This window comes from Scyliorhinus canicula, chromosome 5 (assembly GCF_902713615.1).
Source record: "Scyliorhinus canicula chromosome 5, sScyCan1.1, whole genome shotgun sequence".
Classification (NCBI taxonomy): domain Eukaryota; kingdom Metazoa; phylum Chordata; class Chondrichthyes; order Carcharhiniformes; family Scyliorhinidae; genus Scyliorhinus; species Scyliorhinus canicula.
In genome coordinates this window covers 130297789-130874504 of record NC_052150.1, presented here as the reverse complement: position 1 = coordinate 130874504, position 576716 = coordinate 130297789, and the positions used below count along the sequence as shown (strand labels likewise).

General features: G+C 46.9%; 3 protein-coding genes and 1 long non-coding RNA gene across 14 annotated transcripts in view; 3 read left to right on the top strand and 1 right to left on the bottom strand.

The window, feature by feature from the left end:
* Positions 1-60615, top strand: part of tmem245 (transmembrane protein 245) — a 241383-nt gene extending 180768 nt beyond the window's left edge. For 3 of the 4 annotated variants that reach the window (XM_038797672.1, XM_038797671.1, XM_038797670.1), the window contains 4 exons: positions 9290-9390; positions 16131-16305; positions 50058-50252; positions 59548-60615. In XM_038797672.1, the coding sequence (XP_038653600.1) occupies positions 9290-9390; positions 16131-16305; positions 50058-50252; positions 59548-59593 (517 nt within the window). In that variant the 3' untranslated portion in view covers positions 59594-60615. Of the gene's footprint in view, positions 1-9289; positions 9391-16130; positions 16306-39162; positions 39494-50057; positions 50253-59547 lie in introns of those variants that run through there. The other variant, XM_038797673.1, reaches the window with a different exon arrangement.
* Positions 60616-83516: 22901 nt separating this feature from the next.
* Positions 83517-85809, top strand: LOC119966268. Its single transcript, XR_005460713.1, has 2 exons — positions 83517-83590; positions 83621-85809. It is a non-coding gene; the product is annotated as an uncharacterized LOC119966268 (long non-coding RNA).
* Positions 85810-119180: 33371 nt separating this feature from the next.
* Positions 119181-161236, bottom strand: ino80c (INO80 complex subunit C). 6 transcript variants are annotated; one of them, XR_005460712.1, is made up of 7 exons: positions 154060-154252; positions 146923-147033; positions 139498-139609; positions 137478-137545; positions 131564-131618; positions 125166-125329; positions 119181-119705 (listed from the first exon to the last, which is right to left on the bottom strand). XR_005460712.1 is itself a non-coding variant. In XM_038797667.1 (6 exons), the coding sequence occupies exons 1-5, from the start codon at positions 154183-154185 to the stop codon at positions 131592-131594; spliced, it is 444 nt and encodes a 147-aa protein (XP_038653595.1). In that variant the 5' UTR covers positions 154186-154252; the 3' UTR covers positions 119615-119705; positions 131564-131591. The 6 variants fall into 6 exon arrangements, 5 of the variants coding, with proteins under 5 accessions (XP_038653593.1, XP_038653594.1, XP_038653592.1 ...); XM_038797667.1 differs by lacking the exon at positions 125166-125329 and having other exon boundaries at positions 119615-119705; XM_038797665.1 differs by lacking the exons at positions 125166-125329; positions 131564-131618; positions 154060-154252 and adding an exon at positions 161039-161236.
* A 191-nt stretch (positions 161237-161427) lies between these two features.
* On the top strand, positions 161428-388182 carry galnt1 (UDP-N-acetyl-alpha-D-galactosamine:polypeptide N-acetylgalactosaminyltransferase 1). Of its 3 annotated transcripts, none has more exons than XM_038797662.1 (12): positions 161428-161941; positions 229256-229458; positions 265011-265179; positions 283339-283505; positions 325058-325265; positions 332534-332704; positions 336474-336591; positions 345471-345651; positions 347195-347334; positions 349295-349393; positions 352910-353044; positions 386707-388182. In XM_038797662.1, exons 2-12 carry the CDS (start codon positions 229320-229322, stop codon positions 386851-386853), a joined length of 1674 nt encoding a protein of 557 aa, XP_038653590.1. In that variant the 5' UTR covers positions 161428-161941; positions 229256-229319; the 3' UTR covers positions 386854-388182. The 3 variants fall into 3 exon arrangements, with proteins under 3 accessions (XP_038653590.1, XP_038653589.1, XP_038653591.1); XM_038797661.1 differs by having other exon boundaries at positions 161432-161941; positions 229253-229458; XM_038797663.1 differs by lacking the exon at positions 161428-161941 and adding an exon at positions 162016-162036 and having other exon boundaries at positions 229253-229458.
* Positions 388183-576716: the final 188534 nt, after the last annotated feature.

The following is a 576716-nucleotide window of genomic DNA, read 5'->3' as shown; positions in this document are numbered from 1 at the left end:
ACAACCCAAAAATGTGCCGAATGGGTGAATTGGCCACGCTAAATTGAACCTTAATTGGAAAAAAAAGTATTGGGTACTCTAAATGTATATTTTTTTTAAAACTACTCATCCTTGTCCGAGTCATGTGCCCTGTGCACCACCTTCAAACTCATCTTTGTGCAGGAGGGGGGTTGAGTTCACCCTCCGCATCGCCTCACACCAGAGTCCCCACCCTATCCCCCTCCCCAACTTCTCCCACTTTTGCTTTATCCTCACCACCAGTGCCTTGCCCTGCTCACCCAACCACTCGTATATGTCCCCAATATTACATTCCCCCAAGTGACCAGGAAGCAGCAGTTGATCTAATAATGTGTATTCTGGTAGCTGGGGAATGCCAGCCATTCCTTTCGTGTGAAGTCCCACATCTGCATATACCTCAACACGCTAGCTCAAACCTCTCCCACAGCTCGTCCAGCCTCGCAAACTTTCTCCTCCAAGAACATATCCTTAGCTCGCTGCAGCATTGCCTCACTCCACAGCCCATCCAACTCTTCTTCTTCCCCTTACCTCCTCCCAGCTTAAACTTATGGTTCTCACACAGTGAGTAACCACTGACATTTCATCCAACTTGTTCTATACCCTGATAGTCGACTGCACCACCGGACTCCCTGTATACATTGCGGGGCTAACGACAGCGGGCCGTTACCGGGGCCCTCAAACTAGAATCCCTGCAGGGCTCCTCCTCCAACCTAATTCACTCCGCGCACCCCCCCCCCCCCCCCCCCCCAAACTACCAACGCCTCACCGTCTCCACATTCGCAGCTCGGTACTAATGCACCAGGTTCGGGAGTGCTAACCCCCCTTTCTGCATCTGCCTTTTTAGCAGACTTCTCTTCACCCTTGGTACCTTCTCCGCTCACACAAACTCCGAAATCAGTGCTTCCACCCTCTGCAAGAAGGTATTAGGATGAAAGATCAGGAGAGTCTGAAAGACAGACAGGAACCTTGGCAGCACATTCATCTTTACCACCTGTACCCTCCCTGCCAATGCCAAGTGCAAAGTATCCCACCTTTTGAAATCCCCCTTAACCTCTTCCACTAATGCTGTTAAGTTCCACCCATGAATCGTGGCCCACTTATGCATCATCTGGATCCCAAATACCTGAACCTCTCGCCACTTTAAATGGTAGTACCCCCAAATTAGACCCATGCCCTGCCGGAAACACCTCACTCTTCCCTATGTTCGACTCGTACCAGGAGAAAGCCCCAAATCTGAAATTGCAGAGCCGTTGGCAATGATCTTTTCGTCCTCGCTGTCAACAGGGGTGGTACCAGAGGATTGGAGAGTGGCGAATGTCGTGCCCCTGTTCAAAAAAGGGAATAGGGATAACCCTGGGAATTACAGGCCAGTTAGTCTTACTTCGGTGGTAGGCAAAGTAATGGAAAGGGTACTGAGGGATAGGATTTCTGAGCATCTGGAAAGGCATTGCTTGATTAGGGATAGTCAGCACGGATTTGTGAGGGGTAGGTCTTGCCTTACAAGTCTTATTGACTTCTTTGAGGAGGTGACCAAGCATGTGGATGAAGGTAAAGCAGTGGATGTAGTGTACATGGATTTTAGTAAGGCATTTGATAAGGTTCTCCATGGTAGGCTTATGCAGAAAGTAAGGAGGCATGGGATAGTGGGAAATTTGGCCAGTTGGATAACAAACTGGTTAACCGATAGAAGACAGAGAGTGGTGGTGGATGGCAAATATTCAGCCTGGAGCCTAGTTATCAGTGGCGTACCGCAGGGATCAGTTCTGGGTCCTCTGCTGTTTGTGATTTTCATTAACGACTTGGATAAGGGAGTTGAAGGGTGGGTCAGTAAATTTGCAGATGATACGAAGATTGGTGGAGTTGTGGATAGTGAGGAGGGCTGTTGTCGGCTTCAAAGAGACATAGATAGAATGCAGAGCTGGGCTGAGAAGTGGCAGATGGAGTTTAACCCTGACAAGTGTGAGGTTGTCCATTTTGGAAGGACAAATATGAATGCGGAATACAGGGTTAACGGTAGGGTTCTTGGCAATGTGGAGGAGCAGAGAGATCTTGGGGTCTATGTTCATAGATCTTTGAAAGTTGCCACTCAAGTGGATAGAGCTGTGAAGAAGGCCTATGGTGTGCTAGCGTTCATTAGCAGAGGGATTGAATTTAAGAGCCGTGAGGTGATGATGCAGCTGTACAAAACCTTGGTCAGGCCACATTTGGAGTAGTGTGTGCAGTTCTGGTCACCTCATTTTAGGAAGGATGTGGAAGCTTTGGAAAAGGTGCAAAGGAGATTTACCAGGATGTTGCCTGGAATGGAGAGTAGGTCATACGAGGAAAGGTTGAGGGTGCTAGGCCTTTTCTCATTAGAACGGAGAAGGATGAGGGGCGACTTGATAGAGGTTTATAAGATGATTAGGGGAATAGATAGAGTAGACAGTCAGAGACTTTTTCCCCGGGTGGAACTCACCATTACAAGGGGACATAAATTTAAGATAAATGGTGGAAGATATAGAGGGGATGTCAGAGGTAGGTTCTTTACCTAGAGAGTAGTGGGGGCATGGAATGCACTGCCTGTGGAAGTAGTTGAGTCGGAAAAGTTAGGGACCTTCAAGCGGCTATTGGATAGGTACATGGATTAGGGTAGAATAATGGAGTGTAGGTTAACTTCTTAAGGGCAGCACGGTAGCATTATGGATAGCACAATTGCTTCACAGCTCCAGGGTCCCAAGTTCGATTTCGACTTGGGTCGCTGTCTCTGTGGAGTCTGCACATCCTCCTGGTGACTGCGTGGGTTTCCTCCAGGTACTCCGGTTTCCTCCCACAGGCCAAAGATGTGCAGGTTGGGTGGATTGGCCATGAAAAATTGTCCAAAATTCTATGATTAACATAGGACAAAAGTTCGGCGCAACATCGTGGGCCGAAGGGCCTGTTCTGTGCTGTATTTCTCTATCTATCTATCTATCTCTCCAGCAGGCCCATAATTCTGCCCATAGTCTTCATGCAGTTCCGACACACACAACCACAGGTCACCTGCATCCAGCAACAGCTGGTGCTCCCTATACACCCCCTCCCCCTCCCCCCATACAATCCCTCGCCACTCGGCCGACCCCCGAAGGGCCATTGCCAGGTACTCAATCGGCAACGCAAATAACAATGGTAACAGCGGGCACCCTTGCCTCATTTCCCCATGTAACCCGAAATACCCTGAACTTGTCTCATTCTTATGCATACTAGCCACAGCGGACGAATACAAAAGACAAACCCATGCCACAAACTTCAGCCCAAACCCAAACCTTTAAAAAAAAATTTAGAGTAGCTAATTATTTACCAAATCGGTGGCAATTTAGCATGGCCAATCCACCTAACCTGTACATCTTTGGGTTGTGGGGTGAAACCCACGCAGACACGTGGCGAATGTGCAAACTCCACACGGACAGTGACCCGGGTCTGGGATCGAACCCAGGTCCTCAGCGCTGTAGGAGCAGTGCTGACCACTGCGCCACCATGTCACCTGCCCAAACCCAAATCTACCCAGAATTTCAAATCGATACCTCCACTCTAGCTGGTCAAAGGCCTTCTATGCGTCCATGGATACAATAACCTCCAGTGTCTGCTGCGCTGACAGAGTCATAACTACATTCAACAACCTTCTAATGTTACAGTAAGAAGTCTTACAACACCAGGTTAAAGTTCAACAGGTTTATTTGGAATCACTACCTTTCGGAGCTGTGCTGACCTTCATAAAACCGTTTGATCCTCAGAGACCACTTCTGGCACACACCCCTCCCACCTACTCGCAATACCTTCGCCAATACTTTCACGTCCATGTTCAATGAAGAAATGTGCCTGTAGGACCCACACTCTGGTGGGTCCTTTCCCTTTTTCGAAACAACAAGATTGATGCCTCTGATAACGTTGTTGGGTTAGTAACCCCTCTCCTCCGCCTCAATGAACATCTCCAACAAGTGGGATGCCAACTCTGTCGCAAACTGCTTGTAAAACTCTGCCGGAAAGCTGGCTGGCCCCAAGGTGCCTTCCCTGACTGCATTCCACTGATACGGTCCTTCACCTCCTACGGCCCCAATGGCTGCTCCAGTCCCTGCCTCTTCCCCTCCAGCTCTGGGAACTCCAACCCATATCCCCCACCTCGCCAACTGGCTCAGCCTTATACAACTTCTCATAGAACCCCCTGAACTTTATCTTTTCCGCCTCCAACACCTGCTCCCACTTCTCTGCCCTGACCTGCAAAATATCCCTAGGCATGACCTGACGCCGCAACTGGTGGGCCAACATATGACTCGCCTTCTCCTGAATTCTCCCTCAGTGTACCCAAACAGGCGGCACAACATGGCGACTAGGGGCTTTTCACAATAACTTCATTGCAGTGTTAATGTAAGCCTACTTGTGACAATAATAAAAGATTATTATTATTGTTGCACTTCCTCCGCATCTGCTCATTGTCTTGCCTGTCGTCAACTAATCAAACTGCCTCTGCAACTTCTTCCTCTCTGCAAACAACTCCTGGGGATCGCTGAATATCGACCTCAACTATCAGTACAGCGGTTTGCACTGCTATCTCACAGCTCCAGGGCCCCGAGTTCAATTCCAGCCTCAGGTGACTGTCTGTGTGGAGTTTGCACTTTCTCCCCGTCTCTGCGTGGGTTTCCTCCGGTTGCTCAATTTCCTTCCACAATCCAAAGATGTGTAGGTTAGGTGGATTGGCCATGCTAAATTGCCCATTAGTATCCAAAAGGTTAGGTGGGGTTACTGCGTTACGGGGATAGGGTGGAGGCGTGGGCTTAAGTATGGTCCCTTTCCAAGGGCCGGTGCAGACGCGATGTGCCGAATGGTCTCCTGCACTGTAAATTCTATGATCTATGACCTCGTCTAATAGCCGCTGATGCTCCTCCCTCATCCTATCCCTATGAGCCTTAAACAAAATGATCTCACCTTAGACCACTGCCTTCAAAGCTTCCGAAAACATGGCCATGGACACCTCCTTATTCCGATTAACCTTCCTAATCGCCAGTCCCACCTTCTCACAAAATGCCTTGTCTGCTAGGAATCCCAAATCCAACCTCCACCCCGGCCTTTGCACCTGTCCCGAATTACGATTCACATCCAGCCAGTGCAGCGTTTGATCCAAGGTCACAATTCTCTCAGCACCGCCAGACTTAACACAAAATCATCAATCCTAGAGTAAACCATATACATATGCGAGGAGAAGGAGTACTCCCTCCCTCCCAGGTTCCTGAACCTCCATGGATCTACCATTCCCATCCTTTCCATAAACCCTCCCAGCTCTTTCGTAATCCTCAACCTTCTCATCGACTTGGGGCTCGACCTGTCCATCTTAGGTGGGCAGCACGGTAGCACAGTGGTTAGCACAATTGCTTCACAGCTCCAGGGTCCCAGGTTCGATTCCCGGCTTGGGTCACTGTCTGTGTGGAGTCTGCACGTTCTCTCCGTGTGTGCGTGGGTTTCCTCCGGGTGCTCCGGTTTCCTCACACAGTCCAAAGATGTGCAGGTTAGGTGGATTGGCCATGCTAAAATTGCCCTTCATGTCCAAAATTGCCCTTAGTGTTGGGTGGGGTTACTGGCTTATGGGGATAGGGTGGGGGTGCGGGCTTGGGTAGGGTGCTCTTTCAAAGAGCCGGTGCAGACTCGATGGGCCGAATGGCCTCCTTCTGCACTGTAGATTCTATGAAATCTTCGGCTCCATCTCAAATTAAAATCCCCTCCCATAATCAGCTGGTGCGATTCTAAGTCCGGAATCCAACCTCTCCTCCAGTAAGCTCTTCACAAACCCAGCATCGTCCCAGTTAGATGCAAACACGCTGACTAACTGTAGCGGCATCCCCTCTAACACCGCACTCACTATCACAAACCTCACCCTGGTTCTCGCACCTCCCTGGCTCCCACAAACCCTGTTTTCTTGCTCAATTAAATGCCCCCCCCATAACCTGATCCTTCAACCAGAGATGCGTCTCTTGCAAGAAAATCACCTCCGTTCTCAAACTCTTCAGGTGGGCAAATACCCATGACCTCTTGACCGGTCCGTTTAACCCTCGATGTGACAATTCTTATCGGAGGCGTACGCCTGCACCCCCCTCTATCGTCTGCCATCGCCTCCCCTTTGGCTCTGCCTCGCCCAAACCCACTCTGAACCAGGCCCATCCAAGATGGCCACCCACCCTGCCCATGATCACGTTCATTCTCCATACCTGCCATGTTGCATTCCACCCCCACCCCACCCCAAACTGGCCAACCCTTGTGGCCTCCTCCTCCACCCCACTCACATTCACTAACATTGCTTGCTAGTGTGGCGACTCCTGTCCGAAGGCCCTCTTGTACACTTCCCCAACCTCACCTTAGCCTGCGCAACAGGCCCCCAGAATCCCTAAAAAAACATCAAAACCATCAACACAACCCAAAGTCCCAATCAAACACACCCCTTCACGTAAAAACACCAAAATACTTGGCAACCCAGAATAGCAGCATTGGCATTCCAGAATAACAGCAAGTACCAACTTTCGCAGACTTAACTCCTCCATCCCATACCACTCCTCAGCACTACCCCAGCTTGTGGTCCCCGATAAAGTCATTTGCCTCCTCCCGACAATATTCCAGGCCGTCGTGAATTACCCAGAGTCTGGTCGGGTACAGCACTCCGAACCGATCTGACGTCTGTGCAGCACCGCCTTGGCCTTGTTGAAACCTGCTCGCCTTTTCGCCAGCTCTGTGCCAATGTCCTGGTAGATCCGGATTCTATTGCCCTCCCATTCACAGATTTGCTTCGCCCTGGTCCACATCAGGATCTTCTTGTCCAAAAACGTGTGCATCTGCAAAAACACCACCTGCGGCAGCTCCTCTGTTCTCGGCTTCTGTCTCAAAGAACTATGAGCCTGGTCCACCTCTGGGGCTTTGGCCAACACCTCCCCCACCAATCTGGCCAACATTCTCAAAATGTACTTTGTGGCGCTCGTTCCCTCCACCCTCCGGCAGACCCACAATCCGCAAGTTCTGTCGCCTGGACCTGTTCTGTTCCGCCACCTTCGACCGCAGCGACTTGCATAGATTCCCCCAGGAGCCCCACCTCCGTCTCCAAAGATACAGTCCTGTCACTCTGGTTGGGCACTACCTTTTCCACCTCCCAGATCGTCACCCCTTGCGCTTCGAGGCAATTTTCCACCTGATACAGAGACCTGCGAAGAGATGCCACTGCTTCCTCAATCGCCTTCGACCAGTTACTATGCATTTCCTTCCTCTGCTGCCGAAATTCCTCCCTGATGAAGCTCATCAATTGGTCCATCTGAGGCTTTCCCGCCGCAGCCAGTCCCCCCCACTATTTCATAATTGGTGCTGCGCCACGAGTCTCCTCCTTGGTCAGGTCCCGCACTGTCTTCTGCTGGGTCTGACAGCCAGCAAACATGCCAATCCAGGGGAGAACTTCTTCCCCTATACATTCCACTCCACTTTTCTGCCGAATCTATCCAAACACGGGTGAAAATGGAAAACCAACATCTCCAAGCTGGAGCTGCAGTGTGCAACAACTCACTCTATGGCCGCCACCGAAGTCCCCATTTCAGAATGGTACAGTTATCTTTATCCATAGAATCCCAACCGTGCAGAAGGAAGCCATTTGGCCTATCGAGTCTGTACCAACCCTCCGAAAGAGCACTCTTGCCAATTCCCTGTCCTTTCGCTTTAAACCAACCTAACCTGCATGTCTTTGGACACTAAGAGGCAATTTAGCGTGGCCAATTAACCTAACTTGCACTGTTTGGAGGAAACCAGAGCACCTGGAGGAAGACCATGCAGACAGGGGGAGAATGTGCAAACTCCACACAGTCAGTCACTCAAGGCCAGAACTGAACAAGGGTCCTTGGCGCTGAGGCAGTAGTGCTAATCTCTCTGCCACCATGCTGGCCATACTGGTATTCTGAACTTTTGCAATCTTCTCTTTTAAAAATATCTCAGAATATTATCTCTTCCACTCCTAAAGGAAAATCAGGTTCTGTAACATGATTAAAACATAGGTGGTTCAATGAGATTGCACAATGGTCACGGTGCCTGGTAAAAAGGACGGGCCGTCTGGAATCTAGATCCCAACTATTTTACAGAACTATTGGTGATCAAATGGAACAAAATATAACAACTGGAGAGACAGTGGAGCCAGATTGTATGAAACCATATTCCAAAGTAGGAGCCAATTATTTGAAGAAGAAAATAATTGAAGGCCGATTAATTTTTGAGTGATCAGATCGACTGTAGAATCTTTTCCATCCCTTTACTTTATATCTGGGATTTAGCAAGGGGACATTTATGGGATTTTTTGGGTGCCTTTCTTTAGTTCTGTTTCCTCCTTGAGTCCCTAATTCTTTGTTCTGTTACTTGTGTCGCCTCTAGTAGATGAACATTACTTTTATTCTATTGGCTAATGCATTTTTATCACAATATTATTTTCAACGTTCATTTTTCTATGGTGGATAGATTTAGTGGATTGTGCAGATCTAAAGGGTGCAATCAGTAAATTTACCAGCAGTTGAAGGTAGTTGATAGGAACCAAAAGAAAATTTGAAGATAGGGAAATAGATGTGAAAAAGAGCTGTCAGTAGTTAAATATTACTTGACAATTGATTGACCATGGATAGTTACAGAAGCCATTTTTGGCTGTGGTTCCATCCCACTCCATTCCTCTGGTGATGACTTAACCGGAAAAAACTTATTTGTGATGGTCAACTACTCGGAAAATTTTAATTTGTATTTGGTAATTTGAATCTTTTTGTATGGTATAGTTGTTTTGGAAAAATGGATTAAAAATGTAATACAGCTTTCAGTTTTTCAGATGTTGTAACACAGCGGCTCATGTGTGGCATCAATTATAGATATTAGCACATAAGTAATGGGCGGCATGGTAGCATAGTGGTTAGCACTGTTGTTTCACAGCACCAGGAGCCGGAATCAAATCCTGGCTTGGGTCATTGTCTGTGCGGAGTCAGCACGTTCTCCCGTGTCTGCATGGGTTTCCTTCGGGACCTCCGGTTTCCTCCCACAAGTCCCAAAAGATGTGCTTGTTAGGTGAATTGGACATTCTGAATTCTCCCTCAGTGTACCCGAACAGGCGCCGGAGTGTGGCAACTAGGGAATTTTCACAGTAACTTCATTGCAGTGTTAATGTAAGCCTACTTGTGACACAAATAAAGGTTATTTATTTATTTTATTTATTTACAATGCCATATAATAAAATTAATGACATGTAATGTATTTGTATCTTCACCAGTGGAGTATTTGATGCTTCCCTCAAGATGGCTGCTTTCTATGGACTTTACACCTGGTTGACTCACACTATGTTTGGAATCAATATTGTCTTCATTCCTTCAGGTAATTAATTACTGGTTTTATTTATTTTGCAGATGTAAACTATGCTTTCAAATACCGATTACTACTTGTGTTGTAATTCAGCCATAAACTTTTGTCATTCTTGTTCTTGACATTTGCCAGTTGCTTTAAAAACTAACGAAGCAAAATCATAAGGTGGGAATAGTTGTCATAATATACACATCAGTATATGATGGTGCAGAGACACACAGTGACTGACACACTGCAAGACCAATCAACACACACAACACAGCAGCCAATCACCAGTTAGGGCACGCTCACTATAAAGCCAGAGGGCACTGGTTTTCCCGCTCATTCGGGATGCAGCCTCTGAGACGGACAGAGCTCGCAACTAGTAGCACAAACCTTCACCATGTGCTAACAGTTTAGACTGGTCAGGACAGGCACCGGTCTTCAGTTAATCTAACATAGTGTAGACCCACAGTGCATGTATGTTCAACAGTTCTTAGCTTAATTAGCTCCATGAGGGCCACCTGGGAGTGGAGAAGTGCCGCCGACAGGCCCGTGAGGCAGTGTACTGCACCCCCCCCCCCCCCCCCCCCCCCCCCAGTTCATTCTTGGTTCGTCTACCGGATGGCTCTCTTCTGCGTCGAAATAGGCGGGCACTGCGACTCCTTCCACGCTTGCCACGTGATCTTCAGGTCCTGTCTCGCCATCACGACGACCCCATCATGGACTTTACAGATCTCCCTGTCACTCTGCCACCCTCCGTGTCTGACACAGTCCAGCCCGTTCCAGAAACGACGGCTCTTGACCCACCCTTGAGGCAGTCAACCAGAATTCTTCACGCACCTCAGAGACTAAATTTGTGAACTGTCTGAATTCATGAACTCTCTGAATTGTTTTGTTGCTCTGTTTAATCAACCCACTGGTTTGTACATTGTTGTTCTAGTTACTATTTTGTTGCATACTGTCCATCTGCACTCGACACCTTCCAATGTAAATAGCTTAGTGTTTATGTACATAGTCTTGTAAATATGCTTGCACATGCTACACGTAGTTAGGAACACTCTCATCGTACATTATTTATTACCATGAACACGCATTTTTTTATAAAAGGGGGGGATGTCATAATATACACATCAGTATATGATGGTACAGAGACACATACTGACTGACACACTGCAAGACCGATCAACACACACAACACAGCAGCCAATCACAGGTTAGGGCACGCTCACTATAAAACCAGAGGGCACTAGTTTTCCCGCTCATTCGGGATGCAGCCTCTGAGACGGACAGAGCTCGCAACTAGTAGCACAAACCTTCACCATGTGCTAACAGTTTAGACTGGTCAGGGTAGGCACAGGTCTTCAGTTAATCTTACATAGTGTTGACAAACAGTGCAAGTATGTTCAACAGTTCTTAGCTTAATAAAATAGTGTTGTACTATTACAAGTGTTGGTAGCCTGTATGTGTTACTGCCAAGGTAAACGCAGTCCCCACAGATCCAGAGTACCCAACACATCATGTAACCAGTACGTGATGTTAGAATTTATCAGACCTACCTTCAAGTGATCTGCCTTCGACCAGCAATCAGCCATCCTGCAATATGGACAGCATCCGCCCCCCACCGCAGCTCCGCATCACCGGCAACCTCGGTGCCAACTGGAAAATCTTTAAACAGCGATTCCAGCTTTACCTTGAAGCCACAGACCTGGAAGCTGCTTCAGACGTTAGGAAGATCGCTCTCTTCCTCTCCACGGCCGGGGACCACGCCATTCATATCTTCAACTCTCTCACTTTCGCCGAAGGTGAAGGCAAGTCCAAATTCAAGACGGTCCTCCTCAAATTTGACAGTCACTGTGACAACGAGGTAAATGAAAGTTTTGAGCGCTATGTCTTCCAACAGTAAGGATGAACCTTTTCAATCTTTTCTCACCCACCTCCGCATCCTTGCGCAATCCTGTAATTACGGATCCACCTCCGACTCCATGATACGCGACCAGATCGTTTTCCGTGTTCAGTCAGACCCCCTACGCCAGCAGCTTCTCAAGGTTAAACAGCTCACCCTTGCGATTTCCATCGAGACCTGCGTTCTGCATGAACACGCCACTAACCGATACTCGCACATTCAAGCGGCTGAAACGGCCAGGGCCTCAGCCTGGATGAGGGCGGCCATTTTGCATGCTTTTCAAGGCCTCCCGCGCATGCGCGTACTGAACGAGGGGACGGCGACGCCGAAGATCGCACTGCGCAGGTGCGCACCACGTACAACCGCACCGTGCATGCGCGGTGGCGCACCAAACGTTCTGATGTCACGACGTGCAGCTACTGTGGCTCCGCCCACTTAAAGCGGCAATGTCCTGCAAAATCCCGATGCTGCTTACAATGTGGCAAGCTTGGCCACAATGCTGCTTTATGCAGGTCTGCTCAGCCTGCCAACTCTCGCCGCTCCAACCAGCTACGCAGGGATGTCCGCGCCATCCAGCCCACGGTCACCAAGTCCAATTCTGACCTGATGCTGGACCTTGACACCGAGGACCCTAAAGCACCATTTCGGATGGGCATCATTACCAAATACAAGATGCCCCCGAAGACAAACATCAAGCCTCTCCCTATATTCAGCATTGATCTGGACAACGAGTGGTGTGCCACCCTCCCGGTCAACCGATCCTGAATCCGATTCCGCCTGGACACTGCCGCTTCAGCCAATCTTATTGCGCGGTCTGACCTCGAAAGCCTCCGTGTCAAGCCTACCATCCTGCCATCAGCCTGCCAGCTATTGGACTATAATGGTAATGCCATTGCTGCCAGTGGCTCTTGCCAGCTTGAAGTAGCGCACCGGTCACTAAAGGCTAACCTGCCATTTGAAATAGTGGGATCCTCCAAAGCCTCCCTGCTTGGTGCGCAAGCATGCAAACCCCTGAACCTTGTCCAAAGGGTTCACTCCCTGTCACCTGCTGACGCGTCTGCATCTCAGGACACTGACTTTAGGACGCAGCTGGACGCCATCACCAACTGATCCCACGGTGTATTCGAGGGCATGGGCACACTCCCATACACTTATAAGATCTTGTTGAAACCAAATGCCACACCTGTGGTGCACGCACCTCGCAGGGTCCAGCACCCCTCAAGGACCGCCTCAAGCAGCAGCTGCAGGACCTCCAGGACCAGGGAGTAATTTCAAAAGTGACGGAACCGACTGACTGGGTAAGCTCCATGGTATGCGTGAAAAAACCTTCCTGCGAATATGTATTGATCCCAAGGACCTCAACCGCAATATTGAGAGAGAGCACTATCCCATTCCAAAGCACGAAGAACTCACCTGTGAGATGGCTCGTGCCAAATTCTTCACCAAGCGAGACGCCTCGAAGAGGTTCTGGCAGATCCAACTCGACGCATCCAGTCGGAAGCTCTGCACCTTTAACACCCCTTTGGCCGGTATTGTTACAACCGGATACCGTTTGGCATCATCTCTGCATCGGAAGTGTTCCACAGGGTTATGGAACAGATGATGGAATGTATTGAAGGGGTTCACGTTTATGTGGACGACATAATCGTCTGGTCTACCACCCCACAGGAGCACATTGATCGCCTCCAACGTGTCTTCCGAAGGATCCATGAGCATAGCCTCCGCCTCAACAGGGCCAAATGCTCCTTTGGTCAAACAGAAATTAGGTTCCTCGGAGACCACATCTCACAGTTTGGCATGCAGCCGGATGCAGACAAGGTAGCTGCCATTAAGGCCATGAAGACAGCGGAGGACAAGAAGGCGGTCCTCCGCTTCCTGGGCATGGTCAACTTTCCAGGGAAATTCATCTCTAACCTCGCCTCTCACACCACGGCTCTCAGGAACCTGGTCAAGAAGACGACGGAGTTCCAATGGCTCCCCGCCTATGAACACGAATGGCGGGAACTCAGGGCGAAGCTGACCACGGGCCCGGTGCTGGCATTTTTTGATCCGGCCAAAGAAACAAAGGTTTCCACTGATGCCAGTCAATCCGGCATTGGAGCAGTGCTCCTTCAGCGTGATTATGCCTCAACATGGGCTCCTGTTGCATACGCGTCACATGCAATGACGCCCACCGAACAGCGCTATGCGCAAATTGAAAAAGAGTGCCTGGGCCTTCTTACCGGAGTCGTTAAATTCCATGGCTATGTCTATGGACTCCCAAAGTTCACAGTCGAGACAAACCACAGACCGCTCGTCAATATCATTCAAAAAGAACTTAACGACACGATGCCTCGCCTGCAGCGCATTCTCCTTAAGCTCAGGTGTTACAACTTCGAGCTTGTCTACACCCCGGGCAAGGAGCTCATCGTCGCTGACGCCCTCTCCCGGCCTGTCACCACACCCTGCGACCCAGCGGGATTCGTTTGCCAGGTTGATGCTCATGTGGCATTCGCTGCATCCAATCTGCCCGCCACGGATGAACGACTCATCCAGATTTGTCGTGAGAAGGCCGACGATCCCTTGCTCCAGCGTGTCATGCGCCACCTGACAGATGGGTGGCTCAAGGGCCAATGCCCTCAATTCTATAATGTTAAACAGGTAGTGGTGGTAGACAGGTAGTGGTGGCGGTGGTAGACAGGATTCTTCTCGAGCTGGACCGCATTGTCATCCTGCATAGCATGCGCAACCTTGTCCTCGAGCAGCTCCATGAGGGCCACCTGGGAGTGGAGAAGTGCCGCCGACAGGCCCGTGAGGCAGTGTACTGCACCCCCCCCCCCCCCCCCCCAGTTCATTCTTGGTTCGTCTACCGGATGGCTCTCTTCTGCGTCGAAATAGGCGGGCACTGCGACTCCTTCCACGCTTGCCACGTGATCTTCAGGTCCTGTCTCGCCATCACGACGACCCCATCATGGACTTTGCAGATCTCCCTGTCACTCTGCCACCCTCCGTGTCTGACACAGTCCAGCCCGTTCCAGAACCGACGGCTCTTGACCCACCCTTGAGGCAGTCAACCAGAATTCTTCACGCACCTCAGAGACTAAATTTGTGAACTGTCTGAATTCATGAACTCTCTGAATTGTTTTGTTGCTCTGTTTAATCAACCCACTGGTTTGTACATTGTTGTTCTAGTTACTATTTTGTTGCATACTGTCCATCTGCACTCGACACCTTCCAATGTAAATAGCTTAGTGTTTATGTACATAGTCTTGTAAATATGCTTGCACATGCTACACGTAGTTAGGAACACTCTCATCGTACATTATTTATTACCATGAACACGCATTTTTTTATAAAAGGGGGGATGTCATAATATACACATCAGTATATGATGGTGCAGGGACACATACTGACTGACACACTGCAAGACCAATCAACACACACAACACAGCAGCCAATCACAGGTTAGAGCACACTCACTATAAAACCAGAGGGCACTAGTTTTCCCGCTCATTCGGGATGCAGCCTCTGAGACGGACAGAGCTCGCAACTAGTAGCACAAACCTTCACCATGTGCTAACAGTTTAGACTGGTCAGGGTAGGCACAGGTCTTCAGTTAATCTTACATAGTGTTGACAAACAGTGCAAGTATGTTCAACAGTTCTTAGCTTAATAAAATAGTGTTGTACTATTACAAGTGTTGGTAGCCTGTCTATGTTACTGCTAAGGTAAACGCAGTCTCCACAGATCCAGAGTACCCAACTCATCAGTAGTATGGCATTTTTCAGTGTTCTCAAGCTTTAGTATTAATTGAAGACTCATTTAATAATGTCATCATTATTGGGGATGTGATTGGTCAAAGTATCAGAGGGGATGACAGGAAAATCTTTTCAATCAGAGGGTGGTTGGTGGTAGGTGTCTGCAATTTGCTGCTCAGATTTGTGGTTGAGGCAGAAATCCTCAACTCAAGTTACCTGGATCTACACTTGTAACCTGCAAGACTATGCACCAGTTGCCAGAAGGTGGGATTAGAAAGGGTGGCTAATTTTCTATCCCCCAGCTTGTGCAGACACAATGGCCTCTTTCTATGTTGTTATTTTTGTGACTGAATTTAATTTCACAACTTTCCATATTTCCATAAAGGGAACCACAGCGTTCCCTTTAAAAATGAGCTGTTTCATGGCGTGTTCATTTTCAGTATGTGGATCGTTTTAATTTGTTTGCCGCCACTGTGCATGCTTTATATATCACAGAATAAAGCATGCACGATTCCCTTACAGGTTGTTGTGTGGGCTATGCAACTTTGTGGTAATATTAGTTACTAGTCCAATATTATAGGTACATTAGGTTACATTGCTCATTTCGTTTCTGTTAATTAGGAGATATTTTATGGGTGGGATCCCAACCTAGAAAAGATGGAAAATTATCCAGAGGACTTCTTTTAAATCTGAATGATGTGTCTCTTTAAAAATAAGCAAATATTGAAAACAGCTGAATCTTAGTTTGTAAACTGAAATTGACGGTATGTCCCTTGGCAACCTGAATAGTTCAAATGCTATGCCCATGTTTCAAGAATGATGGAAAATGGTTAATATGTGCATAGCATTTATGTCATTATGCTCGGCATCTGTTAGGTAGAAATTCAACTGGCTTCAAATTTCAGTGAGATAGCCAGTTATTAACTTGTCTCTTGAAAAGGTTGGGAAATCATGTTTTCGGCCAAGCTGAAGGTAAATCCCAAGTTGTGTTTTAGCTTTGTTGTAAAGAACATGGCTTTGAGGGAAAACGGTTGGCTGCTGCAAAGCAAATGTAACAACGAACCTAAAGGTGAGAATTTGTTTAGGTAGCGACTTAAAAGCCTTGTAGTACTGTTTGGTTTTTTTTTCAGCTCTAGCAGCCACCCTTGGAGCTGTCCCATTTCTGGGAACTTACTGGGCTGCCATGCCAGCAGTGATAGACCTCTGGTTGACACAAGGAGAGAACTTTATGGCCATCCTCCTCCTTGTTTGTCATCTGTTGCCAACCTACTTTGTGGATACAGCTATTTATTCTGATATTTCTGGGTGAGTATCATTGTCAATTTCTATTGTTTTGTCTTTGAACTTTTGAAATTCATTATACAAAGCAAAATTCTGTTAGACTGTAATCTTCTCGATGAGAAATATTAGTCTTTTATAAAACCTAAAATTCAGATTTTGTTTCTGTAAATATTAATATGAAAATTTTATTATCCAATGAATTGAGATGTTCCATTCCCCAGAATGGACCATTTCCCTCATTAAATGATACATTTGACAGCTAGTATTCAGTGCTCCAGACTCCACGTAGGTTCAGCTTACAACTTCATGGGCGGGATTCTCCGATCCCCCGACGGGTCGGAGAATCGCTGGGGAGGTGGGGACGGCGTGAATCCTCCCCGTCGCTCTGACGGCGGCTACCACATTCTCTGGCGCTGTTTTTTTGGCAGGGGCGGGGATTGCGCCGTGCCGGTCGGGGGCCGTTGGCAGTGCCCCCCCCCCCCCCCCCGGCGATTCTCCGGGCCCCGGTGGGCAGTGCGGCCGCCATTTTCGGCCAGTCCCGCCGGCGTCCCAGTCTGTACTGGCGGAACCTGGCTCTGAGGGCGGCCAGCGGAGTCCTCCGGGGGGGGGGGGGGGGGGGGGGGGTGATCCAAGGTGGCCTGGCCCGCGATCGGGGACCATCGATCTGCGGGCGGGCCTGTGCTGTGAGGGCACTCTTTCCCTCCGCGCCGGCCTGTGTAAGGCTCCGCCATGGCCGGTGTGGAGTATCACACCAGCAATTCTGGTAATACACTTGCGCTCCTGCGCATGTGCCAACTCGTGGCGGCATCCGGAGGGCCTTCGCTGCCGGTTGGCGCAATGCCAACCGCTCCAGTGCCTGCCTAGCCCCCGAAGCTGTGGAGGATTCCGCACCTTCCGGGCGGCCTGACACCAGAATGGTTCACGTCGCTCTTTGACGCCGGTACGGCCCGTCCGCCGGATACAGGAGAATCCCGGCCCATAAATTTATCTTAACCCAATCTCAGCGCCATTGAGACATTGATTCTTTTTCTGTAACGTTTGAGCAAGATGTTCATAAGGTAGTTGGTTCATTGTACCTCAACCAATATTGGGTTTGATTTTGCAGGCAGTGGCGAAGCAATAATGTTTGCCGCTGACCTCAAAGAAAGCTGTCACAAGGATCTGGTGACCACTTTCCCAAGAACTGTTATAAAGTCTGGCATTGAGACATGATTTCAAGGCATCCAACAACAGTGATATCATGAGGGTTAGAAGCCAATCACATTCATCTCATAGACAGCAAACCAGAACATTAAAAGCATTGTATTATCTTTCACTTTAAATTTAAATTTCCGAGTGCAATAAATGATTGCTTGGAGTAAGATAAAGTATCTATAAATAAACCTTAAAGATCTTTTATCTCAAAAAATGTTTTTTTAATCATAATTGAGAAATTTGAAATTCCGAAAATACAAGTGGCTATCAGAAACCAGTGAGTGTTTGCCAATAATTATGAACTTAGTATATCATAAATTCACCATATAACTCTTATGAGTGGACTGTCAGTGTGAAGGTGAATTCTTGTTAATTCACTGATTGCTTCGGGATTGCACTTTGGGGAAAAGCATCAAAAGTGCGCCCTTTGGAAAATCAGGGAATCACTGACAGAAACTTTGGATTTCCATGTTGTTCTAATGTGTGTGCGGATTTCCAAAGTTGCTATCAGTTTCAGTTGAGTACTGATGGCAAGCGCTCACAGTTTTGCAATTGTAATAATTACAAAATCTTGGCCCTGTTACAGCCAAAGGTTATGTTACTGCCTAAGGCTTACTATCTAATTACATAGAAACTCATTCCTACAGCATTAGGCTGGATTGGAACATAAACTTAATTCGTGGAAGAATGTTGTGCCTTGTAACTGCCTTCCCTCAGCCAACATTCAAGTTTACTTGAGTCACTGAAGGCTAGCATGCAGCTGCAGCAAGCTATTTAGGAAGGTTGATGGAGACTTCTGGTGGCGGCATGGAATAGGAGGTCACGCATCTGGAAGCTCCAGCTCATGACTGACCTTTTGGACCTTTTCTCCCGATTTTTTTCGGAATTTTATGAGAAAAATCGGTGGAGAGTGAGTCAGTGAGGAGAAATCCCCCACCAGTATATGGAGCCGTGGTCATGTAAGAAGAATTTGTTGAGTAACGAAGGCGACTGTAGAACTGGCAGCACGGGAAAGCATGGCGGAGGTGCAGGATCCTGGTTTGGTGGCACAGTGGTCAATGGTACAGCTGGTGGAGTTCATTCAGGAGAGCTTCACCAAGCAAAAGAAAGAACGGCTGGACCCGATTTAAGGCAACAATTGATTGGTTGGAACAGGGGCTGGAAACCCATGGACTGGTGATTCAGAAGATGGAGGAGAAGGTGCCTGAGCAAGAGGACCATTTAACCACATTGGAGGCGGAGGTGGGGCTGATGAACGACCACCAGAAGAGGCTGCAGGAGAATGCGGAGGACCTGGAGAACAGGTCCCGGAGACAAAACTTGAGGATTGTCGGCCTCCCGGAGGGCAGTGAGGGACCGGACGCAAGAGCACATGTGGCAAGTATGCTGGAAAAGTTGATGGGAGATGGTGCGTTTACTCAACCCTTGGAAATGGACAGAGTGCATAGAGTGCTTGCGAGGAAACCGCCGAGGGCGATGGTGGTGCGAATGCACCGGTTCCTGGACAAGGAACAGATTTTGCGGTGGGCCAAGCAGACACGGAGCTGCAAGTGGGAGAACTGCGAGCTGCGCATCTACCAGGACCTGGGCGCGGAACTGGCCAAAAGACTTGCCGGATTCTAAAGGGTAAACTCGGCCCTCTTCAAGAAGGGGGTGAAGTTTGGGGTGTTATACCAAGCGCGTCTGTGGGTCACTTATGAGGGCCAGGAACTTTACTTTGAATCGCCGGACGAAGCGATGGACTTTATCAAAGACAAAAGGCTGGCAGCGATTTGAGGGCATTGAACCTTGGGGAGGATATTGCGGTATCAATTCTATTAAAGTTATTTTAGTTTTGAATTGTATATGCAGTGCCCTTTCTAACACGCTTTTGGGCCGTTGCTCAGATCTATGTGTTAACTTGTTTCAGTGGGTGGAGGGGGGCGGGGGGCTCCCGACTAGGCTGATCACATGGAACATTTGAGGGCTAAATGGGCCTGTAAAGGGGGCTCGAATTTTCGCATCTGAGGGGATTGAAGGCGGACGTGGCAATGTTACACACCTGAGGGCAATAGATCAGACCAGATTGAGGAAGGGGTGGGCCGGTCAAGTATTTCATTCAGAACCGGGATGATGTGGAATTTGTGAGGCGGGTGTTAGGGAAGATCCCAGACCTAGAGTCACATAAGCTGATCATGCGGGGGGGGGGGGGCTGTCAGGGACCGGGAGGGTGCCAGCTGTAGCAAAGGAACAAAGGGATTCATGGAGCAGATGGGGGAGTAGACCTTTTTTCCTTTTTTCTCCCATGTGCACAAAGCATACTCTCGGTTTGATTTTTTTTATCCTTAGCTGGACTTGGCTGGCAGGGGTGGTTGATACTGAGTATTCGGCGATTGCTGTGTCGGACCATGCCCCACATTGGGTGGCCTTCTGGATGAGTAAGGAGAGGGGGCAACGCCCACAATGGAGGTTGGATGTGGGACTGTTATCGGATGAGGGGCTGTGCGGGCAGGTGAGGGAGTCCATCCAGGCTATCTGGAAATAATTACACGGGCGAAGTCTTGGCAACAACGGTCTGGGAAGCGCTGAAGGCAGTGGTTAGCTGTGGGAGCTAATCTCAATACAGGCCCATAAGGAAAAGGTGGAGCGAGCAGATATAGATAGGCTGGTTGGGGAAATACTCCAGGTGAACAGGAGACCTTCGGAGGCCCCGGAGGCAGGGTTACTGAAGGAGCGGCAGAGGCTATATATGGGGTTTGGCTTGTTATCTGCAGGGAAGGCGGTGCAGCATTTCAGGAAGGCGTGGGGGGGGTGATATACGAGTATGGAGAGAAGGCCAGCAGGATGCTTGCACACCAGCTGAGGAAAATGGAGACGGCCAGGGAGATGGGAAGAGTGAAGGACAGAGGTGGGAATGTGGTCTTGGACCCAGCTGGAGTGAACGGGGTGTTTAAGAAGTTTTGTAGCAGGCTATATGAGTCGGAACCCCCAGCTGGGGTAGAGAGGATGAGGCAGTTCCTAGGTGAGTTGAAGTTTCCGAAGGTGGAGGAAGGATTGGTGGAGGGGTTGGAAGCCCCGATTGGAATTGAAGAAATAGTAGAGTGGCTAGAGGCCATGCAGAAGGCCCCGGGGCCGGACGGCTATCCAGTGGAATTCTACAAGAAGTTCTCTGAGGTGCTGGGTCCATTGCTGGTGAGAGCATTTAATGAGGCAAGGGAGTCGGGTTTCCTTCCCCCAACAATGTCATAGGCCTCTGTCTCACTGATCCTGAAGCGGGGGAAGGAACCAGAGTTATGTGGATCACTTAGACCAATTCCCCTATTGAATGTGGATGCTAAACTGTTGGCTAAAATATTGGCATCAAGGATACAGGAAAGTGTTCCTGAGGTGATAGGGGAAGACCAGGCGGGGTTTGTTAAGGGCAGGCAGCAGACTGCCAATGTTAGAAGGCTCTTAAATGTTATCGTGATGCCCTCAGAGGGGGTGGAGATGGAGGTGCGATAGACGCTGAAAAGGCCTTTGACCGGGTGGAGTGGAATTATTTGAGGGAGGTGTTAGGATGGTTTGGATTTGGGAAGGGCTTCATTGATTGGGTTAGATTGTTGTACCTGGCACCGGTGGTGAGTGCATGAACGAATCGGCTAACGTTGGGCTATTTTAAGCTGCACAGAGGGACAAGGCAAGGGTGTCTCCTCTCACCGCTGTTGTTTGTTCTGGCCATAGAGCCATTGCCGATGGCTTTAAGAGCATCTACAGACTGGAAGGGGTTGGTTTGGTGGAGGGGTGGAACACGGTCTCCCTTTACGCCGACGACCAGCTCCTGCATATTTCTGACCCGTTAGGGGGGATGGGGAGATTATGCGGATCTCGGGAATTTGGCCGGTTTTCGGAGTATAAATTGAATATGCGGAAAAGTGAGATGTTCGCGATCCAGATGAGATGGCAGGAGAGGAGACTGGGAGAGCTGCTGTGGGAGGGAGCTTTTGCTATCTGGGAATCCAGCTGGCACGGGAATGGGAGACACTGCACAAGTTAAATCTGACCTGTCTAGTAGAGCAAACAAAGGATGACTTTGAAAGGTGGGATATGGTCCCGCTGTCACTGGCGGGGTGGATACAGACCGTGAAAATGACGGTCCTCCCCAGATTTCTGTTCGTTTTTCAGTGCCTCACCATCTTTATCCAAAGGGCCTTTTTTAAACGGTTAAACAAAGTGATTTTTGGCTTTGTATGGGTGGGTAAAACCCCGCGAGTGAAGAAAATGTTGCTGGAGCGTAGTTGAGCAGAGAGTGGGTTGGCACTGCCGAACTTTAGCAACTATTACTGGGTGGGAAATGTAGCCATGATTAGGAAGTGGGGGGGGGGGGGGGGGGGGGGGGGGTGGGTCGGTGTGGGAGTGAGTGGAGGTAGCACCATGTAAGGACACAAGCTGGGGGCATTGATAACGACACCTCTGCCGTTCTCGCCGACCCGGTACTCCAGCCCGGTGGTAGTGTCGGCCCTGAGAGTCTGGGGGCAGTGGAGGAAATATATGAGAGTGGAGGGAGCATCGGTCTGGGCCCTGATTTGCAATAACCATCTGTTTGTATCGGGAAGGCTGGATGGGAGGTTTCGGAGATGGCAGAGAGCAGGGACTGAGAGGATGGGGGATCTATTCATAGATGGGAGCTTCCCTTGTTTGAAGAATTTAGAGGAGAAGTTTGAACTGCCAGCAGGAAATGGATTCCGGTATCTGCAGGTGCGGGATTTCTTGCAAAGGCAGGTTCCGACCTTTCCGCTCCTACCGCCATGGGGGGTACAGGACAGGGTAGTTTCCAGAATGGGGGTGGGAGGGGAGGAAGGTATCAGACATCTACAAAAAGCTTATGGAGTCAGAAGAAACTCAGATAGAGGAGTTAAAGGGCAAGTGGGAAGATAAGCTGGGGGAGAGATAGAGGTGGGTCTGTGGGCGGATGCTTTGAGCAGAGTTAACACATCCTCATCATGTGCCAGGCTTAGCCTGATACAATTTAAGGTAGTTCACCGGGCACACATGATGGTGACCCGGATGAGCAGGTTTTTTGGGGTAGATGACAGGTGTGCGAGGTGTACGCGGGGCCTAGCAAATCATGTCCATATAGGGCAGCACGGTGGCGCAAGTGGTTAGCCTGGTTGCCTCATGGCGCCGAGGTCCCAGGTTCGATCCCGGCTCTGGGTCACTGTCGGTGTGGAGTTTGCACATTTCCCCCCCCCCCCCCCCCCGTGTTTTTTTTTTACATAGAATTTACAGTGCAGAAGGAGGCCATTCGGCCCATCGAGTCTGCACCGGCTCTTGGAAAGAGCACCCTACCCCCTACACAAGGTGAACACCTCCACCCTAGCCCCATAACTCAGTAACTCCACCCAACACAAAGGGCAATTTTGGACACTAAGGGCAATTTATCATGGCCAATCCACCTAACCCGCACATCTTTGGACTGTGGGAGGAAACCGGAGCACCCGGAGGAAACCCACGCACACACGGGGAGGATGTGCAGACTCCGCACAGACAGTGACCCAAGCCGGAATCGAACCTGGGACCCTGGAGCTGTGAAGCGATTGTGCTATTTTTGCCCCCACAACCCAAAAGATGTGCAGGATAGGTGGACTGGCCATGCTAAATTGCCTCTTAATTGGAAAAAATGAATTGGATACCCTAAATTTATAAAAGAAAAATCATGTCCATATGTTTTGGGCCTGCCCGAAGCTTAGGGGATCCTGGCAGGCTTTTGCAGATGTCATGTCCACGGTACTAAAAATACGGGTGGTGCCGAGTCCAGAGGTGGCGATCTTTGGAGTGTCGGAAGATACGGGAGTCCGGGGGGCGAGAGAGGCTGACGTTTTGGCCTTTGCCTCCCTGTAGCCCGGAGATGGATATTGCTAGCGTGGAGGGACTCAAAACCCCCAAAATCAGAGACCTGGGTTCGCGACATGGCTGGGTTTCTCAGTCTTGAGAAAATCAAGTTCGCCCTAAGAGGGTCAACGATAGGGTTCGTCCAAAGGTTTATCGACTTCTTTGGGGAAAATTAACTGTCAGCAGAGGCAATAATCTAAAGAGAGGAGGGGGGAGTTAGGTTATTTTCTGTTAAGGGTAGGAAGGGCTTGTTCGGGTTGGAAATGATGTATAAACGTTTATATTTGGATTTGCTTTCTTTTCTGTTGTTATTATAAAATTACAAATACCTTAATAAAATGTTTTTTTTAAGAAAAGGAAGGTTGATGTAATATTAGCCTTTATCGCAAGATGATTTGAGTACAGGAGTATTGAGGTCTTGCATCAGTTGTATAGGAGCTTGGTTAGATCAAACCTGGAATACTGTGCAGTTTTGGTTCCCCCTACATAAAAACATACAAAGAAAATAGAAGCAGAGGAGGCAATTCAGCCCTTTGAGCCTGCTCCACCATTCATTATGATCATGGCTGATCATCAAGTTCAATACCCTGATCCCGCCATCCCCCATATCCCTTGATCCCGTTAGCCCAAAGAGCTATATCTCATTCCTTCATGAAATTACACAACAATTTGGCCTCAACTACTTTCTGTAGTAGTGAAATTTCTCCTCACCTCAGTCCTAAAAGGTTTATCCCTTATTCCCTAGTTATTGATTTTTTATCTCCCCCCATCACCACCACCACCATCGGGATCATTCTTTCTGAATCTACCCTGTCTAATCATGTTAGACTTTGTAAGTTTCAATGAAATCCCCTCTCACTCTCCTAAACTCCAATGAATATGATCCTAACCGACTTAGTCTCTCCTCATATGACAGTCCCGCCACCCAGGAATCAGTTTGGTAAACCTTCACTGCACTACCTCCTACATCAGAAAGGATATTTTGCCATAGAGGGAGTTCAACGAACATTCACCATGATGGCGGGACTCTCTTATGAAGAGAAATTGGGCAAACTGGACTTGTATTCTCTAGAATTTCGAAGAATGAGAGGGGATCTCATTGAAACCTACAAAATACTTAAAGGAATAGACGTAGTAGATGCAGATAAGTTCTTTCCCTTGGTTGGGGAGTCTCGAACCAGGGGTCACAATTTCAAAATAAGGAGGATGCCAATTAGGACTGAGATGAGGAGAAATTTTGTTACACCTCCAGATGATTGAGAGGACTGTGAATCTTCAGAATTCTCTAACTAGAGGACTATACAAACTCTGTCATTGTGTATGTTTAAAGCAAAGATTGATAGATTTCTGATTAACAATAATGTAAAGAGTTTGGGGAATAGTGGGTGTAAAAGCATTGAAGGTTCCGATTAGCCAAGTTCATATTCAATAGCAGAACAGGTTTTGACTTCCGATGGCCTAATGTAGAAGAAGGTTGCACATTGGGTAGCTCCCGCTAGAGACCTCGTTTGTTGGCACTTTTCACCTGGTTTTTGGGGAGAATTTGTATGCAAACTCGTCCCAGTTGAAACGTGGTTATTAAATTATGGGCTTGAGAGTGAAGCTTGAGGACCTGGAGAATAGGTCACGACAGCAGAACCTTAGGATTGTGGGGCTGCCTGAGAGGGTGTAGGGCCCGATGTCGATTTTTCGATTATGTTCACAAATCTGCTGAGGGAGGAGAACAATGATCCAGTTAACACAGTGGGGGACAGAATGGGGTTGTTGAATGTTTTGGGGTTTACTCAAGATATAAATTGAAATTGGAGAAAAGTGAGTGTTTTTCGGACACACAAGGGATGGGAGGTAATCTGGGGGTGCTGCTGTTCCATTTAGCGGGCACTCACTTTGATTATTATGGGGTGCAGGTGGCTCGGGATTGGGCTCGGCTTTGTGAATTGCACTTTGCGAGCCCAGTGAGTTGGGTTGAGGCCAATTTACAGAGGCAGGACAGCCTTCACCTTTCATTGGCAGGCCGAGTTCATTCGGTGAAGATGAACATTCTACCGCGGTTTCTGTTTGTATCCCAATGTCTACCGTTTATTCTACGAAAGGTGTTCTTTGTGGGGGTGGAGAGATTGATTGTGTCCTTCATTTGGGTGGGCAAGGTAGCCAAGATTTGTAAAACGGTTCTCCAGACGGACCGGCAGGCAGGGGCTTGGCGTTGCCGAGCCTGATTTACTATTATTGGGCAGCGAATGTGGAGACGGTGTTGCGCTGGTGTGCGGATCAGGAGGCAGTTTGGATAAAGATGGAGTAAAGTTCATGCAGGAGGTCGGGGCTGCGGGCTTTGGTGATGGTCTCACTTCCGTTCAGGGGCGGTGTCGAAGTTGGTGCTGATTTGTGCAAACCAAATGTTCCAACCAGCATGATTACATGCTAAGTTTAGGGGCTGGGAGGACAAAGGTGTGGAAGGAATGAGAGATTTGTTTTTGGAAGGGCGGTTTACGAGCTTTGTCAGGGAAGTTGGGCTCTCGCAGTCAGGAACCTTTAGGTATTTGCAGGTTTGTGACTTTGCACGGAAGATTTTTCTGAAGTTTCCAGTAGTTCTGCCATCGTCGATGCTGGAAGGGGTTCTGTTGCTTGCAGGGATGGAGGAGAGGAGTTCTTCGGGAATTTACGGGATGATCCGGGAGGAGGCTACTGTCGCTGGAGGGGGTCGAGTGGGAGCGATTGGAGGAAGGGGTGTGGTGTGAAGCGCTGTGTGCCAAGACTTGGGCTTATACAGTTAAAGGTGGTACAAAGGGTGCACCTAACGAGGTGTAGGATGAGACGGCTGTTTAAGGGAGTAGAGGACTGGGAGGGGCCTGACCAACCATGTACATATGTTCTGGTCATGCCCTGAGCTGGTGAAATTTTTGGTCTCTTTCTTCAGCACCATGTTCATGATTCTACGAATAGATTTGGAGCTCAGTCCCTTAGGGGCCATATTTAGATTTTAATTTATTGTCACTTGTGCCGAGGTACAGTGAAAGTATTGTTCTGCGTACAGTCCAGATATATCGTTCCACAATGAAAAACATAGGATATACGATAAATACACAATGTAAATCTTGACATAGACATCTGGAGAAGCATACAAAGTGTGCTTTGTACAAAGTGTAGAGGAGATGCGTGGAGACATCAGTTTAGTCCAGTATTTTTCAAACTTTTATTCCCGGGACCCACTTTTACCAAACAGCAGACCTTTGGGACCCACACTGGCCGACATTCGCAACCCATGGCGGCCGACCTTGGAGACCTACGCCGCCAACTTTCACAACGCACCACTATTGCTTACCTTTTATGCGGCAGGTGAGCCTGTTTGGTCCTCATGATCTCATTTGCTTAGTCGTTACATTTCCGAAAATGACTTCAGCTGATGATTTAAGTTCTCGCTGCATCCTTTGAAAAAAGTCAGCAGGTTTGTCCTCAAATTCGCCATGCTTAGTCTTCAAATGCCTTTGAAGATTTGAGGGTTTTAAACTTTAATTTGCAGGACTTCCCTGAATGTAACACACATGGACTTTGCATCCTGATTTGCATTGGCACAATGAACACAATACCTCAAGAAATCATCTTTATACTGCTTTGTTCCTAATTTCCGTTTCTTCTTAATTGTTTCTTCACCAGAGGCCCTGGAGCCCTGGATACAGTTCACACCAGCAATGTTTTGTCCTGTCGTGGACTCTCCTGAGAACCTCGCTCCAGCAGATTCAGTTGTGAGACCCTTGTCTGTTTGTGTCTCTGGCCCCTCTTCCTTATAAAATAATCTATTTTCAGTTCTTCACAAAGTCTTGTTGTTTGCTTGCTGGCAGCTACAAAATGGAAGAATCTCCATGAATTTGCATCCAAAACACGGATGTACAGGACGCGTGACATTAGTGTACGTGCTGGGCGTGTGACCTCTGCCGATGCCTCTGGCGGAAAGACTCGATTGTTCATATTTAAAGGCCGGTCGCGGCCAGCATTCTTTTTCTTTAATTTGAAACTTTATTTCCAATACTTGATTTTTTCCAAGTTTGTGACTTTTTATTACTTAAAATTAAAAGAATTTCAGTAGAACATGCGGATTCTTACATTTACACACAAACTTTGTTTTAAATATGTTCCCATTTCTTTAGAAATGTAAACAAGTGTAGGAAGTTCAATCTTGTTTTTACTTTACAAACATTGACTTTAAACGAGATGAAATGACTTGTCAAAAGATGAAATGTCACAATGACAAACCTGGCCTGGGTTCCCTCGCACTGTCCAGTAGCCGCATCCACCCCAGTCAAAGATTGATGACCACTTCCTCACCAGTACTTCATGTCATGGGCGTGCAATTGGACGTTGTGCCGGCCGTTGAACAGCTTGACCACGGAAAAGGGCTTGGTCTTTTTTTTGTTGAAGCATCGTATGCTTGGTAATGATGCCCACTCGGAATGGGGATTTGAGATCCTCGGTGTCAGGGTCTAGAACCATGTCGGAGTCGGAATCTGTGACCGGTTGTTGTACGGTCTGGACGTTCCTGCGCTGCTGCTGGGAGCGAAGGGAGGCAGGTGTTTGAGCAGACCTGCACAGGGCTGCGTAGTGGCCAAGCTTGCCACACTGGAGACAGCATCGAGATTTCGCAGGACATTGCCGCTTTAAGTGGGAGGAGTTGAAACTTCTGCTTAAATATCTCCCAGTTGGCACTGAGGTTGCCGGTGACGCGGAGCGGCGGGGGAGGGTGGACGTTGTCTATACTACCGGATGGCTGATCACTGGTCGAAGGCAGATTATCTCAGGGTCCATCAAACTCTAACATCACGCACTGGTACCATGATGTGTTGGGTATGCTGGGTCTATGAGGACTGCGTTTACCATAGCAGTGAGAGAGACAGGCTTCCAACACTTGTAGAAGTATAACTCTATTTTATTGAACTGTGAGCTGTTAAACATACTTGCACTATGGGTTGACACCATGTTAAGTTGACTGGAGACCTGAGGCTAACCTGACCAGACTATACTGCTAGCACATGGTAGATGTTCGTGTTGCTGATCACGGGCTCTGGCTGTCTCAGAGGCTGCATCCCGAGAGAGCGGGAAAACTAGTGCCCTCTGACTTTATAGTGTCCTGTCTGGTGATTGGCTGCTGTGTCCTGTGTGTTGATTGGTCATTCAGTGTGTCAGCAGGGTCTATCTATGCACCATCAAATACTTGTGTGTATATTATGACAGGGTATTCTTCCCGCGATCAGGAACGCCATGACCGATTGCTCCATGACCCTTCGACACCCGCCCGTGACCCACTAGCGGGTTGCGACCCTGAGTTTGAAAAACGCGTCTTAAGTGTTGACGCCAGCATAAACACCGGAGTGTTTCACGCCAGCGTCAATGGGCCTTTTGGCCCAGCGATTCTGTAACCCATGGGGCCAGCATGCTGCTGGAGTGCTCCGCGCTGCTCCAGCTGCTTTACGCAGTCCTGCACTGTTTGCCGCGGGTCCGCACATGCATGCGGCGGCTGCTTCTGCGCCGGTGCCGCGCAACATGGCGGAGCCACACAACGGGCTGGCGTGGAAGAAGGTAGCCACCACCATATCGCGCGCGCCCGCCGATCGGTGGCCCCCGATCGTGGGCCTAGCTGTCATGGAGGGCCCCCGGAGATCCCCCGCCCCGCCCGCAAGGACAGCCACCGCAGCCGCGCTGCTGAGCTCCCGCCGGATGGAACCATACGTAAACCACGCCGGCGGGAACTCGACCGGTCGACCGCGGAGAATTGCTGCAGGGGCCTCTTTCAATGGCCCCCGACAGGCGCCCCGGCGACCACTTGTGTGCGACTGGCACCGAATTTCCAGTTGCCGGAGAATCTCGTCCCGGCATCGGACTCGATCGCGCGTCTGTGGCTCCATTCTCTGCCACCCCCCCCGAGCGCCATTTCGGCGAGGAGGCTTGGCGAGTCCCGGCCCCTGTTTTAGTCCATAAGAGGGTCATTCAGGAGTCCGGTAACAGTAGGTAAGAAGCTATTTTTGAATCTGTTTCTGCGTATTCTCAGCCTTTTGTATCTCCTGCCCGATGGAAGAGGTTGTCAGAGAGAATATCCCGAGTGGGAGGGTCTTTGATTATGCTGCCCACTTTCCCAAGGTAGCTGGAGGTGTAGACAGAGTCATTGGATGGGAGGCAGGTTCGCGTGATTGACTGGGCTGTGTTCACGACTCTCTGAATTTTCTCATGGTCTTGGGCCGAGCAGTTGCCTTACCAAGCTGTGATGTAGCCAGAGAGGTTTATTTCTTTGGTGCATGTATAAAAATTGGTAAGAGTGAACGTGGACATGCCGACTTTCCTTAGTTTCCTGGCTCCACCTCGGCACCATTGATGCAGACAGGGTGTACGATATGTTGCTTTCTGAAGTCAATGACGAGCTCCTTAGTTTTGCTGACATTGAGGGAGACGTTGTTGTTACATCATGCCACTGGGTTCTCTACCTCTCTTCTGTACTCTGAATCATCGTTGTTTGAAATCTGACCCACTATGGTCGTGTCATCAGCAAGCATTTGGAACTAAATTTTGCCACACAGTTGTGTGTGTATAGGGAGTATAGTAGGTGCTAAGTACGCAGTGTTGCGAGGTCCTTGTATTGAGGACTATCAATGGGAAGGTTTTGTTGTTTATCCTCACTGATTTTGGTCTATGGGTCAGAATATCGAGGATCCAGTTGTCGAGAGAGGAGACAAGTCCTAGGTTTTGGAGTTTTGAAATGAGCATGGCTGGGATTATAGTGTTGAAGGAAGTGCTGTTGTCAATGAATAGGAATCTGACTTATGATTCCTTGTTGTCGAGATGCTTCAGGGCTGAATGTAGGGACAGGGGGATGGTGTTTGCTGTGGACTGGTTGTGGCGGTATACGAATTGCAGTGGATCAAGGCATTCTGGGAGTATGGAGTTGATGTGACTCATGATCAACCTCTGTCAGCACTTCATAATGATAGATGTCAAGGCTACTGGATGATAGTTGTTGAGGCACATTGCCTGTTTCTTCTTTGGCACCGGTATGATGGTGGTCTTCTTCAATCAGGTGGAAACCTTGGAACGGAGTAGGGAGAGGTTCAGGATGTCCCTGAACACAGCCGCCAGTTAGTCCACACAGGATCTGACTCCATGACCAGGGATTCCATCAGGGCACGTTGTTTTCCATAGGTTTACTTCCAAGAAGGCCAATCTGACTTCTGATGTTGTGACAGTAGGTATGGGTGTGTCCGAGGCTGTCAGGGCAATTGACAACGGTTTGTTGGCTTTCCGCTCAGAACGAGCATATAATGCATTTGAGTTGATCAGGGAGGGGTACTCTGTTGCCAGAGATTATACTCGGCTTAGCTTTGTAGCCCGTTATATTGTTTAAGCTTTGCCACAACCAACGAGAATCTGTCATTAGTCTGTGATTCTAGCTTAGTCTGGTATTGTCTCTTGGCATCCCTGATGGCTTTGTGAAGCTCGTACCTAGATTTCTTGTACAGGTCAGGGTCACCTGTTTTGAACTCCTCAGACCTGGCCTTCCGTGGGGAGTGAATCTCCTGGTAAACCATGGTTTCTGGTTGTGGAATGCATGTCCTACCTTCTTTGGCACACAATCTTCTACAAGCTTACTGATGAAGTCTGATGGTGGAGTCTCATACTCGTTTAGATTGGTTGCTGAGTTCGTGAATATGGACCAGTCCACTGACGGCAAGCAGTTATGTAGGGGCTTTTCCATTGCCTTAGACCAGCATTGCACAACCCTCTTGACCGGATTCTCCTGCTTAAGTTTCTGCTTGTATGCCGGGAGAAGGAGCACTGTCTTCTGGTCCGATTTTCCAAAATGTGGTCGGGGGAATGGATCGGTAGGCACCTTTTGACGTTTTGTGTAGCAGTGGTCAAGAATGTTGGACCCCTAGTGGGACAAGGTTGTGCTGGTCAAATTTTGGTAGCACACTCTTGAGGTTGACCTGGTTGAAGTACCCGGCCACGATGAACAAGGCCTACGGGTGTTCTGTTTCATTGTTATTTAAAGCGGTATACACTTCATCAAGCGCCTTCTTCACTTCCGCCTCGGATGGGATCTAGACCGCAGAAGTGAACTCCCGTGGAAGGTAGTATGGGCGGCACTTCATAGTCCGATATTCCAGGTCCTGGGAGCAGTAGTTCACCAGGGTCGCCGCATCCAAGCACCAGGAGGAGTTGATGAGGAGGCAAACCCCTCCATCCTTCGCTGTGCCCAATGACACCATGCAGTCCATCTGTTGTATTGAGAAGCTGTCAGATTGTAAGGCACAGTCCAGTGAGGCAGGAGTGAGCCATGTCTCTTCAAACAGAGCACACTTACTTCCTTCTGAGAGCAAGTCTAGCGTTAAGCTCATCCAGTTTGTTTTTGATCGCTTGGACGTTTGCCGTGGGTAAGCTGAGGAAAGGAGACTTTAAACCGCCTTGTTTTAGTCTCACCTGCAGACCACCGCGTTTCCCTCGCTTCCTCAGTTTGTAGCTTCTACTGGATGGTCCCAGGTTCCGATGGGAGAAGTCCGATCTTGTGGAGGTTAAGTGGTTGTGTCTGGTGCTGGCTGTGATTTCTGGGTTGGGGGTGGGGGGGATTCGATTAGGCCCCAGGGTTCCATGAAGACGGGTCTACCTTTCAGGGTGTTTGGGTCCTCGTCTGGGGTCTTCACTGTTTTGGAGGTGTTTGGTTTGGGCCAACTGGCAGGATCTTCCTCGGTCAGGTTGGACGGGTCACGTGTTCGGTTCCAGCGTAGGTGGTCTGGTCGGGCATTTCTGGAATCGGGCTTGGAGTCGGTCTGGTCGGGCCTCCACATTGATTCTCCTCTTCTCAATCTGCCGGTAGGTCAGGGTGCTAAGCAGGCCCCTCCGGGTCGGGTCGAGTCTCGTGGTCGGAGGCCGGGTCATGCGCTTTGGGGGTCTGGGGCGTTTCCTGGGGCAGGTCGGGCGCTCAGGGAGCCGAATCGTTTTCCATGCGAGGTCGGGGTCGGGATTCCGCATCAGGACTCTTCCACTTCCAGGGCGAGATCGGGGTCGAGTCGCCAGAGGAGTCATAGAATCATAGAATTTGCAGTGCAGAAGGGGGCCGCTCGGCACATCAAGTCCACACCGGCCCTTGGAAAGCGCACTTCACTTAAGCCCACACATCCATCCTATCCCTGTTACCCAGTAACCCCGCCTAACCTTTTTGGACACTAAGGGCAATTTAGCATGGTCAATCCACCAAACCTGCACATCTTTGGACTGTGGGAGGAAACCTACGCAGACACTGGGAGAACGTGCAGACTCCGCACAGACAGTGACCCAAGCCAGGAATTGAACCTCGGAATCCTGGAGCTGTAAAGCAATAGTGCTAACTTCGTGCTACGGTGCCGCAAATTGAAAGTTGCCACAAGCAGCTGCCATCTGACTCCAGGCATGGTACCGATGATATGGCAGGGGACCAATCATCCATAAATCTCCGTGGGCAGGCGAGAGAGGGTTTGGGAGGAATCGTTTATAAATCATTTCTTACTGGCATATTTTTGTTGAATGTTGACCATCGCATCGTAAGACTACCTGCTTTCCTTCAAATAATGGAAGGCAATACTTAAGTTTCACATAAATGGATGAAACAAAATTTCATTCAAAGCTCAGTATTGTAGGGTGCTGATGTCATCAGTACGGCTTAGTAAACTCTTTGTGCTTTAAGTAGGTTAATAGTGTCAATTTAGTAATCACAAGAGCTCTGTGTACGGTAATGTGTTCGAGCTTGGAGCTGCCACCATGCTTGCTTGTGTAGACAGCTTTGTCCAACACCAAACTGACCCCTAGGTGTGGGTCATTTGTTCTTTTACATTACTGTGGGCGGTACTGTACTCAATCCAACGTTATGGGAGGCACAGTTGCACAGTGGACAGTGGTTAGCACTGTTGCTTCACAGTGCCAGGGTCCCAGGTTGGATTCCCGGCTTGGGTCACAGTGTTTGCGGAGTTTGCACATTCTCTCTGTGTCTGCGTGGGTTTCCTCCGGGTGCTCCGGTTTCCTCCCACAAGTCCCGAAAGACGTGCTGTTTGGTAATTTGGACATTCTGAACTCTCCTTCAGTGTATCTAAACAGGTGCCCGAATGTGGCGACTAGGGGCTTTTTACAGTAATTTCATTGCAGTGAAAAGACTACTTGTGACAATAAAGATTATTATTACTATTAACCCTATATGTGCTGGACCCTTGTACTGTAGTCAATACATGCTCCATGTCAACCTAGTTTGAGCTTAATCCTCGCTATGTGGATGCTTTTATTTGTAAGTGGAATATGGGCAGCACTGAAGTTGTTTGTTGATTATCCCTATTTCCCCAAAGGTGGTAGTGGTGGGCTTTCTTCTTGAGTAACAGTTTGTATTCTAAAGGACGTTAGTGAACCAGCTGTTTTTTTAAATAATAAATTGGCAGCTTTCATGCCATTATCTTCAAGTTATGTTCTGGTCGCAGATGATAATACTGGAGAAATCCAATCTCAGGATGGAACTCAGCATGGTAGATTATAGCTTTTATATTTCGTTCTACAGATTTGCAGAACTATGAATTAACTTTCAACAAAAGAATAAAATATTTAATATAAAATAAAATACATAAAATATAATTAACTACTTCACCCTCGCTGTACCTTTACTGATATTTACAGAGTTGTAAGCATAACACAAGTTACAAACTTTATCTAATACTCTCATGTTCTCAGTAAGTGCAGTTCATGTAAACTAATAGGTAAAATGCGGTCAGACACACTATACTCTGAAACCAAGTGACAGATTCCGGCCTCTGGTGACTGTCTGTGTGGAGTTTGCACTTTACATAGCATACATAGAACATACAGTGCAGAAGGAGGCCATTCGGCCCATCGAGTCTGCACTGACCCACTTAAGCCCTCACCTCCACCCTATCCCCGTAACCCAATAACCCCATCTAACCTTTTTGGTCATTAAAGGCAATTTATCATGGCCAATCTACCTACCCTGCACATCTTTGGACTGTGGGAGGAAACCGGAGCACCCGGAGGAAACCCACGTAGACACAGGGGGAACGTGCAGACTCAACACAGACAATGACCCAGAGGGAATCGAACCTGGGACCCTGGTGCTGTGAAGCCATAGTGCTAGCCACTTGTTCTAACGTACTGCCCAATAATAATTGCTTATTGTCACAAGTAGGCTTCAATGAAGTTACTGTAAAAAGCCTCTAGTCGCCACATTCCGGCGCCTGTCCAGGGAGGCCGGTATGGGAATTGAACCCACTCTGCTGGCATTGTTTTGCGTTGCAAGCCAGCTATTTAGCCCACTGTGCTCAACTTTCACCCCGTATCTATGTAGGCTTCCTCCGGGTGCTCCGGTTTCCTCCCACAATCCAAAGATGTGCAGGTTAGGTGGATTGGCCATGATAAATTGCCCCTTAGTGTCCAAAAGATTAGCGGGATAGGCATGGGATTAAGTGGGGTGCTCGTTCTAAGGGCCGGCATAGAACCGATGGACCAAATTGCCTCCTCCTGCACTGTAACTTATATGATTTGAGTTTCTCACAGGGGTTCCCAAACTTCGCTCTTGAAGAATATGCTTGGAATCGTCTCCCCAAATGACACTTTTTGTCTTGGATGCCTTCACCAAGGATCCACATCCAGAATTTTAGCTCCTCCTTTTAGTATTCCTCTGCCCTGTAACACCCTGTGCATTCCAGCTTCCACACAATCTCTCTGGTGCTCAGCCATGCCAACAGAACACCATTGCTTCACAGGCTGTATTCAGGTGTCACCAGCTTGAAGATCACCACGGATGTCTGGCTTCTTGCTAGCTGACTTTAAAGCTGCTTTGTGTAGCTGTCTCTTTAATTCAGAGCCCTTTCTGTACCCTTTGCTTTAACTTCAAACAGGACCTTGACCAGATTCCTACTCATTGTTCCTTTGACTCACCTGTCTTCCTGGGACACTTTTTGTCCCCACTCCCTAGTCTCTGGGGACTTGCTCCTTCGGTCTCTGGGGACTTGCTCCTTCGGTCTCTGGGGACTTGCTTTCTGTCCCTCCGTATTGTCCTGCCTATACAGTAAAGTTTCAGTGGATTGCTACTTGCATCTGGGTTACCTGGTTCAAACTGACTCTTAACTGCTTCTGCTTTTAATGTGTGCGGCTGGTTGCTGAGAAACAGCTTAGTTTTTTAAAAACCATATGATAGCTTTTGCAACGTAAAACCTTCATTACAATGCAGGCAAGGTCTGTAGTGAAACTAAATCTATAGATTGCAGGCATCTTTGTTTAACATGAAGCTAAACTGAAGTTTTAAGTTTTCCTTAGCATATACATATAGAAGCACAAAAACGAAACTTAAACTTATACCGTATCGCTAACACACACATTTATAAATATAAATTAAACTACCTGCATTTCTTAACAGCTGCCAGCCCACAATTTCATTTTATTTATTTATTACAATTTGCCACAATAGAATTTGACCTCAACTTCCATCTAGCTAGTCCAGCACTATAATACCATATTCCATATAATTTGCAACCTGCTGAGCCAGAGGAGATAGTGTTACTAAAGAAGCCAAGATAGTACATAATGCGTGACACCATAGATTTACAACTTGATTGTTTTTGGCATTAAACTATAATTCAGAGTGTGATATGTTGTCAAGCTCCATGATAACTTCCTTACTGCTGGAGCGATATTGACAGCAGTGTTCTGGCAGAGTACATCCCCTCCCCCAAGCCCTGACAAATGGAAGAAGCCGTGTGTATTTAATTGATCTTTAATTTGAGGAAGGAGAGAATGCAACAGTATTATGTAATTTATTAAAATTTACTTGAATATAAAAATATAATTGGTGCTACCTGTTTTTCATGTATAGAAATGAACAGTTTCTTCAGTCATTGTTGCTGATTTCATTTGACAAAGATACAGTTTTTTTTTGTACTGCCATATATTTATTGTTGATCATGGCAAAACATTTTTAAAATTTGGTTGTTTTCAAAATACACTGGACTTAATCCATTGTCAAGTGGACAAAATGTGAAACAATTAAAAGAGAAATTTTGGGAGGGGGAGGATCCAGTATTGTGTGGGAAGCCTTGGAAGTAATCATGGCTGTCTGTGGTTTTTAATATGGCTGCCTCATTATCACTTTGGGTTCTGGGTTTGGCATTGTTTGTCTGACAGCGGGCATGCTGAAGAGTCCGTATGGTGCATTGTAAACTCCAGTATTTAAAGAGCCAAAGTAGAAATTGAATTTTCAGGAATTCTGAGGTGGAAGCAGAGGTAGGACTTTCGGCATTGAATGAGGCCAATCAAAGGCTGATCTCCACTTTAGTGACCCTCACTTGCTGTACTGTTGGAGGCTGAGAGGAACTGGAAGAAGATGCTCTTCCCCAGTAATGGGAGGAAGAAATCAGCTGCTGTCATAAAGGAGGAGTCGTTGCAGCACCCAGTCATGTTCATATAAATTATGATCATTTACTGAATAAGATGCAAATTTCTTATCTTGCCAGTGTTAATTTCCTGTCTTCGCTCTCTCTCCACCATAGCCTTCAAATGTACAACAGGTATCCATTGACGTCATGGGTGACAAATCCTCAAACGCTTAAAATCTTCCCAGGGTGCCACATCAATAATATGTACTATGCACCAGCTTAGACTCTTAAAGTTTAATTGGATGAATATGGCAAATAGTTGGGTTTTTAGCTTGTGATTCACACTGCAAGTAATCAAGAGCAGATGGTGTCAGCAGGGAGAACACTGGAGAGTCCATTTCGCCTAGCTCAGTCATTCCCAAGCTCTGCTCAGCTTGACACATGCATACCCTCCTTGGGGCTGTTAGTGAAAAGGATAACCATTGAGCAGAGAATGTATGTTATACCAGCAGACTTTTCAAGTATACTGACTATGATCGCAGAGAGAATGGAGAGGTTGCCCTCAATCTTGAATGTATTGACTTTGCATTTTGCAATGATGTGTTTGTGCAGGGAGAGTGACCAACTTTGTGGATCATCAATGTGGCATTCACAAGATTTAATTACAGCACTGCAGACTCTGGATGCCAGCAAGTCTGCACGTTCTCCCCGTGTGTGCGTGGGTTTCCTCCGGGTGCTCCGGTATCCTCCCACAGGATAGGTGGATTGGCCATGCTAAATTGCCCTTAGTGTCCAAAATTGCCCTTAGTGTTGGGTGGGGTTACTGGGTTATGGGGATAGGGTGGAGATGTGGGCCTGGGTAGGGTGCTCTTTCCAAGAGCCAGTGCAAACTCGATGGGCCGAATGGCCTCCTTCTGTACTGTAAATTCTATGATAGCTGATGTTTTCAATAGGCAGACAGATACCTTAGCTTTGGCCTTACACCATCACACTGCTCTGCACCACAGTGCTCTCCAGTAGAGTGATGGCAGTGAAGTTATCTGGCAACCACTGACTCTTGTCCCAGTGGCCAAATATACAGATGGAACAATCTTTGGTAAGGCACTCATGGACTTCAAAATCTAGAGGACTCAAACCAATTGGAGCAGGAGATCTGGAGCAGCTTATCTGCACCTTTGCTAAGCCACAGGGGTGCATCAAAAAGCAAGATTAAAGATGTGTCATTGCACAAGGGCATGGATGGATGAGAAAATGTAATGTGAAATTTCTGTTCGTCAGATCAATTGTAATCACTTTCCTACCTTGCAGATTCTTGGTTGCTGGGTAGTAGAAGCTCCTTTGTCATCTGTCGGTCCCTCTGAAGCTTTAGGAAAGGAAGGTACCCAAGCTGGCAGATTCACCACATGGGAGGAGGTTGTCCTAACTCTAGTAAAATTCAGGGGATCATAAAATAACATTAACAGGCCAATTGATTTCTCTAATTGTGCTGTTCACGCATTTGGTATTATCCTGTGGTTGTAGGAATATCTTCTCCCACCACCTCTTCTGCCTCCTAGCCTGTCTCCAAGGGACTGGTCAAATTTGGCCCAATATCCTGCAGTTAATTTCCAGAAGAAAAAGTCTGCATCCTATTTTTCTGCTCTGAGCTAGTTTTCTGTTTTTAGTGGCTCAAACTGCTGTTTCGTGGCAACATTTCTATGTCAGATGAACATGTTTTAATCCAATTTAACTTCAGTAATTGAGCATCATTAAATCTGTTTTCTAGATGAATTGATACTCTTCTTCAGTCATGTCAGTTAGATCCTGGGATATCTGGCATTGACAGGTGGCTGCTTAGATTAGCATCACGCACTATCTGCATAATATGGGGGCATGATAGCACAATGCTTGGCACAGTTGCTTCACAGCTCCAGGGTCCCAGGTTCAATTCTCGGCTTGGGGCACTGTCTGTGCGGAGTTTGCACTTTCTCCCCATGTCTGCGTGGGTTTCCTCTGGGTGCTCCAGTTTCCTCCCACAGTCCAAAGATGTGCAGGTTAGGTGAATTGGTCATGCTAATTTGCCCCTTAGTGTACAAAGATATGCAGGGAGGTGGGGTTACAGGGATAGGGCACCGAGTGGGACTAGGTAGAGACTCGGTAGACCTTCAGAGGGTCGATGCAGACTCGATGGGCTGAATGACCTCCTGCATTGTAGGATTCTATGATTTCAAGTGGGCCCTTGGTTACTGGGTTACAGGGATAGGTTGGAGGTATGGACTTAGGTAGGGTGCTCTTTCTAAGGGCCGGTGCAACCTCAATGGGCTGAATAGCCTCCTGCAATGTAAATTCTATGATTCCTGTGATCTATTATAAGGAAAGTCAAATTTTTCTACTTTTATATGGTGCAGCTTGGCCTGATGGAGCCTCCTTGTACTGTCTGCATCAAATAAGCCTGTACTTGGTTTCTATACACCCTTTCTAGTATCCATGTTACCTGTCTCTGCCAGTGGAATCTTATGATCCCGCCGATGACTCCAGCATTTTGCATGGCTCGCCCGTCACTGCCTGGGAAACCATCGCGGCGGGGAACACCTTTGGCAGGATCAGAAAATCCTGCCAGCAGGAAGGGCTGAACAATTCTGCTCATTGACTACTTCTATTGTGACTTTAGTGTATTTCTTTCAGTTCCTGAACAAGTGAAGTAGCTTTGTGACTTCTTCAAACGTTTCTTAGAACAGTGTCTTGGTCATAAAACGCACCTGTCCATTTGTAGACACACATTCTAATTTTAAAATTATGAAAATGCCACCGATTATTTGTTCTGTTTGAATTAAAACTTTTGTTGAAACCTTGTGAGTGAAGCTTTATTATACTGACTCTGAAAAATCTTATTTTGTCCATTGGGTAGCCCTAATATTTCCTATTTATCTAGGGACATGGCCATGTTTAGCAAAGCTGTTATTTTTATTCCACATCCATAGTTGTCCTGAGGTGGTGTTGGCTGGCTATTTGAATAGCCACATGGAACAGTTTGATAAAACTGAGTGGTCTGCAAGTTGATGATTAACCACCTTGATGTGAGATTAGCATCACATTTAGACCACATGAGGCAAAGAAGGCAGATTTCTTTCCCTGAAGGTCATTAGTGAAAGAGTTGGGTTTTTACAGCAATCAACAGCTTCGTGGTCACCTTTACTGACACCACACTTTAAACTGAACTAAAATTCTCAAGCTGCCATGGCTGTAATTTCCTCTGATATCGACAAAGGCCATGTCGGGCGGGAAAATTGGCGTTAAAATCACCAATGGCAGTTTTCTCAGCTGTATAGTGCAATACTTCGAAAACAGAAGTTGAAGTCACAGGTTCCAGGATGTATCACTGGCGGGGCAATGTCTGATTCACATGCCCTGCCAGCAACATCGGCAGCCTAGAATCGGGGCGTCATTTATAAAGGTTGCCCCAGCCCAGAGTGAGCAAACCATCTCACCCTGGACACCACCCCTGTGCCAGGGGGGTGCCAAGGTACTACCTGAGAAGTGCACAGGCATGACCCTCCCCCTGAGCACTGCAGTCATCAGAATTCACTTGGGAGGTCTGCTCACCAGGTGCACTCCTTCGGACACCAGTTATGATTTCACACTATTCTGCCGTCACGCCACTGTGGATGAATTTTCTGATGGAAATGGGGGTATGATTCTGGCCTGATAATAGTATGGTAATTTATTATAATTATGTCCCCATGTTGAACATCGGGAGATGAGCCCAGTCACTGACGGAAGGGGCCAATCGTGTCATGTGTTGTAAATCGCAACTTTGCAGTTCTCACTCCCATCGCCAAAACCACCCGACGTGAAGGGGAGCGAAAATCCCGATCTTTGTTTCTGGATTATTTGTCCAAAACCAACACATTACAGTACCCTAGAGGCAGCTAGTTTGTTACTGCTGCAATATTTATTACTCCTAAATCCATGCAGACTACCCGTATGGTTTTATCTGCTTACTTGATGAACATTCATATAATACTTATAAAAATTTCTTCCTGCAGCTGTTGGGTAAAATTATTTATAATCTCCAAGTTCCTGTTGAGCTACCTTTTTTGGAATGTTGGAATTATATTCTATTGTGCCTTTGGCATGTTACTATTTAAAAATAAATTTAGATTGCCCTATTCATTTTTTTCCAATTAAGGGATAATTCAGTGTGGCCAAACCACCTACACTGCACAACTTTGGGCTGTGAGGGTGAGACCCGCCCAGACACGGGGAGAATGTGCAAACTCTACACGGAGAGTGACCCGGGGCCGGGATGGAATCCGGGTCCTCAGTGCCGTGAGGCAGCAGTGCTACCACTGCGCCACCGTGCCGCCCCTTTTGCATGTTACTTATGGAGCTATAAAAATATCTCTCTTTGGGCTTGCACTTGCATCGTTTAAATATATAATCCATTTTGAAAATTGTCACTTTGGAATAAATTAGTGCTTATATATGGCTCAATATCAGTGTACAGTTTGTTATTTTCTAATCTAAATGTGCTCCTAAAACCACCTTCATATTGATTGTTCTGCAGACATTATATTATTTTCATAATATATAATCATTTTCAAAGTCAGGGTCGCGACCCACAGGTGGGTGTCAGGAGGGTGGCGGAACGATCGGTCACAGCGGTCCTCATCGCGGGAAGAAGTGCCCAACAGCCGTGACTGGCTTTTAAAAATGCCAGCCACAATTGGTTTTCACGAATGCCTGCCATGCATGCATGCTCCCGGAGCCTAGCCGGGCAGATCCTGTCCTCCTGACGTCAGTGTGCTGTCCCAGGACCTGTGTTTTTAAAAGAATTGATGGAATCTTCCCGCCAGAAGCGGCGGCAGAGAGCAGGTCACTCGCCCCATACATTGATGTCACGTGCTCTAGATGCAAAATCATGGAGGAGAGATTCCTCCATTTTTTGTTGCCAGCAAGCAAGGCAACAGGACTGTGTGAAGAACTGAAGATGGATCATTTTGGAATAAGGCAGAGAAGGCCAGAGAGACACAAATAGACTAGGATCTCACAACTGAATCTGCTGGAGAGAGTTTATCAGGGCAGTTCACAGCAGGACAAAGCAGTGCAGGTGTGAGCTCCAGGACCTCTGATGAACAACCTATTAAGAAGTTGAAATTGGCAACAAAGCAGTATAAAGATAATTTCTTGAGGTATGGCTTTATTAATTGTGCCAATGCAAATCGAGATGTAAAGCCCATGTGTGTTATATGCAGGGAAGTACTGGCAAATGAAAGATTAAAACCCTCAAAAACTTCAAAGACATTTGAAGACTAAACATGGCGAGTCCGAGGTCAAGCCTCGTGATTGTTTTCAAAGAAAGTCGCAAGAACTTAAATCATTAGCTGAAGTTCTTCTCGGAAATATAACATTGAATGACAAAGCAAGGGAGATCGTGAAGACCTGTCGCATTAAAGGTAATTAAAAATGGTGGGTCACAAATAGTCGGCTGGCGTGGGTCCTGAAGGACGACCGGTTGGTCCTGGGAAAAAGTTTGAAAAACACTAATAAAACATGTGAAAACTGTTCCTTATTATCCCCAACTTTAAGATGTGTGTTTAAACATGTGAGTGTTTTCACTGTGTTTACATTCTGGGTGTTCTGTGAATAAATGTTTATCTTTTCTTCTGGTTTAAACTTAACCAGAAAGTCTGTTTTCTGTTTATTATTAAAAATAAAAACATCCTCGAAGAAAGAACCTTGTTGAAAACAACCGAGAATTGAGGGTAAAGTCATCTCACCACATCTCCCTGTGCGCAACAATATGAACATTAAATAGAAGATGTACTATATCATCATACCATGCTGTAGGAACTTTGAAAGGATCTTTTGAGAAATTGATCTAATGTTGCCCAGGTTTGTCTATCAACTAAACCAACATCCCGATGGATTGCTAAGATGATTTGAAGGAAAGCAAAGTATCGTAAAATAATGAAACGGATAAGAAGGGAACATTGTCATTTGTTTAATAATGAGAAAAATGAGAAAGTTTGAGCTGAGTTACACAAATTTAGGGATAATATGTAAATTTGCACAACAGTTAAAACCTTAGTAGCAACACCATTAACAAAGGGCAGAAAGAGCTAATTAGTTGACACCTTTTTAAATTTGATATTGCGTTGACATAATTCCATCTACGAGACATGATGGACGTGCAACAAACAATTATTTCGGTGGGGATCTTCATTTGGGTTTGAAGGGCAATCCTTGAGAGGCAGGTTCTGCCACACGTACTACATGAAGCTGCCAAGTTGCGTTGAAGATTGTTTCCAGCATTGGTGCCCATTGCCAAACTACATTAGCCACTGGTCGTCATGGTGGTACAGGCCATCCCAAAGGAGGTGTTGCCATTTCTCCCTTTTCACCAACTGGTAAGTCCGAAGTGTGAGAATCAATGTTTCAGACCTTAACGTCACCTTGTCAAGCATCCTTGGGCGCCTCACTGGTTACCTGACTCCAGCTATCTCAACATGCAGAAAGTTCTTGGGCATGCAACCGTCTTCCAGTCTTTGGATGTGCCCAATCAACATCAACTAAAGCTGTCTCTGATTAATGCGAGCACACATGGGAGCCGTGCCTTTGAGAAGGCTAACACATTTGTGATTTTTCCTGCCAGGAATCAGTAGTGATGGAAATTATTCAGCTGCTTTGCAGTTGTAAGTCACCCATGTTTCACCGCCACAGGAAGTTACACAGAACACAGGCTCTTCAAACTATTAGCTTTGGCCTAAGTGTCAGTTTAGTATTATCCCATGCACATTTTACGAATTGGCCAACGGCTGTAGCTGCTTCCCCTATACCTGCATGGAGCTCTGCATCAAAGGACACATTGTTTGGCAGTGTGAATCTAAAGTAGCAGAATTTTGTGACCAATTCCAGTGGGGTGTTATTTAGTGCGGTCAAGGGTGGAGACGCAGCACCTTTTCTCGTGACCACAGTTTTCTTGACATTTTGCTCTTCGAGACTACAAGTTACAGGTATGAGTAGAGTCCACAAATCTTTGTAGCTGAGTTTCTCTGTGGGCGGCTAGTGCAGCATCATCAGCAGAGAGGAGTTCTCTGATAGGACGCAATATGTTTTTATTTTTCTTTCAGTATTGGCAGATTGTGACTTAGTGTGCTCGTAGATTCCTTCCATATTGGCAAGACAAGTGAAGGTCAGGAGCATGGAGAACAAATGACCAAACAGAGTGGGGGCTGGGGCACTTCTGTTTCAATCCAGTCATCACTCTGATACTGTCAGAAGTGGTGCCATCAAGCTATAGTGCAGTGCATGTCGTAATCGAAGAAGTAGATGAAACTAGGGAGTAGCTCAGTCAGTTTTGTCCTGCTCTTCTGTTGTTTCAAAGTAAGATAAAGGGGTATACCTTGTTTCATAAAGTTCTCTTGTAACTGCCATATGGAGAAGAATCATGTCCACAGTAGATTTGCTGGCATGGAAATTACACCATGCTTCCAGGGGCACCCAGTCTGCAAGTTGGTGCAGCTTTTCTCTTTGTATGGCACTACAACATTCAGTTGGAAGGTGAATATTATTTATTTTTGTCACCATAACAAAAGGTACAGTAGTAGGGAAATTATCTTGAGTCCACGATTGTCAGCCATGTTCAAGAGGTCAGTACTGTAAATGGGAGATCAGTACTGTAAATGGGAGATCGGAACTGTAAATGGGAGATCGGTACTGTAAATGGGAGTTTCTAAGAAAGATCGACCAAATGGCCACTTTGGTTCGCAAAATATCACGGCACCTTGTGCTAATAACTCCTGCAAAATATATTTTGCTTAGTTCTTCTGATCTATATAGCTTAGTTGTTCTGATCTACAATTTCAATGCAATTTGTTTTCTCCCACACGTGGTTTATTCTTCAAATAAAATTGCCCGTACGCCCTTGAATCCAGCTTGTCTGTAGAGTTTTTGGGGTTAATAGAATTTCAAAATTTGCAGATGACTTTAAATTGGGAAAATAATGACGCAAGTGCAAGACAACATGAATAAATTTGCAGAATGGGTGTTTAATTGGCAGTAAGGAAGAGCAAGAGTCTACTGACAGGCCTATTCAAAAGACACAGCAAGTCTCTTAGACCTGGAGAAGATGTTTCCACTTATAAGGGATTCACAAATTAACACTCATAAATATAAAATGAACACAAATAGATTCAAAAGGAGATTTTTACCCAAAGAGTGCTAAGAATGTGGAACACAGTGTGGTGATCACAAGTTAACTAGATGCAATACAACTGAGCAAACACTAGAGGGGGCACGGGAGAGCCATATAAATAGACGGGGACAGGAAGTGAGGACACACTTCACAGAGGGCAGAACTTGGAGCAGGACACACACACACGCCAGCTAGGAGCACTTGAGGTAGCCGTAGGTAACAGCTCTGAAGACAGAACGAATTCACAATAAAGCATCTTCTCCACATTTGAGACTACGAGCTTTATTAAGACATGAGTAACAACACACACAGTACAACAGGCAATTTTATGGCATAAAGATGCATTTAAGAGGAAATAGATAAGCACAAGGGAGAAAAGTCTAGAATAGTATGCCGATCGAGTTAGATGAACAGTGACAGGAACAGGTTTTTGTGGAGTATAAATGCCAATATAGGCAGGCTTGGCAGCCCATTTCTGTGCTGTAGACTCTGTAGGCGGCATTTACGTGCCCTTAGTGGCATGCTTCATGTGGGACTGGTATGGGGAGGGTGTAAAATGAGGTGGGTGCCCATTCTACCACCTTCCCTTCCACCTCCGAGCATTCCCCCATAATACAGGGAGTGGGTGAGTGCTGAAATCGTCAGCCCGCCTACCATATTTAAATGTATAATTAAGGGTCAGTTATGATTTTTTTATGAAGCCAATGGAACCTTTAAACTTAAAGCAAATTACTGCGGATACTGGAATCTGAAACAATAACAGAAAATGCTGGACATTCTCAGCAGATCTGGCAGCATCTGTGGAGAGAGAAGGGAGCTAATATTTTGAGTCTGGATGGCTGTTTGTCAAAGCTTTAGCAAAGAGTCATCCAGACTTGAAAAGTTAGCTCCCTTCTCTCCACAGATGCTGTCAGGTCTGCTGAGAATGTCCAATATTTTCTGTTTTTGTTTTCTTTTTTATAAATGTTTTTATTCTCCATTTTCGCATTTTCCTCCAAAATTTACACCCCACCCACAAACAGTAAACGGTAACAAATAGAAAATCAATCCCCTTAACAATAACAACGATCCCATCCTCCCACCACCCCAAACAACGGCCCACCTGTCAATATATGCATCCAATAAAACAAATCCTCCCACGGTGGAAACAAAAAGCAAAGGAGAAAAAGAAAAAAGGAGTCCGGGTTGCCCATGGTCACCACAGAGTCCAGTCTCTCTCTCTCTCTCCCCCCCCCCCCCCCCCCCCCCCCCCCACACACACTCAACGCCGTCCAACTTCTGAAAGAGTGCTGTACATGATACCCAAGAGTTGTAAACCCCCCCCCCCCCCCCCCCCCCCCCACGCCTTCCCAACTCCTCCCGTCCACTATCTCTTGTAAAACTCCTTCCCCCAACCTCGGTTCCTTCCCCTCCAACTTTCCACCCCGACTAGACCACTCGGACCCTGTTCTGCCAGGCTCCGATGGCCGTAGCCCCTCCCCCCACCTCGCTCCCGTTCACTGGCCGGCATAGACCGGCCAGCGTGGAGGCCCCCGGCGGCCAGGTCCCATTACCCCTTGCCCAACCCTAGGAAAGCCCAAAACCCCCCTTTTAGCGCATAAACCCCGCATATCCACCTACACCCCAAAGAGCCCTCACTTCGAGTGAAAGTCCCATCACTTCCCATATCCAAATATATACAACATTGGCTCCAGTAGCCCATACACCCGCACGCAGTGAATCAAACAAACAAAAAATACAGTCATGAGGTTACATCGGCACATGGTCATTTCTCAATTTCTCAGTTCTGCCACAGTCCTTCTACCTTCGCAAACTCCCCCGCTGCGTCCGCCATTCCAAAATAAAAGTCCTTGAGCTTGTAAGCCACCCTCAGCTTCGCTGGATATACAATGCCACACTGCACCTTGCTAATGTACAGTGCCCTCTTCACCCGGTTGAAAGCAGCCCGCCTCCTCGCCAGCTCCACCGTAAAGTCCTGGTATACACGTATACCAGCTCCAGCCCACTGCACCACCTGCTTCTGCTTGGCATAGCACAGGACCTTCTCCTTCACACTGTACCTACAGAAGCACAGAGTCACTACCCTTGGCGGCTCACTCGCCTTTGATACAGGCCTCCACGACCGATGAGCCCGATCCAGTTCATATCAGGAGGGATCCTCCCCCTCCCCCAATAGTTCCGCCAGCATCGCAGCAAAATACTGCTTCGGTCTCGGCCCTTCAACTCTTTCGGGCAGCCCCACAATCCTCAAATTCTGTCGCCTGGAACTGTTTTCCAGGTCTTCAATTTTCCCTCGCAGATCCATATTAATCTCCAAAACCTTCCGCATCGACATAAGTTGATCACCATGCTGCAATAATGTCTCCTCCACTTCCTTCAGCGCCTCCCCTTGCTCCCGCACCTCCGCCACTGCACTCGCCACCGCCGTCGTCACCGGGGAAATCGCCTCCTCCACCAGCACACTCAAAACCTCCCTCATCTCCTTCCTCATTGTCTCCATGTATTTTGTAAACTGCCTTTTGAATTCCGCAGCCATTACTGTAGTTATTTCTTCAGCCGTAAGCAATGCGGCCTCCCCTGATGCTCCAGCCTCCATTTTCCTCAGTGACCCCGCGGTGACCTTTCCACTCCCCGACGAACTTTCAGCTGTTTTCACAGCCGTTTTCTTACTGGACCTCGACATATCCCTTCCCTGTACTTTCTCCTGGCCTTCACCACCTTCGCTGCCCCTAGGACCAGGCGTCAATCCCCGACAATGCCGTTCCCGAACGGGAGCCCTCCAATGCGCGGCTGCCTCCTGCCCGCCGTCACCGGAAGTCAGCCGTCACCGCTTCTTCAATGGCCTTGGTGAGATCTTTTCACAGTTGTTCCCTCTGCTGCTACAATTCAGCTTTCATAAAGGCCCTCAAGTCAGCTTGAGGCCTTTAAGCTCGCCCTTGTCCCGCTTGCATGCTGGAAGAGGCTTTTGTCTCTGCTGTAGCTTCAGCCAAATCTTTCACTGTTTCTGCGGGTCTTGTAACCAAGAAACATACCATTCCTGGGGGAAAGTACTCCTCCAACATTCACCTACGTCTTTTCATCAAAACTCCACCCGTATTGCTTAAAAAAGAGCCCTTTTCTGTAACCTTGGGCAGGAGCTGCCTTTTGTGTGACCACTTACTCCATGGTGCACACCGGAAGCCCTTTCTGTTTTTGTTTTTAAAGTTTTCTTTGTAAGCCTTCCAATACATCGCCCATGCCAAATTTTGGCACCAGGAGCAAGATGTTTTAAAGCTTCAATATTTAAAGGATCGTAAGGAAGACGAGATCGCTCTTTGAGGCTACCCTAGGCTGATCATGGATGACCACCCCACCCCTCTCCTCCCTATCTGCTCCCTCCCGTAATAATAATAATAATCGACTATTGTCACAAGTCGTTCCAATTGGGCGTGGACACCAGGACTACCAGTGCCCCGTTCAGGACACCACTGACCATGACGTACCATTCCCCTTGATCTGTAATCGTCCTTGTCGCCATAATCACCATGCTCTTACTAATCAATATGGCTACTCCCCTAGCTTTCGTTCCGTAACATGAGTGATACGGCTGTCCCACCCAGCCCTTCCTTATCCCCAGTCGGTCCTTCTCCCTCGGGTGTGTCTCTTGCAGGAAGACTATATCAGCTTTCAAACTTCTCAAATGAACAAAGACTCTGGATCTTTTCACTGGGCATTAAGTCCCCTGACATTCCAGGTGATAAAACCCCCCCCCCCTTCCTACGGGATCAACCGTACTCAGCTGGTCGACACGCCCCTGCATCCGGTGTCTCCCTTTGTTAGGGGGCCGTCCAAAATGGCTGCAGTCATCGTTCTCACCACGAGGCCGGGCCCCTGCGCTCTGGTTTTTCCCTTTATCCAGAGGGCACCCAGAATGGCCGGCAACTGTGTGTACGCCACGTGGGTGCTCACCTGCACTCTGGGGTCTCCCTTGTTTAGAGACCCTCCAAAGTGGCTGCTTGCGGCACCATCTTGTTCCTTCAGCCGCACCTTACCTGCCGAAGCCAAACTGAAAACCAACCCTTTCTTCCCATCGTGTTCCTTTTGTGTTCTTCCCCCCCCCCCCCCCCCCCCCACCCTCCCTGCGTCACCACCCTCCCCGTCCCTCCTTATGCGTTCCCTTCCCTGTATCTCCACACCCCACCCCCTGCAGCCAGATGCTCCCTCTGGGAGGTGTGCTGCCATCCCCCTTGCTGTCTGTGTTCCTGTGCTAACTATCCCTGCTAGTGGATTTGGATTTGTTTATTATCACGTGTACCGAGGTACCGTGAAACGTTTTTCTGCGTGCAGCTCAAACAGATAATTTTGTACATGAAAAGAAAAGAAAATGCATACTAGGGAACATAAGGTACACAATATAAATACGTAGACACCGGCTTCAAACCTGCAAGGGAAGATAAAAGAGTGATAATGTTAGTGTTAAAATTACATTTTAAGAGATTAGTACGGTTATAATTAATGTAAAAAGAGGATCTGTTTGGGAGAGCTCGCAGAGAGTTGCCGCACTCTGGCGTTATGTTGGACAGGGCCCACCACCGTAGTGTGTGGCCGCCTTCCTAAGGCTGATCTTACCCCTGACTTATGCCCGCTGACTGTCCGCTCTTTCCCTCCCTTAACTTAAGGCCTTTTACTTAACCTACCCAAACCCTCCTGATCCCACATCCTGGATTTACTTGCTCCAGGGATCCATGGGCCTTGATCTTAGTCATTTTCTTTAGTCACAGAAGCTGCCAATGATGCCCACCAGGTTCTGCTGGGACTGATGGAGCTTCCAGCTAATCTGATTGGCTGGCAGCTCCAGAGTCTGCGGCATCGGCCCTACTGACGGGCAGAAGCCCCCACTTGGCCTAGTTAATCAGCCATGTAATGCTTTATGGCTGCGGGGTGAGTCAACTTGGAGCATATTGACTCCATACCAATGTGGTTTCTGGGAGGGGGAAGCCGCCAGCACCATCACCATAACTGCCCCCTTATTATTCTAATTATGTGAAGTCAATGTAATGGAACTGTATTCTGAATGGATGCTGCTGCAGGCTTTAAAAATAGCTCATACAGAATTAACACACTGTCCCAAATTCTCAAATAAAATAATGTGTTTATAAAATTAAATGATGTAATTTAATATTCTACACTTTTTTTTACAGAGGTGGTCATCCATATCTCACTGGTTTGGCAGTAGCTGGAGGGGCTTATTACCTTGGACTAGAAGGCGCGATCATTGGACCCATCTTATTATGCATCCTCGTCGTTGCCTCCAACATTTACAGTGCTATGTTGATGAGTCCTTCAACTGCATTACCAACTCCTTCGCAGACTCCTTGGCCTTTGCAAATACATCGGTAAGTTTCAATAAGACCTTCCACTACATTTGTCTCCCTGCATCTGTTTCATACAAGACTAGAATTTAGACAATGTAGGACCATTATTAAAACCTGTTACTTAAAACTGGTAACTATTAAACATTTAAAAAAAAATATTTGGACAAATTATTTTGATGGCAACAGCAATGAATGTGCACCTAGGGAATCTGCCTAAGTCCTGACCTGCACCCATTCAGGGTGTCTCTAACAGTGGCCTTAGTATTGGACACTTGGCCTTGATGTCCTATACTGACATGGCAAGCTTTCCAGCTGTTAATCTCATGCATAGGGCATTGAATCAGGATGCACTGAAAAATGCTCACCAGCATCGGCACACTCAGTAATACTCAACTCCCCCACGCCGAAGACACTGGCTAAACACCAACACCTGTTAATGCTGAATCCAATCTTGATAATCTCTCCTCTATACTGCTGACAATGCTCACCCATCCCTGCACCTAGGACGGTGCTCACACACCTGCCCTCTGCTTTTACAAGAAGGCTCACCATCTCCCCCCACCAACACCCCAAACATACATTTTCAAGCGTATGGCTGGAGGGGAGTTGTGAGGATTGCATAGGGTGGGTTAATATTATTGTTGGAGACGTGTGTAGTGTCATAGAGGTTTACAGGACAGAAAAGACCCTTCGGCCCATTGCATTTGCACTGTCAAAAACAACCACCTAATTGTTCTAATTCCATTTCCTAGCACTTGGCTCATAGCCTTATATGCCTTTGAATCTGTGCTCCTTGGCGTTCAGAAGAATGAGAGGTGATATGATTGAAACATGCAAGGTTATTAGGGGGTTAGACAGGGTATATATTAGGAGGATGTTTCCACTCATGGGAGAGTGTCGGCCCAAAGGGCATAGTCACAGAATAAGGGGGTGCTCATTTAAGAATGATTTGAGGAAGAATTTCTTCTCTGAGTGGTGGATTTCTTTACCCCAGCAAGCTGTGGAGGGAAAGTCCTTGAACATTTTCAAGGCTGAGATCAATAGTTTTTTAATCAGTGGGGGAATTAAGGGTTACAGAAAGTGGGAAGGAAAGTGGACTTAGTGAGCATTAAATCAACCATAATGTTAAAAGGCAGAGCATACTTGAAAGGCTGAATGGCTTACTCCTATTCCTATTTCTTATGGTCATATGTGTTTATCATTAATCCATGCCATCCTTACAATTCTGGCATTTAACTCGCATGAGAATGATCCAGAATGGTATTCGAATCCTGAAAGGGAAGTGATTGGTTTGACATGTGTAGCACTGGGATAAGACTTGGGAGGGAAAAAATTATACTTTCTTGCATGAATGAAGTGGAGATGTTCATTGTCCTGCAAATCTCAATCATCTGATCATCATTCCTGGATTCTGTCAAAGCAAAAATCTTACCTTTTATTTACCCAAGATGATAATTTGAACGTACAATTTTAAAGTTTTCTCTCAGTAGTAGTAATGAATAAAAAGAGTCACTCGGGATCTATCATTCATGTTCCTAAAGTGTTGCATCCATGTGTGTATGTCGTGCCTCACATTTCTTCAGGTGTTACTTCCTACACAGTGCTGTGGGATCACCGTTGATTTCCAGGTGTCAGTCCAAACCCTCCTTTACTGTCTTTTGACAGAAGTCTTGTGTAACCTCCCAAATTCTTTCATTTTCTACCTCCTCCACTTCCACACCTAGAGCCCACATGAACCCATATAAAGCACAAATTTGCTAACGAAGAATAATGGTTGTTTGGAAATGTAATTAAATATGTATTAAAGCAGCTGTGCATATTTATACTGTTTGTTTCTTAAACTATTTCAGACTTTATCAGTAAGCATTTCCTTTTCTGTTTCCTCCATTGCCTTTGCTTGGGTAGGTTGGACTGGCTACTCGAACTGCTACTCCTGCTCCTTTCTGTATTCCTCATCTCATAAGCTTCCTTAGAACTCCTTTTACTATTGTCTGGTTCCCTGGATTTCACTTCTCCTGGTCCTTTGTATTCAACTATTTTTCACTCTTCTGCTGATAATGTAGAATCTGCTGCAAACTAACCTTTATGGGTTTGACTTGTTTCCGATCGACCTCTGGTTCCGCCAGTATTGGCTCATGGTTGACTCTGTAGACTTGCATAGCTCTATTTTCCAGCAGTGCTTTCAATAATACTCTGACTCACAAACAATTCTTTCATTCACTTCCTCTTCAAAATTGTCTCCAGATCTCAACATTTGACTTCACCCAAGCTAAAGTCAACTTCTTTCCAGTCCTGGATCTCTGAGATTAACTTTAGATTCTCTAATATTGACCCCTTTCTACTCTCTATTCCCAGCTATAGTATATTTCTCCTATTCTTTTGCTGTGTCTTTGTAACCTGAATTCCCCTCATGAACATTTGTGTGCGCATTTTGGCTATTTCTGTGGACATGCTTCTTTTGGCCTTCTCTCCCGCTCTTCATGCCACCCAAGAATGCCACCCTTCATTTTGCTCCTCATACGTACTTTAGCCCTGCCCCCAACCTGTTTCCAATAACAACCATTCTGAGGCCTTTGAGTAAAATTGCCAATTTTTTGCCAAATTAGATGAATTTTATTTTTATTATGGACCATATGGATTGACTAAGATTTATTTTATTTATTTATTTTTTAAAATACTTTTATTCTCCTCCTTTTCACATTTTCAACTAAGATTTATTTTAAGCAGGGCTCTTGCATTCAGCAAGAACTTGATCTATGTCTAGAAGTGTGATTTGTCAGATATCCTGCCATTTAAGAGCAGCATTTATTACTGCATTTTTTAACCTTATTTTTGCATCTGCCTTCTTACTTAGTGACCAGTGTACCAGAGAGGAAAATAATTTAATGTAGGCAAGACGCAAAATGAAGTTAACTTAAGATAGAATCACAGAATCATAGAATTTACAGTGCAAAAGGAGGCCATTCAGTCCATCAAGTCTGCACGGGCTCTTTGGAAGAACATCCTACTTAAGCCCACACCTCCACCCTATCCCAGTAACCCCACCTAATCTTTTGGACACTAGGGGGCAATTTAGCATGGCCTAGCCACCTAACCAATACATCTTTGGAATGTGGGAGGAAACCGGAGAACCCGGAGGAAACCCACGCAGACCAGGGGAGTATGTACAAACTCCACAGTCAACCGAGGCCGGAATTGAACTTGGGTCCCTGGAGCTGTGATGCAGCAGTGCTAACCACTGTGCCACCGTGCCACCATGATCATAAATAATCAGTATTATGCATTCTGGAGCATTAAAAAAAAACATTCCTTAAACCAAATAGAGCGTTACCAGAGTTATTGATGTGTGTGATACCATTGTAACTGATTCATAGGAACAGGAGTAGGCCATTCAACCCCTCGAGTCTGTCCTGCCATTTAATGAGATCATGGATATCTGTGATCTGCCTTTGGCCCATATCCCTGAATATCTTTGCTTGACAAAAATCTTGCCTACCTCTGATTTAAAGTTCACAACTGATCTAGCTTTAACTGCCGTTTGTGGGAAAGAGTACCAAACCTCTACCCCCTTTTGAGTGAAGGAGTTCTTCCTATCATCTCTCCCGAATGGTCTGGACCAAAATTTTAGACTATGCCTCCTAGATTTAGAATCTCCAACCAGTGGAAATAGTTTATCTTTATCTATCTTGTCCTTCCCTGTTAATGTCTTGAATACTTCGATCAGATCACCCTTTAACTATCTAAATTCTAGCAAAAACAGGTCTCACTTGAGCAATCTCTCCTCGTAACTCAACCAGGTATAATTTTTGTAAACCTACGTTGCACTCCCTCCCAAGGCCACAATATCCTTCCTAAGGTGTGGTGCCCAAGTGGGGTCTAACCAAGGCTTTATATAGCTGCAGCTCTGGGGGTCTGACCAGGGTTTTGTATAGCTGCAGCATATATTTCAGTCCTCTATTAGCCTTTTTGATTATTTTCTGCACTTGTTCCTTGCATTTTAAGGATCCATGCACTGAACCCCCAAGTTTCTTTGGAAATCCACTGTACCTAACCTCTTTCCATTTAGAAAGTACAAATAGATAACTTCACACTTGCTTACATTGAATTCCACCTGCCACAATTTTGTCCATTCAACTAGTCTGTCAATATCTCCGTGCCATTTTATGCTATCATGTGTGCTGTCTACAATGCCACCTAACTTTGTATCATCTGCAAATTTAGATATATGACTTTCTATGCCATCATCCAAGTCATTAATGAATAGTGTGAATAATTGAAGCCCCAACACCGATTCCTGTGGTACACCATTAGTCACCCTCTGCCAATTAGAGTAATTACCCATTATCCCCACTCTCTATACCCTGCCCGTCAACCAATTTGCTAACCATGTCAATAATTTGCCCTCAACTCCGTGGGCTTCCACTTTAGTTAAGTCTGTTGTGTGGGACTTTATCAAATGCCTCCTGACAGTCCATATAAATGACATCCATAGATATTCCTCTGTCCAGTGCCTTAGGCAACTCTTCAAAGAATACAGTAAGATTAGCCAGGCATGACCTTCCCTTCAGGAATCCATGCTGATCGACCAAACTTTTTTGAGGTGTTCCGTTACCCATTTCTGAGTATAGACTCCAGCAATTTCCCCACCACAGATGTTAGATTAGCTTGTCTGTAATTCCCTGGCTTCCCCCTTTCACCCTTCCTTCTTAAAAAGCAGAACGACATCTACAATTTTCCAATCAGTTCAATAATCATTGTAATTTCTAGGTCATTGCATTCAAAGAGCTTCTATAACACACCGATCCAGTGTCTGCCTTGCACTGCTTCATAAAACACATGGAAGGTTACAAATAGTGTAATTTTTGGTTAAAAGATTTAGAATTTGTTTTAAATTTATGTGGAAAGTTATATCCGCTTTAACATAAGAACATAAGAACTAGGAGCAGGAGTAGGCCATCTGGCCCCTCGAGCCTGCTCCGCCATTCAATTAGATCATGGCTGATCTTTTGTGGACTCAGCTCCACTTTCCGGCCCGAACACCATAACCCTTAATCCCTTTATTCTTCAAAAAACTATCTATCTTTACCTTAAAAACATGTAATGAAGGAGCCTCAACTGCTTCACTGGGCAAGGAATTCCATAGATTCACAACCCTTTGGGTGAAGAAGTTCCTCCTAAACTTAGTCCTAAATCTACTTCCCCTTATTTTGAGGCTATGCCCCCTAGTTCTGCTGTCACCCGCCAGTGGAAACAACCTGCCCGCATCTATCCTATCTATTCCCTTCATAATTTTAAATGTTTCTATAAGATCCCCCCTCATCCTTCTAAATTCCAACGAGTACAGTCCCAGTCTACTCAACCTCTCCTCATAATCCAACCCCTTCAGCTCTGGGATTAACCTAGTGAATCTCCTCTGCACACCCTCCAGCGCCAGTACGTCCTTTCTCAAGTAAGGAGACCAAAACTGAACACAATACTCCAGGTGTGGCCGCACTAACACCTTATACAATTGCAACATAACCTCCCTAGTCTTAAACTCCATCCCTCTAGCAATGAAGGACAAAATTCCATTTGCCTTCTTAATCACCTGTTGCACTTGTAAACCAACCTTCTGTGACTCATGCACTAGCACACCCAAGTCTCTCTGAACAGCGGCATGCTTTAATATTTTATCGTTTAAATAATAATCCCGTTTGCTGTTATTCCTACCAAAATGGATAACCTCACATTTGTCAACATTGTATTCCATCTGCCAGACCCGAGCCCATTCACTTAACCTATCCAAATCCCTCTGCAGACTTCCAGTATCCTCTGCACTTTTCGCTTACCACTCATCTTAGTGTCATCTGCAAACTTGGACACATTGCCCTTGGTCCCCAACTCCAAATCATCAATGTAAATTGTGAACAATTGTGGGCCCAACACGGATCCCTGAGGGACACCACTAGCTACTGATTGCCAACCAGAGAAACACCCATTTATCCCAACTCTTTGCTTTCTATTAATTAACCAATCCTCTAACCATTCTACTACTTTACCCTTAATGCCATGCATCTTTATCTTATGCAGCAACCTTTTGTGTGGCACCTTGTCAAAGGCTTTCTGGAAATCCAGATATACCACATCCATCGGCTCCCCGTTATCTACTGCACTGGTAATGTCCTCAAAAAATTCCACTAAATTAGTTAGGCATGACCTGCCTTTTACGAACCCATGCTGCGTCTGCCCAATGGGACAATTTCTATCCAGATGCCTCGCAATTTCTTCCTTGATGATAGATTCCAGCATCTTCCCTATTACCGAAGTTAAACTCACTGGCCTATAATTTCCTGCTTTCTGCCTACCTCCTTTTTTAAACAGTGGCGTCACGTTTGCTAATTTCCAATCCACCGGGACCACCCCAGAGTCTAGTGAATTTCGGTAAATTATCACTAGTGCATCTGCAATTTCCCTAGCCATCTCTTTTAGCACTCTGGGATGCATTCCATCAGGGCCAGGAGACTTGTCTACCTTTAGCTCCATTAGCTTGCCCATCACTACATCCTTAGTGATAACAATCCTCTCAAGGTCCTCACCTGTCATAGCCTCATTTCTAACAGTCGCTGGCATGTTATTTGTGTCTTCCACTGTGAAGACCGACCCAAAGAACCTGTTCAGTTCCTCAGCCATTTCCTCATTTCCCATTATTAAAACTCCCTTCTCATCCTCTAAAGGACCAATATTTACCTTAGCCACTCTTTTTTGTCTTATATATTTGTAAAAACTTTTACTGTCTGTTTTTATATTCTGAGCAAGTTTACTCTCATACTCTATCTTACTCTTCTTTATAGCTTTTTTAGTAGCTTTCTGTTGCCCACTAAAGATTTCCCAGTCCTCTAATCTCCCAGCAATCTTTGCCGCTTTATATGCTTTTTCCTTCAATTTGATACTCTCCCTTATTTCCTTAGATATCCACGGTCGATTTTCCCTCTTTCTTCCGTCCTTCCTTTTTGTTGGTATAAACCTTTGCTGAGCACTGTGAAAAATCGCTTGGAAGGTTCTCCACTGTTCCTCAACTGTTCCACCATAAAGTCTTAGCTCCCAGTCTACCTTAGCTAGTTCTTCTCTCATCCCCTTGTAATCTCCTTTGTTTAAACACAAAACACTAGTATTTGATTTTACTTTCTCACCCTCCATCTGTATTTTAAATTCCACCATATTGTGATCGCTCCTTCCGAGAGGATCCCTAACTATGAGATCATGAATCAATCCTGTCTCATTACACAGGACAAGATCTAGGACCGCTTGTTCCCTCGTAGGTTCCATTACATACTGTTCTAGGAAACTATCGCGGATACATTCTATAAACTCCTCCTCACGGTTGCCTTGACCGACCTGGTTAAACCAATCGACATGTAGATTAAAATCCCCCATGATAACTGCTGTACCATTTCTACATGCATCAGTTATTTCTTTGTTTATTGCCTGCCCCACCATCTCATTACTATTTGGTGGCCGATAGACTACTCCTATCAGTGACTTTTTCGCCTTACTATTCCTGATTTCCACCCAAATGGATTCAACCTTATCCTCCATAGCACCAATGTCATCCCTTACTATTGCCCGGATGTCATCCTTAAATAACAGAGCAACACCACCTCCCTTACCATCCACTCTATCCTTCCGAATAGTTTGATACCCTCGGATATTTAACTCCCAGTCGTGACCATCCTTTAACCATGTTTCAGTAATGGCCACTAAATCATAGTCATTTACGATGATTTGTGCCACCAACTCATTTACTTTATTCCGAATACTACGAGCATTCAGGTAAAGTACACTTATGTTGGTTTTTTTACCTCTGTTTTGAATCTTAACATCTCCAGTTTTATTCCTTTTGTTATTACTGGGCCTATTCACTGTGCTCCCCTCAGTCACTGTACCTTGTACTGTCGCCCTTATGGATTTCTGACTATGTCTTCTCTGCCTTGCACTTTTCCCCTTACTTCCTTTTGTTTCTGTCCCTGTTTTACTACCTTCCAACTTCCAGCATTGGTTCCCATCCCCCTGCCACATTAGTTTAAACCTTCCCCAACAGCTCTAGAAAACACTCTAGGACATCGGTTCCAGTCCTGCCCAAGTGCAGACCGTCCGGTTTGTACTGGTCCCACCTCCCCCAGAACCGGTCCCAATGCCCCAGGAATTTGAATCCCTCCCTCTTGCACCATCTCTCAAGCCACGCATTCATCCTATCTATCCTGACATTCCTACTCTGACTAGCTCGTGGCACTGGTAGCAATCCTGAGATTACTACCTTTGAGGTCCTACTTTTTAGTTTAACTCCTAACTCCCTGAATTCCGCTTGTAGGACCTCATCCGGTTTTCTACCTATATTGTTGGTGCCTATGTGCATCACGACAGCTGGCTGTTCACCCTCCCCCCCCCCCCCCCCCCCCCCCCCAGAATGTCCTGCAGCCGCTCCGAGACATCCTTGACCCTTGCACCAGGGAGGCAACATACCATCCTGGAGTCTCGATTGCGTCCACAGAACCGCCTGTCTATTCCCCTTACGATCGAGTCCCCTATCACTATAGCCCTGCCATTTTTCTTCCTGCCCTGCTGTGCAGCAGAGCCAGCCACGGTGCCATGAACCTGGCTGCTGCTGCCTTCCCCTGGTGAGCCATCTTCCTCAACAGTATCCAAAGCGGTATATCTGTTTTGCAGGGAGATGACCGCAGGGGACACCTGCACTGCCTTCCTACTCTTGCTCTTTCTTTTGGTCACCCATTTTCTATCTCCCTCAGTAACCTTCACCTGCGGTGTGACCAACTCGCTAAACGTGCTATCCACGACCTCCTCAGCATCGCGGATGCTCCAAAGTGAGTCCATCCGCAGCTCCAGAGCCGTCAAGCGGTCTAACAAGAGCAGCAACTGAACACACTTCTTGCACGTGAAGGAGCCAGGGACAGTGGACGTGTCCCTGAGCTCCCACATCGCACACGAGGAGCATGACACGGGTCTGGGATCTCCTGCCATGTCTTAAACCCTTGGTAAACTTAAACAACTAGAATTTCAAAATAAAAATAAATAAATTAGACAATGAAAAGAAAAAGAGAGACTACTTACCAATCATTTACCAGGGTTAAAAAGCACCTCCTCACACTCTGCACCGAATTACCTCACTGCACCAAATTACCAAGTTTAAATCTCTCACTCTGTATGAGTCTCACTCCGGATGTGTCTCCTGGAAAAGTGCTCGCTTTTCCAGCTGGAGAATATTGGTCAGCACACTTTATATTTTGATAGTTATTGTGTTTCTTGTTTGTTTCTCTTTCAGGCCTTTTGGGGATAGTCCTGAGGAAGCCAAACCTGGTACTGAGTGACCGAATGTGTTTCCCATATTAGAACATGTTGGTTCATCTACCTGCTGCTTCCTGCACTGAATTTCACAGTTGTGGCCTTCCTGTATACTCCAAAGATGAATGTTGCATTAGCCAATGCCTTGTAGGAAAATAACTTTTCACTTGCACTTGTGTGGGCAGAAGGAATGTGCTTCATCACATTACTTTGCACATTAATGTAACACCCAAGGGTATAGCCCTGCGTTTGGGAGATAGAAGGTTTGTAACTTCTGGAACTAAGCTCAATTATAAATGATCAGTAGTTGCAGTTCAGTATGTGACAGCAGAGACATTTGAATTGGTGTTTTCTTTTATTTTGTGTTCTGAGGGTGTGTTTCAGATTACTTTCATTTGAAATCCGAATATTGTGCAGGTTGCTAAAATATTAAGAACAATTTAAATGGCTCTGTTTTACTCTTGTTTTAATGCTCTGGCAGAGCACGAATTTAGTCTATTTTAAGATAATCTAATTGGGTCTTGAGTATTACACAGCTAAACTGTCTTTAATCTCCCCACCACATTGAAAATAATGGAAACCAGAAAATGCCCAAATTGGAAAATCACATCTGAGATGGGAGTGTATCCTTCATGTAATGGGCTAAGTGCATCATTTACGGATGAAATTTACAAAATCATTTTCTATTTTTTTGGGAGGTATTTTAGTTCTCTCCTCATATATTCCTTCTTGGGCTGCAAGCTTCCTGTCATGGTATATTCCCTCTTGGGCTGCAAGCTTCCTGTCATGGTAAACTTGGTGTAGGTGCCTTACACTCAAATTCCTGCTGATGTCATTCTTGACTGGCTGGCAGGAGATCAGCAAGACCGATTTAGTGAAAACCCCTGAACACATTATGCTACCATTTATCCAAGGTGACTTATTACCTACTTGAAATAACTGTATTTATGTGAAATCCAGTATTAACATAAATTTATAGTGTCTAACATTACACAATTTTGCCACAAAGACTGCCTTATGACTCAAATATAACTACTGCCTTGTATGCTAATTGAAAGTTTTTTTCCTTATTCTTTTGTGGGATGTAGGCATCGCTGGTAAGGCCAGCATTTGTTGCCCATCCTGAATTGCCCTTGAACTGAGTAGCAGTTAAGTGTCAAGCACATGTAGGCCAGACCAGGTAAGAACAGCAAATTTCCTTTGTGAACCAGATGGATTTTAACAACAATCGCAATGATTTCATGGTCATCATTAGACTTTTAATTTCAGATTTTTATTCAATTCAAATTTCATCACCTGCTGTGGTGGGATTCGATCCTGGATCCCCAAAGCAGTACCATGGGTATCTGGAGTACTAGTCCAATGACAATACCATGACACCACCTCGTCGATAGCAGAAAGAATCTTTGCTTTTTTACTCCTTTGTTTGGTGGAGAAATTAATTAATCTAGATAATTATAATGGATCGGGATCTCCCCAGGAGAATTTTAAGCCAACCTGTGCGTTCAAAGCAAAACATTCAGGGCAGTGGGCGCACCATAAATCGCGCTCACAAAATAATTAAGGTAGTCATTAGGGACTGACAGGTTAAAAGACTTTCACCTCCAAAAGTGTTTTTGGGTGGGGTTTCTGTTTGCTCTATCCCTAATTCCACAAAAGCCTAGGGACAACTAGGACACTCAACTGATAGAACCAGTAGGATTTCAGCATGTTGTCCTTGCTGCTTGGGGAAAGGGTATTGTGGAGACTGGGATCTTGCCTTAATTCCCACAGAGCATATATAAAAAAACTGCCTGCTGCTTCCCAAACAGCAATCACTCTCTCAGATCAACAGCCACTTGGATATGACACTATGGGAGCTACAAAAAGCATGTGTATGACAAGTATGCCTGCTTCATAGATCTGTACTCCTTTCTGTCTGCTGTGCAGAATTGAAAAGCTTGCCCAGCATTTCACCAGTGCCAGTCAGTGACATTGCAATGATGATGAGAAAGGGGTGGGGTGTGACAGAATTAGCAGCTGGCGCCCACCCCATTTGGAATTTCTGAGAGGCCAAAAAGGAAAGAAAGCCTTTTGGAAATCGGTTGTACCTGGACTTGCACTTCCCATAAGCTCACTGACATTAATTCCATGCAGGAGCAGTGCCAGATTTCTGGTACATAGCCTTTAATTAATTTTAAGTAAGAGCTGTAGCACTGTATATTTATGATTAGCTATTAAATAAATATTGAGGCCTAAGATCATTGCAGCAAATCAAGAATTAGCTACTGAGTTTTGAATCTGTCTTATTTTTAAAGCATATTTTAGGCTTTGGGGAAAGATGTACATTTTAAATTGAAGATTTGCACATTAGCTTTGATCCTTTTGTAAAAGACCATAAAGGATAGTTTCCTTGAATTTGGTATGGAGAGTAGGTGGATTGGCCACACTAAATTGCCCCTTAATTGGAAAAAATAATTGGCTAATCTAAATTTTTAAATAATAAAAAAAAAATAATAAAATAATAAAAAAAAAAAAAAAGAATTTGGTATGGAACCAACAAACACATTTTAGTCCACAAAGACAATGATGTAATTATAGGTGTGTATGCTAATTTCTTTTCATCACAATTCTTCAATAGAGGCCCAGATTGCAAAATGGGTGCGGAAGAAAGCAAGCTTCATTTTCAAAGAATTGAAAGTGCAATTTAAAGATCTTTTAAAATCCCTTTTGATTTGAGGGCAAAATCAAATAGCAAAACAAATACATTGGTCACTTTCATTTGGTTTTGTTTACAAATGCTGATAGTTGAATACATAGTCATTTTGTGCAATATTTAACTGAATGCAGAGCAATTTTCTTCCTTATATGGTATTTAATCTTGATGGAATATAAGTAGAAAATTATTTTAAGTAGTTTTAATGAGATGAACAGATTATTATGCAATTAAATCTAATTTATAAAATGTTGCCTTTTCACCGGGCATTTAGTGATCACTAAGTACTGGCAAAATAGTTTCATTCATTGACACAAATGACTATTTTTGGAAGGGGGAATAGGGAAATCGTACCTGTATTTCTTATATTTTTAAAATATTACAGCACGTGAGTCAGGAATGTTTAATTGACACATTTAAAAAAAATTTTTTTTGCTTTTACAAATCTCCTAAAGTCATGGTAATTTTGCTCAAATTTATTTAGGTTATGTTACTCCAGCTTCTTTTAGCAACATGTTGTATAAATTTAGATTATTGAGACTTCTGCTAAATTTCTAAAATGGTGGTATAGCAATGCTGCTTATTTATAGTAGAGGTAAAATATACTCATTTATGAGTCATTTTATCAGTCACCACTTATCCCAACTTTAATGGATTTTACTTTGTATACAATCTCACTAAATAGTGACTTAATTTACAGCAACATATTTAGATGTAACAAGCTTCAGCTGTATCTCCTGAGTTGCTCTGTTGATTGAAATTACTCTAGTTCTCAGTGTTCGTACAGGTTCCCTTGGGCACATTAAAAGCAACTGTATCCCAAATGAAATATAGAAGCTGTAGTACCTGACGGATCCTGATTAAAGAATTCCAAGTATGTGTAAAGTACTAACTTTGACAGTGTACACATTTTATTTTTGCTTGTAAAGTTAATATTTGGTCCAAAGCTGTGAATGTGTTTGTTGTAAAGTTTAGGTTAGGAGAAATTGGTATTATACTTGTTTCGTAGTACAGAACTTGAGTATTGCACAAAACGGGACATTTTTGGCAAAGCTTTTTGTTGTGCACTTATCAGGACATTGCAAAAATACAATGTAAGAGAAATAAACCATTTATACTGTATAAGAAAAGAATGCTGATTTGGTGTTATTAAAGTGTTGCCATAGAGAATGTACCAGGTGATGGTGACTGACCGTTAACTATCAAGCACTGTTTGATATTTAAACCAGGCAACTTGTCACTGATTGGTCAGGGCATTGCCCTGAGGAATGAAATACTGAATGGCTGTCACTTATTTTATTTAGCTGAAATGGGCGCAATGTGTGTACATGTTCTTTCTGTCTGCAAAGAGCAAGGCCCTATGTATTAATAAATGTGGCTTCCAGTACATGCAGATGTGCCACACTGCGAGCCCGACTGACAATCTTAAATTGGTTGTCAGCATATTCCCTAGCATGGAGGATTATTTGGCAAATGTTGTCCATGTGGAATCATATCAAATGTTGGTCGCTCTGTTTTGAGTTTTGCAAGCACAGCTGATTGGGTACGATCTGCCCCTTGATTGTTGCAAACAGCGGAAGGGACATGCTGTTTGACATGATCCGCCAGTCTTTGGGACGTATAGCCTACATACCTAGCATCACACTGGCACTGAACTTCATATAGCAGTAATGTGGTATATGAATTTAAGTGCCAGTGTGATGCTAGGTATTTAGGCCGTACATCCTAATGATTGGTGGCAGATTGTATCAAACAGCGTGTTCATTCCACTGTTGCAATTGGCAAGGTACAGACCATGCCTAGTTTAAATTTCAAACAGTTCTTGGCATTTAACAATCAGCCACCATCATCTGATGCATTCTGTGTGGCAATGCCTCTTATCAGTCAGAGTCCACTTGCCAACCAAGCAGCACATTCTTCTCATACAGCAAATTTGTGGATTTCCCTTGCATTGTATATTTGCAATGTCCTGATAAGTGCAAGGCAAAAAGCTTTGACAAAAAAGTATATTTTTTCAGCAATACTCAAATGAGCAATATTTCCACATATTGTTTTTACTATAAAATAAACGTTTGAAATAGGAAAAAAATGCCCAACAAGTTATGCTTTGCAAAACATTTCAAAACACAAATTTAGTTTTTAAAATAAATTGTAGAAGCATTTACTGTATTTGTTCATGTTTGAGTATATTTCAGACTCCGACATGCTCAGTGACTTGCACAACAAACAGCATGCACTGAAGAAGTACCACCAGCGCTACCTTCGCAAGATCCTCCAAATCCGGTGGCAAGAGAGGTGATCCAACAGCATCCACTCCCAACATCGAGGTGCTAATCACTTAAAATCAGCTTCACTGAGCAGTTGTTCATAGGCCTGACACCAGAGTGCTGGAGCAACTGTTCTACTCTGAACTGGGTAACTGCAGAAGATTCCCAGGAGGACAGCAGAAATGCTTTAGGAATATCTTCAAAGTATATGATTATAGATCCCGCTAACATGTGGTCTGTCGCAGGTTAGGGTCTCCGAAATGGGGCAGGTTACTTCAAGAGGGCACCAACATACTGGGAAAACGCAGAGACAAAGTTGAAGTATTGGAGCGTGTGGATAAACTTGAAAACAACTCTCAACCCGACATTTCAAGTACAGCCTTCCTCACATGTGGCCGAGTCTACAGATCACACCATTGGACTTATCAGTCAACTTAGAACCCATCGAATAATAGTGGAAGCAAGTCATCAATCCTGCCCACAAAATTGATTTTCAAGTTTACTGGTCATTGGTACTTCAATGTGTGTCACAAGGTTAATAAGCTAATATCACCCTTCATCTCTCAAGCACTGATATAGGAAATGCTTGATAATTCATGAAATGGACCAAAACACATTTAGGCTATATCATCCGTAGTAACCTTTTGTTCCTACTTGCAGAAATCTTAGATGATTTTTTTTTTCCCCCTTCACTGATTATGTATTGTCACAGGAGGAGAGGGTGAAGTGAACGATTGGAAAAGCAAAATATAGCAGATGCTGGAAATCTGAAATGAAATTTCAGTATGTAGATTGCCCGACCAGAGGGGAGGCCATATTGGATTTAGTACTTGGTAATGAACCAGGGCAGGTGATAGATTTGTTAGTGGGGGAGCATTTTGGAGGTAATGACCACAATTCTGTGACTTTCACTTTAGTAATGGAGAGGGATAGGTGCGAGCAACAGGGCAAGGTTTATAATTGGGGGAAGGGTAAATACAATGCTGTCAGACAAGAATTGAAGTGCAGAAGTTGGGAACATAGGCTGTCAGGGAAGGACACAAGTGAAATGTGGAACTTGTTCAAGGAACAGGTACTGCGTGTCTTTGATATGTATGTCCCTGTCAGGCAGGGAAGAGATGGTCGAGTGAGGGAACCATGATTGACAAGAGAGGTTGAATGTCTTGTTAAGAGGAAGAAGGAGACTTATATAAGGCTGAAGAAACAAGGTTCAGACAGGGTGCTGGAGGGATACAAGATAGCCAGGAGGGAACTGAAGAAAGGGATTAGGAGAGCTAAGAGAGGGCATGAAAAATCTTTGGCGGGTAGGATCAAGGAAAACCCCAAGGCCTTTTACACATATGTGAGAAATATGAGAATGACTAGAGCGAGGGTAGGTCCGATTAAGGACAGTAGCGGGAGATTGTGTATTGAGTCTGAAGAGATAGGAGAGGTCTTGAACAAGTATTTTTCTTCAGTATTTACAAACGAGAGGGGCCATATTGTTGGAGAGGACAGCGTGAAGCAGACTGATAAGCTTGAGGAGATACTTGTCAGGAAGGAAGATGTGTTGCGCGTTTTGAAAAACTTGAGGATAGACAAGTCCCCCGGGCCTGACGGGATATATCCAAGGATTCTATGGGAAGCAAGAAATGAAATTGCAGAGCCGTTGGCAATGATCTTTTCGTCCTCGCTGTCAACAGGGGTGGTACCAGAGGATTGGAGAGTGGCGAATGTCGTGCCCCTGTTCAAAAAAGGGATAAGGATAACCCTGGGAATTACAGGCCAGTTAGTCTTACTTCGGTGGTAGGCAAAGTAATGGAAAGGGTACTGAGCGATAGGATTTCTGAGCATCTGGAAAGGCATTGCTTGATTAGGGATAGTCAGCACGGATTTGTGAGGGGTAGGTCTTGCCTTACAAGTCTTATTGAATTCTTTGAGGAGGTGACCAAGCATGTGGATGAAGGTAAAGCAGTGGATGTAGTGTACATGGATTTTAGTAAGGCATTTGATAAGGTTCCCCATGGTAGGCTTATGCAGAAAGTAAGGAGGCATGGGATAGTGGGAAATTTGGCCAGTTGGATAACAAACTGGCTAACCGATAGAAGACAGAGAGTTGTGGTGGATGGCAAATATTCAGCCTGGAGCCCAGTTATCAGTGGCGTACCGCAGGGATCAGTTCTGGGTCCTCTGCTGTTTGTGATTTTCATTAACGACTTGGATGAGGGAGTTGAAGGGTGGGTCAGTAAATTTGCAGATGATACGAAGATTGGTGGAGTTGTGGATAGTGAGGAGGGCTGTTGTCGGCTTCAAAGAGACATAGATAGAATGCAGAGCTGGGCTGAGAAGTGGCAGATGGAGTTTAACCCTGACAAGTGTGAGGTTGTCCATTTTGGAAGGACAAATATGAATGCGGAATACAGGGTTAACGGTAGGGTTCTTGGCAATGTAGAGGAGCAGAGAGATCTTGGGATCTATGTTCATAGATCTTTGAAAGTTGCCACTCAAGTGGATAGAGCTGTGAAGAAGGCCTATGGTGTGCTAGCGTTCATTAGCAGAGGGATTGAATTTAAGAGCCGTGAGGTGATGATGCAGCTGTCCAAAACCTTGGTCAGGCCACATTTGGAGTACTGTGTGCAGTTCTGGTCACCTCATTTTAGGAAGGATGTGGAAGCTTTGGAAAAGGTGCAAAGGAGATTTACCAGGATGTTGCCTGGAATGGAGAGTAGGTCATACGAGGAAAGGTTGAGGGTGCTAGGCCTTTTCTCATTAGAACGGAGAAGGATGAGGGGCGACTTGATAGAGGTTTATAAGATGATATGGGGAATAGATAGAGTAGACAGTCAGAGACTTTTTCCCCGGGTGGAACACACCATTACAAGGGGACATAAATTTAAGATAAATGGTGGAAGATATAGAGGGGATGTCAGAGGTAGGTTCTTTACCCAGAGAGTAGTGGGGGCATGGAATGCACTGCCTGTGGTAGTAGTTGAGTCGGAAAATTTATGGACCTTCAAGCGGCTATTGGATAGGTACTTGGATTAGGGTAGAATAAGGGAGTGTAGGTTAACTACTTAAGGGCAGCACGGTAGCATTGTGGTAGCACAATTGCTTCACAGCTCCAGGGTCCCAAGTTCGATTTCGACTTGGGTCACTGTCTGTGTGGAGTCTGCACATCCTCCCCGTGACTGCGTGGGTTTCCTCCGGGTACTCCGGTTTCCTCCCACAGTCCAAAGATGTGCAGGTTGGGTGGATTGGCCATGAAAAATTGTCCAAAATTCTATGATTAACCTAGGACAAAAGTTCGGCGCAACATCGTGGGCTGAAGGGCCTGTTCTGTGCTGTATTTCTCTATATCTCTATAAATTAGAAAATGCTGGAAATACTCAGGTCACATAGCATCTGTAGAAAGAAACTGAGTTAATATTTCAGGTCGCAATGTCCCTTCATTATGTTCTGATAATGGGTTATGGACCTGGACATTAATTCTGTTTCTCACCACATATGCTGCTGAGTATTTCCAGCATTTTCTGTTCTTATTAGAAAGTGATGATAATTTACACATGCAGTGGAGAAAATGGGAGTGTGGTACATCTAGTGGCCAGGGATGTGGGCTCAGTGCTTTGAATGATTTGAAGTTTACTGAAAGGTGAGGTAATGAGGTAGATATTCAAAAGATTCCACTTCAAGAAAATGAAGAAATGGACTTATGGTTAGGCTTATGGAGGTGAGTAATGTTGCAGAGGTGGTAAAAAGCCACTTAGTAATTGGGTGGCTGCAGAAGAGGAGGCTGATGATTGAACAATCTGCCAAGGCTATGTAAGTACCAATGAAGCTTGAGGTTGCTGCAAGGTAATGCAGTTGAAGCCAGAGGCACATGGGTGCTGGTGACATTAAGTCAGATACATGTAAAGTAACATGATATGCCATTCAGTCAATTTTCTGTTATTTTTGTCCATTTAGCATAGTGTAATTTGGTTGCTAAAGTGATGTGCTCCATTTGAAAGACACTAAAGATTTAAATTGCAACATTGGTCACTGAAAACTTTGTTTTTGTTTTTATCCTGTTCCCACTGTGGTCTTACTGTGCCTTTGTGGCATGTGCTGTTGTGGTTTGAGGGAGGTTGTTGAGAGACATTCTGCTGTATGGTCCTGCTAAGTTCTCAAATAACATTGGTTATTCTGGTGCATAACTTCACCTAAGAGGATGCAGAACGTACCCAGGTGCAACGGTGGAAGTAGCCAGAGAAGAATAAGTCGTCTTAGTAAAGTAAGGTTCATGAAGCTCTTATGCAAGTGACCTCATACTATGGAATTGTGTCGTACTGCATTAATACTGTTGTCTGATTTGACTCAATACTCGCAACACACATGGCTTTACATGCAGTACCTTTCCTTTTAAATGAAATTAAAAGGATGAAACCTATTCCCGGCGTTTTCAAGAACACTCTGTACAAACAACTTTAGTGCCAGCGTGTTTTTAATAAGAAAACACTGTGCATGTTCCAAATGTTTTCCATTGCAGGGCTGCCTTCTTGGTGAAACTGAATTGAGATTGGTTTTCTGAAGCCTAATCCATATGACCTCAATCTCAGGAAAATATAGACTGGCTAGTTGGCACAATCACTAATGCTTGATAGAGTGAAAGAATCCTTCATCTGGAAGCACTTGGGAGACCTAATTACTCTAGCTCATCAGCTGAGAAACTTATAAACTAATGCTTCAGGTAGCATGTTCCTCCGTTTTATGTTCCTCTGAATATATCTATGCTGATGGCTTGAAGATAAAAATAAATTATCCTGTATAGTCCTGGCTTGGAATGGGTATCCCGTGCTCTACATTTTCTTCCTCTTTCTCCAGATAAGTCTGCTGATGACATTTTACTATGGTCCTGCTGAGCAGCCATTATATTATAGTATAGGATTTGCTGGCCATTCGTAAATGAGAGAAAGGGTAAGACAGGAGCTGCTCCCAAATCCTTAGCCGGATCTGCCTCCTCACCACTATCCTTGATGACCTTTCTTAAGGTTTTGAAGGCTTCTTCCTCATTCAAGGTTAGTGCTTAAAAGTCATTGACGTGTTACAGCCTGAACTTCCTGGATATCTCTATTAGGAGGAGATCCATGTCTGCCTCCTTGAAGTTTACTTCTCTTTTGTGCCTGAACAGACCTAAGCAGTGCAGAAATATTTTTTGAGTTTGCTGATGGTACCAAAAGAAGCTTTCACAAACTAGAAGGAAGAGTTTTCAGGAGAACAGAGAAAGATTAGTGGAAACAGTATATAGATAATAAATACAGAGAAATGTTAGTATAGTTTGTTTGGTCAAAGAGGGGATATAATAGGAGTTTTCAAAATAATTTATGGTTTTTGGATGCTAAATAATGAAACATTGATTCACCAACCAGTGAAAACAATAATAAAGATGAGAAGCATCACTGGAAGAATGAAGGGGGACGTTCACCCAATTGTTAAAACATGGGAGGGGGGATAGTTTGTGAGTGGGATGTTAGAAGGGATGCCGGTAGTGTTAGTCAATGCATATGCGCCTACCTGGGACGATGCAGGATTTGTAAAGAAGCTATTGGGGGCGATTCTGGACTTAAACACGCACTAGTTGATTATGGGAAGGGAATTTAATTATAATGGAGCCGAAGGTGGACAGTAGAGCCCCAAGTCGATGGGAACGTCGAGGATGGCGAAGGAGCTGGGAGGGTTTATGGGTAGCATGGAGATGGTGGATCCGTGGAAGTTTAGGAACCGGGGGGAGGGCGGGGGGAGCAATTCTTTTGCACAATTATTTACTTAACTTTTTTATAAATATTTTTATTGAATTTTATATTTATACATTGGTAAGAGATGATTGAAACAGTCATTATTTACAATTTACACACTGTTCCTTTTTTGGCACCCCCGCCCCTTTCCTACTACTTTCAGGCCCTGTCTTAAGCCCTTTCCTCCTACATAGAGGAATCATTTATCGCTCATTTTGCTCTTATGTCTTTAGGGCCCCCTCGCCGGTCTCTCCCTGGCTACCTTTTCGGTGTTTCCTTGGGTCTCTCCCCTATTTCCTTCCCACCCCTGTTCCTCTCTGCTTTATGTGGCCTTGGTGGTTCCTGTATGCCCCCGCCCCCTCCCTTTCTATCCGTTATTGGCTTCAAACAGGTCTTGGGAGGGCTAATGAATTGCCCCCATGCTTTGTGGAAGCCATCGTCCGACCCTCGGATAGTATATTTGATCTTCTCCAGATGGTTAAATTCCATCAGGTCTGTCAGCCAGTCTGCAGCTGTGGGATGATGCTGCTGATTGCCAGCCGAGCAGGCTTCTTCGGTGAGCAATTAAGGAAGGGCGTCACACCTCTTCCCCATATGAAGTTCTGGCTGGTCCAATACCCCGAAATCTGCCACTCTCGGGCACAGCTCCACCCTCAATCCCACAGCCTTGGACATCGTCTCGAAGAAGCCTGTCCAAAACCCGACAAGCCTGGAGCATACACAGAACATGTGGGTGTGGTCGGCAGGGCCTCCCTGGCACCGTTCACACTTGTCCCCTGCTCGTTCGGTTTCTGGTTAGGTGAGGTCTGTGCACCACTTTGAACTGAATGAGGCTTAGCCTTGCACAGGAAGTGATGGAGTTGGCCCGACTTAGTGCTTCACTCCAGATCCCCACATTACTTCTGTCCCTGGTTCATCCTCCAACTTTTGTTTTGCTCCGTCCAGTGGGGCTCTCGCCCTTTGTAAAAGTCGTCAGTATATCTCCCCGCAGTTCGTTTCTCCATACTGTTTGTGTCCAGTGGCTCCTCCAAATTTGTGTCTCTCGAGGCTCTAGGGTACCTCGCCGTCTCCTTGCGGAGAAGATTTTTGACTTGTAAATGTCGTAGTTTATGTCTGTTCAGTCGTTCCAGTCTCTCCATCAACTCTTCTAAGGTTGCAAGTCTGTCCCCCGTGTAGAAGTCCCTGATCGCTAGCATCCCCCCGCCCTGTCTCCACCTCTTAAAGGTGGCATCTAGCACAGCTGGTAGGAACCTGTGGTTACCGCAGATGGGAGCCATGGTGGGCACCTCGGTTAAGCCAAAGTGTTGTGTCATCTGGTTCCAGGTTCTTAGTGTTGCTACCACCACTGGGCTGGAAGTGTGTTTTGCCAGCGGGGATGGGAGCGCTGTTGTGACGAGGGTTCAGAGGGTCATTCCGGCAGGAGGAGGACTCCAACCTCACCCGTTCCGTGTTCGGTTCCCATATCCATCCTCTCACTCTCTCGGCTGTGACTGCCCAGTGGTAGTATTGCAAGTTCGGGAGGGCCAGGCAGCCCATGCTTCTTCTCCTCTGCAGTGCTGTCTCAGGGATTCTTGTGTTCTCTTTCCCCCCACTCCATACAAACGGCATAGTAATTTTATAAATTGTTTGGAAAAAGGGTTTGCGGATGAAGATCAATATGTTTCTGAACGTTCATTTTGATCATCTGCATCCTCCCTGCCAGGTAAAGTGGGAGCGCATCCCATCTCTGCAGGTCCTTTTTAACTTTCTCTGTCAGACTGGTCAGATTCCACTTGTGGATCCGTGTCCAGTCATGGGCCATCTGGATCCCCAGGTAGCGGAATTTGTTTTGGGCTGTTTTATGGGAGACCTTCCAGCTCTATCCCTCCCCCGTTCGGTTTCACCAGGAAGACCTCACTTTTGCCCAGGTTGAGTTTGTAGCTCGAGAAGGTTCCAAACTCTTCCAGGAGCTTGATGGTTTTTAAAAAATCTTTATTATTGGCACAAGTAGGCTTACATTAGCAATTAAGTTACTGTGAAAGGACCTGAGTCGCCACACTCCGGCGCCTATTCGGGTACACGGAGGGAGAATTCAGAATTCACCTCACAAGCACGTCCTTCGGGACTTGTGGGAGGAAGCTGGAGCACCCGGAGGAAACCAACGCAGACACGGAGAGAACGTGCAGACTCCGCACAGTGACCCAATCCGGGAATTGAACCCGGGTCCCTGGTGCTGTGAAGCAACAGTGATAACCACTGCGCCACCGTGCCAATTTCAAGCTGTTCCGCAGATGCGAGATGTAGAGGAGCAGGTCATCCATATAAAGAGAGTGAGACTATGTGCTCTGCCTCCTCTTCAGATGCCCTTCCAGCCTTTTGCATCTTGTAGAGCGATCGCCAGGGATTCAGTTGCCAGGTCGAACAGGAGCGGGGAAAGTGGGCATCCCTGCCTGGTACCTCTGTGCAACTGGAAGTATTCAGAGCTGATGGTGTTGGTCCGAACACTCGATTGGGGCGTTGTACAGGAATTTCACCCACGAGGTGAACCCTGTCCCCAGCCCAAACTGCTCCAGAACCTCAATGAGGTATTTCCGTTCGACTTTGTCGAAGGCCTTTTCTGCGTCATAGGAGATGATCACCTCTGGTGTTCTCTTCCTGGATGGGATCAGTATCACATTCAGCAGCTGTCTGATGTTCGCAGTTAGCTGTCTACTCTTGATCAAAGCCCGTCTGGTTCTCTGCAACCACCTCTAGTATGTAGTTCTCCAGTCTCTGGACTTTAGCAAGTATTTTTGCATCTATGTTAAGTAGCAAAATGGGTCTATATGATTTGCATTCCGTTGGGTCTTTGTCTTTTTTGGGTATCAGTGATATGGTGGCCTGTGTTAGGGCTGGAAACAAGGTGCTCCTCGCTAGCGAGTCCGCGAACATTTCCTCTAGATGCGGGGTGAGAGCTAGTGCGAATTGTTTGTAGAAGTCCGCCGGGAACCCTTCGGGTCCCAGTGCCTTCCCCGCCAGTGTGGAGTTGATATTCTCCATGACCTTTGTTGGACACCGGATGTAAAAGTATTGGCGAAGGTGCTGGTGTGTAGGTTGGAGGGATGTATGCCAGAGGTGGTCTCCAAGGATCAAACCGGTTTTCTCAAGGGTAGGCAGCTCTCCAGCAACATTAGGAGGCCGTTAAATGTAGTAATGCTCAGGTACTGAGGACCCGGGTGCGATCCTGGCCCCAGGTCACTGTCCGTGTGGAGTTTGCACATTCTCCTCGTGTTTGCGTGGGTCTCATCCCACAACCAAAAGTTGTGCAGGGTAGGTGGATTAGCCATGCTAAATTGCTCCCTAATTGTGAAAAAAAAGAATTTGGTATTTAAAATTTTTTTTAAAGATAATTACTTCTTCTGGTGCGGTGGGGGTGGGCAGCACCGGTGGTTATTGTATCCATGGATGCGGAGAAGGTCTTTGACTGGGTAGAGTGGAGGTCTCTGAAATTCTGGGTAGGTTTGGGCTGAAGTTTGTACCATGGGTTCATCTTTTGTATGCATCCCCGGTGGCAAGTGTGCATACGAACAGAATGGGATCTGGGTACTTTGGGCTACACGGGAACGAGGCAGTGGTGCCTGCTGTCGCCATTATTTGTGTTGGCGATTGAGCCCCTGGCAATGGCTCTTCGGCGGTCGGCCGAGTGGTGAGTGATTGTGAGGGGGTGGGCAGGGAGCCCCAGGTGGGTGTCTGTACGCCGACGACCTGCTGTTTTTATGTACGATCCATTGCAGAGTATGGGCAGAATCATGGGCCTACTTGAGAGGGTTGGGGCCTTCTCCGGGTGTAAGCTAAATGCCAGGAAGAGCGAGATATTTCCGGTGAATCTGGCAGGGTGGGGGGCCAATTTGAGGGCGTTATCGTTTGTGAGAAGAGAACGGGTTAGATACTGCTGCGGGTGGGGCGGACAGGGCAGAGTGGATCAAGTTGGAGGAGGTGTCCTGCAGAGGACCCTGGTGACTGCCCCATTGCCGTTAGCCCTGGGGAAGTATTCAGGAAGTCCGGTGATGCAGTCGGCGGTTAGGATATGGAATCAGTTGAGGCGTTTCAAGTTGGATAAAATGTTGCTGTTGATGCAACTGTGAGGGAACCACAGGCTTAAGCCGGGTGAGATGGATGGGATGCACGGGAAGTGGAGGGAGGCTGGAGTGGGTTAGGGATATGTTCTCAGAGGGGAAGTTTGTGGGGCTGGAAGAGCTGTGCGAGAGGTTTGAGCTGCCGAGGGGTAGCGAGTTTAGGTATATGCAGAAAGGATAGGCAGACGTTCCACCAGCTACTGGCGTACATGGTATTGGAGCAACTGTTGTTCCTGATGATTTGGGGGACAGCAGGATTGGGGACATATATGGGTGGTTGGGGAAGCAGGGCATTGCACAGGTGGGGAGGATAAAGCGCAAGTGGCAGGAGAAGTTGGGGAGGGAGATAGGATGGGGACTCTGGTGTGAAGCGATGAGATGGGTGAACTCAACCTCCTCCTGCATGAGGATATGCTTGATTCAGTTCCAGGTGTGGTGCACAAGATACACATAACTCTGGCAAGGATGAGTGGGTTCTTCCAGAGGCAACAGATGGGTGTGAGAAATGTGGGCAGGGACCGGCGAATTATGCGCACATGTTCTGAGGATGTGAGAAGTTGGAGAGCGTTTGGGAGGCAGTGTTCGTGATGTTATCCAGGATTGTGGGGACTGAGGTCAGACAGGACCCTGTGGTGGCAATCTTTGGGGTTTCGGAGGAGCCGGGGCTGCTGCATGGGAAGAGGGCCGATATCGTGGCCTTCATCTCTCTGATTGTCCAACTAAATATCCTCTTGAATTAGAGGTCAGAGACGCCGCTGGGGGTGGCGGTCTGGCTGGGAGATGTGCACGACTTTCTCCAGCTGGATAAAATTAAGTTTGAGTTGAGGGGGTCAGAAGACGGTTTTGAGTTGAGGTGGAGGTCGTTCATGACCATATTTGAGGAACTGTTCGACGCGGGAGAAGAGATTAAAAGGGGAAGATCTGTACAAACTGTTAACTGTGGACACGATCTTTCGGTCTTGTTACACTCGTGCTCAAGTGTAATCTGACCGGTGAATCATCATGGAATCATAGATTTTACAGTGCAGAAGGAGGCCATTTGGCCCATCGAGTCTGCACTGGCCCCTGGAAAGAGCCCACATCGCCACCATATCCCTGTAACCCAGTAACCCCACTTAACTATTTTGGACACTAAGGGCAATTTAGCATGGCCAATCCACCTAACCCACAATCTTTGGGCTGTGGGAGGAAACCGACACAGACACGGGGAGAACGTACAGACTCTGCTGTACGTACGGACCCTGTAGCTGTGCTAGCCACTGTGCTACTGTGCAGTCCGAGAGGCCAAAAATAGTAACCACAGCAGGCGCCAGTTTGCGATGCAACCGGCCTGCTCCCGCAGGCGAATTCAGAATCTCGCCGTAGCATGGTGAGAAACCAATTATCACCACTTAAGCCCCATTTCCATACAATTAACGAGAGCCACCTGCCATCGAATGGCCTCCCGCCATTTACCGGCCTCCCCAGCAAGTGGTCATGCTGGCGCCAATTAGTACTCCTTTAAAAAAAACGTGAACCTGACGGAAGGGCTTCTGTGGGGAACCGAGGAAGGGAGCAGCAATCTTTGCTCACAAGCAAAGAGACCGGGGGCGCTGGCCTTGCCACCCCAGTGCTCGGCGGGGGATGGGATCCTCCACAGGTGTAGACTGCCATTGGAGGGGGGAGGGGGGGGGCAATTGCTCACGGCTCCACCATGCCAACCCTTGGACCCCCAACTCCATTCCAGGGCAACCCCTGTCCCTGCCCGTCTGCCTCACTGATCACCTATAACTCCCACCGACTGCTGAGGCCTCTGGCTGCGCGTCTGAAGGCATTCGCTTAGGGAATCGGCAATCATGGTTAAGTGAGCACTTGACATATGCAAAGTGGGTTTGGGTTCCTGTGGGTGGGCGGGCCATGTGGGAGTCATTGCCTAGCATTCCAATCCAACCTTGATGCCTGGGCACTGTGTGGGAGTCAGCCAACATCCAAACACCCAGAGGATGGGACATAGCTCCCGGGACATGTCCGCGGCCGGAGGATGGGTGGGTGCTGTGGGGAGGGAGGGGTTGCCTGGAGAGACATGTAAAGGGTCCGGGGGTCAGCCCACATTGTGGAAGAAAGTGACAGAGGCATCATAATGGTTGTGCAAAAGGTTGTTTAATGTGCTGTACAATACCCCATTTCCGAGAGTGCTGCCCCCCCCCACCCCCCAACTCCACCCCCTCCCCAACCCTACCCCTCTCCTACCGCAGTGCTCTCAGTGATGCTCAATGTGCTTGGCCCTCCACTACGTCTTGGTGTTTCCCAGGATGCATGTCTGAGGTGGAGGGAGCCAGCTGCTTAACTCGTCCCGTGGCCTTCGATGCCCCCGGCATATGCCTTGTTGAAGGCACATGCACAGTCACCCTGTCCCGTGGGCTGACTCTGAGATGTGACCTCATCAGGGGGATGGAACAAGGGAGTGCTGGTAGCCACTGTCGCCGCCTCATAGGATGGATCTGAGTTGGCACTCAGTGCCCTCTCATCCCGGTCGGTGCCCATAGAGCCCTGGGGTTCACCTTAGGACGGAGGGCAGCTGGTTCGGGCCCTGGCTGCCTCTGCATCATCTGGCTCTGCCAGCTCTGGTGGTTCCCCATGGTCCGCACCATCATGTCGATACCCTTGGCGAAGCTCCTCAATGACTGGGACACATCCCGCAGTGACCAGGCCATGCTTTGCTGTGTGTCAGCCATGCCTACCTGTGACTGGGACAAGCTCCGTAGCGCCTCGGCCATTCCCATCTGAGACCGGGACGCAGAACCCCATCAAGGTCGGTCTAGTACTGGGTGACGTCCCTCAGCGAGGCAGACATGCTGCCGAGACCCTCAGCCATGACAATCACCAACTTATTGTGATGCCTTGGACACCTTCATTCATAGTGTCGACGTCGTGCACCAGGCTTTCCACTGCGGTCGCCACCCTAGCAGTGTTGGCTTTGGTGCCACCTCCTGCACTCGTAGCCTCTGGGACTTCTCCAATCGGCTATGCATCTGCTGGAGTGACGCTGGCATCTCCCTCTGAACGGCCCGGCCGCTCCCTATCGTCTCCATCAGCTCCGGATAACTCTGTCCAGAGGCTCAGCCTCAGGCTGGGACCCAGCTGGGTGCTGTGTTCCAGCAGACCTCCGACTACTGTCTTGCCTGGGGGTTCCTGCCTCCACCAGATGTACATCAGCAGTTGTGTGGTGCTCACCAGATTGTGCCCAGAAGCCTGACCACTAACGTCCCACTGAGTTGTGTGTATCTGTGCTGGTGAAGGGTGGGGATGACATGCTGTGCCGTGACTATAAAAGTTGCATCCTCCGAGCTCTCCTCCGAGGTGTTCTCCCCAGATACAGGGGTGGGGCTGCCCGGGATGGGCCAAAGCCGTTGGCTGCTGCTGGACCTGCGGGAGAATGGACATGTGGTCAGTGGGAGGGATAGGTCAGTCAGTAAGGCAATCACTACTCATGTTTGACAGGTCCTCCGGGTGGAGCCTCACCTCTGTAGCATCTGCCAGCCTCCGCGTTGTTGACCGCCCTGTCCTCGGCTACACCGGTAACCTCCAGGGCCTGTCCCTTGAAGGAGGTGAGGATTCTCAAGTCTGACACCTCATCACCAGTCTGAGCCCTCTCCCACTGATTATGGGAGTGCTTTTCCTGAGGGGACACAAAGAGGGCATCATTTGTCACACGTGTGGTTCATAGTTGTGGGGGGAGGGGTGGTGAAGGGAATGCTGGGTTGAAGGGGTGGGTGGAGGGAGTGCTGAAGGGGGAAGGAATGGAGGGAGGGTTGGGGCTCGCTTGGCGGGATGCTCCCATGGGGAGGTGGGACGTTGGTGTCTACTCTGGCTGCCCGGTGTAGGTTGTTGACCGTTCGACACTGGAGGCCAGTTCTCCTCGTCACATTGCCCGAGTTGACTGCTGCTGCCACCTCGTCCCAGGCAGCACTGGCCACCCTATGACTCACCCTCCAGGACCCTCGGGGACACAGGACATTCCTTCTGGTCTCCACCGTGTCCCGGATCCTCCCCAGGTCAGCATCCCTGAATCCTGGGGACGGCCTCCTCGACGCCATTGTTGCGAGCTGGCTGGGGTTGGCTGAGCAAGTGCAGCCTAAGTGCTGTTTGCTGTTGTTAGTGGGGGTCTGGCGAGCGTAGTCCCTGCAAATCATCTGGTGAGCCAGCATTTGGGGTGGGAAGCCCGTGAGGCTTCGTTCAGTGGACCTCACGGACAGTGACCCAGGGCTGGGATTGAACCCGGATCCATTGCGCCACTGTGCTGCCCTCGGAATGTCAGAATCAAGGGGTTGCCATAGGGTATGGAAGGCCCAACTCGCACAGAATACTTTTCTAAGATAGTTGGGAAGATGGTGGGGAGGCTGGATTAGGTCCCCTCTGGAGCTGAATCGAGCCAATCGGACACTCCGGCAGAAGCCCTGTCCCAACGAACCACCATGGGCTGTTGTATAAATGGGAAAGCCACGCAACCAGACTTTACCAAGACATTGGAGTAGAGCTGGCAAGGAAGCAGGCGGTGTTTAACGAGGCCAATGTCGCCCTGTATAAGAATGGAGTTTGGTTTGGCGTGCTGTACCCGGTGAGGCTTAGAGTGACATTTGAGACAAAGGCTATTTTTTCAATGTGCTGGAGGATGCCTTTGTTAAAAAATGGGCTTGGGTCTAATTGATTGTGTTTTACGAGGTTTTTGATTGTTGGGGATGGAGAGTTGGGATTTCATGTATATGTTTGTATTTCATTGTACTTTGGTGGGATGATTGTTTCATATATTGGATATGGGTGGGGGCTCAATGTTACAGATGGGTGTTATTGGGACTATATAGCTCCAGGTTGGAATATGATGTTTGAAGGGGTTGTGTTCTACTTTGTGTCTTCGGTCTCAGCGATGGTTTTTTTTTCACCCTGGGGGGGCGCCCTTCTAGCCAAAGACTTAGCTAGCTAACAGGAGCGAAGTGGTGGGGGTCGCTGCCGTTCATTATGCTAATTTGTTTTCGGATAATGAACTTAGTGTTTGCATTTTGTTTGAGGTTAGAGATAGTAGAAAGAGGATTTGTTCACTTTGTTGTTATTGGTATGCACATTTGGATATGGTTTTGTATGGGGGCAGGGAAGTAGGATAGGGTCAGTTTGCCGAAGGTGACGACAGACTTCTCTTTGTTTTGACTTGCTGGCGGGTTTAGTGGCCATCTTGGGTGGACCTTGTGCCTGTATCTCTCTCATTGTTGGATAACCCCTTTTGGTGGAAATGGCTGACCGTCCGGATCAAGGGGGATGTGGTGGGAGGCCCCCAGTAGGATGGTCACCTGGAAAGTAAAGGCGTTGGGTGACACAGTGTAAAGGTGTAGATTATTTGCTCACCTGAAAAGTTTGAATGCTAATGTAGTGTTTCTGCAGGAGCCTCATTTGTGGGTAAGGAACCAGACTAGATTGCGTTAGGGGTGGGTGAGTCAAGAATTTCATTCGGGCTTCGACGATTGGGCCCGGGAGCAGCAATTTTGATTTTTAAAAAAGGGTTCCATTTTCACCGCTAAGATTGTGATGGATCCTAATGGTAGATTTATGATTGTAAGTGGGTCTTTGGCAGGCACTTTGGTGGTCCTGGTCAATGTCTGTGTGGCAAATTGAGATGATACGGGATTTGTTTTTTTATATATAAAACGAGACTATGCAATTATTTTCTTCCAATTAAGGGGCAATTTAGCATGGCCAATCCACCTAACCTGCACATCTTTAGGTTGTGGGGGTGAAACCCACGCAGAATCGAGAAGAATGTGCAAACTCCACACAGTGACCCGGGGCCGGGATCGAACGGGGTATGTTACCAGAATGCTGGCCTCATTTCCAGACTTGGATTCGCACCAGTCAATCGGGGGGTACTTAAACTGTGTTCTAGATCCGAAATTAGAGCGATATAGGCCCAAATCGCTTGCTCCATGAGAGGTGGCAAAGGTGTTGTCTTTTATGGAGCAGATGGGGGGGGGGGGGGGGGGGGGGGTCGGGGGCAACTGTGGCATTTTTGCACCCGAGGGATAAGGATTCTTCCTTTTTTTCCCCCATGTCCATCATGTCCTCTGTTTTTTCATGTATGGAATAATCTGGCTGGACTGTACGCAGAACTGTACCTCCTTACACGTGACAAATCAAATTCAATTCAAATCTACTCATGGATTGAGCATTTTCTGGTGGATACGTCTCCTCCCCTGGGTGAAGTGCGTGGGGTATTTGGTGATTGTGATTTCGGACCATTCTCCACACTTTGTGGACTTGGTCTTAGAGTCAGGTCCCTCTCAGCACCCGCCATGGAGGGGTTGAATTCACCATTGTTAGCAGAACATATATCCTCCGCCGTTGAGGAATATATCAACCTAACAAGAACGAGTCTCTCACATCTTCAAGACTGTTGGAAGCTTTTAAGATGGTTACGAGGGAGGAAATAATTTCCTACAAAGCACATGTGGAAAGGATTGTGGGGTGAAGCAGCAGAGTCTGGTGGACTCCATCCTTTGAGGTGGACCATCGGTACTCGCGTGACCCTCCCCCGGAATTGCTTGCGAGCAGGAAAAAGCTGCAGACGCAAATTGATTTGTTATCAACGTGTAAAGTGCTGAGTCAGCTGCGGTGTTCAAAGAGAGGACTCTGTGAATATGGAGAAAAGGCCAGTCGCCTTTTAGTTCATCAACTCAGGTGGCTGGTGGCTTCCCAGGAGGATAATTCAGATAAGGGACTTTGGTGGCAGTTTAAGTTTAGGTTTCGCCCCAGCTTTCAAAATATTCGACAGGGATCTTTATAGATGGGAGCCCCCCTGAAGAAAGTTCAGTCATGGCAGAGTTTTTAGATGGGTTGGCCTTTCCATTGGTGGAGAGAGAAAGGTGGGAAGAGTTGGAATCCCCATTGGGCCTGAGGAGTTTTGGGCTAAAGCTTCCTGTCTTGATGGATTCCCCATTTAATTCTACAATATGTTTGGGTGTCAGTTGATCCTGTTAATATTAGACATGTTCAATGATTCCTTATCTCGGGGTTCGTTGCCCATACACTTATACAGGCTTCTATTTCCCCGATCCTGAAGAAGAACAATATTGAATGTGGGTTGATTCGACCCATTTCGCTTTTGAACGCGGACGCTAAACTAATTGCAACGGTGTTGCCGCTGTGGTTGGAGCCATGCCTCCCAGCGGTGATCACGGAAGACCAGACAGGCCTCGTTAAGGTTCAGCAATTGTCGGCCAATATATGTCAGCTGTGAAATATTGTTCTTTCCCCCCTCTCTTGTGCCTGAACCAGAGGTGATTGCGTCCTTGGACGCTGTAAAAGTTTTGGATAAGGTGGAGTGGGGTTATCTCTTTGAGATCCTTGGGAGGTTTGGGTTTGGGCAAAAGTTCATATCTTGGGTTTGGGTCTTGTATAGGGCTCTTTGGCTAGTGCGGATACGCAATGCCTTGAGCACGGGGTATTTTTTTGTTGAATAGGGATATGAGACAGGGATGTCTTACATCTCCACTTCTATTTGCTTTAGCAATTGAACCACTGGCCATAGTGTTGAGATCTTGCAATAGGTGGAAGGGGATAAGTTGGGGAGGGAGGGAGCATAGGGTGTCCTTGGAAGCAGATGATCTGCTTCTTTATATTAAGGACCCAGTCTCCACTATGGATGAGATAATGCAGCTTCTGAGGAATTCTGGCTCCTTATCTGGGTATAAGGTGAACCTGGATAAGAGTGAATACTTCTCGGTTAATCCCTAGGGGAGGATGTTACCCCTTGTCAGATCTAGCTTTCGTTATCTGGGTATCCGGGTGGGTCACGATTGGGCCTCGCTTCATAAATTAAATTATAGATGTCTGGGGAATGTGTCAAATATAACTTGCAGAAGTGGGATAACATCCCGTGTCCCTGGCGGGCAGATTCAGACTATTAAAATGAATGTCCTCCCAAGATTCTTATTCCTTTTTCAGTGCCGCCCCACTTTTCTCCCAAAATCCTTTTTTATTAGAGTTAACAAACTAGTGTCCTCTTTTATTTGGGGGGCGGGGTTTGGCGATAGCTGTGAGCGGTGTTTTCAGGAAGCCGGCTAATCGGACTTGTGTGTTCTGGTCGTGCTCCAAGTTGTTAAGCTTTTGGATCTCCTCCTTTAACACCATGTCAGAGATCCTTTACGTTGAACTGGAACCTTGTCTGCTGGTGACCATTTTCGGGGTATTGGACTTGCCGGAGTGAAGGCGATGTCCTCACCTTTGCCTCGTTAATAGCCCGGAGACGAGTTCTGCTTGGGTAGATACTAAAACCTACTCCGTTCAATGCCTTGGCCTGGTTGGGTAACCTTGTGAAATGTTTACATTTGGAGAAGGTCAAATACATCATTAGGGAGTCTGTAGAGGGGTTCTACCTGAGATGGCAACCATTCATTTACGTTTTCAAAGAGTTAATCACTGTCAGTTGATTGTTTTTTAGTTTATTGTTGGGGGGGTTAGGCTTGACTGGGTTATTTTTAAACTGTAACTTTAAGCATCCGTTTTACATCATATTGTTGTACTATTTTGTCGAAATGAAAAAGTTTTCAATAAAAGTTTATTAAAAAGAAATGATTGTATCAACCAATATATGTGGCAATCTGAGATTACAAGACAAAGAAAAAACCTTCAGAAGAGAGGAAGGGTGTGGGATTGTTGTGGGCCAGGGTTTAGAGAACCCCAAAGTGTATCATGGAGTTCACCTGACCCACAACTTTTAATAGATTGTGGTATGGGGAGCACACGGCCCACTCTATAGGAGTGGTACAGCAGAAATGGAAAAGTATTTTTAAAAGTAAAACAATGTTTATTCTAGGAACTCTAGTTAACCTTTTAAAACATACAGTGAACATCTTAGCAACCATCAATTCAAATACAACCCCCAAAGAATACAACACTAAGTAAACCTTTAAGCTTTCCTTTTTTAACATCCATACGACTTAAAACACCTTTTACCAGAAGCACATCAAGTTAAAGTCACTACTGTTATTAGTTTTAAATCACCAGGATCGATTTACAGTCTTTAGCTTACAGAGAGAGATTCATACACCTGCCCGTGACTGCAGCTATCCAGCTCTAAAACGAAACTAAAACATATCCTGCAGCAAACAGCTAAAACAAAAGTAAAAAGCTGACAAGACAGCCCAGCTCCACCCACACTCTGACATCACTGATAAACACCCATTTCTTAAAGGTACATTTCTTCAACACCCATTTCTTAAAGGTACTCTCACATGGCAGAATCAAATAATTATTGATTTTTAGATAGTAATGTAATAATATGACAGTTTGGTCACTATTTTTATCTTCTGAAAATCTAACTAGGTTTTATTAGCTGAATAAAGGATTAGACCCGGTAAATACCTACATTTCTGTCTGCATTGTTGGTGACTACCTACACAGACATAAACATAATTTAATGGTACTTCAATCATCTTAAATTTTTTTAATGTAGTACTAAAAGCTACAATTGCTTTTTTATAATTTAGTAATGCATTTTTGTTAAATTGTTACATTTGCAATGCAATGAGAACCTCCAGCTTTGAACACTAAATATCCTTCACAAGTGTACATTCTGACTTTATTGTACTTTAACAGTAATTATCTAAAATTGATTCCATCTATCAAAGTCACTATGCATTTCTTCCTGTTCCTGATCACATGTAATTGGAATCAATATCCTTCACTTCTGCAATTATTTTTTTGGCTTCTACTCATTTATCCCCGATTCTGTCTTCACACAAATAAGAGAATTGGACAGACCTTTCTGCATTTGACTCACCTTTCGAAGTGAGGAAAGTGATTCTGAAGTGAAACAATAAAAATCTGATAAAATGGAAATAAATCTTGATATAACCGTTTCCAATGTTAATATAGGGTTCATTAATCTCTCAGATAAGGCAGCGGCAGGTGCATTTCATGCTTGGAAAAGGTTTGATTTTGCTTCACTCACAAAAATCAGCCCAGTCAGGGAGTGACCAAAGTTCTGTATACAGAAATCCCTGCAGCTGAACTTTGTTTGCTGTTGGTCTGTGCTGAATAAGGTGTGGGCGCATAACACAGGTGGGGAAAGGAGCTTGGCCAAAAAAGTAAAAATAAAGTTACAATATGAATGAAATGAAAATTGCTTATTGTCACGAGTAGGCTTCAATGAAGTTACTGTGAAAAGCCCCTAGTCGCCACATTCCGGCGCCTGTTCGGGGAGGCTGGTACAGGAATTGAACCGGGCTGCTGGCCTGCCTTGGTCTGCTTTCAAAGGCAGCGAATTAGCCCTGTGCTAAATGCAGTAATAGCTACCCATAATCTGAGAGAAATCTTTCACCTGTTGCACTGACAGCCTTGTCAGCCATAAAAATGCTGTTGTTGCGCGACGTACATTTCTGAGAAAGAACATTCTTATCTCACATTTGTATTTATTAGACAAATACACGTAACTAGTAGTTTCTCTATAGTGATGAACCAGTAGGCCCTCTACTGCATACCTGTTTTAAACCATCTCTGGAAGAAATTCAAGTAACTTGACCATTAAAACCCCATCCCTTAATATTGTAATCACTGGGAACCACATGAAGCATATTATAAGGGTTTTCTTTTCACTAACCTAGGTTCTCTAAAAGAAATGGAGTTGTTAAAATGGCATTTTGGTTATATTCTCGTATCACTACAGATTCAAGCCTAATAGTGCTTTTACTAGGTTTAGTGCTGCACTAAAACTCTACAGACACTGTAATATTGTGGGATTTCTGTGGGTTGGTGTTTTTTTTTATTTTGCCATCCTCTTTTTCTATTCAATATAGGATTTCAAAATTCCACTGGTAGTTCTTTTTGAAAATTGAACATTAAATAAAGGCACATGTGCACCCCTCACCCTTAACTTGATGTATCTGATTAGGTCATAAAGCACAATAAAACTAAACAATGTGTGTATTCAGAGCATAAGTTTTCCTCTTGCACAAAATCAATCATCTCTGCAAAAATTTAAATATAAATTTTGTTGAAGATTGTGCCCTTAGCTTTTCTTCAAATAAGTCTGAAAACAATTTGAACAAAAACTGCTCAAGAAAAATGGATCTAAACTGAGATATTGTGGGAAATGAAGCAAACAGAACATGCTCAGACCATACAATTCAAATCCAAAGACACAATCCGTATTGGCTTTAAGCCCAGTTTTGGGGGAGGCAGAGGTATGTCTTCAAGTAAAAATGCAATACAAGCATTAAATGAAAGAAAATTCAATGCTCTGAATAAATCTAACCATGTTATTGTAAAATATGTATTTTTTACTTTTAAAATGGTTTAAAGCATTATTTTGATATTTGAATAACTGGAAAAATATGTGAAAATAATTTTTTTAAGTTTTGAGCAATGTTTTGAGAATAAAATTACCAGAATGTTTTAAACGCTCTCTAAAAATAATAGTTTTGTGTGACATCTTGAGCATTATTCATCATAGTGCCATTGTCTGTGTAATGGGTACACGGGTTTACACTGAAATGTAGCCTCAAGTATGAAAATGAAAACCGCTTATTGTCACGAGTAGGCTTCAATGAAGTTACTGTGAAAAGCCCCTAGTCGCCACATTCCGGCGCCTGTCCGGGGAGACTGGTAAGGGAATTGAACCGTGCTGCTGGCTTGCTTGGTCTGCTTTAAAAGGCAGGGATTTAGCCGAGTGAGCTAAAGTATAAGATATACTATAGATGTACAAAGTTTAAAATACATCCCCTCCCAGGACTTAAATGGGGTAAGATTTCAACAGGTGCTGATGCCCCATAATTAGGGACAGGATCCAAATATCAATAAATATGAAGCTGGTAACTGGTTATACATTACTTCAGATTTAAAAAATGAAAGCAAGCAAACAGTTTAATTATGTAAATTAATATCCCATGACATTGCACGCTGAAAATCAAGACTAGGGGTAGTCCTCAAGTAAAAACAGGGTTAGAGCTGATTGGAACAAGATACATAAACATAATTTAATCTTATTTTGATGTTGTAACATTTTTATATACATTGAATAACATTGATTCAATATTACTTGCAGAGCAATGGCAAGATAGACTAAAATTTGAGAAGTGGAGTTGGTTCAAGCATTGGAGTTTCTGCAGAATAGGTTGTGGAGCTTGTGTTGTTCCTCGAGTCTTAATAAAGCTCGTAGTCTCGAATGTGGGCAAGATGCTTTATTGTGAATTCGTTCTCTCTTCAGAGCTTAACCTACGGCTACCTCAAATGTTACTAGCTGGTGTGTCTGTGTCCTGCTACCAGTTCTGCCTTCCGTGAAGTGTGTCCTCACTTCCTGTCCCGGTCTATTTATATGGCTCTCCCGTGCTCCCTCTAGTGTTTGCTCAGTTGTATTGCATCTAGTTAACTTGTGATCACCACATCCCCCTTTTTCTCTTTACATATTTTCTGTACATCGTTAAAGAAAATTGTACATCCTGTCCCGGTGTATTTATAGCTCTCCCTCTAGTGTTTGCTCAGTTGTATTGTATCTAGTCAATCTACGATCACCACATCCCCCTTTTTCTCTTTACATATTTTCTGTACATCGTTAAAGAAAATTGTACAAAACAGTTACTTATGATATGCGTATCTATACAAGTGATGGTGCTATTGCATATTTTACAAAGCCAATGTATTTATGTGTCCAATCTTAATAAAAACATTTATGAGTCCAAACTTGATGAATTTGTTCAGTTTTTTTTTTCTTTTTGTTGTTGATGACGTGGTGATATTGATATTGCAACTCCGTTGTGAATGTTGTTGGTGTTCCTTGTTATTTTAAGTAACCAATGCGTCATCCCGAGGTGTTTGCATGGTCGAACCACTGATCTTGACTGACATGGACTTTTTTCTGTGCTTGTGGTATCGATATATTATCTCATCTGCCTTGAAAGCTGGTGTGCTTGCTTGTTCTAGAGCAGATGTGAGTTTGTGCGATTCGTTGTCATCCCATAGCATGTTTGTAGTCTTGTCATTGTTTTGCAGTGTGCTGTGGCATTGTCCTTCATGTGCCGAGTAGTACCATTGTGTACAAGTCGTTGTTTCATTGCTGTTGTTCCTGTCTTTGTTGTTTTCGTTGCTGTTCTTGTCGTTTCTGTCTTTGTTGTTGTCGCTATCATTGTTATGCTTCTTGTCGGTTTTGTTGTTCTTCTTGCAGTTTTCATCGTTGTTGTTGTAGTTTTTGTTGGTGCTGTTGTTCTTGTTTCTGCAGTGCTTCTTGCGATTTTTGTTCTTGTCGCGCTTCATGTTGCTTTTGTTCTTGCTGTTGTTGTTCTCGTTTCTGCTGTGTTTCTTGCTATTGTTGTTGTTCTTGTCGCGCTTCATGTTGCTTTTGTTCTTGCTGTTGTTGTTCTCATTTCTGCGGTGCTTCTTTTGGCTTTTGTTTTTCTTGTTATGCTCTATGAGTGTCCCGTGTGGAGAATTTGAGTCATTGAACATTTCGTCTCGAGAATGGTGAGAATGATCTGATGTTGCATCGGTGCTGGTGACATCAATCATTTGTGGAGGATTTGATTCCTCATCTTTGCTTTCATGGTGCTCCTCTTCTGGAGTCAACTTCTTCTCGATTTCATTTGACGCGGTCTCTCTGGATTCTTGGCGCTCCTCTTCTGGAGTCAAAAACTTCATGATTACAATTGACGTGGTGTCTGTGGACTCTTGGCGCTCCTCTTCTGGAGTCAAAATCTGCATGGTTTCAGTTGACGTGGTGTCTCTGGACTCTTGGCGCTCCTCTTCTGGAGTCCAAATCTGCATGATTTCACTTGACGTGGTCTCTCTGGACTCTTGGTGCTCCTCTTCTGGAGTTAAAATCTTCATGATTTCTGTTGATGTTGTCTCACTGGACTCTTGGGTGGCCCGACTCTGTGCTTCTGTACAGACAAGCTGAGAACTGTCAGTCTCGCTGTGATCCTGTACGTCGAGTGTGATCACCTTGTCACTGTTTTCGCATGCAGTGGGTAGAGGTACATTGTCTTCTTCTTGTTCATGTGAGCTTGGTAGACTTTCATAGTCTGCTTGTGGTTGCTCAGATACGGCGGGTTGACCTTCATGGTCTTGTTCATGCATGGTGTCAGTGGTTAGATGTACGTTGTCTTCTTCTTGTTCATGTGAGCTTGGTAGACTTTCATAGTCTGTGGTTGCTCAGATACGGCGGGTTGACCTTCATGGTCTTGTTCATGCACGGTGTTCGCCAGGGAGTGTTTGCTTGCATCCCTGTTGGAGTCTTTCATCACTCGCACTGTGGAGCCTGTCATCGCTCGCTCTGTGGAGTCTTTCATCGCTCGCTCTGTGGAGTCTTTCTGTGCTCTCTGTGTGGCGTCGTCTTTGTCTTGGGTATTGCTGTCATCCAATGTATCGACGAGCTGCCATATCATCATGGTGTTGGATTCATCTACCATGAGTAGATTCGTGTTGAGCTTTGCAACCGTGTCGCTGATGCTGTGATCAGCATATCCAAATAACTCAGCCATCTCTGAGTAGTATTCTTTGAAAACCAAATCATCTTGGTTGGATTCTTCTACCACGAGTTGATTCGTGTTGAACTTTGCGACCGTGTCGCTGATGCTGTGATTAGCATATCCGACTGACTCAGCTATGTCTGAGTAGTATTCTTCGAAAACCAAATCATCTTTTGTTGTTTCGGAATTCTTTTTGTTCTCTTCACTTTGGGTGGTGCAGACTGCTTTTTCCAGGGTGTTGTGCGAGTTATTTTTAACTGCTGGTTTAAGTTCAGGCGTTTTTCTGTGTTCTGAGGCAAGAAAATTTGCTTTTACCACTTTAAGTGTCTTGTTTTCAATTTTCGGGCATTTCCCTTTTAAGTAGGCGTGGTCGGGATGCTCAGACGTCATGACGTCACGCGTAGGAATGAATTGCGCACGCGCAAATTGGCCTTCCTCCTTCACTGTGCGGTTTTGTGTCCATTGCGCATGCGCGGCTTGCGCATGCGCATAACGATCCGCGACCAAAACTTTTTGAGACTGCGCATGCGCGGCTTGCGCATGCGCATAACGATCGGCACCGCGACCTTTTTTAAACTGCGCATGCGCGGCTTCCGGTTCCGGCACATGCGCAGACGCAATTTGTAGTTTTTTGCTTGCCCGAGACTGCAAAATGTGCTCCGACGCCATTTTATCGCGGATTTCAGCGTTTTTTCTTTCTAAAAGTTGTAAGTTACCTTTTCTTTCCGATCTGGACTGGATTTCAGCGTTTTGGCTTTGTGAAAAATTCATGTTATTTCTTCTTTTTGATCTGTACTTTTCATTCGCGATTTCTTGTTCTTTTCGTGATTTTTTAAGTTTTGCATCACTCAGTCTCTGTGCAGTTTGGCCTCTGAGCATGCCTTGCTGTTCAAATTCCTTACAGTACTCTTCAAATTTGTTTAGTATTGTTTGTAAGCTGTTTCTGTCTTCACCTTTTGAGTATTTAAATCCATTATAAACTTTCCTAGCTTCATGTCCTTCGATGAGTATTGCTATTTTAATTTCGTCTGAGGCTGCTGCTGCATCATTTGCTATGATACCGAAATCGAACCATTGTTTAAACCTTTTCCAGACATTTCTTACATTGCCAGTCGTGTCCAGCTGAAGTGGGAATCCAAGGCACATCCTCCCATCAGCAATGTCTTCCCAAGTCGAATGTCCAGTAGGAGATTTCCATGCCATTTTGTTCTTTCTGTGTCTGCAGCTGAGTTGTCCTGTAGTAAGCGTCTGAAGCCACTGCTGGTACCATGTGTTGTTCCTCGAGTCTTAATAAAGCTCGTAGTCTCGAATGTGGAGAAGATGCTTTATTGTGAATTTGTTCTCTCTTCAGAGCTTAACCTACGGCTACCTCAAATGTTAGTAGCTGGTGTGTCTGTGTCCTGCTACCAGTTCTGCCTTCCGTGAAGTGTGTCCTCACTTCCTGTCCCGGTCTATTTATATGGCTCTCCCATGCTCCCTCTAGTGTTTGCTCAGTTGTATTGCATCTAGTTAACTTGTGATCACCACAGAGCTAAAAGGTGCAAAACTGAGACAGTATAACAAGACTGGCCAGAGGGCATAATTACATTGCTCTATGTTTACATGTGTAGTTTTCATTATAAATTCTTTTGTTCTCATATAATGAAAACATTTGAAAAAAATGCATGCAGATTTTTTAAATGTATATTATTTTCTGGAGGTGGCAGGGTGGCACAATGGTTAGCACAGTTGTTTCACAACTCCAGGATCCCAGGTTCAATTCCCGGCTTGGGCCACTGTCTGTGGGGAGTCTGCACGTACTCCCCGTGCCTGCGTGGGTTTCCTTCGGGTGCTCCGGTTTCCTCCCACAGTCCAAAGATGTGTAGGTTAGGTGGATTGGCCATGATAAATTGCCCGTAGTGTCCAAAAAGGTTAGGTGGGGTTACTGGGTTACAGGGATAGGGTGAAGGTGTGGGCTTAAGTTGAGTGCTCTTTCCAAGAGCTGGTGCAGACTCGATGGGCTGAATGGCCTCCTTCTGCACTTTAAATTCTATGATCTGTGGCGCCATGGTATGACAGCATGGAGGCTATTTATGGGTGATCAAAGTGATTTTCAAAGCTAGCTAGTTATTACAATGGTGTCTTTTCTCAGTGCCTAGATTCAGCCTTGCCCACTAGGTGTCTGTTGTTTCCTAGTTTTCCTCACCCTCCCACCTATGAGGGAACAAGCGATCCTAGATCTGGTCCTGTGTAATGGGACAGGATTGATTAATGATCTCATAGTTAGGGATCCTCTCAGAAGGAGTGATCATAATATGGTGGAATTTAAAATACAGATGGAGGGCGAGAAGGTAAAATCAAACACTAGTGTTTTGTGCTTAAACAAAGGAGATTACAATGGGATGAGAGAAGAGTTAGCTAAGGTAGACTGAGAGCAAAGACTTTATGGTGAAACAGTTGAGGAACAGTGGAGAACCTTCCAAGTGATTTTTCACAGTGCTCAGCAAAGGTTTATACCAACAAAAAGGTAGGGCCCTAGAAAGAGGGAAAATCGACCTTGGATATCTAAGGAAATAAGGGAGAGTATCAAATTGAAGGAAAAAGCATACACAGTGGCAAAGATTAGTGAGAGACTAGAGTACTGGGAAATCTTTCGGGGGCAACAGAAAGCTACTAAAAAAGCTATAAAGAAGAGTAAGATAGATTGAGAGTAAACTTGCTCAGAATATAAAAACAGACAGTAAAAGTTTCTACAAATATATAAAACAAAAAAGAGTGGCTAAGGTAAATATTGGTCCTTTAGAGGATTTGAAGGGAGTTTTAATAATGGGAGATGAGGAAATGGCTGAGGAACTGAACAGGTTTTTTGGGTCGGTCTTCACAGTGGAAGACACAAATAACATGCCAGTGACTGATCAAAATGAGGGTATGACAGGTGAGGACCTTGAGACGATTGTTATCACTAAGGAGGTAGTGATGGGCAAGCTAATGGGGCTAAAGGTAATCAAGTCTCCTGGCCCTGATGGAATGCATCCCAGAGTGCTAAAAGAGATGGCGAGGGAAATTGCAAATGCACTAGTGATAATTTACCAAAATTCACTAGACTCTGGGGTGGTCCCGGCGGATTGGATATTAGCAAACGTGACACCACTGTTTGAAAAAGGTGTAGGCAGAGAGCAGGAAATTATAGGCCAGTGAGCTTAACTTCGGTAGCAGGGAAGATGCTGGAATCTATCAACAAAGAAGAAATAGCGAGGCATCTGGATGGAAATTGTCCCACTGGGCAGACGCAGCATGGGTTCATAAAGGGCAGGTCGTGCCTAATTTAGTGGAATTTTTTGAGGACATTGCCAGTGCAGTACAAAACGGGGAGCCAATGGATGTGGTATATCTGGATTTCCAGAAAGCTTTTGACAAGGTGCCACACAAAAGATTGCTGCATAAGATAAAGATGCATGGCATTAAGGGTAAAGTAGTAGCATGGGTAAAGGATTGGTTAATTAATAGAAAGCAAAGAGTGGACTGGACTTCCGGTTGCGGCTATGCGGAGCTAAGCCGCACGTTCGGCAGCTCCCACTACTTAAGGACTTTTGGGCGGATTTGAGGGCCCCAGACGGCGCTGTTTCGACGAATCCCGGTGGGGGAAGGTGTCTGGAGGAGCATTCCCCATAATTTATGGTGCTCACCCGGAGTGGGGCAAAGGAAAAAGCTGCAGCAGCTCCCCAAGAAAAGCGGGGGAAGAAGGACAAAATGGCGGCCGGCGGAACACCCGAGGACTGGTTGAAGTGGGCGCAGGAGCAGCAGGCCTCTCTTCTGCGCTGTTTTGCGGAGCTGAAGGCTGAGCTGCTGAACTCCCTGAATGCAACTACGAACAAGCTGCTTGGGACCCAGGCGGCCCAGGAGGCGTCCATTCGGGAGTTGCAGCAGCCTGGGTGGGGGGGGGATACCGGGTTGCTGCTGGAATGGCCAGGAAGGAGCTGGTGTGGGCCGGGGGGGTGGAGGAGAGGCGTTATCGCCATGGGGAACGGTTCGGGCGGGGCGAGCTGGCCTGGGGCGAGCAGTCGATAAGCTATGGCTATCCGGCGGGGGAGGGGGGCAGGTTGCCCTCTGATCCGGCTGATTGCCTGGAACGTGAGAGGGCTGAATGGGCCGGTTAAGAGAACTAGGGTATTTTCTCATCTGAAGGGGTTGAAGGTGGACGTGGCTATGCTCCAGGAGACCCACTTGAAGGTGTCGGACCAGGTTCGTCTGAGGAAGGGGTGGGTGGGGCAGGTTTTTCACTCAGGATTGGACGCGAAGAACCGGGGGGTGGCGATTCTGGTGGGGAAGAGGGTGGCGTTCGAGGCGGCTGAGGTGGTGTCGGACAAGGAGGGCAGATATATTATGGTGAAGGGTAGGCTGCAGGGAGAGAAGGTGGTGCTGGTTAATGTATATGCCCCGAATTGGGATGATGCCGGCTTCATGAGGCGCTTGTTGGGCCGCATTCCGGACCTGGAGGCAGGGGCCTTGATCATGGGGGGAGACTTTAACACAGTGCTGGATCCCCCACTGGACCGGTCCAGTTCAAGGATGGGTAGGAGACCGGCGGCGGCCAAAGTGCTGAGGGGATTCATGGACCAGATGGGAGGGATGGATCCCTGGAGGTTTGTGAGACCGAGAGCGCGGGAGTATTCCTTTTTCTCTCATGTCCATAGGGTTTATTCCCGAATAGATTTTTTCGTCCTGAGCAGGGGATTGGTCCCGAGGGTGCAGGATGCCGAGTATTCGGCCATAGCGATCTCAGACCGTGCTCCGCACTGGGTTGATCTGGAGATGGGGGAGGCACGGGACCAGCGCCCGCTCTGGTGCCTGGATGTGGGGATGCTGGCTGATGAGGAGGTGTGTAGGAGGGTCCGGGGAAGTATTGAGGGGTATCTTGATACCAATGACACGGGGGAGGTCACACGGAGACAATGTGGAGGAGGGCGCAGGGCGCGGTATATGAGTATGGGGAGAAGGCGAGCAGGATGTTGGCGCATCAGCTCCGTAGGCGAGATGCGGCTAGGGAAATTGGTGGAGTGACGGATAAGGGTGGGAATATAGTGTAGAAAGGGACAGAAGGAAATGGGGTCTTTAGGGACTTCTACGAGGAACTACCGGTCGGAACTTCCGATGGGGAGAGGGGGAATGGAGAGCTTCATGAACAGGCTATGTTTCCCAAGGGTTCAAGAGGAGCTGGTAGAGGGGCTGGGGGCGCCGATAGAGTTGGAGGAGCTAGTCAGGGGGATTGGACAAATGCAGTCAGGTAAGGCCCCGGGGAATTCCTGGTGGAATTTTATAAAAAGTATGCGGATCTGGTGGGCCCCCTGTTGGTGCGAGCCTTCAATGAGGCATGGGGGGGGGGGGCTTTGCCCCCGACGATGTCGCGGGCACTGATCTCTCTGATCCTGAAGCGGGATAAGGACCCCTTGCAGTGTGGATCATACAGGCCTATCTCGCTCCTCAATGTTGACGCTAAGTTGCTGGCGAAGATCCTGGCCACCAGGATAGAGCACAGTAAGAAGTCTTACTCTCACCTGAGGAAGGAGCTGCGCTCCGAAAGCTCGTGTTTTAATCAAACCTGTTGGACTTTAACCTGGTGTTGTAAGACTTCTTACTGTGCTCACCCCAGTCCAACGCCGGCATCTCCACATCATGGCTACCAGGATAGAGGACTGTGTGCCGGGGTGATACACGAAGACCAGACAGGATTTGTCAAGGGACGGCAGCTCAACACGAATATGCGGAGACTGCTAAATGTTATCATGATGCCGGCAGTCGAGGGGGAGGCGGAGATAGTGGTGGCGCTGGATGCAGAGAAAGCGTTTGATAGAGTTGAGTGGGGGTACCTGTGGGAGGTGCTGGAGCGGTTCGGATTTGGGGAGGGATTCATCAAATGGGTGAGGCTGCTCTACACGGCTCCGATGGCGAGTGTAGTTACCAATGGAAGGAGATCGGAGTACTTTAGGCTCTACCGTGGGACCAGGCAGGGGTGCCCCCTGTCCCCCTTGCTCTTTGCACTGGCGATTGAACCTTTGGCTATGGCGTTGAGGGAGTCGGAGATGGAGGGGTCTGGTGCGGGGTGGGGAGGAACATCGGGTATCGCTGTATGTGGACAACCTGCTGTTGTATGTGGCGGACCCAGAAGGGGGAATGCCGGGGGTGATGGAGCTGTTAGCGGAATTTGGGGGCTTCTCGGGCTATAAGTTAAATTTAGGCAAGAGTGAGGTATTTGTTGTACACCCGGGTGATCAGGAGGAGGGAATTGGGAGGCTCCCGTTTAAGAGGGCAGTGAAGAGTTTCAGATACCTGGGGGTGCAGGTGGCCAGGAGTTGGGGGCCTCTCCATAAGCTTAATTCTACCAGGCTGGTGGAGCAGATGGAGGAGGAATTTAAAAGGTGGGACATGGTGCCGCTATCGTTGGCGGGTAGAGTGCAGTCCGTCAAAATGACGGTTCTCCCGAGGTTCTTGTTCCTCTTCCAGTGTTTGCCCATCTTTATCCCTAGGGCCTTTTTTAGAAGGGTGACCAGCAGCATCATGAGCTTTGTTTGGGCGCATGGGACCCTGAGGGTGAAGAGGGTCTTCTTGGAGTGGGGTAGAGATGGGGGGGGGCTGGCGTTACCCAATCTCTCGGGATATTATTGGGCGGCCAATGTGTCGATGGTGCGCAAGTGGGTGATGGAGGGGGAGGGGGCAGCATGGAAACGGATGGAGAGGGCGTCCTGTGGAGATACATGCCTGGGGGCCCTGGTAACCGCGCAGTGGCCGCTCCTTCCTATGAGGTATACCACGAGTCTGGTGGTGGCGGCTACCCTCAAGATTTGGGGGCAGTGGAGGCGAAATAGGGGAGAAGTGGGGGGCTCGATGGAAGCTCCGTTAAGGGGGAACCATAGGTTCGTCCCGGGGAACATTGATGGGGTATTTCAGGGTTGGCACAGAGCGGGCATCAGACAGCTGAGGGACCTGTTTATTGATGGGAGGTTTGCGAGCTTGGGGGAGTTGGAGGAGAAATTTGGGCTCCCCCGGGAAACATGTTCAGGTATCTGCAGGTAAAGGCATTTGCTAGACGGCAGGTGGAGGGATTTCCTTCGCTTCCCGCGAGGGGGGTGAGTGACAGGGTGCTTTCGGGGGTCTGGGTCGGAGAGGGGAAGATATCTGATATCTACAAGGTTATGCAGGAGGTGGACGAGGTGTCAGTAGAGGAGCTGAAAGCTAAGTGGGAGGGGGAACTGGGGGAACAGATCGAAGACGGGACATGGGCTGATGCCCTGGAGAGAGTTAATTCTTCCTCCTCGTGTGCGCGGCTTAGCCTCATCCAGTTCAAGGTGCTGCACCGGGCCCACATGACTGGGACGAGGATGAGTAGGTTCTTTGGGGGTGAAGACAGATGTGTCAGGTGCTCGGGGAGTCCAGCGAACCATGCCCATATGTTCTGGGCATGCCCGCCACTGGAGGAGATCTGGAAGGGGGTGGCGAGGACGGTGTCGAGGGTGGTGGGATCCAGGGTCAAGCCAGGATGGGGACTCGCGATTTTTGGGGTGCGGGGTGGAGCCGGGAGTGCAGGAGGCGAAAGAGGCCGGTGTGCTGGCCTTTGCGTCCCTAGTAGTCCGGAGAAGGATCTTGCTACAATGGAAGGATGCGAGGCCCCCAAGCGTGGAGACCTGGATCAATGACATGGCGGGTTTCATTAAGCTAGAGAAGGTCAAATTCGCCCTGAGAGGGTCGGTACAAGGGTTCTTTAGGCGGTGGCAACCTTTCCTCGACTTTCTAGCTCAACAATAGGGTATGGGGACAGTAGCAGCAGCAACCCGGGGGGGAGGGGGAGGAAAAAGAGGGAGGGGGAGGGAAAAGAGGGAGGGGGAGGGAAAGAGGGAGGGGGAGGGAAAGAGGGAGGGGGAGGGAAAGAGGGAGGGGGAGGGAAAGAGGGAGGGGGAGGGAAAGAGGGAGGGGGAGGGAAAGAGGGAGGGGGAGGGAAAGAGGGAGGGGGAGGGGGAGGGAAAAGAGGGAGGGGGAGGGGGAGGGAAAAGAGGGAGGGGGAGGGGGAGGGAAAAGAGGGAGGGGGAGGGAAAAGAGGGAGGGGGAGGGAAAAGAGGGGGAGGGAAAAGAGGGGGAGGGGGAGGGAAAAGAGGGGGAGGGGGAGGGAAAAGAGGGGGAGGGGGAGGGAAAAGAGGGGGGAGGGGGAAGGAAAAGAGGGGGGGAAAGGGGAGGAAGGAAAAGGGGGGGGAGGGAAAGAGGAGGGGGGAGGGGACGAGGGGAGGGGGGGGACGATGACTGTTTGGTTATTTAATTTTAATTTATTCTTAAGTTCTCTTGTTTATTGGGGGTGGGGGGGATGCGATACATGCGTTGATACGGTCTGGGGGGTGTTACAGTTATTATGGGTTATTTTGTTGCATTTCATTGTTTGTCGTTATATTTTATATTTTCTGTAAAAAATTCCAATAAAAATTATTTTTTTAAAAAAGAAAGCAAAGAGTGGGGATTAATGGGTGTTTCTCTGGTTGGCAATCAGTAGCTAGTGATATCCCTCAAGGTTCAGTGTTGGACCCACAATTGTTCACAATTTACATAGATGATTTGGAGTTGGGAACCAAGTGCAATGTGTCCAAGTTTGCCGATGACACTAAGATGAGTGGTAAAGGGAAAAGTGCAGAGGATACTGGAAGTCTGCAGAGGGATTTGGCTAGGTTAAGTGAATGGGCTAGGGTCTGGCAGATGGAATACAACGTTGACAAATGTGAGGTTATCCATTTTGGTAGGAATAATAGCAAAAGGGATTATTATTTAAATGATAAAATATTAAAACATGCTGCTGTGCAGAGAGACCTGGGTGTGCTAGTGCATGAGTCGCAAAAAATTGGTTTTCAGGTGCAACAGGTGATTAAGAAGGCAAATGGAGTTTTGTTCTTCATTGCTCGAGGGATGGAGTTTAAGAGTAGGGAGGTTATGCTGCCATTGTATAAGGTGTTAGTGAGGCCACACCTGGAGTATTGTGTTCAGTTTTGGTCTCCTTACCTGACAAATGACGTACTGGTGCTGGAGGGTGTGCAGAGGAGATTCATTGGGTTAATCCCAGAGCTGAAGGGGTTGGATTACGAGGAGAGGTTGAGTAGACTGGGACTGTACTCGTTGGAATTTATAAGGATGTGGGGGGATCTTAAAGAAACGTCTAAAATTATGAAGGAAATAGATAGGATAGATGCGGGCAGGTTGTTTCCACTGGCGGGTGAAAGTAGAACTAGGGGGCATAGCCTCAAAATAAGGGGAAGTAGATTTAGGACTGAGTTTAGGAGGAACTTCTTCACCCAAAGGGTTGTGAATCTATGGAATTCCCTGCCCAGTGAAGCAGTTGAGGCTCCTTCATTAAATGTTTTTAAGATAAAGGTAGATAGTTTTTTGAAGAATTAAGGGTTATGGTGTTCGGGCCTGAAAGTGGAGCTGAGTCCAAAAAAGATCAGCCATGATCTCATTGAATGGCGGAGCAGGCTCGAGGGGCCAGATGGCCTACTTCTGCTTCTAGTTCTTATGTCCTTTTCTGTAGGTGTATCCCCAGGATGCACAGCTGAGGTTGAGGCTGCCTCCTGACTTCCATGCCGTTGCCTGAGATGACCTTGGAAGGCATCCTTTGGGGTGTCCCGTCCTGCTTTCAGGCAGCACGGGGTGTTGCAGTGTTGCCCTCGTTGGTGTGTGGGGGCTGGAGGTGTTACGCTCACAGGAAGAGAGGGTGTCAGATGTGCTGGACATCCTCAGGGTCTCCTGGGTGGAAGGTCCTGGGCTCAACTCCTGTTGATCCTCTTCCATTCGGTTCCTGGGGAACCCTGAGCTCCTTGGGCAGCAGGGTAGCATGGTGGTTAGCATAAATGCTTCACAGCTCCAGGGTCCCAGGTTCGATTCCCGGCTGGGTCACTGTCTGTGTGGAGTCTGCACGTCCTCCCCCTGTGTGCGTGGGTTTCCTCCGGGTGCTCCGGTTTCCTCCCACAGTCCAAAGATGTGCGGGTTAGGTGGATTGGCCATGCTAAATTGCCCGTAGTGTCCTAATAAAAAAAAAAGTAAGGTTAAGGAGGGGGGGTTGTTGGGTTACGGGTATAGGGTGGATACGTGGGTTTGAGTAGGGTGATCATGGCTCAGCACAACATTGAGGGCCGAAGGGCCTGTTCTGTACTGTACTGTTCTATGTTCTATGTTCATAGGATCGAGGGACAGTTGGAGTGAGCTCTGTGTTGTTCCTCGTGTCTTAATAAAGCTCGTAGTCTCAAGTGTGGAGAAGATGCTTTATTGTGAGTTCGTTCAGTTTCCAGAGCTCGACCTAGAACTACCTTCCAGTGCTAACTACCAGCTTTGCTTGCTGTGTATCCTGCTTACCAGCCCCCCTGCTGTGAAGAGTGTGTCCTCACTTCCTGTCCTGATCTATTTATATGGCTCTCCCGTGCTCCCTCTAGTGGTCGCTCAGTTGTGTTGCATCTGGTTAACTTGTGATCACCACATCCCCCTTTTTCTCTTAACATATTTTCTGAACATCGTTAAAGAAAATTGTACATCCTGTCCCAGTGTATTTATAGCTCTCCCGCTCGTGTTTGCTCTGTTGTTTTTGTATCTGGTCAATCTACGATCACCACATCCCCCTCTTTCTCATTACATAGTTTCTGTACATCATTAAGGAAAATTATACAAAACAGTAACTTATGATATGCGTATCTATACAAGTGATGATGCTATTGCCTTAGTTAACAAAGCCAATGTATTTATATGGGCAGAGGTGCATTGTCTTCTTCTTGTTCCTGTGAGCGTGTTGGACTTTCATAGTCCGCTCTTTCTTCTTGTTCCTGTGAGCGTGTTGGACTTTCATAGTCTGCTCTTTCTTCTTGTTCCTGTGAGCGTGTTGGACTTTCATAGTCTGCTTTTTCTTCTTGTTCCTGTGAGCGTGTTGGACTTTCATAGTCCGCTCTTTCTTCTTGTTCCTGTGAGCTTGGTAGACTTTCATAGTCTGCTTGCGGTTGCTCAGGTACAGCGGGTTTACCTTCATGGTCTTGTTCATGCTTGGTGTCCGCCCGGGAGTGTTTGCTTGCATCCCTGTTGGCGTCTTTCATCACTCGCACTGTGGAGCCTGTCATCGCTCGCTCCGTGGAGTCTTCCTGTGCTCTCTGTGTGGCGTCGTCTTCGTCTTGGGTATTGCTGTCATCCAATGTATCGACGAGCTGCCATGGCACCATGGTGTTGGATTCATCCACCATGAGTAGAGTCGTGTTGAGCTTTGCAACGGTGTCGCTGATGCTGTGATCAGCATGTCCAAATAACTCCTCCATGTCTGAGTAGTATTCTTTGAAACCCATTTCATCTTCGTTGGCTTCTTCTACCACGAGTTGATTCGTGTTGAACTTTGCGACCGTGTCGCTGATGCTGTGATAAGCATATCCGACTGACTCAGCCATGTCTGAGTAGTATTCTTTGAAAACAAAATCATCTTGGTTGGATTCATCTACCACGAGTTGGTTCGTGTTGTGCTTTGCGACTGTGTCGCTGATGCTGTGATAAGCATATCCGACTGACCCAGTCAGGTCTGAGAGGTAATCGTCGAAAAACAAATCATCTTTTGTTGTTTCGGAATTCTTTTTGTTCGCTTCACTGTGTGTGGTGAAGGCAGCTTTTTCCAAGGTTTTGTGCAAGTTGTTTTTCACTGTTGGTTTAAGTTCAGGCGTTTTTTTGTGTTCTAAGGCAAGAAAATGTGGTTTTACCACTTTAAGTGTCTTGTTTTCGATTTTCGGGCATTTCCCTTTTAAGTGGGCGTGGTCAGGATTCTCAGACGTCATGACGTCACGCGTAGGAACGACTTGCACATGCGCAAATCGGCTTTCTTTCCTTGTGCGGTTCGGTGTCCATTGCGCATGCGCGTCTTGCGCATGCGCATGACGGTCCGCGACGAAGACTTTTTTTGACTGCGCATGCGCGGCTTGCGCATGCGCATAACGATCGGCGCCGCGATCTTTTGTAAACTGCGCATGCGCGACTTCCGGTTCGGGCGCATGCGCGACTTCCGGTTCCGGCGCATGCGCAGACGCGATTTGTAGTTCTTTGCTTACCAGAGACTGCAAAATGTGCTCCGACGCCATTTTATCGCGGATTTCAGCGTTTTTTTTTCTAAAAGTTGTAAGTTACCTTTTCTTTCCGATCTGGACTGGATTTCAGCGTTTTGGCTTTGTGAAAAATTCATGTTATTTCTTCTTTTTGATCTGTACTATGCATTCGCGATTTCCTGATCTTTTTGTGATTTTTTAAGTCTTGCATCACTCAGTCTCTGTGCAGGTTGGACTGTGAGCATGCCTTGCTGTTCAAATTTCTCACAGTACTCTTCAAATTTGTTTAGTAACGTTTGTAAGCTGTTCCTGTCTTCACCTTTTGAGTGTTTAAATCCATTATACACTTTCCTATTGACAGGCCCTTCGATGAGAATTGCTATTTTAATTTTGTCTGAGGCTTCTGCAACATCATTAGCTATGAGATAAAAATCGAACATTTGTTTAAACCTTTTCCAGACATTTCTTACATTACCAGTCGTGTCCAGCTGAGGTGGGTATCCATGCCACATCCTCGAATTAGCGATGTCTTCCCCAGTCAAATGTCCAGTAGGAGATTTCCATGCCATTTTGTGCTTTCTGTATCTGCAGCTGAGTTGTCCTGTCGTAAGCGTCTGAAATCACTGCTGGTACCATGTGTTGTTCCTCGTGTCTTAATAAAGCTCGTAGTCTCAAGTGTGGAGAAGATGCTTTATTGTGAGTTCGTTCAGTTTCCAGAGCTCGACCTAGAACTACCTTCCAGTGCTAACTACCAGCTTTCCTTGCTGTGTGTCCTGCTTACCAGCCCCCCTGCTGTGAAGAGTGTGTCCTCACTTCCTGTCCTGATCTATTTATATGGCTCTCCCGTGCTCCCTCTAGTGGTCGCTCAGTTGTGTTGCATCTGGTTAACTTGTGATCACCACAAGCTCCAGAAGCCCATCATTCTCTGGCCTAGACATTCATTCCGCTCACACTTGTGCTCAAGTTTGTCCTGCAATGAGACAGATGGGAAGAGTGTCGCCACTAGTCGTGCCACATTAAGGGAATAAAATGTGGCATGCGAGGGAGGTGAGTGGGCATTTGAGGGGCACTGGAACAACTGGGGGAATTATAGGAGGGGGGGGGTTGCACAACAAGTGCTATGACCCCGTGAGTTGGGTGGGGGTGTGAGATCACTGAAGGTGTGAGGGCTGTGTTAAGGGCTGCTGAGGTAGATGTGAGGAGGAGAACTTACCCTGGCTGCACAAAGCTGTTAATTCATCTTCTTATGACACTCCTCTTTTGGTGTGATCTGGCCCTGATAATCGTTGCCGCAGCCTCTTTGGTGGGGTTGATCACTTTCTTGGATTGGGGGTGGGTAGAGGGTTTCCTGCCTCTGATCGACCTCATCGCTGAGGGACCCTCTGTAAAAACATGGTGCAGTCTTTCTGGCAGCCAGTACTTGGGAATGTTGGGAAGGCTTTAAATGATGAGCCCCACTGATTGCAGTGATTACGTTTTCCTGGGGGGCGAGCATTTCAGAGGCAAGCCGCCATGAGCGTGGCGTGATTCTTGTGGAGAAAACAAATTTGGTTAAAGAAGCTGAATATATGGTGAATTTTCACCTCATCTGGATGTGTCTGTTTTCTCACCTGAACTGACGCTTTGAAAAGAAATTGCAAGGTTCTGCCAAATAGACGGAACTTTCCGATAGTTTATGCTGGCGGAATCTTCAGAACCCACCGACATTACACCACTGCCATACAGACACAGGGAGAACGTGCAAACTCCACAGTCACTCGAGGTTGGAATTGAACTTGGGTCCCAGGCTCTGTGAGACAGCAGTGCTAACCACTATGTCACCGTGCCGCCACAAATATTGTGCAATAAATCCTGCCTGATATGTCGGTATGAAATTAAGACATTTCATTGATGGGAAGTGCAGTTATTGATCCTGTCTGGGGCTCGCTGGTGAATAATCTTCAATGGTTAATAAGCAGGAGGAAGAATTGGTAAATTAAGTGCAATCTGCTGGGGCACTCAGTTGTTTGCTTCTTTGTGCATCTGTATCAATCATCGTTGTGCTGGATAATGGTGAAGGAATATTTCCCTTTTATTCCTTGACTACTAAATATATTAGACGTACCTGATGAGTATAATCAGTGGATAAGTCATGAAAAGTTTCCAATGCCTCAATGTGCAAAAAACGCTTAACCTCAAACATCTTGCAATTACTCTTGTGTAAAAAAGTTATTATTCCACATAATCTTTATTCCGATGAGAAATAATTTGGTGCTAGATTAACAGTATAATTGTATGGACTTGCAGCTGTTGAGAAAGGAACTGAAACAGGTCAAACAGTTTTCACTGCAGTTCATTTGAATGAAAAATTTGCAAAACATATTATGTAAATTTACCACTCTTGCTGGCTGTAGCCTGACTTAAAAATGGAAAAAGAAAATCACTTCCTCTAACTTAAATGGGCTGCATTAGTTGTTATTTGGGCTAACTGAAACCAGCCTTAATAATGTTATGGTCAGATTCGCCAATACCAATCAGCTCAAGCCACTGTTCTTTCCAGCTGTAGTTTCAGATCATTTGCGCAAAAACTCCATTCAGTTTAAACTCTATCAAATAACCTTCAGGTGAGTTGAGGCAAACTATTTGCCTTGAAACTATGAATTTTCTGGGATAATTTATATTTTATCCAATGCAGGAAAATGGTCAGGGACGTATAAGTAAAATATGGAGCAAGCTAAATGCATGATCCTCTTTGATTAATAATCACATCTGGAAAGTCCACTTTTTCTTACTCTATTGTTTTTGTGCAAGAGTTGTAGAGTCTCGCACAACTGGATTAATTTCACACTCTGTGAATTGGCAATGTGGTGGATGGATTGGTCAGATCACATAATTCATGGAATCCAATTAGGACAAGTGGTCAGAAGCTGCAGAATGGCATGGTTTTCTGGAGAACAGTCATGCAGATTGATTGCTCAGGTCCAAGAAAATCAGTGGTCATGGTAGTTTGGCACACAGTCCTTGAAAATGAGCTGTGTTGGGCTTAGGTGAAGGACAATTCATTTTGTGATTTTTGTTTTCTTTTCCCCTCTTAACAGAAATTGTGTGTGAATGGGTTCTGTTTAAACATTATATTTTAATACAAGAGAAATGTGCACAAAGAAGCTGCATGCATTGAAAGGTTCAAAGAGAAGCTGCATGCATGACCCGGAGGGAGAGGGACATTCCCGGGCACTGTCAACCCGTCAGTGCCAACCTGTGCCATGAGGCAGTGCTGGGACAGACCCTCCGGGGAGCCCATTGGGACACAAGGTTTGCATTATGTTTGTTTGGAGGGAGGAGCCCCGATGCTGATTCTTGTTGGGTGGGGAGGGGGGTTGGAGGGAGTGGAGGAGCCTCTGATGCTGATTCTTGTGGGAGAGGGGAAGAGGAGGAGGAGCCCCTGATGCTGATTCTTGTGGGAGAGGGGAAGAGGAGGAGGAGCCCCTGATGCTGATTCTTGTGGAGGGGGGGGGGGGGGGGGGGGGGGGAAGAAGAGGAGCTCCTGAAGCTAATTCTTGGGACGGGGGGTATTTTTTATGCTGATCAGGGTGCCTCGGCAGCTCTATCGGACCCTGCCCGCCATAGTGACAATGTAAATGTATGTTTCGAGTAGCTCACAATGTGGGTAAAAACTCAGATGTGCAGCTGGAGAGCTACACATAGGGTTTCAGCCAAAGCCCGAAGCTGAACAAATCTGGGAAAATTCTGCCCAAAGTCTGTCCCTGCCACTCTTTTCCTGAATGAAGCCTGTTTCTCTTTTTTTAACTGAACTGGGATCTCCTTCTGTCTCCTCTCTGGGATTCTTCTTTCGGTACCTCCCCCAGTCCTTGTCCCCAGTCTGGGGCATTATGCTTCCATGGCACTCCGCCACTGGTCACCTGGTATTTGCACTGTTTTTCCTTGCACAGGCCCAAATCCAAAGTCCTGAAAGATGTGCTCGTTAGGTGACTTAGACATTCTGAATTCTCCTTCAATGTGCCCGAACAGGTGCAGGAGTGTGGCGACTAGGGGGGTTTTCACAGTAATATCATTGCGGTGTTAATGTAAGCATACCTGTGACATGAATAAAGATTATTATTAGAATGCAAAAATGCTGACCTATGCATTTGCAGCCCACTCCTGGTCAATGCATGCACAAAAGCTCCAAGGTCCATTGGGAGTTGAAATTCTCAACCTCAGCTCTCAACTTCAAGGCAAGTCTAGTTTTTGTAACACATATGGAAATGTATGAAAGGCACAATATTCAGTTTAGATCATGAAGAGTTGCTATTGCAACTCCTAAGTTATTTATCATTTGATATTAGACATAATCCTGAAGGAAAGATATCCAAACTGCCTGCACAGTAATGACCAGCACCACTATACATAGGCAGATGTGAAAAGTATATCATCTGATTATGTAAATTAATTTTACTGAAAATTCATGTTCCACAATATTAATTTATTTTGCATCTACTAGTAATTAAAATTTTAATCTTTCTACTTAATTGCCTTTATGACATTTTTCATCCAAGCTGAAGTAGAAATCATAACTACAATCTCTCCAACTCCTTAATTTGAATGAACCTCTGAGGTTTTATAGCAAATCAGAAGTGAATACAGCCCTAGCTCTCAAATATAAAGGCAAACGTTTGAAAGGTAAGACCAGTCAGTCAGTTGGGTCCCTGTGTGCCTCTTCATTGTAAATACAACATACATCACTGTGAGCGCATCAAGAACCCCAATTTCAACTAATCTTCCAACCAAAATCATTAGGTCTTTCTTGGCCATACAATGGTTACTTGTAAACCCTCCCATGATATATTTTGTAAGATGTCTCTATCATTCTCAACACCTATTATATCATACTTCCATTGAGAAATAAAGATTTATTTTAAGATGTTAACTTTAAGTTATAATTCAGCTTGGCATTGGACACTTCAGGCAAATTAGTTTCCCATTTTGAATCTTGTGTGATGCAATTCTCTGGTAATGGCAAGTATATACATTGGCTCCTGAATGATCTTATGAACCCAGCAAAAGATGGTTTTAAAACTTATCGCATGACAAAATTCTCTCAAAACTGTAGGAGTGTACTTTTAGTATGATTCCTGTTTGAGCTCCTTGTTCTTTCACATACACATTTTGAGTTGGCATTAAGCCAACAATATTATCAGTCCAGATAAATTATTATTTGAACCACTACCAACAAATGAAACCTGTTGCAAACGGCCAGGGTTAAATCCCAGACTAATATTCCTTTGCAAGATGCTGTTGAGGAGCCACGGTGAGTTGCAGCAGTGCATCATGTATATGGCACACATTGCTGCCACTGGGAATATATGCTTAACATTGTGAATGAGATGCTAGTGAAGTGGGCTGCTTTGTCCTGGCTTGTGTTGAGCTTCTGGAGTGTTGTAGGAACCACACCTATCCAAACAAGTGGAGAGCATTCTATCACACTTCTGACTTGTACCTTGTAGTTGGTGGACAAGCTTTGGTGAATCAGGAGATGTGTTACTCATCGCAGATGTTACTCACTGCAGTAGTTACAGCCTATGACCTGTACTTGTAGTCACAGTATTTATATGATAGTTCCAGTTCAGCTTATGGTCAATGGTGACCCCCCAGGATGTGAATGTTGGGATTCAGTGATGGGAAATGGGGTTGAAAGTCAAGAAGAGATGATTAGATTGTCTCTTGTTAAATATGGCCTTTGCATCTAAATTAAAAATGTTTACACCATTGGTAAATGCCCAAGAAATATGAAAGTAAGTACAAGTGAAACATCATTGTCGACTGTCACTCATCGCTGCTGAGCACTCATCCAGACACACTGCCTGCTCAATGTCAGCTAATCAATTCTGTCGAAAGGCCATCTTCTATCACTTTTTAAATGGGAAGCTTTCAAGCTGAAAGTACTACAAAAAGTGAACAAGTCACTGAAAACATATGATCACGCTTTCTGTGTAATATGACTGTGAGTGATTCATACAGAAAGAAATTTCCTTCTGTATTAGTTTGTTAGTTTAAACTTCCAACAACACTTTGCGAAAGTGAGTTCTTCAAACTTTGCCATTTTTAAAAGTGAAATAAATCTTTTGAAGGTTATCTGCGGAAACAAGTTGTTACAAAGTTATGAATAACCTAACAGGAAATCTTTTAAAGGTCAGGAGGACAAATGAGAGTTGAACATAATTTTGTTTCCTGAACGGACTATTCATACTCATGTATAGAAATAACTTCTTCTTTTTGTAAGGAGAGGAAATCAGAAAGGCATATTACCTTCTGTGGAAAAATAAATGTATCTAGTGCTGAATATGAAAACATTGAAAATTGTGTGGCATGGTGGTGGCGGTGGTTAGCACTGCTGCCGCACAGCACCGAGGACCCGGGTTCGATCCCAGCACCGGGTCACTGTGTGTGGAGTTTGCACATTCTCACCGTGTCTGCGTGGATCTCACCCCCACAACCCAAAGATGTGCAGGGTAGGTGGATTGGCCATACTAAATTGTCCAATATCAAAAATATATTACTTTTCTGTTGCTATGATTCATATTATTGAATATAAATAATGACTAACAACTTGGTTTCTGGGGTATAGATTTAACTTTGTATGGCAGAAAATATGCACAATATCAGGCTCTTTGAAGAAATACTATTATTTTGAAATAACCGATGAGTAACGTTTATCACCAGAATAACCTTGTACTGCAGCAGATATTACATTCAGCTACTCATATTTGAATAAATGTTTGAACAGCTCTTTGGTTGAATGAGTAGAGTTAATGAATGACTGCACACACCTGTTTCACTGTTTTCAACAGTGTTTTATGTTGACTATATTTTTTGTTTACTGAAACACTTTCCCAGGCTCAACCTGAACAAATCTTCTGAAGGACTATCTACCCTGGCTAAATTCTGCTTTAATTTGTCTTTGGTTAAGACCTGGCATCCTGAAGTAATAGTCACCTTGGTTTCTTCTTACAGCACACTGCCAAATGTCTGAATAGATTTTACAGCTGCAAATCACCGACAGGCAAATATAAAATAGGGCATGATGATGTTGGGCCAGCAATACAATATCAACACACCAGGCTCAGAAATTATGGAAGGTGAGCTGGCATTGAAATCGGAAGCCTGCCTTCCATTTTGAAATTACTAAGCAGGAAATTGAATTTGTTAAAGAGTTCACTTCTATGCATTTTTTGTTGCTGCATTTTTCGGGCATCCGACGGGAAAATGTTTGCGAGTATTTTAAAGTACATATCAAAAGCATTGCCACAGGGACCATGACTGCATATAGCAGCAGATTCTATTGGTGAAGGTGGCAATGTCTGTATGATTTCTATTTAATTTATTGACTTTTTTGAGCCTGCCGTATGAAATAAAGAGATTGTAAGAGCATGGGAGCTTTTCACTTTGTAGCTATGGGCACCTCTTGTGTAGCATTATCTCTCTGCCGCATGACACCCCGGCCTAGACTCCCCATTGGGAACGGAGCTCCCCTTTGCACTGTTAATTGGCCACCTTCCAGACCATCCGATGCTTGATCTTCTGTGCTGAGACGGTAGAGACAGGAGCAAGCGAATCACTCGCTTTCTGTGATATACAGGTGAGAACACTTTACTGATCTGAATGAGACAAACAGATGCATGAAGAAGCTGATATCCACAGCTGGAACTGAGTCTTATCTATTTGCTAATACCAGTCCTCTCATTCTTTCTTCACAGATCGGCCAAGATCTCAGGAATCTCTTCATATTCTAGGCAAGGGCTGGAAATGGCAATTTCTGCTGTTTTCTTCAGTCGTCTTGAGCTTATCAAGTTGTTAGGCTGGTCCACATTGAGAATCCGTGTCAAGCTTCTTGATTATTGTTGGAGCTGCACTCATGCAAGGATAACACTCCAGCCTTGTAGATTATAGACAGGCTTTATGGAGTCAGGAGACGAGATGCTCGCTACAGGATTCCTAGTCTCTGACAGTCCAGTTCAGTTTCTTGTCAATAGTAAACCCTAGGATGTTGCTGGGAAGTTTCTGCAATGGTAATGCCATTGAATGTCAAGAGGTGATGGCTAGATTCTCTCTTGTGGGAAGTGATCATTGCCTGCCACTTGTATGACATAAATGTTACTTGCCATTTGTCAGCCCAAGCCTGGATATTATCCAGGTCTTGCTGTATTTGTACGTGGACAAATTACCAATTGATTGGAAAAAGTTCATTTTTGACCAATAAGCAAAAGCTGCACAACGTTGAGGAAAATATTTGTTTCTCAACATAATATTTATTAGTGTCACAAATAGGCTTACATTAACACAATGAAGTTACTATGAACATCCCCTAGTCGCCACACTATGGCACCTGTTTGGGTACACAGAGGGAGAATTCAGAATGTTCAATTCGCCTAACAAGAACATCTTTCAGGACTTGTGGGAGGAATGCGGAGCACCTGGAGGAAACGCACGCAGACATGGAGAAAACTTGCACAAACCGTGACCCAAGCCGGGAATCGAACATGGGTCCCTGGACCTGTGAAGCAATCGTGTTAACCACCGTTACTGTGCCCCCCCCCCCCCCCCCCCAATTAATCAAAGAATGGCAGAAAAGTTATTATAGGTAGCTGCCAAATATTGCTTACGGAGAAGAGGTTGAAAATAGTGGATTTCCTTAAAGCATGCACTCCTTGAAAGGGGATGATTGTCCTTCAAGTTACAATGCCTCCTAGGTCACAGTATATTAATAGATGTGAAATGAAATGAAAATCGCTTATTGTCCCAAGTAGGCTTCAAATGAAGTTACTGTGAAAAGCCCCTAGTCGCCACATTCCGGCACCTGTTCGGGGAGGCTGGTGGATACGGAACTTCCTTTCATGATGATTTTTTAAATTAAAGACCGTTATTCTGTGATATCTATCCTGTACACCATAAGACATAGGAGTAGAATTAGGCCACTCGTCCCATCAAGTCTGCTCCACCATTCAATCATGGCTGATATTTTTTTCATCCCCATTGTCCTGCCTTCTCCCCATAACACCTGATCCCCTTATTAATCAAGAACCTATCTATCTCTGTCTTAAAGACACTCTGATTTGACCTTCACAGCCTTCTGTGGCAAAGAGTTCCACAGATTCATCACCCTCTGGCTGAAGAAATTCCTCCTCATCTCTGTTTTAAAGGATTGTCCCTTAGTCTGAGATTGTGCCCTCTTGTTCTAGTTTTTCCTACAAGTGGAACATCCTCTCCACCTCCGCTCTATCCAGGCCTCGCAGTATCCTGTAAGTTTAAATAAGATCCCCCCCTCATCCTTCTAAACTCCACCGAGTACAGACCCAGAGTCCTCAACCATTCATCATACAACAAGCTATTCATTCCAGGGATCATTCTGGTGACCCTTCTCTGGACCCTTTCCAAGGCCAGCACATCCTTCCTTAGATACGGGGCCCAAAACCCCTCACAATACTCCAAATGGGGTCTGACCAGAGCCTTATACAGACACAGAAGTACATCCCTGCTCTTGTATTGTAGCCCTCTCAACATGAATGCTAACATTGCATTTGCCTTCCTAACTGCCGACTGAACCAGTATGTTAACCGTCCCCTCGTGCTTCTGATTTCCTAAACATTTACCCATTTAGAAAATACTCCAAGCCTCCATTCCTTCTTCCAAAGTGCACAACACCTCACTTTTCCACATTGTATTCCATCTGCCACTTCTTTGCCCACTCTCCTAGCCTGTCCAAGTACTTCTGCAGCCCCTTGCTTCCTCAATACTACCTGTCCCTCTACAGATCTTTGCAAAACATTTCCTGATTAGGTTTTTACAACTAAGAGGCAAAATATTCCTGCAATTTTCAGGGGGAAATTTAATCTAAGACAAAGGCTGGAATTCTCCAGCCATTAAGATTCTCTTTTCCCACTGGCAGCACCCCCCCCCCCCCCCACCCCACCACCTGTAGGTTTCCTGGTGGCTTAGGGCAGCAGGGTAGCATGGTGGTTAGCATCAATGCTTCACAGCTCCAGGGTCCCAGGTTCGATTCCCGGCTGGGTCACTGTCTGTGTGGAGTCTGCACGTCCTCCCCCTGTGTGCGTGGGTTTCCTCCGGGTGCTCCGGTTTCCTCCCACAGCCCAAAGATGTGCGGGTTAGGTTAGGTGGATTGGCCATGCTAAATTGCCCGTAGTGTCCTAATAAAAGTAAGGTTAAGGGGGGGTTGTTGGGTTACGGGTATAGGGTGGATACATGGGTTTGAGTAGGGTGATCATGGCTCGGCACAACATCGAGGGCCGAAGGGCCTGTTCTGTGCTGTACTGTTCTATGTCTATGTCTATGTTCTATGCTTGGGGTGGCTTCAATGGGAAATCCCAAGATAAGCGGCAAGATGAGAGAATCTATGCCATGCCACGTCAAAACATGTGGCTGGGGGAACCAGAGAATTCCACTCAAAGTCTTTGAAGGCTTTACTGTTACAATCCTGTAGTATTTTAGCAAGGATATCAGGCACTAGATGCAGCGCAGAAAAGGTAGTGATTGACAAACCAGAGAATTTTCTGTTGAATATTATTCAACACCTTTAAGGGAATAGATAAATTGAAGCCACTATTTTTAGATTGCCATAAACTGTGGAAACAGAAACAGGAAATCAGGTGCAGTCCATTTAAAATGTAAAGTATATGACAAAATGGAACAGACTTGCAGCCAGATAATATGGAAACATTGAAGGGAGAATTGGTTGGATATGTGAAGGGTATTAATTTTTGGGACAAGCCACATCAGCTAGACAGTTTTTCTGCCACTGTACTTTCCTATGGACCACAACATGAAGGCTCTTACACACACGGTATTCAAATTCAAGTTTTAAAATCAGATCGGTATGACATCTTGTGACAATATTTAATGCATCTTCTGTTAACCCAAAAGGAACAGCTGACTGTTGATAATTTTAAACATTTTACATTCATTTATATAAAAGCAGGAAATCAGCAGGTCAATAAATTGGAATGCATAATATCCTAATGCTTCATTGAGTATGGCATCAGGATTTTCTTAAAAGGAACATTTATGGTTGCTAAATGTTTTTTAAAAAGCAATGCAATAAATAAATAAAACAAATTGCACTATGAGGTATATAACACTTGTTAGAAACATTTCAGACTCTGGCCGATTATCTTCAAATAGCAACTTCAACTGGATTGTTTCAAATCTCTTCCTTGATTACACGGCTTTAAAATAGTATCATTTTTAAAAACTATCCTACTTGGAAAAAATTATGGACTCGAGTCAGGCAGATCAGAACTCAGTTCCCCTTTCTCACTCAAATTCACTCTCTCTCAGCTCTGACATCATCTTCCCAAGCTAAAAAAACAAATTAACTTTCCCAGGGACTGCAAGCACATTAAATCCCAAGGGACCTCCCCAGGCAAACACTATGCATTCCTTGGTCAATTTCACATGCTGGCTGCTAAAACTGCCCAAGCCCTGAACAGAACTCTCATTTTTAACAAAACAAACATGACCATTGCAATAAAATAAACTCCAACCCCAGCCTTTTAACCCTTAAATTGTCTCAATACTTAGAAGTCAATATTCCTAAAATGTTCCAATGGTCACAATTCCACCCTTCACTTTTAGTCCATTCTCCCAACTCATGAAGCTCTCTTTTAATTATATTTCTTATTTTGATATAATTGATATCACTGCCTCTAATCCTAGGCAAAATAATATAGATGCTGGAAATCCTCAGCAAGTCAGGCAACATCTGTGGAGAGCAGAGAGTTAACATTTCAGATCAATAACTCCCATCATCCAGCTGAAACATTCCTGCAATTGTTTCTCTCTACAAATAGGGCCTGAACTGCTGAGTATTTCAGCATTTTCTCTGTTTATTCCAAATAACAATAACTGATGCACAATGAACAAAAGTGCGAGCAGAACTTGTGGAACACCACGATACACAAACCCTTTAGACTAACTAGTTTCAACTCCTAATTTAAAAGTAAAATATTGCAGATACCGGAATCTGAAACAAAAATCAGAAAATGTTGGTTAAAAACCCAGCTGGTTTGGCAGCATCTGTGGAAAGAGAAAATAGAATTAATGTTTTCCCAGCATTTTCTGCTTTTTCTTTCAACTCCCATGGTTTTCTGCCTTCAAACCAATTTGACATCCTTCCACTCATTACATCTGACTCAACCTGCTCTAGTAACATACACATTTGCCCTGATTTTCCACATCTGCTAAATCTGTTACCAAGTCATGCTAATTAAGCTTCAAAAAAGCTTAAATTCCACCTGAATAGACAGTCTATTCAAAAAAAATAAAGTAACATTGTGTGAATAAAAATTCATGTAACATATAAAAAGCTATTTTTAAAAGCCAAGAGCATAATTTATGCTAATGATTGCCATTCAATTTCATGGTGCAAAAATTACAAGAAAAAAGCTGGTGTGATAACAATATACTTACCTGTCTAATTTAGTCAACATTTTGCGAAGTAATTGCAGATTAAAGAAAAATGCAGCGAACATTGTGTAAGCAACAATTAACATTTCAGAAAACGTTACACCAATACATTAATCAAAGTTGAACTAACATATTACTTCAGGTTCACTCCCTAAATTAGTTAATTAATAAAAGCTGATTAATATCGGGAAAGTGTTTTTAAAATGCAACTTTTCTCCATTGTTTCCCTTGCTTGGATTGACTCTAAGTACTGTAAACAATCTTTTAATTACCAACAAGAAATGGGGAACAGATGCCAACTGGAACTTTAATTTTACGCTCAGCTGAGGGGCGATTACATATTCAAATTAGAAACTCTTGGGAACAGTCTTTTAAGATTTAAGGAGCTCTTCTAATCCAGTGCTTGATCTCTGACCGCACACATGAAACTGAGGGAACATACATGTTTGTGTCTCATGTACAGCAGTCGTAAGGGAGATGGTAATGAGATTGCCTGGTGGAGAATAAAGATGTAAATATTCAGAGTGTTGCCAAATTAAGGAAGGAAACACTCCGCTAACAAGAGACTATTCAGAAATAGGCCTTTTAATGAGAATGTTCATTCTGCTATTCCAGTTATTTAACTGACAATTTAGAAATCTCAAAAACATTTGTATTTTATTACATTATCCACTTCAGGTTTGATTTAACTTTAGTCCACAGAGTCTGTAATACAGGCAGACAAACCTCTGGGCTTTTCTCCAACTTGGAAGCTCGAGGGTAACACTCAATAATGGGACTTTTACCATTGTAAATGCCAATCAAAACTTTGGTGATGGTGATGTGCTGAGCGGACGCACATCAGGTGGCTCTCCTCCAAACCAGAGCCAAAAAGGGCACACTTTTAGTCGCATTTTGCTGAAAATTCGAAGACCAAACTACCTCAACATCAAGAAGAAAGCAACCACGAGAGTATGCTGGCAAACGGGAGCTCGAGGGGCTGAGTGGTGGGAAAAGCCACAAGCAGCAGGTGGGCGAGGCGGCAGACTCACGAGGTGAAGGAGACCAACGACCCGAGCATCAGTCTGCCCCCCCCCCCCCTTGAGAGGCCGACTCTGATCTTGAGGGGGCAACTGTGTACAGGACCGATTGAACCTCAGATCGGTGAAAAGGACGGGCATGGCTAGGGACCTGGGAAAATTCATGGAGCATATGGGAGCGGAGACCCTTGGCAGTTCCTACACCCTGGTGAGAAACAATTCTCGTTCTTTTCACCAGTCCACAAAGCATACTCAAGAATAGTGTTCTTGAAAATACAGAAAAATGTGTCATTTGAAACATGGAAGTCTGGCAATATCTGGTTTGAGAGGATACAGGGAAAGATCCCACAAAAGTTTAATAGCAGCTTCAAAGAGCAGGGTTATAAAATGCAGATTCTTGCTCACAAGCAGGTTTCGCAGACACACAGGTTTCATGTGGTAAGCTAAAACAATGGCTCACACCTTCATGGAATGTAACTATCTCAGGAAGCATCTGAAAAAGCAGGGATGAGAGTTTCAATTGCATTAAGTGACGAATGTTTAAAACAGGCAAGTCTTTCAAGTCATAACCAAGTTAAATTTTAGCATACAGCTAAAAGCAAAGTTTCACACCTTAATTGAAATAAACTCTCTTAGTAAACAGCTGGAAAGGATCGATGATGCTCAGTTGAATTTGGTGTCAATTCTAAAGTGTAAACTTCTATGAACATCAAGACAATTAAAAGAAAATTGGAGACGACCTGTCTACGAGAAACATAATTTAAGTCAAAATCAAAGGCAAAGTTATGAGCTGGGGACAATTGGAAAATTAAACGATTTGAAATCACACCTATTGAAACCAAAGCATTGTTTAATCAGATCTGAGAGGTGACTTTATGCCCAAATTGAATAATTAGTTGTATTAGAATGTTTACATCAAAGATACTTTTAACAATCAAAGGGAAATAAGTTAATTTACAATAAGGCTCTAAAAACTTAATAATTATTAGAAAGAGAATATAAACCCAGGGAGCAGAAGCAGAAGAGCAACAGGAGAGAAGGGGAGGAGCACAGAGAGAGAGAGAGAGAGAGAGAGCGAGAGAGAGAGAGCGAGAGAGCGAGAGAGCGAGAGAGCGAGAGAGCGAGAGCGAGAGCGAGAGAGAGAGAGAGAGAGAGAGAAGGTCTGTACAACCAACCAGCAGCAGCCAGAAGCAAGATCTTTTTTCCTTTCTGTAAAGAAAGTGTTTGCAGCTTTTAAAAGAAAAAATATAATAATAAAAATAACTTAACCTGAAAAAGTGGTTATTAGCTTACTTCACTTCCTTAATAATGCAGGACCCAGGACATCGATGCTATTAAGGGGTAAGTAGGTAAAATTCTTCAGTGAAGGTATGGGTTATACCTGGGGATAACTTGAAAAGATAGTTTGACCTGAATAGCACCCACAGAAGCCTGCATCGGAGTCAGGGAGTGAGAATCCATGTTCACCATTTAGAATATCGACCTTTGTTTTGGTATAGGGGGAATTCTAAGAATAGTGGTGAGTTTTAACTTCAATAGACTTATTTGCAGTGGGAAAAGCAGTGCTTCCAGGAATAGTAAGAGGGGAATATTCTGTAAATTATCTCAGACCATTCTCTACATGACATGGACATGAAGCTGGAGACAGGTCGTGCCCAACGCCCCACATGGAGGTTGAACACGGACCTACTGGCTGATAAGGGCTTCTGCCAGATAATATCATAGACCAGAGGTGAGTACATCACAAAAACTAGTGCGAGGAGGTCTCACCTGCCATGCTATGGGAGGCACTGAAGGCAGTGATTAGGGGAGAGATTATAGCCTACAAGGCACGTAGAGATAGGGAAGAAAGAGCAGCCAGGCAACAACTGATCAACTCCATCCTGGAGGTCGACAAAAAGTACTGAGGTCTCGACTAGAGCTTCTGACGGAGAGGAAAAAGCTCCAAATGGACTTTAACCTGCTATCTACCAGGAAAGCAATGCACCAACTCTGCCAGACACAGACCTTCTACGAACATGGGGAAAAGGCTGGCCACCTATTGGCTCACCAGCTGAGAAAGCAGGCAGCCACGAGAGAGATCGCTCAGGTGAGGAACAGCAGCAGAGGCTGGTAACTGAGCAAAAAGTCAACCTCGAACGTTCGAGACCTTTTATCGAGGACTGTACACCTTTGAACCACCCCCACACATCGGAATGCAGGGATGAAACTGTTCCTTGATGGCCTGGATATGGCAGTCATGGGAGAACGGTCAATGGGGGAAGTTGGAAGCAGCAATAGGACTGGAAGAGATCATGGAGAGTTTCAGCTCCATGCAGGCGGGGAAGGTACCGGGACCTGACAGGTTCCCGACAGACTTCTATAAGAGATTCGCACCAGTCCTGGCCCCACACTGATGGACGTGTTCGCAGACTCACTAGCGAAGGGCAATGTGCCTCCTACGCTAACACAGGCCACGATATCGCTGATACTCAAACAAAGACAAGGGTCCGATGGAATGCGGCTCATACAGGCCCATTTTGCTACTCAATGTAGATGCGAAGATGCTCGCAAAGTCCCTGGCCAAGAGATTGGAGAACTGCGTACCAGAGGTGCTTACAAAGGACCAGACAGGCTTTGTCAAGGGTTGACAGCTAACTGCGAATATCAGGCGGCTGGCTGCTCAATGTAATAATGATCCCATCCGGGGAGGGTGATCATCACGATGGATGCAGAAAAGGCCAGTCGGAAGGAAGTACTGGAGAGGTTTGGGCTGGGGACAGGGTTCATCACTTGAGTGAAATGTTCACTATCCCCGCTTCTGTTCACCCATGCAATTGAATCCCTGACAATCGCCCTATGAAATGTGAAAAGCTGGAAGGGCATCTGAAGAGGGGGCAGAGAGCATTGAGTATCGCTCAATGCAGACGACCTGCTCCTCTATATCTCTGACCCCACACCTGCCTGAAAGCAATCATGCAACTGCTGAAAGAGTTTGGAGCCTTTTCGGGCTACAGACTCAGCCTGGGCAAGTGCGAGGCATTCCCCGCAAATCCTAATGGGGAGGGATAGAGCTGGAGGGACTACCATTCAAACTAGCCCAAAACAAATTCCGCTACCTGGGGATCCAGATAGCCCATGACTGGATACGGATTCATAAGTGGAATCTGGCCAGCCTGGCAGAGGAAGTTAAAAAGGACCTACAGATATGGGATGCGCTTCTGCTTTCTCTGGCAGAGACATTGCAGATGTTGAACATACTTCCGAGGTGCCCCTTCCTGTTTAGATCTATACCGATCTTCATCCCCTGGGCCTATTTCCACAAAGTGGGCAAAGTTATCATGGTGTCTGTGGTGGTGGTGGTGGGGGGGGGGGGGGGGGGGGGGGCAGGAACCCAAGATTCCCCAAGACCACACTGCAAAGAAGGAAAAATATGGACGGTCTGGCCCTGCCTAACCGACAGTATTACCACCCTGCAGCCACAGCCGGACGGGTGAGAGGATGGTTGTGAGAGCCAAACATGTGAATGGGTAAGGCTGGAGTCCTCCTCCTGCAAGGGAACAACCCTCTGAGCCCTCGCCATGGCAGTGCTCCCAACCCTCACACCAAAGTACACATCCTGCCCAGTGGTGGCGGCCACTCTGAAAACGTAGTACCAAATGAGACAGCATTTCAGATTAACCGGGATGTGCCCCATCTGCGGCAACCACAGATTCCCAACAGTCATGCTTAATGCCATATTTTAAAAATGGAGACAAATTGGAATGACCTTGGATGAACTGATTGAGTTCCTGTCCTGTCGGCAGGCCCTCCAATTAAAAACTTTCTCCGCGAGGAGACGCCACAATACACCAGGGCCCCAGAGAGAGACTACTCGAGAAACTAAAACAAGAAGGGGGAAACTGCAGGAACATATACGGATGGTTACTGGATTAGGGCAAGACTACCATTGGACGAGGCCAGATGGAAATAGGAGGACTAATTGGGGGCAGAAGTGGATTGGAGATTTTGGAGCGAAGCACTGAGTAGGGCCTACTCCACCTGCTCCTGTCCTAATTTCTGCTAACCCTCATGCAGTTTAAAGTAGTGCACAGAGCTCACATAACCAGAACCCGAAATTCTTCCCGGAGGTGAGGGACAAAAGGGAGGTCCGGCCAACCACGGCAACATGTTCTGGGCATGCCCCAGACTTGTCGGGTTCTGGACAGCCTTCTTCGAAGTGATGTCTAAGGTTGTTGGGGCGAGGGTGGAGCCATCCCCGAGAGTGGCAGTCATTGGGGTATCAAACCTGCCAGAACTGCATATGGAGAGGAGGGTGGTCTTTCTAGCTTTTGCTTCCCTAATCGCAAGCCGGAAAATCCTGTTTGGCTGCGATCAACAGCACCAGACTGGCTGGCAGACCTCTCGGAACTCTTCAACCTGGAAAAGATGAAGTATACCATCCGAGGGTTGGACGAGGGCTTCAACAAAGCATGGGGGTCATTCATCAGCCTGTTCCAAGACCAGTTCAAGGCCAACAGTGACTAGGCAAGGGAGGAGGGAGGAAGACAAGGGAAGATACACGCAAAAGAGAAAAAGGTGGACAGGAAGGGGAGAAGAGAACCCAAGGGTCAAAGGAGGAGGAGGAGCCACGAGCCTCCCCCCCCCCTCAAAAACAGCCAACGACAAACAAGACCCCAACAGAAAGAAATGGAACGCAGTGTGTGGCACCAAAGGCAGAAGGCATCAAGAGGGATACTAAGCCACCAATAAAGTAAGGAGAGGGGGGGGGGGGGGGACAGAGGGGAACCACATGTAAAAAGCTGTGTAAATAAGAAATGACTTTATTTGTAAATATCAGATACACTTGAGCTGTTACTCTGTTAAAAAGTGGAAAATACCAATCAAAAATACACCTGTAGGTCTTCTTGTGGTAAGAATTTAAGACACAGCATACTTTGGAAAAATACAAGAGCTGTATAACAATATATTAGCAATACATGCAACATGTTCTGTACACCCTGAAGTTTCAATTTTTACATTGCAGTATTTTTACATTTTCCATTAACGATTTACTTAATTTTGTTGCCAAAGCTGTAGTCGCTGAAAATTTCTGTGAGATGCCCAGGAACTCCAAAATGTCGTAAGTCACCATGTGTGGCTTTGCGTAACAGAAAATTTATCTTCAGGCACTTCGCAGGCAATTGTGTCCTGCTTCATGGGACAATGCTTGTTGCTTTCCTTAAAGCCAAATAACCAGTCACAATGTCTGAAGGAAGCATGCGGATGTATGAGAATTCTTCTGTGCTGCTATATCGTAGCTTGCTTTGTGGGTCTGTATAATTGGCCTGTAAGAAAAAGCAGTACTCCTGAATAAGTGAGTCATCTAACGAGAATGCACTTTAGGACCTGCAGCGTGACCAGCAAGCCCAGCTGTCTAGCAATTAGTTTTAATAGACCGAAATTTGTGTGATCACAAATTGAATATGTCGACTTTCACAGCTTCACACCTAAATCACATTCTCATAGTAGTGTGTGCGTTGGGAGTACCAAAGTGCAAATTTTATCACAGCAGCCAAATTATAGTAATAGTAACAAAAATAAAAATGAACTAGTTATGTGAGCTAAGACACCAAAACAGGCAATGTTTCATTGTAAAATCATCCTGTCTGTTGAAACATAACATTAAACAACCTTTACTCAGAACTTGAGATAATCGATTTTTCCTTTTAAAAAATTCTGAATGTAATGCCATATGATTACTACAAATTGGGATGATTAATCAACCAAAGTAATTCTATTTTAATATAATCTTACCATAGTGGGATGATAGTACTAGTCTCATAACTCAGCACAGCCACACCAGAGTTCTATGGATCAATTTCAAGTTTGATGAATATGATATTAAATCCACTCCCTAATTCCTGTTAAGTATTTTATTTAAACCCCACATCAAAAATCTGTGGAGTTTTTGCCATCCACATTATTTATATTTATAATTGGGAACTAAACTGCACCATATAAATGGAGCCTATTTAGAATGGACAAAATCAAGCTTTTTGCAAATTAGTTTACATCATCCATGATTTCATCCTGGAGCTTGCTGAAGTTAGGCTCTCAGATGGTGATTCTGTTTCCCTGCAGAGATCAACTATTGCACCGCATTCCCCTTAGTGGTGTTTTAGCCTTTACTGTTGAGCTTCTTTATTCATCAGGCACTTCCTCCTCCTCCAGCCCTCTTATTCTAAGTTGAAATATACCCTCTCCGTCACTGCTCATACTCAAGTTCCTATTTAAGGAATTATAAAACCACATGTCTTTCATTGATCTGAACAAAAAACAAGATGTGACCAATGAGATCAAGTTCAATTACTTAGCATGCATCATAACTAATTAATTGTAGCTTGGCTCTCTCTTTTATTATGAAGGTTATTATTTTCACCAGTGGCTCTACCAGGAGACTAATGGGGTCCTTCAGGGATCAACTTTGTTTTCCCATGTTCACTCCATATCCCTCAGTCTTATTTAACAAAATCAGTCTTAAAAAGCACCCACAACTTTTTGGAGAAGAGTTAAAAATTTGTTCTACCCTTCATGTGAAAAAGTATTTTTTGATTTCACTCCTAAATGATCAAGTTCTAACTGCAAGATTATCTTTCCAGTTCCTGATTTCTCACCAGTTAATATTTTGTCTGCTTATCTACCCTATCAAATCCTAAGATTTTTAAAGGCGTTGATCAGATCACTCAATATTCTATATCCAAGGGAATATAAAGACAAATGTATCCAACTTGTTCACAATTTAACCCTTTAGCCTTGGCATTATTCTGCTGATACTGCATTGCACCCCCTCCAAGACCGCATATCCTTCCGGAGGTGTGGTTCCAAAAACTGAATGCAGTATTGCAGACTGGGCCTGATCAATGCTTTATGCAACTGGGCACAACTTCTGCCCCTATATATTCCAGTCTTTGAGATAAAAGTCAACATTCCATTAGGCAATTCTTCTTGCCTATCTACTAGGTTTTAATGGTTTGTCTACATCTAAACCTCCAGTCACTGCCAGAAAGTCACCCGCAATGACTTCTCTTTTTGATCCTGCTCTGGAATCCCTAAGGATTCTCCTTGGCTGCTTCCTAATTCTTATCAACCTCATACAAATGCTGCATATCTGAAACAAAATTACAAAATGCTGGAAATACTCAGCAGATTAGACAACATCTCTTGAGAGAGAAACAGAGCCAACCTTTCAGGTCAATGTTCTTGCATCAGATCTGGAAAAAGTTGGAGATGTAACAGGTTTTAAATAAGAACAAAGGCAGTGAAAGGGGTGGGGCAGAACACAGAAAAAGATCGGTGATAAAGGTAGTGTTGACTTCTTTATTTCTATGTGAACCACAAGCTGTTTCTTATACTGACTGAATGACCACACAACCAGTATATTAGTTCAAAAGACAGTTTATTAAGAAACACAAGACTTATTTCTATATGCAATGGTACACGCGGCTACGCACTAAACTAGACCTAATAACCAAGTTGACCTTTACTTAACTTCGGGGTGACTGGCTCTGTGCGGGAGAAAAGGCCTTTATCCACGTGGGTCGGTTGGAAGTAGTCAGGGCTCATCCTTCAGGTAGCAATCGTGGGTCCTTGAACTTGGCTGGTTGATATGCTGCAATTGGTTGCACACAGGCCGGTCCAAAAGAGGCTGATCCCGAGTTGCGCAGGGTTTTTATCCTGCTCCCCTTTCGCGCCCTTTTGGGTGGTGCTATCTCAGGATCCAATGAATCAATAGTATCTTGATCACCCTAATCGATTCTGGCCAATTAGGGGCAGGTACCTCGATGGCTGGGTGGGTCCTACCTATCATTGCCCCAGGCACGTATGCCTTTCCAAATAAGGGGTAGTGGCGCCAGTTAGTCTGCTGCTGTTGCCGTTCCTCAATTCGAGTTCTAGTGTCCTGGGGAAAATGGTGATTGACCTTTAATAGGTGCAGGTTTCTGTCAGGTCTGTCTTCTTTGCCCAATACAATGGCTGTGTACTTGCCTGTGCCCCAAGTTGACCACAATTCCCATGATCCTTTGCAGGTGGCCATTTTAGATGGCTACAGTAGAAAACAGGAAATATTAAATTGCAAAAGAGATGACGATGCAGCAGAGCAAAAGAGATGGTAATGGCATGATCAAAGAAACAAAAAGTGGGTCTAGTTGCAGCATAATTGGGAATAGCAGAATCATCACGAGCAGATGTCCTCTATCAAAAATGTTTACCTCAATATTAAGTATCAAGAAGTTTGGAAAGCATTTAATTGAAAAATTATTTGTTATTCCTTGAACCTAAATTCAGCCTCATTGGAACGGTGTAGGAATCCTAGGACCAGTCTCCATCCCAACCTCAGCTCATCTTCCATTGAAATCTTCACCCATGCTTTTACTATTGAGGCTCAACATTTTTACAATCCTTTACTGTTTGGCCTCACCTTTGGCCCTCTCAAAACCCATCCAAAACTCAGCTGCCTTTTTCCTATTTTAACCCCAATCCAATTCACACATCACCTTTGTGATTGATGGCCCACATTTGGTCCGGCAACTCTGATTTTAAAATGCTGATCCTGGTTTAGCAATCCTTCCATGTCATCGTGTCATTCTATCACTATACCCTCCTGAAGCCTACAGCCCCAAGGTTCTTGAGCTCTTCCAATATTTGCCCCATCCAATTCTGATCTCTCGTGCATCCCTGATTTTCTTTGTTCCAATATTTAGGTTGTCACAAATGTGTAATTACGATATTAAAGTTTTAAAGGCACATTTTAAAAGTACATTAATGTTCTCGAACCTTTACATTTTCAAGATGGAGGTATGGACAAACAATACGGCACCCTTTCCTGTTTAATCAACCTTGATGTGGAGATGCCGGCGTTGGACTGGGGCGAGCACAGTAAGAAGTCTTACAACACCAGGTTAAAGTCCAACAGGTTTGTTTCGAATCACTAGCTTTCACAGCACTGCTCCTTCCTCAGGTGAATGAAGAGGTAGGTTCCAGAAACATATATATATATATATATATATATATATATATATATAAAGTCAAAGATGCATGACGATACTTAGATTGCAAGTATTTGCAGGTAATTAAGTCTTTACAGGTCGAGATGGAGCAACTGGAGATAGGGATAATCACAGGTTAAAGAGGTGCGAATTGTCTCAAGCCAGGACAGTTGGTAGGATTTCGCAAGCCCAGGCCAGATGGTGAGGGGTGAATGTAATGCGACATGAATCCCCCGGTTGAGGACGTACTCATGTGTGCGGAACCGGCTATAAGTTTCTGCTTGGCGACTCTGCATTGTTGCGCGTCCTGAAGGCTGCCTTGAAGAACGCTTACCCGAAGATCAGAGATTGAATGCCCTTGACTGCTGAAGTGTTCCCCGGCTAGAAGGGAACATTCCTGCCTGACGATTGTCGCACGATGTCTGTTCATCCGTTGTTGCAGTGTCTGCATGCTCTCACCAATGTACCAAGCTTAGGGACATCCTTTTGTGCAGCGTATGAGGTAGACAACGTTGGCCGAGTCGCACGAATATGTACCATGTATCTGGTGGCTGTTGTTCTCGCGTGTAATGGTTGTACCCACATTGATGATCTGCCACGTCTTGCAGAGATTACCGTGGCAGGGTTGTGTGGTGTCGTGGTCGCTGTTCTGAAGGCTGAGTAGTTTGCTACAAACAATGGTTTGTTCAAGGTTGCGCGGTTGTTTGAAGGCAAGTAATGGGGGTGTGAGGATGACCTTGGCAAGATGTTTGTCTTCATCGATGACGTGTTGAAGGCTGCGAAGATATCGTAGTTTCTCCACTCCGGGAAAGTACTGGACGACAAAGGGTACTCTGTCAGTTGTGTCCCGTGTTCGTCTTCTGAGGAAGTTGGTGCGATGTTTTGCTGTGGCGTGTTGGAACTGTCAATAAATGAGTTGAACGCCATATCCCATTCGTACAATGGCGTCTTTCAGTGTCTGTAGATGCCTGTTACGCTCCTCCTCGTCTGAGCAGATCCAGGCAGGGCTTGTGAAATCCTACCAACTGTCCTGGCTTGAGACAATTCACACCTCTTTAATCTGTGATTATCCCCATCTCCAGTTGCTCCGTCTGGACCTGTAAAGACTTAAATACCTGCAAAGACTCACATTCAAAGTATCGTCTTGCATCTTTGACTTTGTCAATATATGTGTTTTTGAAACCTACCTCTTCATTCACCCGAGGAAGGAACAGTGCTTTGAAAGCTAGTGATTCGAAACAAACCTGTTGGACTCTAACCTCTTGACTTCTTACTGTAATCCAACCTGGTCAGACTTGGATCTCTACAGCTGGCTACAAAGAATTACTAAAATGCAAAAGACTTCCAGGGATGAACAGTTTATCCTTTAAAAAGGGGTTAAATCTTTTTGACTTCTGAGACATCAGGAGGTAGGAAGGGACTTCTAAAGGACCATGATGCACGCTGAGAACAGACAGTTTTTGTGAAGAAACTCCAGGAAGAACTCTGAGAATCATCATCAGATGGTTTTTCTCTGTCACCAGGAGTCAAAAATGAAATTAACTGCTGTTCTGCCAAAAGAGTACAGGCAATCTTCAAGACTGGTAACCGCAGACTACTGGTGGCGACCATACTGTAGATGTTCGTGAACTTGGTGGCTCCTGCACGGGGAAGTATATTTTTGACCTGTTAAATGCGATTTGACGGCCAAACGCACCTAGATTGCGTTGCAAACTTTAAACGCCGAAAGTTGCTCTGTTTTAAAATATATCCGGCACTCACCCTCCAAGATCAGCAGAACAAATAGCGACTGCAGGCGGACCGCGAGGCCTTTGACAGCGCCATTGAAAGCACGATGGCGGTGGGCTTCCCAGTGCTCCAATTTAAAAAGCAGAGGCTGGAAACCTCGGAAGACCTAATCAGAATTACAGACCCGATCTAGGCGGCTGTGGAAAGAATGGAGAAGAAACTTGAAGTCCAGGGTGTGTCACTGCTGAAAATGGAGGAGTCCGTATCCTATAACGAAGACCGGCTGAAAGCCATAACACCACAATCTTCTGACTAATGGGGTTAGCTCTAAGTATTTTGCCTTCGCAGTGAGAGACGAGGCAGGAGTTCCCACTCTGTCCATTACTCTTTGCCCTTGCAATTGAGCCATTGGCGATGGCTCTCAGGACTTCTAGGGAATGGAGTGGTATTGAGTGGGGGGTTGACACCAGGTTTCCCTATATGTGGATGTCCAACTACTGTATATTTCAAACCCTGCTGAGTGTCTTGCTAGAATAATGGAGATTCTGAAAGAGTTTGGCACCTTCTCTGGTTATAAGCTCAACATGACAAAGATTGAGGTATACCCGTTTAACACCGGAGGGCAAAAGGGTAATTTGAATGAGTTTCCGTTCCATTTGGTAAAATCGAGTTGCCGGTATCTGGGCATACATGTGGCGTGTGAATGGGCCCCAATTCCATAAGCTAAATTTGGCAAGAATTGTGGAGAACATGTGGGTGGATTTCAAGAGATGGGACGTATTCCCACTGTCCTTGACTGGGCGAGTGAAGACAGTAAAAATGGTGATTCTGCCGAAATTCTTGTTTATATTCCAGAGTCTCTGAATCTTCTGCCCAAATCATGCTTTAAGAAGATTAAAAGCTGATCCTGAGTTTTGTGTGGGTGGGGAAGATTCCTCGAACCAAGAGAGCTTTCCTGGTGAGAGATAGAGGAGGGATGGCCTGGTGCTCCTGAACTTAGAATTATTACTGGGATGCAAACATCGTCATGGTAAGGAAGTGGATGGAAGACCAAAGGTCGGTTATGGAGCAGGGTAGAGGAAGCCACATTTAAGGGGACCACCTTGAGGGCACTGGTTTCGGCATCTCTGCCGTTCTTGCCAAATAGATACTCATCAAACCCGGTAATAATCTCTGCACTGAAGGTGCGGAACCAGTGCCCGGCAGCACTTTAGGATGGAGGCATGTATATGAGGGCTCCAATTTGTGATAACTATAAATTTCTACCAGCGAGGCTAGATGCTCGGTTTTCGGACTATGACCGGCTGGGGATTAGATGCTTTGAGGACTTGTTCTTGGGAAGGAAACTTGCAGACTTGTCTGAGCTGGCGGAGGTTTACCAGCTACCTAACTGAAATGGGTTCAGGTACCTCCAAATTAGGGCCTTTCTGAAAAGGAGGTGGGTTTGTTCCCAATGTTGCCATCCTCTGGGCTACAGGAGAGGCTCCTATTGGAGGACGAGATTGGGAAAGGCAAGATCTTCAACATCTATGCAGAACTGACCAAGAAGGAGAAAGCATCAATGGAGGTTACGTAGCTAAAATGGGAGGAGGAACTTGGGGGGGGGGGGGGGGGAGAGAAAGAGCGGGATTTGGAAAGAGGTGATGCGCAGGATAAACGCTTCCTTATCCAATTCAAAGAGGTAGGTGAGTTTGCATATGTGGTGGGTTTGCCATTTTATTATAGAGCTATAAGGGCAGCACAGTGGCGCAGTGGTTAACACAGCTGCCTCACGGCACCCAGGTCCCAGGTTCAATCCCGGCTCTGGGTCACTGTCCGTGTGGAGTTTGCACATTCTCCCCGTGTTTGTACAACACAAAGATGTGCAGGGTAGGTGGATTGACCACGCTAAATTGCCCCTTAATTGAAAAAAATGAATTGGGTACTCTAAATTTATTTTTTAAAAATTATAGTACTATATATGTTACTGCTTCATGATTTGTTTGTTATGGTTCTTTGGTTGTTCTGGTCTCTGTACTTAGTTTATTGGAGGTATATCAAATATATTTTAAAAGTGGTAACCGCAGACCCAGTGGGGAACAAGAAATCTTCTCCTTCTCCCAGCATCTGTTTGACCTGCTGAGTCCATCTAAAAAGGCAAACACGGACTAGTCAATTGCAGAAACCATAGCAGCTGCTAAACTGAACATCGAGTTTCAATTCCTTCACTTCAGAAAGAAGGAATTCAAGCAATGATATCTCAGACTGATTTGAAGTTTCATCTTTACGTATGTTTTTAACTGTTTTTAATCTCATCTGTATTTTAGTTAATGACTTTATCACTTTTGAAAATGAAAAATGAAAATCGCTTATTGTCACGAGTAGGCTTCAATGAAGTTACTGTGAAAAGCCCCTAGTCGCCACATTCCGGCGCCTGTTCGGGAAGGCTGTTACGGGAATCGGACCGTGCTGCTGGCCTGCCTTGGTCTGCTTTCAAAGCCAGCGATTTAGCCCTGTGCTAAACAGCCCCCTTTTACCCAAGTAACTTCAGCAATAGTTTTTGTAATAAGACTAAAGTTGCTCTGCTGGATTATTTTCAAAGATGTGCAGGTTAGGTGGATTGGCCATGCTAAAATTTCTCATGTCCAAAGATATGCAGGTTAGGTGGATTGGCCAAGCTACAATTTCTCATGTCCAAAGATGTGCAGGTTAGGTAGGTCATAGGGATAGGGAGGGGGTGTGGACCCAAGATAGGGTGCTCTTTCAGAGAGTTGGTGTAGATTCAATGGCCGGACGGCATGCTTCTGCACTGTAGGGATTCTATTAAAAAGAAAAATTGAACTACTCAATTTAAAAGGAGGCTACATCCATACACAAATTCTTGGCTCAGTGACCACTTTTAAGTGGTTGTGACAAGGTTTTACGTTTTGGAATCCCCTCTCGAAACCCCATCTCTCTTCTTTCTAAGATATTTCTTAAAACTTACCTTCATGACCAAGTTTTTGGCCATTGCCTGAATATTTCCTTATAGGGTTTGGAAAAATATGGGCGGGATTCTCCATTTTGCCGGCGCCCGGGGGTTTCCCGACAGCGTGGGGCTGCCCCACAATGGGAAACCCCATTAACCGGCCGGCATAACGGAGAATCCCGTCGGCGGGTTGGGGCAGAAAGGTAGCGCGGCGGGGCGGAGAATCCAGCCCCATGGCTGTGAAACTGACCATGGGACACTAACTAGCCAACATACAGAAATAAATGTTGCTGTTGTTGCTGGTAGTCTATAATTCCAAGTTTCTCAACATTTAGAAAATACTCTGATTTATCTTTCTTGGGTTCATGTAGGATAATTGCACTTGCTGACATTGAACTTAATCATACTTTTGCTCACTTACTTAATCTGCTATCTGCACCACTTGGTGTACCTTCTAACTTAGTCATCTACAAATTCAGACATACAACTCTTTCTTTTATTTAAATCATTGATAAGTAAGCTAAATATCTGAGAACTCTGAACTGATTTCACCACTTGTCACCCCACCTGAATAGCTGCCCTTTATCTCCACTCTGCCTCCTACCTCCCAAACAATTTCCAAACCAAGTCAAAAACCACCTCCAATTCAGTGTGCTCTCATTCCTGCCATCACTCTTGTGCGGAACATTATTGAATGCTGTCTGGAAGTTCATATAGATAATACTCAAAAGTTGCCTAGCCACCTCATCAGTCACCTTCAAAAAAAGAGGGCCTAGATTAAAGACATGACCATAAAACCATGCTGGCACTCTGATCAGCTCATGGGGTGATTCAGAGTCTCTAAAAGTTCAAGACTCAAGGTTGTACCAATTTGAATCCGACAGGATACGGGGAAAAGGGGGCCTGCATAAAAGTCAAATTAGCAAAACACTCAAGATGTTGGAAGATTTCTCTTTTCGCAGGGGGTCAATGACCTTTGGAAGAATACAAAAGTTCAAAATATTGGGTGATGCAACTCCTATTTACTACGATGCCCTGGAACTCTTTTTAATTGTCTTTAAGGGATCAGTGAGGAACTTTCCAGAATTGTATTTTCCCTAAATTGGCCCAGACTTGTTTTTTTTCCCCTCTAAAAGCGACTACATGGTCATTGTTGGGTAGGAGCATTGAGACTTCTGATAACTCCAATAGAGCAGCTTGCCTTTTCCTGTCCAATGTTTGCAAAACAATTTGGACTTTAAAAAATAAACATTCTCCTCCATTTCAAAACCAAATGAATAGAGATGTTTCTCTTTTCCAACTTCTGATTTTACTTCTCCAAACCAAGTACTGGTGACCAAGCTATTTGCAACTAGATTTTACTTGATCACACTACTGATGCTTCCTTCTGTAACATTACTGGCGATTGTGAGGAAGCTGATAGGGTAGTAATTGGCCAGGTCAAATTTATCATGTTTTGTGCAGATAGGGCATAATTAGATACATTTTCAAACTTGAGATAGAAGGCAGTGTACTGGAGTAGCTTGGCTAGGTAAGTAGTTAGCTCAGAGTTGCAACAGGCTGCTGATGGGGCCATAGCCATCACAGTATCCAATGCATTCAGCTGCTTAATGTGTCATTGAATAGATCAAAATAGCTGGAAATTGCCACCCACAATGATTGGGGCCTCAGGAGGTGGCCTTGTAGGACCATTCACTCAGCATATTTCTACCATGTGTCTTGCACATGCTCTACAATAGTCAACGTGGGATGTTCATGAAGCCCCTTCCTATTAGTTCCTTGGTTGCCCAATACCATTTTCAACTTGATGTAGTTGCTCTGATCTAGAGGTGATGAAATTGTCCAGCTCAGCCTACAACCTGTGGATTTTAAACTCAGTTTACATATCTCACTGTGATAGTTTATTAACTTGATTCTAATCATAACTTTAATATGAAAATGAAAAAATGAAAATCGCTTATTGTCACGAGTAGGCTTCAATGAAGTTACTGTGAAAAGCCCCTAGTCGCCACATTCCGGCGCCTGTCCGGGGAGGCTGATACGGGAATCGAACCGTGCTGCTGGGCTGCTTTAAAAGCCAGCGATTTAGCCCAGTGAGCTAAATCAGCCCCTGACTAATAACTTCATAACTTATCTTTATTCGCCACTTTTTAAGGGGCTATTGTCATATGATAGGTTTAGCAGGTTTGGGGAAGGAGATGATGTAAGGTGGAAAAAGATTGGCTGATGTTTGGGTATGCTACGTATTTCCTGCATTTATTTTTATTTTTTGAACAAAAGGCTCATCTGTCAACTTGTAGTTAGCAAGCAGAGTGAACCTTAATTTAGATGAAATCCAATTAAAGCTTTAGAGGATTTAATTTTCTGCTCTATTTTGAGGTGTCATATAACCTAGTTAATTTTTGTAAAATAAGATGTACAGTTTTGAATAGCTTTTGAATTATGGTCCAGAATTATGACAATCCCAGTCTGAATTAATTTCCCTCTTGTACACATTGCTGTCAAATCAGGGGTGGCACTGGGCAGCATGTGGCGCAGTGGATAGTACTGGCACTGAGGACCCGGGTTCGAATCCCGGCCCTGGGTCACTGTCCGTGTGGAGTTTGCACATTTCCCCATGTCTGCGTGGGTTTCACCCCCACAACCCAAAGATGTGCTGGTTAAGTGGATTGGCCACGCTAAATTGCCCCTTAATTGGAAAATAAAAATAATTGGCAGCTCTAAATTTATAAAAAAAAGAAATCAGGGGCGGCAGAGTGACAAAGTGGTTAGCACTGCTGCCTCATAGCTCCAGGGACCCGAGTTCGATTCCCATCTTGGGTGACTGTGTGGAGTTTGCTCATTCTCCCAGTGTTTGCGTGGTTTACTCCGGGTGCTTCTGTTTCCTCCCACAGTCCAAAGATATGCAGGTTAGGTGGATTGACCATGCTAAATTGTTCCTAAGTGGGGTTACGTGCAGACTCGATGGGCCGAATAGCCCCCTTCTGCACCATGGAGATTCTATGAAATGGGAAAAAAAAATCACTGGTTGTAGCTGCTAAGAAACTGACACTGACTCTAAAATATCCATGTCACCAGCAGTAGCTTGGATAATATCTGTAATATAATAATGCAAAGTTAGGGCAGCACGGTGGCCTAGTGGTTAGCACAACTGCCTCACGGCGCTGAGGTCCCAGGTTCGATCCCAGCTCTGGGTCACTGTCCGTGTGGAGTTTGCACATTCTCCCCGTGTCTGCGTGGGTTTCGCCCCCACAACCCAAAAATGTGCAGAGTAGGTGGATTGGCCATGCTAAATTGCCCCTTAATTAGAAAAAATAATTGGCTAATCTAAATTTTGAAAAAAAAAAATAAATAATAATAATGCAAAGCTGAAGGAACCATTACATACTCTTGGCGGACTTCATAGCTATCCAGATTAAATGCAAAGCAGCTGATCCCTTATTCTCGCTAGAGTACAGCTCCAAAGGCATATAAATACCCTTACCAAGTGACCACTGATTTTGTGTATACTGTTACAATCTCCATAGAGACCGATAAAGCTAAAAAAAAATCAAACTTCCAGTTAGTTCACAGAATAGCAAATTTAAAAAAATACAATTTGTTACTTATTTTTCTGGCTGAATTTTTTAAATCAATAACTAATTCTATTAAGAGAATAGAGGACTGCCGGCCATCCACAATATAAATCTTGTATTCCATCCCAAGTGGAATGGAAAGGATACAGGCACCCAAACCCCCCCTAAAGAGTGTGAAAGACCATGGGCTGGATTCTCCGTTCCTGAGTCTAAGTACCGGTAGAAAAGGAGAATCCGAGCGGATTTCACGGCAGGAACATCAGTGCGAACTTCTCACCGATTCCGGTACTGGTGAGAGGCTAGCACCGGCACCATGGGAAATGGCTGCGGATCGCGTCGCAAACGGCCAGAGAATCGCCGAGTCGCGGCGCGGGGCTGATGACCTACACTGGTCGCGCCATAAAACGCCACGACGGCTGTGCTCGAACCCTAACCCAGTAACCGGCCTCAAAGCCCACCAGTAACCCCCCCGACCCCCAGCCCCAGCAGAGGCCCGCCCCACCAGTGGCACGGATTCCGGACGAGTGTGGCACGCCGGGTTCCCGACCACTGGGATCACACGTGGCCCGCGCCATTGGGATCTTGGCCCATCGGAGGCGGAGCATCACGGGTGTGCCGGCCGATGACTCACCAACTGTGTTGCAATGGCGCGTGGCCCGATGACGTTTTGAGGAGGCGGAGCATAACGGACCGGCGTCAAACTGCCACTTGCCCTGTTTCCGGCGTCAGAATCCATTCTCTGCCCGATCGCTGATCACGATTGCGATGTCGGGCTACCGAGTATCCAGCCCCATTTTATTAATTCATTCATGGGATATGGGCATCGCTGGGTTGACCAGCATTTATTGCGCATTCCTAATTGCACTCGAGAAGGTAATGGTGAGCTGCTGCCTTGAACCACAGCAAATCATGTGGTGAAGGTACTTCCTCAGGTGATGTTAGGGAGGGAGTTATAGGATTTTAAACTCAGCGACAGTGAAGGAATATTTCCAAGTCAGGATCGTGGAGAGGATCTTCCAGGTGGTTGTATACCTATGTGTCTGTTGACCTATCCTTTTGAATGTAGCGGTTGTGGATGTGGAGGTGCTATCTAAGGAGCCCTGGCGAATTCCTCAAGTGCATCTTACAGATGGTACACACTGATGCCACAGTGTGTCGGTGGTAGAGGGAGTGAATATTTGTGGATGGGGCTAGTCCAATTCAGTTTCTGGTCAATGGTAACCCCTAGTATGTTGATAATAGTAATAATCTTTATTAGTGTCACAAGTAGGCTTACATTAACATTGCAATGAAGTTACTGTGAAAATCCTCTAGTCGCCATTACAGCGCCTGTTTGGGTACACTGAGGGAGAATTCAAAATATCCATATCATCTAACGGGACTACTGGGAGGAAACTGGAGGAAAGTGCAGACTCCGCAGTCAGGTGACCCAAGCGGGGAATTGAACCCGGGTCCCTGCCGCTGTGAAGCAACAGTGCTAACCACTGTGCTACCGTGCTGGCCATATGCTGGTGGGGGATTCAACAAAAATAATGCCACTGAATGTCAAGGGACGATGGTTAGATCCTCTCTTGTTGGAGATGGTCATTGCCTAGCATTTCTGTGGTGCAAATGTTACTTGCTGCTTGTCAGCCCAAACCTGGACACTGTCCAGGTCTTGCTGCATTTGAACCTGGCCTGCTTCATTATCCGAGGAGTCGTGAATAGTACTGAACATTGTTCAATAATCAGCGAATCATAGAATTTAGTGCAGAAGGAAGCCATTCGACCTATCGAGTCTGCACCAGCCCTTGGAAACAGCACCCTACCCAAGCCCACACCATCACTCAGTAACCCTACCCAACCTTTGTTTTGGACACCAAGGGCAATTTAGCATGGCCAATCCACCTACCTGCAAGTCTTCGGAGTGTGGGAGGAAACCGGAGCACCCGGAGGAAAGCCACGCACACACGGGGAGAATGTGCAGACTCCACACAGACGGTGACCCAAGCCGGGAATCGAACCTGGGACCCTGGAGCTGTGAAGCAACTGTGCTAACCACAATGCTACCGTGCTGCCCATATCCCCACTTCAGACACCATGGAAGTTCAGTGATGAACAGCTGAAGATGATTAAGGCTAAGACACTATCCTGAGGAACTCCTGCAGTGGTGTCCTAGAACTAAGATGATTGACCTCCAACAAACACAACCCTATTCCTTTGTGCTAAATATGACTCTAACCAGAGGAGTGGTTCCCTGATTTCCATTGACTCTAGTTTTATTAGGACTGCTTGATGCCACACTCGGTCAAATGCTACCACTCATCTCAGAAATCTTTATGTCCTCATTGGCCACAGGTGAGATCCCAGAGGATTGGAAGATAGCCAATGTTGTACTGTTATTCTAGAAGGGTTGCAAGGATAATCCGGGTAATTATAGGCCAGTGAGCTTGACGTCAGTGATAGTGAAATTGTTGGAAAAGATTCTGAGATCACATTTGGAAGTGAATGGTCTTATTAGTGACAAACAGCATAGTTTTGCACGAGGGAGGTCATGTCTCACTAATTTGATTGAATTTTTTGAGGTGACAACAAAAATGATTGACAAGGGAAGGGCTGTGGATGTCTACATGGACTTTAGTAAAGCATTTGATAAGGTCCCTCATGGCAGGCTGGTGCAAAAGATTAAATCACATGGGGTCAGGGGTAAACTAGTTGGATGGTTCCAGAACAGGCTTGGCAAGAGGGTAGCAGTGGAAGGGTGTTTTTCCAAATGGAGGTCTGTAACTAGAGTTCCGCAAGGATCAGTTCTGGGACCTCTGCTCTTTGCATTATGTATAAATGACTTGGAAGAAAACGTAGTGGGTCTGATTAGCAAGTTTGCGTATGATACCAAGATTGTAAGAGTTGCAGATAGTGATGAAGATTGTCAGAGAATACAACAGGATATAGATAGGTTGCAAACTTGGGCAGAGAAATGGCAGGTGGAATTCTGTATCCAATTCTGGTCACCGCACTACCAGAAGGATGTGGAGGCTTTGGAGAGAGTACAGAAAAGGTTTACCAGGATGTTGCCTGGTATGGAGGGTATTAGCTATGAGGAGAGATTAAATTGTTCTCCCTAGAGAGACGGAGGCTGAGGGGCGACCAGATACAAGTTTATAAAATTATTAGGGGTCTCGATAGGATGAACAGCTGGACACTTTTTCCCAGGGCAGAAATGACAATTACAAGGGGGCACAAGTTCAAGGTGAGGGGGGAAAGGTTCAGTGGAGATGGGCTGGGGAAGTTTTTTTTTAATAAACGCAGTGGGTGGTGGTGGCCTGGAATGCACTGCCAAGTGAGGTGGTTGAGGCAGATACGTTAGCAACCTTTAAGACTTATCTGGATAGGCACATGAACAGACAGGATATAGAATACAGGCGTTTGGTCTAGATAGGACAGGTGATCGGTGCAGGCTTGGAGGGCCGAAGGGCCTGTTCCTGTGCTGTATTGTTCTTTGTTCTGGAGTTCAACTCTCTTGTCCATGTTTAAAACAAGGTTGTAATGAGGTCAGGAGCAGAGTGTCAGTGAGCAGGTTATTGAACAAAGAACAATACAGCACTGGAACAGATCTTTCGGCCCTCCAAGCCTGTACCGGTCATGAAACCACCCTTGGCCAAAACCCGAAGTGCCACTTGATAACACTATCGATGGCCCCTTCTATCACTTTACTGATGGTCAAAAGTAGACTGATAAGGAGGTAATTGACTGGGTCGGATTCATCCTGCTTCGTGTGTACAGGATATACCGGGGCAATTTTCCATATTGCTGGGTTGACACTAGTGTTATAGTTCTACTGGAACAGCTTGGCTAGGGGTGCATTTCTGGAGCACAAGTCTTCAGTACTATTGCTGGAATATTTTCAGAGCTCATAGCTTTTGCAGTATCCAGTGCCTTCAGCCTATTTTTTATATCATGTGGAGTGAATAGAATTGGCTGAAGACTGGCATCTATAATGCTGGGGACCACCAAAGGAGACCAAGATAGCCACTCGGCACCTCTGCTTGAAGATTGTTGCACATTCTTCAGCCTTATTTTTAGTACTGATGTGCTGGGCAACCCCATCCGGATGGGGATAATTGTGGAGCTTCCTCCTCCAGTGAGTTCTTTAATTGTCCACTATCATTCACAAATGGGATGTGGCAGAACTGCAGAGTTTAGACCTGATCCGTTGGTTATAGGATAGCTTGACTCTGTACAATACTTGCTGCTAATGCTGTTTGGCATGCAAATAGTCCTGTGTTGAGCTTCACCAGATTGACACCACATTTTTAAGTATGCCTGGTGCAGTTCCTGACATGCCCTCCTGCACTCTTCATTGAACCAGGGTTGACCAGACTTGGTGGTAATGTCAGAGTGGAGAATATGTCAGGCGATGAGTTTACATGTTACGGTTGAGTACAATTCTGCCACTATTGGTGGCCCACAGCACCTCATGGATGTCCAGCAGTTACTGGATCTGTTCAAAATCTATCCTATAATTATCCAGGTCCTTTTAAAATGCTAATCAACACTGTTTCAGCTATTTGATTAAAGTTTAGGTTCCATCAGTCAATTACTTGATTTTGTGCTGGGGTGGAAAAAATAGTTTTTTCTAATTTATGTACTTACTTACAAGAATGATTTTATGGCTATGACTACTTAAAGTAGGCGAAGATTGACAGTTCAACATTCCTTGTTACCAGGATTCCAATTGGGAAATAGAGGGGTTAAAAAACATTGTTAAAGAATCAATCACACCTTGAGGAGGGATGATATGCAAGAAGAATCATCAAATTAGCCCATAAATATTTTTTTTATTAATTCACGAGGTATTGACATCACTGGCTAGGCCAGCATTTATTGATCATTCCTAGCTTGTTGACCTTAGGTGTGGTAGCAGCTGGAGAACCACAATTGTACTTATTGCTCCAGGGCTAGTGAGTGAAAAATCAGTCAGAGTCTCACTCACTATACAATCCAGTTATTCCTGCTGGTGTATGACAGAATTAAATTTAGTTGTGATAGCACAGTCACTCTACAAATACACAATGGTCACTTGATATTGAGGAGGAATGTCAACAGCAGTGAAACAGGATCACAGATGGAACTATGCTTCAGGACAGGATGCAGCCAAATTAGAATTTTAAAAGTCTTCAGATTAGGATAAAGAACGTAATCTGCTTCCACTACACAATGCACTACAGAATTAGGATTCAAGCAAAGTCCTTCACGAAAGGTCACTCCATGGGATTTTTTTTGTAATCTCTTCACATTGCTACAAATTGCTGTCCTATGCAGTAAATTATGTACTGCAAAGAAATATGATGGAATACAATTTATGTTTTATGTTGAGTCACGCATGGATTAAGTGGATTCATTTAAGCATGTTTCAATCCTTCCATGGCTTTGTTCCTCCCCAGCTCTGTAACCACCTCAAGTTCTACAACTCTCAAATTCTTCATTCCTTTGTTGCTGGACTCCTGCGTCTTCCTTACCATCAAGTATTTCCCCCACCTTCTTTAAGAATATCCTTCAATCAAGTCTTTCGTCATCACTAATATTTATTTCTTTTGTTCAGAATTCATCTTTTCCTATACCTTTAAAGTACTTTCTGACCTTTTATTTTTAGGGCACTACTGAATTAAATATTGCTGCGGTATAATTCAGATCAAACAAAAATCAGGTTTCTAGATTAATATGGTAAATAGCAAACGAGGAGTATGAGAACAATGTTCAAAAGGTAACTGTGATTAAACTTTCTAGAATTTATTATTTGCACAAAATCAACTCAATGCAATGAAAACAATGTATTCTACTTACAGGAAGTCCTGAAATGTCAGAGTATTTTTTGGCCGGTTTAAAGGAAGGAAGAGCATCAATGCTGGAATCTGAAGATTTAAAAAAAAAACAATTGATTGTTGCTGAGATCTTCATCTGACTAGGCAAACATGGATAATCTTTCAGCAGACAGAAAAATCAAAACATGAATGTAATCTGTATATTTACAATTTAAATCAAATTAATTAACGGTAGAATGCCAACAAAGTCAGCAGATTCCTTTCTGACATAAAAAATAAAACATAATTATCAAGATCACTTTTTCATTAACAAATACTATAATCATATTAAGTAACAAACGTCACAAACTTTAATTTGTTATTTCACGAAAGCATAATTACGCTTCTTATGCCTTTGCAGTAAAACAATGCAAGAAACTTATTCTCACAATTACAAAGTGGCAATACATTTTGTTCCAATCGATTTTCGTGTAGCGAATGTTAAATTCAAGTGAGAAATTTTAGTGCTAGTGCAATTATGTTACAGTTGTAAATTGAACATTTAATCCTCAGATTTTCAAAGCAAATGTATTACATTACATGGCAGCATTGGTCCAAACATTGAGAAAAGAATTGCATTGAAGATGTGAGGTGAGAGTGACTGCCCTTGACATCAAGGCAGCGTTTGACTGAGTGTGGAATCACAAAGCCCGAGCAAAACTGAGGTCTTTAGGAACTGGGGGGTGGGGGGTGGAAAGAGAAAGAGAGGCACATCACTGTAGAAGTTCCTCAGGGCAGTATTCTAGGCCAAACTACCTTCAGCTACTTCGTCAACCACTTTCCCTTTTTCAGAAGGTCAGAAGTGGGGATGTACGCTGCCAATTGGACAGTGTTCAGTATAATTTGGAACTCCTCAGATACTAAAGCAGTCTGTAACGTATGGAGCAAGACCTAAACAACATTCAGGCTTGGATTGATAAGTAGCAAGTAAGATTCATTCCACACAAGTGCTAAGCAATGGCCAACTTCAACAGGAGAGAATCCCCGGCATTACCACTGCTGACGCCCCACCATAAACATTCTGAGTTACCATTAATCAGAAACTTAATTGAACCAGCCATATAATACTTCGCTCCAAAAGCAGGTCGGAAGCTGAGAATTCTGCAATGAATAAATTATCTCCTGACTCTCCAAAGACTGTCCATCATCTGCAAGGCAGAGGTTAGGAGTGTCCAGCGCCGGCCCTAGGGTTGCTGGCGCCCCGGGCAAGCTGAACTTCGGCACCCTTCGGGGGGGGGCTGGAGGGCTGGGGGTGCCGGAGGGGGCCCATGGGGGGGCCGGAGTGAGCCCAAGGGGGGGGGGGGGGGGGGCCGGAGTGACCACCGGCGAGCCTGGATTCATCCGCCATGTTTGTGCGGGGGGCGGCCTGAGGGAGGGCGGCCACCGCGCATGCGCTGGTTGGCACCGGCCCAACTGCGCATGCGCGGGACCCGAGTCTTTTACGCGGCGCCCCTAGCATATGGCGCCCCGGGCGACTGCCCGAGTTGCCGGTACCTTGAGCCGGCCCTGGGAGTGTCATGAAGTGTTCTACATTTGCCTTGGTGTGCACTGTAGCAACTCGCCATGGCCACTTCAACAGCACCTTGCAAACTCAACCTCTACCACCTAGAAGGACAGAACACGCAACCTGCCAGTTCCCCATAAAGTCACATTCTCATTTGGAACTGTGTTGTGGTAGACTGTTGTTGGGTCAAAATTCTGGAACTCCCTCCCTAGCAGTGCAGTGTACCTACAACACATGAGCTGCAGTACTTCAAGAAGGTCGGCCTCGCCAGTAATGCTCACATCCCAGGAACAGATCAGAAAAATAATTTTTCTCAAACATAAAACTGTTATAAGTAGTGAAGAAAAGCAATTTTCTCCTTTAGATTTCTCACCAAATTGCACGAGGAAATAATGCAAAGTTTACTTTGCTATAGAGGTTGAATTTTATGGTATGAACTATGCAAATTTTGGATATATTTAAAAAACGTAAAAAGGTAGCAAGTATCACTGAAGCTCACAGTTAGGATCATTCAGTTTCCATGGTAACATCCTCTCTGTAGCAAGTATTTGTTTCAGATTTTTCCAAACACGGCTTTTCTTCCCAGCACCTGCGCCCCCGATGCCAGAATGCTGAAAATTAAGATTCCAAAGACATGCAATAGAAGTTAGATAGTTCATTACTAAAGGAATACTCGCGACATATAGCTTTTCTAATCTGTTTGTGCAATCAATGAGCTAATATTACTTGGACTTCTAGATCCAACATAAATCACTTGGAATCTGCTCAGCTTTCTCACATGATATAAATGGAGAACGGATAGTTTCTTTTTTTTTAAAATATATTTTATTACAAACATGTATCAAAACAGGTTACAGCGAATAAACACCCCGGGAAACATACTTCCCAACAATCAACTATACAGTCTGTACAGATTTTCCCCCATTTTTACCTCCCCTTCCCCCGCGACGAACAGCCCCTCAAACACGGTCTCAAACATTCCCCATCTTTCCTCAAACCCCCCTGAAGAGCCCCTTAACTCATACTTTATCTTCTCTAATCGCAGGAAGTCACACAGGTCACCCAAACAAGACGTTACCCCCCCCCCCCGGTGGCGATGCCAACCGCCACTCCAGCAAAATTTGCCATTGTGCAATCAGAGATGCGAAGGCCAAGACATCGGCGCCCCCTTTCCATGAGCTCCGCTTCTCTGAAACCCCAAATATCGCCACCAAATATCTTCTCCTCCACTAACCTGGCTAAGACCGCAAACACTCCCACCCACAATCTTCCCCAGTTATCGCAACTCCAAAACATGTGCGCATGATTCACTGGCCCCCACCCACACCTCTCACACTCATCTGCTACCCACTGAAAGAACCCACTCATTCTCGCCCGAGTCATATGCACCCTGTGCACCACTTTAAACTGTATCAAGCTCATCCTTGCACAAGAGGAGGTCTCGTTTAACCTACACAGTGCCTCACTCCATACTCCCCAATTGATCTCCCCTCCCAACTTCGCTTCCATTTCTCCTTGATATTCACCACCCGCACTCCTCCCTGCTCCCCCAGCCACTTGTGTATATATACACCCAAATTCTTCCCTCCCCTTCCACATCAGGAAACAGCAGTCGCTCCAGCAGGATGTATCTCGGCAACCTAGGGAACCCCCTCCAGACCTTTCCCCAAAGTCCCTAACCTGCAGATTCCTGAGCTCACTCCCCCTCGGCAGCTCTACCCTCTCCCTTAGCTCCTTCAGACTGGAAAACCCTTCCTCCAAAGATCCGTAACTGGCTGGACAGCTGGTTCATGATGCAGAGCGAGGCCAACAGCACAGGTTCAATTCCCCTACCAGCTGATGTTATTCATGAAGGCCCGCCTGCTCAACTTTACCCCTCACCTGAGATGTGGTGATTCTCAGGTTAAATCACCACCAGTCATCTTTCCCCCCCTATGGTCAACTTGGACTGTGGCAACTTTATCTTGATATCACTGGATCCCCATGGATTAGATCTGTAAATTTATCTTTTCACATTACAGAATGGCTTGGGTTATAGGCCATAGCTATCAATAGCATTACTATTCAAGCAGCGGTTAGCCAGCGTTCACCAATAACGTCAAGTCACGTTTTTGAAATCAAACATCATTTTAAATAGTTCATTTAAGACTTTATTTGGGGACAGCGGTGGTTAGCACTGCTGCCTCACGGCGCCGGGACCTGGGTATCGACCCCAGGTCACTGGCTGTGTGGAGTTTGCACATCTCCCCGTGTCTGTGTGGGTCTCACCGCCGCAACCCAAAAAGATGTGCAGGGTAGGTGAATTGGCCATGCAAAATTGCCCCTAATTAAAAAGCAAAGTAGGGTACTCTAAATTTATGGGGGGAAAAAAAGACAATTTGAATTATTTTGCCTTCAGGAAGGTGAAGGATTATACTGAAAAATGTAACTTTTGTTCCCACTTCAATCAGTGTCAGTGTCAAGCACTCATGAGGGACTGTACAGCAAAATCAGATGCACTTTGACCAAAGGAATGCCTTCAACCTAACATCAAGAGAAAATGTACATGCACATACCATTTGTTCTTTAGGCACATTAACAATTGTACAATATACAAAACTACTCAGTTGCTAGCATCCTTTTCCAGCACCTGAGCAACTTCCCTCACTAAAACAAATTAATTTATCAGATCTACCATTCCTGTTACCAGACGTCGGCCAGGGGGGTGGCAATACTGATCAATAAGAGGACGATATTTAAGGCGACGAAGACGGTTACAAGCCCAGGGGGACGGTACGTCATGGTCAGCGGGGCCCTAGACCGGGCACCGGTAGTACTTGTTAACGTGTACGCTCCCAATTGAGACTACACAAAATTCATTTAAAAGACCACGGCGGAAATCCCCAAAATAGTGACACACTGACTGATCATGAGGGTGGACTTTAACTGTGTACAGGACCCACGGACAGACAGGTCAAACCCCAAAACAGTGCGAATGAACCCGATCAGTTTATGGAGCAGATGGGGGCGGTGGACCCTTGAAGGTTCACCCATCCAGGGAAGAAACTTCTTTGTGGTGGGGATATCGGTACTTCCAGGCTGGTCAAAGCGGAATACTCCGCAATCATAATCTCCGACCACGCTCCACATTACATGGATGTGAGGTTGGATACTGGCAGGGCCCAACGCCCCGCATGGAGGTTGGACTCTGCCCTACTAGCCGATTCGGCTTTCAGCGAAAGGCTATCACAGGCCATAGCGGAGTATACGGAAAACAACCAAAACGGGGAGGTCTCGCCCTCCACGTTCTGGGAGGCACTAAAGGCAGTGGATCAGAGGAGAAGTTATTGCCTTCAAAGCACGAAGAGACAGGAAGGAAAGGATGGCTAGGCGACCCCGACCGGAGAGGAAAAAGCTACAAATGGACTTTGACTTGCTCTCAACAAGGAAAGCAGTGCACCAACTCCGCCAAGTACGGGTGACCCTATATGAACACGGAGACAAAGCCAGCCGTCTGTTGGCGCACCAGCTGAGAAAGCAGGCAGCTACTAGAGAGATTGCGCAAATTAGAGACAACAGAGGCACATTAGAAACAGACCCAGAAAGGGTCAACAAAACCTGTGAGGCCTTTCACCGAGGGCTGTACTACTCTGAATCCCCAGCAGGGGAATCTGGGATAAAACGGTTCCTCGACAGACTGAACATGCCAGTTGTGGGGGAGGTAGAAAACAGGGCTTGGAACTGGGAGAGATCAGAGACAGCATTAGCTCCATACAGTCGGGGAAGGCACCCGGACTAGACAAGTTCCCGGCGGACTTCTACAAAATATTTGTGACAGCACTGGCCCGGCACCTGTGGGAAATGTTTACAGACTCGCTGGCTACGGGCACACTGCCACCTACACTAGCACAGGCCTCAATCTCACTAATACCGAAGAAAGACAAAGACCCAACGGAACGCGGGTTATACTGACACATCTCGCAAAATGGAGACGCCAAAATACGGGCCAAAATCCTAGCCAAAAGGCTGAAGAACTGCGTTCCAGAGGTGGTCGCAGAGGACCAGACAGGCTTCGTCAAAGCTAGACAGCCAACATTGAACATTAGGCACCTGCTCAACGGGATCATGACCCCATCAGGGGAGAGAACATCAGAGGTGATCGTCCCCCTGGACGCAGAAAAGGCCTTCGACAAAGTCGAGTAGAAGTATCTCAGAGGTACTGGAGCGGTTCGGGCTCGGATCAGTGTTCACCTCCTGGGTGAAGCTCCTGTACAACGTTCCCATGGCGAGCGTACGGACAAAGAACACCAGCTCCCAGTACATCCAGCTTCACAGGGACACCAGGCAGGGATGTCTGCTGTCTCCACAGCTGTTCGCCCTAGCGATCGAACCAGTAGCAATCACTCTCAGAACAGCAAAAAACTGGAGGCGGATCCAAATTGGCTGGTTTAGTACAGTGGGCTAAATCGCTGGCTTGTAATACAGAACAATGCCAGCAGCGCGGGTTCAATTCCTGTACCAGCCTCCCTGAACAGGTGACGAAATGTGGCGACTGGGGGCTTTTCACAGTATCTTCATTGAAGCCTACTCATGACAAAAAGCAATTATTATTATTATTATTAAGGGGAGGCAGAGAGCGCAGAGTCTCGCTCTATGCAGATGACCTGCTCCTAGGCAGGGTGCTCTTTTGGCACATCAATGGGCCTAATGGTCTCTGACTGTACTGTAGAAATTCTATGGTTCTTGTACCTTTAAAATGTCTTACTTAGCTTTGACAGCATTCGACCGGCAGAACAGAATTAAAATGGCTTTCACCCTTATGTACTTACACAATTTGCTTCAATTTACAAAAATCAGCATGAGCAGGTTTCCTTGTACACAAAAAAGTTTACTTAATGGAAATCATCTGTTAAATTTTAATAACAGTATGAGGTTACTCTAAAAACAGACCAGGTACAATCATAGAATCCCTACAATGCAGATGGAGACCATTCGGCCCATTGAACCTACACCGGTCGTCTGAAAGAGCACCCTACTCAGGCTCAATCCTCCACCCTATCCTGGTAACTCTACCCAGGGGGCAATTTAGCATAGCCAATCCACCTAACCTGCACATCTATGGACTGTGAAAGGAAACCGATCACCCGGAGGAAATCCACAACAGATGAAGAATATTTACTGGATTGGATTTGTGAAATGAAACACCTGATGTGCAACTGGAGCTCATGTCTCCAGAAAGACTGCAAAATGCTTACTATTGCAGGATCACAAAGTAATCCAATAATATAAAGTAATATCTTCCACACAAATAATTAGGTGGGGCCTTCAAAAGATAGAGTCCATTGTCATAGAACATTGCGCAATGTGTGGGACAGTGCCGACAAAGCTCCAAAACCTATGACTTGGCACCGCACTCTGCAACTGCATCCTTGACTTTCTAACCCACAGACCACAATCAGCAAGAATAAACAACACCTCCTCCATAATAGTCCTCAATACTGGGGCCCCGCAAGGCTGTGTACTTAGCCCCCTACTATACTCCCTGTACACACACGACTGCGTGGCAAAATTTGGCTCCAACTCCATCTACAAGTTTGATGGTACGGCCACAGTGGGCCGGATCCTGAATAACGACGAGTCAGAAGACATGAGGGAGATTGAAAACCGAGTGGTGCAGTGACAACAATCTACCCCTCAATGCCAGCAAAACAAAAGAGCTGGTCATTGACTTCAGGAAGCAAAGTACTGTACACACCCCTGGCAGCATCAACAGGGTCAAGGTGGAGATGGTTAGCAGTTTCAAATTCCTAGGGGTACTCATCTCCAGATATCATGTCCTGGTCTACCGACGTCGACGCTACCACCAAGAAAGCCCACAGCGCCTATACTTCCTCAGGAAACTAAGGAAATTCGGCATGTCCACATTAACCCTTACCAACTTTTACAGGTGCACCATAGAAAGAATCCTCTGGCTGCATCACAGCCTGGTATGACAACTGCTCAGCCCAAGACCGCAATAAACTTCAGAGAGTCGCAAACACAGTCCAGTCCATCACACAAACCTGCCTCCCATCCATTGACTCCATCTACACCTCCCATTGCCTGGGGAAAGCAGGCAGCATAATCAAAGATCCCTCCCACCCGGCTTATTCACTCTTCCAACTTCTTCTATCGGGCAGGAGATACAAAAGTCTGAGAACATGCACGAATAGACTCAAAAACAGCTACTTCCCCACTGTTACCAGGCTCCTAAATGACCCTCTTATGGACTGACCTCATTAACACTACACCCCTATATGCTTCACCCGATGCCGGTGTTATCTAGTTACATTGTGTACCTTGTGTTGCCCTATTATGTATTTTCTTTTATTTCCTTTTCTTTTCATGTACTTAATGATCTGTTGAGCAGCTTGCAGAAAAATACTTTTCACTGTACCTCGGTACACGTGACAATAAAACAAACAAACGTGCTCCGATGCTTTGTTCACGTTAATACCTGTAGCAACCTGTCAAAATGTTTTCATGTTATTAAATAGGAGTTTTAATATGGTTACCAAAGGAAGCTATCAAAATGTTGCAAAAGTATAAAGGTGTATTTGAAATATAACAATTATCCATTGTATCACACAGTTTTGATTTTCCTGATTGGTCAACCATATGACAGAAGCTATGTTACTGTTTTTTTCAGCAAAAGGCAACAAATAGGCAGAAGTTGCAGGATAATGATTAATACACAGGAGATCTTATTTGCCTGTGCATGCAATTAGTCCTTTCTAATGAAATACATAGAAATTATAACACAAAGTGGACATGGAGGACAAACATTTTCAAATACCAAATTCCCATCTCCTTTCAATCTTTTTTCTTCATTCACCTATCTATATTAACCTTGCATGTTCACAGTTTTTCCTCAATCAATCACTAACTCTGGAAGTGACTTCCACAACCAAGTCTAATATGTTTATTATGTCAGCATTTCAAAAGGTTGTTTCTATGACCCTTTATTCAACTACTTGAAATAATCACTTTTTATTTACCAACCCTTTAGAATTTTAAATACTTCAATTAGATCATAATGATCATTACTATAATATGTTTTAATGAAATAGACACAGTTTTAATGAAAAAGGGTTTTCAAGTTTTTATTTCTTGTTGATTAATTCTGTCCGATTCTACAGGTGTTATGCCTTGGTGTCAACTTCTGACTTTCCCAAAACAGTAAATCAAACTGCCTCATTCTCCCAACCAATTAATTATCTAGGAATTAACTTGCCTAATCATTCTGTACTACCATCAACCATGTTTCAACCCCTCAGCTAATCTCCAACTCCCAACCATTTCTGCACCACCCTCTAAGAATGTCATTTCCTTGACAACAGGATTTTCTTCATCCTTGGCCTCAATGGATGTTGAATCACTGATGTGACCACTTTCCCATATCAAACCCTCCTCCAACTCCTACCTGACTACGCGTTCTACCATAATTTCACTTAGCCATCTCTCCCATTTCTCTGCCACCTACTCATTTGAACGTCTTTTTTTATCCCCCACATCTGTTTTACAGCCCTCATTGTCCATCACTCTCTCAAATCCAAAAGTAACTTCCTTGTTGAGATCTCCTCCTGTTCTGAGTGGAATCTCATAGTGAAATACTGTTCTCAAATAACATGTATTTGGGTATGAAACCGGCCTAAAACTGGAATCCATTGAACTCTGCCCCAGTAAAAGAAAACAACACAAACAAAAGAATAAAGTAAAAGGAAAAAACTAGAAATAAAGTATTTTTGTGTTTTTTTTCTTCTAGTGCCACTGATGAGTTCACTCAGCTTGATACTATTCAGCTGACATCTGTCATCGAGCAAATACTATAATCATTATTAAATATGCTCAGGGTAAATGTTCACTATGGAAGTTACCACATCTAGTAAAAGGTAAAAGTACTTACAATAAAATTTGGATCCTTAAATACCAAAGGTTTTACAGCGGGATCACCATGTCCTGGACTAGAATCTGCAGCCAAACTTTTATTCTCACCAATGGTATCCAGTACAATATTCTATTAAAAAAAATTAAACTGTAACTTAAAAACATTTTACATTGATTATCCAGTTGTAAAGAAAAAATGAGGAGCGCATCATTTAACTAAGCCGAAATGTCAACCTCTTTGCCCGGTTTGCACAGAGCTAGTTTGACTTCCCCCACTGGAGGCAAAGGAAAGGCTCCATGCAAATGGAATATTTTCCAGACAAGGAGCACCCCTGATACACCAAAGCGAAGGGGTGACTTCAAAGATCTGATAACCTTAATCCAACACCTTTTGGCAGCAAAAGTGAGATCTGGGCAACAAAATACATCCGAACTAGAATGCCATCACAGTCTTAAATAAGTATGCATGATTCATTCTGTTGAGCATCTGTGAATGGTGAACCAGATCAAAGACCAGCTGAATGATCTGGCCTGGGACTAGTTAGGGTAGATCATGTTTGTAGCAGGGTGCCAATGGCAGCAGGCATGGCCCTGAATACCATCTTTTTTAAAAAAACTTAGAGTACCCAATTCATTTTTCCAAATAATGGGCAATTTACCGTGTCCAATCCACCTTTCCTGCACATCTTTGGGTTGTGGGGGCGAAACCCACGCAAGAACGTGAAACTCCACACGGCCAGTGACCCAGAGCCAGGATCGAACCTGGAACCTTGGCACCGTGAGACAACTGGTATAACCCACTGTGCCACTGTGCCATCTTGTTGCTTGCGCTGGGGAGGGCGGCCATGCAGCAGTTTTTATGCAGGTGGAGATTGCTTGGGCAGCAGGAAAATGGCAATCCTTCCAAGGGATGGGCATCTTCCCAGTTGCAGTCTTTCACCCAGGGCCCATGCAGGTCAACCCCCCACCCCCATCACCCTCTCCCCCCCCCCCCATCACCCTCTCCCCCCCCCATCACCCTCTACCCCCCCCCCTCATCACCCTCTACCCCCCCCATCACCCTCTACCCCCCCCCCATCACCCTCTACCCCCCCCCCCATCACCCTCTACCCCCCCCCCATCACCCTCTACCCCCCCCCCATCACCCTCTACCCCCCCCCATCACCCTCTACCCCCCCCATCACCCTCTCCCCCCCCCATCACCCTCTACCCCCCCCATCACCCTCTACCCCCCCCCCATCACCCCCCCCACCCATCACCCTCTCCCCCCCCCCCCCCCCCATCACCCTCTCCCCCCCCCCCCATCACCCTCTACCCCCCACCCCACCCCATCACCCTCTCCCCCCCACCCCCCCATCACCCTCCAGGATGTCCCAGAGTTCCCAGGTCATGCAGGCCCAGGACATGCCCCTCAGCAGCCAGTCGAGGGCACCTGTCAATTCTTCCTGACTGCACAGAGCTTCTTACTGCTCAACACACATCAGGCCGATAATCCCCTAGAACATAAAAGAGTGCATATGCCCGTGAGATGGAAAGGCAGTTGATTATGGAATATCCTCCACCAGGCCTCATGCAAGTGAAACCGCTCGGGTTGAGTATAGAATTTACCAGAATTTTACCAAGTCATAGGATCTAACCAGGTCCCTCATTTTCTCCATTGCAGCTCTGCCAGGCTGGATACCAGAGCCACCCCTCGCTTTGAGGATACAGCTGAATGATGCTCTCGCTGGCATCAACAGAGCCAAAATGAGTGGGCACTTCTTCACTAAACAAAGCGGCACATCGCTCAGCTGATGAAATAAAGTAAGCGGCCTGATACAGATTCCTTGACCCTCAATATTTCTAGATCAAAATGTGGAGCCAAGGTAGCCACCTTGTGCTCCTTGCCACTCTAGTTGCTATGTAACCTTGTCTCTGGGAATGGTGTGGGATTCATGCAGGAAGTACACCACATACTTACCTTCCTTAAGGAGCTAGGTGCTAAATCTACATGTCTCTTTGAAATTGAGACTGGTTATGATTGTCTTCATGGCTAGAATATTGTGCTACCACCACACACACCCTATCATGGGGAGGGATTGGAGTTACATTTAGGGTGCCTTGTGCTAATGCAGCTTGAGTTTGTTCACATCCTTGTTCAACCCACAATCTTTACAGCAGAGTGGATGGAACAATGTCAATGCCGACCATTGGCCAAGGGCCAGCTAGACCTCGACATGGCAATCCAAGCTATTGGCAGATGCCTGGCAAAGGGAAACTGAGTAAGAAGCACATGGGCATCCACTGCCCGTAGCGATGGTCTCCAAATCCTTGATACCCATTTTTAAGCCATCCCCATCCTCGAGGGAGGCACAAAGCAATCAACCTGCCCACAACTCGCGTTGGTGCGAGTGGCTCATCTGCACCAACAGGCTCCATCACTGGGACCCCAGAATCAACAGCATAGGGTCAAATGGGGGCAACAGCTTATAGGCCTGCTTCATCTCAGGCACTGGCCATATGGTGACACAGGGAAAAGCTCCTCAATGCCAGTACACTAATGCAAAAACCCCAAGTTTGTAGTTCCTTTTTATTTGAATCCTCAAGGTTGGGGAGGTCCTGGGGGTGTCAGCATCCAGCTGGACAGGCTCAGCTGCATCAATTTATGCCCATGCCTTGGGCATGGTTTCTCTCCCAACCCCAAGAGGTGCAGGACTGACCAAGGTATGGGTGAACCCCTCCAACAATGCATGGAAATGGAAAGGGGGCTGTGTGGTCATGAAGTGTACCGACTCCAGTTCCTGGGATTCCATGGAGGATTGTTACTTGTCTGAACTTGGTTATTCAAGGTTAAAGGGAGTGGGTCCAGGTTTTCACACCTGTAAAAATGACCAGGGCAACTGTACTGACGGTGGATAAGCTGTTAGTCTCCAAGTCACAGGGAGGTGGTAGGAATGTCAGGATTTGTAAACAGTTATACTTTAAACTGTCTATTTTATTCCAAGATATAGTGGAGTTGGAGGTCTATAGCTAATTAGCATTTCTACCAGGATACAGGGCCCATGTGATTCACGTATCCACAGAGATGAAGCCATTGTACTTTCAAATTACAGGGTGTTTAAGATAATGCCTGAACCTCACAAATTAACCAGTCTGCAAGAATGTGTGTGTGAGTGAGAGGGAGAGAAATAGAGGCAGTCAGCCTCTATTGTTCACCACACAGAATGAAGGTTGGAGCTTGGATTGAAGGAACCAAGCTCATGAAGATTTAAATTAGGCTGTAAGATTCACCTAGCTTTGGCTAAAGAGAAATCTGGAGGAATAACCAACAACGGGAAAGTCATTTGGGAATTAGAAGTTCAAATGTATGCAGGTTAGTTGGGTTGGCGATGATAAACTTGTCCCTTAGTGTCCAGGGATGGGGTTACAATGTTACGGAAATAGGGCGGGGAAGTGGGGTTGGGTGCTCATTCAGAGGGTAGGTGCAGACTCAATAGGACGAATGGCCTCCTCCTGCACTTTAGGGGTTCTATGGATTCTATGAAGTTATCTATGAAGGGAAGCAAGCCATCAGAAGCTGAAAATAGCTTTGGACTGGTTCCTGGAGAATGAAGTGTCCGTTTAAGGATATGCATGGAGGGGCATTCTCAAACATTTTACAAGTTAACTGGGGGACCTTTTCTGCACTGTAGAAAATAAGTTGCCTACGAATAATATTTGTAAAATATTGCTTCAAGTTTGTGGATCACAGTAAAAGTCTTATAATTTGAAATACTTTGAGCGTTTGAGCTGGGGGTTTACTACAGGCCTCCCACCAGCCAGTGGGAGATAGAGGAGCAGGTTTTTGAAAGATCTAAAAACAACAGTGCTACTGTGGTGGTTGATTTTTTTAAAGATTTTTTTTTAAATTTCCAATTGAGGGGCAATTTAGTATGGCCAATCCACCTACCCTGCACATCTTTGGGTTGTGGGGGTGAGATCCACGCAGACACGGGGAAAATATGCAAACTCCACACGGACAGTGACCTGGGGCTGTGATCGAACCCAGGTCCTCAGCACCCTGAGGCAGCAATGCTAAACACTGCACCACCGTGACACCCCGTGGTGGGTGATTGTAACTTCCCCTATGTTGACTGAGACTCACTTAGTGCTAGAGGCTTGGATGAGGCAGAATTTGTAAGGAGCACCAAGGAGAGTTTCTTGAAACAAAATGTAAATTGTCCAACTGGGGAAGGGGCTATACTGGACCCCATTGGGGAATGAGCCCAGCAGGTGGTCAAAGTTTCATTGGGGAGCATCTTAGGAACAGTGACCATAATTCTGTAAGTTTTAAGGTACTCATGAATAAGGATAAAAGTAGTTCTCAGGTGAAGGTGCTAATTACAACAATATTAGGCAGGAACTGGAGAATTTAGCTTCAGGACAGGTGTTTGATGGTACATCAACATCTGACATGCGGGAGTTCTTTCAAACGTCCGTTGATTAGAATACAGGACCGGCATGTTCCTTTGAAGATGAAGGGGAAGTACGGTAAGTTTCGGCAACCTTGGGTATCGAGGGATATTGTGGGCCTGGTCAAAAAGAAAAAGGAAGCATTCGCAAGATCTAGAAGGCCGAGAACAGACAAAGCCCTTGAAGAATATGAACAAAGTAGGAAGGAACTAAAGAGCCAAGAGGGCTAAAAGGGGTCAAGAAAAGTCCAGGCAAACAAGATTAAGGGGAATCCCAAGGCATTTTATATGTATATAAAGAGCAAAAGGGAGCCAGGGAAAGGGTTGGCTCATTCAAGGTCAGAGGAGGGAATCTGCGTGGAGCCAGAGGAAATGGGTGAGATACCAAATGAGTACTTAGCATCAGTATTTACCAAAGAGAAGGACTTGGTGGATGGTGAGTCTAGGTAAGGGTGTGTAGATAGTCTGGGTCACGTTGATATCAAAAAGGAGGTGGTATTGGGCGTCTTAAAAAGCATTCACGTAGATAGGTCCCCAGGGCCTGATGGGATCTACCCCAGAATACTGAAGGAGGCAAGGGAGGAAATTGCTGGGGCTTTGAATGGCCATAGGTGAGATCCCAGATGACTGGAGAATAGCCAATGCTATTCCTTTGTTCAAGAAGAGTAGCAGGGATAATCCAGGAAATCATAGGCTGGTGAGTCTTATGTCAGTGGTAGGGAAATTATTGGCGAAGATTCTTAGGGGCAGGATTTACTCACATTTGAAAACAAATAGACTTACTGGCAATAGGCAGCATGGTATTGTGAAGTGGAGGTCATGTTTCACAAACTAGATCTAGTTTTTCAAGAAAGTGATTAAGGTGACTAATGAAGGAAGGGCAGTGGATTGTGTCTACATGGACTTCTGTAAAGCCTTTGACAAGGTCCCTCATGGCTCACTTTTACAAAAGGCGAAGGGGCTGGTTTAGCACAATGAGCTAAACAGCTGGCTTGTAACGCAGAACAAGGCCAGCAGCGCGGGTTCCATTCCCGTACCGGCCTCCCAAAACAGGCGTCGGAATGTGGTGACTAGGGGCTTTTCACCGTAACTTCATTGAAGCCTACTTGTGACAATAAGCAATTATTATTATTAAGTCATACAGGATCAGAGGTGAACTGGCAAGATGGATACAGAACTGGCTTGGTCATAGAAGAGAGTAGCGCTGGAAGGGTATTTTTCTTAATGGAGCGCTGTGATAAGTGGTTTCAGCAGGGATTGTATATTTTTTTTGGAGGAAAAAGTAGTTGGTGTGATTGGTAAGTTTGCGGACGATACAAAGATTGGTGGCGTTGTGAATAGCGAACAGGATTGTCAAAGGATACACATCAGTAGGAGACTTAGATGGAGAAATGGCAGATTGAGTTTAATCCGGAAAAATGTGAGGTAATGCATTTTGGAAGGTCGAATGCAGGTGGGAATTATACAATAAATGGTAGAACCCTTTGAAGTATTGACAGGCAAAGAGATCTGGGAGCACAAATCCACAAATCATTGAAAGTGACAACGCAGGTGGATAAGGTAGTCAAGAAGGCACATGGCATGCTTGCCTTCATCGGTCAAGGTATTGAGTATAAAAATTAGCAAGTTATGCTGCAGCTGTACAGAATCTTAGTTAGGCTAAACTTGAAATATTGCAAACAATTCTGGTTGCCACACTACCAGAAGGATGTGGATGCTTTAGCGAGGGTTCAGAAGGTTTACCAGGATGTTGCCTGGTCTGGAGGGTATTAGCCATGAGGAGAGGTTGGATAAACTCGGATTGTTTTCACTGGAACGATGGAGGTTGAGAGGTGACCTGACAGAGTTTTACAAAATTGAGTGGCATGGACAGAGTGGATAGTCAGAAGCTTTTTCCCCAGGATGGAAAAGTCAATTACTGGGTGACATAGATTTGAGATGTGAGGGGTAAAGTTTGAGATGCGCAAGGCAAGTTTTGTTTTTACACTGAGGCTGGTGAGTGCCTGGAACGTACTGCTGGGGAAGGTGGTGGAATTAGATACGATAGCAACACTTAAGAGCCATCTCAACGAATACATGAATAGGATGGGAATAGAGGGATACGGACCCCAGAAGTGCAGACAATTTTAGTTTAGACAGGCATCAATAATGGCCCAGGCCTGCAGGGCCGAAGGGCCTGTTCCTGTACTGTACTGTTTTTGTTCTTTAAATGACCAGCTAAACTAGCAAAGAGCAGACATACATTAAACCTAACCACCCAGTGCCTCAGTCACACCACAACAGTCACAATGCAGTGGATGAGGAGGCGCAAGTCCATGGAGGGACTTAAAAACTAGGATAAGGATTTTAAATGAAGACATCGCTAAACCAGGATCGAATATTTGTAAACAAGCTGGGGGGCGGGGGTGATAGGTTCAAGTTCTAACTTGACAACCCCGACTCAACATATCTATCAACACGAATCGCGGACAGATGATGCAAATACAAAAAGGAAAGTTAATGGGATCGTCTTTCAACCCTTTCCATAACATAATTGTTACTTGACCTCTTGAAGCTTACATTCTTTGCTCATATTATGAAGGCATCCTTTTGCTGATAGGCTTACCATCGTCACGATACAGCAGTGTTGCTATTTGGTTTAACCAGTCTGCTCACATGTCCGGCCGCTCCCTTTAACACATTCAGTTCCGCGGTTAATGTTACCCGCACTCACTTTCTGTAATTACCTGCCCTATTTTCTTTTTCTTTGCAGTTGCACCGCCACTATTGGCCGGACTTGTCGGTCTTTTCTTATGACGGTGTTTGGTGGGAGTCGCTGTCACCGGTGTCACAGGCGAGGCCAAGGCCGCCATTCTTTCCACGTTTCCGGGAAACCAAGGCAACGGAACCGGTGCGCAATTACGTCAAACGTAAAATGGTGATGTGGGCATGCGCACTACCTCGTTTCAAATGGTTCAGAGGAAGTATATTCTTAAAGGTATAAAGTCGAATTGTGTGTCACATGGCACATGATATCAGCTACAAATAATGTAGAGCTTAAACACTTTCTTGTTCAATTGATAATTAGGTTACAGAAGTGATACCAGAATTGAGTTGGTAGAAACATGTGTTGGATTATATCACAGTATCGTCGCCACGCAGGAGGCCATTCAGCCCATCGTTTCTGCACCTGCTCTCCCAATTAGCAATACCCTTCCCTTTGTGCCATTTCCCCGTAACCTTGCACTCTTCTTTTTCAAATAACAATCGAATTCTCTTTTGAATGCCTTGATTGAACACAGACAGTGACCCAAGCTGGGAATCGAACCTAGGTCCCTGCCACTGTGAAGCAACAGTGCTAACCACTGTGCTGCCGATGCAGTATAATGTGCTAATGTGAGGTTAGCACTTCAGTCGCAAAAATAGGAAGGTAGATTATTATTTGAAACGGTGTAAATTGAGAGAGGTGGATACTCAGTGAGACCTTGGTGCCCTCATGCATCAGTTGTTGAAAGTAAGCGTGCAGGTACAGCAGGCAGTAAAAGCAAATGTGATATTGGTCTCCAGAGCGAGAGGATTTGAGTACAGGAATAGGGATGTTTTATTGCAATTGTATAGGGCATTGGTAAGGCCACACCTGAAGTATTGTGAGCAGTTTTTGTGTCCTTATCTGAGGAAGGACGTTCTTGCTATGGAGGGAGTGCAGCGATGGTTTACCAGGTTGTTTCTTGGGATGGCAGGGCTGTCATATGAGGGAAGACTAAATTGGTCAGGATTATAATAATAATAATCTTTTTATTGTCACAAGTAGACCTACATTAACACTGCAATGAAGTTACTGTGAAAAGCCCTAGTCGCCACATTCTGGCGCCTGTTCAGGTACACAGAGGGAGAATTCAGAATTCTCAGCTGGTACGGGAATTGAACCCACACTAATGGCCTTGTTCTGCATTATAACCAGCTGTCTAGCCCACTGAGTTTAGAAGAGTGAGAAGGGATCCTATAGAAACTTATAAAATTCTAACAGGATTAGACAGGGTAGATTCAGAAATAATGTTCCCGTTGGTGGGGTAGTCCAGAACTAGAGGTCATAGTTTGAGGATAAGGGATAAACCTTTTAGGACTGAGGTGAGGAGAAATTTCTTCACAGAGAGTGGTGAATCTGTGGAAAACACAGACAGTAGTTAAGGCCAAAATGTTGTGTAATTTTAAAAAGGAATTAGATGTAGCTCTCGGGGCTAAAGGAATACAGGGATATGGAGGGGGAAAGCGGGATCAGGGCATCGAACTTGATAATCAGCCCTGAACATGATGAATGGTGGAGCAGCTCGAAGTGCCAAATTGCCTCCTCCTACTATTTACTATGTATTAAATGACAAAGAGTTGGTGGTGAAAGGCGACTGGGAGAATAGAACTAGGCAGCAGGGTAGCATGGTGGTTAGCATAAATGCTTCACAGCTCCAGGGTCCCAGGTTCGATTCCCGGCTGGGTCACTGTCTGTGTGGAGTCTGCACGTCCTCCCCCTGTGTGCGTGGGTTTCCTCCGGGTGCTCCGGTTTCCTCCCACAGTCCAAAGATGTGCGGGTTAGGTGGATTGGCCATGGTAAATTGCCCGTAGTGTCCTAATTAAAGTAAGGTTGTTGGGTTACGGGTATAGGGTGGATACGTGGGTTTGAGTAGGGTGATCATGGCTCGGCACAACATTGAGGGCCGAAGGGCCTGTTCTGTGCTGTACTGTTCTATGTTCTAGAAGCCTTGACTGGAAATAGGATATGAGGAATTAAGCTGACGGAGTCATTGGGTTATTGGTTAACAGCCGATCTCCAGAAATGGAGCAGAGAAGTTGAGAAAGGTACAGGATTGGTGATGGACCTCTCCAGAAACATCCTTTGTTTCTTATTTATTCCATTATCACTCCCTTTGGCCGTGCAGCACAAACTGCTTTGTCATTTAACCCCTCCTGTTTTCTGTCCTACAAGAGATTTTCTTTTCTTTTTCCAAGCCTCTCCCTTTAAAATGTATTACATCTCTAACTTTCCCAGTTCTGAAGGCTATCAGCCTGAAACATCAGCTCTGTTTCTCCAAAAATGTTGCCTGTCATGCTGAGTATTTCCAGTATTTTCTATTTTGATTTGCCCCGGAGTGCCCAGGGATGTGGAGGTTGGGTTCCGGTAATAGGGCAGGGTGGATTGGGGAGTGCACTTGGGTAGTATGTCCTGGTGCAGATTCGATGGACCAAATGGTCTTCTTCTGCACCGTAGGGATTCTATGATTTCAGATCCCCAGCATCCACAATATTTTGCGTTTGTACACAAACTGAGATTGTGTTCCTTGGGATTTAGAACATCAAGAAATAATTTTTAATATATTGAGGAAATCTGGTACCATAGAGAGGAACTATTTCCATTGGTTGGGGAATAAAGAATTAGGCCCAAAATGTTGGATTGCCACTCCAATGTTTTGGAGCTCTGCATTTCTGGCTTAGATTTCCAAACTGGGCCGAAATGGGGAGGGTACCTGTTCTGGGAATCCTTTTTCAAAGGGCAGATTCATCAGATGAGGTCAAGCCACCCCTACCCCCGTTTTACAGCACCAGTTGCTGTATTTTGGTAAGTTTTCATTCAGAGCACAGTGAAATGTTTTGGGACATTTAAATAGAACAAAGAACAAAGAGAACAAAGAAAAGTACAGCACAAGAACAGGCCCTTTGGTCCTCCAAGCCGGCGCCGAACATGCTGCCCGTCCAAACTAAAATCTTCTACACTTCAAAGAACAAAGAAAAGTACATAATAGCTTTTCACTGTGTTAGTGAAAGAGTTTGAGTGAGGTAAGTGGATAGCGTGGAAGGATAGCAGGGTGGGTAAGGTGCCAACTGGCTAGGGTGACAGGGTGGGTTGGGTGGTGAAGTTGGGTCACTGGGGAGTCAGAGGATCATATCGAGTTGGTGGGTTGGGGAGAAGTCAGAGGGTTGGGAGAAAGTTGGCAGGTAGGGCAGTGGTCAGGGGATAGATGGGCCTGCGGGAGGTGGCAGTGGGTAGTCAGCTGTTAGCCTGGTGTTAGATATGATTTTCCCCTGTCTAACATTTCCCGGGAAACTCTCCAGGGTAAGTCAATAAGAACTGTCTAAAGTCTCTGATGAGACCATCAATTCACGCGACACGTAGTTAGAAGCGAACAGTGGTTTTAATCGTCTTACACCAGAGCCTGCCTGTGACAAGATGGACTCCTGATGAACTGGCAGGCAGGCTCACAACAGCAACCTTTATATTTCTGGTTAGGGGAGGAGCCATGGGCGGAGCCAAGGGTGGAGTCCAGTACAAGCTCCTCATCTCCCCCTATGGGTAGAGCCACGCAACTACACATGATCTATACAAGGTACAGGCTCAACACATGTTGTACAATACAGTGTGGATTATTAGTGTTTATAATTCACCACATTCACCCCCTGTGAAAAAATCAAGTCCGGTGGGGGTAATGGCTTACAAATTGAGTCTGTCCGGTGGTTGAGTTGTCCGTTGTGATCGGTGGAGCACCGGGGTTGCAGCCTCTTCTGGTGGCTGGACGATCACGGTTGGTTAGGGTACGATGGGGGACTCTGGGGGTGATTCTGTCCGAGCTTCGTACCCGTCTGGTTCGACTGGGGACTCTGGAAGCTTGTGGGCGCGGGTGTGCGGAACATGTGTAGTGACCCGGTAGGTACGGGGGCGTGACGAGTTGGGTGGGGTGTAGTGTGAGGGGTACCTTGGCGGTGGTAGTGGTGGGATTCAATCCTGCCAGTGCTAGGTCCCGGAGGGATACAGTGTCCTGACGGCCGTCAGGGTACTCTATGAAGGCGTACTGGGGGTTTGAGTGGAGTAGGAGCACTCTTTCTATGAGTGGGTCAGTTTTGTGTGCCCTGACGTGCTTCTGGAGGAGTACCGGACCCGGTGTCTTCAACCATATTGGGAGCGAGGCCCCCGTGGTAGCACCTCTGGAAAAAACAAAGAGCCGCTCGTGAGGTGTCTGGTTGGTGGCAGTACATAGGAGGGACCTAATAGTGTGGAGCGTGTCGGGGGGGGGGGGGACTTCCTGCCAATGGGAAACCGGAAGATTCCTGGACCGGAGGGTCAGTAGGATGGTCTTCCAGATCGTCGCATTCTCCCTCTCCACCTGCCCGTTCCCCCTGGGGTTATAGCTGGTAGTCCTGCTCGAGGCGATGCCCTTGTCAAGCAGGTACTGACGCAGCTTGTCGCTCATGAAGGACGAACCCCGGTCGCTGTGTACGTAGCTGGGGAAACCGAACAGGGTGAAGATACTATGCAGGGCCCTAATGACTGTGTGGGAGGTCATATCGGGGCACGGAATAGCAAAAGGGAAGCGGGAGAACTCGTCGATGACATTCAGGAAGTACACATTCCGATTAGTCGAGGGGAGTGGCCCTTTGAAATCGATAGCGAGGCGTTCAAAGGGCCGAGAAGCCTTGACCAGGTGGGCCCTGTCTGGTCTATAGAAGTGCGGTTTGCACTCCGCATAGATCGTGCAATCCCTGGTGATGGCTTTTACCTCCTCAGTGGAGAATGGTAGATAGATAGATAGAGAAATACAGCACAGAACAAGCCCTTCGGCCCACGTTGTTGCGCCGAACTTTTGTCCTAGGTTAATCATAGAATTTTGGACACTAAGGGCAATTTTTCATGGCCAATCCACCCAACCTGTACATCTTTGGACTGTGGGAGGAAACTGGAGTACCCGGAGGAAACCCACGCAGTCACAGGGAGGATGTGCAGACTCCACACAGACAGCGACCCAAGTCGAAATCAAACTTGGGACCCTGGAGCTGTGAAGCAATTGTGCTATCCACCATGCTACCGTGCTGCCCTTAAGAAGTTAACCTACACTCCATTATTCTACCCTAATCCATGTACCTATCCAATAGCCGCTTGAAGGTCCCTAACTTTTCTGACTCAACTACTTCTACAGGCAGTGCATTCCATGCCCCCACTACTCTCTGGGTAAAGAACCTACCTCTGACATCCCCTCTATATTTTCCACCATTTATCTTAAATTTATGTCCCCTTGTAATGGTGTGTTCCACCCGGGGAAAAAGTCTCTGTCTACTCTATCTATTCCCCTAATCATCTTATAAACCTCTATCAAGTCGCCCCTCATCCTTCTCCGTTCATGAGAAAATGCCTAGCACCCTCAACCTTTCCTCGTATGACCTACTCTCCATTCCAGGCAACATCCTGGTAAATCTCCTTTGCACCTTTTCCAAAGCTTCCACATCCTTCCTAAAATGAGGTGACCAGAACTGCACACAGTACTCCAAATGTGGCCTGACCAAGGTTTTGTACAGCTGCATCATCACCTCACGGCTCTTAAATTTAATCCCTCTGCTAATGAACGCTAGCACACCATAGGCCTTCTTCACAGCTCTATCCACTTGAGTGGCAACTTTCAAAGATCTATAAACATAGACCCCAAGATCTCTCTGCTCCTCCACATTGCCAAGAACCCTACCATTAACCCTGTATTCCGCATTCATATTTGTCCTTCCAAAATGGACAACCTCACACTATAGAATAGAACAGTACAGCACAGAACAGGCCCTTCGGCCCTCGATGTTGTGCCGAGCAATGCTCACCCTACTCAAACCCACGTATCTCAACCCCAACAACCCCCCCCCCCCCTAACCTTACTTTTTAGGACACTACGGGCAATTTAGCATGGCTAATCCACCTAACCCGCACATCTTTGGACTGTGGGAGGAAACCGGAGCACCTGGAGGAAACCCACGCACACACGGGGAGGACGTGCAGACTCCGCACAGACAGTGACCCAGACATACAACAGACATGTTGTACAATACAGTGTGGATTATTAGTGTTTATAATTCACCACAGTCTCCAACTTTAAATCAGAGTTGTAGGCATTATGGGAGGATTCCAGACGCAGAGGAATTTCCAATCAGAGATTGAATTTCACAGGCAATTGCCAGAGTCATTGCATTAGAACTTCCGAGTGGTCTCTAAACCCATCTTCTGGAGGACCTCTGAGAGACAACCATCTGAAGATCTGTGCCATTGAGTTAGGTCACAGATCATAAATTCTCATCAAATGCTGGAACAGGCTCTGGGGCAGTGATGGGCAACTTAGGCTAGTGAGTGGGCAACATGAGTAGGCCTCCTTCATCTCAATGGATCGCAAGATTGAAATCAGCCTTGTTCACTAACCATCACTCCTTGAATAAGATTAAATACATTTTATACATGCCAAATATTTCATAGCAAGTTTCAAAAATGCTTAATCATTTATATATTCATAGAACTTCAAACGTCAAATGGTAAATAAAAGAAATATTTAGACTTTGGACGGAGAGGGAGCACATGGCTCTCACAGTCAACGTGTGCAATCAGCATACACCTCATTTCACTTTCCCTTGCCTTACCTGCTATCACTTCAAGTCATACCGGTAGGAAAAAAACTATGTGGATGGAAATCACCACAGTGTGGCAACCCTGTGTGTGGGTAACGGGCAACAAAATATCTCATGGGTTGCACACAGAACCCAGATGGGCCGCAAGTGGCCCAGCAGGTTGCCACCACTGCTGATTCTTATTCCTAAGTTCCTATACTAAGCAGCTCGAGGGTCAGTCAGTGCATTAACCTCATCGTCAAAACGTAATTTCCCCCTTTGCTTCTCACGCGCGAACACCCTGCTTATTTCTCAGGGTCACATTATACTCACAGACACAGACAAGCTCTGATGTTTATTCCCAGCATTTCCTGTTTTAATTTTAGGTTTCCAGCACTTTCGGCTTTTGAAGTAGGTGCTGTCACTTTTTTTATTTGAATTGACAGCTCTGTGCATGGCGAGCTGCTTGCAGTTTCGCACATCCACGACGAACGTGTGCAGCGTGGGTAGATTGGAATCGGTACCCTCTTACCGTTGCGAAAGGGGGGGGGGGGGGGGGGGGAGACGGAGGCATAACTGGTGATCTGGGAGGAGGAAATGCAGAATGAATCCCTGAGACACCATGAAGGGTGGTGTTGGGCAATAGAAAGACACCAAGCTTTGAGCAGGACTCTGCAGTGACGTGGATGGTTCCGCTGCGCTTTTCATTTCCGGGTGGCGCTGCTTGTGTTTCCCAATCGGAGCGCGAGGAGCGGGGCAGGGCAGCGCGAGAACTAACGGTAAACGGCTCGGCGGCGAGGCTCAATCGAGGCCGCGTCACAAAGGGACGCGCGGCGTCACCCCGGCGGCCCGGCTCATGTCACGGCGGTGATCAGGCCGGCGGCGGGATGGTGTGTGCTTGCGCTCTTCGCACCGTTTCTCCGTCGTGTGGAGCCAATTCCCCACCGAGAGTGATCTGCGAGCGGAGTGATCGAGACTCATACCTGCCCGGCTCTGACCTGCCGCCTCTCGCACGGACATTGCCCACAGTCCGAGCCCGCGGCGGCCTCTGAGGGAGGGGGAAGACAACCGTAACTGGCGGCGGCTGGCCGCCTCCCACAAGGGCATTCACTCACCAACTCCTGACCGTTTTCAACTCTTCCTGCGGAGTGAGGTCTCAATGAAGATGTGTCATTAAACAGGAAGGAGAGAGAGAGAGAGTCAAGTCCACCCACCCATCCACACCCAGTGAAGACGGTAAGTGTCATACTGAGTCCCGGCTAAAGCATAGAGTTGTCGAAAGGAAGTAGGACGGCTTTTTAATCCCGCAGAAAATCGGCCAAGCTTGTACGGTACTAACCAGCAACTTGTGTTCTAATTTCGCAATAAATTGTGTATAAAATACTGTATTTTAAAAAATAAATTTACTCTGGGCGCGGTGGTCAGAACATGGTCCTTAAACTCAATTAAGTGAGGTGAATTAATTGACTTGCTGTCTGTTTATGTAATATATAATTTCCCCTTTCTCCTGACCTTACTTTGTGACTAACACGCAGACTGCAGATTGAGCAATGAGGTTTAGCGTCCACTGTTAGAACAAGAAGACTTTATTTTGATAGGTGTGCACCTGGGTTTAATTTATCATTTACACTTCATTGAATTGCCAATTGAAACTTTCACATTCCCTTTGCTCAAATATTGCCGATGGATAAGTGCGAAGTTGCTGCATGTGTCGCCTCGGCTTCCTCTAGCTTTATTAATTCCGTGTTTTCGTTGACGCCGTTGTGCAGTACATTAAAATAGAAGTTAACAAAATACAGTGGGTGTTGCTCACTGTAAAAATTAAACTCCTCACCGCCCCGGAAAATAATCACAATTTAACAATTTATTTCATTGTAATTTATTTTTTGTGTAAAAAGCTTAAATTAAAATCATAATGTTGGTTTAATTTTAGCACTAAATTGTAATGTTTAGAACGAAGCTTTATAATTAAAGGGAATGTTGCTACTGTCTTGAACATTTAGGACAGGCTAAACACACAAGATAGATTTTGAAAATGGCCACTAGGGGTAATTGGTACAACATTTCTAAAGTGGTAGATGCTGCACTTGTGTGAACTTTTGTAGTGTGCCCTTTTTAATTGTTATTATGACATTGCACTATTTATGATACAAGTTTGAGGTTATTGATACCAATGTATGAATCTATTTATTAACAGTTAATGTGTTAGCTGTCCCTTTAACATACTTTAGTGCTTCCAGCTTTTTTTCTTCATTATTAATTTGTTTCTATTTACTCCAATCATTGTAATTTTTTTGTTTTTTGTATTAAATTTGACTACAATTGAGCAGATATTGTTCTGGGTAACACAAATTATACTGAGGATCATGAAGAACAGTCAACTTGCAGCTTGAATTCTGCTTCTATGTTGAGTACTTAGGTTTGTGTTTTCCTGAATGCAATTCAATTCTGCTGATCCATTATAGGATGAATATATCAATACACGAGTCTAACCTGTAACGTTCTAAATTAACTGAAAAAAGTATTTACTGGCTTCACCAGAAAGCTGATAATGTGAAGTGAAAGTCGCCTAAGTCACAGAAGCCTGCTGTCCCCTTTATCATTGAATGCCGACAATGCACAAAGAGGCCATTTGGCCCATTGAGCCTGCACCCACTCCCCTGCCTGATTCCCATAACCCTATCTAACCTGCACATCTTTGGACTGTGGCAGGAAACTGGAGCATCTGAAGAAACCCCACTAAGACATGGGGAGAAAATGTAAACTCCGGAGAGCCACCCAAGGCCTGCATTGAACTTGGGTCCCTGCTGCTGTGAGGCAAGAGTGCTAACGACTGTACCACCCTGCCGACTGGTGGTGATTTAACCTGAGGGTCCCCCGACCTTGGGCAAGGGGCATGGTTGAGAAGGCCTTCATGGATAACCTCGATTCGATTACCTTTTTGTTGTCAAGTTGCCACATCTGAGGATAAAATTTGAATTTCAGCACATTCAGTCAATGACTTTGTGGAAGAGGACTGGACTGAATATGTGGAACGGTTAGAACACTTTTTTTCTTAGCAAATTAGATCGCAGACAAGCCTAGAGAGCTCAACTCTCCTGAGTGTGTGTGGGGCGAAGACTTACATGCTAGTGAGAAATGTAACAATACCAGGGAAACCGGGGTACATTTAATTTGAGGAATTTTTATGCTCATTCAGAATCACCACAATCCTAAGCCCTCAGTAATTGTGCAATGTTTTAAATTCCATAATCATTTTCTGAAGACGGGACAGTCTAACCTTTTGCTGAATTGTACCTCTTTTTAAAAAAAAAAAAAAAATTGGGGGCAGTTTTGGAAGACATCATTTGGAACAGACCCATTTGTGGCATTAATGAGCATAGCATTCAGCAGTGGTTTCTGGGAGAAGCTACACTTGCTTTTAAGAAGGCTCTAGAAATTTATCAGGGCATGGAAATGGCTGCCAATAATGCAAAAGATATTCAGAAGGCCAATATAGCACACAGGCAGGTGCACTGCATCAAGTAAAGAAATGAGCTGCAAATAAAAAGATGAAGATAGTGAGTGTTTTGGTTTTGGAGGGTCACACTATACAAATCATTGTAAGTTTATGGACGCTGTTTGTCACCAGTGCAACAAGAAGGGGAATTTGGTGACGAAGTGCCGGGGTGCTAAGAGCAAGTCGAAAGCTGAGTAGGGAACTTCAAATGTAACAAAGCCTCGTTCGTGTGCTTGGAAAGCTCAAATCGGGCAGAAGAGCACTACTGCATCTTTAATATGAGTGAAGGGCATGTAGTACCTATTTATGCTACAGTGGCGGTCGATGGACAGTGGATATAGACACGGGTGCCTTTGCATTGGCAATCAGTGAGGAGACCGTCGGGAAGATTTGGCGCTCTAAGCAGGGACCAGCCCTCACTTGGGCAGGAATCAACCTTCGGATGTACAATGAGACTATAACCATTGCTTGGAGTGTTTGAGGTTGTCATTGCATACAATAGCCAACAAGCAAGAGTATTGCTCCAAGTAGTAAAAAAGGATGGGCCTAGTGACTGACTCAGGAACCTTCAGTTGAACTGGGGTGAGATAAAGCACACCAAAGTGACACAGAGGAAGTCATTCAGAGCTATCCTGAGGTTTACTAAGATACCTGAAACATTGTGGGGCACCATAGTTAAATTGTTCATAGATCCTCAGGCTGTTTCTTGCTTTTAAGGACAGTGTCCTATGCCATGAAAGGCAAACTGTAGCTAGGGGTTGGAGCAGCTGTAAAGTCTAGGAGTCGTTGAGCACATTCAGTTTTCACATTGGGCAACTCCAATTGTTTCTGTTACGCGATGGTACTTAGCACATACGTGGGGATTACAAACTTACCATTAATCAGGTTTTCAAGCAGGATGCTTGCCCGTTGCCGAGGTAGAACTGTTTTAACCCTTGCAGGAGATAAGACATTTTCAAAACTGGATATGAGCCAGGTTGGTCAGCAACTCTTGCAAGAGGAAGATTCAAAGCAGTACATGACCATCGACACGCATAAAGGATTGTTCAAGTATAATCATTTGGTTTTTGGCATATCCTTCAGTCTGGCGATCTTCCAAAGGATGATGGACAACTTGTTATGTCATTCGTCGTATTGTCGTCGACTTAAATGAAATTTCAATTTTTAAAAATCTTTTATTGTCACAGGTAGGCTTACATTAAAACTGCTATGAAGTTATTGTGAAAAGCCCCTAGTTGCCACATTCCGGCGCCTGTTCAGGTACACAAAGGGAGAATTCAGAATGTCCAAATTACCTAACAGCAGGTCTTTAGGGACTTGTGGGAGGGAACCTGAGCATCCGGAGGAAACCCATGCAGGCACAGGAAGACTCCAGGAAGACGGTGCAGACTCCACAGACAGTGATCCAAGCCAGGAATCGAACCTGGGACCCTGCTGCTGTGCAGCAACAGTGCTAACCACTGTGCAACCAGGTAAGACTGAGGAGGCGCACCTCTGCAATCTGTATCGAGTTTTAGGTTTTCAGAGGCAGGATGGGCGGAGCAAGTCATTTTTCAGACATCGAGCTTGGAGTTTCTAAGCTACAAAATCACCCCCAAGGCCTATCTCCTGTGGAAAGGAATGTTTGAGTGTAGCTCTGGAGCCCAGGAATGTGGCAAAGCTCAGCTCGGGACATTTGTAGGTTTGATAAACTATACTGGGAAGTTTTTGCCAGACCTTTTGACTGTATTGGCTCCACTGTACCTACTACTGCACAAAAAAACCAAAGAGAAATGGGTGCCTGCACAGAAGAACGCTTTCAAAGATCTGAAAGTGTTGCTGCAATCAACAAAGCTGCTGGTCCATTGTGATCCAGACAGGGAACTGATTCTGTTGTGCAATGCCTTGCCTTATGGTGTGAGGCCAGTATTGTCTCATGTAATGGAGGATGGGTCAAAAAAATGCTTTGGTTTGCATCTGAAAGGCTGAAAAGGGGTATTTGCAGTTGGACAACTAAGCCTACCTATCATTTTTGGGACAAAAAAATTCCATCAGTATCTTGTTCACCTCGTGTACTGACTACAAGCTGTTGGTGAGTCAAAATGTATTCCTCCCATGGCCTCGGGAATAATACAGCACTGGTTGGATACATTGTCAGTGTATTGTTACAGCATTGTTTACAGGGCAGGGAGGGACAATGCTAATGCGGACACATTAAGTCACCTCCCTTGACTGGATATGACAACCCAGGTTTTGTGTCCTCCCAAGACAATTTTATTACCAGAGAGATTTGCCCAATCTCCAATGGGTGCTAAGCAAATTAAGCAGTGGACAGGCAGAGGTCCTATTCAGTCACAAGTTAAAAGATTTCTGATGCAAGGATGGCCATCAATCATAGAAGATGGTGGGTTGAAGCCTTGTGAGGCGCAAAGATGAGTCCAGTATGCAGAGTGGTTGCATACTGTGGGGGTCGAGAGTAGCTGTGCCACCCTCCGGTCGATCGCAAGTAATGGATGAAATTCATGACTCATCCTGGTGCCACTCAAATGAACGTTCTAGCCAGGTCAAATGTTTGGTGACCTCATATGAACCAGAATTTGGAGAATGAAGTGAAAGTCTGTTCTGCGTGCCAATCTGACCACTAGCACCAGTACTTCCTTGGGAGTGGCCTAATCATCCTTGGTCGAGACTGCATGGATTTTGTTGGTCCCTTCATGGGTCACCTGTTTTTAGTCATTGTGGATGCACATTCCATGTGGTTAGAAGTATACATTATGAGCAACATTACAACTCCCAATGCTATAGAGAAGCTAGGCCAAGTCTTTGAAACTTGTGGGTTACTGGATTCTCTTGTGTCTGATGATGGAACACCTCAATTGTAAGTGTTGCACCAAGAGTTTTTGTGCAAAGGAAAGGAATGTAATATGCCATGTACATACCATGCCTTTTCATCCTGCTTCAAATGGTCTGGTGGAGTCTTGGCAGGGGGAGCCACCCGCACTAGCTCGCTAAAGTCAGTCAGCTAGTGAGAGGAGAGGAGGGCTGCGGACATTGGAGCCTGGATAGCAGGCTTCAATGGGCCTATGGGGCGAGCGAGAGGAGGGGAGGAAGGGTTGGATTCTGGGGGACGTTATTTCTGGGGGAAAGGTAGGGGGGGTTTTCGGGAAGGGGGGAAGGGGTTCGATGTTAACAATGGACAGGGGGGGGTCAGGCTTATGGTGCAGGGCCCGGCGGTATGTTGATGGTGGATAAGAAAGGTGGGGGTGAGAGACTCCCAGTAAAGATAGTTATGTGGAACGTGAGGGGGCTAGGAGGTCCGGTCAAGAGGTCAAGGGCGCTTGCGCATCTTAAAAGTCTGAAAACCGATGTGGCAATGCTGCAGGAGACTCACTTGAGGGTGAAGGACCAGGTGAGACTTAAAAAGGGTTGGGTTAGCCAAGTGTTTCACTCTGGATTTGATGGAAGGGCTCGATGGGTAGCAGTGTTGGTCAGCAAAAGGGTATGCTTCCAGGTGGAGAAGGTAGTGGCAGATCAGGGGGGCAGATATGTGATTGTGGCCGGGGCGCTGGACGGGAGATTAGTGGCGCTGGTAAGTGTATACGGTCCCAACTGGGACGATGCGGGATTTGCGAGGAAAGTGTTTGGAGCCATTCCTGACTTAGACACACACGAGCTGATTGTGGGGGGAACTGGAACCTGGTGCAGGAGCAACGGTTGGACAGATCACGGCCGTGCTTGCTGGTCCCATCAGGGGGGGGCAAAGGTGCTAGCTGGGCTACTGGTGGAAATGGGAGGGGTGGACCCTTGGAGGTTACTGCACCCAGGGGAACGGGAGTACTCGTTTTTCTCAGCAGTCCATAGGGTATACTCGCGGATTGACTTTTTTGTGGTGGGAAAGGCTTTGCTGGCTGGAGTCAAGGGGTCGGAATACTCTGCAATTGCTGTGTCAGATCACGCGCCACATTGGGTGGATATAGTGCTGGAGAAGGGGGTAGTGCAGAGGCCGGGGTGGAAACTGGATGTGGGGCTTTTGGGGAACCAAGTATTCTGTGAAGGTAATTAAGGAATATGTAAGATGCAACTGTATGTGTGAGGTGTCAATGGCAGTCGTCTGGGAGGCTCTAAAGGCGGTGGTGAGGTAATTTTGTTTAAGGCCAGGGTGGACAAAGAGGAGAGGTTGGAGCGGCAGAGGCTAATAGATGAGATGTTGGAGGCAGATAGGAGTTATGCGGAGGATGGGGACCCAGCGATGCTGGGAAAGTGCAAGGGACTACAGGCGAGCTTCGACCGACTATTCACCAGGAAGGCGGTGCGCCAACTGAGGCGAGTGAGGGGTGCAGTTTATGAACATGGAGACATGGCTGTTAGCAGGTCAGCTCCGGAGGGAGGCAACAGCAAGGGAAATTCTTCAGGTAACGGGTAGGGCCGGGAAGTTGGTGGTGGCTCTGGAACTGATTAACAAGGTTTTTGAGGAATCCTACGAGAGGTTGTACAGATCAGAGCCACCCGGGGGAGACCGTGAGATGCTGGAATTTCTGGATGGGTTGGAGTACCCGAGGCTAGGGGAGTGAGACAAGGCTACATTAAAAGGAGTAATACTGGAGCAGGAGATAAAAGACGCGATTGGGAGGATGCAGTCGGGGAAGGTGGCAGTTATTATATAAGGAGCCGAAGGCGAGTGTCCGTACGAACAATATCAGTTCGAGATACTTCTTTCTCCACCGTGGGACGAGGCAGGGATTTCTTATGTTCCCCCTGCTGTTTTGCGCTTGCGATTGAGCCATTGGCCATCGCATTAAGAAGTTCGGGAGCATGGAAAGGAATAGTGAGGTGGGGGTATAGAGGTGTCCTTGTATGCCGACGACTTGCTGCTGTATGTGTCGGAGCCGAGTGCGTCGATAGAAGGAATATTGGAGTTGCTGCAGGTATTTGGGTCTTTCTCTGGGTACAAGCTGAACTTGGACAAGAACTTGGACTTGAACTTGGCCTCACGGTAGCATGGTGGTTAGCATCAATGCTTCACAGCTCCAGGGTCCCAGGTTCGATTCCCGGCTGGGTCACTGTCTGTGTGGAGTCTGCACGTCCTCCCCGTGTGTGCGTGGGTTTCCTCCGGGTGCTCCGGTTTCCTCCCACAGTCCAAAGATGTGCGGGTTAGGTGGATTGGCCATGCTAAATTGCCCGTAGTGTAAGGTTAATGGGGGAATTGTTGGGTTATGGGTATACGGGTTACGTGGGTTTAAGTAGGGTGATCATTGTTCGGCACAACATCGAGGGCCGAAGGGCCTGTTCTGTGCTGTACTGTTCTATGTTCTAAGAGTGAGTATTTTGTGGTGTCTCAACCGGGGGTGGGGGCAGGGGTGGTGGGGGTGGCATTCCGTAGGGCAGGGACTCACTTTAGGTATTGGGGGTGCAGGTTGCCGGGAGTGGGGAAGGCTTCGCAGATACAACATCACTAGTTTGGTGGGGAGAGTGAAAGCCGATCTGGCGAGGTTGGATGGTCTCCCTCTGCCACTGGTGGGTCGGGTGCAGGCGGTTAAAATGACTGTGTTGCCGCGATTTCTGTTTATTTTTCAATGCCTACCGATTTTCCTGCCAAAGACTTTCTTCAGGGAGATTGAGGGGAGGGTTACCTCGTTTATATGGGGAGGGAAGGTGGCCTGAGTGAGGAAGGTGCTGCTACAGAGGGGAAGGCAGGCAGGGGGTTTGGGTCTCCCGAACCTGATGTACTACTACTGGGCGGTGAATATGGAGAAGTGCGGAGCTGGGTCAGAGGGGTTGATTCTCAGTGGGTCCGAATGGAGGTGAGTTCGTGCAAGGGGTCGGGGCTGAAGGCACTAGCAACGGCCCCGCTCCCGATAGCTCCGGGGAAATACTCTGGGAGTCCAGTAGTAATAGCTTCATTGAAAATCTGGGGGCAGGGTCGAGGGAAATGCCGATCCGGGAGAACCACAGATTTGAGCCAGGGAGATAGGACGGAAGCTTTTGGAAATGGGAAGAGAAGGAGATTAAGACTCTAAAAGATTTGTTTCCTCGGGGTCGATTTGCAGGATTGGGGAAGCTGGAAGCGAAGTATGGGCTGGAGCAGGGAGAAGTGTTTAGGTATATGCAGGTTCGGGACTTTGCCAGGAAGGAGATACAGAGCTTCCCGGAGGAACCGGCCTCCTCGTTGTTGGATGAGGTGCTGGTGGCAAGCGGACTGGAGAAGGGGACAGTGTCAGCGGTATACGGAGCTATGTTGGAAAAGGATAAGGCACCACTGGAGGGGATCACAGCGAAGTGGGAGGAAGAATTGGGAGAGGTTGTAGAGGGGGGGGTCTGGTGTGAAGTGCTCCGGAGAGTGAATGCCTCCACCTCGTGTGCGAGGCTGGGGCTGATGCAGCTGAAGATGGTGTACAGGGCACACCTCACGAGGGCAAGGATGAGCCAATTCTTTGAAGGGGTAGAAGATGTGTGTGAACATTGCCGGGTTTTGGGGGGGGGGGGGATTGGGGGGGACGCGCGCTAATCACCTTCATATGTTTTGGTCCTGTCCAAAGCTAGAGGATTACTGGAAGGAGGTGTTTAGGGTAATTTCCAAGGTGGTGCGTGTGAAACTGGACCTGGGTCCCCGGGAGGCCATATTCGGGGTGTCGGATCAGCCTGGGTTGGAAACGGGTGCGGAGGCAGATATCATAGCCTTCGCCTCGTTGATCGCCTGAAGGCGGATCCTGCTGGGATGGAGAGCGGCCTCTCCACTCTGTGCCTTGGCGTGACGAGGGGACCTGTTGGAATACTTGACCCTTGAGAAGGTTAAGTTTGAACTGAGGGGAAGCTCGGAGGGGTTCTACAAGTCATGGGCACTATTTATTATGCACTTTCAAGAACTGGATAACATTGAACATTAGTTGGAGGGTGGGTGGGGTGCGGGGGGAGGGGGGCTGTGTATGTTGAAGATAGCTATGGGTAATCCCTGATTCCTTTTTTTTTCTTTGTCATTTGTTTATGTTAACATGCGGGCTGATGTCTGGGCACGGTGGGAGGATGGGATCATTGTTACTGCTATGGGGTTTGAGATATTTGTTGTTGGTTATTGATTGTTGTTGGGTGTAAATTCGGGAGGAAAATTGTGAAAAAGGAGAATAAAAATATATATTTTTTTTTAAAAATAGTCTGGTGGAGCAAACTGTTCAGACATTAAGGAAAGATTGAAGAGGATGGCAGGTGGAACTTTAATGTCCAAGCTCTCTGGTTCTTATTTCAATATCTTATCACACTACAAACAGCTACTGGACTTTCATCAAAGTCTCACCTTGATCTGCTGCATCCAGATGTCAAACCAAAAGTTGGAAGGAGATGAGAAAAGCAGAAGGAGAGACATAATTATCCTGCCAAGGAGAGATGTTTTAACCCAAATGATTGGGTTTATATCAAGAATTTTGGCAGTAATCAGTGATTGCTACCTGGAGTTTAAGTCATGATATTAAACAATCGAAGAATTGTTTGCAGGCACCAGGATCATATTTATCTCTGTCATGACTTGGAGACAGCAAAAGTTCCAGATAACACAACAGAAGGCAATGCTGCTATGGAAATTCAACAAGAATCCAGTGGACTCTACTTCAGAGAGGGACACTCTGCAGCAGATGCTCAACCGACTGCTGCGCCCACAAGTTCAGTTGAATAAGTCAAGCATCACCAGAGTTGGTGGAGCCGTCAATGGTACTGCGCAGATCACAGTATCTTCACAAAGCTCCTGAAAGACTGACATAATTAAGTTAAGACATTAGTTCATTATAGCTAAGGGGTGGAGAAGTGTTATATAAGAGTGTTGTTATTCATCTTATTTATTCATTGTGAAAGTGCTGTGCCGTCAATAGTTATTACCTGTGTACATTTATATTTAATGGTCGTTAGTTCTACTATTCTGTTAATGTTACTTTATTTAGGTAGTTTCCCCCATGTTTGAGTCCATGCTGTATTTCAACCTTCGTAATTCTTATACATTAAAAAAGATTAACTTTTACCACATTGTTTCGACTACCCTTTTGTGGTAAATTACCGCAAATATTACACATTATAAAATATTTTGCCCTGGAAATATATTTGGGTTTTTGCTACTTTATTTTCAATCATTAAGGCATGGAGTTTCGAATATAGAAATATATTTGTGATTTGTTTTTTAAAAAAACTTTCAGTGTTTAGTTCAGAATCAGATTAAATTGTGACGGTGATTAAAATGCTCAATTATTCTGTAATGATTCCCCGAGATGACAACAGTTTACGGCAGTGATGCTGTCACCTTTGTTCATGGGTGTTACAATGAGTGATTATGACCTGACTGCAATGTTTGCAGAAGAAAGTAGGGCGAGTCTCGAGTATGAGTCATTGCAACTAATATTTTATGAAAATAAATTTTCACTAAATTGGTGTATTTAGGACTAATAACTTCAGTTATGTTTGATCAAATAAGCTGTACTTGACTTTTCAATTAATGTCCCCAGTTGTCCCTAATATGCTAAAGAAATAGGAGAATTAATAGGAGAAAAGGATGCGAAGTAGACTTATTACAAGTTCATGTCTGCAGTAACAAATGGCATATTTTTGTCCTGTTATTAGTGGGTGTTCCATGACTACAAAGTAGCCAGCACAGTTCTGAAACGTATCAAATTTGCAAGATTAATTCTACCTACAGTAGGTCAGCAGAAACAATGTTAGATTTTGAAAGTATGGTTAGAAGCTCTTGGCTCCAGATATAAAATCACTGAATAAGTTTTCTGTTTTTAATCACCCAATTGCAGTTGATGCGTGTCATGTGTGTCTCATTTCCCACCACCTTATGCAATAATCTGTGAAATGGCATACTCTTACTTCTGCTCTCCCTTTTGGTCTTGCTGAGGATACTGATGATCTTTCCCAAAAGGAGGTTCGGGAGGAAACATTGGATTATTTTTATAAATGGGGGGGGGGGGGGGGGGGCCTCTAAAAGTAGATGAGAAAATAAATGATGGGGCAAATGAGGTAAATTCAATGAACATCTAAATTTAAAGAAATTAAAGCAAGTTACTTTTTTAAACCTAGGTTAACGCCAAGGACCGCAGTCATGCACACGACTGTTATAAAAGCTATTTAGCTTGGCTGTAGTTCACAAAGACTACTTGCATTTATATCTACACTATCTACCTTTGGACACCAACAGACTCAGAATCACAATTGTTGTAGCAGAGAGGGAGGCCATTTGGCCTGTTGTATCTGCACATTCTTCCTTTCAGATAATCCAATGCCCTCTTCAATGCCTCAAGTATAATACCAGTACCAAAGAAGAACAAGGTAGCGTGCCTCAAACCAAGGCTGGTTTAGCACAGGGCTAAATTGCTGGCTTTGAAAGCAGACCAAAGCAGGCCAGCAGCACAATTCAATTCTCGTACCAACCTCCCCAAACAGGCGGCGGAATGTGGCGACTTGTGACAGTAAGCGATTTTCATTTCATTTCAACGACTACCGACTGGGGGCCCTGATATCTGTTATCATGAAATGCTTCGAGTGGCTAGTCATGAGATGGATCAACGCCAGCCTCCCAGGTGGTCTTGCAGTTCGCCTACCGCGGCAATCGATCCACAGCAGATGCTATCTCTCTGGCCCGACAATCAACACTTGAACATCTCGACAACAAGGCCACCTATGTCCGATTGCTGTTCATAGACTACAGCTCTGCCTTCCAACACCATTATCCCGACAAGACTAATAACCAAACTCTACAACCTTGGACTTGACCCTTCCCTGTGCAGCTGGATCCTTAACTTCCTCACCAACAGACTGCAATCTGTCAGGATAGGTAATAGCACCTCCTCCACAATAGTCCTCAACACCGGCCTCCCCGCCCCAAGGATGTGTGCTCAGTCCTCTACTGTACTCCCTATACACTCCCTGTGTGGCAAGTTTCCACTCCAATTCAATTTATAAGTTTGCAGGTGATATGACTGGGGTGGGTCGTATCTTAAACAACGACGAATCAGACTACAAAAGGGAGATAGATCGCTTGGTTACATGGTGTACCGAAAACAACCTCTCACTAAATGTTGGAAAGATATTTACCAATGTCTTTACCTGACAGATGCCTGCATGTAGTCTGCTAATTTAAGTTTGTCCACATTTTGTGTTTTCGAGATTGTCAGGTTAACCCTTTCCAGGCATTCCCTACCCTGCTGTACTTCAGAGTCTCCATTTTCCCTCCTACAAAGCACAACCAAGATTGTTAATGGAAAACATCCAAAATTTGGATACTAAATAGATTCCTCCTTGGTTATCATATTGCAGAGATTTATAGAATTTCTTGGAATTTACAGTGCAGAAGGCGGACATTCAGCCAATCGAGTCTGCACCTGCCCTTGGAAAAAGCACCCTACTTAAGCCCACACCTCCACCCTATCCCCTTTATGCCCATAACCCAACCTAACATTTTTGGACACTAAGGGCAATTTAGAATGGCCAATCCACCTGACCTGCACATCTTTGGACTGTGGGAGGAAACCGGAGCACCCGGAGGAAACCCACGCACACATGGGAGGAACGTGCAGACTCCACACAGACAGTGACCCAAGCCGGGAATTGAACTGGGACCCTGGAGCTGTGAAGCAACTGTTCTAACCACTATGCTACCGTGGTGCCCATAATTTTTTTTAAATGAGTACCCGATTTTTTTTTCCAATTAAAGGGCAATTTGGTGTGGCCAATCCACCTTCCCTGCACATCTTTGGGTTGTGGGGGTGAAGCCCACACAAACACGGGGAGAATGTGCAAACTCCTCACAACAGTGACCCAGAGCCGGGACCGAACCAGGGTCCTCGGCGCCGTGAGGCAGCAATGCTACGTGCTGCCCATCATGAATGACCACTTGTATTTCAAAGTTGTACACTGCTCAACCAGTCACCCAGATTGCTTCATCAGATTAAGTTTCTGATCTCAGTTCTGCTATGAGAAAAGGGTGAATGATTTCCTACAAGGAGGGGGAGAATCATCTTTGCACCTTCCTTCTTACCTATCATAGAATTTATAGTGCAGAAGGAGGCCATTCGGCCCATCGAGTCTGCACCGGCTCTTGGAAAGAGCACCCTACCAAAGGTCAACACCTCCACCCTATCTCCATAGCCCAGTAACCCCACCCAACACTAAGGGCAATCTTGGTCACTAAGGGGCAATTTATCATGGCCATTCCACCTAACCTGCACATCTTTGGACTGTGGGAGGAAACCGGAGCACCCGGAGGAAACCCACGCACACACTGGGAGGATGTGCAGACTCCGCACAGACAGTGACCCAAGCCGGAATTGAACCTGGGACCCTGGAGCTGTGAAGCAATTGTGCTATCCGCAATGCTACCGTGCTGCCCACTCCTCCCAGCATTGTTGGATATTTTGGAGTAGGATACCTGAAAATATGTACAAGAACCTGTGAAGTGAGAAAAATGTTTTGAAAGACAATTGATTCATTGCTGTAGCCTAGTTCAGTGATGGCTCTAGTCATATTTTGAAAATTAAGTTTTAAAGAGTTGAGCACATTTTCTAAATTGACACCAGTATGGCGCTAATGATGGGGTAGGTGAGGCCCTGGAAAATCTGTAAATATGGATTTTGAATTTGATGCATTGGCAATATGGAAAAATGGAAACCAGTGAGGAAAGGATGCAAATGGCAGGGTTTTGGATGAGATGTGTCATTTGTAGGATTGAGGTTAGAAGTAAAGTGAGGGGAAGAGATTGGAAAAGTTGACTCTGAAGATAAAAGCATTGGGGAAACAACAGTGGGAGTTGTTTGGAAGCTGATGATCTCAATGAACTGCTCACAACACAAAGAATGAATAAGGAAATTATGGATGATTTGAAGACATTTTGCACTTGTCTTCACTGTTGAGGATACAAACGACATTCCAGAAATAACTGTGAATCAAGGTGAAAGGGAAGGAAGGGGGTGGGGGTACATTAGAATTTTGGTACATTATCATGGGCCCCATACCTGTTTTGGCATAAAATTATCTTGCCACCTTAAAAAATACTTGCATAATGTGAAGAGGAAAGCCTTGTGGGCATCAACAAGGGAGGTGAAGTAAGGTGTCATCTCCATTGTTGCAATGTGGAGCACTGCTGAAAGGTGGTCATCACTGGTGGATCTGTTCTTTGATTTATTGAATTTCATAACAGAAAAGGTCTGTTTGCAGGCGCATGTTGACCCCAACAGAACAAGTATATTTTGGGCATGACCCCTGAAATTTGCACAGTGCTGTTTGCTGAGAGGTGTGTAAACCTTGGAAGTAACACTGATTTGAATTACTCCGCAAGCAATTAATCAGACTGCAAGTCAAGAAGCAAAATTTGAAGGCCACTTGGAGCATTGTCTACATTGCATGTGAAAAGGCAAGGAGATCAAAGCAATGTCATCTTCAATCATCTTAAAATCCTCGAAGCAGTGGGAAAGCTCAAACATGCAAAGCAAGCAGTGGCGATCCTTTCTGGTTCTGATCCAATATTGTAATCTGTTGCAAAGTAAGTATGTAAATTTCTTGTCTTCAATTGACAGGAAAAGGAGCAACTTTGTCACAAAGGCGTTGACAAAGGAGTACATACCATAAGCAAAAAGCTCCCTTGTCATTTAGAATTCAGTTCATTGATGTGATTCATGACATCAATGGCAAATGTGAAATCAGCCAGTTCACATTTAATTGAGAAAATCGATATCTTTATCTTTCATTTGCAAAGCAAATCAACCTCTGTTTTCAGATCCCAGACTCCTTTCAGAACTTTCCCCAAACTGAGCCATCTTATATTTGTATGGTAGAGAACATCCATGCATTCTGCCTCCGACTTCTCTAACAAATAAACAAATTGCCTGTGGTTTAATGCTCTTTCTCTAATAAAGTTCACAAGATTTGTCCATGGCATTGCTTAGTTTGAGATCAATTTTGCATAGAACCTCTTGTGTGAATAATGCATGACAGAAAAACTTATTTTCTGCTCTGGGTTTGTTCCTTTCATTTGGTCCTGAATTTTTTTCAACAGTCCCAACATTTTTATTGATCAAGTTGGTGCTTATTTGATGGTCACACTTGTTATTTGCTTCCAATTCAGTCCACATTTTGAGACATTTATTTACTGCTTCCAATAAATCTTTTCAGTACTGGTGTTTGTCATTGAAGCCAGTTTCTCGACAAACTCAAAATTTGTGGTAAAGCCTCATATGAAAAACAACAATTTGGCTGTTTTTTTACGTCACAGCTGTCTTGAGTGCTGGAGTGAAATAAGAAAAATCATTGCTTTCCAACTGTTGGTCCAGGTTCTCTGAGATATCTACACATCTACTTCACCTTGACGGTGAAATATTTTCAAACTGCGTTTCTTGTCTGGGCAATTATTGCAGCAGTCATCCACGCATTCCTTGATGAATTCTCTGAGAATGACTTGCTGTTTTGGGTGATTTTAGTGCAATCACTTAGCTTGCTCTGGTAATTCCATCTTGTGTATATATTCTGGTTAAAAAAATTTGTGCTCTTTTCATTTGAGCAACCATCTTATGCGATTGTCTTGCTCTTCGTCAGACATATTCTTTTGCTCTTGAAGTGTCAGTTCAAGTTGCATTCTTCGAATATGGTGACACTTTATTTGCAAACAGCTTTCTGTGCTACATCTGTAAAGAAGTATTTGGAAGTCCACTCCTTGTTAAACACTCAGCGTCTGATTCTCTCTTCAACAAACCTGTGTTTGTATTATATCCCTCCACTGAAGTGGGGCAAATGTGAATCCATGAAAAACAAGTGTATAACTATAACTGTGATGATTAACACCATGATCATAGCAACCAATCAGAGGCCCGTGCCTTGCAAGCAGACATTGCATTGCTGCTATGGAACAAATTTTGATCAAAATGCAATGATTTTTTTGGGGTCTGATCTTGGAGCCACTGCAGGCTGGATCCAGCACGTTGGTTGTGTTTGTCCACCCCTGATCTAGGAGGACAAAGGCAGCAGATACATGGGATCACTACCAGCTGGAAGCTCCCATCTAAGCCACTTTCCATCCTGACTTGGAAATATATCACTGGTGCTTCACTGTGGCTTGTTTACAATCCTGGAACTACCTCCCTAACAGCACTGTGGGTGTACCTACACACAGGGACTGTCGCGATTGAAGAAGGCAGCTCACCATCACCTTCTCGAGGGCAATTAAAGCTGTGTTATAAATTCTGGCCTAGCCAGCAACACTCACATCCAGTATGAAGATTTTTTTTTAAGTTCCTAAAAGCTTTTGGAAAGGTTCCTTCAGATTTAAAAAAAAAAGGAGCGAGGCAAAAAGTGGGAAAATATGGGCCAGTTAGCTTAACATCTGTCATGGGGATGTTGCGCGTTCTGGTGAGTGTGCTTAACACTCGATTGGCTCTGTTTTATTCCTTAGCTCTAGAGTCACCAGGTAGCCTTATGATACCGTCATGAGGTTCAAGTTCAGATCAATGACTCAATACACCAGTTAGTAAGGTTCAATCAAACACATTATTACACAGTAAATTGATACTCATGCAACTAATACTAACGGACTAAACTATTCCTACCACTATAAGCCAATACTTATCTTCGATAAGGGAACACACTGGATCAGGGAATAATGGCCTCTTGTTCTGTCCTGAGACTGCATGCTTCCCAGTTGGTACAGGCTAAGGGGTCAGGAGTGTCTACTCTCGTAGCGAGCATTGGTTGGACACTTACTTGTCGGTGTAGCTGTTGGCCAGGCCTCTCCTCACGTTCAAATTCTTAGAGAGCTGGTGCAAAGGTGTTCTGCTGGGAAGGCCGGCTAAGAGAGAGAGCAAACTTGGGATCTGTCCTTTATAGGTCACAGGGCTTCGCGCCCATCTGGGCGGACCCTATACCTGCTTGCAATCGATTGGACCTCATACCAATCGATTGGTTTGAATTCCCCAATACTGGGGCTGTTTCCCGATCGCTGGGCGGTTCTTGGGGCTGTTTGTAACTTATTGTCCGGGACTCCTGCTGGCGCCTAAGAGTCTGGCTTGACCTTTGTTATTCTCGATTGTGTCCATTGTGCCCGGGAATCGCTCAATTAATATGAGCAACTGTTAGTTTCAGTGCTGTCTGGTTTCTTTGCAGACAGAATACACAGGGAGACTCTGCAGCCTGCCTGTTTTCCTTACATTATCCTGTTTTCCCTGCATGCATTTCAATTCTCCATGTTGTGTTGGGCAGTGGCCAACTTCGGTGGCTACAGGGGAAATGCTGGAATCTATTATTAGTAAGAAGGTTGCAGCAGGGCACTCAGAAAATCAAATGTAATCAGAGTCAATATGGCAAAAAGTTTATATTATTTGACTAATTTATTGGCGTTCTGTGACAAAGTAACAAGCAATGAGGATATGGGGGAACCAGTAGACGTGGTGTCTTATATTTCCAGAAGACATTTGGCAAGGTGTGTTACATCAAATTTTACAATACAGAATAAGAGCTGATGGTGTAGGGGGTAGCAGACGAGCATGGATAGAGGATTGATGAGCTCAGTGGAGTGCCACAGTGCTTGGGTCTCAATTATTGCAATCATGGCAATGATTTGAACGAAGGGACCAAATGACTGGTGTTGAATTTGCAGTACAGGAAAGTAAGTTGTAAAGAGAACAGAAGGAGTCTGCAAAGGGGTAAGATAGGTTCAGTGAATGAGCAACAGTTTGGCAGATAAGAGCATAATGTGGGAAAGTGTGAACTCACAAGAAGAATAAAAAAGTATATATATATTATTTAAATGGAGATGGAGGAACTCATTACGATACACAGATCTGGGTGACCTGGTGCACATCACAAAAAATTAGTATGCTGGTATAGTTTCCAGCGTTGCTATCTCGGACATGGACAAGCATCTCTTTGGCAGGACAAGGTCACCAACTTTGGAGCATTCTAATGCCATTAGTATACAACTATTGCTAAGCCAAGATTTTGCTACATTCATTAGATGGATGACAGCTTTGTATCTAAAGATTTTCTGTACCGTGAATTAGCCATTGGGCCACTACCTCTTGGATATACATATCACATCTACAAATACAACATGAAAATGGCGGATATTGCCACTGACCACTTGGGGATACATAGAACATAGTACATACAGTGCAGAAGGAGGCCATTCGGCCCATCGAGTCTGCACCGACCCACTTAAGACCTCACTTCCACCCTATCCCCGTAACCCAATAACTCCTAACCTTTTTAGGCCAATCCACCTAACCTGCACATCTTTGGACTGTGGGAGGAAAAAGGAGCACCCGGAGGAAACCCACGCAGACACTGGGAGAACGTGCAGACTCCGCACAGACAGTGACCCAGTGGGTATCGAACCTGGGACCCTGGCGCTGTGAAGCCGCAGTGGTAGTCACTTGTGCTACCGTGCTGCCCGATGGTTGCTGATGGCCATGACCTCTGGAGGCTGGTCATTTGCAAGATAATTGGAAGAAGCAAGTATAAACTAAAAGCGGAATAGGCTGAGAAGATGGCCCAGAAAAAACAGAAGTCAGCGAATCGTGCACTTTTTCAGCCCACTGCCTTTGTTTGCAGCAAATGCAACAAAGACTGCTGTGCCAGAGACAAAAGGCTGCCGTTATACTTTTAAAAAAAAAGTCATTTTCACAAATTTACTCGCAGGTGCTGGAATGGATATTTGGTCCAAAAGTTTTTGTTTTTCTTAAATTGTTTTTCAGCCCCGTTAATAAAACTGCACAAGTTTACCATTCATAAATATAGCTTTCTAAAACCCTGCTCTGTTGTAGTGGCTCTTGGAAAATCTTTGCATTTTATACGTAAATGAGTTTGAGTGGACATTTGGGCAAAAGCATAAAATTCATAAAATGTGTTATTTTCAGTGATTGCACCCAGGGCAGTATAAGCTATAATCATTGTTTTGATGTGCTATAGTGACTGATTTGGTAGTGTTGGATCACCTGGAGGAATGTTTTCCAGCTGCTTGAGCTTTGAAAGTGTTCCAATAAACATCTCAAATCTGCTGTAACCCACACAACAAAGGCTTTAAATCTCAGAAAACCGACTATGTCTCAGCAGTTGTCTTCTAACATCAAATTAGCGTCAGCAGTCATAGGTCAGTAAGCAGAAGTTATTCATGCCTGACTGTGATGCAAGTTATTTCTAGCGCTCCAAATATGATATGAGAAATGAGTTAGCACCTTCAGTTATCAGTCATGGGGAGAGTGGAGGTCTTATCCATTCTTAGCAGTTGCTCTTCTTGGGGATTACTGCAGGCTAAAGTTTCATTTAAAAAAAAAAACTTGTCTCTTCCTGGAACTCCTTTTTAAAAAAAAAAGTCTTTGTTTCCTCTTTGACTTCTTGTTTTGATTGTGTTTTTCTCTTTCTGTGTTTCATATATTTTCCTTCATGGATTCACTCAGTTTGTACCTATTACTAAAGTCATGCCTTCTTCAGGATGACCGTCAAAATGCACTTGGCCAGAAGTGAGGGCTACCCGTTGGGTGGCATGGCTGTACAGTGGTTAGCACTGCTGCCTCTCGCCGCCGAGGACCCTGGTTCAATCCTGGCCTTGGGTCACTGTCTGTGTGGAGTTAGCACATTCTCCCCGTGTCTGCATGGATCTCACCCCCACAACCCAAAGATGTGCAGGATAGGTGGATTGCCACGCTAAATTGCCCATTATTTGGGGAGAAAAGAATTGCACACTTTAAATTTTAAAAAGAAATGGTGGAGGGAAAGCAGATTTACTGTGCACATATAAAATTAATTACTCCATAGGAAGGTATGGCACATGTTTATATTTGTCACGTGTAGTTGTGATGCAACAGATTTTATAAAAAAAAACTAATCCTTTAAATGAACACAGGAAGCCTTAAAGATGGTTGCCAAACGTCCCTTGGCCTGCAATGTGGTCAAACTTCCAAGAAATCCAAGTGGATTGCAATAAACATATCCAGTCATGTGAAGACATTTGAAATTCAATTTGCATTTCCATCGGGGTAAACAGCAATTCACAAAGGAAAAGGGGCGACATAAACACACAAATTCCTGGCTGACAGACCACTTTTAAGGAAACCCATTTTACCTGGTTGTAATGTATTGGTTGTTGAATTTGGTTGTTCTAAGAGCAGTGAAGTTGGATAGTGAAAATAACCAGAATACGCTTCTTTCAATTGCATTTGTGGAAGTAGACGGTGGGACGGTGGGATGGTGGGCGTGGGTCGCAGGGGAATGCAGCTTGGTTTGAGTGGAATGAATTACTCACTACTAGAACAAAATACTTGGGCCAGGTAATGTTTGAGGAGAGAGTAAAAAAGTTCAGATCCATGACCTTCCATCAGAACTCGGAAAAGTTGCAAATGTAATCTTAAGCAAGTGGAGGGGAGGAAATAATGAAAGGGATGGTCAGTGATGGGGTGGAAGGAGGCGGCGGGGAGGGGGCGGGGGGGAGGCTGTGGGATCAGCCATAAAAAGTGATGGTGCAAGGCAAATGGGGATGGTAATGAAACAATGGCGTTTAAAGGAGCTGGAAATGACTGAAGCCCCACAACTGCTCGCTGAAAATTGGGAAATGATCTGAGTGGCCTGGATACTCTCTCTATTGGTTTAGTTTCCCCCGCAGAAAAGTCATGATTGGACTAATGTTGATTTTTTTGCAACAGAGCTTTGTATATCATGGGCATTTTATTGTTTTAATTGAATATGGGGTTTTACCAGTTTAATTAAAACACTGATTACCTACTTTAATTGACACAAAACCATGTATATTTGATTTCTTATTAAAGCAAGCTGGTGTTATTGGACATAATGCTGTGGAAATAAGAGCTCTAAATCGGATTTGCGATTGACACTCGGGAGGATGTCAAGCTGCAGCCAGAACTACACATTCACTCCCCACACATGCCATCCCAGCCAACAAGATGGCAGCAAGGAGAGCAGCTCCAAAATTTACCGATGACGAGCTGGAGACCCTTCTGGATGCAGTGAAGGAGAGATGGTTGACCCTGTACCTTGGCCTGGGAAGGAAGCTGCCAGCCACTGCCATTTCAAAGATGTGCAGGTCAGGTGGATCGGCCATGCTAAAATTGCCCCTTAATGTCCAAAAAAGGTTAGGTTGTGTTATGGGGATAGGGAGTGTCCAGAAAAAGGTTAGGCGGGGTTACTGGGTTACGGGGATAGGATGGAGGCATGGGCTTAAGTAGGTTGCACTTTTCAAGGGCTGGTGCAGACCTGTTGGGCCAAAAGGCTTCCTTCTGCACTGTAAATCCTGTGATTCGATGAAATCCAGTAATTGTGCTACTAACTGGAAAAACCCACTTGTTACCTCTTCCTTCTTCATATTTCCCAAATAATTTTCCCCTCCTGTTGATGAGTGACAGTTGGAAGTTAAGTTTATTTGGAGAACAAAAGCTTCTGAATTAATTACTAATGAATGTAGTTGCATTAAATGATTAGAAACTATCAAAATAGGCAAATTTGGGAAAATTCTTATCACTGAGTATTTATTATGGTAGAGAATTGTGAAAATTATTTCTGTTTGTTTTAGTGTCAGACTGTTCTGTTACCACCATATTAATTAGGAGTTGTGGAAGTTTCAGAAGTACTGGTTTTATAGTTTTTGATGTGGCGTTTGATTGTATTGTTAAACTGACTATTGTTAAGTTATGGTGCTAACATATTATTAATGGAGAGCCTTTGTTCATCCAGTTTCAATTGGGAAATTAACTTTCAACTGCTGATGTGCACACTTCTTCCCATTGACACATAGTGCAATGGATTTTATGGTAAAGGTCCAGAGTTTATTTTTTCTTTTTGTATTCCTGTTTGTTTTTTTTCATGACTGTTAACATTTTATGGGCCTTCATAGTCTGTTCGCTGTGGAAGTGTGAACAGATTGTCGGCACTGCAATTTGGGTACATTTGGTTGCATATATACTAAATGATCCCATTTCTCTTACTACTTTCTCTCCCCCCACCCCCCAATAAAAATACAACAAACAAGTTTTTAAAAATAAATTTAAAGTACCCAATTCTTCTTTTTTCCAATTAAGGGGCACTTTAACGTGGCCAATCCACCTATTCGGCACATCTCTGGGTTGTGGGGATGAGACCCACACAGACATGGGGAGAATGTGCAAATTCCACCAGAACCGTGATCCGGGGCGGGATCGAACCCAGGTCCCCGGCGACAAACAAATTAACTGGATTAAACCTTTCCCAATCTTGGCTACACACATGCTTCTCACTGGATTTCTTATTTTTTGTTTGCCCTTTTTTACTTTCACTTTTTTCTTTCCCCTCATTTGTTTCACTCTATACTTCAGTTACTTATGGTTTGCCTACTCATAGGACGTGTTAATTTTATACATGTTGCATGAGTAGCATCGGGCGATAAAGGTTATCCACCTTTCCCCTCTTTGCTTTCCCCCTCTCCCCTCCCCCCACATCTACAGTTCATCCTCTGATAGTTTCTCTGCTGTTTGGCCTTTCACATCTCTTGTTCTCTCTGGGGACTGCCATTAGCACTCTTTTCCCCCTCGTTTCTGTGGCCATTAGCACCCGGTTTCCCTCGGTTTCTGTGGCTATGACTCATCTTTCATTCTCACTCCACAGTATAAATATTTCCCACTTTCTCTGTCTGAAAACTTTGACAAAGAGTCATCGGACTCGAAACATTAGCTCTTTTCTCTCCCTACAGATGCTGTCAGACCTGCTGAGATTTTCCAGCATTTTCTCTTTCATGTTTATTTTAAGGTCCAGCAGTTGAAAAGCTTTTACATTTCAACTTGTGGATTCTTAAGGGCACAAAATCAGAACAACAGGTTGGACATGAACCTAATTTTTTACACCACTTGTGCTATAACAGCAAATGCATACTTTAAAAAGGAGTAATTCCTTATGATCCCTGGTTGCTGATTGTTGTAGCGCCCAAGAGGACTATGGGGAAACCATTGTTGATTTCCCTGTAGGATGAACTTCTCAGATGGGGGACAGAGACCACAAATCTGGGGCTCATTAAGAACGAACATGTAAGCTGGCCTAGAGCAGATGTGGTTAGCTCTCCCAGCAAGGACTGTACTGGGAGTGAAATGAAATGAAATGAAAATCGCTTGTCACAAGTAGGCTTCAAATGAAGTTACTGTGAAAAGCCCCTAGTCGCCACATTCCGGCGCCTGTTCAGGGAGGCTGTTACGGGAATCGAACCATGCTGCTGAGATGCTGCCTTGAGCAGAATATTACATATAGTTAATTAAACCTCTGTTCTCATGATGCTGGCTTCCTCGAGATAATAAACTAACGTATCATAATTTCACACTTTCCTTAATTGGTAGAGTTTCCTAATGTTTTATTCAACATTATATTTCCCTGCCTTATGGTATATTCATGTACTCATCATTTTTAGTACTGATTTTATTATGATTGATGCTTGTACTTTATCTGTGCATTTTACAATTTGTAAGCCCCATTGCTGATTTATATTTTACACTTTTTCAATTTAAACTAATTAGCGTTATATTGTATGTTTTGCTATCTTTTTCAGTTGATAGTAGTTATGCTGCAGAGTCATAAATTTTGGATTCAAGCTAATGGGCGGCATGGTAGCACTGTTGCTTCACAGAGCCAGGGTCCCAGGTTCGATTCCCATCTTGGGTCTTTGCGGAGTCGGCACGTTCTCCCTGTGTCTGTGTGTTTTTCCTCTGGGTGCTCTGGTTTCCTCCCACAAGTCCCAAAAGACATGCTGTTATGTAATTTGGACATTCTGAATTCTCCCTCTGATGTACCTGAACAATTGCTGGAATGTAGCGACCAGGGGATTTTCACAGTAACTTCATTGCAGTGTTAATGTAAGCCTATTTGTGACAATAAAGATTATTATCAATATAACTACAGATTCTGGAGCACACAATTAAGGCTGAAACCAGCCGTGGTCTGAGGTTGAACTGGGCAGAACTGACTGACACGGAGCTGATCGACTGATCCATACGATTCTCCATTACAAAGTCTGCATACACGTCAATTTCACCCTATTGTACATTTCTGTTCCTGCTTCAGCTCTTCTGTTGCTAAAACTGTTTATCTGTTCATTTTTATCTCTGGATTCTCTCATGCTACCGAGCCTCAAATATTCTACCATTCTCCTGGCAGACTTCCCATCTTCTATCCCTTGTAAATTTGAGATCACCTAAAACTCTGCTAGCGATGTAATAGCTTGCATTATTTCAGTTGCTCTTCATCCCTATGCCTCCTGACCAACATTGGTTTCTTATCCAGCAATGCCTGATTTTTTTTTTTACCGTTGAATTCAAATCCCAGTCCAGTCTTGCCCCTCCCTATATCGGTAACTTCCTCCAACTCGGCAACCCTACAAGATCTTTCTAGTCTCTAATACTTAAAATTTTCATCACCTACACCATTTGTCTTCAGCTGCCAAAACCCCAAGCTCTTTGATTTTGTCCCTGATCCGCTTTTCCTTTTTCCTCTCCTTTTAAGATACTTCTTAAAATCTATCTCTATGGTAATCTGTCTGAATGGCTCTGTGGCTCAGTGTCAAGCTTGTCTAGTAATTCTTCTGTGACGTTCCACGGGACATTGTTACTATGTTAAAGATGTTGTGCAAATTCAGGATATTTTTGTATCCTAAATCTCAAGGAACAATTTGCATGTTCAGGTGGTTACGGTAGATTTCTCAGTGCTGTTCAAAGAAGAACACAGTATTAGCTGCTGCCATGAATAATGTCCCTCCCTCAACCAACTCCAGACAAATAGGCCATTCACCTCACTGTTTTTGGAGATTTGTTTATGGAAATTTGCTGTCTGCAGCATAGTTTCCATGTTTGTCAGGATAGCAACTACACTTCATAGTAATTCACTGAGTACTTTGGACCATTAAAGAAATGTGGTATAAGGTTTTATACGGTCAAGTATGTTCTTCATTGTCTTCTGTCACTAGTAAGCCTGCCTTTGAAAATTTGAAGTATTTTTTGATAAATGTGCAATCATCATAAAGCATGTTTTTACATTTGAATGCCATTGTCTATTAAGGGTAGAATGTGGACTGGCTAGCATTTGAAGTGAAAGTCAGTGTTGACATAACCTACAGATTTCACAATGTATATCCAAGTTTCCTGAGGAGATTACAGAAGATGACATATGATTTGGTCTATAATGATAACATTCTTCTAGTATAACATGTTAAGTGTTTGAACTGTGTCAAATAAATCACAAGAGAACATTCTTCTAGTATAACACTCGGATGAAGATGGCATGAGGGTTTTTACTCTTTTGGGGTGTGGCTAGACCAGCATTTATTCCCTGTACCTAATTGCCTTTGAGAAGATGGGTGGTGAGCTGTAATGTATTTTGTATATGGTGCACATAACTGCCACTCATTTTGTGGTGGAAGGAATTAATGGTTAAGGTGATGGATGGAGAGCCAATCACACAGACTGCTTTGTTCTGGATGTCAAGTGCCTTATTGGAGCTGCACTTACTGAGGCAAGTAGAGAGTATTCCATTACACGCCTGACTTGTGCCTTGTAGGTGATGGACTGATTTTGGGGAGTCAGGGGATGAATAATTCTCTGTAGAATTGCCAGCCTCTGATCTGCTCTTGTACCGCAGTATTTATATGGCCGGTCCAGTTCAGTTTCTGATCACTGGTTACCTCCAGGATGTTGATTGGGAATTTAGCAATGGTAATGTCATTAAATGCCAAAGGAAGATAATTTAAATTCTCTCTTGTTGGAGATGGTCGTTGCTTGCTTGGCACTTGTGTGACACAAAGGTTTCTTGCCACTTTTCTGTCCAAGCCTGAATGCTGCCCAGGGGGTTGGTGTTGAGGGTAGCATATTGGCATGGATGGGGATTGACTAACTAAAAGAAGACAAAAGAGTTGGGTAAAAGGGGCATTTTCAAGATGGCATTTTCAAGTTGGCAACATGTACTATTGGCGTGCCACAGGGATCAGTGCTGGGGCCACAATCATTTACAATATATATTAATGACTTGGATGGGGGAAGTGAATTTGCTATTACTTGAGGATAACACAAAAATAGGTGGAAGGCAAGTTTTGAGGATGAAGTACAAATTCTACAAGGGGATATAGACCAGTTAGGTGAGTGGTCAAAACTTGGCAGATGGACTATAATGTAAGAAAATGTGAAGTTATACGCTTTGGTAGGAAGAATAAAGGAGCTGAATATTATTTAACTAGAGGAAGATGTAGGAAGTAGTAGCACAAGAGGGATTTGGGGTTTGTAAGTTCAGCAGGTAATAGGGAAAGCAAATGGAATGTTGGTCTTTATTTCCATGGGAATGGAGTATGAAAATAGGGAAATCTTGCTCAAACAATACAAGGTACTACTAGTTGGACCACACCTGGAATACTGTGAACAGTTTTATTCCCCTTGTCTAAAGAAATATATACTGGCATTGGAAGCAGTCCAGATAAGGTTCACTAGATTGATGTCGGGTATGGAGGGATTTTCTTATGAGGCGAGGTTGAGTAGGTTGGGCTTTACCCGTCAGTGTTTAGAAGAATGAGAGGTGACCTTATTGAGATATATAGGACTCTTTGGGAGCTTGACGGGATAGATATTGAGAGGTTGCTTCTCCTTGTGGGAGAGTCTAGGACCAGAGGGCATAATCTCAGAGTAAGGGGTTGCCCATTTAAAGCAGAGATGGTGGAGGAATTTCATCTCTGAGGGTAGTGAATCTGTGGCATTCTTTACTGTAGACCGCTGTAGGGTTTGTGTTGTTAATTATGTCCAAGGTTGAGAGTCTGATTTTTAATCAGTAAAAGAATCCAGGGTTATGGGGATATGGCAGGGAAGTGGAGTTGAGGATTAGCATATGAGATCAGTCATGACCTCACTGGATTGGATTTGTTTATTGTTATGTGTACCGAGGTACAGTGAAAAGTATTTTTCTACGAGCAGCTCAAACAGATAATTTAGTATAAGAAAAGAAAATACATAATAGGGCAATACAAGGTACACAATGCAAATACATAGACACCGGCATCTGGTGAAGCATACAGGAGTGTAGTATTTATGGGGGTCATTTAGGAGTCTGGTAACAGCAGCGAAGAAGCTGTTTTTGAATCTGTCCGTGCGTGATCTCTAACTTTTGTATCTCCTGCCCGATGGAAGAAGTTGGAACAGTGAGTAAGCCGGGTGGGAGGGGTCTTTGATTATGCTGCCCGCTTTCCCAAGGCAGCGGGAGGTGTAGATAGAGTCAATGGATGGGAGGCAGGTTTGTGTGATGGACTGGGCTGTGTTCACGACACTCTGATTAGGATTGTTTCTCGTTGGAAAGACGGAGGTTGAGGGGGGACCTGATTGAGGTCTACAAAATTATGAGAGGTGTGGACAGGGTGGATAGCAACAAGCTTTTTCCAAGAGTGGGGGTATCAATTACAAGGGGTCACGATTTCAAGGTAAGAGGGGGAAAGTTTAAGGGAGATGTGCATGGAAAGTTTTTTACGCAGAGGGTGGTGGGTGCCTGGAACGCTTTGCCAGTGGAGGTGGTAGAGGCGGCACGATAGCATCATTTAAGATTAATCTGGACAGATATATGAACAGGCGGGGAACAGAGGGAAGTAGATCCTTGGAAAATAGGCGACAGGTTTAGATAAAGGATCTGGGTCGGCGCAGGCTGGGAGGGCCGAAGGGCCTGTTCCTGTGCTGTAATTGTCTTTGTTCTTTCTCTGAAGTTTCTTGCAGTCTTGGGTCACTTAGTTGCCATACCAGGCTGTGATGCAGCCAAATAGGATGCTTTCAATGGTGCATCTGTAAACGTTGGTAAGTCATGGAAATGAAGTGGACATGCAAATTTCCTTAGTTTCCTGAGGAAGTATAGGCGCTGTAATGCTTTCTTGGTGGTAGCGCTGACGTGGGTGGACCAGGACAGATTTCCGGTGATGGATTTCATGTCAGGCAGCAGCTTTCAAGTAGCAGTACATTTTTCTAACTTGCTATCGAACTTGATGCACCCTGGTGTATTTTTAAGTGTGATCATCCTGATTTGTATTTGCTGTAACTATTTTCAGTTATTCTTTAAATCCAGTTATAATTTCTTATTCATCAGGTGTCCTATTAACCTGTAACACATCTCTACATACTCTTTATCCTTGTTTCTGTAATAACTTGTGAATTCCTGTTTGCTGTGGTGAATTCAGTTGAAGGCCTATAGTCAATATTAAGTGCCTCCTCAACTGGAATTTGGGTCATGATAAGTCTACAAACAACAGCAGGATAGCCAAACGCCCTGGATTTTATGGGTCCATCATTCATTGAGGCCTTCATCGTTCTGTGTTCCTGATTGCTTTGAAGTGGATTATAACTCTTAATACCTTTTTTGGAGCCATCTAAATTAGGAGCTCTCCCTTATCAAACTTTAAAATAGCAGCTTCCTGCAGATGCTTGTTTTGGGTCTAAGCAATGGAAGAAGATCACTAAATGATGATATTACCCTCTTTCAGATAGTTTTTAAAGAATTATTAGCCATGTTATAATTACCCGGATATTATGAAGGTCTGGGGCTGTCTCTTCAAAAATTCTATCCCTCTAGTTTTAAAACCCCTCTCTTGTATACTGTAAGGGTTATATACAGAATAATGTGTGAGCAATGTTAGCTTTACTAACTTATTTATAAATGTATTGAAGATCCATAAAATACCTACAGTGCAGAAGGAGGCTCATCAAAGTCTGTACCCAGCTTAGGCCCACTCCCCATCTAACCTGCAGCTCTTTGGATACTAAGGGGCAGGTAAATCTACCTAAGCTGCACATATTTGGACTGAGAGGGGAAACCGGAGCACCCAATGTATTCTCCCATGAATACATTGGGAGAAAGTGCAAACTCCACACAGACACCCAAGGCCGCAATTGAACCCAGGTCCCTGGTGCTGTGAAGCAGCAGTGCTAACCACTGTGTCACTGGGCCTCACCAGAACATGCAATACAATTTGCATGGATAAATACAACGTTGCCATCTTCAGAAAGATGGAAAACATAATCTTCTAATATGGCATCAGTATTAAAAAATATTATTTTGATGCTGCAGACTTGAGATGTCCCAGAGCTGAGAAATACCAAGGGGCAAAAAAGCATGAGTGGGGTTTGTATAAAGACCCCCAAACTGTAATGGTGATGTTGGGAATGGTATTAAATAGGGAATTAGAGAAACATACAATAAAGGAACATCTGTATGTATGGGTGATTTTAATCTACATATATATTGGGCAAATAGAATTGGTAACAATACCATAGGGGAGGAATTTTTGGAGTGTGTACGGGATGATTTTCTGGACCAATACGTTGAGGAACCAAATGGAGAACGGGCCATCCTAGACTGGGTGCTGTGTAATGAGAAAAGAATAATTGACAATCTAGTTGTGCGAGACCCCTTGGGGATGAGCAACCATAATATGGTAGAATTCTTCATCAGGATGAGGACTGACATTGTTCATTCTGAGACTAGGGTCCTGAATCTAAATTAAGGAAACTATGATGGCATGCAACGCGAGTTGGCTATGATGGATTGGGGAATATTAGTTAAACAATGATGGTGGATAGACAATGGCAAATATTCGAGCGCATGGGTGAACTGCAACAATTGTTCCTGTCTGGTGCAAACCATGCTTACAAGGGAAATTAGGAATAGTATTAGATCCAAGGGTGAGGCATACAAATTGACCAGAAAAAAACAGCAGATCCGAGGATTGGGAGCAGTTTGGAATTGGCAAACATGGACAAAGGGATTGATTAAGAAGGGGAAAGTAGAGTACGAGAGTAAGCTTGCAGGGAATGTAAAAACAGAATGTAAAAGCTTCTATAGGTTTGTGAAGCGAAAAAGATTGGTGAAGACAAATGTCCCGTACACTCAGAAACAGGGGTATTTATAATGGGGAACAATTAAATGGCTGACCAACTATTTGCCCTGTCTTCACAAAGGTGGACACAAATAATGTACCGAAAATGTTGGGGAACTCCGGGTTTAGTGAGAGAGGGGAACTGAAGGAAATCGGTATTAATAGGGAAATGGTGTTGGGGAAATTGATGGGATTGAAGGCAAATAAATTGGCATGATAATCTGCATCTCAAAGTACGTCAGGGAGTGTCCCTGGAAATACTGGATGCATTGGTGGTCATCTTCCAAGATTCTATGAACTCTGGGGCAGTCCCAATGGATTGGAGGGTAGCTAATGTAACCCCACTATTCAAAAAGAGAGGTAAAGAGAAAATGGAATTAGAGACCAGTCAGCCTGATATTGGTAGGAAAATGCTGGAGTCAATTATGAAAGATTTGTAAGCAGAGCACTTGGAAAACAGTGGCAGGGTCAGACAAAGTCAGCATAGATTTACGAAACCACTACAATTCTTCAAGGATGTAACTAGTAGAGTTGATGAGGGGAAGCTCGTAGATTTGGTTTATTTGGACTTTCAGAAGCCTTTTGACAAAATTCCCACACAACAGATTAACGTGTAAAATTACAGCTCATGGGAGTGGGTAGTGTATTGATGTATTGATGGATAGTAAAGTGGTTGGCAGACATGAAACAAAGAGCAGGAATAAATGGGTATTTTTCCAAGTGGTAGGCCGTGACTAGTGGGGTACTGCAGGGGCAGTGCTAGGACCCCAGCTATTCACAATATATATTAATGGTTTTGATGGAGGAACTAATTGTAATATCTCCAAATTTGAAGATGGCACAAAGCTGAGTGGGAGGGTGAACTGTGAGGAGGATGTAGAAATCCTTCAGTGTGATTTGGATAAGTTGAGTGAATGGACACATGAATGGCAGATGCGGTACAATGTGGATAATTGTGAGGTTATCCACTTTTGGTAGCAAAAACAGGAAGGCAGATTATTATCTGAATCGTTATGGATTGAAAGAGAGGATGTGCAATAAGACCTGGATGTCCTTGTACACCAGTCAATGCAAGTAATCATGCAGGTGCAGCAGACAGTGAAGAAGGCAAATAATACATTGGCATTCATAGCGAGAGGATTCAATTACAGGAGCTGGGATGTCTTGCTGCTATTATACAAGGCCTTGGTGAGATCACACCTGAAATATTGTGGGCAGTTTTGGTCTCATTATCTGAGGAAGGATGTTCTTGCTGTAGAGCGAGTGCAGCGAAGGCTTACCAGCCACATTCTTGAGATGACAGGACTGATTTATGAGGCGTGATTGAGTCAGTTAGGATTAAATTCACGGAGTTTAGAAGAATGAGAGGGGATCTCGTAGAAACCTATGAAATTCTAACAGGACTTGACAGGCCCAGATGCGGGAAGAAGTTCCAGACGGTGGTGAGTCCAGAAGCAGGGATCATTAAGAATACGGGATAAGCCATTTAGGACAGAGATGAGGAGAAATCTCTCCACCCAGAGAGTGGTAAGCCTGTTGAATTCACTACCACTGAAATAAGCTGAGGCCAAAACATTGTATGTTTTCAAAAATGAGTTGGATATAGTTGTTCGGGCTAAAGGGATCAAAGGATATGGGGTAAGTGGGAACAGGTTACCGAGTTGGATGATCAGCCATGATAATGGGTGGCGGAGCAGGCTTGAAGGGCCAAATGCCCTACTCCTATTTTCTATGTTTATAATATCGATCAAATGTTTCAAGAAAAGTGTTACCTTAAACCCCCAGATGTTTTAGCTGGACACTCCAGAGCTAGAATTGTTAAGCTTGGGAATCATGTGATGTGGCTGTTTTGCAAGCTCCGGCTCTGCTCCTCTTTCAATCTTTATTTTTTATCGTTGCGCATCACATCTCATTTTGCCTTGGTCTGCATGGTTAATGCAATGTACCAAGAGCTGTTGGTATGAGGGGCTGGTTTAGCACAGTGGGCTAAACAGCTGGCTTGTAATGCAGAACAAGGCCAGCTCCGTGATGCGAGACGTCGAAGCCCACTTCAGGAGTTGCGAGGTGTATTTATAGAGGAGTGTTCTTTATCCGCCAGTGGAGTGTTCTTTATCCGCCAGTGGAGTGTTCTTTATCCGCCAGTGGAGTGTTCTTTATCCGCCAGTGGAGTGTTCTTTATCCGCCAGTGGAGTGTTCTTTATCCGCCAGTGGAGTGTTCTTTATCCGCCAGTGGAGTGTTCTTTATCCGCCAGTGGAGTGTTCTTTATCCGCCAGTGGAGTGTTCTTTATCCGCCAGTGGAGTGTTCTTTATCCGCCAGTGGAGTGTTTTTATCCGCCAGTGGAGTGTTCTTTATCCTGATGACTACCTCGCTCCTCGGGTGCGATCCTGGACTTCATGATAATCATTATGTTGTTTGTTAATGTTGTCATTTTATCCTAGGGGCCATGTCTTTTTTTTGTGGCGGCGCTGGGCTAGGCCAGGCCCAGTGTCGCAGTCATTATCCTGTTGCTCCATGGGCAGTGGCACCATCTTGGGGGTGGGATGGGAGGAGGTAGAGATGTGGAATTTGGGTATGTCTGAAGGTAGAGCCTAGTCTTCATCCTTGTTAATTTTTCCTGCGTGTCGGACTGACCCACGGGGCGGTTGGTTGGCGGGTCTTTGTTTTTCTGTGATATGGTGGGTCCAAGAGGTTTGTTCTGACAAATCTTGTTCTTCATCTTGTTCTTCTTCCTCACTTTTCTTCAGACTTGGCAATGTGTTTCTCTCTGTGTCTCTCTCTGTCTCTCTCTCTTCCTCCTGGTATTGTATTGCCCTTGGGACTGGGAGATGGGTTATGGGGGCTTGGTTTCTTGCTCTTGACTGGTGTTTTTGATATCATGTGTCTGGTTGTGCCCGACCCCCTCTTTGAATTTGTCTTTAGGTTCGCTTCACATTCCAGTCTCGATCTGCAGAAGAGTTAAAATTGTACTGGAAGAGTTGGCTAATTTCCCCTCTGTACTGGGGTATTGTTTTCTTCTGTCATTTTTTTTAAAGCTGTGGGTGTGATGCAAGTCTAAATTGTTGCCTGTATCCTGTTCGGCTGCAGAATGTCATTCATATGTGGAGGGAATCTGTTGAGGATTTTGTACCTGATTTATCTGGTCCTGTTAACACTATTTGGACTGTACTTATTGTACATTTACACCTGTAGTTGTACTTTTTGCTTTTGTTTGTTTTGTGCAAATTTATGTAAAAATTGTAAAATTCCAATAAACATTTATTTTATAAAGAAAGGAAATGTCGAGCTCTTCAGCCTGAGAAGTATTGACCTAAAGGTATCTGTTCAACATCGTTCTCTTAACTGCCAAAGGGCTTTTATCTTGGAGTCTATTGAATCAAATAACATCATAGCAGCTGTGGGTGTTGATGTGTTATATATGTTGGATTAGCATGGACTGCAACCCGATGCAGTATCACATGAAAACAGGCTTCCAACGCTGTAGATGGTTCAACACTGCTTTATTGAACTTGCCGTGTAATATACACAGTTCGCTGTGGGTTGACACTCTATTAATCTAAGCTTGCTAACCTTGGTCTGGCTTGCCCAGACTTCCTCTGCGCCATCTGTAGTAGGTGCTGACTGTACATTGCACCCTGACTGTTGCTTCAGCTATCACTAGCACGAAGAAGCCAAGCCTTCCTGACTCATGTGTTTTATACTGGTAATGTACCCTGTAGTGTCCTGCCTGGTGATTGGTTGTTCTGTATTCTGTGTGGTGATTGGTTCCTGTGTGTGTCCATCACTGCCTGTCTGTATCTCATTATGAACATTAGTGCATATTATGACATCTCCCCTTTGTAAATAAATTTTGGATGCTTGTGGCTGTGCTTGTATTTACATGTGTGACTACGTGCAAAATGGTGAGTGAGTGAATATATATACATGGGAAGGTGTCTATCGTGCATATACAGAACAAGGTGAACAAAATTTACACAGTTGAAGTCTATAAGTCCAGTCTTTGTGGTGGGCGACGGATTCTTGTCGACCGTCTCAGAGGTGGCCGGGGGGGGTCTCAACACGCGGGATTGCTGCCAGATTGGCGGGCTCGTGGTTTGAAATGTCCTGAAGAGGCATCTCGACATATGGAGCGGTGTGGTCAGGTGGTGGTGGGCAGGCAACTTTGCGCAGTGCCCTTCTGTTGCGCCTGAGAATGGAGCCATCAGCCATGCGAACAATGAAAGACCTGGAGGCAGCCTGTCGTACAACAACAGCTGGGATGACCAGCCTCTCTCAGGCAGCTTGATGCGAACAACATCTTCTGGAGCCAGCACAGGCAAATCAGTGGCATGAGCATCATACGTGATCTTCTGCTGGTCCCTGAGTCGCTGCACTTTTCTTAGCACCGTGAGGTGATCAAGGTCTGGAACGTGGAAGGCTGGAACAGAATGCAGGTTACGATTCATGAGTAGTTGAGCCGGAGACAGACCAGTCGACAGAGGGGTTGCCCTGTATGCCTACAGTGTAAGGTTAAAATCAGATGCAGAGTCTGCAGCCTTGCAGAGCAGCTGCTTGCAATGTTGACCCCTTTTTCCACTTTCTCGTTTGACTGTGGGTAATGGGGACGGGATGTGACATGAAAAAATGAAAATCACTTATTGTCACGAGTAGGCTTCAATGAAGTTACTGTGAAGACATGTTTGAAGTGGTAGGATTGTGCAAAGTCGGACCACTCTTGGCTGTGGAAACATGGACCGTTGTCGCTCATCAATGTGAGTGGTATACCGTGCCTGGCAAACGTCTCCTTGCAGACCTTGATAACTGATTTTGACGTGAGGTCCGACAGCTTCACAACTTCTGGGTGGTTCGAAAAGTAATCGATCAGAAGAACATTGTCACGCCCATTTGCATGAAAGAGGTCTATTCCTACCTTGGACCACGGAGAAGTCACGAGCTCATGTGGTTGGAGTGTCTCCTTGGGCTGATGGTTGGAATCTCTGGCATGTGGTGCAATTGAGGACCATGTTGGAGATGTCCTGGCTTAACCCAGGCCTGTAAACTGCCTGTCGAGCTCTGCGTCGGCATTTCTCGACACCAACGTGACCCTCCTGGATCTGCTTGAGCACCATGGCCTGCATGCTGTGGGGGATAACAATTTGATCCAGTTTCAGAATGATCCCTTCAACAACTGTCAAATCATCCTTGACATTAAAAAACTGGGGGCATTGCCCCTTGCGCCTCCCATTTGCGAGGTGGTGCATTACCTTTTGCAGCAGAGGGTCTTTGGCAGTTTCTGCTCGTATCTGGACGACGCGTTCATCAGTGGCCAGGAAGTTGCTGGCGCACATCTGCACCTGTGCCTCAATTTGGTGAATGAAGTCTACATGTTTGCGGGGCGTGGTGATGGATGTGGATAGGGCATCCGCGATTATCAGCTCCTTGCCCAGTGTGTGGACAAGGTCGAAATCATATCGGCGGAGTCACAGAAGAATGCGCTGTAGCTAGGGCGTCATGACTTTTAAATCCTTCTGGATGATGGGACCACGGGTCTGTGGTCTGTTTCCACCGTGAACTTTGGCAGACCGTACACGTAATCGTGGAATTTAAAGATTCCTGTTAGGAGGCCCAGGCACTCCTTTTCAATCTGTGCATACCTTTGCTCGGTCGGAGTCATGGCCCTGGATGCGTATGCCACTGGAGCCCAGTACAAGGAGTCATCTTTCTGGAGGAGCACCGCACCAATGCCATCCTGGCTTGCGTCTGTGGATATTTTTGTTTCCTTGGTTGGGTTAAAGAATGCCAGGACTGGGGCCGTGGTGAGCTTTGCCTTGAGCTCCATCCACTCCGCTTGATGTGTTGGTGGAATACTGTGGTCTTTTTTACGAGGTGCCGGAGGGCTGTGGTGTGGGATGCCATGTTAAGAATGAGTTTTCCCAGAAAATTCACCATCCCCAGGAAGTGTAGTACCGCCTTTTTGTCCTCTGGGGCCTTCATGGCATTGATTGCCATTACTTTGTCGGAATCGGGTTACACACCCTGCTTGGATATTTGGTCACCCAGAAATTTGATTGATGACAGACCAAATGAGCATTTGGTCCTGTTTAGCTTGAGGCCATTCTCGTGGACCCTAAGACCTGTTTGAGCCGATCTATGTGCTCCTCGGGGTCGTGGACCAGATTATCACGTCATCCACATAGACTCGCACATCCTCGATGCCCTCTATCATTTGCTCCATTATGCGGTGAAAGACACCGAAGGCTGAAATGATACCGAAAGCCATGCGGTTGTAACAGTACCTGCCGAACGGAGTGTTAAACGTGCAGAGCTTCCTGCTGGAGTCGTCCAGTTGTATCTGCCAGAAACCACGTGAGGCGTCCAGCTTGGTAAAGAATTTGGCGTGTGCCATCTCTGAGGTTAATTCTTCCCGCTTTGGGATCGGGAAGTGCTCCCTTATGATGTTGCGATTGAAGTCTTTAGAATCGATACAGATTTGTATTTCACCTGAGGGCTTCTTCACGCAGACCATGGAGCTGACCCAGTCTGTTGGTTCCGCGACCCTTGAAATGATGCCCTGGCTTTGGAGCTCTTGCAGCTGCGCTTTTAAATACTTTAGAGGAGCTGGCACCCGGCATGGTGCATGAATAACTGGGGTGGCATCCGGCTTGAGTAGTATTTTGTAGCGATACGGGAGCGTGCCCGTATTGCTACAAAATACGGGCTTTGTCAAAGGTAGACAGCTAACCGAATATCAGGCACCTGCTGAATGTGGTCATGACCCCATCTGGCGACAGAGCACCCGAGGTGATCGTCTCCCTGGATGCAGCAAAGGCCTCAACAGAGTCGAGTGGAAGTACCTCATAGAAGTGCTGGAGCGGTTCGGGCTTGGAAAAGGATTCACCTCCTGGGTGAAACCCCTGTTCAATGCTCCCATGGCAAGTGTACGGACAAACAACACCAACTCCCAGTACTTCCAGCTGCATAGGGGCACCAGGCAGGGATGCCCGCTGTGGCCGCTGCTGTTCGCCCTAGCGATCGAACCATTAGCGATCGCTCTCAGAACAGCAAAGAATTGGAGGGGATCCAAAGAGGAGGCAGAGAGCGTAGAGTCTTGCTCAACACAAAGATCTGCTCCTCTACATCTCAGACCCACAAAGCAGCATGGAAAGAATCATCCCACTCCTAAAAGAGTTTGGTGCCTTCTCGGGCTTCAAACTCAACACGAGCAAAAGTGAGATTTTCCCGGTGAACCCGCAAGGGGGGAGGGGCAGCATTGTTGCGACTGCCGTTTAAACAAGCCCGACACAAATTCCGCTACCTGGGGATCCAAAATGATGGGGTGCACAAAGAAGCCAGAGGCTGAGTGGGTGCTCGTGGAGGAGGCGTCCTGCAAGGGAACCTCTCCGGGGCCTCGCTGCAGTGGCATTTCCATCCCCACCCAAGAAACACTCCAGCAGCCCAGTGTTGATAGCCACCCTCCAAATGTAGAACCAGCTACGGCAGCAATTCGGCCTGACCTAAAAGTCTGACAAAGCCCCCATCTGCAATAATCACAGGTTCATACCAGCACTTACTGACGCCACCTTCAAAAGGTGGAGACAGAACGGGGAGACATTGACAGTCGGGGACCTACACACTGACAGTAGGGTCACAATACTGGACGAAGTGATGCAGAGATTCCAACTACCTAAAGGCAACAAACTCCGATACCTGCAGCTTAACTTCCTACAGAAGGCGACAAGGACATATCCTGCGACCACCAGGACAGACACTATTAGAAGTGCTATTTGACGCAGACATTCTAGGCAGGGAACTGTAGTGACATGTACGAGCAACTGCGAGAGAGGACCGACACCGAACTGGACACGACAAAGAGGAAATGGGAGGAAGACTTGGGGTTCGAAATAGTTTGGGGATTCTGGAGCAAAGCACTGCACAGGGTCAACTCTACCTCCACATGCACAAGGCTCAACCTAACACAGCTAAAAGTGGTACATAGAGCCCACTTGACCAGAACCCGAATGAGCAGGTTCTTCCCGGAGGTGGAGGACAGATGTGAATGGTGCCAAGGAGGCCCAGCCAACCACGCCCACATGTTCTGGACTTGCCCCAGACATGCTGGGTAGTGGACAGCCTTCTTCGAGGCAATGTCCAAAGTGGTGGGGATGAGGGTGGAGCCATGCCCCAAAGTGGCGATCTTTGGGGTTTCAGACCAGCCAGATCTATTCATGGGGAGGAGGGCATATTCCCTTGCCTTGGCCTCCCTGTTTCCCTTTCATAGAATCCTGCTCGTTTGACGATCAGCAGCACCACTAAAGCTACAGACTGGCTGTCCGACTAACCGGAATTCCTTCAAATGGAGAAAATCAAATTCACCATCTGAGGGCTTCCACAAAACATGGGAGTCATTCACCTGACTGTTCAGAGACCTGCTCGTGACCAACACATAAGTGAATAGCCAGTAGCCAGGGAGAAATAACCATGACGAGACAGAAAGAGGAAAGCGAGGGAGGATGTGCAGTGGGGGGGGGGGGGGGGCGCAAGGTGAGGTAGAAAACCCCAGCAAGAAAGGAAGATTGGAGGGCAGCAGGGAGGATTGTATGCTGAGCCAGTCGGCGACAGACTCTAAATAGAGAAACCTAAGAAGAAGCCTTTGGGTACTGTACAATAAATGAAAACTAATGACAATGCATATAATTTTGAAAATGCCAATAAAAAATTTTTTTAAAAAAGATTTGTGCTGTCACTGTCGTACCAATCTAGATGTGCCGTCATTTCTTGAATCTGTATCCATTGGTCTTAGCAACCAAGTTCAGTTTTATTAATGCCATTTATGCCCAAATAGATGATGTAGCTATGGGATCCCCTCTAGGTTCTGAGCCCGGTAAAAGTTTTGTGGCATTCCATGAGAAATAAGAGTCCTGACCTCCTAACCTGTGCATATTTCCAATTCGTGATGGTGTGTGTGACAACCTTTGAATCTGAAGATGCATGCATTTTCTGAGCACATCTTTAATGTGCTCTGATTCACTTTTCAGATGGGTCAGTCTAATGTGCTCCCTTTCCTCTACACGATGGTTGAGAAATCTGCCAATGGATTCTCCACTGTTGCCTACCATAAGCCTATCTTCACTGGTCACTTTGCCCATTCTGATTTGTATAAATCTACACCCCTCAGGATTGGCCTCATCGATGATCTTGTAAATAGGGTCCTAGCCATTTGCTCACCTTGGTTTAGCTCACTGGGCTAAATCGCTGGCTTTTAAAGCAGACCAAGCAGGCCAGCAGCACTGTTCGATTCCCGTACCAGCCTTCCCGGACAGGCGCCGGAATGTGGCGACTAGGGGCTTTTCACAGTAACTTAATTGAAGCCTACTCGTGACAATAAGCGATTTTCATTTCATTTCATTTTCAAAGTAGAGCGCTTCAAAGATATCTTGCAGGACAGTGGCTATTCTGATCAGATCATTGTTACCTGTGCATCGTGCAAACTTGTCATCAATGGAGCAAAGGCTGCCAATTTTGACATTGTTAGGTTATTCATGAGTGTGTCACTAAGGAATTATGGCACATTAGTTAGCAGTGCTGCCTCACTGCTCCAGGGACCCAGGTTCAATTCCAGCCTTGTGTGACTGTGTGGAGCTTGCATTTGCTTCCCACAACTGCTGGGTTTCCGCCGGGTGTTCCGGTTTCCTCCCACAGTCCAAAAATGTGCAGATTAGGTTGGTTGGCCATGCTAAATTGCCCCTTAGTGTCCAAAAAATTAGGTGCGGTTGAGGGATTAGGGTGGAGACATGGGCTTAAGTAGGGTGCTCTTTCCAAGGGCCAGTGTAGATTCGATGGGCCAAATGACCTACATCTGCAGTGTAATTTATATGACTCTATGATTCTTGTACCTAATCTACCTCAAATTACCCTGTAAAATCGAAGCATCTTAAATTTGAACAAGATGAACAAGCAGTTTCACACTATGCAGTGACGTCGCGATTAGAATTTTCCATAAAAGGTGTGGTGTTAGTTCAAAATGATGTTCCGTCTCTTGCACAATCGAGCAACGTTGTATCTGAATTTAATTGCTTGTCTGATACCAGATATATAGGCTGTACATGTCAAGCAATGTGGTCCTCTGACTGTTTGTAAGAAGCAATCAGCCCGAACAAAATATCTGCTGTAACGTTTGATTCCATGATTGGGCAGTTTAAATTGCCCAGAAATATGGGTAGAATCCAATTCCTCATTGCATTATCATGACAATTGGAGTCAACTTCTAACCAATCAGTGCACCTTTTCTCTTTAATTATAATTTTTTCTGGTTACTTAAATTTGGAATTCTTGCATTTGTCCTGATAATGCACGATGAAAAACTTCTTCAGCAACATGTTTCTCTTTTAAGCAATATTCAAAATTTGAATGATAAGCAACAACTTGTTTATCACTTCAATATTTCATAAACCAGTCTTTTTTTATAACACTTCGATAATGTTCAACATATGTCAGTCGGCTTTTAAAAACCAGTTGAGATTGCTATATGTTGTATAAAATGAAATGTGACCCTTTGGCTCAAACGGAGGGTTAGAACGTTGTCTTTTCAACTCTCTTATCTGGATTTATTTCCAGCCAGAGTGAAGTTTTAATCTCCTGCCAGCTATAAAGGTTTTATATGAAATCAGCTAGGCAGCTACAGTTCAGTTCTAGATGAATCAAACTGTCAGTTTTGAGAGACAGTTGGGCAGTTGTGAAGTATTTGCTTTCTCAAACTGGGGTTAAAATATCTTGTTAAAGAAAAGATTGATCTTTTACTGCAGGTGTAATTGGCATATCTAGTGTGGATTGTGACTCGGTTGTATAAACCTATGGACGTACAAACAAGGAGCAGAGGTATGCCATTTGGTCCCTCGAGCCTACTCCGCCATTTAACAAAATCATGGCTGATGATTGTAACCTTAAAATTTGCTTCCTGCCTACTCCTCATAACCTAACCTATCAGCCCCCTGCTTACCAAGAATCTATCCGCCGCTGCCTTGAAAATATTCAAAGACATGCATTGCCTTTTCGGGAAGAGTTCCAAAGGCTCATGACCCTCTGAGAAAAAAGGTTTGCCTCATCTCCATTTTAAATGGAAACCCTTAATATTTAAACAGTCCTAGATCCTCCCGCAAGAGAAACATCCTCTCCACATTCACCCTGCCATGTCCTCTCAGGATCTGGTATGTTTCAATCAGTTTCCTCTTACTCTTCTAACTCCAGTGGATACAATCTTCGCCTGTCCAGCCTTTCTGCATAAGACAACCCGCCCATTACAGATATTAGTCTGATAAACTGCTACAGTGTTATTATTATGCATCTTCTGTTCATGTCCTTCCTTTTGGTTTTCCTTTTATTCCCATTTATTTTATCTTTATTGCTTTTTTTGGTCTGGGGATTGTTAATTAAGATATACCTTTGAGGTGGAGGAAGTACAGAGTTCAAAGTTTCAAATAGCTTGACAACTGGAACCTATGCCTTCAAATCTTTTTATTTGGAAACCAAATGAGACCCCAACAATTTTTAAATTTGTAAACTGTGAGGAAAGGAAACTTGGCTCCAGTAGTGATTCCACTGACAACTAGGGATCTTTGATATTAAAACTAATTTTTATCCCATTTACCCTATTAACATCCAAGGAAAACGGGACAAGAACCCGGAGCTATGTGGGTCCTACAGGCCGATATCACTGTTGAATGTAGACACCAAGCTGTTGGCCAAAATTCTGTCCTCCAGGATTGAGGATTGTGCACCGGATGTTATTGTGGAGGATCAGACTGGGTTCGTTAAGGGCACGCAGCTGGTGGCCAATGTAAGAAGGCTGTTAAACGTGATTATGATGTCCCCGGAAGATAGGGAGGTGGAGGTAGTTGTCGCAATGGATGCGGAAAAAGCTTTTGACTGGGTTGAATGGGATTATTAATGTGAGGTTCTGGGGCGGTTCGGATTTGGAGGAGCTTTATTGACTGGGTCAGGTTGCTGCACCAGGCTCCTGTGGCGAGTGTACGGACGAACAGGACAACTTTGGACAATTTTAGACTGCACCCGGGGATGAGACAGGGATGGCCCCTCTCCCCACTGCTGTTTGCGCTGGCTATAGAGCTGCTGGAAATTTATCCGAGAGCCTCCAGGATCTGGTCGGGGAGGTGGGGGGGGGGGGGGGGGGGGAGGTGGAGCTTTACACGGATGACCTGCTCCTGTATGTTTCGGATCCAATTGTGGGGATGGAAGAAATCATGGGAATTTTAGGGGAATTGGCCGGCTTTCAGGATATAAGCTCAATATGGGGAAGAGCGAGATGTTTGCAGTCCAGGCGAGGGAGGAGAGGTGACTGGGGGAACTGCCATTTAGGTTGGTAGGGAACAGTTTCATGTACCTAGGTATTCAATTAACGTAGGATTGGGACCGGCTACACAAATTGAACTTGGCCCGATTGGTAGATCAGATGAAAGATGATTTCCGGAGATGGGATGCGGTCCCGTTGTCTCTAGCTGGGAGAGTCTAAATGGTGAAAATGACAGTCCTCCTGAGATTCCTGTTTGTATTTCAATGTCTCCCCACCTTTATTCCGCGGTCCTTTTTTAAGCGGGTCAGTAAAGTTATTGCGGGCTTCGTGTGGGGGGGCAAGTCCCCGTGCGTGAGGAGGGTAATGCTTGCGCGGAGTCGGGGAGAGGGCGGGCTGGTGCTGCCGAACTTTAGCAATTATTACTGGGCGGCTAACATAGCCATGATTATCATAGAATTTGCAGTGCAGAAGGAGGCCATTTGGCCCATCGAGTCTGCACCGGCTCTTGGAAAGAGCACCCTACCCAAGGTCAACACCACCTTACGAAGTGGCTGGGGGGGGGGGGGGAAGAGTCGGCATGGGTGCGTATGGAGGCAGGTCTTGTAAGAGAACAAGTCTGGGGGTGTTGGTAACTGCGCCTCTGCTGTTCCTGCCGGCGCAGTACTCCACCAGCCCCGTGGTGGTATCGGCCCTGAGGGTCTGGGGACAATGGAGGAGATACGTGGGGGCGGTGGGAGCATCGGTCTGGTCCTCAATCTGCGATAATCACCGGATTGCCCCGGGGAGTATGGATGGGGGTTCAGAATATGGCGGAGAGCGGGGATTGAGAAGATGGGGGACTTGTTTATAGAGGGGAGCTTTGCGAGTATGAGGGCGCTGGAGGAGAAGTTTGCATTGGTGAGGGGAAACAAATTTGGATATCTGGAGTTGCGGGACTTTCTGCGTAAACAGGTATTAACCTTCCCACTCCTGCCGCTGAGGGGGATTCAGGACAGGGTAGCTTCCAAAGGATGGGTAAGAGAGGGGAGTGTCTCTGACATTTACAAGGAACTTATGGGGTCAGAGGAGACAGACCGAGGAGCTGAAGCGCAAGTGGGAGGAGGAGCTGGGGGGAGAGATAGAGGTGGGCCTTTGGGCGGACACGTTGAGTAGGGTCAATGCGACCGCAACCTGTGCCAGGCTCAGCCTGATACAATTCGAGATTGTACACCAGGCTGACATGACAGTGGCCCGGATGAGCAGATTCTTTTTTTTTTAAATAATTTTTATTGAGAAATTTTGATTTTATACAACAATAACGCACCTTAGTAAAATACCGAAAATAACAATAATATTAACAATCATATACATTCGCCCCATCCCCATGAACAACCCAGCATTTTAACAACAACGCAAATTAACACACTATAAAGTTACAGAATAAACACTACAATAATGCACCCCCCCCCCCCCCCCCCGGGTTGCTGCTGCTATTGACCCAGTTACCTATCTCTGAGCCAGGAAGTCCAGTAAAGGCTGCCATCGTTTATAGAACCCTTGTATTGATCCTCTCAGGGCAAATTTGACCTTTTCCAATTTTATAAATCCCGCCATGTCACTGATCCAGGTCTCCACGCTTGGGGGCCTTGCATCCTTCCATTGTAACAGAATCCTTCGACGGGCTACTAGGGACGCAAAGGCCAGGACACCGGCCTCTTTCGCCTCCTGCACTCCCAGCTCCACCCCAACCCCAAAAATCGCGAGTCCCCACCCTGGTTTGACCCTGGATCCAACCACCCTCGACACCGTCCCCGCCACCCCCTTCCGGATGAGCAGATTCTTTGGGGTCGAAGACAGGTGTGCAAAATGTGCGGGAGGACCAGCGAACCATGTCCACATGTTCTGTGCATGTCCAAAGCTTGGGGGATTTTGGCCAGGGTTTTGCTGAGGTCATGTCCAAGGTATTAAAAATTGAGGGTGGCAATGAGTCCAGAGGTGGCGATTTTCAGAGTGTCGGAAGATCTGTGAATCCAGGAGGAGTAAGAGGCAGATGTTCTGGCCTTTGCTTCCCTGGTAGCCCGGAGATGGATATTATTAGCTTGGAGGGACTCCAAGCCCCCAAGGTCAGAGACCTGGCTATCGGACATGGCTAGCTTTCTCTGTTTGGAGAAAATCAAATTTGCCTTGAGAGGGTCACTGATAGGGTTCGCCCGGAGGTGGCAACCATTCATCGACTACTTCGCAGCGGGGGGGGGGGGGGGGGAGGAATGAAGGAGGGGTTAGGTTAGTGTAGATTAGGGGGTTAATTAATGGTGGGACCTGTTGGGGAGGGAGGTGGTATTGGCACTATGTTTATATTCTCATGTACATTGGTTTATATTGCTGCTGTTAGAATGCCAAAAAACACCTCAATAAAATGTTTTTTTTTTAAATCCAAGAAAAAAAACTAGCTTTTCAATTAACAGTCAAACTGTTCTTACACAGAAAAATAAGGTCTTAGCGTTCACTTTCCCATCTGCTTCTAAACTTTCAATTAAGCAAATCCACGCACACAGATCAAATGCCACTTATTAATAAAGTTAGCACTCAGTGGCTTACAAAGTCCTCAGGGGAGAAGCTTTGAAGTCAGACTAAGAAACAGACCTCCTGCAGAATCCAGAGCAGAACTCTTTGTTTTAAAAAACAACATGCAGGGCTGGGCTAAAAAAAACGAAACTAAAAATCAGACTCACCCATGAGAGATATCACAGCCTGCCTCGCTGTAACCCTTTAATTGCAGTTTTAGCAGACATATAATCTGGATTATCAGCATTACTGCAACAGACACAATACAGTAAAATTTCCCATGTTTATCACAAGTCAGAAACAGTGTTTTCTCCCTCTTCACTTTTCTCTCATTCTCTTGGCTTTTAGCAAGGGACTAACTGGAAGTTAACCCATCTAAAGTCAAATATACCTATCTTTTATTTTAATAAAAAAAATCATTTTCTTATTTCTCCTCCCCCCTTTCTCCCCCTATGGTGTGTCAAATTAGAAAGGATGGGGTTCGGAATTACATAGTAATTATTGTTAAATAATAGGTTGTTTGTTAAAATTTACAACCTGATGACTGTACTTAATCAGGATCAAACCAAAGACATTGGATATTTAAGTAACTTTAATTTCATGTGTGTGTGTGTGTGTGTGTGTTACACTTCAAGCTAGTTGAGACATTTAGCTACACCAAGGTAATAGGGACATTTTAGTTGCAGATTTAGTTAATCATTCAGCATCACTAAGCCCTCAGTAATTGTACAATGCTTCAAAACTCCACAACAATTTTCGGAAGAGGGGACAGACTGCAGCTAACTTTGTTGCTGATTTGCACCAGCTGTCTGAAAAGTGCGTATTTGGAGCAGTTTTGGAAGACATACTTCAGGACAGACTTGTGGCATTAACAAAGGTAGCATTCAGCGGTTTGCTGGGAGGAGCCATACTTACTTTTAAGAAGACTCGAGAAATTTCTCCAGGCAAGGAAATGGCTGCCAATAATGCAAAAGATATTCAGAAGGCCAATGGCAGCATGCAGGCAGGTGCACTGCATCAAGTAAAGAAAGATGTTGCAAGCAAAAAAGGTAGACAGTGGAGTGTTTAGGGTTTGTAGGGTCACACTATGCGAATCATTGTAAGTTTATGGACGCTGTTTGTCACCAGTGCAACAAGAAAGGGCACTTGGTAAGAGCAAGTCGAAGGCTGAGCAGGGAATTTCAAATGCAACAAAGCCTCATTTGATGATGCATTGCATGGAAAGCTCAGAGCAGGCAGAGGAGCACTACTGCATGTTTAATATATGTGAGGGCCATGCAGAGCTTATGTATGCTACTGTGGAAACTGATGGACAGAAAATCAAGATAGAGGTGGACACAGGAGCCTCTGCATTGATAATCACTGAGGTGACTTTCAGGAAGATTTTGGCTCTAAACAGGCACCACCCTTACTCAGGCAGGGATCAACCTTCGGCAGTGCCATTGCTTGGAGCGTTGGAGGTTGACATTGCATATAACAGTCAAGAAGCAAGAGCACGGCGCCTGGTAGTAAAAAGGGTCTCGTCTACTTGGGCGTGATGAGGTCTAGAAAATTCAGTTGAACTGAGGTGAGATAAAGCACACAAGTGACAGAATACTTCACTCAGAAATATCCTGAGGTTTTCAAAGACAAACAGATATATTGTGGGGCCTACAGTTAAATTGTTCGTAGATCCTCAGACAGCTACTCGCTTTTCAAATGGAGGACAGTGCCTGACAGTGCCATGAAAGGCAAAGTGGAGAAGGAGTTGGAATGGCTGCTCAGCTAGGAATCATTGAGCCCATTAGTTTTCACATTGGGCAGCTCCAATTGTTCCTGTTCTTAAAATTGATGGTACTTTGCACGTATATGGGGATTAAAAACTTAACCAGCAATCAGGCTTCCAAGCTAGATGCTTACCTGTTGCCGATAGTAAAAGACTGGTTTTCAACCCTTGCAGGTGGAAAGACGTTTTCAAAATGGAACATGAGCCAGGCCTAATAACAACTCTCAGTAGAGAAAATTCAAAGCAGTACTTGACCATCAGCGTGCTTAAAGGGTTGTTCACGAATAATTGCTTGGCACATCCTCCAGTCTGGCAATCCTCCAAAGGATGATGGACAACCTGTTACAAGTCATTCCCTGTGTTGCAGTCATAGATTTTTTCATAGAATTTACAGTGTTGAAGGAGGCCATTTGGCCCATCGAGTCTGCGCAGGCCCCTGGAAAGAGCACCCCACTTAAGCCCACACCTCCAAACTCTCCCCGTAATCCAGTAACCCCACTTAACCTTTTTAACCACTAAAGGCAATTTAGAATGGCCAATCCACCTAATCTGCACATCTTTGGACTGTGGGAGGATACCGGAGCACCCGGAGGAACCGCATGCCGACACTGGGAGACCATGCAGACTCCACACAGTGACCCAAGCCAGGAATCAAACCTTGGACCCTGGAACTGTGAAGAAACTCTGCCAACCACTGTGCTGCCCCTGCAGTCGACTTAGATGCATTTTTATATATGGGCAAGACTGAGGACGTGCACCTCAGAAACCTGGATGGAGTTCTAAAAAGGTTTTCAGAGGTGGGAATGCATCTGAAGTGGAACAAGTGTATTTTTCAGGCACCGAGCATGGAGTATCTCAGCCACAGAATCACTGCACAAGGCTAGTCTCCTGTGGAAGGGCAAGTTCAAGCGACTAAGGAAGCTCCAGAGCCCAGGAATCTGGCCAAGCTCTGGTTATTTGTAAGTTTGATAAATAAATGTGGAAAGTTTTTGCCAGATCCGTCCACTATGTTGGCTCCACAGTACCTACATCTGTACAAAGAAATCAAATGGAAATGGGAGTCTGCACAGAAGAAAGCTTTCGAAGATGTGAAAGCACTGCTGCAATCGACAGATCTGCCAGTCCATTATGATCCAGATAGGGAATTTATTCTTTCATGCGATGCCTTTCCCTACAGTGTGGGGGTAGTACTGTCTCACGTAATAGAGTCCAGAAAACCCATTGGTTTTGCATCTAGAACACAAAAGCTGAAAAGGGGTATTCACATAGACATAGAACATACTGTGCAGAAGGAGGCCACTCGGCCCATCGAGTCTGCACCAACCCACCTAAGCCCTCACTTCCACCCTATCCCCACAGTTCAACAAAAAGTCTAGCTATCATTTTCACGGTAAAATTTTTTATTAGTATCTCTATGGTCATTTGTTCATCTCGTGTACTGACCACACGAGCCGTTGATGAGCCTTTGCAGCAAGTCAAAATGTATCCCTCCAATGGTCTCAGCAAGAATACAGCACTATGCATATATTGTCAGTGTATCAGTATAGCATTGTATACCGGGCAGGGAGGGTCAATGCTAATGTGGACGTGCTAAGTAGTCTCCCTTTACCAGATTTGCCCACCCAGATATTGCCCTTCTTAGACTATTTTCTTACCAGAGAGACTTGCCCAATCTCTAGTCTGTACTAAACAAATTAAGCAAAGGATGATCAGCGATCCTATTCTGTTGCAAATTAAAAGATTTCTGATGCATGGATGGCCATCTATCATAGAAGGTGATGGATTGAAGCCCTGTGCGAGGTGCAAATGTGAGCAGTGTGCGCAGGATGGTTGCATGTTGTGGTGCCGAGAGTGGCTGTTGCACCTCCTGTCCATTTGGAAGTAATGGAGGAAATTCATGAGGCTCATCCAGGTGCCTTAAATGAAATGTCTAGTCAGGTTGTATGTTTGGTGGCCTAATGTGGACCAGAATTTGGAGAACCCTGTTCTGTACGTCAATCCAACCAGAAGATGACACCACTACACACTTGGAAGTTACCTGGTCATCCTTGGTCGAGACTTGAATGAAATTAAAATGAAAATCACATTGTCACAAGTCTGCTTCAAAATGAAGTTACTGTGAAAAGCCCCTAGTCGCCACATTCCGGCACCTGTTCGGGGAGGCTGGTACGGGAATTGAACCATGCTGCTGGCCTGCCTTGGTCTACTTTTTGAAAGCCAACTCTTTAGCCATGTGCTAAGCTAGCCCCAAGTGGATTTTGCAGGTCCTTTCATGGGTCACCTGTTTTCAGTCATTGTGGATGCACATTCAAGTGGTTAGAAGAATACATAAATGAGCAATATGCTCCCAGTACAATAGAGAAGCTATGCCAATTCTTTGTGACTTGTGAGTTACCGGATTCTCTTGTTTCTGATAATGGTTTAACATTTACAAGCGAGTTGTTCCAAGAGTTTATGCAAAGGAATGGAATACGGAATGTGCGTAGAATGCCTTTTCATTCAGCTTCAAATGGTTTGGCAGAGCGAGCTGTTCAGATATTGAAGGAAGGATGGAAGAAGATGGCAGATGATACTTTAGGGGCTAAACTCTTAAGTGTGATGGGAGTGTCCCTTTAAGAAATATTTTGTCTTATCACATGGCTTCAGTAATGTCATTGTATGGGTGGAGCTGGGCTGTGGCTCTGAGTTTTACTTTCGCTTTGGTTTGGGGCTGTTGTGTGGCGCTGAGTTTTTTGCTTTCATTTTCACTTTTAACTGCTGTATTCAGACAGCCAAGTATCTTGGAGTCCCTCTGCATTTTAAAAGCTGTTTCCAGATAACGTGATAACTTGAAAAGAAATAACTGCTTTCTGGAAAGAATTCAAATCAGTTGTTTTGAAAAGGAAACTAGTCTTGAGTGCTGTGTTCTGGGCCACAGCTTTGAAAAGGGGTTTCTGGTTTATGGGATCTTGTTACTAAATTGGAACAGCTTAAAGGGGGAAATTTGTTAAGGGTTCTACATAGAGTCCTGTAGCTATTTATGTTTGTAGCTGATAAAAGTGCTTACTGTGGGTGTTTATAAAAATGTTAACTAAATTCGTAGAATAAACTTTGTTTTTGATTAAAAGTACATAAAGCCTCTGTTGAATAATACCTGAAAGGCAGGCCCTTCTGCTCATCATAACCAAAATCAATAAACTGTTGTAGGTCAGGTGAGCTCCATGATATATTTTGGAGTTTTCTAAACCCTAGCCCATAACACAAGATTCTTATTTCAATATTGTATCACACTAAAAACAACTATGGGACTCTGACCAGCTGAATTATTGATGGGTAAAAGTCTAAAATCTCACTCGGATCTGCTACACACTAATGTCAAAACAAAAGTGGGATGGACACAAGAAAAGCAGAGGGAGAAACATGAACATCATGTTCGGGAGAGATGTTTTAACCCGAATAATTGTGTTTATATTTGGGAGTTTTGGCAGTAACCAGCATTGGTTGGAGTTATTCGTAACCAAAGTGGTCCAGTATCTTCAGTGATGTAATTCAACAATCGAAGAATTGTTCACAGGCACCAAGATCACATTTGTCTACACCGTGTCTCGGAGACTGCAAAAGGTCCAGATAACACCATAGAAGGCAATGCTGTTGTGAAAATTCAACAAGAAGTTGTTCCTGTTGTACAAAGACCTCCAGTGGGCACTACCTCAGGAACTCGTACACAGATACTCAGCCTACCCCTGCACTCACTAGTTCAGTTGAACTAAACCGAGCATCAACAAAGTTGGCTGTCACTCGTGGTACTGCACCAATCACAGCTGTGTTGCAAAGCTTCTGAAAGACCAAGTTTAATTGAGATATTAGTTTAATTGTATTTCTATCTTTAATGGGAGTTAAAATTTAAGGGGCAGTGTTAGTGTCATTATTATGTATCTTATTTAAATCCATTGCTGATGTCATCAGTAAGCGGAGTGACGTCACTGGTTGTTGTTACCTGTGTAAATTCGTATTTTGCTGCCACTGGTTCTGATTCTTTTCCCTTACCGTTGTTTCCCTATTTAACTGGCTGCTCCCATTTATGAGTCCATTCTATATTTAATCTTCATTATTTTTATATATTACAGAAGATTAACTTTCACAATGCATTTCGACTACCTTTTTGGTGTGAAGTTACCACATAAATCTTAGAATCAAAGAATCCCTACAGTGCAGAAAGAGGCCATTTGGCCCATTGAGTCACCACTGACACTTCGAAAGACCACCCTACCTAGGCCCCAAATCCCTGCCCTGTAACCCCATCCCAAGGGGCAATTTAGAATGGTCAATCCACCTAACCTGCACACCTTTGGACGGTGGGACGAAACCGGAGCTGCCGGAGGAAACCCGCACCTTTCAGAACTGTTTCAAAATCCATTTACATCCTTCCTCAAATAAGTGAATCATTACTGTACATAGTACTCTGGATGTGGTCTCACTCGTGCTCTGTATAACTCCTTACATTTGTGCCATTCCCCCTTCAGTAACTGATGATCTGTTAGCTTTCTAATTACTTGCTGTACCTGCATACTAAACTTTTATGATTCACGTACTGAAACACCCAGATCCCTCTGTATCTCGGAGCTTTGCACTCTCTCACCATTTGGATAACATGCTTCTCTTTTAATCTTCCTGCCAAAATGGACAACTTCACATTTTTCCCACATTATGATCCATTTGCCAGATCTTTATCCACTCACTCAACCTATCTTTTTGTGGCATCTATGTCGTCTATCACAACTTACTTCCTTCCCACCTTTGTGGTCAGCATATCTGGCAACCTTCCCTTCATCCAAGTCTTTTATCTAAATTGTAAACCGTCCAGGGCCCAACACTGATTCATTTGGCACATTGCTCGTTACATTTTGCCAACCTGAAAAATATTCATTTATGCCAACTTTCTGCTTCCTGTCAGTCAGCCAATGTTACCCCATATCATGAACTTTTGTTTTGTGCAGCAGTCACTGATGTGACACTTTATCAAATGCCTTTTAGAAATCTAGGTACTGTGCATTCAGTGATTCCCCATTATCCAGATCACGTTGCATCCTCAAAGATCATCAATAAGTTGGTTAAACATGCTTTCTCGCCAAGCTATGTTGACTGCCCAAATACCTTGAACTTATCCACGTGCCCTAATATAGCTTTTTAGCTTGCAGCATTTATTTCTGGGACACATGTAAAGCTAACTGGTCTGGTTTTCCCTACTTTCTCTCTCCCTTTTTGAATAATGGAGACACATTTGCTATCTTTCAATCTAATGGGACTTTCCCCGAATCTAGCAAGCTTTAGAAAATTAAAATCAATACATCAAGTATCTCACTAGCCACTTATTTTAAAACCCATGCCCATCTGATCACCATGCCCGTCTGATCCTTATCTATCACTATCACCCTTGGCACACAATCCTCTATCTACGTCACTAGCAGTTTTGCCAGCAACTTCACATCTACATTCAACAGTGAAAGCGGCTGGTATAACCCACACTGCTCCGGGATCCTTGTCCTTCTTTAAAATGAGTGCCATCAAAAACCTGAGAACGTGGGAGGGGGGCACGACCCTGACCATTGACTCATTATACATTTCCACTCACAGGGTCCCAGATCCGACTGAAACGTCTTTGGAATACCTGCCCCACCCAACCCTTGCTCAACCTCGTCTGGTTTCCCACCTTCAAATGCGTTTCCTGAAGAAACACCAAAACACCATGTCCGCCTTCAAACCACTTGAGTGGAAACGTGAGACCACTTAATTGGCCCATTCAACCACTGAAATTTCCACGTAATCAACTGGGTCTGACAGATGGAGGGGGTGTGGATTCCTGATCAACCATAGTCCCTCTTTAATTAGCTCCCCCAGGTCCACGCCTCACCCACACCCTGGGCCTCCATGAGATAACTGCCGCCATTTCCCCTTAAACAACTGCGCCACACCAACTCCGCCCACACCAGCATAACCCCCCTCCCCCCCCCCCCCACCAGCCCTCCCTCCATAAACAAAGAAACAAAACACCCTCCGAAGATCTTTTTCCCCCCTCACCCCACTGCACTCCCATTACCTAGCCTGCCTGCTAGCATGGTGTTCCCCCCCACCCCGGGGCAATTGTCTACCCCCCTCCCCCTCTCTCACACCTCATCCGCAATTTCCCAAAAACAGTTGAACACACTTGCCCAATCCACACCCATACATGGTAAGTACAACAATCCACCCGGCGTACACATCCACATTCCCCATACTGGCATCTCCAAAGTTCAGTATCCTCACAAGCCTCCCAGTCCATGGTCTCTCATAACATTACTTGCCTCCTCCGGCGTATCAAAATACAATTCCTGATTCTGGTGTACTGATGAGAAGGATACAGCATCCCAAACTTCACTCGTTTCTTGTCGAGGGCCACCTTGACCCTATTAAACCCAGCTTGCCGATTGGCCAATTCTGCACCGAAGGCTTTGACAAAGGGTCACCTGGACTCAAAACGTTAGCGCTTTTCTCTCCCTAGCTGCCAGACCTGCTGAGATTTTCTTTGCTTTCAGATTCCAGCATCTGCAGTAATTTGCTTTTATCCAACGTCTTGGTAGGTACGCACCATGCTTCCTTCCCAGGTATACTCTCTTGTCTCTTTCGCCCACCTCAGAATCTTTTCCTTATCCAGGAAACAATGCAACCACACCATCAACGTCCTTGGCTGCTCTCCTGCCTTCAGCCTCCTCTTCAACGCCCTGTGCGCTAAATCCACCGCTGGAGGATGGTCAAAGACCCACTTCCCCCAGCAGCTTCTCAAACATCTTTGCCACATACTTTGTGGCCTGCGTTCCTTCAATTCCCTCAGGCAGCCCACAATCCGGAGAGATTCTACCTCCTGGAGCAATTGTCCAGTTCCTCCACCTTCTCCTCAGTCGCTTCTGGCTCTCCGCCACGAACACCAACTCTTCCTCTAACGACGCCAACTAATCCTCATGCTCCACCATTGACTCCTCCACCTTCTGGAGTGCCAAACTCTGCGCCGTCAGCCTTTGATCCACTCTCTCAATGGCTGCCCTGGTTGGCTCCACCATTTTAGTCATGTCTGTCAAGGCCTCTTGCCTCTGCTGCTGGAACTTGGCATTCAAAAAGTCCACCAGTTGCTCGGTGGGCCATGGGCAGCCAATGACGCCCCAGAGCCCTCCCCCATCTTTTCCTCTGCCACACTCCGAACGTACTCACAGCCAGACGAAAGTCCTCCCAGCCAGACTGCTTCCCCTTGCTCATTACACTCCTCGTCTGATGAGCGATAAACCAACCCCACCGGAGGAGAGTTCCTATCTCTCACTGTTCGTGCACTTTGCACCAGCAAACACCCCCTCTCTCGGGTGAAAAGGACCCCAAACTATTCCACCTTGAGCAGGAGTCACCAAGTGTGCAACCACTCACTCCATGGCTGCCACCAGAAGTCCGAATTTTTATCCTTGCCACACAATACAGCAGCCAAGAACAGTACCTTGCACTTATAAAGGTAATTTAACATAGTGGAGAAGCACTATCAAACAAAATTTCACACTGAGCTGCATAAGGAGTAATGAGGAGAGATATCCGAAAGTCAGGTCAGTTGGTTTAAAGAGCAAATAATTAAGAGAGGTGGAAAGAGGAAGGGAAGGAATTTCAGTGTTTACTGTTTAAATAGCTCAAAGCATAGCTTCAGTGATAGATTGATTAAAATTAAAGATGTGTAAAGGCCCAAGAGAATTTTAATGAGCATGTTCCAGGCCAGGAAAGGTTATGTCAGGGGGTGGGTTGTGTGTCCATTACTAGAGCCAGTTAGGATAAAGGCAGCAGAGGTTCGGATCAGCTTCAGTTTATAAATGTAAGGTGGAAGATGGAGATTGGCCAGGAAAGCATTGAAATTATCAATACTACAAGTAGCAATGGAATGGATGAGTATTTCAGCAGTTGATATGCTGAGGCATATGTAAAATCAGGCAATGTTATATTGGTGAAAAGAGCTGATTTTTTTTCGATGGCAGACATGTTGTTGGAAATTAATCAGTGTGTAAAATATACCCAGGTTACAAAGAATCTAATTCAGTCTCTGAAATTTGCCAGGGGACAGTAGGAGCCAGTGTGTTGGGAATAAGAGTTTGTGATGGGGACAGAAGACAATGGCTTTGGTCATTCCAATTTTTATAAAAGTATTTTTATTGAAAATTTTCATTCATGACAGACAAACTTATCAAACATATAATCCAAGTATGCAATTGTATTTACCAAACTAACGGATATAACTAAAATACATCCTTGAACTGAACATAAATGTGATTAGAATGTACACTTATGATAGCCGCAGTAACAATGTGACCCGTTTCCACAGTTGTGACAGATGGGGGAAAAACGATAGCCTAAAGATGCCCTGTTGTAACCTGAGGGGTGCGGGTGGCTCTCGGCATACAGCCCCACAGGATGAGGCAAACCGAAGATGGTAAAACCTGGCCTGGAGGCTTCGCCCTCTTTTAGGCAGTGTTGCTTGTGGGCAGCCATGACCCTGGTATAGTGCAAACATTTCACTTTCCCTAAATTATGGGTGCAACTTTCGCCACCTTTCTCTCTCTCTCTCTCTCTCTTTCTCTCTCTTTCTCTCTCTCTCTCTGTAAAAAAAAGTTGGTCCTGAACCCACTCAGCTTGGGACAAGACCAGTGTCTTCTCGGACACTGTTTGCACTTGCCTTCCACCTCCAGGAAGAACCTGCTCATGCGTGTTCTGGTCGGGTGTGTCCTGTGTACCACTTTTACCTGCGTTGGGTTCCGCTTCAGAGTCCTCTCCCTATCTCAGCATCCAGTTCCTCCTTCCCTTTTTCCACCTTTCTCTTCTCTAGTCTAGTGGGGCTCTTATTTCATATAACAGCCGTCCATATATCTCTGTGCATTTACCATCCCCTAATTCATCCTGCATTAACAGTCTGTTTAACAGGGTGTGTCTGGGTAGCTGGGGAAACATTGTGGCCTCCTTGTAGAGGAAGTCTCGTAAGGTACTGGAGCTCGCTCCGTTTCAGGAGCTGGAACTTCGCAGTTAGTTTCCCCCAGGGTTGCCCCTCTACCATCTAAGTAGAGGTCCCTTACTGTCAGCACCCCTTTGTCCCTTCTCCAGGTTTTGTACATGGCGTCTATTTTTGCCAGAATGAGCCTATAGTTTCTGCAGATCGGCGCTGCAACGGACATGTCTCTCAAGTTTGAAGTGGTGTCTGAGCTGGTTCCAGATTCTGAGTGTAGTTATCACCACCGGGCTCACCGAATAGTTGGCTGGAGGGAATGGGAGTGGGGCAGTGGCCAGTGCCTGCAGGGTCTTCCAATACAGGAGGTCTCCTCCATCCGTACCAATTCCGCCTCTGGCTTGCCTAGCTACTCCCACACCCTTTCTACATTTGCTGCCCATTGTTGGAATAGGAGTTTCTATAGACGCAGGGCACCCCCCCCCCCCCCCCCCCCCCCCCCCAAAATCCAGTTCCGCCCTCTCTGTCAGGCGAATTTGCGGATCCTGGGGTCTTTTTCCAGCCCATATAAGAAAATCGTAATTAGCTTGTCCTGCTTGGTGAAGTACGATTTGGGGATGAAGATCTGGAGCAATCTCCATATAAAGAGGAAGCTTGTTGGTGCTTTCATTTTTATTGTCTGCGCTCTACCTGCCAAGGAACGTGGGAGAGAGTTCCACCTCACAAGTCCCTTTTCACCTTCTCCACTAGGTTGGACAGATTCTACTTGTGGAGCTGCGCCCAGTTGTGGGCTATCGTGGTTTGGGCTAGTTTGAAAGGCAGCATTCCCAGCTCTGCTTTTCCCCCCCACCCCTGGGTGTTCACCAGGAAGATTTTGCTTTTGCTCAGGTTTAGTTTGTATCCCAAAAAGGTCTTGCACTCCCTCAGGTGTTCCATATAATCTTACCCATGCTGGCTAGGGGTTTCAAGACATAGAGGAGCAGGTCATCTGCATAGAGTGAAACTCTTGTGCTCCCAGCCTCCCCTCTGAATGCCTCTCCATCCGTTCGCTGATCTAAGAGCAATAGCCAATGGTTCAATTGCCAGAGCGAACAGCAGGGCGGACAGTGGGCACCCTGCCTCGTGCAGCTGGGAATGGTTAGAGCTGGTGGTGTTCATCTGTACGCTCGCCATGGAATCGCTGTACAGCGGTTTTGTCCATGGGTTAAACGCTGACACAAACCCGAAACGTTTGAGTATCTCCATGAGGTACCTCCATTCTGCTCGGTCGAAGGCCGTCTCTGTTTCCAGGAAGATGATCACGTCTGATGTCTCCTCCCCAGGTAGGGTCATGACCATGTTCAGCAGGCATCTAATGTTTGCTGTCAGCTGTCTGCCCTTGACAAACTTGTTCTGATCTTCCATGATTACAGCTCTCCAGTTGCCTTGCCAGAGCTTTCGGCAGATCGTTGATGTCAATGTTCAGGTTTGAGGTGGGTCTGTATGACTCTCACTCTGGGATCAATGAGATCGAGGCCTGTGCCAATGTGTCCCCCCTCAACAGGTGGTCATTGAACATCTCCAGCAGGTGCGGGGCCAGTGCTGCTCCAAACTTTTGTAAAAGTCCGGGATGATGTCCGGCCCCGGTGTCTTCTTTGATTGCATGGAATTGATGGATTCCCTGATCTCCTCCAGACCCAGCAGTGCTTCCAGTCCCTGTCTCTTTTCCTTCATACAGCAGGGATGTCCAGCCCATCCAGGAATAGTTCTGTCTTTGAGTCCCTCTCTGGGGGCTTGGAGGTACACAGTCCTCAGTAGAAGATCGCAAAGGCTCCATTGATCTCCTCTTGAGCCGTGACCACCCTACAATTCCCGTCCTTTATCTTCACGCTCTCTCTTGTGGCTGCCTGTTTCCTCAGCTAGTGTGCCAGCTGGCATGATAAGTTTACGTTAATTAATAATCTTTATTCGTGTCACAAGTGTACACTGCAATGAAGTACTGTGAAAATCCCCAAGACACCACACTCCGGCACCTGTTCAGGTACACGGAGGGAAAATTCAAAATTTACAATTCACATAACCAGCAGGTCTTTCAGGACTTTGTGGGAGGAAACCGGAACAACTGGAGGAAAACCACGCAAACGGGGAGAATTCGCAGACTCCACATAGACAATGACCTCAGCCAGGAATTGAACCCAGATCCCTGGTGCTCTGAAGCAACAGTGCTTTGTCCCCATGCTCATAGAAGGTTATTGCCTACCCAATGGCGAGTAGGACAAATTCCATTGTAGGTTTTCCTCTTCACCAGCATCTCCACCATCAGGGCCAAGCAAGGGGAGATCTCTGGTTGCAGTTTACATACCTGTTGATGGCTTGTGTCATTCTTTCACAGAAGTTGTTCTCTGTGAGGAGGACTGTGGGGCGCTGGGCCCGGCCCGTCTCCAACTTCTCATCCACTTAGGGTGGTGAATGGTCTGAGAATACTACTGCGAGTTTCTGTTTCCTCCCCAAACCCCTCCTCCAGGGTCAGCCCTATTTGCCTCTGTGCACCTGGGCTCACCTTTGTTCGTGGGCCATCCAAGATGGCTGCCGTCACCTTCCTTCCTTCCTTTCTTCCAACCTACTCCACATGTGACCTGTGTAACCAGCTATCTTACCCCATCCCCAGCTTGCTGTTCTTACCCCCCCCCCCCCCCCCCCACCCCACCTTTTTACTCCCATACAGTAGCTTGTCCACGAGTGTGTTTCTTCTCCCCCTGGAAAACAGAGCGTCCGGTCCCTTTCCCTCAATGAGCCGGCAGGCATATCTCCCAAGTACAGTGCCCCTCCTCTTCTCTCTCCCCCCCCCCCCCCCCCCCCCCCCCCCCCCCCCCCCCCTCCCCCCCCCCCCCCCCCCCCGGCCGTTCATGTAAGTTCGTACTTTTGTATCTTCCCGCATTATTTCCTCCCGACTCTATTCTTCACAATTGTTCACTTCTCCAGTGTATTAAAATAGTGTTGTCTGTCGTGCGTGACCCGTAGTCTTGCCCACCCCCGGATGCCGTTCCTTATCTTGGTATTTGTGGAACTTCACGATTATTGCCTGTGGTGGTTCCCCTGACTTTGGTGTTTGTCGGAGCGACCTGTAGGCCCAGTCTATTTCTGGAGGTTTGGTGAAGTCCTCTTCTCCGACCAGTTTTCAGAGCACCTTTTAAGATAAATTCCGTTGGGCATGTATCCTCTGCGCCCTCTGGTAACCTGATGATTCAAAAGTTCTGTCAACGGGGCCTGTTATTTTGATCATCCCCTACCCCCTTAGCGTATTCTGGGTCGCCACCAACCTTATGACCTCTGCCTCGAGTGAAGCGATCCGTTCGTTCTCGTCGGTGGCCGCTTTATCCAGGTCTCGAACTGTCACTTCTTGGTCCTCCGGTTTCCTCTCCACTCTGTCCATCGCTCCCTTTATGGGGGCCAGCGCGGCATCTCTTGCTGACTTCAGTACCGACACGAGATCTTCTTTTGCTGCCTCTCTCTACTATTGGAGCTCTTGTGTAGATAAACTCTCCGTCGATGATTGGGTCTGTGTCGACACCTGGGTTCCCTTGTTCTGGCGTTGGGGTCTTTATTTCTTTGTTTTTACTGGCCTTGCAGCCTGGCTGCTGGTTCGCCGGCATCTCAATCGGGCGGGTTTTAGCTAGGGATTTGGTTGGTTCACTTTTCCATATCTTTGGTACCCGTTTGGGATCCAACAAAAAGTTTCAGGAGACGTCCACCTTTCACGTGACCACTCAGCTCATGGAGGTCATCGGTCATCTCAATATTTCATTGGAGGAAATTTCTAACATGGTTTTGTCGTGCCGAGTATTAAAATCCTATATATTACATGCTACTTTCATTGTCACACAAGACTCTTTGGTGCCAATAATCCAGCAAATATAATTAGGGTTAGGGTTATTACAGCAAATATAATTTTAAGTCTACCTTTTAAATTTAGTTATATTATGGCATAGCACTGTAGTGGTTATAATTACAAGACCAGTAATCCAGTAACCTGCAGTAACAATTTGGAGAAAGAGAATTAAAATTTCAGCATGGCAGTTTATAAACTGAATTCAAATTCTCAACGTGAACAAAGTTAATAACTGTAAAAGGTTAACCATGAAGCTGTCAGACTGTCATAGAAACCCAACTGGTTCAGTGATGTCCTTCAGAGAAGGAAACCCTCGAGCTTACAATGTCGGGCCAATGTATCACTCAAGTAGTTACTGATGTAGTTATTTGTATCTTAGCAAGGCACCCTTTGTATCAAGCCATGTCGCGCAGTTCATCACCAGTACTTCAGGGCAACTAAGACAACTTTGATGAGGCTGCTCCCATCTCAGCTATATGTTCAAAAATATCTGTTCAGTCTTTCCGAAAAAGAAATTAAGACTCTCGGAAACACACAAAAAAACCCATGTAAGTATATTTCAAGTGCCCAAACTACACAACTATAAATCTCCTCTCTTAACCATGCTGGGCAGCACCTTGGCATACTGGTTAGCACTGTAGCTTCACAGCACCACGGTCCCAGGTTCGATTCCCGCTTGGGTCACTGTGCGGAGTCTGCACGTTCTCCCAGTGTCTGCGGGGGTTTCCTCCGGGTGCTCCGGTTTCCTCCCACAGTCCAAAGATGTGCAGGTTAGGTGGATTGGCTATGATAAATTGCCCTTAAGTTAGATGGGGTTTCTGGGTTACGGGGATAGGGTGGAGGTGTGGGCTTGGGTGGGGTGCTCTCTCCAAGGGCCGGTGGAGACTCAATGGGCTGAATGGCCTCTTTCTGCACTGTAAATTCTATTCTATAGAACCGTCAAAAACAATTTTCTGATCATTATGTAATTTTCTGTTTTTGGGACCTTGCCATGTGCAAATTTTCCACCACAGTTGCAAACAAAACAGCAGTGCCTACATTAAAAAAAATAATTAAGTGTTTTAGCATATGTTGAGGATAATTAAACTGTCAGTTGGTGACTTATGTTTTTAGTATTATAGGCATGTAAGTATGCTTGGACAAATAGTGTTATGTATTCCAATTGAGTAGTCAAGCACAGTTAATCTTTACAGTACAACAGCTTACTTTGGCAGGGAATTCAAATTGGAATCAAACAACCACATTTTTATTTTTAACTGAAAGCTTTACAAGGTTTGAATTGGAGATCCAAATAGATGATCAGATTCACATGCACTGATTATTATGATGAATGAATAGGTCCTTGATCTCCACTCGGTCCATATCTCCACTATCAGGATGTTTTTGTGTTTGTATGCCGTTTAAAAAATTATCATTCTTACTTTTGAGTTTCATGGCTTTTATGTTGGTTAGTTTGAACTAAGTTCTGCCAAGCTGATGAATTCTGATTTCATTTATTTTGGCTCAAGTTTGCTAGCAAGTTTTCTAATGTTAGTTAAGGAAAAGTTAAAAGCAACTTGTATATACTATAAACAAGCTACTGCAAAGGTTAGTAAGAAAATTGCTTATTAAAGTAAAAGTGAAAAAGCTGGCTCTTAGCTGGAAGCTATAGCAACTTGTATTAGGAGATCTCCCGTTTTTGAGAATAAATATCTGGCACCAACATAGTCAAAACAAAATCTCTTGGATAGATTTATTGCCCATGGGTTTGTCACTGATCTGGCATAGCAAGTTTTAAGTTCATAATAATCTTTATTAGTGTCACAAGTAGGCTTACATTAACACTGCAATGAAGAACTGTGAAAATCCCCTAGTCGTCACATTCCGGCACCTGTTCGGGTTCACTGAGGGAAAGTTCAGAATGCCAAATACATCTAACCAGTGCATCTTTTGCGACTTGTGGGAGGAAACCAGAGAACCCGGAGGAAACCCACACAGCCAGAGGGAGAATGTGCAGACTCTGCACAGACCGTGACCTAAGCCAGGAATCAAACCCGGATCCCTGATACTGTGAAGCAACAGTGCTAACCACCGTGCTACCGTGCCGCACTATGCTACTGTGCCGCTAAGTGTATTAAGAGAGTTTAAACTAACTTGGTGGGAGTTGGGTAGCCAAGAGGGGAATTAGGGGGTCAGACAAGAGGAAATGCAATGAGGACTAAATTGTGACTGTGCATGTATGTGAATACACAGTTATGTTGGTGAGCTGCAGATGCAGGAAGCCATGTACGAATACAGTGTCTAGACCTCCGTAGTGGCGGCCGTGGAGTGAGTGGTTGCACATTAGGTGGCTCCTGACCGAGGTTGGATTCTTTGACTCTTTCGCCTGTTTTGCGGGGTGTTACACAGGTGGAAACGTAGGAACATCAGTGACTCTCTTTTGATAGGGAATATCTTAGCTATGAGGAGAGATTGAATAAACTCGGATTGTTCTCCTGGAGAGACGGAGGGTAATTTAGCGTGGCCAATCCACCTAACCTGCACCATTTTGGACTGTGGGAGGAAACCTGAGCACCCGGAGGAAACCCATGCACACACACAGAGAACATGCAGACTCCGCACAGACAGTGACCCAAGCCGGGAATTGAACCTGGGACCCTGGAGTTGTGAAGCAATTGTTTTAACCACTATGCTACCGTGCTGCCCAAGATTCTACGTTGGGCAAAGGAGATGAGCGAGAGCAGCTGGGAAAGGCGCACGGTTCACATTTTTTTCAGGACTTGGGAATGGATGTGGCCAAGCGGTGGGCTGGGGCCAATAGGGTCAAGGTGGTCCTATATAAGAATAAAGTGAGGTTTGAGGTGATGTGCTGCTCATTTGTGGGTAATGTGTGAGGAACAGGAAAACTATTTTTATACGCTAGAGAAAGTAAGCAAGTTCCTGAGAGACTGTGGACCGGGAGACTTTTGAGAACAATGGAACTTGGGTAGATTCACATGTGAAATGGAGTGAAGATGCTGTACTCGGGGAGGGAGGGGAACTGTTTACGTTCATGCTAGGTTTATATGCAGCGTGCGGCGGTACGGAGAAACGGAGGGGGTTGGGAATTAAGATGTTCAGGAGGGCACTGAGGTTGGCTGGGACAGAGGGGGTAGAAGGATGTTTTGGGAGGGAAGAAGCTGCTAGCAGGTAGGCTAGTTAACGGAAGGTACTTGGATGGGGATGGGTTTCTTTGTTTATGGCTAGGGGGATGGGGTTGGGTTGGTGGGACGCTTGCTGTTTGATTTGGGGAAGGGCAAGTGGGGGGAGGGATGGACTGCTGATGTGGATGGTGCTGGTGTAGCATAGTTGGTTAACGGGGAAGGTGGCCACCATCTTGGGGAGACCTGGGAGGTGGGCAGGACGTGGGCCTGGAGGAGCTCATTGAACAGTGCGTATGCTGGTGGGGGGGGGGGGGGGGGGGGGGGCGTGTTGTGGTGGCCTGGAGCCCTCCAACCAGGCTGATCACTTGGAACATTAGGGGACTGACTGGACCAGGAGGTCCTGCTTCTTTGTGCACTATATTTGAAGGCAGATGAGATGTTCGTGCAGAAGACTAATTTAAAGGTCACGGATCAGATGAGGTTGAGGAAAGGTTGGGTGGGGCAGGTGTTCCATTCAGGGTTGGATACAAAGTCGAGGGGACTAGCAGTGTTGGTTAGTAATAGGGTGGCTTTCTTGGCTGGAAATATTGTGGCGGATCCTGGGGGCATGTATCTGATGGTGAGCGGGAGGTTGGAGGGGGCATCCATGGTGCTGGTGAATATATATGCCTTCAGCTGGGACAATGTAGAATTTGTGAAGAAGGTGGATACACACCGGTAGGTTTTTCTTTGTGTGTGTGTGTGTGTGTGTGTGTGTGTGTGGGGGGGGGGGGGGGGGGGGGGGGTGGATTTCAATACAGTTCTGGATCCTAAGGTAGATTGGTCAAGTCCCTGAAGGTGTCGGCAATGGCAAAGGAATTGCTGGGGTTTATGGAGCAGATGGGAGACCTGGGCGAAGAATTTTTTTTCCCCCCACATATTCACCGGATGCATTCCCAGATCGAGGTGCTGGACAGGACATTACTGGCGGGGGTGGTTGGGCTGGAGTACTCGGTGATTGTGGTGTCAGACCACAAACTGTATCTTGTGGACCTGCACGTGGAAAGAGGATGTTCCCGGCTTAGGATAGACGAGGCTTCCGCCTCCTTATTGTGGGAAGCGTTGAAGGTGGTGATTAGAGGGGAGTTTCTCAATCTGGGCACATAAGTAGAAGGGGAAGCAGTAGAAAGACAAAGATTTGTGGAGGCCATTCTGGAGGTGGATCGGAGGTCCTTGGCAGCCCCCCGAGGAGGTGCTGTTAAGCGAAAGGAAGAATCTCCAGATGGAGTTTGAATTTATTCTATGGGGAAGGCAGTGAGGCAGCTGTGTCGGGTCAGGGGGTGCGATGTATGAACACGTGGGGGGAAAAAAGAGCAGAATTCTAGCGCATCAGTTGAGGTGGCAGACAGCGAAGGAGATTGGTCAGATGAAATATTTGGCGGGTGAGGTGGCCACTGAGTCGGGGGAGGGTAAGTGGGATATTTGAGGCTTCTGCTGGGGCATGCAGGCATGAGGTGGTTTTTGGAAGGGCTGGCTTTCCCGGTGGTCAAGGAGGGGAAGGTGCAGGGGTTGGGTGCACGGATCGGGCTGGGGCATGTAATTGGGGGCATAGGTTTGATGCAGTCAGGGAAGGCCCCGGGTTCCCAGCAGAGGTTTATGAAAGGTTTGTCACGGAATTAGAATCCTGACTAGTGGAGATGTATAATGACTCGCTCATTAAAGGTGTCCTCCCGCCCACAGTATCTCATGCTTCAAATTTGCTTATTTTACAAAAGGATAAGGATCCAGAGGAATGTGGACATACCACTTAATATTTCTGCTAAATGTGGGTGTGAAGGTGCTGGCAATGCATATAGAGGTTTGGGTGCTGGGGGTGATAGGCGAGGATCAAACTGGGTTAGTGAAAGGACAGCTACTGTTGGCGAACATTAGAGGACTGTTGAATGTAATCTTGGTGCCCCCGTTGGGGCCAGGATATGGAGATTCCAGTATCTAGGGATGCGGAGAAAGCATTTGACTGGGTTGAGTGGGAGTATTTGTTTCTGATGTTGGGATGGTTTGGGTTGGGGCAGGGGTTCGTAGATTGGGTTTGGTTGTTGTACAGGGCCCCCATGGCGAGTGTCCCTATGAACAATGTTAGTTTGGGGTATTTTGATCCCCACCAGGGAACGAGACAGGGGTGCCTGCTGTCTCTCTTGCTTTTTGCTGACTGCATCAAACCTATGCACCCCATTACATGCCCCAGTCCAGTCAGAGCACCCAATAAAAGGAACAGCGGCAGCAAGGATGCAAAGTTATCCGAGTGACAAGAAGCAGAGAATAGTGGTGAATGGTATTTTTTTGGTTTGAAGATTATTTATTTATTTTTTCTTTCTAAAATTTAGAATTCCCAATTCATTTTTCCAATTAAGGGGCAATTTAGCGTGTTCAATCCACCTACCTTTCACATCTTTGGGTTGTGGGGGTGAAACCCACGCAGACACGGGGAGAATGTGCAAACTCCACACGGACAGTGAACCAGAGCTGGGATCGAACCTGGGACCTCTGCGCCGTGAGACTGCAGTGCTACCACTGCGCCACCGTGCTGCCCTTGGTTTAAAGATTATTAAACAATTATGTTCCCTAGGAATCATTCCAAGTCCCACTGCTTTTCTTGATCTGGATTAATCACGTAGATGTGGGTGTGAAAGGCAAAATTTCAAAATTGCCAGATTACACAAAACGTGGAAGTATTATGAACTATGAGGAGGATGCTGCAAGGCTTCAAGAGTAAATAGGCAGATTGGTGGAACGGGAAGATGAAACTTAGTGCCGATAAATGTGAAGCAATACTTTTCAGTCGGAAGAACGAGGGAAGGCAATATAAAATGAAGAATACAATTCTAAAGGCAGTGCAGGAGTAGAGACTGGTTGTATACTCTTTCTGATATAAAACAAAAATCAATAAATTAAATCTCAAAAGAAAGAGGTGGCAGCCTCCAGTGGGACACTTTAACTAAACAAAATTTCAAAGGAAACTTTACTAACTAAACCAAATGTTATTCCAGGGGCTGATGATGCACCCCAGCCCTCATGACGCCAAGTGGGCACGGAAGGCCTGAAGCGTCCCAGTGGACACCACATGCTCCCCTCCAAGGCCACCTGGTTGTGAACATTGCCAAGATAGATGGCCAGTCAGGTTAGACAGCCAATTCGACGATTCGCTGCCTGGACCTCTAGATTGCCACCCTACGAGGAGGTGACTTTTATTCCCCCCACCGCCACCCCACACATACGCACCACACATGTGGAACACTTACTCCCCTTGTCCGCAGAAAACATTTGACTTGGGAGATGGTGAACAATCTGCTGCATGCAAGATCCTCCACACCGAATCCTGCTGGAAAAAGGGAGGACTCATAGACCTGGGTGTATATACGCACAAATCATTTAAGCTGCAAGGCAGGTTGTGCAAGCAGTTAATACAGCAGAGGGTATCCTGTGCTTTTTAAATAGAGGCACAGACTGCAAAACCAAGTTATGGTGAAAATGCTGGCTTCACCCCAAGTGGAGCATTGTGCCCTATTCTGGACACCACACTTGGGAATACTGTGAAAGCATTGGAGACCATTTTGATATGACTGGGTGAGGAGAATGATGTAGTCCCCTAAGGAGCTAATCAAACCAAGTTTTCTTGGGTCAAAGAAATAGTAAGTTTATTAATTACTAACCTGAGGGGGGAAAAGAATAAAGATGTGATAAAAAAAACACAGTAACAGATATCAGAAGTAAGAAGGTTAAATTACAAAACCAAGTTTAAAAGATTATATTGCTAAACCCTTTGCTTGTCTTTGAGGTGTAGATTGTTGAATGTTGTGACCATGTGAAGTTAGTTGCTTTCATGAAGAATTCTGGAGTTGATTTGCTTTCAGTCTGTACTTTGTTGAAGACTGCACTTTTCGCTTCAGAGCAAGGGATCTTTACTGCTGTCGTCCAGCAATGTTTTTGGATGACTGAGGATTTCCTTTTCCTCCTGATTAGCAGAATTTGGTTTTAAAACTCCCACCTTTATATTCCCAGAAATGAATTGAACCTGTTTGAATTGACACTGCTCAGATGTGAAATTCCATGCAACAAGTCTGCAGTTAGCGTAACTGGAATCTGTCTCTGCCCCTACGTGGGATTCTTATTTTTGGGACCTCTGACTGTTCCCTTGCTGGGACACTTGACTTCTGGTTAAAACTGACTGACTTATTAAATCTGCCTCGAGAGTTGCTATCACTGACCCTTGAACTGATCTATTGACCTATCAAAACACTTCCAAGGAGGATCCCACCCTTTTTGATTTACAATAAATATGGAGTGAACTTTGCTATGTTAATACAAGGAATGAGAGTTGGAGGTGGCCATCAGTTTAGAATGCTAAAAGGTAGATTCTCAAAATCCAGATTTTCCTTCCAGCTGAATCTAAATATTACATTCTAGACAATATGAAACTATTTCCTGATCCAGCTAGAAACACAGTTGAAAAAGGTGGTCATTGTAATGTTTGAGTATTCTGCTTCTTTACAGGATTTATTTGCTGGAGAACAAACCGTTCTCCAATTTCAGTTAATTTTGAGCTGTACTATAATGCCCTACAATTGAACTGTACACTTATCGAGGTGTCTTTGTCTTCCTAGCAGTTGCTGTGACAGCATTAACTGGTTGCTGAATCGAATCTACTTCTGCACTATCTGAATCTGTACCATGAGAAGGTTTGCATATTGTAAGGTGGTTTTGGCCACCTCTTTGGTCTGGATGCTACTGGATGTGTTCCTACTGCTTTACTTCAGTGAATGTAACAAGTGTGAAGAAAAGAAAGAACGAGGTCTACCTGCTCGGGAAGGTAAGAAAAATCCTACATATTAAATAGTTTAGAAGGTAATGTGATAGAACATGCATTAAGTGAGGACAGAATTGCATGCAATATGATACATGTAAGATGTAGTTTGGGACCATATAACACAACTGATCCTGATACTGGACCATACTATTACTGGCTGCTCCAGGAAACGATCTGAGGCACTTCTTTAAGAATCATGTCTGCCAAGATTTTGTTCATTAGATGTAGCAGTCACTTATTTCAGTTTTAATACATGATCTATTTTATTTGACAGCATACACATGCTATGTCCTAGATGCCTAAAATAGAGAAGAAAAAGTGAAATCCATGTGATGAGATTATTTTGGTTCTTTATTTCCCACATTGCAGAAAAAGTCAAATATTGTTGTTGACCTTAAAATGGAAGTGAATGTAAGCTAATTTTAGGTAAGACTGCAGATTTTTGGCCAATATATTAGATTTATTTCTGTCAAATAATCCAAGCTCAACATTGGCACCTGAATTGATTTTTCTGGTGCATGCTGTTGAAGATACACTCTACTAATGTAAAGGGACACATTTATTACCAGCCCCAGACTGTTATATTATCTTGTGTAATATAGCATATTACTCTTTGAACCAGTCGAGGTGATTAAATGAACAATAGTCTTCTTGTAAAGATGAACTAATTTATTGAGTAATATAAATAATATTTGAGAGTCTTTTGTACTTAATACTCAACTAGTAAAATAAATAAAATACAGTAAAGATAACTAACTATACAATGTAATAATGAAATAACTTATAACTTATCTCTCTAGCTATTCTATGTCTTGCCTGTTCACTCTCCTGAAGCACACTCTCTCTCAGAGCGGGAAAGTCTTTCTTATACCATCTGATAGTGAGATGTCTAATATTGAATTAACTATGCTAGTTTTACATACATTGATCATGTATATTGATATACAGAGATCACTACATCCCCCTTTTTTAAAACATTTTCTTGCAAATATTAAAAGAAAATTTAACATATGAAATGCAGTGTATACAATGTACCGCAATAACTAGAATTATGAAAACGTTCACAAATTCAGACAATTGGATCGACTTCTCCTTGAGATCTTAATGTCAAAGGTGATGAAGCAGTTTGAATGTCTTTGTTGATCATCAAATTTGAATGCATTTGCTAGTTCAATCTGTTTGGAAATTGTTTGATTCAAGTAATTGAGTAAAGCTAGATAAAAATCAGATTGTGAATCTTTTGATTTGCAAAGTAGCCGTTTCATAATGTGAACACCTTTCTCTGTTTTTCCATTGGACTGTGGAAAATGAGGGCTTGAGGTTACATGTTCAAAATGTAATTCAATGAGAATTCTTGCCATTCTTGACATGAAAAACATGGACCATTGTCAGACATGACGATACGAGGAATACCATGCCTGGCAAATATTTCCTTGTATGCCTTTATTTTTTTTTGAAATTTTTTTTGTTGAGTTTTCATATTTTATATCCAACAAATTACAAATTATTAGGAAAAAAAACACGCAAAAATTAACATGTATATTTACAGGTAAGCATCTTCATAATAACAACTGTTATTAACCGGCATACATATTTTACATTCCCCAATATGGCCGAGGCACATGTTTATAGGCATTTATTTACAATTTGGTTTTGGGCCTTATCTTGCCATCAGACTGTCGCTTGCGGCTTTGTCCTTCCTTTTTTTTTGGAATAATTTGTATTCAAGTTTTCAACAACAAATTTTATCACAACAGAGAAAAACAGTAATCCCTCCCCTCCAATACAAAAACAAAACAATAAATTAACAAGAAAAATAAATAAGCGTAAAACCATGCGAACAAACCCCCATAACGAACCCGTAGCCCCCCCCCCCCCACCCCCCACCCCCCCATTTTCCCCTGATTCTTGGCCACCCGACTATTCTCCCTCTTGTTCGTTGGCCACAAACAGGTCCCGGAACAATTGCATGAATGTTGTATGCCTTTATGATAGTACTGGATGTGGTGTCGTTCAATTTCACTAGTTCAGGAAAATTGGAAAAATAGTCAATGACAATGAAGGAGTCCTTGCCAAATAAGTGAAAGAGATCAGCACCAACCTTGATCCATGGTGATGTAACTAGATCATGTGGTTGTATTGGTTCTTTGCAATAATGGTTTTGATGCGACTGATACGTTGAACATGATATCATGTCCGAGATATCATTGTTGATACCTGGCCAATAGATCAGTTGTCTGACACGACTTTTTTCAATGCCTAAATAACCCTCATGAAGTCCAGAAAGCATTTCAGACCTTGTGCTGTGTGGAATCACAATGTGATCCTGTCTCAGTAAAACGGCATCCACAATAGTCAGTTCCGACTGAATGCTTTGGTATTGCGGACAATTACCTTTGGGCCATCCTTGTTGAAGATGATCTATAACTTTCATCAAAGTAGCATCTTTCAGTGTTTCAATACGAATTTGTCGTAACTTGGAATCCGAGGCTGGAAGTAACTCTCTGAATAATTGCAGTTGAGAATCAACATCATTAATCGGTGGTTCTTGAAGAATTTCAATGTCGACTGATCTAGATAAAGTGTCAGCAATTACTAACTCTTTACTTGGTGTGTATTTTAGAGTGAAATCATATCTTAATTTCATCATCAGACGTTCAAGTCTGGGAGTTATAACATTTAAGTTTTGTTCAATGGTGTGTACAAGTGGGCGATGGTCAATTTCTACTGTGAACTTGGGTTGACCATAAACATAGTCATGGAATTTGAAAATCCCAGTAACTATCCCAAGAGACTCCTTTTCAATTTGGGCATACCTACACTCGGTCTCAGTCATGGATCTTGATGCGTGGGCAATAGGAACCCAATTATTGAAATGGTCATGTTGAAGTAAAACAGCACCTATGCCATTTTTACTAGTATCCATTGAGATTTTAGTAGGTCTTTTAGGATCAAAAAATGATGAGCACAGAGCTTGTATCAATTGTTGTTTTAAGTCTGTCCATTCTTCAGTATGTTTTTCAGTCCAGATGAAACCGGTGTTCTTTCTGATCAGTTGAGACGTAATACAATTGTTCTTTTAGCGAGATAACTTTCCAAGAAAGTTGACAAATCCCAGAAAGCGTAAGACTGCCTTCTTGTCTTTAGGAATTTGCATTGCCTTGATAGATCATAGATCATAGAACTTACAGTGCAGAAGGAGGCCATTTGGCCCATCGAGTCTGCACCGGCTCCTGGAAAGAGCACCCTACCCAAGGTTAACACCACCTTCCTATCCCCATAACCCAGTATCCCCACCCAACACTAAGGGCAATTTTGGACACTAAGGGCAATTTATCATGTCCAATCCACCTAACTTGCACATCTTTGGACTGTGGGAGGAAACCGGAGCACCCGGAGGAAACCCACACACAGACGGGGAGGATGTGCAGACTCCGCACAGACAGTGACCCAAGCCGGAATCTAACCTGGGACCCTGGAGCTGTGAAGCGATTGTGCTATCCACAATGCTACCATGCTGCCCTTAATAGCTTGCACTTTATCTTGCCCTGGCTTTATTCCTTCAGCTGTGATGTCACCTAAGAATTTCAAAGAGGAGGCGGCAAACATACATTTAGCTTTGTTTCGTTTCAGACCACATTCATGTATCCTTTTGAATGCTTCCCGAAGACGTTTCATATGCTCGTCTTGTTGACCAGACGATTATGTCATCAACATTAACACGAACACCTTCAGTGTTTTCGGTCATTTGTTCCATTGTACGATGAAAAATTTCCATAGGGGATATAATTCCAAAGACATTCTGTTTTAACAGTACCTTCTGAAAGATGCATTAAAAGTACAGAGGAGTTTACTGGAGTCCTCTAGTTGCATCTGCCAAAAACCTTGAGACGAATCAAGTTTGGTATAAATTCTGGCATTGGCCATTTCTGCAGAAATGCCTTCTTTGGTATTTGACAATGTTCTCTTCTAATATTGCGATTGAGATCTTTGGGATCCATACAGATTCTTATTTCACCTGTAGGTTTTTGTATGCATCCGAGAGAGCTAACCCAGTCAGTAGGTTGAATAATGTTTCAAATCGTACCTTGAACTTGCAATCTGGATAGTTCAGCCTTTAATCTGTCTTTAAGAGGAGCAGGTACACATCTAAGTGGATGGATTACCGATTTCGCATCCTCCTTCAGTTATATTTTGTACTGAAAAGGTAATGTACCCGTACCTTAAAATACATCAGAGTATTCCTGTAAGAGTTGTCATCTAGAGTGTAGTTGACTGACGGGTATTAAGAAAAATTCTTTGAATGAGCTGTAAATCTTTAAAAGCTTGAGCTCCAAGTAAAGAAGAACAAGAAAATCTCAGCAGGCCTGGCAGCATCTATAGGGAGAGAAAAGAGCTAACGTTTCGAGTCCAATGACTCTTTGCCAAAGCTGAAGTAATGTCTTCCTTCTTTGGTATTGGATAATGGATAATTGGATAATGCTCTCTTCTAATATTGCAATTGAAATGGGATTGCCATTATAATTTTTTAATGAGCACTCTGGAGGTATCATCTCATAATGGCTTTTTATCTTGGCCAAGTCTTTCACCGCCTTCGTCTCCGTGCCCACTTCTTTGGGCAAGAATCCTCTCCCCGTTCCACTAATCCTGTTATGTGCCTCCAACATTCTGCCACCAAGTGGACCGCCCGCCGGGACAATTACCTGCCCTTGATCTTTTCATTGAGAGCTGTCGACGGGACATTGGCCATCTTAATTTTTCTGTCCCCCTTGCCCATTCCAACCTCTCTCCTTCCGAACTTTCTGCTCTTCACTCCGTCAGGTCTAACCCCGACTTTGTCATCAAACCTGCCGACAAAGGGGGTGCTGTTGTCGTCTGGCGCATTGACCTCTACCTCACAGAGGCTGAGCGGCAACTCTCAAATACTTCCTCTTACCTCCCCCTGGACCATGACCAGACCACTGAACATCAAGCCATTATGTCCAACACCGTTAGCGACCTCATTTCCTCCGGATGCTTTTCCCCCTACGGCTTCCAACCTCATAGTCCCCCAACCCCGGACAGCCTGCTTTTACCTACTTCCCAAAATCCACAAAAAGGACTGTCCCGGCAGGCCCATTGTGTCAGCATGTTCTTGCCCCACCGAACTTATTTTGTCTTATCTTGACTCCATCCTCACTCCTCTGGTCCATTCCTTCCCACCTATATCTGGGATTCCCCTGATGCACTGCGTTATATTGACAGCTTCCAGTTCATGGGCCCTAACCGCATTTTATTCACCATGGATGTTCAATCCCTTTACATCTCCATCCCACACCAGGATGGCATGAGAGCTCTTCGCTTCTTTCTCGAAAAGAGACCCGGACAATTCCCATCCACCACCATTCTCCTCCGCCTGGCTGAACTCGTTCTATCTCTCAACAACCTCTCCTTTAACTCAACTCACTTTTCAAAAAAAAAAAAGCTTTGACAAGAGTCATCAGACTAGAAAGGTTAGCTCTTTTCTCTCCCTCCAGGTGCTGCCAGACCTGCTGACATTTTCCAGCATTTTCTCTTTTGTTTCGGATTCCAGCAAACCACAGTAATTTGCTTTTATTAAAGAAGAACAAGCTTCATTTACTATTTCAAATCTTTCTTGTTTATGATGTCCCTGTTTGTGACTCTCGGGTAACACGTACTATGTGAGAAAATGTGATTGCCATTATAATCTTTTAAAGAGCACTCTGGAGGTATCATCTCATAATGGTTTTTTCATCTTGGACGAGTCCTTGGAATTCAGAAGATTCTTTTCAGAAGAAGTACCTGTGTCAAGTTTGAAAGAAATTGGAATTGTGTTGTTGGATTTGTGTTAATATACTCAGTAGCCGTCCATTCGTTGCTAAAGAAATTGACTCTTTGATCTTTTGCTGCTTGAAGATCCTTTTCATTTTCATGATGAGCTGGCTTTGTTGCTTGAAGTTTATCCTTGCTTGTAGATCATTCTTCATGAACGATTCAACCACACCAACAAAGAAAGTATCATCAGCTTCCGTGAAATTCTCTTGTGTGCTGATTTCTTTGTCCACAGCTCTCGCGTTGTAATATTTTTTCTGTGCAGGAGGAATGTAACTTGCAGATGATTGACACTGAGGAGCATAATGCTTTAACATCTGACATCTCAAACAGCGTTTACCAAAAGCAGGGCAGTTTCCCTTTCAGTGGGCGTTGACACACCAATGACACGTAATCACATTGTCGTCATGACGTATTAGTGATGTATGTGCATGCGCAGACTTCTTCTTTGATGTCTTGCATTTCTGTACGTAGTGCGCATGTGCAGAGTCCGAAAATGCTTGTGAAGTAGCCTCCGTTCCTCAGTCTTCTGCTTTGCCTGTGACATCATTTTGATTTTCTCTGCCTCGTGGTAGAGGTTCACACTTTTTCTTTGGGATAAAATGCTAAATACTGACTTTTGGTCTGTTCCACAGAGATGCATTTATCTATCGCGATTCACAACGATAAATCATTTTACCGAATTAAAGCTTCTCTGGTGCAGCACATATATCACTAGCTTCTAAATAGAGTTGAAACTGTTATTTGAACAATTTCCAATTCAAATTTAAATTTTCCAGTGGTCTTTAGATGTCTTGGTGCTTGAACTTGGTCCATTGAAAAGTTGGTTTGTTGAAGATTCCGATGTTGCGATGATTTCTGTAGTCGAATAGTTGATTCCAAATTTTTTTTTTTTTCTTTTCTTTCTTTTATACTGAATCTTCTAGTCTTTCTTAAAAGCTTAAACCATTCTGGTACCATGTTATATTACCTTGTGTAATATAGTATATTACTCTGTGAACCTGCTGCGTTGATGAAATAAACAGTAGTCTTCTTGTAAAGATGAACTAATTTATTGGGTAATATAAATAATATTTGTGAGTCCTTTGCACTTAATACTCAACTTGCAAAATAAATAAAAATACAGTAAAGATAACTAACTAACTATACAATGTAATAATGAAATAATTTATAACTTGCTTACTTATAACACCAGAGTGAGGCACATCCAAGACTGGGTTTGGGAATTTGAAGCTAGGTGGGAATTCGATCTGGGTGGGGAGGATGTGTTTTTATCCCTGGTAAGTGACTGGTAAGAAGTTTTTCTTTTCATTTGTCTATTTATTTTTTTCTTTTGTTTTTTGGCATTGTAGTTGTATTAGTTAACCTACGGTTTAAGACATTGCAGGAGATCCCAGACCTTTCTTGTGCTCCTCGTGTGCAATGTGGGAGCTCAGGGACACGTCCATTGACCCTGGCTCCTTCACGTGCAAGAAGTGGGTCCAGGTGCAGTTACTGTTAGACCGCTTGACGGCTCTGAAGCTGCGGGTGGACTCACTTTGGAGCATCTGGGATGCTGAGGACGTCGTGGATTGCACGCTCGCTGAGTTGGTCACATTGCAGGTGAAGATTACTGAGGTTACTGAGGGAGATAGAAAATAGGTGACCAAAAGACAGAGCAAGAGTAGAAAGGCAGTGCAGATGTCCCCTGCAGTCATGTCCCTGAAAAACAGATATACTATTTTGGATACTGTTGAGGGAGATGGCTCACTAGGGAAAGCAGCAGCAGCCAGGTTCATGGCACCATGGCTGGTTCTGCTGCACAGGAGGGCAGGACGAAGAATGGCAGGGCTATAGTGAAAGGGGACTCAATCATAAGGGGAATAGACAGGCGGCTCTGCAGATGCAATCGAGACGCCAGGATGGTATGTTGCCTCCCTGGTGCAAGGGTCAAGGATGTCTCGGAGTGGCTAGAGGACATTCTTGCGGTGGGGGGGGGGGGGGGGGGTGTTGAACTGCCAGCTGTCGTGGTGCATATAGGCACCAATGAAATGGGTAGAAAACGGGATGAAGTCCTACAAGCTGAATTCAGAGAGTTAGGAGTTAAACTAAAAAGTTGCACCTCAAAAATGGTAATCTCAGGATTGCTACCAGCACCACGAGCTAGTCGGAGTAGGAATGTCAGGATAGAGGGGATGAATGTGTGGCTCGAGAGATGGTGCAAGAGGGAGGGATTCAAATTCCTGGGGCATTGGAACCGGTTCTGGGGGAGTTGGGACCAGTACACACCAGACAGAGTGCACCTGGGCAGGACTGGAACCGATGTCCGGGGGGGGGGGGAGGGATGGTGTTTGCTAGTGCTGTTGAGGAGGGTTTAAACTAATGTGGCAGGGGGGTGGGAACCGATGCAGGAAGTCGGAGGGAAGTAAAACAGGGACAGGAACAAAAGGGGGAAAGTGTAAGACGGAGAAGCCATCGTTAAAAATCAAAAAGCGCCACAATACAGGGTACAGTGACTGAGAGCCCAGTAATACTAAAAGGAATAAAACGGGAAGTAAAAACATAAATAGAAAGCAAAGCAGCAGGTTATTACATGAAGATATGGGTTCAACGATGAGGAAAATTAGGAGAAAGGTTAGCAGAAAAAATAACTCGGGAGAGGTTACTAATAGAGGTGTTAAGATTCAAAACAGAGGTTTAAAAGCCAACATAAGGGTACTTTACCTGAATGCTTGTAGTATTTGGAATAAGGTAAATGAGTTGATGGCTCAAATCATCGTGAATGATTATGATTTAGTGGCCATTACTGAAGCATGGTTAAAGGATGGTCATGACTGGGAGTTGTATATCCATGGGTATCAAACTATTAGAAAGGACAGAGTGGATGATAAGGGAGGTGGTGTAGCTATGTTATTTAAGGATGACATCTGGGCAGTAGTAAGGGATGACATCGGTGCTATGGAGGATAAGGTTAAATCCATTTAGGTGGAAATCAGGAATAGTAAGGCGAAAGAGTCACCAAATAGTAACATTACAGTGGGGCGGGTAATAAACAAAGAAATAACTGATGCATGTAGAAATAGTACAGCAGTTATCTTGGGAGATTTTAATCGACATGCCGATTGGTTTAGCCAGGTCGGTCAAGGCAGCCTTGAGAAGGAGTTGATAGAATGTATCCTCGATAGTTTCCTAGAACAGTACGTAATGGAACCTACGAGGGATGAAGCAATCCTAGATCTAGTCCTGTGTAATGAGACAGGATTGATTAACAGTCTCATAGTTGAGGAACCTCTCGGAAGGAGCGATCACAATATGGTGAAATTTAAAATACAGATGGAGGGTGAGAAGGTAAAATCAAACACTAGTGTTTTGTGCTGAAACAAAGGAGATTACAATGGGATGAGAGAAGAGGCAAGGTAACTGGGAGCAAAGACTTTATGGTGAAACAGTTGAGGAACAGTGGAGAATCTTCACAGTGCACAGCAAAAGTTTATACCAACAAAACGAAAGGACGATAGAAAGAGGGAAAATCGACCATGGATATCTAAGGAAATAAGGGAGAATATCAAATTGAAGGAAAAAGGATACAAAGTGGCAAAGATTAGTGGGAGACTAGAGGATCGGGTAATCTTTAGCGGGCAACAGAAAGCTCCTAAAAAAGCTATAAAGAAGAGTAAGATAGATTATGAGAGTAAACTTGTTCAGAATATAAAAACAGATAGTAAAAGTTTCTATAAATATATAAAACAAAAAAGAGTGGCTAAGGTAAATATTGGTCCTTTAGAGGATGAAAAGGTAGATTTAATAATGGGAGATGAGGAAATGGCTGAGGAACTGAACAGGTATTTTGGCTCGGTCTTCACAGTGGAAGGTGCAAATAACATGCCAGTGACTGATGGAAATGAGGCTATGGGAGGTGAGGACTTTGAGACGATTGTTCTCACTAAGGGGGTGGTGATGGGCAAGCTAATCTGGCTAAAGGTAGACAAGTCTCCTGTTCCTGATGGAATGCATCCCAGCGTACTAACAGAGATGGCGAGGGAAATTGCAAATGCAATCGTGATAATTTACCAAAATTCACTAGACTCTGGGGTGGTCCCGGCAGATTGGAAATTAGCAAACTGACACCACTGTTTTTAAAAAAAAAAAGGAGATCGGCAGAAAGCGGGTAATTATAGGCCAGTGAGCTTAACTTCGGTAGTAGGGAAGACGCTAGAATCTATCATCAAGGAAGAAATAACGAGGCATCTGGATGGAAATTGAGGAAGGCAAATGGACTTTTGTCCTTCATTGCTGGAGGGATGGATTTCAAGATTAGGGAGGTTATGCTTCAACTGCATAAGGTGTTAGTGAGGCCACACCTGGAATATTGTGTTCAGTTTTGGTCTCCTTACCTGCGAAAGGACGTACTGGCGCTGGAGGGTGTGCAGAGGAGAATCACTAGGTTAATCTCAGAGTTGAGGAGAGGTAGAGTGGACTGGGGCTGTACTTGTTGGAATTTAGAAGGATGTGGGAGGATCTTATAGAAACATAAAATTATGAAGGGAATAGATAGGATAGGGCAGCATGGTAGCATTGTGGATAGCACAATTGCTTCACAGCTCCAGGATCCCAGGTTCGATTCCGGCTTGGGTCACTGTCTGTGTGGAGTCTGCACATCCTCCCTGTGTGTGCGTGGGTTTCCTCCGGGTGCTCCGGTTTCCTCCCACAGTCCAAAGGTGTGCAGGTTTGCAGGATTGGCCATGATACCCTTAGTTTCCAAAATTGCCCTTCGTGTTGGGTGGGGTTACTGGGTTATGGGGATAGGGTGGAGGTGTTGACCTTGGGTAGGGTGCTCTTTCCAAGAGCTGGCGCAGACTCGATGGGCCGAATGGCCTCCTTCTGCACTGTAAATTCTGTGAATTCTATGATCGATGTGAGGAGGATGTTTCCACTGGCGGGTGAAAGCAGAACATAGTCTCAAAATAAGGGGAGGTAGATTTAGGACTGAGTTTAGGAGGAACTTCTTCATCCAAAGGGTTGTGAATCTATGGAATTCCCTGCCCAGTGAAGCTGTTGAGGCGCCTTCATTAAATGTTTTCAAGATAAAGATAGATAGTTTTTTGAAGAATAAAGGGTTATGGTGTTCAGGCGGGAAAGTGGAGCTGAATCCACAAAAGATCAGCCATGATCTTATTGAATTGTGGAGCAGCTCGAAGGGCCAGATGGCCTACTCCTGCTCCTTGTTCTTATGGTCTCTCTAGCTATTCTATGTCTTGTCTGTTCACTCTCCTGAAGCACACTCTCAGAAACAGCGGGAAAGTATTTTTTATACCATCTGACAGTGATGACATCTAGTGTTGAACTGACTGTACTAGTTTTACATACATTGATCATGTATATTGATATTCAGAGATCACTACACAGACAAGGCAAGTAATTTTTTCAGTGATACGTAGAAAGACTGATATAAATGTCAATAAGTGGCATCACGTTTGTGTAAGTAAAGATTTACTGTTAACAGAATAATTAAATTTATGTATTGAAATAGATTTGATTCCAGTTCCAATCAATTGGAAATAAATTGTTCGAAAATTCTGTGTAGAGAAGATGGAGAAAGAACAGAGGAAAAGTGGCTTTCTGTTCTCTGAGACTGTAAGAAAAGACCCACCAGGCCAATTTCTTTTCAATGGACCGTATAATTTGCATTCCCCACCTTCCCATAATCTTCTGAGGAAGTTGAATGCTGAAGGCATAGAAAACTCATGTGACTAGAAGTCTGAACTCCGATTTCAACAGTAAAATGGATGAAACGTCAGGATTTCACTTTTGCATACCATACATATTCAGCCTGAACGTGGGATGTAACCTTTCAATGATCGCAAAGGAAGGAACCGTGTGTTCCTCAATTTTATCATCTATGTCTGTATGCATTGACTATGGACTTTAATCAATTTTTGTAAAGGAGTAAATAAATAATTTCAACTAAAACTATGTGGGGGTATTAAAATGTCATCCATGGACTGGTCTTGCTTGATGTTCTGGAAACACAATTTGTTAATTTACTTAACCAAATGTCTCTGAGCTAAGGGACATAAGGGATTTGGGTGATGAAGGTGAATAGCTCACTGAAGACAATAGCGCATTGTACAACAAAGCAAAGGAAACCAAATTAATCTTTGGATAGATAGATTGTTTTTACAAGGCACTGGTGCAACATATATCTCATGTTTGGAGGAATGGGAACCAAAGTGAAAAAAGTATTTGAGCTTTTAGGAGATTTTGTGCTAATTTACTTGAGAAAAAAATAAAGCTTATGGAGGTGGTATTCAATATTCTAAGTATCCCAATAAATAATCTAAATTGCAATAGACTTTTGACTCGGGGCAGTCACTCAAGCTCTGAATCAGGAAGGTGCATAGCCAAGTTAAATTTAGCTACTTGAAGAAATTGGGCAATGTGTGTAAAATTAAGAGCTCCAGCACAACACCAAAATTCTCTTCCGTTAGTTTTTGGGATCAGCTAAATGGGAATACGCTCGTGTATTCACAGTTTGAAAACTTGGATTGTGTCCCCTCTCCCATCTTTTTCCAATTCTCGTAATTTTTTTAAATGTGAACTTGTTTGGCCCAAGTATTTGGAGGGCTAAAGTTTTTAGATCATTCTATATTCCTTTCTCTGTCATCATTGTCCTGCTGCACGTATCCTTGGCCTTGAATCAAGCAGACATTTTCCTTAAGTTAGCTCTTAAATTCAGCTCTTCCCTTTTTGCAACAAAATAACAAGTGACATTTGGAGCCTATCTATTTACTGGATTAATGTAGATTCTTTAACTTCAAGTTAATGCTCGGGAGAGTTTTACAAAATTTGAAAGCTTGTCCAAAACAGTAACTTTTCCTTGTTCATGCAGAATTCTAACTCCAATAATCCCAATTAAGAGGGTATCTGTGTTGATGGTCCCGCAGATATTAATTGAGAGATATATTTGGATGTGATATCCTTGATGTAAATTTGGAATTGTAAATGTTCGGAGTTTTACATTTGATTTAACTTTTGCCTTACTTAAACAGTCTACAATCTATAACAGAAAAAAACCTCCTTTGTGTGAGCCCCTGTCATCTTCCCATTTATAAATACCAAAGCCAGTTATAATGGTCGCTACATGTGTAAAGGTTTCAAACTTTAATTATAACTTCTAGCCAACAGAGACACTGTCGCCCTACTGCATGTGGCGGGTGTACGTACAGTGCAACAATGTCATATAGGTAGTTTTAATTAGAAAAGGCGATGTTGGAATTTATATGGAAATGTACCTATCTACATTGGAGATGATGTCTACATGTCCAGATCTAATTATCCTCACAGTCCAATGCCGTGTCAGCTGAAGACTATACTTGACTTCGACATGTGAGAGCCATGGTGACTGTATAGATTTCAAACTTGTTGGTTTCCATCTCTGCCTCAGCTCATCTTCAGCTGAAACCATTATCCATGCCTTAGTTACCTTTAGACTGAACTATGCCAATGCTTTTCTGCCCAATCTGCCACACTGCAACCTCAGTACACTTGGGCTCATCCGAAAATCTGCTATTTGTATCCCAATGTGTATGAAGTCCTGTTTGCCTATTACCCCTGTGCTCATTGATCTATATGAACAATGACTGAACTTTAAAATTGTCTTATCCTTGTTTTCAAATCTTTCTGTGGCATTGCCCCTTCCTATCCCTAACTTCCTCCATTCTACAAGCCTTTGACATTTCTGCCTACCAATTTGACATTGTGTGTCATGTTCTGTAGACTGGCCGATATGAATGATGCACTACAGAACATCTAGTTTAAATAATTTATTTAAAGTAACTGTGCGGTAAAGATACCAGAATAAATAAAATAACAAACTACAAACACTAACTAACTATTACAGAGCTGCTGCAAAATACGTCTATCCACCAACGCGACTGTCCCAACTCCCGAGGCACAGGGTCATGTGGTGGGTTCACACTGCCACATGGTGGTCAGAGGTCGTGTATAATCTTATGTATAGAATTGCTTTATGCATATCATCACATCCCCTTTCCTTTGGAAAATGTAATTATTTACATTCATTAGATTTTTTTGTTACAATTCAATATGATATACATAACTATTTGCGTCTTTAAAGTATTTACAGTCTGTCACTAGTTCAGTCATTTGGGTTTGCGTTTAGCCTTTTTGATCTTCTAAGTGGTTGCTGAAATTGCGAAGTTGTTTCATCTTTTTTAGTGTTTGGTGTTCTTCATGTAGTGGTGTCTTTATCTTGTTGTTCCATATGTTTCAGCGCTTCAGCTGAACTGAACAGTTCTTCAGATGTTTTAGGACTGTAGCATGCTTCCTCTGGTTGTATGACAAAAGGTTGCCTGACTTTGAGTAAAGCTCTTCTGTTCCTTCATTCGTAATGGCGAGATAAGAGTTTGAACCTGCTTGTCCAGTACCTTCGCCTCCTTAGAACATCCATTTCCTTGGAATCTACCAGTCTAACCGTGTCCTCTGGCTGTAAAGATTGGAGTCTTTTCGCATATCTATAGTAGAATCCCTTCTGCCTCCTTTTTTGAGAGATCAGTTGACCCTCTGCCACCTGGTTCAATGGTTCTTGGCAAATATAGGGCAATGTCGTTCTCAGTTGCCTGTTCATCTGCATCTGAGCTGGCAAGAGCCCATTGATCAGTGGAGCCGAACGGTAACTTAGGAGCGTGAGATCGGTGGCATCACGGCTATCTAGTGCTTTTTTTCAGGAGCTGTTAACAATATGTACTTCCTTCTCAGCCTTGGCATTCGACTGAGGGTAGAGAGGACTGGAGGTAAATGTCGGAAGTCATACTGCCGTGCAAATTCAGTCCACTCAACAATCAAAACAGGGACCGTTGTCACTCATGACCACACTCTAAATGCCGTAGCGCACAAAAATCTCTTTGACATTCTTAATGAAATGAAAATCGCTTATGGTCACAAGTAGGCTCCAAATGAAGTTACTGTGAAAAGCCCTCAGTCGCCACATTCCGGCGCCTGTTCGGGGAGGCCGGTACGTGAATTGAACCGTGCTGCTGGCCTGCCTTGGTCTGCTTTCAAAGCCAGCGATTTAGCCCAGTGTGCTAAACCAGCCCCTGTGACACATCTGGCCGTGGAATTCGACAGCTGTGCTATCTCCGGGTAGTTATTAATAATCTTTATTATTGTCACAAGTAGGCTTAACACTGCAATCAAGTTGCTGTGAAAATCCCCTAGGTGCCTGTTTGGGTACACTGAGGGAGAATTCACAATGTCCAATTCACCTAACAGCACTTCATGGAGATATTTTCTCACTTTCTGCAGGACTATTTCCTTGGTGGTTTCTTCTTTAATTACTTTTGACTTGTTATCTGATACTGGCAGAGACTCGGTTACCAGGTTTACATGGACCTGCACATCCTCCTCCAACTGGAGTGTTTCCTCAATGCCAGCGGCTCTAGATAGTGTGACAACTCAAAGTCCTACCGCTGCAACTTTATGATCATTCGCTGAATCATCGGGGACATCTCGTTAAGATAACGACCAGTGTGGTTCATCTCCACTACGAACGTTGGAAAACCATACACATAATCATGGAACACTGTCAGCCCAGTAATAAGCCCGAGGCATGTCTTTTCAATTTGTGCATACCTGCGTTCCATATCATTGATCTGGATGCATATGCCATGGGAAGCCAGTTTCCATCCAGATCCTGTTGGAGAAGGACCGCTCCCAAATCATCCCAAATACGAGATTTTCATATTTTTTTTGCTGGGTCGTAAAAGGTCCGTACCGGCGCTGTGGTCAATGAAACTGGCAATGCCTGCCATTCTTGTTCATGGCTGCTGGACCACTGGAATGTTTCATCTTTCTTTGTAGTCTTTCTAAGATGTGCAGTTTTAGCTGCCAAGTTAGGCATGAACTTTCCCACAATATTTATCATCCCTCGCATTCTCAAGACATCTTTTTTTATCAGTTGGACGTGGCATCTGCAGAATTGCTCTCATCTTTTATTGATCAGCTGAATGCCTTGTGCAGAGAGCTTGTCTCCCAGAAAAGTGATGCTGTGCTCACTGATTTGATATTTCGCCCTGTTCAATTTCAGACTGTTTTTCTTGATAATCTTCAGGATTCTGAGAAGCCGTCTATCATGTTCTTCGCGTGTGGGTCCCCAAATGGTTATGTCATCCACATAAACTCAGGCTCCTGGAATCCTTTAAACTATGTGCTCTATGGCACGATCAAAGTTTCTGAAACAGAAATTATGCCAAATGGCATTCTTAAAAACGAATATCTTTCAAAGAGTGTATTAAACGTGCACAATTTAGTGCTTTCTTTATCTAGTTTAAGTTGCCAGAAGCCTCGTGATGCGTCTAATTTGCAGAAGCAAGTTGCTCCTGCCATTTCACATGTTATCGCCTCCCTTTTTGGTATAGGGTAATGTTCCTTTTTGATATTAAGAGTCAAATCTGTAGTACCATGTAGGTCTCCATGGCACTTCTTGACACAGACCATGGAGTTTACCCAGTCTGTAGGCTATTCAATGTGCTTAATTACGCCTAAAGCTGTCATTCTCTCTAGCTCAGCCTTTAACCTATCTCTGAATGGAACTGGTACATTTCTCGGCATGTGAATAACTGGCTTTGCATTTTCCTTTAATTGGTATGTGTATGGTAAAGTACCAAAATCTAGGAAAATCTCAGGGAAATCATCTAGTATGGAGTCGCCTGAGGACTTGTTGCAGAGCTGTCTGGACTGTAGACCCGTTTGACTGGCTGCAGTTCCACACATGCCTCTACTCCAATCAAATATTCTCGTTCCGCTGTCACAGCAGAGAACTTCAACTTGTGAATTTTGTTTTTTACATTGACATCCAGCTCGCATGCTCCTAACTTTTGATTCAGTTTGCAGCTTTTTTACGTTGGACAGATTGATGAGGTTGGCCTGGCACCTGTGTCGAGTTTGACTGTTATAACTGCGTCACTTATCTTAATGGCACTGTCCATTTGTCCTTTTGATTGTTTGCCTTTAATTCACTATTGCAACAAATTGATACAAACGAATTGTTGATTGGCATGATTTGTGTCTCCTTGTCTTCACTGGAGATTGTCTACAAAAAAATGTGTCCTCGAGGCACTCTTCATCAATTGTGTTAATGCTTATTGTTTGTTCAGGCCTTTCCTGGAAAAACATTGTGTCGCAAAATGATTTCTGCCATTACAATTGGGACATGTCTTTCCAAATGCTGAACATTGTCGTGGCAAATGCCGTTTGCCACATCGTGGGCATAAAATGGAGAATTGGGTTGGCCGCTCAAAATGGCCGCCCGTTACCGTACTAATGGCATTGGACGTCTCTTCTACCTTTGCACCAAAATGTCAGAGATTCAATGTGCTGATCTGTTTTGCTGCAAGCCCGCTAGGGTGACATATTTGGATTGCATTTTCGAGTTGAAGCTCTGTTTCCCTTGGAAACCTCTCGCGCACCTTATTGTTCGAGATGCCAAAAATGATCTGATCACAGATTATTGACCGGAGGGTACTAAAATTGCATGATTGCGCCTTCAGCTACAAGTCGGTGAGGAAGCTATCAAATGACTTGCCTGCATTCTGGGTGCATGTACAAAATATATAGCGCTTGAAGGTTTAATTTTTTCTTTAGCCAAGCAATGCCGATCAAACTGCTTGAGAACTTTGTCGCTTTCAAAGGCAAACATGTTGAAAATTTCCATTGTTTGGGGACCTGCTACAGTAAGCAGCAACGCAATACGCCTCTCATCAGGCTGTGCCTGCAGACCAAGGGCTGCAACATAAGGTTTGAACTGTTGCTTAAACACCCTCCAATTCTTGTTTACGTTGCTGGTAAACCAAAGCTATTGAGGTGCCTTGATACCTTCCATCCTGCGCTTCGAAGATTTACCGCGTGTTGAGAACCAGTTGCCAGTAGCTTGCAAGGTTAGTAGAAAAAATGCATTTCCTGTCTGTTTCTTCAAAGTTATCTGTAATGGTTTAGATTTATTTGCAGAATCCTCTTTTTCTGAGTCAATTATCCATCCTGGTACCATGTCATGTTCTGTAAACTGGCCAATATGAATGATGCACTGCAGAACATTTAGTTTAAATAATTTATTATAAAATAGCTGTGTGGTAAAGATAATCAGAATAAATAAAATAGCTAACTATTATACAGCAACTGCAAAATACGTCTACCCACCAACATGGCTTATTCCCAACTCCCTAGACACAAGGTCACGTGGCGGGTTCACACTGCTACAGAACTGCTTTCTGCATATCATCGCAATTGTGGAAATATGATGTTGTGGCGATAATTGAGACCTGGCTAAAGGCAGGGCAAGACTGGGTATAACATGTTCAAAAAGAAAGGAAAGTAAGGAAAGGGAGAAAGGATGCCGGTACTGGTTAAGGAGAGCATTGCAGTGCTGGGAAAAGAGGATGTCAAAGAGGATTCAAGAATAGAGTCAATTTAGTAAGAGCTAAAGAACAGTAGGGTGCAATTACAATATAGTCTATGGACCGCTAACTACCGTAGCAAGAAGGATGTAGGAGAAGAACTTTGCAGGGAAATTACAGAAAGATGCAAACATTATAGAATAATTTTAAGGGGGACTTTAATTACCCGAATGTGGACTGGGGTAGTGGTAATGTAAAGGGCAGAGAGGGGCACAAGTTCCAGAAGGAGGCAGTGGCATAGTGGTATTGTCGCTGGACTAGTAATCCAGAGACCCAGAGACATGCTCTGGGGACCCAAGTTCAAATCCTGCCATGGCAGATGGTGAAATTTGAATTCAATAAAAAATCTGGAATTGAATGTCTGAAAAAGGTGACCATGAAACCGTTGTTGATTGTCGTAAAAATCGATCTGGTTCACTAATGTTGTTGGGGAAGGAAATCTGTCATCCTTACCTGGTCTGGCCTACATATGATTCGAGATCCACAGAAATGTAGTTGACATTTTAATTGCCCCAGGGATGGGGGCAATAAATGCTGACCAGCCAACGAAGCCCACATCCCATGAACAAATTAAGAAAAGGAGAATATCCGACATTCCAGTTCAACAAGAAAGTATGTACTGGTTCTTCAAAATAAGGTGGGCCAATTAGATCAAGTGTCAGTGTGGGGAACATTAGGGGACAGTGATCATTGTATTGTAAGGTTTAGGATAATGATAGAAAAGGAAAATAGGCAATCCAGAGTCAAAATATATATATTAATTGCCCAATCCTCTTTGTTCCAATTAAGGGTCAATTTAGCGTGGCCAATCCACTCATCCTGCATATCTTTGAGTTGTGAGGGTGAGACCCACTCACACACGGAGAGAATGTGCAAACTCCTCACAAACAGTAACCCGGGGCTGGGATCGAACTTGTGTTCTTGGTGCTGTGAGGTGCAGTACTAATCACTGCGCCATCGTGAAGGGCAATAGCAACAAAATGGGTGTTTTACTCTGCACCGAATACTCTTGGGAGATGCTACTCCAGAATGCTGACAGCCCCATGAGCTTTTGGCATGTTTTTAATGTGCTGTCACAGGTCAAGTATAGGAGCGTAATCTTGTCATTTGATGTTAGCTGTTCATAACTGACTGTGGGGTCTCAACCTCGAGGCATTTTTCACCCATCTCAAAAAAATAAACTTCTCTCATTTGCCGGTACTTCCCTCCATATAACACACATGTGCTTTGCATCCTTATTTGCATTGGCACAGTTGACAAAATCACACCTCAAGATATCAGCTTTATGCTTTCTTCCCGAGTTAAGTTTCTCTTTTGTAGACTGTTAACCAGAGGCCCTGGAACTCTGGAAGGAGATAACACTACCATTGCTCTGACCTTCCCTGGGTTCTCCTGAGCAGCGCTCTCCAGCAGATTCAGTTGTGATATCCTGGTCAGAAGATACACTGCTTATTTGTGTCTCTGACGTTCTCTTACTTGTAAGAAAATGATTCATCTGCACAGTCCTCTTGCCTTGCTTGCCAGGAGCTAGAAAATGAATGAAGCTCTCCCTGGTGATTTAGCACCAAAGCATGTGCATACAGGCTGCTTGACGTCAAGGCGTGTGACTTGCTCACTACTGCCACTTCTGGTCGGAAGATTGCACATAGCCTGATTTCTTCGAATTTAAAAGGCGGCAGCAGCTGCCACTCTTGATTAAAATTACTGGCTGTAGCCATTGGGCGCTTCTCGCGATCGGGACCACAAAAAATTGCTCTATAACCCTCCCAACAGCCACCCATGGGTTGCAACCCACACTTTGAGGAACCCTGTCCTACTGCACCACAGTGGGGAAGGGGACATTTAACAGCAGCCTTTCCCCTCCACCTTTGTGGCAGTTGCCCTGAGCTTAGTGCCTCGCTTGTCACATAATTCTGACTTTGGAAGCACTATTCTACAACAGTCCGTTATCGACAGCTCTTTGTATGGGAATGATACCAAGTTTTGGAAAGATCAAAGTCACCTAGTTGATGAGCCTTCAGCAGCAGTTAATATTTATCTTGGTGTGGGAACAGCCTGTAGAGCACCAGAGTCCTGCACTACGGAGCTGCTCAGGTGACCCTCAACATAAAACCACTGCATCGCTTCCAGACCTGCTTTGCGAAGGCACAGTCCACAAAGGGGTGGACAGCTGTCTCTTCCCTGGCCAAGTCTTCAGTTGCCAAAATCCTAAGTTCTGGAATTTCCCCTCTGTTTCATCTCATTCTCTTCTGCTTTTAAGTTACTTCCAGAAACATAACTTTGACCAAGATTTTCCTGTCCTAATATCTTTTTTTATGACTGGTGTCAAATTTTGTTTCACAGCAATCCTGAGAAAGTGCTTTGGGATGTTTGTTCACCCAATCATACGACGCTGACAATACAGTTATGTATTCATTTATTCAAAACACAGCTGGTTGTGTCTGTGCTCTGTGGTGAATGCTGGTAGTGTGCTATGAGAGCTTGTGAAGTCGGCTGCTGCATATCGAGAGTGAGGGAAAGTGATTGGAGTGGATCACAAATACGCAAGGAGCATTTCTTAAAAGGGTTGGGGGATGTGGTTTATTTTTTAAATACTGTCTGGTATTTAAGTACAAACCCTTGATTACTTTGGGGGAATTCTTTCAAGAAATCCACTCTCACTGATCGAAAATAAGTTAATCCACCAAAGCTGAAATCAGTCAGCCACCAGATGAGTGTGGACGTTTGAATTAGGAAGGGATTTCTTAAAATAGTTTGTTGTGGTGCCTGAGGAAGCCTATATCGTATATTTTGTGTAAATACTGTATGATCCTTGGCCAGAACCTGGGCCATGGGGAAAGATCTGGTTAGAGATCAATAACGTTCTGATTAAAGTACATAAATTTGAGATTTAAGACTCTCTTACTAAGTGAATAAAGCAACAAGCAGAGGCGGGTTTTCATGTATGGGGGCTCCGTGCTCTCCCTCTTTGTGGGGCCTCCATGTCATGCCCTGCCCTCTGGTGACATGGCGGTCCACCCCCAATTATATCAAGCCTCGCCCCCAATGATGTCAATGTCCTCCTGACCCCATCCACCCTCCGCTCACACAATGCAAGCTACAAAAGCCACTGCTTAACTGTTTTAGTACTCTTGACTTTATGAGAACGCCTGTAATTGATTCATTGAAATCCAAGCCTAACTGTTGTTAGCATGACTGTAGAGATGGTCAATATTGCGAGCTGTATCTCTTGAGGCGAGCAAACATGGAACTGGTTGGCAACAGGTTGGGGAAATCAGCCAATGATATGACACTAATGCAGGACAAAATGAGCCAGAGAAAGTCCAGTGCAGGACCAAATACCCAATGAAGTGAGTGTCCAGTCCAAGTCTAATATCATCGGCTTTGCTGACAACTGTCTTACAAGATTCCGTTCTTTGTCCAGAAGAGAGGAGACTTTCTGAAGGCCAGTATTGAGAGCGAAGAGGGATGGTGGTCACTCACCGGTTATAACTATCTGCATGTGACCACCAGCGATTTTATCAGACAGCACATGTTCTCTGTCATAATATACACATAAGTATATGATGGTGCACAGACAGACATTGACTGACACACTGAATGACCAATTGACACACAGAACACAGCAGCAAATCAACAGACAGGACACGGCCACTATAAAGCCAGAGGGCACTAGTTTTCTTGCTCTCTTGGGATGCAGCCTCTGAGACAGTCAGAGCCCGTGAGCAGCAACACGAACATCCACCATGTGGTAGCAGGATAGTCTGGTCAGATTAGCCTCGGGTCTCCAGGCAACTCAGCATAGTGTCAACCCACAGTTCAAGTATGTTTAACAGTTCATAGTTTAATAAAATAGAGTTGCATTTCTACAAGTGTTGGAAGCCTGTCTCTCTCACTGCTATGGTAAACGCAGTCCTCGCAGACCCAGCATACCCAACACATCATTCTCTTTTGAAGAACAGAACTTAGACTGGAGACCATGCAAGAAGGACTAATCGTTTGGATTTTCTTGCATCATCAGTTGTTTGCAATCGATGGCAATTTAGATAAATTTTCTTCACTTTTTCTTCACAAAATCAGCACTAACATAATTGTAGGTAAAATTTTGGAAGGATGCAGTTTCAATTGTCAGTTTTGCTGAACTTCTCCCTCGCGGGGAGAGTCCAGACGATCAAAATGAACGTACTGCCCAGGTTCCTCTTCCTGTTTAGATCCATTCCGATCTACATCCCCAAGGCCTTTTTCAAAGCGCTGGACAAACTTATCATGGCGTTCGTATGGGGGGTAAAAATGCTAGGATCCCAAAGAAGGTCCTACAAAAAACAAAATCCAGGGGGGGGGCTAGCCCTCCCGAATCTACAATTCTACCACTGGGCGGCAACAGCCGAGCGAGTAAGGAGATGGATCCAGGAGCCAGAAGCCGAGTGGGTGCGTGCGGAGGAGGCCTCCTGCATGGGAACCTCCCTCCGGACCCTCGCCACGGCAGCACTCCCATCCCCACCCAAAAAACCCAGTGGTGACAGCCACCCTCCAATCCTGGAACCAACTGCGGCAGCAATTTGGCCTGTACAAAATGTCGGACAAGGCTCCCATCTGCAACAACCATAGGTTCAAACCAGCACTGAGTGACGCCACCTTCAAAAGGTGAAGACAGGACGGGGGGACACTGACAGTCAGGGACCTATACACGGACGACAGGATCGCAACACTGGACGAACTGACAGAGAAATTTCAGCTAGCTGGGGGGAACGAGCTACGGTACCTGCAGCTCAAAAACTTCCTACGAAAGGAGACAAGGACGTACCCACAACCGCCACGACAGACACTACTGGAAGACCTACTGGACGCAAGTATCCTAGAGAAAGGGAACTGTAGTGACATGTATGGCCGACTGGTAGATAGGGACGACACCGTACTGGACGCAACAAGAAGGAAATGGGAGGACGACCTGGGGATGGAGCTAGGGTGGGGACTCTGGAGCGAAGCACTGCATAGGGTCAACTCCACCTCCACGTGCGCAAGCCTCAGCCTGACGCAACTAAAAGTGGTACATAGAGCCCACTTAACGAGAAACCGTATGAGTAGGTTCTTCCCGGAGGTGGAGGACAGATGCGAGCGGTGCCAAAGAGGCCCGGCCAACCACGCCCACATGTTCTGGTCTTGCCCCAGACTTGTGGAGTACTGGACAGCCTTCTTCGAGGCTATGTCCAAAGTGGTGGGGGTGAGGGTGGAGCCAAGCCCGATAGTGGCGGTCTTCGGGGTTTCAGACCAGCCAGATCTATTCCTGGGGAGGAGGGCGGACGCCCTTGCCTTTGCCACCCTGATAGCCCGCCGTAGAATCCTGTTTGGCTGACGGTCAGCAGCACCGCCCAGAGCTGCAGACTGGCTGTCCGACCTCTCGGAATCTCTCCAAATGGAGAAAATCAAATTCGCCATCCGAGGGTCGGACGACGGCTTCCACAGAACGTGGGAGCCATTCATGCAACTGTTCCGGGACCTGTTTGTGGCCAACGTACAAGAGGAAGGATAGTCGGGTGGCCAAGAATCAGGGGAAAATGGACGGGAATCGGGGGAGGGTAGCCGGGGGGGGGGGGGGGGGGGGGGGTGGTTACGGGCTCGTTATGGGGGTTTGCTGGCAAGCCAAGGCCCAAAACCAAACTATAAATAAATACCTATAAACATGTGCCCCGGCCATATTGGGGAATGTAAAATATGTATGCTGGCTAAAGGGGGCGGCCACAATTGTTGTTATGAAGATGCTTACCTGTAAATATTCATGCTAAATTTTTGTGTTTTCTTTTTTTTTCTCTCTAATAATTTGTAATTTGTCATATATAAAATATGAAAACTCAATAAAAAACATTTATAAAAAAAAAAGTTTTGCTGAACTTGTCATGTTCCTGACTCATCATACTTGCAGATAATTTTTCACTCTTTTCAATATAGAGAAAGAATGTTCACTGGAAGCATTTGTGACTGGTGTTGTTAAAAATATTTTCAGAATGGTTTCCATATTTGGAAAGGTTGCCTGCAAATGATCACATACAAATCAGCTGGGGATCTTTAAGCACAAAGCTCATGAGTATGGATGAAATGAATGAATCATTTCACTTCATATTCAAAAACATTTATGTGCATGTCCTCCTGGTAGAATCTCTTCCTTTTAAAGAAAATAGTTACTTGATATGGGCGTCGCTGGTTAGACCAGCATCTATTGCCCCATCCCTAATTGCCCTTCAGAAAGTGGTGTTGAGCTGCCTTGAACTGCTGCAGTCCCTGAGGTGTAGGTACACCTACAGAGCTGTTAGAGAGGGAGTTCCAAGATTCTGCCCCAGCAACAGTGAAGTACGGCGATATATTTCCAAGTCCGGGTGGTGAGTGACTTGGAGGGGAACCTCGAGGTGGTGGGGTTTCCATGTATCTGCTGCTCTTGTCCATCTAGATAATAGTGATTGTGGGTTTGGAAGGTGCTGCCGAACAAACCTTGCCAAGTTACTGCAGTACATCTTGTAGATGTTATACATGGCTGCCACTGTTTGTCGGTGGTGGAGGGTTTGAATGTTTGTGGAACGGGTAGTAATCATGCGGGCTACTATGTCCTGGATGGTGTTGAGCTTCTTGAGTGTTATTGGAGCTACACTTATCCAGGCAAGTGGAGCGTATTCCATTACACACCTGACTTGTGCTTTGTAGATGATGGCCAGACTTTGGTGGTTAGGAGGTGAGTTTTATTGCCATAATAGTCTCCTAATCTTTGACGTGCTCTGGTAGACAGAGTAATTATATGGTTAGTCCAGTTCAGGTTCTGATCAATGGTAATTCACAGGATGTTCATTACTGTAGTGGCTCTTCGCATTCTCATCCAAACCTTTGTTGAAAAGCATGCAAAATAATTAAACCATTTTCTTCAGAGATTCACTCCTACTCTGCCATTGCACCATTATTGTGTCACAAATAACATTGATAGTCTTAATGATTTTATCTTTCCCTTTTAAAATAATTTCATTGTCTCTAGTTTAATCAAAACATAACCTCCTGTGTGTTGTACATCATCAGAGGGACTTGTATTCTTTATTGACGTTCGTGCTCTGCTTCCGCTGAGGTATATAGTCTTTTTGAACTTCCATGGCAAAACCTCTAACTGAAGCTAACAATTGTGAAGCATTCAATAAAGTTGTTGCAGTGATTGGCTGACAGCATTAATTCTTTGAAGGAAACAGTCCCACAAAACAGTAAAAACTGCAATATTGTACTGTTCCAATTTCTCTGCTCAGGACTTCAGCTTTCACATGTGATTTCTCTTATTTTTATGTGGCTAGGTCTGATTAGCATTCCTCTATATTAACACAGTTTAGTCTCAAAGTCAAACGGCATCTCCACATACGACCAGAATTCTTTTGACCAAATGTGTTCCATGTGCCTGTTCCAGCACCAATGCATGGAAACTGAAAAATAGGCATACAAGTTTTGAACAAACTGAAAATAATGTACGGCTGCCTCATTTGATTCAGCTGCTGCATTGCAGATTAAATTCAAGGAGTTATTGGAACATGGAATGAATATTGCATACGGGTTTGCATTGTTCAATCATGCGTGTAGAACTGAATATTTTTCTGGCATTGTTGCCTGCGAAAATCTTTGTCCAAACCTAAATTTGCATGATTTCCAACATGGTTGTCTCCGGACACTCAAGTGTGGAATTGTAGCAGGACAAAACAGAAATCGCTCTACAACTTCACCATCACTGGTCACATATCTTAATTAATGTTAATTGGTCCATATGACTCCCATCTAATACTGAATCAACTATTATGGAATAATATTTTGCATCTTTTACTTTATTACTATTTTCTGCCATTACAGTGATGAAGTCATTGTAGGTTCTGTGTGTTAAAAAGATGGTCTTCCCTGAGCCGCAATATTGATAATTTTTCAAATGTCTTTGAGGGGTTCATCAAATTCACCTGAGATATTCAAGGCAAGCTTAAAAAATACCTCTTCAACTTGACACTGACGGCTCACCATGTCCTTTTTAAGGAAGTCCCATGGAAGACAGCAACAACACATCTCAGTGCTTGACTCCAGTAAGAACACTCCTTTTCAAACTGAGCCAATAACACAGAATCGGTTCTTCCAGATAATTTGCATCTTTGAATGAATGCACACATTGCCTCAGAAGACTTTTGGAAGGTTCATAATCAGCAATATCTCTTCCAACATTTCTCCAGTTAGACTCCCTGTCGACAAATTCTTGTTTCCCTTTACTAGGTTCAGGAATAATTTGCAAATACTAACGTTAGACTGCCTTGAAGGTTTCCGGAAAAAAACAATTTCTCCTTTCCATCATGCCATTTCTCTTCCAACTCAAACCTCAAACTTTATGCTCATATTTTCCATATTACCTATATTCTCTGGTGTATTTATTATGAAATATTCAATCATACCCAGTGGAACAGATTTTGGCCATAAGACGATGTCTTAAAGGTAGATGTCTTCCCTCACTTCAGCTGCAGAGCAATGAGCTTGAGCAGTATCTTGTAGTTCAGGAGTCCTCTTCTTCAAGTTTTTCAGGCGATATATTGTTTCTGGAAATCGCAGGTTAAAGCCATCATACAAGTCAACAAAACCTTTGAATGCTGTTGTTGAGGATGAATGTGCAGTTTGGGCACTGCTCAATATTCAAACCATTTAAAGTGCCAAACTGCCCTTCTGCCTTGTTTTGTCGTCTTGCCTCGCTTTCAATTTTCTGCGTTTTTGACTGCAGTGTCTCTTCACATTGACTGATCTGTCTTGATTTCAACAAATATGAATTTTCAGAAAGAACAGACTTCTTTGCCCTCCTCAGCTCAGGCCACCCTTACAGTTGTTCCCCTCAATGATCTAAGCTCCCAGGTATGCTTGTTGTGGCTCACATGCTGCTGCTGCAGGCTGCCTGGCCTTTGCTCTCATCCTTGCCTGTCCAGTTACCTCCCAGCCCTCTCACACCCCGCCCTGGCCCCTGGCTCTCGTTCAGTCACTCAGCTGGCTGCTGCTCTCCGAAAACCACAATTCCAGTGCCTGCCTGGCTCTCTCACCTCACGACTGCTCACCTCTCACTCGGGTGGCTGGACCATTAGCCTCGATGACTGAGTATACGCCTGGCTGGCTGCTGCTGGCTACCTGGCCTAGCCTCTGCTTTCGGCGGCATCAGTCCAGTTGCCGCCCAATCCTCTCATGCTCAGCCCTGGCCTGTGGATCTGGTCAAGTCGTCCCGTTGCCTCTGCTTCTCCGCACAATGCCGGTGCTTGCCTGACCCTTTCACCTCCTGACTGCTCACCTTTCGTTTGGGTGGCTGGGTCTCGAGCATCGACGGCTGTTGCTGCCTGTTGCTGGGTGCTGGCATTAACTGACCTGGCTTCTGTTCGTTCTTAATTGGTTTCCCGCCTTTCCTACTCTGCCCTGGCCTAGAGGTAGAGAGATGCTCTGCTGCATCCCTCCATGCCACCTCCTAGCTTCGCTGTAAGCTCCACTGGCCCGCACCCCAATGTAAGTTCTGCTACCTCAAAAGGTGCCAGGCTGAATGTCAGAAACTTGGCTTCTGCTTCACTCATTGAAATTCAAAAACTTCACACCAGTTAATCAAGCGAGCAGTCTGCCCTGCTCTAAGTCTCCATCACCTTTCAACGTCTGGCACACTGTTTTCCTGCTCTAAAGGGGAGTCCACCAATCTGAGCCCAATATTGTTCTGCATTGCCTGCGGATAGGTGAATGAGCCTATTAGCAAATTCGGAGCTACCAGGCTCTGATTAGTGCCCCCACCCCACAGCCACCTTTCGGTATGGGGCCCCCCAATTGACTGGGGCTCACCCTGCAGCACTTGTTTCATTGTATGTCCACTTTGGCCACGCGATACCACCGATTTTGAACAAACCAAAATAAACTTTACTACACAAGTTCAGAAAGATAAAACTATTTACAAATTCGATCTTATACTCTGACATTCAGGGTAATTATGCGATGTGTGTGAATTAACAGGCAAACTGAGTCAAACACATCACACTGCAGAATAGATGACAATCAATGGGTTTCTCAACATCCCACTTAGATGCATTTCATCTTCCGAGCAAACCAAACTCACTGGAATGTTGCCTTTCTCACAAGGGTATCCAATATCCACATTGGTAGATCTCATCTTGGAATTCTCTCCAAAACATTTTTCCCATTCAGATAGCCTCAACAATGGCCCATCTCATGGAATTTCCACCTTGGCTTCCACAGATTCCCAAGTACATTCAATCACTACAAGCACATTTTCAGATCTTTAACCATGACTGGCAGAACACTTCTGCTCCAAAAACCCACAGCATAACTACCCTTGATGTCCTGCCCACCTGCAGCACAGTGGTTTGCAGTCAGAAGCCCAGAGAGTCCTCAACATCGACTCTGTAACCCATGAACTCTGGTGCCATCGGGTCACACATGGGAAAGGAAGTCTGCTTATTAACACATATTCCCCCCGCCCCACAAGAGCTGATCAATCAGAATTTATCTATGTTCAACACTACTTGGAGAAAGCACTGAACGTGGCAAGGATCCAGAATGCACTCTGAGTGAGGGACTTCAATGTCCATCACCAAGATTGCTTCAGTAGCATTACTGCATATGGAGTTGGCCATGTACTAAAGGGCCTAACTGCTAGACTGGATATGTGGCAAATGGTAAGGGAACCAACATGAGGGAAAACTATACTGGACCTCATTCTCAACAACTGCAGAGCTTAGATTTGATCTGTTATGGAGTTGCTGCTTATATTATTTGACATGCAAGTAGTCCCATGTTGTAGCTTCACCAGGGTTGATCCTCTGGCTTGGTGGTAATGATAAGTGCTTGCTGCAGATACACCTGCCCATGTAAATATCGGTAGGAGTGACCACTACACAATCCTTGTGGAGACGAAGTTAAAATTCTGTCTTCGCGTTGAAGATGCCCTACATCATATTGTGTGGCATTACCACCATGCTATATGGGATGGCAACTCTCGACCGGGCAACCATGAGGCATTGTGGCCATCAGCAGCAGAAGAATTGTACTCTACCACAGTCTGTATTCTCATGCCCCAGTATACCCCACTGTATATTACCACTAAGCCAGTTGATCAACCCTGGTGAAGCTACTACACTGGACTACTTGAGTGTCAAATGGTATAAGCTGCAAATGATAAACAGCTAAGCAATTCCACAACCAATGGATCAGATCTAAGCTCTACAGTCCTGCCACATCTAGTCATGAATGGTGGTGGACAGTTAAACAACTCATTGGAGGAGGGTGCTCCACAAATATCCCCATCCTCCGTAATGGAGGAGCCCAGCACATCGGTCCAAAAGATAAGGCTGAAGTATTTGCAACCAATGTCAGACAAAAGTGCCAAGTGGATGATCTATTTTGACCACCTTCTGAAGTCCCCAACGTCAGATGTCAGTCTTCAGCCATTGGATCCACTCCATGTGATACAAGACACCTGAAGGCATTGGATACTGATACGGCTGTGGTATTACGATCTGGGCCAGCAGTGGCTAGGATACCGGGCAGAAACCCCAATATTTTCTTTTAATTTTGTAAGACTGAGGAAAGGATACCTCGCTCCAGGAGTGATTTCATGAAAAATAGGGACCAGATGTATTAAAACACACTTTATTACTAACACAGTATTAAAATATTTTTAGCATCAATGCTAAACCAGCACGGTAGCATGGTGGTTAGCATCAATGCTTCACAGCTCCAGGGTCCCAGGTTCGATTCCCGGCTGGGTCACTGTCTGTGTGGAGTCTGCACGTCCTCCCCGTGTGTGCGTGGGTTTCCTCCGGGTGCTCCGGTTTCCTCCCACAGTCCAAAGATGTGCGGGTTAGGTGGATTGGCCATGCTAAATTGCCCGTAGTGTAAGGTTAATGTGGGGATTGTTGGGTTACGGGTATATGGGTTACGTGGGTTTAAGTAGGGTGATCATTGCTCGGCACAACATCGAGGGCCGAAGGGCCTGTTCTGTGCTGTACTGTTCTATGTTCTATGTTCTATCACACCAGGAAATAGCTTACAATTACAGTAACCCTTAGCTGCTATCTTTATTCCCACTCCAATAACAAAAAAACACAGCATTCAAGAATACCTGCTTTAGAGAGATGTCTGGATTCTCTACTTTGAGAAAGAGGGCCCTTGTGCCACTGCTTTAAAGAAAAGACCTGAATTCTGTCATAACCATGCAGAAACACTGGCTGTATTTCTTCAGAAACTACTACCAGCTTGTGCCAGTACAACTTCTAATCACGCACTTCTGAACTGCTTTGTAAAAAATACGACTACTCTACCTACAGACATATCTTTTAAGTGAACTGAGATGCTTGACTTCTGCTCACATCTCCAACTAACGCTGCTTTTCTGCAAAATGTTGGATACTTGGCTCCTCCCAATACTTAACATCATCTTACCAAGATGAAATCTAATTAACTTCACAGAGAAAGATCTTAATCCAAACAACACTGCAAGCTTTTTACGATGTTCTGGCTCCAAAATGTAGTTGTCTTTCAAACCAGATTTATTTTGGAAAAATGGCTGCATCAATCACATAAACTCAAGCTTTTAATCCTTACTGCACCAAGTACATACAATACAATATATCTGAAATTCCTACATTCATCACAATGGGCCTGACAGTATCTCAATAGTGGCAGATGGAGTTTAACCCTGAAAAGTGTGAGGTTGTCCATTTTGGAAGGACAAATATGACTGCGGAATACAGGGTTAACGGTAGGGTTCTTGGCAATGTGGAGGAGCAGAGAGATCTTGGGGTCTATGTTCATAGATCTTTGAAAGTTGCCACTCAAGTGGATAGAGCTGTGAAGAAGGCCTATGGCAGGGGTGGGCAAACTACGGCCCGCGGGCCGCATGGGGCCCGCCAAAGGTCTTTATGCGGCCCACCAAGTCATTAAAAAAAAAACATTTTTTAAAAAATTAAAAAAAAAATTTTTTTTTTAAGGTTAATGGGGGGGGGGCTGTTGGGTTACTTACTGGTATAGGGTGGATACGTTGACTTGAGTAGGGTGATCGTTGCTCAGCACAATGTCGAGGGCCGAAGGGCCTGTTCTGTGCTGTACTGTTCTATGTCCGATATGAGGCGCCACGAATCATAACCGGGTGAAGTAATTATTTTACTTAATATACTATGCGGCCCTTTAAAATTGTGAATTTCTGAATGTGGCCCTTGCACGGAAAAGTTTGCCCACCCCTGGCCTATGGTGTGCTAGTGTTCATTAGCCGAGGGATTGAATTTAAGAGCCGTGAGGTGATGATGCAGCTGTACAAAACCTTGGTCAGGCCACATTTGGAGTAGTGTGTGCAGTTCTGGTCACCTCATTTTAGGAAGGATGTGGAAGCTTTGTAAAAGGTGCAAAGGAGATTTACCAGGATGTTGCCTGGAATGGAGAGTAGGTCTTACAAGGAAAGGTTGAGGGTGCTAGGCCTTTTCTCATTAGAACTGAGAAGGATGAGGGGCGACTTGATAGAGGTTTATAAGATGATCAGGGGAATAGATAGAGTAGACAGTCAGAGACTTTTTCCCCGGGTGGAACAAACCATTACAAGGGGACATAAATTTAAGGTGAATGGTGGAAGATATAGGGGGGATGTGAGAGGTAGGTTCTTTACCCAGAGAGTAGTGGGGGCATGGAATGCACTGCCTGTGGAAGTGGTTGAGTCGGAAACATTAGGGACCTTCAAGCGGCTATTGGATAGGTACATGGATTACGGTAGAATGATGGAGTGTAGATTAATTTGTTCTTAAGGGCAGCACGGTAGCATTGTGGATTGCACAATTGCTTCACAGCTCCAGGGTCCCAGGTTCGATTCCGGCTTGGGTCACTGTCTGTGCGGAGTCTGCACATCCTCCCCGTGTGCGCGTGGGTTTCCTACGGGTGCTCCGGTTTCCTCCGACAGTCCAAAGATGTGCAGGTTAGGTGGATTGGCCATAATAAATTGCCCTTAGTGTTGGGTGGGGTTACTGGGTTATGGGGATAGGGTGGAGGTGTTGAACTTGGGTCGGGTGCTCTTTCCAGGAGCCGGTGCAGACTCGATGGGCCGAATGGCCTCCTTCTGCACTGTAAATTCTATGATAATCTATGATTAATCTAGGACAAAGGTTTGATACAACATCGTGGGCCGAAGGGCCTGTTCTGTGCTGTATTTTTCTATGTTCTAATAGTGTTACGATCCCAGCTGATACTACTGGACAAGTCATACCTGGCTTGTTGGATCCTAACTTTTTGAAATCTTCTCTTTCTCCCTGGTTTTGGGACATTTCTGTTCTTTAGTTTGGTGCCTTCTCTCTGCAGTCCCCCTTCATGGACTGCTAGAGGATGACTTAAACTGCTCCCTGCACCTAGGAGCATAAATCTTCAGCTGAACTGAAACTGCTTTTACTGCCTCACAGGGGACCCTGGTTATGAGGCAACAGCATAATTTCCCCCAATTTAAATGTCATAAAACGTCATTAATGTGCAGGCATCTTTGAAGGTGAAACTAAAACTGAATTCTGCTTAACACACAACTTCAGCTGGGTCAGAGAGGTTGATTCCCAGTGGGTCAAAATGTAGGAGAGTTTGTGCAGGGCGTTGGGACTGAAAGCACTAGCAACAGCGCCGCTCCCGATAGCTCCTGGGAAATACTCAGGGAGTCCGGTAATAATAGCTTCATTGAGAATTTGGAGGCAGTTTCGCCAACACTTCGGGTTGGGGGCAGGGTCAAGGGAAATGCCGATTCAGGGGAACCACAGATTTGAGCCAGGGAGGTGGGATGGAAATTTTCAGAAATGGGAGGAGAAGGGGATTAAGACGCTAAACGATTTGTTTCTTAGCGGTCAGTTTGCAGGAGTGAAGGAGCTGGAAGCGAAGTATGGGCTGGAGCAGGGGGAAATGTTTAGATATATGCAGGTTCGAGATTTTGCCAGAAAGGAGATACAGAGCTTCCCGGAGGAACCAGCCTCCACATTGCTGGAGGAGGTGCTGGTGGCAAGGGGATTGGAGAGGGGGGTAGTATCAGCGGTGTACGGAGCTACTTTGGAAGAGGATAAGGCACCACTGGAAGGGATCAAAGCAAAGTGGGAGGAAGAGTTAGGAGAGGTTATAGAGGAGGGGTTCTGGTGTCAGGTGCTCCGGAGAGTAAATGCTTCCACCTCGTGTGCGAGGTTGGGGCTGATGCAGCTGAAGGTGGTATACAGAGCACACCTCACGAGGGCGAGGATGAGCCGATTCTTTGAAGGAGTAGAAGGTGTGTATGAGCGTTGCGGTGGGGGCCCCGCTAATCACATTCATATGTTTTGATCCTGTCCAAAGCTAGAGGATTACTGGAAGGAGGTTTTTAGGGTAATTTCCAAGATGGTGCATGTGAAACTGGACCCGGGTCCCCGGGAGGCCATATTCAGGGTGTCGGACCAGCCAGGGTTGGAAATGGGGGCATGAGCACGTGATCATGTAGCCTTCTCCTCGTTGATCGACCAAAGGCGGATCCTGTTGGGATTGAGAGCAGCCTGTCCACCCTGTGCCCTGGCGTGGCGGGGGGACCTTTTGGAATTCTTGACTCTTGAGAAGGTTAAGTTTGAACTGAGGGGAAGGACGGTGGAGTTCTACAATTGATGGGCATTATTCATTATGCACTTTCAAGAACTGGATAACATTGAACATTAGTTGGGGGGGGGATGGGTGGGAGTGTTGGGGGGAGGGGGGTTGTGTGTATTAAGGGTGACTATGGGTGGTCCCTGATTCCTTTTTGTCATTTGTTTATGTAAACATGCGGGCTGATGTTTGGGGTTTGGTGGGAGGATGGGATCGTTGTTATTGTTATGGGGATTGACGTATTTGTTGCTGTTTATTGTTGGTGGGTGTAAATTTGGGAGAAATGTGTAAAAGGAGAATAAAAATATTTTTTAAAACACACAACTTCAAAAATCAGCTTAATCTTAAAGCCACGTTATTCCAACACTCATAAGTACAAATATGATGTATTATAACTATCTCTATTTCCTAACAACTATACTGAAGACTTGTGCTCACAATCTTCTTGTACCCCAAGCCAAGCTGTTCTAGTACAGCTACACTGCTGGCATCTATATTGAAAATTGCCCAAGTATGTGCTGTACACAAAAAACAGGGCAAATCTAACGCTGATTAATTATTGCCCCATCAGTCTACTCTTGATCATCATTAAGTGATGATGGAATGAATCATCACTCCAGGGTACTGTCCTAGGCCCAACCATTTATAAATTACCTCCCTCCATCATAAGGTCAGAAGTGGGGATGTTTGCGGATGACTGCACAATGTTCAGCACCAATCGTGACTTCTCAGATAATGAAGCAGTCTGTGCCCAAATGCAGCAAGACCTGGACAATATCCAGGTTGGGATGAGAAGTGGCAAGTGGACATTTGCGGCAGGCAATGACCATCTCCTACAAGAGAGAATCTTAACCACCGCACCTTGACATTCAATGGCATTACCATCGCTGAATCCCCCCACCACCAACATCCTGGGGGTTTACCATTGATAAGAAACTGAACTGGACTAGCCATATAATAATAATAATCTTTATTAGTGTCACAAGTAGGCTTACATTAAAACTGTAATGAGGTTACTGTCAAAATCCCCATGTCTTATTGGGTACACAGAGGGAATTCAGAATGTCCAATTCTGAATAGGATCTTGCGCTATTTCAGCACTTCATATTGCCATTAAGGAGAATAAATATTATGAGGCCAGCCATGTTCTTCCCTGTACAGCATCTGTATTCACATTCTAGGTGGTAATATGATGGTTCCAATGTGTAACTTTAATGTTCTACTACAATACTTTTGTCTTAATTCATTTGGAAAAATACAAATGTTTAAATATTAAACTGACTGCTTTGTGTGCCAAACACAAAATACGAAGGCTGTTTCCACTTTGGTACACTTGTAACTTATTTTGTTTACTTATATTTTATATCAACTGAGCTTATTTCGCAACAATTGAGATGCATTTGTTGGATGAAACCGTAACAATATAGTGCAAGATGATCTTCTGTTGTAGCGAACTTTAAAGGACAGTGACTGCAGGCTTATCCTTTAGTATGCCAAGACTAAAATACACTAAAGAGGAAGGGAAATTATGCTTTTAGTAGATCATTCCAATATTTCAGATTGACGACAGCAGTTTTGCTATAATAGTATATTAAAGCTAAGTTTCAATTGGTATCAAAACCTTGCTGCATTTCAGATGTGATACAGAAACCACAAGAAGGACCTGGAGAGATGGGAAAGTCTGTAATAATCTCGAAGGAAAATCAAGAAAAAATGAAGGAAATGTTTAAAATCAACCAGTTCAACTTGATGGCAAGTGATATGATAGCACTCAACAGAACTCTGCCTGATGTTAGGTTAGATGGGTAAGTACAATTTTTAGAGGCAAGTTTTTAATGTTTTTCCGCGACTAGTTTTTAAAATTGCATAAATAGGGCTGAAAGGGATGACTGCTTATTTTACAACTATTCATTAAAGCAAATTACAAACTTTTTTTTGTTATAAGACTAATTCTTGCATTGGCATGTATGTAGGACAGTTCTGTTATCACAATTTGATCTTCAACTTTTCTTTAAATCAGTAAATTCCTATTGGGAACATCACTGACCGACTTCTGCTTTCCAATAGAGACAAATTTTGAATTCTTGGCTAATTATCATGAATAATCTAACTAAGAACTAATTTTGCAATCTGAAATAGCTGACAGAAATGATTATTTAAGCATAACAAATACCCTAACTCGTTCCACAAATTACCATATTGCTTTCATGCCAATGATTTCAAGATCATTCCAGCATATGAGTTATACAATGTGCACTAAGGGCAGCACGGTGGCCTAGTGGTTATCACAACTGCCTCACGGCGCTGAGGTCCCAGGTTCGATCCCGGCTCTGGGTCACTGTCCGTGTGGAGTATGCACGTTCTCCCCGTGTCTGCGTGGGTTTCGCCCCCACAACCCAAAAATGTGCAGAGTAGGTGGATTGGCCACGCTAAATTGCCCCTTAATTGGAAAAAATAATTGGCTAATCTAAATTTATTTAAAAAAATATAATGTGCACTTAAAACTCCCTGGGTTATGCAAGTCCTGAGGTCAAAAGGGAAAAACAGCTAGCATAATATACCTTTGCCGTTGTGAGCTGACTGCTTTAATGTGGATGTCAATAGCACAGTAAAATAATTCCATTCTGCTGTAATTCTACCCACTCATTAAATCTTGTTTTCTTTTCAAAATTGAAAGTAGATTTTTGTTTATCCCATGTCGAAAACTTGAATATTTTTCTTTTGCTTCCTATCTATGGGCCTACACAATCTTGTCTATGGTTTATTTAGCTTAACATGAAATCTGTTTAGCTGCATCGTGAAGTCTGCTTCAAAAACTCAGCAAAAATGCTTTTTCTGAAAGACTACCCTACAAGAATGTTCAACCATACAATTTCAGATGTAATGAATGACGTTTTCAAGTTCCAGGCATGTTTATAGCTCAAACAAGGAATTTATTTCAAGAGAGTACTTTCCTTAATAAATCTGGAAAGATGCATCGGTCAAAACTGTACCTTATCTTCACAAAGGAAGACAGGAATAATGTATCGGAAGTTCTGAGAAACATAAGTTTTAGTGAGGAGCTGAAAGAAATTAGTATTAGTAAATAAATGGTTTCGGGGAAATTAATGGGATTGAAGGCGGACAAATCTCCAGCACCTCATAATCTTCATCCCAGAGTGTATGGAACCTTAGTTAGGCCACACTTGGAGTATAGTGTTCAATTCTGGTCACCACACTACCGGAAGGATGTGGAGGTTTTAGAGAGGGTGCAGAAGAGATTTACCAGGATGTTGCCTGGTATGGAGGGCATTAGCTATGAGGAGAGGTTGAATAAACTCTGTTTGTTCTCACTGGAACGAAGGAGGTTGAGGGACAACCTGATGGAGGTCTACAAAATTATGCGGGGCATAGACAGAGTGGATAGTCAGAGACTTTTCCCAGGGTAGAGGAGTTAATTACTAGGGGGCATAGGTTTAAGGTGCGAGGGGCAAGGTTTAGAGGCAAGTTTTTTTGGGTTTTTTTTCCAGAGGGTAGTGGGTTCCTGGAACTCACTGCCGGAGGAGGTGGTGGAGGCAGGTGCGATAGTTACGTTTCAGGGGCATCTTGATAAATACATGAATAGGATGGGAATAGAGGGATATGGACCCCAGAAATGTCAAAGATTTTAGTTTAGACGGGCAGCATGGTCGGCCCTGGCTTGGAGGGCTGAAGGGCCTGTTCCTGTGCTGTACTTTTCTTTGTTCTTTAGGAAGTGGCCCTAAAAATAGTAGATCCATTGGTGGTCATTTTCCAAAACACTTTGTTCCTTCAGATTGGAGGGTAGTTAGTGTAACCCCACTATTCAAAAAGGGAGGCAGAGAGAAAGCAGGGAACTATAGACCAGTTGGCCTAACATCGGTAGTAGGGAAGTTGCTTGAGTCCATTATCGAAGATTTCAATGCACAGCATTTGGACAGCAGTGGTGTAATCAGACAAAGTCAGCATGAATTTATGAAAGAAACATTATGCTTGACAAATCTACTAGAATTTTTTGAAGATGTAGCTCGTAGAGTTGACCAGGGAGAACAAGTGGCTGTGGTTTATTTAGACTTTCAGAAGCTTTTCGACACGGTCTCGCACAGCAGATTACTATGCAGCGATAAAGCGTATGGGATTACGGGTAATGTCTTGAGATGGATAGAAAGCTGGTTAGCAGAAAGGGAGGAAAAAGTTGGAATAAATGGTTCATTTTATGATTGGCAGGCAGTGACTAGCCGGGTAACGCAGGGATCTGTGCTAGGACCCAACTATTCACATATATTAATGATTGGACGAGGGGACTAAATGTATTATCTCCAAATTTGCAGATGATTCAAAGTTGGTGGGCGGGTGAGCTGTGAGGAGGATGCAGAGATGCTTCAGTGGAATTTAGACATGCTGAATGAGAAGGCACATGCATGGTAGATGCAGTATAATGTGGATCAATGTGAAGTTATCTGCTTCAAGTGCAAAAATAGGAAGGAAGATTGTTATCTGAATGGGTGTAAATTGACAGAGGTCGATACTCAGCAAGACCTTGGTGTCCCCATGCATCAGTCACTGAAAATAAGCGCACAGGTACAGAAGGCAGTAAACAAGGCAAATGGTATTATTGACCTTCATAGCAAAAGGATTTGAGTATAGGAATAGAGATACTTTATTGCAATTGTATAGGGCATTGGTGAGGTCACACCAAGAGTTATTGCGTGCAGTTTTGGTGTCCTTATCTGAGGAAGGATGTTCTTGCTATGGAGGGAGTGCAGCAAAGGTTGGTCAGGCTGATTCTTGGGATAGCAGGACTGTCATATGAAGAGAGACTGTCAGTTAAGATTAGTCCAGAACTAGGGGTCATGGTTTGAGGATAAGTAGTAAACCTTTTGGGTCTGAGATGAAGAGTAATTTCTTCATCCAGAGTGTGGTGGATTTGTGGAATTCACTAACACAAAGTAGTTGAGGCTAAAACATTGTGTAATTTCAAGAAGGAATTAGATATAGCTCTTGGGGCTAAAGTGATCAAGGGATATGGGGGTAGGCAGGATCAGTGTATTGAACTTGATGATCAGCCATGATCATAATGAATGGCAGAGCAGGCTCAAAGGCCTGAATGGCCTCCTCCTATTTTCTATGTTTCTATGTCTGACATGACGTCAATGAAGCTATCTCCATTTCCTCATGCACACATGCAAGTTCAGATACTGTAGTTGACCAATATCAGAGTAACTCCATGATTTAAATGTCAGCATTTAATTGGCAAATGGTATTGTTCCCTTGGTGCAGTCTCTGACACACTTATATGAAGTTGCCTGCAGTTTGCCACTGAAAGATGTCTCATCTGTAATTGACACCAATCCCGCTAGCTTGACCACCCTCCTCTCGCTCGCTCGGCTGCCCTCTCCCCCGCTCGCTTGACCACACCCCCATTCTCCCAATTACTCAAGAAATGATATACTGGAAATTATATTCCGTTGCTGGAAGAGGAAATTGCTGCATCGGCTTGCAATCTAATTGCTTGAGAATCCACAATAATTACTAGGCCTCAGCATATTTATCTTAATTTTTAGAACATGATGTCTGTTTAATCATCGATCGATTATTGAACTGTAAATATTTTTACTCTTTCTATAGCTTTTCCAATGTATTTAGTAAACACTGACATTCACGGGTGTTCTGTTCACGAATTCTCGTGATGTGTGAAATGACAAACGCCAAATTTGCGCTTTGTCTGATAATGATGTGGGAAGGTTGAGAGTTCAACATTTCTAAATCGCAGATGAGTAATGTTTTGGGGCTATGAACCGCGATTATGTGTACAAGTACGTTTGCGCAAGTTCACAAATTCATGAAAGAGGGAGTGGCAAACACCTGGAATTGATTGTATTCAAAAATCTACCAAAGCTTTGGGTAAATGTAATGATTTTCAACTAAGTGTGGGAAATGGGATGGGCACAGTCGAGCCCTGTCGATCACAGTGGAGTGGAATCCTAAATTGAGGGAAAAGAAAGACATGCTTTCATTATTATGGCATCAAAGCAAAAGAAACTAAGAAACTGGAGAATGAAATAGTTTCAGTTGTTAGGACATACAACAGGAAGGTCCTAGTTTGGTTTGTCATTTATCCAAAGAATCAGACCGAGTAATGTATGAGTTGTGAAGTCACAAATGTTGTGTTCTTATTGATTAAATGATACTAAAGGTTTTTAAAAACAGCTAACTTGTGCAGATGATATTGAAGTTTGAATAATGTGTTGAATAAAATTTGTTTCTTGTAATTTGCATTTATCTGCTGGTGACAGCTGGTGTTTAGGCTGTATCTGTAGCATTTCATTCAATCCATGGATTTCCATGTTTGGATTACTTTTTAACTTTTTGCCTGTTTCTTTTGGCAAAGGAAAAAATGGTCTTCGTAGCTTTTTTTTACACTATGAAAAGAAAGACTTGCGGTTTTGTGCCTTCTTGTCATATCTTTCAAATATTTCAAAACATTCCATGCACTATGCTAGGGTTTCCCAAACGTTGTGAGCCACGGAACACCTAGTGACCTCAAGAGCATCGGGGAACCCCAAGCAATCTCATAAGGTCAACGTCCTTTTTTAATGCAAAACCGGTGTGATCACAGAAATCGAATGTAAAGCAGTTTTTTCTAGCTACATCTATGCATATATTAGGAATTATGAGGAGCGCAGTTACAAATATAACCAGTTACATGGCCCCTGGAAATAGTACCTACTTTTGGAATGGGTAATCTAGCAAGTTCTCTTAGTTTAAAAAAAAGTCTTGCCTTTTGTTATTTTGAATGGGAGGAGTGAGGCTGGAAAGCTGATACTCATCAGACACGTACACCTTCCCTTTCACCCACACATCTTTTTCTTTCACGCGCGCGCACACACACACACACACACACACACACACACACACACACACTCTCACGCACACACTTGCCCCTTTTTCTCTTGCACTGAGGCCCCTTCTCAGCACTCTACTATCCACACTTGTCCAATCAGAGGCTGATTGGACAAGCATGTCTGCAGCATTTAAAAATGTTCTTGTCTTGTCACCGACCCCCCGGGAAGCTCTCGCAGACTTGGGGTTCATGGACCTCAGTTTGGAACCCCTGCACTATGTAGTAGAGTTCTACACTGGAATGTCAGCCTAGCTGAGCACTGAAGTCCTGAAATGTAGCTTGAACTTTCAATCTTCTGACTTGCAGCAAGAATGGTTGTACCTGAACCAAACTTACAGTTCTTGTCCAGCATATAGCAGGTTCTTCCTGAGACCGCAAATCCATATTTCGCATGTTTTTGCAATACATTTTCTTAATTTGAGAGTGTAAGTCAGGTAAGCATTGTGGTGCTTCAAGCTAGCCTTAAGATTTAAGTCCTCAAACTATCGCCAGTCTTTTCTACTTAGTATATTCTTGTCTATTTTATCCATAGTCTGGCTTATCTACTAGAATTCTGTGTTGGGTGATGAGTAAACCATACTGTAGTAAGCAGCTTCAACCACATAACTAGTTAACCTTTGATTCTCGGGCAATAAAAAGACGAGAATAATTTTAGTCTAACCCTCCTGGAAGAAAGCTGATATAATCAGGCCTGTGAACATTTTACACACCACCTGGTTTTACTTCAAAGCAATTGGCTAATCTGATCACTTCAGTTTTCCACTAAGGTTAGGCTAAAATTCTACCCATAGTTTAACCTATGTTATCATCAAAGTTTAAGTGACTGTTGAATGACCTGTGAATTTGGCTGCTCAGCTTTGACGTTTAAATGTTTTGGGGACGTGTATTTAATTTATGCCAGCTGTAGTTTCCCTAGACAAAATGGATGCAAAACCACTAGGATCAGAGAGACAGATGCATCAACCAATTGCTTAAGAAAGTGATCATGTGACTCTACCTTTTGTTGGTTTAAGAGCAGTCAGTAAAAGTTTGTGAAGAACAATGTAAGGAGACACTAGAGGCTCCTCGGTGTCCCTTGAAAGGTTGATTAATTGTAAATTCTAGTTTGCTGGAAATGTGCAATGCCAGCAATATCTTGCCCATCCCTAGTTGCCCTTGAACGGCGGCAATTTCAATGATGCTGATGCTCCAACGAAGTTGTTAGGTAGGGTTTTAAGATTTTGAGCCAGTGATGGAGCAGCAATATACGACTAAGATAGGATGGTGGGACTTTTTTAAATTTAAAGTACCCAACTCCTTTTTTTCTTTCTCCAGCTAAGGGGCAATTTAGATCAAGCCATGTACCTTGCACATCTCTGGGTTATGGGGATGGGACCCACGCAGACACGGGGAGAATGTGCAAACTCCACACAGCCAGTGGCCTGGAGCCGGGATCCAACCTGAGTCTTCGACGCCATGAGGCAGAAGTGCTAACCATTGCGCCACCATGACACCCACTGAATGGTGTGCAACTCGGAAAGGAACTTGGAAATGACATTGTTCCCACAATATTGCTGCTCGGCATTATTGGTAATAGAGTTCACAGGACAGGGAAGTGCCATTGAAGTAACCTTGGTGAGTTGCTGTCTAGCATTCTCTGGATTCAACATACTGTAAGTATATTACTGGTGGAAAGATTAGGTATTGAATCTAGAGTCACCAATCAAACAAACTGTTCTACCCTTCGGAATGTCAGCCGTGGCTTGTTGGTGTCATTTTAACCTCTCCGCTGGATACTTTGGGATTCAATTCTCGCTCCAGAGGATTGAGTACTTAATCTAGTCTGACTTCAGTGCAGTACAGAACAAGTGCTGTATGGTAGATGGTAACAAAAAATAGTTGTCTTATTGCAGTTGCAACTATCCAGGTGAGTAATGTTGCTCTGTTTACTTGCTATAAGTATAGCAGTCAATAAGGTCTCCTTTCTTAATCCTAATTATGAGTATACTTTCAGAGTCATCAGGTATCTCTCGATACCGCCACAAGGTTCAACCCAAATACCGATCAAAGAGCCAATACACCCAGTTAGTTAGTTCAAAGTCAATGGTATTTATTTACACATAGTAAGATCTACTCATGCACAATAATACTACAAACTAAACTATCTCTATCGCTAACACCTATACTTAATATGGGTGGAGCTAAGAAATAGGAAGGGTGCAGTAACATTGTTGGGACTTTACTACAGGCCTCCCAAAAGTGAGCATGAAGTAGAGGTACAAATATGCAGACAGATTATAGAAAAATGTAGGAGCAATAGGGTGGTTGCGATGGGAGATTTTAACTTCCCCAACATCGAATGGGATTCGTGTAGTGTTGGAGGCGTAGATGGAGCAGAGTTTGTAAGGAGCATCCAGGAGAGTTTTTTAGAGCAGTATGTAAATAGTCCAACTCGGGAAGGGGCCATACTGGATCTGGTATTGGGCAATGATCCCGGCCAGGTGGTTGATGTTTCAGTCGATGATTACTTTGGGAATAGCGATCACAATTCCGTAAGTTTTAGAATACTCATGGACAAGGACAAGAGTGGTCCGAAAGGAAGAGTGCTAAATTGGGGAAAGGCAGAGTATAACAAAATTCGGCAGGAGCTAGGGAATGTGTATTGGGAGCAGCTGTTTAAGGGTAAATCTACATTTGAAATGTGGGAGTCTTTTGAGGAAAGGTTGATTAGAGTACAGGACAGACATGTCCCTGTGAAAATGAGAGATAGAAATGGCAAGATTAGGGAACCATGGATGACGGGTGAAATTGTGAGACTCTAAGATGAAAAAGGAAGCATATGTAAGGTCGAGGCGACTCAAAACTGATGAAGCTTTGGAGGAATATCGGGAAAGTAGGACGAATCTCAAACGCGCAATAGAGAGGGCTAAAAGGGGTCATGAAATATCTTTGGCTAACAGGGTTAAGGAAAATCCCAAAGCCTTTTATTCGTATGTAAGGAGCAAGAGGGTAACTAGGGAAAGGATTGGCCCACTCGAAGCCAAGAGAGGGAATTTATGCGTCGACTCGGAGGAAATGGGTGAGATTCTTAATGAGTACTTTGCATCGGTATTCACAAAGGAGAGGGACAAAACGGATGTTGAGGCTAGGGATGGATGTTTAAATACTCTAGATCCAGTTGTCATACGGAAAGGGGAAGTTTTGGGTATTCTAAAAGACATTAAGGTGGACAAGTCCCCAGGACCGGATGGGATCTATCCCAGGTTACTGAGGGAAACAAGGGTCGAAATAGCTGGGGCCTTAACAGATATCTTTGCAGCATCCTTAAACACGGGTGAGATCCCGGAGGACTGGAGAATTGCTAATGTTGTCCCTTTGTTTAAGAAGGGTAGCAGGGAAAATCCAGGAAATTACAGACCTGTGAGCTTGACATCAGTGGTAGGCAAACTGTTGGAGAAGATACTGAGGGATAGGATCTATTCACATCTGGAAGAAAATAGACTTATCAGTGATAGGCAGCATGGTTTTGTGCAAGGAAGGTCATGTCTTACAAACCTAATAGAATTCTTTGAGGAAGTGACAAAGTTAATTGATGAGGGAAGGGCTGTAGATGTCATGTACATGGACTTTAGTAAGACGTTTGATAAGGTTTCCCATGGCAGGTTGATGGCAAAAGTGAAGTTGTATGGGGTTCAGGGTGTACTAGCTAGATGGATAAAGAACTGGCTGAGCAACAGGAGACAGAGAGTAGTGGTGGAAGGGAGTGTCTCAAAATGGAGAAGGGTGACTAGTGGTGTTCCACAGGGATCCGTGCTCGGACCACTGTTGTTTGTGATCTACATAAATGACCTGGAGGAAGGTACAGGTGGTCTGATTAGCAAGTTTGCAGATGATACTAAGATTGGTGGAGTTGCAGATAGCGAGGAGGACTGTCAGAGAATACAACAAAATATAGATAGATTGGAGAGTTGGGCAGAGAAATGGCAGATGGAGTTCAATCCAGGCAAATGCGATGTGATGCATTTTGGAAGATCAAATTCAAGAGCGGACTATATGGTCAATGGAAGGGTCTTGGGTAAAATTGATGTACAGAGAGATCTGGGAGTTCAGGTCCATTGTACCCTGAAGGTGGTAACGCAGGTTGATAGAGTGGTCAAGAAGGCATACAGCATGCTTGCCTTCATCGGACGGGGTATTGAGCACAAGAGTAGGCAGGTCATGTTACAGTTGTATAGGACTTTGGTTAGGCCACATTTGGAATACTGCGTGCAGTTCTGGTCGCCACATTACCAGAAGGATGTGAATGCTTTGGAGAGGGTGCAGAGGAGGTTCACCAGGATGTTGCCTGGTATGGAGGGTGCTAGCTATGAAGAAAGGTTGAGTAGATTAGGATTGTTTTCGTTGGAAAGACAGAGGTTGAGGGGGGACCTGATTGAGGTATACAAAATTGAGAGGTACGGACAGGGTGGATAGCAACAAGCTTTTTCCGAGAGTGGGGGTGTCAGTTACAAGGGGGTCACGATTTCAAGGTGAGAGGGGGAAAGTTTAAGGGAGATGTGCGTGGAAAAATTTTTACGCAGAGGGTGGTGGGTGCCTGGAACGCTTTACCAGCGGAGGTGGTAGAGGCAGGCACGATAGCATCATTTAAGAGGCATCTAGACAGGTATATGAACGGGCAGCAACAGAGGGAAGTAGGCCTTGGAAAATAGGAGACAGGTTTAGATAAAGGATCTGGATCGGCGCAGGCTGGGAGGGCCGAAGGGCCTGTTCCTGTGTTGTAATTTTCTTTGTTCTTAACTTTGGGTGCCCACTTAGATCAGAGGAACAATGGCCGTTGTTCGGATCTGAGGCTGTTGGGTTCGAAGAGGTAACAGGAATACAGCTAAGGTCGTCCGTCTGGTAGCGGGCGTTGACCTTGAACTTACTTGCTTCTGGTGATGCTAGTGGATGGGTCTCTCCGCTTGAGAGCCGAATCCAAGAGGCTAAATCTTTGTTGGCGGTTCCTTCTTAAGCTTGGAGGGGCTTTGTGTGCTTTAAGGCGGTCCTTGAACTTGGTCCCAATTAATTGGGCAGCTTCTTGATCATTGCCATCGATCTAAACCAATAAAGGGGCGGGTGCCCTGATGGCTGGGCGTGTCTTCGGTGGCCGTTGGCCTTGCTTTGTTTGTGTCTTTTCGTTGGGGTAGTTGTGCCGGACTGTCTGGAACAGTATCAGCTACCTGAGCACTTGTTCTTTGTTTCCCGGAGATGGGCGACCAATATGTAAATCGACTCAGTTTCGATTCCGTCTGCAAACTGCCTTCCAAATATACATTCGGGCTCTGTGCCTGCTTGTTGCTTAGTGTTGTCCATATTTCCCTATAGGCTCTGCGAATGTCCATTTTGTATACTGAAAGTGGCCATCCTAGATGGCTACAGTATTCCACCACAATTAATTTTCTAGTGGCAAAGGACCAGGAGTTAAGTCACACATCAACAGATATTTGATATTGATATGGTTGGTTCAGTTCAGATTCTGGTCAATGCTGGCACTTAAAATGTTGATGTTGAGAAACTGTTTAATGGTGGTAATATTGAAGGTTAAGGTGAAAACCCCACGCTTTTTTTTGCTCAAGATGTTTTTATTGATTTTCATATTTTATGGTACATAGTCCAGCAATTACAGGAAGGTAAATGCTTTCACATTTACAGAGCTCCCTCGGAAAGACGAAGAGAGGCAAACAGAAAGAGAAAATAAGCATTTTAAAACAACAAACTTAATGACTTTACATGTTCCCCCCCCCTGTGGGCCCTATCTGGCCATTCCACCCTGGTTGGGCTCCCAATGTTGGCCCTGGCATGTATCACCCAGCATGCTGGCGTTGCCCCTATTTCTCCCTCTTGTCCTTGAATCCGTCCTCCGCGGCTATGCCGCCTGTATTCAGGGGTCTCCTCTTCCCTGTCTCTTTGCACTTTGTAAGCAATAATCCCTCCTCTGATCACAGCCTTTAGGTTATTGGTAACGTACCCATCTATGGCCTGTGATATTGTTTTGCCAAAGGCCTTTTTGGCATGAAGGGCCGTGTCCAACCTCCATGGGGATGGCATTGGACCCAGCCCATCTCCAACCTTGCATCAATGTAGTGTGGAGTGTGGTCGGAGATTACACTTGCGATTATTCTGCTCTTACCACCCCTGGAAACACCGATTTACCCACTACAAAGATGTCGATCCTGGTAAATACTCTGTGTACCTGTGAGAAGAAGAACTACTTCTCCCCTGGGTGTGTGAACCTCCATGGGTCCACTGACCCCATCTGTTCCATGAACTTGGTTGGTCCCTTCACCATGTTTGATATTTTATCCCCGATTTGGGGCTTCATCTGTCTGTCCATGGGTCCTGTACGTAAAGTCCCCTCCCGTGATGAGTTGGTATGTGTTCACGTTGGGGATTTCTGCCATGGTCTTCTTTATGATTCAGTGTCATCTCAGTTGAGAGTGTACATGTTAACAAGGCCCACTGGTTCCTGTCCCAGGACACCACTAACCATGAGGTACTGTCCCCTTTGGGTCCGTAACTGTCCTCTTCGCTGTAAACACCGTCCTCTTACTGAGCAGTATGGCCACCCCCCTAGCTGTCATCCCGTACATGAATGGTACATCTGTCCCACCCAACCCTTTCTTCACCACAGTCAGTCCTTCTCCCTCGGATGCATTTCTTGGAGGAAGACTATGTCACTCTTCATGCTTTTTAGGTGGGTGAAGAGTCTTTTATTTTTCATTGGGCCATTAAGACCCCTGGTATTCCATGTGTCTATTCTGATGGGGGGGGGGCGCGTTTCTGTACTCCCTCCTGTGGAAGCAGCCATACTTACCTTGTGGATGCACCACAGCAGGGTTTCCCTTTGTCCAGAAGCATCCAAAATGGCTGCCAACTATGTGTACCCCACGTGGGTGAGCCCCTCCACTCCAGTTTCCCTTTGTTTGGGGACCCTCCAAAGTGGCTGTTTGCGATGCCTTTGTTTTTCTTTTCTTGTCATGTGCAAGCTATCATTGCCAGCCTAGAGCCCTCCCCATTGTCCTTTTGCTTTTCCTTCAGATCTGTTTGTCTTGTGTGTGTCCCTCCCCTCGCCCCTGTCATTGTCCTGTTCCCCGACCGGAGATGTGCCTCGGCCCCACCTTTTGCTCGTACCCCCTGGCACTAGCTTTCTCACTAGTGTGGTGGCCCCCCTCCTGGAGTCGGTCTGAACCTCACCTTCGCCTGCTGCATGTATGTTTCCCCATCCTCCTTCTCCTCGCCCTCTCCTGCGCCCGACTGCTCTCGCCCCCTCCTCTGAGCCTTGGCTCACATTCAAACCGAGGCGCCACAGTCCTGCGCCAATAGTCTTTCATAGTGCCAGTATGTCTGCTTCATCGCTAGCTCTGTTGCTGTCTTCCCAGCTTGTGTTTAGGGATTAAATCGTTCCACATCCGCAGGTATAGTGAAGTAATGCTCCCTGCCCTGGAAGGTGACTCAGATCTTGGCTGGGAGCAGCATTCCAAATTTCACCCCGTTTTGTGCAGGGCTGCTTTGGCTGTATTGAATTCCGCCCGGTGCTTGGCCAAGTCGACCCCAATGTCCTGATAAATCCTGACCGGGTGTCCGTTCCAGTTGCAGGACCTTATCTGCCTGGCCCCGTTCAGAATTATTTCCCAGTCTTGGTACCGGTGTAATTTTGCAATTAGCGCCCAAGGCTGTTTCCCGGCTCTGGGCTTTGGCCGGAGTGACCTGTGGGCTCTGTTTATTTTTGGCGACTGGGGAAGCTGCCTCTCCCCACCATGTTTGCTCAGCATTTAGGCCAAATATTCATTGGGGTTCCTGCCCTCGGTTCCCTCTGGTAGGCTCACTGTTTGTAAGTTCTGGCACCGCGATCAATTCTCCTGATCTTCGATCTTTCCCTTTAGCGTCCCTTGAGTAGCCATCAACCTGCTACCTCCGTTCCAGTGCAGCGATCTGGTCGCTCTGAAAAAAAATGAAATGAAAATGAAAGTCGCTTTCACAACACTGCAAGGCTGCTGGACCTTGAGGGGTGTCCCATCCACTATTTACATCAGAAAGAGCATAGCCTCAACGCTTTCACTTCTCACAAACACCCATTCTGTGTCTCTCCGGTGATGACTATGCCCTACAGCTGGGACAACAATGCCAAAGGTAAAGCCCCAGTTTAAATCACAGTTGGGCCTCAGACTCGCTACTGACTGGAGGGCCTTAGTTATTAACTTTAAAACTACATATTCCTGAAATTCCCTTCAGTTATCCATATTTCCTGACCTATAAGCTTCTAAGTCATGCACTTGTGCAGTGACCATTTTAACTTGCATCATGCAAGTTGACCCAAGTTCCATGAATTGGTGCTTTATAATAGCTTCAAAGCTGAATGGTTTTTATCCGAGTAATTTGTGCAAATTGCGTTAGTTAGCATGAAACAACAAGAACTAAAACTTTTAAACTTGTAGCTGTCTAACATAAGACCTTAAGATATAGGAGCAGAATTGGGCCATTCGGCCCATCGGGTCTGCTCTGCCATTCAATCATGGCTGATATTTTTCTCTTCCCCGTTCTCCTGCTTCCGCCCATAACCTCTGATCCCTTATTAATCAAGAACCTATCTGTAGTAATCCACGGGAGGCAGGAGTTCCGTCACCACACCAATATTTATTTACAATAACGATATTACAGGAGCAGCTACAAACAGTGCTGCTAGACTTGAGACTGGCTCACAAAGCCTACACAGGTGATTATATGGGCCCCCTCAATGAGCTATCATTGAGGGAGCTCATACTCCAATTGGCCAACCAATAAAGCCAATTGGAGTTCATTACACTATCTATCTCTGTCTTAAAGACACTCCATGATTTGGCCTCCACAGCCTTCTGCAGCAAAGAGTTTCACAGATTCACCACCCTCTGGCTGAAGAAATTCTCCTCATCTCTGTTTTAAAGGATCGTCCCTTTAGTCTGAGATTGTGCCCTTGGGTTCTAATTTTCCCTACGAATGGAATATCCTCTCCACGTCCACTGTATCTAGGCCTCTCGGTATTCTGTAAGATCCCCTCATCCTTCTAAACTCCAACGAGTACAGACCCAGAATCCTCAACCGCTTCTCATATGACAAACTCTTCACTCGAGGGATCATTCTTGTGAACCTCCTCTGGACCCTTTCCAAGACCAGCACATCCTTCCTTGGATACGGGGCCCAAAACTGCCCACAAAATGCTCCAAATGGGGTCTAAACAGAAGTACATCACTGCTCTTGTATTCTAGCCCTCTCGACATGTATACTAACATTGCATTTTCCTTCCTAACTGCCGACTGAATCTGCACGTTAACATTAAGAGAATCGTGATTAAGGACTCCTAAGTCCCTTTGTGCTTCTGATTTCCTAAGCATTTCCCCATTTAGAAAATAGTTTATGCCTCCATTCCTCCTTTCGAAGTGCATAACCTAACATTTTTCCACATTGTAATCCATCTGCCACTTCATTACCCACCCTCCTAGCCTGTCCAAGTCCTTCTGCAGCCCACCTGCTTCCTTAATACTATCTGTCCCCCTAAATAGCTTTGTATCATCTGCAAACTTAGCAACAGTGCCTTCAGTTCCATCTTCCAGATCATTAACATATAAGTGCTGTGTGTTAATTTAGGTGCTTTTGATATCAAATGAATCAATTACTAGACACGGTCAAGATTTGTAAGTTAATTAGCTAAGAAAATGAACAATAATTTACTGATACTCAAATACAATGCTGCAAGAATTACATCACAACCATTTGCATATTTACAAAAGGAAAATGGCTATTGGAATATATTGACATACACAAGTATTGCTATGCAAGCACTCGCCTAAACTCATTCAAGTTATTCAAAAATAATACACTGTTTAGAGTTTCTTTATATTAATCTAAATGGCTTTTCAAATACCTATTTTGGAAACGAATTGCGAATATAAATGTATACTATCTATTTCACAGTTCATTTTGTCGTGGAGAGTTCCAGTTTGTTTTATTTTCAGAGATTACTTTTACTGAAGGAATTTTCATGTAGTTTTGTCATCTGCATTCAATTTAAGTGTACTAAATTACAAATTGTTGTATGTTAACTTTTCCCAGTGATGAGTTAAAAGAATAGGCTTGGAGATGTTAAAATGATGCAACAATGTTACAGCTTGCAGAAATGTGATGAAGAAAAACATCTGGTCGAGAATGAGTAATATGAAATGTGTCATGTTATGACCCTGGGCCAACCCCAACAGTTGCTAGGATACCGGATGGAAACCCCAATATTTGATTTAATTTGTAAGACTAAGGAAAGGATACTTTGTTCCAGTAGGGATTCCATGCACAAATAGGGATATGGTGCATTAAAACAAACTTTATTACTAACCGTGTAAAACTAACTTTAACATCGTGTTGAAAATAGCTTATAATTACCAGTTAAACAATGCTTAACAATGAAATGAAACACTAATTCCTAACTGCTATCTTTATCCCCTCTCCATCTCGGGTCAAAATCCACTTTTAAATACAGTTAACAGATCCAGAAGTACTTGCTACACAGAGATGTCTTGGATAAACTGGTTTGAGCGAAAGAGATCCTTCAGGAATGGCTTTCAGATTCTTTCTGTGTCAAACCACTGTTTAACCTGCCAGCACTTTTCAGAAATTACTCTTCTGTTACTTGTCATAGATTGCCATAGAATTTACAGTGCAGAAGGAGGCAATTCGGTCCATCAAGTCTGCACCGGCTCTTGGAAAGAGCCCCCACTTGAGCCCACACCTTCACCCTATCCCCGTAAACCAGTAACCCCACCTAACCTGCACATCTTTGGACTGTGGGAGGAAACTGGAGCACCCGGAGGAAAACCCCGCAGACACTGGGAGAACGTGCAGATTCCGCACAGACAGTGACCCAGGCAGGGAATCGAACCTGGGACCCTGGAGCTCTGAAGAAACTGCTACGGTGCTGCCCTTAACCTGTTCACAGGCAAAATCTTTTTTAACTAAATTGCTTTGAGAGATCTGCTTGTCTGTCCTCAGACAAATCTTTAACTGACTAAACTGCTAATCTGTTCACATACAGATCTAAACTGTGCTCCAAAACTCGATATAGTATAGGATCTTATAGAAACATAGAATTATGAAGGGAATCGATGAGATAGAAACAGGGAGGTTGCTTTCACTGGCAGGTGAAACACGAACTAGGGGGCATAGCTCAGAATAGGGCAAAGAAGATTTAGGACTGAGTTTAGGAGGAACTTCTTCACCCAAAGAGTTGTGAATCTGTGGAATTCTCAGTGAAACAGTTGAGGCTACCTCATTGAATGTTTTTAAGACAAAGATAGATTTTTGAACAGCAGAGGAATTGGGGGTTATGGTGAGCGGCTGGGTAAGGTGAACTGAGTCCACAAAAAGATCAGCCATGATCTTATTGAATGGCAGAGCAGGCTCAAAGGGCCAGATGGCATACTCCTGCTACTCGTTCTTATACCTGACTACTTCAACCCCAAACTAAAAGCTGTTTTCTTTTGTTCATACTCTCGCTCTCCCCCTTTGCTCTCTCAATAATAATCTTTATTAGTGTCACAAGTAGACTTGCCTTAACACTGCAATTAAGTTACTGTGAAAAGCCCCTAGTCGCCACACTCTGGCACCTGTTCGGGTGCACGAAGGGAGAATTCAGAATTTCCAATTCACCTAACAAGCGTGTCTTTCAGAACTTGTGGGATGAAGCCGGAGCACCCGGAGGAAACCCACGCAGACACAGGAAAAACATGCAGACTCCGCACAGACAGTGACCAAGCTGGGAATTGAACCTGGGTCCATAGCATCGTGAAGCAACAGTGCTAGCCACCGTGCTACCGTGCCAACCATCCTGAGTGCCCTTCCCCCTTGCAACCTTCTCACTCACGCGGTTTGGAAGCCAGCGTTATTAGAAATCCAGCAGTAAACCAATAATGGCCACATCTTCTACATCTGACCATATTCACAAAACCAGCTAACGTAAATTGGCCACAAAGTTTAAAAATCTACGGCTCAAGGACAAAGGATATTTTAATCTTATATATTCTTTTTTTTGTTATTGAACTATAACATCCCTTATTTCTGTTATCTGTATATGTAAGTTGATGCTATTTTATATTTTTTCTTTTGAACTTCGTGATAAATTTTGACTTGAAAGCTTTGTTTGAATGACTTGTTGCTCACAGCTTCAATAGTTAAATGAATGTGTGTTTGTAAAAGGCATATCTTTGTGAAAAATAAAGTTAAAATCTTTGTTGTTGTGATTAGCCGAGGACATTCATACCAAAGCTGGTCAAAACAGATGTAAGATTAAATAGACATTTGTGACGTTTTGCTTGACTTAACTTTGGAGTGAGGAAGAATCTTCACTTAGCAGTTACTTTAATTTGGTACACTCCAAAGATTAGGTGGATTAAATGTCATTTGTGCAATAGACATTCTTGCACTGAATGTTTTTCCCGCTCTCCCCACTCCATGTTTATGTATGATACAGTTTATATATAACTCATTTTTTTAAAAAAAAGTAATTTAACTTAACAATTTTAAATATTTCAATTATATGATAAGATGCGTGTGTTTAAATGGGTCAAGTGTTATTTTTTCCACAAAGTGACCAAGAGTTGTGACTTTTTTATTAAGAATGATATTGTTTTTTTTCTAATAAGGACCACATGTACGCTCATCTTGTAATAGAGTCCACTTATTATTTTAAAGACAATTATACGATTTTTAAAAATAATTTAAGAATTTGAAGCCTGTATGAACTACTTGAAAATTGTTTCCTGCAGGGGTGTTGTTATGCTGGCATGTTTACAGTGTGTTTCTTTTGTTTCTGATATGTTTCAACAATTGGTGATATAATTTGTATGCAAGATAATTTGAGTACGTTTTGTGCACCAAAGCTGGAAACACGTGCATTTTTGCTGACTATATGTTTCTGCCATTCAGCCATTTGCGAAACGCTGAAGTGTCCAGCAAGGATTTATGTTAACTCTGGTATATGCAAAGCACGTGGTTTGCACATTACCCATGTTTTTTTCCCTTTTAGATGTAAAACAAAAGTATATCCAGATGGCCTACCAAAGACAAGTGTGGTGATAGTGTTTCACAATGAAGCATGGAGCACTCTGCTACGTACTGTGCATAGTGTGATAAACCGGTCGCCGCGACATTTATTAGAAGAGATTATCCTGGTGGATGATGCCAGTGAGAGAGGTAAGATAACATTTCCATATAGTAAGGGAAGTAGCTGAGAAATGTTAAGATTTCTAAAAGGAGTTGGTGGAGGATGGGATTGTTGCTATGGGGATTGACATTATATTCATTACTGCTTCCTGTTTATTGTTGGTGGGTGCAAATTTGGGAGAAAATGTGAAAAAGGAGGAAAATAAAGATATTGTTTTAAAAGGTTTCCAAATGTATCAGTGGGTGGCATTGTAGCACAGTGGATAGCACTGTTGTTTCCCAGCTTTGGTCACTGACGAGTCTGCATGCTCTCCCCGTGTCTGTGTGGGTTTCTTCTGGGTGCTTCAGTTTCCTCCCACAAGTCCCTGAAGACACGCTGTTAGGTGATCTGGACATTCTGAATTCTCCCTCTGTACCCGAAAAGGCGCCGGAATATGGCGACTATGGACTTTCACAGTGACATTGCAGTTTTTTTTATAAATGTTTTTTTATTAGTTTTTTGGACAAAGTATATTTACCGTTATGTACACAGAATAAGAAATATATATAGATATAATATATTTATAGAGAGAGAGAGATATGTAGAGAGAGAGAGAGAGATATGTAGAGAGAGAGAGAGAGATATGTAGAGAGAGAGAGAGATATGTAGAGAGAGAGAGAGATATGTAGAGAGAGAGAGAGATATGTAGAGAGAGAGAGATTGTGTAGAGAGAGAGAGATATGTAGAGAGAGAGAGAGATATGTAGAGAGAGAGAGAGATATGTAGAGAGAGAGAGAGATATGTAGAGAGAGAGAGATATGTAGAGAGAGAGAGATATGTAGAGAGAGAGAGAGATATGTAGAGAGAGAGAGAGATATGTAGAGAGAGAGAGAGAGATATGTAGAGAGAGAGAGAGATATGTGTAGAGAGAGAGAGATATGTGGAGAGAGAGAGAGATATGTAGAGAGAGAGAGAGAGATATGTAGAGAGAGAGAGATATGTAGAGAGAGAGAGAGATATGTAGAGAGAGAGAGATATGTAGAGAGAGAGAGAGATATGTAGAGAGAGAGAGAGATATGTAGAGAGAGAGAGAGATATGTAGAGAGAGAGAGAGATATGTAGAGAGAGAGAGAGATATGTAGAGAGAGAGAGAGATATGTAGAGAGAGAGAGATATGTAGAGAGAGAGAGATATGTAGAGAGAGAGAGAGAGATATGTAGAGAGAGAGAGAGATATGTAGAGAGAGAGAGATATGTAGAGAGAGAGAGAGATATGTAGAGAGAGAGAGATATGTGGAGAGAGAGAGAGAGATATGTAGAGGTAGAGAGAGAGATGTAGAGAGATATGTAGAGAGAGAGAGATATGTAGAGAGATATGTAGAGAGAGAGAGATATGTAGAGAGAGAGAGAGATATGTAGAGAGAGAGAGAGATATGTAGAGAGAGAGAGATATGTAGAGAGAGAGAGAGAGAGATATGTAGAGAGAGAGAGAGAGAGATATGTAGAGAGAGAGAGAGATATGTAGAGAGAGAGAGAGAGAGAGATATGGAGAGAGAGAGATATGTAGAGGTAGAGAGAGAGAGATGTAGAGAGATATGTAGAGAGAGAGAGATATGTAGAGAGATATGTAGAGAGAGAGAGAGATATGTAGAGAGAGAGAGAGAGATATGTAGACAGAGAGAGAGAGATATGTAGAGAGAGAGAGAGATATGTAGAGAGAGAGATATGTAGAGAGAGAGAGATATGTAGAGAGATATGTAGAGAGAGAGAGAGATATGTAGAGAGAGAGAGAGATATGTAGAGAGAGAGAGATATGTAGAGAGAGAGAGAGAGATATGTAGAGAGAGAGAGAGAGATGTAGAGAGAGAGAGAGATATGTAGAGAGAGAGAGAGATATGTAGAGAGAGAGAGAGATGTAGAGAGAGAGAGAGATATGTAGAGAGAGAGAGATATGTAGAGAGAGAGAGATATGTAGAGAGAGAGAGATATGTAGAGAGAGAGAGATATGTAGAGAGAGAGAGATATGTAGAGAGAGAGAGAGATATGTAGAGAGAGAGAGAGATATGTAGAGAGAGAGAGAGATATGTAGAGAGAGAGAGAGATATGTAGAGAGAGAGAGATATGTAGAGAGAGAGAGAGAGATATGTAGAGAGAGAGAGAGAGATATGTAGAGAGAGAGAGAGATATGTAGAGAGAGAGAGAGATATGTAGAGAGAGAGAGAGATATGTAGAGAGAGAGAGAGATATGTAGAGAGAGAGAGAGATATGTAGAGAGAGAGAGAGATATGTAGAGAGAGAGAGAGATATGTAGAGAGAGAGAGAGATATGTAGAGAGAGAGAGAGATATGTAGAGAGAGAGAGAGATATGTAGAGAGAGAGAGAGATATGTAGAGAGAGAGAGAGATATGTAGAGAGAGAGATATGTAGAGAGAGAGAGAGAGATATGTAGAGAGAGAGAGAGAGATATGTAGAGAGAGAGAGAGATATGTAGAGAGAGAGAGAGAGATATGTAGAGAGAGAGAGAGATATGTAGAGAGAGAGAGAGAGATATGTAGAGAGAGAGATATGTAGAGAGAGAGAGAGAGATATGTAGAGAGAGAGAGAGATATGTAGAGAGAGAGAGAGATATGTAGAGAGAGAGAGAGAGATATGTAGAGAGAGAGAGAGATATGTAGAGAGAGAGAGAGATATGTAGAGAGAGAGAGAGAGATATGTAGAGAGAGAGAGAGAGATATGTAGAGAGAGAGAGAGAGATATGTAGAGAGAGAGAGAGATATGTAGAGGTAGAGAGATATGTAGAGGTAGAGAGATATGTAGAGAGAGAGAGATATGTAGAGAGATATGTAGAGAGAGAGAGAGATATGTAGAGAGAGAGAGAGATATGTAGAGAGAGAGAGAGAGATATGTAGAGAGAGAGAGAGAGATATGTAGAGAGAGAGAGAGAGAGAGATATGTAGAGGTAGAGAGAGAGATGTAGAGAGATATGTAGAGAGAGAGAGATATGTAGAGAGATATGTAGAGAGAGAGAGAGAGATATGTAGAGAGAGAGAGAGAGATATGTAGAGAGAGAGAGAGAGATGTAGAGAGAGAGAGAGAGATATGTAGAGAGAGAGATATGTAGAGAGAGAGAGAGAGAGAGAGATGTGTAGAGACAGAGAGAGACCCAAACATAACAAAAAAAAATTAATAATAAAAAACAAAATAAAAAGTAAAATAAAATAACTGGGAGGGTATTGTGCACCAGCTCAACAGCAGCAACTCTGTACAAGTGGCAAAATGATTTACAACACATTAGTAGGCAACTGTTTGTGGAGGGGGGGTGGAGACTGGGGAGGTAAATATACATTTGGGTGCCGGAGAAACAATTACAGTGGGCAATACTCGAATCGGTTTGGTGTTGTCACTTGCTTCTCCCGGACGGATCTCGCTGCCGTTGTCGTCTCACGCTCACCTCCGCTTCAGCCGTTCCTCTCGTCTGTTCGCCTGTATTCTCCTTGTTCCCTGTTCCTGGAGATGCCAAGTTTGTTATCATATGACATGCCCTCCTTCCGACTGTCATTTCTCTGCCCCCCCCCCCACTTCGCTAGTTTTCCTCTCTTGTTCCCTGTCCCATCCCCCCCCCCCCCCCCCCCCCCCACTCCTGTGGTTCGCCTTTCTTTCCTCTTAGGTTTAGCTGTTCTTCCCCCCCCTCCATATCTCTCCCTTTCATGCTTTGGCTACTTTCCTCTGATTCTTGGCTGCCTGGCTATTCGCCTGCTTGTTCGTTGGCCACAAACAGGTCCCAGAACAATTGGGTGAATGGCTCCCACGTTCTATGGAAGCCGTCGTCTGACCCTTGGATGGTGAATTTGAGAGCGATTCCAAGAGGTCGGACAGCCAGTCTGCAGCTTTGGGTGGTGCTGCTGACCGCCAGCCAAACAGGATTCTACGGTGGCCGATCAGGGAGGCAAAGGCAAGGGCGTCCACCCTCTCCAAGAATAGATCTGGCTGGTTTGAATCCCTGAAGGCCGCCACTTTCAGGAATGGCTCCACCCTCATCCCCACCACTTTGGACATTGCCTCGAAGAAGGCTGTCCAGTACCCCGCAAGCCTGGGGTAAGATCAGAACATGTGGGCGTGGTTGGCCGGGCCTCCTTGGCACCATTCACATCTATCCTCCACCTCGGAAGAACCTACTCTTACGGGTTCTTGTTAAGTGGGCTCTATGTACCGCTTTTAGCTGTGTCAGGCTGAGCCTTGCACTCGTGGAGGTGGTGTTGACCCTGTGCAGTACTTCGCTCCAGAGTTCCCACCCTATTTCAATCCCCAGGTCCTCCTCCCATTTCTTTCTTGTTGCGTCCACTACGGTGTCAGCCCCCTCTACCAGTCGGTCATACATGTCGCAACAGCTTCCTTTATCTAGTACGCTTGCGTCCAGTAGCTCTTCCAGTAATGTCTGTCGTGGCGGTTGTGGGTACGTCCTTGTCTCCTTTCATAGGAAGTTTTTGAGTTGTAGATACCTTAGCTTGTTCCCCCTGGCTAGCTGGAATTTCTCTGTCAGTTTGTCTATTGTTGCGATCCTACCGTCCGTGTATAGGTCCCTGACTGTTGGTGTCCTCTGTCCTGTCCCCACCTTTTGAAGGTGGTGTCAGTCAGCGCTGGTGTGAACCTATGGTTGTTGCAGATGGGAGCTTTGTCTGACATTTTAGTCGGGCCAAATTGCTGCCGTAGTTGGTTCCGGGATTGAATGGTGGCTATCACCACCGGGCTGCTGGAGTGTTTTTTGGGTGGGGATGGGAGTACTGCGTGGCGAGGGCCCCGAGGGAGGTCCCAATGTAGGAGGCCTGTTCCGCGCGCACCCACTCGGCTTCTGGCTCCTTGATCCATCCCCGTATTCCACCCCCCCATACGAATGCCATGATTAGTTTGAAAAAGGCCTTGGGGATGTAGATCGGAATAGATCTAAGTAGGAAGAGGTACCTAGGCAGTACGTTCATTTTGATCGACTGGACTCTCCCCGTGAGGGAGAGTGGGAGTGTGTTCCATCTTTGCAGGTCCTTTTTTTTACTTCCTCCGTCAGACTGGCGAGATTCTATTTGTGGATCCCTTTCCAGTCTTGGATCCCCAGGTCGCGGAATTTGTGTCGGGCTTGTTTAAACGGCAGTCCTGTTAGTGCTGCGCGCCCCCCCCCCCCCCCCTTACTTGTGGGTGTACCGGGAAGATCTCGCTTTTGCTCATGTTGAGTTTGTAGCCCGAGAAGGCGCCAAACTCTTTCAGGAGCGTGATGATTCCGTCCATGCTGCTTTGTGGGCCCGAAATGTAAAGGAGCAGGTCATCTGCATAGAGTGAGACTCAGTGCTCCCTGCCGCCCCTTCGGACCCCCCTCCAGCTTTTTGCTGCCCTGAGCGCGATTGCTAGTGGTTCGATCGCTAGAGCGAGCAGCAGCGGGGACAGTGGGCATCCTTGTCTGGTGCCCCTGTGCAGCTGGAAGTATCGGGAGTTGGTGTTGTTGGTCTGTACGCTCGCCATGGGAGCGTTGTATAGGAGTTTTACCCAGGAGGTGAACTCTGTTCCAAGCCCGAACCACTCTTGTACCTCTGAGGTATTTCTATTCGACTCTGTCGTCTAGGGAGACAATCACTTCTGGTGTTCTTTCCCCGGAAAGGGTCACTATTACATTCAGCAGGCGCCTGAATTTCGAGGTAAGCTGTCTACCTTTGACAAAGCCCGTCTGGTTGTCTGCGACCACCTCTGGTGTGCAGTCTTCTAACCTTTTGGCTAGGATTTTGGCCAATATTTTGGCATCTGCATTCAGCAGTGAGATGGGTCTGTATGACCCACATTCCGTTGGGTCTTTGTCTTTCTTAGGTATCAGCGAGATTGAGGCCTGTGCTAACGTGGGTGGCAGTGTGCCCCTAGCTAGCGAGTCTGTGAACATCTCCTGCAGGTGCAGGGCCAGTGCTGTCGCAAATTTTTTGTAGAAGTCCGCCGACATTGCAGTGTTAATGTAAGCCTACTTGTGGCACTAATAAAGATTATAAGATTATTATAAGAGTAAAAATTTGGAAAGGAAGTGAACAAATAAAATGCTTCCAGAGCAGGGGTTCTACTGTTTAAATTTTAGCAATTACACCAGTTGAAACAAAATGTCCTTGGTGAGGAAGACGGGTTTTATGTCACACATAATAGCAGTTCACCAATAATATTTTGTACCATGAGGCTAAATTTCACTTGCTTTGGTTTTATTTCCCGATTGCAATAAAGCAAAGTCAAAAGTGTATTTTTTTGATTATTTCATGGGATGTGGGCATTACAGGCACAGTTGGTATTTGTTGCCCATCCCTAATTGCCCTTGCTTGGCAATTTCAGAGGTTTAAGAGTCAACCACAATGCTATGGATCTGGAGTCACATGTAGACCAGACCAGTGACCAACATCATAATTCTACGTTTGTTAATTGAAATTGAATTCCACCAGCTGCTGTGATGGGATTTAAATCCATATCCCCAGAGCATTAACCTGGGTCTCTGGATTACTAGTCCAGTGACATTACCGCTATGCCATCAAATCCCCATGCTAGCCTTGTAGATATAACAAAATATTAGCGAAGTGTTAAAGGATTTGTTTGCACAAATAAGCAATGATTGCCCATCCAGTATAGAATTTCATAGAATTTACAGTGCAGAAGAAGGCTATTCAGCCCATCGAGTCTGCAACGGCTCTTGGAAAGAGCACCCTCCCAGAACCTTTGCATCTTCATCTCTGATAGATCCCAAATTTTCCTTAACTAACCTTTTGCCATTAATATATTGATAAAACATCTTTAAGTTTTCTTTAACTTTAATAGAACAACAGAGAAATGGACGACAATACAAAAAATCAATATTAGACCAGGAAACACATTGTAGTAAAATTAAGTTGCTAAACAAGTTATATAAATTTGCACATATTGCCAGCAAAAGAATGTAAATCTAAAATTTCAATTCTGGCAAAAGATCTACAACCTGATATGCTAATTTTATTTCTCTCTCCACAAATGTTGCCTGGCCTGTCAAGTGTTTCTCGCCCTTTCAGCTTTTTCAGATTTACAACACCTGCAGTTTTTGGCATTTGAATATAGAGTTAAGCATGGTTGGGGTTTGGCAGCGGTGGAAGCAGATTTAAGCAATGTTGGGGAAAGGCATGGGGTAATGTTAAATTTGAACTTGAAGATGGGCTAAAACATATCCATTATTAGAGGCAGCATAACTTAGACAGTGGAAGAGTGGAGATCAGGAGAGAAGGATGAAGGATAGTGATGGATTCATGAGATTTAAGATTATGACAAAAGGAGCACACCAGCTAGGAGCTATGTATCCTCTTTCAAAATAGCATTAGCGGTTTTGATTAAATAAGCACAATAATGGTTGATAAATGCCAGATACTCATATCTATAACAATTTACAACAATGTTTCTTGTTTAAATATGATTTCTCTTCAATGGACTCAACTGTACTTTCTTGGTGAAACCTCCAACATGAAAGATTTAAAGATCACAATGAATAAATATGTGTGCGTATTATATCATGCATGGTTAGAACTGTGCATGCAAAAGAAATGTGTGTGATTTGTGCGAACTTAGCCTGCCAACAGAGGACAGTTTTTGTTACGATATCACCAAATGAAATGAAATGCACATGCACAAACAAAGCAAATTTCTACCCATGTGCAAAATACATTGTTCTTTTGGCAGGAGTCGATGCATAGAGTTTTTGTGGTTCTAACTGGAAGGGTATATATGGGGGAACTGCTGGATGTAATATATTTGATTAAGGTGACATACAAGTTGTTGTTACATAGGATTAGTGCTCATAAGATTGCGGGCAGAATACTCCCAATCCCCAGCCGGCGATTTCAATGGGGGGCAAAGGACGAATACGGCAAGAGGCCCAAAAATTTGCTTTTACGCCGGTGTGAATTTCCCGGGGATCTTGGCTGGTGCCTGCAATGGTGGATTGGGAAACCCACTGAAGGCCGTGTGTAATATATTTTTGTCCCACTGATGAGATGCAGATGAAGGTCTGAATACCTACACCTGATTCTCCACGGCACCAGTGGGAAAACACACCAGTGTAAAATACGTTTGGAACAACGTGGCGTGCTGAGGTCAGGACTCACCTGAACAATGCCTGGGGGGCTGCCTCTGGAATTTAGGATGGAGGCCGACGGCAAACCTACACCATGGAGCACCACAGCAGGGGAAGTGGGAAGCATCGACAGATGAACCTTCCAGACTCTAAAGGGGTCCATCTTCCAACCTCCATGTTCCTGGCGATCCATCTTCATTTTCAGGAGTCCACCTTTTTTCTTCAAGAGTAGATCAGTGATGTTGGCTATCGTTTTTATATGGCACCTCAGATAGGATGGCAGACAACATGGCATCAGACTTGCCACACAATAGGTTACGGTGCAAAATACCCGTTGCATAATTAATGAGGTCAGGACCAGAAGATTTGTCATGTTTTTCTGCTTGATTGATTGATTTATTGTCACATGTACCAAGTATAGTATTTTTCTGCGGCCAAGGGAATGTACACTGTACGTACATTTTTTTTAATAAATATTTTTATTGGGTTTTTGAACAAGGTATATTTACCATTATGCACACAGGATAAGAAACATAGAGAAGGGCACCCCCAAACATACCAAAGAAAAGAAGATAGTACATAGTAAAAAAAAACAATAAAAAATAAAATAGAATAACTGGTATTGTGCACCAGCTCAACAGCAGCAACTCTGTACACCTGGCAAAATTATTTACAACACATAAGTAGGCGACTGTTTGCCGGTGGGGAGGGGGGGGGGGGGGGGGGGGGGGGGGGGGGGGGGGAATACTCGGCTGTTTTCGTATTGTTGTCGCTCGCTTCTCCCGGACGGATCTCGCTGCCGTCTCGTGCTTGCCTCTGCTTCTGCCGTTCCTCCCGTCTTCCATCTTTATTCTCCTCATTCCCTGCTCCTGGAGATGCCATGCTCGTTTTTGTATCCCGTGCCTTCCTTCCGGCTCTCATTTCCCTGCCTCCCCCCACCTCCCTGGTTCTCCTCTCTTGTTCCCTATCTCTTCCCTCTCCAACCCCCCCCCCCCCCCCCCCCCCCCACCCCCCACTCCCGCGGTTCGCCTTTCTTTCCTCAGGTTTAGCTGTCGGTCTCTTCCCCCCCCCCCCCCCCCTTGGCTATTTTCCCCTGATTCTTGGCTACGCGGCTATTCTTCCTCTTGTTCTTTGGCCACAAACAGGTCCCGGAACAGGTGCGTGAATGGCTCCCACGTTCTGTGGAAGCCATCGTCTGATCCTCGGATGGCGAATTTGATTTTCTCCATTTGGAGAGATTCCGAGAGGTTGGACAGCCAGTCTGCAGCTTTGGGTGGTGCTGCTGATCGCCAGCCGAACAGGATTCTGCGGCAGGCGATCAGGGAGGCAAAGGCCAGGGCGTCCGCCCGCCTCCCCAAGAATAGATCTGGCTGGTCCGAGACCCCGAAGACCGCCACTTTCAGGCCTGGCTCCACCCTCACCCCCACCACTTTGGACATTGCCTCAAAGAAGGCTGTCCAGTACTCCACAAGTCTGGGGCAAGATTAGAACATGTGGGCATGGTTGGCCGGGCGTACTTGGCACCGTTCACATCTATCCTCCACCTCCGGGAAGAACCTACTCATACGGGTTCTTCTTAAGTGGGCTCTATGTACCACTCTTAGCTGCGTCAGGCTGAGCCTTGCGCACGTGGCGGTGGAGTTGACCCGATGCAGTGCTTCGCTCCAGAGTCCCCACCCTATCTCAATCCCCAGGTCATCCTCCCATTTCTGAGGGGAGCTCGTAGTATTCGGAATAAAGTAAATGAGTTGATTGCACAAATCATCGTGAGTGACTATGATTTAGTGGCCATTACTGAAACATGGTTAAAGGATGGTCACGACTGGGAGTTAAATATCCGAGGGTATCAAACTATTCGGAATGGATGCTAAGGGAGGTGGTGTTGCTCTGTTATTTAAGGATGACATCCGGGCAATATTAAGGGATGGCATCGGTGCTATGGAGGATAAGGTTGAATCCATTTGGGTGGAAATCAGGAATAGTAAGGCGAAAAAGTCACTGATAGGAGTAATCTATCGGCCACCAAATAGTAACGTTATGGTGGGGCAGGCAATCAACAAAGAAATAACTGATGCATGTAGAAATGGTACAGCAGTTATCATGGGGGATTTTAATCTACATGTCGATTGGTTTAACCAGGTCGGTCAAGGCAACCTTGAGGAGTTTATAGAATGTATCCGCGATAGTTTCCTAGAACAGTGTGTAATGGAACCTATGAGGGAACAAGCAGTCCTAGATCTTGGCCTGTGTAATGAGACAGGATTGATTCATGATCTCCTAGTTAGGGATCCTCTCGGAAGAAGCGATCACAATATGGTGGAATTTAAAATACAGATGGAGGGTGAGAAAGTAAAATCAAATACTAGTGTTTTGTGTTTAAACAAAGGAGATTACAATGGGATGAGAGAAGAACTAGCTAAGGTAGACTGGGAGCAAAGACTTTATGGTGGAACAGTTGAGGAACAGTGGAGAACCTTCCAAGCGATTTTTCACAGTGCTCAGCAAAGTTTTATACCAACAAAAAGGAAGGACAGTAGGAAGAGGAAAAATCGACCGTGGATATCTAAGGAAATAAGGGAGAGTATCAAATTGAAGGCAAAGATTGGTGGGAGACAAGAGGACTGGGAAATCTTTAGGGGGCAACAGAAAGCTACTAAAAAAGCTATAAAGAAGAGCAAGACAGAGTATAAGAGTAAACTTGCTCAGAATATAAAAATAGACAGTAAAAGTTTTCACAAATATATAAAACAAAAAAGAGTGGCTAAGGTAAATATTGGTCCTTTTAGAGGATGAGAAAGGAGTTTTAATAATGGGAGATGAGGAAATGGCTGAGGAACTGAACAGGTTTTTTGGATCGGTCTTCACAGTGGAAGACACAAATAACATGCCAGTGACTGATAGAAATTAGGCTATGACAGGTGAGGACCTTGAGAGGATTGGTGTCACTAAGGAGGTAGTGATGGACAAGCTAATGGGGCTAAAGGTAGACAAGTCTCCTGGCCCTGATGGAATGCATCCCAGAGTGCTAAAAGAGATGGCATGGGAAATTGCAGATGCACTAGTGATGATTTACCAAAATTCACTAGACTCTGGGGTGGTCCCAGTGGATTGGAAATTAGCAAACGTGACACCACTGTTTAAAAAAGGAGGTAGGCAGAGTGCAGGAAATTATAGGCCAGTGAGCTTCACTTCGGTAGTAGGGAAGATGCTGGAATCTATCACCAAGGAAGAAATAGCGAGGCATCTGGATAGAAATTGTCCCATTGGGCAGACGCAGCATGAGTTCATAAAGGGCAGGTCGTGCCTAACTAATTTAGTGGAATTTTTTGAGGACATTACCAGTGCAGTAGATAACGGGGAGCCAATGGATGTGGTATATCTGGATTTCCAGAAAGCTTTTGACAAGGTGCCACACAAAAGGTTGCTGCATAAGATAAAGATGCATGGCATTAAGGGTAAAGTAGTAGCATGGATAGAGGATTGGTTAATTAATAGAAAGCAAAGAGTGGGGATTAATGGGTGTTTCTCTGGTTGGCAATGAGTAGCTAGTGGTGTCCCTCAGGGATCCGTGTTGGGCCCACAATTGTTCACAATTTACATAGATGATTTGGAGTTGGGGACCAAGGGCAATGTGTCCAAGTTTGCCAACGACACTAAGATGAGTGGTAAAGCGAAAAATGCAGAGGATACTGGAAGTCTGCAGAGGGATTTGGATAGGTTAAGTGAATGGGCTAGGGTCTGGCAGATGGAATACAATGTTGATAAATGTGAGGTTATCCATTTTGGTAGGAATAACAGCAAACGGGATTATTATTTAAACGATAAAATATTAAAGTATGTCGCTGTGCAGAGACCTGGGTGTGTTAGTGCATGAGTCACAGAAAGTTGGTTTACAGGTGCAACAGGTGATTAAGGCGGCAAATGGAATTTTGTCCTTCATTGCTAGAGGGATGGAGTTTAAGACGAGGGAGGTTATGTTGCAATTGTATAAGGTGTTAGTGAGGCCACACCTGGAGTATTGTGTTCAGTTTTGGTCTCCTTACTTGAGAAAGGACGTATTGGCACTGGAGGGTGTGCAGAGGAGATTCACTAGGTTGATCCCAGATCTGAAGGGGTTGGATTACGAGGAGAGGTTGAGTAGACTGGGACGGTACTCGTTGGAATTTAGAAAGATGAGGGGGATCTTATAGAAACATTTAAAATTATGAAGGGAATAGATAGGATAGATGCGGGCAGGTTGTTTCCACTGGCAGGTGAAAGCAGAACTAGGGGACATAGCCTCAAAATAAGGGGAAGTAGATTTAGGACTGAGTTTAGGAGGAACTTCTTCACCCAAAGGGTTGTGAATCTATGGAATTCCTTGCCCAGTGAAGCAGTTGAGGCTCCTTCATTAAATGTTTTTTAAGGTAAAGATAGTTTTTTGAAGAATAAAGGGATTAAGGGTTATGGTGTTCGGGCCGGAAAGTGGAGCTGAGTCCACTAAATATCAGCCATGATCTCATTGAAAGACGGAGCAGGCTCGAGGGGCCCGATGGCCTACTCCTGCTCCTAGTTTTTATGTTCTTACCTACTTTCTTGTTGCGTCCAGTACGGTGTCGGCCCTTTCTATCAGTCGGTCATAAATGTCTCCTTTGTCTAGTATGCTTGCTTCCAGTAGTTCTTCCAGTAGTGTCTGTCGTGGCGGTTGTGGGTACGTCCTTGTCTCCTTTCATAGGAAGTTTTTAAGCTGCAGATACCTTAGCTCGTTCCCCCTGGCTAGCTGGAATTTCTCTGTCAGTTCGTCCAGTGTTGCGATCCTGCCGTCCGTGTTGAAGTTAAAACTCACCACTATTTTTAGAATTCCCCCTATACCAAAAAAAAGGTTGATATTCTAAATGGTGAACAGGGATTCTCACTCCCTGACTCCGATGCAGGCTTCTGTGGGTGCTATTCAGGTCAAACTATCTTTTCAAGTTATCCCCCGGTATAACCCATACCTTCACCGAAGAATTTTACCTACTTACCCCTTAATAGCATCGATGTCCTGGGTCCTGCGTTATTAAGGAAGTGAAGTAAGCTAATAACCACTTTTTCAGGTTAAGTTATTTTTATTATTATATTTTTTCTTTTAAAAGCTGCAAACACTTTCTTTACAGAAAGGAAAAAAGATCTTGCTTCTGGCTGCTGCTGGTTGGTTGTACAGACCTTCAGGCCCACCTTGGCAATCGATCTTCTTAAAATCTGGTCGTCTTGAGTTGTATTCGCTGGTGAACTCGGTTGCTGTGTCCTGTCTTTCCCATGTACCGAGCTGTGAGAGCTGGCTCTGGCTCTTCTCCTGTTTAAATTCTAGTCTTCCTTAGATGTATAACTGTTTAAACTCGGCTGCTTGCCTTGTCTTTCCCATTACCGAGCTCTCTCTCTCTCTCTCTCTCTCTCTCTGAGTTCTCCTCCCCTTCTCTCCTGTTGCTGTTCTGCTTCTGCTCCCTGGGTTTATATTCTCTTTCTGAGAGTTAAGTTTTAACGACTTTATTGTAAATGAGCTTGTTTCACTTTGATAGTTTAAAAGTATCTTTGATGTAAACATCTTACTACAACTAATTATTCATTTTGGGCATATCGTCTCCTCTCAGATCTGATTTTAAAAATGCTTTGGTTTCAATAGTTAACTTTTATTTCTGTGATTTTGAATCGTTTAATTTTCCAATTGTCCCCAGCTCATAACTTTGCCTTTGATTTTGACTTAAATGATGTTTCTCGTAGACAGGTCGTCTCCAATTTTCTTTCAATTGACTTGATGTTCGTAGAATTTTACACTTTAAAATTGACACCAAATTCGACTGAGCATCTTCCATCCTTTCCAGCTGTTTACTAAGAGAGTTTATTTCAATTAAGGTGTGAAACTTTGCTTTTAGCTGTAGGCTAAAATTTAACTTGGTTATGACTTGAAAGACTTGCCTGTTTTAAACATTCGTCACTTAATGCAATTGAAACTCTCATCCATGCTTTTTCAGATGCTTCCTGAGATAGTTACATTCCATGAAGGTGTGAGCCATTGTTTTAGCTTACCACATGAAACCTATGTGTTTGCTAAACCTGCTTGTGATCAAGAATCTGCATTTTATAACCCTGCTCTTTGAAGCTGCTCTTAAACTTTTGTGGGATCTTTCCCTGTACCCTCTCAAACCAGATATTGCCAGACTTCCATGTTTCAAATGACACATTTTTCTGTATTTTCAAGAACAGTGTATAGGTCCCTGACTGTCAGTGTCCCTCCATCCTGCCCCCACCTTTTGAAGGTGGCATCAGTCAGTGCTGGTGTGAACCTATGGTTGTTTACACTGCACATACGTTGTGGACAAAAAGAATAATCGACAAAGTACATTGACAAATAGTATATCGACAAATAGTGATTGATTACAGTGCGGAATAAGTGCCACACAAAGCAAATATTTGAGCAAGAGTAGCATAGGGTGTCGTGAATAGTTTTCTTGCAGAGAACAGATCAGTTCGAGGGAGAGTCGTTGAGTCAAGTAGCTGTGGGGAAGAAGCTGTTCCTATGTCTGGATGTAAGGGTCTTCAGACTTCTATATCTTCTGCCTGATGGATATGTCTACAAGAGGGCAAAGCCTGGGTGTAAGGGGTCTCTAACAATGCTGTCTGCCTTTCTGAGGCAGCCGGAGGTGTTGACAGAACCAATGGGAGGATGTGATGCGCCGGGCTGAGTTCATCACACTCTGTAGTTTCTTGCGATCTTGGGCCGAGCAGTTGTCATGGGAATGTCACTTTTAAGATATGTTTGTCTGCAGTGGCTGCAGTGATGTCAGGGTGTGGGTGGAACTAAGCTCTGGCTCTGCTTTTTAGTTTTGCTTTGAGGAAAGCTTGGGTGTGTCTGTGTTTTTTTTAGCTTTGTTTTAGTGTTGGAGCTGCAGCCAACAAAAAAACAGATGTAACTTTGATCTCTCTGCCATCTAAAGACTATCTATACATCATTTGGTGAATTCAGAGTGATAACTGCTCCCAGTACAGAATCTAAACCTGATGTGCTTCTGTAAAAAAGGTTTTGTGTTTTGGATGTTAAAAGGAAAGTTTAAGAGTTACTTGGAGAGTACTGCATTCTTTGGGGGATTTATTGGTGTTGATAGTTAACCTGTTTTCTGTGGGTTTATAAAGTGTTAACTGTTTTCATAAACAAACATTGTTTTAATTTAAAAGTTCTGCAGATTTCTATTGTATTACACCTGCAGAGTAAGCCCATGTGTTCCCCATAATCACAATCTATTAAAAGATGTGGGTCAGGTGAACTCCATGATAGACTTTGGGGTTCTCTAAACCCTGGCCCATAACAGTTGCCATACCAAGCTGTGATGCAACTGGATAGGATGCTTTATTGGCACATCTGTAGACGTTTGTGAGAGTCGATGCAGACATGCTGAATTTTGTTAGCTTCCGTAGGAAGTAGAGACATTGTTGGGCTTTCTTGACTGTTGCATCAGCGTAAGTGGACCAGGAGACTGTTGGTTAGATGACCCCCCAGGAACTTAAAGCTATCGATCATCTCCACTTCGGAGCCATTGATGTGGGGGGGGGGGGGTGTCATGTTACGCTTCCTGAAGTCAATGATCAGTTCATTGGGCTTGCCGACATTTAGAGGGAGGATGTTTTCGGTACACCATGCAACCAAGTGATCTATCTCCCTTTTGTAGTCTGATTCGTCATTGTTTGAGATACGGCCCGGTCGTATCATCAGCAAACTTAGAGATCGAATTGGAGTTAAATCTTGCCACATGGGCGTGTGGCCTCCGCAGTGGGAAACACACTACATTTCTGCTCCCGCCACATGACTTAGTCCCCAGGTAGGAGAATTCACCCTGGCTCTGATCTATTAGCTTGGATTGATTAATGAACACAAAATAGAGATTAGGAAACTTGTCATTTTTGGATTGACCGGTGTTATGATCCGTTAGATGGCAAGTACCATTCAAGCCAAATCCCAAATATTGGAAACTTGACATACAGTCATAACTATTTTCTATTTGTATTTTACCACAAGAAAGTACCTCTACTAAAGTCAGGAGCCACAAAATCCAGTAACACTTTTGGGAATATTAAACTAAATCATTTATGAACAAAAGAAAACTTCACTTGGTAAGACACTCAAATAATATTTTGGCAACAGTCCTTATTGATATTTAATCTGTAGAATTCTAGGATATTACCACAAGGCACGCCTCACTGTTTCTATAGGGGGAGGTACCTCAAAGGGCTTCGCTTTCTCTCTCTCCCCCCCCCCCCCCCCCCCCCCCACTCGACTGTAATAATTCCCACATGACAGTAAAAATTCAAGAATGTAAACCAAAATCCTGTTTTCTGGAACAACCAGACACTTTGCTTGGTTAGCTGAAGGCTGCTTACTTCACTTCTTCAGTTCTGTGTAAGTACACAGCACTCTCGGGGGATCTTGCATGGCCACACCTAATGCAGCTTCCAACCTCTCTTTAAATATGTTTTTCTCTTTCCTCTTTTCCCGAATGTCCCTATCATTCTTTGAAATTTACCTTTCCCAGGATATAAAAACCTTTGTGTTCTCCTTTTGGCCACCACTTTCAGGAAGTATTAAATTTAGTAACTTTGCCTTATTTAATTATTACCTTTTCTAAGCTGTAAACGCCTTACCTCCCTTTGAACCAGCTAAAAGTCCAAACCCTTAGGGCGGCATGTGGTGCAGTTGTTAGCACTGGAACTGTGGTGCTGAGGACCCGGGTTCAAATCCCGGCCCTGGGTCACTGTCCGTGTGGCGTTTGTACATTCTCCTCATGTCTGCGTGGGTTTCACCCCACAACCCAAAGATGTGCAGAATAGGTTGATTGGCCATGCTAAATTGCCCCTTAATTGGAAAAACAAAATAATTGGGTACTCTAAAATTTAAATAAATAAAAATCCAAACCCTTTTCACACCAAGCCCCTTTGCTGTCCTCAACTTTGAAGACACTCCATCCTCAGCTTAATTAAATTAGTCGTACACGCACAGACACACATACAGCTCCCACAATCCTGTTTGACACACTGCCACAGTCGATCCTGATGTGGAGATGCTGGCATTGGACTGGGGTGGGCACAGTAAGAAGTCTTGTAACACCAGGTTAAAGTCCAACAGGTTTGTTTCGGATTACTAGCTTTTGAAGTGCAGCTCCTTCATCCGGTGAATCATCATTCAACCGATGGATTCACCTGATGAATGAGCTGCGCTCCGAAAGTTAGTGATTCGAAACAAACCTGTTGGACTTAAACCTGGTGTTGCAAGACTTTTACAGTAGATGCTAGTAGTATTTAAAAAATAACATTTTCTTCATATCGGCTGCAACGAGTGGGATGATGCGAGGATCAGTGCTTGGGCCACGGTTATTTGCAATCTATAGCAATAGCATCCTTGAGGGAAGCTTATGTATCTGCTGATGATGCACGCTAATTGGGAAAGTAAACTGTAATGAGGATACAAAATGGATGCAAAGAGATCAGGACAGTTTTAAATGCAGGGACAAGAGGGTGGTAGATAAAGTATAAATTACGGAAATGTGTAATTTAATAGGGAGAATAGAAAAACATTTTTCGAAAGGTGAGACGTGCTTGTTGGTAGAAATTTGGATGTTCTCTTAGATAAATCACAAAGTAACATGAAGGTACAAACAATTAGGAAAGCAAAAGTGTGTTCATCTTGAATGTAAAGTGGTTGGAGTGTGAGAGTAAGGAAGACGTGCTGCAATTGTATAAACATTTTGGTGGAATCACGTCTGGAGCTGAGGATAGAGGAACCTTAGCTCTTGACCTTGCTCCTGTGTGCATGAGGAAAAGGGCTGTAGGGAGGATGAACTAGTCGACCACTGCACCGCGGTACAGGAGGCCATTTAAGTGGGGGAGCAAAAAGACAAGTGGTAGTTATGGGGGATTGTATAATTGAGGGAATTGATAGCATCCTTTGTAAGCAGGATCGAGAGTCCCGCATGGTATGTCTCCTGCCCCGTGCCCGGGTGAGAGACATCTCTGACCGGCTTGAAAGGATATTGAGTGGGAGGAGGTGCATCCAGTTGTTGTGGTCCATGTTGGGACAAACAACATAAGCAGGGCTAGGCAAGAGGATAGCAAAAGTTTCTACAGATATATAAAATGAAATAGAGTGGCTAAGGTAAACATGGGTCCGGATGAGAAGGGGGATTTAATAATGGGAAATGAGGACATGGCTGGGTCACTGAACAGGTATTTTGTGTCGATCTTCACAGTGGAAGACGTAAATAATATTCCAATAATTGAAGACAAGGAGGCTATGGCAGGTGAGGACTGAGAAACTATCATAATCACTAAAGAGGCATTGTTGTGCAAGCTAATGGGGCTAAAGGTAGACAAGTTTCCTGGCCCTGATAGAATGCATCCCAGGATACTAAAAGAGATGACAGGGGAAATAGCAAATACGCTCGTGGTAATTTATCAAAATTCGCTAGACTCTGGGGTGGTTCCAGCAGATTTGAAAACAGAAAAATGGGATGTCACTGTTTAAAGAAGGAGGTAGACAAAATCTGGGTAACTATAGGCTGGTTAGCTTAACTTCTGTAGTGGGGAAAATGCTTGAATCTGTCATCAAGGGAAACGTAGCGAGACATCTACAGAAATTGTTCCATTGGGCAGATGCAGCATGGGTTCATGAAAGGCAGGTCATGTTTAACTAATTTATTGGAATTCTTTGAGGACATAACGAGCACGGTGGACAACTGGGAACCGGTGAATGTGGTGTATCTGGATTTCTAAAAGACATTCAACAAGGTGCCGCACAAAAGGCTGCTGCACAAGATAAAGATGCATGGTGTTATGGGTAATATATTAGCATGGATATATTTCTTCAATTCATTTTTCGGGATGTGGGCGTCGCTGGTTAGGCCAGCATTTATTGCAGCCTTAGTTGCGCTTCAGAAGGTGGGGGTGGGTTGCCTCCTTGAACCGCTACAGTCCTTCAGGTGTGGGTACATCCATTGTACTGTTAGGGAGGGGGTTCCAGGATTTTGCCCCAGTGACAGCGAAGGAACGGTGATATATTTCCAAGTCAGTGTGGTGAGTGTCTTGGAGAGGAATCTCAAGGTGGTGAGGTTCCCAGGTATCTGCTGTTTTTGTCCTTCTAGACGGTAATGGTCATGGGTTTGGAAGGTGTTGTCTAAGGAACCTTGGTGAGTTACTGTAGTGCATCTTCTTGATGGTGCACATGGCTGCCACTGTTCGTCGGTGATGGAGGGTTTGAATGTTTGTGAAAGGAGGAGCAATCAAGCGGTTGGTTAGCCTGGATGGTGTCAACATCTTGAGTGTTGTTGGAGCTGCACTAATCCAGGCAAGTTAAAAGAATTCCATTACACTCCTGACTTGTGCCTTTTAGATGGTGGACAGACTTGGGGGGGATAAGGTGAGTTACACACGTATGATTCCTATCCTTTGACCTGCCCTGGTAGCCACAGTATTAACATGGCTAGTCCAGTTCAGTTTTCGATCAATGATAACCCCCCAGAATGTTGATTGTGAAGGATTCAGCGGTGGTAATTCTATTGAATGACAAGGGCCGATGGTTAGATCCTCTCTTTTAGGAGATGGCCATTGCCTGGCACTTGTGTGGCCACTTGTCAGCCCAAGCCTGGATATTGTCCAGGTCTTGCTGCATTTGGACATGGATTGCTTCATTATCTGGGGAGCCACGAATAGTGCTGAACATCCCCACTTCTGACCTTATGATGGAAGGCAGGCCACTGACAAAGCAGCTGAAGATAGTTGGGCCTAGGACACTATCCTGAGGAACTCCTGCAATGATGTCCTGAAGCTGAGATGGTTGACCTGCAAACACCACAACCATCTTCCTTTGTGCCAGGTATGACTCCAACTATTGCTGGGCAGATGCCAGTGTTGTAACTGTACTGGAACAGCTTGGCGAGGGATGCGGAAAGTTCTGGAGCGCATGTCTTCTGTACTATTGCCGGAATATTGTCAGGGCCCACAGCCTTTGCAGTATCCAGTTTCTTGTATCACGTGGAGTGAATCGTATTGGCTGAAGACTGACAACTGGGATGCTGGGGACGTCCCGGAGGAGACCAAGATGGATCATCCACTCGGCACTTCCGGCTGAAGATTGTTGCGAACGCCTCAGCCTTGTCTTTTACACATACGCGCTGGGCTCCTGCATCATTGAGGATTGGGTTAACTGTGGAGCCTCCTCCACCAGTGAGTTACTTAATAGTCCACCACCATTCATGGCTAGATGTGGCAGGACTGCAGAGCTTAAATCTTGATGAGTATGTTGAGGAATTGCTTAGCTCTGTCTATTATTTGCTGCTTATGCAGTTTGGCACACAAGTTGTCCTGTGTTGTAGCTTCTCCAGGTTGACACCTCATTTTTCTGTATGCCTGATGTTGCCCCTGGCATGCTCTGTCGCACCTGGCTCGAGGATTGGTTAACTATGGGTGTTTTTCTGGTTGGCAATCAGTGGATTCTGGTGTGCCTCAGGGATCAGTATTGGGACCACAAATGTTTACAATTTATATAAATGATTTGGAGTTGGGGACCAAGTGCAATGTCTCAAAGTTTGCAGATGACACTAAGATAAGTAGAGCCGAGGCTACAGAGGAGACACAGTCTGCAGAGGGATATAGATAGTTTAAGTGAATGGGAAAGGGCCTGGCAGATGGAGTACAATGTTGACAAATATGAGGTCATCCATTTTGGTAGGGATAACCACAAAATGGACTATTATTTAAATGGTAAAATATTGCAACATGCTGCTGTGCAGAGACCTGGGTATCCTTAGGCGTGAATCGCAGAAAGATGCTTTGCAGGTGTAGCAGGTAAGTAAGAAGGAAAATGGAATTTTGTCCTTCGTTGCTAGAGGGATGGAGTTTAAAAGCAGGGAGACTATGTTGCAGCTGTATAGGGTGCTGGTGAGGCCACACCTAGAGTACTGTTTATAGTTTTGGTCTCCTTGAGAGAGGATGTACTAGCACTGGAGGGGGTGCAGAGGAGATTCACTATGTTGATTCTGGAGTTAAGAGGATTGATTTATGAGGAGAGACTGAGTAGACTGGGACTATACTCATTGGCATTTAGAAGAATGGGAGGGGAATCTTATAGGGACATAAAATTATGAAGGGACTGGATAAGATAGAAGCAGGGAGGTTGCTTCACTGGTGAGTGAAACTAGAACTAAGGGGCATAACCTCAAAATAAGGTGGAGCAGATTTGAGTGGAGGAGGAACTTCACCCTAAGGGTTGTGAATCTGTAGAATTCCCTGCCCAGTGAAGCAGTTGAGACTACCTCATTGAATGTTTTGAAGGCAAAGATAGATAGATTTTTGAACAGTAAAGGAATTGAGGGTTATGGTGAGCGGCGGGTAATGAAGCTGAGTCCACAAAAACATCAGCCAAGATATTATTAAATGGCGGAGCAGGCTTGAGGGGCCAGATGGCCTACTCCTCCTAGTTCTCGTTCTTGTATATGGTTTTGGTCTCCTTACTAAGAAACTTTTATTTGCTCTACAGGGGCTGCAGTGAAAATTTACTGGATTGATTCTTGAGGTGTAAGTGATATCTTATGAGTAGAGATTAAATAGGATTGGCCCTGTATACTCTGGAGTTTAGACGAATGAGAGATGATCTCATTGAAGAGTATAACGTTCTTCGAAAGTTTGAGCCTCAGGATGGGAGGGGGTCTTTTAGTTCTGAGATGAGACATTTATTCACTGGTTTGCAAATTTGTGATAGCATATTCTACCTCAGACGACCATGGTGGTTGGGAACAACCATATAGAAATGAAGCTATCAAGTGGCAATGTTCATCAAAATGGCGGCCGGCGGTGCATCGGAGGGGTGGAAGAAATGGGCGGAGGAGCAGCAGGCCGCTCTCCTCCGTTTTTTCACGGAGATGAAAGTGGAGCTCTTAGAGTCCATGAACGCGACGGCCACCAGGTTGGTGGGAGCCCAGGCGATCCAAGAGGCGTCGATTAAAGATCTGCAGCAGGAGATGACCGCGAGGGAGGAGGAGGCCACAGTCATCGGGGCAAAGGTGGAGGTGCACGAGGCACTCCACAGGAAGTGGCAGAGCCGCTTCGAGGAGCTGGACACTCGGATGAGGAGGAAAAATTTGAGGATCCTGGGCCTGGAAGAAGGCCTGGAGGGGTCGGATCTCCCGGGATATGTGGCGGAGATGTTGAGCTCCCTGATGGGGGAAGGGGCCGGTCCGGCGCCCCTGGAATTGGAAGAGGCATACCGGGTCATGGCCAGGAGGCCTAGGGCAAACGAGCCCCCGAGGGCGGTGCTGGTGCGGTTCCAGCGGCTAAGTGATCGAGAGAAAGTCCTGAGGTGGGCAAAAAGGGAGAAAAGCAGCAAGTGGCAGAACTCGACGGTAAGGGTGTACCAGGACTGGAGTGCGGAGGTGGCAAAGCGGCGGGCCCGGTACAACCGGACAAAGGCGGTGCTACACGCGAAAAAGATCAAATTTGGAATGCTGCAACCGGCGCGCTTGTGGGTCACCTACAAGGACCAACATCATTATTTCGAGTCCCCAGAGGAGGCCTGGACCTTTGTACAAGAGGAAAAGTTGGACACGAACTAAAACCTGGGAGCACCGGCGGTCGTAGCCGCCGGGGGACTCTTGATTGAGCAAGTGGCCCTTTTCTTTTCAGGCCAGGTCGGAACTGGGTAACAGTTTCGTGGATTGTTTGGGGTGTTTTTTCTCGAACGGTTGACTTTTCTGAATATTTTGAAGGTTTCGAGTTGTTGGGTGTTTCTGTATATTTGTACTGTTGAAATCTCTATTGTGGGTCGTTGGCTTCTTATGGGGTGTTTTTTTCCCGTTTCCAATTTCCCTTAGTTATTTACCCCTCTTACCCTTTTTCTTTGGGTGCTTGGGGGGGGGTTTTTTGTTCTTTTTTTCTTTTCGGGTTATGGTTATCTGCGGTTATGTATACTGTTTGATGGAGGGTGATGGTTGGGCACACTGTTAGTTGATAGTTAGTTAATTATTTTGTTATTTAAGTATGTAGTTAAGTATTTATGTATTTAGTTGCCATTGGGTATTTATATCGTTAAGTTGGGGAGACGGGACGGGGGGGAGCGGGTTGATTATGCGGGTCTTTCTCGGGGGTTTTAAGGGGATCTTTCACGGGCGCAGATGGGGTGAACCGGGAGGAGTCGGAATGTGGCAGGAGCAGCCGGGTCAGCGGAGACCAGCTGACTCTCGGGAGTACGATGTGGGGTACATCGCGGCTAGGATGGGGTCCTAGCCAGGGAAGGGGGGGGGGAAGGGGGGGGGGAGGGGGGGGGGGGAACACCGGGTTGCTGCTGGAAAGACCAGGGACGAGAAGGGGAGAGCCGGGGGGGGGGGGGGCCATCGCTATGGGAAGCGGGTCAGAAAAGAAGGGATGACCCGGGGCGAGCAAGGGACAAGACATGGCTAATCGACAGGGAGTAGGGACGGGTCGCTCTGCGACCCGATTGATCACGTGGAACGTAAGGGGGCTGAATGGGCCGGTCAAAAGATCAAGGGTCTTCTCACACCTGAAGGGACTGAAGGCTGATGTAGCAATGCTGCAGGAGACTCATTTGAGGGTAGCAGATCAGGTCCGCCTGAGAAGGGGGTGGGTGGGACAGGTGTTCCACTCAGGCTTGGATATCAAGAACCGGGGGGTGGCGATTTTGGTGGGAAAGAGAGTGTCGTTTGTGGCGGCAGAGGTGGTGGCAGACAAGGAGGGCAGGTACGTGATGGTGAGGGGTAGGCTGCAGGGAGAGAATGTGGTACTGGTAAATGTGTATGCCCCGAACTGGGACGACGCGGGTTTTATGAGGCGCCTGCTGGGCCTCATCCCGGGACTGGAGGCAGGGGGCCTGATCATGGGAGGGGACTTTAATACGGTGTTAGACCCTGGGCTGGATAGATCGAGTTCCAGGACGAATAGGAGGCCGGCAGCGGCAGAGGTGTTAAGGGGGTTCATGGAGCAGATGGGAGGGGTAGACCCATGGAGATTTGGTAGGCCTAGGGCGAGGGAGTATTCTTTTTTCTCCCACGTCCACAGAGTGTACTCTAGGATCGATTTTTTCGTATTGAACAGGGGGCTGATACCGAGAGTGCAGGACACGGAGTACTCGGCCATTGCGATATCGGACCATGCACCACATTGGGTGGACGTGGACATGGGGGAGGCGCGGGACCAACGCCCGTTGTGGCGCCTGGATGTAGGGCTGTTGGCGGACGAAGAGGTGTGCAGAAGGGTGAGAACTGGCATTGAGAACTATCTGGGTACGAATGACACAGGTGAGGTGCAGGTGGGGACGGTCTGGGAGGCCTTGAAAGCAGTGATTAGAGGAGAGCTGATCTCCATAAGGGCACACAGAGAGAGGAAGGAGAGGCAGGAAAGGGAGAGGCTGGTGGGGGAGCTCCTAGAAGTAGATAGGAAATATGCGGCGGCACCAGAGGAGGGGCTATTAAGGGAGCGGCGTAGCTTGCAGGCCAGGTTCGACCTACTGACCACTAGGAAGGCGGAAATGCAGTGGAGAAGGGCGCAGGGTGCGGCGTATGAGTACGGGGAAAAGGCGAGCAGGATGCTGGCACACCAGCTTCGTAAGCGAGATGCAGCCAGAGAGATTGGGGGAGTGAGAGAGAGGGGTGGGGATGTAGTGCAGAAGGGGCAAGAGGTGAATAGAGTCTTTAGGGACTTCTATAGGGAATTGTATAGGTCTGAACCGCCGAAGAGGAGAGGGGGAATGAAGAACTTTCTCGACAAATTGGGGTTCCCAAAGGTACAGGAGGAGCTGGTGGAAGGATTGGGGGCGCCGATAGAGCTGCAGGAGCTAATTAAAGGGATAGGCCAGATGCAGGCGGGGAAGGCGCCGGGGCCGGATGGGTTCCCGGTGGAGTTTTACAGGAAATTTGTGGACTTGGTGGGTCCAGTGCTGGTGCGAGCCTTTAATGAGGCGCGCGAGGGGGGGGTTCTGCCCCCAACAATGTCGCAGGCCCTGATCTCCTTGATTTTGAAGCGGGACAAGGACCCGGTCCAGTGCGGGTCCTACAGGCCCATCTCCCTCCTGAATGTTGACGCCAAGCTGTTAGCAAAGGTCCTGGCAACCAGGATAGAGGACTGTGTGCCAGGGGTAGTCCATGAAGACCAGACGGGGTTCGTGAAGGGACGCCAACTTAACACAAATGTCTGGAGATTGTTAAATGTGATTATGATGCCAGCAGTGGAAGGGGAGGCGGAGATAGTGGTAGCGCTGGATGCGGAGAAGGCATTTGACAGGGTGGAGTGGGAATACTTGTGGGAGACGTTGGAAAGGTTTGGGTTTGGGGAGGGATTTATCAAGTGGGTAAAACTGCTCTATTCAGCTCCGATGGCAAGTGTGGTAACAAACGGGAGGAGGTCAGAATATTTTGGGCTCCATCGAGGTACTAGGCAGGGATGTCCCCTATCTCCCTTACTCTTTGCATTAGCGATTGAGCCGTTGGCGATGGCACTGAGGGGTTCAGGGGGGTGGAGAGGACTGACAAGGGGAGGGGAGGAACATCGGGTCTCGCTCTATGCGGATGATTTGTTGTTGTATGTGGCAGACCCGGAGGGGGGAATGCCGGAGGTAATGGGGATACTAGCGGAGTTCGGGGACTTTTCGGGATATAAATTAAATCTGGGGAAAAGTGAGGTCTTTGTAATACACCCGGGAGACCAAGGGGAGGGAATTGGGAGGCTCCCCTTCAAAAGAGCAGTTAAAAGTTTTAGGTATTTGGGGGTGCAGGTGGCAAAGAACTGGGGGACCCTCCACAAGTTGAACTTTTCCAGACTGGTGGAACAGATGGAGGAGGAGTTTAAGAGGTGGGTCATGGTGCCGCTGTCCGCTGGCAGGGAGGGTGCAGTCAGTTAAAATGACGGTCCTCCCGAGGTTCTTGTTTTTGTTCCAGTGTCTGCCCATCTTCCTCCCCAGGGCCTTTTTCAAGAAGGTAACGAGTAGTATCATGGGGTATGTGTGGGCACATGGCACCCCGAGAGTTAGAAGGGTCTTTTTGGAGCGGAGTAGGGATAGTGGAGGGCTGGCGTTACCCAACCTTTCAGGATATTACTGGGCGGCAAATACATCGATGGTACGAAAGTGGATGATGGAAGGGGAGGGGGCAGCCTGGAAGCGCATGGAGAGGGCGTCCTGCGGCAACATAAGCTTAGGGGCACTGGTAACGGCACCATGGCCGCTCCCTCCCACGAGGTATACCACGAGCCCGGTGGTGGCGGCCACCCTCAAGATCTGGGGGCAGTGGAGGCGACACAGGGGGGAAGTGGGAGGTCTGATAGGGGCACCACTAAGAGGGAACCACATATGTGCGCCGGGAAACACAGGAGGGGGATTCCAGAGCTGGCAGAGGGCGGGTATTAGACAACTGAGGGACTTGTTTATAGAGGGGAGGTTTGCGAGCCTGGGAGAGCTGGAGGAGAAATTTGGGCTCCCCCCGGGGAACACGTTCAGGTACCTCCAAGTGAAGGCATTTGCCAGACGACAGGTAGCGGGGTTCCCCGCGCTCCCCGACAGGGGGGTGAGTGATAGGGTGCTATCAGGGGTCTGGGTCGGGGAGGGGAAGATCTCGGACATCTATAAGATCATGCAGGAGGTGGAGGAGGTACCAGTAGAGGAGCTGAAAGATAAGTGGGAGTTAGAGCTGGGGGAACAGATAGAGGACGGGACATGGGCAGACGCCCTGGAGAGGGTCAACTCGTCGTCGTCATGTGCGAGACTAAGTCTCATTCAATTTAAGGTACTGCATAGAGCCCACATGACGGGGACAAGGATGAGTCGGTTTTTCGGGGGGTGAAGACAGGTGTATTAGATGTTCGGGAAGCCCTGCGAATCATGCACATATGTTTGGGCATGTCCGGCACTGGAGGAGTTCTGGAAGGGGGTGGCAGGGACGGTGTCGAGAGTGGTGGGGTCCAGGGTCAAGCCAGGATGGGGACTTGCGATCTTCGGGGTTGGGGTGGAACCGGGGGTACAGGAGGCGAGGGAGGCTGGAATATTAGCCTTTGCGTCCTTGGTGGCTCGGAGGAGGATCCTGATTCAGTGGAGGGACGAAAGGCCTCCGAGTGTTAACACCTGGTTAAACGACATGGCAAACTTCATCCAATTGGAAAGGATCAAATTCGCCCTGAGAGGGTCGGTGCAGGGGTTTTTCAGGCGATGGCAACCCTTCCTAGACCTCTTGGATCAGAGATAGAAACTGAGGCCGTGACAGCAGCAACCCGGGAGGGGAGGGAGGGCGGGGGGGGGGAGGAGGGGGGGGGGGGGGGGGGGGGAGGGGGGACAAAGACGAAGGAAGTACGGTAGCGGTGGTGGCACGGGCAAGGCCTGCCCGAGGACGCTGCTAGAAATGATAAGCTGGTCTGACTGTCGGTTCGCCGGCGGGTGGGGGGGGGGGGGGGGGGGGGGGGGGGGACGCGCGAGTAGGGGGGGAGGGACGACTTTTTTTCTTTTTCTTGTTAAGTAGGGGGGTTTGACTTTGTTTTGTTATAATTTAAATGTAAATGTAGGGGGGGTTAAAATGTTTGTATTTTGAAAAATTTCTTCAATAAAAATTATTTTTTAAAAAAAGTGGCAATGTTCAAGCAATCTGTAAGGTGGCAAAAGAAAGGTTAGAATTTTAGTTGCCTACATACTTAGAAAATGTACAAGAAAAACTTTTCATCTGTGGATGGCACGGTGATGCAGTGGCTAGCACTGCTGCCTCACAGCACTGAGAACCCGGGCCCGATCCTGGGTGACTGTCCATGTGGAGTTTGTACATTCTCCCTGTGTCTGTGTGGGTCTCACCCCACAACCCAAAGATGTGTAGGATTAGTGGATTGGTCACACTAAATTGTCCCTTAATTGGAAAAAAGAATTGGATACTCTAAATTTAAATATAAGCAAAACTTTTAATTTTTGGTCACTTTAACAAAACATTCAAATATTATAATAAGGCATTCTAATTTCCCATTTTGGATGTGCTCTAAAATATTTTTTGAGCAGTGAGCATTAATCTTAGTGGGCTTTAACTTGAGTTCTTGATATTGCCACCTAGAAAGCTGTGGTATTTCGAAATGGAAGTTGAATGAATTAAGAAATAATATTGGGTATCTTGACCGTGGCCTCTATTTCTAGTTCCTTGCTCTTACTCCGTGCCTCTTGAAGTTTAATTAGTTATGTCAGTTATTTAACTTTTGATCTGAGGAACTATAAAGTTATGTTTAAAACAAGATGCTTGAGTAATGTTGGGAGAAGCCACCTGACCAGGATGGGTCTTACATGGTGTCAGTTGCTGATGTGCACTACCCTAGTACCCAATGTTACTTAAATGTCCTAATAGTTTTTGCAGGTTGATCGGATCATTTGTTCATGTCTATAGATGTGAATTTCACTCAATTTCAAAATTGTATTTACCCAATTTCCATGTTTATTATCGTGACAGTTCTTTAAGAGTTCAGGGAATCACTTTTTCAAATGTTCAGATTTATGAAGGGCAGTCTGGAGGATTAAAAACAAGGGATTGTGCAGAATGTACAATACAAAATAGATCATCCAGCCTAACCAGTCCAGGCCTGCGATTATAGTCCATTGGAGCCTCTTTCCATCCTTCCTCATCTAAAAATATCAGCAGAACCTCTGGTCTCCTCTTCAAATGCTTATCTAGCCCCCCCCCCCTTAAATGTATTCATCCTATTCACAATAATTACTAGTAACAAGTTCCACATTTTTATCACTCCATGGGTAAATAGGAGTTACCTATTACTATTTACTTTGAATTTGAATTACCTATTTGCTTTCTTGTAACCAGTTCTTAAAGTACATTGTTCCAGGAAGGAATTGGAATCTTCTGTTAGATTAGCAAATAATGGCACTTACTGAATTGGTTCAATAAATTTGTTTGAAGCTCTACTTACAGAATACTATTGGTCTGTTGTCATAGGTGGGCGTGTTATACATCTTTGCATTTTTAATATGAGAGAAAGCAGTTGTCGGACCACATCAAATGTATTGTTCCATAGAAATTGAAATTAATATTTGTTATTGATAACACTGGACAAATCCGATCCCAGTGAAACCTGGCTTGGTAGATCTGAACTTTCTGCTTTTTGTTTTGGAGAAAACCATGGATGTAAGTTTCTGAACACCACAAGGAATCTGCTAGTATACTTATTAGCACAGAATGAAATGTTTATTAAACAAGAAAAATGAATTTAACTAAGTTATACCAGTCAGATGGTTGGAAATATTTCAATGCAAATACCAGAAAATGATTTAACCTCCCACCGCTCCATTTATCCCAGCAATACCCTGAAGAGACACAAGAACCCCTGTGAAGATTTACCACTATCTTAACACCAAGGCTTCGGCTGGCTCAGTTTCAAACAGTTTTCTTCTAGCAGATTTCTGATCATTCACTAGATAGAACATAGAACGATACAGCGCAGTACAGGCCCTTCGGCCCACGATGTTGCACTGACATGGGAAGTCAAAAACTAAAGGCCATCTAACCTACACTATGCCATTATCATCCATATGCTTATCCAATAAACTTTTAAATGCCCTCAATGTTGGCGAGTGCACTACTGTTGCAGGTAGGGCATTCCACGGCCTCACCACTCTGCGTAAAAAACCTACCTCTGACGTCTGTCCTATATCTATTACGCTCAATTTAAGGCTATGTCCCCTCGTGCTAGCCACCTCCATCCGCGGGAGAAGGCTCTCACTGTCCACCCTATCTAACCCTCTGATCATTTTGTATGCCTCTATTAAGTCACCTCTTAACCTTCTTCTCTCTAACGAAAACAACCTCAAGTCCATCAGCCTTTCCTCATAAGATTTTCCCTCCATACCAGGCAACATCCTGGTAAATCTCCTCTGCATCCGTTCAAGATGCTTGTCCCCAATTGATATCTCTCCCCATAAATCACATTCTAGACTAATCTTTTTAAAAAAATATTTTTATTCTCCTCCTTTTTCACATTTTCTCCCACGTTTGCACCCACCAACAATAAACAGTAACGAATATACTGTCAATCCCCATATCAACAACAACAGTGCCATCCTCCCACCAACCCCCAAACAACTGCCTGCATGTTAACATGAAGAAATAACAGAAAGGAATCAGGAATAACCCATAGTCACCATTAACACACACAATCCCCCTCCCCCAACTCTCCTAACCGCCCCCCCCCCCCCCAAACTAATGTTCGATGTTATCCAATTCTTGAAAGTGCATAATGAATAACGCGCATGAATTGTAGAACCCCTCCAACCTTCCCCTCAGTTCAAACTTAACCTTCTCAAGAGTCAAGAATTTCAACAGGTGCCCCCACCTTGCCAGGGCACAGGGTGGAGAGGTTGCTCTCCATCCCAACAGGATTTGCCTTTGGGCGATCAACGAGGCGAAGGCTACAACATCTGCCTCCGCACCCGTTTCCAACCCGCGGCCAGTCCGACACCCCGAATATGGACTCCGAGGGCCCGGGTCCAGTTTCATGTGCACCACTTTAGAGATTACCCTAAAAACCTCCTTCCAGTAATTCTCCAGCTTTGGACAGGATCAAAACATATGAACGTGATTTGCTCAACCCCCCCCCCCCCCCCCCCCCCCACGCAACGTTCACACACCTCTTCTACCCCCTCAAAGAGCCGGCTCATCCTCGCCCTTGTGAGGTGTGCTCTATATACCACCTTCAGCTGTATCAGCCCCAACAACGCACACGAGGTGGAGGCGTTCAGTCTCCGGCGCACTCGCACCAGAAACCCTCCTCCATGCCCTCTCCCAACTCTTCGTCCCACTTTTCTTTGATCCCCTCCAGTGGTGCCTTCTCCTCTTCCAAAATAACTCCGTAAACCGCCGACATTACCCCCTTCTCCAGTCCCCCTGTTGTCAGCACCTCCTCCAGCAATGTGGAAGCCGGCTCCACTGGGAAGCTCTGTACCTCCTTTGTGGCAAAATCGCGAACCTGCATGTATCTAAACATTTCTCCTTGCTCCAGCCCATACTTCGCTTCCAGCTCCTTCAATCCTGCAAACTGACCCCTAAGAAACAAATCTTTTAGTGTCTTAATCCCCCTCTCCTCCCATTTCCGAAAATTTCCTTCCCACTTCCCTGGCTCAAATCTGTAGTTCTCCCGAATCAGCATTTCCCTTGATCTTGCCCCCAACCCGAAATGTTGGCGACACTGCCTCCAAATTTTCAGTGAAGCTATTATTACCGGACTCGCTCAGCATTTCCCTGGGGCTGCCGGGAGCGGCACTGTTGCTAGCGCCTTCAATCCCGACCCTTTACGCAAACTCTCCTCCATTCTGACCCACTGGGAATCAACCCCTCTGACCCAGCTCCGCACCTTCTCCACATTCGCCGCCCAGTAATAATATATCAGATGCAGAAGACCCAAGCCCCCTGCCTGCCTTCCCCTCTGTAGCAGCACTTTTCTAACTCTGGCCACCTTTCCTCCCCATATGAACGATGTAAAAATTACTTCAATCTCTCTGAAACATGCCTTTGGCAGGAAAATCATCAGGCATTGTAAAATAAACCGAAATCGTGGCAACACGTTCATTTTAACCACCTGTACCCCACCTGCCAGTGACAGAGGGAGACCATCCCACCTTGCCAGATCAGCTTTATTCTAGACTTATTATTACTTTAATTTCAAAGCAAGCACAAGTTCCCTAAACTCAGTTCCCCAGTAATCTGCAGGGTTTCTTCCTAGAGAGTTTTAGACTTTTTGCCTGCACTGTCTGATATACACGCACTAACTGACGGAAGAGCCCATCTCTCTTTTTTTTGTCTGTATCTGGCCACCTGTCACTAGGCAACAGCAGAGTAATTTTTTATTTTGTGCTTTTTTAAAAATCTTCTCTAAACTACTAACCCCCTGATAGCTTATCTCTTCACTTTGAGTTGTTAAAGCACGTTAAAAATGCATGTATACAAACAGGGCCCCAGATCAGCTGGCACCCAACTCTCAAAAAAAAACTCTCAATGAGACCAGGTCCAGGTTTCACCTTTTCTAGCATACAAATATAAAATATGAATTAAACTTAAAAGCTACACATCATTCTTAACACACTGATGCCATGAGTGAGGGAAGACCAAAGTAAAACCTTTGCAGAGAAGTCCTCAACTGTTTGTATAATGCAGAAGTAGAATTTTAACCTGTTGCCCTTCTGCTACTCCCTTTTTTTAAGAAAATATTTTGAGGCATTTATAGTTTTAACATTTTTAACATTCTAAACAGAGAGTTCCAACACACGCAAAAACCCCACAATAGCACACCAAACTCCCCCCTTCCCTGAACCCTAACTACCCAAACATTAGTTTCCCTGCCCTTGTACGTCACTTCCATGCCTCCCCTTCTGCCCCCGCCCCCCCGCTGACAGTCAATTTTCCTTTAAGAAGTTGATGAACGGCTGCCGCCTCCGAGCGAACCCCTGTAGTGAACCCCTTAAGGTGAACTTGATTTTCTCTAGCATAAGAAACCCTGCCATGTCACTGGCCCAAACACCCGACTATGGATGCTTCAAGTCCCTCCATCCCAGCAAAATCCAATATTGCCATCTCTGGACTTGGGAGTCACCCTCCGTTCCAGTACCTCTGACATGACATCTGAAAATCCCTGCCAAAATCCCCTCCACCTCGGACACGCCCAAAACATATGTACATTGTTCGCAAGACTCCCCCCACAGCGCCCACACCTGTCCTCCACCTCCTCAGAAAACCTGCTCATCTGGGTGACAGTCATGTGAGCCCTGTGGACCACCTTAAACTGGATCAGGCTAAGTCTGGCACATGATGAGGATGCATTGACTCTCCTCAGGGCCTTCTCCCACAACCTGACTTCCAACTCCCCTCCCAGTTCTTCCTCCCACTTCCTCTTCACCTCCCCAATTGGGACCCCTTCCCACTCCATCAGTTCCTTATATATTCCCGAGACCCACCACAGCCAACTCCTGTTTTAGACAACACCTTATCCTGCCGTCTCCTTAGTGGGAGGCAAGGGAAACTCACCTCTGCCTTTGAACAAAATCCTGAACCTGCAGGTACCTGAACCCGTTCTCACCCGGCAACTTGCATTCCTCCACCTAGCTCCTCCAAGCTCGGGAAGCTCTCCTCAATGAAGAGAACCCAAATATTTCAATCACTGCCCGCTGACACCTCCTGAAGCCCACATCGAGCCCCCCCCCCAAGAGCAAATTGGTGATTGTCACAGATTAGTGACCACACCGACAGCCCCTCCAGTCTCATGTGCTTCCTCCATTGCCCCCACACTCTCAGGGTTGCCACTACCACTGGGCGTGTGGAGTACTGTGCCAGCGAGAAAGGCAGAGGTGCCGTGAACAAAGCCTTCAGACTCATGCCCTTGCAATATGCCACCTCCACTCGCTTCCACACTGACCCGATCCCCACTACCCATTTCCTAACCATCGATATATTAGCTGCCCAGTAGTAATTAATAAAGTTCGGAAGGACCAAGCCCGGGCCCCCGTTCAAGAAGGACCTTCTTCACCCTCTGGACTCTCCTGGCCCATATAAAACCCGAGATCGCCACATTCATCTTCCTAAAAAATGCCTTGGGGATGAAAATTGGAAGACACTGAAACACGAACAGCAATCTCAGGAGGACTGTCATTTTCACAGTCAGTACCCTCCCTGCCAGTGACAGCGGGAGCACGTCCCATCTACGGTAATCCCCTTTCATTTGCTCAATCATCCTGCCTAAATGTAGTATATGTAGCTGACACCAGCCCCATGCTACTTGAACCCTGCCACCAGTTAAAACAGCAACTCCCTCAGAGGTGTGTGTGTGTGTGTGTGTGTGTGTGTGTGTGTCTATCCATGTCGTGAGTTCGATGGAGGGTAACACCCCTATAGAACCACAGAATATTTTACCAATATGTTCAAAATGGTGGGTGAAGGTGTGTTTGTGTTCTCCCCATCCCCCTACCCCTCCTCCCGCCACCCCGAGCAAGACAGTGCTCATTACGACCGAGCCCTCGTGCTGGCGAACCCCCACGTGCGGTTATTGTCAAGCTTCATAACTGTAAGATGAACGGGCAGGTCCTTCGCTGGGAGATAAAATGGGAAGGCCACTTCGTTCAGTTATATAATTTCTTCAGAAACTCTGTTTAATTCTCCTTTCTACTTGGAGGTTATTATATGTTTTGAGGTTCAGGGGTTTTTACATTGTTGATTTGCATAAAATATGAAGTTATTATTGGATTTTGCGTGTGTTGTACTTTTTCTTCTCCTGTTTGATTGCATTGTGAATTTTATAAGCGTTAAAGTTTCTCTTTAAGTAGATGGTTGATTGGAGAGACTCCCAACTAAGGATAAGGTTAGCTGATGGGAGGTACAAGAATGGGTATGTTGCAGCTCCTAGTTGCAAACACTATGCAAATAGGATCTTAGAATATAGTTTTGGTAGGATTATGTTATGTAGAGATTTGGAGATAAGGAATTGTTGGATAATGGGTGTTGTTGGATTAGGCAGGGATAGAGGAAGTGAGGACGTTAAAGTTAGTTGTTCGACTGTCCACTACTCTGTCTGGTCATTGGACTGGGCTTGGCTGCTGTCCTGAGTGGATTTCTTCACCTTGGCTACCTGCTTTCTTCAGAGGTTATGGCTGACCCTGCTGTGGGGGGTGGTGAAAGATCTCCACTTCGCCTCGTAACCAAGTATGTTAGAGATTTAAATGGTCCAGTGAAACGGGCAAGGGTCTTTGCTCACCTTAAAGGTCTAAATTCTGGTGTAGTATTCTTACAGGAAACCCATCTGCATGTGAAGGACCAGATAAGGCTGCACAAAAATAGGGTGGGACAAGTCTTTAATTCAGGCTTTAACGGTAGGGCTAGAAACACAGCAATATTAACCCATACAAAAGTACAATTTTCCCCCTTTGGATTATGGATGACCCCAATGGCTATTATATTATTGTCTGTGGTTCACTGGAAAACATCCCGGTTATTTTAGTAAACATTTTCCCTCAACTGGGATGACCCAAATCTTGTAAACTCACTGGTGAACCTACTCCCTGACTTAAATTTGCATTGAATAATTCTAGGAGGTGACCTGAACTGTGTTTTGGACCTTAAATTGGACCATTCCATGCCAAAATCTCTGACCCTAAATGGGATGCTCAGGGCACTAACATTTATGCAACAGACTGATGGAGTTGATCCATGGCGTTTCTGCATCCAAGCAGTAAATAATTTTCCCTTTTTTTTCCACATGTTCACTGTGCCTAATCCCGAATTGATTTTTTTTTTTACTGTCAAGTCCCTTCTCCCTTCAGTGGTGGCCACTGAATTCTCGGCAATTGTCATCTCTGACCATGCACCTCATTTTGTTGATTTTCAGTTTGATTTTGGCCCTTCCAAACAGCCACCTTGGAGACTAGATACCACTTTGATGTTTAATCATAAATTTTGTGAGCATTTGTCTGCTGCTATAGCAGACATTAAGCTCAATAAATCAGTCAGTAACTCCCTCGACACTCTGGGAAATACTAAAGGCCATCAAAGGGAGAAAATTATCTCCTATAAAGCTCATGTTATGAAAGTAGAGTCGAACGACAAAGGCTGATGGACTCCATTTTGGAAGTTGACCGTAAATACTCACTTACCCCAAAACAAGATCTACTCGGGCACGGAAAAAATTTACAGCTCCGATTTGAATTGATAAAGATTGTCTGGGTGGTTAACAGTGAGGTTGAGTGTCTTGGGTTAACAGAAAGATATAGATGGGATGGTCAAATGGGCAGAAAAGTGGCTGATGGAATTTAATTGTGAAAAGTGTGAGACGATACACTTTTGAAGGAGCAATGTGACAAAGAAGTATTCAATGAATGCCATGACACTGAAGTTCTGAGGAACAAAAGGACCTTGGTGTATTTGTCCATAGACCCCTGAAGGCAAATGGGCAGGTTAATAGGGTGGTGAAAAAGGCACATGAGACACTTGTCTTTATCAATCAAGGCAGCTGGAATACTGTGTGCGTTTCTGGGTGCCACGTTATAGGAAGGATGTGATTGCACTGGAGGGGGTGCAGAGGCAATTCACGCGGATGTTGAATGTGATGAAACATTTAAGTTATGAAGAGAGGTTGTTTTTGGTGGAGCAGAGAAGTTTGAGGGGCATGGATAGGGTCGCTAGGCATTAGCTGTTCCCCTTAGTTGAAGAATCAGTTACAAGGGGGACAAAAGTTCAAGGTGAGGCGGGAGATTTGAGGAATCTTTTTTTACCCAGAGGGTGGTGACAGTCTGGAATGCAGTGCCTTGGTGGGTGGGAGTGGCAGGTTGCTTCATGTCATTTGAAAAGTACCTGGTTGAGTACTTGGCAATTCAAGGCTATGGGCCAAATGCTGGCAGATGGGTCAGGTTGGCAGTCATGTGTTTTTCATATGTCGGTGCTTACTAACACCTTCTAGGAACATGGGGAGAAGGCGGGGTGTCGTCTTGTGCATTAACTCAAGAAGATCACTTTGGTTTCGAACAAGGGAAGTGACTTGGTTTCAGCTCCTCTCCAGGTTAATGCAGCTTTCAGTTCGTAGTGAGCTATATGAGTCCAAGCCACCTCCAAACACTTTTTGTATGAAGAGTTTTCTAGATGGTCTACACATCCCGGCCATTGGGGAAGGCAGGAGATGGAAAGGTATCTGTTGGGATGGAGTGGAGCACCGGCTATCATTCTACGCAGACGATCTACTTCTGTATATTACAGACCTGCCCCCTCAGTAAATAACATAATGAGGGTACTCACAACATTTGGTACCTTCTGTAATAATCTTTATTAGTGTCACAAGTAGGCTTACATTAACACAGCAATGAGGTTACTGTGAAAATCCCCTTGTCGCCAAACTCCAGCGCCTGTTTGGGTACAGATGGAGAATTCAGAATGTCCAATTCACCTAACAAGCACATCTTTCAGTACTTGTGCAAGAAAACCAGGGCACCCGGAGAAAATCCAATGCAGACACGGGGAGAGCATGCTGACTCCACACAGACAGTGACCCAAGCTGGGAATCGAACTTGGGTGCCTGGCTGTGAAGCAACAGTGCTACCCACTGTGCTACCTTCTCGGGTTACAAATTACAGCGACTAAAAAAGTGACTGTTTTCCAGTGAACCCACCTGCCAGAAAAGCTCAATTTAGTTAATTGCCGTTTCATCTCTCGCCCTCTAATTACTGATTCCCTGGGGATCCACGTGGCCCATAACTTGACATTACTTTACAAACTGAACTAGTCAAGCCTCATCCGTAATGTTGAAGCGGACCTGGAGAGGTAGAGTAATCTTACTTTATCTCTTGCAGATAAGCAATTAAGCTGAATGTGCTTCCAAGATGTCTATTTTAATTTCTATGTACCACCCCCCCCCCCCCCCCCCCCCCCCCCCCCAATGTTTTTGCCCAAATCATTTTTTATTACAGTTAACAAATTGATTTTACCTTTTATCTGGGCGGGAGAGTGTCCCAGAGTCCATGAAGATGAGTGGGTTCTTTCGAGATGTGGAGAACAAGTGTGGTCGCTGCTCACCTTACACCAACTGACCACACTCGCATGCTTGTCCTAAACTTGCTAGCTATTTTGTTTCCTTTTTTGATACAATACCTAAGATTTTATGCGTCACCCTTGAACCTTGCCCACTGGTAGCAATGTTTTGGGGTCTTGGACTCACCATCATTCCATTCGGGATGGGGGCAGACGTTCTTCCTTGTGCCTCTTTGATAGCCAGGAGGCTTGTATTGCTCAGTTGAAGATCTCCCACACTATCTAAAACATCCGCATTGTTGGAGGATATGATGACATTCCTATATCTGGAGAAGATCAAATATGTTATTAGGGGCTTGGTGGGGAGGTTCTACCAGAAGTGGCAGCTATTCATCTCGTTCTTTAAGGAACTGGACACATTCAGTGGGTAAGGGAGTTAGATTGTAATGGGGATAGTTTGTTTTATTTAAAAAGACCGTTGTATATGTATTTCATTTTTCTGATTCTTTAATTTATATATTCTGTATACTTGCCTGCTAATATGGTTGTTATTGTTTGTTTTTGAAAACTCATATTTTTTTACTCTGGAGTGGAACCCCACCCTTCTAACTCAGGAGCTCCAATGGTGAAGCAACTGCGAATTGGAGAGCATGCCATAGAACGCTCTTTAAAAATCTTGTAGGAATTAGAACATTTCTCACAATGGACTACAAGTAGTAGAAAAGATATGAAAAATATCCAATTAATTTGAAAACTCGGTTGCAGTCACATCAGAAATATAGGGGAACAGGGCCTGTCTGTTGCAAGTCTTTCCTCTAGCAGTCATTTCCTACAGAAAATTGGAACGAGATGGCAAAAAGGAAATGGCACATACCAAAGATTAGCTATTAGTATAGGTGGAAACTGTTAAATTATATATTTGCTATGTATGCTGCATGCCATTATTTGGTTGCTATTTTAAAATGAATAAGTTGAATTAGTGAACAAAGTAGTTTCATGCATATGCTAATAACCAAATGGTATGGCCAATGTGTGAACCTATTAAGGTCTAAGCATGTAATATAGCACTGGTAGATATCACAGGTCCACCATTTCTGGCCTCGCCTGACATACTTACACCAGCATTTTCAGCAGCAACCATGGATACCAATTTGGAACAAATTGAGAAGGCAATTGAGAAGCAAAATGCATTATGACGGAGATGCCTACAGATTCAGTCTTCTATCACCACATCAAACAGTCAGGATTCAGACCACATATGGCCATGACCAGCTGGCAGTGGTACACACTAAAGCCCCACAACTGAACAGTAAATGGTAACCAAATACGGTTCCCACTATGTATGCAATCGCTTTCGCCTTCCACAAGTAGTAGAACCAGCACCAACAGATAACATAGCTCCTAAATCATCTGGCCTATGGCATCAGCCCTCCTGCACCTGGTAAACACACAGATGAAACGTCCCTTGTTGCTAATGGTGTGGACAGTGGCCACAGAAAGACAACAACACCACCAACCGGTGTATTGAAATCTACTATGCGATTTAAATGTAGTCTCGTATACACTTTGAACTCAGTAGAAATTTAAGTCTCGGGTGCGAAATTAAATCTTTTATAGTGTCTATTGAATATAATTGAGACTTTGAGATCTTTCTGTGGTTACAAATCAAATGTTCTCAATAAAGCCCTTGCCAGCAGAAGATTTTAAGAGATATAATCGACTTAATAGTTTACAAACAGATTTAACTTTCAAAATACAGTAATGGTTTCTTGCTCAAAGCAAAAACAGCTTGCGCAGACTTTAAGAGTTAGAGTGGAAATATGAAAGTACTAAATAAGGATAGCGAGTAGTTAGGTAAAAGGTACAGTGTGATCCTGGGTGGAAAATGGCTGCCCGGACCTCTATCTTTAAAGAAAATGTTATCAGTCTGACTCCAACTGTCCCTACCCCTGTAATGTGCTAATTGGCTTGTGTCATGTGAGAGTACCTTTAAGAAATGGCTGTTATACATGGGTGTGTATATAAATGTGTAGTGAGAGTACCTTTAAGAAATGGCTGTTTATAACTGCAGTGATGTCAGAGTTGGTGGAGCTGGGCTGTCTGTCAGCTTTTTACTTTCACTTTAGGCTTTTGCTGCAGGATGGGTTTGGTTTCATTTTAGTTTTGGAGAAGCTGCAATCACAGCAGGATGTGTGTGAATCTTCAAGCTTATGCATGTTCATTTGCTGATTTCAACGTGGTAACTGTTGTCAGTAGTGAGGTTAAGCCTGATGTCTTCTGTTTTGAAGGTTTTTTAAGTCTTAGAACATAGCACAGAACAGGCCCTTCGGCCCTCGATGTTGTGCCGAGCAATGAACACCCCACGCATCCACCCTATACCCGTAACCCAACAACCCCCCCCTTAACCTTACTTTTTTTAGGACACTACGGGCAATTTATCATGGCCAATCCACCTAACCCACACATCTTTGGACTGTGGGAGGAAACCGGAGCACTCGGCGGAAACCCACGCACACACGGGGAGGACGTGCAGACTCCGCACAGACAGTGACACAGCCGGGAATCGAACCTGGGACCCTGGAGCTGTGAAGCATTTATGCTAACCACCATGCTACCGTGCTGCCCAAATGCTACCGTGCTGCCCAACATCTTATGGATGTTAAAAGGAAAGCTTAAAGGATTAATTAGTGTTGTAGTCTTTGGGGGTTGTATTTGAATTGATGGTTGCTAAGATATTCACTATGTTTTAAAAAGGTTAATTTGAGTTCAAAGAATAAACATTGTTTTGCATTAAAAAGTACATTTCCATTTCTGCTGTACCACACTTGTGGAGTGGGCTGTGTGCTCCCCATACCACAATCTATTAAAAGTTGTGGGTCAGGTGAACTCCATGATACACTTTGGGGTTCTCTAAACCCTAGCCCATAATACTTGGATGAATCTCAAATGCATTTGATTGGATGGTCAGTTGTCAATCATCAATATCCAACATAGCTGTAGATATGTTGTTTTTTAGATGATTGTCGTGTGTTGGAATGTGACTTATACTTTTAATCGGCTCTGGTTTCTACTAGTTTTTCTGCTGACGGCTATATTATTCATATTCTGAACAATGGTAGATTCATGTTGTCATGGTGCTTATTTTGACCTTGATCAGATTGTGGTAATGAAACTAATTTGAACTTTTGCATGTCTGTTCATTAGAACAATGGACAGTTTATAATGTCAATTTAACCTTTCAGTAAAAATGTTGCATTAGCTTCTAGCTAGCCTGTAGATGTTTCAAATTCTGTGCTTTTGTTACAGCAAGCTGTGTATTTTTGTAATCTAAAGTTATGCTTGAAGTCTTATGGTGAAATCCATTTTAAAATGGATCTCAAACTGGGCTTTAGTATTCACATTAAAATGGCTAAATCAATGACCCTTTTACCGATCAGAAATAGCTGGTTCCCTTCACGGTATAATCGTTCAGGGCACCTGTGCAGGCAGAAGGGAAGATTTCATGACTTTATCAAACTTGGCCTGGGACTCAGTTTTGAATGTCACTATTTATTTCCAACAGAAAGTTGGGGGTGGGGAGAATCCTTGTTGGTGATGAGGAAACCCACAACTTTCTACAAAATTCACTGCAAATCAGTCCCAGTGTAAGGAAAGAGTTTTGTTCCACCAACATGTCGGTTATACAGAGGAAACTGTTGCCAACTCAACATTTAGAAACACAGAAAGAATTCCATCTCTGAACCAACAACATCATTTTCATTCATCTTCAAATTCTTAGTAGAAACAAAACTTTGTTGCTAGAATATATTGGCATGCAGATCTCGGGTAAAACATGATTGAAAATATTATCAAATGACCTTCAAAAATTGTAATGCTTCCATTGTTCATTGCTGTTGTAGGACTGTTGCACTTTTTTAAAAAATGTATATATTTTCAAAGATTTTTCAGCTGAAAAGAATTGCATTGTCTTCCAGATTTTTTGAACAAGCCTTTAGAGAAATATGTGAAGAAATTGCAAGTACCTGTTAGGATTTTACGCATGGAACAGCGCTCTGGATTGATTCGAGCAAGACTGAAAGGAGCAGCAGCTTCTACAGGACAAGTGATCACATTCTTGGATGCACATTGCGAATGCACATTGGGTTGGTTGGAACCACTGCTAGCAAGGATTAAACTGGACAGGTAAAAATAATTTTATATAAAAGCACACTGATTAAAGTTTTGGTTGGGCTTTAAATGTTGACAATGAACAGGTAATCAGAAGATAAAGAATGAACTTGCACTGGACAACAAGGTGAACTTTGTTTGAAGTGCAGGTATTTTGCATACATAAGGGTGTCATGGACAGCTAATTAGATGAATGACCAACTATATTTTTTGTAGATTTGAATACTGACACGGTCGTTATGTTCCTCTTTGAATATGTCCATAAGACCTATGTCATCAACCTGTACCATACACCAGGCCATAGGATTTAACAACACATCCAAATGATGGCATCCTGACCATGTGGCTCTCCCTCAGTACTGCACTAACATGTCAACCTACATTGTGTTCAAATCCTGGAGTGCAGGTTGAACCCACAATCTGGAAAGAGTGTTAATAACTGAGCCAGGCTGACAGCCAATATTCCGTCTAATTTATTTTTTGTTGTGCATCGGCCCTTTTTTTTTTCTCAACTTCACATGTGCAGAAACTAAAGTCACCTGTGCACAGCCTGCATGGGAACTTCTGGGTTGCTGAGCAGCTTGGAGGTAATGATGCTGACTGCTTTTAATCGATAATGTTTTGCATTTAAATTCAGCATTTTATTTTTATTATTTTACTGTTGGCTGTGCATTATTACACAAACCCATTTTAAGGTCCTATTAAAATACTACTAGCAAAAAATAAGTTTCGAAGATAGAAAATCGTATCATATCTCAACAAAATAAGTAATTTTTTTATGTCCGCAAATGACAAAACTAAATAGATAAATTACAGTTAAAGGAACATTTTAATTTCATCTGCATATTTAATAATTCTTTATTCAAACATTCTTCATACCAGTTACTTTGTATGTTGTTTCCTTAGCCTTTTGGGAAGTTTGCTACTCCTGACATCATAATTTCTCAGGTCCTAGAATCAGGCCCCTACAATTCATTACATTTTTAAAAAGGATAGCTATAATGTGCTATGAATTACATACTGACACCTAGTATTTTTTAATACAGTTTTAGTGTTGTTTAGAAACTTAGAAAGAAAGACCATTTGGCCCTTTGAGCCTGCCCACCATTCAATATGATCATGGCAATACTCCAGAGCTCTCCCCATACCCCTTGACGCCTTTAGAGTCAAGAAATCTATCTATTTCCTCCTTGAATATATTCAGATTTGGATTCCACAGCCTTCTGTGGTAGAGAATTTCATAATTTAGATTGGCTGACTGGCAGAAGGCAGAGAATGGAGATAAAGAGATCGTTTTCAGAATGATAGCTGGTGACTAGTGGTGTTCCGCATGGGTCAGTTTTGGGCCCACAATTCATGATATACATTAACTTTCTGGAAGAAGGAACTGAGGGGAATCTCATTGAAAATTACAGAATACTGAGAGTCCTAGATAAAGTGGGTGTGGAGAAGACTAGTAGGAGAGACTAGAGCCCAAGGGCACAACCTCAGACTGAAGGGACGGTCCTTTAAAATTGAGATGTGGAGGAATTTCTTCAGCCAGAGGGTGGTGAATCTGGGGAATTCATTGCCACAGAAGGCTGTGGAGGCCAAATCACTTGATGCCTTTAAGACAGAGATATATAGGTTCTTGATTAATAAGGGGTTGGGGGTTATGGGGCGAAGGCAGGAGAATGGGGATGAGAAACATATCAGCCATGATTAAATGGCAGAGCTGACTCAATGGACTGAATGGTCTAATTCTGCTCCGATGTCTTATGGTCCTATAAGTTCACCACTCTCTGTTTGAGGACATTTCTCCTCATAGTCCGAAATGGCTTACCCAGCATCCTGAGACTGTGACCCCTTGTTCTCAACTGTTCAGCCAGAGATAATGACATCCCTGCATCCAGTCTGTTCAGACCTTTCATAATTTTATGTTTGAATTAGATCCCCTCATTTTTGTAAATTTCAGTGACCTAGGCGACCCAATTTTTCCTCATATGACGATCCTTCTATCCCAGGAATCAGTCTGATGAACTTTCGCCGCACTCCCTCTATGGCAAGTTATCCTTTCTTGGATAAGGAGACCAGAACTGCACACAGTACTCCAGGTATGGTGTCACCAAGGCCTTGTACAGCTGCAGCAAGACATCCTTGCTCCTGTACTTGAGCCCCCTTACAATAGAGGCCAAAATACTATTTGCCTTCTGAACTGCTTGCTGTACCTGATGGCTTGCTTTCAGTTACTGGTGTAGTATGCCACCTGGGTCATGTTTTCTTTTGTTTCTCGTTTTCTCATATTGAAATTGGTATGAACTGACTTTAAAAAGCTTGAACAGATTTGGTAAACCCGTCAGTAAAAAAAAATTTTAGTGCTCAGACACTGGTTTTTCCAGAAATAAATGCTCAAGTTGCAAATTCACAAAATGATATTTCATAAAGTAATAAATCGTTTTTATTTTCTACAGTATTCCATAGGTGGTCCATCCACAAATAAATAGCACTTTGGTCTTGCTTCATCTCTTGGGCTCATGGTGCAAGAGTACAAGGGCAAGAGTACAAAGGCAGAGCACAGTACCTCAACTGAGTTACATGGGAACAGGAGGAGGCCTTTTACTCCCTTGAGCCTGTTCCACCATTCATTGAGATCATGGCTGTTCTGTGGTCTAAAACCACTTCCCCACTTTTTCCTGTATTGTTAAATATATTTGGTTAGCAGAATTCTCTTCTTCTCCAATTTTAAAATTAAAAGTTGTTCAAACATCAGTTGGAATTCCTGAAAAATGTCCTTGGGTTCCACCATTCTTTGTGAAGAAGTTTTTTTAACAGTATACTCCTGAAGACGGGCTCTAATTTTTAGACTTTGGAACCCATTCCTAGTTATCACAATCCTGATTCTAGGAGAAACTAAAATGTGTAATCAGAATTAGCCTGCACAGATGATACTATAATACGGTATATGTTTTATTATATATTTTAATTTGTGTTCAAATCGGGGATCAAAGAACTCTATTAAGTCACATATAATGCATCTGCACAGAACCTGATCCAAAAGACAGTGGGATGGATTCTCCGTTTCTGAGACTAAATGTTGATGTCAACGGAAAATCCTGAACACAATCAATTCTAATGAAAACGGTGCCGGATTTGCAGGGTCTGTGATTGACAGCTGAGGCTGACAAGCCACAGCCGCACATAAATGATTTTCCTCACACACGCACCGTCCCAGTCAACAAGATGGCCAGGTGTCCTGGCTACTGAGGCCATCAGCTACCCACCCTCTGGGCTATATGCATCGGACCGTCTTAACAGTGTTGTTGTATGTGTTTCTCTCACCCCCACCATCCCAAGAGAAGGCTGCGCACAACCACCGGGAATGGGAGAAGACCAGAGGGGGGACCACCAAAACTACAGCCCCTCACCATGGTTGAGCAGAGGGACTTGAAAGTGGCCAGCGGCCCGGAGGAACGGGAGGTCGCTGAGGTGGAGTGCGCCACGGGCGGGGAAGTGACACCCCGCTGAGTTGCAGTTCCCCATGACACATGTGTCGATACACCACCCTCACCCCCACACCACCCTCACCCTCCACCACCAACCTACGCGCCCCCCCCCCCCCCCCCCCCCCCCCCAGCCCGCGGTCTAATTGTGCATGCCGTCTTGCAGGACTTGCCGGAGATGGGGCGGGTCCATCCGGCGGCCCCCAGCCAGTGCCAGAGCCAGTGCCCCCCAATCAGCCGAGCAGTGATGGGAGCCCTCCACCCGAGACTCAAGAGATCCCGGAACTTGGGTTGGAGGATGACGCTGATTTGCCATCACAACTATCTCCAACGCCCTCCTCCAACCCAGAGACACGTACCTCGATTGGGCACTATAGTGAAGAGGCTCCAGGGATGCTACCTGGTGCGCACCACACAGCTGATCCGGTACAACAGGTGGAGATAGGAGCAGTCACTGGCTGATGTGACACAGACCCAAGGGGTGGTGGCACAGTCACAGCATAATGTGGCGCAGCCCCAGACGGAGATGGTCCACTCCCTGTGCTTCATAGCAATGAGCGTGCAGACCCTGGCCGAGACCAGAGCGCGCCTCCAGGACTGGCAGTGCCAGGTAGCGGAGGAGCTGCAGAGGATGGCTCCGCTCGCATCCCCATCCCATGGAGTAGCCCAGGGACCATTGGGCACTCCAAGGGAGGAGGAGGTAATGGGACCTGTGCCGGAACACCACAGAACCTTGGAGGCAACGGGCATAACAGGACACGAGGCCACCTTGGATATCCGAGCAGCGGCCTGGATGTCGCCCCAGAAGATATGTGCCAACGGAGACCGTCGTCGCAGGTCAGGGGTCACAGGAGGCCACCTCCACTCCTGCTATAACATCTGGGGAACGACCAGAAACTTAGACACCAGTTAAGTTGGCATGCATGAAGTCATAGGGGCTAGGCCACAAATCTGTAAAGATTTGTTCACAAACATCTGTTACCACCATTAGAACCTGCCTCGGTGCTCTGTCTGAGGGGTAGGCTGGCCGGGGGGATTGGTGCAGGCCCTGTGGGTGTCCAGTGCTCCCCCCGCCTCCCAACTGTCCCTGCCAACCCAGGGTTTGCTGCAACCTTGCAATGGAATGGCCAGCCCTCATGCTGGGAGCACCAGAGCTCATCGCAAAGCAGGTTGTCATCACCCTCCATTCCATGGGGCAATCCAGGACCCGCACCTCATAGTTCTGCAGGCATGTATCACGGAGGGGCTGGAACTGGGGGGGGGGGGTGTGGGGCTGGGATTTGGTGTCCATGCCCCTGGCCAGCCACCCCCCCCCCCCCCTCCCCAACTGGGAACCTGGAGGCGACCAGAGCGTCCTGTGCGCTTTGGCCCTGGTGCACACATTGTGTGGTTTCCCGTGTCTTCCCAGGCCCCATGTCCTGCGCATCCTCTCCGTCCCGTCCCCCCGCATCCTCTTCACCGGGCAAGGCCTGGCCTTCCGCCTCATCCTCCTCCAGCATATCGCCCCTCTGCTGTGCAATGTTGTGGAGGACACAGCAGGCCATCACGATGTGTGTGTCACCCAGCGGCATACTGGAGGGTTCCTCCAGAGCGGTCCAGGCACCTGAACCGCATCTTCAAGAGGGCGAAGCACCGTTAGATCACACTCCTGGTTGCTGTATGGGCATCGTTGTAGTGGGTCTCTGTGTCGCTCTGTGGCATCCGGATGTGTGTCGTCATCCATGGCCGCAGCGGGTAACCCCTGTCACCAACCCCTCATCGGCGTTGTTTGAGATCCCAGACAGGTCTCCACTCGGCGCCTGGAAGGGCCCTATTGCGTAGAAGTTCAGGGCAACCGTCACCTTGATGGACACCGGCAGATCCTTAAATGTCAGGCGGTGCCGGTACACACGAGATCTCACGCGGAGCCTGTTGGGCAGCCGCCTCTCCAGCCTGGGTGGTTGCCACCTGTCCCTCTGCTGCCTGGTCCGCTGCTGCATGCCTCTCTGCTACAGCTTCCACTCCTCTTTGAGCGGCTGCTGCTCATACAGCTGCAGGGCATCCCGCAGAGCTGCAGTGACCACCAGGGCGGCCACCATTGCTGGTCAAACTCCAAAATCCATTGTCTGCAGGGGGTGAAAGTGCATCATGTTCGCATGGTGCGTACTCCCGTGCTCAACCAGGATCGATGGTCTACGCCAGGGGTGGGCAAACTACGGCCCGCGGGCCGCATGCGGCCCGCCAAAGGTATTTCTGCGGCCCACCAAGTCATTAAAAAAAAAAAAAAATTTCTTAAAAAAATTTTTTTTTTTTTTTTTTTAAGGTTAATGGGGGGGGGCTGTTGGGTTACTTACTGGTATAGGGTGGATACGTTGACTTGAGTAGGGTGATCATTGCTCGGCACAACGTCGAGGGCCGAAGGGCCTGTTCTGTGCTGTACTGTTCTATGTTCTATATGAGGCGCCCAGAATCATAACCGGGTGAAGTAATTATTTTACTTAATATACTATGCGGCCCTTTGTGAATTGTGAATTTCTGAATGTGGCCCTTGCACGGAAAAGTTTGCCCACCCCTGGTCTACGCAGTGGCCCCGGTTAGCACTGCGGGCTCCACCCCTGCATGTCCGCCCCTACTCTCTCACCCTTGCTCCGTTGGTGGCCAGCACCGTGGGGGTCAGGGGGCGTGGGGAACCCTGTAGGTGGGGGCATCCATACGGCCGGTGTCACTATGCAAGACCAGGGGTCAAGGAGGGTGGTCAGTGGGTGCGCAGCAAGATGGTGATTGGTGCCTTGGCACTGCACTTGTCCCATGGGGGTGTCCCTCACCCCAGCCAGCATGGCCAATGTCCAGGCTGGCAGCCTGCAGTCACTCCTCTCTGTGTCCTACCTCATCTCTCTCAGTAGCCACCATTCCGAGTTCACTATTTTTGAGAGCACATGTGGACCGCACCATCGGGAACTTGACCCAGCGGAGAATCGCGGGTGGCCCACTAATGAGATGCAAACGGTGTTTTTCGTGCGAGGTGGTGAGCGTCGCATTTGCCACATTTTCGAGGTGACGGAGAATTGCGATACACTCAGTCATCAGCATAGTGTTGTAAGGTGTTGTCAACACTTCTATCAAGCGTCACTTAACTCAACAATAAAAGTAAAGTCAACATAGTCCCAGATGACCATAGGCTGCTTTCCCCATTTGAGGGGGAGAGCTGACTGTTGGTGATTTAACCTGAGGATCACCACACCTCGGGCTTGGGGCAAGGTTGAGACGGCAGGGGTCTTCATGAATAACCTCATCCGGTGTGGAAATTGTTGGCTGTTGGCCTTGTTCTGCATCACAAACCAGCTGTCCAGCCAACTGAGCTAAATCAGCCCCAATAATGTGCACACTGACATTCAGTTTGAGTTCTACCGGGGCTACTCAGCTCCTGGTCTTGGTCCAAGCATAGAGTAAAGAGGTAAACTCAAGGTGAAGGTGAGAGTAACTGCCCTTGATATCAAGAAAACATTCAACCAGGTATGGCATCATTATTTTTGCACCTGTGCACTAGTTTTGCAATCTTTGAACTGCACAATCTCTCTGCTTCTGCGCAAGATGTATTAATAGCAACATGATGACAAAACCAGGGCAAACACTTGTTTGCCAGATATAATACAAAGTAAAGCTGAAGTGACCCCAAATATCTTGTTCCTTCCTTGAAAACAGAATTTGAACTTTTGTCTTTGTTCTGCCATATCTTTTCAATTCCCTATGCTTCTGCAAGTTACTTTTCAAGATAAATCCATTTTGTGATTTCATGCTTCCTTAAAGCTTCTTTTGTTCCATCAGGAGTACTGTGGTGTGCCCAATAATTGATGTGATTAGTGATGACACATTTGAGTATATGGCAGGGTCCGATATGACCTATGGTGGATTTAATTGGAAATTGAACTTCCGCTGGTATCCTGTACCTCAACGAGAGATGGACAGAAGGAAAGGAGACCGAACTATCCCAGTTAGGTAAGTATGCAATGTGAGCAGTGACGTACTTTCAAAAGACTTTTTAGTTTGCCAATGAATAGAAAACGTGATATTGTATCAAAACAAAGTGTAACACTTTTGGAAAATCTCTAGTTTGTTTTTGCTATGCTTTGTATCATTCAAGCTGAAAACACAATTCAAAATGTCTGATGTCTGCTTTCAAATGTTTCTACAGAAAAGGGTGTAGGGGAGGAGATTAGACAGTCTAAATAAAGATGCCAAGGTTCAGAAGTACAGCAGAAAATAATAAATGAGCAGTTTGCCATGTGCAATAGCTGTGCAGTCAACAATCCTGCACATTACTTTAATTGAGACCAAATTTTACCATTTCTATTATTAAAATGCTGTCAATTCATTTACAAGAGCCAAGGTTAAAATGCCAATTAAGTTACAAGAGCCAGGGTTAAAATCTGTTTCTTTAAGCTTCACTTAATATCAGGAATTTCAGCTTTTAAACTGAAAAATGTTTTCAAGGGACTCTTTAAACTCCTAATAAAATTCCAGCCAGATATGGTAAATTCATGTATTATGCCTAAAGTACAATTAATTAAATATTATGAGCATGCATATTAAACACCCTATAGCATTTTGACTGTTTATATAATTGGGGTTGTTAGAATAGTTGGTGGTATAATTATATTGAAATCTGTACTTTCACTTAATGGGTATGCCGATTTAAGTAAGATTATTCCTTTCCATTAGGGCATCCAAATTAAAATTTCATGAGGCCATGTTCACAATATAAAAAGATAGAATAGAATTAGGCCTTTTGGCCCATCGAGTCTGCATACCATTTGATCATTGCTGATCTCATCCTGGCTTTAAATCCACCATCCTGCCTGTTCTCCATAATCCTTCAACTAATTAAAAATCTGTCCAGCTCCTCCTTAAATTTACACACTAGCCCAGCATCCACTGCACTCTGGGATAGTGAATTCCACATTCACAGCCCTTTGAGAAAAGTAATTTCTCCTCCACTCCGTTCCTAATTTCCTACCCCTTATCCTAAGACTGACCTCTCATTCTAGAATGCCCCACAAGAGGCAACAGCCACTCCATGTCTACTTTATCCATACCTTTTATTATTTTGTAAACCTCAATTTGATCTCCCCTCATTCTTTTCAACTCTAGAGAGTTTAGGCCTAAACTGTTCAATGTCTCTTCATACGACAAACCCCTCATCTCTGGAATTAATCTAGTGAACCTCCTCTAAACTACCTCCAATGCCACTACATCTTTCCTCAAATAAGGGGACCAAAACTGCACAATACTCCAGTGTGGTCCCACCAATGCCTGGTATAGTTGCAACAGCACTTCTTTAGTTTAAATATTGAAATTAAAATATTAATAAATGAAACATGTCAAAAACTGAAAAACATATTGAAGCAGATTTTCATTTTTACACTCATCTATTTCCTCCTTCCTCCACTCAAATTGTTGCTCCTTGCCTAAAGGGTGCCCTTTGGTACCTTATCTAATTAACTTATTCTAAAGTGAGCCTTGACAGTGAATAATGAGTGGTTATTAATTGTGGAGATATCATAACCACATTTGACCATGCTCTTTCTTTAGACATCAAACCTGCAGTGGGTATCACTGAATAAGAATCAGGATAGGCCACTTCTTCTTTGTGCTGACTGTAGTTGAGATTAGTGAATAATATGTTGGAGGGTTTAATGGTCATGTGGGAAGAGAAGTTTGTTTGCCACTTCGAGCTCTTCCCTGGGCCAGGTAGTGCCGTAAAACACCACTTGCACGAGATGTGCAGTGTTCTTCAATATCGTTGAAGAATGTGCAGAAGTGATTCATCTGGCATGTGGAATTGAGCTGAGTCTTCCCAGCTTGGTAAACTTCCTACCATCAGTACAGTCTTAGAATATTTTCAGGGCAGCACAGTGGAGCAGTGGCTGGCACTGCTGCCTCACGGCGCCGAGGTCCCAGGTTTGACCCCGGCTCTGGGTCACTGTCCCTGTGGAGTTTGCACATTCTCCCCGTGTTTGCGCCCCCACAACCCAAAGATGTGCAGGGTAGGAGGATTGGCCATGCTAAATTGCTCCTTAATTGGAAAAAATGAATTGGATTCTCTAAATTTATGGAGGAAAAAAAATATTTCTAAATGTGCATTTTCCCATGGCTATTTGGCTGCATCAATTAAAATTGCAGAAGTAGTGAATATGTTAGGTAACAAAGACTGCAGTAAACCTCAAGGTATACCATTTTAAAAAATCAAAATTAAATGAGACTAAATAAAATGGAGGGAGAATATTTTATTGACATTTTTATTTTGTTAAATGGGAAAGGTATGTAACAATGGAGCTGTGCTTGCATATCTGACAAATAAGATGCATCGCCTGAATGGTCTTGTAGGCCATGAAGGGCTGGGTTCGGAATCTGTATTGAATGATGAAAGCAAGTTACTGTGGATGCTGGAATCTGAAACAAAAACAGATAATAGTGGACAACCTCAGCAGGTCTGACAGCATCCATGGAACAAGAAGGGAGCTAACGTTTGACAAAGAGTCATCCAGACTCATTGTTAGCTCCGTATTCTCTGCACAGATGCTGTCAGACCTGCTGTGATGGTGCAGTATTTTCTGTTTTTGTCCGTGTGAAATTATTTCAATCAATGGGTTACATATTTGGAAGGATATAAATTGTTTAGAAAAGGCTTTGGCAGAAACTCAGGTAATTGACCACCCAAAATAAGCAGTTACCTTAAATTTACTTCAATGAACATGGCATTTAATGCACCAAGAGATGGTTAAATGTAGGTTAAATGTACTGTCTTCAATAATCTCATTTAGGGAAATGTTTGCCTATAATAAAGAGTAGATTTGGGCTTCTGGCAGGGGGTCTAAAGCCTGAAAGATTTGTTTCCTGATCCAAACCAACTCCAACCCCCATCCTTTTCTGGCTTTAATTGAGGCCAGAAATTGGCAGGCAGCCAATGTGTTCCAGGGGGAGCAGGTTGGAACAATACAAATGATTACAAGGCTGCAGGCCTCATTGATGTTCTGGTTAACGATGGTGGGCAGAAATCTTTGCACTGCCTCATGACGGGAACTTGGATCCAGGAGGTCAGTGCTGTTACACCTATCACTTGATCAGAATTGCTAACCTGACGCCCTTCCGGTAATGGACACCTCCCACTGACTTTCCGTTTGTGATCACCCTTGAACACGAGACCCCTAAATTATTGTTTATTCCCCCCAGCAACAGTAGGGATCAACCCTATCGTCATGGACTTGACTGGCCCTGCAGCCTCACTGGGCTGGTAACCACAACTTTTAAAAATAAATTTAGAGTAACCAATTATTTTTTCTCCCCCAATTAAGGGCCATTTAGCATGGCCAATCCACCTAACCTGCACATCTTTGGGTTGTGGGGGTGAAACCAACGCAGGCATGGGGGTAATGTGCAAACTCCAAATGGACAGTGACCCAGGGTCGAGATTTGAACCCGGTTCCTCAGTGCCGTAGGCAGCAATGCTAACCACTGTGCCATGTGCCGCCCCTCGCTGGAAACTAAACCTGTCAATCAAGGAGTCTTCTGGGTGTGGAAGTGAGAGTGACATCACAAGAATGCAACGATATTAGAATTCAATGCTCATGTGCGACAATCTGAATTTCCAGCTTCTGCACATCCTTCTGACCTACCCAATCCCAAAAGGTCGGGTAAATAAAAATTCAGCCCATTAACGTTTGAAATTTTATTATGTCGTAGCTATATATATTTTGTTTGTTTTTAGAACTCCCACTATGGCAGGAGGACTGTTCTCAATAGACAGAGATTACTTTGAATTGATAGGAACATATGATGCAGGCATGGATATATGGGGAGGAGAGAACCTGGAAATCTCTTTCAGAGTAAGTAACGGGCAATTTTTTGAAGCAGATAAAATCTTATTCGCTACCACAAGATATAAGGTTTATAACCATGTTTCACAGACTTGTATACCTGTTCTGTTAATATTGTGAAGGGCTGATTTATTTTTGACTACTTGAAGTGTGGTATTAATAATTGGGTGTCTGCCTTCGTTGTGTGGTACGTTGTGGACTGGCATTTCAATACAGTACTCTGGGTGTGCTTCCCTATCAGAAGTACCACTTTATTTCTGATCAGACATGAATCCAAGGCTGCATCTGTTTTCTCAGATATACATAAAATGTTCCTTGGCACTATTCAAAAAAGAGCAGGAAGTTCTCTTGTGCTTGTGGCCAACAGTTATCCTTCAAGTGACACCAAAAGGTTAATCTGGTCATGTATTTAATTATAGTTTATGTAACATTGGCTGCTGCATTTACAACAACGACTAACCTCAAAAGCTTTTCATATCCTCTAAAGCATTTTGGGACAGATGCCAAGTTCTTTCTTTCTTATCCTGGTAGGTAAATAAGAATACTTTGCCAACATGACTGTTAGTTTGCCGTTTTTAGCATTAAGTTAATTTATTTTAATTGTCAACTTTAAATCTTGAATTCCTTTACAGAGCTAAACCTCATTCTGTTGGCTATTCAGGTTCATAAACGTCAGTACTTTTTTTCAAAATGTCTATTGGGAATTTCAATATTTTACAAATAAATTGCATCAAACAAACAAAAGCAGAATGATGGCACTAGGTATCAATGTATAGCACAAAACAAAAGTCATTACATAATTTGGAACAAATAAGAATGGATAAATCAGGGACAAAATCCCCAAGTTCCCTCCATAAGACTATAAGACCGTAAGATATAGGATCAGAATTAGGCCATTCAGCCATTGGGTCTTCTCCGCCATTCGATCATGGCTGATATGTTTCACATTTCCATTCTCCTGCCTTCTCTCGTAACCCATAATCCCCTTATTAATCAAGAACACCAGATTTGTGCTTGAGGTGCTGTTACTGCAGGACTACAGACCAATTGTTGGAAGGTGGAATTAGACAGAATAGTTCTCGTAATTCTCTCTAAGAACATAAGAACTAGGAGCAGGAGTAGCCACTCAAGCTTGCCTCATCATTCAATGTGATCATGGTTGATCTTATCATGGCCTCATCTCCACCATCCTGCCTGTTCTCCGTAACCCTTCAACCCATTATTAATTAAAAATCTGTCCAACTCCTCACTGTCCCAGCATCCACCGCGCTCTTGGGTAGCGAATTCCACAGAATCACAACACTTTGGGAGAAGTAGTTTCTCTTCATCTCTGTTTTAAATTTGCTACCCTTACCCTGAGACCTCTCTTTCTAGATTGCCTCCCAAAAAGAAGCATTCACCCCACCTTTACTTTATCCATACCTTTTATCATCTTGTATACCTCCATTTGATCTCCCCTCATTCTTCCAAACTCTCAAGTATAGGTCTAAACTGCTCAATCTCTGTTCATACGACAAACTCCTCATCTCTGGAATCAAACTAGTAAACCTCCTCTGAGCTGCTTCCACTGCCACTACATCTTAACTTAAATAAGGGGAACAAAACTGTGCACAATATTCCAGTTGTAACAACACTTCCTTACCTTTATATTCTATTCATTTTGCTATTAATGCCAATATTCCATTCACTTTCTTTATTACCTACTGTATCTGCATGCTAGTTTTCTGCGACTTCTGCACAAGGACACCCAGATTCCTCTGCACTGGAGCACCCCAAAGTCTCTCCCCATTTGGATAATAAGTTGCCTTCCCATTTTTCTGATCAAAATAGATGACCTCACACCTATCCACAGATAAATGACCTGTCTGCACCCAAACAGGATACAGGCAACATTATAGACCTACATCTCATCCATAGCTGAAAAACAAAATGACAAAGAAGAAAACAATACCCCGACCCCCAATGCTGAGGAGAAATCGAGTAACTCCGACAGTGCGACTTAAACTCTTCACATATCCAAACAGGCAGCAACCTACACCTTTCAGATGGTAAAATGACAAAGACAAAACCTTAATACTCAGCCTAGGGTCTCCCTAGATGAAGTAAAAAGAAAATCTGAAATTCCATTATCCCCTCTCCCAGCCCCAGATCAAAGGAAAAAATAGATCACCGGACCACCAGGACCAGTACCCCACTCAGAGGACAACAAGCTATTGTGGAGCCAAGAAGCAAGAGGCTTATAAACTGGTCCCTATCTTAAAACAGGGGAAACCCATTCCAGGACAAGAGGGCCACACAGAGTGATCCCAAACTGGGAAGCACCCTGGAAGGAGCGCCAACCGCCCCCACAACCAGGTCCACTGAAAAGAAGAAAGGATTAGGAAACTCAAAAAGCAACGGAGGTCCATGCGTGTCCTTGACACCCAGGCTCACCATCCAGCACCACAAAAGTCAGCCCGCCTGGGCCCGAAGTAGATAAGGTACAGCCAAAAATGTTTTACAAACTCAAACTATGGGGGACTACCTCTAATGTAGTGAGAACAGAACTAACCTTAATCTTACCATGCACACCCAGTACCCCCCACCCCGCTCCGGCTCAATTAATCTTCCTCATGGGATATATTAAGATAAAAAAACTATGCAAAAATCCCAAAATCTACATTCAATTTAGCATGATTAAACATTTATTAAATCAGGATAACCAGTGGTGCAGACATCACATCCAAAATATTTTGATTTCCTGCAACAGATAAATTGGCAACAATAACAGACAACAGTATGATTATCAGGGAGTAAAGTCCAGGTTAACAACTTTGGAACGAGGCAGTCAACAGGATAAAGACCACTCCACTGGCACATGAAGTAAATGGACATCCAGGGTAAAGCAGGATCTGAAACAGAAAGCACTCGTCAGGATCTTCCAAGGATTCCAGCAATTGAAACCTGAACCTCGTTACTTCCAACATACTGATTCGACCGAGCCCAGACGGTCAACTACCTAAGCTCCAGTGGGATGGTGGTGGCGCAGGGGGGGAGGGGGATGTGGCCTGACCTGGCCTGCTCAAGCAACACTCAACCCCTCTCGACCGACAACAGGAACAAGACCGCACAAACCCAGATGTTGGCAGGCCAACCCAATCCCAGACCTTGGAGACCAGATTAATTGTGCTCCATCTAATTTGAGCTGTCCGTCCTCCAGATCGAGATTCCTGAAATATGGCAGCCAGTTCTCAAACTCGGCCTGGACGTTCTCTGCCACCTCACTGGATGGATTGATTGATTGATATTTATTGTCACATGTACTGAAGTACAGTGAAAAATATTTTTCTGTGGTTAAGGGAACATACACAGTATGTACATAGTAGACAAAAGAATAATCAACAGAGTACATTGACAGTGGTACATCAACAAATGGTGATTGGTTACAGTGCAGAACAACGGCAAACAAGTGCAGCATAGGGCATTGTGTTCTTACAGGGAACAGATCAGTCCAAGGGAGAGTCGTTGAGCAGAATGGTAGCTGTGGGGAAGAAGCTGTTCCTATGTCTGGATGTGCGGTCTTCAGACTTCTGTATCTTCTGCCTGATGGAAGAGAGTAAAGCCTGGTTGTGAGGGGTCTCTAACAATGCTGTCTGCCTTTCTGAGGCCGCAGGAGGTGGATATGGAATCAATGGGAGGATGGCAAGCTTGTGTGATGCATTGGCAAGATACTAGGCACGATCAGGCTCCTTCATAAATCCCCTTCGTCTTCACCCGAACCCCTTACGATGAACACGACAGGCCTTGAAACAGGAACTCAACTGTGCAAAGGTGGGCTTCCACCAGCGACACTGCTCTCTCTGCTGCAAAAACCTCCTTGTGCGCCACTGCACTTCCATAAAGACGCCTCGCAACTCTTAAAATTGGGCTTTAACCTCCTGCACTGCAGAACCAAAACTATCGGGTGGATCACCTTCATCACTAGCAGACAACCTCCGTTGGTGTGCACCATATTGTCAGGGTAGGAAACCCCTCGAAGGCAGCTGCACCACCAAGGGCCAGGCCCCACCTCAACTCCCTCCAATCACCACAAATCAACAAGGATTAAATAATATTCCCTGCACATTGAGGAACAAATATTGGCACATAGTAAAAGTCATGTAAACTGAGACTTCTGGTGGTGGATATCGTGTGAGTGGTCGCACGCAGGGCAACTCCTGCTTGAAAGCACAGGAAAGCTCTTTTTACCTGATACTGGGTGGAATTTTAAGGAAAAGGCGTAGGTGAAGGTTGGAGGAGTAGTTTCCCCCAAGAGTGGTATGTGTGTTGGTTTCCAAACCTGGCAGAAGACAGTGAGAGACCTAGCCAAAGAGTTGTAGGAAACATGTGCTGCAGCAACCAGTGTAAGAATGGCTGAGGGGGAAGTGCTGGTGCAAGATGAAAGGCCACAGATGGAGCAGTTGATGGCTTTTATTAAGGAGGAATTCTGCCAGCAGAGAGAGGAAGTGTGGGAGGATCGCTTGAAGGCCATCGAAGGAGCTGTGGCACCCTTGAAGAGTTTGTTGGAGTGGGTAGAGAAGTGTTTGGAGGTGCAGGGGTTCCAGATTCGGGAAATCGAAGGAGTGATCTTGGACCACAGCGATCGTGTTCTGGAGGCAGAGATGGGACTCTGAGGGGACCTGTGTAAAACATTGAGGGCACAGGTGGAGGAGCAGGAGAATATCTCGAAGGCAGAACCTGCGAATTATGAGCCTGCCTGAAGGATTGGACGGTATGAGTGCCACGCGGTACGTCTTGAAGATGCTGGCAGGGCTGGGGGCCAGGCGGTCAACTACCTAGGCTCCAATGGGGGGATGAGGGTGCGGCCTGGCCTGCTCCGGCAACCCCAACCCCTCCCTCTTTTTTTAAAACAAAAAATGAAGTATTTTTTGGCATTGTAAACAGTTACAGATTACAGAAATGTGCAGACATCAACGGAAAACCAACACTTCAACCAAACCATAGTGCACGTAACTGGTCCTCTCCCATAAACACTACCCGCCTATTTATCCCTCCTACTCTACTCTAATCTCGCCCACCCGCGAAGAAGTCGATGAATGGTTGCCACCTTTGGGCGAACCCCAATACAGATCCCCTCAAGGCGAACTTGATTTTTTTCCAGACCCAGAAAACTCTATGTCCGAAAGCTATAGTTCGGTCTTCGGGGGTTTTGAGTCCCTCCATGCCAGCAGTATTCGCCACCGGGCTATCAGGTAAGCAAAGGCCAGAACGTCGGCCTCTTTCTCCTCCTGGACTCCCGGGTCTTCCGAAACCCCGAAAATTGCCTCTTCTGGACTCATCACCACCCTTGTTTTCAGTACCCAATTCATGACACCCGTAAATCCCTCCCAGTAACCCCTAAGCTTAGGGCATGCTCAAAACATGTGAATGTGGTTTGCTGGTCCACCCGCGCATCTAGCGCACTTGTCCTCTACCCCAAAGAATTTGCTCATCCGAGCCATCGTCATGTGGATTCGGTGAACGATCTTAAACTGAATCAGGCTGAGCCTGGCACATGTTGCGGTTGAGTTTATCCTACTTGGGACTTCCGCCCATACCCCGTCCTCCATCTCCCCGCCGAGTTCCTCCTCCCATTTGAGTTTCAGTTCCTCCGTCTGGGACTCTTTCCCCCTTCATGAGCACCTTGTAAATATCCGAGACTCGACCCTCTCCTCCTTCTCCAATAGAGACTATTCTGTCTTGGATCCCCAATGGCGGGAAGCGTGGGAAGGATGGGACCTGTCTGCATATAAAGTCCTGCACTTGTAAGTACCTGAAGTCATTTCCCCTTACCAGCCCAAATTTCTCCTCCAAAGTCCTCATGCTCGCAAAGCTCCCCTCCAGGAACAAATCTCCCACCCTTCTCACCCCCGCCCGCCGCCATGTTTGAAACCCACCACCCATGTTCCCGGGGGCGAATCGATGGTTATCACAAATTGGAGCCCAGACCGATGCACCCACCTCCCCTACATGTTTCCTCCACTGGCCCCATATCCGCAGGGCTGCCCCCACTACCGGGCTGGTGGACTATCTGGCCGGCGAAAGCGGTAGGGGAGCTGTGACCCGGGCTGCCAGGCTGGTGCCCCTGCACGAAGCCTCCTCCACCTACTCCCAAATAGACCCCGTACCCACCATCAATTTCCTTATCATGGCTATGTTAGCCGCCCAGTAATAGTTGATCAGATTCGGCAACGCCAGTCCCCCCTCGATGCGGTTCCTTTCGAGCATCGCCTTCCTCACCCGCGGGGATTTTTCCGCCCAGACAAAGCTCATAATAATTTTGCCAGTCCTCTTGAAGAAGGACTGTAGAATAAAGATCGGGAGGCATTGAAAAATGAACAGGAACCTTGGGAGGATTGTCATCTTTACCGTGTGCACCCTCCCCGCAAGTGATAGTGGGAGTGCATCCCATCTCCGAAACTCCCTCTTCATTTGTTCCACCACTCTAGTCAAATTTAACTTGTGTAACCTGCCCAAGTCTCGTGCCAACTGTATCCCCAAGTATCGGAAACTTTCCCCATTCAGCCTAAATGGCAGCTCATTCAACCTATTCTCCTGGCCCCTTGCCTGCACTACAAACATCTCACTCTTGGTCATATTTAATTTGTACCCTGAGAACCGGCCAAACTTTCTCAATGTTTCCAGTATATTGTCCATCCCGGCCAGTGCGTCCGACACGTACAGGAGTAGGTCGTCCGCATAGAGAGAGATCTTGTGCTCCACCCCCCAAGTCATTCCCTTCCACCCCTTTGCAGCTCTCCGGGCAATCGGCAACGGTTCTATGGCCAGCGCGAACAGCAATGGGGAGTGTGGGCATCCCTGTCTGGTCCCGCGATATAGTCTGACATTGTCCTGTTCATTCTTGCGCTAGCTTTTGGGACCTGGTACAGTAGTCTGACCCAATTAACCAGTCCGTCCCCTAATCCGAACCCTCCGAGTACCTCCCACTAATAGTCCCACTCCAGCCGGTCAAAGGCCTTCTCAGCGTCCATTGCCACCACTACCTCCACCTACTTGGCCGTCGGGGGCATCTTAATCACATTAAGCAATCTTCTCAAGTTGGTTGCCAGGTGTCTGCCTTTAACAAATCCTGTTTGGTCATCCCCAATCACCTCCGGTATACAGTCCTCAATTCTAATCGGCAGGACCTTGGCATCCACATTAATCAGGGAGATTGGCCTGTATGACCCGCAGGATTCCGGGTCCTTGTCCCGCTTTAATATCAGTGAGATGGTGGCCTGCGACATCGTTGGAGGTAGGGTCCCTCTGTCCCTCGCCTCATTAAAAACCCTGGTCAGCACCGGCCCCACTATCTCAGAGAACTTTTTGTAAAACTCTACTGGGTATCCATCCGGTCCCGGGGCTTTACCCGACTGCATGGCCTTTAGGCCCCCCAGTACCTCGTCTGCTCTAATCGGGGCTCCCAGCCCGTCCACTAGTCACCTGCCACTTTTGGGAAGGTTAGTCCGTCCAGGAACCGTTTAATCTCCTCCGGGGGTTCTGAAGTGTAGAGCTTACTATAAAAGTCCCGAAACACCTTATTCGGTCTTGGTTGTTCCCCTTCCCGTCCACCACCCTACTTATTTCCCTGGCCGCCTCTCTCCTCCTGAGTTGCTGCGCTAGCAATCTGCTAGCCATCTCCCCATGCTCATACACCACTCTCCTTGCCTTCCTAAGTTCCACAGCTCTACTCGTGGATAGCGCTCCCAGTTCCGCCTGCAGTCTCCGTCTCTCCCCGAGTAGGTCAACCCCAAGCCCTCTTAACTGACAACAGGAACAAGATCACACAAACCCAGATGTTGCCAGGTCAACCCAATCCCAGACCTTGGAGACAAAATTAAATGTGCTCCATCGAATTTGAGCTGTCCTTCCTCCAGATCGAGATTCCTCAGTTCTCAAACTTGGCCTGGAATTTCCCCAGCTCCTCACTGGAGATACCTGGCATAACCAGGCTCCTTATCAATTCCCCTTCATCTTCACCTGAGCCCCTTATGATGAGCGCGACAGGCCTTGAAACAGGAACTTAACGATGCGAAGATAGGCTTCCATCAGAGACAGTGCCCTCCGTTACAAAAACCTCCTTGTGTGCCACCACACATCTATAAAGACGCCTCGCAACTCTTAAATTAAGCTTTAACTTCCTGCACTGCAGAACCAAGACTATCAGGCGGATCACCTTCATCACTAGCAGTCATCCTCCGTTGGTGTGCACCATATCGTCAAGGCAGGAAACCCCTCGAAGGCAACTGCACCTCCAAGGGCCAGGCCCCACCCCAACTCCCTCCAATCACCACAAATCAACAAGGATTAAAGAATATTACCTGCACTTGTGAAACATTGACGAACAAATATTGGCACTTAGTAAAAGCCATGTAAACTGAGACTTCCGGTGGTTGCACACAGGGCAGCTCCTGCTTGAAAGCACAGGAAAAGGCTCTTTTCACCTGATACGGGTGGAATTTTGATGTAAAGGTGAAGGTGAACATGAGCAGAGCCAGAGTTTACAAAAATGCAGCCGCCCTAACACTCTCATCACTTGATCCCACAGTACTGCATTTTTAGTGAAACTCTTTTTTTTTTGGCAGCCAACAAGTATCAAGTTTGAATAATAGATCCACAAGCAACTCTGCTTGGATTACTAATGTGCAAGAATATCCGAGAAAGCAAATGAAGCCACCAACCTTGTGCCGGTTCCATTATAATTTTAAAATGTTAATTGAAGGTGTAAGGAATAACATGCACCTTTGCATATCTTATGCAGTTCTACATTGTAGCTACATTTGAAAAGTACCGCATTGTGGTAAAGCAATGTGAGACATCCCAAGGTTGTGGAAGGTGCTATATAAATGCAAGTGCTCCCTTTCTTCTAGATCTGGCAGTGTGGTGGTACTTTGGAAATAGTTACTTGCTCACATGTTGGCCATGTATTCCGTAAAGCTACTCCATACACTTTCCCCGGAGGCACTGGGCAGATAATCAATAAGAATAATAGACGGCTTGCAGAGGTCTGGATGGACGACTTCAAAAATTTTTTTTATATTATATCACCTGGTAAGTACCATCAAATAAGTACTGGAAATTAAAAACAAAAAAGTTCCCAATATTTAACTTCCTAGTTGTTTTTAAATCACTAGAGAATATTTTGTGAGTACACATCACAAAATTAAATTGCGTAATTATTGATTCTCATGGCACTATAAAATGCAATCCAATATTGATTGGTTCCCTTTTTAGGGGTTTCTTGTACTTGAATGCTGATGTTACTTAGTAAAGTCAATTATACAAGGCAAGAGATTATCTAGGATGTTGATACTTTTGGCACTGTTGCATTCAGGCTGACACCTGAAAATTATTTATTAAATTGCTACTTTTATTTCCGATTAACCTTATTTTTGTTCTTCTGTCTACTTGGATTTGCTGATGAAAGGTGTGTTGCCAACTTCAAAACCTATTCAACTGATCCTTTTGAGTGTCAGTCATTAGGCCGGATTTGCTGTGTATTAATTTGCTTTCCTCCTGTCCCCTGTGGGAGACACTGTTGCATCAAGTTAGCAACCTAAGCTAAAATCCACAACTAAACCTTTTGTTTTGTGATATTGTGTTCCAGTGATGTTCCCAGAACTGTACTAGTTCACCCATTTGTAAGAAACAATGTTGCTGTTACTTTATAGTTATCCTTCAAAAGGAGGATACAGTATTTAGTATGTTAAACATGTAGCTATATATATTCTGCACTTGAATGCCAGCTCTTTGGCGCCAGAATATAAAATGTTGTGCCACTGATGGATGATAAACACTTTTTATTTTAAACAAACTGAAACCTGAACATTTGGTTTGCATTTGTCCATCAGCGACATAATAATCTTGTAAAATTGGATAAGCTGTTTTTGTTCAAAATTTTAGTTGCCTCATTTTATCACTACTCTTTGCAGCTGCAAGGTTCTTGCAAAAGGTTACACTGCCGAAGTCCTATGATATAACAGCTTGTGCTTCATACTTAAGAGGCAGGCAGTAGCAAGCGTTGGGTTTAATGCAGCATTAATCCTTTAGTATACTGACAATATATTGGAACGAAAAGAAACACTGCACCACATGACTATTTCCTTGTGTTCTGCCTTGTTATCTCAAAGTACCTTGGCAAGAATAACAGGGGCCTGGACTGAAAACCAATTTGAAATGAAACCCAGTTAAACAAAAGATTGATCACTCCGTTGTCTTTCTTCTCCCCACTCCCCTACCACATCCCTCAAAATAAAAATGTTTAGAATGAATGCCCAGACGTGAAAGCAGAGCTATGTATTGCTGAAGATCCCAAACCAATGATCTGTGTTGTACTCTTGTGTTTCTCAAGTTTTTCTGGAAACTTGAAAACATAATCCAAGCAAAAGCATTGCTTTAATAAATAGCAAAAACAAAACTGTAGTTACTGAAAATCTAAGCAAAAGCAGAATATTCTGGAAACACTGGGGCCAACTACTATTCGTGGATAAAAGAGATGAATTAGCATTTTGGGTGTAATAGGCTTCATCTGAGCCAATAATACAGATGTTTTATTTGTTTCATGATTTATAGTGCTTTGATTCTAATTCAACAGGTGTTACAAAGGTTGAATATGGAGACATAACAGCACGCAAAACGTTAAGACAAAAGCTGTCTTGTAAACCTTTCTCTTGGTTCCTGGAAAATGTTTATCCTGATTCCCACATTCCAAGACATTATTTCTCCTTGGGAGAGGTACGATTTGTAGCTTAATTCTGAAAATAGTTGCGGTTTTCTCAATGAAACATGTTTAGGCATAACTAACCTGTAGCCAGACAGTCACTGTTTTCAATGCATTGCGGCATTGCCATTACATGAACTTTCAATAGAGTACTGAATTCATATTATTGTGAAGGTATCACGTGAGGGCTGCTTTTTCCTATTGATCACTGGTGCATATTTTCAATTTGTGATGTTAGTTCCTCATCTGAAGCTACTTCTACTCTATTCCAATTTCCCTCTGTATTTTTTCATAGCCTTAGTTTTCAACTACTTTTCTAATTCCCTCTTAAGTAATGTTCAGAAGTCTGTTTTAATTGCTATGTCTAATGAAGCATTTAATTTTCTGATAATGCTCTGTTGAATAAAATCATTCTAACTTTCTTCTAGTAGCTTTTGGTTTATGCGCTCTGTTGCTCATATAATCAACCAGTGGAACAGCCTCAGTATTTAGCCTTTTAGAGATTCTCATAATATTGAGGCCTCTATTAGATCCACATTTAATATTTTCTGTTCCAGTGAGACAACCCCAATTTTTTTCAAGCGCTTTTCATAACTGTTACCTCTCCTTCAAGTACCATTCACATTATTATTTGTCATATTTCCATAACTCTGCCATCCTTCCTTAACTGTGTCCAGAGCTGTATGCAATACTCCAAGAATGGCCTATTTTTTGTCTTCCAACAAATTAAATATAATTTACTTGCTGTTCTTTCACTTTATTAAAAACCTTATTGTCAACGACCCGTACCCTTTCACTGTTCTTTTTTCCAATGTGTTTTATTCACATTTCTCAGCATCTGCCACCTATCTGCTAATTATTCCAATTAGTCTTTGCCCTCCTGCAATTTCTCACATTCTTCCTTGCATGCATTCTAATTTGGGAACACCAGCAAACTTTCATATCATTACTCTTGTGCCTCTTTCTAAATCAATTATATATCGAACATGAGAGGTTCCAGAAATATCCCTTGATACACCACTGCCTACTTCCCACTAATCCAAGAGATTTTAGTTGTGCTGTCAGTTTTAAGTGGTTTTATGTTAGAATAGCATTACCAGCAAGTTTCAGAAAAGTATAATGGATGTACAGTCTGACGCTTTCCTACTATACCCGTTAGAACTGTGACAAATAGTAGCAGCAGTTAAATGCATTTTCTTACAACACTTTTTTAATACTTTGGAAATCTCGCATGTGATCAGAAAAGGTTGGACATGCAGCATATCTTCAAAAAGAAAAGATCATCTAACATTTTGGATTACTCAACAGAACTTCATTCTGCTATAGTTTGTCTTTTCAAATTCTGCTGGACCTGTATATGTGCAGCATTAAAACATTTGAAGATTTGTTACATGGGAAATGGTATTTAGAACAGTCATAGAAAGTAGTCCATAGATATTAAACTGAAGAGTGAAAATTACACTCTTTAAGCCATAAACAGTGTTATAGCAATCTTTATTTCGCTCCAATATAACCTTCTCCCGTTTTGCTCCATTCTTTCCGTTCATTTCTGAAGACATTAATTCCATGCAGTAATTCATTACTGATGCCTTCTACTCCCTTTTGCCAAACTGACTTTGCTCCTGCCCAAGATAGTGGATTTTGGAAAGCTATTTGTTCATAGGTTTTACAGTGAGCTTGATCCTTTCCTCGCTGATACACGTCCAGCAGAAGCCATTGCACAGTAATCAACAGCAGAAATCCAAGCAGTTTGGCATTTCCTCGGCCAAGGGGCTGAAGCCAGTTGCAACAACCCTACCTCCATCCTGATTGGAATCAACTAAGTTAGCACAGAGCAAGAATCAAACCCAGGACCTTCCTGTTTGGTCTGGATTAACTAATGGTTGGCTTACCAAGTGAAGTCACTAGGGAAGTGTACATTTTCAAAAGTTCACCTAGCCAGCGCAATCTGATTATTTCACTTCTCTTTTTTAGATTAGAAATGTGGAGACAAATCAATGTTTGGATAATATGGCAAGGAAGGAAAATGAGAAAGTGGGGATATTTAACTGTCATGGTATGGGAGGCAATCAGGTGAGTTGCTCTTTGTTTATTTCTGCTATTCTCTATTTGCCATCAGATTCAGTATATAAGATTAGAATGTTTTGAGCTGTGAACATCCCAAAATTAACATTAGTTATATGCATCAATATTAACTGACATTCCTATATTTTGTCTGTGATATAGATGCCCTGCAGGATAGGGAACTTTATAATGATGAGGCAAAGAACAAGTTAGACCAGTGTTCAAAGAATGGGTTGACTTGAGCAATTGAAAGCCCTTGAAGTTCAACATGCAGTTTTTTTATTCAGAAGCAGGTGCTGAACTAGCTGCAATGCTGAAGCATATTTGACATTGAAAAAGCAAATATTTGCTGAAGCATTAGTAGCTCCGATGCTGGGAGTGGCCCTTTTTGTAGGTTTAAGTTTTTCTTGCTGAGGCACAAATTTAGTAGCTATATGCAGCTTTTACCATTTTTCTTTGGGGCATTTAGTGGACCTGGGAACTTCCCAGTTAAAAAAGGATCAGATGTGAAAAGACAGTGGGAAGAACAGGTTTGAAAAAATGTACAAGCTAAAATATTTAAACCTGAAGAGTTGGTAATTTACAAATTTGTAAACCAATTAAATGCAGTCAGTTTAAAAACATGTCACCGGTAAATGCATTTAAATCGCCATAATCCCAGATTACCATAGACTGCTATCCCCTTTGATGTGGTGATGCCTGCGTGGACTGGGGTGAGCACAGTACGAAGTCTTACAACACCAGGTTAAAGTCCAACTGATTTGCTTCAAAGCACTAGCTTTCGGAGCACTGCTCTTTCCTCAGGTGACTGAAGAGGTAGGTTCCAGAAACATAAATATAGACAAAGTCAAAGATGCAAGACGATACTTTGAATGCAAGCATTTGCAGGTAATTAAATCTTTACAGATCCAGAGAGAGAGGTAACCCCGGGTTGAAGAGGTGTGAATTGTCTCAAGCCAGGACAGTGGGTAGGATTTTGCAAGCCCAGGCCAGATGGTGGGGGATGAATGTAATGTGACATGAATCCAAGGTCCCGGTTGAGGCCGTACTCGTGTGTGCGGAATTTGGCTATAAGTTTCTGATCGGCGATTCTTCGTTGTCGCGCATCCTGAAGGCTGCCTTGGAGAACGCTTACCCGAAGATCCCAGAGTCCTCAAATGTTCCTCATACGACAAGCTCTCCCCTTTGAGGGGGAGAGCTGAATGATGGTGGTTTAACCTGAGGATCACCACACCTCACGTGCAAGATTGCGAAGGCGGGCTTTCATGAATAACCTTCTAGAGTAAGCCCATTGTGGTGAAATCCACATCATTCATTAACAACCGTAGTGTATGATTATATTAGCTCACTAAAGCTGTCCGCTTGTTATTTGAACTTATTCCATAAGATCATAAGAGGAGCAGAATTAGGCCACTCAGTCCATCGAGTCTGCTCTGCCATTCAATCATGGCTGATATTTTTCTCATCCCCATTATCCTGCCTTTTCCCCATAACTCCTGATCCCCTTATTAATCAAGAATCTATCTATCTCTGTCTTAAAGACACTCCGTGATTTGGCCTCCACAGCCTTCTGCGGCAAAGAGTTCCACAGATTCACCACCCTCTGGCTGAAGAAATTCCTCCTCATCTTGTTTTAAAGGATCATCCCTTTAGTCTGAGATTGTGCCCTTTGGTTCTAAATTTATCTACTAGTGGAAACATCCTCTTCATGTCAACTCTCTCCAGACTTCGCAGTATCCTGTAAGTTTCAATAAAATCCCCGTTATCTTTCTAAACTCCAACGAGTACAAACCCAGAGTCCTCAACCGTTCCTCATATGACAAGCTCTTCATTCCAGGGATCATTCTTGTGAACCTCCTCTGGACCCTTTCCAAGGTCAGTACATCCTTCCTTGGAAGCGGGACCCAAAACTGCTCACAATATTCCAAGTGATGGCTGACAAGAACCTTGTACAGCCTCAGAAGTACCTGATCTTGTATTATAGCCCTCTCGACATGAAGCTAACATTGCATTTACCTTCCTAACTGCCGACTGAATCTGCACATTAACCTTCAGAGAATCTTGAACGAGGACTCCCAAGTCCCTTTATGCTTCTGATTTCCTAAGTATTTCCCCATTTAGAAAATAGTCTATGCCTCCATTCCTCCTTCCAAACTGCATAACCTCACACTTTACCACATTGTAATCCATCTGCCACTTTGTCCAGTCTCCTAGCCTATCCAAGTCCTTCTACAGCCCCTTGCTTCCTCAATACTACATATCTTTGTATCATCTGCAAACTTAGCAACAGCGCCCTCAATTCCTTCTTCCAAATCATTACTGTATATTGTGAAAGTTGTGGTCCCAGCACTGACCCCTGAGGCACACCACTAGTTACCGGCTGCCATCCTGAAAAGACCCCTTTAGCCCTACTCTCTGCCTTCTGTCAGTCAACCAATCCTCTATCATGCCAGGATCTTACCCTCAATACCATGGGCTCTTAACTTATTTAATAGTCTCCTGTGCAGCACCTTGTCAAAGGCCTCTTGGAAATCTAAATAAATCATGTCCACTGGTTTTCCTTTGTCTAACTTCCTTGTTACCTCCTCGAAGAACTCTAACAGATTTGTCAGACATGACTTCCCCTTGATGAAGCCATGCTGACTCAGTCCTATTTAATTATGCACTGCTAAGTACTCCACAATCTCATCTTTAATAATGTTCTAAAATCTTGCCAATGACCGAAGTCAGGCTAACTGGCCTATAATTTCCTGTCTTCTGCCTCCCTCCCTTCTTAAACAGCCGTGTTACGTTAGCCATTTTCCAGTCCTCTGGCATCCTCCCTGCCTCCAGTGGTTCCTGAAAGATCATCACTAATGCCGCCACAATTTCCTCAGCTATCTCTTAGAACCCTGGGGTGTAGTCCATCCGGTCCAGATTTATCCACCTTCAGACCTTTCAGTTTCCCCAGAACGTTCTCCATAGTGATGGCCACTACATTCACCCGTACCCCCTGATTCTGCTGGAGCTCTGATGTCCCACTGTGTCTTCCACTGTGAAGACTGATGCAAAGTAACTATTCAATTCCTCTACCATTTCTTTGTTTCCTATTATTACTTCTCCAGCCTCCTTTTGCAGTGGTCCAATATCTATTGTTGCCTCTCTTACCTTTTATATATTGAAAAAAACTCTTCCTATCTTTTATATTACTAGCAAGTTAACACTCCTATTTCATCTTCTCCTCCCCGACCCCAATCCCCATTCAGCTATGGCACATGCTTAATCATAGAATCACAGAATGCTTATAGCATAGAAGCATGTTGTCCAGCCCGTTGTCTGTGCTGGCTTTCTGAATGTGCAATTCACCTAATGCCATTTTCTAACCTTCTCTCCATAAACCTGCATGTTCTTCCTTTCAGAATATTATATATTCTGCTCCTTGGCCTAATATTTTTTGAAACATAACAATAAATGTATTTTTCTCCACTCGAAATTGAATCTTTATTATGTTTACAGATGTAATCATATGTTTATTTCATTCTTTAGGTGTTTTCCTACACTGCAAACAAGGAAATTAGAACTGATGACTTGTGCTTAGACGTGTCCAAACTTAATGGCCCTATTATGATGTTGAAGTGCCATCATCTGAAAGGCAATCAACTTTGGGAGCATGATGCTGTGGTAAGTGCTTTCCATGAAAACATTAGCTCAGAAAAGTTTTGAAATTCTTTTTCTTAAGTACTGTGTGTACAAAGACAATGGTACTAATAACTTAATCTTGAACAGATTAAGTAATTACAAACATGCAGGTTCACAACTGCTGGAATCACAGAACTAGAGAAAAGGTCGTTTAAATGCTTGGTCAAAACAAAAGCAAAACTAGTTTACATTACTTGGAAGCTCCTCCTCTCAGCTGGCGCTGTATTGAAACTGCTCTGGTGCTACAACAAACTTGTTCTGGCTGCTGTTGCCCTGTCCCCCAAATACAAACTAAGCTCTACTTGCTTAACTTCCATGCCTGTTTCCTCATTTGCTTTCTTACCAATGATTGCTAGATCATTTCCCCAAGCCTTTGTTGGCACTGGGATCAATTATCACTCCTCCAGTGTGTTCTGGACTGGACTTTGATTCCTCCATGTTTTGCTGGACTGTGCTTTTCTGCTACTGGCTCCAAGTTGACCCTTTGCCATTCCTACTGGCAACTAATTTGACCATCTCAACCAGACATCATTAGATTTTGAACTGTTTCCATGCTCTTTCAAAATCCTCTTCTAATAATTGTTCCTTGTTGTGCTTAATTGTCTTCCCAGTTCATGTAATTTTAAAATTTCTGTGTGACAATTCCTGCAAATTATGACCAATACCGAGGTGGCTTCCGGTGGTGACATGTAGGAGGAGGTCGCACGTTGGATGGCGTCCGCCAGATTGGGGAGAAATTGAACGTTGGTTATGAAAGGATGTCTAAAAGCCAAAAGAACGAATACTTGAAAGAAATGTGCAAGCACTAGTCCGCCAGCAGGGTAGAGTTCAATGAGGAGTGTGGTGGGGGGAAAGATGGTAGAGCTGAGCTCTCCAGGTAGGGCTGCACTGGTAATGATGGTAGCGCTGGTGGAGGTGATAGTGTCTGAGTTTGAGAAGCAATTCAGCAAGCATTTCGAGTGGCATAGGGGGGAGGTGCTGGAGAGTCTTAAGCAGTCGGTGGAAGACACGTTAGCCCCGATGAGGGAGGCGATTGGGAAGACGTCTGAGACAGTGCCGGAAGCTTGATGATGTTGAAAGGGGTGGATGCAGCGCTCTCGAGGCACAGCGACCAGCTCACTTTGGAAGTCGAGTTGTTGAAGGTGGAGGACAGTAATAAGGGCCTGAGAGCAACGGTTGAGGACCTGGAAAACAGGTCCTGGCGGTTGAACTTGTGGATAGTGGGGCTGCCCAAGGGTATAGAAGGCCCAAGCCTGACAAACAGCAATGTTTGGGAAGCTGTTGGGGGAGGAGGCAGAACCTTCCCCCTTCAAGCTGGATAAGACACATCAGTTGCTCCGGCCGAAGCCATGGGCTAACGAGCCAGCTAGGGCTTTGATAGTTTGCTTGAACAGCTACTAGATGAGGGAGAAGGTGCTGCGATGGGCTAAGCAGAACTGTGAGGTGAAGTGGAAAGAAAGTGGTATTCAGATTTTCCAAGATGCCATGGTGGAGTGAGGAGAAGGCGGGTGACCTTCAACAAGGAAGCACTTAACAAAAGTGGAGCAAGTTTTGTAGTGGTTTACCCAGCAAAGGTGAGGGTCACGCACAACTCGAGGGATCACTTCTTCGAGATGGTGGAGGCATTTGTAAAGGCAGAGGGTTTTGAACTGAACTGAGAATAATGGAAGGGGAGCTTTTTTGTGAAAAGGTGGGGTCTACATAGAACATACAGTGCAGAAGGAGACCATTCGGCCCATCGAGTTTGCACCGACCCACTTAAGCCCTCACTTCCACCCTATCCCCATAACCCAATAACCCCTCCTAAACATTTTAGATACTAAGGGCAATGAGCATGGCCAAACCTCCTAACCTGCACGTCTTTGGACTGTGGGAGGAAACCGGAGCACCCAGAGGAAACCCACGCAGACACTGGGAGAACGCGCAGACTCCGCACAGACAGTGACCCAGCAGGGAATCAAACCTGGGACCCTGGTGCTGTGAAGCCACAATGCTAGCCACTGTGCTATCGTGTTGGTGTTGGAGGGTTATGTGTTTTTTGTTGTATCTGGGACCTTGCATTTTCTTTGTATTTTGGTATTAACCATTAATTGAAAATTGGGTTGGGGGACTGTTCGATGGATTGGATTGCTTCCCTCCCCTTTTTTCGTTTGTGGGTTTTAGAAGTGGGTATGGACATTTGGGAAGGGGGACAATGGCATTTGGAAGGTGGGGTGGGTGTAGGGGGTCATTGTTTTTTAGGTGAGGGGGGCTACCCTGCCAGCAAACTAAGTTTGCTAGTAAATTGAGCAAGGTGGGGGGGAGAGGCTGGCCTGATCCTGTCTGCCAGTTTTAACGTGCCTAGTAGGTGTGAATGGTATGGGAAAATAAGAGCCTTTTCGAGAGATAGATAGGAGCAGGAGGAGGCCTTTTGGCCCTTCGAGCCTGCTGTGCCATTTATCACGATTATGGCTGATCATCCAACTCAATAGCCCAATCCTGCTTTCTCCCCATAACCTTTGGTCCCATTCGCCCCAAGTGCTATATCTAGCAGCCTTTTGAATATAATCAATGTTTTAGCATCAACTACGTCTTATTGTAATGAATTCCACAGGCTCACCACTCTTTGAGTGAAGAAATGTCTCCTCATCTCTGCCCAAAATGGTTTACCTTGAATCCTCAGACTGTGACCCGTGGTTCTGGCCGCATCCTCCATCGGGAACATCTTCCCTGCATCTATCCTGTCTCATCCTGTTAGAATTTAAAAGTCTCTGAGATCTTCCCTCATTCTTCTGAACTCCAGCACGAAGAATCCTAACCTAGTCAATTCCTCCTCATATGACAGTCCCGACATCCCTGGAATCAGTCTGGTAAACTTTTGCTGCACTCCATTGAGAGCAAGAACATCCTTCCTTCGAAAAGGAGACCACAACTGTACACAATACTCCAGGTGTGTCCTCACCAAGGCCCTGTACAACTGCAGCAACACATCCCTGCTTCTGTACTGGAAACTTCTCGCAATGAAGGCCAACATACCATTAGCCTTCTTTACTTCCTACTGCACCTGCATGCTTACCTTCAGCGACTGGTGCACAAGGACACCCAGGTGCTGCTGCACACTCCATGCTCCCAATTTACAACTGTTCAGGTAGCAATCGACTTTCCTGTTTTTGCTTCCAAAATGAAAAACCTCACACTTATCCAAATTATACTGCATCTGCCATTTATTTGTCCACTCGCCCAACCTGTCCAGATCATGCTGTAGGATCTCTGCACCCTCCCACCCAACTTGGTATCATCTGCAAACTTTAGGATGTTACTTTTTGTTTCCTCATCCAAATCATTAGTATATATTACGAATAGCTGGGGTCCCAGCACCAATTCCTGTGGCCCCCACCAGTTACTGCCTGGCCAACTTGTAAAGGACCCATTAATTCCTACTCTTTGTTTCCTCTTTGCCAACTTTGTCAAACGCCTTCTGAAAGTCCAAATATACCACCTGCACTGGCTCCCCCTTGTCAACTGTACTAGTTACATCTTCAAAGAATTCCAACAGATTTGTCAAGCCTGATTTCCCCTTCATAAATCAATGTTGACTGACTGATCCTGCCACTGCTTTCTAAATATTCCGCTACAAAGTCCTTGATAATGGATTCAAGAATTTTGCCCACTCCCGATGTTAGGCTCACTGGTCTATAATTTCCTGCTTTCTCTCTACCTCCCTTTTTGAATATTGGAGTGACATTAGCTACCCTCCAATCTGCAGGCACTGTTAAAGATTCTGTAGAATCCCGGGAGATGACCACATAAAACCCAGAAGGTGTCCACCAATGGGACTGTTGCTCGTTGGGTTCTCTCTTTAATTGGCTCTGTTTATGGCGGTTAATATGGTCGCTTTCCTTAATTCTGATTACGTTTGCTCAAGAGTCGCCAGGTATCTTTCGATACCGCCACAAGTTTCAAAACCGAATACTGATCAAAGACTCGATACACCAGTTAGTAAGTTCGAAATCAATGCTCATTTATTTACAGTAAGAAGTCTTACAACACCAGGTTAAAGTCCAACAGGTTTGATTCAAAGAGCTTTCGGAGCGCAGCTCCTTCCTCAGGTGGAGGATCATTTATTTACACACACAGTCAAATATACTCGTGCACAAAACTCTACCAACTAAACTATCACTACTACTAAAGCCTGTACTTAGCTTTGGGTGCCCATTCAGTCAGAGGAACAATGGCCGTTGTCCGGTTCTGAGGCTGCTGGGGTTGAGCTGGTACGAAATAGTAGCTTGGAGCGTCTGTCTCGTAGCGTGCATTGACTTTGGACTTACTTGTTCTGGTGCAGCTGCTAGGCAGGTCTCTACTCGCTGAGAGCCAAGGCCAAGAGAGCGATTCTCTCTTGTGGGCTTCTTCTTATACCCAAAGGGGGGCTTCGCGCGCTTTTCGGCGGGCCTTGAACTTGGCCCCAATTAATTGGACCACATCTTGATCATCGGTATCGATCTCGACCAATAAAGGGGTGGGTGCACTGATTGCTGGGCGTATCCTAGGTGGCCGTTAGCCTGCTTTGTTCTAGTCTCCTCTGGAACCGGGGTGTCTGCTTTAGTATCGTTTACCTAAATGTTACTCTTTTGTCCCCGGAGATGGCTCATTAGTATGGTAATGGCTTTGCAGTATCGGTCTTGTCTGGGAGCTACAGCTCCAATCAACAGGCAAACTTTGCACCTGCTTGCTTTCTCAGCATTGTCCATTTTCCCTGCATTCTTTGCAAAGTGTTCATTTTGTAATCGGGACGTGGCCATCCCTGATGGCTGCAGGAGGAAGTGGTTATGGGATTTATGAGATAAGGGAGGGGGCGAGAGGTCGCTTGGCAGTGACTGAGGGTTGTTTGTTGGCTCCATCCAATGGGGTCAGGTGCCATCTTGGACTGGGATCTCTGGTTGGGGAATGTTGGGTGTGGGGGATGGATACATCCCCCGTAGGGGTGATGGCTGATCCAAGTTGGGGGGGGGGGGGGCAAGGGACCCCCGATTTGCTTGGTAATGTGGAATGTGTGTGTGTTGGGAGGGCTCTTGTAAAATGGGCAAGAGCTTTTGTGCATCTGAAGAGCTTGAGGGCCAATGTGGTGCTGTTGCAGGAAACTTATTTTTGAAGATGACTGATCAGGTGAAGCTTCGTAAGGGCTGGGTCAGCCAGGTGTTTCATTCGGGCTTTGACTGTGGGGCTTGTGAGGTGGCAATCCTGATCAAGAAAAGAGCAAGCCCGCTTCCAGATGCAGAAGCTGGTGGTGGATCAGGAGGGGATAAATATGTTATGGTATTGGGGGTGTTGGCAGGCAGGTTAGTAGTGTTGATGAATGTGTACGCTCCAAATTGGGACAATGTAGATATCACGAAGGGGGTGGTGGCGACTATCCCAGATATGATGTGGTACAAAGGGTACTCTATCGGTCCAGTACTTCCCTGGAGCGGGGAAACTACGACATCTTCTTTGCAGCCTTCAACGCGTCATCGATGAAGATAAACATCCTGCCAAGGTCATCCCCACACCCCCATTACTTGCCTTCAAACAACCGCGCAACTTCAAACAAACCATTGTTTGCAGCAAACTACCCAGCCTTCAGAACAGCGACCACGACACCACACAACCCTGCCTGGCAATCTCTGCAAGACGTGCCAGATCATCGACATGGATACCACCATTACACATGAGAACACCACCCACCAAGTACATGGTACATACTCGTGCGACTCGGCCAACGTTGTTTACCTCATACGCTGCAGGAAAGGATGTACCGAAGCGTGGTACATTGGCGAGACCATGCAGATGCTGTGACAACGGATGAACGAACATCGCGTGACAATCGCCAGGCAGGAATGTTCCCTTCCAGTCGGGGAACACTTCAGCAGTCGAGGGCATTCAGCCTCTGATCTTCGGGTAAGCGTTCTCCAAGGCGGCCTTCAGGATGCGCGACAATGCAGAATCGCCGAGCAGAAACTTATAGCCAAGTTCCGCACACATGAGTGTGGCCTCAACCGGGACCTTGGATTCATGTCGCATTACATTCACTCCCCACCATCTGGCCTGGGCTTGCGAAATCCTACCAACTGTCCTGGCTTGAGACAATTCACACCTCTTTTTTTTTAATAAACAATTTTATTGAGGTAGTTTTTGGCTTTATAAACAGTTACAGACATCATCAGAAAGGAAGCAAAACAGGCAAAAATGTGCAAACATCCACGTACTTTCAATACTTCCATCGTAACATATTGCACAAGCCCGCTCCCCTCCCACCGGTACTACCCGCCATATTTTCCCTCCTACTCTACTCTTACCCTCCCCCCACCCCCCTGCTGACGCTCACACTCCTGCAAAGAAGTCAATAAATGGTTGCCACCTCCGGGTGAACCCTTGCACAGATCCCCTCAAGGCGAACTTAATTTTTTCCATCCCCAGGAAACTCGACATGTCCGCAAGCCACCACTCAGTCTTCGGGGGCTTTGAGTCCCTCCACGCCAATAATATTCGTCGCCGGGCTATCAGGGAAGCAAAGGCCAGCACATCGGCCTCTTTCCCCCCCTGGACGCCCGGGTCTTCCGAAACCCCAAAAATTGCCACCCCTGGACTCATCACCACCCTTGTTTTTAGCACCTGGGACATGACCCCCGCAAATCCCTCCCAGTACCCCCTCAGCTCAGGGCATGCCCAAAACGTGTGAACATGGTTCACTGGTCCTCCCGCGCACCTAGCGCATTTGTCCTCTATCCCGCAAAATTTGCTCATCCGAGCCACCGTCATATGGGCCCGGTGAACGACCTTAAATTGGATCAGCCCGAGCCTAGCACATGTCGCGGTCGAGTTTACCCTACTCAGGGCCTCTGCCCACAGCCCATCCTCCATTTCCCCGCCTATCTCCTCCTCCCATTTAAGTTTCAGTTCCTCTGTCTGGGACCCTTCCTCCCTCATGAGCACCTTATATATACCCGAGACTCTGCCCTCCCCTTCTTCCCTCCTAGAGACTATTCTGTCGAGGATCCCCATTGGCGGGAGGCGCGGGAAAGATGGGACCTGTCTACGAACAAAGTCCCGCAACTGTAGGTATCTAAAATAAATTCCCCTTACCAACCCAAATTTCTCCTCCAAGCTCCTCAAACTCGCGAAGCTCCCTTCCAGGAACATATCACCCACCCTTCCTGCCCCTGCTCGCTGCCATACTCTGAACCCCCCATCCATTCTGCCGGGGGCAAACCGATGGTTGTCGCAGATTGGCGCCCAGACAGACGCCCCCATCTCCCCCACATGCCTCCTCCACTGGCCCCATATCCGCAGAGTCGCCACCACTACCGGGCTGGTGGTGTACTTGGCCGGCGGCAGCGGTAGAGGAGCCGTGACCAGGGCTTCCAAACTGGAGCCCCTGCACGAAGCCGCCTCCACCTGCTCCCAAATAGACCCCGTACCCACCATCCACTTCCTTATCATAGCGATGTTGGCCGTCCAGTAATAATTGACCAGACTCGGCAAAGCCAGCTCTCCCTCGCTGCGGTTCCTCTCCAACATCGCCTTCTTCACCCGCGGAGACTTTCCCGCCCAGACAAAGCTCATGATCAGCCCGTTAACTCTTTTGAAGAAGGACTGTGGGATAAAGATCGGGAGGCACTGAAAAATAAACAAAAATCGAGGGAGGATTGTCATCTTTACAGTCTGCACCCTCCCTGCCAGTGACAGCAGGAGTGCATCCCATCTCTCCCTTCATTTGCTCCACCACCCTGGCCAAATTTAACTTATGCAGCCTGCCCCAGTCTCGTGCCACCTGGATTCCCAAATACCGGAAATTTTCCTCAACTAGCCTAAACGGTAGCCCTCTCAATCTGTTCTCCTGGCCCCTTGCCTGGACCACAAACATTTCACTCTTGACCGTATTTAATTTGTATCCTGAGAACTGGCCGAACTCCCTCAGCATTCCCAGTATAGTTCCCATCCCGGCCACTGGGTCCGACACGTACAGGAGCAGGTCGTCTGCATAAAGAGAAACCCTGTGTTCAACCCCGCCCCTCACCATCCCCTTCCAACCCTCTGCGGCTCTCAGCGCAATCGCCAGCGGCTCTATGGCCAGCGCAAACAGCAGCGGGGAGAGCGGGCAGCCCAGCCTGGTCCCTCGGTACAACCTAAAGTACTCCGACACTTCTCTGTTGGTCCTGACGCTGGCCCCCGGGGCCTGATATAATAATTTGATCCAATCCACCAATCCCTCCCTGAACCCAAACCGTCCGAGCACCTCCCATAGATAGTCCCACTCCACCCGGTCAAAGGCCTTCTCGGCGTCCATTGCCACCACTACCTCCACCTCTCTACCCGCCGGGGGTATCATTATCACATTGAGCAATCTCCTCAGATTGGCTGCCAGCTGCCTACCTTTCATGAACCCCGTTTGATCCTCCCCAATCACCTCCGGTACACAGTCCTCCATTCTACCCGCCAGTACCTTTGCCAGGAGCTTGGCGTCTACATTAATCAAGGAGATTGGCCTGTAGGACCCGCACACCTCCGGGTCTTTACCCCGCTTCAATATCAGAGATATGGTGGCTTGTGACATTGTCGGCGGCAGGGTCCCACTGTCCCTTGCCTCATTGAAAACCCTCGCCAAGACCGGGCCCACCAGCTCAGAGAACTTCCTATAAAACTCTACTGGGTATCCATCCGGCCCCGGGGACTTCCCCGACTGCATGGCCTTTAGGCCCCCCAATACCTCCTCTACTCTAATCGGGGCCCCCAGCTCTTCCACTCGCCCCCCCCCCCCCCCAACTGTTGGGACTGTTAACCCGTCCAGAAACCTTTTCATCCGCTCCGGTTCTTCCGGCGGCTCCGAAGTATACAGCTTACGATAGAAGTCCCGGAATACCCTATTCAATTCTGCCGGATCCTCCACTTTGCGCCCCCCCTCGACCCTCACTCTACCTATTTCCCTGGCCGCCTCCCTCCTCCTGAGTTGCTGCGCTAACAGTCTGCTAGCCTTTTCCCCATGCTCGTACACCACTCCCCTCGCCTTCCTAAGCTGTTCCACGGCCCTGCTCGTGGATAGTGCCCCCAGTTCCGCCTGTAGCCTCTGCCTCTCCCTGAGTAAAACCTCCCCCGGGGACTCCGCGTGCTCTTCATCTATCCGACCCATTTCCCTGACCAATCTATCCATCTCTGCCCGGTCTGCCTTGGCTCTGTGGGCCCCAATTGAAATCAGCTCCCCCCGCACTACTGCCTTTAGCGCCTCCCACACGGTCGCCACTGAGACCTCCCCAGTGTCATTCACCTGCAGGTAATTTTTTATACATTTCCGAAGCCTCTCGCAGATCCCCTCCTCCGACAGCAGTCCCACATCTAGCCTCCATTGCGGGCGTTGATAGCTCGCTCCCCCGAACTGCAGGTCCACCCAATGCAGGGCATGGTCTGAAATGGTAATTGCTGAGTATTCCGTGTTCTTTACCTCCCCTATACAGTCCCTGCTTAGTACAAAGAAATCTATCCTGGAATATACTTTATGGACGTGCGAGTAAAACGAGTAGCCCCTTCCTGTTGGCTGTCCCTCTCTCCAGGGGTCCACTGCCCCCATTTGCTCCATAAACCCTTTCAGCTCCCTTGCCATTGCTGAGAGTCTACCCGTTCTGGGACACGACCGATCCAAAGTCGGGTCAAGGACCATGTTAAAGTCCCCTCCCATTATTAGCCTGCGAGAATCCAAGTCCGGGATCTTCCCCAGCACTCTTTTAATGAAGTCCACGTCATCCCAGTTCGGGGCATATATATTCACCAGCACCACTCTTCTCCCCTCCAATCTGCCCCGTACCATCAGGTATCTGCCCCCCCTGTCTGCGGATATGCCCTCTGCCTCAAATTGCACGCGCTTGTTGATCATGATTGCCACCCCTCTGGATTTCGAGTCCAAGTCCGAGTGGAAGACCTGGCTAATCCAGCCCTTCCTTAGCCTGGTCTGGTCTGACACTTTCAGATGTGTCTCCTGCAACATAATTACGTCCGCCCTCAGGGCCCGCAAGTGCGCGAACACCCGCGCCCTCTTAACCGGCCCATTCAGTCCCTTGACGTTCCAGGTGATCAGCCTGGTCGGGGGGCACATTCCACCCCGCCGGTCAGCCATAGCCTTTCTCGGGCCGGCCCCTGACCCGTGCGTCGCGCCATTCCTGGCCCGCCCTTTGGCTGCCTCCACCCTCGACCTCCTTTCCAGTGCCTATTTCAAGTCCCTCTCCCGTCAGCAGAACAACCCCCCCCTCCCCTAACCCCATCCCCCGATATCCCCACCCCTGCCATCTACTGGCTGTAACTCCCCCCCCCCCCCCCCCCCTCCCCCCCCCCCCCCCCCCCCCCCCCCCCCCCCCCCCCATCTGACTTCCTTGACTAGCCAATCTGCTAGCCCGGTGACTCAACACTCCGGCGCCTTCCTGTCCCATTCCCCTTGTTTCCCCGTCCTCCTCCCCACCCACTGGGGCAAGCCGGCTCCAGTGTCTTCCGCGAGCTGCACAAAAAGCACAAACCAGCCCAAACAGGAAAAAAAAAGAAAAAACCACAGAAAAAAAGAGAAAAAGCACATAAATGTCCATGAACAAAGGAAAGAGTCTCAAATGTTCCGCTTGGCCCCTTTGGCCCAGCAAACCGTTGAGCAGCAGTCCAGGCACATTCGGCGTTCCTTCCCACAGAAATCCTCGGGCCCTAACTCGCTTCCTTGGGGCCTCCTTTCGGGACCAGCCCCAGGTCCCTCACAAAATCCATCGCTTCTTCGGGCTCGGAGAAGTAGTGGTGTTGACCCTGGTGCGTGACCCATAGCCGAGCTAGGAACAGCAGACCAAACTTCACGTGCTTCTTGAACAGCACCTCCTTGACATTCTTAAAGACTGCTCGTCGCCGGGCCACCTCCTGGCTTAGGTCCTGATAAATGCGGAGAACACTGTTGTTCCACGTGCTGCTCCTGGCGCTTTTTGCCCACTGCAGCACCCGCCCCTTGTCCACGAACCTGTGGAACCTAATCACCATCGGGCGGGGGGGTCCGCCCAGCCGCCCCTGCCTTGCCTGCACTCTGTGTGCCCCCTCCAGCTCCAGCGGTCGCGGAAAGGCTTCGGCCCCCATCAGCTGCTTCAGCGGGTCTCCTACAAACGCTGCATCATCAGCTCCCTCCGCCCCTTCCGGGAGGCCGACCATCCTCAGATTGTTCCTGCGGACTCTATTCTCCAGCTCCTCCACTCTGTCCAGCAGTCTTCTCTGCCGCTCTTTCAGGCCGTCCACTTATAGCGCTGCAACCGTTTGCGCATCCGCCTGCTCCTCCACCGCCTCTCCCAGCTCCTTAACTTTAACATCCTGGGCGTCCAGCCTCTGGTTCAGCTGATCCACCGCTTTCTGGATTGGGTCCAAGCTGTCCCGCTTCAGCACTTCAAAACTGGACTTCATTACCTGGAGCATGTTATCCAGCGCCAGCTGGATTGCTGAATCCGGGGTCCGTGTGTCCGCCATCTTAGGTCCCAGGTAATTTTCTTCAGGTCCTTGTCTCTGTCCCTTTTTCTCCTTCTTCTTCTGCCTTCTGGAATCCCGCTGTTCCATGTGCCGCAGCCCGCTCCTCAGCACCTTCGCTGCCGCCTTCCTTCGCCCAGCTCCTTAAATTTTACCTCCTGGGCATCTGAAGTGGGTCCAAGCTGTCCCTCCTCAGCAACTCCAAACTTTTTTTCTTTGTCCTGGAGGAAGGAAGGTCCATGGGTCCGCCATCTTACCCTTCAGGTCAGCTTCCTCCTTGCCTCCGTCTTTCTCTCTCTCTTTCTTCCTCACCTGCTGGCCTCCCACACTTCCATCTGCTGCAGCCCGCTCTCCTCTTGGTATGTTTCTGGAACCCACCTCTTCATTCACCTGAGGAAGGAGCCGTGCTCCGAAAGATTCAAAACAAACCTGTTGGACTTTAACCTGGTGTTGTAAGACTTCTTCCTGTGCTCATCCCAGATATGGACACACAGCAGTTGTTTCTTGGGGGGGATTGGAATAAGGTCTTGGATCCAAGACCGTTGCAAGCCAAAGTCTTTGTCCCCTTCGGGGGGAGGGGTGAAGGTGTTGGCATGGTTTATGAGGGAGATGGGTGGGGCAGATCCATGGAGATTTCTACACCCAGGGGGCAAGTAATTCTCTTTCTTGTCGCCAGTGTACAAGGTCTATTCACGTCTGAAAATGGTCATAGTCATTGCAGCACAAAAGGAGGCCATTTGGTCCATAAAGTACATACCAGCTATCTGTAGAGCAATCCATTTAATCCCGTTGTCTCGCTCAATCCCCATTGCCATGTAAGTTTATTACTGTCAAATGCCTGTACAATTTCTTTTTGAAATCAAGTTTCTACTGCCATCATAGATAGACAGAGTTCCAGGTCATTACCACTCATTGCGCAAAAAAGCTCTGCCCTTCATCCCCTTTCCATCTCTTACCCAAAACCTTAAATCTTAAGTCCTGGAGGCCTTATGCCATCAGCTAATGAGAGCAGCTGATGTTTTCTACCATCTTTAAATCTTTCATAATCTTGTATCTCTATCAAATCTCACCTCAATCTCCGTTGCTGCAAGCAGATCAATGCCAGCTTCTCCAACCTAATCTTGTCGTTAAAATCCTTCATTCCTGGGACCATTCTGGTCAAAACATCTTCACCCACTCCAGGATCGTCATGTAGCAGAACTGACTGCAATATTCTGGATGTGGGCTAATTAGAGTGGTACAAGGTTCAGCATAACTTCCCAGCTTTTGTATTAAATGTTTCTATTTATGAAGCTCAAGAAAGCTAACTACTCTCTCAGTATTTTCTGCCACCTTCAATAATGGATGTACATGAACCCCGCAGGTCCCTCTACCCCTGCACACTCTTTAGAACTGCGCCATTTAGCCTATACTGCGTCTCCCCATCTCTTCTGCCGAAATGGATAACCTGACATGTCTCTTAAATTCCTTATGATACTTATCTGCTTATTCTGCTGCGTATTCTGTCCTGTTGCAATTGATTGGTATCATCCTTGCTATCTGCCAAACCAAGTTTGGTGTCATTGGCAAATTGTGAAATTGTACTTAATATCCAAGTCATTTGTAGAGTCATAGAGGTCTACGGCACAGAAAAGGTCCTTTGGCCCATTTTCCAGCATTTGGCCCATATCCTTGTTTGCTTCGGCATCACAAGTGACATCTAAATACTTCTTAAATGTCATGAGGGTCTTTGAATCCACCACCCTTTCAAGCAGTGAGTTCCAGATTCCCACCACCCTTTGGGTGAAAATGCTTTTCTTCTTAACCTCTCTAAACCTCCTGCCCCTTACTTAAATCTATGCTGCCTGGTCATTGATCCCTCCACCAAGAGAAAATAATTCTACCTTATCTGTACCCCTCATAATTTTATATATCTCAATCTCTTCCCCCCCCCCCCTCCTTCAATCCCGTCTTCTCCAAGGAAAACAACCCCAGTCTATTCAACCTCTATTCACTGAAACTCTCCAGCCCAGGCAACATCCTGGTAAATCTCCTCTGCACCTTTTCCAGCACTATCACATCCCTCTTGTAATGTGGATTCCAGAACTGCACACAATACTCTAGCTGTGGTCTAACCAACGTTTTATACAGTTCCAACATAATCTCCTGCTGTTAAACCCTATGCCTCGGCTAGTAAAGGCAAGTATACTATATATCTTGACCACTGTAGCCACCTGCTCTGCTCCCTTAAGGGATCAGTTTACATGCATACCAAGGTCCCCCTGATCCTTGGTGCTTTCCATTTATCATGAATTCCATTGCATAGTTTGTCCTGCCCAAGTGCATCACCTCATACTTAATAAAACATGCGATAGACCTAACACTGTGTGGAACGCCACTGTCCATCATCCTCCCATCAAAATACAGCCATGTGCCATGACCTGCTGTTTTGACAATTTTTCAGTCTCCTTACACTTGAGGGTTGGCGCCTGTGGACTGGAGAATTGAAACTTTACATCCTTGTTCAAAAAAGGATGTAAAAATAAGCCCAGCAACTACAGGCCAGTTTAACAGTGGTGGTCGGGAAACTTCTAGAAACAACAAACTTGGGCAAAATTATTAGTCAGCTGTTCAAATGTGGATTAACTAAGGAAACTTAGTATGGATTTATTGAGGGGAAAATCTATTTAATTAACTTGTTTTTTTGACATAAATTGATTAGGACAATGCTGGTGACGTGGTTTACATGGACTTCCAAAAAGCATTTCTACACTGCTACACAACTTTGAGAAAAGTTATAAATTGTGGGGGAAAAAGGGACATGAGCAATATGGATTCGAAATTGGTTGAATGATAGGAAACAGAGAGGTTAATGTTCTTCAGGCTGGAGGAAGGTTTGTAGTGGAGTCAGTTTTGAGACCCTTGCTTTTCTTGATCTATATTAACTTTGACCTTGGTGTACAGGGCACAATTTCAGCATTTGCAGATGGCATGAAACTTGAAGCATTGTGAATTGTGTGGATGGAGGATACTGTAGAACTTCAAAAAGACATGGACAAGTTGGTGGAATGGGCAGTCAGGTGGCAGTTGAAGTTTAATGTAGAGAAATGTGAAGTGATCCATTTTGGTAGGCAGAACATGGAGAGAATATAAAATTATGGGTACACTTCTAAAGGGTATACAGGAGCAGAGGAACCTGGGTGTATGTGTGCACAAGTCATTGAAGGCGGCTATGAGGTTGAGAGCATGGTTAATAAAGCATACAAGGGGCAGCACAGTGGTGCAGTGGTTAATACTGCCACCTAACTGCACAGAGATCCCAGGTTCGATCCCAGCTCTGGGTCACTGTCAGTGTGGAGTTTGCACATTCTCCCCGTATTTGCGTGGGTTTCACCCCCACAACCTAAAGATGTGCAGGGTAGGTGGCATAGAGTACAAGAGCAAGGAGGTTATGCCGAACTTGTATAAGACACGAGTTAGGAGCCTCTGCTGGAGTATTGCTTCCAGATCTGGATACTGCACTTTAGGAAGGATCTTCAGGCATTGAAGAGAGTAGTTATTCACAAGGACAGTTCCAGGGATAAGGAGCTTCAGTTATGAAGGTCGATTCAAGAAGCTAGGACTGTTTTCTCTGAAGGAAAGAAAGCTAAGAGGATTGATAAGGTATTCAAAATCATGAGGGGGTCAGACAGAGTAGATAGGGGGAAAACTGTTCCCGCTCATGAATGGATTAAAACAAGAGGGCACAGATTTAAACTAATTGGCGAAAGAAGCAAAAGTGATATTTGAAAATCATTTTCATGCAGCGCGTGGTTAAGTCCTGGAATGCACTGCCCGAGTGTGTGGTGGACTCTGGTTCAATAAAGCATTTAACAAATAATTTCATTGTTATCGGAATGGAAGAATGTGCTGAGTTATGGGGAGAATGGTACTGAGGGAATTGCTGAGAGATTTGGTGCGTACATGATGGGCCAAATGACCATCTCCTCTGCTGTAACAATTCTTTGGTTTTGTTTTCTCTCTTTAAGCCAATGTTTTTATCCATCTCTGACTGACCTTCCTATTCCATGAGCCTCAATTTTGTTAACCAGCCTTTTATGTGGTATTTTGTTAAAATACGCAGAACGTAGCTAGGATTAGGAAGGTGATACTGCAGTGGGGACGGTGGTGGTGGGGGGGAGTGGCTAGGACTCCCGAAATTGATGTTTTATTATTCACCAGCAAATGCAAAGAAGATTTGGAAGGGGGGGGCTGCTTTGTGGGTGAGGATGGAGGCAGGCTCTTGCCCGTGATCGTGCGACTTCCCCATGCAGTTATTGGAGCGGGATTACAGGCACTGGCAACTGTGCCGCTCCCGATGGCCCCAGGCATGTATTCGGTGAGTCTGGTGGCGGTGGCTTCGTTGAAGATCTGGAGGCAGTTTAGGCAGCATTTTAGGTTGGGAACTGGGTCAGGGAAGATGCTGATTAGGAGGAATCATGGGTTTGAGCTGGGTAGGATAAATGCAAGATTCCAGGGATGGGAAGAGTGGGGGAGGGGGGGGGGGGGGGGGGAGTGAGGAAATGGAGGACCTGTTTCTGAAAGGGTGATTTGCGAGTTTAGAGGAGCTAGGTGATGAAGTGTTGGCTAGTGGAGACTTGAGAGATGAACAGTCACTTCCAACACGGATGAAGGTTCAACTCAATTTTATTAACTACTTCTAACTAACTAACACACAAGGACTGTGGGTCTAAATGACTGTGGGTCTAAATGATGCTAACTTAAACTAGACACCTGGGCCTTGTCCGAACCAGTTGATTCTCTCAGCCCGTGATGTGAGTCTGTGCTGGGCTGGATGAGTTCTTGTTACACTGAGAGGCAGCACCCAGAATGAGCGGGAACCGTGGTGCCCTCTGCCTTTATAATGTGTGTATTCTAACTGGTGATTGGCTGCGGTGTTTGTACATGTTGATTTGTCCCTCTGTGTGTCCTTCAGTGTGTGTCTGCACCATGATATACTGGATACTGGTGTATATTATGACATCCCCTTTATAAAAAATGTTGATATAGGCATGTGATAATAAATAGTGTGGGTGTGTGGAGAGTGTACCTAGCTACGTGTACGGTGCGAAGACATATGTACAAAGCTATATACAGGGAACAAGACTATTTACAGAGGAAGGTGCCTGGTGCAGATGACTACCATGAACTGGAACAACCAACTAATCTATTTACAGATCACTGGAGAACGAATGCAACAATGAAGGATATAGAAATAAAACATTTCAGAAAGTCCACATGTGTACAGAGTTCATAAGTTCAGTCTCTGAGGTGGGCGACGAACTCTGGTTGACCGTAAGGGTGGCACACCACTCATCATCCTGGCCGATGCTGTGGACGGGGTCAGTGCCACGCTTGGGGGACATCCTGTTCGTGGTAACGATGCCGATTTGGAACGGGACCTGTGGGTCATCGCAGGCACAGTCGGAAGCAAGGTCTGGAGTAGGTTCATTGATGGCAGGCTGGATAGCCCTGACGCCTCTGGGGCTGGGTGGACCTCCTTAAAAACAGCAGACAGGGAAGATCTGCACATTGCAGCGTAGTGGCCTCGTTTGCCACATTGCAGGCAGCATCGGGACATTGCCGCTTTAAGTGGGCGGAGCCACAGTTGCCGCACGTCGGAGCGTCGGGACGTTCATCGCGCCACCACGCATGCGGGAGGCGATCCAGCGTGGCTCGCACCTGCGCGAAGCGGTCCGTGACGTCAGCACGCTCGCTGCGTGTAAGCGTGGGACTCCGCGAAATGGCCGCCATCGTTCAGATCCAGAGCCTGAACAGGTTTAATCATTTGGACCCGTTCTGCCTCGTAAGGGGCTTGCCGCACCGTTTCAGTGGCCTGGATGCAGGAGTAGCGCGTGGAGGCATGTTCATGAAGTACACAGGTCTCAATGCCCGTAGAGAGAGTGAGCTGCTTTACTTTTAATAGCTGCTGGCGCAGGGGCTCAGATTGAACACCAAAAACAATCTGGTCACGGAGGATGGAGTCAGAGGTGGAACCGTAGTTGCAGGACTGCGCAAGGACGCGGAGGTGGGTAATAAAGGACTGGAAAGGTTCGTCCTTACCCTGAATTCACTGCTGAAACATGTATCTCTCGAAGCTTTCGTTGACCTCGACCGCGCAGTGGCTGTCGAACTTTAGAATTACGGTCTTGAACTTCGATTTGTCCTCCCCCTCACCGAAGCTGAGCGAGTTGAAAATGTGCAGAGCGTGGTCACCGGCTGTGAAGAGGAAGAGAGCAATCTTCCGTACGTCTGAGGCAGCTTCCAGGTCCCTGGCCTCGAGGTACAGCTGGAAGTGCTGTTTGAAAAGTTTCCAGTTCGAGCCCAGATTCCTGGCAATGCGGAGAGGCGGCGGCGGGCGAAGGGAGTCCATTCTGTAGGATGGCACGAGACTGGTGGAAGACAAATCACTGAATGGTAGGTTTCAGAAGTGCTAGCATCCCTCAACTTCTGGTACCATGAAGTGTTGGCTAGTGTAGACTTGAGATGAACAGACACTTCCAACACTGATGAAGGTTCAACTCAATTTTATTAACTCCTTCTGACTAACTAACACATGATGACTGTAGGTCTAAATGATGCTAACTTAAACTAGAGACCTGGGCCTTGTCCGAACCAGTTGATTCTCTCAGCACGTGGTGTGAGTCTGTGCTGGACTGGATGAGTTCTTGTTACACCTGAGAGGCAGCACCCAGAATGAGCGGGAAGCGTGGTGCCCTCTGCCTTTATAGTGTGTGTATTCTAACTGGTGATTGGCTGCAGTGTTTGTACATGTTGATTGGTCCCTGTGTGTGTCCTTCAGTGTGTGTCTGCACCATGATATACTGGTGTATATTATGACAGGTGAGACGTTTGGGCTGGCATGGGGCGAGTGTGAGGTATGTGCATGTGCGGGACTTTGCGAGGAAGGTCTTCCCCAAGTTCCTGATGGCATCTGCCTCATTGATGGAGGTGGTGCTGGCAACAGGGGGATTGGGGGAGGGGTTCATCTCGAGGATTTTGGGGGAGGATGGGGTGTCTATGGAGTGGGTTAAGATGTCTATAGAGCTGGCACTGGAGGAGGGCCTGTGGTGCGAGGTGCTGCGGGGGGTATATGCCTCTACTTCATTTGTGAGGGGCTCATACAGCTGAAGGTGGTGTACCGGGCGCACCTAAAAGTTTAGGATGAGCCGGCTGTTTGAAGGAGTGGAAGATGTCTCTGAGCGATGTGGGAGGGGTCCTGTGAATCATGTAGATATGTTTTGGTCCTGTGGATGTAAAGCCCGGTCCCCTAGAAGCCATATTCGGGATCTCGGACCAGCCGGAGCTACAAGGGGGGTGTGGGGGCAGATATTTTAGCCTTCACCTCGCTGATTGTTTGTAGGCAGGTCTTGTTGGGGTGGAGATCAGCTTTTCCACCCTGTACCTTGGCATGCCGGACACCTGCTGGAGTTTCTGGCCCTGGAAAAGGTGAGATTTGCTCGGGGGTGGGGGCAAGTGATGGGTTCTACAATTGTTGAGTTTCTTTATCATGTGTTTTTGGGAGTTGGTTATCATTGATTGTTTGGAGGGGGTGGTGAGGTGGCTTGGGGGGTCTTGTAGGGTTGTTGGAAATTGTAAAGTTGCTGAATAAGATTATTGATAATATTATCAATAATAAAATGGAATATTCACCAGTTGTGTGCAACCACAACATTCAAACTCGACACCACCAAACATAAAGCAACACACTAACCAATTATCATCGCATTGGATGTGATGTCCACAGTCTCTTCCCCTCTAATAACCTTTGGAAAGGTCGGTGCTGACTGCCTTCTTGAACAGCTGCATTCCAAGTGGTGTAGGTATACCCACAGTATACCCATTAGGGAGGGAGTTCCAGGATCTTGACCTACCAACAGTAACGGAACAGAGATATAACTTTTGCTGTCTTTATAATGCATGCAATTTTTTAAGTTTACTATATCATCTGACTAAATTCATTGTGATTTCCAACGGATTGCATTTTCAAAATAACGAGATTGGGAATGATTTGTGTACTTGGTTCATGTGATCCTAGCACAGTAAATAAAAGTTTTTATAAATTTTATTAGCTGACTGTGGACATGTGGGTATGCCTGCATTGACTGCACCCTTAGAACATAGAACAGTACAGCACAGAACAGGCCCTTCGGCCCTCGATGTTGTGCCGAGCAATGATCACCCTACTCAAACCCACGTATCCACCTTATACCCGTAACCCAACAACCCCCCCCTTAACCTTACTTTTTTAGGACACTACGGGCAATTTAGCATGGCCAATCCAGCTAACCCGCACATCTTTGGACTGTGGGAGGAAACCGGAGCACCCGGAGGAAACCCACGCACACACGGGGAGGACGTGCAGACCCTTATTATTGTAAACTAGTCAGACTCCCTTATCTCCAAGATATTGCTTCTGTGATGGGCAAAGACAGATATAAGGGGCGGGATTCTCCCCTACCCGGCGGGGCGGGGGGTCCCGGCGTAGCGGAGTGGCGCCAACCCCTCCGGCATCGGGCCTTCCCAAAAGTGCCGAATTCTCCGCACCTTTAGGAGCCAAGCCCTCACATTGAGGGGCTAGGCCCGTGCCAGAGCGGTTGGCATCACACCGACTGGCGCCCAAACCGACTCCAGCGGCCTTTGACGCCCGGTGCCGGCCGAAAGGCCTACGCCGGTTTGCGCATGCGCCAGTGCGTCAGCTGCCGCTGACGCCACCACCGGCGCATGCACGCTGGGGGATTCTCTTCTGCCTCCGCCATGGTGGAGGCCGTGGCGGCGGCTGAAGAAAAAGAGTGCCCCCACAGCACTGGCCCGCCCACCGATCGGTGGGCCCCGATCGCGGGCCTGGCCATCGTGGGGGCACCCCCCCCCCGGGTTCCGATCTCCCCGCGCTCTCCCAGGACCCGGGGTCCCGCTCCCGCCGCCACCAGCGGTTGTTCAAACCACGGCGGCGGGAGAGGCCTCTCAGCGGCGGGACTTCGGCCACCCGGGAATTGGTGGGGGCAGGATTTTCGGCGGCCCCGGGCATTTCTCCGACCCTGGGGGGGTCAGAGAATTTCACCCAAGGAGTGAGGTTATTGGTCAGCCATGATCTCATTGATAGGCAGAACAGACTAGAGGGGCTAAGTGGCTTACTCCTATTTCTATGTGAGTCATTAATTTTTCTGAATACCCTCCTGCTGCTGGATAAGTTTTCTGAACCATCAAGAGAGCTCTAGATTCAGCCTTGAGAAAATTCTGAACTGCATCAGACTTATGGCATGCGGGATTAACGTGCTCTAAATGTGAGCCCTTTTGAGGGAAAATAAGCTGTAAAAGTCAGGTCATTGATTTCCTAACTGCCATTCACATTGAAGGAAATATTCCCCATTTTATACCTGAGATTTAATTAAATCTGTGAGAGCCTAGCTCTGTACAAGGATCTTTGCTATGGATGCTGGTCAGCAGTTATTTGGAGATTAAATTTACCTGTGTAGATTACTCCCATTTTCAGTCGCTGGTTATTTGGGAGCATGAATATTTTTTGTAAAATGGTTGAGCTGACAAATTGTAGGTACTACACTTCCTGATTTTATTTGAAATGTTAACTTTGGGTTTAATCAGGTTAAGAGGTATTGCAACACCAGGTTAAAGTCCAATAGGTTTATTTGAAATCACTAGCTTTTGGAGCGCTGCTCCTTTATCAGGTGAAGTGGAGGCAGGTTCACAAGTAGAGCATATATAGGAGAGACACAATTACAAGATAATTACAGATTGGACTGTGAAGAATGGTTGGAATGTGGGTATTTACATGAACAAACAGTGTGAGTGATAATCACAGGGCTCCACACCTCTTCATCGTTTCTCCCCCCCCCCCCCTTCCATTTCGTGTGCGTTTGTTGTTGTACCATGGCTTCCCCCTCCTTTCCACTGGCTGTTGGCTACAAACAGGTCTTGGAACAGTGGGCAAGTGGCTCCCATGTTTTGTGAAGGCCTTCTTCCGACCCCTGAATGGCAAATTAAATTTTCTCCATCTGGAAAAATTCCAATAAGTCAGCCAGCCCGTCTGCAGTTTTGGGTGGTGGTGGTGCTGCTGATCGGCAGCCAAGCAGGATTCTTCGGCGGGTGAATAGGGAGGCAAAGGCAGGGGTGTCGGCGCTCCTCCCCACGAAGAGATCTGGCTGTTCTGACACCCCGAAGACTGTCAGAGTTACAAAGTCAGAGCTCAAGAGTGTGGACAATGGCAACCCCCAATCCAGCTCCTTTGCCTGCTCCAACAACCAATTCAAATTCAAATTGATACCAATTCATGGTCCCCACAAGCGATCCAGGCATTATACCTGGCCTCACACTCCTCATAGCCAAAAGGCCAAACCGACACCCACTTTCCCCACACTCGCCCCCTTCTCCCGTCCTGCCTTCCCTATTTTAACCCCCATACCACCCCACACCCTTGCTGACTCTTCAGTCCTCCTTAAAGAAACAGATAGTAAAAGTTTCTACAAATATATAAAACATAAAGGAGTGGCTAAGGTAAATATTGGTCCTTTAGAGGATAAGAAGGGAGATTTAATAATGGGAGATGAAATGGCTGAGGAACTGAACAGGTATTTTGGCTCGGTCTTCACAGTAGAAGACACAAATAACATGCCAGTGACTGATGAAATGAGACTATAACAGGTGAGAACCTTGAGATGATTGTTATCACCTAAGGAGGTAGTGATGGGCAAGCTAATGGGGCTAACGGTTGACAAGTCTCCTGGCCTTGATGGAATGCATCCCAGAGTACTAAAAGAGATGGCTAGGTAAATTGCAAATGCACCAGTGATAATTTACCAAAATTCACCAGACTCTGGGATGGTCCCGGCGGATTGGAAATTAGCAAACGTGCCACCACTGTTTAAAAAAGGAGGTAGGCAGAAAGCGGGTAATTATAGGCCAGTGAGCTTAACTTCGGTAGTAGGGAAGACGCTAGAATCTATCATCAAGGAAGAAATGCGAGGCATCTGGATGGAAATTGAGGAAAACGAATAGACTTTGTCCTTCATTGCTAAAGGGGTGGAGTTTAAGACTACAACGGTTATGCTGCAACTATAGGAGGTGTTAGTGAGGCCACACCTGGAGTATTGTTTTCAGTTTTGGTCTCCTTACCTGAGAAAGGACGTACTGGCGCTGGAGGGTATGCAGAGGAGATTCATTAGGTTAATCCCAGAGTTGAGGGATTACGAGGAGAGGTTGAGTAGACTGGGACTGTACTCGTTGAAATTTAGAAGGATGTGGGGGGATCTTATAGAAACATATAAAATTATGAAGGGAATAGATAGGATAGATGCGAGCAGGTTGTTTCCACTGGTAGGTGAAAGCAGAACTAGAGGGCATAGCCTCAAAGTAAGGGGAAGTAGATTTAGGACTGAGTTTAGGAGGAACTTCTTCACCCAAAGGGTTGTGAATCTGTGGAATTTCCTGCCCAGTGAAGCAGTTGAGGCTCCTTCATTAAATGTTTTCAAGATAAAGATAAATTATTTCTTTATTCTTCAAAAAACTAAGTGTTGTGGTATTCAGTCAGGAAAGTGGAGCTGAGTCCACATAAGATCAGCCATGATCTCATTGAATGGCTCGAAGGGCCAGGTGGCCTACTCCTGCCCCTAGTTCTTATGTTACGTTCTGATGAGTCCATTAACGGCTTCCACCTCCGAGCTAACCCATCAACCCACCCCCTCAGAACGAACTTGACCTTCTCCAGCCTTGAATTCTGCCAGGTCACTCACCACCCCGCCACTTTCTGCAGCTCCGGTTCCCCTCCATCCAAGAACAATCTCTCTCCAGGCTATCAGGGAGGCAAAGGCAAAGATACCGGCCTCCCTCTTGCCCTGGACTCCCAGATCTTACGACAACCCGAATATCATTATCTCTGGACTCCGGGCCACCTTTGACCCCACAACACTTCAGACATTATGCCTGCAAACCCCTGCCAGAACGCCTTTCAGCTTCAGACATGCCCGGAACATGTGGACATGATTCGCAGGCCTCCCATGCACCGCCCACACCTGTCATCTACCCTGTCAGAAAACTACTCATCTGCACTACCATCATATGTGCCCTGTGAATCTTAAGGCTTAGACTCACACACAACGAAGACACATTCACTATCCGCAGGGCCTCAGCTCACGTCTAAGCTTACCCTCCCCTCCCAGCTCCTCCTTCCACTTGTATCCCCCCACTGGGACCACCTCCCAATCGTCAGCTCCTTACAGACACCTTCCCTCCCTTATCTGCTTCTTTAACAGCACCTTGTCTTGCAATCCCAAGGATGGTGTTCCAGGAAAAGATGGAACCTCTCAGTTCACAAAATCTTGAATGGTGCAAACCTATGATTCTGCCTCTTCTTCAATAGCCCTGCCTCCGGGGCCTCCAAATACCTTCTGTCCACCCTCGGAATCTCCTCTACTGCAATCTCTGCCCATTCCGCTTTCTTCCTATGAGCCCAAATTGAAATAAACTTCTGAACACCGCCTTGCGTGCCTCCGCGGTGGACGTGACCTCCCCGGTGTCATTGAGCTCCACATACCCCCGATTGGCAGCTCGCACACTTCATCCACCAACAACCCCACATCCAGTCTCCACTAAGGGTGCTGAGCCCCCACCAGATCCACCCGCAAATCCACCCAGTGCAGCGCATGGTCGGAGAAAACGATCGCCAAATACTCCGAATCGACCATCCCCTCCAGCAGCACGGTAGCATTGTGGATAGGATAATTGCTTCACAGCTCCAGGGTCCCAGGTTCGATTCTGGCTTGGGTCACTGTCTGTCCGGAGTCTGCACATCCTCCTCGTGTGTGCGTGGGTTTCCTCCGGCTGCTCCGGTTTCCTCCCACAGTCCAAAGATGTGCAGGTTAGGTGGATTGGCCATGATAAATTGCCCTTAGTGTCCAAAATTGCCCTTAGTGTTGGGTGGGGTTACTGCGTTATGGGGATAGGGTGGAGCACCTGACATTGGGTCGGGTGCTCTTTCCAGGAGCCGGTGCAGACTCAATGGGTCGAATGGCCTCCTTCTGCACTGTAAATTCTATGATTTAAAAAAAAACAACGCCCAGTCCACCACAAAAAAGGTAAATCCAGGAGTACATGGGCCTCCCAAACCTCCATGGGTCCCCCCCACCACCACCATAAGCTCCATAAACTCCTTCAGTTCCTTTGTCATTGCCGACACCTTCCCTGACCTCGGGCTGTACTGGTCCAAGCTTGGTTCGATGGCCGTATTAAAATCCCCACCCCCACCATGAACAACCGATGTGAGTCCAGGTCAGGAATGTTCCCATCAACTTCTGGTGGCAGCCATGGAGTGAGTGGTTGCACATTTAGTGGCTCCCACTCGCGATGGTTTTTTCGGACCTTTTCCCCGGTTAATAGGTGGATATGAGGAGGCCAGTGGTCAATGGACCAGCTGGTGAGCTTCCTGAACGAGAAGTCTGGAGGACCTGGCCCGGGCGGTGGATTTGATCAAAGAGGTGGTCAATCGTGTTGAGACGAAGCTGGGGTACCTGCCTTCGATCCTCTCTGGCAGGCCCACTATCTGCAGGTTTTGGCTTTGTGATCACCTTGGTTTTCCTGATCATTTATCTTTCCCCTCAGATTCCTCTGCGTCGTGACCAACCTTGTTATCTCTTTCTTCAGAGCAGCAATCCAGTCTCTCTGTTCTGTTGAGGCCTTTTCTAGCTCCTTTATGGTGCCCTCCTGGGCTTCCAGTCGCCTCTCCGCTTTGTCAAGGGTCGCCAGCATGGTCGCCAGAGCTTCCGCGATCGCCATCTGAATATCGTTTTTTGTCCCCTCTCTTCTCCATTCCCTTGAGAGAAACATCGTCCAACCACCTTCTGGTGAGGGGGGTGCTCCTTGTGCGGCGAGTCGGTCCTTCTCACTCTGGCTTGGCCCGCATCCCGTTGCCTTGTGCGTCTTCCGGTTCAGCCATTTGCTTCTCCTGGCTTTTCCCATTTCTCGTCTCGTTTTGGCCTCAAGTTGCTGTTGCTCGGCATCTCTGCTTGGTTTGGTGTTGGTTGAGGTGTGGGGATACCTTTTTTTTTCATTGTATTAGCAGGCTTTTTCAGGTTTGTGGGAGGAGAGCCACCTGATGTGCAGCTACTCAGCACATTCCCATCACTGGGAGTTCAAAGCTTATTGTTTTGAACACTTTCATTAAAAACTCCAATTAACCTTCTGTCCTCTAACGACAATCGCAGCATCACTAGACTGTACATCCTGAAGTCCCTCACCCCAATATCATTCAGGTAAATCTCTTATACACTTGTTCCAAGGCCTTGACAAACAGAATGTTCGAGCTGAGACATAACTGGTGATTTATAATGGTTAAGCATAACCTGTTTATAAAACCAAGGATCCCGCTTTTTAATTGTTGGTGCTATTTAACCAGGTAGTAAGCTTCTTTTAGGTGACACTGAATTGTTTAAGATCTTTTAACTGAAATGAAACAAGTGTTTTATTACATATTGGCCCACATCATCCACAATGTGGCAGTCACCATTTCTGCTTCACTCCTACCTTACAGTGCTCTGGCACTGCTCCCCATTTCTGGCTGGGTCTTCTGAGGCTGACTTCTTCAGAAATGTGGCAAGTACAACCAACTTTATAGTAGCAATGGAGCTTCAAGGGGAAGCCACACCCCTTTTTCTGGAACTACCTGCCATACGGTAAGTTTAAATGGCCAGTGTAAATATTAGTGAATAGGAAATGGATGATTGGATAAAAGAGTGAATGGGTAGGGTCGGTAGGTGTATGATCAATGCGGGGGGTAACATTGCAGGAGGGAGTAGTGGTAACTACCCAGTTAAGTCATAACTCCAATTCGGAGATGTTTTTGGAAGGTCCTGGGGAGGTCCGGGCCATTATTACATAATATTCCATTTAGCAACCAAGTCAAGAAATAGAAAGTGAAAGTAAAGTATTGCAGATGCTGGATATCTGAAATAAAAACAGAAAATACGAAAAATACTCAGAAGGTCTGTAGACCGAGAGTGTTAACATTACAGGAATATGACTTCTGGTGGCGAGCATATTTGATAGCTCCCGCCTGTAATGGACTTTTGGACCTTTTCCCCCGGGTTTTTTTTTTTGGATTTTATGGGATAAAGCAGTGAAGAGTGAGACAGTAAGGAGAAATTCCCCTCCGGTGTATGGAGAATTGGACCAGAAGTGGCCATGTGAGACGACAAAGTCCTATAAGGGAGACGCAAGCAGAGCTGGTAACATGGGACAGCATGGCGGAGGGCAACAGGCACGGGGAGACGGCACAGTGGTCGACGGAGCAGCTGGTGAAGTTTTACGAGGATTGCTTCGCCAAGCAGAAGAAGGATACGCTGGACCCAATTAAGGCTTCAATTGATCAAGTGGTTCAGAATCAGGAAACCCACGGGAGAGCGATCCAGAAGGTCGAACAAAAGTTGTCCAAGCACGAGGAATATATAACCATGCTGGAAAACAAGGTGGGGATGATGAACGACCGGCAGAAAAGAATGCAGGAGAAGCTGGAGGACCTGGAGAATAGGTCCAAGAGGCAGAATCTCAGAATTGTTGGCCTCCCTGAAGGCAGTGAGGGATCGGATGCGAAGGCCTATGTGACAGACATGTTGGAGAAGTTGATGGGTTCCTTCGGCCCCTGGAATTGGACAGTGCGCACAGAGCCCTTGCAAGGAAGCCCAGAGCGAATGAACCGCCGAGAGCCATGGTGGTACATTCTCACCGTTTCATGGACAAGGAACACGTTTTGCGGTGGGCCAAGAAAGAACGGAGCAGCAAGTTGGAGAACTGAGTTGCGCATTTACCAGCACCTGGGAGTGGATTCAATCGGATTCAACCTGGGTTCAATCGGGCAAAAACAACCCTCTTTAAGAAGGGGGTGAAGTTCGGGATGCTGTACCCAGCCCGCCTGTGGGTCACACATGAGTAACGTGACTTCTACTTTGAAACGCCAGGCGAAGTATAGACCTTTATTAAATAAATGAAGCTGGAGGCGAATTAAAAGACACTTAAGCCTTGGAAAAGTACTGTGGCAGCGATTTGTGGTGCTGGATTGTAAAAATTTAAGTAGCTCTATGTGAAATAATGGGGTATGTGGATGGTTAAAGGTTGATCGGTCTTGCAGGGACCTTGTTGGACTTCGAATTTAGTTCTACTTTTTGGGTGACTATTTTTCTAAAGTGTTTGTTTCTTCACTGTTTTTCTTTCTATTGTTTGTTTACTGGGGAATGTGATGCTTTTAAAATGTTTATTCATGTGGGGGGGAGAGAGGAGAGTACAATAGGGAGACAGACTGCTTGGTGCCAGGGGCAGGAGCTATCGGGTCAGCATGGGTCTGCTGACTCTCAGAAGCGCAGTGGGGGGTGGACAGATGTTAAGCTGGAGCTTGACTTGGGGTTTGGGTTTTTAGTGTTGTTGCTCGGGGGGAGGGGGGGAGCTGATTTGCTGACGGGAGGAACTGTTACTGGGGTTGCTAGCGGATGAGGTGGTCTGTGGGCGTGCTAACAAGTCCATCCAGAACCACCTGGAAACAAATGATATGGGGGAGGTCTCTGCAGCGACGGTCTGGGAAGCTTTGAAGGCAGTAGTCAGAGGGGAATTAATCTCAATACGGGCCCACAGCGAAAAGGCGGAGCGGGCTGAGAGGGATAGATTAGTGGAGGAGATACTCCAGGTGGACAGGAGATACTCAGAGGCCCTGGACGTGGGGCTACTGAGGGAGCAGCGGAGGTTACAGGTGAAGTTTGGGCTGTTGACCACAGGGAAAGCAGTGGAACAGTTGAGAAAGGCATGGGGGGGGGATCTATGAGTACGGGGAAAAGGCAAGCACCAGCTTGACACACCAGCTCAGGAAAAGTGAGGCAGCCAGGGAGATAGGTAAAGTAAAGAGTAGAGATGGTAATACTATCATGGATCCAGCGAGGGTGAACGAGGTTTATAGTAAATTATATGAGTTGGAACCCCCGGCTGGAGTGGAGGAGATGAGGCAATTTCTGGATCAGTTGAGGTTCCAGAGGGTGGAGGAGGACCTGGTGGAGGGGCTGGGAGCCCCAATTGAGATTGAGGAAATAATCAAGGGGCTGGAGGGCATGCAGTCGGGCAAGGCCCCAGGGCCTGACGGCTACCCGGTGGAATTCTATAAGAAGTTTTCAGAAATATTGAGCCCACTGCTGGTGAAGACATTTAACGAAGCAAGAGAGAAGAGAGTCCTCCCCCCAACAATGTCGCAGGCCTCAATTTCATTGATCTTGAAAGGGAGAAGGATCCAGAGCAATGCGGGTCATACAGGCCAATTTCTCTCTTGAATGTGGATGCCAAACTGCTGGCCAAGATACTGGCCACAACGATAGAGGACTGTGTCCTGGGGGTGATAGGGGAAGACCAGATGGGATTTGTAAAGGGCAGACAACTCAAAGCCAATGTTCGAAGGATTTTAAATGTTATTATGATGCCCTCATAAGGAGAGGAGGTGGAGGTGGTGGTAGCGATGGATGTGGAGAAGGCTTTTGATCGGATGGAGTGGAATTACCTGTGGGAGGCGCTGGGATGGTTTGGGTTTGGTGAGGGCTTTATTGACTGGGTGTGGTTGCTCTATCAGGCACCAGTAGCGAGTGTGTGTACGAACCGATTGAGGTCGGGGTGTTTTGAACTACACCGAGGGACGAGGCAAAGGTGCCCCCTCTCCCCGTTACTGTTTGCAGTGGCCATAGAGCCATTGGCCATGGTGTTAAGAGCCTCTAGGAACTGGAAAGGGCTGGTTCGGGGGGGGGGGGGGGGGGGGGGGGGGGGTGGAGCACCGGGTCTCGCTCTACGCAACTGACTGCTCTTGTACATTTCGGATCCGTTGGAGGGGATGGGGGAAGTAATGTGAATCTTGGGGGAATTTGGCAACTTTTCGGTGTATAAATTGAACATGGGGAAAAGTGTGATGTTTGCGATCCAGGCAAGAGGGCAGGAGAAGAGATTGGGAGAGCTGCCGCTTAGAATGGTAGGAAGGAGCGTTCGATATCTGGGAATCCAGGTGGCCCGGGAATGGGAGGTACTACACAAGTTAAACCTATCCCTGCTTGTAGAACAAATGGAAGGGGACTTTAAGAGATGGGACATGCTCCCGCTATCACTGGTGGGGAGGGTACAGACCGTAAAAATGATGGTCCTCCCCAGATTTCTGTTTGTCTTTCAGTGCCTCCCCACCTTCATCCCTAAGGCCTTTTTCAAGTGGGTGAATAAGGTTATTTTGGGCTTTGTGTGGGCGGGTAAAACCCGCGAGTGAAGAAAGTGTTGCTGGAGCGCAGTCGGGGGGAGGATGGGTTGGCGCTTCCGAACTTCTGCAATTACTACTGGTCAGCTAATATAGCCATGATCAGGAAGTGGGTAGTGGGGGAGGGGTCAGCATGGGAGCGGATGGAGGCGGCGTCATGTAAAGACACCAGTCTGGGAGCATTGGTAACGGCACCTCTGCCGTTCTCTCCGGCCCGATACTCCACAAGTCCGGTGGTAGTGGCGGATCTGGGGGCAGTGGAGGAGATATAAGAGAATGAACAGAGCATTGATTTGGACCCCGATTTAAAACAACCACATGTTTGTACCGGGTAGGCTAGATGGCGGCGGCTTCCAGAGTTGGCAGAGGGTAGGAATTAGAAGGATGGGGGATCAATTTATAGGTGGGAGCTTTCCCAGCTTGAAAACTTCGGAGGATAAATTTAAATTGCCAGCAGGGAATGGTTTTGGGTATTTGCAGGTGTGCGACTTCCTGAGAAAACAGGTGCCAGCCTTTCTGCTGCTGCCACCACGGGGGATACAGGATAGAGTAGTCTCCTGTACCTGGGTGGGAGAGGGGAAGGTATTGGATATTTACCAGAAGCTTTCGGAGGCAGAGGAAACTCTGATGGAGGAGCTTAAGGGCAAGTGGGAGGATGAGCTAGAAGTAGACATAGAGGCGGGTTTATGGGCCCATGCCCTAAGCAAGATTAATACCTCCTCATCGTGCGCCAGGCTTAGCCTGATACAATTTAAGGTAGTCCACCGGGCACACATGACAGTGGCTAGGATGAGCAAATTTTTCGGGGTAGAGGATAGGTGTGTGAGGTGCGCGGGAAGCCCAGCAAATCATATCCATATGTTTTGGTCATGCCTGAAGCTTAGAGGGTTTTGGCACGGTTTTGCTAAGGCAATGTCCACGGTGCTAAAAACATGGCTGGTGCCAAGTCTGGAGGTAGCGGTCTTTGGAGTATCGAAAGATCCGGGAGTTCAGGGGGCGAAAAGAGGCTGACGTCCTGGCCTTTGCCTCCCTGGTAGCCCGGAGACGGATCTTATTAATGTGGAGGGACTCAAAGCCCCCGAGTGTAGAGACCTGGGTTAGTGAAATGGCTGGGTTTCTCAGTCTTGAGAAAATAAAGTTTGCCTTAAGAGGGTCAATGTTAGGGTTCTCCCGGAGGTGGCAGCCGTTCGTCGACTTTCTCGGGGAAAATTAAAAATGTCAAGAGATGCAGTATTCGGGGGCCGGCGGGGGGGGGGGGGTGTTGTTATTGTATGGTTGAGGAGTGTGACGATTGGGCTGGGGGGGGATGTTTATTTTATTATGTTGATGTCATTGTTTTTGTTACTGTTATAAAAATTTTCAAATACCTTAAAATATTTTTTTAAAAGCATTACAGGAACATGACCTTTCATCAGAATTGAGAAAAGTTAAAAGTGTAAGAGCTTTTAAGGAAGTGAAAAAGAATGGAAGGAAAAGTTTGTGATGGGGTGGAAGGTAGGAGACATTAAATGACAGAAAGGTTGATAGGACCTGGCTAAAGTGAGTGTTAATGGGACAGGTAAAGAAACAAAAGTTGGGTCGAGATCAGGCATGAGTGGCAAAATTATGAATATCTGCCATGTGAAAGAGAAAAACTAGCAAAGAAAAAAATGAAACAAAATGGGGTCAGAAGTTACAATTTGAAATTGTTGAGCACAGTGTTGACTCCGTAAGGTTTTTAAGTGCCAAGTGCTTAATTGAAAGATTAGGTGCTATTCCTCACTCTTCCTTTGAGCTTCGTTGGAACACTGTAGGAGAGTGAGGACAGAGAGAGCAGTTTAGGAGAAAGGTGGAGAATTAAAATGACAGATGATGTTTCCAACCCCCTTGTTACCTTTCCACATTTGTGACCCTAGGACTTCTGGGCAAATTCTATTTACCCCAAGGAATGTCGTTCTTTGGAGTCCTTTAAATTTTTCTAAGACTTCCACTTTAATTGTGCCAAAGTCATTGGATTAAAAGATTTTGCTTGGGTTGTCTCAGATTTTGACAATGGCATATTTTTCACATCTTCCTTTGCATATACCTTGAGGATGTACTCATTCAGACTATTTAGTACTTTGTGTTTATCCTTGACTTTGAGCCTATTTGTATTTTTCAATGTTCTCACTTTGCATATTTTGCTTCTTGATATGTCATAAGAACATAAGAACTAGGAGCAGGAGTAGGCCATCTGGCCCTTCGAGCCTGCTCCACCATTCAATGAGATCATGGCTGATCTTTTGTGGACTCAACTCCACTTTCCCGCCCGAACACCATAATCCTTTATTCTTCAAAAAAAACTATCTATCTTTATCTTGAAAACATTTAATGAAAGAACCTCAACTGCTTCACTGAGCAGGGAATTCCATAGATTCGCAACCCTTTGGGCGAAGTGGTTCCTCCTAAACTCAGACCGAAATCTACTTCCCCGTATTTTGAGACTATGCCCTCTAGTTCTGCTTTCACCCACCAGTGGAAACAGCCTGCCCGCATCTATCCTATCTATTCCCTTCATAATTTTGTATGTTTCTATAAGATAACCCCTCCCCCCGCATCCTTCTAAATTCCAACGAGCACAGTCCCAGTCTACTGAAAAAATGAAATGAAAATCGCTTATTGTCACGAGTAGGCTTCAATGAAGTTACTGTGAAAAGCCCCTAGTCGCCACATTCCAGCGCCTGTCCGGGGAGGCTGGTACGGGAATCGAACCGTGCTGCTGGCCTGCTTGGTCTGATTTGAAAGCCAGCGATTTAGCGCAGTGAGCTAAACCAGCCCCTCAACCCCTCCTCGTAATCTAACCCTCTCAACTCTGGGATTAACCTAGTGAATCTCCTCTGCACACCCTCCAGTGCCATTACGTCCTTTCTCAGGTAAGGAGACCAAAACTGAACACTATACTCCAGATGTGGCCTCACTAACAACTTTATACAGTTGCAGCATAACCTCTCTAGTCTTAAATTCCATCCCTCCAGCAATGAAGGACAAAACTCCATTTGCCGCCTTAACCACCTGTGAACCAACTTTTTGCAACTCATGCACTAGGACACCCAGGTCCCTCTGCACAGCAGCATGTTTTAATAATTTATTATTTAAATAATTATCCCTTTTGCTGCTGTTCCTACAAAAATGGATAACCTCACATTTGTCAACATTGTATTCCATCTGCCAGACCGTAGCCCATTCACTTAAACTATTCAAATCCCTCTGCAGACTTCCAGTATCCTCTGTACTTTTTGCTTTAGCTACGTTTTAGCTCAATTTCCCTATGCATCTGAATCATTCATTTAATGTTTCTCCATGATCTAATGTTCATCACAGTTGAACTCCTCCTGTCCTCCTTTCTCCCTGCATGCTTTAAAGGTCATTTTCTTCATTTCACTTTTACCTTTCAATCCATTTAAAAGTTATGCTTCTCTGAGTTGTTTTTGTTATTGGTGATCATCGTTTTTCATAAGGTGTTTAATTTATCCTCGACTGAGCTATTGATAAACATCCTTTTTAGATTCATTTAATTTGGTTATTCCCTCAATTCTTTGAATGGAAGTCTTTATACTTAGATATCTAGCTCTAGGTCTTCAATATATTTAAATACAAGATTGTGTAGTTAATGCCTCAGGCTTTAAAACTTCTGTTCCTTGTATATTGTCAGGATAATTAATGAATACCAGATCTCACTGAGCGATGCTTCTCATAGCATCCTTGAAGCATTTGCCAAATCTTATTCTGAACCACTTAATTTTTCCCTTTATATATTGGGCTGCTTGAAGGCTCTCTATAAATAACTTGTTTGCACTCACTTTTTAAATTAGTAGCAATTGACCTGAGAGCACTAACAATTTTTAACTTAATTTTTCAGAAATTGACACTGTTACACGTGAACAGCAACCAGTGCTTGGATAAATCCACAGAGGTGGACAGTCAGGTGCCCACCATGAAAGATTGCAATGGGAGCCGTTCACAACAATGGATTCTGCGTAATGTCACACTCCCTGAGGTTTTCTGATGGATCAGCTCTTAAGTTTTAATGGGCTACCTCTGTGCACCTTACTGCTAGATTTGTACTTAAAATGAACTTTCATTTTAGCAGCTAATAGGTTCCTCCTCTGAGCGTGTGGACTCATTTTGAAGGATGTTCAACGCAAAACTTTTTGGTCTTAGAACTGCCTTCCTTCTTCATGGTTTGAGACTACAGACTTTGGAGAAACTGTGCACACTGATGTTTACATTGTTTCTAACTGATTTAAAAAGGGGAAAGTGGGGCTGACAAGATTGTTTAAATCTCAATGAATGAACTTGCACTGTTCATTAAGCAAATATGGTTTAATCTAGGAAGTGGTCCGAAATATCACTAGTTTTCTGTGTCAGCATCATATCATTGTAATTTAATTGCACAATTGTTGTATTTGTCTGAAATCGTGACATATCCCCAGAAATAGCCCAAAATATCTCAACATTTTGTTTTTTCTGTGTTAACCAATATCACATAATATCAGAGCAAGAGTACAATGAATATATATCAAACATGCATTTAAATCACTTTTGTATGAATAAAAATCTATTTAACAGGGCAGAATTCATGAGAAAATTAATAATACAATTATGATAACTTTAATTTTGTGTAGATTTTTATACCTCAATGAAGAATTAACCAGTTCTGATTTACAAATTGTGAACATTGTTTTGTTTGCATTCGCAATTGTTTCAGTTAACCCTTGATACGGTATAATAGAAAAGTAGAAGCCACTTAGAGGAAGGAAACTGTGCAAATGGTTTTTTGCCTTCAGCTATCTTATTTTGTTTAATTTGTCTCCTTCATAATTTCTCACCCTGGTTTTGCAGACTGTTGACTTTTGTTCTTTTGGCTCCTTCCCAAATTATCCTCCAAGAACTGCTGCTATGAACCAGTCAAGGAGCATTTCACTAACCCACTTCTGAATGATAGTGAATAAATGTTTCTGTATAGTTTGGCTTTGTATTTTCGATGAATAATGCATTTGCCCATAATGTTAGGAGTGTGTGTGGCCTAGATTCTCTTGGATGTAGATTTTATTTTTTTTCTTTTTATATATTTGTTTTATAAAACCTATTAAATTTACCGTAATAAATGCTCATTCATCAGTTGGATTGAGCTGCAGCTGGAGTTTTTGCAGGAAGAAGTCTTCGCTCCGTCCATATACCATCTTACCACTCCATTATTTGTATAATTACACTAGATTCTGTGAAATACTGGTGATTGCTTCTTTCCTAATAAAATTTTGAAAATGGTTCAGTCATGTGTGTTTGCTACCTATCCGGCAATATCAGACAGCAATAAAATATCCAATTTATACAAGTTCTGTGTTAACTTTATATTTGGTTTGTTTCCCTTCACTTTTTTTTTTCTCCCTTTACTCTTCTTTCTGAAAGGACTAACCATTATTTGGATATTGTTCCATGGATTGCAGACATCCACCAGTGCCAATAAAAAAGTAAAATACTGCACTGGTTAGGCCACAGACGGAATATTGTGTGCAGTTCTGTCGCCACACCAGCGGGCAGAAGTTACTGCACTGGAGGGGATACGGAGGAGATTCACCAGGATGCTGCCTAGTATGGAAAGTTTCAACTATGAGGAGAGACTGGATAAGAACAAAGAAAAATACACCACAGAAACAGGACCTTCGGCCCTCCAAGCCTGTGCTGATCATGCTGTCCATCTAACCTAAGACATTCTACACTTCAGGGTCCGTATCCCTCTGTTCCCATCCTATTCATGTATTTGTCAATTTGGGTTCTTGTCAGATGTGCTCTGTGTGCCACTTAGGCTGGGTTTATTTTTCCTGGAGCAGAGGAGGCTGAGGGGGGGATCTGATAGCGACATACAAAATTCTAAGAGTCATAGATCGGGTAAATGGTAAGAATCTTTTTCCCATGGCAGAGGTCAGAGGGTCTTAAGGTGAGGAGTAAATGATTAGAGGGGGCCTGAGGAAACATGTCCTCACCCGGATGGTGGTGGAAATATGGACTGCGTGCCTCAGAGGGTGGTGGAGGCAGGTCCTCTCGCAACATTTTAAGAAGCATTTAAATTCCCGAGGCAAATTAGGATTTGGACCAAGTGCTGGTAAATGGAATTGTTATAGATTGGTATTTGATGGTCGGCAGAGACATGGTGGGCCGAAGGACCTGTTTCTGTGCTGTATGACTCTTATCTATGAGATACTGGAAATACTCAGCAGGTCAGGCAGCATCTGTGGTGAGAGAAACAGAGTTAATATTTCAGGTTGATGACCTCTCATTAGACCTTCCAGTGCCACCTTTAGTAGCTATTTTTTCATGTAAACCCCTCAAAGTGAATGTTGTCATACCAGTTGACCGTGGAAAGTGTCATAATCAAGGTCAAGTCTGCAGTCACTTTGCCAACATTCATAATGTTCAAGAAGGCAATCACTATAAATCATTCCGATTTCCTTCCTCAACCCTGACATTGAGGACCTCTAACACCCCAATTGCTGGCCCAGCTAAATCCACACATACTGGGACTCTTAATCAAACTATTCATTTAAATCTTTTTGCAACATTTGAATTCTGTCATGCTAGTTTATATTCCTTTGTTGTAGCATTTAACAAAGAACAAAGAAAATTACAGCACAGGAACAGGCCCGTCGGCCCTCCCAGCCTGCGCCGATCCAGATCCTCTATCTAAACCTGTCTCCTACTTTCCAAGGTCTACTTCCCTCTGTTGCCTCAACTTTTTTTCTCCCCTTGTCCACTCTTCCCACCTACCTACATCTGGTTGGTTTAGCTCAGTGGGCTAGACAGCTGTGATGCCCTCTGTTAGTTAAAACATTTCTAGATTCCTGACCCTAACAATCTCCTTTTCACAATGGATCTTCCTACATCTCCATACCCCACGGTGATGATCTGAGGACTCTCGCTTTCTTGACTGAGTCCCAAATAGTTTCCATCCATCACCACCTTCCTCTGCCTGGATCAACTCATTTTTCACATTGAAGACATTTCAACTTCTCTCAAACAAAAGTTGTTGTTATGGATACTTGCATTGGTCCTGGCTATGCCTGCTTTTTTGTGGGGCACATGCATTATTCTCTGCTCTGATCCAATTCAGGTCCTCCTTAATATTTTAACTGGGAAACCTTGTCAACTTTGCTTCCAAATTCTTAAAACGTTCATCTTCACGTGGTCCATCTTTGATTCATCCCTTCCCTTCTTTGACTTGTCTTTCTCCAGAAATGGAGATAGATAATATCTAATATTCACTGCAAATTCACTGACTCCCACAGTTATCTGAACTGCAATTCCTCACATCTTGCTTTCTTTAAAGATTCTATCCCAGTTTCTCCATCATTCCTGTCTTGAAAATGCAACCTACTATTGCTACCAATAAGTCTTCCTTTTGTGTCAACTGAGAATTCCCTTCCTCCACGCCACCCTTCTGTAATGATATGTATAGTTCAAGTGTAGTAAAGGGTTAACAAGAGAGACTACATGTAATTCAACACTAGATGGTGTTACTAAGTGATCATATATAAGGCTGCGTCTCTAGGCATGCTGGGAGATGCTGATGAAAAGTTGAGAAGCTGATGGAGATTTCAATGTAGAAGGATAGCATGGGGCTAAGTTATAGTTAGTTTATAAGCTAGAGAATATTGATTATTGTATTACAGATTCAGTACTATTATTTTATTATCTGTTACTCAGGAAAGTGTGCGAACCTAATAGAGTTTAATAGTGTAAAATAAATTAGTTTTGATTTAATCTTAGTTTTATATTCTTTGTCAACACTACATATCTGGCTATCTCGGAGAACAAAACAAGGAATATAACACCTTCCAGGGTCTTTGTGATTGACAGGGTCTTTGACCATGCCTGTTCTACTCCATGCACTTATGCTCTCACTGCTCACCCTCCGTCCTAGAATAAGGATAGAGTTCCTTTGAATTCATATTCCACCTTACCAGCTTCTGTATTCAACCCAACTCTCATGTAATTACTGCTACCTTGAACTTGTTCCCAACCTAATACACACCATCTACTTCCTCCCCTTTCAGTATTCCAAAAGGACCATTCTATCCATGACCCCTCAAATCACCCCTAACAACCCCTCCCATCCCCACAGCACCCTGCAATGCAAGAGCAGGGGATGCAACATTTAAACTTTTATCTCCTCCATTCTCAGCATTTAAAGCCTCAAAACACTCCTTCCAGTGAAACAGCAATTTACTAGTACTTTCAAATTAGTATTCTGCATCCAGTATTTAGAATGAACTGTTGGAAAGGCCCAACACTGATCAGGTGACTACTTTATGGAATACCTCCAGTCAGTCTACAAGAGTGGCTTTGAGTTTCCAGTCAGCTGTCATTGTAATTCTGCACCCTGCTCCCACGCTGACCTTTCTGTCCTTGACCTGCAGAAACATTCCAATGAAGTTCAATGCAAGCTCGAGAATCAACACTTCATCTTTCGACTGGGTGCTTTTACAGCCTTCCAGATTCAATGTTGAGTTCAGCAATTTTAGATTATCACCTCTTCCAGTTTGTTTCCTTTCTTGTTGCTCGTTTTGTTTTATTCTTTGTTGTGCTTTTCTATCTTTTTTCCCAGATGGCAACTGTTTGATTCAATCATTCACAACTCTTCTAGGCATGTATATTTTCTCTTGTCTCATTACTGCTCCATTTGGTCTTGCATTATGAGCTCTTTTGTCATTTCATCTATCCTGCCTGCCACTCTAGGACGTAACTTTCCTTTTGTTCTTTTTAACCCTCACTTCCCCCCCCCTCCCCACTTCACTTTCTTAAAACCTAACTTGCCCCAGTTCTGATGAAAGGACATAGACCTGAAACATTAGCACTGTCTCCCCTCACACATGCTGCCTGATCAACTGCATATTTCTAGCATTTTCCGCTTTTATTCCAAATTCCCAGCATTTGCAGTATTTGCTTTGGTTCTGAAAGACCACAAAAAAGTATTTGCCTTGCATTTCTATAGTGCCTTTTATGATTATTGGATGTCTCTGTGCTTTGAGCCAATGAAGTACTTTTAAAGAGTAGTAACTTGTACTGTAGGAAATGTGGCAGCTAATTTGCTTACAGCAAGCTCCCTCAACCAACAATGTGATACAACACCAAGTTAAAGTCCCAACAGATTTATTTCAAAACACTAGCTTTCGGAGCACAGCTCCTTCCATTCATCTGAGGAAGGAGCTGTGCTCTGAAAGCTATTCATCGGAGGAAGAAGCTGTGCTCCGAAAGCTAGTGATTCGAAACAAACCTGTTGGACTTTAACCTGGTGTTGTAAGATGACTTACTGTGCTCACCCTAGTCCAACGCCGGCATCTCCACAACAATGTGATAATGACCACATTATTTATTGACGTGGTGCTGAGGGATAAATACTGGCCATGACAGTACAGTAATGATAGCTTATCTGTCCTTCAAAATAGTGCCATGGGATCTTTTACCTGAAAAAGCAGGCGAGGCTTCAAACTAACATTTCATCTGAAAGATGGTCCCTCTGACAGTAGAGCACTGCAGTATCAACCTTGATTATTGTGCTCAATTCTTCGAGTCCTGAACCTACATCTTTGTGACTCAGAAGTGAGAGTGGTAGCAACTGAATCACAGCTCATATGCTAGACTGGGTGAAGATCACATCCCAAAGATAGATTTTGCCTAGCAGCTTTGAGGATCTGGAGTAGTTTTAATTTTCTAACAGGATCTGGGAGGAATTTTTCAGTTTTCTTTCCAGTTGGACTTTAATCTGTTCTTTGACTACTTCCAGCAGATTACATGACTTTTGGGTTGGTAGCTTGGGGAGTGTACACATTATGATACCAAAGGCAAAAACATGATTGCATTTACCATAGGTCAGAATTCAGACAAACTTTATTCTGTCTTGTATGCTTTGGAGTTATGTCTTTGGCTCATTGTCTACTGATGTTTCATCCTGAGATCTTTTCTTGGCAGGTTTTGTCTATGGTGGTTTGCCATTATCTTCCACTCTCAAGGACAGGCAAGGAGACAGGTCCTAAGGTTACCCCCGCAGAATCAGAATTGAACCTGCTGGTGTTATTCTGAACAATGTGCTAGCCCTCTCGCCAACTGAGTTAGCGACACCCCCACCGTCCAAAATTTCAGGATATAATTAAAATAATAAAATTCAACATGAAAATATAGGAGAAACCTGACTAGTTCAATCAGTGTATTTCCCATAACTGCAATGCCTGCTGAGTGGTGGCATGAGGAGGAACTGTGGCCCAGAAAATGTAAAATGGTGAGAAAGGAAGTGTTAAGAATTGGAGAAAATAAAGATTAAAAATTGAAATCAAGATAAAATAAAAAGGGGAATTGAGGGCAGCTGGCTGAAGGGGTGTTTGATATGCAAATGAGCATACCAGTTAGAAAAGCAAGTGTTTACCTATATGACTAGAAGAAAGCAATGGGGTATAGGAGAGGTAACTTCAAAGTGGAGAGTTGAGGGAATTGGCACTTACATGCTAAAAAGCTGGGTCCACCGGGTGAATAACGTCAAAGGGAACAAATTATATTAAGCACAATAACTGGAGAAAGGGACACCATAGAAGCAGTTACCATCACAGCCACATCCAGCTGCAGAAAACAGTCTGCCCTGAAAACAAGTTATTGCTAAAACGGCGGCTGGTTAAAATCCAAAACTGGAACAGAGAAGATTATGCCTTCCCTGAAACGGGAGCCATTTTTCCCAAAAGTGGACAAATGACCTAAACATGGTAACTACCTGTTGGATTTAGTTTATAGAGGTATATAATATTGAATGTTGTTTGGAAACAGAGTGGCTCAGAGTTCCGGAAACTGGTAGTTGGGGACAAAGAGGTAACTTCATGTAATACTGTGTGTGTGTGTGTGTGTGTGTGTGTGTGTAGTTAAGTAATGTCGTAATGTATTATGGTCCTTGTGTGTTTTTGTTTTAAGTTAATAAATAGTCTTTATTAATTGATCACAAAATGACTGGACTATTCCTCTCTGGGTTGCATATCTGCTCTCTCAGTATAAAAATTGAATATATACACCATTGAGAATCAGTGCTCCAAGTTACCCTTCTGGATTTTGGGTTACCCTCACATTTAACATCAGTGGGGTTCTCAACAGCTATGATAATATTTATTCAGAAAATTCAAAAGAAAATTAAAGAGCAATGTCACAAGATAGGTAGATGATTGGGCCGTGATTAATACAGTTTTATTGTGCTCTCTAGCTAGGAAAATTGGTTAAACTCAGAGCTGAGAAAATATAAATTGCAATGTCCATGCCATGTGTGGATTAGATTGAACGCTGTCCAACAGGAGGTTGAAGCTATATGCCTCTGCTGTGGGATCAGTGATGAGATGTTAGTTCTTCATGCTGCATGGGTTCCATCTGGATAGTGGATTGCTATCTGCTGCATGAATATTAACAACTGCTTCGCAGAATAGTCGGCAATTTTCACACCTTCTTGGTAGGTTTTTCAAGTCTATGTGAATGGAAAGGTCAGTGATGCTGATGATGTTTTCCATTTCATGGAGCATAATGACATTCTGGCAAATGGCAGATGTGGCAATGTGAAACAGTATTGAGAGCCACTTAGAGTACATTTAAGCAGCAGTGATACCAATCTCATGACAGCTGCACATTCATGTCCTTTGTGTGGCAGCTGCAGGACCATGAGGCAGAGCAGCATTCTGTAGCAAAGTAAACTAGGGCCACTTTTGCAGTCTTCTTTCTGGCTGTGCTTCCCCATGATGTTCCAGTGAGTTTCCAGACCAGGTTTATTCATCTTAGTTTTTATGTTATGAGTGGCATCGTTTACCTGTAAATATGTATGTTAATTTTTGCGTGTTTGTTTGTTGTTTTTTTTCTTTTTTTTTTTTTTTTTTTTTTTTTTTTTTTTTTTTTGTTCTTTTTCTCTCCTAACAATTTGTAATTTGTTCAATATAAAATATGAAAACTGAATAAAAACATTTATAAAAAAAAAAAAATGAGTGGCATCGATGAGATAGATGAAACTATAGCCCAGGATAGCACTAGGTATTTTGGGTGGGGGTCACGGATAAGTCGCCAGAAGGAAATATTGAATCCTTTCCCAACAGCATTATTGTTCAGATATAACATCAACCCAATTGTCTTCTCTGGGATTGAAGTGGAGGTGCTGGGTCTGCAAGTAGCATTCTAGTGAGTCCTGGTCACCTCAGAGTTCTACTTGCTTCCTCTAGTGTCTATGTCACTGGTGCTATGTCATTGACATAGACAAAGTTTCAGGATTTGGTGTCATTTACCTCCACTGAATAGATGTTTGAAAACCCAGCCAGTGATCCAAAAAGCTACCATCCTGTCAGCCTTCTATCTATGGTCTACAAGGTGGTCAAATGACTTGTCCTTAACTTGATAAAACTGGTTTAAGAAGCCACTCTCGAAAATGAGCAGATGGATTTCAGCATAGGAAAAAGCTGCTCTGACCAGGATGTCACACTCCCTGCCTAGATGCTTCCAGAAGCAGTCAAAGACTGGAGCTGCCTTCGTTGATTTGTCATCAGCATATAACTCTTGTCAGCTGTGAGGACTTGCCACTGAATCATTCAATACTGCAAAACACTTATATTCCCCTGATTAAATGTTACTTTCACTGAGGGAGTTTATTAAGGTTAAATAATTCTAACACGTGAGACTGCAACTCTACTAGCATGGGATTACCAGGAACTGACGGCATTGTAGGCTCTTCGAGGGGCTTCAGCCTTAAAAACACAATTTTAGTCGGAAAATAAGTTTGACTGATAACTTCTAAAAAAAAGTTTTCATGTCATATTTTGGGTATAAGCTCATTGGACTGTGTTTGTTTAAAATGTGTCCATAGTAACAGATGATGTTCTGTTCCAAAACTATGTTCATGTAATTATTTTAATGACTTGCTGTGTTCTTTGTCATTATTTTGGCACAATAAACTAAATGATTGTGGCCAAAATTTAGAAGTGAGTTGGTACTAACTTACTGAAAGTTTCAGTGTGACCTCATGATATTGGATCATTTCTGGACTTTGAATAAAATTGGGTAAATTTCACATTCTTTTTTTTAAAAAAAGTTATGATGGAAAATAAGTCCCCACCCCTCGCTTTATGCAATTTAAGTCAGGGAAAAGCCAAAATAAAAAGAATGCTTTGGACTTTGGTGAGAGTCTCCTTTGTCCTGCAGTTGCCTGTCAATTAAACAAAGTTATTACTTTCTTGCCTCCTGAAATGACTTGGAATATAACATAGGGTTTCTATTATGTGTGTTTTCTGATGGCAACCATAGAACAGGCAACAGCAAGCTGCTTTTTACAACTTACGGCCTTTATCGGGTTTGTTGTTCCCTACACAGGAGGAGGATTTTCCAATAAGAATCATTTCCACCAGAGACTGTTGTAATGATATGTACATAGGTATACCAGTGGAGGGTTAATTATTGCATCTCAATGTAATTTAAACGCATGGTAGCACAGTGGTTAGCACAATTGTTTCACAACTCCAGGGTCCCAGGTTCGATTCCCGGTTTGGGGCACTGTCTGTCGGAGTCTGAACGTTCTCCCCGTGTGTGCGTGGGTTTCCTCCGGGTGCTCCGGTTTCCTTGCACAGTCCAAAGATGTGCAGGTTAGGTGGATTAGCCATGCTAAATTGCCCTTAGTGTTGGGTGGGGTTACTGGGTTATGGGGATAGGGTGGAGGTGTGGGCTTAAGTGGGGTGCTCTTTCCAAGAACCGGTGCTGACTCGATGGGCCGAATGGCCTCCTTCTGCACTGTAAATTCTATGAAACACTAGAGGGCACCACCAGTTCCCAGTATAAATATCAGAACTCAGGGAATCTTGGGTAGTGTTAGCAGAGGAGAGAGATTGATCACAGCTCAAGGACTAGTTTAGATTAGAGAGAAGTAGCACAAGGACATCTTTAGTTAATACTTGATTATAGATTACTGTTTCACAGACTCAATCTTACTTTATTAATAGTCATCGCTTTGTAGAGTGTGCAAACTCTATTTAATTTAATCGTTGTTCAATTAATCAGTTTTGCTTCAAGTTAGAGATTGGTGGTTTCTTTATCATAGAGTTTTCATAGAATTTACAGTGCAGAGGGAGGCCATTCGGCCCATCGGGTCTGCACTGGCTCTTGGAAAGAGCACCCTACCCAAGGTCAACACCTCCACCCTATCCCCATAACCCAGTAACCCCACCCAACACTAAGGGCAATTTTGGACACTAAGGGCAATTTATCATGGCCAATCTACCTACCCTGCACATCTTTGGACTGTGGGAGGAAACCCACGCACACACTGGGAAGATGTGCAGACTTGGCACAGACAGTGACCCAAGCCAGAATCGAACCTGGGACCCTGGAGCTGTGAAGCAATTATGCTATCCACAATGCTACCGTACTGCCATCAGCCCATTCTGGATCCAAAGGTAAAGAGTAACAACATATTACCACAAAGTGTAATACAACAAATGTTACTCACAAACTACAGAAAATAACTCTAGGAATGTAAGCAGGTTGGTGGCCATTTTGTGGAGGAGAAATCCAGAGCCGGAGAAGGAGGGGGGGGGATGTTCCCCTTAGTTGAAGGGTCAGTTAGGAGGGGATACGAGCACTGCCTGGGAGGGTGGTAGAAGCAGGTTGTCTCACATCTTTTAGTGGTGGTGGCCATGGTGTGAGTGGTCGCACATTTGGCAGCTCCTGCTTGAGGTGTTTTTTTGGTCCTTTTCCGCAGTTGCCGGGTGGATGTTTTGGAGGAAAAAGGTGCCGAGATGGTGGAGGAAAGCTACACTCCACTGGTGAAGTCGGTGGATGGATCCGTGGACCTGAAGTGGGTGTACGGGAAATGAGCTGGAGCTAGAAACACTTTGTGCGACGCAGGGGAAGATGGCAGAGGATAAAAGGTCGACCCTACCAACCCAATTGTTGAAGGAGCAATTGGTTGGCTTTCTTAATGAAAAGTTAAGCCAACAGAAGAGGGAGGCTCAGGAGGACCTGGCAAAGGTGGTCGACCCGCTGAAAGCGGGGATCGACCGTGGAGCGGAGGCTGGAGACCCAGAGCCAGGCAATCCAGAAAGTGGAGGAGGAGGTGGGGAGCATGAGGAGCAGCTTACTTGGCGGCGAAGTTGAAATGCTGAGGGAGACTCAAAAGCGGCTCAAGGAGAAAGTCGAAGATTTGAAGAACTCTCCAGGAGGCAGAACCTGAGGATAGTGGAGATGCTGGAGAGCTGACGCAGGCTCTTACGTTGAAGAAGCCTCTGGAAGTCGACCGGGCACATAGGGTGCTTATGAGGAACCTCAGATGAATAAGCCGCCGAGGGCGATGATGATGAGGCTACATCGGTTTCTGGACAAAGAGAAAATTTTGCAGTGGGCCAGGCAGACGAGGAGATGTACCTGGGAAGGCAGTGAGCTTCGGGTTTATCAGAACCTTGGACGCAGAACTGGCAAAGAGGCGAGCCGGATTCAACCTGGTCAAGGCTGCCCTCTTTAGGAAGGGGTTGAAATTTGGGATGCTGTACACGGCCTGCCTTTGGGAGACCCAAATGGCCGCGAATACTACTTTGGAACACTGGAGGAAGCAATGGAGTTCTTGAGGGACAATGAACTGGCAGGAGAGGAAGGACATTGAACTTTGGAGGGAATGTGAAGGGATGCTAGTTCTCCTTGTCCCACTTTTGTTGTATTGTGCTGGTTCTTTTTGTTTTGAGTGATGGTTGAGTCCCCGATCGGGTAGGGTATCAGTGGTGGCGAAAGAGCTAAAGGGGTTCATGGAGTGTATGGGGGGTAGACCCGTGGAGGTTTCAGAGGCCGAAGGCGAAGGAATTTTGGTATTTCTCCCATGTGCACAGGGTGTACTCACGGATCGATTACTTTGTGATGGATAAGACTCTGCTGGCAGTGTGGTTGACTCTGGGTACTCAGCGATTGTGGTTTCTGATCATGGGTCGACAGGCAAGTAGACTGGGAGCAGACCCAGTGCCAGCACTGGAGATTAGATGTGGGGTTGCGAGCAGAGGAGGTGGTGTGTGAGCGGATGAGGGCTGAAACTCGGGGGTATGTGGAGCTGAATGACACGGGTGAGGTATCGGCTGCCACGCTATGGGAGGTGCTTAAGGCAGTGGTCAGGTGGGAGTTGTGGTGAACTACTGTGTGCACCTGTTATTAGGGGATGTAAGGTAGGACTTGCATTACAGGTTCGCCGGTAGCCCCTGCCAGCTAGCTCTGCCCACAAGGAGCCGTATAAATATGCATGACCTCCTCCTGATCAGCCATTTCGCCAGTTGCAGCAGGAGGCCACGCATCTCACTGTAATAAAGCCACTGTTGTACCAATCTGAGTCTTTTGTGCAATTGATTGTGCATCAATTTATTACAGTCAGATTTACTAAGAAATGGATATCAGAATCATACCAGATCGCCTGTAGCTAGATCCACACTCGCCCGACACCAGAAAGGACTTTAATCACTGGCTCGTTTGTTTTGAGACTTACGTCAACGCTGTGAATCCCACGCCGACGGAAGCTTAGAAGTTTCAGGTCTTGTACTCCAGGTTGAGCTCCAACGTGTTCCCATTGATCCAGGACGCCCTGAGTTACGCGGAAGCGATGGCACTCTTAAAAGAGAACTATGCACAGAAAGCAAACACGCTCTTTGCCAGGCACGTACTCACCACTCGCGCTCAACTCCCTGGTTAGTCTATCGAAGACTTCTGGCGGACTCTAATCCCACTCGTACGGGACTGTGACTGTCCGGCGTTACGGCCACCGAACATTCCGATCTCCTCATGCGCGACGCGTTCGTAACGGGGATTCCGTCGGACCCCATCCGACAATGACTGCTGGTAGGGGCGACGCTCGGCTTAATGGAGACAAAAACTTTAACACTCTCCATGATGGTCGCATCTCGTAATGTCCAGGCCTACCCCGCTCGCCGCGCAGCTCACCTGTCCTACCCCTCCTGGGCCCCGCAAACGACTCCCCTGGCTTCTCCTCCAAGGGCCAGGTGCGGCCAGTGGGCGCCGCCATCTCCCCCCTCAGTCCATGTGCGGCCCATGGGTGCCGCCATTGCGCCTGGCCCCCGCAACATGCGCTCCATGGGTGCCGCCATTTTGTTCCCTACAGGACCCCCAGACGCCGCCATCTTGTCTCCCCCACCGGGCTGGAACGCCAGATCTGGGTCGCCGACGCTCTACATCTGAAACATCGGACGACCACCCGCAGCTCGCCTCAGTGACACTGGACCACTCTCGTCCTCACAACCTGGCCACCGCTTCGACAACGGTGAAAATCAACGGCCACGCAACCTCTTGCCTGCTGGACTCTGGGAGCACCGAAAGCTTCATACACCCAGACACGGTAAGGCGCGGCTCCCTCGCGGTCCACCCCGCCAACCAACGGATCTCCCTGGCCCCCGGATCCCACTCTGTCCCGATCCGAGGGTTCTGCATGGTCACTCTCACTGTCCAGGGCATAGAATCCAGCGGTTTCCGCCTCTACGTCCTCCCCAACCTCTGCGCTGCACTATTACTGGGCCTGAATTTTCAGTGCAATCTTCAGAGCCTCACCCTCAAATTCGGCGGGACCCTACCTCCATTCCCCGTTTGCGGCCTTGCGACCCTCAAGGTTGACCCCCCCTCCCTCTTTGCCAATCTAACTGCGGATTGCAAGCCCGTCCCCACCACGAGCAGACGGTACAGCACCCAGGACAAGAGCTTCATCAGGTCCGAAGTCCAGCTACTAATTCGGGAGGGTATCATCAAGGCCAACAATAGCCCCTGGAGAGCTCAAGTGATAGTAGTAAAAATGGGGGACAAACACAGAATGGTCGTGGACTACAACCAGACCATCAATCAGTACACGCAGCTCGACGCGTACCCCCTCCCACGCATATCTGAGATGGTCAACCAGATAGCGCAGTACCGGGTCTTCTCAACAATTGACCTGAAATCCGCCTACCACCAGCTCCCCATTCATAAATCGGACCGTCCATACACTGCCTTCAAGGTGGACGGCCGCCTCTATCAATTCCTTAGGGTTCCCTTCGGCGTCGCTAACGGGGTCTCGGTCTTCCAAAGGGAGATGGACCGAATGGTCGACCGGTACGGTTTGTGGGCCACGTTTCTGTACCTGGACAATGTCACCATCTGCGTCCATGACCAACAGGACCACGACGCCAACCTCGCTAAATTCCTCCGCACTGCCACTCTTCTCAACCTTACGTACAACAAGGAGAAGTGTGTGTTCCACACGACCAGCCTAGCCATCCTCGGCTATGTAGTCCAAAACGGACTTCTGGGGCCCAATACCCACCGCATGCCCCCTCTTGGAGCTTCCCCTCCCCCACTGCCCCAAGGCCCTCAAACGCTGACTGGGGTTCTTCTCCTACTACGCCCAGTGGGTCCCAAACTATGCGGACAAGGCCCGCCCACTCATATAGTCCACTCAATTCCCCCTGGCGGCCGAGGCTCAACAGGCCTTCGCCCGTATTCGCTCTGACATAGCCAAGGCATGCAGTAGACGAGGCACTCCCCTTTCAAGTAGAAAACTACGCTTCGGATGTCGCCCTTGCCGCCACTCTAAACCAGGCAGGCAGACCCGTGGCATTCTTTTCCCGCACCCTTCATGCCATGAAATTCGGCACGCATCCGTCGAAAAAGAGGCCCAGGCTATCGTTGAAGCTGTGCGGCATTGGAGGCATTACCTGGCCGGCAGGAGATTCACTCTCCTCACTGACCAACGGTCGGTAGCCTTCATGTACAACAACACGCAGTGGGGCAAGATCAAAAATGATAAAATCTTGCGGTGGAGAATCGAGCTCTCCACCTATAATTACGAGATTTTGTATCGCCCCGGCAAACTCAACGACCCCCCCGACGCCCTTTCCCGAGGTACATGCGCCAGCGCACAAGTAGACCGACTCCGGGCCCTACACGACAGCCTTTGTCACCCGGTGGTCACACGACTGTACCACCTCGTCAAAGCCCGCAATCTGCCCTACTCCGTCGAGCAAGTACAGACAGTCACCAGAGACTGCCAGGTCTGTGCGGAGTGCAAGCCGAACTTCTACTGGCCGGACCGCGCGCGCCTAGTGAAAGCGTCCCGCCCCTTTGAACACCTCAGCGTTGATTTCAAAGGGCCCCTCCCCTCCACCGACTGCAACACATTTATCCTCAGTGTGGTCGATGAGTTCTCCAGATTCCCCTTCGCCATCCCATGCCCCGATACGACGTCTGCCACTGCCATCAAGGCCCTCAACACAATCTTCGCTCTGTTCGGATTCCCCTCCTACATCCACAGTGACAGGGGATCCTCATTTATGAGTGATGAGCTGCGTCAGTTCCTGCTCAACAGGGGTATCGCCTCCAGCAGGACGACCAGCTACAACCCCCGGGGAAACGGGCAGGTAGAGAGGGAGAACAGGATGGTTTGGAGGGCCGTCCAGCTGGCCCTACGGTCCAGAAATCTCCCAGCCTCTCGCTGGCAGGAGATCCTCCCTGATGACACTCCATACGGTCACTACTGTGCACCGCCACAAATAACACACCCCATAAACGTGTTTTTACCTTCCCTAGGAAGTCCACATCCGGGGCGTCGCTCCCGACTTGGCTCGCAGCTCCAGGACCAGTCCTTCTACGTAGGCACGTCCGACTCCACAAGGCGGATCCCTTGGTGGACAGGGTACACTTGCTCCATGCCAACCCCCAGTATGCCTACGTGGAGATCCCCGACAGCCGCCAAGATTATGTCTCCCTCAGGGACCTGGCTCCCTCAGGTTCCACTCCAACACACTCCCCCACCCACGCGCCACCCTCCCCTCCCCCGGCGCTCCCAACATTAACCCCACCAGGTCTATCCCTCCTTCACCTGCCCACGCAAGAGGGTGAGGAAGATTTTGGCACGCTCCCGGGGTCATCCGACTACTGGCCAGCGCCAGCACCGCCGTCGGCGATACCAGCACCGACATCACCGCCACCGTTACGTCGCTCCCAACGAACCATCAAAGAACCGGATCGACTTAACCTCTGACGGGCACCGGACCATCAAAATGGAAATTCTTTTTCCCTCCCCACTGTAAATTATTTGCAAAACTGTATATAGTTCCACACCACCCCGCCGGACTCATTTTTAACAGGAGGTGAATGTGGTGAGCCACTGTGTGCACCTGTATTAGGGGATGTAAGGTAGCACCTGCACTACAGGTTCGCCGGTAGCCCCTGCCAGCTAGCTCCGCCCTTAAGGAGCCGTATAAATATGCGTGTCCTCCTCTGATCAGCCATTTCGCCAGCTGCAGTAGGAGGCCACGCATCTGACTGTAATAAAGCCACAGTTGTACCAAGCTGAGTCTTTCGTGTAATTGATCGTGCATCAGGAGTTGATATCGATTTGGATGCACAGGGGCAGGATGGAGCGGGCAGAGATGGCAAGGTTGGTGGTGGAGATCCTGCAGTACAGAGGAGGTACTCTGAGGCCCCAGAGGCTGGTATGGTGAAGGAGCAGCAGAAGCTCCAGATGGAGTTCGGGTTGGTGTCCACAGGCAAGGCAGTGGGGCAGCTGCGGTGGGCCAGGGGAGCAGTGCATGAATATAGGGAGAAGGTGATCAGGATGTTGGCTCAGCAACATAGGAAGCAGGAGGCGGCATGGGAGATCAGAAAGGTGAAGGATGGGAGGGGAAGGGTGGTCCTGGACCCAGTGGGGTGAATGGGGCGTTTGAGGAATTTTATAGGCGACTGTATGAATCGAAGCCCCTGATGGGGGCGAGGGAATGCGGAGTTTTTGGATGAGCTGGAATTCCTCAAAGTGGAAGAGGATTTGGTAGAGGAATTAGGGGCACCCATTGTACTGATGGAGGGCATAAGGACGATGTAGACAGGGAAGGCCCCAGGTCCGGCTGGGTTCCCGGTGGAATTTTATAAGAAGTTTTCAGGGGCCTGGGGTCCCTGCTGGTAAAGGCATACAATGAAGCGAGGGAGAACTTCACCCTCATCGTATGCCTCGATATCTTTAATTCTGAAGAAGGATAAGGTCCTGGAGCAGTGTGGGTCTTATCACTTGATCTCGCTGCTAAATGTGGGCACCAAACTCCTGGCAAATATCTTGGCCTCGTGGACTGAGGACTGTGTAATGGGGGGTGATAGGGGAGGGCCAGGCGGAGTTTGTAAAGGGGAGACATCTGTCGCCGAACGTTAGGCTCTTAAATGTGACCACGATGCCCCCGGTGGGACAGGAGGTGGAGCTGGCGGTCGCTATGGATGCGGAGAAAGCCTTTGATCGGGTAGAATGGGAATATTTTGGGAAGTTCTGGGACGGTTCGGGTTTGGGCAGGGGTTTGCGGATTGGGTCTGGTTGCTATATAGGGCACCAGTAGCAAGTAAGGATGAATCGGGTGACCTCGGGGTATTTTGGTTTACATCATGGGAAAAGACAGGGATGCCTACTCTCCCCGTTGCTTTTTGCCCTGGTGATAGAGCCACTGACAATGGCGCTTAGAGCATCAAAGAGTTGGAAAGGGATAGTGCAGGGGTCTGGAGCATAGAGTTTCATTGTACGTGGACGATTTTCTACTTTACATTTCGGACCTGTTGGGTGGCATTAGGGGGATCATGAACATCTTGGAGGAGTTCGGCCAGTTTTCCGGGTATAAATTAAGCATGGGGAAGAATGAAGTTTTCCCGATTCAAGTAAGGGGACAGGAGAGGGGGGGGGGGGGGGGGTTGCTGGGCGAGCTGTCGTTTAAAGTGGTGGAGTTGAACTTTAGATACTTGGGCATTCAGGTGGCGCAGGGATGGAAACATTTGCACAAACTGAACCTGGCGTGGTTGGTTGAGCAGATGAAGATTTTGAGATGTGGGATGTGCTCCTGTTGTCACTTCCGGGGTGGATCCCCACTTGTGCCTGGCCAGTGTGATGGGGGAATGATGTGCAGTCAGGTAGTGAGTACCAGAAGTTGGTTACGTATTAACAGTTTAACCTATTCTCATGAACTTATAGTTGTAGCAAAAGAAGGTTGAATTATTTATGAGCCTTCGATGCAATGTATGATAGAACCTCTCTTGTAGTAGCGCTAAGCATTGGGATTTTATATTGTGTTCAATTAGGAAGTGACTATTCAAAGTTAAATGTGTTGTGTCCATCAGTCAACTGGAGCGAGGATCCCAGTCAACAAAATATGAAGTACGCTATAATTTATTGTGCTGAGGCCAATCAGGTCGGACCCAGCAATCGCAGAGGTGATCATTGTCGAAGTTGCAGAGGTAGCCTTTGCCAGCATGGGGCCCCTCCCTGGGTTATGCAGAACCTTGGGAGCTTCCTCCGCACCCACCCCCAGGACCTGCTGGATGGTCACCAGGATTTACATGGTGGGCTTCGTTTGAAATGCTGGCCTCCCAATGTCAGTAAAATGCCTTCAGGGGTTGGAAGTTGCCCTTAATTGGCCATTTAATTGGCCATCCATCTCCAGCTAAGTTCCTGCTGCTGAAAATACTGTGCAGTGACAGTAAGGCACTGGCCTTCCTCCCCAATGCCTTCTGCCACTATTTTAACAGGCCTTTCCCCCAAGCCCATCTTCAGAGAGCTGGTGAGGATGTCTATTGTATGACGCAAGTGGCTGTAGAATCATAGAATTTACAGTGCAGAAGGAGGCCAATTGGCCCATCGAGTCTGCACCGGCCCTTGGAAAGAGCACCTCACTTAAGCGCACACTCTATCTCTGATGTGTTGGGTAGGCTGGGTCTACGAGGACTGCGTTTGCTGCAGTATTGAGAGAGACAGGCTTCCAACACTTGAAGAAATGCAACTCGATTTTATTGAACACTTAACTATAATACATGCTTTAACTGTGGGTTGACACTATGCTGACTTGACTGGAGACCTGAGGCTAACCTGACCAGACTATCTTACTACCACATGGTGTATGTTCTAGTTGCTGCTCATGAGCTCTGACTGTCTCAGCGGCTGGATCCCGAGAGAGCGGGAAAACTGGTGCCCTCTGGCTTTATAGTGGCCGTGACCTGTCTGGTGATTGGCTGCTGTGTTCTGTGTGCTCACTGGTCATCCTGTGTGTCAATCACTGCCTGTCTGCACACCATCATATACCTGGATGTATATTATGACAATCCCCATAACGCAGTAACCCAACTAACCTTTTTGGACACTTAAGGACAATTTAGTGTGGCCAATCCACCTAACCTGCACAGCTTTGGACTGTGAGAGGAAACCGGAGCACCCGGAGGAAACCCACGCAGACACGGGGTGAACGTGCAGACTCCACAGACAGTGACCCAAGCTGGGAATCGAACCCAGGTCCCTGGTGCTGTGAAGCAACAGTGCTAACCACTGTGCCACCGTGCTGCCCACGTGTACAGGGATCTCATGTAAAAGCACAAAGAAGTTTTCACAATCATTTATCCATCATGAGAAGCCTGCAGCAGTTAAGGGAGAATGTAAAGTGATTCACTTCCCAGGTCACTGAAGGATATATTTATAGAAAAACAGAATAACATAGAGTGACAATGAAAGTATTGTGTTGCATGTTCCCTGGGGGGGCCAATGCTTTTTCATTCATACCTGGGATTTGACATTGGTGGCAAGGCCAGCATTTATTACCCATTCCTCATTGCCCTTGAGAAGTTGGTGACAAGCCAACGTCCTGAACCCCTGCAGTCTATGTAGAGTAGATGCACCCACAGTGCTGTTAGGGAGAGAGTCCCAGGATCGTGAGTCAACAACAGTGAAGGAATGAGAATCTATTTCCAAGTTATGATGGTGTGTGATTTGGAGGAAAGCTTGTGGTGATGGTGTTCTCTCCTGAAGATGATCATTACTTGTGCGGCGTGAATGTTACTTGCTATTTATCAGCCCACGCCTGAATGCTGTCTATGTCTTGCTGCAGGAGATATGGACTGCTTCATTATCTGTGGATTTGCGAATGGTGCTGAAAACAGTGCGGAGAACAATTCCACTTCTGACCTTATGTTGGAAGGAAGGTCATTTATGAAGCAACTGAAGATGGTTAATTCTAGAGTGTTGCCTGAAGAACTCCTGCAGCAATATTCTGGTGCTGAGGTGGATGGCCTCCAACAACCACAGCCATCTTCCTTTGAGCGAGATAGGATTCCAATTATTGGAGAGTTTTCTCCCTTGATTTTCATTTACCTTATGTTTTTGATGCCATAAACAGTGAAATACTACCTTGTGGGCAGCACGGCAGCATTGTGAATAGCACAATTGCTTCACAGCTCCAGGGTCCTAGGTTCGATTCCGGCTTGGGTCACTGTCTGTGCGGAGTCTGCACATCCTCCCCGTGTGTGCGTGGGTTTCCTCCGGGTGCTCCGGTTTCCTCCCATAGTCCAAAGATGTGCAGGTTAGGTGGATTGGCCATGCTAAATTGCCCTTAGTGTCCAAAATTGCCCTTAGTGTTGGGTGGGGTTACTGGGTTATGGGGATAGGGTGGAGGTGTTGACCTTGGGTAGGGTGCTCTTTCCAAGAGCCGGTGCAGACTCGATGGGCCGAATGTCTTCCTTCTGCATTGTAAAATTCTATGAAAAATTCTATGATAATCTATGATGTCACCTCTGAAATTCAGCTTTATTCCCCATGTTTTGGCCAAGGCCACAATGAAACCTGGAATTCGGGTTATTGGCAAGAAAGTGCTGCTTGGTAGCATTATTGACACCTTCTGTCATTTTGCTGATGAAGACCGATGCTGATATGGTGGTAATTAGTTGGATTGGATTAATCTTGTTTCTTGTGGCTAGGAAATGCTTGTGCAATTTTCCATATTGTTGGGTAGATGCCAATGTTGTAGCTGCATTGGAACAGTTTCGCTCGGGGCATGACTAGGTCTGAAACACACCTTCAGTAATATGCCAGAATGTTATCAGGTTCCATCGCCTTTGCTGTATCCAGTTCACTCAGCCAGTTCTTAACATCACATTTGCAATATCGAGGACCTCAGGAGGAGTTTGAAATGGATCATCTGCTTAGCACTTCTGGCTGCAGATGATTGCAAATTCTTAGGCCTTGCCGGCCCTCCCACCCGGCTTACTCACTTTCCCAACTTCTTCCATCGGGCAGGAGATTCAGAAGTCTGAGAACACGGACGAACAGACTCAAAAACAGCTTCTTCCCCACTGTCACCAGACTCCTAAATGACCCTTTTATGGACTGTCCTCATTAACACTACACCCTTGTCTGCTTCATCCGATGCCAATGCTTATGTAGTACATTGTATATATTGTGTTTCCCTATTATGTATTCTCATGTATTTTCTTGAATTCTGTTCAATTCCCTTTTCTTCCCATGTACTGAATGATCTGTTGAGCTGCTTGCAGAAAAATACTTTTCACTGTACCTCGGTACACGTGACAATAAACAAATCCAATCCAATCCAATCCAATCTATCATCAATGAGATTGGGGTTGTTCATGGAGTCTTCTCCAGTTACCTGTTTAATTGTCCACCATTATTCATGACTGAATGTGGCAGGATGGCAGAACGTTGACCTGGTCCATTGTTTATGGGATCACTTAGCTTTGTCTATACCTTTTGCTTAACATACATATAACCTTTGGCTGTAGCTTCAGCAAACTGGCATGTCATATGATTCCCACAGAGATCAACAGACCAAAATAACTGAATTTACAATGAGAAAACCAATTGACAAGATTTTTTCACTTTGATGTGATCATCAATTCACTCGGAACACGATTGGAAGTAAACTGTTGTTTTAATAGTCTTACAACTGAGCCTGCCTGCGACCAGAAGAACTGAGGGCAGGCTCACACGGCTGCATCACTTTATACTTCCGGTAGTGGGAGGGGCCATGGGTAGAGCCAAGGGTGGAGCCCTGTACAAACTCCTCATCTCCCCCTATGGGCAGAGCCGCGCAACGGCTCACAGACAGAGCCCACAAGGACATAATACTATACAAAACAATACAGTGTGAATTACATTCACCACATTCACCCCCTGTAAAAAATCAAGTCCGGTGAGGGTAATGGGTCTACAAATTGAGCCGGTCTGGTGACCGAGTCGTCCTTTGGGATCGGCGGAGCACCGGGGTTGCAGCCTCTTCGGGTGGCTGGGTGGTGACGGTCGGTGTGGGTATGAGGGTGGACTCCGGGGGTGTTTCGGTCCGAGCTTTGTTCCTCACCGGTGCGACGGGCGAAGGGGGGTGCAGGAAACCTATAGGCGCGGGGGCGCAGGGTGTGGGCAGGAAACCTATAGGAGCGGGGGCACAGGGCGTGGGGGGTTGGTTGGGGTGTAGTGTGAGGGGTACCTCGGCGGTGGTGGTGGATCCTGCAGGCGCCAGGTCCCAGAATGAAACGGTGTCCTGACGGCAGTCGGGGTATTCAATAAAGGCGTATTGTGGGTTTGAGTGAAACAGTAGTACCCTCTCTACTAGCGGGTCCATTTTGTGTGCCCGGACGTGCTTCCGGAGGAGAACCGGGCCCGGTGTCCTCAACCAAGATGGGAGCGAAGCCCCATGGGAAAACAAGTAATCATTTGTGAGGGGTCTGGTTGGTGGCGGTGCATAGGAGGGACCTAATTGCATGGAGCGCGTCGGGGAGGACCTCCTGCCAGTGGGAGGTCAGGAGATTCCTGGACCGGAGGGTCAGTAGGATGGTCTTCCAGACCGTCGCGTTCTCCCTCTCCACCTGCCCGTTCCCCCTGGGGTTGTAGCTGGTAGTCCTGATCGAGGCGATGCCCTTGTCGAGCAGGTACTGACGCAGCTCGTCGCTCATGAAGGACGAACCCCTGTCGCTGTGTACATAGCTGGGGAACCTGAACAGGGTGAAGACACTGTGCATGGCTCTGATGACTGTGTGAGAGGTCATATCGGGGCACGGGATGGCAAAGGGGAAGCAGGAGAATTCGTCTATGACGTTGAGGAAGTACACATTTCGATTGGTCGAGGGGAGTGGCCCTTTGAAATCGATGCTCAGGCGTTCAAACGGCCGGGATGCCTTTACCAGGTGGGCCTTGTCTGGTCTATAGAAGCGCGGTTTTCACTCCGCGGAGATCGGGCAATCCCTGGTGATGGCTTTTACCTCCTCGGTGGAGAAAGGCAGAGTTCGGGCTTTGACGTAGTGGGCGAGCCGGGTGACCCACAGGTGGCAGAGGTTGTTGTGGATAGCCTTCAGGCAGTCATCTTGCACGCTGGCGCATGTGCCGCAGGACAGGGCATCTGGGGGCTCGTTGAGCTTCCCCGGTCGATATATGATGTCATAATTATAGGTGGAGAGTTCGATCCTCCACCTCAAGATTTTATCGTTTTTTATTTTGCCCCTTTGCGAGTTGTCGAACATGAAGGCAACCGATCTTTGGTCGGTGATGAGGGTAAACCTCCTACCTGCGAGGTAGTGCCACAATGGCTTGAGCTTCTTTTTCGACTGAGGAGCGTCGAAGTTCCGAAGAGGAGAGGGTTCGGGAGAAGGGGCGACTGGCCTACCTGCCTGGTTCAGAGTGGCGGCGAGAGCGACCGCTGAGGCGTCGCTCTCCACCTGAAAGGGGACGGATTCATCCACCGCCTGCATGGCGGCTTTGGCGATGTCCTCCTTAATGCAGTTGAAGGCCTGGCGGGCCTCAGCTGACAGGGGAAAGAGTGTAGTCTTAAATAGTGGGCGGGCTTTGTCCGCATACTGGGGGACCCACTGGGTATAATAAGAGAAGAATCCCAGGCACCTCGTGAGGGCCCTGGGACAATGAGGGAGAGGGAGTTGTAAGAGGGGCTGCATACGGTCTGGGTCGGGGCCCAGGACTTCATTTTCCACGACATAGCCGAGGATGGCTAGTCTGGTAGTGTGGAAAACGCATTTGTCCTTATTGTAGCCATCAGGTTAGTGAAGAGTGGAGGGAGGTCGATTTTTAGAGTCGCTAAGCTGCATATAGTGAGTGGGGGTAGGGGTCCGCCGAAGCTGAGTGTGAGGCTCGAGATCACATTGGAAATCGAGCCCAAGTAAGAATGGGGCGCAGAGGTCGGGGAGTACGTACAGCTGGGGTCTGCAGGCTGCGAGTTGGGGGGGGCGAGTGCTCTGGACTGTGGGGAAGTTAGAGAGTTTCGATTTCGCCAGGCATACTCTGGCATAATGTCCTTTGCGACCGCAGCTGCTGCAGGTCGCATTGCGGGCTGGGCAGTGCTGCCGTGGGTGTTGGGGCGGAAATGCTGGCGCTCCATGGTGGCCGCGCGGCGCAGGCCTGGGGCAGTCGCTGGTCGGGGGTCCACGATTGGGTGGCTTGGTCCTCGGGGAATGAGTTCAGACTTTGGAACGCGACCTCCACAGTAGTTGCTAGCTCTACCGTGTCCTCCAAGTTCTGGGCCCCTTTCTCGAGTAGTCGTTGGCGCACATAGTTAGACCTGAGCCCCGCAACGTATACATCACGGACAGCGAGTTCCATATGCTGGGAGGCAGTTACAGCCTGAAAGTTGCAGTCCTGAGCAAGGGCTTTTAAGTCACGCAGGAAGTCATCTAGCGACTCTGCGGGGCGCTGGCGGCGGGTAGTGAAAATGTGCCACGTGTAGACCTCGTTTATCGGCCGCACGTACAATCGGTCAAGCATAGCGAGGGCCTCAGTATAGGAGGTGGTGCAATTGAGTTGCGTAGAGATGCGATGGCTCACCCGTGTGTGCAGTAGGCTGAGTTTCTGCTCCTCTGTAGTCTCGGGGGTGCTCGAGTCAGCCAGGTAGGCCTTGAAACACCGAAGCCAGTGTAGGACGATTTCCTTCGCCTCTGCAGCCTGCGGGTCGAGTTCTAGTCAGTCAGGTTTGAGGGCTGATTCCATAGTAGTTTTCTTCAATTCTTCTAAGACTATTAAATTGATTTGACCATCCATTCACTCGGAACACGATTGAAAGTAAACTGTGGTTTTAATAGTCTTACAACTGAGCCTGCCTGCGACCAGAAGAACTGAGGGCAGGCTCACACGGCTGCAGCACTTTATACTTCCGGTAGTGGGAGGGGCCATGGGCGGAGCCATGTGTGGAGCCAAGGGTGGAGCCCTGTACAAGCTCCTCATCTCCCCCTATGGGCAGAGCCGCGCAACGGCTCACAGACAGAGCCCACAAGGACATAATACTATACAATACAACACAGTGTGAATTACATTCACCACACACTTTTAAAACTTTTACTGTAACAATCAACCCCCCAGAATCAACATTGATTAAACATGAATTAAGAGGCAAATTGTGATCAATTATAAACTATATATTACACAGTAAATGGCAGATAAACTAAGGCAGATTTGCCATCAATCTCAGCCACTAGGTACTTACAAAACTCTGTCTTTGTCACGTTCCCCTGTTTCAGTTCCCCTTCTTCCAATATTTTGCCTGATCCCCAGCCGACAGCAGTACGCAACTAACTTTTTGTTTAAATGTTTTCACATTTTATGTTTCACACTTCAACTCATAATTTAAATTACATGTTGCATACCTGCGCAAAGCAAAACAGAAAACAAAGCAGGAAAAAAAACAAGGGAAGCAATTGAAGTTATAAAACATGAACATAGAAAACAAAGATAAAAGGGAAGACACGTACTCAAGAAGACACGTACTCAAAGACAATCAATTCCTACCATTTTTCCCTTGTTTCTCTTACCCACTTCACGCGCTTTCGCCCCCTCCTCCCATGTTTACCCACTTCCCTCCCCTTTGTCATGTGGCTTGTTTGTGTCTCCCCCCCCCCCCCCACTCTTCTGGTTGCTGGTTACAAACAGATCCTGGAACAAGTTGGTGAATGGCTTCCATGTCCTGTTGAAGCCCTCTTCTACCCCCGGATAGCAAATTTTATTTTCTCCAGCCTGAGAAATTCCACCAGGTCGAACAGCCAGTCTGCAGCTTTGGGTGGTGCTGCTGATCGCCAGCTGAGCAGGATTCGTTTGCGGGTGATCAGGGAGGCAAAGGCTAGCCCGTAGGTCCGCCTCCCCATAAAGAGTTCTGGCTGATTTGAGACCCTGAAAACCATCACTTTTTGGCATGCCTCCACCTTCACCCCCACGACCTTGGGCATTACCTCAAAGAAGGTCATCCAGAACCCGACAAATCTGGAGCCTCCCTGGCACTGTTCACACGTCCTCCACCTCCGGAAAGAACCTACTCATTTGGGTTTTGGTTAGGTGCGCTCTGTGCACCACCTTTCGCTGCGTTGGTCTCAGCCATGTAGAGGTGGAGTTCATCCTGTGCAGTCCTTCGATCCCAAGTCCTCCCCCCTACTTCTGTGCCTGGTTCTTCCTACCATTTTTCCCTTGTCTCATCACCCTCCTCCGCCTGTGCAGATTCCCACAGTTTCCCCTCCCTAGGTTGCCTGTGTCCAACAGTTCCTCAACTAACGAAAGTCCTGGCATCTGGGGGTAAATCGTTGTTTCCTTACGGAGAAAGTTATTGATTTGTGCCTTAGTTCATTTCCTTTTTGTAGTTGGAGCCTCTCCATCAGTCCCTCCAGGGTCGCTACTCTGTCGCCTGTGTACATATCCCTAACCATCAGTGTCCCCTCGTCCTGTCTCCACCTTTTGAAGCTGCCGTCCCATTAAATCTGTGGTTGTTACAAATGGGCGCCATAAGGGACAATTCAGTTAAACCGAAGTGCTGTCTCATCTGGTACCACGTTTCGAGTGTGGTTACTACCACTGGGCTTCCTGAGTATGTGGGTGGGGGGGGGGGTGGGAATGCGGTTGTTACTCGGGCTCAGAGGGATGTCCCTATGCAGCAACTCTCCTCCATCTTCACCCATTCCACTCCCGGTTCCTTCACCCACCCCCTCACTCTTTCTGCTGTGGTTGCCTCATGGTTAACTGTAGGTTTGGGAGGGCCAGGCCGCCCATGTTTCTCCTCCTTTGTAGAACCAGTTTTTGGAGGTGAGGAAGAGGAAGGGGGGAAGAGGCACGCATTGGTGGGGGGGGGGGAGGAGATATAAATCGACCCCATCCCCCCCCCCACCGATCCACACACACACACAAAAGCCATGATTAATTTGTCTACTGTATTAACAAAGGCCTTGAGGATGTAGATCGGGAGGAACCTGAACAGGAAGAGAAACCTTGGCAGTACGTTCATCTTGAGCGTCTGCATTCCTTGCCAGCGAAAGTGGGAGTGCGTCCCATCTCTGCAGCTCCCTTTTGACTTCCTCCAATTGACTCGACAGGTTCCATTTATGGATCCATGTCCAGTCATGGGCTATTTGGATCCCCAGGTAGCGGAATCTGTTTTGGGCTTGTTTGAAAGGCATTCCCTCCAGTTCTGTCCCTCCTGTCTGAGGGTTCACCGGGAAGATTTCACTTTTACTCAGGTTCAGTTTGTAGCCCGAGAATGACTCTGAACTCCTCTAGGGGCTCATTACCCTTCCATGCTGGCTCGGGTGTTCGAGGTGTAGCATAGCAGGTCGTCTGCACAGAGTGAGACTCTATCCTCTCTGTCTCCCCACTGGATACCACTCCACCCATTCGCTGTTCTGATTGCGATCACCAGTGGCTTGATTGCCAGTGCAAGCGGGACAGCGGGCATCCCTGCCTCATGCTTCTGTGCAGCTGGAAGTATTTAGAGCTGGTGGTCCAGTGTTTTTCAAATGTTTTTGCCCGGGACCCATTTTTACCAATTGGCCATCCTTCGGGACCCACGCCGGCCGACCTTCAGGACCCACCATTTTCTCTTACCTTTAATGAAAAAGGTGAGCCTGGTCTTATATTCTATAGTCTAGAGTAGCGAAGAATGAGAAACTACCTAATTGAAACAGCCATTATTCTACAGAGCAGATGCAGAATGTAAGTTTTCCTCAGATGAGTGCTTTACAGTCAGGGGATATAGTCTGCAAATTACAATGCAGCAACTTTAGAAATAGATGAGGAGGAATTACTTACCGTAATTTCCGGACTATAAGCCGCTACTTTTTCCCCACGTTTTGAACCTCGCGGCTTATACAACGACGCGGCTTATTTATGGATTTTTCCCGCTTTCACTAAACCAATGAAATTGCTTAACGGGTTAAGGTAAAACAATGTAACTTTTTAGTTTACTGTTTAGATTAAATCGAGCGCGCTCAAACATCCCATCATTCTGATTACGGTAGTCATTTTGTCACCCTCATCATGGCAAAGACACGGAGAAATGCATATGATGCAGCTTTCAAGTTGAAGGCGATCGATCTGGCTGTTGGGAAAGGAAATAGAGCTGCTGCACTAGAGCTTGGTCTTAATGAGTCGATGATAAGACGTTGGAAACAGCAGCGTGAGGAATTGACTCAGTGCAAAAAGACAACTAAAGCTTTCAGAGGGAAGAAAAGCAGATGGCCCGAACTAGAAAATGAGCTCGAAGACTGGGTCAACATGCAGAGAGCAGACGGCCGAGGTGTTTCAACTGTACAGATCCGACTGAAAGCCAAAACAATCGCCACCGCAATGAAGTTTGAGAATTTTAGAGGTGGACCATCGTGGTGTCTCAGATTTATGAGACGTAAAGGCCTGTCCATCAGGGTACGGACGAGTTTGTGTCAGCAGCTCCCTCCCGACTACGAGGAAAAACTTCCGCAAAATCGGATTGATTTCGCTCCACAGTGACCAATGACTTTCTTGGTAGGCTATTCTTTACCGCTAATTTTTTATTTTTGTTACAAGCCGTATTTCGTTAAAGCCTGTGTAAAGCTCATTTGTTTCAATGTACCGATAAGCACCTGCGGCTTATATACGTGTGCGGCTTATTTATGTTCAAAATAACATTTTTTTAAAAAATCAGTGGGTGCGGCTTATAATCAGGTGCGCTTTATAGTCCGGAAATTACGGTACCTCAAAGTATTGTGAATCTTTTTAATCTCTAAAATTCACTATCAAAGTGAGTTCTGCAGGCTTATCCATTGAGCACATTCAAAACAGATGCAGGAAGACTGAATTGAATTCTAAAATAAATCTTCTCCTGGGTCTGCACACTGACGTCAGGAAGAGGTGGTGTTTCTCTCTGGGCTCCGGGCATGCACCCTAATGCGTGGGCACACGTGCGCAGAGCGCCTACATTTTTTTGGCTGTTTGCGGCCATGATTTTTGAAGCTGCTCGCAGGGCTTCTTCCAGTGGCGTTCGCGAACGGAGCGGCCACAGAAAAGAGGCTCCCGCAGGTCCACGAAATTGCGGCTTTTTTCGGGGGGTTTCCCAGTGGGTTTTTAAATAAATTAAAGTCCCGCGAGATCGGCCCTGCCTCCCTCGCCCTGCCCATGCGCCAAAGCTCCGTTCCACGGAGCTGAAGAGAAGAAAAAGAGGCGAGAGAGGAGAGACTGGTCCCGCCCGGTGTGCTGCACGTGGAGGGGGAGTGGGGATCGCAACAAGAAACAACCTGAAAGTCGGAACACGGAGAGTAAAACACAAACTTTTTTTTTCTCTCCTGAAAGTTTAAAAAACTTTTTAAAAAACAAAAATTCCTTTTGACAAAAAGAAATCATTTTTTCTTTGGGGAAAAAAACAAAGAATTTATTTTTCGCATCAAAACCCAGTAAAAAGAGAGAGGCACACAACAGAAATCTGCCTGCAAATAATAATAAATCGGGGGGACGGCGAGATGTAAGAAGGAGCAGCAGCGAAGGCGAAGCGGTCGTGCAAGCTGACGGCCCCACGTGGCGAGACAGAGGTTCAGGCGAACCAGGAAGCGGAAAAGCTGGTGAGCCGAGCAGCGGAGCAGCAACAGGACGCTGTGACCACCCCCCCCCCCCCCCCACCCCTCCCCCAGCACAGGGGGAGGAATGGAGAAGTGTGCTGAAAACCGAGATAAACGGCATAAAGGAGGAGATAAAAACGGAGATAAACGCCACGAGTGAGGCACTCAGGATGGCGCTCCACACAATGATGAAGGAGATGCTGGCGGAGACAACGGACAAAATGCAGCGAACCATTGATGGCCTGGAAAGGAAGGTGGAGGCGCAGGAGAAAACAATTCAGGAGTTGGAGAGGGCTGCCTCGGAACAGAGCAACAGGATGGTAACTTAGGGAACCGAGGTGAAAAGGCTGGTAACGACCCTGGGGAGCCTAAGAGGGAAAGTGGAGGACCAACAAAATAGGTCCAGACGGCAGAATGTTAAAATAGTGGGTCTGCCAGAGTGGATGAAGGGCAGAGACCCAACAGGCTACGTCACCCAAATGCTGGGCAAGCTAGTGGGAAGGAAGACATTTACAAACCCCCCAGAAATCGACAGGATGCACAGGTCACTCCGACCCAAGCCCAAAGCCGGGGACCAGCCCAGAGCAATTATTGCAAAGCTGCACCGGTTCCAAGACCGGGAGAGAATCCTAAAGTGGGCCCGGAAAACAAAACAGAGCACGTGGGAAGGGAAGACCATAAGGGTGTATCAGGACATTGGGGTGGACCTGGCCAAGTGAATTCAACAGGGCCAAATCAGCACTCTACAAAGTTATGTAAAATTTGGGATGTTATTCCAGAGCCTTCAGCCACCTAAGAAGCCTAAATGCAGACATAATCTACCGACAAGAGATGCACCTGAGGGAGAAGGACCCAAGGGCTGGGTGGGACAGACGTACCACTCATGCTATGGGACGAGGGCTAGGGGGGTAGCAATATTAATCAGCAAGAGGATGAGATTTACGCGAATCAAGACAGTTACGGACCCAGGGGGAAGGTACGTCATAGTCAGCGGTGTCCTGGAAGGGGCACCTGTCGTACTGGTAAATGTGTACGCTCCCAACTGGGATGACTCAGAATTCATAAAGAAGACCATGGCGGAAATCCCCAACCTTGACACACACCGACTGATTATGGGGGCGACCTCAATTGAGTTCAGTGTACAGATCTACCATGCGGATCTAGTGGCACTTGTGAACACTAAAACTCAGTAGAAATTTGAGCAAACACTTCTCATGGGGGGGCGACTTCAACTGTGTGCAGGACCCACTGACCGACCCCAGAGCAGGGAAAAAGACAAGTATGGCTAGGGAACTAGGAGCATTTATGGAGCAGATTACACAAGGTATACACCCGTATCGACTTCTTTGCAGTGGGGAAATCGTTGCTTCCAGGGATCAAGGGAATGGACTACTCCGCGATCGTTATCTCCGACCACGCTCCACATTATATGGATGTGAGGTTAGAGACAGGCCGGACCCAGCGCCCCACATGGAGGCTGGACATGGACCTCCTGGCCGACAAAGCTTTCTGCCAAAAAACATCGCGGGCCATAGGCGATTACGTTAGTAACAACCAAAATGGGGAGGTCTCATCCTCCATATTTTGGGAGGCACTGAAGACCGTGATCAGAGGAGAGATCATAGCCTACAAAGCAAGTAGAGATAGGGAAGAGAGGGTGGCCAGGCAACACCAAGTGGACTCCATTCTGGAAGTCGATAGAAAGTACTCCGAGGCCCTGACCGTAGAGCTGCTGGTGGAGAGGAATAAGCTGCAAATGGACTTTAACCTGCTATCCATTAGGAAAGCAGTGCTCCAACTCCGCCAGACACGGGGGACCTTCTACTAACACGGAGACAAGGCTGGCCGCCTATTGGCTCACCAGCTGAGAAAGCAGACAGCCACGAGGGAAATAGCGCAGGTAAAGGATAGCAGAGGCAGACTGGTAACAGAACCAAAGGAGGTCATTCGGGCATTTGAGACCTTCTACTGGGGACTGTACACCTCCAAGCCCCCCAACGGAGGTGCGGGGATGAAACAGTTCCTAGACAGACTGGAACTACCAGTGGTGGGGAAAGACAGACGGGGCGGGGGGGTCGGGGGGGGTGGGGGGGGGGGGGGGGGGTGGCTGGAAGCACCAATAAACCTGGAAGAAATCATGGAGAGCATCAGCTCCATGCAGACGGGGAAGGCACCAGGACCTGACGGGTTCCCGACGGACTTCTACAAAAAATCCGCACCAGTCCTGGCCCCACACCTAAGGGACATGTTCGGGGACTCACTGGCAGGGGGCAGCCTGCCCCCAACGCTAGCGCAGGCCACAATCTCACTGATACCCAAGAAAGATAAAGACCTGACGGAATGTGGATCATACAGATCTATTTCACTGCTGAACGTGGATGTGAAAATACTGGCAAAGGTCCTGGCCAAAAGGCTGGAGTGCTGTGTACCAGAGGTGGTCGCAGAGGACCAAACGGGCTTTGTCAAGGGTAGGCAGCTCACAGCAAACGTCAGGCGGCTGCTGAATGTGATAATGACCCCCCCTCCAGGAAGAGAACACCAGAGGTCATCGTCTCCCTGGACGCAGAAAAAGCCTTTGACAGAGTCGAATGGAGCTACCTCCTCGAGGTACTGGAACGGTTTGGGCTAGGAGCGGGATTCACCGCCTGGGTGAGGCTCCTGTACAACCTCCCAAAGCGAGTGTCTGAACGAACACCCCCAGCTCTGAATACTTCCAGCTGCAGAGAGGAACAAGCCAGGGCTGCCCTCTGTCCCCACTCTTATTCGCGCTCGCGATCAAACCCCTGGCGATAGCCCTATGGGATGTGAAAAGCTGACCCTATGTGCATTTCGTTGTCCTCTGGATCGGTCTATGGTTCCTCCCCCTTCCCCGTTGTTCAACCCCCCCCCCCCCCCCCCCCCCCCCCCCCCCACTATCTCTCGTGGCTTCCCCACCTTCCTTCCGCTTCCCCCCCTCTCCCTCCCCCGGCTCATTCTACCACAGGCCCATTCCGGCACATATATCCTTCAGGTGCTACTGAGCAATTCTTAATGATGACGTTGACGTCCATACCCAGAGTCGATTCAGTGATCTTGCTGCCTTCAATGCTTCTTCCAAGTGGCATTCAACATGGAGCAGTGGCAATGCATCAATTGAGGTAGTTGTTGTAACCTACACTGATCCTATTGGGTAGGGACAATTGATTACTCCATAGATCTGTGCAGTAGTAAAAAGGTCAAGTCGCCATCATCCCAGATGACCATAGACTGCTTTCCCCTTTGAGGGGCAGAGCTGACTGGTGGTGGTTTAACTTGAGGATCATCATACCTCAGGCGATCGGCAAGGTTGAGAAGGTGGACTTTAATGAATAACCTCAGCCAGGATGGGAATTGGTCCTGCACTGCTGGCCTTGCTCTGCATTACAAACCAGCTGTCCAGCCATGTGCACTAAACCAGCCCCCGGCATTAGGGGATACAGTAGTAAAACAGATGGAGGCTTCCTTGCCCATGTTTGGCCTGATGCTTTGTGACTTCATGGGGTTCAGTGCTAATGTTGTCAACTCCCAGGGCCACTCCTCCTGACTCTATCCAAGCTGTGCCCGCCTCTGCCGATGGGACAGGACATATCCTGGAATGTTGTTGGAGGAGTCTGGGACTTTGGCTGTAAAGTATGATTCAGTCAGTATGACGATGCTTGAATAGTCTGTGGAGCAGCTCTCCTAATTTTGGTGCAAGTCTCAGATATTAGTCAGGGAGGCCTTTGCAGGGCTGGTTTTGTTTTTAATTGTTCCTGTGTGGCCCAAGCAACATAACTGTTATTTTAATACGCCTTTAGTTTGCTGGACAGTAAGCTGAGTCAAGGGCCACATTATCTTTAAATTTGACTGCTGAGTGTGAGTCTGTAACTAAGGTCATCGACCATGGTGCAAAGGATAACCCTAGTCTCCCAATAACCATTTGCTCATTCCCACAGGACCTTCAAACAATGCAGACACTGTGCATTGGTACAGAATAAAAGTTATCACATCTGCTTCCTAGATATTGCAATTTATTGGAGAATCACATTTTTGTGATCATAATCTACTTGCCTGTGTATGTGTGCATTTGCACCGCCCCCATTATTGAAAGTTTATTAAAGCAATAAAGAGAATAATGACCAGGATGGAAGCTGTAGTTATGAGGACAGTATTGAAATATTGGAATTATTTCCACTTGAGTGTTAATAATAATAATCTTTATTGTCACAAGTAGGCTTACATTAACACAGCAATGAAGTTACTGTGAAAAGCCCCTAGTCACCACATTCCGGCGCCTGTTCGGGTACATTGAGGGAGAATTCAGAATGTCCAAATCACCAAATAGCACGTCTTTCGGGACTTGTGGGAGGAAACCGGAGCACCCGGAGGAAACCCACACAGACATGGGGAGATCGTGCAGACTCTGCACGGAACGTGACCCAAACTGGGAATCAAACCTGGGACCCTGGCAGTGTAATCAAGATCTTAAATATTTTGAACGTTGAATAGGAAAGACAAGTGGTCATCGATTTAAACTGAGGTGATGCAGAGAGATGCTGGGAAGAATTTGAAAGGCTTGTTAGAGCACGGAGCGCTCCATCACAAAGAATGTTTGAAGAATTGCATATTGTAAGGGTAAAGTGATGAATATTTGAAGCACAGAAAGATAAAACGCTATGGGAAAGAGTCGAGAGGTATGATTAATTTTTGATAGCTGAAGCGCAGAGGTTACTCAGGCACGGCGGATTAAATTGCCTCTTTCTCTGCTGTAAACATCTATGTTTGGATAGCATGCTATTCTTTTCTATTGATCTATGATCTATGTATTTGGATCATCAACTGGAGACCTGACGGCCAAACAGGTACCATGTATAAAGTCCTGGGGCTGGATTCTCCGCACCCCAAGGGCAAAATCGCAGGTGGTGCCAGGACGGAGAATCCAATTTGACGCGGAAATCGGGACCAGCGCCAGTTCGCTGATTCTCCGAGCACTGAAAAGCGGCGTCACCGGGCAGTACGCTGCGCAACCGGGGGCCAGAGGCCCGTTCCGACATTCTCTGCCCCTGACCGGCTGAAGTTCTGACGCCGTGGAACTAACCTGCTCCAGCCAGTCTGCGGCTGCCCTGGCTGGGGGTGGGCGGATCGGAGGCCAGGGGGGCCGGAGAATGATTGTGTGGGGTTTGAGGGTCAGGCACGCGGCCGATCAGGGGGTCTCATTTGTGGGTCTTTCTCCGCGGTCCGAGCACGGCAGAGGCCGCCGCCATGCACATGCGCGGCCTCTGACCCGGAAGTGCGGGGGATATCTGCAGAAAAAGCTGCGAGATTTACTCTGGGTCCCTGATAGCCCCCTGCAGGGCTATGAATTTGTGTCCCTTTAATCCAGGATTTTCAGGAGTAAAACTCCACCGTTTGTACACCGGCGTGGGGACATAGTCCCAAAAATGGAGAATCCAGCCCGATTTCTTGGAAAGCTTGGCAAGTTGTATCACTTTTCCTGGTTTACGTAGTGCCGGTCATTTACTTCACACAGGTATGAACTGTAACCTAGTTTGTCTGATAAATGTTCCTGTACTTGTCTAGAAGATTCTGTTGTATAGAAACTGAATCCCATTATGACCTTCACAGCTTTGGGACAAACCAACACCATCTGCAAGCCAGCCCACAGCAGGTAACAGAGCTCCTCCATTGCCTCTGCATGGATCACCTATCAAATAACTCGCAGGTGCTGCATGGTCTTTAAACAAAGGCCTTTTTGGCAACTCATAGCAGTAAACATTTCACCTGTGATATTGTTGGACCTCAAGCCTCCTCGTGAATTAGTCTTCCCTAATTCACAGTTGGAACACTCGAAGCAACTCTCACCCATGAAACCTTGGAAGAAACAACAATTCAGGAGTAATGATCAGTAATTTGGGAAAGTATTGCTTAAAAACCTAATTTTTTGTGATATCAAATGGGCATAAATAAAGATAAATAAGTATGATAGATGTTCACTGCTCATGGAGAAAAATGTACATTTAATGAAACGTCAACAATATAGGTCCAAGGATTAGACCAAAGCATAATGAGCAGTTTCTGTGCCTATTTTATTGTGATGAGGAGCATGCTGAACGGGCAAGCATCATCAAAGTTGTGAAAGTCAATGTGGAACTTCATTCAAATAATGAAACAATGGAAATGTGGGTTTCATTTAACACATTGCTGCCTTCTTTCTTTTGTAAAATGGGTCTTGCAAAAATGGATGTGTCATGAATTAGGCATGTGGGGTTAGGTGTCTGATTTTCCCATCTGTGGTTCAATGTCAGCAGTTAGCTAATCTCCAGTTAGCTCCTGTCATGAACAATGCTGATAGCATCGGCAAGGGTATCCCAACTTGGAACACTGGTTCATGTGGGTGAATAGTTCTGTTTACTTTTGAATGATGTGGAGTCAAGTGAGAATAACTAGTCCAGTCATTGTGTAACAATTATTAGAGACTATTTATTAAATTAAATAAAAGGCAGATATGTGCACAAAAAGAATTACAATACTCTAGGACAAGTAAGTATATGAATTACTAAACACATACACATTTTATGTAGAATACACCCCTTGTTCCAAAATATATCTATGATCCCTTAATTGCTTAAGACTTCTCCTTTCCCAAAACAGCATCCACATTAAGTCACTCTCCAAATCAAATCTAGCCTAAAGTTACCACACAATCCTGGGCTCATAGTCAAGTCTGGTAAATGTCTTTTCCTGGTCCAGTGAAGGTATTTAAACTGCCTTGATGAAGGTTTCTGCACGACCTTGGCTCTGAGACTTAAATGCTAGCCCAGGCTCCTAGCTGTAACTTGTCTATCTGGCTATTAGGTGTAAAGCTGCCTCTCTGCTTCTGAGGATGCTGCCAACTATATATAATTTGTCTAGAAACCTGCATTGCATTACTTTTAAAATTGCATCTCTTTGTGCCCTTTGAATGCTCACTACTGCTGCTGCTAGGTGGGTTTTACCTGTTGCTATGCAGATCTCATCCCATCGTACCTGTTGCTGGGCAGACCTGTTGCTGAACAGATACATGACATGTCGCTCCTTTTTAAAAAATTAAATGTCTTCATTTGAAAGGTGTTTAATTTCTCACCCCTTTTCTTATTAGTTCTATCTTATTAAAAGTTATAAAATTCAAGAGCATGCATTAACGTAGAAGTTAACCCAGATAATTTGTGCCCACTGATGCCAAAATTCTTTAAGTGGTCAAACAGTTCCTTTAGGTAATGTAGATGCTCTTCCCAAGTCTGGCTGAACACCACTAAGTTACCTATGTATACGGCACAGTGACTCGATCCTGGAATCACTCTGAAATGTTACAGGGACGGTCTTCATCCCGAATGGCATAATTTTGAATTAATTGTGATGTCATGAAGGCGGAGATATCCTTTGTCCTCTCAGTCAAAGGTACTTTCCAATAGCCCTTTAGCAAGTCTATATTGGTGATAAAATTTGACTGTCCAATGATTTTAATGCAGTCTTCCAAATGTGGAATAGGAAACAAATCCCTCTTGGCTGTGGTATTCACCAACCTGTAGTCCACACACAGTTTCTGGGTTCCATCGGTTTGAGCACCATAACCATAGGGACTTCCAGTCACTAGACCAGCTGTCTTCAAATGCTTTCTTGCCACTTCACAGGCCCCAGTTAGTTGTTCCCTGAAATTTGAGACGTAGAGGTAATCTCTGACTTTGTATTTAGTAACTTTTCACAAATCAATACTCTGACTTCATGCCCATAGACCAATTTGAACTTATTACATTTGGTAGACTCATTTGGTACATCCCTAATCACAAATAATAAAAATGGAATCCCTTTATCCCAATCACGGGGTAATCTTGGCTATACGCTCTGATCATGGATTTCAAAGTTTGGTGCCACCTGTCTCCTGCTCGCTGTGATTCTGGATGATAGGCTGATAAAAGTACTGTTTGATCTCCAGGTTATTCATGCCCTATTTGAATAGTTCTGACATAAAAGTTGACCCTTGGTCTGATTGTATTTCCTTTCGTAAGCCGTATCTGGTAAAGAATTTGGTTAACTCCTCTACTGCTCTCCTAGCAGTAATGGCTCTTAAGCATATGGCTTCAAGGAATCGGGTGGATATATCCATGATAGTTAGCAAATATAGATTCCCATTTTGTGTTCCCTATGCAGTCAATTAGGACCCTGGTAAAAGGTTCTTCAAATGTTGCGATAGGGATCAGAGGTGCTGGCTTGATTACTGCTTGCGGTTTCCTTATTACCTGTCGGTTCAACAAAGGGTGACTACATCCTTGTGTATTCCGGGCCAATAAATCTGCCTTTGGATTTTGGCTTGGGTTTTCTTTATTCCAAGGTGTTTTCCTGATGGAATCTCTTGACTATCGTAAGAATCTCTTTCCTATACTCGGAAGGTAGTACAACTTGGTGTACTTCTGCCAATTTGTCCTCTGTACTAACATATGGTGGTTGCCATTACATGGTAACAGACCTGTCATTGGGCAGATCCATGACACCTCATAAAAATTATCTGATTATATAACACCGGTCATTGAACTTTCAGTATCATTGTGTTGTTTTGCTTCTGTATACTGTCGGATTGACAACTATAACTAAATATGCATTGGTCTATTTCTATCTTTCTAAGTCCCTTCATGGTCACTGGTTAGGACACTTGTCGACCACATTTTCCTCAATACAGCCAGACCAGCACCATCCTGTGTTAAAAACAGCCAGAATTTGCAAAGGAGGCTTCAAACAGGCATTAGGGTCCCTACTTGCATATGCAAAGGACCTATTGCTTTAGAAAAAAAGAAAAAGAAAAGAAAATCGCTTATTGTCACAAGTAGGCTTCAAATGAAGTTACTGTGAAAAGCCCCTAGTCGCCACATTCCAGCGCCTGTTCGGGGAGGCTGGTACGGGAATTGAACCGTGCTGCTGGCCTGCCTTGGTCTGCTTTCAAAGCCAGCGATTTAGCCCTGTGCTAAACCAGCCCTGTTGGTTTAGGCGTGGGCCCTGAAAATCTCTTTTGTCTGCCTTGGAGGCCACCACAAAAAAGGTAAAATTTTTCGCAAAATATTTTTCTGAATGTAGTCAGGACAGTTTCCCCTGGTGTGTCAATGACCATTGCTGGCTCTGTGTCTCCTTTCCAAATTGTTCCCTCTCATCCCCCTTGATCACCCAGTCATCGCTGTTGTAAGGTTGTATGTTGTCTCATGAAGAGATCTAGGGGCTTCCAGGGATCAACCACAACTTTAATAACGCAACTATATACATATTATTATGCAAATATGAGGAGGGGTAATTTACCACTCCACGTATGCCTGAAACTGGCTTTTATGTAAGTTTAATGAGGATGTGCCTTGCGACCATTGCAAGAATCACACCATGTGTGCTTTCAGAAGATAAAGGGTTAATCAGACAGGTTTTCTGCATTTAAATCAAAGAAAATGGGTTTATTGACAATACTTCACAAATTAAACAAAAAACAGGTAAATTGTAGCCCTTATTCACACACACATTCCCTGCGCCTCCCACACACAATAATGTGTGTTTTGAACACAGGATGGTGCTGGTCTGGCTGCATATGAGGGGAGACTTAAAAGATTTTTTTACAGTTCATGAAAACATCAATCAAAGGAATATATGGTTAACTGTCCTTCGGCTGGTCCTAATGCAGTAATTCCACATTGTGGAAGTTTTGATAGTTTTCTTGGGAGTAGCTATACAGAGCAGATTTCCACGTTTAAACTTCAAAAGATCTTGGTTTGCAGTAGAGTTTTTTCTTAGGATGGTTACTCTGCAATATCCCTGCACAATACTTCAGGAGAGAGAGAGAGAGAGATCCTGGGTGGGATTCTCTCACCCCGGGGCTAGGCCGGAGAATCGGCGGGACTGGTGCGAATCGTGCCACGTTACCCTGACGCCGGTCCACCTAAACCAGACGGTACCCAATGGTTGTGTGTGGACTATAGAAAGGTTAATGCAGTTACAAGAATGGACTCTTATTCTATCCCACGTTTGGAGGATTGCCTTGAGGAAGTGGGACAATCAGCTTTTATTTCTAAACTGGATTTATCTAAAGGTTACTGGCAGGTACCTTTATCCGAGAGGGTGAAGATGATTTCAGCTTTTGTGATTCCAGATGGTATATACCAGTTCAAAGTTATGCCACTTGGCATGAAAAATGCACCAGCCACATTTCAACAGTTAACTAACAAAGTTGTTTCAGAATTACCCAATTGTGCTGTATATATCGACGATCGGTAATTTTCAGCCAGGCATGGAAAGAACATTTAAAACATCTGATGGAGTTATTCGATCGACTTCAGGAGGCGGGTTTGGTGGTAAACCTGGCCAAAAGTGAATTTGGAAAAGTCCAAGTCACTTTCCTTGGCCATACAATTGGACAGGGTCAAATGGTCACATGGGATGTGAAACCAACAGTTATTGAGGCGTTTCTGATACCCTCAAGACAAAGGGAAATGAAGTGAGTTCTTGACATGAGTGGATTTGATCGAACATTTGTGCAAACGTTTTGTAGCGTGATTGCTCCACTGATGAACTTGCTGTAAAATGTAAAAAAATTCAGTGGACAGCGGACTTTCAACAGGCATTTGACAGCCTGAAAGCTGTGATTACCAATACTCCTGTGTTGCAGAATTACAAGGGACTCTGTGACTAGATTGAACTAAAGTATCTGACTTTAAAGAGACAAGCCGAGACATAGAGAAATGGACGGATCGTGCAGAGACCTTCTTGTTCAAAGAGACTGTCAATCAAGAAGGATTTCAGCTGGAGGAAGAAGAACAAAAATGGACTATATTATTGTTATAAATGGGTGTGTATATTAATATCTGTAGTGAGAGTACCTTAAAGAAATGGGTGTTTACAACTGCAGTGATGTCAGAGAGTGGGTGGAGCTGGGCTGTCTGTCAGCGTTTTACTTTAGTTTTAGGCTGTTTGCTGAAGGGTGTGTTTTAGTTTCGTTTTCAGTGTTGGAGCTGAAGCCAGACAAAGCAGGTGTACTGCTGTTCTCTCTGCCATGAAAAGAATATCTCTTGATCATTTGGTGAATTCAGAATTATAAATGTTCTCAGTAGTGTAAGTAAACCTAATGTGCTTCTGTTAAAAGGTGTTTCTTCTGTCTTCTGGATGTTGTTTGGGAAGTTATTACGGATTACTTAGTGTTGTATTCTTTGGGGGTTGTATTTGAAGTGATGGTTGCTAAGATGTTCACTGTATGTTTTAAAAAGGTTAACATGAGGTCATAGAATAAACATTGTTTTGCTTTAAAAAATACTTTCCCATTTCTGCTGTACCGCACCTGTAGAGTGGGCCGTGTGCTCCCCATACCACAATCTATTCAAAGTTGTGGGTCAGGTGAACTGAATGATACACTTTGGGGTTCTCTGAACCCTGGCCCATATCACAGAGATGAGGAGGGATTTCTTCTCTTAGAGGATAATGAATCTATGGAATTCTTTACTGCAGAGAGCTTTAGAGGCTGATTATGTATGTTCAAAGCTGAGACGGACAGATTTTTAATCATTATGGAAATAAAGGGTTATGGGATAAGACCAGAAAATGGAGTTCAGGTCAGTCACAATCTCATTGAATGGCGGAGCTGACTCGATGAGCCAAATGGCCAACTACTGCTCATAAGTCTAATGGTCTTATATATCCAGTTCACTAGATACAATCTAATCACTATAGAAAGCACTAGAATTGTCACAATTTCATTCCACTTCTGCATCATGAAATTTAGAGAATCCAAAGTCATACAGTCTGACAACAAGATAGTAAGACGTGGCTGTTATGATTCAAGATTTGTTTTCCTAAAATTTCTTACGCACACTGCTGACAACACACAGCTTCTGTAGACAGGAAAAAGAATGGGGTTAGTAAACATGCCACCCTACTTGACACCTAACAATGGGCAGTTGAAATGCTATCTGTATCTGGCAATGGATGCATTTTAATTGGCAAACCAGAGTCCAAAGACATACATAGGGTTATGATTGCCATTTAGGATAGAGGTGTTGCAGTGTGGACTGTGCTCAAAAGGATACATTTTAAAGTAGTTTTATGAAGGACCAGAGGATGAGCAGTGTATGCACCACAAAACTAATCACACCAATGCAGCGAGAAGAATAACAGTGGAAGGGGCACAATCAAAGGTGGTAATAAATCTCAGGAGCTGTGGTGTCAGGAGGTGATCTGCATCTGCCGGCTCCACATGAATTGAAAGAAAATGAACTAAAACTCATCTTTCCAGTCGAGGCTTTTATCCAAGGCAACGTCCACACAAGTGAAGCTGAATGAAGCAGACCCAAGACTTACTCTGAAATAAGTTAGTTACCTCTGTTAATCGGCAAGGTTGGCCTAACATAGTCTGGAGTTTTCTAAGTTCATCTAATTGAATGGTATTAGTCGTCGATTAACCTCCTATTAAGACTAAGATGTTAAATACCACTTTCCAGAAAAAAAGTAACAAGCTAACTAATGATTGGCAACTGGAATGATTAACTACAGTAAGGGAATTGTATCTTGTGTTGGCTGTGTTTGTTTTACTGAGAGTCAAATATTGCAAATGTTATTTCGACCAATAAGATTTTGCTTCATATTGTCATTGAGAAGCTTTCATCTTCAACTAATAATTCATAAATAAAGCTCTATCATTAAAAGATTTATCATCTGCTTGACATTATTCACCTCACATAAAATTGATTTTAAATAAACAACTGGAATAGGGCTGACATTAAGATTATACTCCAGTATAATCTCTGACCAATTTATAGTTTACAGATATTTCTTACAGAATAGCGCATTAACCCTTGCAATAAGCCTTTGCCCAAAGGTGCTATTACACCAATCATTATAATTAATCAAGAATGTTGGGTTTCAAAGTTTATAGTGTCTGCAGAAGTTTGGAATTATCGCATGGCCCTGCATTTAAACATTGCTTTTTTAAAAATAAATTCCAATAAAGGGGCAATTTTAGTGTGGTCAATCCACCTACCCTGCACATCTTTGGGTTGTGGGGGTGAGACCCACCCAGACACGGGGAGAGAGCGCAAACTCAACACAGACAGGGTCCTCGGCGCGTGAGGCAGCAGTGCTAACCACTGCGGCACCGTACTGCCCTTACATTTTGATGCACTATCAATTACGATGAGACGAGAGTAGAGAGTAATCGAGGCTTTATTACGCAGAGATGTGTGGCCTCCCACAGCTGTTGCCAAAATGGCTGCAGCTCAGAGAGCCACACATTTATACTCCGCCTACTGGGCGGAGCCAGCAGGTAGGGTTCTATCCCCGTACCTGTAGTACAGGGGCCTTACCGTAATACCCTTGTATGCAGTATATAATACAACAGTGGTGACTACCACACATTTAAACATTGCTGGAAAGTTATGTGAGTGCTACTTAGAAGCTTATTGCTCAAGACTGTGTGTAAAATATTTTGGGCCGGATTCTCCATCCCGCAGCACCATTCTTTTGGTGCGGCACGGCCCTGCCAGCAACAGGATTCTCTGTCCCGCCTGCCGGCCAAGGGAATTCCCCACGCTGTCGGGAAATTCCCCGGGCGTGGGTGCGCTGCCGGCGCAACAGAGAATCTCACCAGCAGAGAATCCAGACCAATATATTCTCTGTTGTGAATCTTTCTGAATGCTGATACCCTGGGATTTAAAGTTTCTGAAATCTCACCAGAAACAGGAATTTTCCTATGAGCAAGAGTTTATCAGTTAGACAATGTCACTCAGACAAGGGGGGGGGGGGGGGGGGGGGGGGGGGTTGGTATGGCTGTCATGGCGGAGGATGGAGGGGGGAGAGAAAAGGTGCCTGGTGATGTGAAGGTCAGAAAAATCCGCTTCCCGACTGTAGCCACCTGGGTTGGCCACTTCCTCACACAAAATGGAAGAACGCAAAGGTTACAGGGAAAAATGGACTTTGGGAAAGAAACAAGCAGTTTGCAGAATCCCCTGTATTCTAGCTGCTAAAGAAACCAGATAGAATGGTAACAAACGAGCTGCGCATATTAAGTGAGCGATTCACGGTGATTCCCAGGCACAATGGACACAATAGTTAACCGCAATCGCTACATTCTATAGCAGGTCAGACATCCCGGCGCCAGTGGAGTCTAAGACAAAGGACACCAATAAGGTGGAAGGAACCGCCCGGTGATCGAGGAACAGCCCGTTATTGGGGAAATTCAAATCAATCGATTGGGAAGAGACCCAATCGATTGCAGGTTTAGAGAGGGTCTGTCCAGAAGGGCGCGAAGCCCCTGGGACCTATAAAAGACAGGTCCCAGGACTGACTCTTTCTTCTTGACCAGCCGGCCCTCCCAGCAGAACACCTTTGCAGCAGAAGACCTTGAGAAGGAGAGGCCTGGTCAGCAGCCGCCATAAAGTAAGTGTTATACAAAGCACGCTACGAGAGTAGACACTCCTTTTTTTTAAAAAATAATTTTTATTAAGATTTTCACAAAATATAAACAACAAAACAATATTAACAAAACAACCATGGTAAAAACTCAAGAACAACACCCACCCAACTACAAAAGCAACTACAAAATCAAACAAAAAAGCAAACCACAAAAAGGAAAGATAACACCCACCACATCCAACAAACCCATGTACACAGTTCTCCCTCCCACCGAACCAAACCCCCTCCCCCCGGGTTGCTGCTGCTGCCGGCCTATTTTCCTACCGTTCCACCAGGAAGTCCAGGAAAGGCTGCCACTGCCTAAAGAACCCTTGTACTGATCCCCTCAGGGCAAATTTCACCTTCTCCAATTTGATAAACCCCGCCATATCATTGATCCAGGCCTCCACGCTTGGGGGCCTCGCATCCTTCCACTGAAGAAGAATCCTCCGCCGGGCTACTAGGGACGCAAAGGCCAGAACACCGGCCTCTTTCGCCTCCTGCACTCCCGGCTCCACTGCAACCCCACACATTGTGAGTCCCCAGCCTGGCTTGACCCTGGATCCCACCACCCTCGACACCGTCCTTGCTACCCCCTTCCAAAACTCCCCCAGAGCTGGGCACGCCGAAAACATATGGGCGTGGTTCGCTGGGCTCCCCGAGCACCTGGCACACCTGTCTATGCCCCCAAAAAAACCTACTCATCCTCGTCCCAGTCATGTGGGTCCTATGCAGCACCTTGAACTGTATGAGGCTAAGCCTCGCGCAGGAAGAGGAAGAATTCACTCTCTCCAGGGCAGCCGCCCACGTCCCCTCCTCAATCTCCTCACCCAGCTCCTCTTCCCATTTACCCTTCAGTTCCTCCACCGAGGCCTCGTCTACCTCCTGCATTACCCGGTATATGTCCGAAATCCTCCAGCCCACACCCCCGAGAGCACCCTGTCCCGTACCCCACGTGGGGGCAACAAGGGGAACCCCTCCACCTGCCGCCTGGCAAACGCCCTAACCTGCATGTACCAAAACATGTTCCCCAGGGGGAGCCCAAACTTCCCCTCTAACTCCCCCAAGCTCGTGAACCTCCCCTCCACAAACAGGTCCCTCAACCTCCTAACCCCTACCCTGTGCCAGCCCAGAAATCTGCCATCAGTGCTCCCTGGGACAAACTGATGGTTCCCCCGTTTCGGGGCATCCATCGAGCCCCCCACTTCTCCCCTATGCCGTCTCCATTGCCCCCAACTTTTGAGGGTAGCCGCCACCACCGGACTCATGGTATTCCTCATTGGAGGGAGCGGCAACAGCGCCGTTACCAGCGCCTCCAGGCTCGTGCCCACACAGGACGCCATCTCCATCCTCTTCCATGCTGCCCCTTCCCCGTCCATTACCCACTTACGCACCATCGCTGCGTTGGCAGCCCAATAGTACCCACATAGATTGGGCAGTGCCAGCCCCCCCTTATCCCTGCCCCGTTCCAAGAACACTCTTCTCACCCTCGGAGTCCCATACGCCCATACAAATCCCGTAATACTCCTGCTGACCCTCCTAAAAAAGGCCTTCGGGATAAGGATGGGAAGGCACTGGAACAGAAACAAAAACCTCGGGTGCTCATCTTAACGGACTGCACCCTCCCCACCAGTGACAGCGGTAACATATCCCACCTTTTGAACTCCTCCTCCATCTGCTCCACCAATCTTGTGAGGTTGAGCTTGTGCAGGGCCCCCCAGCTCCCAGCCACCTGGACTCCTAGGTACCTGAAGCTCTTCCCTGCCTGCTTCAGTGGGAGCCTACCAATCCCCTCCTCCTGATCCCCCGGGTGCATCACGAACAACTTGCTCTTGCCCAGGTTCAGCTTACACCCAGAGAAGCCCCCAAATTCACTAAGAATCCTCATCACCTCCGGCATCCCCCCCACCGGGTCCACCATATACAGCAATAGGTCATCCTCCCCACCCCGCACCAGGCCCCTCCAGCTCCCTGACTCCCTCAACGCCATGGCCAGGGGCTCAATTGCCAACGTAAAGAGCAAGTGGGACAGGGGACACCCCTGTCTCGTCCCCCGGTACATCCGAAAGTACTCCGACCTCCTCCTATTCATGGCTACACTCGCCATCGGGGCCTCATAGAGCAACCTCACCCAACGGACAAACCCCTCCCCAAACCCAAACCTTTCCAACACCTCCCACAGATAGCCTCACTCAACCCTATCAAAGGCCTTCTCCGCATCTAATGCCACCACTATCTCCGCCCCCCCCCCCCCCCCCTTCCACAGCCGGCATCATAATAACGTTGAGGAGCCTTCGTACGTTTGTACTCAACTGCCTTCCCTTCACAAACCCCGTCTGGTCCTCGTGAATGACCCCCGGCACACAATCCTCTATTCTTGTGGCTAAGATCTTTGCCAGCAGCTTGGCGTCTACATTTAGCAGCGAGATCGGCCTATATGACCCACACTGCAGAGGGTCCTTGTCCTGCTTCAGGATCAAGGAAATCAGCGCCCGTGACATAGTTGGGGGCAAAGTCTCCCCCCTCCCTTGCCTCGTTAAAGATCCAGACCAACAGGGGGCCCAACAGGTCCGGAGAGTAGACACAACTGGAAGCCTGCGGATCCAGGACAAAGCAAGAGGCCATTGTTCCCTGATCCGGCAGTTCCCTTATTCCAGATAAGTATTGGCCTGTTAGTGGTAGGAATAGCCTAGTCTTTTAGTTTTATATGCATAAGTAGTAGATAACTATTATAACAAACGTGTCTTGTTTGAACTTACTAACTGGTGTATTGAGTTATTGAATTGAACATAGAACATAGAACGATACAGCGCAGTACAGGCCCTTCGGCCCTCAATGTTGCACCGACATGGAAAAAACTAAAGGCCATCTAACCTACACTATGCCCTTATCATCCATATGCTTATCCAATAAACTTTTAAATGCCCTCAATGTTGGCGAGTTCACTACTGTTGCAGGTAGGGCATTCCACGGCCTCACCACTCTTTGCGTAAAAAACCTACCTCTGACCTCTGTCCTATATCTATTACCCCTCAATTTAAGGCTATGTCCCCTCGTGCTAGCCACCTCCATCCGCGGGAGAAGGCTCTCGCTGTCCACCCTATCTAACCCTCTGATAATTTTATATGCCTCTGAACTTGAACTTGAATCTTGTGGCGGTATCTTGATACCTGGCGACTCTAGAGCTAAGGAATAAAACAGAGGCAAATTGAGTGTAAAGCACACTCACCCAGAACGAGCAACACGACCAAAACACTCCCCCCATTCCACCCTTTTGCAGCTGCAACTGAAGCCATGAGGTGGGATGGTGACCATCTTCATTCTCGAGAGAGAATTTGACAATGAAACCACAAGCCTCATTGTCACTTTTGGAATTAAACTATTGCCATTCAGTCAGGCAGTGCCACATTATGACATGCTGAGACTGGAAACTATGTCAAGTTTAAGAAGACCCGTACAAGAAAATTAATCCTTTATTATTCTCACAGAAATGACACTGAAAATATAAATATGAAAGCTTTATATTTGCATAAATAGAAGGCAAAGGCACAAAGAAAAAATGTAATCTAACTAAAACATGTCTTATAAAATACCTGGTTGCATAATATTTCAAATTTTAAAACATTCATAATTTCTTAATTATATATGAAAACTTTTTATGAACATCAACAGAAAAGCTATTACACAAATCAGCAGCCGGCAGTGTGTCTGTTTGCACAGCAAATGAAGTTAAAAACTTAAAACGTTTTCTTTCCTGGTTTTTAGAGCAATGCCATTAACGATGTTGTCAAATTCTAAACTGCAAAGTTTATAATTTTCGATGGCTATAATGCTTATGGGAGCATGCTAATGCTAATGCTAAAATGCTAATGCTTTTCCCCGAGCAGTTTATTACCGTTAGTCTCAAAAATAGCTGCAATGTTGCTGCTACAGGAGGGAATTCCAACTGAATCTTATCTTAGATGATGACTTGATGCAGATCCTGTTGGTTTCAATGTTCTTTATCTGCATAATTTTCCTCATGCATTATTTCCCCAACTAGATCAACATCAACACCATCAGGATAGTCTTACATCGGCTGACTCTAAATTAAAAGATTGAGCTTCAACACATTAAAAACACACCATAGATCCATGACGTTGTCAGCATTCTGGAGTAGCATCTTCCAGGAGTATCCAATGCTGAGTAAAACAAGCATTTTGTTTCTATTGCCCGTCACGACGACCTACATGTGCGAGGTTGGACTTTACGTCTTCACAAAGGCAAAGGCGACACAAAGAAAGCTGCTGAATTCTGGATGTGATGTGCGCAATGCCCTCTCCCTCAGTGAATCGGATTGGAATGAGATCATGAGGGCCAAGCAGACTCACCTGTCGCATTAAAGGTAACAAAAAATGGCATGTGTCTCAAAGGATGGATGCGCGCGATGTGAAAGTCGGCAGGATGGGTCCTGAAAGTCGGCTGGTTGGTAAAAGTGGGTCCTGGGAAAAACATTTTAAAAACACCGTCCTATAGGATCTTGCTCGTGTTACAGACCTCAGAAGAAAAAGGAAAATGTACTTGATAAAATGGAGATCAGGTCCTGAAAAGGCCGCACATGTGTAGTTTATTCTTTTTACGATCTTCGGTGGTTCTGTGCACCAACCTGCCGGCAAATGGCCACACGTGCAGATGGTGAATTTTGGGTCTTCAAGCTATTAGCAGCCCTCCCTGCGCATATGTGAAATTTGTTTTTAAACTTTTTATTTCAGGTTAGAAGCCAGCTCTGAGGTTGTGCAGAAAGAAGAGGGCCGAAAGTCAAACAGCGTGAAAAGAAGTCAGGTGACCCAAAAGAGAATGCCATGCCACGGAAAGTGCCAGAAGAGGCAGGATGGAAGCTGCAGGATGCAGGTCCAAAATCAAAGCAGAAAGGTTCCAAAACCAGGGAGTGGGACAGAAAAATGTACCAACACTGTCTAGTCAATGGAAAATAATAGGAATCTGAACAAGGGCTTGTTAAGTGAGGGGGGGGGGGGGGGGGCAGCACCTGACACAAATTCTGCTACCTGGGGATCCAAATAGCCCATGACTGGAAAGGGATCCACAAATGGAACCTCACCAGTCTGACGGAGGAAGTGAAAAAGGACCTGCAAAGATGGAATACACTCCCACTCTCCCTCACGGGGAGAGTCCAGACGTACAAAATGAACGTACTGCCCAGGTTCCTCTTCCTGTTTAGATCCATTCCGATCTACATCCCCAAGGCCTTTTTCAAAGCGCTGGACAAACTTATCATGGTGTTCGTATTGGGGGGGGGTGGGGGGGGGTAAAAATGCTAGGATCCCAAAGAAGGTCCTACAAAAAACAAAATCCAGGGGGGGGCTAGCCCTCCCAAACCTACAATTCTACCACTGGGCGGCAACAGCCGAGCGAGTAAGGGAATGGATCCAGGAACCAGAGGCCGAGTGGGTGCACGTGGAGGAGGCCTCCTGCATGGGGACCTCCCTCCAGGCCCTCGCCACGGCAGCACTCCCATCCCCACCCAAAAAACACTCCATCAGCGCAGCGGTGACAGCCACCCTCCAATCCTGGAACCAACTGCGGCAGCAATTTGGCCTGACCAAAATGTCGGACAAGGCTCCCATCTGCAACAACCATAGGTTCACACCAGCACTGACTGACGCCACCTTCAAAAGGTGGAGGCAGGACGGAGGAACACTGACAGTCAGGGACCTATACACGGACGACAGGATCGCAACACTGGACGAACTGACAAAGAAATTTTGGCTAGCCAGGGGGAATGAGCTAAGGTATCTACAGCTCAAAAACTTCTTACGAAACGAGACAAGGATGTACCCACAAACGCCACGACAGACACTACTGGAAGACCTACTGGACGCAAGTATCCTAGATAAAGGGAACTGTAGCGGCATGTATGACCGACTGGTAGAAAGGGCCGACACCGTACTGGACGCAACAAAAAAGAAATGGGAGGATGACCTGTGGATTGAGATAGGGTGGGGACTCTGGAGCGAAGCACTGCATAGGGTCAACTCCACCTCCACGTGCGCAAGGCTGAGCCTGACGCAGCTAAAAGTGGTACATAGAGCCCACTTAACAAGAAACCGTATGAGTAGGTTCTTACCGGAGGTGGAGGACAGATGTGAACGGTGCCAAAGAGGCCCGGCCAACCACGCCCACATGTTCTGGTCTTGCCCCAGACTTGTGGAGTACTGGACAGCCTTCTTCGAGACTATGTCCAAAGTGGTGGGGGTGAGGGTGGAGCCATGCCCGATAGTGGCGGTCTTCGGGGTTTCAGACCAGCCAGATCTATTCATGGGGAGGAGGGCGGACGCCCTTGCCTTTGCCTCCCTGATCGCCCGCCGTAGAATCCTGTTTGGCTGGCGGTCAGCAGCACCACCCAGAGCTGCAGACTGGCTGTCCGACCTCTCGGAATCTCTCCAAATGGAGAAAATCAAATTCGCCATCCGAGGCTCAGACGACGGCTTCCACAGAACGTGGGAGCCATTCGTGCAATTGTTCCGGGACCTGTTTGTGGCCAACGTACAAGAGGAAGAATAGCCGGGTGGCCAAGAATCAGGGGAAAATGGACGGGAATCAGGGGAAGGTAGCCGGGGGGGGGGCTACAGGTTCGTTATGGGGGTTTGTTCTCATGGTTTTATGCTTATTTATTTTTCTTGGTAAAAAGATAGAGCTAGGCACCGTGGGGGGGGGGGGGGGGGGGGGGGGGGGGGGGGGGGGGGGGGGGTGGGGGTGGGGGGGGGGGGGGGTTGAGGGTTGTAGGGGGCGAGTGCTTCATTGGGATGGTGTGGGAATACTGGGTCGTGTGGGGTAATGTCTATTTAATTGTTATTCTATATTCTCTTTTTACACTATGTTAATATTCACTCTAGTTAGTTTTGCTATTTTTGTTATTACTGTTCTTTTATGAAAAATTCTGCAAAACCTGAATAAAAATACTTTTTTTAAAAAGTTAGGATCATGGAAAAATGGGGTCTCATCCGGGATCTCAACGTAAGGTGGGATCCGTTGAGGGATTTCAAATCTTTGAACTTAGGTGGTATCTGTGAATCCTTAAAGAGACAAGTACATGGTGGTACGGAAGTACAGTACATAGGAACAGGATTTGCTGTGAAATACATTTCACTGGTTGGAATTCAAAAGTGGCTTTGCCTTGTTATCAAGTCCTTTCTGTGATTAGAGGATATAACAGTGCAGGACGGTGGGAAAAACCCACTCTATGGCTACACTGAGAGAGGTAGAAGATCAATGCAATGTAGAAATTAAACAGCATTCTGTAACAATGATATGATTAAAGCTGGGGTGAAAGTAACTTACATTTCTTACAGCTCCTGTCAAGTGGAACCCTCACCCCATCCCACTCCAACACTGCTGAACACTTAATTTCATGGATACTGTGGTGATATGTTGGTGAATGATATTTGTACTGCAATCTCCAATCAGCTGATGGTGTCAGACCTCGATCATGTGGGTCACGGACCAGTTCGTGAAAGGACATACAGCAGGACAGTCACACTCAGAGTTGCTCCCAAGTGATTCTGTCTGTATATGTTTATTTCTGTTAGTTATCTTTCCACTTGTTTGACAATAAAACACCGTGCTAGTTAAACACATAAATGTTCTGTGTGCTGTCATGATATGCAGACATGCACATAATGAGATACAGACAGGCAGCTAATGAACACAGAGAACAGGACATAACCAATCAGCAGGCAGAACACTTGGGGTGGTTTCCCACTATGAAAGGCACGAGGCACTCACACTCCACCTTTTTCCACTGGGGACATCTACAGAGTGATTCAGGGTGTATATATATCACATAACACCTCCAGCACGTGGCTAAGAGCTAATCTGGTTCAGTCAGACAGAGTAATCACACTTAGTTTAGCAGAGAGTCGAACTCACAGAGAACTGTGCTAACTGTTTGACAGGTTCAATAAATCAGATTGAACTAACCTCAAGGTCTGGAGTATATTTCAGTTATAGCTATATCCAGTTGCAGTGTTATCTCAGTGTGTTTAACATGACATGATACCAGGAGACTACTATCCCTAGGTGGTTTACCTCAATCTGTTAAGTGACGACCAGCGAATGTTTCCCGGCACCATGGAGAAGGTCCAGCCTCCTCAACAGCTGCAGATCTCCGGCAATCTCAGTGCCAATCAGCCAACTTTCAAGCAAAGGTTTCTGCTGTACATGGAAGCCTCAGACATTGAGGGTGCATCTGATGCATGAAAGATCTCGCTTCTCCTCTCAATGCGGGGGATCAAGCCATCCAACTCTTCAACTTGATTAACTTCACCGAAGGCTAGGACAAGACAAAGTTTCAGACCATCCTGGACATGTTTGATAGTCATTATGAAGTGGACACCAATGAAATCTTCGAGCGCTATATATTCAAACAACGGCTACAAGGTGAAGATGAATCTTTCAACTCCTTCTTAACTAATCTCCCCCTACTAGTGCTGTCCTGCAACTTTGGTGATATTGCTGACTCCATGATCAGAGACCAAATTGTTTTTGGAGTTCACTCTGATCCTCTGAGAGAGCAGCTTTTAAAAATCAAGCCTATGACCCTGTCAGTCGCGATTGAAACATGTACAGTCCATGAGCACGCCAAAAATTGGTATTCCCAATACAAATCGGCTGAAAATGAGAAACTTGCCTCCCACGAGGCAGAGAGTGTGCAGGCCATCGCCCGGATGCAGCACCTCAGCATTGATGAAAGCGGCCATTTTGCGCGCTCTTCCCGGAGCCCCACGCACGCGCGATGCAAATGGGATAACAAAGTGGCCGATCACCACACTGCGCAGGTGTGAACGTCCGCCGACCTCACTGCGCATGTGTGACGAAGCACGGAGAGTAACAAGGTCATGACGTGCCCGAATTGTGGCACCTCCCATTTAAAGAAACACTGCCCTGCAAGAGGCAGGCAATGTTTAAATTGCGGGAAGCCTGGACACTATGCAGCCTTGTGCAGGTCTGCACCACCAGTCAAGGGCCAGCGTTCCCAACTCCAACGTAGGCACGTTCGGAGTGTCCAGCAAGGTTTACAGGATTCTGATCCTGGCAGTGCAACGGATCCAGAGGACGATTGCCTGGAGTCCCCCTACCATGTGGGCATCATCACCACACGTGAACATGCCTCACCGAAATCATCACGGAGCCTGCCCATCCTCACTGTGGATTCTGCGGACGAATGACGTGCGGTGATGCAATAAATCAATGCTCTATCCTGTTCAAGCTGGACACAGGAGCTTCTGCCAATCTCCTTTCACAGGCAGATTTCAACTGCATCAAGAAGCCACCCAAGCTCCTTCCAGCAGTATGCCAGCTCCTGGACTATAACGGCAATGCCATCACAGCACTGGGATCCTGCCATCTGCGCGTCTCCAACAGGAGCGTTCACGAAAGGCTAAGGTTTGAAATCGTCAAGCCAGACAGGGCCTCCCTGCTCGGCGCACAAGCATGCAAGCAGCTAAACCTGGTGCAGTGGGTCTACACAATGACCTCCCCCAATGGGGATCTTCAAGCCGGCATTGACGACATCCTCGGTCAGTTTCTGGATGTGTTGATAGGATGGGTAATCTGCCATATTGGTACAAGATCCTGCTATGGCCTGATGCCATGCCTGTGGTCCACGTACCACGTCGAGTCCCGGCTCTACTGAAGGAACGCCTGAAGGCGCAGCTCAAGGATCTTCAGGACCAGGGCATCATCTCCAAAGTTACAGAATCAACTGACTGGGTCAGTTCGATGGTATGTGTAAAAAAGCCTTCGGAGGAGCTGTGCATCTGCATTGATCCCAAGGATCTCAACCAGAATATAATGCGGGAACACTACCCCATCCCGAAGTGGGAGGAACTCACAAGTGAGATGGCACATGCCCGGTTTTTCACAAAGTTAGATGTGTCACAGGATTCTGGCAAATCCAGCTGGATGAATCTTGCAGAAGGCTCTGCACCTTCAACACACCGTTTGGCAGGTACTGCTATAATCGTATGCCATTCGACAGAATCATGGAGCAGATGATGGAGGGCACTGAAGGGATTCGTGTGTATGTGGATGACGTTATCATATGGCCCACGACCCCCGAAGAGCACATCTCTCGTCTCCAGCAGGTATTCCGCCGTGTCCATGCTAATGGCCTCAAGCTGAACAGGTCCAAATGTTGCTTTGACATGTCGACACTTAAGTTCTTAGGTGACCAGATATCTCAGCAAGGTGTGCGTCCGGACACAGACAAAGTCAAGGCCATTGAAACCACGAAGACCCCTGAAGACAAGAAGGCGGTACTGCGCTGCCTAGACATGGTAACCTTTTTGGGCAAGTTTATCCCAAACCGGCCTCACACACCACGGCCCTCAGACACCTGGTGAAAAAGTCTATTGCCTTTGAGTGGCAGGCAGCTCATCAAGCAGAGTGGTTGGAGCTGAAAGCCAAGCTCACCACTGCACCTGTATTGGCATTTTTTGACCCTGACAGGGAAATAAAAATCTTGACAGATGCGAGGCAGGACGGCTTCGGCGCAGTGTTGCTCCAGCACGATGACACCTCATCCTGGGCACCGGTTGCCTATGCATCACGGGCGATGACACCCACCGAGCAGTGGTACACCCAAATTGAAATGCCTGGGCCTTCTCGCTGGAATTCTCAAGTTCCACGATTATGTCTACGGCCTGCCGATGTTCACTGTTGAGATGGACCACAGGCCTCTGGTCCACATTATCCACAAGGACCTGAACGACATGACGCCCCGGCTGCAGCGCATCCTCCTCAGCCTCAGACGGTATGACTTTGAGCTTGTGTACACGCCTGACAAGGAGCTCATTATTGCGGATGCCTTGCCCATAACCTTGCCTGCTGACCCACCGGCATTCATCCAACAGATCGAATCACAGGTGCAGCTATGGGCCAGCAACCTCCTGGCGTCGGATGAAAAGGTGATCCGCATTTGCACCGAGACAGCCAAAGACCTGCTTCTGCAGCCTGTCATGCGCCACCTCACCAATGGCTGGCAAAAAGGGCAGTACCCTCAATTCTTCAATGTGAAGGACGACCCGACGGTGGTTGATGGTATCTTCCTCAAGCAGTACCGCATTGTCATTCCACTCAGTCTCCTGAACTTGGTGCTCCGGCAAATCCACGAGGGACATCTGGGTGTTGAGAAGTGCAGGTGCAAAGCCAGGCAGGCTGTCTATTGGCCTGGGATTAGTCAGGACATCTCAAATATGGTCCTCAACTGTCCGACCTGTCAACGCCTCCAGCCAACACAGAGCAAGGGGACGCTTCAGCAGCACAAAACCATGACCTCCCCGTGGTCCAAGGTGGGCATCGACCTCTTTCACGCCAATGTGATTATGTGTTAATCATTGATTATTTTTCCAACTACCCAGAAGTCGTGAAGCTCTCGTACCTCACATCCAAGACCGTCATCAAGGCCTGTAAAAGGGCAACACGGTGGCCTAGTGGTTAGCACAGCTGCCTCACGGCGCTGTGGTCCCAGGTTCGATCCCGGCTCTGGGTCACTGTCCATGTGGAGTTTGCACATTCTCCCCGTGTCTGCGTGGGTTTCACCCCCACAACCCAAAAATGTGCAGAGTAGGTAGATTGGCCACACTAAATTGCCCCTTAATTGGAAAAAATAATTGGGTAATCTAAATTTATAAAAATTTAAAAATCAAGGCCTGTAAGGAGACGTTCTTCAGGCATGGTATTCCACTCACTGTCATGAGTGACAATGATCCTTGCTTCAGCAGCCAAGAGTGGTCAAGATGTGCCCAGTCCTATCAGTTTAACCATGTCACTTCCAGCCCACATTACCCGCAGTCCAACGGGAAGGTTGAGAAAGGGGTGCGCATAGTGAAGCAGCTCATCCGCAAGGCTGCGGATTCTGCTTCTGACTTCAACCTTGCGCTGCTTGCGTACAGGGCAACCCCTCTGTCTACCAGCATGTCACCGGCTCATCTCCTGATGAACAGGGACCTGCGGACGACTCTTCCAGCCATACACTTGCCTGATCTGGATCACCTCCTGGTGCTGCAGAAGGTGCAGAAACTCAGGGACCGGCAAAAGCAGGGCTATGATGCTCATGCCACAGATTTGCCTGTGCTATCCCCGGCGGATGCTGTTCGGATCAAACTACCTGATGGAGGCTGGTCAGCTCAGCGGTTGTTGTCCGACAGGCTGCTCCTCGATCGTATGTTGTGTGTGTGGCTGATGGCTCTGTTGTGCGTTGAAACAGACGAGCCCTGCGCATAGTTGCCAGCCCGCAACCACACTCTTTGTTGTTTCCATCTGTTATTGTGCCACCTCCTGATACCTGGCTGTTAAAAACGCCAACTGCAAGCGGCCTTCAAAATGGCTGCGAACATGTAAAAAAAATGCAGCTGCACTGCACATGCGTGCCAGATCATCGGCGCGCATGTGCATAGTTTTACGCATGTGCGCGATGATCTGGCACGCATGTGCAGTGCGGCCGCTTTTTTTTCAACGGTCGCAGCTTTTTGTTTTACATGTTCGGGGAGGTTTTATTCATTTATTTTATTCATTTTTTTTTACAAGTTCGGGGGCCGTTTGTTTAATAAAATTTTACCGGTAAAAAATGCAGAACTTGGATAGATGGAGACTCCATACTTGCCGACACTGGAAGGCTTCACCTTCATCCAACAGGTAATAATAATAATGGGGGAAGGGGAATATGGGGGAGGGGGATATGGGGGAGGAGGATATGGGGATATGGGGGAAGGAGGATATGGGGGAAGGGGGGATATGGGGGAGGGGGATATGGGGGATAGGGGATATGGGGAGGGGGATATGGGGGATGGGGGATATGGGGGAAGGGGGATATGGGGAAGGGGGATATGGGGGAATGGAGGATATAGGAGAATGGAGGATATGGGGAATGGGGGATATAAGGGACATGGGGAAGAGGAATATGGGGGAATGGAGGATATGGGGAATGGGGGATATAAGGGTTATGGCGGAAGGGGGATATGGGGGAAGGGGAATATGGGGGAGGGGGTATGGGGGATATGGGGGAAGGGGGATATGGGGAAGGGGATATGGGGAAGGGGGATATGGGGAAGGGGGATATGGGGGAAGGGAGGATATGGGGAAGGGGATATGGGGGAAGGGGAGATATGGGGTAATGGGGGATATAAGGGATCTGGCGGAAGGGGGATATGGGGGTAGGGGGATATGGGGGTAGGGGATATGGGGAAGGGTGATATGGGGAAGGGGATTTGAGGAAGGGGGGATATGGGGCAGGGGGTATGGGGGAAGGGGGATATGGGGGTAGGGGATATGGGGAAGGGGGATATGGGGGAAGGGAGGATATGGGGATATAAGGGATATGGCGGAAGGGGGATATGGGGGAAGGGGGGATATGGGGACGGGGGTATGGGAAGTGGGATATGGGGAAGGGGGATATCAAGGAAGGGGGATATGCGGGAAGGGGGATATGGGGGAAGGGGGATATCGGGGAAGGGGGATATGGGGAAGGGGGATATGGGGAAGGGGGAATATGGGGGGATATGAGGGAAGGGGGAATATGGGGGAAGGGGGGATATAGAGGAAGGGGAATATGGGGGAAGGTGGATATGGGGATGGGTGGGCATGGGGGGATATGGGGGAAAGGGGGATGTGGGGGAGGGGGGATATGGGGGAAGGGGGGGACAGACCCAGCTCATCAGGCATACAACGCCCCCAGGACGTTCAAGGGCGGCCATGAGCCAGGGACAGACCCCGAGCACCAGGCGGACGCCACACACATCTAGTGCGAGTACGGCGACGCCGGCAGGCCACACCCAGCGATGAGGAGGGCAGCCACAGCAACAGGCTCCCGTTGCAGCCGACCCAGGACACTGACACACAGGACACTGACACACTGGACCCGAACACAGAGGCCATCGATGCCCAGGACACTGACGCACAGGACACCGACACACAGGACCCTAACACACAGGACACTGACACACAGGACCCTAACACACAGGACCCGAACACAGAGGCCACGATGCCCAGGACACTGACGCACCCGACACCCACACACAGGTGACGGATGGACAGGAATCACCACTCCAGCGGACCCCAGATTTCGGGTCGGATGAGGAGCATGCAATACGCCACTGCTATCTCCTACACCCTCCACCATCGCAGAGACACTCACCTCGGTTGAGCACTTTAGCGATTTGGCATCTGGTACACTAACTGGTGCGCACAACAAGCCGTCCCGGTAGAGCAGATGGAGGCAGGAGCAGCTGTGGGGTCGGGCAGTTAGAGGGCAGCCTGGCACAGGCAACCATCTGCTGCCCAGAAGGTCCCGGGTTCCTTGAGTTCCCACACCCACCCATAGACCCGATGCAGGCACGGACCAAGGTACGACCAAAGTGGGTGACAGCCGGCTTGCGGCAGCTGCAGACAAAGGTGGAAGAGTCCACCGCGTGCAGGAGCAGGGGGTGGTGCCGGTCATGCATGACACCCAGGCTGACATCGCACGGGTGGCGTCCGCGGTGGAGGCAATGGGTGTGACGGTGTCAGACATGGGTTGCAATATGCAAGGTGTGGTGCTTTCCATGTAGGCAGCGTCCGTGGCCCAGGACATGGCTGCCCTCTCACAGGAAGCCATGAGCCAGAGCCAACAGCAGATCGCAGAGGCACTAAACGCCGTGGCCCAGTCTCAGCAGGCAATGGCCCAGTCTCAGCAGGCAATGGCCCAGTCTCAGCAGGCAATGCCCCAGTCTCAGCAGGCAATGGCCCAGTCTCTGCAGGCAATGCCCCAGTCTCAGCAGGCAATGGCCCAGTCTCAGCAGGCCATCACTGAGGGCATCGGCGCCATTGCCCAGGTGCAGGCCGGCGTCGCCCAGACACAGACAGGGATGGCCAACTCCCTGAGCTCCGTGGCTGCAAACTTGCAGACCCTTGTTGATACCTGTGGTGATATGCATCACCGTAAATACATAAGGAGTTATTGTAAGTACGCGTAGACTAGATAGACACTAGAGGGAGCACCAGAGACATGACACAGACATTCATCCAATAGGACACGACCAATGGGCATTCACGATACACACAGAGGTGACACTACCACAGGAGGGCATTACACCAACGCATATATAAAGGACATAGCACACATGATCTTCCTCTTTCCAGTGGAGACACTTAGTGAGTACAGACGCAGGGTTTATTCAATATCACACCCATCACGTGGATTGTAGCAGACTGGTTCGTCAGCCTGAGTAGCTATAGAAGGATTAACAGTAGAGTCGAATCCAAGTAGGAGAATTGTTAACAGTTTAAATAAACGTGTTAAAGCTACCTCCACGTCTGAACCTTCCTTTGTCAGAGTGCACATCAAGGAAGCAGCTTATGCTACGTCAAGAGCATAACAAAAAATGGTACACAGGAGTGACCGTTTAAATCCATATAGTTACAACTCAGCAAACAGTGACAGCCAGCAACAGCAGCCAGGCAAGGTGATGTTCAAGATTCCGGTTCCACGGCAGCTCAGGTACCAAGACAATCTCAGTGAAAACTGGCGTTGGTTCCGGCAGAGATTCGACATCTACCTGGTAGCGTCCGACCTAGATGGCGTGGTGGATGCAGAGAAAATAAAGCTTCTACTTACCATCGAGGGTCCAGAAGCAGCTTAAATCTTCCAGACCTTCAAATACTCAAAGGGGCAAAACAAAAGCGACTTCCAGGCAGTCCTGGAAAAATTCCAAGCATTCTGTGAGGGACATACAAGAAAAAACGGTAAAAGAGGCGCCAAAACGCACCACGAGATAGGCTTGCATCAGAAATCTGCAGTTTTGAATTGCAACCATCTTGGTAAAGGTGCGGCACATGCGCAGTTGAAAAAAAAAGCCCCAAGGAAAGGAACAGCGATCTGAGCATGCTCAATCGCTTCCTACGACCTACATCACATGCTTTGTGATGTCAGAGGCCCCAGACCACGGCCACTTCAAGGGGAAATGTCCCAAAACACGAAAAAAAAAAAAAATTAAAGCCGTAAAACCCGATTCTTTCACTTGGAACGACAGAACAATGCCTGAAATTTGACCAGTAGCTGAAAGTAATCTCCGCAGAACCCTGCAACAAGCAGTTAGCACCGCCCAAAGAGATGATACAGTAGGACTGGCAGCACCAGGTGTCGGGGAGGGCGTCGGGTGCTCAGTCCGTTCGCATCCCCAACCCATGTAGAGGCCCGGGGGCCATCCGGGCACCCCGAGGGAGGAGGAGGTGCTGGGGCCCATTCCGGGTCCCCCTGTAGGGGAGGTCCCGGAGCACCGCGACATCTCGGATATCCCCCTTCCGTCCCAGGTGCATCTGGTGGGCAACGGGCAGGACAGGCTGGCAGCTCGCCATCCCAGTCGTCCGAACCGCAGCCTGGCCCATCTAGGCCGGGCCGCCCCAGGAAATGGCCACCAAAGGGGTCGCTAGTCACAGGGCAGGAGTCACGGGAATCCACGTCCAGTTCTGCTGCACTGTCTGGGGAACCATCTAGACGTAGTCATAGGGCCCGTAAGGCCAAAAAATTAGACACTGAGTAAGTTGGCACAGGTGCAGGGCACAGATTAGTTATAGGGGCTGGGGCACGTGTATGAACTGTTTGTTATTAAAATCACTTTCACGCCGACAGAAGCTGCCTCTGTACTCTGTCCGATGCATGCGGGGGTGTGGTGTGAGGGTAGCGCCAGTGTGTGTGTGAGGGGTGATAGAACTATCCCCCCTGAGTCGCCCTCGCCACCCCCCCGGGCAGACGATGGAACCGTGCGCTGCAGTGTCACGGCCGCATGCAGGGACGGTCCGGGTGGAGGGTGGTACTGTGGCCATGGGTCAGACATTGTCCAACGATGTAGAGCCCAAAGCTCTTTGCAGAGCGGGTTGTCATCAGCCTCCATGGCCTGCAATAGACACGCTTCCACCGGTGACCGTGTGAGCCCTGCCCATTGTGCCGCAGGTGGATGTACAATGGAGGGGTGGTGTGCATGCGGGTGGGGTGTGGGTGGTTGGTGTTGGGTGGGCGGGGTGTGGGTGTTTGGTGTTGGGTGGGCGGGGTGTGGGTGGTTGGTGTTGGGCGGGTGGGGTGTGGGTGGTTGGTGTTGGGTGGGCGGGGTGTGGGTGTTTGGTGTTGGGTGGGCGGGGTGTGGGTGGTTGGTGTTGGGCGGGTGGGGTGTGGGTGGTTGGTGTTGGGTGGGCGGGGTGTGGGTGTTTGGTGTTGGGTGGGCGGGGTGAGAGTGATTGGTATTGGGTGGGCGGGGTGAGGGTGGTTGGTGTTGGGTGGGTGGGGTGAGGATGGTTGGTGTTGGGTGGGCGGGGTGAGGGTGGTTGGGGTTGGGTGGGTGGGGTGAGAGTGGTTGGGGTTGGGTGGGTGGGGTGAGGGTGGTTGGTGTTGGGTGGGTGGGGTGAGGGTGGTTGGTGTTGGGTGGGTGGGGTGAGGGTGGTTGGGGTTGGGTGGGTGGGGTGAGGGTGGTTGGTGTTGGGTGGGCGGGGTGAGGGTGGTTGGGGTTGGGTGGGTGGGGTGAGTGTGGTTGGGGTTGGGTGGGTGGGGTGAGGGTGGTTGGTGTTGGGTGGGCGGGGTGAGGGTGGTTGGGGTTGGGTGGGTGGGGTGAGGGTGGTTGGGGTTGGGTGGGTGGGGTGAGGGTGGTTGGTGTTGGGTGGGTGGGGTGAGGGTGGTTGGTGTTGGGCGGATGGGGTGAGGGTGGTTGGTGTTGGGTGAGCGGGGTGAGGGTGGTTGGTGTTGGGTGGGTGGGGAGTGGTTGGTGTTGGGTGGATGGGGGGTTGGTTGGTGTTGGGTGGGTGGGGTGAGGGTGGTTGGGGTTGGGTGGGTGGGGTGAGAGTTATTGGTGTTGGGTGGGCGGGGTGAGGGTGGTTGGTGTTGGGTGGGTGGGGTGAGGGTGGTTGGGGTTGGGTGGGTGGGGTGAGGGTGGTTGGGGTTGGGTGGGTGGGGTGAGAGTGATTGGTGTTGGGTGGATGGGGTGAGGGTGGTTGGGGTTGGGTGGGTGGGGTGAGGGTGGTTGGGGTTGGGTGGGTGGGGTGAGTGTGGTTGGTGTTGGGTGGGTGGGGTGAGAGTGATTGGTGTTGGGTGGATGGGGTGAGGGTGGTTGGTGTTGGGTGGGTGGGGTGAGAGTGATTGGTGTTGGGTGGATGGGGTGAGGGTGGTTGGTGTTGGGTGGGTGGGGAGTGGTTGGTGTTGGGTGGATGGGGGGTTGGTTGGTGTTGGGTGGGTGGGGTGAGAGTGGTTGGGGTTGGGTGGGTGGGGTGAGTGTGGTTGGTGTTGGGTGGGTGGGGTGAGGGTGGTTGGGGTTGGGTGGGTGGGGTGAGTGTGGTTGGTGTTGGGTGGGTGGGGTGAGGGTGGTTGGGGTTGGGTGGGTGGGGTGAGAGTTATTGGTGTTGGGTGGGTGGGGTGAGAGTTATTGGTGTTGGGTGGGCGGGGTGAGGGTGGTTGGTGTTGGGTGGGTGGGGTGAGGGTGGTTGGGGTTGGGTGGGTGGGGTGAGTGTGGTTGGTGTTGGGTGGGTGGGGTGAGGGTGGTTGGGGTTGGGTGGGTGGGTGAGAGTTATTGGTGTTGGGTGGGCGGGGTGAGGGTGGTTGGTGTTGGGTGGGTGGGGTGAGGGTGGTTGGGGTGAGTGTGGTTGGTGTTGGGTGGGTGGGTGAGGGTGGTTGGTGTTGGGTGGGTGGGGTGAGGATGGTTGGGGTTGGGTGGGCGGGGTGAGGGTGGTTGGGGTTGGGCGGATGGGGTGAGGGTGGTTGGTGTTGGGTGGGCGGGGTGAGGGTGGTTGGTGTTGGGTGGGTGGGGTGAGGGTGGTTGGGGTTGGGCGGATGGGGTGAGGGTGGTTGGTGTTGGGTGGGCGGGGTGAGGGTGGTTGGTGTTGGGTGGGTGGGGTGAGGGTGGTTGGTGTTGGGTGGGTGGGGTGAGGGTGGTTGGTGTTGGGTGGGTGGGGGTGAGGGTGGTTGGGGTTGGGTGGGTGGGGTGAGTGTGGTTGGTGTTGGGTGGGCGAGGTGAGGGTGGTTGGGGTTGGGTGGGTGGGTGAGGGTGGTTGGTGTTGGGTGGGTGGGGTGAGGGTGGTTGGGGTTGGGTGGGTGGGGTGAGTGTGGTTGGTGTTGGGTGGGCGGGGTGAGGGTGGTTGGTGTTGGGTGGGTGGGGTGAGAGTGGTTGGGGTTGGGTGGGCGGGGTGAGGGTGGTTGGTGTTGGGTGGGTGGGGTGAGGGTGGTTGGGGTTGGGTGGGCGGGGTGAGGGTGGTTGGTGTTGGGTGGGCGGGGTGAGGGTGGTTGGTGTTGGGTGGGTGGGTGAGGGTGGTAGGCTGGTGCCATGGTGTGCAGTCTGTGCCCATACTTGGCGATTTCCACCCCCCCCAGTCCGTGAACCGGGCGGCTATCAGCCAGTCCCATGCCCGCTGGCCCAGTCGGTAACAGTGGGCAGCCTCCCATCCATGTCCACCCCTTCTGTCCTGACCATTGCCCTCATCCTTCTCATCTGGGGAGGTCTGCGCCTCGTCTTGCTGCTCCTCCCCTTCCCCTTCCTGCAGCACATCGCCCCTCTGCTGGGCTATGTTGTGCAGGACGCAGCAGACCACAACGATGCAGCCGACCCTATCCGACGGGTACTGGAGGGCCCCTCCAGAGCAGTCCAGGCGCCTGAAGCGCATCTTCAGCAGCCCACAGCATCTCTCTATTACACCCCTGGTTGCTGCATGGGCATCGTTGTAGCGGTTCTCTGCATCAGTCTGTGGCCTCCGTATAGGCATCATCAGCCACGACCGCAACAAATAACCCCTGTCACCCAGCAACCAGCCCCTCAGCCGGGGGGTGGGGGCGGGGCGTCTCTCGAACATGGTGGGGATGAAAGATTGTGCCAATACGAATGAGTCATGTACACTGCCCGGGTACCGGTGCAAAAGTGCAGGATCCTCATGCGTTGGTCACAGACCACCTGCACGTTCAATCTAATAGGTCCCCTTCCTATTCGTGAACATGGAACCTGTTATCCGCAGGTGGCCACACGGCGACGCACATCCCATCAATCGCCCCCTGGACCATGGGCATCCTGGCCACGGCAGCGAAGCCCGCTGCCTGGGCATCCTGGCTGGCCCGGTGCACAGGGGACTAGATGTAGCGATCCGTAATGGCATATAGGGCGTCTGTCACTACACAGATGCACCGATGCCTGCGAGATGCCGGACAGGTCCCCACTCAGCGCTTGGAATGACCCCGTGGCATAGACGTTCAGGGCCACCATAACATTTGTCATGATATGCAGACATGCAGATAATGATATACAGACAGGTACAGACAGACAGCTAATGAACACAGAGAACAGGACATGACCAATGAGCAGGCAGGACACCCAGGGGTGGTATCTGACTATAAAAGGCACAAGCCACTCACACTCTGCCTCTTTCCACTGATGAACATCTACAGAGTGAGTCAGGGTGTATGTACAGTAGCACACCTCCAGCACGTGGCTAAGAGTTAGCCTGGTTCAGGCAAACAGAGTAACCACACTTAGGTTAGCAGAGAGTCGAACTCATAGAGAACTGTGCTAACTGTGCTACTGGTTCAATAAATCAGATTGAACTTACTTCAAGGTCTGGAATATTTTTTTGTTGCAGCTGCATCCAGTTGCAGCCTGTGTTATCCAGAGTACATAACACAACAACCTTGACGGCCATGGGGAGAGGGTGTCCTCCCCCAGTGCCACGCGGTGCCAGGTGTGCCATCAGTTGGCAGATGTGTGCCATGGTTTCCCGGCTCATCCGGAGTCTCCTCCTGCATGCCCGGTCCGTGAGGTCCTGGTACGACGAGTGGGGCTGGTACACACGGCCCATCCAGCCGGGAGAATTGGGGCGGCTCCGGGGTCCGTAGCATCGTGCTGGACCTCGACATTCTCCGAGGCGTGTGGCGCGATCCACGTCGACGGGATTTTTGGGGGCCGGAGAATATCGTGGGGCGGCCGGGTGGGATTTACGCTGCCCCTCGCGGTTCTCCGACCCTCCCGTCCCAGGACATTATAGCCTAACATCTATTACTGAGAAATTACCAGAGTCTATAATTCAGGATTAAGCGACAGTAAATTATTCAACTGATCAGAAAATGTTCAACAGATCAGACAATCAGTATGGATTTGTAAAGGGTATGTCATGCCTCACAACATTGATTCAATTTTTGAAGAGGCAATTGAAGTAGTGGGGAGAAGAAGTTGATTTGCAGAAGCATTCAATAAAGTTCCTCATAAGAGACTATTGCCTCAAGTTGAAGTCCATGAAATTGAATGTAAATTATTGACCCTTTTACCCTTTCAGGAGAATTGCTGAGCATCAGGGGTGGAATTCTCCGACCCCTGGGGGTCTGTGCCGTGGGGCACTTTTTCTTCCGCCCCGCCATGGCCTTCACCATGGCGGAGGCGGAAGAGACCCCTTCCCCTGCACATGCGCCGGTATGACGTCAGCAACCGCTGACGCACTGGCGCATGCGCAGATTTCTGCCGGCCGGCGAAGGCCTTTCGGCCCCAGCTGGCATGGCGCCAAAGGCCATTCGCGCCGGTCGGCGGAGTGGCAACCACTTCGGCGCGGGCCTAGCCCCTCAATGTGAGGGCCTGGCCCCTAAAGGGCCGGGATTCTCCCCTAACCGGCGGGGTGGGGGGGTCCCAGCGTATTGGAGTGACATCAACCACTCTGCCGTCACATTGAGGGGCTAGGCCTGCGCCGGAGTGGTTGCCGCTCCACCCCCGCCATGGTGAAGGCCATGGCGGGGCGGAAGAAATAGAGTGCCCCCACGGCACAGGCCCGCCTGCCGATCGGTGGGCTCCGATCGCAGGCCAGGCCACTGTGGGACCACCCCCCGGGGTCAGATCGCCCCGCGCACCCTATCCCCGGACCCTGGAGCCCGCCCGCCAATCCTGCTGGCACAAGAGGTGTTTTGATTCCCGCCAGCGGGATTGGCCTGTCAACGGCGGGTCTTCGGCCCATCGCGGGCCGGAGAATCGCTGCCGGGGGCCCGTCGATTCCCGGGTGGCGGAGAATTCGGGCCACGGCTGGGGCGGGATTGACGCCGGTGCCGGACGATTGTCCGCCCCCCCGAGGGGTCGGAGAATTCCGCACCTTTGGGAAGGCCCGGCGCTGGAGTGGTTGACGCCACTCCAATATGCCGGGACCCCCCGCCCCGCCAGGTAGGGGAGAATCCCGGCTGTCTGAGAGTAGGGATAATGGACAGGTACCCTCATTGGCATGGTCTTACACTGGTATTTCACAGGGTCTCGGTTGGGGCTTCAGGAATTCACTATTTATTAAGAACATGGAATGATGGAATAGAGAACCGCACAACACGTTTGGTGATGACAAAAAGACAAGTGGTATTGTGAGCAATGTAGATGGAAATATAGAATTACAAAGATATATTAATAGATTGAGAGGGCAAAACTGGGGCAAATGGATTTCAATGTGGACAAGTGTGTGATTATCCACACTGTGTACAAAATGGATATATCACAGTTCTTTCTAAACTTTCTAAACTTTCTAAAAATTAGCAGTCAAGTTCCAAAGAAACTTGGCAGCCCAAGTACAAAGGTTATTAAAATGTCATGGACAGGTACAAAAATCAAATCTTTTAATGGAATGCTGGCTTTTCTATTTAGGGTACTGGAACACAAAGGGTTAAAAGTCATGTTGCAGCTATACAATGACCTGGTTAGAACACATCTGGAGTACTGTATTCCGTTCTGGCTAACATACTTGGATCTGTTGGTCTTGGGAGGAATGTACAATGTAGATTTACCAGAATTATATCTGGCCTGATTTTAACCCACTTAACTCCCTTACACAAAGTTAAAATTAGGCTGTAGTTAGACTCCAAGAGTTAAATTATGAGGAGCAATTACACAAACAAAGGTTATATTCCTTCGCAGAAGGTTAAGGCATTATTTGATAAAAGGTTTCAAGATTTTAGGCTGAATTTCACAAACTTCCCCCTGCACAGTTATTTTACTCACAGCAGGGGAAGGCAGAGGCAAGGCAAGTAGCCTCACAGCTAATACTGTGTAGGCTGCTGTTGGGTAGCAAGTGGGGTACTTCATTTGGGGGTTCCTTGTGCCGTCAGAAGTACTCCCACCCAAGACCCTACCCCCTTTCAACCCAGAACTCCTCACCCTAGCTTCTCAAACCTGTCCCCATCTCTCTGGGGTCTGCCAGCCAAGCCAGTCCAAAATCACAGACTTACCGTTAAGTCCAGAAACCTTCACTTCTTATTCCTCAGGGACTGCCTGCAGTGGACACTGTTCAAACCTGGCTCTGTTGGACTACAGAGCTGCCTGCCAATCAGAAAAGGACGGAGGTCCCACTCTGAGATAATTCAGGCTGCCCCAGCGTAATATCACAGCGGGGAAGCTGGGTTTCGAGTAGGTGGGCAGACAACTGACCTTTTGATCAGGGGGTGCTGGGATACGCTGCCCTGTAAAATTCAGCCCATTAAGGGGTACTAATAGAGTCGAGAAAGCATTTCCACTTGTTGGGAAATCTACGGCCAGGAGCTGAGCCTAAAAATTGGAACCAGGCCTTTCAGAGGTCAAGTCAGGAATTGCAGATATTTGGAATTCTCTTCCTCAAAATAGCAGTCGATGCTGTGTCAATTAAGAATATTAATCCTGAGATTGACAGATTGCTGTTAACCAAAGGAACTGCGGGATATGGGCAAAGGTGGGTATATGGAGTTAGGCCAAAGATCAGCAATGGCAGAGCAGGGTCATGGGCTAAATGGCCTACTCCTCTGTGGTGATCACAAGTTAACTAGATGCAATACAACTGAGCAAACACTAGAGGGGGCACAGGAGAGCCATATAAATAGACGGGGACAGGAAGTTAGGACACACTTCACAGAGGGCAGAACTTGGAGCAGGACACATACACCCACACCAGCTAGGAACACTGAAGGTAACCTTAGGAAACAGCTCTGAAGAGTGAACAAACTCACAATAAAGCATCTTCTCCACATTTGCGACTACGAGCTTTATTAAGACACGAGGAACAACACATGGTACCCAGGAGTGGCTTCAGACGCTTACTACAGGACAACTCAGTGGCAGACACAGAAAGCTCAAAATGGCATGGAAATCTCCTACTGGACATTCGACTTGGGAAGACATCGCTGATGGGAGGATGTGCCTTGGATTCCCACTTCAGCTGGACACGACTGGAAATGTAAAAAGTGTCTGGGAAACGTTTAAACAATGGTTCGATATCGGTATCATAGCATATCATGCAGAAGCAGCCTCAGACGAAATTAAAATAGCAATTCTCATCGAAGGACATGAAGCTACGAAAGTTTATAATGGATTTAAATACTCAAAAGGTGAAGACAGAAACAGCTTACAAACGATACTAAACAAATTTGAAGAGTACTGTGAGAAATTTGCACAGCAAGGCATACTCAGAGTCCAAACTGCACAGAGACTGAGTGATGCAAAACTTAAAAAATCACGAAAAGAACAAGAAATCGCGAATGAAAAGTACAGATCAAAAAGAAGAAATGACAAGAATTTCTCACAAAGCCAAAACGCTGAAACCCTGTCCAAATCGGGAAGAGAAGATTACTTACGAATTTTGGAGAGAGAGTCCTGGTGGGAAAGAAAAATCCCTGAAATCCGCGAAAAACGCCAAAAAATGGCGTTGGAGCACATTTTGCAGTCTCCGGTAAGCAAAGAACTACAAATGGCGTCTGCGCATGCGCCGGAACCGGAAGCCGCGCATGCTCAGTTTAAAAAAGATCGCGGTGCCGATCGTGATGCGCATGCGCAAGCCGCGCATGCGCAGTCAAAAAAAGTCTTGGTCGCGGATCGTCATGCGCATGCGCAAGCCAATGGACACAGAACCGCACAGGGAAGGAAAACCGATTTGCGCATGCGCAATTCATTCCTACGCATGACGTCATGACTTCTGAGCATCCTGACCACGCCCACTTAAAAGGGAAATGCCCGAAAATTGAAAATAAGACACTTAAAGTGGTAAACACAAATTTTCTTGCCTCAGAACACAGAAAAACGCCTGAACTTACACCAACAGTTAAAAACAACTTGCACAACACCCTGAAAAAAGCAGTCTGCACCACCCAAAGTGAAGAGAACAAAAATAATTCCGAAACAACAAAAGATGATTTGTTTTTCGAAGATTACCTCTCAGACATGGCTGAGACAGTCGGATATGCTTATCACAGCATCAGCGACACGGTCGCAAAGTTCAACACGAATCAACTCGTGGTAGAAGAATCCAACCAGGATGATTTGGTTTTCGAAGAATACTACTCAGACACAGCTGAGTCAGTCGGATATGCTTCTCACAGCATCAGCGACACGGTCGCAAAGTTCAACACGAATCAACTCGTGGTAGAAGAAGCCAACGAAGATGAAATGGGTTTCAAAGAATACTACTCAGACATGGAGGAGTTATTTGGACATGCTGATCACAGCATCAGCGACACCGTTGCAAAGCTCAACACAACTCTACTCATGGTAGATGAATCCAACACCATGATGCCATGGCAGCTCGTCGATACATTGGATGACAGCAATACCCTAGACGAAGACGACGCCACACAGAGAGCACAGGAAGACTCCACAGAGCGAGCGATGACAGGCTCCACAGTGCGAGTAATGAAAGACTCCAAAAGGGATGCAAGCAAACACTCCCTGGCGAACACCATGCATGAACAAGACCATGCAGGTAAACCCGCAGTATCTGAGCAACCGCAAGCAGACTATGAAAGTCTACCAAGCTCACATGAACAAGAAGAAGAAAATGCACCTACCCACTGCATGCGAAGACAGTGACAAGGTGATCACACTCGACGTACAGGATCACAGCGAGACTGACAGTTCTCAGCTTGTCTGTACCGACGCACAGAGCGAGAACAGTAACAAGGTGATCGCACTCGACGTACAGGATCACAGCGAGACTGACAGTTCTCAGCTTGTCTGTACAGAAGCACAGAGTCGGGCCACCCAACAGTCCAGAGAGACGATCCGAAAGAAAACATGCAGATTTTGACTCCAGAAGAGGAGCACCTGGAGTCCAGAGAGACAACGCCAAAAGAAACCATGCAGAATTTGACTCCAGAAGAGGAGCACCTGGAGTCCAGTGAGACAACATCAACGGAAATCATGAAGATTTCAACTCCAGAAGCGGAGCACCAAGAGTCCGGAGACACCACGTCAACTGAACTCATGCAGATTTGGGCTCCAGAAGAGGAGCGCCAGAAGTCCACAGACATCACGTCAATTGTAATCTTGGAGGTTTTGACTCCAGAAGAGGAGCGCCAAGAATCCAGAGACACCGCGTCAAATGAAATCGAGAAGAATTTGACTCCGGAAGAGGAGCACCAAGAAAGCAAAGATGAGGAATCCAATTCTCCACAAATGATTGAGGTCACCTGCACCGATGCAACATCAGATCATTCGCACCACTCTCGAGACGAAATGCTCAATGACTCAAATTATCCACTCGGGACACGAATAGAGTATAACAAGAAGAACAAAAGCAACATGAAGCGCGACAAGACCAACAACAATAGCAAGAAGCACAGCAGAAACGAGAACGACAACAGAAAGAACAAAAGCAACATGAAGCGTGACAAGACAAACAACAAAGTCAGGCACAAAGATAGCGACAACGACAGAGACAGAAACAACAAGAACGGCAAAGAAAACAACAAAGTCAGGAACAAAGACAGCGACAACACCAAAGACAGAAACGACAAAAACAGCAACAAGTACGGCAACGAAAACAACAAAAACAGGAACGACAGAAACAACAGCAATGAAACAACGACTTGTACACAATGGTACTACTCGGCACATGAAGGACAATGCCACAGCACACTGCAAAACGATGACAAGACTACAAACATGTCATGGGATGACAACGAATCGCACAAACTCACGTCTGCTCCAGAACGAGCAAGCACACCAGCATCCAAGGCGGATGAGACAATAAATCAACACCACAAGCACAGAAAAAAGCCCATGCCAGCCAACATCAGTGAGGTGACCATGCAAACACCTCGGGATGATGCATTGGGTACTTAAAATAACAAGGAACACCAACAACATTCACAGCGGACTTGCAATATCAATATCACCACGTCATCAACAACAAAAAGAAAAAAAAGCTCTGAACAAATTCATCAAGTTTGGACTCATAAATGTTTTTATTAAGATTGGACATATAACTACATTGGCTTTGTACAATATGCAATAGCACCATCACCTGTATAGATACGCATATCATAAGTAACTGTTTTCTACAATTTTCTTTAACGATGTACAGCAAATATGTAAAGAGAAAAAGGGGGATGTGGTGATCGTAGATTGACTAGATACAAAACAACTGAGCAAACACCAGAGGGAGAGCTATAAATACACCGGGACAGGATGTACAATTTTCTTTAACGATGTACAGAAAATATGTAAAGAGAAAAAGGGGGATGTGGTGATCACAAGTTAACTAGATGCAATACAACTGAGCAAACACTAGAGGGGGCACGGGAGAGCCATATAAATAGACGGGGACAGGAAGTTAGGACACACTTCACAGAGGGCAGAACTTGGAGCAGGACAGATACACCCACACCAGCTAGGAACACTGAAGGTAACCTTAGGAAACAGCTCTGAAGAGAGAACGAACTCACAATAAAGCATCTTCTCCACATTTGAGACTACAAGCTTTATTAAGACACGAGTCCTCTTCCGATGGGTGAAATCTTGTGCCCTAACCCCCATGACGAGTTTGGTGATGTGGGTATTTAATCAGCCAGGAGGGTGGTACCTTCCTTCCTCCATCCCTGTTAAATCAATGGCAGGAAGGCTCGTGGACAATCAGTTCAGGGTTGTCTGTGGGTTCCCGGGGGGGAATGGGGTGTCTCTTGTTCAAAGACACTCAATGCCTGTGATGCGACCATCAATTCAACCAGAGACACGAGTTGGAGTAATTTGTGGCTTTAATCGGCTTACAACTGAGCCTGCCTGCGACTATGCTGAACTGAAAGCAGACTCGCAGGTCCGCAGCACTTATACTTCCTGAAGGGTGTGGAGTCGAGGGCGGAGTCCTGTACATGCTCCTCATCTCCCCCTGTGGGCAGAGCCATGCAACAGCTCAAAGATGGAGCCCACAGGGACACAGTAATGTACAGTGTGAATTATAGTGGTTAGACATTCACCACATTCACGCCCTGTTAAAAAAATAAAGTCCGGCGGGAGTGACGGATCTACAAGTTCAGTCGGTCCGGCGCCCGAATCGTGCGTAGCTACCGACGAAGTACCGATGTTGCAGCCGTCTCGGATGGCTGTGGAAGGATGTTCGGTACGGGTCCGGGGGTGGACTCCGGGGATGGTTCTTGCTGAGCTTCGTTCCTGCTAACCGGTGTGTAGGGCGGAAGGGAGCGTGGGAAGCAAATAGGTGCAGGGGCATGGGAAGTCGGGTGGGGTGTAGTGTGGGAGGTACATCGGCGGTAGTGGTAGTAGAGCCTGCGGGTGCCAGGTCCCGGAGGGAAACGGTGTCCTGTCAGCCATCGGGGTGTTCAACGAACGCGTAGTGGGGGTTCGAGTGCAGGTGTTGGACCCTCTTTACCAGGGGGTCGGTCTTATGTGTCCGAACGTGTTTTCGAGGAGGACAGGGCCCGGTGTCGTCAACCAAGGCGGAAGCGAGACCCCCGTAGTAGTTCCCCTAGGGAAGACAAATAGGCGATCATGAGGAGTCTGATTCGTGGCTGTACAAAGGAGGTACCTAATAGCATGGAGCGCATCGGGGAGGACCTCCTGCCAGTGGGAGGTTGGGAGATTCCTGGACCGTAGGGTCAGTAGGCCGGTCTTCCAGACCGTCGCGTTCTCCCTCTCCACCTGCCCGTTCCCCCTGGGGTTATAGCTGGTAGTCCTGCTCGAGGCAATGCCCTTACTGAGCAGGTACTGAAGCAGTTCATCGCTCATGAAGGACAATCCCCTGTTGCTGTGGACATAGTTAGGGAAACCGAACAGGGTGAAGACACTGTGCAGCGCTCTGATAACTGTATGGGAGGTCATATCGGGGCATGGGATGGCAAACGGGAAACGGGAAAATTCATTTATAACTTTGAGGAAATAAATGTTGCGATTAGTTGAAGGGAAGGGCCCTTTGAAATCGATGCTCAGTCATTCAAGGGGCCGGGATGCCTTTACCAGGTGGGCCTTCTCTGGTCTATAGAAGTGCAGTTTACACTCCGCGCAGATCGAGCAATTCCTGGTGACGGCTTTAACCTCTTCCGTGGAGAAGGGCAGGTTGCGGGCCTTGATGTAATGGGCGAGCCGGGTGACCCCCGGAAGGCAGAGGTCATTGTGGATCGCCTGAAGACGGTCGTCTTGCGCGCTGGCGCATGTGCCGCGGGACATGGCATCTGGGGGCTTATTGAGCTTCCCAGGACGATATACGATATCGTAATTGTAGGTGGAGAGTTTGATCCTCCACCTCAAGATCTTGTCATTCTTGATTTTGCCCCGCTGCGAATTGTCAAACATGAAGGCAACCGATCTCTGGTCGGTGATGAGGGTAAACCTCCTACCTGCGAGGTAGTGCCTCCAGTGCCGCACGGCTTCCACAATGGACTGGGCTTCTTTTTCGACTGAGGAATGTTGAAGTTTGGAAGAGGAGAGGGTTCGGGAAAAGAACGCTACTGGCCTGCCTGCCTGGTTCAGAGTGGCAGCGAGAGCGACCTCTGAGGCGTCGCTCTCCACTGGAATGGGACAGACTCGTCTATTACACTCATGGCGGCCTTAGCGATGTCTGCCTTGATGCAGTCGAAGGACTGGCAAGCCTCGGATGACAGTGGGAAGAGGGTGGCCTTAAATAGTGGGCGGGCTTTGTCCGCATACTGGGGGACCCACTGGGCATAGTACGAAAAAAATCTGAGGCACCTCTTGAGGGCCTTGGGACAGTGAGGGAGAGGGAGTTGTAAGAGGGGGCGCATACGGTCAGGGTCGGGTCCTAGGACCCCGTTTTCCACAACGTAGCTGAGGATGGCTAGCCTGGTTGTGCGGAAAACGCATTTCTCCTTATTATAGGTGAGGTTGAGCTTTTGGGCGGTCTGGAGAAATTGGTGGAGATTGGCGTTGTGGTCCTGCTGATCATGGCCCAAGATGGCGGCCCCCATGGATCGCACGTGGCCAGCCGCGTGGGGGAGGATGGCCAAGATGGCGGCCCCCGTGAGTCGCACATGTTGTGCGGAGGCGGAGTCGGCAGACACGCTGCCACGTTACGGGGTCTGCGAGCCTGAGAGTTGGAGGAGCGAGTGTTCGAGTTGGGATTCGAGTTTTTAGATTTGGCCAGGCAGACCTTTGTGCCCTTTTTGCCCGCAGCTGCTGCAGGTCGCATTGCGGGCCGGGCATTGCTGTCGGGGGTGTTTAGGGTTGGCCGCAAAAATGGCACGATAGTCCTCCGTGGTGGGCGGGTGGCCGCGCGGCGCAGGCCTGGGGCAGTCTTTGGTCGGGGGTCCACGATGGGGTCGCGTGATCGGCCGAGAACACAGTTAGGCTTTGGAAAGTGACCTCCAACAAGGTTGCTAGTTTTACCGTGTCCTCCAGGTCTTGGGCCCCTTTCTCAAGAAAACGCTGCCACACATAATTCGATCAGACCCCCGCAACGTACACATCTTGGACGGCGAGTTCCATGTGCTGAGAGGCTGTCAAGGCCTGGAAGTTTCAGTCACGTGCTAGGGCTTTGAGGTCGCGTAGATAGTCCTCTAGCGACTCCCCAGGGCGCTGGCGATGGGTCGTAAAGATGTGTCGCGCGTAGACTTTGTTCACGGGCCGCACATACAGGCGATCGAGCATCGCGAGGGCGTCAGTATAAGAGTCAGCTTCGTTGTGTTGAGTAGAAATACGATGGCTCACCCGTGCGTGGAGGAGACTGAGTTTCTGTTCATCTGTAACAGAGGAGGTTGTCGACGCAGCCAGGTAGGCCTTGCAGCACCAAAGCCAATGCAGAAAAATTTCCTTTGCTTCTGCGGCCTGTGGATCGAGTTCCAGTCGGTCAGGTTTGAGGGCTGATTCCATAGTAGTTCTTTAAGCCGATTAAATTGATGCGACCATCAATTCAACCAGAAACACGAGTTGGAGTAAATTGTGGCTTTAATCGGCTTACAACTGAGCCTGCCTGTGACTGTGCTGAACTGAAGGCGGACTCGCAGGACCGCAGCACTTATACTTCCTGAAGGGGGTGAAGCCGAGGGCGGAGCCCTGTACATGCTCCTCATCTCCCCCTGTGGGCAGAGCCGTGCAACGGCTCACAGATGGAGCCCACAGGGACACAGTAATGTACAGTGTGAATTATAGTGGTTACACATTCACCACAGCCTGATTGAAGTACGTGACATCAGGAAGGGTGAGGGGTCCACTGAGAGTCACTACCCTGCCCTTGCTGACAAAATCCTATCACTCCCATTCCGCAACCGTCCCCCCACTATCACTCACCATGGGCCTAGGATCCAGCGATGATTCTAGTGTGTGCAGTACCAATGGCGCTGTTGTTCAATAGAGCTGCTCGCCTCTGATTGACTGGCAGCTCTCAATGGGAGACACTTCTGTTGCAGGGATCCTTAAATCGGGAAGACCTGCCCTCCAGCGTATCAAATGCTTTTGTGGAACAAGATGAGGAGGGCTTTTCCAAAGAGGCAAAGTGGGGCTCCCCGGTTGGTGCCAGAGACTTCCATTGACTCCACTTAAATCCGCCCTTGTTACTAGATTTAGAGCTTGATTCGACCTGTTTACAAGTCATCCTTAATATTCCTGTAAGGCAGTATAAGCTTCACAGTGAGGCCAAGGATAGTTTTTAAATACCATCTAAACAATTTCCCTTTCCTATTCTTGAAGAGGTTTAGTTTTTTCTTTCTGTTCTCTGCAATCTTTTTGCTTTTACATTGCCCTTGAGATATTTGAGAAACTGATTTCTGGCCCTAGACTATTGAGCTCCCACTGACATCCCCAAGAGACTCCTAAAGCTTGATCACCAGAGAAAAACATATTAGCCAAACTCTTTAGCGAATATTTTACTGGGATTGCCACAGGATGTGTGAGAGGCACATTTATGGAACAGATTCCACCAGCACCCCTCCAAGGACAATGTAAAATCAGCTTCTGATCCTCCTAGGATCTAATCAAAGTACATTTTAAAAGATCAAAGTTTGATTGAAAACTTCTGTCTCATTTAAATTCTTGTGGTGGGATGTATCCGGTGTGCAGCAGGCGTATAAACAATCTGTGTGAAATTTAAAGAGAATCATACCTCTGGTGGCAGAACACAATGTGTGTCATTTTGATGTTTTCATTTCTGTTGGAGTAAATCAGGAGAGATTTAAAATGATCTGCATTTTACACCACAAGCTTTTCTACTGTCATGCAAAGTTATAATTACCACCCACCGTTACACTGTGCCTCAGTGAATTGCACACATTTACACCAACTTGATTTTTAATGTTGCGTTCTCAGTAATGTAGTTGGGGAAGCAGAGAGTGGAAACAGGGCCTGTTATTCATTTATGAGAAGGGACAGAAAATGCTAAAGTCAGAGCATAAATCAACAGCATGACTGATTCCAGAGCAGAACTAGAGAAAAACTAGCCTGCTGCTTTAGCCAGTAGATAGCGTGACAGGAAACCTTCAGAGGCAGAAAACAAAAAAAAAGCTAAATGACTACCAAACATTTGCTGGAAGTGAAAATACATGGAACAAAGCAAAAGCACTATACTTACTTGTATAGCTAAATCTAGATGAATAACATTGACATTAACAATAACATCTAAACTGAAATGGAGGTGTCTACACTCTGGATTGAGGTTTATTAAGGTTTAGAGGTTTATCAAGAAGTGTTGCTCATATAATCTAGATGGAGAATTGCAAAGCCCATGCAAACACTTTGCTGACATCACTACACATCAGGTGACGTTTTACCAGCAGGGATGTATTCCCTGATGCATAACACTTATCAAGACTGAAATTGAGATAATTGTGTGCTTTTAAAACCTAGAATTGACTTGCTTCTAATCAGTGAATGAAAAGGTTACTGCATGGTTACTAATCTGAAAGTTTAAGGATCCAGACATGAGTCAGAAGTAATTTCAACTGGCAAGCACTGAGCACACATGCAGTGAACACTAGTGGACAATAAATTGGGATGAGTTTCATCCCTTTTTCCAGAGAGCTTCTTTATGATAATAAAGCATTAGGTGCCAGAAAATAACCTCTTTCATTTTGTACCATTCAAACCATGAAATGGTGTCTCTAGGGGAGCTTCAAAACAAGTGTTAATCTCACATTGACTAAATGGTATTGTACTCTTAACTTACACGTAGATCTTTGGCACTTCGTGGGTGGAGTAGAATCATGGTTGAAGGACCCCGTGTATTTCCTTAAGCACCTTTGAACTCTTGTTAAGTGTATTTTTCTTTAGAGTCGGTTGTCCGCTGAGATTGAAAACAATGGCCATAAAGACATCCTAATCAGAGAGGAAGCTCAGCAGGGCCTGGGAGAGGCAGTCACTGCTGAAGCAGACAAGGGGACCAGGGAGCAGGTAAGCAGAAAAATCTCCCTCAATACATTACAGCATGCTAGGGGGATACAACTCCAGGGTGGTGGTGAGCAGCCTGCCTTCCCTGCCAGCTGCCCTGTTTTTCTACAGTGTAATCTTTCTTCTCCCGAGCTGCCAGTGGCAAGGCCACCTCCATTCAGCTGGCAGTCTCCACACGTGGGAATTGGTTTAGACCTGTCTTTGGCAGGGTGTCTGTGGTGGTATGATTAACATAGCTGCCTGCCATTGGTGCAGAACACCGGCTTACCATTGGCCCTGGTCGGCCATGTGCCTCTCGACCGATTGGTTGAGACCAGTCATGTGACAGCTCCCCGATTGGTCGAGAAGCTGAGTTAACCCCGCCTCCAGGGCGAGGTATAAATACCCAGCATGCCCGGCGGTCGGCCATTTACTGTAGTCGACCGCAGGGCTAACATCTAGCTTATTAAAGCCTACTTTTGTACAGCAACTCGTCTCGCGTTCAATTGATGGTTCATCAATTTAATAAGCTAGAATTTTGAAGATGGAGCTCCGGATCAAGCCCGAATGCCTCCGCATCAGCCCGCAAACTCCGAACGCGGCAGAAATTTTTAAAAATTGGCTGGCATGTTTCGATGGTTACCTGGCATCCGCAAACAGCCCCCTCCACCATGGCACAGAAGCTTCATATCCTCCACTCCAGCGTGGGCATGGTGGCCTACGCGATTATTACGGAGGAAAAAGATTATGACGCGGGCATGGATAAGCTGAAAGGACAGTTTCTTAAACCGGTAAACAAAGTATTCGCCCGACATCTGCTGGCTACCAGACAACAGCTCCCCGGTGAGTCATTAGACGATTTTTACCAGGCCCTCGCTGTCCTGGGGAGGAATTGCACCTGCCTCCAAGTTTCAGCCACGGAGAACATGGAACTTCTGATCAGAGATGCTTACGTGGCTGGGATGCAGTCTGCCGCTATCCGCCAGCGGATGCTGGAGAAAGACGACCTCAGCCTAACTGAGGCACGGACTCTCTCCACCTCCCTGGAGGTCGCCGATTTAAACTCCCGCGCCTATGTCCCCAGACGCGCTGCAGCACCCTGGGCCTCCTGGCACGCTTCCCCACCGGCATCCGCCGCTCCGGACTCCCCTCAGGCCTGCGCCGCGGAACGCCCCGACAAGTCCGCGGGGCCCCGCTGCTATTTCTGCGGGTTCGCTAAACACCCTCGCCCGCGCTGCCCGGCCCGCTCCGCCCTCTGTAAGAGCGGCGGGAAGAAGGGCCACTTTTCGACGGTCTGCCAGGCCAAATCGGTCGCTGCTGTACTGCGCAGCGACCGGGGATACCCCCTCCGGGCCCTTGCTGGCCCTTCCAGCACACCGCACCAATCTCTCCCCCCCGCCCCCGGACCCCTAAGCCCGGCCTGCGCGCCACCCCCTCTCCTCCGGGCCCTTCCGGGCCTTTCCAACTCACCACGCAAATCTCTCCCCCGCCCCCGAGCACCTGCACCCGGCCTGCGTGCCTCTCTGCCCCCGCTCTCAGCCGCTCCGTTCGGCCCACCGGCACCGCTAACCCAGCCCCCAGCAACCACGAGGGCCCTGCGGGCACCGCCATCTTGGGCCCCGGACGCCACGTGCGAGTACTGGGTGCAGCCATCTTGGGGCCCCAACTCCACGTGCGGATCCTGGGCACCACCATCCTGGACTGGCACACAACGTTCTGCCAGCACCTAATCGGCCGTCGATGACTACGACGATGGTTCTTCTCCACGGCTCGCGGCCATTCAACTCGACCAGTCACGGCCACGCACGCTCGCCAAAACAACGACGCTGATCCACTTAAATGGCCACGAGACGGGCTTGCCTGCTGGACTCCGGGAGCACGGAAAGCTTCGTTCACCCTGCCACGGCAAGACGCTGCGCACTCCCTGTCCATCCTGTAAAACACAAAATCGGGTTAGCCTCAGGTTCGCACTCCGCCCGCATCACCGGGTGCTGCATCGCGGACCTCACGGTCCAAAGGAAGGTTTTTAAAAATTACAAACTCCTTGTCCTCCCTGACCTTTGCGCACCGGCACTCCTAGGACTGGACTTCCAGTGCCACCTGCAGAGCTTGACCTTCCAATTCGGTGGCCCTATACCCCCCCTCACTGTCTGCAGCCTCGCGTCCCTCAAAGTGGACCCCCCCTCCTTGTTTGCTAATCTCACCCCCGATTGCAAACCCATCGGAGCAGACGGCACAGCGCCCAGGACCGGTCCTTCATCAGGTCCGGGGTCCAGAGGTTGCTGTGGAAGGGGTCATTGAGGGCTGCAACAGTTCCTGGCGAGCCCAAGTGCTGGTGGTCCGGACTGGGGAGAAAAACCGGATGGTCATCGACTATAGCCAGACCATCAACGGGTTTACGCAACTGGACGCGTATCCTCTCCCCCGTATTTCCGCCATGGTAAACGATATCACGAAATACAAAGTCTTCTCCACTGTGGAACTCAAGTCCACCTATCACCAGCACCCCATCCGCTCGAGTGACCGCAAGTACACCACGTTCGAGGCTGATGGGCGCCTCTACCACTTCCTTAGGGTTCCATTCGGTGTCACAAATGGGGTCTCGGTCTTCCAACGGGAGATGGACCGAATGGTCGACAAGTACGGATTACGCGCTACCTTCCCGTACCTCGATAATGTCACCATCTGTGGCCACGACCAGCAGGACCATGACACCAACCTCCGGAAATTTCTCCAAACCGCAAAACTCCTAAACCTCACTTACAATAAGGATAAGTGCGTGTTTAGCACCGACCGTCTAGCCATCCTCGGCTACGTAGTGCGTAATGGAGTGATAGGCCACGGCCCTGAATGCATGCGCCCCCTGATGGAACTCCCTCTCCCCAATACCCTCAAATCCCTCAAACGCTGCCTGCGTTTCTTCGCATACTACGCCCAATGCGTTCCCAATTACGCTGACAAGGCCCGTCCCCTCATTCAGACCACGACCTTCCCGCCGTCGACAGAGGCCTGCCAGGCCTTTAGCCGCATCAAAGTGGACATCGCTAAGGCCACGATGCGTGCCATCGACGAGTCCCTCCCCTTCCAGGTCGAGAGCGACGCATCAGAAGTAGCTCTGGCGGCCACCCTGAACCAAGCGGGCAGACCCGTGGCCTTCTTCTCCAGAACCCTCCAGGCTTCCAAACTCCGCCACTCCTCAGTGGAAAAGGAAGTCCAGGCCATAGTCGAAGCTGTGCGACATTGGAGGCACTATTTGGCCGGCAGAGGTTTACCCTCCTCACAGACCAACGGTCAGTGGCCTTCATGTTTGATAATGCACAAAGGGGCAAGATTAAGAATGACAAGATCTTACGGTGGCGGATCGAGTTGTCCACGTACAACTATGAGATCTTGTATCGTCCTGGGAAGCTCAATGAGCCTCCTGATGCCCTGTCCCGCGGTACCTGCGCCAGCGCGCAGATAGACCGCCTCCGCTCCCTCCACGCGGACCTCTGCCATCCAGGGGTGACCCGTCTCTACCATTTCATTAAGGCCCGCAACCTGCCTTTCTCCATCGCGGATATCAGGACAGTAACCCATGACTGCCACATCTGCGCAGAGTGCAAACCGCACTTCTACCGCCCCGAGCGCGTACATCTGATTAAAGCATCCCGCCCCTTCGAATGTCTCAGCATTGACTTCAAGGGGCCCCTTCCCTCTAGCAACCGCAACATTTACTTCCTGGCGGTAATCGACGAATACTCCCACTTCCCCTTCGCCATTCCCTGCCACGACATGACCACATCGACCGTCATTAAGGCCCTCCTCTCCATCGTCTCCCTGTTCGGCTACCCCGCATACATACATAGCGATCGGGGTCCTCGGGATCGGGGGCTGGTTTAGCTCACCAGGCTAAATCACTGGCTTTAAAGCAAACCAAGCAGGCCAGCAGCATGGTACGATTTCCGTACCAGCCTCCCCGGACAGGCGCCGGAATGTGGCGACTAGGGGCTTTTCACAGTAACTTCATTGAAGCCTACTCGTCACAATAGGCGATTTTCATTTTTCATTTATGAGCAACGAGCTGCATCAATTCCTGCTCAACAGGGGCATTGCCTCTAGCAGGACGACCAGCTATAACCCTCGGGGTAACGGGCAGGTCGAGCGGGAGAATGGTACCATCTGGAAGACTATACTACTGGACCTCCGGTCCAGAGATCCCCCTATTTCCCGATGGCAAGAGGTTATGCCCGATGCCCTACATTCTATCCGCTCACCCCTCTGTACCATAACAAATCAGAAACCCCATGAACGTCTTCTTGTTTTCCCCAGGAAGTCGTCCTCCGGATCCCCTCTCCCGACGTGGCTGGCCGCCCCCGGACCCATCTTGCTCTGGAACCATGTGCGGGAGGACAAGTCCGACCCATTGGTGGAACAAGTCCAGTTACTCCACGCTAACCCGCAGTATGCGTATGTGGAGTACGCCGACGGTCGGCAGGACACGGTCTCCCTCCTGGATCTGGCACCCGCCGGCGTGCGGCCTTCCCCCCCTTCACCACAGACCCCCCCCCCCTGTTTTTTTTCCCCCAGCGCCCCACCCAGGCCACCTCTTCCCCGTCCATGGCGTCTCCACCGCCAGCCCGGGTGACGGAGACAGTTCAAGGACCATCGCTCCCGGACTCCAGGACATCAGCGGAACCACCACCATCAGCTGAACCAGCGTCACCAACTCCACTGCGGCGGTCTGCCAGGACGTCACGGGCAACGAAAAGGCTGATCGAGTCTATTTAATTTTCAACAACACCATGGACCTTGTCTGGACAATATGCACTATTGTTAAATGTCTGGGCCAGTGGGAAGCCAAACCCTTTTTTTTCCCTTCTCTGGCTACTACTCATACCACCAGTTCTCCCCCCCCCCCAGCTCTCATTGATACCCCCCCCCCCCGGCTTCTTTCTCCGCAAGGGGTGAATGTGGTGGTATGATTAACATAGCTGCCTGCCATTGGTGCAGAACACCGGCTTACCATTGGCCCTGGTCGGTCATGTGCCTCTCAACCGATTGGTTGGGACCAGTCATGTGACGGCTCCCCGATTGGTCAAGAGACTGAGTTAACCCCGCCTCCAGGGCGAGGTATAAATACCCAGCACGCCCGGCGGTCGGCCATTTACTGTAGTCGACCGCAGGGCTAACATCTAGCTTATTAAAGCCTACTTTTGTTCAGCAACTCGTCTCGCGTTCAATTTATGTTCATCAGTGTCCATGGCACCATAAAATATCCCTAATTTGGACTTTCATTATAGAAATTGCCTGCCTGCCTCCAGTCCCACCATCAGTAAAATTTGGCCCTCTAATCCAAAAAGGAGTTCGATATAGCTCTTGGGGCTAAAGAGATCAAGGGAAATGGGGGTCAGCGAGATCAGGGTATTGAACTTGATGATCAGCCATGATCATAATGAATGGCAGAGCAGACTCGAAGAGATAGAATGGCCTCCTCCTGCTTCCATTTTCCATGTATATAAAACAAAGAAGAAAATCAAACCAAATGTATCCCATATAAAGCTGGTCAAAACCAACCAGAAAATCTGACTAAAAAGTCTTTGTCCCTTTGACCTTCCTGCTATTTTCCTTTATTGGGTGAATGGGTGAATGTAATGAAGGTCGGTATTTTCCCACCCCCACAGAGGCAGCTTTGAGGGGAGGGACAAGGGTGGGGACAGGGATGACATGGAAAATTGGACCAAGACAGTTGGGACTGCTGAACTATTATATTCCAGCCAGCTTGTGGAGCTTTTTCCAGAGGGGATCTCCCTTCAGCAGTGGCTGATTGCTCAGCATGGTGGGTGACCAATAAAAGAACAATTTGGCCCACTCTGTGTCAGCAGCCTAGCAACACTTTGGAGGTATCAATGAGGGAGGCCATAGGGACGTGGCAGGTTGGTGTTCAACCTGCTACTATCATGGAGCCGCAAGGCTGAAATGGGAACAGCCATGATAAGAAAACATTCTTGCGGAGGATTTCTGGGAGCTTCATTTTTATTAATCCATCAGCAGCCTTTTATCACACCTCCATTTTGAGTCAATCTCTTGGTTTCCATCTGCCTTAGCAGCATCCAGCTCTCTCAGTGGAGTAACTGGTCAGTCAGCCGGCCACTTCTGTGGACCCACTCATTGCATCTTCTTTGTCCTGTTCTCTCCGCACACAGCCTTTAATTGGACAGCTATCATGGAAGCAGCCTGTTTATTGTCCGCCTCCCATAAGGTCATACTACAGGACGCTCTTTGCTACATGAGGGGGTCAGGATCTGTTATGGTCCCGATGTCTGAAAATCTTTTAGAAGCAAAGATTCCTCCCATTGTGTGATTGGTCATAAAGTATCAGTGATTGTTATTCAAAAGTAACTTACTGGTCGTTTATTGCTTTTGGACTCTGAGGAGATGATAACATGCTGTGGAAACTTACTGACCCAGAAATAATGTTCGGGAGTAAAAGCTTTAATTTACTTTCCTTTGGATTAGAAGATTTTGCCTAACTTTCCTTCTGCCTCATAACTCCAATAACTCTTAATTTGTGTCCCCTGGCATTTGGGGCCTTCACCATAATGAATTGATCATTATAATCTTGAAAACTTCTGTTCAGTAACCTCAACATGTTTTCATTTTTCAAAGAAAACCAATTCAGCTTCCTTGATGCTTCCTCACAACTTAAATTTCTGATAGCTAGAAACATCTCTGTTGCATGACTGTCTACTCTCTCAAGAGGCAATAATGCCCTTTCACTGAGCCAATTTTCCAGTGAGCAAGCTGGCTCCAACCAGTAGGATTTATGCAGGAATTGGGAAATTAGGCATCTGTTGATATAATTCAGCTCCCGCTGGAATGCTTTAGTGAATTTACAGTCTAGCTTGATGTTTCTCTCTCTCATACTATGCAAGAACTTCATCTTGCATACTAGACAATTACTGGAGCTTGAAAGGAGGAGGCAGGCAAGTGACACAGCTTTTTGCAGTTATCAGAACTTCAAGATAGAATGAAAGGTTAAGAATCTTGAGTTGGTTTTCTTTGGAAAAGAGCAAACTTTGAGGTGATCTAATTGACAAGTAAAAGGTTGGACAGAATGTTCTTATTCAATGAGTTTTGTATTTGAATAAATTACTATTCAAGTGAACAGTTTAAACGCTTTTGAGAGACAAATGTTGAGTCTTTGGAAGGAAGGCTTTGAGATTGATGAAATAGGGAGAGGCTTATTTGCACCTTACAGCATTTTCTCTTTTCATATTGAGACCAGAAACAATAAAAGTGTGCAACATTTAAGTAAGTAACAATTAGAATTGAAATCATCAGATAATGTATATATCAAATGCTGTACATTAAGGTCCTGGTGGAAGTGTCCCTGCATTGTCTCTATCTGAGTGGGAAGCTCGGCTTCACCACGTTTAAAGTCATATCCAGCACTGGCAGTATCTTTGCACAATGAATATAACTGCTGCATTGTGGGAGTGGAGAATCACAGGTGGTTACAATTGAAAACACTTTCAAATCTAGAAGCATTTTAAGGTGCACCATTTGAGAATTTATAGTTAGCCTGAGGGCCAATTCTCTTTCATCCTTGTTTTCATCAATCTATGGGGGTTTCATTATGATTGTGTATGCTGAACCTAATAATCATTTACATGGTGCTGTTTGTAACTAAAGTTCTCCAAGTATTTAAAAAAATAGTCACATGAAAGGAAACTTGGAAGATTAAACTTCCTTTCGTTTTCCACTAATTTAAAGCAGAGAGCTCACACATCCATTTTGATAAAATGACTGGGCTATTGTTTAATAACAACCTATTGAAAGTGATAGAAGTTCCTTGCTAGTACTATGGGAGGTACGTTATGAGCTGGATTTTGCAGTCCCTCAGTCGCGTGTTTCTCAGCGGCGGGCTATTCGCTGGTGGCGGGATTCTCTCTTCCCGCCGCTTGTCAATGGGAATTTCCTATTGAAGCTACACCACGATGCAAAGAAACACACGGCAGGTTGTGCTGCCAGCAGGGAAAGAGAATCCCAAAAGCTGGAGAATTCTAGCCTATGTCTCTTCCTAATGTTTGGCCGATATTTTACATTGTTACCAGTTCATATAGTTTCTTATAGCAAGGCCGGAATCTATTGCCCATCCCTAATTTTCTTTGAGAAGGTGGTGGTGAGCTGTTCCTTGAACTGCTTCAGTCACTATGGTGTTGGTATACCAACCATGCTGTCATGCTGTCATGCTGAAAATCCCAGCATAGTCTCCAATATCTCAAGAATGTCAAGTTTTGTAAACAGTTATATTTTAAACTATAGATCAGCTCGTTGAACATCTGTCACTGGGAAATTGTTACAATCCATTATTAAGGAAGTTATAACAGGACATTTGGAAAGTTAAAATGCTATACAACAGAGTCAACATAGCTTTATGAAGGGCAACAAGCCAAGTGAAGAATGGAGAGCCTGTAGATGTAGTATATTTGGACTTCCAGAAGGCATTTGATAAGGTGCCGAACAAAAGGTTAATACACAAGATAAGATCACCTGAGGTTAGGGGTAATTTATTAGCTTGGCTACAGGATGAGCTAAGCAACAGAAGACAATCAGGAATGTGTTTTTTTTCTGGTTATCAAAATGTAATAATAGGGTGCTGTCATTGATTTAGGATTTTGACCCGGATGATTAATCTCAATAGTCTGTTTCTCGGGGCAGCACGGTGGCGCAGTGGATAGCACTGCTGCCTGACGGCGCTGAGGTTCCAGGTTCGATCCCGGCTCTGGGTCACTGTCCATGTGGAGTTTGCACATTCTCCCCGTGTTTGCATGGGTTACACCTCCACAACCCAAAGATGTGCAGGGTAGGTGGATTGGCCACGCTAAATTGCGCTTTAATTGGAAAAAAATTGGGTACACTAAATAAAAATAAAAATAGCCTGTTTCTGACTAAGCCACCAAAAAGGGGAAAATTATTTTTCCAGACAAAACAGGGAACAGCTCTCACTAGAGGAAAATTACTCTTCCAGCTCTGAAATAGTTAAACAGCTGTCATTATTTTCTGATGGGGGATTCTCCAGGTAATTCGCTCATACTAAACCGTTACTTTTTCATGTGGATTCTTCTCTCTTATGACCTTTCCTAACGAGCTTCTAGCAATTTAAACTTACTCAATGTAACACACGCCATTTAGATTTTCAGTGGGGTTTAATTACAAACATTTTAAAATATAAAACAGATAAACAGAGAGTACAAAACGTACGTCTATTAACAGTTTGTCATTATTGTCAGTCTGCTAACAGTCTGCCATTTCTAAAAGAGAGTAATACTTAAACATGGATACCCAAAAGTATCTGCTACTAGAATAAGAAAGTTATACTCACAAAGCCCAGAATGACTTGCTTGACTAAACAGACAGGGACAAAACCTTTGACTCCACCCACTTTGCAGGACAGTAGAGTGAGTTCTGCTGAATTTGTGTCTTTTTATACATTTTCTCCCCTTTCTCTAGAATAGCCTGATGGTAGATAGCCTGTATTAGGCCATCTTTGACGGTGATTCATATTTATAGATTTATATATTTTTTTTAAGGACAGTGAGGTTTCTTATAGCATTGATGGGAGAAGATGGGTGTTCATAGGTGTAGAAACCTTTTTTTTTAAAGAGATTGTTCACAAGACATGTTGTCTCTGCGTTTAATTGTGGTGCTGGCATCAATACATCTTGAAATATGGCCACAATAATAGCCGTTTTGAGAACCATGTTAACTCTGGGCCTGTAAGCATCTCACTAAGCTTTTATTAATCACGTTAGGAAGAATTTTATGTTTATCAACTCAAGATCCAGGAGCACTATTTATTCTTTTTGTTACAATTATTGTTTGGGGTTGTTTGAATAATTTATGTCTTATTCATAATTCTATTTGTTATGTTCCTATCCCAATGGGTATTAGGAATTCTGAATGAGAATAGCATGATTTAGGTTTCATTTGAACTATTTTGGCTTTGGTTCAGTGGTCAGTGTGATATTCACCAGAGTGCCCCAGGGTTTGGTCTTCTGGCCCCAACTATTTACAATCTATGTGAATGCCTTTGATGCAGGGATAGAAGGTAATATAGCCAAATTTGAAGATGACAATAATAATAATATCAATAATAACAATCACTTATTGTCACAAGTAGGCTTCAAATTAAATTACTGTGAAAAGCCCCTAGTCGCCACATTCCGGCGCCTGTTCGGGAAGGCCGGTACAGGAATTGAACCCACGCTGCTGCCATTATTCTGCATTGCAAGCCAGCTGTTTAGCCCACTGTGCTAAAATAGGTGGGGTAGTAAGTTAAAATGAGGAAATAAGAATTTTACAAATGGATTGGATAGGTTTTGTGAGTGGGCCAAAATTTGGCAGATTGAGTTTAATGTGGATTGGTGTGAGGCTGTCCATTTTGGTCGGAAAAACAGAACGGCAACCTATTATCTAAATGGAGAGAAACATTAGAGTGCTTCTGTGCAGAAGGATCTAGGTGTCCTCGCGGATGAATCGCAGAAAACTAATATGCAGATCGAGCAGGTAATAAAGGAAGCAAATGGAATTTTGGTATAGCTAATGGAATAGAGTATAAATATAGGGAAGTGTTGCTATAACTGCACATGGCATTGGTGAGATCTCACCTGGAGTACCGTGCACAGTTCTGATCCACTTACCTGAGGAGGGATGTATTGCATTGGAGGCAGTTCAGAGAAGGTTCACTAGATTGATTCCAGAGATGGGGGAATTGTCGTATGAAGAAATAATGACAGTTTGGGCCTCCACTCTATTTTAGAAGAATGAGGAGAGATCAAATTGAGGTAGATAAGATGATAAAGGTATTGACAAAGTAGATGTAGAGCTGATGTTTCCTCTTATGGGAAATCTAGAATGAGGCATCATAGTTTTAGGATAAGGGGTAGGAGATTTAAAACAGAGATGAGGAGAAATTACTTCTCTCAAAGGGTTGTGAATTTGTGGAATTCACTACCCCAGAGTGCAGGATGTGGAGCATTGAGTACTTTTAAGGAGGAGATAAACAGAATTTTAATTAGTAATGGGTTGGAGGGTTATGGCAAATGGGTGAGAAAATGAGTTGATGCCATAATGAGATCGGCCATGATCGTATTAAATGGCGGAGTAGGCTTGAAGGGCTGGGTTGCCTAATCCTGCTCCTCGTTCTTATGTTCTTATTTATTTAATTCCAAGATAGAATTAAGTTGTGGGTATAAAGGAAATATAGCTAGCATTTCTACCTGGATACAAGGCCCATGTGATTCACATTGTCATGAAGATAGGTTTTGAGAGGAGGAAAGTCTATGGGAAACTCTTATAGGATCAGCTTACAGAATGTTTTCCTAAAGACGTCTTGTATGTCATAGACAGGTCAGTCTGCAGAATCTGAGAGCGAGGGAGAGCCGAACACTAGAAGCAGTAAGTCTCTATGGTACACCGCACAAGAGTGCAAGTGTGATCTCATACTTGGGTTGAAGAAACATGGAGATTTAAACACAATTGGAATATTCACATAGTTTTGGCTAGAGGAAAGAATCTGCAATTCATTCCCCATCATGTGAGTCCGTTCAGGAATTAAGAGATACTCGGCTGAAAAATCAAAACATAATGAACAAGGAGCAGGAGTAGGCCATTCAGCCCCTCAAGCCTGCCCCACTATTTAGTAACAGGTGAGCAGATAGTCACCTCAAATTTGCTTCCCGCCTACTTCTGATAACCTATTCCCCCCTCTTGCTTGAAAAGGAAGTAAGTCCTCAGGAGCCAAGAATCACTTTATCATGATCCCAACCTGACCCAACAGTTTTGGACAGAAACCCCAATATTTTATTTTAATTTTGTAAGCTGAGGAAAGGATACCTCGTTCCAGGAGTGATTTCACAAAGAAGTAGGGATGTTGTATATTTAAACAAACTTTATTACCAACACAGTATTAAAATATCTTTAACATCACATCAGGAAATAGCTTACCAATTACCCTTTAACTAATGCTAATTAATACAGTGGCACAATAACTGCTATCTTTATTCCCACTCAAAAAACAAAAACAAAAATATCAGCTCTCAATTCACCGTTAAAATACAGCACTCAAGAATACCTGCTTTACAGAGATGTCTGGAGACTCTACTTTGAGACAAATAGATCTTTCAACACTGCTTTAAAGAAAAGACCTGAATCCTGTCAGAACCATACAGAAACTCTGGCTGTATTTCTTCAGTGGTTGCTCCAGTTTGTTTCAGTTCACCTTCTAATCACACTTTTCTGAACTGCTTGGTAAGAAACTGCTAATCTAGATACAGATTATCTGTTAACTGAACTGAGTTGTTTAGCTTCTGCTCATACCTCCACTAAAACTCAATTAACAGTGCTTTCCTGCAAAATGCCTGGTAACTTGGCTCCACCCAGTGACTACACCGTACCAAGCTGAAATCTAATTAAATCTACAGGGAACCCTCTTAATCCAAACCGTGGGCGCAATTCTCCGCACTCACGACGGTGTGGAGAATAGCGGGGGTCGTAAATTTTTACGGCCACGCTAGTCCGATGCCCTCCCGCTATTCTCCCCCCCCCACGCCCAACTCCTGACACGAATCGCTGCCGCCGTTTTTTACGGCCAGCAGCGATTCTCAGCTGGCCGATGGGCCGATTTCCAAGGCCTTTACGGCCGTTTTTACGAACGGCAAACACACCTGGTCTGGCTGTTCGTAAAAACGGCCGTAAAGTCCAGATCTTGGTAACCATGGCACCGATTGGCACGGCAGTACCACGGCCGTGCCAAGGGTGCCATGGGCCCACGATCGGTGGGCACTGATCGCGGGCAGCGGGTCCGATTCCCGCGCACTCTTTGTCCTTCCGCCACCCCGCTGTATCAATTCGCGGGGCGGCTGAGGGGCATCCCGGCCCGCGCATGCGCGGGTTTCGCGCAAATGCGCGATGACGTCATCCGCGCATGCGCGGGTTGGAGTCTTCCAATCTGCGCATGAACAGCTGACATCATGTGACGCGTCAGCCGGCGCAAACTCTGGCAAGCGGGCTTAACGAAATTCGTTAAGCCCGCGATGCCGGAGTTCACGGCCGCGGCATACTAGCCCCGACCGGGGACCAGAATCGTTTCCCGGTCGGGGAGGGGGAGGCTGGCGTCAAACCCGCCCGGTTTTGACGCCAGCCTTACGATTTCTCCCTGTCTGGGAGAATCGCGCCCAATATTCCTTAGCCCAAGCTTTTATGATGCTTTAATTGCACCCCTGGCTCCTAACATCTTTCAACCCAGGATTCTTTAAAAATACTGCTAACCCATGCTTTTAAACCTTGCTGCATCAAATATCTTTCGTATAATATATCTGAAATTCCTACATTCGTCAAACTTTAGATTGGTTCCAGGAAAATAGAATTTTTACATAAGGGACAGAATGAAGTATAACAATAGCAGATGATTCTCACTTATTTTAAAAGTTAAATGGGGGAAGTTTCTATAGCCTAATGTACAATCTGCCTGCTTGAATAGTGCTTAGCCAGTAGTGATTTAGTCTGTTTGTTATAGTAAATGTGTTTGGGCTAATCCTTTCAGGCACTCACTGGATATTTGAATTTCCTTTTAAAAGTTATTTGTCTCTACAGGGGGCGGCATTCTCCCCTACCCAGCGGGACGGGGGGTCCCAGCGTAGGGGTGTGGCGGCAACTACTCCGGCGTCGGGCCTCCCCAAAGGTGCGGAATTCTCCGCACCTTTCGGAGCTAGGCCCGCTCCGGAGCGGTTGGCACCACGATGACCAGCGCCAAAACCGGCACCAGCGGCCTTTCAGGCCCGCCGCCCGGCGCCGGGGCTGGCCGAAAGGCCTTCGCCAGTTCGCGCATGCGCCGGTGGTGACGTCAGCGGCTGACGTCACCACCGGTGCATGCGCGCTGGGGGATTCTCTTCCGCTTCCGCCATGGCGGCGGCAGAGGAGAAAGTGTGCCCCCAAGGCACTGGCTCGCCCGCCGAACGGGGGGCCCCAATCGCAGGCCTGGCCACCGTGGGGGCACCCCCCAGGGTCCGATCACACCGCACCCCCCCAGGACCCCGGGGGCCCGGTCGCACCACCGATCCCGCCACCACCAGAGGTGGTACAATCCTCGGCTGCAGGAGAGGCCTCCCAGCGGCGGGACTTCGGGCCATCACGGGCCGGAGAATCGCCGCAGGGGCTTCGCCGATCGGCGCGGACGTGACGCCAATCAGCGGGGCGTGATTCCCACCCCCGCCAATTCCCGGGTGGCGGAGAATCTCTGCCGAATTTGTGGCGGCTCCAGGCGATTCTCCGACCCTGCTTGGGGTGGAGAATTTCATACAGGAATTGTAACACGAGGACATTCCCGAGAAATTCCAGCAGATATGATTGTGTTGAATAGATTGTTTACTCAATTAAATTAAATGTTGAAAAATTTCTGCTTTATCAATGTATCTCATCTGAGCTGTTTTGCATTGTTTGACAACTGGTTTTCTTTGACCTCTTTATCCATCCATATTAATTTACAGAACTCTCTTTGTGGATTTTCTGCTGACATTAAGTCAGAGGACAGGTTGTTTTTGGAATGGTGAGAGTATTTAATATTAACTAACAGTAACTTTTAAAGTGCCAGAGTCTTCTCCCTCTCAATTTACCTAAAAGAACATTCCAGCTGGTTGCTGCATCAATTACAAACTCAGTAAATGTATTCAATGTAATATAATCCTAACTCTCATTTTAAACAACACTGGTGTTCTGGGAAATTGCACCTGTACGTTCAGCTGTTATGGGACTCATCCGGAAACTGTCAGATCTGCAACCAAGTAAAATATGCTGTATCATTTTCTTGTGCTGTTTGACTTAATCTTTTCGTAAACCTCCTTCATAATTTTACAGCTAAACCTATGTAGTCTGATAGAGCGCAGGATTCTCAATTTTAGAGATTAACCCAGGATTCTCTGTTCCCACTGCTAACATCGGGGCAATTGCCGCCATAAAACTGGTGTGCCGACATCCCTCTATGTCCTTTCCGTGTCTTCAAGGATAAAACGGGTCATAATCAAAGGAAGCATCAGCAGACGAGCAGGGACATACCCGAGATATGGGTCCACAGCCCCTTTGAAGAAGTGGTCTTGGAACTCGAAGGGGAAGCGGAGGAGCAATCTATGGTTGACATGGAGCTCGGCATGTGCTGAAGAAGTGAGAGTCCTATGTAACTTTATTCAGATGTCCTATCTCAAGTGAGTCTTTCATCTTCCACAGCCCTGTCCTTCCCAAGAGCTGACCCCATGTCCTTTATCCAGGATCCCCATCAGATGAGGCCAGGCCGTCAGGGGTCGCAGCCCCTCCCTCCAGACCCTCAGAACACCTTGAGCAGACCTCTGGGGAAAATACCGACTTCTCGACTGTTTACACCAGCAACATCCACCAGCGCAGAGACTATCACCTCGATGGGACATATTAGCAGTCAGGCTGCTGGGTCACCCTCTGGTGAGCACCACGCATATTCTGCAGCACATCATTTGGAAGTAGGGTCTTCCGAGGGAGTGGTTGGTCAGAGGGCTGTGCGATCCCAGAGAACAGCTGCTCCCAAGACAGATGGAAAAGATGATCCCATCACTGCTGCAGATTCAGAGCCAGAATATACAGGAGGGGGTGTCAGCAACATTCCAGAGCGTGCAAGTACAGCTGGAGGAGCCTTATCATGTTCAGGTGCAGGAGGCGATGCCGACAATGTGTGGCACCTAGTTCAACACTGAAAGGGTGGCGTCCACAGTGGAAGATCTGGGGCAAGATGTCAGAGCCACGTGTGAGCATGTCAAAGGCTTTGGGCTCATTGTGCTGTCCACGGCTGAAGCACAGGACAGGAGGGCCCAGCCACAGGCAGACATGTCCCAGCTACAGATGGACATAACTGTGGCGCTCCAGAGCTTGGCCCACTCACAAATGGCCATTGCTGAGAGAATTGGCCTGGTTCTGAGTGACCTTAAACAGTCACAGAGGGGGCATGACACAGCCACTGAGGAACACAACTGAGGCAGTGAGCGACATGGCTCACTCACTGAAGGACATGTCCTAGTCACAGAGCACCATGGCTGAGGGCATCGACACCATGGTTCAGATGAGGACGGGCCTCCAGGACTGGCAGAACCAGAGGCCTCTGGGGCTCAGACAGGTTACCCCTCCGTCCCATGGAGTAGCTGAGGCGCCAGGGAGCACCCTGAGGGAGGAAGAAAAGATGGGGTCCATCACAGAACCTCCAGCAAGGGAGCTGCTGGAATACCTCAGCCCTTCTGATGGGCACATCTGATGGGCAGCAGACAGAACAGGGTGACCCGAAAGTTAGCCGGGCCCATCAAATGATCCATTTACATCCCATCAGGCGGATTCTCCATGCCTCCGTTATGGGGGTCTCCGTTATGAATGGTTCCCTTTTATGGGGGAGTTCTCTGATATAGGGGGGGAGGTTCACTGATCGGGTCCTTGGTAAGGTCATCTAATGGGGTACTTGATGGGGGCCTTTGGTGCGGGATCGTTGGGGGGGGGGTCACACATTTGTGTGCATTCATTATCCACCGTCCCACAGATAAGTCCCGCTTTACTGCCAATTCAGGCCAAACACCCGACTGTGATGCTGAGGTGACCCTCAGAGGGGGAGAGGAGGTACTGTGGCCATGGAAAGGGGTGAAAGGAGAAGGTGGGAGGAGGGCAATGGGAGAGAAGGGAATGATGGCAAGTGGGCGGGGTGTGATGGCAATGCAGCTGCCAGTCTTTTGGCTTCCTAGTTGGTGAATCGGGAGCTGATCAGGTTCTTCCTGGTTTGACGCCCTGAAGGACTCATTCTGCGGCTCTGGGTCCTCATTTGGCTCATCCTGGACACCGGATGAGGCCTTCCGATTTTCCCCCTTCTCCAGTAAGTCGCCCTGCTGCTGAGCGATGTTGTGCAGGATGAAGCAGACCACCACGATGTGCATGACTCTCTGATGGGCTGTATTGGAGAGCCCCACCAGAGTGGTCCAGACAGTGGAAGCGCAGCATTTGGAGCCTGCTGCACTAGTCAATGATACTCCTGGCTGCTGAGCGAGCATCGTTCTAACGCCTCTCGCCTTGGTATGGAGCCTCTGTACAGGCATCACCAGCCATGACTTCGGTGGGTAGGCCTTGTTGTCCACTAGCCAAAACCTGACCCATCAAAGGTGGCAGTAACCTCTGAGTGTGTTAGGATGTATGTGTCATCCATGCTGCTTGGAGCGCCTACTAACTGCACAGGGAATGGAACCCCTTTTAGTTACTGAAGGCTTGTCAAACCGATGCTCTGGGGGCAACATGTGGGCCATGAATAATGCCCTGGACCTGGGCCTAGCAAACCCAGCAGTCCGGGCATCCTGGTGGGCCTACACCAGGTTAAAGTGGATGTAGATGGCAGCCCGGTACATAGGGCATCTGTGACATCTTGAATGCACCTGTGTGTGAACGTTTGCGAAATCTCACACATGTTCCCGGTCGAGCCCTGGAACGAGTCAGGTGCATGGACATTGATGGCAGCCGTCAGCGTGAAGGCCACTGGGAGCGGGTGTCCTCCTAGCCCTTGCGCTGCTAGGACCACCACGGTCTGGCACAACAGGCACAATCCTCCTCCCCCAGCCCCTTCTAGACCATGTACCTGACACTGCAGGCCTGTTCCCATCTGTGACTTGCACCCAGCCCTTGATGTGCAAAGCCTCTATCCTCAGCACCTGTCCCTGCCAAATGGGGCACCGTTGGCTGTCACAACGGGGCAGCACGGTAGCATGGTGGTTAGCATAAATGCTTCACAGCTCCAGGGTCCCAGGTTCGATTCCCAGCTGGGTCACTGTCTGTGCGGAGTCTGCACGTCCTCCCCGTGTGTGTGTGGGTTTCCTCCGGGTGCTCCGGTTTCCTCCCACAGTCCAAAGATGTGCAGGTTAGATGGATTGGCCATGCTAAATTGCCCATAGTGTCCTAAAAAGTAAGGTTAAGGGGGGGGGGGGGGGGGGTTGTTGGGTTACGGGTATAGGGTGGATACATGGGTTTGAGTAGGGTGATCATTGCTCGGCACAACATCGAGGGCCGAAGGGCCTGTTCTGTGCTGTACTGTTCTATGTTCTATGTTCTAAGAGGTATTAGTGACGGGCTCTGTAGCCCCTGTCATGGTTCTTTCAGTGGGCACTACTGTGGGTTAACTCATTGAATGAGCCTTATGCCTTACCGCCAGAACAGTGGCAGCTGGTTGTGTGGTTGAGACGTTCATACTGTGCAGGCATGTGGCTATATGCTAAGAGACTGGTGTGTGGGCATGTCCTACCGATGGGCATTACTGAGGGATGTGTGCCTGTGCTGGGAGCTTGGCTGCAGTGTGATGGGGAGCCTGGGTTCAACACCGAAGATGTGACAGGGAGCAGTTCAGGTTTCCTGGGCGGGTTCAGGATCCATACATTCATACCGTGTGATACCAGTGGTGCACGTTTGACCTACAGGGTCTGGGCAAAACACCTGATCCTTAAGAGTGGGTTGACTGATCGTCTCACTAATGAGGCTGTTAATCTGAGAAAGGCTGTGTGCCAGGGAGAGTTCCAGCAGCCACTAGTATATGTGTCCTTTGTGTCGGGTTAGCTTTGTTAATTCTCTGCTTCCTCTGCTGTGGGGATGTGGACCTAAGGACTGCAGTGAGGAGTGCCAACACTATGTGGTTGAGCGATTGATCATGGCCACGCCCATCCCTCGATTATACTGCTTGTACATGGGCAGGGTAGATGGATATCCACATGATCAGGAGACCTCAGGGCATTTCCAGAATACTGGCAGTAATCAACAGTTTAAACAGTCAGGCGCCTGTAAGTAACACCTAAGGGGTGAGTTGCAAGTCTTTTACAGCAACAATGGGAGTTTCAGCCACAGCATCGGATTCTGAGGGAGACATACTGAGTCCACATCCTTGCCACCAAGTTGGTCCCCAATAGGCCCAGAGTTCCAGCCTATTATTCACATTCAAATGAATGCATATGAGCTTTTGCATGTTCTTGCATACGCAGGGCGGGAAGTCCACCATGGATGGCAGGGCGGTACCAGTAACTGGGATAGGTCTGCCGCCCAGCGTCGTTCCCATTTTTGAGCTGACTGCAGGATTCTCCCACCAATCTAGATTCCCGTTCTTAGTGGCAGGGAGCAGAGAATCCTGCCGTGTGTTTATTCATATTATCCAAGACTAAGAAACATGTAAGGATTAGTGTCAACTTACTGAGATTTTACAGTGGTAAGGACCTCTGTTGATGTTGCATTATCAAGTATTATGCAGTTAAAGGCATACTCTGGTTTGGAGGAAGGAAGGGCTTACTGAGATGAATGGTTTTTGACACTGAGCTGGAGAGAAATATTAGAGTAAAGCTTAAACATTTAGCAGCCAATTTTTAAGCACAATCTGCTATTACAGCTTTTGCCAAATGGATTTCATGCTTAAAATCGGCTTCCCCCAGCTGACGGGCTGTTGACACAGGATCACATTATGGTGGGGGGCGGGGGGGGGGGGGGGGGCATGGAGCACCTGACAGCTGGAAACAGGTCGTTAATGATACAGGAAGACATTGAGAGTTTGGAACTTGTCCCACTCTATTTCTTTCTCTCTCTCTTTCTTTCTCTGTTGCTCTGCCCTTCTCTGCCTCTTTTCTCTCAGATTCACTGTCTTTCACATCCACTGACCATCGCCTGCTCACTTTTCTTTCTTACACACGCACACCAGCTTACTAGGAATTGAAAAAGATTGACCATATCTCAGAAACAATGGTCCTGATTTCAAATATATGATGAGCTGTGAGATGGGTTTTCCAATTGTTCCAGCATAAGCTGGAATTAATTTTTTTTTATAAATGTTTATTAATTGGATTTTTGAACAGATTTTTGCCGTTATGTACACAGGATATGATATATCTATATATATGTAAGTAAGCATCCATTAGTGCCGGTGAGGCACGTCCGGAGGGCAGTCCTCGAGTGGATCTGGTGCGGGTGTTGTCCCTCGCCTCTCCCGGTCGGATTTTGCCGCTGTTGTCTTCTCGTGCACGCTGCCACTTCAGCCAGCCCTCCCGTCCTCCGCCTGTATTCTTCTTTTTCTCTGTTCCTGTGGGTGTCAGGATGGTTAACGTTTCCCTGCCTCCCCACCTCCCCCCCCCCCCCCTACCTCCCCCCCCACCCCCCCCACCCCACCTACCTCCCTGCCTCTCCTCAATTGTTCCCTCTCTTCCCTCCTCCCCCCCCGTCCCGCCACCCCACCCCGTGGTTCGCCTTTCCTTCCCTCCTACCTACCCCCCCCACCCCTTCCCCCACTGTTGTTCGCCTTTCCTTCCTCTTAGATAGAGTTTGTTCTCCCCCCCCCCCCCCCCCCCCCCCCGGTACCTAGATATTCTTCTGCTTGTTGGTTGGCCATAAACAAGTCCCGGAACAATTGGGTGAATGGCTCCCACGTTCTGTGGAAGCCTTCGTCTGACCCTCGGATGGCGATTTTGATTTTCTCCATTTGGAGGGATTCCGAGAGGTCGGACAGCCAGTCTGCAGCTCTGGGTGGTGCTGCTGACCACCAGCCAAACAGGATTCTACGGCAGGTGATCAGGGAGGCAAAGGCAAGGGCATCCGCCCTCCACCCAGGAATAGATCTGGCTGGTCTGAAACCCCGAAGATGGCCACTTTCGGGCATGGCTCCACCCTCACCCCCACTGTGTTGTTCCTTGTGTCTTAATAAATCTCGTAGTCTCAAAGGTGGAGAAGATGCTTTATTGTGAATTTGTTCTGTCTTCAGAGCTTAACTTACAGCTACCTCAAATGCTGCCTGCCTGTGTGTCTTGCTCCCACTTCTGTGAAGTGTGTCCTAACTTCCTGTCCCTCTGTATTTATAGCTCTCCCGTGCTCCCTCTAGTGCTTGCTCAGTTGTATTGCATCTACACTGATACACAATCACCACATCCCCCCTTTTTTCTTTACCTATTTTCTGTACATCGTTAAAGAAAATTGTACAAACAGTTAGATTACTTATGATATGTGTATCTATAGAAGTGATGGTGCTATTGCATATTTTACAAAGCCAATTTATATTTATGAGTCCAATCTTAATAAAAACATTTATGAGTCCAAACTTGATGAATTTGTTCACTGAGTTTTTTCTTTTTTGTTGTTGACGTGGTGATATTGATATTGGAACTCCATTGTGAATGTTGTCGGCGTTCTTGTTATTTTAAGTAACCAATACGTCATCCCATGGTGTTTGCATGGTCGAACCACTGATGTTGACTGACATGGACTTTTTTCTGTGCTTGTGGTATCGATTTAGTGTGTCATCTGCCTTGAAAGCTGGTGTGCTTGCTTGTTCTGGAGCAGATGTGAGTTTGTGCGATTCGATGTCATCCCATGGCATGTTTGTAGTCTTGTCATTGCTTTGCAGTGTGCTGTGGCATTGTCCTTCATGTGCAGAGTTGTACCATTTTGTACAAGTCGTTGTTTCATTGCTGTTGTTTCTGTCGTTCCTGTCTTTATTGTTGTCGCTATCTTTGTTATGCTTCTTGTTGGTTATGTTGTTCTTCTTGTAGTTTTTGTCGTTGTGCTTGTAGTTTTTTTTGGTGCTGTTGTTGTTCTTGTTTCTGCAGTGCTTCTTGCGATTTTTGTTGTTCTTATCGCGCTTCATGTTGCTTTTGTTCTTGCTGTTGTTGTTCTCGTTCCTGCTGTGCTTCTTGTGGCTTTTGTTTTTCTTGTTATGCTCAATGAGTGTCCCGTGTGGATAATTTGAGTCATTGCCACAGTTATTGGTGCAGACTGCTTTTTCCAGGGTGTTGTGAGAGTTATTTTCAACTGCTGGTTTAAGTTCAGGCGTTTTTCTGTCTTCTGAGGCAAGAAAATTTGGTTTTACAGCTTTAAATATCTTGTTTTCAATTTTCGGGCATTTCCCTTTTAAGTGGGCGTGGTCCGGATCCTCAGACGTCATGCCGCTCAAGACGTCATGCATAGGAATCAATCGCGCATGCGCAAATCGGCCTTCCTTTACTGTGCGGTTTTGTGTCCACTGTGCATACGCGACTTGCGCATGCGCATAACGATCAGCGACCAAAACGTTTTGAGACTGTTTAGGTGCACCTTTCGCCACGCATGGGTCGCCGTAGGTCCTGGTAACAGCGAAGAGTTTGTTACCTTAGTCTAGATGAATAGCGACTATGGCACCCTATCATCCAGCTTTGAATGGCCTGGCACAACGCGCCTTACAGATGGTGAAGCGGGGTTTGAAAATGCAGACCAATGGATATCAGACTGGCTCACTTTCTCTTCTCGTATGGTAACACTCCTCGTGGTGTTACGGGGGTTGTTCATGCCAAACTGTTGATGGGTCATCGTCTTCAGACTGGGTTGGATTTGATGCTCCCTTACATCGGCGCCAAAGTACACTCGCAAGATAAACAAGGATGTTGCCTTGTTGGTTTCCAGGAGTTGTTGTTCATCAGGCCGATCCCGTCTCGTACCAAGTACATGTGTGAAACCGACTCACGAAGCCTCATCTTGATCACCCTCGTGCCCGGTCGTCTGCTTCTCCGTCCGCTCCTCGTCTTTCATCATCTACCCTCCGGCTGGCTGTTCAGTCATTACCTCAGGGAACCTCAACTCCAGCTCGGCCAGTTCCACTGCTGTCCGGCCGATGCACCCGCTCCCGTCTCCTTCTCCTAGGGATATTGAGATGCCTGCTTGTGTGGCCATCGGATTCCAATATGGAGATCCAGACCTCTGAGATCTCCGATTCCGACGTCATCATCCAGCCACCGCCTGGTGGTTCCCCACAATGACGATCCAACCACAAATTTCGTTCTCCGGCTCGTATAATCCAGCTACTCCAGTTTCTCCACCAGGAGGTGAAGTACCTTGGCCAAAGCGCCTGCAACACCAGCCGCCCATCGGAGGGGTGCTGGATTCTTCTGTTCCTTCTTCCTCGCCGGTTCCTCAAACCTCTTCTTTGTCTTCTTGTATTCTTCATTATCCTCACCCATCCCTGAGGGTACTTCAGATTTGGTGGGGGGAGGGGTGTAGTAACCCACACAGGACACACGAGGCAAACTTACTAAATTCTGTGTGGCTCGAGGAGTGTGGGGCGGGATTCTCCGGCCGGGAATGGGCTAGTAGTGGCGTGACGCCATTCATGACGGCGTCACCCATCACAGATGCGCATGCTGTCAGTGACGCCGCATGGCGTCACTGCACAAAAGACGCCGCACCCCGCCCCCTTCCCCCATATCCTATTCCCCCTCCTCTGCCTTCAGCACATCGCCCCTCTGCTGGGCTATGTTGTGCAGGACGCAACAGACCACAACGATGTGGCTGACCCTATCCGACGGGTACTGGAGGGCCTTCCAGAGCAGTCCAGGCACCTGAAGCGCATCTTCATCAGCCCAAAGCACCTCTCTATCACACCCCTGGTCGCTGCATGGGCATCGTTGTAGCGGTTCGTGGCCTCCGTACAGGCGTCATCAGCCACGACTGCAACGGGTAGCCCCTGTTGCCCAGTACCCAGCCACAAAGCCGGGGGGGGGGGGGGCCCTCGAACATGGTGGGGATGTAAGATTGCGCTAATACAAATACACTGCCCGGGTACCGTGCGCGGACGTGCAGGATCCTCATGCGGTGGTCACAGACCACCTGCACGATCATGGAATAGGTCAACTTCCTATTCGTGAACATGGCCCTGTTATCCACAGGTGGCCACATGGCGACGTGCATCCCATCGATCGTCCCCTGGATCATAGGCATCCTGGCCACGGCAGCGAAGCCCGCTGCCCGGGCATCCTGGCTGGCCCGGTCCACAGGGAACTGGATGTAGCAGTTCCGCAATGGCATATAGGGTGTCTGTCACTGCCCGGATGCACTGGTGCATCGATGCCTTCGAGATACCGGACAGGTCCCCACTCGGCGCCTGGAATGACCCCGTGGCATAAAAGTTCAGGGCCACCTTAACCTTGATGGCCACGGGGAGAGGGTGTCCTCCCCCAGTGCCACGCGGTGCCAGGTGTGCCATCAGGTGACAGATGTGTGCCACAGTTTCCCGGCTCAACCAGAATCTCCTCCTGCATGCCCGGTCCGTGAGGTCCTGGTACGACGAGCAGGGCCGGTACACATGGAGCCTCATCGGGTGTCTCCTTTCCTCCCCGGCACGCACCCTCTCCATCACTCGCCCTCCCCGCCCCCCCCCCCCCCCCCCCCCCGGCACGCACCCTCTCCATCACTCGCCCCCCCCCCCCCCCTCCTCTCCGGCACGCACCCTCTCCATCACTCGCCCTCCCCGCACCCCCACACCCCCCCTCCTCTCCGGCACGCACTCTCTCCATCACTCACCCCCCCCCCCTCCTCTCCGGCACGCACCCTCTCCATCACTCGCCCTCCCCGCCCCCCCCCCCCCCCCCCCCCCCCCCCCCCCCCCGGCACGCACCCTCTCCATCACTCCCCCCCCCCCCCCCCTCCTCTCCGGCACGCACCCTCTCCATCACTCGCCCTCCCCGCACCCCCACACCCCCCCCTCCTCTCCGGCACGCACTCTCTCCATCACTCACCCCCCCCCCTCCTCTCCGGCACGCACCCTCTCCATCACTCACCCACCCCCCCCCCCCCCCCCTCCCCGGCACGCACCCTCTCCATCACTCGCCCCAACCCCCCCCCTCCCCGGCACGCACCCTCTCCACCACTCACCCCCCCCCCCCTCCCCGGCACGCACCCTCTCCATCACTCGCCCCAACCCCCCCCCTCCCCGGCACGCACCCTCTCCATCACTCACCCCCCCCCCCCCTCTCCGGCACGCACCCTCTCCATCACTCACCCCCCCCCCCCTCCCCGGCACGCACCCTCTCCATCACTCGCCCCAACCCCCCCCCCCTCCCCGGCACGCACCCTCTCCATCACTCACCCCCCCCCCCCCTCCCCGGCACGCACCCTCTCCATCACTCACCCCCCCCCCTCCCCGGCACGCACCCTCTCCATCACTCACCCCCCCCCCCCTCCCCGGCACGCACCCTCTCCATCATTCACCCCCCCCCCCCTCCCCGGCACGCACCCTCTCCATCACTCGCCCCCCCCCCTCCCCGGCCCTCCCACCCCCCCCCCCCCCGCCCCCCTCTCCATCACTCGCCCTCCCCGCCCCCCCCCCCTCCCCGGCACGCACCCTCTCTGTCACGCCCTCCCACCCCCCCCCCCCCCCCCGCCCCCCTCTCCAGATACCCAGTGATACAGTTAAATAAAAATCACCCACGTCATGGTTGACTTGATTTCAATTGCAAGTGACAGTTTCATAATGATAACGCGGAACGCTTACCCTGCTCAGACTCAATTCTGGGGCGGAATTCTCCGAACCCCCGGGGCCGGGGGGGGGGTATCCCGAATTCTCTGTCCCTCGAGATTTAGCGGGGGCGGGAATTGCACCGCGACGGTCGGCAGGCCCCCCGCGGTGATTCTCCGGCCGCTGTCAGGCCAATCCCTCCGGTGTGGTTTAAACCACCTCTGGTGCTGGCGAGATTGGCGGCGCGGGCGGGCTCCGGGGTCCTGGGGGGGGGGGGGGGGGGGCGCGGGGCGATTTGACCCCGGGGGGTGCACCCACAGTGGCCTGGCCCCCGATCGGGGCCCACCGATTGCCGGGTGAGCCCGTGCCGTGGACCCCCTCCCCTGCGCATGCGCCGGTATGATGTCAGCAGCCGCTGACGCTCCGGCGCATGCGCGGACTTCCGCCAGCCAGCGAAGGCCTTTCGGGCACGGCTGGCAGGGCGCCAAAGGCCATTCGCGCCGGCCGGCGGAGCGTCAACCACTCCGGCACAGGCCTAGCCCCTCAATGTGAGGGCTTGACCCCTAAAGGTGCAGAGAATGGGGAGGCCCGACGCCGGAGTGGTTGCCGCCACTCCGCCCCGCCGAGACCCCCCCCCCCCCCGGGTAGGGGAGAATCCCGGCCCATGTCTTTTATCTCCTGGGCATGAATGGGCATTCAACTGTGCAGCATGAGTCAGTGGATGTGGCAGGCACTGAATCCTCAGAGTCTATTGGAGGGAGAATTCAGCTGCTGTGAAATGATGGAGAATCTTGCCCAGTGTGTTAACAACACTTGCATATGGAAATTGGCAAGCTGGCTCTCCTGAGAGGGTTGCTAAAGGTGATCTAATGTGCCGCAATGAATGTGAAGGTCAATGGATTGGAGCCAGCTTTCTGACACTCTTGTCAAATTTCACCAGATTTAGCCCTCCACCTGCACCAAAACTCTCATGTTCCTCCAGGTTAAAATTCAGCCCAATGTTCTTCCTCCAGTATCACTGTGAGCACTGCCTCGAAAAGAGAAAGATGCCTAATTGTGCAATAGAAAAATAAATCAATTGGTTGTTTTGCAGTTCCTGTTAGAAATAACAGGAAAGACAGCTGCTCCTGTCCTCACCCTCATGGGCAATTGAAAATCCCAGCCCAGATGACTAATAACAAAGACATTTACAATAGTTCACAGAGTGATCTCTTTCCATGGAAATGAATAAGCAGCTGTGGCCTTTACTATTTGAGACAATAGAACAGCACAGAAACAACCTATTCAGCCCATCGAATGTTCACCAGTGATTTTCTCCACATGAATTTCATCTCACTATCCTGCTTTACTCAAGCTCGCAGTGTCACGGTGTCTGGGTGGCATTGGGGGCCCCAGGATACCACCCTGCACAGAGCCCGAGCACCCACGGACCCCAATCGCCTGAGAGGCTCCCCTAAGTGCTGGTACGCCTGGTCCATGTTTGTTGAAACCAGTGCTAAATGGCACCCGCTCAAGGTCTCCGAGGCAAGGCAGCTAGATCCCACGAGTTGGGTAACTCCGCCGTGAACATATTAAAATGAGTTTAACTGCACATTTAAATATGCAAATCTAGATTCTGCCCATTGTGGGCCCGATCCAGATTGTGACACGTCGCGAGAAACCTATCGCGGGATTTACTGGCTTTGTTGGGTCTCGAGTTGGGTGTGACAAGTCCGTTAGAACGTGCATTTTGTATTTGTTTCTTTTCATATTCATTGTTTGGGTGTCCTCTTGGTTCCTTTAGTTATATTTGAGAGATTTACACTGTTTGTTTCTTACATTAATCTATTGGACCCTTTTTTTTCATTACTGTCATCTGGCTCGTGGGCCGTAGGGGAGGGGTGAGTGTGGAGACTGATGCAGGCGGAATTGTGAAGGATTACGTGTTTAAGGGCTTTGTTGTTGGCGTCTCTACCATTCTCGCCAACCAGGTGCTTGTGAGCCAAGTTGTGGTGTTGGCCCCAAGTGGTGGGGCAGTGGCAGCCGCATCTGGGGCTGGAGGGTACCGCGGTGTGGGCACTGATCTGTGATAATCATAGATTTGCACCGGTGGGGCTGGATGCCAAATTTCGACAGCAGGCAGGGATTGAGCGCGATGGCAGGCAGGGATTGAGCGCTGACAGCAGGCAGGGATTGAGCGCTGACAGCAGGTAGGGATTGAGCGCGACGGCAGGCAGGGATTGAGCGCTGACAGCAGGCAGGGATTGAGCGCTGACAGCAGGCAGGGATTGAGCGCCGACAGCAGGCAGGGATTGAGCGCTGACAGCAGGCAGGGATTGAGCTCTGACAGCAGGCAGGGATTGAGCGCGACGGCAGGCAGGGATTGAGCGCGATGGCAGGCAGGGATTGAGCGCTGACAGCAGGCAGGGATTGAGCGCTGACAGCAGGTAGGGATTGAGCGCGACGGCAGGCAGGGATTGAGCGCTGACAGCAGGCAGGGATTGAGCGCTGACAGCAGGCAGGGATTGAGCGCCGACAGCAGGCAGGGATTGAGCGCTGACAGCAGGCAGGGATTGAGCTCTGACAGCAGGCAGGGATTGAGCGCGACGGCAGGCAGGGATTGAGCGCGATGGCAGGCAGGGATTGAGCGCGATGGCAGGCAGGGATTGAGCGCTGACAGCAGGCAGGGATTGAGCGCGATGGCAGGCAGGGATTGAGCGCTGACAGCAGGCAGGGATTGAGCACGATGGCAGGCAGGGATTGAGCGCTGACAGCAGGCAGGGATTGAGCGCTGACAGCAGGCAGGGATTGTGCGTGACAGCAGGCAGGGATTGAGCGCTGACAGCAGGCAGGGATTGAGCGCCGACAGCAGGCAGGGATTGAGCGCTGACAGCAGGCAGGGATTGAGCGCCGACAGCAGGCAGGGATTGAGCGCTGACAGCAGGCAGGGATTGAGCTCTGACAGCAGGCAGGGATTGAGCTCTGACAGCAGGCAGGGATTGAGCGCGACGGCAGGCAGGGATTGAGCGCGACGGCAGGCAGGGATTGAGCGCGACGGCAGGCAGGGATTGAGCGCGACGGCAGGCAGGGATTGAGCGCGATGGCAGGCAGGGATTGAGCGCTGACGGCAGGCAGGGATTGAGCGCGACGGCAGGCAGGGATTGAGCGCGATGGCAGGCAGGGATTGAGCGCGACAGCAGGCAGGGATTGAGCGCGATGGCAGGCAGGGATTGAGTGCGACGGCAGTCAGGGATTGAGCGCGATGGCAGGCAGGGATTGAGCGCTGACAGCAGGCAGGGATTGAGCGCGACGGCAGGGATTGAGCGCTGACAGCATGCAGGGATTGAGCGCGACGGCAGGCAGGGATTGAGCGCTGACAGCAGGCAGGGATTGAGCGCGACGGCAGGCAGGGATTGAGCGCTGACAGCAGGCAGGGATTGAGCGCCGGCAGCAGGCAGGGATTGAGCGCTGACAGCAGGCAGGGATTGAGCGCGACGGCAGGCAGGGATTGAGCGCTGACAGCAGGCAGGGATTGAGCGCCGACAGCAGGCAGGGATTGAGCGCTGACAGCAGGCAGGGATTGAGCGCTGACAGCAGGCAGGGATTGAGCTCTGACAGCAGGCAGGGATTGAGCTCTGACAGCAGGCAGGGATTGAGCGCGACGGCAGGCAGGGATTGAGCGCGATGGCAGGCAGGGATTGAGCGCGACGGCAGGCAGGGATTGAGCGCGACGGCAGGCAGGGATTGAGCGCGATGGCAGGCAGGGATTGAGCGCGATGGCAGGCAGGGATTGAGCGCTGACAGCAGGCAGGGATTGAGCGCCGGCAGCAGGCAGGGATTGAGCGCTGACAGCAGGCAGGGATTGAGCGCGACGGCAGGCAGGGATTGAGCGCTGACAGCAGGCAGGGATTGAGCGCCGACAGCAGGCAGGGATTGAGCGCTGACAGCAGGCAGGGACTGAGCGCTGACAGCAGGCAGGGATTGAATGCGAAGGCAGGCAGGGATTGAGCGCTGACAGCAGGCAGGGATTGAGCGCCGACAGCAGGCAGGGATTGAGCGCTGACAGCAGGCAGGGATTGAGCGCCGACAGCAGGCAGGGATTGAGTGCTGACAGCAGGCAGGGATTGAGCGCGACGGCAGGCAGGGATTGAGCGCGACGGCAGGCAGGGACTGAGCGCTGACAGCAGGCAGGGATTGAGCGCCGACAGCAGGCAGGTATTGAGCGCTGACAGCAGGCAGGGATTGAGCGCTGACAGCAGGCAGCGATTGAGCGCTGACAGCAGGCAGGGACTGAGCGCTGACAGCAGGCAGGGATTGAGCGCGACGGCAGGCAGGGATTGAGCGCTGACAGCAGGTAGGGATTGAGCGCGACGGCAGGCAGGGATTGAGCGCTGACAGCAGGCAGGGATTGAGCGCTGACAGCAGGCAGGGATTGAGCGCCGACAGCAGGCAGGGATTGAGCGCTGACAGCAGGCAGGGATTGAGCTCTGACAGCAGGCAGGGATTGAGCGCGACGGCAGGCAGGGATTGAGCGCGATGGCAGGCAGGGATTGAGCGCGATGGCAGGCAGGGATTGAGCGCTGACAGCAGGCAGGGATTGAGCGCGATGGCAGGCAGGGATTGAGCGCTGACAGCAGGCAGGGATTGAGCACGATGGCAGGCAGGGATTGAGCGCTGACAGCAGGCAGGGATTGAGCGCTGACAGCAGGCAGGGATTGTGCGTGACAGCAGGCAGGGATTGAGCGCTGACAGCAGGCAGGGATTGAGCGCCGACAGCAGGCAGGGATTGAGCGCTGACAGCAGGCAGGGATTGAGCGCCGACAGCAGGCAGGGATTGAGCGCTGACAGCAGGCAGGGATTGAGCTCTGACAGCAGGCAGGGATTGAGCTCTGACAGCAGGCAGGGATTGAGCGCGACGGCAGGCAGGGATTGAGCGCGACGGCAGGCAGGGATTGAGCGCGACGGCAGGCAGGGATTGAGCGCGACGGCAGGCAGGGATTGAGCGCGATGGCAGGCAGGGATTGAGCGCTGACAGCAGGCAGGGATTGAGCGCGACGGCAGGCAGGGATTGAGCGCGATGGCAGGCAGGGATTGAGCGCGACAGCAGGCAGGGATTGAGCGCGATGGCAGGCAGGGATTGAGTGCGACGGCAGTCAGGGATTGAGCGCGATGGCAGGCAGGGATTGAGCGCTGACAGCAGGCAGGGATTGAGCGCGACGGCAGGGATTGAGCGCTGACAGCATGCAGGGATTGAGCGCGACGGCAGGCAGGGATTGAGCGCTGACAGCAGGCAGGGATTGAGCGCGACGGCAGGCAGGGATTGAGCGCTGACAGCAGGCAGGGATTGAGCGCCGGCAGCAGGCAGGGATTGAGCGCTGACAGCAGGCAGGGATTGAGCGCGACGGCAGGCAGGGATTGAGCGCTGACAGCAGGCAGGGATTGAGCGCCGACAGCAGGCAGGGATTGAGCGCTGACAGCAGGCAGGGATTGAGCGCTGACAGCAGGCAGGGATTGAGCTCTGACAGCAGGCAGGGATTGAGCTCTGACAGCAGGCAGGGATTGAGCGCGACGGCAGGCAGGGATTGAGCGCGATGGCAGGCGGGGATTGAGCGCGACGGCAGGCAGGGATTGAGCGCGACGGCAGGCAGGGATTGAGCGCGATGGCAGGCAGGGATTGAGCGCGATGGCAGGCAGGGATTGAGCGCTGACAGCAGGCAGGGATTGAGCGCCGGCAGCAGGCAGGGATTGAGCGCTGACAGCAGGCAGGGATTGAGCGCGACGGCAGGCAGGGATTGAGCGCTGACAGCAGGCAGGGATTGAGCGCCGACAGCAGGCAGGGATTGAGCGCTGACAGCAGGCAGGGACTGAGCGCTGACAGCAGGCAGGGATTGAATGCGAAGGCAGGCAGGGATTGAGCGCTGACAGCAGGCAGGGATTGAGCGCCGACAGCAGGCAGGGATTGAGCGCTGACAGCAGGCAGGGATTGAGCGCCGACAGCAGGCAGGGATTGAGTGCTGACAGCAGGCAGGGATTGAGCGCGACGGCAGGCAGGGATTGAGCGCGACGGCAGGCAGGGACTGAGCGCTGACAGCAGGCAGGGATTGAGCGCCGACAGCAGGCAGGTATTGAGCGCTGACAGCAGGCAGGGATTGAGCGCTGACAGCAGGCAGCGATTGAGCGCTGACAGCAGGCAGGGACTGAGCGCTGACAGCAGGCAGGGATTGAGCGCGACGGCAGGCAGGGATTGAGCGCTGACAGCAGGCAGGGATTGAGCGCTGACAGCAGGCAGGGATTGAGCGCGATGGCAGGCAGGGATTGAGCGTGACGGCAGGCAGGGATTGAGCGCTGACAGCAGGCAGGGATTGAGCGCTGACAGCAGGCAGCGATTGAGCGCTGACAGCAGGCAGGGATTGAGCGCGACGGCAGGCAGGGATTGAGCGCTGACAGCAGGCAGGGATTGAGCGCGACGGCAGGCAGGGATTGAGCGCGACGGCAGGCAGGGACTGAGCGCTGACAGCAGGCAGGGATTGAGCGCGACAGCAGGCAGGGGTTGAGCGCTGACAGCAGGCAGGGATTGAGCGCTGACAGCAGGCAGGGACTGAGCGCGACGGCAGGCAGGGATTGAGCGCGACGGCAGGCAGGGATTGAGCGCGACGGCAGGCAGGGATTGAGCGTGACGGCAGGCAGGGATTGAGCGCGACGGCAGGCAGGGACTGAGCGCTGACAGCAGGCAGGGATTGAGCGCTGACAGCAGGCAGGGATTGAGCGCGATGGCAGGCAGGGATTGAGCGCGACGGCAGGCAGGGATTGAGCGCTGACAGCAGGCAGGGATTGAGCGCTGACAGCAGGCAGGGATTGAGCGCTGACCGCAGGCAGGGATTGAGCGCTGACAGCAGGCAGGGATTGTGCGCGACGGCAGGCAGGGATTGAGCGCAACGGCAGGCAGGGATTGAGCACGACGGCAGGCAGGGATTGAGCGCGACGGCAGGCAGGGATTGAGCGCTGACAGCAGGCAGGGATTGAGCGCTGACAGCAGGCAGGGATTGAGCGCTGACAGCAGGCAGGGATTGAGCGCTGACAGCAGGCAGGGATTGAGCGCGACGGCAGGCAGGGATTGAGCGCGACGGCAGGTAGGGATTGAGCGCTGACAGCAGACAGGGATTGAGCGCGATGGCAGGTAGGGATTGAGCGCGACGGCAGGCAGGGATTGAGCGCGACGGCAGGCAGGGACTGAGCGCGATGGCAGGCAGGGACTGAGCGCTGACAGCAGGCAGGGATTGAGCGCGATGGCAGGCAGGGACTGAGCGCTGACAGCAGACAGGGATTGAGCGCGACGGCAGGCAGGGATTGAGCGTGACGGCAGGCAGGGATTGAGCGTGACGGCAGGCAGGGATTGAGCGCTGACAGCAGGCAGGGATTGAGCGCTGACAGCAGGCAGGGATTGAGCGCGACGGCAGGCAGGGACTGAGCGCGATGGCAGGCAGGGATTGAGCGCTGACAGCAGACAGGGATTGAGCGCGACGGCAGGCAGGGATTGAGCGCGACGGCAGGCAGGGACTGAGCGCGATGGCAGGCAGGGATTGAGCGCTGACAGCAGACAGGGATTGAGCGCGACGGCAGGCAGGGATTGAGCGCGACGGCAGGCAGGGACTGAGCGCGACGGCAGCCAGGGATTGAGCGTGACGGCAGGCAGGGATTGAGCGCGACGGCAGGCAGGGACTGAGCGCTGACAGCAGGCAGGGATTGAGCGCTGACAGCAGTCAGGGATTGAGCGCGACGGCAGGCAGGGACTGAGCGCTGACAGCAGGCAGGGATTGAGCGCGACGGCAGGCAGGGATTGAGCGCCGACAGCAGGCAGGGATTGAGCGCCGACAGCAGGCAGGGATTGAGCGCTGACAGCAGGCAGGGATTGAGCGCGACGGCAGGCAGGGATTGAGTGCTGACAGCAGGCAGGGATTGAGCGCTGACAGCAGGCAGGGATTGAGCGCGACGGCAGGCAGGGACTGAGCGCGACGGCAGCCAGGGATTGAGCGTGACAGCAGGCAGGGATTAACCGCGACGGCAGGCAGGGATTGAGCGCGACAGCAGGCAGGGATTGAGCGCGATGGCAGGCAGGGATTGAGCGTGACAGCAGGCAGGGATTGAGCGCTGACAGCAGGCAGGGATTGAGCGCAGACAGCAGGCAGGGATTGAGCGCGATGGCAGGCAGGGATTGAGCGCTGACAGCATGCAGGGATTGAGCGTGACAGCAGGCAGGGATTGAGCGCTGACAGCAGGCAGGGATTGAGCGCTGACAGCAGGCAGGGATTGGGCGCTGACAGCAGGCAGGGATTGAGCGCTGACAGCAGGCAGGGATTGAGCGCGACGGCAGGCAGGGATTGAGCGCGACGGCAGGCAGGGATTGAGCGCGACGGCAGGCAGGGATTGAGCGCGATGGCAGGCAGGGATTGAGCGCTGACAGCAGGCAGGGATTGAGCGCGACGGCAGGCAGGGATTGAGCGCGATGGCAGGCAGGGATTGAGCGCGACAGCAGGCAGGGATTGAGCGCGATGGCAGGCAGGGATTGAGTGCGACGGCAGGCAGGGATTGAGCGCGATGGCAGGCAGGGATTGAGCGCTGACAGCAGGCAGGGATTGAGCGCGACGGCAGGGATTGAGCGCTGACAGCATGCAGGGATTGAGCGCGACGGCAGGCAGGGATTGAGCGCTGACAGCAGGCAGGGATTGAGCGCGACGGCAGGCAGGGATTGAGCGCTGACAGCAGGCAGGGATTGAGCGCTGACAGCATGCAGGGTTTGAGCACGACGGCAGGCAGGAATTGAGCGCTGACAGCAGGCAGGGATTGAGCGCTGACAGAGGCAGGGATTGAGCGCGACGGCAGGCTGGGACTGAGCGCTGACAGCAGGCAGGGATTGAGCGCTGACAGCAGGCAGGGACTGAGCGCGATGGCAGGCAGGGATTGAGCGCTGACAGCAGGCAGGGATTGAGCGCGATGGCAGGCAGGGATTGAGTGCTGACAGCAGGCAGGGATTGAGCGCGACGGCAGGCAGGGATTGAGCGCGACGGCAGGCAGGGATTGAGCGCTGACAGCAGGCAGGGATTGAGCGCTGACAGCAGGCAGGGATTGAGCGCTGACAGCAGGCAGGGATTGAGCGCGATGGCAGGCAGGGATTGAGCGCTGACAGCAGGCAGGGATTGAGCGCGATGGCAGGCAGGGATTGAGCGCTGACAGCAGGCAGGGATTGAGCGCTGACAGCAGGCAGGGATTGTGCGTGACAGCAGGCAGGGATTGAGCGCTGACGGCAGGCAGGGATTGAGCGCGACGGCAGGCAGGGATTGAGCGCTGACAGCAGGCAGGGATTGAGCGCTGACAGCAGGCAGGGATTGAGCGCTGACAGCAGGCAGGGATTGAGCGCTGACAGCAGGCAGGGATTGAGCGCTGACAGCAGGCAGGGATTGAGCGCTGACAGCAGGCAGGGATTGAGCGCGACGGCAGGCAGGGATTGAGCGCTGACAGCAGGCAGGGATTGAGCGCAATGGCAGGCAGGGACTGAGCTCTGACAGCAGGCAGGGATTGAGCGCGACGGCAGGCAGGGACTGAGCGTGACAGCAGGCAGGGATTGAGCGCGACGGCAGGCAGGGACAGAGCGCTGACAGCAGGCAGGGATTGAGCGCGACGGCAGGCAGGGATTGAGCGCGACGGCAGGCAGGGATTGAGCGCTGACAGCAGGCAGGGATTGAGCGCGACGGCAGGCAGGGATTGAGCGCGACGGCAGGCAGGGATTGAGCTCTGACAGCAGGCAGGGATTGAGCGCGACGGCAGCCAGGGATTGAGCGCTGACAGCAGACAGGGACTGAGCGTGACGGCAGGCAGGGATTGAGCGCGATGGCAGGCAGGGATTGAGCGCTGACAGCAGGCAGGGATTGAGCGCTGACAGCAGGCAGGGACTGAGCGCTGACAGCAGGCAGGGATTGAGCTCTGACAGCAGGCAGGTATTGAGCGCGACGGCAGGCAGGGATTGAGTGCTGACAGCAGGCAGGGATTGAGCGCGATGGCAGGCAGGGATTGAGAGCGACGGCAGGCAGGGATTGAGAGCGACGGCAGGCAGGACTGAGCGTGACGGCAGGCAGGGATTGAGCGCGACAGCAGGCAGGGACTGAGCGCGACGGCAGGCAGGGATTGAGCGCGACGGCAGGCAGGGATTGAGCGCGACAGCAGGCAGGGACTGAGCGTGACAGCAGGCAGGGATTGAGCGCGACGGCAGGCAGGGATTGAGCGCGACAGCAGGCAGGGATTGAGCGCGATGGCAGGCAGGGACTGAGCGCGACGGCAGGCAGGGATTGAGCGCGATGGCAGGCAGGGACTGAGCGTGACAGCAGGCAGGGATTGAGCGCGATGGCAGGCAGGGATTGAGCGCGATGGCAGGCAGGGACTGAGCGTGACAGCAGGCAGGGATTGAGCTCTGACAGCAGGCAGGGACTGAGCATGACGGCAGGCAGGGACTGAGCGCGACGGCAGGCAGGGACTGAGCGCGACGGCAGGCAGGGATTGAGCGCGATGGCAGGCAGGGACTGAGCGTGACAGCAGGCAGGGATTGAGCGCGACGGCAGGCAGGGATTGAGCGCGACGGCAGGCAGGGATTGAGCGCGACTGCAGGCAGGGATTGAGCGCGACGGCAGGCAGGGATTGAGCGCGACGGCAGGCAGGGATTGAGCGCGACGGCAGGCAGGGATTGAGCGCTGACAGCAGGCAGGGATTGAGCGCTTTGGCGATCAATTTATAGGTGGCAAATTTGCGAAGTTGGAGGACCTGGAGGAAGTGTGGGAGTTGCCCAGCGGGAATGGTTTTAAGTACCTGCTGTTTCGGGACTTGGTAAGGAGAGAGGTGCTGTCCTTTCCTGTACTGCTGCCCCTGATGCTGTCGAAGGATGAAATAGGGGAGGGGAAGGTGTCAGATGTCTATAAGGAGTTGATGGAGTGGGAGGGAGCCCTAGTGGGTGGCTATGAAGCGTAAGTGGGAGGAGGAGCTGGGAGGGGAGGTGTGGGGTGAGGCCTTGCTGAGGGTGAATGCGTCCTCATCATGTGCGAGGATAAGCCCCATCCAGTTCAAAGTGGTATATAAGGCTCATTTGACGGTGGCGAGAGTGAGTAGGTTCTTTGATGGGTAAAGGTAGGTATGGGCGGTGCACGGTGGAGGGGGGGGGGGGGGGGGGGGGCGGGGCGTGAATCACATCCACATGTTCTGGGCATGTCTACGATTGAGGATATCCTGGCTGGGGTTCTTTGACGTGATGTCTGAGGTTCTGGATGTGAGGTGGTCCTGAGTCCAGAGTTGCCGATATTTGGGGTGTCAGAATACCCAGGAGTCCAGGGGGTAAGAGAGGCCGGTATTTTGGCCTTTGCCTTCCTGATAGCCCGGAGACCATTTGTGCTTGGGTGGCGGGACTCAGAGCTACCGAAAGGGAGGTGGGGTGGGGGGTGGGGGCGGGGGGGTGAGCAACCTGACGGAATTCCTGTGGCCGGAGAATGTCAAGTTCATTTTGAGGGGGTCGGCAGAGGGGTTCACCTTGAGGTGGAAATTGTTTATTGATTTCTTTAAGGAGGTTTGGGAGATCAGCAAGTGGAGCGTGGGGGCGGGGGGTGGGGGGGGGGGGGGTAATAATGATATGTATAGTAACAGTGTAGTAAAGGGTCAACAACAGAAACTATGTGTAACTCAACACTAGATGGCGTTACTAAGTTATTGTATCTAAGGCAGCATTTCTAGGAATTCTGGGAGAAGATGATGAGAAGCTGAGGAGAAAGCCGAGGGAGATTTCATTGTAGAAACATAGCACGAGGTTAAGCTATAGTGTAGTTTAATAGTGAGGGAGAATATTGATTACTTTTCCACAGATTATCAGTTTATTATCTGTTACTTAGTAAAGTGTGCAAACCTAATCAAGTTTAATAGTGTAAAATAAATTTGTTTTGATTTAAACTTCTTATTTTTATATTCTTTGTCAACACTTCATATCTGGCTATCTTGAAGAACAAGGCAAGGAATATAACAGGGGTGAGTGGGTTAAAATGGGGAAGGCAGGAGATGAGGAAGGGGTGGTGCCCCAGGAGCGGGGGGTGCGGGGGGGGGGGGGGGGGGGGGGGAGTGGGTATTGATTGTTTATGACTTTCTCAGGTTGGAGAAGATTAAGTTTGAATTAAGGGGTTCCGCGCGGATTGTTCATGACGCTATTTGCTGAATTGTTCGGCGCGGGGGAGGGGATAAAAGAGGGAAGACTGTACAAACTGTGGACTGTGATTATATGGAGTGTGTATTTTGTTATTTGCTGTTTTTACACAGGTTTGGAATAAAGTAACTTTTTAAAAAAAGTTTATGTTCAAGGCTGAAATAGACAGATTTTTAATCAGTAAGGGAATCAAGGGTTATGAAGATAAGGCGGGAAAGTGGAGTTGAAGATTATATCAGATCAGCCGTGATCTCATTGATTGGTGGAGCAGACCCGATGGATCGAATGGCCTACTTTTGCTCCTGCGTCTTATGGTCTAAATGGATAGACTGCAGACTTGTCCCTGTGCATTGTTAAAAGTAACCATCCAGCCCTAATGGGGAGAATGTGGCTGGAGAGAATCAAGTGTAAGTGGACCGAGGTAAACTCATGTCAGGTGCTGAAGCAGGCCCAATAAAAAGCCTAAAGGAACAGAAAGTAGCAGTTGCTGAAAAAGCTCGAAAAGCAGCTGTGGTCAAGGTTCAAGCTAGCAGTGCTAGGACCAAGACAACAGAGGCTCAGCATATTGTAACTGTGGTGGTATGGATATGAGCACTGGCTTCCCATTGGCTCTGGCTGGTCATGTGCCTCTCGTCCGATTGGTTGGGACTAGTCATGTGACTGATCTCCAATCATCTGCGGCCACGACCAGCAGGACCACGACATCAACCTCCAAAAATTCCTCCGAACCGCAAAACTCCTTAATTTAACTTATAATAAGGATAAGTGCGTGTTTAGCACCGACTGTCTAGCCATCCTTGGCTACGTAGTGCGTAACGGAGTGATAGGCCCCGATCCCGAACGCATGCGCCCCTTGATGGAACTCCCTCTCCCCAACTCACTCAAATCCCTCAAACGCTGCCTGGGCTTCTTCTCATACTACGCCCAGTGGGTCCCCAACTACACCGACAAAGCCCGCCCCCTCATCCAGTCCACCTCCTTTCCCCTGTCGATGGAGGCCCGCCAGGCCTTTAGCCGCATCAAAGCGGATATCGCAAAGGCCACGATGCATACTATTGATGAGTCCCTCCCATTCCAGGTTGCGAGCGACGCATCTGATGTAGCTCTGGCAGCCACCCTGAACCAAGTGGGCAGACCCGTGGCCTTCTTTTCACGACCCCTCCACGCTTCCGAAATCCGCCATTCCTCGGTGGAAAAGGAGGCACAGGCCATAGTCGAAGCTGTGCGATACTGGAGGCACTATCTGGCCGGCAGGAGGTTTACCCTCCTCACAGACCAACTGTCAGTAGCTTTCATGTTCGACAATGCACAGAGGGGCAAGATCAAGAACGACAAGATCTTGCGGTGGCGGATCGAGTTGTCCACGTACAACTACGATATCTTGTATCATCCTGGGAGGCTCAACGAGCCTTCTGATGCCCTATCCTGCGGTACCTGTGCCAGCGCGCAGATTGACCGCCTCCACTCCCTCCACACGGACCTCTACCATCCAGGGGTCACTCGTTTCTACCATTTTATTAAGACCCGCAACCTGCCCTTCTCCGTCGAGGAAGTCAGGACGGTCACTAGGGACTGCCACGTCTGCGCCGAGTGCAAACTGCACTTTTACCGCCCCGAACGAGCGCATGTAATCAAGGCATCCCGCCCCTTTGAACGTCTTAGTATAGACTTCAAGGGTCCCCTCCCATCCAACAACTGTAACACGTATTTCTTGAGTGTTATCGACGAATACTCTCGATTCTCTTTCGCCATTCCCTGTCCCGACATGACCACAACAACCGTCATAAAGGCCCTCCTATCCATCTTCTCCCTGTTCGGTTACCCCGCGTACATACACAGCGACCGGGGGTCCTCTTTTATGAGTGACGAACTGCGTCAGTTCCTGCTCAGCAGGGGCATAGCCTCTAGCAGGATGACCAGCTATAACCCCCCGGGTAACGGTCAGGTCGAGCGGGAGAATTACACCATCTGGAAGACCATCCTGCTGGCCCTACAGTCCAGAGATCTCCCTATTCCCCGTTGGCAAGAAGTCATCCCCGACGCCCTCCATTCAATCCGGTCTCTCCTCTGTACCACCACTAATCAAACACCTCATGAACGTCTTCTTGTTTTCCCCAGGAAATCGTCCTCAGGAACCCCTCTCCCGACCTGGCTGCTCACCCCCGGGCCCATCTTGCTCCAGAAGCATGTGCGGGTGCACAAGTCCGACCCGTTGGTTGAGCGAGTCCAGTTACTCCACGCTGACCCGCAGTATGCGTACGTGGAGTATCCCGACGGTCGGCAGGATACAGTCTCGCTTCGGGACCTGGCACCCGCCGGTGTGCTGCCTTCTTCCCCTACACCAACACCCCCCCCAACCCCAATTCCCCCCAGCACCCCGCGCCCCCACGACCCAGCGCACATGCCCCCTCTCCCCCGATTACAGCGTCTCCACCACCGGCCCGGGGTACGGAGACATATCTACGACCGACGCTCCCGGAGGTAAGGACGACCATCGGCCCGACGTCACCGGCTCCACTGCGAAGGTCATCCAGAACAACACGGGCACCCGACAGGCTGATCGTCTCCATCTAATGCGGCCATGGGACTTTTTTTGGACATTTCGTTTTATTCTGTTGTTATTAGTAGTAGTAGCATTGTTTTGCCATTTTTTTTCTTGGACATTTTTGTGATTATTCTGTTGTTAGTAGTAGTAGTATTGTTTCACCATGAGCCAGTGGGCAGCTCACCCCTATCGATTTTCGCTGCTCATACCACCAGTCCTTCAACCCCCCCCCTCTCTCCCACTTACCTCCCCCTTCTTTCTCCACAAGGGGTGAATGTGGTGGTATGGATATGAGCACTGCCATTGGTGCAGAACACTGGCTTCCCATTGGCTCTGGCTGGTCATGTGCCTCTCGTCCGATTGGTTGGGACTAGTCATGTGACTGATCTCCAATTGGTCGAGAGGCCAGTAGGCCCCACCTCCGAGGCGGGGTATAAGTACCCAGAGTTCCCGGCTGTCGGTCATTCTCTGTAGTCGACCACCGGGCTAACAACTAGCTGATTAAAGCCACAGTTCGGAACCTAAATGTGTCTTGAGTCGAATTAATGGTACATCAGTAACAAATGTGGTTCAGGATCAAGAAACAAAGGATGAAGAGCTTACAAAAGATGCAGATGATTGCTTTTGACAAAAATGAAGTTCAAAAGTAGACTGAAAAATTTGTTGAGAATGTCCAGAATACATTCATGTGTGCCCTTTGTAAATTCTGAATCTCAGAGGAACAAGAGATTAAGAATACCTCGAAACACCTGATTATTAGGAAACTCTCAAGTTCATTGGCAAGAAAATGGCAGTTTGGAAAAAGAGCTGCAGACTCCTTTCATGCAGCAATGGTCAACAAGAATAAAAAGATTTGGGCAGCACAGTGGCTCAGTGGATAGCACTGCTGCCTCATGGCGCCGAGGTCCCAAGTTCAATCCTGGCTCTGGGTCACTGTCCGTGTGGAGTTTGCACATTCTCCCCGTGTTTGCGTGGGTTTCACCCCCACAACCTCACGGTAGGGGCCTCACGGTAGCATGGTGGTTAGCATCAATGCTTCACAGCTCCAGGGTCCCAGGTTCGATTCCCGGCTGGGTCACTGTCTGTGTGGAGTCTGCACGTCCTCCCTGTGTGTGCGTGGGTTTCCTCCGGGTGCTCCGGTTTCCTCCCACAGTCCAAAGATGTGCGGGTTAGGTGGATTGGCCATGCTAAATTGCCCGTAGTGTAAGGTTAATGGGGGGATTGTTGGGTTACGGGTATACGGGTTACGTGGGTTTAAGTAGGGTGATCATTGCTCAGCACAACATCGAGGGCCGAAGGGCCTGTTCTGTGCTGTACTGTTCTATGTTCTAACCCAAAGATGTGCAGGATAGGTGGATTGGCCACACTAAATTGCCCCTTAATTGGAAAATATGAATTGGGCACTCTAAATTTATTAAAAAAAGAATTAAAAGATTGTTGTTTGTAAATAACTACAACAACAGGAACAAAAGAAGTCAGCACAGAAACACATGAAGGATGTTTGGGTGGGAGTTGCTCCAAATAACCAAATGAAAAAGAGTTGGAGTTGCTCAGAGTATAGAGTGCAACACCCATATTCCTTTCCTGTTTGAATCTGTACAGCAGCATCTGAAGTCCACTGTGTGTTGTTCCTCGTGTCTTAATAAAGCTCGTAGTCTCAATTGTGGAGAAGATGCTTTATTGTGAATTTGTTCTCTCTTCAGAGCTCTACCTATGGCTACCTTCAGTGCTACTTGCTGGTGTGTATCTGTCCTCTGTGAAGTGTGTCCTCACTTCCTGTCCCCGTCTATTTATATGGCTCTCCCGTGCCCCCTCTAGTGTTTGCTCAGTTGTATTGCATCTAGTTAACTTGTGATCACCACACACTGAACACATCAACAGCAAGAAGAACTACCATAACCTGACTTGGTTAACAATCCAACCCTAAAGGCTAAATTTGATATGTTCTTAAAGGGTGAGAACCCTTTTGGAAACCCTCAGGAGCAATAGCTTCAACTAGATAGTTTAGAAGTTGCATTCTAGAAACTAGGCCTAAAACTAGGAAGGGTGAATGAAGTGAGAATGAAACCCTGAGGGGAGAGTCTCGGGGTCTGATGGAGGCCATAATCTGGAGAAGACATTACAGAGGCTGTGCCATGTGATTCAGGTAAATGCTATGCAGCCTGGAAGGATAACGGTTGGCAACTAAAAAACAGACTGACAGCCTGGGGCAAGAAGTAAAGAACTAGCCTCTGAAGTGAAAGCTCTGAAAAAGCAGCTGAATCAGGTTTTGCGCCGTGAGAACAGGGCTAAATGCCGTGTTTTTCAGAAAAATCAGAAACAACTGCGGAAGACAGTACCTCGATTGAGCACATTTCAATACCAGGGCAACCTCCAAATATGATGTCTCCTCTGATTGAGGAAACAATGGACAAGGTTTAAATTCAACTAAAAACACGAGAAGTTACAGTCAGCATGAAAATCAGGCGGCTGTAGATCGCTGACAGAAAGCAAGTTCCTCCGAAATGTCTAACATATGTGTTTATTAATTGTACATGCTATAAATTTTGATTGTTAATGTTATACTGTGTTTCATTGCAGGAACCTCTGATGTAAAGGTGGAGAAAAGTGCTGTGTATCAATGTTGTTCCTAGTTGGAACAGGGTCACTTTAAGAGTTTGATTATGTGATGTACTGATGACATCATTGGCAGTTTGGGCAGGCGAACAGTCAGTCTATTATAATAGCCTGTGTGACAACTGATGAACCATCAATCGAACGCGAGACGAGTTGCTGTACAAAAGTTAGGCTTTAATAAGCTAGAAGTTAGCCCTGCGGTCGACAACAGTAAATGGATGACCGCCGGGCGTTCTGGCTATTTATACCTCGATCTGGAGGCGTGGTTAACTCAGCCTCTCGACCAATCGGAGAGCCGTCACATGACTGGTCTCAACCAATCGGTCAAGAGGCACATGACCGACCAGGGCCAATGGTAAGCCGGTGTTCTGCGCCAATGGCAGACAGCTATGCAAATCATACCACCACATTCACCCCTTGCGGAGAAAGAAGCCTGGGGGGTTATCAATGAGAGCCGGGGGGCGGGGGGAGCGAGAACTGGTGGTATGAGTAGCAGCCAGAGAAGGGAGAAAAAAAGATTTTGGCTTCCCACTGGCCCAGACAATTAACAATAGTACATATTGTCCCAACATTGTCCATGGAGTTGTTGTAAATTAAATCGATTCGATCAGTCTTTTCGTGGCCCATGACATTCTGGCAGACCGCCGCAGTGGAGTAGGTGATGTCGGTTCAGCTGATGGTGGTGGTTCCGCTGACGTCCTGGAGTCCGGGAGCGATGGTCCTTGAACAGTCTCTGTCACCCGAGCTGGCGGTGGAGACGCCGTGGATGGGGAAGGGGTGGCCAGGGTGGGGCGCTGGGGGAAAAAAAAACAGGGGGGGGTCTGTGGTGAAGGGGGGGAAGGCCGCACGCCAGTGGGTGCCAGGTCCCGGAGGGAGACCGTGTCCTGCCGACCGTCGGGGTATTCCACATACGCATACTGCGGGTTAGCGTGGAGTAACTGGACTTGTTCCACCAACGGGTCGGACTTGTGCACCCGCACATGCTTCCGGAGCAAGATGATGGGAAGGTCGTGGTTTGAATGAGGGGACGGGCCTTGTCAGCGTAATTGGGAACCCATTGAGCGTAGTAAGCAAAGAAACCCAGGCAGCGTTTGAGGGATTTGAGGGTATTGGGGAGCTCCATCAGGGGGCGCATGCGTTCAGGGTCGGGGCCTATCACTCCGTTACGCACTACGCGGCCGAGGATGGCTAGACGGTCGGTGCTAAACACACACTTATCCTTATTGTATGTGAGGTTAAGGAGTTTTGCGGTTTGGAGGAATTTCTGGAGGTTGGCGTCATGGTCCTGCTGGTCGTGGCCGCAGATGGTGACATTATCGAGATACGGGAAGGTAGCCTGTAATCCGTACTTGTCGACCATTCGGTCCATCTCCCGTTGGAAGACCGAGACTCCATTTCTGACACCAAATGGAACCCTAAGGAAGTGGTAGAGGCGCCCATCAGCCTCAAACGCGGTGTACTTGCGGTCACTTAAGCTCCACCGTGGAGAAGACTTTGTATTTCGCGATATTGTTTACCATGGCGGAAATACGGGGGAGAGGATACGCGTCCAGTTGCGTAAACCGGTTGATGGTCTGGCTATAGTCGATGACCATCCGGGTTTTCTCCCCAGTCCGGACCACCAGCACTTGGGCTAAAGGGACTGTTGCTGGCCCCTTCCTTCAGCAACCCCTGGACCTCGGACCTGATGAAGGACAGGTCCTGGGCGCTGTACTGTCTGCTCTGTGTCGCAACAGGTTTGCAATCGGGGGTGAGATTGGCAAACAAGGAGGGGGGGTCCACTTTGAGGGACGCGAGGCTGCAGACAGTGAGGGGGGTATAGGGCCGCCGAATTGGAAGGTCAAGCTCTGCAGGTTGCACTGGAAGTCCAGTCCTAGGAGTGCCGGTGCGCAAAGGTCAGGGAGGATAAAGAGTTTGTAATTTTTAAAAACCTTCCCTTGGACCGTGAGGTCCGCGATGCAGCACCCGGTGATGCGGGCTGAGTGCGAACCTGAGGCTAACCCGATTTTGTGTTTTACAGGATGGACAGGGAGCGCACAGCGTCTTGCCGTGGCAGGGTGAACGAAGCTTTCCGTTCTCCCGGAGTCCAGCAGGCAGCCCGTCTCGTGGCCATTGAGGTGGATCAGCGTTGTTGTTTTGGCGAGCGTGCGTGGTCGTGACTGGTCGAGTTGAATGGCCGCGAGCCATGGAGAAGAACCATCGTCGCAGTCGTTGCCGCCTGAGTAGTAGCTAGCAGGACCTTGCGTGCCAGTCCCGGAAGGTGGTGCCCGGGATCTGCACGTGGAGTCGGGATCCCAAGATGGCGGCGCCCAGGACCCGCACGTGGAGTCGGGGCACCAAGATGGCGGCGCTCAGGACCCGCATGTGGAGTCGGGGCCCCAAGATGGCGGTGCCCAGGACCCGCACGTGGAGTCGGCGCCCCAAGATGGCAGCGCCCGCGGGGCCCTCGTGGTTGAGGGGGGCGGAGTTAGCGGTGCCGGCGGGCTGACCGGAGCGGCTGAGAGCGGGGGCAGAGAGGCGCGCAGGCCAGGCTCAGGGGCCCGGGGGCGGCGAGGAGAGAGTTGCGCAGTGTGCTGGGGGGGCCCGGAAGGGCCCGGAGGAGAGGGGGAGGCGCGCAGGCCGGGCGCAGGGGCCCGGGGGCGGGGGGGGGAGCGATCGGCGCGGCGTACTGGAGGGGCCAGCAAGGGCCCAGAGGGGGGGATCCCCGGTCGCTGCGCGGTACAGCAGCGACCAATTTGGCCTGGCAGACGGAGGACAAGTGGCCCTTCTTCCCGCCGCTCTTACAGAGGGCGGAGCGGGCTGGGCAGCGCGGGCGAGGGTGTTTCGTGAACCCACAAAAATAGCAGCGGGGCCCCATGGACTTGTCGGGGCGTCCCGCGGCGCAGGCCCGAGGGAGGTCAGGAGCGGTGGATGGCGGTGGGGAAGCGTGCCAAGAGGCCCAGGGTAGTGCAGCGCGGCTGGGGACATAGACGCGGGCGTTTAAATTGGCGACCTCCAGGGAGGTGGAGAGAGTCCGTGCCTCAGTTAAGCTGAGGTCGTCTTTCTCCAGCATCCGCTGGCGGATAGCGGCAGACTGCATCCCAACCACGTAAGCATCTCTAATCAGAAGTTCCATGTGCTCCGTGGCTGAAACTTGGAGGCAGGTGCAATTCCTCCCCAGGACAGCGAGGGCCCGGTAAAATTGGTCTAATGACTCACCGGGGAGCTGTTGTCTGGTAGCCAGCAGATGTCAGGTGAATACTCTGTTTACCGGTTTAAGAAACTGTTCATTCAGCTTAAGCATGGCCGCATCGTAATCTTTTTCTTCCCTGATCATCGCGTAGGCTGCCATGCCCACGCTGGAGTGGAGGATGTGAAGCTTCTGTGCCATGGTGGGGGGGCTGTTTGCAGATGCCAGGTATCCCTCGAGACATGCCAGCCAATGTTTAAAGATTTCTGAAGCGTTCTGAGTTTGTGGGCTGATGCGGAGGCATTCGGGCTTGATCCGGAGCTCCATCTTCAAAATTCTAGCTTATTAAATTGATGAACCATCATTCGAACGTGAGACGAGTTGCTGTACAAAAGTTAGGCTTTAATAAACTAGAAGTTAGCCCTGCGGTCGACTACAGTAAATGGACGACCGCCGGGCGTTGGCTATTTATACCTCGATCTGGAGGCGTGGTTAACTCAGCCTCTCGACCAATCAGAGAGCCGTCACATGACTGGTCTCAACCAATCGGTCGAGAGGCACATGACCGACCAGGGCCAATGGTAAGCCGGTGTTCTGCACCAATGACAGACAGCTATGCAACTCATACCACCACAACAACACCTCTTGTTTGTTTTGTACTTTTGTGGTCTGCAAGCTTCTCTTTTAAAGTAGCACACATGGCAGTATGTTACTCCCTACATGAGCTTTTATTTTCTGCAATAATGTGATGTGGCACTTAGCAAATGCCTTCTGGAAATCCAAGTACATTACATCCACCGTTCCCCTTTATTGATAGCACATGTAGATGTTTAGGGCAGCAGGGTGGCACAGTGATAAGCACTGCTGTTTCACAGCGCCAGGGACCCGGGTTTGATTCCGACCTTGGCTGACTGTGTGGAGTTTGCGTGGATTTCCCCCGGGTGCTCCAGTGTCCTCCCACAGTCCAAAGATGTGCAGATTAGGTGGATTGAACATGCTAAATTGCCCCTCAGTATATAAAAGTTAATTGAGTTGCAGGGTTACGGGGATAGGGCAGGGGATTGAGCCTAGGTAGGGTACTCTTTCGGGGGGTTGGTGCAGGCTTTTAGGCTGAATGGCCTCCTTCTGCACTGTAGGTATTCTATGAAAGAACGCCAACAAATTGGTTAAACACGATTTCCCCTTCATAAATCCACATTGGCTCTGTCCGATTTCCTTGAATTTTTTTAAGTGCCCTGTCATAACATCTTTAATAATAGCGACAAACATTTTCCCCATAACAGACATTAAGGTAATTGGCCTGTACTTTCCAGCTTTGTACCTGCCTCCCTTTCTGAATAATTTTGAATAATGCTATTTTCCAAACTTTCCCTGAATCTAGAGAATTTCAAAAAATTAAAACCAATGCATTAACAATCTCACTCGCCACTTTTTTTTTAAGGTCCAGGAATGAGGTCCATCAAGACTCAAGGATTTGTCAGACTGCAGCTCCAATAGTTTGCTAAGTATCACTTCCTTGGTGTTTGTAATTTTCCTGAGTTTATCTCGCCCTCCCTTTAAATTCCTGATTTCCAGCTGTTTCTGGGATGTTTATCTTATTTCACCTCCCCAAATGCAACACCTCACACTTTTCTGGAATGAATTCCATTTTCCACTTTTTTGCTCACCATAGACCACATCAACTGTACTCATCAATCCTCTTTGTTACTTCCTCAAATTAGACAGAGCTTTCCTTTACCAAATCCATGCTCCCTGTCCTTGATTAATCTGTGCCTTTCTAAATTACAGTTTATCCTATCTCTTTGAATTGATGCCAATAATTTGCCCATTACCAAGATCAGACTGACGGGCCTGCAATTATTCAATCTAATCCTTGCCCCCTTCTTCATTGAAGTTCAGTGTTAGCAAACCTCCAATCCTCTGGTACCACACCTGTAACCATTGAGAATTGAATAATGAAGGTCAGATCCAAAGCTATTTCTCCCCACTTCTTATAACAGCCTGGAGTACATTTCAACTGACCCTGGTGATTTATTCACTTTCAATGATGTTAAACCCATTAATACTTCCTCTCTCCCCATGTTTATCACATCCAATTTCACACTCCTTCTTAACTATAATGTCTACATTGTTGCCCTCTTTTATTAACCGATGAAGGAGCTACGCTCCAAAAGTTAGTGATTCCACAGAAACCTGTTGGGCTTTAACCTGGTGTTGTAAGTTTCTTGCTGTGACCACCTCAGTCCAATGCCGGCATCTCCACGTCATTTAGTTTATTAAGACAGTCACAAAGGACTGGATTTTCCATGCACCCCCTACACCGTGTTTCATGGTGATGAAGGTCTGTCGTTGACTGGTGGTGGAATCTTCTGGTCCTACTGTTGTCAGGGTTTCCTGTTGCTTGATCCTTTGCCGCCGGGGAATCCTGTGCCGCCGGGGAATCCTGTGCCGCCGGGGAATCCTTGGCGGGGTTTCAATGTTGGCTGGACTTAAAATCCTGCCAGAGGGTGGCACGATGGAGCAGTGGTCCTCACAGCGCCGAGCACTCAGGTTTGATCCTGGCCCCGGGTCACTGTCCATGTGGAGTTTGAGCATTCTCCCCATGTCTGTGTGGGCCTCACCCCCCACAAGCCAAAGATGTACTGGTTAGGTGGATTGGCCACGCTAAATTACACCTTAATTGGAAAAATTTAAAGAAAAGAAAATCCTGCCAGGATGAGCAGCTGCGAGATTCCGGCCAAAACATTCATTAAAACTGCTTTGGTTGGAATAAATTGATCTTTTTCTGATTGGCAGGCAGTGACTAATGGGATCTGGGGCGAAATTCTCCGACCCCCAGCAGGGTCGGAGAATCGCCCGGGGCCGCCGAAAATCCCGCCCCTGCCATGTCCAGAATTCTCCCACCCGCAAAAAGTTGCCGTGCCGCCAATCCTGCCGCCCGCCTCGGTGAATGGCGGGGGCCGGCGGGAGGCTACGGGTTTCTGTGCTGCTGTTATTCTCCGGCCCGTATGGGCCGAAGTCCCGCCGCTGAGAGGCCTCTCCCGCCGCCGTGGTTTGAACCACCTCTGTGCCGGCGGGATCGGCGGGGCGAGCGGGCCCCTGGGGTCCCGGGGGGGGCGCAGGACGATCGGACCCCGAGGGATGCCCCCACGGTGGCCAGGCCCGTGATTGGGGCCCACCGATCGGCGGGCGGACCAGTGCCGTGGGGGCACTCTTTTTCTTCCGCCACCGCCACGGCCTCCACCATGGCGGAGGCGGAAGAGAACCCCCCAGCGCGCATGCGCCGGTGGTGACGTCAGCAGCAGCTGACGCACCGGCGCATGCGCGATCCGGCGAAGGCCTTTCGGCCAGCCCCGGCGCCGGGTGGCGGGCGTCAAAGGCCGTTGTTGCTGGTTTTGGCGCCAGTTGGTGTGGTGCCAACCGCTTCGGCGCGGGCCTAGCCCCTCAATGTGAGGGCTTGGCCCCTAAAGGTGTGGAGAATTCCGCACCTTTGGGGAGGCCCGACGCCGGAGTGGTTGACGCCACTCCGCTACGCCGGGACCCCTGCCCCGCCGGGTAGGGGAGAATTTTGCCCCTGTACTGGACCCCAACTGTTCATGTTATTTATTAATGTCTTGGATGAGGGAACTGAATGTAGTATTTCCAAATTTGCAGATGATACAAAGTTGGGTCAGACGGTGAACTGTGAGGAGGATGCAGAGATGCTTCAGTGTGATTTGGACAGGCTGAGTGGGTATATGCATGGCAGATGAAGTATAACATCAACAAATGTGAGGTTATCCACTTTGGCAGCAAAAATAGGAAGGCAGATTGATATTTGAATGGGTGTTAATTGAGAGAGGTGGATACTCAGTGAGACCTTGGGTGTCCCTTGTGCATCAGTCGCAGAAAGTAAGGGCGCAGGTACAGGAAATGAAATGAAATGAAAATCACTTATTGTCACAAGTAGGCTTCAAATGAAGTTACTGTGAAAAGCCCCTAGTCGCCACATTCCGGCGCCTGTTCGGGGAGGCCGTTACGGGAATTGAACCCGTGCTGCTGGCCTGCCTGGTCTGCTTTAAAAGCCAGCTATTTAACCCTGTGCTAAACCAGCACCTAGGAGACAGTAAAGAAGGAAAATGGTATGTTGGCCTTCAAAGCAAGAGGATTTGAGTAGCAGCAAAGGTTTACTAGGGTGATTCCTGGGATGGCGAGACTGACAGAGACTAAATTGCTTAGGATCTCTTCATTGGAGTTTAGAAGAGTGAGAGAGGGAATCTCATAGAATCAGAAAGAATGTTCCCAATGGTGGGGGAGTCCAGAAGTATAGAATCACTACAGTGCAAAAGGGGGCCATTCGGCTCATTGAGTCTGCACCGACCCTCTGAGGGAGCACCATACCTGGGCCCAATCCAAACCCCCACTCTATCCCTGTAATCCCACCTAGGGGCAATTTAGCATAGCTAATCCACCAAACCTGCACATCTTTGGACTGTGGGAGGAAACCAGAGCACCCGAAGGAAATCCACGCACACACAGAAAGAATGTGCAAATTCCATACAGACATTCCACCTAGGAGTAGACGTGGATATCTCTGTGATTTCCTTGCTACTCAATGTGATCACAAATTCACTCTGTAAACCACAGTAACAAACCAAATACCGAAGAGCAGTACATTAATACCTGGTGCTGCCAACACATTTGTAATTTTTTAAAAATCCATTTCCCATATATTAGTTTCAATCCTTATTGTAGGTCTTGTCACACACCACTATTCAGATTCACAAACTCTTAACCCTCTGCCAGCACCACTCGGTCATTGGCTGTTGGCAATAGCCCCGTGGATCCTATAGGGAGAGAGTTTCAGCTTCCGATGACATGGCCAAGATCAAGGGGTGATGGGATAGGAAACTACTTGCGCAATTCTATATCCTGCAACTCTGTGACAAAATGCATTTTAGTATCAGTGTACTTCACGGACTGAAAAATGTGGCTTTGTGTGAGTAACTAACAATTCTTTGAGGATAAATAAACTCATCGGAGGTCATTTTAAATTTGGGTGATACAATTAGCTGCTCATTATACACCACATGTGGTGTTCATTTCTGTTGTAGTCAATATAATGGCCGGTTAATTCAATTTCACCCATTTAACACTGATGGTCAAAGTTAAAATTATTCCCACTCTTTCCATTAGTGAGAACACAGTTGTTATCTAGGATTAATTCTGAGCAATGAAGTTACTAAATTGGTTGTGTTCTGCAATTATCCTGACGGCTCTATGCCTGACTGTATCCTGTGATGTGGTTGGGAGCTGTACAGACCAATTGAAGTCCTTGTGAGGATCCACAGACTGTTGATTAAATTGGACTCAGCTGAATCAGAGGTCTGGGACTTGTATTGAACTTTATTTCTCCTGGGCTCAGGAGGGATAAAATATGAACAGTGTTTCTACTCCTAATCATTAACCATTGAATCTTTTAGCAAATGTCTTTGTATAAACGTAAGTGTTTTCTGAGCTGTGAATCTCCCTAGTTGAATAGCCTTCCATTGCTCAGTATGTAAGAGAATGGATGAGGCTTCTGAGAGATGCTGGCAGAGATTATACAAAAGGATCTCTATCTTTTTCATTTGCCTGTTCTCTTTTTCTGCCATCATTCTCTTTTGCCTAGGTCCCAGTACAACCTGCTCTCGTTGTTTATGCTGTTTTGCAAAGACAAAAACAAGCCTAAGGTTTTCACCCTATTCCTTCGAAACAAGCATAGTACTGTGCTGAGGAATGAGGTAATATTATTTCACATTACAAATTGCCTGGCACAGTCATTACTTTCAAAATGTGATAATATTCCTGTGAGATGTTTCTGAACAGAGGCTAAGCTGTTTTCTTGACCTAGTTACGATGGAAGCTTCAGTGATCAGATTCACTCGATGTATGGATCAGATTTCTGGTCAGATTTGAGAAATAGCTTAATTCTGGAAGTTTGAAATTACAAGGCAATAACTAAAACAAATGAAGTTTAAAAAGAATAAGTAAATTAAAATGTAGAATATCATTAAACTACTTTTGGGAGGATATCAATGCTGTAAAAATGAACTTAACTACATGTTTCTAACTGTCACCCAATTGGGGCAGAAATTTTATTTATCATTCCATGGGAAGTGGATATTGCTGCCTCAGTCAGGATTTAATGTCTACCCCAAATTGCCCTTGAGAAGCTGCTGGGGAACCGCCTTCTTGATGAACACCACATGTGGTGTATTGTCCCTCCTGAGCCCAGGAGAAATAAACTTCTTCAACTGCCGCAGTAAAGTGTGTGACACAGTGTTTGTCAAACTTTTTTTCCGGGGACCCATTTTTACCAACTGGCCAACCTTCGGGACCCAACCCGGCTGACCTTCGCAACCCACGCCGGACGGCCTGCACAACCCACCATTTTCTCTACCTTGTTTGTTGCTGACAAAACTGGAGGAAATGGTTTTGCGTCCCTTTGGCCCCAATGGTCCCTTTGGCCTCCCGAACGTGAAAAAAAAGGCTGCGACCATATTTTTAAAATGCGACCGCACTGCGCATGTGTGCCCGATCATCGATGCGCATGCGCATACACACCGGTGATCAAGCACACAGGCGCAGTGTGGCCAAATTTTTTTAATCTGTTCCTGGCCATTTTGAAAGCTGCTCGGAGCCGGCATTATTAAAAGGTGGCTGTTGCGCGCGGATTTGCACGATCGGGAGCTCTGCGACGGACGGCTCCGCGACCCACCCGACACCTGCCCATGGGTCGCGCCCCCGAGTTTGACAATGCCTGGTGTAACACACCCACCATGCTGTTAGAACAAAGAACAAAGAAAATTACAGCACAGGAACAGGCCCTTCGGCCCTCCCAGCCTGCGCCACTTTACTGCGCCGATCCAGATCCTTTGTCTAAACCTGTCGCCTATTTTCCAAGGATCTACTTCCCTCTGTTCCCGCCCATTCATATATCTGTCTAGATGCATCTTAAATGATGCTATCGTGCCCGCCTCTACCACCTCTGCTGGCAAAGCGCTCCAGGCACCCACCACTCTCTGCTTAAAAAACTTTCCACGCACATCTCCCTTAAACTTTCCCCCTCTCACCTTGAAATCGTGACCCCTTGTAATTGACACCCCCACTCTTGGAAAAAGCTTGTTGCTATCCACCCTGTCCATACCTCTCATAATTTTGTAGACCTCAATCAGGTCTCCCCTCAACTTCCGTCTTTCTAATGAAAACAATCCTAATCTACTCAACCTTTCTTCATATCTAGCACCCTTCATTCCAGGCAACATCCTGGTGAACCTCCTCTGCACCCTCTCCAAGGCATCCACATCCTTCTGGTAATGTGGCGACCGGAACAGCACCCAGTATTCCAAATGTGGCCAAACAAAATTCCGATACAACTGTAACACAGGGCAGCACGGTGGCCTCGTGGTTAGCACAACCGCCTCACGGCGCTGAGGTCCCAGGTTCGATCCCGGCTCTGGGTCACTGTCCATGTGGAGTTTGCACGTTCTCCCCGTGTCTGCGTGGGTTTCGCCCCCACAACCCAAAAATGTGCAGAGTAGGTGGATTGGCCACGCTAAATTGCCCCTTAATTGGAAAAAATAATTGGCTAATCTAAATTTAAAAAAAAAAAGAAGAAAAAAAAAACAACTGTAACATGACCTGCCGGCTCTTGTACTCAATACCCCATCCGATGAAGGCAAGCATGCTGTATGCCTTCTTGACCACTCTATCAACCTGCGCTGCCACCTTCAGGGTACAATGGACCTGAACTCCCAGATCTCTCTGCACATCAATTTTCCCCAGGACTCTTCCATTGACCATATAGTCCGCTCTTGAATTGGATCTTCCAAAATGCATCACCTCGCATTTGCCTGGATTGAACTCCATCTGCCATTTCTCTGCCCAACTCTCCAATCTATCTATATTTTGCTGTATACTCTGACAGTACCCCTCACTATCTGCAACTCCACCAATCTCAGTATCAACTGCAAACTTGCTAATCAGACCACCTATACCTTCGGCCAGATCATTTATCTATATCACAAACATCAGTGGTCCGAGCACGGACCCTGTGGAACACCACTAGTCACCTTTCTCCATATTGAGACACTCCCTTCCACCACTACTCTCTGTCTCCTGTTGCCCAGCCAGTTCTTTATCCATCTAGCTAGTACACCCTGAACCCCATGCAACTTAATTTTTTCCATCAACCTACCATGGGAAAATGTGTCAAATGCCTTACTGAAGTCCATCTATATGACATCTACAGCCCTGCCCTCATCAATTAACTTTGTCACTTCCTCAAAGAATTCTATTAGGTTTGTAAGATATGACCTTTCCTGCACAAAACCATGCTGCCTATCACTCATAAGTCTATTTTCTTCCAAATGTGAATAGATCCTATCCCTCAGTATCTTCTCCAACAGTTTGCCTACCACTGACATCAAGCTCACAGGTCTATAATTCCCTGGATTATCCCTACTACCCTTCTTAAACAAAGGGACAACATTAGCAATTCTCCAGTCCTCCGGGACCTCACCCGTGCTCAAGGATGCTGCAAAGAGATATGTTAAGGCCCCAGCTATTTCGTCCCTCACTTCCTTCAGTAACCTGGGATAGATCCCATCTGGACCTGGGGACTTGTCCACCTTAATACCTTTTAGAATACTCAAAACCTCCCCCTTCCTTATGCCGACTTGACCTAGAGTATTTAAACATCTATCCCTTGTGGTGATATGCATCACTGTAAATACACAAGGGATTAACGTAAATACACGTAGACACTAGATAGACACTAGAGGTAGCACCAGAGACATGACACACAGACATTGAACCAATAGGTCAGTAAGATAGGACATGACCAATGGGCATTCACGATACACACAGAGGTGACACTATCACAGGAGGGCATTACACCAACCCATATAAAAGGACACAGCACACAGGATCTTCCTCTTTCCAGTGGAGACTCTCAGTGAGTACACAGGGTTGATTCAACACATCACACCCACCACGTGGATTGTAGCAGACTGGTTCGTCAGTCTGGGTAGCTATAGCAGGATTAACAGGGGAGTCGAATCCAAGTAGGAGAATTGTTAACAGTTTAATAAACGCGTTAAAGCCGTCTCCAAGTCTGAACCTTCCTTTGTCAGAGTGCACATCAAGGAAGCAGCTTATGCTATGTCAAGAGCATAAACAAAATCCCTAACCTCAACATTCGTCATGTCCCTCCCCTTGGTGAATACCGATGCAAAGTACTCATTAAGAATCTCACCCATAGCTGTGGACCCCTGGAGGTTCGCCCACCCGGGGGAGAAAGAATTCTCCTTCTTCTCCCCAGTACACAGCGTGTTCTCCAGAATTGACTTCTTTGTGGTGGGGAAAACGGTGCTTCCAGGGATAGACAAGGTGGAATACTCCGCAATTGTGATATCAGACCACGCCCCACACTACATGGACGTGCGGCTGGAGACGGGAAGGGCCCAGCGCCCCACATGGAGGTTGGACGGTGCCTTACTAGCTGACAAGGCCTTCAGCGAAAGGATAGCGCGGGCCATAGCGGAGTACACAGAGAACAACCAAAACGGGGAGGTATCATCCTCCACGTTCTGGGAAGCGCTTAAGGCCGTAATAAGAGGGGAAATCATTGCCTTCAAAGCGCAAAGAGATAGGGAGGAAAGGGTGGCTGGGCAGAAGCTGGTCGACTCCATACTGGAGGTAGACCGTAAATACTCCGAGGCCCCGACCGTAGAGCTCCTGGCGGAGAGAAAAGAATTACAAAGGAACTTTGACCTGCTCTCCACCAGGAAAGCAGTGCACCAACTCCGCAGAGGCACGCGGGACCCTGTACGAACACGGAGACAAAGCCAGCCGCCTGTTGGCACACCAGCTGAGAAAGCAGGCAGCCACCAGAGAAATTGGGCAAATCAGGGGTACCAGAGGCATGTTGGAAACAGAACCAGAGAGGATTAACAAAACCTTCAAGGCCTTCTACCAAGAGCTGTACACCTCAGAGCCCCCAACGGGGAAGGCTGGGATGAACCGGTTCCTTGATGGACTGGTCATACCAGTCGTGGGAGAGGGAAGGAAACGGGACCTGGAAGCACCACTAGCACTGGGAGAGATCATGGACAGTATCAGCTCCATGCAGACGGGGAAGGCGCCGGGACCGGACGGATTCCCGGCGGACTTCTACAAAAAATTTACGACAGCGCTGGCCCCGCACCTGCGGGAGATGTTCACAGACTCGCTAGCTGGGGGCACACTGCCACCCACGTTAGCACAGGCCTCAATCTCGCTGATACCTAAGAAAGACAAAGACCCAACGGAATGTGGGTCATACAGACCCATATCTCTGCTGAACGCAGACACCAAAATACTGGCCAAAATCCTAGCCAAAAGGCTAGAAGACTGTGTACCTGAGGTGGTCACAGAGGACCAGATGGGCTTCGTCAAAGGTAGACAGCTCACCTCGAACATCAGGCGCCTGCTGAACGTGATAATGACCCCCTCCGGGGAGAGAACACAAGAGGTGATCGTCTCCCTGGACGCAGAAAAGGCCTTCGACAGAGTCGAATGGAAATACCTCATAGAGGTACTGGAGCGGTTCGGGCTTGGAACAGGGTTCACCGCATGGGTAAAACTCCTATACAACGCCCCCATGGCGAGTGTACGGACCAACAATACCAACTCCCAATACTTCCAGCTGCACAGGGGCACCAGACAAGGATGCCCACTGTCCCCACTGCTGTTCGCACTAGCAATCGAACCGCTAGCAATTGCACTCAGGGCAGCAAAAAATTGGAGGGGGATCCGAAGGGGAGGCAGAGAGCACAGAGTCTCACTCCATGCAGACGATCTGCTCCTCTACATCTCGGACCCACAAAGCAGCATGGACGGAATCATCGCGCTCCTGAAAGAGTTTGGAGCCTTCTCGGGCTACAAACTCAACATGAGCAAAAGCGAGATCTTCCCAGTACACCAGCAAGGGGGGGGGGGGGGGGGCAGCACTAAAGGGGCTGCCGTTCAAACAAGCCCGACATAAATTCTGCTACCTGGGGATCCAAATAGCCCATGACTGGAAAGGGATCCACAAATGGAACCTCACCAGCCTGGCGGAGGAAGTGAAAAAGGACCTGCAAAGATGGAACACACTCCCACTCTCCCTCGCAGGAAGAGTCCAGACGATCAAAATGAACGTATTGCCCAGGTTCCTCTTCCTGTTTAGATCCATTCCGATCTACATCCCCAAGGCCTTCTTCATAGCGCTGGACAAACTTATCATGGCGTTCGTATGGGGGGGTAAAAATGCTAGGATCCCAAAGAAGGTCCTACAGAAAACAAAATCCAGGGGGGGCTAGCCCTCCCGAATCTACAATTCTACCACTGGGCGGCAACAGCCGAGCGAGTAAGGGGATGGATCCAGGAGCCAGAAGCCGAGTGGGTGCGTGCGGAGGAGGCCTCCTGCATGGGGACCTCCCTCCGGGCCCTCGCCACAGCAGCACTCCCATCCCCACCCAAAAAACACTCCAGCAGCCCAGTGGTGACAGCCACCCTCCAATCCTGGAACCAACTGCGGCAGCAATTTGGCCTGAACAAAATGTCGGACAAGGCTCCCATCTGCAACAACCATAGGTTCAAACCAGCACTGACTGACGCCACCTTCAAAAGGTGGAGACAGGACGGGGGGACACTAACAGTCAGGGACCTATACACGGACGACAGGATCGCAACACTGGACGAACTGACAGAGAAATTTCAGCTAGCTGGGGGAACGAGCTACGGTACCTGCAGCTCAAAAACTTCCTACGAAAGGAGACAAGGACGTACCCACAACCGCCACGACAGACACTACTGGAAGACCTACTGGATGCAAGTATCCTAGAGAAAGGGAACTGTAGTGACATGTATGGCCGACTGGTAGATAGGGACGACACCGTACTGGACGCAACAAGGAGGAAATGGGAGGACGACCTGGGGATGGAGATAGGGTGGGGACTCTGGAGCGAAGCACTGCATAGGGTCAACTCCACCTCCACGTGCGCAAGGCTCAGCCTGACGCAACTAAAAGTGGTACATAGAGCCCACTTAACGAGAAACCGTATGAGTAGGTTCTTCCTGGAGGTGGAGGACAGATGTGAGCGGTGCCAAAGAGGCCCGGCCAACCACGCCCACATGTTCTGGTCTTGCCCCAGACTTGTGGAGTACTGGACAGCCTTCTTCGAGGCTATGTCCAAAGTGGTGGGGGTGAGGGTGGAGCCATGCCCGATAGTGGCGGTCTTCGGGGTTTCAGACCAGCCAGATCTATTCCTGGGGAGGAGGGCGGACGCCCTTGCCTTTGCCTCCCTGATCGCCCGCCGTAGAATCCTGTTTGGCTGGCGGTCAGCAGTACCGCCCAGAGCTGCAGACTGGCTGTCCGACCTCTCGGATTCTCTCCAAATGGAGAAAATCAAATTCGCCATCCGAGGGTCGGACGACGGCTTCCACAGAACGTGGGAGCCATTCATGCAATTGTTCCGGGACCTGTTTGTGGCCAACGTACAAGAGGAAGAATAGTCGGGGGAAGGTAGCCGGCGGGGAGGGGGGGGCTATGGGGTCGTTACGGGGGTTTGATGGCTAGCTAAGGCCCAAAACCAAACTAAATAAATGCCAATAAACATGTTGGGGAATGTAAAATATGTATGCCGGCAAAGAGGGGGAGGCCACAGTTATTACTACGAAGATGCTCACCTGTAAATATATATGTTAATTTTTGCGTGTTTTTTTTTCACTCTCTAACAATTTGTAATTTGTTCAATATAAAACATGAAAACTGAATAAAAAACATTTATAAAAAAAAAAGAATCTCACCCATTTCCTCTGACTCCACGCAGAAATTTCCTCTTTTGTCTTTGAGTGGGCCAATCCTTTCTCTAGTTGCCCTCTTGCTCCTTATATATGAATAAAAGGCTTCGGGATTTTCCTTAACCCTGTTAGCCAAAGATATATCATGACCCCTTTTAGCCCTCTTTATTGTGCGTTTGAGATTTGTCCTACTTTCCCGATATTCCTTCAAAGCTTCATCAGTTATAAGTCGCCTAGATCTTATGTATGCTCCCTTTTTCATCTTAGCTAGTCTCACAATTCCACCCGTCATCCAAGGTTCCCTAATCTTGCCATTTCTATCTTTCATTTTCACAGGAACATGTCTGTCCTGCACTCCAATCTTTCCTCAAAAGACTCCCACATTTCAAATGTGGATTTACCCTTAAACAGCTGCTCCCAATCCACATTGCCTAGCTCCTGCCAAATTTTGTTATACTTGGCCTTTCCCCAATTTAGCACTCTTCGTTTAGGACCACTCTTATCTTTGTCCATGAGTATTCTAAAACTTACGGAATTGTGATCGCTATTCCCAAAGTAATCACCGACTGAATCCGCGAAGCAGCTAGCTTAAATACTCACCGCTCGACTTTGTATCTCCGCCCACTCCAACAGCTGAATTCTCGCCGAAAAGACTCGAATCCGCGAAGCAGCTAGTTTAAATACTCACCGCTCGACTCTGTAGCTCCGCCCACTACAACAGCTGAATTCCCGCCGAGGTTCTAGGATTTTGACCCAGTAACAGTAAATGAATGGAGTTATAGGGTGGAATGTTCCCAAAATATGACAAAGTATCATTTACGGTGAGAAAATCAGTGAGATTCCCATCAGCCCCGGTGGTGTGATGCGGATAGCAATCTTAAGGCACTTTGAAATGATTTTGTTCCTATGTTAAAAATGCTGTGCCTAAGGCGAAAAGTATTTGATTTGCCTGCCCCTGGGGATTTTCTGAGCACTTCAATGAAGGGGGAGCTGCATCTAAGTGGATCCACATAGGCTGGGTGGTTAACAGTGAGACTGAGAGTCTTGGGTTACAGGGAGATACAGACGGGATGGTCAAATAGACAGAAAAGTGACAGATGGAATTTAATCCTGAAAAGTATGAGGTGTTACACTTTGGAAGGAACAATTTGACAAGGAAATATTCAAGGAATGGCACCACACTAGGAAGTCCTGAGGAACAAAGGGATCTTGGCGTGTTTGTAAATAGAACTCTAAAGACAGAAGGGTAGATTAATAGGGTGGGTAAAAGGCATATGGTACACTTGCCTTTATCTTATTTATTTATTTATTTTCCATTTAAGGGGCAATTTAGCCTGGCCAATCCACATAACCTGCACATCTTTGGGTTGTGGGGGTAAAACCCACGCAGACACGGGGAGAATGTGCTAAGTCCACACAGACAGTGACCCAGGGCCGGGATACGAACCCGGGTCCTCAGTGCCGTAGGCAGCAATGCTAACCACTGTGCCACCGTGCTGCCCTCCACTTGCCTTTATCAATCGTGGCATAGAATACAAAAGTAAGGAAGTCATGTTGGAGTTATATAGAACATTGGTGAGGCCACAGCTGGAGTACAGTGGGCAGTTCTGGTCACCACATTATAGGAAGAATGTGATTGCACTGGAGGGGGTGCAGAGAAGATTCACCAGGATGTTGCCTGGGATGGAACATTTAAGTTATGAAGAGGGGTTGGATAGGGCTTGGGTTGTTCTCGCTGGAGCAGAGAAGACTGAGGGATGACCTGATCAAAGTGTAGAAGACTATGAGGGGCATGGACAGGGTGGATAGGGAGCAGCTGTTCCCCTTAGTTGAAGGGTCAGTTATGAGAGGACACAAGTTCAAGGTGAAGGGCGGGAGGTTCAGGGGGAATTTGAGGAAAAACGTGTCTGTCTGGAATGCACTGCCTGGGAGGTATGTTGAGGTGGGTTGCCTCACATTCTTTAAAATGTACCTGGATGAGCACTTGGCACCTCTTAACATTCAAGGCTATGGGCCAAGTGCTGGCAAATAGGATTAGGATTGGCAGATCGGGTACCTTTCATGTGGCAGTGCAGACTCGATGGGCAGAAGGGCCTTTCTACCCTGTATTTTTCTGTGATCTGACTCAAACCAGGAGGATGGCAGCAAAGAAACTAGCTCCTAGATTTACGGTGGGGGCTCTCAGCCCTTTGCTGGATGCTGTGGGGGAGAAGCGGGTCACAATATACCCTCGGGCTGGCAGGAGGTCTTCTAGCAAGGTCACAAATCATATCCGGGAGACAGTGGTAGCACTGGTCAGTGCCAGCAGCCTGACCAAAAGGACAGGTGTTCAATGTCGGAAAAAGATGAATGACCTATTCTGCTCAGCACGGGTAAGTGCTTTCGGTCTCCCCTTGGCATTCTAGTCTTCCATCGACCCGCCAAATGTTCCCTGAAACCCACATGTTGACATAGGTCTCTAGTGCCCTACCTCCCAGCAACATCCATTGAGCCCCCCCTGACACTCTTCATCACAACCCCTTCCTGCACATGCCAGTTGTCATCGAGCTCTGATCTGTCAGGCATCCAGCTGACATTATCCCCATTTGTGTTCCGAGAGGAGACGTTCACCCACCCACAACGCTAAAAGGGAGAAATAAATTGGGTAGTGCAATGCCTGAGCTGAGGATCCTGATTCCAGATGAGGAGAGGGCCATGGAGGTCACAGGGGAGGAGCAATGAAGAGAATTGAGGTGTCCAGATGATGTAAAAAGAGGAACCACTTGAGAGATAAACGGTGTCCTTTTCTGATGGAACCTGCAGTATGTTTCTTTCATGTTTGTTTGTTTCATGTTTGTCTTTGGCTCAGTTCAGAACGACTAGGAGGATTGGCCACAAGACTTTCAGCTGAAAAGTTTGTGACCATCTCACATTTCGTCACTGTTCTTCTGTAGTGAAGATGTTTTGATCCCGAGACAATTTCATGGGATGGGTGTGTCCGATCTGCTGGGGCAATCGACAGCGGTTTGATGGTTTCCTGCTCGAACCAAGCATAGAATGCATTAAGTTCATCGGGGAGGGGTGTGTTGCTGCCGGAGATACTGTTTGGCTTTGCTTTGTAGCCCGTTATGTTGTTTAGGCCTTGTGAAAATTGACAAGAGTCTATAATGCTCGTCTGTGACTCTATCTTGGTCTGATATTGTCTCTTGGCATCCCGGGAGGTTTTGCTGGATCACTGTAGCTACTTCTCCATTCTATGGCTTAATCCAGGGGCCCACAATCACTCCAGAGGGAGGAGGAACCGCTGGAGCACATCCCGGGACCTTCCACCCAGTAGAGCCTGGGAGTGATCAGCCCATCTGTATCTCCCCTTCCTGACACCGGCGCAACTCAGGGACAGCAGGCAGAACAGGGTGACATGAAAACACCAGTGCCACCTGAAAGTAGGGTTCCAGCCCTCAAGAGGATGGCCACCAGGGGCATCTCAGGCAACTGGGGATGGAAGGCAGCAAGCCACTTCCACTTCTGATGTTCATCCAGGGAATAACATAGACATATTGGGAGGGTTGGACACAGATAGTTGGGGGTCTTTATAAAATGCTACAAATGCACATGTCACTATATTTTATTTAAAACATTTTTTTTAGAGTACCCAGATCATTTTTTCCAATTAAGGGGCAATTTAGCGTGGCCAATCCACCGAGCTTGGTTGTGGGGGCGAAACCCACGCAAACAGGGGGAGAATATGCAAACAGACAGTGACCCAGAGCCGGGATTGAACCTGAGATCTCAGGCCGTGAGGCCACAGTGCTAACCCACTGCGTCACCGTGCTGCCCCCCCCCCCCCCCCCCCACATATGTCACTGTATTAAAATATCTTGTCATTCACAACCTTAGGACCTCACTCTTGTTAACACTCCTCACAGTTGGATAGCGCTTCTTCCCACCTGGACATAGCAGTCCTCACAGGCCCTCAATGTCAAACAAACAATTAGGCCCAGTCAAAGCGAAAGTTACATAAATCCTGAAAGGACACAGGCACTAAAAAGTGAGCCTGAGACCTGCGTCCCTAATCTCCTTCTAGTGCAGTGGGACAAAGAGATCTGAGGTCGAACATCACTTACACATGAGCCGGTGGGTCACTATGCTGACAACACAGACAGGAGTCAGACATCAATTAAGCTGAGGAGCATCACAGAGCTTTCCTCACTGAGTCATCATCACCCTCCTGCATTGACTGATCAGCGTGCACAAGGACTCCGCAGGCCCAGCACCCAGATGACTAAGGTTTCATGTGACTCTCCTGCCATGGTCATGGACTGATCGTGAGGGTCTTGGGGAGGCGGAGGGGGGTGGGGGCTTGTTGAATAGTTGGACAACATACTGGTCCTATAGCATAAAGCGGGAAGCGATGTGGACTTCCCTGGTCCTGCTGACCCTGTGAAGCGTGTTCCCCTCCTGGCCTCCATTCTCTGGCTCCTCCTGAGCCTCTTCCTCTTCTCCCTCCAGGACTTTCTCATCTGAGAAGACATTCCTTCCCTTCATCCGAGGAGACATTCCTTCCCTTCATCCGAGGAGACATTCCACTGTTGCAGATCTTCATCAGTAAGGCCGTTGCCCTGCTGCAGAGCCAGGTTATGTAGGGCACAGCAGACCAGCACGATGCAAGAGACCCTGTAAAGATTATATTGTCGCCCCAGCAGACCTGTCGAGGCAGCAGAAGCACAACCTGCGGAGGCAATCAAAGACTGGGTAGCACTCTGAGCCTCATTGGATTGGACCTCTGCTTTGGTCTCAGGCCTCTGCACTAATGTCATCAGCCAGCACCTCGGCGATAACGTTTGTCCCCAATAAGCTATCCCTGCAGTCTGGGGTGATTTATTCCAGGGATTTATGATTGCTCAAGGAAGTAGCTATCATGCATGCTCCCTGGAAAATGGGCACACGTGCATGAACCTCAACTGGTGGTCACACACTAGCTGGGTATTGAGGGAGTGGAACCCCTTCCTCTTGCTGAAGGGGACTCCCTGATGCCACGAAGCGTGTAGAGCGACATGGGTGCAGTCAATCGCACCCTGCACCTGTAGCAGACCAGTTATTGTGCCGAAACCTGCAGCCCTCTTGTCCTGCTGGGCTTGGTCCAGGTGAAATTGAATGAAGTCTGATGCACCTGCATAGTGTATGGGCAGGTGACTGTGAAATCCTACACAGGTCACCAACGGAGCCCTGGAACAAACCTGTGATGTAAAAGTTGAGCGCTGCCGTGATTTTCACGGCCATAGGGAACGGGTAACCTCCTCCTTCACGTAGTGCCAAGTTGGACAAATTTGGCACAGGTACCACACTGTTTCCCTGGTGAGGTGGACTCTCCTGCAGCATATATTGTCAGCTCCATGAAGGACACACCATTCCTGTAAACCCCCAGTCTTCTTCGCCTTTGAGCCTCCTGCTCAGCTGGTGTAGCCTCTGGCTCTTGCGGCCCCCTAATCTCTTGGTGCTGAGTGTTCCCTGGGTGCTGTCATTCACTGCTACTGGAGTCTGTGCTCCTCCACCACTGTAATAAGCAGAATTGCAGCTCCCTTAGCTTTTTACCAATATCTCTCAGTAAGCTGCGAGGGATAAGAGAGACAGTCGTGTTGGTGTCTCAGCCGTTTGACTTCAGAATCTCCCCTCACCATTGGCCTCCTGGTCCTGGTTGCAGCCACTCCTATACCTCATATCTCAGGTGACCATCCAGCTCCATTGCATGACCGGCCCCACCAATGCACTCATCCAGTCCGAGTCTAACTCTGGCCTCCTGTCTGGTTGTCCCCTCCCTCATTCACTACATCACATGGGGTTCTGACAGGAGATTTCAATGGTCATCCATCCCTCATGGACAGGGTCAACTGGACAGTGATGTCCACCTTTGGGGTGGCTAATGGATCCTCTGTGGTAGGCACTAGAGTCCGGCACATATGCGGGCATAGGGCAGAATTTTCCCAAAATTGCAGAAAGTGCTGGATCAGGTCTGAAAAGCAGTGTGAAACTCACTGGTTTCACAGCTGCCTTTTCTAGCCAGATCGCACGCACTGTGGACAATTTCATCAGACTTTTGAATGGTTCTATCTCGTATTAAGTTGATCTTTTCTCTACACCTTGCTATAACTGTAACATATTCTGCAGTCTCACCTCCCTTCCCTATGTACGGTATGCATTGTCTGTGCAGCATGCAAGAAACAATACTTCTCACTGCATCCTAATACATGTGACAGTAATAAATCAAATCAAAATGCTAGGAAGGATCACACAGCCAGCTGGGGGAGGTGTGGCCTAAACACTGCTGCAAAGTTGGGATTCAGAGATTGGGGCTGCTATTTTTAAAGGGGACCCTGATCTCAAAGTGAAGTTTAACCCCCCCCCCCCCCCCCCCCCAACCACCCTCCCACCCTGCCCAAACACCCTCAGACATCAGGACCTCTGGCAGACTAGGGGAATACCCCAACCCTGCAACGCAGAGGACTAACATCCCTCCCAACACTCAATAGTTGGATCACTCTGCCCAAACCATGCAGGCATCAACGGGACCCAGCATCCGCCACCCTCGCTGGGATCAGAGCACCCCACCCACCACAATACAGGCATAACTGCCCCCCCCCCCCCAATCATCATCCGACCCCCATATAATGAGAACCTCCCAATAGGTTTCCCTAGATGCCCTGCCCTGCCCCAGGCACTTCCCCCTGGCATTGTCAACCTTGAAAGTACCAACCTGGAAGTACCAGGTTTGCAGTGTAAGGGGCAGTGCCAGAGGGACTATACCAAGGCGGTGTCAGGCTATGTCCCTCACCACCCAGGGGCTATACTCACCTTTGAGCCCCGGCATGGTCATCTCGACTGGTTTCCACATTTTGGAAACAGTGGTGATTCCCACTGACCTTGCATCACATTGGCAGGGAGGAACATACTGTGAACCCGGAAGGTAAGGCGTTATGCCATTTAGGCATGTCTTTGTCTTTTTAAATTGATGTAATCAATGTGATTAAAAGGTTCAATAAGGCACCCAGTCCCTGCGGGGCCCATCGGGCACGGTAGGCCCGTAGATATCTCACGTTCCCTCTCCAGAGACACCCAGCCATGAATGTTGCTGCGGTAGCAGGGCAGACAGCCAAATCGGATGACCCGCTCAGTCGCCCACTGCCTGAACCTATAAATGGCAAATTTGACTTTTGATACAACACAAGCATTAGGCTTCAGGACCACACACACACCAGCCGCGACCACCATCGCAGAAGCACCCAAATCCCACCCCCCCCCACACACACACGCTCTGGATGTGCCAATTGGCTGGGTCCCATTGGACCCCTTAATACTAGATGGAGTGGCATGCTCACCCCCTTACTCCCTTTGGAGGTTATGGTGCCTGGTTCTGTTTTTAAAAAATTTGTAGTAATTTGCGTTCATGTGATATCATGCCTGGTGGATGGGAAGATTGAGTGAGGTCTGAAGATTCAACTTTAAGTTGCTAAATACATTATAATGCATTCAAATTGTTGCAGCTCAGGTTCACAACATTTCTGGTCACATCACCGGGGAGGGCCTGGGAAGTTCTGAAAATCTGAAATCTCGTCAGCGCAAATCCACTTTTTTGGCCTCGCGATACTTTACGGCCATTATGGGATTTGTGCCTGTGGTTAATGGGCCCACTTGGAAATATATCGTCGTTCTTTCACTGTCACTCAGGCAAAATCTTGGAACTCCCTCCCTAACAGCACTGTGGGTGTACCTATACATCAGGATCTGCAGCAGTTCAAGAAGACAGCTTACCATCATCTTCTGAAGGGCAACTAGGGATGGGCAATAAATGTTGGCCTAACCAACAACATCACCACAACCTGTAAATAAATAAAAATAAATAAATAAACAAATCCTGCCCATAGTTCCAACTCAGGGTAAGGTGAGGTTTAGAGGGGAACTTGCTGATGGTGTTGTTCTCCATGCATTATTTCCCCTTGTGACTCCAGGCCATAGAAGTCACGGTTTTGCAAGGTGCTGTTGAAGGAGCCTTAATGAGTTGCTGCAGTGCATCTTTTCGATGGTATACACACACACACTGCTGCCATTGTGGTGGAGGAGTGAATATTGAAGGTGGTGAATTGGGTGCCAATCAAGTGGGCTGCTTGTCTTGGATGGTGGTGAGCTTTTCAAATGTCAAAGCTGCACTCATCCAGGCAAATGGAGTATTCATCACACTCCTGACTTGTGCTTTTGGACGGTGGACAGCTTTGGGAGTCAGGAGGTGAGTTTCTTACCACAGTATTTCCAATCTCTGACCTGCTCTTGGAGCCATAATATTTGTATAGCTAGTCCAGTTCAATTTCTGGTTAATGGTAGCCCTCAGGACGTTGATAGTGGGGGATTCAGTGATGATAATGCCATTGAATGTCAAGATGTGGAGATGCCGGCGTTGGACTGGGGTGAGCACAGTAAGAAGTCTTACAACACCAGGTTAAAGTCCAACAGGTTTGTTTCAAACACGAGCTTTCGGAGCGCAGCTCCTTCTTCAGGTGACTGGAGATGTATGTCAAGGGGAAGTAGTTAGATTCTCTCTAGTTGGAAATAATTACTGGCACTTGTGTGGTATGAATGTAACTTGCCACTCAGCAACCCAAGCCTGAATATTATCCAGAGTTTTGCTGCATTTGGAGATGGAATGCTTCAGTATCTGAGGAATTCTGAATGGTGCTGACCATTGTACAATCATTAGCGAATATCTCCACTTTTGACCTTATGATATACATAGATACATAGCAGGAGGAGGCCTTTTGGCCCTTTGAGCCTGCTCCACCATTCATCACGATCATGGCTGATCATCCAACTCAATAGCCTAATCCTGCTTTCTCTCCATAACCTTTGATAGGGCAGGTCATTGGTGAAGCAGCTGTTGATGGGTCGGCCGAGGACTATAACTTGAGGAACTCCTACAGTGATGTCCTGGAATTGAGATGATTGAATTAAAACAACAATCTTCCTTTGTGCTAGGTATGACTCCACCCAGTAGCGAGTATCATCCTGATTACCATTGACTTCAATTTTTCTGGGGTTCCTTGATGCTGCACTCAGTCAAATGCTGCCTTGATGTCAGGGCAGCAACTCTCACTTTCCCTTTATAGTTCCCCTCTTGTTCATGCTTAAACCAAAGCTGTAGGCTGTAATGATGCCAGGAACTGTGCGACCCTGGCAGAACTCAAACTGAGCGTCAATGAGCAGGTTATTTCTGAGTAAGTGCCACTTCATCAAAGAACCCTGCCATCATTTTGCTGATGATCGAGAGTTGATTGATGAGAGTGGTAATTCACCTTGTTGGATTTGTCCTGATTTTTGGACAGGGCATTTCTCGGGCAATTTCCACACCGTCGGTTAGATGCCAGTGCTGTAACTGTACTAGAACAGCTTGGCTAGGTGGGCAGCAAGTTCTAGAGCCCAAGTCTTGAGTACTATTGACAGGATATTGTCAGAGCCCATAGCCATTGCAGTATGCAGTGTCCTAAAAAAGTAAGGTGGGGGGAGGGTTGTTGGGTTACGGGTATAGGGTGGATACGTGGGTTTGAGTAGGGTGATCATTGCTTGGCACAACATCGAGGGCCGAAGGGCCTGTTCTGTGCTGTACTGTTCTATGTTCTATCCAGTGCCTTCAGTTGTTCACTAATATTATGTGGAGTGAATCGAATTGACTGAAGACTGGAATCTGTGACGCTGGGGACCTCCCGAGGAGGCCAAGATTAATCATCCACTCGACACTTCTGGCTGGAGCTGTTTGAAAATGCTTCAGCCTTTACTTTTGTACTTTTCTTACTTTTGCCGGACCATGAGATTAGATTATGATTGAACACAATTCTGTTTCTGCTGATGACCGACAATCTCTCGTAGATGTCCAGTTTTGACTTGTTAGATCTGTTCAAAAGCTCTCCTATTTAGCACAATGATATTGCGCAGAACACAATGGAGGCAATGTGATGACGGACCTTTCATTCCACAAGGAGTGTGTGATGGTGGCTCCTACCAACACTGTCATTAATAGATGCATCTGCAACAGGTAGATTGGTGGGGCTGAATTCAAGAAGGCTATCCCTCCTTTTTGCTTCCCTCACCACCCGCCACAGACCCAGTCTAGTAGATACGTCCTTCAGGACTCGGTCCGTAGTGCTGCTTCCAAACCACACTTAGTAATGGATGTTGATGTGACCACTAGTCATCTCCTGTCAATCAGAAAAAGGCCCATTTATTCCCACTTTTTGTTTCCTGTCTGCTAACCGGCTTTCTATCCATCTCAAGATACTACATGCAATCCCATGTGCTTTAACTTTACATAGTAATCTGCTATGCAAAGCTTTGTTGAAAGCCTCCTGAAAGTCTAAATAAACCACATTCACCAGGTCCCCTTGGGCCACTTCCTTATGCACTCAGGTAAAAATGATCAGGCCCTAGAGATTTGCCTCCTATCCCATTAATTGCCTTCAAACCATTTCTCTACTAATAGTAATTTCCTTCACCTCCTCCCTAAAACTTCTGTTTCTCAGAACTTACAGTACATTATTCATGTCTTCCTTCCTTTGTAAAAACAGAAGCAAAGTATAAATTTAGTTCCTCAGCCATTTCTTTGTTTCCTGTTATAAATTCCCCCCGTTTCTGACTGTAAAGGACCTCCATTCGGTTTTATCAATCTTTTTCTCTTTACATACCTGTAGAACATTTTACAGTCAGTTTGTAATGTTCCCCACCAGCTTAATTTCAAATTGTATTTTTCCCTCCTTAATTAATCCCTTGGTCCACCTTTGATGAATTTTAAACTGTACCCAATCCTCAGGTCTATTGTTTTTTTCTTGCTAATTTGTGTGCCTCTTCTTTGAATCTAATACTACTGTATCTCTAATTTCCCTTGTAAGCCATGGTTTGGCCACCGTTCCCTTTTTTATTCTTGCGCCAAATAGGAATAAACAATTTTAGGGGTTCACCTACTCATTCCTTCAATGCCTGTCCACTGTCTTTCCTTTCAGTAATGTTTCCCAGTCCATCATGGCCAGCTCATGCCTCTTACCAGCATAGTTACCTTTATTGAGATTCAGGATCCTGGTCTCAGAATGAACTACCTCATTAATAATAATAATAATAATAACAATCGCTTATTGTCACAAGTAGGCTTCAATGAAGTTACTGTGAAAAGCCCCTAGTTGCCACATTCCGGCGCCTGTTCGGGGAGGCCGGTGCAGGAATTGAACTCGTGCTGCTGGTCTTGTTCTGCATTACAATCCTGCTATTTAGCCCACTGTGCTAAACCAGCCCCAGCCATTATCCACCATTATAAAGAATTCAATCATTCCCAAGGAATGCAGTTTCTAAAACAGGATTTAGCACAGCAGCAGCCCACTGGCCTCAAAGCAGATCTCTATCAGCTCAAGGCACAGGAGCTGATTGGACAATGGCTGTTGCTATGCCTTGGATCGACAGTGATTGAACACAGACCCCGTGTGTCATAATGCTCAGAAGAAGTACAACCCCTGAATGAGTCATGACTCTGAGCATTTATTTTTTTTCAATATTTTCTATTCTCCTTTTTCACATTTTCTCCCAAAATTACACCCACCCACAATAAACAATAATCAGCAACAAATATGTCAATCCCCAGATCAATAACAAGGATCCCATCCTCCCACCAAACCCCAAACATTAGCCCGCATTTTCACACAAACAAATGACAAAAAGGAATTAGGGATCATCCATAGTCACCATTAACACACACAGCCCCCCTCCCCCCAAACCTCCCACCCATCCCCCCCCAACTAATGTTCGATGTTATCCAGTTCTTGAAAGTGCATAATGAACAATGCCCATGAATTGTAGAACCCCTCCATCCTTTCCCTTAGTTCAAACTTAGCCTTCTCAATTGTCAAGAATTCCAACAGGTCCCCCCGCTGATGGGTTGGGTGCTCTGGATCCGTGAAACTCATACAGGCCAACAACACTTAAAATAGTACAACACTATTTTATTAAACTATAAACTTGAACATACTCTTACTGTGGGTTAACACAATGTTAGATTAACTAAAGACCTGTGCCTGTCCTAACCAGTCTGATCACTCAGCACATGGTGAGAATCTGTGCTGTAAACTATAAACTCTTGTACTTCTGAGAGGCTGCATCCCCAATGAGCGGGAAAACTGATGCCCTCTTTTTATAGTGTGTGTGCTCTAACTGGTGATTGGCTGCGGTGTTGGTGCATGTTGATTGGTCCTACTGTATGTCCATCAGTGTGTGTGTCTGCACCATGATATACTGGTATATATTATGACACCCGCCATGCCAGGGCACAGGGTGGAGAGGCTGCTCTCCAACCTATCAGGATCCGCCTTTGGGCGATCAACGAGGCAAAGGCAATGCTATCTGCCTCCGCACCTGTTTCCAACCTTGGCTTGTCCGACACCCCGAAGATGGCCTCCCGGGGGCCTGGGTCCAGTTTCACATGCACCACTTTAGAAATTACCCTAAAAACCTCCTTCCAGTAGCTTTGGACAGGACCAAAACATATGAACATGATTAGCGCCCCCTGTCCTACAGAATGGCAGCCCCCCACCCCTGCCCCCACCCATGGCCGAGACACCACAAAATACTCACTCTTGTCCAGATTTAGTTTGTACCCTGAGAGAGACCCAAACACTCGAAGCAGCTCCAATATTCCCCCTATCAACACACTCGGTTCCGACACGTATAACAGCAAGTCATCGGCATGTAAGGACACCCTATGCTCTATCCCCCCTCCCTGGCACTATACCTTTCCATACCCCCGTACTTCTTAATGCGATGGCCAACGGCTCAATTGCGAGTGCAAACAGCAGGGGGGCATAGGACATCCCTGCCTAGTCCCATGGTGGAGCGAAAAGTATCTCGAGCTGATGTTGTTTGTGCGGACAATCGCCCTCGGCTCCTTATATATTAGCTTTACCCAATTCACAAATCTTGGTCCAATTCCAAACCACTCCAGAACTGCCATCAAGTACCCACAGTCTACCCAGTCAAGCGCCTTCTCATTGTCCAATGCCACAACCACCTGTTTCCTTCCCCTCTGCCGGTGCCATAATGACATTCAATAACCTTCTAACCTTCATTGAAAAGAGCTGCCTCCCTCTCACGAACCCCGTCTGATCTTCACCTATCACTTTCGGGAGGCACTCCTCCAGCCTACCCGCCAGTACCTTTGCCAATATTTTTGCGTCCACGTTCAGAAGTGATGTGGGCCTATACGACCTACAATCTGTCGGATCCTTATCATTTTTTAGCAACAGGGAAATTTGTGGCAACACCCCCTTCCCTATCGCCTCTTCAAACATCCCCACCATCAGGGGTGGCAGCTTATCCTTGAATTATTTATAATATTCCACCGGAAACCCATCCGGCCCTACCACCTTCCCCGACTGCATCTTCACAATCGCATCCTTTATCTCCTGCTCCACTATCGGTCCTTCTAATGTAGCCTTGTCTCCCTCCCCTAACCTCGGGTACTCCAACCCATCTAGAAATTCCTGCCTCTCATGGTCTCCCCCGGGTGGCTTTGACCTGTACAACCTCTCATAAAATTCCTCAAAAACCTTGTTACTCAGATCCGGAGCCACCACCAATTTCCCTGCCCTGTCCCTCACCTGAACGATTTCCCTTGCCACTGCTTCCCTCTGGAGCTGGACTCTGAGCATTTATGACCAGAATAGACATTGATTGATTAGTACAGCCCTGTGAGCACATGACTGGAAGCATGGGATCAGTGTCAGTGAGATTTGTATAAGAAGAAATGATAATGAGATTTAACCAGCGTAACCTTGAGGAGTAATATCGCAGAAGAAGCCTTAAGATGGAGCACAACTCCAATTGTGCCTGGCCAGTGCAATGAGTAATGTCATAAGTTCATAAGATACAGGAGCAGAATTAGGCCATTCAGCCCATTAAGTCTGCTCCGCCATTCTATAATGGCTGATATGTTCCTCATCTGCTACCTACAATGTTACGGCTCAAGAGCTAGATTGCGAAATCAGTCAGAGCATCTCCTCCAAAGAACACATGACCTAGGAGCGGGAGTAGGCAATTTAGCCTCCCGGGTCTAACACCCTCAGTGTGATCATGGCTGGTCCCATTCTGACCTCAACTTCACCGTCCTGCCCATTCTCCATAACCCTTCAATCTATTACCAATTAAAAATCTGTCTAACTCCTCCTTAAATTTACTCACTGTCCCTGCATCCACCGCACTCTGGGGTAGCGAATTCCACAGATTCACAATCCTTTGGGAGTAGCTTTTCCTCAAATCTGTTTTAGATTTGCTATCTCTTATTCTAGGATTATGACCTCTTGTTCTAGAATGCCCCACAAAAGGAAGTGTCAGCTCCACATCTACTTTCTCCATACCTTTTAGCATATTGTATACCTCAATTAGATCTTCCCTCATTCTTCTAAACTCTAGAGAGTATAGGCCTAAACTGTTTAATCAAAAACCTTATAACAACATAAGAACATAAGAACTAGGAGCAGGAGTAGGCCATCTGGCCCCTCGAGCCTGCTCCACCATTCAATGAGATCATGGCTGATCTTTTGTGGACTCAGCTCCACTTTCCGGCCCGAACACCATAACCCTTAATCCCTTTATTCATCAAAAAACTATCTATATTTACCTTAAAAACATGTAATGAAGGAGCCTCAACTGCTTCACTGGGCAAGGAATTCCATAGATTCACAACCCTTTGGGTGAAGAAGTTCCTCCTAAACTCAGTCCTAAATCTACTTCCCCTTATTTTGAGGCTATGTCCCCTAGTTCTGCTTTCACCCGCCAGTGGAAACAACCTGCCCGCATCTATATTATCTATTCCCTTCATAATTTTAAATGTTTCTATAAGACCCCACCTCATCCTTCTAAATTCCAACGAGTACAGTCCCGGTCTACTCAACCCCTCCTCATAATCCAACCCTTTCAGCTCTGGGATTAACCTAGTGAATCTCCTCTGCACACCCTCCAGTGCCAGTATGTCCTTTCTCAAGTAAGGAGACCAAAACTGAACACAATACTCCAGGTGTGGCCTCACTAACACCGTATACAATTGCAACATAACCTCCCTAGTCTTAAACTCCACCCCTCTAGCAATGAAGGACAAAATTCCATTTGCCTTCTTAATCACCTATTGCACCTGTAAACCAATTTTCTGTGACTCATGCACTAGCACACCCAGGTCTCTCTGCACAGCGACATGCTTTAATATTTCATTGTTTAAATAATAATCCCGTTTGCTGTTATTCCTACCAAAATGGATAACCTCACATTTGTCAACATTGTATTCCATCTGCCAGACCCTAGCCCATTCACTTAACCTATCCAAATCCCTCTGCAGACTTCCAGTATCCTCTGCACTTTCCGCTTTACCACTCATCTTAGTGTCATCTGCAAACTTGGACACATTGCCCTTGGTCCCCAACTCCAAATCATCTATGTAAATTGTGAACAATTGTGGGCCCAACACGGAACCCTGAGGGACACCACTAGCTACTGATTGCCAACCAGAGAAACACCCATTAATCCCCACTCTTTGCTTTCTATTAATTAACCAATCCTCTATCCATGCTACTACTTTACCCTTAATGCCATGCTCTTTATCTTATGCAGCAACCTTTTGCGTGGCACCTTGTCAAAGGCTTTCTGGAAATCCAGATATACCACATCCATTGGCTCCCTGTTATCTACTGCACTGGTAATGTCCTCAAGAAATTCCACTAAATTAGTTAGGCATGACCTGCCCTTTATGAACCCATGCTGCGTCTGCCCAATGGGACAATTTATATCCAGATGCCTCGCTATTTCTTCCTTGATGATAGATTCCAGCATCTCCCCTACTACCGAAGTTAAGCTCACTGGCCTATAATTTCCTGCTCTCTGCCCACCTCCTTTTTTAAACAATGGTGTCATGTTTGCTAATTTCCAATCCACCGGGACCACCCCAGAGTCTAGTGAATTTTGGTAAATCTTCATTAGTGCATCTGCAATTTCCCTAGCCATTTCTTTTAGCACTCTGGGATGCATTCCATCAGGGCCAGGAGACTTTTCTATCTTTAGCCCCATTAGCTTGCCCATCACTACCTCCTTAGTGATAACAATCCTCTCAAGGTCCTCACCTGCCATAGCCTCATTTCTATCAGTCGCTGGCATTTTATTTGTGTCTTCCACTGTGAAGACCGACCCAAAAAACCTGTTCAGTTCCTCAGCCATTTCTTCATCTCCTATTATTAAAACTCCCTTCTCATCCTCTAAAGGACCAATATTTACCTTAGCCACTCTTTTTTATTTTATATATTTGTAAAAACTTTTACTGTCTGTTTTTATATTCTGAGCAAGTTTACTCTCATACTCTATCTTACTCTTCTTTATAGCTTTTTTAGTAGCTTTCTGTTGCCCCCTAAAGATTTCCCAGTCCTCTAGTCTCCCACCAATCTTTGCCACTTTGTATGCTTTTTCCTTCAATTTGATACTCTCCCTTATTTCCTTAGATATCCACAGTCGATTTTCCCTCTTTCTACCGTCCTTCCTTTTTGTTGGTATAAACCTTTGCTGAGCACTGTGAAAAATCGCTTGGAAGGTTCTCCACTGTTCCTCAACTGTTCCACCATAAAGTCTTTGCTCCCAGTCTACCTTAGCTAGTTCTTCTCTCATCCCATTGTAATCTCCTTTGTTTAAACACAAAACACTAGTATTTGATTTTACTTTCTCACCCTCCATCTGTATTTTAAATTCCACCATATTGTGATCACTCCTTCCAAGAGGATCCCTAACTATGAGATCATGAATCAATCCTGTCTCATTACACAGGACAAGATCTAGGACCGCTTGTTCCCTCGTAGGTTCCATTACATACTGTTCTGGGAAACTATTGCGGATACATTCTATAAACTCCTCCTCAAGGTTGCCTTGACCGACCTGGTTAAACCAATCGACATGTAGATTAAAATCCCCATGATAACTGCTGTACCATTTCTACATGCATCAGTTATTTCTTTGTTTATTGCTGGAATCAATCTAGTGAACCTCCTCTGAACTGCCTCCAATGCCACTACACCTTTCCTCAAATAAGGAGATGAAAATTGCACAATACTCAAGGTGCTGTCTTACCAATGACTTGTATAGTTGCAACAGCACTTCCTTACCTTTTTGTACCCAATTCCTTTTGCTATAAATGGCAACATTCCATTTGATTTCCTTATTATCTGCTGTACTCCTCCACAAGTCCACTACTGGAAGTTAGACAAGTATTAACAGTTTAACCTGTTCTTGCGAACTTGCAGTGGGAGCACAGGAAGGTAGTGTCATTTATGTGCTTTTGATGCAGTGTATGATAGCACCTCTCTTGTAGTAGTGATAAGTATTGGAATTTTATATTGTGTTCAATAAAGAAGTGATTTTGATTTAAAGTTAGAAGTGTATCTATCGTAGACTTCCGGTGGCAGCCATGGAGGAGTAGGTCGCACATGAAATTAAAAATGAAATGAAAATGAAAATCGCTTATTGTCACAAGTAGGCTTCAAATGAAGTTACTGTGAAAAGCCCCTAGTCGCCACATTCCGGCGCCTGTTCGGGGAGGCTGGTACGGGAATTGAATCCTGCTGCTGGCCTGCTTGGTCTGCTTTCAAAGCCAGCGATTTAGCCCTGTCCTAAACAGCCCCTGACAATCCCCTGACACATTCAATAGCTCCTGCCTGTAACTTTTTCCCCCGACATTTCTTGGATTTTATGGGAAAATCGGCAAACTGTGCTACAGTAAGGAGGATTCACTCTCCGGTGTATGGAGAATTGGACCAGAAGTTTCCGTGTGAAACGACTCAGGCCTGGTAGTGAGAAGCAAGCGGAGCTGGTACTGCGGGACAGCATGGTGGAGGGCAAGGACCAAGGAGAGACGGCACAGTGGTCGACGGGGCAGCTGGAGAAGATTTTTTGAGGATTGCTTCGCCAAGATGAAAAAGTTACAGGCGGAATTTGAGTTATTGACCACAGGGAAAACAGTGGAACAGTTGAGGAAGGTAAAGGGGGCAGTTTATGAGTACAGAGAAAAGGTGAGTAGGATGTTGGAGCAACAGATTAGGAAGAGAGAGGCGGCCACGGAGATTGGTAGAGTGAAGAATAGGGAGGGTAACGTGGTCTTGGACCCAGGGGGGTGAACAAAGTTTTTAAGGATTTTTACAGTAAATTATATGAGTCGGACCTCCCGGCTGGAGTGGAGGGGATGAGGCAATTTCTAGATCAGATGAGGTTTCCGAGTGTAGAGGAGGACCTGGTGGAGGGGCTGGGAGTCCCAATTGAGATTGAGGAAATTATCGAGGGGCTGGAGGGCATGCAGTCGGGCAAAGCTCCGGGGCCGGACTACTACCCGGTGGAATTTTATAAGAAGTTCTCAGAGATATTGAGCCCACTGCTGGTGAGGACATTTAATGAGGCAAGAGAGAAGGGAGTCCTCCCCCAACAATGTCGCAGGCCTCAATTTCACTTATTCTTAAACGGGAGAAGGATCTGGAGCAGTGTGGGTCATATAGGCCGATTTTGCTTTTGAATGTGCATGCCCAAGATATTGGCCACAAGGATAGAAGACTGCGTCCCGAGGGTGATTGGGGAAGACCAGACGGGATTCATTAATGGCAGGCAACTCAAGGCCAACGTTCGGAGGCTTTTAAATGTTATTATGATGCCGTCAGAAAGAGGAGAGGCGGAGGTGGTGGTAGCGATGGATGCAGAAAAGGCTATTGATCGGGTGGAGTGGGAGTACCTGTGAGAGGCGCTGGGAAGATTTGGGTTTGGTGAGGGCTTTATGGGCTGGGTGCAGTTGCACAACCAGGCGCCTGTAGCGAGCGTGCGTACGAACCAGCTGAGGTCGGGGTATATTAAATTACATCGAGGGATGAGACAAGAGTGCCCCGTCTCCCTGTTACTGTTTGCTCTGGCCATAGAGCCACTGGCCATGGCACTAAGAGCTTTGAGGAACTGGCAGGGGTGGTTTGGGGGGGGGGGGGGGGGAGCACCGGGTCTCGCTCTACGCGGGCGATTTGCTTTTGTACATTTCGGACCCGTTGGAGGGGATGGGGGAGGTTATGCGGATCTTGGGGGAATTTGGCAATTTTTCGGGGTATAAATTGAGCATGGGGAAGAGCGAGATGTTCGCGATCCAGGCTAGAGGGCAGGAGGAGAGACTGGGAGAGCTGCCGCTTAGAATGGTAGGGAAGCGCTCTCGCTATCTGGGAATCCAGGTGGCTCGGAAACTGCATAAGCTTAATCTATCCCGGTTGGTAGAGCAAATGGAAAGGGACTTTAAGAGGTGGGACATGCTGCCGTCGTCACTGGCGGGGAGGGTACAGACCGTGAAAATGATAGTCGTCCTCAGATTTCTGTCTGTCTTTCAATGCCTCCCCATCTTCATCCCTAAGGCCTTTACCCGCGGGTGAAGAAAATGTGGTTGGAGCGTAGTCGGGGGGAGGGTAGGTTGGCACTGCCAAACATCTTCAACTATTACTGGGCGGCTAATATAGCCATGATTAGGAAGTGGGTAACGGGGGAGGGGTCGGCATGGGAGCGGATGGAGGCGGCGTCATGTAAAGGCACCAGTCTGGGAGCATTGGTAACAGCACCTCTGCCGTTCTCGCCGGCCCGATACTCCACAAGTCCGGTGGTAATGGCGGCTCTGAGGATTTGGGGGCAATGGAGAAGGTATAAGAAGGTGGAGGGTGCGTGGGTCTAGACCCTAATTTGTAACAACCACAGGTTTGTACCGGGCAGGCTGGGTGGTGGGTTCCGGAGCTGGCAGAGGGCAGGAATTAGAAGGATGGGGGATCCGTTTATAAATGGGAGCTTTCCCAGCTTGAAGGTGCTGGAGGATAAATTTAAACTGCCGGCAGGGAATGGTTTTAGATATTTGCAAGTGTGAGACTTCCTGAGGTGCCGGCCTTTCCGCTGCTGCCGCCACGGGGGATACAGGATAGAGTAGTTTCTGGTACCTGGGTGAGGAGGGGAAGGTGTCGGATATCTACCAGGAGCTGTTAGAGCCGGAGGAAGCCCCGGTGGAGGAGCTTAAGGTCAAGTGGGAGGATGAGCTAGGAGGAGAGTTCAAGGCGGGTCTATGGGCGGACGCCCTAAGCAGGGTTAATTCCTCCTCTTCATGTGCCAGGCTTAGCCTAATACAATTTAAGGTGGTCCATCAGCACACATGACGGCGGCGAGGATGAGCAGGTTTTTCGGGGTAAAGGATAGGTGTGCGAGGTGCGCGGGAAGCCCTGCAAATCATGTCCACATGTTATGGGCATGCCCGAAGCTCAGAGGGTTTTGGCAGGGGTTTGCGAAGGCAATGTCCACAGTGCTAGGAACTTGGGTGGTGCCGAGTCCAGAGGTAGCGATCTTTGGAATGTCGGAAGAGCTGGACGTTTAGGGAGTGAAAGAGGCCGACGTCCTGGCCTTTGCCTCCCTGGTAGGTAGCCCGGAGACGATCCTTTTAATGTGGAGGGATTCGAAGCCCCTGAGTGTAGAGACCTGGGTTAGTGACATGGGCTGGGTTTCTCAGTCTTGAGAAAATAAAGTTTGCCTTGAGAGGGTCAATGTTGGGGTTCACCCGGAGGTGGCAGCCATTCGTCAACTTTCTCGGAGAAAATGTAAATGTCAGCAGAAGCTGGATTCCAAAGGGGTGGGGGGGAGGGGGGGGGGGGGGGTGGATGGGTGTTAGATGGTTGAGGGGTGTCAGGATTGGGTCGGTGGGGAAATGTTTTTTTACCATGTTAATGTTATTGTTTTTGTTATTGTTATAAAAATTTTGCAAATACCTCAATAAAAGTATTTTAAAAAAAAAGAAGTGTTGTATCTATCAACCACTGGAGGGAGGGTTCCGGTCAATACTACATCCTAATGTCAACAAATCCTTTACAGAATTCTACGATCCAGGTGCAGGTTTGCACCTTCACCGAAAACCAATCCGTTCTTCCTTGGACCCTATCCTATCTGTGTATCAAATTTTGCTGAAATCATTCTTTTTTGAGATGTATTGTTTACATACAAACAGACTGCAATAGACAAAAATATTACCTCTGCTCACCTTCAATGCTCACCTTCAGTGCTGGTGATAACTAGAAACATTTAATAATTGCCCTTGAGTTGCTGCTGAGCAGAATTTGTACCTAAAATTAATCTTGGGACTCGTACCCCCGGAAAATAAACCCCTATTATTATTATTGCCAGACACTTACTAGCTGCAGTCCAGGAACTATGGGCGAGATTCTCCGGACTCACGACGGGTCGGAGAATAGCGGGCGTTGGAAATTTTTACGGCGACGCTGTTCCGACGCCCTCCCGCTATTCTCCGAACCCCGCAAATTGTCGGAGTCGCGTTTCCCGACAAACGCCTCCTTCCCGCCCCTGACACGACCAGAATCGCCACTGAGAGCCCCCCCCGCTATTCACCGGCCCGGATGGGCCGAAGTCCCGACGTCATGGCGCCCTGTTTGGACGTCGTGAAACACACCTGCTTTTTAAATTGTGCACGACGCCATCCAGCACGTGTCAGGCGGTTGATGGTCTCCGCGACCGACTGCTGGGACTGTGCTATCGACTGCTGGGACTGTGCCATGGCGTGCTGCGACTGGCCAATGACCTGCTGAGACTCGGCCATGGCCCGCAGGGCGCCGGCAATGTCGGTTTGGCTCTGGCACATTGCTGCCTGTGAGAGGGCAACCCTGTCCAGGGCCGAGGATGACGCGTGCACATTAACCCCAACGTCTTGCATAACCTGACCCATTGCCTCCACCGCGGATGCCACCCGTGCGGTGTCGGACTGGGTCTCTGCCATGAGCGGCACCACTCCCTGCTCTTGGACGCGGTTCGACTCCTCTAACAGCGTCTGCAGAGTCTGGAAGGAAGCCCTCATCCCGTCATTGTTTCCCTGGGTTTCCTGAGGCATCGGCTGTGCGGGTGGGTTGATAAACTCCAGGAACTCCGAAAACGTCTGGGAGCCAGCTGCATCCTGGGCCTGGTCTGGCCTCCGCGAGTCCGGGCCCTCTGTTGCTCCGACCTCCACCTGCTGTACCTGCTCATCTGTGATGTGCCAACCAGACTGTGCCCCAGGAGACTCATCACTAAATAGGCCCGCCGGGGTGTGTATCTCTGGGATGATGGATGTGGTGGGAGAAAGCAGTGCCGCAAGCCCGACGCTCTCAATGGTTAGGTCCTCGTCCATGGTGTGGGGCTGCTCAGCGACAGGAGGGTTGTCCCTGGCCATTTCTGGTGGTGGTGGTGGACCTCGAACCCTCTGTGCGTCCTGGTCCGCAGATTGGGTTGGGGCGGATAGGGCTGCCCGCTGATCGGGCACCCTCTGTTGTGAGGCCCTGGGTGAGGTGGCGGCAGATTCCTGTCTCCGTCTGCAGCCAGACGGCCCTGGTCGTTCGGCATCACGTCCTAGGGAAGAGAATGAGACGGGTTATTTCGATTTGCTCGGCAGGCCGCTGGACGGTCCCAGTGGGCAGGGTGTGTGAAGGGACAGAGGATGGGGAGGTGTCCCAGTGGGCAGGGTGTGTGAAGGGACAGAGGATGGGGAGGTGTCCCAGTGGGCAGGGTGTGTGAAGGGACAGAGGATGGGGAGGTGTCCCAGTGGGCAGGGTGTGTGAAGGGACAGAGGATGGGGAGGTGTCCCAGTGGGCAGGGTGTGTGAAGGGACAGAGGATGGGGGGGGGGGTGTTTGTCTGGGAGGGTTGTCTCACTTGCTGCAGTTCCGCCAACCTCGCATTGCGCGATATCGCGGGTGGCAGACCCCCCAACAAGGTCCAGTGCCCTCTGTTCAAAGGTGCTGAGGGGGTGCATGTTGGGCGAACCCCCTCCAGTCTTGTGCCGCTCACGGTGGTTATGACCGGCCTTGGCCTGTTGGGGGAGGGAACATAGGTAGATCATTACAAAACGGTAGGTCTCAGAAGTCCGTTCTGATACTGGCACAGTTTGGGGGGGGGCAAGTTGTCATCAGATGATTGCATCTCTCCTCGGGGCCAGAGCGCTGGGTCTGTGACAACTTTGTGAACCACCCTCAAATAACTCTGCCCCAATCCCTCTCCCCCCCCTCCCCCGGGCAGTTAAGGGGGAGGGATGGTTGTGACTAGGGGGCACCCTCATGGCACTTACCCTGGCAGACCTGGTGAGGTCGTGTAGCTTCTTTCGGCACTGCTCTGCTGAGCGAGGGGTCTGCCCCACAGCACTGACGGCAGCAGCCACGTCACGCCAGGCCTGGCGTACCATGCTGGCAGGTTGGCGATGCCCTCTCCGCGGGCGGATGATGCCCCTCCTCTGCTCCACGGCATCGAGCAGCGCCTCGACGTCTGCATCAATAAAGCGAGGAGCAGCTCGCCTAGGCTCCGACATCCTGCCCGACAGATTCTGTGGTCGCCCGCGCCTTTTTACGGCGTCGGGCGGCGTCACATGGGCGGGTTCGTGTCGTCGTCGCGTTCCGTCGTCATCACGCACGTAATTGACGCGGCCGCGCTGCTAGCCCATTTCCAGGAAGTGAATCGGTCGGGAAATGAAGCCTTCGCGACCGTCGTAAAACGGTCCCGATTTTTACGACGGTTTGCCGACTTTCCGCGGGTGCGGAGAATTTCGCCCTGTATTCCTCCACAATCTGTAAACCCTGGTTCAATAAGGAGTGTAAATGAACACACTGGGAGTAGCACCAGGCATAGCTGAAAATTATCAGTTATTCAGGGAAAATGTTGAAGTCCTGCTGCTGCAATTGTGAATGGTGGTAGACAATCATGTAACTAAAATTGGCACCCCGATCCTCGATATGGTGGAGCCCAGCATGTGAGTTCAAAAAACATGTCTGAAGTGTCTACAACTATCTTCAATCAGTGGTGCTGAGTGGATGATACATCACAACTACCTTCTGAGAATCCATCACTAGAGATGCCATACTTTAACCAATTTAATTCACTCCATACAATATCAATAAATGCTGAGCGCACGGGACACAACAAAAAGACTTAAGGCCCTGATCGCACCTAGCTGTAATAGTAAAGGTCTGTGCTCCACTACGAGATGGGCTTTTTAGAACATAGAACATAGAATATTACAGCACAATACAGGCCCTTCGGACCTCGATGTTGCCCCGTCCTGTGAAACCCCTCTAAAGCCCATCTACACTATTCCCTTATCATCCATATGCCTATCCAATGACCATTTGAATGCGTTTAGTGTTGGCGAGTCCACTACTGTTGCAGGCAGGGCATTCCACGCCCTTACTACTCTCTGAGTAAAGAACCTACCTCTGGCATCTGTCCTATATCTATCTCCCCTCAATTTAAAGCTATGTCCCCTCGTGCTAGACATCACCATCCGAGGAAAAAGGCTCTCACTGTCCACCCTATCTAATCCTCTGATCATCTTGTATGCCTCAATTAAGTCACCTCTTAACCTTCTTCTCTCTAACGAAAACCGCCTCAAGTCCCTCAGCCTGCCCTCATAAGATCTTCCCTCCATACCAGGCAACATCCTGGTAAATCTCCTCTGTACCCTTTCCAATGCTTCCACATCCTTCCTATAATGCGGCGACCAGAATTGCACGCAATACTCCAAATGCGGCCGCACCAGAGTTTTGTACAACTGCAACATGATCTCATGGCTCCGAAACTCAATCCCTCTACCAATAAAAGCTAACACACCGTACGCCTTCTTAACAACCCTCTCAACCTGGGTGGCAACTTTCAGGGATCTATGGACATGGACACCGAGATCTCTCTGCTCATCCACACTACCAAGAATCTTACCATTTGCCCAGTATTCTGTCTTCCTGTTATTCCTTCCAAAATGAATCACCTCACACTTTTCTGCATTAAACTCCATTTGCCACCTCTCAACCCCGCTCTGCAGCTTATCTATGTCCCTCTGTAACTTGTAACATCCTTCCGCACTGTCCACAACTCCACCGACTTTAGTGTCATCTGCAAATTTACTCACCCATCCTTCTACGCCCTCCTCCAGGTCATTTATAAAAATGACAAACAGCAGTTGCCCCAAAACAGATCCTTGTGGTACACCACTAGTAACTGGACTCCAGTCTGAACATTTCCCATCAACCACCACCTTTGTCTTCTTCCAGCTAGCCAATTTCTGATTCAAACTGCTAAATCACCCTGAATCCCATGCCTCCGTATTTTCTGCAATAGCTTACCGTGGGGAACCTTACCAAACGCTTTAACCCTACTGTTCCAGTACATTTCAAACACTAGCATTTACCCAGCAAAATGGGAAATTGTCCAGATATGTCCTATCCACAAAAACAGGACAATCTCAATCATCAGCAAAGTGATGGAGAGAATCATTAATGCGCTATGAAGGAGCACTTAGAATAGAATCCTTACAGTGCAGAACTGAGCCCTAAAAAGTCTGCAACGGCCCTCTGAAACAGCACTCCACCCAAGCCCACTTCCCCATCCTATTCCTATAACCCTTTAACCTAACCTACACATTCCTGGATACTAAGGGACAATTTAGCATGGCCAATCCACCTAACCTGCACATAGATACATAGATACATAAACATACAGTGCAGAAGGAGGCCAATTGGCCCATTGAGTCTGCACCGACCCACTTAAGCCCTCACTTCCACCCTATCCCCTTAACCCCTCCTAACCTTTTTGGACACTAAGGGCAATTTAACATAGCCAATCCACCTAACCTGCACGTCTTTGGACTGTGGAAGGAAACCGGAGCACCCAGAGGAAACCCACGCAGACACAAGGAGAACATGCAAACTCCACACAGACAGTCACCTGAGCCTGGGTCCCTTGCACTGTGAGGCAGCAGTGCTAACCACTGCCACCATGCCACCCATTTACCAACAACCTGCTCGCCAGTACTTTGGTTTCCACCAGTACCAGTAGGTTCCATTCCTCATTACAACCTTGGACCAAAAATGAACAAGAAAGCTGAAATCCAGAGTGGTGTCCGAGTGCTTGCTTGTCAAGGCAGCATTGAACCAAGTGTAGCAGCAAGGAGCCCTGGGAAATGTGAAATGTGGAAAACTGTTCAGTGGCTGTACCCCTACTGAGCACAGGAAAGCCCTTTGCCTGTATCTTCAAGTCTCATGGAGCTAGGGTTACTTACCTTAGAGTGGAAGCGAGCTAAGGTAGTTTCTATTTTCACAAAAGGAACAAGCGCTCGAGAATTGGGAAGATGTGAGAAGTGATGAGAGATGTTCTTTGTGATCACTGGGAAGGGGGCAGAGCACGTTAGTAATGAACAACATGCCTTCAGTTGGTCAGGTTTTTGATGAGAGTTTTTTGATCAAGTCACGAAAGTACTGAATCCAGTCAACATTTTCAATCTAGATTGCCAGAAAGTCTTTCAGAAAGATGCTTCATAAGGTAGATTCTTGTAATATCAGTAGTAATTTGAAATGTTGGATTAGGAATTGGCTCCAACGTCACCTCCAATAAGTTGTTAACAAATATGGTTCCAGCTGGAGAGATGTCACTTGTGATGTTCCCAAGAATTTGTCCATGGCCTGCTGCTCTTCATAATCTTTAATAATAGCCTGACCAGTAGTGTTGGCAACAGGGTCATTACATTTGTAGCTGATACCAAAATCTGTTTCAAGGGTTAAGGCAATGCAAGAGTGAAATCAAATGCAAAACGACTTAGATGCACTGGAAAACTGGGTCCACATTCGGAAATTGTTTTTAACATGGCTAAATATCACATCATGTACCTTGGTAGGGCCAACATAGGATATGTGTAACATTTTCATAGAACAACTGAGCTAAACTATTCGAATAGTCAGCCTCTGGAATATATTGCTGGCGGATAGAGTGGATGCTGATTCTCTGCATAACTTCAATTGGGAACTGGACCAGTTCTTGACAAGAGTAGGTGTTGCTTCTTTATAGATAACATTTGATCCAAGTAATCTCCTTGACTGGCTTCGATCATTAGAGGGGATGGGAGAGGAATTTGGCTCGAATACTTTTTCCCTTATTGGCCCTGGGTTTTTCTCTAGTTTTTCTGAACTGGATATGGATGGAACATTTGGGGACATGAAGATACAATATAAAAGCAAAACTTTAAGTTAGATGCCACAAAGTATTGGCCCTTGCATAACAGTTTGCTAGTGCTTTTGGGGAGGGTTTTAATTGATTTGACAGGGGGATGGGAACCAGCAATAGAAATTAGAAACAAAGCAAATAACTTCCGGTGGCTGCATGTAGGTTGACGTCCCACGTTGGGTGCCCCTGCTCGAGGCTCGGGTTTTTGGAATTTGATGCTTGGTTCCGGGGGCAGTTGGTGCAGGAAGACATAAGGAAGGTGGGGAATGTCGAAGGCCCAGAAAAAAAACGGCAGGACGAAGAGGGCGAGCGAAAGTTCACTGTCGAGCGAACAGGTCAGCCCAACGACAGGAAAGATGGCTGACTTTGAGTTGCTGGGTGGGGCCGCACTCTTCACGGTAAAGACTATGGCCGAGGTGATAGCTGGAGATTTTGAGAGACAATTCGCCAAACACATGGAGGTGATGCGTAAGGAGATGATTGCGATGATGAAGGAGCTGGTGGAGGAGGCGATGAGCAAGGAGAGAAGTTGAAGGGGTGGAGGAAGCTCTGTCACAACATAATGACCAGTTCACCTCGATGGGTGAGGAGCAGTGGAGGCCAACAAAGGACTTAGAGCCAAGGCGGAGGACCTGGAGAATAGGTTGAGGACACAAAATTTGAGAATTGTGGGCTTGCCGGAGGGGGTGGAGGGCTCAAGGCCAGCTGAGGACTTCATGAAGATGTTAGTAGAGTTTTTGGGAGAAGAACACTCCTGGTATGAACTGGACAGCTTATCGGTCGCTCAGGCCCAAACAAACGAGCTGCCAAGGGCGGTTATAATTTGTTTCCACATATTCCATGTTAAGGAGAAGGTCCTGAGTTTGGCGAAGCAAAGGTATGAAGTGAAGTGGGTAGGAGCTGGTATTTGTATATACCACGTCTTAACTGTGGAGCTTGCTTTTGGTCGGGTGAAGGCGGCACTCTTCAGCAATGGTGTGAGTTTCAGCGTGGTCTGCCCGGTGAAGTTGAGGATGACCTATAATTCGAGGGACTTCTACTTCGAGACAGTGAAGATGGCGGAGGCGTTGTGAAGGTCGAAGGATTGAGGTTGGGACTGGGGTTTGGCTTCGGACTGAAGGGAGGTGGGGGTTAAACATTGGGTACAGCCTTATCTCTTGTTTCAGGATGAGTATTTGATCTGTATTTGTGGGTGGAACATTTGGGGGTTTGGTTTTTGGATTGGTTGATTGGTAAGGGTAGTGCACCCTCTGCTATGGGCTACCGTGGGTATGAGAATATTGGGCTTTGGGGTAATGGCGGTTTTTCTGGGGGGCAGTTTTTGTGCACTGGTTATGTTTGTGTCTTTGTTTTCCAGGGGGTAGGGAATGGGGAGGAGGGTACCTGGGCAGGGGCCTCCGCACCGACAAGCGAAGGTTGGCTAGTGAACGGGAGTGTGGTGGGGGGAGGGGCCCTGGTAATTGGAACCTGGTAGAACAGGTTTTGATGGGCCTGGGAGGAGTGAAAGGTGGGGGGATCGGATCGATACTGGGAGATGACGGGTTTCTGGGAGGAGTGAGGGGTTCGACGGCAACAAAGGAACAGGCCAGGCCCAGTGGGCAGGGCCCAGGGTAATGACATGAAATGAAATGAAATGAAAATCGCTTATTGTCACAAGTAGGCTTCAAATGAAGTTACTGTGAAAAGCCCCTAGTCGCCACATTCCGGCGCCTGTTCGGGGAGGCTGGTACGGGAATTGAACCGGGCTGCTGGCCTGCCTCGGTCTGCTTTCAAAGCCAGCGATTTAGCCCTGTGCTAAACCAGCCCCTGATGATAATGGCAGATAGGAATGGGGGGGGGGGGGGGGGGGGGAGAGAGAGAGAGAGAACCCATGTCAGAATAGTGACGTAGTACGTGAGGGGGACCAGTGAAAAGGTCGAGGGTATTTGCACATTTAAAGAGTTTAAAGGCCGATGTGGTGATGCAGCAGGAGGCCCATCTAAGGATGAAGGATCAAGTGAGACTTAGGAAGGGTTGGGTAAGCCAGGTTTTCCTTTTGGGGTTCAGTAACAGGGCTCAGGGGTTGGCGGTATTGGTGGGCAAGAGGGTGAGGTTTCAGATGGAGAAGATGGTGATGGACCAGGAGGGTAGGTACGTGATTGTGACGGGGCGCTGGTGGTGCTGGCGAGCGTATATGGCCCCAACTGGGATGAGGAAGACTTTGCGAAAAGGGTGCTGGGTGCCACCCGGGATTTGGATACCGATGAGTTAATAGTTGCATGGGGTGGGGGAATGGAATATGGTGCAAGAACCGGAAGTGGATAGGTCTCAGCCACGCTTGCTGACCCAGCCAGGGGGTGCGAACGTGCTGACTGGGCTGACTGATACTGCGAGGCCTAGATAGAGTGGATGTAGAGAGGATGTTTCCACTGGCAGGAAAAGCTAGGCCCAGAGGACACAATCTCAGACTAAAGGGACGATCCTTTAAAACAGAGATGGGGAGGAATTTCTTCAGCCAGAGGGTGGTGAATCTGTGGAACTCTTTGCCGCAGAAGGCTGTTGAGGCCGAATCACTGAGCGTCTTTAAGACAGAGATAGATAGGTTCTTGATTAATGAGGGATTAGGGGTTATGGGGAGAAGGCCGGAGAATGGGAATGATAAAAATATCAGCCATGATTGAATAGCGGAGCAGACTCGATGGGCCGAGTGGCCTAATTCTGCTTCTACGTCTTATGGTCTTATGGGCTCATGAGAGAGATGGGAGGAGTGGACCCGTGGACGTTCATGCACCAGAGGGAGCAGGAAGATCCGATTTTCTCCCCCAGTACATAAGATGTACTTGAGAATAGACGTTTCTATGGTGGGGAAGATGTTACTGGCCGGGGTCAAAGGGCAGATAGTCAGCAATATTGATTTTGGACCATGCGCCACATTTGGCACATTGGGCAGCACGGTAGCATTGTGGATAGCACAATGGCTTCACAGCTCCAGGGTCCCAGGTTCGATTCCGGCTTGGGTCACTGTCTGTGCGGAGTCTGCACATCCTCCCCGTGTGTGCGTGGGTTTCCTCCGGGTGCTCCGGTTTCCTCCCACAGTCCAAAGATGTGCAGGTTATGTGGATTGGCCATGATAAATTGCCCTTAGCGTCCAAAATTGCCCTTAGTGTTGGGTGGGGTTACTGGGTTATGGGGATAGGGTGGGGTGCTGACCTTGGGTAGGGTGCTCTTTCCAAGAGCCGGTGCAGACTCGATGGGCCGAATGGCCTCCTTCTGCACTGTAAATTCTATGATATCGATGATTTGGTGGATGTGGTTTTGGAATAGGGGGTGGCTTAGAGGCCAGGGTGGAGAATGGAGGGAAATTGGACGGTAAGATCCGCATTGTTCAGGATCCTTGTCCTTTTTTTGGATAAAGGAGATGGATGCCTGCGACAGTGTAGGGGGTCGAGCCCCTCGCCAGCACCTCAATGGTACATTCACACCATTAACGGACCCAGCAGCTTACCAAAACGTTTATAAAGTTCGACTGGGAGTCCGTCTGGTCCCTTCCCTGACTGCATCAAATTCACACATCCCAGCAGCTTTTGCGGCTGGCTAGAAAGAGCTTTCACTATTTGGGGCTTCAGGTAGCGCGGGATTGGGCCCAGCTTCACAAATTCAATCTGACATACTTAGTAGAGGGGATGAAAGAGGAATTTGAAAGGTGGAACGGTTTGCCTCTATCTTTGTTCGGTAGAGTTCAGACCAGGGGTGGGCAAACTACGGCCCGCGGGCCGCATGCGGCCCGCCAAAGGTATTTCTGCGGCCCACCAAGTCATTTAAAAAAAAAAAAAAAATTTTTTTTTAAAATTTTTTTTTTTTTTTTTTTTTAAGGTTAATGGGGGGGGGGGGGGGGGGGGGGGGCTGTTGGGTTACTTACTGGTATAGGGTGGATACGTTGAATTGAGTAGGGTGATCATTGCTCGGCACAACGTCGAGGGCCGAAGGGCCTGTTCTGTTCTGTACTGTCCTATGTTCTATATGAGGCGCCCAGAATCATAACCGGGTGAAGTAATTATTTTACTTAATATACTATGCGGCCCTTTGTGAATTGTGAATTTCTGAATGTGGCCCTTGCACGGAAAAGTTTGCCCACCCCTGGTTCAGACTATTAAGAACAAAGGAACAAAGAAAATTACAGCACAGGAACAGGCCCTTCGGCCCTCCCAGCCTGCGCCGATCCAGATCCTTTATCTAAACTTGTCTCCTATTTTCCAAGGTCTACTTCCCTCTGTTCCCGCCCGTTCATATACCTGTCTAGATCCCTCTTAAATGATGCTATCGTGCCCGCCTCTACCACTTCCGCTGGTAAAGCGTTCCAGGCACCCACCACCGTCTGCGTAAAAAAACCCTCTGCGTAAAAGATGTGTGTACGCACATCTCCCTTAAACTTTCCCCCTCTCAGCTTGAAATCGTGACCCCTTGTAACTGACACCCCCACTCTTGGGAAAAGCTTGTTGCTATCCACCCTGTCCATACCTCTCATAATTTTGTAGACCTCAATCAGGTCCCCCCTTAACCTCCGTCTTTCCAACGAAAACAATCCTAATCTACTCAACCTTTCTTCATAGCTAGCACCCTCCATACCAGGCAACATCCTGGTGAACCTCCTCTGCACCCTCTCCAAAGCATTCACATCCTTCTGGTAATGTGGCGACCAGAACTGCACGCAGTATTCCAAATGTGGCTGAACCAAAGTCCTATACAACTGTAACATGACCTGTCAACTCTTGTACTCAATACCCCGTCCAATGAAGGCAAGCATGCTGTATGCCTTCTTGACCACTCTATCAACTTGCGCTGCCACCTTCAGGGTACAATGGACCTGAACTCCCAGATCTCTCTGTGCATTAATTTTCCCCAAGACCCTTCCATTGACCATATAGTCCGCTCTTGAATTTGATCTTCCAAAATGCATCACCTCACATTTGCCTGGATTGAACTCCATCTGCCATTTCTCTGCCCAACTCTCCAATCTATCTATATTTTGTTGTATTCTCTGACAGTCCTCCTCGCTATCTGCAACTCCACCAACCTTAGCATCATCTGCAAATTTGCTAATCAGACCACCTATACCTTTCTCCAGGTCATTTATGTAGATCACAAACAGCATTGGTCCGAGCACGGATCCCTGTGGAACACCATTAGTCACCCTTCTCCATTTTGAGACACTCCCTTCCACCACTACTCTCTGTCTCCTGTTGCCCAGCCAGTTCTTTATCCATTTAGCTAGTACACCATGAACCCCATACAACTTCACTTTTTCCATCAACCTGCCATGGGAAACCTTATCAAACGCCTTACTAAAGTCCATGTATATGACATCTACAGCCCTTCCCTCATCAATTAACTTTGTCACTTCCTCAAAGAATTCTATTAGGTTTGTAAGACATGACCTTCCCTGCACAAAACCATGCTGCCTATCACTGATAAGTCTATTTTCTTCCAGATGTGAATAGATCCTATCCCTCAGTATCTTCTCCAACAGTTTGCCTACCACTGACGTCAAGCTCACAGGTCTATAATTCCCTGGATTATCCCTACTACCCTTCTTAAACAAAGGGACAACATTAGCAATTCTCCAGTCCTCCAGGACCTCACCCGTGCTCAAGGATGCTGCAAAGATGTCTGTTAAGGTCCCAGCTATTAAGATGGTGATCCTGCAGAGGTTTGTTTTTGGAATTCCGAACCTCCCAATCTTTCTGCCCAAATCCTTTTTCAGAAAGATTAATAGGCTTGTCCTGGGCTTTGTGTAGGCGGGGAGAGTTCCCCTTATTAAAAGAGTTTGTCTGGAGAGGAATAGACAAGGGGGTGGCCTGGTCCTTCCCAATTTTTAATGTTACTACTGGGCGGCTACTATTGTTATGGTCCGAAGATGGTTGTTGGATCAGGGATTGATATGGTGCAGAGTGGAGGAGGACTCGTGTAGAGGGACATCCTTAAGGGCATTGATTTTGGCTCCCCTTCCTTTTTAGCCAGGTAGGCACTCATCAAACCCAGTGGTGATTTCTATTTTGAGGGTTTGGAACCAGTGCCGGTTACATTTTGGCTTGGAGGGCATGCACAGGAAGGCTCCTATTAGCAGTAACCACAGATTCATCCCAGCGAGCTTGGTTGCTAGTTTTAAGGAATGGGACTACTTGGGGATCAAATGCTTTGAGGACCTGTTCTTGGGTGGGAAGCTTGCAGACCTAACTCAGCTGATGGAGGCCTATCAAATGCCCAGTGGTAAAAATGTAGGTACCTTCAGATAAGGGCCTTTTGAGTAAAGAGTTGGGTTCATTCCAATGTTGCTGCCCATGGGTTTACAAGGCAGGCTCCTCTCAGATGATGAGATTAGGGAAGGTAAGAGGTCCAATGTATATGTGGAGTTGGCTAGTAGGGAGGAAGTCTCAATGTTGACGGTGCGGCAGAAATGGGAGGAGGATTTGGAAGGCACGGGGCTGGATTTGGGAGGAAGCATTGCGTAGGGTTAATGCATCCTTGCCGCATGCTAGGCTCAGCCTTATTCTTTATCCATCTAGCTAGTACACCATGAACCCCATACGACTTCACTTTTTGCATCAACCTGCCATGGGAAACTTTATCAAATGCTTTACTGAAGTCCATGTATATGACATCTACAGCCCTTTCCTCATCAATTAACTTTGTCACTTCCTCAAAGAATTCTATTAGGTTTGTAAGACATGACCTTCCCTGCACAAAATCATGCTGCCTATCACTGATAAGTCTATTTTCTTCCAATGTGAATAGATCCTATCCCTCAGTATCTTCTCCAACAGTTTGCCGACCACTGACGTCAAGCTCACAGGTCTATAATTCCCTGGATTATCCCTGCTACCCTTCTTTAACAAAGGGACAACATTAGCAATTCTCCAGTCCTCCGGGACCTCACCCGTGCTCAAGGATGCTGCAAAGATATCTGTTAAAGCCCCAGCTATTTCATCCCTCGCTTCCCTCAGTAACCTGGAATAGATCCCATCCGGTCCTGGGGATTTGTCCACCTTAATGCCTTTTAGAATACCCAAAACCTCCACCTTCCTTATGCCGACATGACCTAGAGTATTTAAACATCCATCCCTAACCTCAACCTCTGTCATGTCCCTCTCCTTGGTGAATACCGATGCAAAGTACTTATTAAGAATCTCACTCATTTCCTCTGACTCCACGCATAAATTCCCTCTTTTGTCTTTGAGTGGGTCAATTCTTTCTCTAGTTACCCTCTTGCTCCTTATAGACGAATAAAAGGCTTTGGGATTTTCCTTAACCCTGTTAGCCAAAGATATTTCATGACCCCTTTTAGCCCTCTTTATTGCACGTTTGAGATTTGTCCTACTTTCCCGATATTCCTCCAAAGCTTCATCAGTTTTGAATCGCCTCGATCTTATGTATGCTTCCTTTTTCATCTTAGCTAGTCTCACAATTCCACCCGTCATCCATTGGTCCCTAATCTTGCCATTTCTATGCCTCATTTTCACAGGGACATGTCTGTCCTGCACTCTAATCAATTTTTCCTTAAAAGACTCCCACATTTCAAATGTGGATTTACCCTTAAACAGCTGCTCCCAATCCACATTCCCTAGCTCCTGCTGAATTTTGTTATAGTTGGCCTTTCCCCAATTTAGCACTCTTCCTTTAGGACCACTCTCGTCTTTGTCCATGAGTATTCTAAAACTTACGGAATTGTGATCGCTATTCGCAAAGTAATCACCGACTGAAACTTCAACCACCTGGCCAGGATCATTCACCAATACCAGGTCCAGTATGGCCCCTTCCTGAGTTGGATTATTTACATACTACTCTAAAAAACTCTCCTGGATGCTCCTTACAAATTCTGCTCCATCTACGCCTCCAACACTACATGAGTCCCATTCAATGTTGGGGAAGTTGAAATCTCCCATCACAACCACCCCATTGCTCCTACATTGTTCTAGAATCTGTTGGCATATTTGTACCTCTACTTCACGCTCGTTTTTGGGAGGCCTGTAGTAAAGTCCCAACAATGTTACTGCACCCTTCCTATTTCTTAGCTTTATCCATATTACCTCAGTGCTCGAATCCTCCATAGTGCCTTCCTTAATCACAGCTGTGATATCATCTCTGACCAGTAATGCAACTCCTCCACCCCTTTTACCTCCCTCTCTATCCCTCCTGAAGCATCTATACCCTGGAATATTTAGTTGTCATCCCTCAACCAAGTCTCAGTAATATCAATAACATCATATTCCCAAGTACAAATCCAAGCCCTAAGTTCATCTGCCTTACCTGCTACACTTCTCGCATTAAAATAAATGCACTTCAGACCACCTGTCCCTTTGTGATCATCATCTCTTCCCGTCTATTCTTCCCCTTCATCACATTGAGTTTATTTTCTAGTACCTTACTGGCTTTAGTTGCTGCCTCTTTACTGACCTCTAACTTCCTAATCTGGTTCCGATCCCCCTGCCACATTAGTTTAAAACCTCCCCAACAGTGTTAGCAAAAGCACCCCCTAGGACATTGGTTCCAGTCCTGCCCAGGTGTAGACCATCCGATTTGTAATGGTCCCACCGCTCCCAGAACCGGTTCCAATGTCCCAAAAATCTGAACCACTCCCTCCTGCACCATCTCTCAAGCCACGTATTCGTTCTGACTATTCTTGAATTTCTACTCTCACTGTCTCATGGCACTGGTAGAAATCCTGAGATTACTACCTTTGAGGTCCTACTTTTTAACTTATCTCCTAACTCCCTAAATTCTGATTGTAGGACCTCATCCCATTTTTTACCTATATTGTTGGTGCCTATGTGCATCACGACAACTGGCTGTTCACCCCACCCCCCCCACCCCCCCTTCAGTATGTCCTGCAGCCGATCTGAGATATCCCTGACCCGTGCACCCGGGAGGCAACATACCATTTGGGAGTCTCGATTTCGACCACAGAAACGCCTGTCTACTCCCCTTACGATTGAATCCCCTATGACTATAGCCCTGCCAGTCTTTTTCCCGCCCTTATGTGTAGTAGCAGAGCCAGCCACGGAGCCATAAGCCTGGCTACTACTGCCTTCCCCTGGTGAGTCATCTCCCCCAACAGTATCCAAAACGGTATACCTGTTTTGGAGGGAGATGACTGCAGGGGATACCTGCACTGCCTTCCTGCTCTTTCTCTGCCTTTTGGTCACCCATTCCCTATCTCCCTCACCAATCCTAATCTGCGGTGTGACCAACTCACTGAACGTGCTATCCACGACCTTCTCAGCATCCCGGATGCTCCAAAGTGAGTCCATCCGCAGCTCCAGAGCCATCATGCGGTCTAACAGGAGCTGCAGCTGGACACACTTCCCGCACATGAAGGAGTCAGGGGCATCGGCCGCGTCCCTGAGCTCCCACATTGAGCACGAGGAGCATAACACGGGTTATAACCCGACCAGTGAAACTTACATAAGCCCTTGCAGAGGTCATTATACCACCGACTGCTCAGCATACTGATTGCCACGGATGCACCATCTTCCTTTCAAGCCTGAAGAACAGGTATCCGCTGAATACCCAGCTGTGGCTCCAACCTCCAGCCTATCACCTGCCTTGGAAAGGCCGATAGAAATTTCACCCCTTATAAAGTACAGAGGAGTCACGGTGGCATGGCATGGTGAATACAACTAGAGCTCTGCTATTCTCCAGAGACTCCATCAGGCTCTAGTTATGGAGCTAATGAGTGGCAGCACGCAATATGTTTGCCAGACCTGCATAACTACATTAATTAACTAAATACTTTCATCATGCTTCAACTTAATAAAGGCAGCAGCTTTCTTCATCACTTCTGGCATTTTCTCTTGAAAAATCCAATTAGCAGTATGATCTTTCACATTAATTCTATTTTAATCTTCCATTTACTCCCACAGGTGTTCACCAGCGCTGTTGTGATGAAATAATTTTGAAAAAATTGTACTTAAAACATTTTTTAAACATATATCTTTATTCCAAACATTGCAAAAATCTCACATGCAAATAAAAGACACTCAAATATAATAGTTTGTCAATTTTTGGTTTTACAAATTAACAGTAATAACTCGAAAGCCCCAAGACCCCCTAGCCCTCCCCAGCCGAGCCCCCAGCACCTCTCCCCTCCCTCCTCTCCCCCCTAGTTGCTGACCACAAATAGATCCGCGGAGAAGGCGATGAACGGCTTCCACCTGGAGTAAAACTCTTCCTCCAATCCCCTGATGGCACACTTAATTTTTCCAATCTCAGGAATTTTGCCACGTCCCCCAACCATGCCGAGGCCCTAGGTGACACCGAACTCCATACAAGCAGGACTCACCGGCGGGTTATCAGTGACGCGAAGACCAAGATGTCAGCCTTCTTTCTCTGAAGAAGCTCCAGCAAATCCGACACCCCAATAATCACCACCAGTGAACACGGCTCCTGCCTGACCCCACTGATCTCTGACATGGCTCAAAGAACGAAGCTCAGAACTCAACCAATTTAAGGCAGGACATGTGCTAGTGGTTCGCCAGTCCACTTAGACGCTGTTCACACCTGTCCTCTACTGCAGGGAAAAACCCACTCACGCGCGTTCTCATCAGGCGGTGCCGTCCCCAATTCTGTCGGGAATTTGGATTCTCCAGCCCGTTGCCAAAAGCAATTCCACCGTCGACGACCGGAGAAACCAGCTCCAGATGTTCTTTTTTCCCAACTCATCACGAGATAACACCCTGTCCAACAGAATCGGCTTCGGTAACTTGGGGAATGAAGAGAGTTCTTTGCGAACAAAGTTCCACATCTGCAGGTTCCTAAACGTGCTCCCCCTTAGTAGCTGCCATTTCTCCATCATCTCCTCCAGTTCCCCCGAACCTACCCTCCACAGATAGATCCCTGAACTTCTCGACCTCCTCCTTCTTCCAAATCTTGTAAGTTGCATCCATCCCTGACAGTGCAAACCTATGAGTCTGCATTCTCCAGTCTCCAATGCCGAAATCGCGTTCAGCGACTGGCTGGAGAATCCAGGTTTCCGCCGAAATCGGGGACAGTGCCGCTTTCGCGATGCTCTACCCCCTCCAAAGCGGCGTACTCTCAGAGTACGCCACACCATGTACCAACGGCCTCAGGACATTGCCTGAGGCCCGCCCACTCTGCCCTCGACCAGCCGAGTTCCCTACGGCGTGGGTCTCTCATGGTCTTACCCATCGGGAACTCGGCATGGCAGCTGCAGACTCAGTCCAACACCGCCACAGTCGGGGGAGGGCCAATCGGCAGAGAGCACTGTGGGGTGTGGTCCGGGACGTGAGCCGGACGAATGGGGGGGCACTATTTTACAGGCCAGGTCAGCAAGCGGCCGGCGCCATGTTGCATGACGCGGCCGCTCCAGGCCACCGCCATGCGCATGTGCGACCAGGAACTGGCAATTCTCTGGGGCATATCGGCAGCGAGAGTCGAGTGTCCGATGCTGCCATCCAGCTAGCCCTCAGCAAAATGGGGAATTGGTGGCTGTTCTGCGCCTGGACGTAGCCCCAGAATCGGGCATTCAGCCCATGGTTTCTGCAAATTGGCAACAATAATGACATGCCCCCCCCCCCAATCTAAAATGCTGCCTAAATTGGTTCCAGATTCTTAGGAATGTCACCAATACCAGGCTCATTGTGAATCTGGTCGGAGAGAACAGGAGAGAGGCAGTGACCAGCGCCCATGGACACAACCCTACTCAGAAGGCCTCTTCCATCTGCCCCCACCCCGATCCCGGCTCCCCAAATCACCCTCGCACCTTCTCAATGTTTGCCGCCCAGTAATAGAACATTAAATTCGGTAACGCCAGCCCTCCTGAACACTGTCCCCTTTGCAGAAAGACTCTTTGAATCCTGGGAATCTTAGCTGCCCACACAAAGGCCGAGATTAACTTGTCCACCCAAATTAAAAAAGATTTGGGGAGGAAGATCAGGAGAGACTGGAACACAAATAAGGATCTCAGCAGAATGTTCATATTAATTGTCTGCACTCTCACCGCCAAGGAAAGCGGGAGGGCATCTCACCTGTTCAGGTCTCCTTTCACCCACTCTACCAAACTGGCCAAGTTCAATTTATGCAACAGGGTCCATTCATGAGCCACCTGAATCCCTAGATATCTAATATCTAACTTTATTTTGGCCAGCTTGCAACGTGGTAGAATTGGAGACTGAGAGTAATCAAGAACGAAGAGGGGGGCCATCTTGGATGGGCCCGAGTTAGGGTGGTATTAGAGGAGGCAGAGCAGGAAGGGATGATGGCGAATGGAAGAGGGGAGTGGAGGCGTAAGCTTCTGGTAAGAATTGTAACATGGAATGTCTGTGGGTTAAATGGGCCGGTTAAGAAGTCCCGGGTTTTCGCACACCTGAGGAATTTGAAAGCGGAGTTGATCTTTTTACATGAGATGTACCTTCAAGTGAAAGACCAGGTTAGGTTGACGAAGGGATGGGCGGGGTAGGTATTCCACTCAGGGTTTGACTCAAAATCGGTTGGGGGGGGGGGGGGGGGGGGGTGGCCATTTTGTTGAACAAACAAACAGGGGTTTTTGGGAGCCAAGTAAGTATGGGATCTGGGGGAAGGATATCTGATAGTGAGAAGGGTGCTGGAGGGCACACCGGTGGTGCTAGCCAACGTATATGCACCCAATTGGGATGATGTGGGGTTTGTGAGGGGTTTTGCTGGGATGGATCCCGGATCTGGATATGCACCAAATGATTATGGGCGGAGATTTTAATTGTGTATTGTTGGGAATGGTGGGGATGGAGAATGCGGGAATTGTGATATCCGATCATGCACTGCATTGGCTGGAGGTGAGGCTCAGTGACAGACAGGTGCAGAGGCCAGGACGAAGGCTAGATTCTGGTTTGTTGACGGATAAGGGGTTCTGTAAAAAGGTGAGGTTGCCGATCTGGGAGTATGTGGCAATTAATCAGAATGGGGAGCTGTTGGCGGCCACATCCTGGGAGGCATTGAAGGCGGTGGTCCGAGGGGAGATTATTTCATTCAAGGCACAGAGGGACAGGAGGAGGAGGGAGGAGCATGGATGACTGTTGGATGAGATAGTCAAGGTGGATAGAAGATACACAGGGCCCACACTAAAGAGTTGCTGGCAGAGGGTAAGAGGTTGCAAAGGCAGTTCGATATCTTAATGGCAGGGAGGGCAGTGGGGCAGCTAAGGAGGGTGAGGTGGGTGCAATATGAATATGGGGAGAAGGTGAGTGGCATGCTGGTCTACCAGTTGAAGATGCGGGCTGCGTAGGGGAAACGTTAAAGTGCGAATGGAGAAGGGGGAGGTAGTGCCTGAGCCGGTGATCGGTGAAAGGTGTTCCTTATAATATGAGAAATGATACAGGGCAGAGCCGGGTGGAGAGAAAGGGGATATGGGCCGGTTCCTGGGCGGATTGCAGTTTCCAAGGTTGGAGGAAGAAAGGAGGCAGGCATTGGAGGAGCTGCTGGGGCTGAGGGAGGTAGTCGATAGCATTAGGGGGGGTGAAGTCGGGGAAGGCTCCGGGGCCGGATGGCTTCTGGCAGAGTTCTATAATGCATTTGCAACAGAGTTGGCACCATATTTGTTGGGGATGTTTAGTGAGGTATTAGAGAAGGGGGAGCTGCCAAAGACAATGATACAGGCATCGTTCATGCTAATCCTGAAGAAGGATCCTTTGGAGTATGGGTCATATAGGCCCATTCCGTTGCTGAACACAGACGTGAAGGTGCTGGCTGAGTTGGTGACGGGAACGATGGAGGGATGTGTGCGATGGATAGTTGCAGAGGACCAAATGGGTTTTGTAAAGGACGGCAGCTCTCCAGCAACATCAGGAGGCTGTTAAATGTGGTTACAACTCCATTGGTGGGGCGGGCGCCGGAGGCCATTATCTTTATGGATGCAGAGAAGGCTTTAGATCAGGTGGAGTAGAGGTATCTATTTGAGATCTTGGATAGGTTTGGATTTGGTCCGAAGTTTGAGGTGCTTGTTATATGTAGCTCCGGTAACAAGTGTATATACAAATAGGACAAGTTTTGGGCTGCACAGAGGAACGAGACATGAGTGTCCGCTATCGCCATTGTTGTTCGCACTGTTTATTGAGCTCTTGGCGATGGCTCTCAGAGAGTCAGTGGAGTGACAGGGGATTGTGATGGGGAGCAGGCAGCACCAGGTGTCGTTGTATGCAGATGATCTGTTATTTGTGTTGGACCCGCAGGAGAGTATGGATAGGATCATAGGAATATTAGAGAGGTTTGGGGCCTTCTCTGGTTATGAGTTAAATGTCGGTAAGAATGACGTATTTCCGGTGAAAGCGGCGGCTCTGGGGGCCAACTTGGGGATGTTGCCATTTAAGGTAGCAAGGGAAAGATTCAGGTATTTGGGGATTCAGGTGACGAGGGAATGGGCTACGATGCATAAGTGGAATTTGACAACTTTGGTGGAGGAGATTAGGGGGATTTTAAGAGATGGGACACACTGCATCTGACACTGGCAGAATATGAAAATGAATGTGCTGCATTCCGGTTGCGGCTGAGGGGGGGCTTTCTGTTTAATGCTGGTTCTGTGTTGTTTTCAGGGCGGGTGGGGCACTGTCTTTTTGCGTGGGTTCGGTGGATGGGCTCGAGGCGGGAGGTAGACTTGCAGTGTGGGGAGCTGATGGGGTCAGCAGGAGTCAGCTGGCTTACGGGAGTACTATGGAGAGAGTAACGCGGCTAGGAGGGGTCCTAGCTTGGGGGGTGGGGGGGACGGTGGGGGGGGGGGTACTGGGTTGCTGCTGGAATGGCCAGGGAGGAGCTGGAGTATGCAGGAGGGGTCGAGATGGGGGTTTGCCGCCATGGGGAACGGGCCGAGCAGGGGGCGCTGGCCAGTGGCGGGCAGAGGAAGGGTTATGGCTAGTCGGCAGGGGAGGGGGGCAGGGAGCCCCCTGATCCGAGGCAAGGCAAGGGAGAGGGGGGCTTTGCCCCCGACTATGTCCCGGGCACTGATTTCCTTGATCCTTAAGCGGGACAAGGACCCCCTGCAGTGTGGGTCATACAGGCCGATCTCGCTGTTAAATGTGGACGCCAAGCTGTTGGCGAAGATCTTGGCCACAAGAATAGAGGACTGTGTGCCATGGGTTATCCACGAGGACCAGACGGGGTTCGTGAAGGGAAGGCAGTTGAATACAAACATACGGAAGCTCTTGAATGTTATTATGATGCCGGCGGTAGCGGAGATAGTGGTGGCGTTAGACGCGGAGAAGGCCTTTGATAGGGTTGAGTGGGGGTACTTGTGGGAGGTGCTGGAAAGGTTTGAGTTTGGGGAGGGGTTTGTCAGATGGGTGAGGTTGTTGTATGAGGCCCCGATGGCGAGCGTGGCCACGAATAGACGGAGATCGGACTACTTTCGGTTATACCGAGGGACGAGACAGGGGTTTCCCTTGTCCCCCTTGCTCTTTGCGTTGGCAATTGAGCCCCTGGCCATGGCATTGAGGGAGTCGAGGAACTAGAGGGGTCTGGTGCGGGGTGGGGAGGAGCACCGAGTGTCGCTTTATGCGGATGATTTATTGCTTTATGTGGCGGACCCAGTGGGGGGAATGCCGGAGGTGATGAAGATTCTCAGGGAATTTGGGGACTTCGCGGGGTACAAGCTCAACCCGGGTAAGAGCGAGCTGTTCGTCGTGCACCCGGGGGATCAGGAGGAGGGGATTGGTAGTCTCCCATTAAAAAGGGCGGAGAGGAGCTTTAGGTACCTGGGAGTCCAGGTGGCCAGGAGCTGGGGGGCCCTACTCAAACTTAACCTTACAAGGCTGGTAGAGCAAATGGAGGAGGAGTTTAAAAGATGGGACATGTTGCCGCTGTCACTGGCAGGCAGGGTGCAGTCAGTCAAGATGACGGTGCTCCCTAAGTTTTTGTTCCTGTTCCAGTGCCTTCCATCCTTATACCGAAGGCTTTTTTTAGGAGGGTCAACAGGAGTATTACGGGATTTGTATGGGCGCATGGGACTCCGAGGGTGAGAAGGGTGTTTTTGGAGCGGGGCAGGGATAGGGGGGGGGGGGGGGGGGGGGGGGGGGCTGGCGCTGCCCTACCTCTGTGGGTACTATTGGGCTGCCAACGCAGCGATGGTGCGTAAGTGGGTAATGGACGGGGAAGGAGCAGCATGGAAGAGGATGGAGATGACGTCCTGTGTGGACACGAGCCTGGAGGAGCTGGTAACGGCGCCGTTGCCGCTCCCTCCAACGAGGTATACCACGAGCCCGGTGGTGGCGGCTACCCTCAAAATTTGGGGGCAATGGAGACGGCATAGGGGGGAGGTGAGGGCCTCGATGGGGTCCCCGATACGGGAGAACCACCAGTTTGTTCCAGGGAGAATCGATGGTGGGTTCATGAGTTGGCACAGGGCGGGTGTTAGGAGGTTGAGGGACCTGTTTGTAGACGGGAAGTTTGCGAGCCTGGGTGAGTTAGAGGGGAAATACGGGCTCCCCCCCGGGGAACATTTTTAGGTAAATGCAGGTAAGGGCGTTTGCCAGTCGGCAGGTGGCGGGGTTCCCTCTATTGCCCCCACGTGGGGTCCAGGACAGGGTGCTCTCGGGGGTGTGGGTTGGAGGGGGGAGGATTTCGGACATGTACCAAGTGATGCAGGAGGTAGATGAGGCCTCGGTGGAGGAGCTGAAGGGTAAATGGGAAGAAGAGCTGGGTGAGGAGATTGAAGGCGGGATGTGGGCGGATGCTCTGGAAAGAGTGAACTCCTCCTCTTCATGTGCGAGGCTTAGCCTCATACAGTTCAAGGTGCTACATCGGGCTCATATGACCGGGACGAGGATGAGTAGGTTCTTTGGGGGCGAAGACAGGTGTACTAGGTGCTCGGGGAGCCCAGCGAAACATGCCCATATGTTCTGGGCATGCCCAGTGCTGGGGGAATTTTGGAAGGGGGTAGCAAGGACGGTGTCGAGGATGGTAGGATCCAGGGTCAAGCCAGGCTGGGGATTCGCGATATTTGGGGTTGCAGTGGAGCTGGGAGTGCAGGAGGCGAAAGAGGCCGGTGTTCTGGCCTTTGCGTCCCTAGTAGCCCGGCGGAGGATCTTGCTTCAGTGGAAGGATGTGAGGCCCCCAAGCGTGGAAGCCTGGGTCAATGATATGGCGGGGTTCATCAAATTGGAGAAGGTGAAATTTGCTCTGAGGGGATTAGTACAGGGGTTTTACAGGCGGTGGCAGCTTTTCCTAGACTTCCTGGCAGAACGGTAGGGAAAGAAGCCAGCATCAGCAGCAGCCGGGGGGGGGGGTCGTTTCGGTGGGTTGGTTTGAAGGGGCATTGATGGGTCTATGATATTGTCTATGATGGGTGCTAATCTATTTCTTCTTTTTTTGTATTTACCGGGGGGGGGGGGGGGGGGGGGTTGTTCTTGTTTTTATTAGCTGTTAATATTAATTTCTGTTAATATTTTCTGTTATTGATATTTTGTGAAAATCTGAATAAAAATTATTTTTTTAAAAAATGAATGTGCTGCCAACGTTCCCGTTTGTTTTCCAAACCGTCCCGATCTTTCTCCCGAAGACCTTCTGTCAGAAATTGGAGACGGTGATCTCAGAGTTCATATGGGTAGTGAAGGTGACGAGGGTAAAGAGGGCCCTGCTACAGGGGGAAATGAGGAAGGTTGGTGCTCCCAAACTTGCTGCACTACTATTGGGCAGCGAACGTAGGATGGGGAGAGGGGAAAATTAGACAAACTGGATTGTGAGGTTGTGGAATGTGTTGCTGTAGATGTTGCTGTTTTACACATGTTTGTAATAGAATACATTTTTTAGAAGAAAAATCATCCAGGGCACTGGCCTGAAATTGGTTGAAGACTCTTGAAGGAGGCAAATTGTTGTCCTGTACAGGCTGTTGTCCCCTGATTGCAAAATGTAGGTATAAATAGGTGGATGAAATTATACCTTTCAATAGGAAGCAACACACAATGGTTCCAGACACTATTCCATGCTGGCCTATGCCAGCCCACACTTCACTGCAAATTTGGCTTCAAGCCTCATTTTAATTTCACTGAGAGCTGTGGGTGCTAAACAGATGCATTGCTGTGGCTCGCTGGTCAGAGGGGGGCTCGTTCTTTGGCAGAGTCAGGGCTGGGAGTCAAGGAGGTTATAAAAGTGACCCTGGGGAAATGTCAAACCTGTCACCAAAAGGCTGGGATAATTTTTACGGAGAAGCATTCCAACTTCATTCAGCCTCAAAAATAAAAACAGACAATTTCTAGGCCCGTTTTTTTAAGCAGCCTAACATGGTCCCTGTATTGTTCTCTGTATGCACGGATAGCGAGGTCTTTGTAGTTGAAATTATCAGAGAACATACGGCTTGCAAGGACAGTTGAATTTTGAAGAGGGTCCAAAAGAGCTGTGCATCCCACAATCAGCAGAATTTGTATCATAAAGATCCGAACCACAGGCCCCAACCACAACCTCAGAGGGCATTGTGCCTGCGTGTGGCTCCTCTTTGTTTGTGTGTCCTTGATGCTGTGCTTCAGAACACTCATCTCAGCGTTTTGCTGCTTTATAATTAGCCGATTGTTTTCTATGATTCTTTCGTTTTGGTTTATTTGTTCTTCCAGCTGCTGAAATATGTGTTGCATTATGTTTATTATTTCATTTGACTCACGGTTTTGGCCGCTGTGTTGTTGCACACTCTCGGAGTCAACCCTCTCTTCGAGGGCCACCATTCTTTTGGTAACAGCTTGATGGTGCTTCTTTCTGACCAGAGCCGCGGCTTGAGCTTTGGATTTGTTCTCTGCCATCTGTTGTCTTTTCATCTATGGCTGTCATGTGCACCATCTGTATGCAGTCGGTGTCTGTGTCTTGAATTTCTGTGTCGGGAATTGCATAATCACTGTGCAATTTGTCGCGTTCAAAGAAATCAGCGTCTTAGTCGTGTAGTCGCTGGCCTAGTTGTAGGGCCTCACAGTTGTCGCGTCTAGCAGTGATCTCTTATCCGCCTCTACAATTGCGAATTCCACAAAATATGACTTTCTTAACCTCTACTTGCAAAGTGCATTTTCCAAGCGTATTAATTTGTGCGTGGTAGTCTGTGAGACTGCACTCATTGACTGGATGAATGTGTGGCTGAGGTCTGTCTCGTTTATTAAATTTACTCTGGCACCAGTATCCATTTTGATGAATGTGCTGGTTTGATTTATCGTTAGCTGAATTGTCCAATTGTCTACCTGGCCTGTTCCCATTTCTTCTAACTTGTAACGTTGTTCCGTGTCTTCTTCGACGATACTGATGAAGAATTCATCTTCGTCGCCAACTGTTGCACTGATGTGCTCACCTTGCCTACTCCGGCCAGCATTTTGCAATGTGGAAGAGTCGTTTCTCGTTTCATTTATATAGTGATGCTCCTCGGCATCTGTGCTCGTTCCATGGACTGGCATTGCTGGGCAAAATGGTTACGCTTTGAGCATCTGGCACATGTTTTGCCATATGCGGGACACTTACAAGGGCTGTGCCTTCTGCCGCACCTCGGACACAGAGTGGCGTGTTCCGATGGTCTTCTAAAATGACCACGTTGATAGTTTTGCCGTGACACAGCAAGGTTGGAGTTGGTCTTGCTTTCTTATTTCGTGCCACTTCCTTGTGCTTGCATTTCAGTGATTTGTTGCAAAACAACTTCACTGACCTTGCATATCCGTATTGCATCGGATAAAGTCAATTCATGTTCGAGCAGCAATCGTTTGCGTAAGGTGTCGCTTTTAAGTCCATGAACAATTTGATTGTCCTTGATTAAAGAATCCCGCAGGTTTGCAAAATTTCAGAATTGCACTTTAAGACGCAAGTCTGTTACAAACTATAACTCCGAGGCTTCATTTGAAACCTACTTGTGACAATAAGCGATTTTCATTTTTCATTTCATTTCAAAAGAGACGAATGCTTCGCCCGATTTTTGTTACCGCATACGAAAGACATATCGCTCAAACGTTATATATTCCTTCGGATGGCAGTAGTCATCGAAGCGTTCAATTATTTTATTGTAGCTTTTCCTGTCATTCTCCAAGGGAAACTGGAACATGTTATATAAATTAATTACCTGGGGACTGTGGTGATCACAAGTTAACCAGATGCAACACAACTGAGCGACCACTAGAGGGAGCACGGGAGAGCCATATAAATAGATCAGGACAGGAAGTGAGGACACACTCTTCACAGCAGGCGGGCTGGTAAGCAGGACACACAGCAAGCAAAGCTGGTAGTTAGCACTGGAAGGTAGTTCTAGGTCGAGCTCTGGAAACTGAACGAACTCACAATAAAGCATCTTCTCCACACTTGAGACTACAAGCTTTATTAAGATACGAGGAACAACACATGGTACCAGCAGTGATTTCAGGACGCTTACGACAGGACAACTCAGCTGCAGATACAGAAAGCACAAAATGGCATGGAAATCTCCTACTGGACATTTGACTGGGGAAGACATCGCTAATTCGAGGATGTGGCATGGATACCCACCTCAGCTGGACACGACTGGTAATGTAAGAAATGTCTGGAAAAGGTTTAAACAAATGTTCGATTTTTATCTCATAGCTAATGATGTAGCAGAAGCCTCAGACAAAATTAAAATAGCAATTCTCATCGAAGGGCCTGTCAATAGGAAAGTGTATAATGGATTTAAACACTCAAAAGGTGAAGACAGGAACAGCTTACAAACGTTATTAAACAAATTTGAAGAGTACTGTGAGAAATTTGAACAGCAAGGCATGCTCACAGTCCAACCTGCACAGAGACTGAGTGATGCAAGACTTAAAAAATCACAAAAAGATCAGGAAATCGCGAATGCACAGTACAGATCAAAAAGAAGAAATAACATGAATTTTTCACAAAGCCAAAACGCTGAAATCCAGTCCAGATCGGAAAGAAAAGGTAACTTACAACTTTTAGAAAGAAAAAACGCTGAAATCCGCGATAAAATGGCGTCGGAGCACATTTTGCAGTCTCTGGTAAGCAAAGAACTACAAATCGCGTCTGCGCATGCGCCGGAACCGGAAGTCGCGCATGCGCCGGAACCGGAAGTCGCGCATGCGCAGTTTACAAAAGAGCGCGGCGCCGATCGTTATGCGCATGCGCAAGCCGCGCATGCGCAGTCAAAAAAAGTCTTCGTCGCGGACCGTCATGCGCGTGCGCAAGCCGCGCATGCGCATGCGCAAGTCGCGCATGCGCAATGGACACCGAACCGCACAAGGAAAGAAAGCCGATTTGCGCATGTGCAAGTCGTTCCTACGCGTGACGTCATGACGTCTGAGAATCCTGACCACGCCCACTTAAAAGGGAAATGCCCGAAAATTGAAAACAAGTGGTAAAACCAAATTTTCTTGCCTCAGAACACAGAAAAACGCCTGAACTTAAACCAACAGTGAAAAACAACTTGCACAAAACCTTGGAAAAGCTGCCTTCACCACACACAGTGAAGCGAACAAAAAGAATTCCGAAACAACAAAAGATGATTTGTTTTTCGACGATTACCTCTCAGACCTGACTGGGTCAGTCGGATATGCTTATCACAGCATCAGCGACACGGTCGCAAAGTTCAACACGAATCAACTCGTGGTAGAAGAATCCAACCAGGATGATTGGTTTTCGGAGAATACTACTCAGACACAGCTGAGTCAGTCGGATATGCTTATCACAGCATCAGCGACACGGTCGCAAAGTTCAACACGAATCAACTCGTGGTAGAAGAAGCCAACGAAGATGAAATGGGTTTCAAAGAATACTACTCAGACATGGAGGAGTTATTTGGACATGCTGATCACAGCATCAGCGACACCGTTGCAAAGCTCAACACGACTCTACTCATGGTGGATGAATCCAACACCATGGTGCCATGGCAGCTCGTCGATACATTGGATGACAGCAATACCCAAGACGAAGACGACGCCACACAGAGAGCACAGGAAGACTCCACGGAGCGAGCGATGACAGGCTCCACAGTGCGAGTGATGAAAGACGCCAACAGGGATGCAAGCAAACACTCCCGGGCGGACACCAAGCATGAACAAGACCATGAAGGTAAACCCGCTGTACCTGAGCAACCGCAAGCAGACTATGAAAGTCTACCAAGCTCACAGGAACAAGAAGAAAGAGCGGACTATGAAAGTCCAACACGCTCACAGGAACAAGAAGAAAAAGCAGACTATGAAAGTCCAACACGCTCACAGGAACAAGAAGAAAGAGCAGACTATGAAAGTCCAACACGCTCACAGGAACAAGAAGAAAGAGCGGACTATGAAAGTCCAACACGCTCACAGGAACAAGAAGAAGACAATGCACCTCTGCCCACTGCATGCGAAGACAGTGACAAGGTGATCACACTCAACGTACAGGATCACAGTGAGACTGACAGTTCTCAGCTTGTCTGTACCGAAGCACAGAGCGAAAACAGTGACAAGGTGCTCGCACTCGACGTACAGGATCACAGTGAGACTGACAGTTCTCAGCTTGTCTGTACAGAAGCACAGAGTCGGGCCACCCAACAGTCCAGAGAGACGATGCCGAAAGAAAACATGCAGATTCTGACTCCAGAAGAGGAGCACCTGGAGTCCAGAGACATCAAACAAAAAGAAACCATGCAGATTTTGACTCCAGAAGAGGAGCACCTGGAGTCCAGTGAGATAACATCAACAGAAATCATGAAGATTTTAACTCCAGAAGCGGAGCACCAAGAGTCTAGAGAAACCACGTCAACTGAAATCATGCAGATTTGGACTCCAGAAGAGGAGCGCCGAGAGTCCACAGACACCGCGTCAAATGTAATCAAGAAGACTTTGACTCCGGAAGACGAGCACCAAGAAAGCAAAGATGCGGAATCCAATTCTCCACAACTGATTGATGTCACCTGCACCGATGCAACATCAGATCATTCGCACCACTCGCGAGAAGACGAGCACCAAGAAAGCAAAGATGCGGAATCCAATTCTCCACAACTGATTGATGCCACCTGCACCGATGCAACATCAGATCATTCGCACCACTCGCGAGACGGAATGCTCAATGACTCAAATTATCCACTCGGGACACTCATAGAGTATAACAAGAAAAACAAAAGTCAAAAGAAACACAGCAAGAACAAAAACAACATGAAGCGCGACAAGACCAACAACAATAGCAAGAAGCACAGCAGAAACGAGAACGACAACAGCAAGAAGAAAAGCAACATGAAGCGCGACAAGACAAACAACAATAGCAAGAAGCACAGCAGAAACGAGAACGACAACAGCAAGAATAAAAGCAACATGAAGCGCAACAAGACAAACAACAACGTCAGGCACAAAGATAGCGACAACGACAGAGGCAGAAACAACAAGAATGGCAACAAACACAACAAAGTCAGGAGCAAAGATAGCGACAACAACAAGACGGAAACGACAAAAACAGCGACAAGTACGGCAACGGAAACAACAAAACAGGAACGACAGAAACAACAGCAATGAACAACGACTTGTACACAATGGCACTACTTGGCACATGATGGACGATGCCACAGCACACTGCAAAACGATAACAAGACTACAAACATGTCATGGGATGACAACGAATCGCACAAACTCACGTCTGCTCCAGAACAAGCAAGCACACCAGCATCCAAGGCGGATGAGACAATAAATCAACACCACAAGCACAAAAAAAGTCCATGCCAGTCAACATCAGTGATGTGACCATGCAAACACCTCGGGATGACGCATTGGGTACTTAAGATAACAAGGAACACCAACAACATTCACAGCGGACTTGCAATATCAATATCACCACGTCATCAACAACAAAAAGAAAAAAAAAAGCTCTGAGCAAATTCATCAAGTTTGGACTCATAAATGTGTTTATTAAGTTTGGACATATAAATACATTGGCTTTGTTAACTAAGGCAATAGCATCATCACTTGTATAGATACGCATATCATAAGTTACTGTTTTGTATAATTTTCCTTAATGATGTACAGAAACTATGTAATGAGAAAGAGGGGGATGTGGTGATCGTAGATTGACCAGATACAAAAACAACAGAGCAAACACGAGCGGGAGAGCTATAAATACACTGGGACAGGATGTACAATTTTCTTTAACGATGTTCAGAAAATATTTTAAGAGAAAAAGGGGGATGTGGTGATCACAAGTTAACCAGATGCAACACAACTGAGCGACCACTAGAGGGAGCACGGGAGAGCCATATAAATAGATCAGGACAGGAAGTGAGGACACACTCTTCACAGCAGGCGGGCTGGTAAGCAGGACACACAGCAAGCAAAGCTGGTAGTTAGCACTGGAAGGTAGTTCTAGGTCGAGCTCTGGAAACTGAACGAACTCACAATAAAGCATCTTCTCCACACTTGAGACTACGAGCTTTATTAAGATACGAGGAACAACACAGGGACCAGCTACAGTCATCTGTAGGGCTATTTTCCTCTGATCTGAGGCCTCCTGGAGACCCTGGGCCTCCACGTAAAAAATAAATTGTTTAAAATCACGGCAGTTGCCGTCAACGTTACCAGTCGCGAATAGTGGGCCAGGAGTCCTGAGTGCTTCCATCTCGCTTCGCCTTGTCGTCTTGAGTTTCGCAGCCGATTTATTTCTTGTTGAGCCTCCGATTGTCCTTTTTGAGTTTTCTTGCCGTATCTAGTTTTTCCTAACCATTTGACATTCACTCCATGGTATGTTGTAATGTTCTCTGTATGTGCAGGTGACAAGTTCATTATAGTTGAAATGATCAGAGAATATACGGCTTTGTAAATGAACAAAACTGTTAATTAATTAACCAAAACACTAAAGCATTTCTGTGATGTCTGCTACGATTACAGTTGGATATGACGGCTAAATACAAACAACTATAATTAACTAGTATTGATTACTGTTGGCTCAGGAGCTGCTCGATATGCAACTGGACTCTGTGCCTGCTGTCCAGGTTCTGTATCCCATGTGGGTGTCTTCCAGTAACATTCTCCTGTTGCCACACCACCTGTGGTTGGATGCTAGAATATGTTCTGTCTCCCATATAGATGTCTTCCAGTAACTATCTCCTGTCGTCACGCCACCTGTGGGCGGATGCTAGAATGCATCCTGTCTCACATGTGGCTGTCCTCCAGTAACGTTCTCCCATCGTCATACCACCTGTGGTCAGACGCTAGAATACCAATTCACACATACAGGCACCAACGTCCGCAAACAGTTTGGTCATCACATTATATACAAAGAAGATAGTTCACATATCATCCCAGTAGCTTTTGAGAATCACTGTTTAGGTCACTCATCACCTTCATCCAGTTTTACTTGATTTTGCATTCTGGATATGGTGGTGGAAGTGTTTGGAATAGGCTCAATTGGTGGTTGAACGAAAATCACATAATGGGATGTGGGCACAAATGATCGAAATCTACTTACATGGTGGAGAAACTATTTTAGGCTATTTAACATGTTCCTTCTTTCGAATTTCTATCCAATTCTGGGCATCATGGTGGGTGGACAGTTCCCATCCAGGTTGACATTTAATATGGTCCATCTGTGCCTTTCACAGAATCACAGAATTTACAGTGCAGAAGGAAGCCATTCGGCCCATCGAGTCTGCAGCGACCCTTGGAAAGAGCACCCTACCTAAGCCCACACCTGAGGCTCGAACCTGGGACCCTGGAGCTGTGAAGCAATTGTGCTAACCACTGTGCTACCGTGCTGCCCTCCTTATGTGGAGAATTAGGGTTGGGTGTCAAAAAAATAGCTGGAGACGACACGGAGACTGTTTTTGGATGGTGAATAAACTCTATGTGAGAACGAACCTATGGAATTATATTAAAATTTTCTTGAAATCATTCTTGTTTTTTGTTTTTTCTTTTACATTGATTACAACCATATATCTAGTGTAATGTACATGCAGTGCATCTTTCGCTGGATTGAGTACAAATACTGTCAAAGGGCATAAGAATTTGAAACGTAACTAAACCGGCAGCAGTTACAACCTGTGGTTACCCCCAACATACATTCCATAATAGACCAATTTATTTGAGATCTAAAGGATTACTTTGTGTCATCGAGACTGAGAGGCGTAAAAAAATCATGCTTCCAGCACTGGCATCCCTCAGTGTGATATACATTAAATTCTCCATAAAATATGTATGAATTTGAGACTGAAATTAAACCTTAAATTACAGGATGAATTCAGCAAGGTTACATTCCAGGTTTGTTACTCTGGACGTGCTGCCCCTTGGATTGGAGAGTGATTCAGAGACAGGGCTGGAACATTTTCAGCTGGATTTTCCATTTCTGAGACTAAGCGTTCACGCCAGCGCAGGATTCGTGGAGTTCCACCTCAGCAAAACTGGCGCCTCACAGGGGCCGATTCTGCTACCGTTGGGGGCTCACACCGGTGCCACGGGGAACACAATCGATTCCAATGAGAAACGGTGCCAGATTCACCAGTTTCGCGATTGACACTCAGGAGGCTGACAAGCTGCAGCCA

What these genes read in the sequence shown, in the direction of transcription:
- ino80c (XM_038797664.1), bottom strand. Translation starts at nt 154,185, where the DNA reads ATGGCGGCCTTGGCCTCGCCTGTGACACCGGTGACAGCGACTCCCACC. An exon ending in TTAAGGATCCAAATTTTATT is followed by an intron (nt 139,610 to 146,922) that starts GTAAGTACTTTT and finishes CTTAATTTTCAG; the next exon opens with CATTCTGGCATCGGGGGCGC. An exon ending in CTGACATTTCAGGACTTCCT is followed by an intron (nt 119,706 to 137,477) that starts GTAAGTAGAATA and finishes TTTTTCTTACAG; the next exon opens with GCCAATTATACAGACCCACA.
- galnt1 (XM_038797662.1), top strand. Translation starts at nt 229,320, where the DNA reads ATGAGAAGGTTTGCATATTGTAAGGTGGTTTTGGCCACCTCTTTGGTC. An exon ending in GCAAGGATTAAACTGGACAG is followed by an intron (nt 325,266 to 332,533) that starts GTAAAAATAATT and finishes TTGTTCCATCAG; the next exon opens with GAGTACTGTGGTGTGCCCAA. An exon ending in GACCGAACTATCCCAGTTAG is followed by an intron (nt 332,705 to 336,473) that starts GTAAGTATGCAA and finishes GTTTGTTTTTAG; the next exon opens with AACTCCCACTATGGCAGGAG.